The 576716-nt window shown below is 46.1% G+C and overlaps 2 protein-coding genes and 1 long non-coding RNA gene across 3 annotated transcripts; 1 reads left to right on the top strand and 2 right to left on the bottom strand.

Moving 5' to 3' along the window:
- Positions 1–106974: 106974 nt before the first annotated feature.
- Positions 106975–413521, bottom strand: LOC147712885 (polymeric immunoglobulin receptor-like). The gene is made up of 7 exons (XM_086923545.1): positions 413465–413521; positions 386641–386979; positions 245642–245986; positions 186712–186834; positions 175460–175559; positions 109107–109222; positions 106975–108689 (listed from the first exon to the last, which is right to left on the bottom strand). Exons 1-7 carry the CDS (start codon positions 413505–413507, stop codon positions 108658–108660), a joined length of 1098 nt encoding a protein of 365 aa, XP_086779671.1. The 5' UTR covers positions 413508–413521; the 3' UTR covers positions 106975–108657.
- On the top strand, positions 385967–576205 carry LOC147712883 (uncharacterized). The gene is made up of 4 exons (XR_015296030.1): positions 385967–386025; positions 386125–386224; positions 507350–507481; positions 575192–576205. It is a non-coding gene; the product is annotated as an uncharacterized LOC147712883 (long non-coding RNA).
- Positions 463340–567752, bottom strand: LOC147712884 (trem-like transcript 1 protein). Its single transcript, XM_086923544.1, is given in 8 exon segments — positions 463340–464421; positions 484568–484623; positions 523499–523514; positions 523516–523618; positions 529740–529833; positions 531311–531622; positions 536744–537082; positions 567670–567752. Coding segments are annotated over 8 exon segments (1209 nt in total). The 5' UTR covers positions 567713–567752; the 3' UTR covers positions 463340–464175.
- Positions 576206–576716: the final 511 nt, after the last annotated feature.

Genomic DNA, 576716 nt, shown 5'->3' with positions numbered 1-576716 from the left:
TAGAAATAAAGTAAACTGAAACTGTGCGTCAGTGAAACATCCCGTTTTTAAAGTTTTTCTGGAATAGAAAAAAAATGTTGACAAAGCACTATTGCACTTTTTTGTAACCAAAACCACCATATAGGTGGGCTACAAGCAGCCAAAATTAGAGCTCCCACATTGTAATCTTTATGACCATCTGTATTTCATCCAGTCCAAGTTCATTCGTGTCATTCCGATACTTGTTGTCTTGTTTATCCAACTACAAATACAGGACTACAAATACCAGAGTGCAAAGAATCCCACTGGACTCAATAAGCTAGCCACGCCTGAAACTGGGAACCTCTGAAGATGCACTGTGAATTTAAAAAACTTTGAGCATGTATCTATTTTAAGAAAGTGATGCGTGAGCCTAGAAAAGTAAGCAAACACCAAAAAATGTCAAACTTCATGCGAGTCACTGCTCCAGTGCTGCCAAGTGGTACACTCTTATTGTGATCCTCTTCAGCCAGTCCGTGTTTTTAAACACAACACCACTTTGCATGACGGGCCTTATAATTTCACTGCCCTGCATGGGTATGAATTTATTGGAAATTATATTCTCCCTTACTTGCGTGATCTCTAACCAGGAGTCAGTTGCTACCACCCCAAAGCGACACAACACATTTTCCCACTCCTACATTTTCATTCAACAGACGTATTTGCACACTGTAAGGACGGGGTGTTAAAACAACTGTAGAAGGTAAACAAATGTGTTAAATTCTCTTCAGCCAGTCTGACTCTCGGTAATCGGCCCCAGCAACAAAACCGGCCCCCTGTCAAACAAGCAGTTACAATGCAATGGTTTTGCCTTTGTTAAAGTTAGAGCTATTGGCATTGCTCTTGACATTATTTTTATTTATGTTTTTTTTAACATAAATAAATGGCATTGTCATTTACAATGCCACTAGCTTTATCTCGTGCAAATGACACACACAAACACACACAGAGCCCCCCCACACACACAGCCACACAGAGCCCCCCACACACACAGCCACACAGAGCCCCCCACACACACAGCCACACAAAGCCCCCCACACACACAGCCACACAAAGCCCCCCACACACCCACACAGAGCCTTCCACACACACCCACACAGCACAAGCAGGCAACGGGCACACGGAGGCACAAGCAGGCAACAGGGGCACATGGAAGCACAAGCAGGCAACAGGGGCACGAAAACGGAGGCACAAGCAGGCAACAAGGGCACACGGAGGCACAAGCAGGCAAGTCAAGTCAAGTCAAGTCATAAAATTTGTATAGCGCACTACATACCCAGAGGGTTTCAAGGCGCTTAGGAAGGGGAGGAGGATTATTTGTCAAATATCCACGTTTTAAGCTGTTTTCTGAACGCTAGGTGGTTCTGGGTGAGGCGAAGGTAAGCGGGGAGTGAGTTCCATGTTTTAGCAGCCAGATATGAAAAGGATCTGCCTCCCATGGTGGTCTTGTTGATGCGAGGTACAGTGGCGAAGGCTTGGCTGGAAGAACGTAGTTGGCGGGGGGGGTGTAGAAGGACAGTCGTGAGTTGAGGCAGTCTGGTCCGATGTCGTAGAGTGATTTGTGTGCTGGGTAAGCAGTCGGAAAGTGATCCTCTTATTGACGGGTAGCCAGTGGAGGTCTTTAAGGTGACCAGAGATGTGATCGTTGCGTGGGATGTCTAATATGAGTCTGGCTGAAGCGTTTTGGATTCGTTGAAGTTTCTTCTGGAGTTTAGCGGTGGTACCTGCGTAGAGGGTGTTTCCGTAGTCCAGTCGGCTCGTGACCAGAGCGTGGGTTACTGTTTTCCTTGTTTCGGAAGGGATCCAGCGAAATGTTTTTCTGAGCATGCGAAGAATGTTGAAGCAGGAAGAGGATACGGCGCTGACTTGTCTGTTCATTGAGAGTGAAGAATCCAGGATGATGCCAAGGTTCCGTGCGTGGTCTGTCGGGATGGGTGCTTTTCCGAGGGCTTCCGGCCACCAGGAGTCGTCCCAAGCAGAGGGGGATGTACCTAAGATGAGGACTTCTGTTTTGTCTGAGTTCAGTTTCAGACGGCTTTATTTCATCCATTCTGCGACTTCTTTCATTCCTTCGTGTAGGTTAGACTTGGCGGTGCTGGGGTCCTTGGTGAGAGAAAGGATCAGTTGAGTGCCATCCGCGTAAGAGATGATGTTGAGGTTGTGTTGGCGGGCGATGGCCGCGAGGGGGCTCATGTATACGTTGAAGAGGGTGGGACTGAGTGAGGATCCTTGAGGTACGCCGCAGATGACTTCAGAGGCCTCGGACTTGAATGGAGGAAGGCGGACTCTCTGGGTTCTTCCGGTGAGGGACGAGGTGATCCATTCAAGTGCTTTTCCTTGGATTCCGATGTTATTGAGGCGTTGTAGAAGGGTGCTGTGGCAGACTGTGTCGAATGCTGCAGAGAGGTCGAGGAGGATGAGGGCAACTGTGTCTCCATTGTCCAGTAGAGTTCGGATGTCGTCTGTTGCTGCGATGAGGGCGGTCTCAGTGCTGTGTTTTGCTCGGAAGCCAGATTGTGAGGGGTCGAGGGATTTGTTGGCTTCGAGGAAGGCGGCGAGCTGGTTGTTGACGGCTTTCTCGATGACTTTGGCCGGGAATGGAAGAAGCGAGATGGGGCGGTAATTTTTGAGTTCTGTGGGGTCCGCTGTTGGTTTTTTCAGAAGGGCGGTGAGTTCAGCGTGTTTCCAGACTTCTGGGAAGGTAGCGGAGTTGAGGGAGCAGTTGATGACGTCTCGGAGGTGCGGTGCTATGACGGAGTCTACTTTGTTGAAGATGTGGTGAGGGCATGGGTCTGTGGGGGATCCAGAGTGGATGGAATTCATCAGGCGGATGGTTTCCTCAGTGGAGATTGGGTTCCAGGCGTTAAGGGTGTTTACGGGGGGAGGATGGTCAGCAGATGGTAGGGTGGGTTGGTTTCCGGGTTGGTTGTCAAAGCTGTTGTGGATGTCTGCAATCTTGTTGTGGAAGAAAGAGGCTAGGGAGTCGCAGAGGGTTTGAGAGGGGGTGATGTCGTTGGAGTTGGCCGAGGGGTTGGAAAATTCCTTGACGATGTTGAAAAGTTCCTTGCTGTTGTGGGCGTTGTTGTCAAGTCGATCCTTGAATGCTGTTTTCTTGGCCTTTCGGATTAGTTGGTGGTGAGTGCGGGTGGCATGTTTGAAGGCGTCCTTGGTGCTAGTGGTAGGGTCTTTTTTCCAGGCCTTTTCAAGGGAGCGGCAGAGTTTCTTGGACTTCTTAAGATCATCGTTGAACCACGAGGCCTTCTTGTTGCCAGGTTTGCTTTGACGTTTTTTCAGTGGTGCTAAGGTGTTGGCGGTGTTGGATAACCATAGGGTGAGGTTGGCGGCGGCTTCGTTGGCGTTAGAAGAGAGGGCTGGGGAGTTTCGAAGGAGCGATGCGGAGATTTGGTCCGTGGTGATTTTGTTCCAGTTTCTTTGCAGGGTAGGTTGGGAGTGGTTGATGGGTTTCGGCTTGTTGTAGGTGAAGTGAACGCAGCTGTGGTCGGTCCATAGGAGATCCGTAGTGTGGCTGAAGGAGACATGATTGCTGGAGGTGAAGATGGGGTCGAGTGTGTGACCTGCGATGTGGGTGGGGGAAGTGACTAGTTGTTTAAGTCCGAGGTTAGCGAGGTTGTCCACGAGGGTGGCGGTGTTGTGGTCGTTTATCTTTTCAAGGTGAAAGTTGAGGTCTCCCAGAAGAATATAGTCTTTGGAGGGAAGCGCGTGTGGAGAGATGAAGTCTGTGATGTCTTCACTGAATTTTGCGCGGGGTCCTGGTGGTCTGTAGAGGAGGGTGCCTCTGAGTGTGGTTTTGGGGTCGGTGTGGATATGGAAGTGAAGGTGTTCGGAGTTGGCGAGGTTGGTGTCAGAGCTGGTTGAGATGCGGATAGATTTCTTATGGACGATAGCGATTCCTCCTCCTGTGTGGCTGGTACGGTACAAGCAGGCAACAGGGGCACACGGAGGCACAAGCAGGCAACAGGGGCACACGGAGGCACAAGCAGGCAACAGGGGAACACGGAGGCACAAGCAGGCAACATGGGCACGAAAACTGAGGCACAAGCAGGCAACAGGGGCACGAAAACTGAGGCACAAGCAGGCAACAGGGGCACGAAAACTGAGGCACAAGCAGGCGACAGGGGCACGAAAACAGAGGCACAAGCAGGCAACAGGGGCACACGGAGGCACACACAGGCAACAGGGGCACACGGAGGCACAAGCAGGCAACAGGGGCACACGGAGGCACAAGCAGGCAACAGGGGCACGAAAACTGAGGCACAAGCAGGCAACAGGGGCACTAAAACTGAGGCACAAGCAGGCGACAGGGGCACGAAAATGGAGGCACAAGCAGGCAACACGGGCACACGGAGGCACAAGCAGGCAACAGGGGCACACGGAGGCACAAGCAGGCAACAGGGTCACGAAAACAAGCACAAGCAGGCAAAAGGGTCACAATCAGGAATTGTAATTTAGACGGGGCTGAAGTGGAGAACGGTCAGTTGGGAAGTAGTGCGGCTGGTGCAGTGGTACCAGGCCGAAAGGTGAGAGGGGCTGTCTGCACCCCAGTTTGGACAGTTTCCACTACCTAACAGGGATTGGTGGGAGGGGGGCGTACTTCTTGCTTGCTTTAGGGCTGTTACTTCGGGGACGCAGTGCACGCTCTTGCCTGCTGCCTGCTGCCACCGGGACACGACAACAGGCAGGGAGAGGGCAGGGAGGGGACAGGCTGGGAGAGGGCAGGCTGGGAGAGGGCAGGGAGGGGACAGGCTGGGAGAGGGCAGGTTGGGAGAGGGCAGGCTGGAAGTGGACAAGCTGGGAGAGGACAGGCTGGGAAAGGTCATGGAGGGGACAGGCTGGGAGAGGGCAGGCTGGAAGTGGACAGGCTGGAAGAGGACAGGCTGGGAAAGGGCAGGGAGGGGACAGGCTGGGAGAGGGCAGGCTGGGAAAGGGCAGGGAGGGGACAGGCTGGGAGAGGGCAGGCTGGGAGTGGGCAGGCTGGGAGAGGGCAGGCTGGGAGAGGACAGGCTGCGAGAGGACAGGCTGGGAGAGGGCAGGCTGGGAGTGGGCAGGCTGGGAGAGGGCAGGCTGGGAGAGGGCAGGCTGGGAGCGGGCAGGCTGGGAGAGGGCAGGCTGGGTGACGAGAGGCTGGGAGAGGACAGGCTGGGAAGCAGAGAGGGTCTTACCTGAGAAGTCTGCCAGCGCGGGGACAGGCTGGGAGAGGGCAGGCTGGGAAAGGGCAGGGAGGGGACAGGCTGGGAGAGGGCAGGCTGGGAGTGGGCAGGCCGGGAGAGGACAGGCCGGGAGAGGGCAGGCTGGGAGAGGGCAGGCTGGGAGAGGGCAGGCTGGGAGAGGGCAGGCTCTGAGTAGGCAGGCTGCGAGAGGACAGGCTGCGAGAGGACAGGCTGGGAGAGGGCAGGCTGCGAGAGGGCAGGCTGCGAGAGGACAGGCTGCGAGAGGACAGGCTGCGAGAGGACAGGCTGCGAGAGAGCAGGCTGGGAGAGGGCAGGCTGGGAGAGGGCAGGCTGCGAGAGGGCAGGCTGCGAGGGGACAGGCTGCGAGGGGACAGGCTGCGAGGGGACAGGCTGGGAGAGGACAGGCTGCGAGAGGACAGGCTGGGAGAGGGCAGGCTGGGAGAGGGCAGGCTGGGAGAGGGCAGGCTGGGTGATGACACTGGGAAAGGGCAGGGAGGGGACAGGCTGGGAGTGGGCAGGCTGGGAGTGGGCAGGCTGGGAGTGGGCAGGCTGGGAGTGGGCAGGCTGGGAGTGGGCAGGCCGGGAGTGGGCAGGCCGGGAGAGGGCAGGCCGGGAGAGGGCAGGCCGGGAGAGGGCAGGCTGGGAGAGGGCAGGCTGGGAGTGGGCAGGCTGGGAGTGGGCAGGCTGGGAGTGGGCAGGCTGGGAGTGGGCAGGCTGCGAGAGGGCAGGCTGCGAGAGGGCAGGCTAGGAGAGGGAAGGCTGCGAGAGGACAGGCTGCGAGAGGACAGGCTGCGAGAGGACAGGCTGGGAGAGGACAGGCTGGGAGAGGACAGGCTGGGTGATGACAGGCTGGGAGAGGACAGGCTGGGAAGCAGAGAGGGTCTTACCTGAGAAGTCTGCCAGCGCGGAGCTCTCCGGGGCGCAGAGCAGCAGCAGGGCCCAGCAGAGCAGGGCGGGGGGCGGGAAATAATGGTGTGGAACCTTTGTTTCCAGCAGGCATCCTGTACAGAATTCCCAGTTTTATGGGGTTTAAAGCAGACATTTACCACCTGCCCTGAGCTGGCTGAGAGGGCTCAAGTGCGAGGCCGGGGTGGAGGAAGAGTCGGGGTGGGGGGAGGAACGAAAGGGAAGATGCCAGCATTACACGCTCTTCGTGCTGTGACTGAGGGTCGAGCAGGGTCAGGGAAATGGAGCCCTCTCCATAAGCGATTACAGTGGCAGGTTTTAGGTCCGCTGTTCCTGCATCTGGAAAATACTATTGTGGGACAACGCCAAGGTGTGATTGAGACTGGAGGAATTCCATACAGGAATTCTGCTGCACTTTAATAATAATCCTTAGGCCTAGGTCATCGCTGGTCAGTTTGTCTCTCTGCATCAGTAGCTGTAGTTGGAGTGACGTCATCGCCTCGGTAGGATGGAAGCAGACATTCTGGTTTAGGGAAAGTACCAGGTTATGAGAGGCATTTCAGTATTTACCCCCTCCTAATCCAGTGGTGTAACAATAGACTATGCATCCCCAATGGAGTGGGGCCCCTCGACGAATCAGTCGAATAATCTTAAGGTCCGGAATGAATCCAGGGAAGGGAACAGAATCAATCTAAAGAGGAGCATAAAACCAGCTGTAAAATGACCTATTCAAACAAGATTCCCAGTAGGGATAGGAGACATAGTAATGATAATGCTTGAATGAAGGTGGCCTGAATGAATAGACGATCGGGTGAAAAAGCAGAAGTATCTGGGGTGACTGTATTAAAAACCACAACGTAAGTGATGTTTAACGTTGGAGAAAATGTCAGTGTAAATATGCACGATCTACATTGTAGAAACGGGGTGTGGGTGAGTGAGGCTACGTTGTCAACTCTGGCCAAGTGAGTAGCACTTATGAGTAGGGTCGGGTACCAGAGGCACCGTGCCGCGTGTCTCTACTAGGTTCCTAGCGCAGGCGAAGGTGAATGCGCCCTCAGTAAAAGGCGATCCACTCAATGTGCGGCAATCAAATGGAAAGGTGTCGTCAGTTAACAAAAGGCTTGTGAAAGTCGAGTGAGTGAGACAAATCGGGAAAAACGGTTCCATTGGAATAATGGAATAGGCACTGCTGAATAAGCCGTCGGTAAACGGCGATCCAATCTGTAGGCAGCAATCGAGTGAAAAGGTGACTTCAAGTGCCAAAAGGCTTGTAAAGTGAGTGATTGAAGCGAATCGGGAGTACGAGTTAAACTATGATAAACGGAAACATCAATAGTATGTGGCATTTAATGCACATAAAAGATTCCAAAAAGCCAGGGCGCCATCGTGTGTCTAAACTAGGGAAAGCTCAAAAAACCATGGAGTGGACCAGCGATAACACTGGCTTATCTGCTCGGCTGCGTTGGAGCGTCCTACACAACAGCTAGTGCTGGAAACACTGGCAATGACTGACGTTTTATCCTTCTACGTCGAGCGGATGCAGGGATGAAACAAGCCGCCTAGATCAGGAAGTTTTACATGCAGGGCATGATTCGCTCTCCAAGGCATGCTTTGCCCTCCATGAAGCACAGAGTCCAGGCTCGGCAGAGTTGTTCTGTTATTTTATTCTCGCGTGTGTTTTCTCGCTCTGAACTTTTCTCCTCCTGCAGCATTTCCCTTCACCGCCTCTCGCTCCCCCTCCCGCCCCCTTTAGTTTAGTGCAGACCACACATCCTCTCCTTGTCCCAGACGCACATGCAAAGAGGGAGTCCACACCTGACCCCTGTGCAATGCCGGCCCAGATTCGGGGGCGTTCCCGAGAACAGGCTTTCGGCTGACGTAGCCAAAAGCCAAAAATTATCGGGAACGCCCCCGAATCTGGTCCGGGATTGACAGACAGAGCCGTCTTCCAATGGCTAGCCTCCATTTATGGAGCTAGCCAATGGGAGACTGGGGACGTTCCATGCCCCACATACTGTAATCAATAGGTTTTCGCCTAGCGAAACGATGCTTTAGCATCGTTTTCACCAGTCAAAACCTAAAAAACGGCCCCCACCCCATCCAGCCTACCGGGGGATTGCCCAGTGCCTGGAATTACCAGTCTGGCCCTGGGCCTATCTGTTGCAAATAAGCACTATGCCTGCTCCTCTCACAGCAGAGTGGCCAGGTGCTTTACCTTAATCCACAAATGCTGTAGCTGAATGCATGGAGACCTACTTAGCACCTGAAGTTGCAAACATTCCTCTTGGCTGCCAGAAAACCTGCCACGAAATCAATTTAGCAAAAGACACACAATTGATGGATGAAATGCAGAACAAATCAAAGCATTCATCCCCAGTCATGAGATCTGGGTTAAATCCATCATTCTTTTGCTCACCTTGCCACCCCAGTTTAGACCTGGCCATTTGAAAATCCGTCTTGACCCTGTGCCTCATAGCAACAGTTCAGCCAGATCTGCCACACCAGGTCCTCCTTGGACCGGAAACATGCATCCTAGGACCGGTTTCAGGGTTTCACCCCTCATCAGCCAGGATAGCTGTAATCTAGTGGCATAGTGAGCCCGGGACCAACGTCTGGGAATTCCTGGTGCACTTGGAGAGAGGGGAGGAGAGATGTAGCGAGAAGGTATGTTTTTTCTTTCTTACACCTGCTTCCCCCAGCATTCCTCCCTCCCCCGATCCGTGCCGGCTGCCACTGAATTAGATCACATCAGTATTTTTGTCTAATTTTTTCCAGTCTCTCTTCTTTATGCTCACAGCAGATCTACTACTAGTCAATGCATTGGTACTGACAATTGTAAACTTAATTAAATAATGGTCAGACCAAAGAATCGGTATGGATGGAGAACAAAATAACTGAGGAATATTGGAAAAGATGGGGTCGAGTAGATGACCGCCCCTATGGGTGCGACCATTATTCTGAAGGGTGAGGTTCATGGCAGCCAGGTCGGCAATGAGATTATTGCTCAAACTGTTTGTGGGGTCTTCCAGATGGACATTAAGATCACCCACAACTAAAAAGTTGCTGGACAAAGAAAGGACCGAGCTTATGTAATCGATGAACGAGACCTGCCAGGCATTGGCCGGACCTGGAGGTCGATAGACTAGCAGGCCAGTGAGAGTGGTCTTAGGATGCAGAGCAAGCTTAAAGTAGGCGGCCTCACAGCTGACTAAAGCGACAGGGTCTAACTGACATTGGTAGGTGTCTTTGAATATGATTGCCACGCCACCCCCAATTTTCTTGGGGTGGTCACACCTAACAATTGCATACCCAGTGGGTAAAGCTTCTGCGACATCAGGACCAGAATAGTCGTGAAGCCAGGTTTCGGTAATGAAGAGTCCGTCAGGGGATTCGTCAGTGAGAAGATCGAAAATCTCACCTCTGTGTTTGGGCAGAGAGCGACAATTAACACTAAAGAAAGTATAGCCCAGGGGGGAAGAAATGTGAGTCCTCCGAGTAAAGTAAATGCAAAGCTGCGGGACGTCCAATGAAAAGGAACAATGAGTGCAGTATTGCGGAAGCTGGTCGTACTCTTCAAAGGCGGCGACTGGATGATCGAGTATGGGTCTCAAGGCATATAGTTGTTTCGCCTCATAAACAAGTCTAGGCGGCCTGGTAAGGCCAGGGGTTGTGGCCCCTGGACCCGTATGGGCGCGGACGGGCGCAGACGGGCACGCTTTTGGTTGCGCTGAGTGATGCTGTGGTTGCGCTGAGTGATGCTGTGGTTGCGCTGAGTGATGCTGTGGTTGCGCTGAGTGATGCTGTGGTTACGCTGAGTGATGCTGGGGTTGCGCTGAGTGATGCTGGGGTTGCGCTGAGTGATGCTGTGGTTGCGCTGAGTGATGCTGTGGTTGCGCTGAGTGATGCTGTGGTTGCGCTGAGTGATGCTGTGGTTGCGCTGAGTGATGCTGGGGTTGCGCTGAGTGATGCTGGGGTTGCGCTGAGTGGTGCTGTGGTGGTGCTGGGTGATGCTGGGGTGGTGCTGAGCGATTCTGGGGTGGTGCTGAGCGATTCTGGGGTGGTGCTGAGCGATTCTGGGGTGGTGCTGAGCGATGCTGGGGTGGTGCTGAGTGATGCTGGGGTGGTGCTGAGTGATGCTGGGGTGGTGCTGAGTGATGCTGGGGTGGTGCTGAGTGATGCTGTGGTGGTACTGAGTGATGCTGTGGTGGTACTGAGTGATGCTGGGGTGGTCCTGAGTGATGGTGTGGTGGTCCTGAGTGATGCTGTGGTGGTGCTGAGTGATGCTGTGGTGGTGCTGAGTGATGCTGTGGTGGTCATTCCAGACCTATCAGGAGCCCGGTCTAGTTCACAATCATGGTGCAGTGTATTGCTGTCAAAGTTGCAGTTATGTGAACAAAAGAGGAATGGGCATCAATTGAGGGGTCACTAGGGGTAGCAGCAGCTACTCCTGAATAGATGGTTGCTACTCTTCTCAAGTAGCTTGTGACCCCTGCCAGCAAGCCAGGCACATTCTAGGTGGATGTGTGTTTATGCACAGGGGAGCAGCATGTTCCCTGCTATTTACTGCTGTATGATGAGTGCTGAGGTTTGTGTCACCTAGAGTGTTTTTGAAATTCTTCCTGGAAAGCCCCTGCAGTAGTTTGATTGTCTGAAACTTTATGCATTTATTTACAGTGTTTTGTCTATTTGTATATTGTCTTTTATTTGTGTTGTTGTTGTTGGTGATAATAGTTCGTACAGCACTATATGTCGGCTGGAGTGCGCATGTGTGCAACGTCCTCGGCCCAAGCTCTACAGACAGTTGTTGCTGCTGGCAGTGATCAAAGGTCAACGGAAGTCAGATTTAAAGAGGGTGAGGGCAGCTGGTTGAGTTAAGCATGAGTGCAACATAAAAAGGAAGATGTATAAATATGACAGAGATGAAAGAAAGAGAAGACAGATCACCACAAAAGGAGGGCCTCGTGGTGGAGAGGCAGACACACCGAAGGGTTGAACAGAAAAGAAAATGGCAATAAATTAAGAAAATCACGCAGGACAAACTTGAGAAAGAGAGGACGTAAAGACGTAGGGGCAAACAAAGAAGCTAGAAACGACTGGGAGAAAAGAGCGAAAGTAGAGGAAAAAAAATCACATGAGGGAGAGACAGGGAGGTAATCAGAAGACGTTGCAGGGAAGGATGTGGGCAGCAATGGGAGAGTGGGAATTAAAGGTCAGAGATAGAGCAACACTTCGAGGGAGAGACCGCGCACGTGAAGAGGAGGAAAAACGTGTAGGATGAGAGCAGAACAATATGGAAGAGACATAAAAGTTGAGAGGAAGAGGGGAGCAGCAGCCTTTGATGTGCCGGCCGGCCGTGTCACCTAGAGTGTTTTTTAAATTCTTCCTGGAAAGCCCCTGCAGTAGTTTGATTGTCTGAAACTTTATGCATGTATTTACAGTGTTTTGTCTATTTGTATATTGTCTTTTATTTGTGTTGTTGTTGTTGGTGATAATAGTTCGTACAGCACTATATGTCGGCTGGAGTGCGCATGTGTCAAAGTCCTCGGCCCAAGCTCTACAGAAGGAAAGAACTCCGTCGACGGCGGGGCAGCGCCGGTCGACGTCGAGAGGTCATCATCGCTCGGAGTCGAGGCATGCGCCTTCAGAGCATTCGACGTCGAGGCATCATGAACGGTCGACGTCGGGACACTCGGCTAGTGACTGAATCAGCCTCCCATCACTCTTCTGGCTCTTCCAGATCCCCGTCAAGATCCAGAAGTCCTTCCCGCAGACCTCCCACTGATGGTGTGCAGTTGTCTCCCAGATGGTATATGCCTCTGCACAGTTGGCGAGACTCAGGGGCTACAAAACGGCTGCAGGAATATGTCAGCCCAGTACAATGATCTCCTCTGCAAAGACTGGTCGAGGAAGTGGACAGTCGCAGCCCTACCAGGCACAGAGAAAGATCGCCTGTGAGGGTAGCTGCATCTCGTTCCCCTGCACGAGAAGAATGCTCAGGGAGGTCGCACGAGAGGAGGCGCACTCGTTCCCCTAGACGGGAGGAACCCGCCAGAAGATCTCGCGAAAGGAGAGCTCGAACACCAGCTACTTCTCCTACCTCCTCTACCCGCTCTTCCATACGGGATTACTCCCCCACTTTGGTTGATAGCCCTGTCTCTAGGGTTTCCCCGGTGGATGATATCAACACCTATCATGATGTCCTACAGAGGGGTGCACTGAAATTAAACATCGAGCTGTCTGTGCCACAGGCCTCCACGACAGTGATCTTTGAGACTCTTCACCAAAAGTCGGGGTCTCGTCCAGTGCTACCGTTGGTCCCAGGGATCATGGATCCTGTCAATGATGTGTTCCTGGCTCCAGCATTGGTAAAAGCGGTGCAGGCTTGCATCTAAAAGAAGTATAAGGCCGCACCCTCTGACCCGATCTTTGTGAAAGCGGACCCGCCCGCCGACTCAGTAGTCGTGGCGGCAGCACGAAAAACCCACTCAGTCTCTCCCTCCTCCTCAACTCCTCCTGATAAGGACAGCAAGTTGCAAGACTCGTGGGGCCGCAAGGTCTGCAGTTCTGCCGCTTCGACGCTGAAGGTTTATAGCGCGGCTGCGCTTTTAGGCAGGTACGATAGAGCCTTATGGGACTCAATGGAGCGTTTTAAATCAAAATTGCCTAAGGAGGACCAACAAGACTTCGAGGAGACCCTGACGGAAGGAAGTCTGGTGGCTAACCAGATAATTAGCACTGCTGCAGATGGAGCAATACTGGCGGGACATACATATGCCCATGGGGTATGTGCCAGACGTTCATCGTGGCTGCGCATGACAGGCCTCAAGCCCGATGCGCAACAGCGCATTCTGAACCTCCCGTTTACCGGATCATCTCTCTTTGGCCAGCACACGGACGACAAGATGAAAGCCGAGCTCGACACCGTCAAGGCAGTCGGCTTAGAAAAAAAGAAAGAGTTTAAACGCCGTTTCAAGACCAACAAAGGCAGAGGGGCTCAACAGAGGGTTCAAACCCCTCAGTGGTCCCAAAACAAGACCCAGTTTCGGGGTGGTAAAGCCGGCCGAGGTAGAGGAGGTCACCAGCAGTCCTCTACCTCGACAAGAGGAGGAAAACAATGAGCCCTGGCTTCCTCTGGCGCCGTTGTCCACTCCAGTGGGAGGAAGTCTTTCAAAACATCTGGCAGAGTGGGGCAGCATCACGAACGATCGGTGGGTGCTGAATACACTGCGCAATGGATATGCTCTTCGTTTCTGTGCGCCTCAACAGGACATTCCCCCAAAGAAATCTCGTCCACACCAACTTGATCTGCTCCGAAAAGAGGTGAAGGCTCTTCTCCAAAAATGAGTTATAGAAGAGGTGTCTCCCTCACAAAGGGGAAAAGGAGTCTACTCCAGATACTTTCTTGTCCCCAAAAAGGATCAGGAAAACAAGTTCCGGCCCATCCTGGATCTTCGTGTTCTGAACAAGAACATAGTCAAGGAGAAGTTCTGCATGCTTGCTCTTCACCAAATATGTCCACATCTGCAAGTAGGAGATTGGATGTGTTCGATGGACTTGCAAGATGCCTACTTCCACATTCCAATTGCCATGCGACATCGGAAGTTCTTAAGGTTTCTGGTGGGCAGCAAACACTACCAGTACAGGATCCTGCCTTTCAGGCTAAAGTCAGCGCGTGAGTCTTCACCAAATGCATGGCAGTGGTGGCAGCCTTCATGCACAAAAAAGGACTTTTCGTCTATCCCTACTTAGACGACTGGCTCCTTAAAAGGCCCATCTCTTCAACAGGTAGAGAACGACTTCCACCTTTGCCTGCTACAATTGCACAGGCTCGGCCTCCACGTCAACATAGAGAAGTCTGTACAACTACCAACCCAATCCATTCACTACCTGGGCTACGTTCTGGATACAAAATTGGGAAAAGCGTATCCTTCGGAGGAGAGACTATTTTCTATGCAGCAGAAGTGCAGAGTTCTACTACAGTTCCAGAATCCAACTGCTCGTCAAGTAGCGTCTCTGCTGGGTCCCATGGCATCCTGCATCTTCCTGATTCCTCACGCCAGGCTGAGGATGCGAACTTTGCAGCAGGCTCTGTAAGGCCAATGGGATCAGTCGACAGGGCGCTGTGAAGACCGGATCAATCTTTCCCAGGTGACGAAGACCTCCATCAAATGGTGGACTCACCCTCGCAACCTTCTGGTAGGAGTACCTTTTCACCAACCTCTCCCGACACAGTCTATAGTAACAGACGCGTCTCTCCAAGGCTGGGGAGCACACATGGGGTGTCTGCAGATTCAAGGAAGGTGGTCAGCAAAAGAACAGACCTACCATATGAACATGCTGGAGCTTCGAGCAGTCCATCTGGCTCTGAAGTCCTTCCTTCCTGCACTCGAATCACACTCAGTCCTGATCCAAACGGACAACACGACAACCATGTTCTCCTGAACAAGCAGGGCCGAACTCGGTCACGTCCTCTCTCTATGGAGGCACAAGCCATCTGGCACTGGCTGCTCGCCTGGAACCTCACAGTAGTAGCAGTGCATCTCCCAGAAGAGCTAAATATCAAGGCCGACGCACTCAGCAGGCACTTCGAACATCAGCCAGACTGGGTGCTGCACGACAAGGTGGTGGCAGACCTCTTCCATCACTGGGGTCGTCCAGAAATAGATCTGTTCGCGGACGAAGAAAACTCAAAATGCCACGCCTTCGCGTCCAGATTCCACCATCCAGGGACAAGGGGGAGTGCCCTTTTGATGGACTGGTCAGGGACATTTGCTTATGCATTTCCTCCTCTGCCCCTGATTCCGAAGGTGGTGCCCAAACTCATCAGATCCAGCATGACCATGATCCTGGTAGCCCCAGACTGTCCTCGGCAGTGGTGGTATCCAGACCTTCTACAGCTGTCGGTGCTTCCACCCAGGAGACTGCCCTGCAGACCGAACCTGCTGACCAAGATGGAGGGGAGGATTCTTCATCCCAACCTTCCCTCACTGCACTTAACAGCATGGCTCCTGAGGTCCTACAATACGGACATTTTAATTTGCCACCTGATTGTATGCATATTTTAAAGGAAGCGAACCGACCCTCCACAAGAACGTCTTATGCGTTTAAGTGGAAGAGGTTTTTTCTTTGATGCAGAGAACGTCACTTTGATCCCTCATCAGCACAGGAGGATGTGATTCTGCCTTACCTGCTGTACCTAGCAAGATCTGGTGTTAAATATGCTTTGATCAGGGTGCACCTCTCAGCCTTTACGGCTTATAGGAAGTCTCCTACTCAGCCCTCCTTCTTCCAGATGGAGGTGGTCAAGGACTTTTTACAGGGGTTGAAGAAAGTGTACCCCCCTGTTAGAAACCCTTCTCCTCCGCGGGAATTAAACCTATAGTTGTCTAAGTTGATGGGCCCCCCTTTGAACCCATCCACAGAGCTTCCTTACAACACTTATCGTGGAAGGCTGCTTTTCTAGTTGCAATTACATCAGCGCGCAGAGTAAGTGAGATACAAGCGCTGTGTACAAAAGAACCCTACACTGTTTTCCATCACAACAGAGTAGTCTTAAGGGCACATCCATCCTTTTTACCTAAGGTTGTCTCTGATTTTCATATAAATCAGTCTATTTCTCTTCCTTCTTTTTTACAAACCCTACGACCCCGGCTGAGCGGTCGCTGCACTCTTTAGATCTCAAAAGAGTCCTTAAATTTTATTTGGAAAAGACCAAAGAGAGTAGGAAGACGAACCAATTGTTCATCAACTATGGTCCACTGAAAACGGGCCTTCCAGCTGCCAAGAGATCCATTTCCAGATGGATCGTCTCCTGTATTAAATCAGCTTATCAGCTTGCAGGCAAGCCCTTACTTTTGTCACCTAAAGCACACTCTACTAGGGGGAAAGCGGCCACAGTAGCTTTCCTGCATGATGTCCCTATGTCAGAGATTTGCAAGGCTGCAACCCGGAGATCAGTTCATACCTTTACAAGGCATTACTGTCTAGAATCTGATTCCAGGACTGATACTCAAGTAGGACAAGCCTCTTTGAGGAATCTATTTGGGTAACCTGCGGCCTGTACAAGCTTAGTTTTTCTAGGCTTAGTAATGTTATTACTGTATTGTTACTCCTTTGCCCGCAGGGAGATGAGGTGAGGCTCGCTATTCTAGTCTAATGCTTATGACTATTGATGAGGATCCCCTGGAAGAGAAGGATTAGTTACTTACCTGTAATCCTAGTTCTCTTCCAGGGGTATCCTCATCAAAGTCATAAGCAACCCTCCCGCCACCCCGGGCAAAGGATCTTTATTAATTTCGAGATATTGTTAACCTATTTGTTTCTATGGTTTTTCAGTCTCCAAAAAGAACAACTCACCCAACTGTCACCCCTGAGGCATGATGGGATACTAGGGGTCATGAGTGCCTTAAAGGCACGGTGTCAGTTTTTTGTAGCATGCAGCTACAGGTTAGCTTTTCAGTCTTTTTAGACTGTGTGTTTGCAATGCAGCCTGGGAGCTTTCTTTGCTTTCAGGATATAATAAGAATTTCTACTGCTTTTTCAGCATTAAAACAGTTTCAAAACAATCTTTGGTGTTGTTTTTCATGTTTCTAATGCATATGGTTCATGTATGGTGGAAACCCTTTACAGCATAATCCAGCTCTATTGTGAATTTGGCTGCAATTGCTTGTTTTATATATATATATATATATATATATATATATATATATATATATATATATATATATATATATATATATATATATATATATATATATATATATATATAATATATACAATATATATAGTGTTTCCGGGGTCCTGCGCATGGGTGGGAATATTCTAATGCTTATGACTTTGATGAGGATACCCCTGGAAGAGAACTAGGATTACAGGTAAGTAACTAATCCTTTCAAACACCGGATCGCTTTGTTGTATGTATATGCGGGTGTATTACATTCAAGTGAAATGACACTAAATTCTCATAGCTTTGTGTAAAAGTTAAAACCATTCTAATTAGAAAGGACCATGCCTTCAACAATAAATCTTTATAACCTTGGATTGTTCTATTGCTAATAAAGTTTATTTGATCAACCCACTTATATTATATGCACATATGAATTAGTTAAATTTGAACCACAAATGAAGCAAGCATTACTTCCTCATAATTATGTGCTTACTCAGATAGAAGTCTAATCGACATGGAAGTACTGTTCAGCTTATAAAGTTTGTTTCAACAATCTGCTGATGTTATATGTAGATAAGTTCAATTAAAGACATGAGTAAAACATGAATAAAACAGGCACTAATTCGTCATAATTGTGTGCCTGTTCAAAAGGAAGTCCTTTCAAATTATTGATACAGAATTGTTAAAACAAACTGTATTGATGTGTTTAGTTGGAGGTAGGACCAGGGCATAGAACATACTTAGATCAGCAGTAGATGGCCGGTACAAATACTACTTACTCCATATGTGACCATCCCTAGGTATCAAACCCCCCTCTACTATATAGTCAAGGAAACCTAACTAAATTTATATTGCAGTAAATGGGGTCGGAGAAGCTCACTCTAGGAGTTTCATCCAATCCTCCTTGAAGTTGAGCCCTGTCCTGATAGTGTCTAAAATTAAGATATACCACTGTTTGCGGTTCTTGCGTTTGAGAGTTAAGTCTCCTCTCCTATTACCTACTATGCTCTCAATAATGAACCATTTGAAATCAGTACACGAGTGGCCCTTAGATCTAAAATTATTTACAAGTGGGGCATTTTCCTTGTTATTTTTGATCGCCGACTTATGTCCCAATAACCGTGTCTGAAGCTCTCTGGATGTCTTCCCTACGTAACCAAGGTTACACGGACACTGAAGTAAATACACCACATTTTTACTTCTGCAGTTATTTAAAACCCTGGAGGTAAGAGTATGTTTGTTATGTATCACCTCTTTAGCCACTATACATTGTTCACACATGCTGCAATGGCTACATTTATAGTAGTCAATTGCCTGTGTACCTGTCATGGTACGTTGATTTTTAGGGGGCCCTTCTCGATAGGTGTGTTCTAGTGATTTTCTCAAATTAATATTGCGTTTAAATGCGAATATGGGTTTCTCCAGAACAGTTAATTCGTTATCATTGAGGTTACTCCAGCTAGAATTGATATCTGAAAGAGACACGTTAGTGATAGATTCCTTACCTTAGAATATCCCCAGGCGTCAGACTGGATCCGGAAAATTTTGAGTAGCAATACCCCTGCGCGCCGGCAGGCGTCGTCTGCGGCTCCGCGTCCGTCGCCGGCATCGTTAGCACTGGAATGACGTCGTTGGAGTATTTAGACGCCGCCAGCTAGCGCAGATCCGGAGAAGCTCTACCCCTTAGTCTTTTTTTACTAAACTTTTTGATCTTTTTGATAATTTCTCTACTCGAGTCTTCGACTCCTACGGTGCCAGTAGGGATGCCCGGGTTTAAGCCCTGTTCCAGGTGCGACCGACTAATGTCAGTTACCGACCCCCATCGCTGATGCCTCAAGTGTTTAGGCCTCGACCATGACGACCGCCCCTGCTCCGACTGCCGGGCCCTGACGTCTAAAGCTAAGCAGGAGCGGTCCCGGAAGCAACTGGAACTCCGGCAGTCGGCCCCGTGCCGCTTCAGGTCCCGGTCCCACAGGAGGTCGAGGGACGGGTCGCGGGATCGGAGCCCTCGCAGCTCCGGGAGTGGACATCGGTCGTCAAGATCCAAGTCCTCGGGTAAGAGGCATGAGAGGTCGGAGAGACGTCATCCTTCCTCCGACCCACCCCAACTCTCGCGCGATGCGGCCGGAGGTTCGGGTGACACCACCCACGCGGCACCGACGGAGTCGCGGACGTCGCCGCCTGCCCCACACCTTCGGATCCCTGGGCATGACGCGATGTCTGAGGAGGTCGAGTGGTACCTCATTGCCATGAAGTCCCTCCCTCTTCAGCCGGGTTCCGTGGCGCCTCCGGGCCCAACGGCCCCGGCTTGGGTGCCTAGCGGGTCGGGTGCTTCGGCACCGACGCCATCGGGTGCTTCGGCCCCGGCGCCGTAGGCCCTCCCTGGATCCGCTTCCGGATCCGGGTCGTCGCCGGTCGGCCTCACGACCTCACCGGCGCCGGCACAGCGGGTGTCGCCCCCGGTGCCTGCTATGGGCGCCGTCCCCGATCCTACCCTCGGTCCGGTTCCGGCACCGGAGCGGCGCCGCTACCGACGGCCTTTGGGGATTTCTATTTCCATGAACTGTCCCCGTCTGCTGATCCTGAACTACAGGAGATGGGTGACGAGGGACTGGACATATGAGCTTGGGGAGGCCAGTGGAATTGACACTTCGCCAGACACTGGATTTGTCTCCCCTCCAACCGTGGCTACAGAGGAGGGGGGTGCCTATAGTGTAGTGTTGACGAGGGCAGCCAAGGCCCTAAACCTTGAGCTCCCTGTCGCGGCCATGAGGACTAACCTCCACACTGAAGTCCTTAAACCGCAGGTAAGCTCCAGTGAGCCTCTACTGCCGTTTAATGAGGCCTTGTGTGACGTTCTTGTGGGCACTTGGTCCAAGCCCGCCACAGGTCCGCCTGTGGATAGGAACGTGGCCAGACGCTACCGCCGGCCCGGGCGACCCATGCTTTTTGTCCACCCATCCCATCCCCGAGAGCCTGGTCGTCCAGGCCTCCACTTCCCAGACCGCATTCCCGATGGCCCCGCCCAATCAGGAATCCAAGAGGTACGAACAGTTCGGGAAGAAGGTGTTCTCATCCCTGAGTTTGGGACTGCGGTCAGTCAATACGGCATGCCTCTTGGGCCGCTACACCCACACCCTGTAGGACACGGTCGCGGAAGTGCTGCCACAATGTCCGGAGGAGGCCCGGGCAAAACTCGCCCAAGCCCTTGCGGAGGGTCGAGATGCAGCACGGTATTCCATCCGGTGTGGGCTGGATTCAACGGACTCACTGGGCAGGGCGATGGCAACGACAGTGGCGGTTCGACGCTACGCCTGGTTGAGGTCCGCCAACTTTTTCGGCCGTTGTCCAGACTACCCTTCTGGATATGCGGTTCAATGGCCGTCGCCTCTTTGGCGACAAGGCAGACCCTGCACTTGAGCGTTTTAAGGACTCCAGAGCTACGGCCAACTCCTTGGGCCTCTCGGCCCCACGCCAGCAAACGGGTGCCTTTCGCTCCTTTTGTAGCCAAGAAAGGGGTGCCCCCACACCAGCGCCAGCCACGCGCCGCAGAATGTTCAACAGCGCAGTGGCGGCCGTGGCAACTGCCGTAGCGGCGGTCGGGGACCACGGCGAGGCCAGTCCACACCTTCCCCCACAGCACCTGCCTCAAAACCCTCCTAGTCCGTGCTTTCAGGCCCATGTGACGCCAGTGGGGGGCAGGGTTCGCCATCACCTTTTCCACTGGCGCACTGTCACATCGGACAGGTGGGTGCTGCAAATCGTCCGAAGGGGCTACTCCCTTCCCTTCGAGGCAACCCCTCCAGCCATGCCAACGCAATTCCACTGCGTGTCGGGGGATCACTTGCAACTTCTGCAAGAGGATATCACGGCCCTCTTGGCCAAGGGGGCCATCGAGCGCATTCCTGGGCCGCAAGTAGGGTGTGGTTGTTACTCCGACTAATTTCTGGTACCCAAGAAGGGCAAAGGGGGCCTACGCCCTATCTTGGACCTACGGAACGTCAATGGCTTCCTCCGACAGGAGAAGTTCAAGATGCTGCCTCTGGCTCAGGTCTCAGCTGCCCTGGACCCCGGAGACTGGATGGTAGCGTTGGACTTGCAGGACGCTTATTTTCACATCCCCGTCCTGCCGGCCCACCGGCGTTACCTTCGGTTCACGGTAGGCCACGAGCACTTTCAATTTACCGTGCTCCCCTTCGGCCTTACCAGCGCCCCACGGGTGTTCACGAAAGTGATGGCGGTGGTCGCAGCCCATCTGCGCAGGTTAGGGGTGTCAGTCTTCCCCCACCTCGACGACTGGTTGTTGAAGGCGGGCTCGCCCCAGACAGTCGTCAGCCACCTCCAGACTACGGCCGATCTCCTGCATCTGCTGGGGTTCTCCATCAACGTGCCGAAGTCGCACCTGTGTCCCTCCCAGAAGCTCCACTTCATCTGAGCGGTTCTGGACTCTGCGCAGTTACGGGTTTATCCGCCCGAACAGCGGGTTCGGGATATTCAGGCTATAATTCAAATCTTTCAGCCTTTATCCCGAGTCTCGGTCAGGTTGACGCTGCGGCTTCTGGGGCTGATGGCCTCCTGCATCCTTCTGGTGCCCGGTGGCGGATGCGGGCTCTGCAGTGGGACCTGAAGTTTCAGTGGGCCCAGCATCAGGGCAACTTGTCTGACCATGTCTTGATCTCGGAGAGCACTGCAAGACAGTTGCAGTGGTGGCTCACGGACCGCGATTGGGTCAGTGGCATATCCCTCTCCCTACCCCACCCGGAGCACGTAGTTGTGACGGACGCGTCCCTCCTGAGCTGGGAGGGCCACATGGGAGAGGCGGAGATCAGAGGCCTCTGGTCTCCGGCGGAGTCCCAGCTCCACATCAACCTTCTGAAGCTGCGGGCGATCCGACTTGCACTGAAGGCATTCCTCCCCTCTGTCCGGGGGAGTGTAGTGCAGGTGTTCACGGACAACACCACCGCCATGTGGTACTGCAACAAACAGGGCGGGGTGGGGTCGTGGACCCTATGCCAGGAGGCTCTGCGCCTCTGGCAGTGGCTGGAACATCAGGGCGTGACCCTGGTGGTTCAACACATGCAAGGTTCCCTGAACGCCAGGGCGGACAAACTCAGCCGCCGGTGCATGATAGATCACAAATGGCGTCTGAACTCGGACGTGGCGCAAGGCCTCTTTCAGCAGTGGGGGGAGCCTTGGTTAGATCTATTCGCCACAGAAGAGAACGCGCAATGTCATCAGTTCTGCGCGTTGGAGTTGCCAAAGCGGCGCTCGCTCAGAGCCGCTTTTCGTCGCAAGTGGAGTTGCGGTCTATTGTACGCCTTTCTGCCGATACCACTTCTGCCCAGAGTGCTGAAGAAGATCAGGCACGATCGGGCCCAGTTTATCCTTGTGGCTCCGGACTGGGCACGAAGATACTGGTATCCCCCGATTCGTCTGCCTCTTCGGGAGGACATTCTGTCGCAGCAGCAGGGGATGGTCCTCCACCCGAACCTGTCCAGTCTCCACCTACAAGCTTGGAGATTGAGCGGCGACAGGTGAGGCCATTTGACTTGCCTCCCGAAGTCTGTAATGTCATTCTGGCAGCCAGGCGTCCCTCCGCGAAGTCGGTATGCGCCTGCAGGTGGAACAGATTTGTGGCATGGTGCACAGCAAAGGCTGTGGATCCACTCTCTGCACCCCTTTCTGAGGTTCTCCTCTTCCTTCTTTCTCTTTCCCAGAGCACTCTAAAGGGTTACCTTTCTGCCCTTTCCGCCTTCTTAAGGCTACCTGATCAGCCTTCCTTGTTCAATTCCCCGATTGTAAATAGGTTTCTGAAGGGCATCACACACGTTTCCTCCTGTTCCTTTCGTGATGCCCCAGTGGGACTTGAATCTTGTGCTTACCTACCTAATGTGTGCTCCCTTTGAGCCGCTCCATAACTATCCTCTCCGTCTTCTTACCTTGAAGACTGCTTTCCTGGTTGCCATCACCTCTGCCAGGAGAGTGAGTGAGCTCCAGGCTCTTTCTTCTTCACCTCCTTTCCTCTCTGTTCATCCGGACAAGGTTGTGTTGCGGACAAGACCCTCTTCCCTGCCCAAGGATGTCACGGCCTTCCACATCGGGCAGCCCATTACCTTGCCCACCTTCTTTCCGCCTCCGCATCCCTCAAAAGAGGAGGAGAGGCTCCACCGTCTGGACCCAAAATGTGCGCTCTCTTACTATCTGGATCGCACACGCCAGTTCTGGGTGGATGACCAACTCTTTGTTGGTTACGTGGGCGCTAAGAAGGGAAAGGCGGTGCACAAGCGGACCATCTCGCGGTGGATCATCTTGTGTATCCAGGCGTGTTACTCCTTGGCTAAGAAGGAACCCCCTGTTGGACTGAGGACTCATTCCACTCGAGCCACGGTGACTACCACTGCCCTGGGATGAGGAGTGCCCTTGCAGGACATTTGCCAGGCAGCTACGTGGGCCTCGCTGCACACGTTTGCAAGACACCATTGCCTGGACAGCCAAGTCCGGAGGGATCGCTTCTTTGGCCATTCCGTCCTCCAAGACTTTCTGGTGTGATTATTGGTTCGCAGACCCACCACTGGGGTTGGTATTGCTGGGGTATCTATTCTAAGGTAAGGAATCTATCACTAACGTTTCTCTTTCAGATGCACAAGTTACTACTTGTGTAACGATATATCTGTAAGAGACATTAGTTAGTGATAGATTCCTTACCGACCCACCCATCCTCCCCGTTCTGCAAACCAATATCTAGGGTTAAGGTCATCCCCTTTCAGGGCCCTAGTTTCATGGCACCAGTGTTGGTTCTATCATGGCTCTGAGTATCTGGCGCGGAAAAGCTGTGTATCAGAACTGACGTCAGCGCGCATGGTCGGCGTCTAAGTACTCCGACGACATCATTCCGGCGCTAACGACGCTGATGACGGACGCGGAGCCGCGGACGACGCCTGCCAGCGCGCAGGGGGAGTCTGACGCCTGGGGATATTCTAAGGTAAGGAATCTATCACTAACTAATGTCTCTTACAGATATATCGTTACACAAGTAGTAACTTGTGCAATATTTTTGATCTTATTACTTAAATGAGAAAATTGACTTACAAATACTAATCTTTGTTTGTCATTCTTGTTTTGCTTCTTTTCTAATTGGCCAGTTAACATACTATCACAATTATAGAATCAGCCCGTTTAAAGGAGTGGGTAATGAGTTTTTGGGGGTATCCTCTCTCTTTGAGCTTAGTTTTTAAAATCTCTGAATGCTTATAAAAATCATCTAATGAGGAACAATTCCTTCGTAATCGAAGGAATTGCCCAAAAGGAATATTGTTTTTTTGGGACTTCGGATGGAAACTCGAGTAGTGTAATAAGGTGTTCTTATCAGTGGGTTTTGAAAATAACTCCACCTCTAATTTACCATTAACATCCTTGATTTTTAGATCCCAAAAATTTACACTATAGTTACTGTAGTCTGATGTAAATTTAAGATTCACATCCCCTAAATTAAGCCACTGTAGAAATTCCTCCAAAAGGTCAATCGTACCTTACCAAATGAATAGAATATCATCAATGAATCTGCTCCACTTAAAGAAGCACACCTCTATTCCACCAAGTCACAGATCACCCATCCTCCATTTCTCCATGTCCTAAACCTCTGAGTCGCCTCTTCGGTTGCAACGTCGTGTGTAGGTCTGACAACATCCGTGCCCTTACCGGCAAGTCACCTCACAAGCGTTCATCCCACCTCATGTACTTAATTCTGATTCTTCAGTTAGCTCCCATTCGGATATATCTCGCAACCAATTAGCGTGAGTGGGCATCTACAATCCCATCCATTTGATAAGAATTTGCCGCCTTGCAAGCAGCAAACCCAGTAATAAGAACTTATGGCTATGTTTATTTTTTGACATGGCCGGAATCAGTCCCAGCAACATTGCCCATGAGGGTGTGTGAGATCTCCCAACCAGTTGCCCTATTTAGACTTTGCAACAGTTCTCCCCAGTACTGCGCTATCTAGAGTAACTCCACACCACATGCACAAAGTCCGCAGCAGGGGTCCCACGTCTAGTACACCGGTCAGACCGTATGGTGTATATGTTGTGTAAGGTCTTTAGCGAGAGATACGCCTGATCGATGTAATTATATAGTAGTAATATAAAGCGCACGTTGGAGCTTTTAGTTCGCACACCCATATGAACCCTTTCCCAGTCATATGTGGAGAGGGCCTCACCCAACACCTCTACCCATTTCCCATGTTACCTCGGTACGATCTTTGGCAAGTCCTCACTCAGTGCACTGTATAAGTGTGATGTATGTATGCGACCCCTGGACATCGCCAGTAGCATTGTTAGCATCTGCGAGCCTACTGGATCTTATGGAAAGCAAGCCCATATCTTCGGGCTTTTGCCATCATCTTGGCATATTGTAGGTATTGACCTGTACCCAACGTGAATAAATCCCTCATGTCATCTTGTGTGATAATCTGGCCGCCCAGATATAGATCTCCTAGGACCTCTTATCCTCTGTCTTACCATCTCTGCACAGACATCACTTCCGCTATGCTTGGAAATGGCTTTAGTGCCCAGAGCGGCATATCTCGCACATAAGTTGTGTGACGCAGAAGGTTTGTGACTGTCTGCTCCCACACTCTGCCCACATGTCAAATCTGGCAACAGCAACTCTGCCGGCAGCTGACCACTACACTTGAGCAGCTCAGGGAGTGTACAGTCTCCATTGGAGGCTCTTGGAGTCTCTTCTCCCAATTGTCCCTCCTCCCCATCCGTCCAGTGGACTGCGAGCTGAATGTGAGCTGCAAGGTAATAATGATCTATATTAGGGAGTTCAATCCCTCCCTGTTCCCAGGTGTGCTTGAACACAGATAGCCCCATCCGTTTTCTTTCAGCGGTCCAGAGCAGGTCTATGATCCAACAACACAATTCGATAAAGTACCTCCTGGGATCTCATACAATGTACCTTGCAGGGTGTATAAACAACTTGGCAGCACCACTTAATTAGTGAAGCCCTACCGATCAGTCACAGAGGGAGGTCTCTCCAGAACAGACGCCCTCATGCCCGCTAGCACTGCCTATATTTAGGTTCAAAAACCTCTGTTTCGTATAGGCAATCTGATGCCCAAATAATGTATCCTTTCCGTACCCAATGGAAGTCCCTCCATTGGTAGTGCCCCAGGAATCATCTCAGTCAGGCCACCTATTGACAACAATTGTGTTTTTTGGGTATTAACCAAGAGTCCCGAATCCTCACCAAAGGTCCTCAAAACGTGCAGGAGCACCGGGACCGAGTCTTCTGGATTTCACAGATACACTAGGGCATCATCGGCATACCAGGTTACGATATGCGGTGTCTCGCTCACTGAGATCCCCCAGGGCCTTAGCATGTGACACAACAGTGCTGCCACGGGCTCCTTAGCAAGGGCAAATAGTAGTTGTGACAAAGGACATCCCTGTTGGGTACCTCGATGCAGTTGGAAACAAGTGGACACCATAGTGCCAGTCCGCAACCTGGCATTCGGATCAGCATACAGGTGTCCATGCTGTAAACTTGGAGCAAGGCCTACCTTCTCCAGCATGCACCAGAGGTACTCCCATGCGACCTAATCAAACTATTGTTCAATATCAAGGAATGCCAATGCATAGGAACCCTCATTCAAGTGTGGTGCTTGGATGACATGGAATAATTTATGGAGATTGTACATGTTATATCTGCGGGACAAAGCCGCACTGATCTTCAAATTTCAATGACTGTAGATCTGGGAGCAGCTGCACTGCCAGAATTCCACTCTGTATTTTTACATCCACGTACAGGAGCGACAGCGGTCTATAGTATAGGATGCTGCCTCCACCGGGTCCTTGCCCGGTTTTGGTACCAACACTATGAGGGCCTCCCGCATGGTTTCAGGTAGTCGCCCCTGCTGGAGTGCTTATTGATAAACCTCTAGAGGTTTCTCAACTCATGCATCTGCATACTTATGGTACAATTCAGCCATTGCCTCCTAGTGTTGTTGCATGTTTCTGTCGCTGCAGCGCCACTAGGAGTACCTCTCCTGTAATGAGCTCTTTTAGAGCTGCCTTCTCCTCTATCCCTATCCAAGGGAGATCTATCTCCGCCAGAAAGTCCGCCATTTTGCCATTCGGTCATCCACTGCATATGCCCTACAGAGATGGGCCCGGAATACTTCATTAATCGCAAGCTGGGTGTTGATAAATGATTTGCTCATGGCGCGCAGCACCAATGCCGGTTCCTGGGATTCTTGTTGTATCAAAAATTGTGCCAGCAAAGTGCCTGTCTTGTCCCCCTCTGTGTGTAACCTCTGCTGGTATGCTGTGTAAGTGTGTTTCTCCAATGTGCGCCAGTCATCTAAAAGATCCCAATGGGTTCGACACCATTCTTCTCGAGTCTCGGCGGTTGAGATTGAAGCACCCTTTCTATATCAAGCATTTGGGACTCCCTGCTGGCCAGGTCTTGTTCTAGATGCCATCTGACGCCCTACGAGGTATTAAGACAGGCCACTCTGATTACTACTTTCATTGCTTCCTAGTCATGGGCCCTACTGCTGGACCTGCTCCGTTTTCATGGAAGTAGTGGCATAGTGCCTCCTGCACTGTAGCCTCAAACAGTGGGTCCTGCTAGTGCTACTCCACATCGGTACTGCAGGGGAAGTATGCCCTCTCTCCAGCACACAGCGATACAAAAGGGGATGATGGACGGAGCGTTTGAGCAAATCAAACACTCACCCCCAGTCAACTGAACTGGGTTTAATCCATCACCATTCTTTAGCTCACTCAGCCACCCCAGTTCAGACATGGCCATATGCAAATCAGTCTGACCCTGTGCCTCATGGGAACAGTCCAGCCCGAATTGCCAAGCCATGTCTTCCCTGGACCGGAAACAAGCATCCTGGGACCGGTTTCGGATTCATAATCCTCATCAGCCAGGCTATCTTGAATCCAGTGGCCAAGTGAGCAAGGGACTCACATCTGAGCATACCCTGCCAATTTAGGGCGAACAAAGCGATACAAAAGGAGATGATGGACGGAGCGTTTGAGCAAATCAAACACTCACCCCCAGTCAACTGATCTGGGTTTAATCCATCACCATTCTTTATCTCACTCAGCCACCCCAGTTCAGACATGGCCATATGCAAATCAGTCTGACCCTGTGCCTCATGGGAACAGTCCAGCCCGAACTGCCAAGCCATGTCTTCCCTGGACCGGAAACAAGCATCCTGGGACCGGTTGTGGCTCAATGGTTAGAGCGGACGGCGGTTGTTACCACAATGGTGGGGAGCAACCAGTGTTGTTAAAATACCCCTCACACACCAACAGGCCCCTTGGTGTCATGCTTCATCATCGGGGTCTTCGCAAACCTCTACGGAATGCGGCGTGCTACGACTTCACGACTACGCAGGAGCACTTTATGAGTGAACTATGTGTTTGGTGTGTGAAGGTACCAATAATGTGAGTGGTGAGGTGAAAAGTGAGGAATTAAAAAATACCTGGCACGTGAGTGCTGAAAAAAATTTTTATTTAGTCTCCGGCTGGTATTATTAAAAAAAGTGCTAGAGTGGTTGTGGTTTACTAATTAGGGTAACCCAACCAAATTAGTGCGTCGACATGTTTCGGAGTACTGGAACTCCTTCTTCAGGACGGGAATATGCACTACTTATCCCCACCTTACTCACATGTGTGTAGATATTAAAAATTGTGCTCTACAAAAATAGATATGGTGAATAATGTACCTATCTATGTTGGATGTACGGTCCGTTGCGCCCAGTTGGCGGTTCAGGATACTTATTAATAGAGGTCCAATGGCCTCATGAGCCGCGTGGAGGGGGAACAAGCCAGACAGCCCTGTGCAGAACCGTTGCCATATCGGGTAGAACGGACCACGCCCCAACACGCTGTGGCTCATGAGGCCATTGGACCTCTATTAATAAGTATCCTGAACCGCCAACTGGGCGCAACGGACCGTACATCCAACATAGATAGGTACATTATTCACCATATCTATTTTTGTAGAGCACAATTTTTAATATCTACACACATGTGAGTAAGGTGGGGATAAGTAGTGCATATTCCCGTCCTGAAGAAGGAGTTCCAGTACTCCGAAACATGTCGACGCACTAATTTGGTTGGGTTACCCTAATTAGTAAACCACAACCACTCTAGCACTTTTTTTAATAATACCAGCCGGAGACTAAATAAAAATTTTTTTCAGCACTCACGTGCCAGGTATTTTTTAATTCCTCACTTTTCACCTCACCACTCACATTATTGGTACCTTCACACACCAAACACATAGTTCACTCATAAAGTGCTCCTGCGTAGTCGTGAAGTCGTAGCACGCCGCATTCCGTAGAGGTTTGCGAAGACCCCGATGATGAAGCATGACACCAAGGGGCCTGTTGGTGTGTGAGGGGTATTTTAACAACACTGGTTGCTCCCCACCATTGTGGTAACAACCGCCGTCCACCTAGTGGATTCCTTTTGTTTATGATAGTTGCCAGGGGAGACAGAATCCACTTTTCCCTCTCCATCCCTCCTTTGTTAAAAATTATCAATGGTTAGAGCGACAGACCCTGATGCAGAGGTCTAGCCCGGGCCCAGGGTTCAATTCCCCGCCTCGGCAGGTCTTGGGCTCAAAATTCCACGGACCTGATAAATCTCGCCTCAGTGCCTATTCCAATCATGGAGTCCCACTCTGCAACTCTGGTCAATAGCTTGCCTAATCTCCTCAACGGCCCCCACAACGCTAAGGATGCCTGGCCTCCACCTTGGGGGTTCCCAGGAGTGGACGCCTCACAGGGAAAGCCAGGATGGGTTCCACAGCGGTATTCGTACAAGCGCCTTAAGACCCTTGCGGGTGAGTAGTGTGCTATACAAGTATCAATTTACATTTACATCAGCCAGGCTATCTTGAATCCAGTGGCCAAGTGAGCAAGGGACTCACGTCTGAGCATACCCTACCAACTTAGGGCGAACAAAGCGATACAAAAGGGGATGCTGAACTGTTCCCATGAGGCACAGGGTCAGACTGATTTGCATATAGCCATGTCTGAACTGGGGTGGCAGAGTGGGCTAAAGAATGGTGATGGATTAAACCCATATCTTTTGACTGGGTGTGAGTGTTTGATTGATTCAGATGCTCCGTCCATCACCACCCCTTTTTGTACCGCTTTTGGCCGCCATAAGTGAGGCAGGGTATGCTCAGACGTAAGTCCCTTGCTCACTTTGCCACTGGATTCAAGCAAGCTGGGCTGAAGACGGCTGGAATGCCAGAAACCGGTCCTCGGAAGCTTGTTTCCGGTCCAGGGAAGACATGGCCTGGCAGTTCGGGCTGAACTGTTCCCATGATGCACAGGGTCAGACTGATTTCCATATAGCCATGTCTGAACTGGGGTGGCAGAGTGGGCTAAAGAACGGTGATGGATTAAACCCAGATCTTTTGACTGGGTGTGAGTGTTTGATTGATTCAGATGCTCCGTCCATCACCACCCCCTTGTGTACCGCTCTCCCCAGACACAGCAGGAGCAGGGAGTGATCAGATAAGTAACGCGCCAGGTATGAAACCTCCTTCACTTGGTGTGTAAGTCCAGTGGAGACACGGCAATAGTCTAGGCTACTATGCATTCCTGTGGCAGGGGTATAGCAGGAGTACATTTTGGAGTTTGGAGTGTCTCTCTCCAGATGCTTTACAAGTTTAAGCCCCGAATCAGGTCTCTCAGTTGCCCTGTCACGTCTAGTTTCGTGTTTCTACGTGTTTGCTCAGGATCAAGCCCGCATCAAGCACACCATTACAACCGCCCGCTAACACTATCTCTGCTGTCAGGTAGGGTGTGGCAGCTGCCGTCACCCCTCTGTAGAAGTCCTCACAATCGGTATTAGGAGCATATACGTTTAGTCGGCACACCTCATGCGCATCCAGGTCTCCGTACAGAATAACAAATTGGGCTTCCGGGTGCACAGTATGCCCCTTATGATTGAAGGGTACTCCAGGTGCCACCCATATCATGGCACCCCGGGTGTATCCAGAGTATGAGGTTGCACACAATTGTCCCCTCTACCTCTTGCGAAGACTCACAATACAGTCCCCCTAGCACCATTTCTTCAACTGCGCTAACCCCCTGACATTCCATGTCAGGAATTTAAATACCTTGTCTGCCATCATTCGTGCATGGCAAAATCATTTCGATGCCAGGCCATCCGGACACGCTTTCCCACATCAGACCGTCAGGCCCTATTTGTACCACACACCACAGCTTCCTTCCATATGAGCAGCTGTCATTCACCCTAAACAGTTAAAGGAACAAAACTTCACCCCCTCAACATCCCTACCACATGGGCAGTAACGCAAACTCGCCCTGTCTATTGCTAGCAGTGAGTGAACTGGTGTTTTCCACTCAATTCCCAGTGCTCTGTATGTTTGTAAGCCAAGAATACAAATAAACAAACAACTGAACGCTTTGCTAGAGACCAGCACACTGTGGTGGCCACGAGTCAGTGCCCCAGATCAGCCTCTCCAACCGAAGTTTTTACATAATGTATGCACACAATCAGGCAACCCATCTGCTTTTCTGTAGTATTGTTTGCAAGTGCTCTGACAAGTCTATTCAACAGAAGCTATTGACTTTGGGAAATCCTACTCTTGAAGAGACTATTCGTATGGCCAAGAGTATAGAACTGTCAAAAAAAGAAGTAAAGGAACTTGAAAAGAAATGCGATGAAGGTGTTTCCATTGTCAGAACCAAGGAGAACAAGGACAATAAAGGAAGTTTTGGTCAACAACGCCTTGATAGAAACAATGTTCCTGGTCCACAGCGTTTTGAGAGAAATGCCTTTTCCAGGAGTGACATTTGCTACAGATGTGGAAATCCTTCTTACAACAAGAATAACAAGTTCTGCCCTGCCAGGAACTCTACCTGTCGGAACTGTGGAAAGTTTGGCCATTTTGCAAAGATTTGTCAAGTCTCAAAACAGGGAATTTCCACTTTCAGCAACAAGTCCCAGAGTTTGGGTACTGTTAATACGGTTGGGAATCTCTCAGAGTCCTATGGATGTACTGGTGATGAATCTGACTCTATGAATACCATCCAAGACGACCTCAGGGACATGGTTGTGGTAGTACGGGATGATGGTGTCATTATCGGGGATCCTTCTGATTGTGTTGATCCTTATGAAGATTTTGGTGTGGGTGACAAGATAATCACCTTGTTAGTCGATTCAGGCGCTAGAGTAACTATGATCACACAGGAACTGTTTGATGTGACTTGGCCTGAAAGGAACCTCCTACCACCTGACAGAACCCCCGTTTCCTATGAAGGGCGTAGGATAGCTCTTCTGGTTTTTTTTGAAGATATCATCCAGTTCAGGGGCAGGAGGATTTTGGGTAAAGTTTATGTCTCATTAAAAGGCCTCAATATTTTGGGGTGGTTCCACCAGGGATTGTTTAAGATGATCCTTAGACCTGGTTCTAAAGAGCAAATTAGTATCGAGGAATCTTGTGACAACATTGAGAGTTTGGCAGTCATTGTCTCAAATGACTATGTCGAAAAGTTGATTTCCAAGTTCCCCACTGTTTTCGGGAATAGCCTTGGCATCATTAAGGGATTCAACCATGAGATTAGAGTTAAAGATGGTGCTATTCCCATAAAACACAAGGTCAGGAGTGTTCCTTTCAGCGTGAGAGATGATTTAGAAAAGGAGTTGATGGGGTTATGCAAGAAAGGAGTCATAGAACCTATTGAGTCGTCCTTGTGGTTGTCTCCTCTTGTTGTCGCCAGGAAAAGGAATGGGGATTTGCGCGTCTGTGTGGATTTGCGCAGTCTCAACAAGAACATCTGGATCGACTCACACCCCTTACCTAAAATCACAGACTTGCTGTCTCTTACTAGAGGAGCTAGGTGGTTCACCAAGTTGGATTTGGCCTCCGCCTACCACCAGGTGGTGTTGAGTCAATCTTCTAGACATCTGACTGCGTTTGTCTCACCCTTTGGCAGTTTTCAATACTGCAGGATGCCCTTTGGCCTTGCGTCGGCGGCTGCAGTTTTCCAAAGGTTGATGAGTCAGATGTTTAGAGACACTCCTGGAGTAATTGTTTTCCAGGATGATGTTTTAATTTTTGGCGAAAACAAGGTGGATCATGACTTTTCTTTGAATCAGGTTCTGGAAATCATGCAAGAAAAGGGGATTGTATTGAAGAGAGAGAAATGTGTTTTCTTAAAAGAGAAAATGGAGTTCCTGGGTCATGTCGTTTCACATGAAGGTGTGGAACCACGTCCCGGTCTGGTGAAAGCCATTGTTGATGCTTCGCCTCCTGTTGATAAATCTGGCTTAAAGTCTTTCATTGGTCTCAGTGAATTTTACTCTAGATTTATCAAAGACTACGCGTCAAAAGTTCAACCTTTGACTAACATGTTAAAAAAAAATGTACCTTTTGTCTGGGATAAAAACTGTCAAGAAATTTTCAAGTGGATCAAGTCACAGTTAGTGGGAGACAGCATCTTCAAACCTTTTGATCCCAACAAAGAATGTGTGGTGACAGTGGATGCGAGTGGGTTTGGACTTGGGGCTGTTCTCACCCAGAGGAATGGCCAAATCGATAACACAATTGCATATGCTTCAAGGGTTTTGCGGGGTGCTGAGGTGAACTTCTCCGTCATTGAGAAGGAGCTTTTAGCTTGCTGGTGGGCGGTCAGGAAGTTCAATCCATATCTCTGGGGCAGTCATTTCACGATTCGCACGGATCATAATCCTCTAGTTTCTATTTTGTCTGGTGAAAAGATTAAAGAACACACCCCTAGGATTGCTAGGTTGTCCACAAAGCTCCTTCAGTATGATTTTGAGGTTGTTTACCTGCCTGGCTCGAAGAATGTCAGAGCCGACTATTTTTCTCGCTTCCCATTAGCTGATAATGAATCAGAGGCTGAAAAGGAAGATGATCTTGAGGATTGTTTTGTTGCGGCTTCTGATCTTGAAGGTATGTGTGCTATCAGTGAAGCTGAGTGGAAGAGGGAGTTATTAAAGGATGTGGTTCTTCTTCAGGTTGTGAGTTACCTGAAGTCTGGGTGGCCTAAGGAAAAAAATGTTTCTGGTCTTTTCCAAACTTTTGTCAAAGTTGCAGATGAGCTCACTGTCGAAGATGGCATTCTCATGCGGTGTGGTAGACTTATTCCCCCTGAGAGTTTACGGAAGCGTCTGGTGGATGGTGCACATGAAGGACATTTAGGGAAAACTTTCACCAAACGTAGGTTGAGAGATGTGTTTTGGTGGCCACAGATGGATGTTTGTGTTGATACTTTGGTTGACAATTGTGTCATTTGCAAATCCTCAGACAAAAGTCACAAGGTCAGGTCACCTCCATTGGAACCCGTTCAATTTCCTGAAAGGGCGTGGGAAAAGATTGGAATTGATCTAGTTGGTCCTTTTTATCTTTTACCTCCTTGTTCCCGTTTTGCCATCGTTGCCATTGATTATTATTCCAAATGGCCAGAGATTCGTTTCATCAGTGAACCGTCTTCTGCTAGCGTTATTTCTTTTTTGAAAGACATCTTTTTGAGAGAAGGGTTTCCTTCAGTTGTCATGACTGACAATGGTGTTCAATTTGTCAGTTGAGAATTTGAATCTTTCCTTAAACAGGGGGGTGTGACTCATAAAAAAAGTTCTCTTTACCATCCCCAGGCCAATGGGCTTGTTGAGAGGATGAACCGTGTTCTCAACAACTGTGTCCAGTGGGCCATTGCCAGTAAGTGTGTGGTCGAGAATGCTGTGCGTTCCATGTTATGGTTTTACCGTACAACAGCCCATTCTTCTACCGGGGTTTCTCCCTTTGAACTCCTGAGGGGTAGGAAACCTTCCACTAAAATTTGTCCGGGCTGGATGTCAAAGTGGGTAAAGATGGATGTTATGGATGGCGTTGATGATTTTGTCAGAGATAATGTTTCTGAAGCTCAGAAGAAGCAAAAAACCTATTTTGATGAACGGAAGAGATCTGCTCCCCATGATATTTGTGCAGGTGATATCGTTCGCATTAAAAATCCTGTTCATGTCACCAAGGGTAGAAGCAAATTCTCTCAACCTTTTGTTGTTGATAAGGTATGCGGCAATGCTGTGCGTGTGAATAATAAGGACTGGTGAAACATCTGTAAAGTTGTGAAGGTTAGTGGTAATGATGCTCTTCCTTGTGTGCCTCAGTCCAATCCCAGTTCTGTTTTAAACGACAAACGTTTTAGTACTGCTAATATTAACGGAAGTGGCAATAGTGTTGATGTTTCTTTTGCACCTGGTCCTCGCAGGAGTCATAGAGTGTGTAGAATTCCTGCCAGGTTCAGATAACTGTTGATGTTTCTTTTGCACCTGGTCCTCGCAGGAGTCACAGTTTTGTGGGATTCCTGTCTGGTTCAGATAACTTTTGCTTCTGTACTTTCCTCTTTACTTCCAGTTGTGTTTTCTCTCTTTTCCTTTTCCTACTTGTCATTTTCTGGTCTTTCTTTCTTCCCTTCTTTTCCGCCTCTTTCTTTCCCTTTCCTCTCTCCTATTTCATCTGCAAATGTTTCTTCTTTTGTTTTACAGAAAAGAGGATAATGTAGTATTTACTGTGCTGTGCCTCCCAGGCACCTGTAGTTGGAACTTTTGTACTTGTATGTTCTATGCTTCTGTATGAGAATGTTCCTTTCTGGCAGTTGAAAGCTGTTCCTGCTCTGCTGTCGCTGTGCTTCTCCTAAGCTAATTAAACCAGGACTACAAGCTACCTTGTGTGGTGTCTCCATACTTACTACATTTTCCCTCCCATTTTTCCCCTGTAAGAAAAAAAGCAGTGAAAACAGTGGTAGCAGCCAACATAACGCATGCAACCCAGCGCATCCACCCAGTCACTGGCCATGTCATCTGTAAAGAAATGTACTTTCTGGTTATGTACCACTCGAGGTTTCGCCGTAAACATCAGGATGTAGCGTAGATTAAGGGCTCACAGCAGTTTCTTAATATCCAAGAATGTTTTGCGCTGAATCTGGATTTTTTGGGTATAGTCTGAGAAGACCGATATAGCTGTAGAAAGGTGGATATCTGACTATGGTTGCCCCCAACTTTTTGCCTAGTGTTTTGCTGGTTTTCGACATAGTTGGCCTGGGATCCTGCTATCCAGGACCCCAGGCTTCCTGCTCTCTCTGTTAAAATGAACTCCATATAGGTACATATCTAATTGGTATTGGGTCACTCTTGCAAGTCCTTGTACAGTGTACCATAGGTACCCAGGGCATAAGTGCACCCAAGGCCTACCAGGGGCTGCAGCATGTATTATGCTACCCCTGACTGGCCATCCAAAACTGACACAACTGGCTGATAACACAGCTGAGGCAAGGTGGTGTAATCACCCTTTGCTTTAGATATAGTATACCTATATCTAACCCTAAAATGGACACATATACTCATAAGTCACTCCTATGGCAGGCCTTAACAATCCTGGAGGCATCTAGAACTAAGGCTCAGGCCACTGCTGCGCTAGCGCTTGGGGCAAATATTGTGCATAGCGCTGTAAATTGTTTTATCGTCCTCGCACCATTTAAAATTGTTATCTGCTCCTGCTAAACCGCACGCTGACTCCCCGTTCCACCGCAGCGATTGATGCTGTTTGTTGTGGAGGGAGAATATAGCGCATACTACTTCCTGGTGGGGCCATCGGCGGGCGGCCATCTTGGCAGGGTGACGTTCCAGCCTTCACAGGAACCCTGACTACTTAAGCCTCACAGCGCCGACGCGTAGAATCTAAAGCTAAGGCTCAGGCCACTGCTGCGCTAGCGCTTGGGGCAAATATTGTGCATAGTGCTGTAAATTGTTTTATCGCCCTCGCACCATTTAAAATTGTTATCTGCACCTGCTAAACAGCGCGCTGACTCCCCGTTCCACAGCAGCGATTGATGCTGTTTGTTGTGGAGGGAAAATATAGCGCATACTACTTCCTGGTGGGGTCATAGGCGGGCGGCCATCTTGGCAGGGTGACGTTCCAGCCTTCCCAGGAACCCTGACTACTTAAGCCTCACAGCGCCGACTCACAGAATCTAGAACTAAGGCTCAGGCCACTGCTGCGCTAGCGCTTGGGGCAAAAATTGTGCATAGTGCAGTAAAATGTTCTTTCGTCCTCGCACCATTTAAAATTATCTGCACCTGCTAAACCGCGCGCTGACTCCCCGTTCCACCGCAGCGATTGATGCTGTTTGTTGTGGAGGGAGAATATAGAGCATACTACTTCCTGGTGGGGCCATTGGCGGGCGGCCATCTTGGCTGGGTGACGTTCCAGCCTTCCCAAGAACCCAATCTATTAAGATCACATGTCACCATCGTGCAGCGGGAACGCCGTAGAAGAGCCGAAGAAGCGCCAAAGAGAATCCAGTCTGCGCCAGTCCGCGCCCAGCCGTGCCCAGGTCCCAGGAACCCTAGTTCTGGGTCCGGAATTATGTGTACCTTTGACTCCTCATGCTTACACAAACTAAGAGGGGTCGTGAATCATAAATGTCTGCATTCAATACTACTCATGGACACTACGACCAACTGCATGTATTGTAACTGGGAGATACCATCTAATACCAAAGGGAAACACCTGACTCATTGCATATGGAGGCTGTTCCTCCTTAATTGTAGATCACTGCCTACGCACCACACTGAGCTAGCCCTTTTAAAAGAAGAACACAAACCTGATGTACTCTTCCTAACGGAGACCTGGCTCCAACTGGAAGCCGATCCAGCTATTGTATGGGCAGTCCCACAAGGTTACACGATAAAAAGATCTGACCGTAATACGGGTAGAGGTGGAGGCTTAGCCATCATTTATAGAGAAATATATAAATGCCGCACCACTCCCAATGTCACATCAATCTGCGAAAGCATGGCGTTCTCGCTTGAACTATCCCCGACAAATACCCTTACAAGTCTTCTGGTCTATCATCCACCTGGAACGCTAGGTCAATTTACGTCTAACATGGTCGACCTAGTTGCTAATCTGGCGCTTACCTCGGCTAACTTTACAGTACTAGGCGATCTAAACTTGCATCTAGATGATTCGCTTGATTCCGCAGCCAACAATCTCAGACTGGGCATCCAAGCTATTAATCTGCCTCAAAAGGGATTTCTCCCGACACATAATAAGGGCCACCTTTTAGATCATGTATACAGTAATCTTGATGCCCTGAACACCGAATCGCCCTTACCACTACCCTGGACTGACCACTATTTAATACCTCTTATTTGGGTAACTGGAACCCTTCCACCTGCCCAAGAACCTAAAAAACACTGGGGTAGAAAGTGGTCTAAACTCTATCAAGTGGGAATCTGCGCTGGCTGATCTTAAACCCCCGAAGGTGTCCAATCCTGATACGGCCAGTAGCAACTTTGACAATTGGATCCAAAATTCTCTTGATTTAATTCTCCCGAAGGAACCTATGCACTATATAAAAAGGCAAAAAGTAGCCCCTTGGTATTCCCCCAGTCTAAGGAATATGAAACAATCATGCCGCAAGCTAGAAAGGGTTTGGAGGCAAGACCGCTCACAACACAAGAAGGCAGAGTATAGGGCTGCAATTAGGCTTTATAAAACCGAAATTAAGGTGGCCCAAGCCCGGTTTTATGAAACAAAAATTAATTTAGCTGCAAACGCCCCTAAGGAAATATTTCTGATAGCTAAATCACTGATAACACCCCCCCCCCCCCCCAGAATTAGCACCCTCAGAAGGTGTTCTTGCCCGCTGTAATAATTTAGCAACCTTTTTCTTTCAGAAAATCCAGACCACCTATGCATCTTTTGCCCCTGCTAAAATGGAATTAGATGCTGCCATAACAACGAATCCCAGTACCCTGACCACCTGTACACTGGAAAAATATACCCTCCTAGATTCTAGCTCCTTGGATAAAATTATGCCCAAAGTCATCTCAGGATCCCCCAGAGATCCAGCACCGCCACAGTTCCTTATCTCGGTCATTGATGTAATTCGCCCAGCTATTCTGGATGTTCTTAACACCTCAATCATCTCGGGCATAGTTCCTACATCTTTGAAATGTGCAATGGTTAGGGCTCTTTTTAAAAAAAACAACCTAGACCAAAGCAATTTATCTAACTTTCGCCCGATCTCCCTGCTGCCCTAGATGAGCAAATTGGTCGAGAAGCACATTAATAACATCTTAGTGGAACACTTGGAATCTAAGGACCTGCTGTGTGCCTCCCAGATGGGATTCTGTCACCAATATTGGACGGAGACAGCCTTGTTGGCAGTAACCGAGGAAACGAGAAGCGTGCTAGACCAGGGAGGGAAAGCAGCGATTATATTATTTGATCTGAGCGCTGCGTTCGACAAGGTTGACCATGCCATTTTATTACATCGTCCCAATGGTATGGGAATGTCGGGCGCGGCTCTGACATGGCTTACCTCCTTCCTGGACGGGCGCTTCTTTCAGGTCTTTCAAGGAGAGGTTGTTTCCACCAAACAGCCACTTAGCTGTGGGGTCCCTCAGGGCTCGGCCCTGAGCCCCACACTTTTTAACATTTACATGAGGTCCCTGGCGGAGAAAGTCCACCCATTTGGCGTCCGAATTGTCACCTACGCAGACGACACCCAGCTTGTGGTGTCACTGAACCACGCTGAGGGGTTGTCTAGCACTCTGAGTCCTTGCTTAGAGGCTGTGGCCAGATGGATGGAAGTCTCCTGCCTTAGACTGAATGGGGAAAAAACAGATGTTATGCTGGTGGGCAATCCTTCACCCACCAGTCTAGCCCCCATATGGCCCATGTGTCTGGGACCCCCCCCCCCCCCCTCCTAAACCACAGATAAAAAGTCTAGGAGTGTGGCTGGATAGTTCACTCGACTTTACAGTCCAGGCCACTAAAACCTCATCCACCTGTTATGGCCTGATGGGAATGCTTCGGAAGGTTCTCCCTCTGCTTCCGTTCCAGGCGAGAAGAATCATGGTCCAGGCTTTGATACTCTCTCGCCTGGATTATGGCAATGCCCTCTATCTGGGAGCCCCGAGGGCTACGATTAACAAGCTTCAGGTCACTCAGAACTGTGCCGCATTACTGCTTTTCCAAATTCCACGCTGGCAGTCGGCCAAACCAGCTTTGAGGAAACTGCACTGGCTTCCTGTGTCAGCCAGGATACAGTTTAAAGCCATGTGTCTGACCCAGAAAGCCATACGGATAATGGGTCCAGCTATAATGCATCCTCTAGTGACCCCATACCTTCCCTACAGAGCTCTTTGCTCCAGTTCACTACACTTGGCCACCACTACGAAGATAAACAAGGCTCGTTGGGGTGGTCGCTCGTTCTCACACAACGCCGCAAGAACCTGGAATTCCCTCCCTCTTGTTCTCAAAAGCTTTTGCAGTAAAAAGTCATTTTGTGCAGTTCAGGTGCACATATTCCATTCGTCAAGTGAATTGAGTCCTTTCTCAATGGTTTAGCAATAAAAAATCCATTTGCATTCCAGCCGATTCAGAATTGTCTGTTGATTACCACCTCTAGCATTTGGCACAAGTTTGTCAATAACCTGCCACTTCAGGTCATTTTCAGAGTGTCCCAGCTCGAGGAAGTGTTCAACCAAAGGAGCCGTTGTCACTTTACATCGGATCCTGCTCCTGTGTTGGGATATTCTTGTCTTTATCTGTTGAGTCGTCTGTCCGATGTAGAGCAATTTGCATGGACACTCAATACTGTAAATAACATTTTTTGAATTGCAATTTGTGAAAAAGTTGAGGGTGTGTTTACAACTTCCATACTCGAATACTTTGGTGTTCGTAGTGAATTCGCATGCCATGCACTTATTACATTTAAAATGCCCTAAAACTCGTGGCATATTCAGTCTTGTTTCAATTGTGTTATGTTTGATTGGGTGACTGGCTGCTCTTGACGAATGGAATATGTGCACCTGAACTACACAAAATGACTTTTTACTGCAAAAGCTTTTGAGTAAAGTACTCCTTTCGCTTATCATTTTGAACATGTGCACCTGAACTTTCATAAAAGCGGCACATTAATGTTCATCTCAACAAAATGTACATAATACTGTCTGCATAATGTTGTGCTTAATGCTTTGCAAGAATGTTTAGGAACTGTGAATCTAATTGGAACGTTCTATTTCAACTGCATGAATCTCCAACAATTTGCACAAACTAATCGCCAAATATTACCCCTAGAAACTAACAGTCAGCGCTTTAATCAATCTCGCGCATGAGCCAATGTAAAACACTGGTTCTCCTGCGCACGAGCCTAGGAGACGCTGCCGCGCATGCGCCGTTTTGACACACTACTGTGTCTGCACGCGCAACCCCCCAACACGCTACTAATGGAGGCTTTGGCGTTCCTTCAGTTGTGAGCAGCTGACAGCGAGGCACTCGGACCCCCTTTCCTGCTACGCCTACACGCCGGGATTAAGTAAGTGCACCCCTGGCTCGGAGGTCTCGTTTAGCATTTTCAATCAATTAATGTATTTTTAACCGCGTACTGACAACTTGTCCTTGCAGTTCCAGGCTTCAATATTTATGTATTGCCATAGCGACGAACGCGCTCACGGATTCCCTTATACTGCCAATTCTTTTAATTAAAACAAGTAAGTTAACTTGCCTTTTTTCCCGCCTTCCTACTATAGCGCTGTAAAATAGTATCCTTAATGTTCTAATCGCTATTTTTCATTTTAAAAAGTTCAAGTAGGACCCTCGCCCAAATTAGCAGTGGCTGAGCGCTACTTGGATCATCCCATTGAGAGACCTTGTTTGATTAGACCAATGTAAGTCTTCCCCTGCGAACACTAATTAATAAATATGGTTGTTTCTACCTTTATACAACCACTGTCATTTAAAAAATAATTTTTAATTGCATGGCTTTCATACCATGCTATAACTACCATATAACCATGCATCTTAGCAACCCCTAGGCCAATCTAGTGGCCAAACTATAATTTGTTAGCAAATGAATACAGACACAATTTCTGCATTGTTTTTGTAAAACTATTTCATATTGCCCTCAGATTCTCTCTGGAAAGCGACAACCAATTCAGTTACATTGTCCAAAAAGCATCCTTGCCTGATAACGCATCGGCAAGGTAAAGTAAAAGATTCAGTCATTCGATTATTAAATAGTGCATGTACTTATATATGGCCTTAGCCCCCTTTTGGTTAAATAAGCGCTGCACACCAAAGGTGAGGTAACTACGCGCCCCCTTGATACTTTGATTAAACGCGCATGTGAAGCATATAAACATGTGCATGCTAATCTGTTAATCCCCGGGAGCACACAATCTATGCAAGTTTAAGTATACATGTAGGAAAACAATTTGTAACTGAAATCCCTAATCTTACAGTTTCAGGAGGCTCATCAGTCCTGATGATGATCTAAAGTTATATAGATCGAAACGCCGTCGACCCACCCAAGAAATTTCACTCGTTCCATTGTATATAATTGTTGTGTTTTTAACCTTGTTGTTGTTGTGTGACAGTCCGTTCACTTTGATCACTTATGTCACGTCCTGCACCGTATTACTCACTTGAGCACCTGAAATACAGTATAAAGATTTGTGTATATCTATATATAAAAAAGAAAGAGTAAATAAAAGTTCCTACCTGTACCTACAATTTTCGCTCCCTAGCGTTTATTAAATACTCGCTACTTTCACCTTTCTCCCTAGGACCTTATTAGGCCTACCTTGAACCACTGTTTCTTAAAAAGCATTAGAACTAGTGAGCATCATATATCAGGCCACCTTCTCACAATAGCCATCCCTCAAAGTTCGTTGGCTCCTCGTGCGTTATGTGTTGCAAAACTGTGCTGCCGTCCCTGCGGTTGAATGGACAAACGATGAGGGCCTGCTGCGGCACGCCTGGGTGGGGTGGAGAGGGTCTAATGAGCCCTTTTTATCGTAAAGAATTTTGGCATTTTCTCCGGGTTCATGATTTTGGTAAGCCAATCCTCAAGAATGAGTTCTGCAGACTGGCCCTCAGCTTTTAACGGGAATCCTACGAAGCGCAGGTTATTCCTCTTGAATCTTCCCTCAGAGTCTTCAATAGGTTTCTCGAGTCTCACTGTTAACTTCTGCAAGGATGACACGGTTTCTTGAAATGTAGCGACCTCCCATTGCAACTCATCTACATTTTCCTCTGTGGTCGTAACACATTCCACAACTTTGCAGGGGTCAGTCCTGAGTAGGTTAGCGACAATGGCCACAGATTCTATTTTAGTGACCATCTCCACCTATGAACCCTTAATGGTCTTCTCCGCAATTGGGATAGTGTGTGTGTAGTTAACTATTTTGTTGGCCTGGGTTGATCTCTCCACCTTGGCCTTCACCATGGTGTTTCGGCATCCTTCTGCACAGTGCACCGCTACTTCTCCAGGTACTCTGAGTTGTTCTCTGCGTTCAACTACCCTTTACAGGCCGGTACCCACGTTTCCTGAGGGCAACACCGAGGTCACACACCCGGCCAGAGTTCCTGGGTCAATTGTTCACGTACAGGCTATTGAGATACTTCAAGTTATCGCCACCCCGACACACTTTAAGGACTCCTGGGTCTAGCTATCTTCCTGGGGACCACTACAGCCCCAAATATTTGCAAGAGTGCAGATGGGGTGTTCCCAGCAGTTATTACAGATACAATCCACGTCAGATTACTTTGCTCCATCCGTATGAAATAGACCAATGTGTAGGGTCCCAGCACACTGAAACCCCTTGTGAATTCAAATGCACAGTTTTCGATAGGTCTCAGAGCACATCAAGAACAAAGGAAGCCACTGTAACCTGGTAGGAGACAACTTTATGCAAGTGCGTCCATCGCTTGGCATACAGTCCAGGAGGTACAATCCACATGCCAGCACATGAACGCCCTGTAGGTTCCAACTCCCTCGTGTGAGGTAGGATTACTCTGGGCAACCCTCTGGGGAGTTCCCTGGCATGGAGCGCGCTCCACTCACCTCTGTGTAATGGTTATAGCCCTTCCAGGGCCTGCAGTGTTCCCTATCGAAGGGAACCCCCTCCATAGACTTCAGGCCACTATCCTCGCTGCTGCTATCCAATCTAGTGGGCCCCGGCCAGGCGGCACGGCACAGCACCACGTGGGGCCCCCTTGTACACCGCCAGAATCCCAGATCAGGCAAGCTGCAGGTCCACCCAGGGAAGGGAAAACCAATGGAGCCTTGCTGTCCTTCACTATGCACCCCCTGCTCATAGGCGTGGGCACATTCCGGCACTTGCAGTCTGGTCAGGGTCACGAGAGCCCCTTCCCCATCTCCTACTCACTTATCAGGGGTCCCCTCCTGACAGCTATGCCAGGTGAGTTTGCTCTGCTCCAGCCTGTAGCGTGGTGCAGTAGGCTGCAAGTTGCACCACACAGACCAACGTGGTCAATGGTGGTAGTCGCCGCATTCCTCACTGATTTTCACCTCACCAGGCCCCCACACCAGGCAAACATGCACTGGAAATTTGAGTGGGTGGGGGCGGGTTCAGGCTTTAGATGGGGCAGATTCTCCGGGATTTTATCTGCAGTTGGCATGAGCTCTGGTAGGAGCGGCTAGTCGACCATCTTGCATGGCCACCCCACTTTCCCCTAACTTGTGTCTCATTCATCGCCCCCTCTCACACAGTGACCCACTCAACTACCATTGGTGCTAGGCCCGTGCCCCTTTTTACTTGCCTCCTGCGTATATCAATTGCAATGGGTGTAAAATATGCCCCTATCCGTTCTCCACCGTACTGTTGCCCTGTGCTTGTATACATGTATCTCTCCACTCATCTCAGCAATACCACCTGGGCCTGGCTCTTATCCCATGTAATTGTTCCCCTCTCCAATGGCGTAGAGCTAAGAGCTGCACACAGAGGAAGCATGCCCTCCAGTAGTAAAGCTATCAGTTTGAGCCAATGTGTGCATAGGTCCCTCTACCCAGCCTAATGCATTATTTCTGAAGAAATACTGTGGTCTCATCAGAACTATGAAAACCTCTCTTTTTAGGTCTCGGATTTCAAGTCTCTGCCTAGAGCCCCAACAAGGCTACGCATTTTCCTGCGCTGCAAAGCTGGTTATTGTACAACCTCCCTTTCCACTTTTGACTGCCTTCTCACCTGCATCGTGTCCCCTCTTCTTCCACCTCCTTAAAAGTGGTCCCATTCAGACACTCTCACCTCCCCTCTTTACCATGCATGGTGCCTAATGATGTATCCTGTTTGTCATTCCAGCTACTCCCTAAGGATCCTGACCCAGACCCTCGAACCAAAAGCGTTACTCTCAGGCTGTGCACTGGTGGGCAATGGGGAATGTGTTGTGCTGCTGAAATCACTGCACAGAACTGGGGGTTGAAGGTGTAGAGTTGTACAGCTGAGATTGCTGCGCAATTTAGAGAAATGGGTGGGGTACGCCCTTGCGGAATTACCTGCACGGTTTACCCAACACAAACCAGCACACACTTTAAATATTTGCACAGGACATTGCACATGGAGAGACAGGAGTGGGTGGAGCCATCAAAAGATATTTATTTTGAGAGCTATGAGTCTTGGCATATTTTCTTTTATTCAGTGTTGTTATTTTTAGGTCCCGCTAATGCGAAATGACCTATTGTCATCTTACAGTGGGCTTAGAGCCCGCCCATTGCTTACCATTAGTTGGCTTTATTGTCACTCTTATTTGCTAGTTTTTTATCCGTAAGCTTGTGTGGCTTTCTCCTTATGTTTGTCCCTCCCCTGGAGCACTGTCTCATTACTATTGTGTCTTCCACTGCTCACTTTTAAGGTACTATTTTTCTCTTTTTTGTCAATGAAAATGCATGTGTTTTCCAGCAGTCTCTCTGGTGTGCTTCTCTCTCCCTATATATCTTGCTCTGAATTGCTTTTTCCCAAACCGCCTCAATGTTGCGCTTGCCCATATGTACTTCTTCCTCGCATTGCTTTTTCGCTTGTATGTCTTCGAGTTTTGCTGCCCCTTTCCACCCTCCGTTGCTGCCTCCTCACCCCACCTGTGATCTTGTTTAAATGTATTTTTTTATGTGTAGGACCAGCAAATTACAGCCGACCCATCTGCTTTAAAAATGTTTTTTCTTTTTTATTTACCGACCATTTTGAATAGGTAAATATAAAAAATGGCACCTGCATCATTTTGTAGGTGCGGTGCCTTTATTTGTAATAACTTAATAACTTGTTGCCATGCACTATAGAATCGTTCTGATGCTGTACAACATAACTAAAAGGCATTGGCAAAGCTAAGAAGCCCCAATTATGAGATCATTTACCTCTGCCAATGCTTCTTTGTTCCAACTTGATCTCTTTAAGAACCCTAGACTATTTAAAATACTTTGATTTGACCAGATAGAGAACTTATCAAGGGTGTTCCAATCTCCTGGAGTTATCCATAACTGGTGGCAATTATGACCATTAGAGAGTTAATAATAGTTAACAAATTGCAATATAAATAGCAAAATAATGTTATCCTTTGTGGTTTACCCAGTAACCTCTTATTGCCCCAGAACCTAGAGATATGCCACATTCTCTCTGCCTTTATTTCTCTACCTCTAAACTTTGGAGTCACTTAGTAACAGGCTCAATTCCCAAACGTGGATGCTGAAAAAAGCCCACCCCCTTGACATACTCCACCCGCAAGGTGGGAACTTCACTGGCATGGGCAAATACCAACACACCACCACTAGATTGTCCAGTGGGTATATTTTAGTCGTGAAATTATGAAGCATCTCCATTAATCTCGGATTTACGTGTTGCAAGGATCACGCTGGTAAAGCAGAATTGTGTATTATGACGACAGGACGCCAGTGTAGGGACTGAGGGGCAGATTTACAAGCCCCTTGCGCCGCTTTTTCGCCGCTGTTGCGTCGACGCAGCGGCAGCGCAAAATATGCGCCATGGTGCGGGGTATTTACAATGTGACACATCTCCCAGATGCGTCACGTTGTAAAGCTCTGCGTCAGAAGAGGCGTACCATCGCAGGGGGAGGCGTTCCGGCGCAGGAACGCCTCCCAAAAGTGGGTGAGTGAAATCTACAAGATTTCACTCAGTCACTTTTGGGCCCATGCTGCGTCAAAACCCTGCGCCTGTTTGAAGCAGGCGTAAGGATTGGCGCAGCATTGTACAAATAGGGCCCCCCTGATCATTGCTGAAGCTGCGTCGCGCTTGCAAAGTTTCATATGCCCATTATGTGACATGATGCACGTTAAGTCAGCACCAAAGTGGATAGTGCAATCACTGATTCCTTATACACCCCGCTTTGTGGTGGTTGTGCCTAATGTCAATCAATCGTGTGATCTGGTATAGGTTCTAAATAAATCCCCCGGAAGTTTGCCCATCGCTTCCATATCTTGGGATGTTTCAGGGGACAGCCCAGCATGGCAAATATAGGTATCTCCAGCCCCATACAGAAACCCAGACCCTTTTTCCAAAACCCTAGGGAGGGTGGGGAAGTGTCCTTCCAGGACCTTGAAATGTCTCGCTTCGCGAGTGTAATGCCCAATAACAGTAAGTGGCGTTTATAAATATTACCACCAATGTCATCAGTTATGTGCAGAAGAGTTAATCTGCGTGAATGAGGGATGTCCCTGCCCAAAACCTGCAACATACATGCAATGACCCTGCACCAGAACCCTGAAAATGATGTGCATAGCCACACGTTATGAATGAGGATACCCTCTGCCGCCTGGCATCGCAAGCGAAGTGGAGAGGCAATAAGCCCCGCCTGCCAGAGCAGATACCTATAAAGATATTTAAACTGTATGTATCACAATAGAGCCGCTATGGCAGCGCCCTGTGGGGATGCCAGCACCTCGGTCAAGTCCTTATCTGCCAAGCCGCCCGTATTTTAGACAGTCTTGTGTGGCTATTCATGACAAGTGTGCAATAGATTTTGGAAATCTTGTGTTCACCCAGTTCTCCCATGAATACTTTTGCCTCAAGAGGACTAAAATCAGGTATGGTCTCATGGAGTGTTAGATATGGAAGAAAGCATGGTGAAGTTGAAGATATTTGCATAATTGCGATTGGGGCATCGCATATTCTTGCTGTAATTCCTGAAAGGAATTCAGGGTCTGGCCATGAAGGATGTCCCCCCACAGTGGAGATTCCTATAGCCTCCCATCCCGAAAAGCCAGGTAATCCAGCGAGCTGCGGCAAGAGACCATTGTGCCAGAGGAGATCCTCTTTTGTTACCCTGCCCCACCATCCCAGCTGCCGGAGTATGAGTTTCCATAGTTGGAAGACTGTGGCGTCGCCGGTGGCAAAGCCTTTCTGGTTGAGCCTGCATAGAGGATTGTGTGGAGGGGTGTGGTTCCCATCAGCCATTGCTTGACCGCATATGCAGGGTCCGACCTATCTCCGTACCACCAATCATTTAATATGAGTAGGTGCGAAGCCGCATAATACGCCTATTTTTGGTGTTGCCAATCCACCACAATAGGTTGACTGAAAACGTCCTCAATGTTACCCGAGCTCCCCCTCACCAAGAAAATGCCAGAGAGTAGAGTTCAGTTGCACAAACCAACTAGGTGGTATCAGATAAGGGTGGTTTTGAAGTTGATATAATAAGTGGGGCAGGGAGACCATCTTGAAAATGGCAGACCTACCAAATAGAGAGAGTGGCAAATGTGACAAGAAGCAAGTCTGCTCCTTAATTTGCACCCACAGTGGGGCTAGGTTTCTTTCCCAGGACAGAGGCTGCGAGGTAGCCAGAAAGACCCCCAGATATTTAAAGCCATCCGCACCATTGTCAACTCCTGACCAAGGGCTGTGAGGACCTGCATTACGCGTGGGCCACAGGTAAGACTTACGGGGGTTCAAATATAGCCCAGAAGTGTCGCCAAAGATATGCATGATCCTGAGGAGTCTGGCACCGATCGGTCAGGTCGCGTAAGGAAGAATAGTACGTCATCTGCATATAAAGCTATTCGGTTGAACGTCGCCCCAGGCCACTCAAACCCAAAGGTCTGTGTATCTATCTGCACCCAAGTCACAAGAGGCTCCATAGCGAGCGCGAAGAGATATAGAGAGAGGGGGCAGCCCTGATGGATGCCATGCCCGATTGAAAAGGTCTGTGAGACAGTGTCCGCCACACGGATGGAGGCAGTGATATCCGTATAGAGAAGTTGGATATACTTCAGGGGCCTCATTTATGACTTTTTGCCGTAGGGAAGCGCAGCAGGCCTTCCTGCTGCGCTTCCCTACGGCAAAAGAAAAGGGCAGAAATGCGCCGTATCTACAAGATACGGCGCATTCCTGTCCTTTTCCCCTGCTCCGGCGCACAATGGGCTGCACCCTTGCACAATGGTGCAAGGGTGCCTGCGTTGCGGGGAAGATTATTTTTGTACAGGAAGGGAAACCTTTCTGTACAAAAATAATCACAAGAGGCTTTTCCTCTTTCTATGTGTGCTGCAGAATGCAGCACACATAGAAAAAGGAAATACGAGGAGAAATAAAGACATTTCTCCCTCTTGCGCCTCCATTACGCCTCCCCTGGGGAGGCGTAAGCTTTTGGCACTGCTTCAGAGTTACGATTTCTCGTAAATCTGGGGCAGTGTCAAAAGGCCATGGATGTTGCTGGGAACGCCCCCAGCAACACCCTTTGCACGCCCCTTTAACGCAGAACACTGCGTTAAAGGGACTGATATTTATCAGGCAGCAGTACGCCACAAAAACTGGCGTACTGCTGCCTGATAAATACCACGCAGGCTTCTGCGCCACGGAACTTCATGAAAAGTGAAGTTCCGATGGTGCAAGGGGCCTCATAAATGAGGCCCCAGGAGAGGAGGGCATTGTGTGGTGTCGGATATTATGTTGTGTGGCGCGGCCTGGCATAACACCAGCCTGGTCCGAGTGGACCAGATCGGACATGTGCGGGACTATGCAATTAGCTATGATTTGGCAAGTAGCTTAGCCTCCACGTTCAGGAGTGATATCGGGGGATACGAAGAGTGAAGTTCCGGAGGCCGGCCAGGATTTAGGAATACCACTATCTCAGCGTGACGCCAATCCACTGGAAGAGACCGGTCATCTAGAGTGGCATGGAGTGCAGCAAGATAGGGAGTGGTGAATATAGACTGATGCTTCTTATGGAATTTGCATGGAAACCCATGTGGGCTGGGCGCCTAGCCCGGACGCATCTCAACAGCTCTACCTGAATCACCTCAGTAGTGATTGGGGCATTTAGGTCATCTCGTACAAGGTCTGTGAGGGCGCGTGGCGACAAGTTATCAATAAACTTCGGGACTAGCCGTGGCAATATGGTCTCCCGGGAGGCTTTTGCGGAGGCATAATAGTCCGCCAAGCTTGCTGCTATTTGTAGGGGGTCAGTAAGAATTCTCCCATCGGGACCACGCAGACTCGGGATGGAGATGGGACAGAGAGCTCTTTGACACAGACGCTGTAGTAAGATGCTCGATTTGTCACCCCACTGGTTTGGGTAGCCATCCAGGCCACCCGAGCCTCATCTAACAGCTCACTGGCGTAAACCTGTTGATTATGAAGTAATTGTCTACGTGAGTCGTGCCAGTTCGCATCTATAGCCGCGCATTCTGCGACCAGTAGCTGGGCTGTATTCATTTTTCTCAACGCATCTTGCGCTGCACCGTGCAGTATGCAATATCTACCCACCGAAGTGTAGGCTTCATAGACTCCCACACAACAGTAGGCGATCCAACTAAACCAGTATTTTGCGGGAAATATTCTGTGAGAATGTTGTGCATATATGACCTATATTTGTCATCTTGTGGAGACACAGAGATAGGCGCCAGTGGAAGGGGGGCGTTTTGTGTCCTGTCACAGGTCTAATTGTTGTGGGGAGTGATCCGATAGGCCCGGGGCAGTATTTCAGTCACCTCAAGTCTATGCATGTGCGCAGCTGACAAGAAGACATAATCTATGTGGGAGAAGGACCCATGGAAGCTAGAGAAATAAGTGTAACCCTGTTCAGTGGGTTGGAGTCGTCTCCAAGTGTCCACCCAATCCAATCCCTGCACCATGGACCCCAGTTTTGACTCACAGGGCTTGACTGTATTCCCTGCACTGCGCCACCTATCAATAGAAGGGCATATTGTGTCATTCCAATCACCCCGACTAGGGTCAACCCCGGGGAATTTCAACCCACAGCCTCATCAAACGTTCCATTATCTTCCATATGAGGGGCGAAGGGGCGTATCTAGATCCCAGGACGAGCGACTGGACAATACATCTAGCCCGTAGCAATGACAAATCTACCCTGGGGATCAGTCCATGTTTTCTCATGTACGAAGGGGATAATGCAGTGGATCAATATCGCTACCCCTTGTGAACCTCTAGTGAATCCAGAATGGAAGGCCTGTACCACACCAAACAGCTTTAGGCATGGAAGTCTGTTCTCAAGCAGGTGCATTTCTTGCAATAATAGAATATCTGCGCCATAATGTTTGGCTTAGCGTAGGATCCCTCCTCTTTTAACCTTATCCAGTAGACCTCAGACATTCCAGCTGACCACCTGGAGGCGTCTTTCTTCTATCCTAGGCATGTTTAGTGACTGGGCGGGCATCGATGCGTGTATTTAGGGGACTGCATGCGGTGATCACAAGTTTAAGCATAGCTGCAGGATTGGCATGTGTATGACACTGAGAAACAAAAAACATTAACTTTACCCAACATCCCCCCTCTCCCACCCCAATAACTCATACACATAGAAGCATCTGTCGTGGTATGAGGCCACCCCGAGCCCCAACGAGGCTCCGGAGCATCGCCCTGCCAATAGATCCCTATGTGGCTTCCCCTGGAGGCAGCAGTATCTCAAAGTTCAAGGGAAAGCATGAAAAGGTGCAGCCGATGTATTTGCGCCGTCAGTAATGGTGTTTTGATCACTCATTAGGATGAGTGGCAGAGTGAAGTGTCTTTCATTCGGTAAGTCCGGTGGATCTGAAGTGTGTTTTGTGGCAAGATTTGGAGCGTTTCTTGGATAGTGACAGTCGGCGTTCCTCTTTGGAGACCCAGGGCAACCCATGGCCTGGCCCCCCAGATGAAGAATCCAAATCCAGTCTGGGCGGTGTGTATGCAGCCTGAGCTTAATATTCTCATCTGTCCACACGAACACCTCTTCAGGGGAATCATAGAAGTGTGTCCGCTCTTTGTAGGAGACTCGAAGCCAGGCCGGAAACAACAAGGAGTATTGAATCAATTTGGCTTTCTCTCAGTGAAGGACTGCCGGCACTGCTGGACCAGCCTTGTATCTTCCGGGAATATCATCATCTTTTGTGAGGAGAAATTGAGAGGATCCTTAAGTCTAGCTTGTTGCAGGGTACGTCCCTGTCTCTAAAGTTTAAAAATCGTGCAATCAGGGTGTAGTACATGCGAGTTGTTATTCTAGTCTTTCTCAGGAATGCCTACTCTCTCTATTCTATATTCTATGTTCTACTCTGTCTTCTCTTCGTATGTCCCACTCTGTGGCAGTTGACCGGTTGTTGCTGCTGTGGGTGGTCTGCTCTTACGCTGTCTCTTATCCTGAATAAAGGAACCTACAAGAATCATCTACCGTCTCTGCTACTTCATTTACTACAGTATTTTGGCGACGAGGATGGGATGTTGAGTTCTGGGGTCATTGAACCTGTTGAGGCCTCCCCTTGGGTTTCGCCCATTGTCGTCACCAAGAAGTCTGACGGCAAGCTCCGTTTCTGTGTCGACCTCAGGTCCCTCAACCACTGTGTCGTTGCTGACACCTTCCCGCTACCCAATATATCAGAATTAGTTACCACTCTCGATGGGGCAAAATTTTTCACGAAATTGGACCTCAGGAGTGCATACCATCAAATTGACCTACATAAAGACTCCAAATCACTAACAGCTTTCATCACTCCTTGGGGTACCTTTCAGTTTACTCGTCTGCCGTTTGGCCTCAAGTCAGCAGCTAGCGTTTTTCAACGCATGGTCTCAGGTATCTTCGAAGGTGTGCCCAAGGTAGTCTACTTTCAGGATGACATCCTGATTTATGGTCTTACTGAATCCCAGCACAATTCCACTCTGAGTGTTGTCCTGGAAAAGTTATCTGAGGCTGGTCTAACTTTACGCAAGGACAAATGTTTGTTTGGTGTGTGTGAAGTAGACTATCTGGGTTACACCATCACGTCCTCTGGTATAAAACCCAAAAGGAACTTGCGTGAGGCTATTCGTTCTGCACCCTCACCTTCTGACAAAGACCAGCTTCGCTCCTTTATGGGATTGATAGACTATTACTCAAAGTTTGTACAGAGTTTTTCTGATAAGACTGTATCTATAAGATCTTTACTTAAGCGGGGTGTTGGTTTTACTTGGGGACCTGAACAAGAAGAATGTTTTGTAAACATCAAAAATGAAATTTGTGATGCCAAAATGTTATCTCCATTTGATGTACATAATAGGTCTATTGTAACTGTTGATGCTAGTGCACATGGTCTGGGGGCTATGCTGTCTCAATTGTGTGGGGGATCAGAGGTCACCATCGCTTTTGCCTCCAGGACCCTTACTGACACGGAAAAGAACTATTCCGTTATCGAAAGGGAGGCTTTGGCTGCCTCTTGGGCTGTTGAATATTTCCGTACTTACTTGTGGGGCATGAAGTTTACCCTGCGATCTGACCACAAGCCCCTGATCAAAGTCCTTTCTCCTGGTGGGGCGGGAAAGGGTTCTGCCCGCCTTATGAAGCTTGCGGCTAGATTGCAAGAGTTTCAGTATTCGGTGGAATACATCCCAGGTTGGAGGAATGTCCAGGCAGATTGCCTTTCGAGACTATCTATGGATTGGCGTTATCCTCACAATTCAGTTGTTTCACTAGACTTGGATGATGTAGCTGTGGCCTCGGTGGAAGATGCTGTTTTTGTAGGTGAAGGTGTTTTCTCTTCCAGTGACTGGTCTAGAGAAATGTCTCTTGATCCCACTCTTCAGGAAGTCATCAAACTTATAAGGTTGGGGCCTAGACGAGAGAGTTCTGTCCCTGTTGCTGTTCGGCCTTACATTAAGGTCTTAGATGACCTTTCTATTGTTGGGGACATTCTTTTTAAAGGTGAGAAATTTGTACCTCCCTTTGGGTTGAGGACCAAGTTATTGGCGTTGGCACATGAGGGGCACATGGGCCAGACCCTCACCCAAAGACGTCTTAAGGATCACTTCTGGTGGCCTGGCGCTGACTCCCAAGTTGTGGATTGGGTTGAGAATTGTTCTCTCTGCAGGGAAGGGGAGAAACGGTTGAAAACTGGTCCAAAGCTGGCTGATGGTGCACATATTCTTTCTCCAAATTTGCCCTGGCATACCATTGCCCTTGATTTCATTGGCCCAATGGGTGAGTTAGGGGAGAGTGACAGATTTGCTATTGTTGTTATTGATGTCTTCACCAAGTGGCTGGTTGTTCATTTTACCAATGATATCACTGCTTCCAACTCCATCAGGTTTCTGGGAAACCTCTTTAAGGATGAGGGTTTGCCTTCTGTCTTAATCACAGATAATGGTCCACAACTCACCTCCAAAGACATGGAGATCTTCTTGAAGGAGTGTGGTGTCTCCCATCACCTTACATCCTTATACAACCCTCAGGGCAATGCTGTTTGCGAAAGAGCCAATAAAGTTGTTAAGGGTATTATACAGATGGCATCCAGTGGTGGTCATATTGTCAGGAAAATGGTAAATGAAATGTTATGGGCATATCGTACCACCCCTTTGGCTAGTGGAGATTTGTCTCCATTTCAGTTGATGAGAGGACGTGATCCTGGCTTAAAGTTATTTCCGTCATGGATGAGGGATGTTGTTACTCTGCAGGCTCAGGGTAATTTTCCAGATGATCTTCAAACTGATGTTGCTGAATCTACCCCCAATATCACTCCTTCTCCTCCTTTCCTCGTGGGAGATTTGGTCAAAATCAAATTGGGAAGGTTACAAAAAGGTTTGTCCAAGTTCAAGGGCCCATTTAAGGTCAAGAATGTGCTCAACCATTGTGTCATTTTAAATAATGGTGAATGCTGGAACTTCAGGAGAGTTGCTCTCTACAAGAGGGAAAAGGGTTCTTCCTCTTTATTTTCTTTGCACTCTAATGGTTCTGCTTCTTCCACTTCTTGTTCTGATGATTCTGTTACTAGTGGTTATTTGTTGGCCAATGACACTGATGATCTCTTACCTTCCAATGGTGCGTCCCTTGGTTCTCATGCACAAGATGAAGTCACTGTTTCTGGTGGGGGTGATGCTCCTACTCTGTTGCAGGGTCTTGTCCCTGATCAAAGTTCTTCCCTTTCTGCACGCCCTCTTAGGCCTCGGCGGCCTCCTACTTACCTACAGGATTTTATTTGTTAGTTTCATTTGTTCTTTTTTTTTTTTTTTTTTTTTCTTTTGTTTTGTTTTGTTTGTTGCTCAAACAACAGAAAGGAAGAAGATGTGTAGTACATGCGAGTTGTTATTCTAGTCTTTCTCAGGAATGCCTACTCTCTGTATTCTATATTCTATGTTCTACTCTGTCTTCTCTTCGTATGTTCCACTCTGTGGCAGTTGACCGGTTGTTGCTGCTGTGGGTGGTCTGCTCTTACGCTGTCTCTTATCCTGAATAAAGGAACCTACAAGAATCATCTACCGTCTCTGCTACTTCATTTACTACACAGGGGTCTAGGACGAACACCCGGTGGTGGCCTCTGTAATAGGGCTCGATGGGCACGTTCCATGACGAAGCAGGGGGACATGAGACCGGGGGGGGGGGGGGGGGGGGGTGGAGCAAGTCCGTCAGACATTTAGTCAGGAAGTCTGCCTTGTTGCCGCCCTCAGGGATCCCTACAACGGAGGTTGTTTCGGCGGGCGAGCCCCTCTGTGAACTCCGCCTGTGGTGCCAGGCCTTTTGTGATGGATTCCAGGGCGGAGACCACCTCCTGAAGTGTCAAGACAGAGTCCTCTACCGTCGATATCCTGGACTCAGCCTCAGTTATGCGCTGTACATCATTGCGCAAGTCCTGCCTGAGAAGCATGACCCCAATCTTGGCCTCCACCGCATCCAACAAGTCCCTGGTATGTTTTTTGGCAGCTAATATAGCAGCATTGTCTGGCATAGACGGCTGCTTGTAGTTGGGCCTTCGCAGCTGCACCAGCATATTTATCTATGGTACTTTAGCAAGCCGTCGCACCTGGGATCTTATCTTTAGTCATGGTGCCGGAGTATGGCTTTTGTGGTAGGTACCCCCAACATGGGACCAATGTGTAGATATGGACCCTGTCAGGATAATAGAACCCCCAAGACCCAGGCAATGTAGGGGGATCACAGATGCAGGGACCACAGCTCCAGACAAGGCGTCCTCATTCAATTAGTCTCTTGCCTCAGTGCATGCACGTTCTGGCAGACAGGGGGCCGAGACACCACTTTCATGCGGCAATTTGGTCACTCAGCTGGCGGGCCAGTAAAGCACACACACACACACACACATACACACACACGTTGCAGGGCCCGTCTTAGGCGTGGGATCTAGCATAGTGCCAATATCGGCCCGCACACCAATCCCCCCCCAATAAACATGATGCACATAAATAAATAAACAGACAAGACAACTTGTTGTTGGGAAAAAGTAGCTGCAGGTTTATTAGCATAACTTATGCCAAAACATGGTGGGTTATCTTACAGATGATCCAAAGGCAAGCCGCCCCTCGCAGCTTGTCACCTGATAGGCCAAGTAGCCCGCGGCCTTGGCCAGACGGTGCTTAGCGGTTGTGGTGAGAGGATAGCCCCTCCCATATCCGGTGAACCATTGGTCCACCCTCTTGCTCACACCCCCCCCCCCCCCTACAAGGGGTGGAGCGTTCAAGCGACCCACGGTTGTCCAGGTTACCAACCGCCCGTAGGATAACGGGGCGCCGTTGCACCCCAGGGTCCACCGCACAGATCTCCCGGGGATATTGGGCCTCAGCACCCTTTGTGCTTCTGCATAGGGTACTCCTGAGTACCTTTCGCCTCTTGGTCGTCCTGTAACTCCTCCTGCAACACAAATAACAAATATTACAAGCATAGCTCCCCCGCCCCCTGAGATGTAGGGTAAGCGGCAGGGAGGGCAACATCGAGGGAAGAAGGACGACAAAGAGGCCGCCTAGAGGGAGGGGGAAGCCTAAATACCCCGACCCCCCCCACCCGCCGGAAGTGACGTGCCTGCAGCTGGCTGCTAGCAGCTGGGACCTGAAAGGCTGGTGCGCTTGCCATCTTGTGGCACTACGGTGTCCGCCTTCTTATGAGGGTCCCCTGCGGCGACGAGTCGGTCGGCCAGCAGCCCATTGCCGCCCCAAGGCCATAGGCTCGGTAGAGCGGGTGCAGGAGTAAGGTGTATTATCCCCAGCTCACCTCAAACAGGCCTCCCAAACTGCAGAACGTCAGGGGACATTGCGTAGGGGCCCAATCTCACCTATGGCCATTTCACATACCCCTGGTGGGCCGATGCTGTTGGGGCAGGAGTTAGTGCAGTCTCACTGCGACCTGAAATGGCCGCCGAGTCCAACCAGGCCACTCACGGCAGGGGCCGTCTCGCAGCCGCCCGCCCCGCTCCACTAGTGGCGATGATATGGCGTTGCGACACTCGTGCACCTCCAGGGACACAACGCCACTCCTCAGACTCGGGAAAGAATCACCAGGCCTCAGCTACCCTTATGTATTAGGCTGCAGCCATAAGCAGGCAGCGCACCAGCAGTCTGAAAGCTGAGTGCGCCGCCAATGACAGAGCCACCTTTCTCCTCACAGTATGTGGTACACAGGTTGGGCGGTGCGGTGGCAAGTCCCGTCTGGCCCACCAGGCAGAGCGGCCTCACAGGCAGGCGCGGTTCGTCCATTGGGGCGTGGAGGCGTAGCCCCCCCTGCCCGAAGCCGCCCGCAGCTCCCTCTGCGTTTTTGAGTTAAGACTGTGACAATCATGTCATTTAATCAACATGACGTCAGACCGCCCTGCCTGGCGGTCTGGCGTCATGTTGATTGATTGACATGATTGTACAGGCGGCAACACAAGTGCGCATGAGTGGGGACGGAGGGTGAATTTTTACCCGTGCCCACTCATGCGCACTTGTGTTTTTGCGACGTTGTGCATGCCCATTAGGAGCCCTAATGGGCGTGCGGTGGGCGAGAAGGTACCTGTGCCCCTGGCGCCAGGATTGGCCAGGGGCGCTGTGAGCCTGTGACGTGTGGGGAGCAGAGCCCAGAGGTGGCGCGGACCGGGACCGGCAGCAAGGTAAGAGTGTGTGTTTTTCTTTTCTTTTAAATTGTTTGGTGCGAGCGTGCATGTATGCATGAATGTTTGGTGGAGTGTGTTGCGAATGGATGTGTTTGTGTGTATGCGTGTGTGAATACATTTCTTTGAGTGTTGTGTACGTTGGGGGGGGGGGTGAGTCGCCGGCGACCTGAGTGGCAGGGGGCCCGCACTCGCAAATCAGTTTGCGCCTCGCCACTTTAAAATGTCACCAGCCGCCCCTGCTCACAGGGTGAAAGGGGGAGCACGCGGCCCGCCATGGCTGCCGGATCTCTCCTGGTGCCCTCACTTGCGAGGGGGAGGGGTGGCACGCCGGGACCCAACGGTGCTGCCAGGTCCCCCCAGGCCCCTGGGCTCAGATGTTGCTCCCCCGCTGACAATAACAGCCACCAGTGCCGGGCATCAAGACGACACGATGATGGAAAGGACCTCAGCATGCCACAGCTCCACAGCAACAACCCCCATGCAAGGGTGAGGATTGGAAGGCTGCAGTCTCTCCTCAGCTTCCGGGCGGGGCAGATGGGTCCATCAAAGCATACCGGAGCCTGCCAGGCTCTAAGCGCATTTACCAAAAATTGGACTCCGCATGACGGCTGAAAAACAGCAGAATATTGGACGGATTAATGTGGGGTTGCAGGAGCCTGTCTAAAGCGCGTCCAACGTGTTGGACCGCTAGGCCATGCCAATATGGTTACATGTTTGACATCGGAAACAGATTACAATTACTATAGTGATAGCTATCTTAGTTGCTTCCGTCTTTTTCATCTTTGCGCTTGGTAAAATCTAAATCAATGGTCCATGTGACAAAGCAGTCTGCTAACCAGACACAACATTTGAATACTGAATCTTGTCACAGCAGGGCTGGCTCCATTCTGTAGCACCCACCAAGTTTTACGAAGAGGTGTACGCCTTATAATAAAGTGTACTTAAGATAGACAAAAGCCTGGCTGCGATAAAACGCTTGACTGCAACCTCCATCCCTGTTCCCCAATTGCAATTCTGAACCACTAGTGTTTTATAAGGTGTAATGTGCCCTTTTTGGTTCCTTAATTGTATTCGTAAATGGGAAGCCTTAAGTGACAATGTATTGCATTTAAAGGGCTGGCAATTTTAAACCAGACTTAAAAACAAAGGCTAGGAGTGTTGGGGTTGAAGCCACTTGTATGTCGAGGAAGCCCACGAGAAAGGGGCAACCAGGATGGTCGCCTCAGTGTAGGCCACGGCGTCCCCAATATGGGGGCGAGTTGCCGAGTGGCTAGGGGGGCAGGGGGGGGGGCAAGGGGGGGGGGTGAAATGAGCGCGCAGTGCCCTCAGAATACACATAACCCCCTGCCAAAGGATGAGCGTGAATCGCAGGTGGAATCCTCCTCACCTGGAAGAAGACGATAGAAGAGGCGGCGTGGAGCCAGGCAAGGAATCATCGGATGCAGAGAGAACCTGAACCTGCACCGAGGGAGCTGGGAGCAACGACCATCCTCCATCACCAGGAGGGACAAAGGAGCGGCGGGAAGAAGGCAGGAACAGGTGGGAAGAAGGGAAAGCCAGTAACCAGCGTACATCCTCCCCCAGGGCTACCGCACATCTGAAAGGCCGGAAGGGGGCTGCCCGGTGCAACCAGGCCAAGCGGAGCGAATGCTGTGGCCGGGGGCGGCACCCGAATGAAAGAACTCGGAGGACATGTGCAGCGCCCGCCAAAGAGGGAGATCTAATACTGCGCCTTTAACCATTTACCGAGGGGTGAAGGTGAAAACCTTGCAGGGAATCACAAATTTGCTAGCATTCGCGCCAAGAATTTGCAATTCTATTAAGGACACGGAGGCGAGGATTATGCTTCTCAATCTTTATTGAAGCTCACAGCAGCCAATGAAAATGCTTGCTTTTCATTACTTAAACGTTAAACAACTACACATCCCATCATGACTAGCACCTAGGCACGCCCCCTTAGTCCATAAGAGGCCTCTGCCTGCCGCCATCTTCCTCTTTCTTTAAGGCGAACAGCTCCAACAACAACTTGGATAACTTGGTAACTCCTCCAACGTGGAAGAACATAAACTTTTCAGGCGTAATATCCTGGCACTCGTCGACGTTCAGCCGTTTTTCTTATCTGAACCTGCAATAATGGATATGAGACCGTAACCACCATAACCACTGGGTGGGCAAGCATTTATACATAACATGCCGGGTGGTTTAATCCTCGCCTCTATGTCCTTAATAGAATTGCAAATTCTTGGCGCGAATGCTAGCAAATTTGTGATTCTATTGCAGGACCGGAGGCTTCAGATTATGCTTGTTTAATGCTTATTAAAAACAACAGAGGTAATATCCCCCACCGGTTTATAATAATACGTCTTGAAGGTCGATTCTGATGACCAATCTGCGCTACGCATGATATCTTGTATACTGGAACCCAACATAAATGACTTTGACGCCATGGCTCCTCTGACTGAATGAGCACCAAAAATGGTGACGTCAACACCAGCTTCCTTCATGACATAACGAAGCCATCTGGCAATGGTGGCAACTGCCTCCGCTTTAAAAGGCTTTTGTATGGCAATCAATAATTGGGAACAGCCCTGTGGCCTATTAGCCGCTGTATATTCCTCATAAGTTTTCAAACATTTAACAACACATAACTTGTCATTCTCTTGAAAAGCATTATATGAAATATGACGAGATAATGTCTTGGTGCGTCCTGAAATGGTAAAAGAAACTCCTTCCGGAGTAAATACTCTACCTGTAACCTCCAGCGCCCGCACGTCCGACGACCTCCTGCATGCCGAGAGGCAAAGTAACATGGCTAACTTAGCTGACAACTGCTTCCTGGATAAAAGAGTGTTTACCGGCCATTTGTTAAATAACTCTAAGACCAAAGACACATCCCACAACCCGGTGTATTTGGGCTTTGGTTGGTTAGCTACCCTAATTACTTTAAGCAATTTGCACACCACTGGGTGCATGCCTATTGGTTTTCCATCCAGCTGAGCATGGCCTGCTGATATGGCTGACCTAAAATTATTGACTGATCTATAAGCCAAACCCTCGGAAGCCTTATCCGATAAGAAATTCAGCACGTGGGGTAAGTCTGCCCCCACGGGATCCAGATGTCGTTCCATGCACCAATCCACCCAATTCTTCCAGGCTGAGGAGTATCTTTTCCGCGTGGATGGTGCCCAGGCCTGCTTGATGAAAGCGCAAATCCTGCTCGAAACGCCTGGCAACTGCCACTGTTCCCTGAAAGCCTCCAAGCCATCAGCTGAAGTCTGCCTTCCATTATCAAGGGATGCTGTTCCTGATGAGGGCCCAGCAATTGCGTCTCCGATTCCGGGAGGAGTCTGGGACGATCGCAACTCCACTGCATTAGTTTGGGGAACCATGATTGTGACGTCCACCATGGGGTCGCCATGACTACTTCCGCCCGTTGCCTGATCACTTAAGACATCGCTCTGGGGATCAGCATGAAGGGGGGGAAGGCATACTGCATCCCCTCCGACCAATCCAGGAGAAATGCATCCGTTGCTTGCGCCACCGGATCCGGTCTCCAGCTGAAGAACCGGGGTACCTGATACGTTAGTCTGGAGGCAAATAAGTCCGTCCTGAATGGACCCCAAATTCTCTGCAGCCATTGGAACACCTTCGGGAGCAACTTCCAGTCGCTGTAGTCCCTGAGGTATCTCGAGTTCCAGTCCGCCACCTGATTGGACTGACCCGGTAGATATTCCGCAATTATCGATATCTGATTCTCTAGACAGTAATGCCAGAAGTCCTTGGCTATTTGCACAAGCATCGACGACCTCGTGCCGCCCAACTTGTTGATGTATCTCACTGCTGACACATTGTCCAAGCGCAGGAGGATACAACAAGATGTCTGCCTCGGGGACAACGTCTGCACCACGAACGACCCCGCGAGCAGTTCTAGACAATTTATGTGAAGCGAAAGCTCCTCCGGAGACCATCTGCCACCTGTGGAGATGTCTCCGCAACGAGATCCCCAGCCCCAACGGCTGGCGTCCGACTCTATTGTTATTTCTGAGAGAGAGCCGAAGATAGCTCGGCCGTTCCAGGCATCTACGTGTCCCAGCCACCATTGCAGTTCGGTTCTCACCTCTTGTGTGAGAGGGATACTGTCCGAATACGACAGTCTCTTCTGCAGATGTCTGATCTTTAACTGTTGCAGGGCCCTGTAATGCAGAGGGCCCGGGAATATCGCTTGTACTGATGACGCCAATATTCCTACCACTCTGGCAATCGCCCTGAGTGAAACTGTCTGACTGTTCAGCAGTCTCCTGATTTCCTTCTTCAGGTCCTTCAGCTTGTCCTTCAGGAGGCATAGCTGGCTGTCATGGAGTCGATCGTGAAACCTAGGAAGTCTATCACTTGAGTGGGTACCATGACCGATTTCCTGGTGTTGATTACGAAGCCCAGATTCTGAAGCAACGTTGTCTTCAGAGTGAGGTGTCGCAAGAGGGTCTGCTGACACTGATCCACTACCAGGATGTCGTCCAGATAGATTATGAGGCGTATACCCCGTTCTCGGAGGTATGCCACCACTGGCTTCATCACCTTGGTGAAGCACCAAGGAGCCGAGGAGAGCCCGAAAGGCAGAACCAAATATTCGTACGATTGGTCTTTCCACCGTAATTGGAGATATCTGCGATGCGGGAGAAAAATTGGAACGGAGAGATAAGCGTCCTTCAGGTCCAGCCGGACCATCCAGTCTCCTACCTGGAGTAGATCTGTCAAAAGATGGATGCCCTCTATCTTGAAATGATTGTATGTGAGAAACTGGTTGAAATCCCTGAGGTTCAGAACAAGTCTGTTTCCGCCTCCCTTCTTCTGTATAACAAAGATATTTCTGCAGAAACCGTGAGGACCCTGATGGACCAGTGCTATCGCGTGTTTCTGCCGCAACTCGGCGATCTCTTTGTCTATAAAACTTGGATCTTGTTGGGAAAAATGGAGACCTGTAGGAAGTCCCGATTGAACAGGACGAGAATAAAACTCCAAGTGAAAACCTTGAACTGTTTGTAACACCCAGGCGTCCTGTGTAAGCTCCCGCCACTGCGCCAGGCAGTGTTGTGTCCAGTAGCGGTCGGCAGTAGGTGTTTCTATAGGGCGGTGACGTGGGCAGGAGGAGGGGCAGGGTGGGGGGAAATAATGTATGGATTACGGAGTTTTACAGGTAAGTAAACATTTAAATACATAAAACGAATTTCGTTGCGCACACTGCATCACCAAATGTGATGCAGTGTGCGCAACGAAATTCGTTTTATGTATTTAAATGTTTACTTACCTGTAAAACTCCGTAATCCATACATTATTTCCCCCCACCCTGCCCCTCCTCCTCCCCACGTCACCGCCCTATAGAAACACCTACTGCCGACCGCTACTGGTTGTGTCCGTCCCCCCAATGGAAGAAGATAAACATCTGCTACTCTCACCTGAGTTCTGCTGGTGTTTGAAGTTCCCCCTGTTGTTATTCAATTGATAACGGCTCCTGTTGAACCTCCTACGGGAGGGGTAGAAGGTCCCACCACGGGTGGAATCGTACTCGTTCCTGCCCCTGCCGAAGTCGCCTCTTTGGGAGCCTTGTGGAACTCCACGGCCCGACGAGCGACCCCCGCCTCGTCCGGCCCTGTTAAAAACTCCTTGGCTGGGAGCTCTCTTAATGCCTGACTGCGCTTTGTCCAGCGCCGTAAAAGTCCCCACATATTTGGAGACGTCCTTAACAAATTTGTCCCCAAACAATTGGCCCGCTGCTAGGGGTCCTGGCTCAGCATCCGCTAGCTCGGTCAAATTACTATCCATTTTCATGAGTAGTGATTTTCTCCTTTCCGATGAAATGGCACAATTCGCGTTGCCCAGCAAGCAGATGGCTCGCTGGGTCCAACCAGCCAGCACGTCCGGGTCCACAGGAGAGGAAGCCTCTTTGGCCGCTAGAGCCATCTCCAGAATTTTGGCCAAAGGTCCGATTGCGTCCAACATTTTGTCTTGGCATCCTGACCATGCCCTATCCAAACCTCGTTTGGGGTCCTTCGAGAATTTCTTCAGGAAGGTCAAGAGACTTGCATCAATCTCTGGTGTCTCCGCTACCTTGTCCGGGATGTCAGGGCGAGGGCATTCGGACTTAAGACGGTTCCTCACTTCCCTGGGGAAGCTCCGTCTAAGGTTGTCATGGATATATGCTGCCACGGCCGGAGGTGGCACCCAGTCCTGTGACCTGGGGTGCATGATTTCAGATGGATCGAAGGTAAAAGGTGTATTCACCGGAGCAATATCTGCCTGCGCCTTCTTCGCCTTCTTAGGAGGAGGATGCTCCTCAGAAGTATCTGTGTCTGTGCCTGTGGTAGTCTCCGTGTCAGTGTCCATGTCTGCATGGACCTTTACTTTTTGCCTTGGCTTTGCCGCCGGAATAAGAATGTTCCGCCGTGTCTGGTAAGGTAGCTAGGGCCTGTGCATGAGGCCATGTGGCAGTGTCAACCGCAGGTTGACCAGAAGTGGATGCGTCAGCTTTTTTCTTTTGTGGCTTGTCATAGCCATGCCTCTTGGCGAAGCTCTCCAATTGTTTTCTGATAGGGCGAAGGGCTGTAGCTGGGGCTTGCTGCACTGTCTGTGGGACTGTAGTCTCCATAGCCCTATTGACCGAAGACTGGACAGAGGCGTCCAAAGCGTTGACCAAATTGTCCTCCAGGACAGCTTCCTGCCGTCCATCATAAACCTCCTCCTCTGCATACTCCTCATTGTATTGCTCCCACTCCGACATTGCAGGGGTGGCTTAACTCAATGCACTTCAGTGAAGTTAGCACTCAAGTTCGTCTGAACGCTGTCCAGCCACAAGAAGGGTCATGGGGGAGGGTCAGCCCTGAAAGCACACTTAATTTCAAGAAGTTCAACCCCCTCAGCAAAGCTGTAGTCACAGGGGTCAGAGACCCAGGCCACACAATAGATACAAAGAGCGTGTGCACACTCAACCACTGGCCAATATATTTTACAACCTTTTCAGGCAATTCACAAGAGCAGAGGGACCACCGGTATGCAATTACGCAGCAATCGCTATGAAAATCAGTCAGGGATTCGCGCCGCGACGTGCAGCCCTAACGCAACTGAAATCCTACTAAAAAGTAGCCCAATTTCAGCGCGTTTAGACGCACGCTGTGGCCGAGAGCCACCCGGACCCTACTCGTGTCATCGGCCTACTATGGATGCCGTATGCGCATTCGCGAGACACGCTTAACTGGGAACAGCCGGGATAAACAAAGAAGGCTCACAGTGAACCACACGGTGTCCGTCTGCCCCCGGTCAGCGAACGCCACTGAGGAAAGAAGTTAGATCACTAGGCGCCGCTGAGGCGCTAGCGTTCGTGCACAAAACACCCCCCGATATGCATATCAGCCCCGAAGACAGGTAATTAACATGACAATCCTTTGCTCATAGCCCAACCTGGGACTCGTCTAATCAGTAATTAAATATCAAGGAATTATCAATTAACGTCAGTAATCATCAAGTAACATTTGCTAAGCAGCAGAGGGAGGAAACAACTTGCACTTAACTCTTGCTGTGAGCAGCAAAGAAAGAGGAAGATGGCCGCAGGCAGAGGCCTCTTATGGACTAAGGGGGCGTGCCTAGGTGCTAGTCATGATGGGATGTGTAGTTGTTTAACGTTTAAGTAATGAAAAGCAAGCATTTTCATTGGCTGCTGTGAGCTTCAATAAAGATTGAGAAGCATAATCTGAAGCCTCCGGTCCTGCAATAGAATTGGGATCTCTAGATACTTTCATCAAAGTGCATTTTTTTCGGCTGGAGAGGGCACCGACCTTGCGTTTAAGCAGGCGTGGGGGGTCAAGACCTCGCCGATCTCGGCGGGGGAAGGCACAGTTTGGCTTTTGCAGCGCCAGCAGTGAGATCAGCAGGTCACATGGTTTGAGTATCTGAGCCAGCGATATGGAGACGCTGAACTAGCGTGCACCAGGCGGATTTTTAGGTGATTTTTGTTGGGCGGTGTTGTTATTTGAAATCGAACCCACTACGCCGTTTTTTCAGGAATTGTTCCTTTGGGTGCCCATTATATATACAACAAACGACAGTGAAGGTCTTCCCTAGCTGCACCTAACCCCGTTTTATTTTTCAACTGGATCAATTTATAATCGAATGATATGGCTGCATCATTACACACATAAGGAATAGTGTACAGACAAACTGATTGGAGCTGTCTTGCTGGGTGCCCTCTGATTCGCTCCCCCGATCATGTCCATAACTAGATATTTGCGCCAGGTTAATGTGGATGTTATGCCATAAGAAGTCCCAGTCAGTGTGGGACCCTGCTAAGGTTTCCTTGTTTGCCCCCTGTCCCGATGAGGCCCAAGAAACGTGGGCCGAAACGCTTCGACTCCACAGATTGGAGAAGCCCCCCACAAGTAAAAATTGTGTTTAAAGAAATTAATTAATATAATGTCAACAAAAGAGTGTAGAGATTTCCCCTCATTTGGTTTCTCTATGTTTGAGGGCTATCTTCGGTATACATAATGCTACTGATAACAATGGTTTGGCATCCGTAGTATCAACTTAGGGTAAAAAGGAAGTTGATAATATATACAGATTGATTTTTTTTATGTGTATGTTTTTGTATATATAAATGTATGTATTGTCTTTAAACAAATTTTTATGCAATTATATATATATAGAAAAAAATCTTTTTTGAACTACTATTGGGTGTTGGCTCCATAAATCTATAAAAGTTAGTGGATAATATTGAGAATCCATTGGAAGGATTCATTGATTTGTCCTTTCTGTCATTAATTGGTTTATATCAATTCCAACGTATTTTTTGTATGCACAATCTTTATTTTCCCAGATGCATTTGGAGTAATAGGGCAAACCCCCCTTTATTTCTCCAGCAGGAAGCAAATCAGGAAAGTCACGTTGCAAATTTGACAAGGACGATTGTAAGTGGGGGGCCGCCTGCAGGTTCAAGCATGAATGCGGGTCTTGCGGGAGAAACCACCCTACCATATGCTGCAAGCAGGCCCAGGGGACAGAGGCCAGCAAGGAAAAGTGAGCTCTGAAAAACAAGGGTCCTTAGCTTATCAGAATCAACAGAAACAAGATAATATAGGCCATAATAGGAGACTATATTTTCCACTGCCCAGCCGGGCAGGGTATTTATTTGAAAAGATGAAAAGATGGTAATTGGTTAGGAGGCACAATCCTGTACCGTACTTAAGACATACAAACAACATAAAAGGAAAAGGGATTTCACAGGCAAATTCGAGCAGTGTTGGCCACTTTTAACTCAGTGTTACAATTTAAAGTATTGCCAAAGAAATGCTAGACACAACAGGTTGAAACACAATGGTTAGGCTGTGAAAGCATTAACAAAAGTCGACGTTTCGATCCCTTTTTGTTCTAATTACATGGGACCATCTTCAGGACTAAAGTTTGACAGCATTTGCCTGCCTGTATTACTTATGCATCCGCCTGTTTTAGGAGGAAAAGGAGGAAAAATGGGGAAGAAAGAGGGAGCCAAAGGCCGAAATACTCGCTGGTTCTTCACCGTACAAGCATGTCCAGTTTTGTGCATATTTCACATTTATTCGGATTCGACTTATAGTGCTTTAATTGGTGTCTGGCAATTGGTGGGGATAGCGGGCATACACGGACGGGTGCGCGGGTGACTGGTGATCTCAGAATTACTAATACTGAGTCGCAACAACTCAATTTTGTATGACTTGATGTCCTTTTTTATTTTGTTAGATTTCTTATTTGCTCTATTCGGTAGAAATCTGAGATGGTTTTCTCTACTTGGTCCAATAGTTTTTGCAGTCAGAGGTGGGATCTGTGTCCGCTAGTTGCTTTTCTATATCGGCAATCTCTGTTTCTATTGACTTGAGCGTCTCTGTTGCTATATCTATTCCTAAAACAAGCCAATGTCTCGAGCAGGTAGTTCCAATCTAACTAAAATTGGAGATATATTTGGGGTTGTCGGTAAAAATACCGGGGATATTTCGTACCTGGAGACCTAGTGGGATTACCTCGGCCCTCAAATAATCAGTTAAAATTAGAACCATTAGTTGTAATCGTACCTGTTTTTTGCGCAGTTTCTCAAGTTGTTCTGGCAAGGGACTAGTAGTTACATTAGGCGCGTCTGGGGTGTCAGATCAGTTGGTGGTGCTTACGGGTGGCGTTCTTGAGGGCTGTCATGTTCTCTGTTGTCTAGTTCTGGCGCCAGGTTCTCTCCAGGGAGCGGCAGGTTTTCTTGGAGTTTATGAGGTCGTTGGGGAACCACGAGGCTTTCTTGCTCTGGGGCCTACTGGGTGGTTTCTTCTGTGGTGCGAGTTCGTCGGCGCAGTCGGTGATCCATTGTGCGAGATTGCGGGCTGCTTCGTTGGGGTCCGTCGTGATGGTGGGAGGGTTCTGGCTGAGGGAGGTGGTGAGCTGGTCGGCGGTGATTTTGCTCCAGCTTCTGAGGGGGGCTTGTTGCGGGTGGTGGTGGGTTGTGGTTTTCATGAAGGAGAAGTGGACGCAGCTGTGGTCTGTCCAGTGGAGTCCGGTGGAGTGGCTGAAGGAGATGTGCTTGCTGGAAGAGTAGACCGGGTCGAGCGTGTGGCTGGCGTAGTGGGTGGGGGTGTTCACCAGTTGCTTGAGTCCGAGGTTGGCGAGGTTATCCAGCAGGGTGGTGGTGTTGCTGTCGTTGTTGTTCTCCAGGTGGAAGTTGAGGTCTCCTAGGAGGATGTAGTCTGGGGAGGCGAGGGCGTGCGGGCTTATGAAGTCTGCGATGGCTTCGCTGAATTGTGTGCGTGGTCCAGAGGGTCTGTAGATGAGGGTGACTCTGAGGGTGGTCCTGTGGTCGGTGTGTATCTGGAAGTGGAGGTGTTCGGCGGCGGTGAGGGTGTCCTCCGAGTTGGTCGTGATGCGGATGGAGTTTTTGTGGACGATGGCGATGCCTCCTCCGGTTTGGTTGGCGCGGTCCTTCCGGCTGGCTGGCTAAGAGACAAATAATTCTATGGTCTGACAACCAGGCAGTAGTGCAGGCGATCAATACAGGAACAGCAAAATGTCCGGCAGTGGTCAATTTGGTGCGGAAACTAGTCGACTGCCAGTTAAGAGCAAACATCCTGCTTAGGGCACCACACATCCCAGGGGTAGACAACTGAATTGCGGATGTCATTTCTCATCTTCGGTGGGGCTGATTCCGAGAGCTTGCCCTGGAAGTGGACCGAGGGATGACCCCGGTACCAGAAGAGGCATGGGCATGGGTGGACCCATGTTAAAGATGATGCTGGACAACGCCCTGTCCACTAAAACGGAGCACCGATATGGTAAGTGCTGGGCGATGTTTGCTGACATAAGCGGTCACAGGGCCGGCTGGCAGGGCAAGAATAGGAGGTAAGCTTCATAGAATGGGCATTCTTGACAGGAAAAACTAAATACTGGGCCATGGCCCACCTTAATGCCGCAGCATACTACAAAAAGATGGCAGTGGTGGGAGGATCCAACAAGGTCTTTCTGATGTAGAATGGCATTGAGAGGCTGGGGTAGATTGCAACAAACAAAGAGGGATAATAGGCGGCCCATTCACTTTGCAATAATACAGCAAATAATAGGGGCACTGGGTGAAATATGCACCACTGAGGCTACACTCTTTAGGGCAGCGTTCACGTTGGCATTCTTTGGGGCATACAGGGTCAGCGAGTTAGTGGCCCCGCAATAGACAACCCAGGAGCGGCTTTTATATTCCGGGCAGACGGAACTAGGGAAGGGACACATGAACATCCTTCTGCGGCAGTCGAAAACAGACCAGGCAGGCAGAGGGAAGTGGAACAGGATAAATTGCATCAGGGACAAATCATGCTGTCCAGTGTTCTTCGCATGGAGGTACATGCCGGGGAGCACCAACTGGGGCCGCTACTAACGCATGGGGACGGTTCATACGTCAGCCAGTTCCAATTCATAGCAGTGATGAAGAAGGCGCGAGATAAGGTAGGGCTCCCGGCTAAGGTATTCGGTTCCCACTCCTTCCAAATTGGTGCAGACAACATGGCAGCAGAGCTAGGTTTGGGAACTGACTAGATCAAGGGAATAGGGCGATGGGCATTGGGCGCGTTTAAACGTTACATTTGCCCCAAATGTACTGAGTCCAGTTTCCCCCCCCCCTGCCCTCCACTGTTTAGGTCCCACCGAGCAGCGTAAGAAGATCTGGATCGTAGGTCACTCCTACATAACGCGAGCGCAACGGTGGGCGGCGGCCACATGCGGGTTCGGCGGAATCTGGCTTCGGGACACTGAAGTAATCTGCCTGGGGCAATCTGGGATGAAATGGTACCAACTGCTCCCCGCATTACGGGAAGCTATGGGGCAAGGTGGCAGATGGGATGCAGAGGTGGCCCACATAGGAGGAAACAACATGGCAGCAATAGGAAGGAGGGGCCTCCTGCAGAAAATGCAGGAAGCCCACAGCCATGGCAAGAGTGGTACTCCCAGCCGAAGTAATTTTTTCAGAGATAATAGTGCGCAGAGAATGGAGGGGGTCTTGGATCTGGATGCAGTGGAGAAGTCCAGACGTAAATTGAATATCACCATGGAAAAAATATGTAGGGCCAATGGCTGGGGGTTCATGTGACATGGTCTCATCAACTGGAGATTCCTGGGTTATCATCTGGAGGACGTTGTACTCCTGACGTGGTGGGGATGGATATGTTCCTGCTAAACATCGTAAGGGTACTTGAACAAATGGTTTCTCATAAAGAGGGAAGGAAAGGTAGAGAAAGGAGAGCTCCCTCCAATTGTGACACAATAGGTAGCGTGGTGGAAGAAACCCAGGAAAGATATACAAAAGCGAGAAAAATTACTAGAGGTAGATGGAAGGCTCACACAGTGTCCTTGGGATTCCTCACAGCAGGAGGACTGAGGGAAAAAAATGTCAGGACATAGCCTCAGGCAGAATAGATTAAATGCTCACACATGGTCCTTGGGATGCCACATGGCAGGGGCCCTGAGGAGCAGGCAAGGGGCCAAAAAGGGGTCCAGGGCAAGCAGAACAGCACTTGCAGCCCAGGCAGGACCTGGCAGACACCCACCGAATTCGGTAGCAAGTTGAAGCCGGGAACCGCAGACACAGAGGCCCAAATGAATGGGTCCCCAACCAAATAGACTGTCTGGAAGCGGATAACGACAAGGAATGTACGATGATAATTCCAAAGACAATGAAAGTATACGATAACATGAATGTTTATGAATGACCAATAAAATTGCCAAATGTAAAGCCATGTTATTTTTTAATAAACTGCAACCTTTTAAGGCACCAAAGCACATTGTCAGTGGTGTAACTTAAAGGTAAATGGACATAGTTAAAGTTTAAGGAGGGGAAGGAGGACTCTCCCCCTGGGAGGGGTGAAGCCCAGGTCAGGGAAGGCAAAGCTGGGCCGGGGCAAACTCCGCCCGGAGGCGGAAAGCCCTCGCCCTCACGTCGCGGAAGCCTGCGAGAAAGGGGCAACCAGGATTTGTCGCCCCAGGGTAGGCCACGGCGCCCCCAATCTGAGGGTGAGTTGGCAAGCGGCTTTGGGGGGTATTACATAAGGGCACAGGGACCTGGGTAAGCACATAACAACCCAGCCAAAGGAGGAGAGTCAATCCCACCAACCCACACCAAGGGGACGCGGGCGTCGCAGCCGCAAAGGTAGAGATGAGGCAGAAGAAACCAAGGAAAGATATACAAAAGAGAGAAAAATTACTAGAGGTAGATGGAAGGCTCACACAGTGTCCTTGGGATGCCTCACGGCAGGGGCACTGAGGGAGCTAAGGACGGCACACAGCCACAGACAGAGTAGATGTGATGCTCCCACAGGGCCCTTGGGATACCACACGGCAGGTGTACTGAGGGACCAAAATGACAGAATACAGGCTCAGGAAGAGTAGATTAAATGCTCACAAAGGGTCTTTGAGATGCCACACAGCAGGGGGGGGCCTGCAGAGCAGGCGAGGGGCCAACAAGGGGTCCAGGGCAAGCGGAACAGCACTCGCAGCCCGGGCAGGTCCTGACGGACACCCATCAAATTCGGTAGCAAGTTGAAGCCTGGAACCGCAGACACAGAAGGCCGAATGAATGGACCCCCCCCAACAAATAGACTGTCTGGGAGCAGATAAGTACAAGGAATGTACAAAGATAATTACAAAGACAATAAAAGTATGCAATAACATGGATGTTTATGAATGACCAATAAAATTGTGAAATGTGCAACCATGTTGTGTTTGAATAAACTGCGACCTTCAAAGGCACCATAGCACATTGTCAGTGGTGTAAATTTTTTTGATAATCTAATTTATTGGCATTTATAATAAACAAAATATACAAAGACAGCAATAGCATATACACTGTATCAAAGTCCGTCGATAGTAGATAACGGGACATCAGACCTAGGAACAAGGACCCCCTAGGGGGCTACCTAGTGGATGTAGAACAACTGCAAAGAAACTTGCACAGTAATCCGAACAACAAGTTTACCCTTTTAAACTTATCGGGACATCCCCTGGCCTCGAAGAGGGGTTCCTCTTGGGCCGCGCACCAATCCACCCCTCGACGCCATTTACGCACAGTAGGGGTTTTTGCCTGGGACCAGGCCGCCGCAATGTCTCGCTTAGCCACCGCAATTGCAGTGCCCAAGAAGAGTTTGTCCGCTCTGGAGCCGTCTAGACCATCGAATATTCTCAGGAGGAGACGCAAGGGGTCATGGAACTGTCCCAACGTCTGCGTGAGCTCTAACACAACACCCAAAATGAAGCAGGTAGAGGGCACTGCCAGACCATGTGGTAAAAATCAGCCAAGGCGTGGTTACACTGTGTACAGGCTGGGGAGGGGCGTAGTTTTGCACTGTACAGACGTGCAGGGGTAAGGTATGCCATGTGAAGATAATAAAGTTGGATGAGACGTAGTTTAGAGGAGGTCGTCTCGCCAGACTGTTTCATCTAAGGTATCCAACCAACCTTCCCAGCGGGTGCGCAGTGAGTCTAGGGTCACAGGGCCATTGTTCACCAGGTAGTGGTAAATCCATGACACCCCCCCTCTTCCTATGTCCCCCATCATGACTTGGGCCTTAAGCGGGCTGAATTCAGGGAGGGAGGTGGCTGGTGGGATGTGTACACTAAGGGCTTGTCAGAGCTGAAAATATTTATAGAATTGGATGATATGAAGGTGTTGTAGGTCGGAAAAGGTTCTGATGTGATCTCCCATCCAGAAATCCCCAAGGAGTGAAATCCCAATCTAGTCCAACTGCCGAAAGCCCTACGCCCCGTGGAGCCAGGTGTCCTACCACAGAGGTGTGTTTTGAGTACGTTTCTTGTCCTATCGCGTGTAGCACAGAGCAGAGCGCCAAGCTGTTAGGACCGCTCTAGTGACAAGCGGGATGCTTTGTGGAGTGAGAGCCCCATATAGATGGGCCAGGAGCTGCGGAAAAACCATGGTCCTGAGGAAATTTTGTCAATTTGATGGGGTTCCCAAAACCATCCCCGAATTTGGGGGTTGGCACGTATGAGGCAGCCCAGGGGCTCCATTGCCAACGTGAATCAGAGTGGTGAGAGGGGGCACCCCTGACGGGCGCCTCTCCGGATAGAATAGGCCTCGGAGAGGGCTCCGTTAGTCAGGACCCGTGCTCTAGGGTTGGATTACAAGACTCGGATAGATCGTCTAAAAAGGGGTCCAAAGCCCTTTGGGGGGAGAACGCCCTCCAGATAGCTCCAATCGACTGTGTTGAAGTCCTTCTCCAAGTCGACGAGAAGCAGCGCCAGGTACGGGTTGAGGAGGTGGCGGTGGGCAAGGGCGAGGTGGAGGTGTCCTAGGCAATGTCGGGTACCACGAACAGGCATGAAGCCACTCTGGTCTGGGTGGACCAACCCGTGCAACTGGGGACAGAGGCGCTGAGCCAAAGCAGTGGCAAAGATTTTCATCTCGGTGTTGATGACAGAAATCGGGCGGTAGTCTGCGCAGGAGAGGGACGGCGGTTGGGTCTTTGGAATGCCGACAAGGTCTCTGAGGGAAAGGAGCCATTCTCTATTCAACGCTGGAAGAGGTCAACTAAGTGAGGGACAAGTACATTGTGGTATGTCGCGTAGTATTCTTGCAGAAAGCCGTCCGGTTCTTGTGCCTTCCCAGAGTGCAGCAGGGAGATGGCTCCCTGTACCTCCTCTGGAGTAAATGGAAGTTCAAGGCCCGTGGAATCATGGTGGGGAATGCAGGAGAGCCTAACCTCTGCCCGTTCTGGCAGTGCCGCCAGATATGTCCCAGGGGTCCGAGCTGAGTAGAGCTGGGTGTTATAGCTCGCGAAGGCTTGGGCAATAGACTGCGAGGCACAGTGATAGGTACCGGCAGCATCACTGACTTCAGGGATAATGCGGTTAGCCTTGGGATAGGAGACCAGGTTATGGAGCAACTTTCCATTTTTGTCACTCCATCCATAAACGCTGGCCACAGAAGAGCGTCACAACATCTTAGCTGAGTCTAGGGAGACCTGGCGGATTTCCTCCCGGAGCATCGCGAGCTGCCTAGTGGAGTGAAGATCATCCGCGGCACCCGGGTTCGATTCTAGTTGTGTGGCCTGGGCCTCAAGCTGAGTCAGATGAGCAGTCTGTGTTGCCCATTTCGTGTGAACTAGACCCCTAGCCACTCCTCGTAGGTTGGCTTTACCGGCCTCCCACAGTGTACCCAATGAAGGGACCGAACCTATGTTAATCAGGAAGTATTGTTCCAGTTCCACTGCGAGGGGTGTCCCTGATCTCCTCGTCCTGCAAGAACCATGCATTTAATTGCCAGACCATATGCATCCCACCAGAGGCATGTCCCAAAGGGAGAGAGACCAGGCAGTAGTCCGAGATTCCATAGGGGAGAATGGAGACGCCAGCAACCAGTTGAAAATCAGTGGCTGGCAACAGGAGCAGATCGATGCGGGAGTGAGTGTGGTGGGCTGCGGAAGTGTGAATGTATTGTTGCCAGAGGGGATTCCATATCCTCCAGGCATCACATAGGCCCTGGGCGGTTGCCCAATCTAAGAGTAGTTTGGCTGAGGTGAGGCGCGAGGAGGAGGGGTCACCCTTCGTATCGAAGGATGGCTGTATACCGCGTTGAAGTCACCCCCAATTATTGTCTGACCCAAAGGGAAAGTGGAGATAGCCTCTGTGAGGTGCTGAAGAGTAGAGGGTAGTGTGGCTAGAGGGATGTATGTGGATAGTAGGTTGTGGATCTGTCGTTCAAGCTGACCAGTCAAGGCCGCATAACGGCCCTGCGTGTCAGTCGTCACATGTACTGGGTTGAAGGGGAGACCTCTTAGAGTCAGTATGGCCACCCCCCGGAATCCCAGTGTGAAACCGGAATGCCAGACCCTATTGAACCCATAGCGGGCGAGAAACGAACAGTGGGTACCCAGAACGTGTGTCTCTTGAAGGAAAAGGACGTCCGGCCCCTGGCGTTGAGAACTCCGATTGACTGCTGCACGCTTGATATAATCTAATAAACCATTAAAGTTCCACGACAAAACGTGGAGGTGTCTACCATGGGTGGGCCTCTGTGGAGGGTGCGGGAATAAAAGGATGTGTGGGGCCTAAGTCCCAGGCGGGGTGACTCCTCACAACTAGGGTATGGGATGTGGCCTGTGCATAGTGGTAGACCCCTTGTCGATGGTGGTGGAGGTGTCATGAAGAACAAAACCCAGTGGCTCAAACGGAGCCGAAAGATATAGGGTCCAGAGGACAAATGCCCTCCCTCCCTCCCAAACCCCCCCAAAACCCCCACCCTATACTTCCGGAAACTGAGCATCTGTCGCCCTGAAAAGAAAAAGATTAACAGTAACTAGAACAATGAGCCAATCTAAAACGATTAGTCAGGCAGTTTGTAGCTGCGATGGACCCCTTCATGCAGACAGATTTCTTTGTGTCATCATCGTGTGGGATAATGAAAGAAAGAGCAAAAAGTTCAGCCTCAAGGCCAGTCTCCTGGGCCTCCATTATCCAGTTGTGGCGTCATCTCCAGACCCTGGGAGTGCATGACTTTTAGAGAGGTCGGAGTCTGAGAGTACAGGGCGTAGTGTCTCAGACGGGCCAGGACCTTGACTCAAGTCAAACAGGGAGTTAGTACGGCTGGGACGACAGGCGCCCCAGAGCCCCCGAAGGAAACCAGCAGTTGGGACCCAACACCCGGTGAACGTGAGCGCGAAGTACTCTTCCTCCGGTCTCCCCTCCTATGGGAGCGGTTATGCCTTCGTTGCGGTTTGGGAGGAGATGAGTGGTGACCGTGGACATCGCGATGAAGCAGTGGGGAGGGGGGCTGGGTCCGCAATGGATGCTTCTCCATGAGCCAAGTCCAGGCCACCTGTGGAGGGTCAAAGAAGAATATTTTTCTCTGGAAACAACACGGATGCAGGCCGGAAAGAGAAGGCTGTACCGCAGACCCAGATTGCTGACTTTTTGTATGACCTCGGCGTATGTGCGACGTTGTGACTGCACTTCCTTCGTATAGTCCGGGAAGACCATTATCGTGCTATTCTGATATTTTAGGGGGCCATGAGCTCGCGCTTCCCGAAGGACTGTGTCCCTGTCCAGGAAGTTGAGAATCTGTATGATGAGGGGACGGGACGGCACCCCAGGAGAAGGCCTACGTGCCAGGGAGCGATGGGTGTGTTCGATTGCGAACCACATTGAGAGAGCGTCCTTTGGTATCGATGACTTCATCCAGGCCTCCACGAAGGCGTTCGCCCACCCCTGCTCGACTACCTCTGGAATCCTATGTGGTGCAGGTTGTTACGCCGGGAGCGGTTTTCCGCATCTTCTGCCCTTTGATGGAGTTCCAAGGTTTGAGTCTGCAGGCGGGCCACCTGGGTTTTAAGCTGTCCCAACTCGTCCTCAGCCACGGAGTTGCGCGACTCGGCCTCTGAAATTCTCGCTGTGGCGTTGCGCAGGTCTTGGCGGATAAGGGCCACGTCAACCCGCACCTCACCAATCTTTCCTTCCACCGAGGCCTGAGAGGTACTGATGGCCGCCAGCAAGGGGAGAGCCACACGCAGCACCACCCGCCAGGCTCTGGTCTGCGGTAGTGTATTGGTCCATTTTGGTTTGGGTCCGCGGGGCGGGTGTCTTCGGGGCGCGATCATGACCCATCTCGACTGCGACACGTCTCAGGCCAAAAAAATCCCAGCCAGAGGAATCCGGCACCCAGACTGTCAATGCTCAGGCTCGGGCGCCGAATCCACCCAGGCACCAGTCCTCAACACCAGACGACCTGCTAGGTCAGCGTGGGGGGCAATGTCACTCCTGTGGCCGAAACCAGGAGGGGAGTCGCCGATCAACAGAGTCAGGTCGGGCCTCGCCGGGGACTTCAAGGCCCCAGAGGCACGGCAGACGGAGTGGAAGGGCGGTGCCGGAAGATCCCAGCCGCTCGATATGCGCGGCTGACAACACCGGCCAACCCACGGGGCACCCCAAGGCCCATAACTTCGGCTGTCCATTCAGCAGTCTCGCACCTCCACCGTATGTCCCCAGGCACCGCTACTATGCTCGGTGAGGCAGTGCCAAAGCAGGTGCATGGGTGAGGGGGGCGCCGGGGAAAGAACCGGCCCTCCAAAGGCACGGATGGAGCGGAGGCCACGGACAGATCAGCGGCACTGGAAATCTCCCGAAGCCCCAGTCCTCGGTAGACAGTGCACCCACCTTCTTACAGCCTCACAGAGTCTCTATGGCAGCTGGGCACTAGGAGGCCAGCGGATGCCTTCAGCTCCCGTCCAGGCCAATCCTCGCAGGGGAGCCCAGCAGCTGAAGATGGGGTGGGCCCCGGCAGTGATTCGCCGGGCCTCCGGTTATCAGTGAGGTAGGGGACACCACCATAGTCCTGCAGCAGCAGTCTTCAGGCCCCAAGGGGCATCGCAGAGGTCAGAGGCAGAGTGGGGCAGCCAGCAGCAACCCCGGGCAGTGCGGCCGCGACGGCAGCCCGAGCAGCCGCATGGCCGGGTTAGCTAGGGAGGGAGTCTCAGAAAGGCCCCGTTCACCAATAGGGCCCCAGGGAGGAGTTGCAACCACACCAGGACGTCAGGAGCGCCCGGGATCCCAGGCTCTAGGCGGCTGCCGCAGGAAGAAGGGAGCCCAAGCAGCCGGGATCCGCCACCCGACCTGGTGGCCGATATGCTTCTTGGCGTCCGCAGCCCCAAACGCCTCCCTCCGGTGCCGAGCCGATAGTCAGCAGACAGCAAGCCCCGCCCTGGCGAAGGAAGGGCCGCCTCACCAGAGACGCCAGAGGCAGGTCACAGATGCAGCGGGGACCTCGCCGGGAGGGGGCCCATGCCAATCATCAGTGCCCGCATGTCACAGGAGGCCAGCAGACAGACCAGGCATCAGGCGCAGAAAGGGCTTTAGAGAGCCTCTGCCGCCATCTTGCTGGGAAGGTGCGCCCACCGCCGAGTGGGAGAAACACCCTCTAGAGCAGGCAGAGTGGCAGCGTACATCTCCTCGGGCAGCGCCGACAGGACAGAGATCTCAGCAGCCGGTGAGAGGGTATGTAGTGGGCGGATGGCAGTGGATTGTAGTGCGGATGACGGAGGGGTCCGGAGCCGTCTTAGAGTGTGACCGCCATCTTGCCGCGCTAGGCCACGCCCCGTCAGTGGTGTAATTTAAAAATTAAAGGATGCATTCAAAGCTGGGGGAGGAGAACTCACCCCCTGGGAGGGGTTTAAGCACCTGCTGCTTCTGAAGAGCAAGTAGGGCTTGGAATATGATTCATGCGTGCCTCGCAAGGGTCGGTAAAGCATATTTATTTTATTTTATTGAATTTATATTGCGCTCAGCTACCCGCAATGGGTTTCCCGGCGCCAGGGACAGACTGAAGAAGAAAACAAGCATATGAAATGAAGTCAATTGTAAGCGGAATGTTTTTTCCGTTAGCTCGATAAGGTGGGGCAGATGTGCATTAAACAAACAAACAGGCAGTAGATTCTTGGCATTGTATTAACATGCTGTGTTTTGGGGCAAATCACTTAATCGCTCTGTGCTAACCATAAGTAAATATGTCTTTTTGTAATGTAACTGGTGAATATGTAAAGTGCAGCAATACTTTATGTGCGAGTCTGCGGTATAAAAAACTACTTAAAAAAAAAACAGATGTAGGGCTAGGTACGCAACTGGCACTTATAAAGCAGTCATATAGAATAATACACTGCCACTTCTAAAAGGCTGGTAGAGTTGGGGTTGAATCCACTAGTAAGGTCATGTTTTTTTTTTTAAATTAGTGTCTCTGACCGGTCGGTTGGCCTGTTGGTGAAGCAAGCACTTATAAAGTAGTGAAATATAAGAAACCACTGCTTTTGAACAGCTAATAGGACTAGGGACGTGAGAAATGCAGCGTCTTACAAGGGCTATTAAAGCGAGTCAAAGTCAGTGACTTGTAGGCGGAACACTGCTTCTGGCAGTCACAAAAGAACCCACTGCTTCTGAACGGCCAGTAGGGTTGAACATGCAAGACATGCCACGTCTTGCAAGGGCCAATAATGTGTGTGAAATGCAGTAAATTGTAAGCTGAATGCTTCTGCTGATGGCGCGATAAGGCGGGTCAGACTGTCATAGAAACAACCAAGCACATAAATTATAGAAAGCCCATTAAAATGCGATGCTTATAACATTGAGGGATAACACAGGCAAGGTTAACCAGGCTATTTCTTTTTATACTAAAAGCTTCAAAAGTATCCCAGGCAAATCTCAAACCCCAAAAATGCATATTTTAGCAACAAGGCGACATAATAAGAAACAGGAACATGCTTGTGCACAATAAATCCTATGTGTTGGACTTGGCACTTTTCCCTATTTTTTTTCGCGTTGGCCTTATTTTTCCCACCTACTATTTGTTGGTCTTAGGTCTCTGGGCACCTTCCCATTGTTCCCAATGTTAAGGTGCAGGTGCTCTCTTCCCCTAACATGGCTGCCACTGACCCGTGCTACTGCAGCGCGGTCTTTGTAGACACACACTAGTAGCCAGGAGCTGGCTGGAACCCTTAAACAATGTTGCAATGCCAGCCTGCCAGCCTTCCCATAGCTAGAATGAGGGAAGCTCCTGGAGCCTTCTAGAACAGGGGAGGTGACACCAACTGCCACTGCCAACTGCCAACTGTCGCTATATAAGGAAAGGGAGGGAAACTTTCCTGTCAGAGCAGAGCAGAACAGAGTAGTTGGGGCATCACTGACCTGGGGGAACCTACGCAGGATATTTAGGCGGTAGGGCCTAGACAGGGACCTATGCCACTGGGAGTGACAGGCCTTAGGTGCTGCCTTCCAAGTAGAGCGAGGAACCCTGAGCTAGCCCACTGATCTGGCCCGGCGGGAGGGGAACCCAGGGACCATCTGAAGTGACCTTCTGTCAAGCCTTCAACTCACCCCCCCCCTCAAGAAACCAAGGAACCTGTTTCCACAGAAGGGCGCCAGAACCAACAAGCGCCGATAAGAGACTCCCCTGCGCTAATCAGGACCACTGGGGATCAACCAGGTACAGGGCTGTGCCCACTCCGTGCCCTTTTCCTCAACCTGGCCCCCCTGCGCTGTCCTGCTTCACTCCCCGACTGAACTGCCTGGATTGCTGTGCCCCTGAGGTGCTTTACTCCCTCCGTGTGGCCTGACCTGCCCCCTAGCACTCTCCTGCTGAATCCTTGAAGAGCGCTGTGTTCCCAGTGATATCCCCAGAACTGTCGAGCGGAACCCCCTCCTCGAGCGCGGGAACGCCCAAGCTCTGTGGTACTCACCGCCACCACCCCCTCTGTGTGCCCCAGAGCGCTGCCTGCTGCATCAAGGCGCTGTGTTGATTGCCCCCCTGAGAAGCGCTGCAATTCACGCTGCCTGCTGCCTCTAGTTCTGCAGACGCTATTGCGGCGGTGTGCCAGGGTGAGGACCCCCCTCCGCCCACGTAGTGCCATCGTTGCGGCGGCCCCTGGTGCCAGAAGAGTGCCGCCGGAGTTCACAGTGAGCCGCGCTGGGCTCCAAAGCCTGTTCCCGCGTCACGTGACGGGGGCACGACTTGGGCTCCACCTCCGCCGGCGCGGTGCCTGCAGTGAGCCTTGGTCGTCCGCCCCGCAGGCCGCTCTGACATCGGCGGCTGCAGGCGCGTCTGCTCCGAGGCTGTGCCAGAGTGTACCCTGGGCCCCGGTCCAGTGTGAGGCCCAGGACTGATTCCAGTGCGGCGTGGGGGCTCCGCGAGCCTCTCTGCCCTCACCAAGCCGAGTGAGGTCCTCCGGAGAGCGGGGGCTCTCCCACCGGCAGCAATCATCGCAAGGGGCCCCGGAACGGCCCGAACACAGCAGGTAAAGCCCGGGGGAGGGTGGAGAACTTGTGGTGACGTGGGACCTCCTAAGAGCGAGAGGGAGGCCCCGAAACCGCCCCTCCCCTCGGGTAGACTGTGGCTGGGCCCTGTTGGCCCTAATTGGCCCCTAAAAGACACAGTGGGGCCTCCAGTGACAAAATGTTAACCCCTACCTGGGGGATAGTTGAATACCAGTCTGGCCCATGTTGGAAATAATGAAATACTTGGTGCTGAGTAATGCTGTTAATTTTCCCATGAAAGGGCCGATTCCTAATTGGGGAACTGTTTATTTTTACCTGAAGGAAGGCTACCCTGGTCCAAGGAAGAGTTTACCCTTGCCTAATGAATGGTGGCCCAATCTTTAATGAGATGTTGCCTGGTCTTCAGTGAAATGTATTACTCCTGCATAGTGAAGTGTTATGTGCCAACTGCAGTGTTCCCCCAAGTACTACACCGGGAAATGTTTAATGCTGAGTAACATAACGTTTATTCTTAAATGAGAGGGTTGCTTACATGAAGAAATGGTTATTGATGCTTGATGCAATGTTATTTGAATGTCTTTATACAGAATTCCTTGCAGGTGCTGATCAGGAGCAAGGTTGTTGCCAAGCCCCCGGTCATCTAATATTTAATATTTATTTATTTAAGTATTTATTGCCGAGTGATGAAACACATATACTTTTAAAGGAAACTCATAAGTTATTGCTACTGTGAATTTTTTATTGCCCTGATTCTAACCTTATATAAAAGCTTATTAATTTGAATCAAACGAAACTGGTGTGGTCTAAGTCCTTGTGTGCACTTATTTTCTCTGTGGATGCGTGTGCTGTGTAGTCACTTAACACCTGAGCTTTCGGGTGCCTACCTGCTTGTGCCAGGCTACCCCCGGGGAACTGGTGACCCCAGTTCTTACATTCCCATGTAATAGATGCTTCGTTTCAGAAGGGCTGGTAAATCCTCGCAAACTCTAACAATACGATGAGACGTTCACAGCGAGGGTTTGTTTTTAAGTCCGAAGTCCAGGAAGTGCTTAACTCATAACCTGTTTCCCTCATCTGACTTCAAGATACTTGTCCACCTGTCCACTGAAGATCACTTAAATGAATGAACACACTGCCTCTTTGCACGAGAGATCGGAATCTAAGCTTGACACAGTGGGTACCAATTCCAGTAAGTGAGCTGTTAAGGATGATGATCGGGAACTAGTGGAGATTAAAATAATATATTTATTAGCTTAACAACACACCAAAGCATGCGTGTGTATAGCAGCCAGGCGCCAACTGACAACCAGTGTCAACTGTCAAAGAGAATACTCAGCTGTCAAAATTCCAGCTGGTTTAACCAATTACGCGCAGGGAAACAGCACGCACAGTACAGGGTAGGGGAAAGAGAAAAAGGGTAAAGACACAATACATCTCCTTCCCTAAAGAGAATGCATTTAGAAGCGCGCTGAAAAGTTACAGTAAACTTCTGCGCGGTGCTATTCACAAACAACTCCGTCAGAATCGCTAATAGATGCACTGGCCAGTGCTATAAAAGTTCCTTTCTCGCTTGGTAAAGATTCTCCAGTCTCTTTGTAAATACGGTTACTCTCCGCGTATTCAAACTCATTTTCTTCTTGTCCATTTCCTGAAGCATAAATCTCAAACTTGTCCTAGGATTCCACAGAGGCATCAGTGCTAATGTCCTCGCGTTCACCAATAGATTTGATGTTCCTGAGGTCTTGTCTAACCTGGTTGTCACGAGTTACTGAAGATTTGCCATTACAATCCTCCTCTTGTTCGGACTCCTCTACCTCTATTTGTGACCCTTTGCAGTTGTTTCCTTCTTGCACATTGCTTTGCTCTCTTCTTTCCGTTGGTTAATTTCACCTCTATGACAGATAGATATCGCAGAGGCATGCCATGCTCTCCCATCACTGAGCAAGGCAGAATTGCAGAAAAGCCTCACAACTTCTAATGGCGCAGTAAACTTGTTTTCACCTTTGACAAAGTTTCTGCTTTTCTTCACTTTGACTTTGTTGCCAACATTGATGTTGAACTCTTTGCAGTTCCTGCTCTTGTCGTATTTTTCTTTATATGCATTTTGTGCTTTCATGATCCTTTCCCTGATGGCATCTACTAACCACTTTTTTCTTACTGCTGACTTGATCCATCCAATATTGTCCTTAGAGATGGGGGTCCTACCTCTCATAACTTCAAAAGGACTCACCAACGTTTTCTCACCCGGGGTAATTCTGTATCCCCAAATCATCTTGTTTACTTCTTTCCTCCAACATTTTCCGTTGTTGTTTGCTAGTTGGATGGTTCCTTTTATCACTCTATTAAATCTTTCAACAGCTCCATTTCCAGTAGGGTGGTATACTGATGTGGTTTTATGGTTGATTCCATTTCTTTCCACAAACCTCTTGAATGCGTTAGATGTGAATTGGCTTCCATTATCGCTCACAATAGTCTTTGGGATTCCTTCTCTGATGAATACTTCCTCCATGAACTTAAGCACGTCACTTGCGTTAACTTTTTCACATACCTTCACCTCTGGCCATTTTGAAAGGTGATCCACTAACACCAGTACATACACCCCTTCATCCTGCCATTTCACGGGCCCCATTACATCTATACCAACTCTTTCCCATGGTATGTTCGGGCATTGCAACGGCTGTAGCGGGGGTCGTAGAGTTGTTAGCGTTTTGTCTGAGTTTTCACATTCTATGCAGTTTCTTATGGCTCTCTCAATTTGTATGTCACATCCAGGCCACCAATACCAACATTTTATTCTGTGTTTGGTTTTGTTCATACTCAAATGTCCTTTGTGGCATATGTTAATTATCCTTTCCCTAAGATCTTTTGGTGGTACCACTTTACCTTGTCTTAGGATGATATTGTCTTCCACTGATAATTCATTTCTCAGTTCCCAATATGCTGGTAATTCACTCCCCAAACAATTTTTCCTTGGCCATCCATTTACAATGTGTTCCTTGACTTTTTGTAATTGCTTATCATTGGAACATTCCTTTATCCATTCACTCATTTTTATGCTTGGAAATTCCTCACTGATGCTTGCAACACATAGTTCTTCCTCTTGTGCTACTATTCCCGTGTTTTTCAAAGGAAGCCTACCCAGGAAATCTGCTACTACATTCTTTACTCCAGGTAGGTACTTTACATTGTAATTGTAATCTAACAGTCTAATGGATAGACGTGCCAAACGTGGTGAAGCATTGTACAACCCTTTCACGGTAAACACTTTAGTTAAAGGCTTGTGATCACACCTCAAAATTATTTTCTTTCCCCAGATTTATTGGCGGAAGTGCTCCGTTCCCCATACACATGCCAGTGCCTCTCTTTCGATTACGGAGTACCTTTCCTCTGTTGCTGTTAGAGAGCGCGATGCAAATGCGATTGTAGCTTCTCTTCCATTGCTCTCTATTTGCGTGAGTACTGCACCGAGCCCTTTACCGCTGGCATCTGTAGATATCACACAATCCAGATTTCCGTCAAATCCTTGCAGAGCTGGTGCTTCACAAATTTCTTTCTTCAGTTGTTTAAAGCTTTCTTCACATTCTCCAGTCCACTCATATTTACTCTTGTTTTTGAGTAGTGTCCTGATGTTGTACGTTTTGGCTGAAAAGTCTTTTACAAATTTTGAGTAGTACTCTACCAGCCCCAAACATGCCCTGAGTTCATCTTTGTTGGTAGGTACTGGTGCATCTTTAATTGCCTTTATAAGTTCTTTTTTTGGTTTATTCCTTCACTTGAGATTTCGTGTCCAAGGTAGTTTACACGATCTTTACTGATTTTGCATTTTTTGTACTCTTCTGTCATTCCGCATTTTTCTAATTTCTTCAATACTTGTATTAGTTTGCTGTCGTGTTCATTCTGATCTTTACCCATGACCAGGATGTCATCCTGAAAGATGAGTATGTTTTTCACTCCCTTAAAGATTTCTTGCATAAGTCTTTGGAATAACGCTGCAGCAGACGCTATGCCAAATGGTACTCTCTTGAACCTGAAACATCCGAAAGGTGAGATAAAGGTGGTGAGGTGTTTGCTATCCGGGTGTAGTGGTACCTGATGGTATGCAGCCGCCAGATCGATAGGAGAAAACACTTTCATGCCTTTGGTGAGGGATATCATTTCTCCTATTCTTGGCAGAGGGTATTGGTCGATGAGAATGTTCTTATTTAGGTCCATCAGGTCCATATACAGCCTCAATTTTCCGTTTGGTCTTCTCGCGACCACCAAGGGTGCGACCCACTCTGCTGATTCAGTTGGTTCTATTATGTCTGCCTCCAGTAGTTTATCGATTTCGTTTCTGACTTCTTCTCTCAGAGTTAATGGTACATGCCTGACTTTATGTACGCATGGGTTTGCGTTATCCTTTAACTTGATTTTGTGCTGGAAACCTTTTAATTTCCCTATTTTACCGTTGAATACATTAGGAAACCTTTCTACAAGATCTTCACTTGTTAAAGTGTCCAGTTGCATGACCAGAACGGGTTCGGAACTGTTAGGGTTGAGAGTAATGCCAAGTTTTCTCTGGTCCTTCCACCCTAATACGGATGGTCCAGTTGCTGCTACATACAGTTTGCTGTCCATTGCTCTTTGAATACGAAATTCAGTTTCCTATAACCCACAAGTTCAATTGGTTCTCCTGTGAAGGTTTTCAATGTTATATCAGGTTTTTCCATTTTGTTGCCTAGAACTCCTTGAAATTTGTTTCTCCATACCTCATGGTTTACAATTGCACACGGAGAACCAGAATCGGCTATTATTTCCATCTCTACACCACCTATTGTCAATTTGTACGACGTTTTTTTCTTGATTTTGTTACTATCTTCTTCATTACCTTCAGTTACGTCTGTCACATTTAGTACACACAGATTGTATTCCGAGTCATCTGATGACTCATTTTCTTCTTCTTCTTCTTTCTCATGAACATACTTTACTTTAGTTCTCTCTCTTCTTATGCATGCTTTTTAGAAATGACCAATGAGACCACACTTTCCACATTTGTTGTTTTTCGCTGGACAATTCCAATCATTTGCTATGTGTTTGCTGCTACCGCAACAATAACATCTTAACTCCTCATATTTCTTCCCGTAGCTGCTTGGCTTAGGTTTCTCTTTGCTTTGACTTCTATAATCTATTTTCTTTTTCCTTGTTCCAATTACTTTTGCTACAACAGTAGAAATATCATCTTTGTTTTTATTTTCATTTATCACTTCCTTTGCACATCTTCCTGTCAATTCCGCTTTTTTCACAATTTCAATGACTTGTTGTAGTGGTTTCTCTCCTTTAGCACATAGCGCATCTTGTATGTTTGGATTTGCAGCACACATGACTATTTGATCCCTAATTAAGTCATCGTGCATGTTCTCAAATTTGCAAGTTAATGCCAAGTTTTTTAGTGCAGCAATGTAGTCATCAACACTTTCTTCTTTACCTTGTTTCCTTCTGTAGAACTTATATCTGTGAACTGCTACACATACTGTGGGTTTATAGTAACCATCTAAGTCTTCAAGAGCTTCATTATACACATTTCTGTCATCACTCCCACGTACTTTTTTATTTATATTTTTGTACACATCCAAACCACCAGCTCCTAAACAGTGTAACAGTATTTTCTTTTTCTTTTCTGGTTTCATAGGTTCATCATCCTTTTCAAATGTAGCTATATAGTTGCAAAAGTACTCTTTCCACGTTTCCCATTTTACTGGTGGTGTTCCTGTTCCTTTTAAAAATGGTTCTGGAGGTTGTAAATTGTAATTGTTGCTGTTTGCCATACTAAGACTTATATCTTTTTTTTATTTATTCCTTCTAGGATGAGGATTTTCACTTTAAATTTCAATTTTACTCTCTATTTCACCACTTTGCTTTTAATAGAGATTGTGGTGTCACTTCCTCTTGGGCGGCTAATTATTTCCGTTATTTTGATTTATTTCCACATTTAATTGCAATTACATAATTCTAGAGATTGCTTCCTGTATTTGCCGATATTTTTACTTGTGCGCGATTGGCTGGTGCGTGTTAACTATTCTGGCAATTTTTCATATCCAAGATGGCGTCAAACGCGTCATTTGATGTCGTGCACACGTTCGCGCCACGGATCTGAGGAGATCTCCTCACGGCTCGTTACACTGACGGAGCCGACGCAGCCGAATAAATCTTCTTCATTCCTGCACCTCGTTCGCTGTACACACATGGATGACAACCAAAGCTTCAGTTTGCGGTAAGAAGTTACCTTAGCTTCAATATTCCTGCAATCACTGCCACAGATTTACTCGAAGATTGTCTTTCCACGCACCACCGGCAATTATTCCATGCTTTACTTCTTTAAAAATCTTTCTCACATTATCTTAATTATAGTCTCTTTTTTTTCCTCCTTTTAATGATATATATATATATATATATTACCTACTGGCGGTCGCCAGTAGGTATATATAGTTAGGATTTTTTCTCTATGGGATTTTTGAAAATTCTATGTCTAATAACTTTGGCGTTTTTGGACGGAATTGGCTGAAATTTTCAGGAAAATTGAACTTTTGTTTCTGAGCAGCCCCTGACAATTTGGGGGGGTTTCATCAAGGGGGGGCCGAGAAAAAAGGGGGGTCCCAAAATGCGTTTTTCCCATGTTAATTTCCATAGGGCGGTTGGCCTCACTTTTAGCTCGAACGGCTGAATGGATTTGCACGAAACTTGGCAAAATTGTAGGGACTGTTAGCCCGATGTGCCTTTGCTAGGTCTCAATATATGTGCTCCAGTGGATTTTGAGTAATTTAGGTTCAAACAAAGATATATATCTGGGCGGAGCCTAACCACACATCTGATCTGATTGGCTGTCAGCACTTCATCCAAGAAGTGTTGGCAGCCATCTTGGGACCAATATACATGATAGCACCTCATTAAAAAGCATTGTAGTTAATAGAGGGTTTTAGGACTTTAGTTACATTATAAATCATTTGTTGATGGTACCATACTCGTTTTAGGAATTGTGGTGGGTTCTAAGGTGATTTTACCATGTGAAAAAACCTTCTGCTGTGATATCATGAATATTGTTTGAAAGAAAACTAATATCTCATGATTTTCCCACAGTGGTTTGGAAGGGGATCTATAAGCTAAACTGAAAGCATATTTTCTGTAAATTCACATTATCTTTCTCAGTCATGTGAAAATGAAGTCTGACATTCTCAGTAAAACATGTACATCCAACAAGGACAGAGACTGTCAGTTGATTCCTTTGTGTTCTACTGCAGCCTCCTAGAGTGTTCTAAAGAACAACTAGAGCGCTAACAGTCCTACTTATTACAAAGGTATGGCACACCTGAAGCCATCTTGATTGGAATAAAGTGGTAACTCTTAAAACATTTAATTTAAAAAGAAACAACATGAGGGGGTATATTTTGCCATAGAAAGTATGATTAGTGCTGCAGAATGAAAAATTAGGGCACATTTTGAGTGACTTCTCAAATCCTTTTCTATTTCATTAAAACATTCTGACATGCAGTCTCCCAAAATGGCCACCAGAGACAAAAGAGCCCAAATGTAGCCCAAATATCACCCAGATGTAGCCCAAGTATAGCCCAATGACAGAATGTCCCAGAGTGTTCAAAAGAACAACTAGAGCGCTAACAGTCCTACTTATTACAAAGGTATAGCACACCTGGAGCCATCGTGATGGGAATAAAGTGGTAACTCTTAAAACATTTAATTTAAAAAGGAACAAAATGAGGGGGTATATTTTGCCATAGAAAGTATGATTAGTGCTGCAGAATGAAAAATTAGGGCACATTTTGAGTGACTTTTCAAATCCTCTTCTATTTCATTAAAAAATTCTGACATGCAGTTTCCCAAAATGGCCACCAGAGACAAAAGAGCCCAAATGTAGCCCAAATATCACCCAGATGTAGCCCAAGTATAGCCCAATGACAGAATGTCCCAGAGTGTTCTAAAGAACAACTAGAGCGCTAACAGTCCTACTTATTACAAAGGTATGGCACACCTGAAGCCATCTTGATTGGAATAAAGTGGTAACTCTTAAAACATTTAATTTAAAAAGGAACAAAATGAGGGGGTATATTTTGCCATATGAATTATGATTAGTGCTGCCGAAAGAAAAATTAGGGCACATTTTGAGTGACTTCTCAAACCCTCTTCAATTTCATTAAAAAATTCTGACATACAGTCTCCCAAGATGGCCACCAGAGACAAAAGAGCCTAAATGTAGCCCAAATATCACCCAGATGTACCCCAAGTACAGCCCAATGACAGAATGTCCCAGAGTGTTCTAAAGAACAACTAGAGCGCTAACAGTCTTACTTATGACAAAAGTATGGCACACCAGAAGCCATCTTGATTGGAATGAAGTGGTAAGTCTGAAAACACTCAATTTAAAAAGAAACATGAGGGGGTTAATTTTGCCATAGAAAGTATGATTAGTGCTTCAGAAAGAAAAATTAGGGATCATTTTGAGTGACTTCTCAAATCCTCTTCTATTTCATTAAAAAAATTCTGACATGCAGACTGAAACATGCACTTTGAATACCAGCAGCAGACGTCCCTGGTGAGCAGTAGCTTTCCTACAGTGATCTAATGTGCAACTAGAGTGCTAACATTCAGAATTTATGGCAAATGTGTGACACATCTGAATGCCTTCTTGATGGAACCAAAGTAAACAAGCATTGAAAATGCAATAGATCTCGCCCTCGTTTAAGTTAAAGCCATTCTGTTTGTAATGAGGTGGCTTTTTAGCTTTGCTTTTATTAGTGTTTTTTCAACTTTCATGTAAATAACATGCATCTGTATGCATATAAGTATATGTATGCATGCATTTATGTTTGTATTTATATAGATATACAGATGATATATGTTTATATATGTATGTATATATATATATATTCACTGAAAAAACCCTAGGCTATAGACCATATATAGTTAGGAATTAGCATTTACAAAACCTTGAAAATTCACTGAAAAAACCATAGGTTATAGACCATATATAGTTAGGAATTAGCATTTACAAAACCTTGAAAATTCACTGAAAAAACCATAGGTTATAGACCATATATAGTTAGGAATTCGCATTTACGAAACCTTATTTTACTCACACAAAACCATTGAAATTCCATATATAGTTAGTTGCACTAACTATATATCGCGCACCCGCAATCCACTGCTGATGATGTCACATATTACATCATTCATGACATGGTCAGTGACATCACTGATGACATCACTGATGACATCTCAAATGACATCACTGATGACAACATCCAGTGACTGTATGTTTCTGTAAAGTTAAAATATGTCTTACATATTGAAGAATGAGTGGATGTATAAGTGTCTGGATGAAGGATTTAGTAGGTGCATGACTGACTGTATGAGTGAGTGATTAAATGTGTCTCACTGAGTGCATGGGTTAGTGACTAAACTGTCTTAATTTGTGCATCATTATGTCTGTTGTTCTGTAAACTGTTGCATGTGTTGATAAGTAGCTATATGAGTAACTATATGGGTTATTGATTGGTTGCCCAAGTATTTGTATGGGAGACTGAGTGTGTGTGTGGGTGGCTGGGAGGTGTATGACTCTGTGCATAGATGTGTGAGCAGTTGATTCACTAGATGTATGGTTTCAAAAGTGCATGTGGAAACAGCTGTATGGGCGGTTGACTGTGTGCATGAGTGTATTGGTGAGTGAATGGATATCTCAGTGCTACATGTCAAAGTAAGTACATATGTAAAACACAGTACATGTGAGAGTTGACATATATAAATAACTGTGCATAAGAGCCAGTGAATGTGTGAGTGGCTGTATGGATCATTGTAAACTTGTATCAGGGATTGTATAAGAGAGTAAATATGTGTTAGTATATGTTTGAATAAGTAAAGTTTGTATAACTGTATAGTTGAGGAAATGGAGGTGTGATTGATTCTTTGCATGACTGACTAGGTGTGTGAGTAACTCCATGGATGAGTGACAGTCTGTGAGTGTCTGTTTACACTGATTGTATCTAAGGTTATATTAGAGTCTGAAGAGGTTCATCGTATTATCACATGAATGATATCATCAGTGATGTGATCAGTAATGTCAAATGAGATGTCATCAGTGATGTCATCAGTGATGTCATTTGAGATGTCATCAGTGATGTCATTTGAGATGTCATCAGTGATGTCATCAGTGATGCCACTGACCATGTCATGAATGATGTAATATGTGACATCATCAGCAGTGGATTGCGGGTGCGCGATATATAGTTAGTGCAACTAACTATATATGGAATTTCAATGGTTTTGTGTGAGTAAAATAAGGTTTTGTAAATGCGAATTCCTAACTATATATGGTCTATAACCTATGGTTTTTTCAGTGAATATATATATATATATATATTGGCATATCATCAAAAATGATCCAGTGCTTGGGAAAGAAGTCCCCAAGAGACCGCAAATCACATTCAAAAAGGCTAAATCCTTCAAAGACTGTTTGGTGAGCAACACACTTAAAAAACCCCAACCGAAAAAGACCTGGTTAGACAAGAATGGCTTCGTTAAATGCACGAAGTGCAAGGCATGTAATCATGGCGTAAACTGTAGTAAATACAGATTGGGCCTTTCCAATAGAATGGAAAAGATTAACAACAAATATACATGTAAAACCGATTATGCGATCTACATTCTCGAGTGCCCCTGCGGGCTCCGGTATGTGGGCAGCACAATCAATGAAGCCTACAAAAGGATTTTACAGCACCTGCGTGCAATTAAGAATGCCGACAGGGCTTATCCTGTAGCCAGGCATTTTGAATTGATGCACAATAAGGATGTCAATGGACTGACTTATTATGTAATTGACTCTATTCCAGCTAGTCAAAGAGGGGGCAATAGACTGAGTAAATTAAGAAAACTAGAGTCTAAGTATATAATAAAGTTAAATACTAAGCAACCAAACGGTCTTAATATTGAAGAAGACTTACACAGACATCTTTAATATTAACTCTCGGTGATGGCCGAGTAGTTTCTGCTAGATTAACACACATAAGAATGAATTTTGACTACAATGGAGATTTTGTGGACAGTACTTCTTTATAATGTACTTGCAATTGGTAATCAACATGAATATTAATGATTAGACAAATTCTTCTGTTTGTCTTCATATATGGTGCAACCAGCATATTTGCTCACTTGAGCTTGATTTTGTGCAATGTTAAAGAGGGTTGCGAGATAGTAACTCGTTTTGAAAATCTATAGCCGGGAAAGAAACTGTTAATTAATAATGAAATTAAGCAGCTGTTCAGGCTAAGCCCACTGGGGCATTATTTTCTAACTCGAGATTAGTTCTGACAAAGTGCGTTGAATATGCACAGACTACATACTATTCTGTCAGTACATGTTAGCACCGATAAAGTTTTTTCAAAATGAAATTTAAAAAAAACACGGTAAAACATGAATACTCGCACCTAGCACTTTATTATAAATATACAGGTTGTACATGAATTCATTCGAATGGTATTTACCAGGTAGTTTGAATAATTGTATTAAATCATGTTGGAACGTTGTGTAAATGAACGAACAAAAATACAATAGAATGTTAAATGGAAGTCTGTCTTTCCTGTCGGCTGACAGGCAGTCAATGACGTATTGTGAACTGTTACATTTTTTTCTTTAAAATGGCCGCGCGCTTTCTTAACCGTAACCAGTGACCAAGACTACTGTGTAGTCGAAACGCGTTTGGCAGCGGCAGAAATAAAGAAACTCTGACAAATCTCACATGACGTGGTCGTTTGCATGGTGAAATGAGAGAGATTCGATCCAAGGAGTCTTACTGTGACGACGCAACTCTCGATCTGGTGGAGGCGGTTAATGCTTGGATAATTGCTGAATATATATATATATCTATATACATACATATATTTCCTGGCTCCCTTATATTTTCCTTTATAAATTCCACATGCTTTTCTTCTTTAGAAATTTCCTTAATTTACTCCGTTATATTCACATTCCTTACCGGAGATTGCCTCTCGTGGGTTCGTGGTGTGTTGTCTACGTCCTCGTCGCCAAATTGTCAAGGATGATGATCGGGAACTAGTGAAGATTAAAAGTACATATTTATTAGCTTGACAACACACCAAAGCATGCGTGTGTATAGCAGCCAGGTGCCAACTGACAACCAGTGTTCATGCCCTCCGATACTTTCATTCCGTCAAGATGCTGGTGTGCTGGCGTCTGTATTGCAATTATCAGGACTGATCCGGGCAAATAGATTCTTCTGTTTTATGTAATAATTACGATTGGAAATTTTCCTGCTCACATTCACCCTTACTGGCGTCCTGATTTATAGTTTCCTTTGAATAGCTCACAATTTTGAGTCTTGGGAGGTGATCGCCTCAACGTGAACTAGCATATCCTACAGGGTTGGAATTATCACCAGCTTGGGGATGTTATTGACCTGGAATTCAGCCATTGAGCCCTGACGAGTCGGAGAACACTGTTTCTCTGATGAAACACGTGTCAGCTGACTGTGTGTCCTTTTGTGTGATAACCAAATAAAGAAATCAAAGAACTTCAACGTTGGATTGGTTCCATTTGCTTTTACACTGCATCAACTGGATGTATTACTATTCTATATGAGTGCGCAGGACTGTTGCTACAAGCAGCAGAACCCCCCCCCCCTCGCCTTGCATGTTTCTACTTTAAAAGATTGACAACTAAGGCAGACGGAACATATTCTACTTCCATCACAAACACGGCACTAGAGCAATTGACAACCAGGATGTCAGTTAAATAAAGCATACATGTTAGAATTGGGGGTGTCTGGTTGGCACAGGTAAGCACTTGTGACAAGCAGGGACCCTCTCCTCTAGTCGGGGCAGGGGACTTACTCTTTAGCATAACCCCTGCTCACCCGCTGGGTTGCGTGGCGCGAGCAGACAAGGCTAAACTTCAGGGCGTTATGAGTTAAGCATTTATGATCACACAGAAATTAATTGACCCACCACAAATGGACACCAGTCTAGGATTGGTATAAAAATAAGGATTCTTTATATATCTATTAAGCAGGCTTAAATACAAGACCAAATATGTTCCAATAAGGCCACAATACTTTTTATGCAATTAAATAAGCTCTTTGGTTGCAGAATGCGAAGTTCTTAATGTTCGTCTGCTGGGCGCAAACTTGTCCGACTCTCACTGTTAGTTACATGGTCAGAAAGGCAGTTTAAACAAAGCGCTGTGGGCTCCTGGGCCCAGGTGTACGCACCGTAGTGCGCGTCGGATGAACAGTACCTTTCTGTGTGGGAGTCCGGTTCGTAGGCGGTGCTCGGATGTACAGGTACCCTCAAGATGCTGGCGGCTCCTCACGAGGCCGGCCCCTGCTCTGGCGGCGTCTCAGTGCGCGGCGGAGAGTGGGCGGACCTCAAGGAGTGGGGCGAGCGATGCGGGTTGCTGGTCGCGGTCACGGCGTACAAGCCGTACCTTCGTTGCGGAGCTGATTCCTGGAGTGGGCGGCGCAGCACTGGCAGCCAGTACGCAACGTACTGGGCGGCTCTTCGGTCCGGCGCGGCCTCTGGGGGAGAAGTGCGATACAGTCTCGTACGCTCCAGGCGTACGTGTCAGACTTCACCGGGGGAATGCGCCTTTCAGTCCGGGGTGGCCAGAAGCGGAGGGGCGGTGCGGCTCAACAGCGGGGGAAGCACATCAGGGTGCAGGCGGCCCAGCGGGGATACGATTCGAGCTACGGCTCAGTGATAAGCAGAGGCACACGTTGCAGAGCGGCCGCAGCACATGCTTCCCCAGGCAGGGGTTGTGAGACTCACTCGGCGACGGCTCCAGCGGCAGATGGACAGAGGCAGTCCAGCAGCTCTTAGGGAAGGCAGGAGGAGAGCCCAATGGTCCTGGGGCTCAGTTCAGGGGGCAAGCTCACACACAAGCCCTTGGAGATTGTTTCAAAAAGCACAAGTTGAAGAAGAAGTCTCTCTCAGTCTTTTCCTCTCCTTCTTGAAGCAAGGCACCCACCACAGGCCAGTTCCCCAGGTCAGAGACAGTACTCCTCCATGCAGCTTTTCCAGGTCCTTCTCTTAGGGCAGAGGTTCTTCTTGGAGTAAACAGGATCTGATTTCTGAGGAGCAGGGCTCCTATCTTTATACCCAAAACCCTTTGTTCTTTCAGGCCAGGGGGGATGGGTTTGACTAATCCAGTTCAGTTCCTGAGCACTTTGTTTTGGAGACTCGGCTTTTCTTTCAGTGTGCAGGGCAGTGACATCAGACGCTCCCCAGGGGGTGGAGCCAGCATTGAGGTGGCAGAGCACAGCCCTATTGAGAGTCAAGGGGCACTCCTCCCACCCATCCTGGTGTAATCTCTCTATTCACCACCTGGCAGCCCAGACTGTCTCCTGAAAATTCCCCAGCCCTGTCACTCACACAAACCAGACAGCAGATACACATAAGAGGAGGGGCGGGTTGAAATGGTTAGGCAAGCAAACACCAGCTTTCTAAAAGTGGGGTTTGCAAACACAGGATATTAAAATAAACTTTACTAAAAGATGTATTTTATTATGCTGAGTTCAGGCATTCCAAACTTGACTTTCTACCATGTTCCCTGAGCCTGCTTGGACTATAGAATGTAATAATTCCAGCAGCCCATTCTGGCCTACGAGAACAGGTAGCTTTCCAATAGTGAAAAATGAAAATGACTGTAATTCACTATTAGGACATGCCACACAAATCAGGGCATGTCCTACCTTAGGCTTACAATGCACCCTTTCCTTTGGCCTACCATAGGGGTGACTCACATGAAGTAAAGGGGAGTTTTAGGGGCTGGCAAGTGTGTGCACTTGCCCAGCCAGCATGACAGTACCAGACTGCACGCAGGTTCTGCAATGGCAGACCCTAGACACATCTTTCAAGGCTGCTTCTGGGGGTGGTCCAACCAGTGCTGGAGGCCCCCTAGCAGCATTTGGATTTACACGCCCTGGCACTCCTGGTGCCCTTTACTGGGGTCTGACAGTAAAGCAAATAAGCCAATCATGGAAACCAATCACATATACACTTTTCATAGGGAGCACTATTGCGCTGTGGCACTGATTGGCAGTGGCACAGTGCCCTGAGCAGCTAACACCAGCAAAACACACGAGGCACATCAGCAAAAAGTGGAAGGGAGACTCACGCCAAGGTGCCAGGTCTAACAATACAGAACTCAGCAGACAGTACAGCCAACAGGAGCACAAAAAGCCATAACAATGAAAGAGACACACGCGAGGCGTGAGGTGAAGAATATGTAAGACAGTACAAAGAAGATAGAAACGTTTATACAATACAATACAACAATAGCTCGAGTCCAATCTGCGTTTAGGATTTCTATCAATGTGCTTGTGGTGCCCTAAACGGACCAAAAGCGAACATTTCCAAAACACGGTCTGGACTGAAAGCAATGTACACAAGCATTTGCAATGCAATAGGTCTTGCATTTAAGACCTATTGCATTGCAAATAGTAGGCACCACAGATTAAGAGAGGGAGGTCTGGAGATGGGGAGAAGACACAGACAATGGGAGGGACGGCGGGAGGGGGAGAAGGCACGGACAACGGGAGGGCAGGGGTGGAAAAGTAATGGACAACAGGAGAGAGGGCCGGGTGGAAAAGTAGGCATGGACAACGGGAGAGAGGGCCGGGTGGAAAAGTAGGCACGGACAACGGGAGGGAGGGCAGGGCTGGAGAAGGCATGGATAACGGGAGGGAGGGTGAGGGGGTGGAAAAGAAGGCACCAAAGCACTTTGTGCCTGCAATTGGAGAACATCATTAAATAAAATAGTGCTCACAGTCAAAATAACACATACTGTGTAACATCCAAAGCAAAGGGGCCAGTCGCCATGGGAGGTGAAAAATTAAGAGGAGGCGGTACTAAGGAGGGACTAATAAGCCTATCCATGAATCAGGAGCCAGCATTTAGGACAGACAAGGACACAAGCCAATGGCAAATATAGTCGAAGAGTAGGCGGAGCTTCTATTCACCTGCTCCTCTACAATAAGTCTCACAGAGCAGCGCATGCGTGCTGGCTCTAGGCTCGACCTAAAAATTAGTATTACTTACAGGGTATATAGGACAAACATCCTAACCATGGCAAATTGTCCATCTGGTAAATCTACCCTTACCGTATGAGCACAAGGATTTATAAATGATCTTTGGGATTGGCCACAGACCCCATACTTGGAGTATGTTGTAAGGTGTAGTTATGTGGGCCGCATTGTGAGCGTAAACTCAGTTTACGCAGGGCTGCAAGTTAGGCACTGCTTTCGATCCGGAACAGTGCTCTCCGCCGAAATGCTCCTCTCAGCCCTCCAAGGTGATGAAACACAGCTTATATGATAAAACTGTTGTGTAGGAAGATGCAGCTGGCAATTATCGTATGTCTAAACGTTAGGAGCTGTTGCTGAAAAGGCTGAGAAAACAGTATGCTATGTTGTAATGTATTACAAGCAACCTTCTACAAGATGTGCAGACCAAAACCCAAGAAAAACCCCTAAATAACAAGCAAGATATACCGTGTTTTCCTTTTTTAATTGTTTTTATTTTTTATTCACAGTTTTTATACTTTAAGAACATCCTCTCCTCCCCCCACACCCCCGAAGACCAAGGTCTCGATACATAACCATATTAGACTCCCAAATTATTACATTACATACATATTTTAAGGAGTGTATAGCACATGGAGCATAATAAAATAAAAATAAAAATAAAAAAAGGGATAAAAAACACACAATGCAATTGGATACATAGATAAATATATATCTAAACCTATGCTCCCTCCGTAATCCTAACAGAGCCCCGCAGTATCATTTCTACCCCTAGGACTGATGTTGTATCCACTGCAGCAATGGTCCCCATATCAGCTTGCCTTTCTTTCTTTTATTTAACCCTTTATTTTTATATATGGCCACCTCTAGACTGCAAGCTGCAAGTAGTCTTGCCCTCCATTGGTTGAAGGCCGGTGGTTGTGGATCTAGCCATGATGAGGCTATGCTAAGTCTGAAAACCGCCATGGCCACAAAGATCAGCCCCTGCATGTGGATAGGCCGTTCGCTATCTGCCACTCCTAGCAATATTTCTTCAGATGATATAACAATTCTTGAGTGAAATATTCCAGATAAGAAATTGGAAATTTCTAGTATCAGATTGGATAGTGTAGTGCAGGTGGCGAACATATGAATAATATCAGCTTCGAGCAGTGAACAACGGGGGCAGGAAGTTCCCTGTCCTGTTGCCTATTTAGCGATTTTAAAGGGAGTATAATATAGGGAAAAAACTGTTTTGTAAAATTGAGCTTGCAGTTTAATTGACATTAGACAAGTTTGTGATAGTTCCAGTGCACGTACGGGGGTTGCTAGCTGCACTGATAAGTTAGTCTGCCATCTAGCATAGTGTTTATGCAAATCGTCAGGAAATGTGCTACTAAGATTCGCATTGATTTCCCCTATTCTAGGAGCTGTTTCACTACATAAATTTTCAATTACTGAATTAATTTGGCATTTTTCTCGGCCCCCTGTTTTCCTTAGCAAGAAATCTCTGATTTGTAAGTATTTAAAAAAATCCCTGTGGCTGATGTTATATTCGGTACGAAGTTCTGAGAAGCTTTTCAGCCGATTTTCTCGATAGAAGCAGCCCAGCTGATTGATCTCTGTCCTGATCCACCGGGTCATGCATCCATCCTGGAAAATCTCAGGGAGATCTTTATTACATCTGACGGGGTATACCAAGAATATCGCCCCAACCCTAATCATTTACGAATATTGGTCCAGATTTTGTATATGCTAGAGATAGTCTTAAGTTTTATTTTCTTGTAGTAATTGTCATTGCCATAAGCATCCCTCGGGTCTTTCCCCAGTATCATTTCCTGTGGTGTAGGGATTAGGTGGTTATTAGGTTCGTTGACTATCATATTCGCACAATACTTGGCCACTGTTGCCCAATAGTATATCTTAAAGTTTGGCATAGCTAGTCCCACTCTTTCTTTTGGCAGCGTAACCCATTTGAGAGCCCGTCGGGGTCTCTTAAAACCCCAGATGAATCTGGAGAACAGAGTTTCAATAGTTTTAAAGTATTGTGTAGAGAACTCAAGGTAAAATGTTCTAAAAAAATATAAGAACCTAGGTAGGAACAAAATTTTAATCACATTGCACCTGCCACCAATGGTAAGATGCAGGTTGTCCAATCTGATCAGTTCTTTTCTAGTGCGGCCTAAAAGAGGGTCAAGATTTAACTTCACAATATTATCCACTTTGGAACTTATACATATGCCAAGATACACAGCATGATTCACTACCCTATTATCCCTCATATGTATTTTATCATTGTTCACAATCTGGGTTTTCCCTGAGTTCAGTTTATATCCGGAGGTTTTACCATATCGCTGTGACTATTCTCCACGGTGAAAAAATTATCCAAAATAAACGTAAACAAGAACCTGCCAGCCAGTACAGAGTTCTGCAATACTCTGGGCCAGTTCTTCGTCGACAAAGTGACTAGGGTCTATGAATCCTTTAGTGCAACTAACCTGCAGACCCCCGCCCTAGACAAAACAAACCAAAACGAAAACTCGACCCCTACAAAAACACCTAAAACTCCACCATTCAAGTTCTACATTCCTGAGAGAGAACAGGTCCATCAAGTAATTATGAGTACGAATTCTGGGGCAGCTTCAGATCCCTGTCCACCAAAAATTTTCCATCTTTTTCCTGAATTGCTCAGCGAGAAATTGATAGAACTTCTGGGACACATAGTGAACTCAGGTACCTACCCCGACCTCTGGAAATTAACATCAGTCTTACCACTGCTAAAAAAACCTAACTTAGACCCAGAAGAACCGGGAAACTACAGGCCAATAGCCAGGATTCCCTTTTGTGCCAAGGTAGTCGAAAAAATCCTAAACAAACAACTTGCCCAGTTTATCACTGAGGCAGATATCCTAGACCCATCCCAGTACGGTTTCCGTGAGGGACACGGTACTGAGACAGCCCTGTTGATGGTGGTGGAAGAACTCAGGGGCGTGCTGGACGCCGGGGGGAAGGCCGCTTTGATTTTATTAGATCTCTCGGCGGCCTTCGACACGGTTAACCATGGCACGCTCCTGAACCGACTTGCATCAGCAGGAGCACACAAGGATGTACGAAATTTACTGGCTTCTTTCCTAGACAGTAGAACCTTCACGGTAGAACTTGGAGGGATAAGATCTAAACCCTTCAACTCACCCTGTGGAGTTCCACAGGGATCATCATTAAGCCCTACGCTTTTTAATCTATATGTAGCACCACTGGCTGGAATTATTAGGGCAGCAGGATTCCTGCCAGTGTCATACGCGGACGACACACAAATTGTTGTGTCAATCAAAAATGATAGCTCTAATACCGCAGACAAGTTTCAAAGTTGCATGACACAGGTCAGCCAGTGGATGGGGCAGAATTGCTTGAAACTGAATGGGGAAAAGAGTGAGGTCATGCTGCTAGGAGCAAATGCAGAAATGTGGTCACCAGATTGGTGGCCGGCGGATTTGGGAAACTGTCCGTCACCCGTAACGAAAGTCAAAAACTTAGGTATCATGTTAGATAACAGGCTTACTTTTGATGCCCAAACTAACAAACTGGCATCTACTATGTGGTTCATCCTAAAAATGATCAGGAAACTAATGCCGTACATTCCTCTGGATTCCCGCAAAACCGTATTGACCACCTTAGCATTGTCAAGACTCGATTACGGGAATGCATTATACGCTGGGATGCAGGCACAGTACTTAAACAAACTACAACGCCTGCAGAACTCAGCAGCACACCTGATCCTGGACATCCCTAGAACTGAACACATATCACACCATCTAGATACATTACATTGGCTCCCGCTGGCAAAACAAATAAGGTTCAAATCCCTATGTCTAACCTATAAGGCACTCCAGGACAAGGGACCCTTGTTCCTTAGAACCCACCTAAAGCCATATACCCTCTCAAGAGAACTGAGATCAAGCCAGGCTAAGCTTATACAAGTTCCCAGGTTCAAACAGGCAAGATGGGGAGGCAGAAGTTTTATGCTGCATGCTGCCAAAGACTGGAACCGTCTTCCCCTTGCTATCGAAAATAGCACCTCCCTAATGTCGTTTAGGAAATCAGTGAAGACATGGCTCTTCAACCTCCGCTAAATCCAGCTCCCGCGCCATCAGGACAAGGTCTCTTTCCTCAGCGCCAAGACGCCCAAGGGCATACGAGCGCTTTACAAAACTACAAATCAAATCAAATCAAATAATCTTAATAGCCTCTTTAGGATCGGAGGTGACTAGAGCTATATCGTCCGCGTATGCTACTATTTTTGTTTCACGATTATTCACTCGAATAGGTTGCACAAGAGGGTGGGTTTCGAGTTTGTGGATAAAGGGGTCGATATAAACCGCAAATAGGAGAGGTGAACAGGGACACCCCTGTCTCGTTCCCCTTGTAATGGTAAAATTCTCGGATAACGTCCCATTTATCACCACACTAGCGCTTGGATTAACATAAAGTCCTTGAACGGCCTTAATAAATCCCCTAGTTATTCCGCAGTTCGCCATAGCTGCCCATAAGAACTTCCAGGAGACCCTATCAAGCGCCTTTTCCGCGTCAAGTAGAATAAGGGCCATAGGATTTCCTGTAGTTTCTGCATGGTCAAATAGAGATATCACTCTCTGCACATGATCGGTTGTCGATCTGCCAGGGATTAACCCGTGTTGGCGGAGTGAGGCGATCCTATGTATATTTGGTGCCAGACGACCTGCCAAGAGTTTAGAATAGATCTTTGAATTCCCATTAATCAGAGTTATAGGACGGTAGGAGCCCATTTCCAGGGGGTCCTTATTTTTTTCACGAAGACCATAATCTTAGCAGTGGACCAAGAAGGGGGTGACTTCCCGCCCTGGAATATAGAATTAAATAGCTCCATCATGATTATTTTAAATTCCTCTGAGAATTTCACAGAGAGCTCAGTTGGAATCCAATCTACCCCTGCTGCTTTGCCAGCTGCCAATGAGTTTATGGCTAGCAATATTTCGTCCCAGCTAAGAGGGGAACACAAGCTGTCTTGGTCCTCTTGCTCGAGGCAAACGCCAAGCCCTTGAGCTAAATATTCCTCAGGGTCTTCTTGACCTCTCAGGCTCTTTATATAGCTCTTGGTAGAACCTCTGAAATGCCGCTCTGATTGCTGAAGCGTCAGTTCTCAGTCCACCATCTACGTCATTAATAGCTTTGACCATGTTGGCTGTCGTCTCCTCCCTTGTACGGACTGCTAGCTGATGCCCCGCTTGTTCGCTGAGCTTGTACGATTTTTCTTTGTAAATAGTGGCTTTGATAATTGCTTTCTCTGTGAATATCTCTGGGATCCGGTTTCTGGCGATTGCTACTCGCGCTAATTCATCTCCAGCCTGTCCTGTTTGAGCGGCTATGATCAGGTCTGCCTCCGCCCTACTCAGATTCTGTTGTAACGAAACTAGCAGTTGTTTGTCTGTTCTATTAGTCCTGACTGAGAACTGAAGAGTCTTCCCTCTAATGCTGGCCTTCATTGCATCCCGGACTACCTCGATGGGTGCGCTGCCCATGTTGATTGAGGTGAAAGATGGTATCCACTCTCTTAAATGTCGGCAGTACTCCTCATTTTTTAAGAAAGCTCTTTCAAAGGTCCAAGTTCTTAAACTTTAGGTCTAGTAGGTTATTGTCTGACAATACCCTTGGAAGCTTCCTTACGTTGCATATGTCCTTTAGAGTTTGGGATGAGCATGTAAATCAACGAGCGTGACATGAGTGTGGATAGGAGAAGTAGATGTACCCATGGTCCCCGGGGTGTCCCAATTGCCACCCATCAATCAGGCTTGTAGCTTGCAGAGATCCCTAAAAGCCCTAAAGACCTTCGGTTTCCTCCCTTGGTATTTAAACGTTAGCAGCTGTTGCTGAAAAGGCAGCAAAAAAGGTATGCTATGTTGTAATGTATTCCAAGCAACCTTCTACAAGATGTGCAGACCAAAACCCAAGAAAAGTCCCTAAATAATAAGCAAGATATACAGTGTTTTCCAAGAAAAATGTCATGAAAAAATGTATTATATGTGGCTATTCTGAGCAGAGTCAGCCTAAAACGTGTAAAGCGAAAAAATAAGGGAGAACCAAAGTGGGCCCAGAAGGGAAATCACTACACATGCTTTATTGATAGTCTGGCCAGGGTTACCTGCACAGTGGCCTTTCCTTGGGGAGGAGCAGTCGGTGAGCCCCGCTTATATGTCCTTGGAGCTTATATACTTTATTGCAGGGGTCTCCAAACCGGTCCTGGAGGGCCTGATCCATGCCAGATTTTCTGGATATCCCCATTGAGATACATGTAGTAATTTTAAAAATCTGGCATGGATCCGGCCCTCCAGGACCGGGTTGGAGACCCCTGCTTTATTGAGTCTGTTTCGTAGTATTTACATGTCGGGTATGACCGAAGAGCCAAAAAAGAAGGTTGTACTGGGCGTCACCAGCGCTAAAGACAGCCCTTCACGAACATGTGTAATCATGCTCATAGACATTTCTGCGCTTTGCTTACAGTGCAGTATAGACCTGATCAGTGGCCTTGTTGTGTCGTGAAGCCTTCTTAGTGGTAGTGCTCAGAATGGTGACCCCTTCTTCAACCTAGGTGCTGAAGGTGGAAGTATGGGTAAACGGAACCTGGGTAGTCTGTATACAGTGCCGATGGTGGAAGCATGCCTAAAATTCTGATTCTGGGGAGCACTTTACAGGAGGTCTACAGATTCAGCGCTCTAGGCATGCTTCCACCTATAGCGCTTTCATGGCCTCCTTAATGTCCGTGTTCTATACATGCTTCCATCTTCAGTCCGGGTGGAGTGAAACTGAGGAACCAGTGTAGGGAGCTGAAGGTGGAAGCATGTCTGGAGAGCTGAGACTGGACAGCCCACCTAGACTGCTGAATTGGAGGAGCCCTGTACAGGAACTCCACAGCTTCAGTGCTCTGGGTATACTTTGAGCATCAGTGCTCTAAGGTAACTCGCCGGCATCTGCGCTCTTTATGGACTCCCCAATTTAGGTCCCTTGGCATGCTTTCACCTTTAGCTCTCTAGAGGGGCTCTCCTGCTTCAGCGCTTTAGGCATGCATGCTTCATATCAGATCCCGTTTGGGGCACCACATGGGAGACAGGGGCTACTCAGCCTGTACATTGAAGGTTGAGGTTGTTTGTCAATGTTGCCTTGCGGTCTGTCCTACTATGCCTCTGCCCCCTGGCCCAAGTATAACCCTTTCTGCACTTAACTCTCAGGGTAGCAGGGCTTCTCGAAGAGGTAGAGTAGGTACAAGCGCTCAGACGTTAGCAGTCAACCAACAGACACAATAGATGAAAGTCCAGCCCAAAGCTTATCTTCTAAGTAAAAGAAAGGACTTTAATCTCACAGCGTTATTAAATAATATATATTCCAAAAGGCAGTTTAGTTACAGGGTTGCATAAACCCTATGGCGAATAACGACATGCAAATGCCCTATAGTGCCCCCTTCACTCCCCGGTCTCTCTGTTTCTCTCTCGTGTGTGACTTAAAATATGGGTACAGGCATAACCTACACACAGGTGCACAATCCTAGTGATTACCCCAGCGACTGACCAGTATTTCGGATTAATTGCCGGCACTCACTTGATGGGCCAAAAGACAAAGTTAGCAGCAACAGTTTCCTGCTGCTTGCATTCATCCATAGCATTTCTGTTCGTGCAGGCACAGCACTGTATTACCTGCTTGGTGACACATGTGAGATCCAGGAGCAGACTGGTGCAATGAGCGTCTTCACACTGTAGAGCTTCTATGCAATTATCTCAGCGAGCTTGTCTGTGTACGTGGCCTCAAGTCAATAAATGCTGGAGTTTGTCTTTGGTGGCTATAGCCCTTGGAGCTGGGACTGCTTATCTTCAGCAGTTGTGCCTCTGGAGACCAATGCGTTTTAGGACACAAGGGAACCCAATAAGGGGCTTTCGGACCATGGGTTATTTAACTTATTTCAAAGAACAGGGGTCCTAAGGATTTACAATATGACAGGAAAATAACAATATAGACTACAATCAGTGCTATATTTTTTAAAAAAACGCCCAGCCGGACGTAAGTTTATTCAAGGAATAATGTAGAATCATGTAGGCCCAGGGAGGGGCCAAGGTTAGTAGCAAGATAGGGTACAATCCTGTACCTATCCCAAAAGGTTAGAAGGAACAAATCAAGAACAGGGAGATAGAAAAAAAAGAGGAAGAAGTTTTTCAGGCAAGCGAAAAGTTTTAGAGCCAAAAGGCGACTTGTAGTTATAGTAAATGCAGTTTCAACAAATTCACTGTGCAGTGTCAACAATTTCAAATATACAAATTAAATCATATGCTACACTGCATATTGCGTCGACGTTTCGATCCCTAAGGGCTCATATTACACTGGGATCATCATCAGGACAATTTTACAGTTAATGCCTGCATTAAGTTACGAGAGCCTTTCATGACCCGGAATTGAGGGTATAGGGGCTCAAGATGTTGCTCCCTCTGCAGGATGCTTGGTGCTGGCGCTACTGAATGCAGTCGCCTTGGGTTGGGATAGTTCTTCTAGCCGGAGGAGAGCAACATCAGATGCTGGCTACGTTTAGTGTAGCCGTTTAAGCGGGGAGTCTGTTGTCTTCCGTTTTCGGAGGCGAGGGAAGTGTCCTTCCTGATGGGTCCTCGTGGTTGCTGGCTACGCTTGATGCAGCCGAACGGAGGGGAAAAGGAGTTGGTGCTCTTCGTTTTAATGAAAAACAATTTTGTCCGCGAGGTAGCTTGCTTCTGAATGGTCCGCGGACCTGCGCTGCCAGTGAAGGGTAGAAGCCGATCGAGGTTCACCCGCCCCGCCGCCGCTTCCATTCAGAAGCAAGCTACCTCGCGGACAAAATTGTTTTTCATTAAAACGAAGAGCACCAACTCCTTTTCCCCTCCGTTCGGCTACATCAAGCGTAGCCAGCAACCACGAGGACCCATCAGGAAGGACACTTCCCTCGCCTCCGAAAACGGAAGACAACAGACTCCCCGCTTAAACGGCTACACTAAACGTAGCCAGCATCTGATGTTGCTCTCCTCCGGCTAGAAGAACTATCTCAACCCAAGGCGACTGCATTCAGTAGCGCCAGCACCAAGCATCCTGCACAGGGAGCAACATCTTGAGCCCCTATACCCTCAATTCCGGGTCATGAAAGGCTCTCGTAACTTAATGCAGGCATTAACTGTAAAATTGTCCTGATGATGATCCCAGTGTAATATGAGCCCTTAGGGATCGAAACGTCGACGCAATATGCAGTGTAGCATATGATTTAATTTGTATATTTGAAATTGTTGACACTGCACGGTGAATTTGTTGAAACTGCATTTACTATAACTACAAGTCACCTTTTGGCTCTAAAAATTTTCGCTTGCCTGAAAAACTTCTTCCTCTTTTTTTTCTATCTCCCTGTTCTTGATTTGTTCCTTCTAACCTTTTGGGATAGGTACAGGATTGTACCCTATCTTGCTACTAACCTTGGCCCCTCCCTGGGCCTACATGATTCTACATTATTCCTTGAATAAACTTACGTCCGGCTGGGCGTTTTTAAAAAAAATATAGCACTGATTGTAGTCTATATTGTTATTTTCCTGTCATATTGTAAATCCTTAGGACCCCTGTTCTTTGAAATCTGGAGACCAATGCAGCAGCTCCTCTCGGGTGGGACCCTTAGATTGCAGTACTTGCCCCTCGGTGTTGATGACTGTAAGTCTGGGCCTCACAAAGACATCTAGGTGGATACTTCTCTGCACAGCTCATGATGGGGGCTGCAATGGGAGAACGTGGTACCCTGCAATTTTTGGTCAGGACTGGCTTTGCTCCCTCTCAGCAGTCAGTTACTTCTGGGTTTCGCATTCCCGGAAACACACTGAGCTTCTCCTCCTGGACAGTCTCTCCCCCTTCAGGGCTAGGTACTCACATTTCCTCTGTGAGTAGGCATACTTCAGATGCTTAGCCAGACCCTAAGCATCCCCAGTATGTGCAGACTTTACGTAATTTCCACTCGCCTCTGGGAGACTGGCTTTTTCATACCAGCCCTGGCCGCACAGCATTATTTCGAGTCCACAGGGAGCATTCCCTTCCTTGATCATAAAGGACTTGGAACTGGAAGATAGTGGAGTGGTTTGGATCCCAGTTTTATGTACATTTTCCACTTTTTGAATTTGGAACCACTGGTTCAGGCTTCAGAACTGGTTTGAGTTGTTTCTTAGTGTATCATATCTAGGCTCCGGATACAGCTTTTGTGCAAAGTGATGGTTCTCACAGCATGTAGCATGTGGGCTGGATCCAAGCAAGAGTATCCAAAACGATGGCCCAATCACTTTAAACAACAGAACTGCAGTCCCACCCTTGACCTGTGCCATCAATGAAAGGGCAGTCCTCATGAGGAATTAATCTGCAGCCTTTGGCTAACAACGCTCTTGTGGAATTTCTAAAGGCAGCCCTGCCTTCTTGTATTGTTAAGGACAGGCCTTGGACTCTGAGACCATGCTTTATGATGCCAGGATCAAAGTAAAGTAAGGGCACCAATATATCATGCAGTTGGCCACTCAGAGCAAGGATGCATGCCCCTTTACCATGCGCAGGGCATTCCCATCTGAAAACCTCTGCTTTTAGCACATGAACCGTTCTTCCCAGTTGCAATGCTCTACACGGTCTCCCCAGATTTTTCCAAGCAAGCTTCAGTTGTCAGCCCATGTAGAGCACTTCAGGTGGAAGCTTGCTGAGGGTGTTGAGAAAGGGAAGCCCCTATAGAGTGATACAACTATGGATCATACATAGAGCATTAAAGGTAGAAGCTAGCCTAGAGCACTGAAGCCACAAGTCTCGTGTAGATCAACAAAGCTGGAAGCATGCATACAGCTGTGCCGTTAATAACCCTTGTATAGCTCTGAAGGTGGCAGCATGCCTTCAGCGATGAGAAAAGGAAGCCGCTTTAGGGAGATGAAAATGGGACGTTTATATTGAGCCCCTGGTAAGCGACAGAAGCCGGGAGCATGAGTCAGGTCTTAGTGCAAATAATTAATGAAGAAGTCTCAGATCTTTGTTGTGGTGGCCACTAGTGATGAATGAGATGGAATCTGTAGATGAGTCTGTGGCTAGACATGCCCTCTGGAGGTTCACCTCAAGAAAGTTCATCCATTGGATACCCGCGAACACTAAACACTCCCACAGCATTGCTAGCTCTGGAGGTTCTGGAGTACACAGTTCTTCCTGAAGGGCGAGCGTCGAACATGCCACAGATGCCAGGCTCAGCTGTCTCTCTTGGTAGTGGCTTCAAGCACCTATGGGCTCTTGAGTTGGTTGTTGGGTACAGCAGTCATTGTATTCTTCTGTTGTGTCTTGTCACCTCTGTAATGGAAAGCATGTTACAATTTTTGCTAACCTGGGATCACATAAATCAACAACTTGGTGATTTTTTTCAGGAGATACAACTAGTAACTTGCCATCAGAAAAACAATACATGTTTACAGATGCCTTTCACGGAGGATCTTCGCACAAGCTATGAAAACGGCCTGCCCTTCTCAGTCAAGGTTATGTAGCTGTCATCTACCAAACCTTTCTCAGCAAAAATGCCTTCCTTTCCAATGGAAATTTGAGATCGAGTCATCATGACTAGACTAGCCTATTCTCTTTAGGGCTACTGTGACTTGCTTGGTCTGGGACTAGTAGAGCTCTGAAAGTCCAGTTTTAGCAGATTCCCACAACATCAAGAGAGAGACACTCACTTTCACAACTCCCTCCTGAAATGTGTCCACTCATGCTCACCTGTAAAGATAGTGCTCATCTTGTCCATGCAGCTCACCATAGCTGTACAGGTAATCAACATCAGACAGATAATCCAGCGGAGAATATCCCAGGCAAGGTAGTAGGTCTCTGTGTCACTGTAACAAACACAAACAGTGATTGGAGTGCGGTTTCTGTCAAGTGCCTGTATAGTTTTTTTAGGACTCGCTCCAGACATTTCTAACTGCCTGGAAGACCTTAAGTTTTCCCTTCTTCAAAAAGTATAATAAGGAATATATATATTTATTTCACTGAAAAAAACATAGGTTTCCGGGGCGTTATAGTTAGCTGGACATTTCACTCGTAAAAACTATTGAAATTCCACCGTTATAGTTAGTTCAGCTAACTATAACTCGCGTGCCCGCAATGCACTGCTGATGACGTCACATATTACATCACTCATGACATGGTCAGTGACATCACTCATGACATCACTGATGACATCACTGTAATGTAGTGCGACTTATATAGCGCACGTATCACCCGAAGGCATCAAGGCGCTTGCCTTGGGAACCCGTCCTGGCTTTTTCCCTGTGAGATAACCCTTACTAGGCATCCCCAAGGTGAAAGCCAGGCATCCCGCAGCAGGTGGGCCGCCGTAGTGGAGATTAAGCAAGCTATTGCCCAGAGTTGCAGCGTGGGACCCCATGATTAGAGTAGGCACCGAGGCAAAAATTATCAAGTCCGTGGACATTTTTGGGCTCAGGACCCTGCCACGTCGGGAATTGAACCCTGGTTCCGGGCCAGACCTCTGCATCAGGGTCTGCCACTCTAATCAGTGAGCCACACTCCTCCACCGGTGATGACATCATCCAGTGAATGTGTGTTTTTCTGAAAATTAAATATGTTTTATATATGTATATCTCAAGTTCGATGGAAGAATAAGTGGGTATATAAGTGGATATTTGTTTTTGTAAAATTGATTGTATAATGGACTGATTAAGTGTATCTTAGTGAATACATGGGCTAGTAAGTAAAGTTTAAATATGTAAATATCTGCATCAGTCTCTCACTTTGTGTATAAGTGGCTGCATGGGTTGGTGAGTAGCTACATGAGTGTCTATATAGGTTACTAGCTGCCTGCCCCGACCTTTTCCGGGGATGAAATAGAATCTCTGCAATGGTTGTAATAGGCAAGGCAAATGTATTTCAAAACTTGCCTGTGCGTCCGCTCAGAAGCCCTCATTCGGTACCTCTGAAGGTGAGCGTGTGCTCTTCTGTTTGTTGTCCTTGCCGCAATATGCGAACGTGTGTCCCCGCTCCAAGCGACGCGGCAGCCGTGAACGAGTTTGTCCACTGTAGAGCCTCTTAGATGCACCACATGACGTCAACGGCCAACAATGCCAAATGCAACTCTTGTGTCTAATGGCAAATGCAACTTCCGTTTCTCGTAAGCGGTGGAATCCATGTTTGTTTTGAGGAATGCCACGCCCATCGCTGTATGCACACGCCCCCCATTGCTCTATGCACATGCCCCCAGCACAACGCTTCTTGAAAGCGGTATAATTCAGCCGGGTTGGGTTTTTACGAATGCCACGCCCATCGCAAGCGGTATAATTCAGCAGGGTTTGCTTTTGGCAGGGTTGGGTTTTGACGAATGGCGCACCGATCGCAAGCAGTATAATTCAGCAGGGTTGGGTTTTGACGAATGCCGCGCCCATTGCTCTATGCACACGCCCCCAGCACAACACACACGCCCACAACGGACTACTTTTTCCCAAAGGTTCTTTTTCCCTTCTAATGTATATGTTGGGCTTGTTTATAGCCTATGTCCATCTGCTGATACTCTCCTTTTCAACGCTGTATTGGGTGTTCCGGTTGGCGCTGTGGTTCCGGAGCTTACCCGCCTCAAAGCTTTGGGCCCTCTCTTTATAATATTAGCATAGATTAGTTGGTTTTTCGAGTATCAGTATGAGTGTCTGAGTGTCTGTATGGTTCAGTGGGGGGTATTACTTAGTGCATAGATGCATGAATGAGTGTGTCAATGTTTGTATATGTTGAGACAATATGTGTGCAGGACAGTATGGGTGGATGAGTGTGTATATGGGTATGTTAGTGAGTGAATGACTGTCTCAATAGTGTATTTATAAGTAACTACATATGTTTCAAACTAGTATATGTGGGTTTTGGTGTATATAAGTGAGTATATGTGAGAGTGAGAGATTGGTAGAGTTCCTGTATAAATTAGTCTGTGTTTCTGTAAGTGATTGCTTAAGAGAATAAGTACGTGTAAGTTTCTGTATCAGTAAGTGTGGTGGTGTGTGTATAACTGTATATGCAATTTAATGGATGTTTGATACTTTGTTTACATGTGTGACTATGTGTGTGAGAAACACTATGGATGAGTGTCATTGTGTAACAGGATGTATAGATGTATGAGTACACATGATGAGTGAGTACATGTATGAGCGTCTGTATAGGACTGTTGGTGAATGAGTGGATGTTTGTGTATATATTTTTAATTACTAAATAGGTGTGTTGTAAGTGGCATTGTATGTTCAATGTTTGGGAAGTCTTAGTTTCTATTTTTAAGTGTGTGTATCAAAGGTTATATTAGGCTGAGAGGAGGTCTGCCACTCTAAAACAAGGATGATGTCATCAGTGATGTCATTTGAGATGCCATCAGTAAAGTGATGAGTGATGTCACTGACCATGTCATGAGTGATGTAATATGTGACGTCATCAGCAGTGCATTGCGGGTGCGCAAGTTATAGCTAGCTGAACAAACTATTACAGTGAAATTTCAATGGTTTTGTACGAGTGAAATGTCCAGCTAACTATAACGCCCCTGAAACCTATGTTTTTTTTAGTGAATTTCTAAGGTTTTTTGAATGCTAATTCCTAACTTTAACATGCCTGAAACCTATGGTTTTTTCCAGTGAATTTCAAAGGTTTTTTAAAAACTAATTTCTAACTTTAACGTAACTGAAACCTATGTTTTTTCAGTTAATTTCTAAGGTGTTTTAAATGCTAGTTTCCAACTATGCTTACAGAGGTAGGACATGTGAAGAAAGAAGAAAAAACACACAGAAAGAAGAAAAAGAAATGCAGAAAGAAGCAACAGAAGTCCTCAAAGACGAAGAAAAGTGCAGGAAGAAGGAAGACATGCAGAAAGAACAAACAGAGGAGCAGAAAGTGGCCTTGTTGGAAAATCATCCTGTACCCTCAACTTTTTCAGATGGGTACTGGTGGTAACTTACTCTGACTAACCAGTCCTACAGCCAGTGCTATGCTAAAAGACACTTATAATACAGTTAAAACAACTACATGCACTAGGGAAACACTATGCGTTGGGGTACCCCTGTTATTAGCATGACCTCCTCTCTAAGCCCCTAGTATATAATAGGGCAGGGGGATTAAAACAACCTCTTAAAACGCGCCACAGGGCACGTTTGCACACTTGTGAAGGGAGGGGGGCTGAGCTGATGTGTGCAAACACGCCCTGTGCCCGTTTTAATTTGGTGGATAAAGTCCCCTTGAATCCTGAGTGTCCCTTGGGTACAACTAGCCCACCAGGTATCTCTAGTTAGGGCCACAGAGCTGCGTTGCAGAGAGGTGTAAAAAGGAACACAGCCCAGTCCACCTCTCTGCAACGCAGTGCAGTGGCGCTTACTGGAAGCACCTGGTGGGCTCGTTAGCCCCCAGAGAGCACAGCCCAGTCCACCTCTCTGCAACGCAGTGCAGTGGCGCTTACTGGAAGCACCTGGTGGGCTCGTTAGCCCCCAGAGACCTTCAGGATTCAAGGGGAATTAATTCCCCAACTTAAAACACGCCTCATGGCGTGTTTGCACACGTCACCTCAGACCCCGTCCCCTCCCTTCACCACTGTGTTAACACGCCCTGTGCTGGTTCTAAGTTGGGAGATTAAGTCCCTTTGAATCCTAAGGGTCCCTAGGGTCAAACTAGCCCACTAGGTACCTCCAGTAAGCACCATGGAGCTGCGTTGCAGAGTGTTGTAAAAAGGGGCGTGGCCTCTGAACACCTGTCTGCAATACAGCTCCCTGGTGCATACTGGAGATACCCGGTGGGCTAGTTGGCCCTCAGGGACCCTCAGTATTAAAAGAGAGTTAATCACCCAACTTGAAACGCACCACGGGGTGCGTTTGCACAGTGGTGAAGGAGGGGGGCGTGGCCTGAAGTGACATGTCTACAAACACACCCTGTGGCACGGGTAAAGTTGGAGAATTAATTCCTCCTCATCCTGAGGGTCCCTGGATGCCAATATTTCCCCCAGGATTTGACCCCCTGGGGGCTAATTACCAAGGAAGTGCTGGAGTCCACGCTTCATTTTTTTTTTTATCGGCAAGATCCGCGCACTCTGCGAAAAAATTCCTAGGCAGTTGCTAGAATTCAATTAACATTAATCATACCGAGATAACATTTGTGGGGGATGACCCAAACTCAGTGCAATGGAGTGACACCTGTTTAAAACATATAAGGTTCTTTTATTGATATTTTATCTACAATTTGAAGCATGATAAAAAACACACAATACATATATTCTAACCCAAAAGTGCATGATACATCTGATGCAATGTATTCACCATAAGTCACGATAGGTGAGCACTAGTTGTCCATTTCTGACACATTTCTTGTGGTACTGCTGATGAAGGCACACCTTGTGCCGAAACACGCATTGAGAACTTTCATCACCCAGCCACACCATATCAGTTTCATGTTAACTTGTCTGTTTTTTACATGTTGATATTATGTATGTATATGTTTACATTTTCTTGTGCACTAGTGCTCACCTATCGTGACTTACGGTGAATACATTGCATCAGGTGTATCATGCACTTCTGGGTTTGAATATATGTATCATGTGTTTTTTATCATGCTTCAAATTTTAGATAAATATCAATAAAATAACCTTATATGTTTTAAACAGTTGTCACTTCTTTGCACTGAGTTTGGGTCATCCCCACAAATTTTGTCTCGTTATGATTAATGTTAATTGAATTCTAGCAATTGCCTAGGAATTTTTTCGCATTGTAGTATTACCCTGTCCTAGGAGTTCCAGAAACTATACAGGGGGTCCTTGTTACTTTCATGAACAGAATACATATGCTGCCATTGTCGGTTTTTAAGACTTCATTAAGTTTTACTTCTCTCAAAGGTTTAGTACAGGTTTACCAATTTTTATGACTCACTACATCCTTCGCCATCACCTTATCAGCAGTATTAATCGCTGTGATTCACACAACTGTACGAATATCCTATTTTTTTCCTTTGCTCCTGCTTCACATATTCTTTACTCCCTAACTTCCTGGCCGAGCTCTCAGTTATGCCTGTGCCCGAACATGTGTATTAGGTTTCCTAAAATATTTCTTATACTCTTAAATTCACTCTCCACATTCTCCTTAGCGGCCCCCACTTTCATGCTTACACAGTTCTTAGCCTCCCACGTTGCACCATCATTGCACAAGCACTTAGTGGAGCCAGGTGCCGCAGCAACAACTACCTGTGCTGAGAAGAATGGAGGGTACGCGTTAGCTCATCTTGGGCACAGCACCCTTCTGGGCAATAGTGGGAGCAGCACAGACTATTGACACTGTTTGTGTGAAAAAGGTTGCTTTATTGAAACAAGGGTGCACCACATTTATAAAACATGGGCCTTTGCCTTACAAAACTAAGTTCTCACTATACACATCAGTTACCTATGTTAAACTACCCCTCACCCCTTAATGTCCCATCGCTCCCATGAAACTTTAAACCTACAAGTCTCTACCTCCTCCTGGACTGATCTTTAGCACTTTGAGACCTTTAACCTCCCATATAGTTGAACAGCAACTATTAACCTCTAACTAACTTAACTTCCTAATGTACCTTAAATTTCCTGCCTCGTTCAGGATGATCGTGTCAAGCAACTCCATTCCAGCCTGGATTGCCGCTGTCAACAATAATCAACTTGTCTAACACATGTCAACTTCTCGGCCAACCACCACCCAGACAAAGGCCCTGACTGAATTTTTCTACCCCCCTGCCTCGCTAGCCCTTAACGCACGTTAAAAGCTTTTACCAGGGCATCCTGTATGTGCAGCAAGTATAGCTCCAGCCCATAATAAGAGAGATGAACACTATTCCCTCGTAAAAATTCCCCCGCATCCTACTTCAATTCTACGTGCTCAACTCTACTAATGCCTCTCTCTCTACAAAAGCCCACATTTCTTAGTTAATCTTCCTTCTTGTCTTCTCTTAAGCCCCTGGCTTTTTAGCCCCACACCACACTCTTCTGGGTATAAATTATGTCCATATAACATGGCAGCCTAACCACTGCCTTTGTCTTCCCGAAGATCACCCTTCATCGCACTCTTCAGAGCCACCCCCTTCTCTACTCCCAGGTCGTTCTCTTGTAGATGCACCAACAAAACATCAGGACACCTCCCTCTTACTAGCAATCTACTTAAACCAAGGCAACAGTTCTTTCCATCTCATTCAGCCCTTGCTATGCCAGAAAACATGAAATCCATTGGGATCAACACCCAAGTTGGTCCTGTGTGTGCTCTGCAAGGCCTGCCTGTCGGCCCACTTCACGATCGAGTGCCCCACTATCCAGTACAAGAGTCCGGTAACCTTTGGGCCTGCAACCGAACTTGGAAACTGACAAAAAACAATGAAAAAGAGGAAATGTTTTAGCAATCAGCCTCCTCCTCCCCTACATAGCGCTGGAAACCGTTGGAAGCCCATCTACCCAGGCCCATGATGGCTGACCTGCTCCATCCCCTCCTACCCACTTCTGTCACCATACTTATGCAGAAAGAAGGAGTTCCAAAACCTCTGGCATCCACTCCCAGTTTGATCAGCCCTTTCCTTAACACAAACAACAGTTGAAATGCAGTCATCAGCCTGCTGTCCATATGCCAGAAAACCTGCCCCGATACCTCAGAGGTAGCTTGCCCAATTTTATGGCCAAAAACCAGTCACTGGGTACTTATGCTGCAAAAAGGATCTACCCTGGACCCTCTGGTCTGTTTTTGAAATATGTATCCAAACCTGAGGCCTGCTTTGCACATGTTGACTTCCTCCCATATTACCCCGCTAGCCCATCTGCCTCCTAAAAAAGCTGACATCCAAAATGGCCCGAAAGCCATCCAAGTCATCGCTGTCATGAACACTACCTGTTCATCTGCGTTTTGCATATTCCTGGCAGGGCTGTGGTTACTTCTCACAGTAAACTCCACGTCAGAGACCTCCTCTTCGACCCAATGTTCCCCGCTTCTCTAGCTCACCCCTCTAACATCCTGGTACCAAGCTTCCCTGCCGATGGGATGAAGCCCCAGAAAAGCTATCCCAGGAACCAGATACCTGCTAGTTTACCTGCAATTGTAACCCTGGATTGGGCCTTCTCCACCAATTTAAGAAAGAACTATACCACATCTTCCATCCATGCCCAAGCATACATCCTCCTCCTCGCCCCACTATCGAAAAACTCCCATGCCTGGTGGAGAAGGCCAGTGACTCTAGTACCAGCTGTAGCATCCTCTGTTGCATAATGACCATAACTCCCAAGGCATCTTGGTCCTTATTCTCCCACTGTGAAAGAGAGAAAGCATCCACAGTATCATTTTTCACACCTGACACATGTCATGCTCTAAACAGAATATCCCATTTGAGACACTGCAACACAAAAACCTGCAGTAACTGCAATATTTGGAAATCCCGTGCTGACTGCCAGTTTATTACCTGCAACACTGCCAAGTTGTCAGCACAGAATAGAACCTTCGCATGTTCAAACTGTTCTCCCCATAAGGAAACTGCCAATACTAATGGAATAACTCTAAGAATGCTATGCTCCAGCCCCTGTGTTTCCAAGTGGTAGGCCATTCCTCTGTGAACAATTTTCCCTGCCAATACACCCTGAAACCCATCCCTCCTGCAGCGCCTGAATACATGTGTGTGTCTCACAGAACCTCACACATGGTCACCAATGGCACTCTGTTGAATGATTCCAAAAAGCAGTGCCACATTGGAAAGTTCTCCTTAATGCCTGCCACCAGTCTGATATGGTGGTGTGGCAAAGGCGGTCCAGACAAGAATATCCCCAACCGCCTGCAATGCGAAATTCAAGTGCACAAACAGCACTTGCACCTCTTTAACCGTAACCTTATTCTTTGCCAACATGGCATCCAGCAGCAGTATGATTGTCACTTTTTCTCCAGTGGTAGGCGAACCTCCATTACCTCTGAGTCAATTTCAATGTCCAAGAATGACAGCACTGTGCTGGGTCTGACTGCTTTCTTCAGTGCAAAGAGTAACCCCTGGTCCCACATGATATCCTAAAATCTGGCCGTAATTCCTCTTAACCTGGCTTTCCCACAAAAATGAATTCATCCAGATAATGTGTCATGTGAGTGTGCCCCGTGCACCCAGAAAACACCCATTGGAGAAAACTACTGAAACATTCAAAGAACGTGCATTACCTGGAACATGCCACAGGGAGTGCTTTATCCACAAACCAGTATCCCTCAAACTGAATCCCTAACAGCTGAAAGTCATTTGGATGCACTGGGAGTAGGCGGAAGTTGGCTAAAAGGGCACCCTATTCCAATTCATGCACTATGGACAGTACCACATCTATGGAAGAAAACGTGACTGAAGCCTGGTGCTCAGGATGAAATTATTTACAGCCATACCCTCTGGCCAAGACAGATGTTGGTTAAGCCTGAACGGACCCTTGCCTTTTTTCTGCAGTTTGCCACTTACCACTTGTTTGAAGACACTGCCAGATTTGAGATTACTCACCCATCTATGCGCCCTTGGGCCCTGGTACCCCAGCGAAAAACTCCTTGTGAACCCATCCCTAAATAACCTTGTGTCCTTCGGTTTATCATAGAATGCCAGGCAAAACCTCAGCCGATCTAACTTAATGGGCTCCCAAGCTTTTTTTCCAGGATGTTGTGCTCCTCTGCCAGTCCTAAAACCGGTAATTGGCCCATACTGCTGCCCGCTGTGGGGCCCTGTTGTTGCTGACCCTTCCTTGAGAATTTACCTGACTGACCTCCCACCTCATAGCAATTAATGAGGGGGTGTTTGCTGGCACATTTTGCCTGCCAGGAAATTCAGAATTTCCTAGCGCATACTCCCTTTTTAACATCCCAAAATATGCCTTCTGTCCCCCTGTTGCTTTATCGGCTGGTCCCACCCCTCCCCATGTGGGGCATCCCTCATCACAATGGGCAATCCACTGCCCGTAAATATTGTTTTGCTGAATATTGATGGGCCCATGGTATGGTGCCACAGATCCGAGTTTACTGCCCCCCCACTATACCTCGGGGTCCAGTACCATATGTGCACTAACCTCATCGTCGTACAGGGCCCAAGTGCAACCCCCAAAATTAATCTGTGCCTTTCGTATCATGTCCATGTATTCAAATAGTGGCACACAACTCTCCGGATATTTTTTGCAGTAAACGCTGGCATAAATTAAGAAGGCCGCAGTCCAATTCTCTATTGTCAAGGGGAGCATAGGGTGCTTGACAAGCTGATATTCTCCCTCCTTAAAGCTCTCTTTGGCCCTCAACTCCCCGTGTAGCAACTTCAACTCAAAATACTCCCTATTCCAAATCTTTTCTATAGTTGTTAACATGAGGTGTGCTCTAGGGGCTTGGAAACCTTCTTAATCTTTAGCTCCTTGCTCTTCTTACTCTCTGTTTTGTCCCCGGTTTGTACTCCCTCCCAAATCCCCCCCCATTCTTCTCTGCTAACCTGTCTCGTGACAGTGGCTTCTATACCTTCCTACCCCCGAAACCTGCAACCACCTCCGCAACCCTCGGCTTCTTGCCCCCGGGCCCAGACATCCTGTTTTCCGCCCCACCTGAGCTCAGCTCCTCTGTGCCTACCCCAATACCTGCCACTTTACAACCTTTTTACAAGCGTATTATGACATCCTGCAACTCCATCGCATCCACCCCAACTGACACCATTGAATCATCATAGGATCTCCTGTGAGATCCTTACCTGGTGCAAAGGTCAGTGCCCATTCCGGAGCCCGTTCCTCTGCCAGTCGTTCCCTCTGTTCCGGCCTTCCATGGCCATCGTACTGCTGGAAACTAGCGCTTCCACTCTTTAAAACAGTACCAATACTGTGATGAATGCTCCCCCCACTCCCGCTAGGTTCGGTTGTACCCAAGGATGCCCTGCCATACTGATTTCCCTGCAGAAAGGAAAAAAAAGCCCGGTGGCCTGGTACCCATGTTACTTCTACCTGTACTACCTACGTCTGACAACCATTAGCTGTCGTCCCCTGTCCTGTTAGCCTCCTCGGTCCCCATCTCGCTCTGTGCCCCTGACTGGCTATGCCGTCACACTACTTGCTCTCCTCTGCCCGTGAAAAGGTCTGCCCTAGTGTATACCCTCAAAGGTCTCCTTCCCACAGCCCCTGTCGAGCTGCTCCTGTCCAAAACACACTGGTCGTCCTCCATGTCAACTGTTTGCCCCACCTCTTACCCATCACTCCACTCCAAGTTTGAGGCCCAAATCACTGTAGCCGGGTCCTCAGAGTCCGTATTTGTAGCCTGCTGTAACTTCTTCCCCTTAATAATAATAATAAAAAAACAGCTTATAAAGCGCCTGGTAACACCTTCACGGCGTGTCCCCGCGCTAGTGAGGAAAAAAAACTAGCCAACAATAACAGAGACTGCCCACCCCTCCGTGAACCCTACATCCTATACAAATGAGTTTTTAACAATGCTCTAAATTTGACTTCAGCGCCTTCTAGTCTCATCTCCAAAGAGAGATTGTTCCAGCTCCGTGCCGCAATCTCACTAAAAGAGCACCCCCCCATTCTTGCTTTCTTCACTCGAGGAACCACCAGCAAGCCCGTTCCTCCAGAGCGAAGAGCTCTCGAGGGTTCATATTTATGCACCAGGTTTTGCAGGTAAGAAGGAGCCCTATTCCATACAATGCGATGGCAGATCAGGAGGCATTTATAAAGCACTCTCTTCCTGACCGGCAGCCAGTGCAGAGTATCCAGGGCCAGACTGGAGGCTGCTCTCCTAGGCCGCCGCAGAACTAACCGTGCGGCAGAATTTTGCAGAACTTGCAGCCGCCCCAAACTTTTCTTGGTGGCCCCCAGGAATAGAACATTCCCATAGTCCATCCGGGAGGTCACCAGGGCCTGAGTCATGGTCCGTCTGGCTGACAAGGGCAGGAGGTCAAGCGTTTTATTTAAGGTCTTCAAGACTCCAAAAGACTTCCCAACTAACCGGCAGATATGCCCTTCCTAAGAAAGGGTAGGATTGACCCATACCCCCAAGTTTTTAGCCTCCTCACAGGATAACGGGGTGGGACCCAAACATGGTGGCCACCACTCGGCTGACCAGCTGCTGGTCTCCCCGCCCACCACCATCACCTCCGTTTTAGAGCCATTCAATTTTAGGCAATGGGAATCCATCCAATTCGCCAGAGCCTGCATACAGGCCTTAAAATTGGACGCTGTCATTGCGGGGCCTTGAGATAGGGATAACAGTAGTTGGGTGTCGTCGGCGTAGGATACCAACTCCACTCCATACGCCTGGACGACCCGGGCCAGGGGGCCATATATAAATTAAATAAAGTGGGGCTCAGTGCAGAGCCCTGAAGCACCCCCTGGTCAAGTGCCCGCTCAGTAGAGCGGGCAAGTCCCTGCTGGACCTGGAAGCAGCGGCCCGTGAGGAAGGACTTTAGCCAACCCCAAGCAGACCCGGTGACACCACCATCGCTAAGACACTGTAGCAAGATAGAGTGCGCTACAGTGTCAAAAGCGGCACTAAGATCTAGCATCACCAGTGCCATGGTGTGCCCGCATCTGCTCCCTGTCTCAACGTTTCAGTGGCTCTCAGAAGGGCCGTCTCAGTCGAAAACCCCAACCGGAAGCCTGACTGAGAGGGATGTAAAATCTCAGCCTTCTCCAGGTGCTCCATCAGCTGACGGTTTACAACCTTCTCAGCCACTTTGGCCAAATAAGGAAGAAGAGATATAGGTCTTAGATTTTCAAGAACCTCCATACCCACATTAGGCTTTTTCCTAATGGGCAGGACTATAGCCTTCTTCCAGTCTGCTGGGAGCTGCTGGGAGGTAAAGGAGACCTGAAGTACATATCTGAACAGGGGTTCAAGTACATCCAAGCCCTCAGCAAGCACCCTAGGGGGCGCGGGGTCCCGCAGGGAGCCTGCTTTTACACTACGACAGATGCTGCGCAGTTCTTCAGATGGAGGAATGCAGAAGTGCTCCAACCTCTCCGCCGATCCTCTCCATCCCAGTGATTCCATGAACTGAAGGCTACTAACCGGCTGTTTGGAGAAAGAGGCATAAATACTCTTTACTTTACCAGCAAAGAATTCAGCCACTCGATTACATTCCCCCATAGAGTCAGTAGACTGGGAAATCACGTCAGGTACCAGGGATATTTCTTTAAAAATTTTAAACAGCTCCTTCGAGGAGTTCCCCGCCTCCTCTATCCGGATGTGATAGTAGGCAGCTTTGGCCCCTCGCACTTTCTTTTGATATTTCCTCATAGCTAATTTGTAGCGGACCTTACTCCCAGAACAGGATGTCAACCTCCAACTGCGCTCCAGCCGTTTACATTCCGATTTTACCAGCTGTAAATCTGGTGTGAACCATAGAGCAGTCCTAGCTCTTCTACCACAAGTCTTGGAACTGCTCATTGGAGCCGTGGAGTTCACGGCGTCTAGGATGCGCTCATCAAGCTTAGAGTTCACACACTCAACATCAGTACCATCCAGCGGACCCCCTATTTGTATCAGCCTGTTAAAGCTATTTTGGGAGAACTGCTTCCATTTACGGTACGGAAAGTTTTTGATGTCCGCTGCGCGCTTCTCACAGCCAGAGCTACTTATCTGAACGGGAACTAAGTAATGGTCTGACCATGGGATAGGAATAGGGGTGTCCACAGTCACCCCCTCCCAGTTCGCAAACACAGGATCCCGTAAGTGACCCATAACATGCGTAGGAATGGTATTTTTCAGCTCAAGCTGTAGTTCCTGAAATTCCTGACGCAGGCCAGTAACATCTTTCAGATAAGTGTTTTCAAAATGCATATTAATGTCCCCTAAAATTAAGATTTTACTCCGTCTAATGGTTAGGTGGGCAGTGCTCTCCACAATACTAGACCTAAAGTTTCCAAGGCTTCCTGGAGGTCTATATACTAGGATCCCAGATATAGAGTCCTGCGGACTAAGCTTCAAGTTGAACGTTCCAGCTTCGCATCTGTCTATAGGGATCGGGAGTAGGGTACATTCTAATGGGGACTTTACAATAATTGCAATCCCCCCGCCTCTTCTTCGTTCCCTATCAACTCTGGCTATGGAATACCCTGGTGGAACAGCACTGACGATATCGGGATCAGAGTGCTCGTCCAGCCAGGTCTCTGTTAGGATGAGAAAATCTAGCTTCTCATCCAGCAGGAGATCCCATATTTGAGCCGAGTGCTTACTTAAAGATCTACAATTGAGTAAGCCTCCCTGGGCTCTCAGTCCTCCATGAGAGCTAACGGGCTCTCTGATACCTTTGAAAGGGCAGTAGGGGCAACTATGTATCGCATGTGCCTCCATAGAATTCCTGCTGGATACATTTATTGGTGGACACAAACGCACAAGTTCATGGCTATCATAGTGGATAGGTACTTGCACTAAATGGGCAGGGGTTGTGGCCCCACGCCCCGGCTGGCCGCGGACGGGCACAGACGGGCTTGACTTAGGCGCCACTTCGGCGCGCCCCTCCATACCTAGTGTCCCCGACAAAGACCTATCCCCAATCACATCCACGCACTAACATTTCCCATCCTGCACTGGGCAACTGATCAAAAAGCCCTCCATTTCTCAGGAGACTGGTGTCACGTGGCTTTCTTTTTCCCCAATTCCTGCCCTTGTCCATGGTGCTTCCAATGGCCCCTGCCCTCTTTACCGACTGCATCCTCCTTTGCTGCTCTAAAAGAGCGCTTCTCCTCGCCACTCTTGGCTTACCAACTAGTGCCAGCTAATTCCAAATATTCCTTGCAGCTCCATGTCGGTGCCTCCGGCCATCTTGCTACTGCTGCTAATGACACAGGTTCCTGCACCTCTCCATTGCGTCTCCCACACAGGCAACACCATTGTAGCTCCACATGCTCTGCAGTATAAGCTTGTGCATTGCTCCAAAGGTCCCTTACCTCACATAAAAGGTTGAAAATAACAGCACCTCACTTGAACATTTCATGCCTAACATTAAGGTTATGGCCCTTTTCCGTCACCCACATATGAACTGCAGCTAGTCCTTGATTTAGGTTGTCCCCGATTTGTGATCCCCAGTTGAGCACAGATTCTCAAGTTTCATTTATTTTAGTGAGACAAACATTTGGAGGTGATGCTCATCTCTCTTTTTTTTCCCCAATAATTTTTTATTGAGCAGAGTTATCAGGAACCAAACAGAATTAATAAAATAACAAAATGGATTAAGAAATACAGATTTTGATTCAATAAACAACACAAGCAACATAAAAAAGAGAAAAAAGGAGAAATATATGCAATCAAGTTCATCATCAATTCAACAGTCAATAAAATATTCCGATTCCGAGCAAATTTCGTAGCTGCCCCCACTCGTTTAGCATAAGCTTCTTCAAAAAGCTTTGTATGTTTCATTTTCATATGCCATTGTTCGAACAAAGGTATTTCAAGTGATCTCCAGTTCTGTAAAATTAATGAGCGAGCTACCAACATTGAAATCGCGAGAAAATTACTCTCAGTTTTCGTAAGAATTGCCTCATTACTAGTTATCCCAAACAGAACAGCTTCTACTTTAGGTTCATATGTTTTTTTAATCGCACTACTAAAGTATTCAAATATTTTCTCCCAAAACGTTATCAACCTAGGACAAGAAAAAAAAATATGGCGCCATCCCTTCTGATAAGGTATCGCAACGAAAACAGCTATTTTCAACCTCTGGGTAGATTTTATTCAACGTTTCTGGGGTAGAGTATACCATCCAGTGAGCAAGAAATGCCATTCTTTTAAAATTAGCAGCCCTCAGTACCTTATTTCCTGTAATTGATATATTTTGCCAATTTTGATAGGAAAAAACACATTGAGTTTGAGTTGTAACTTTCTCCAACATGTTTAAAACCAAAGGAGACTCATCTTGGGAGTTTAATAAACAATACCAATTACCCACTCTGGTCAATTTTGAAATAAACAACGCAGTTGCAATTTGACTGGGGAGGGGGTTTAAAAATCAGATTATATCTTTTCAAACAATTAATAATGTTAATAAATTCAAGAAAAGAGGGTCTGTTCTTATTAGAACCTCTAGCCTGCACTTCTTACCAAGTAATCATCCTGCCTTGTATGGGAAACTGATTCACCATCCCCAAACTGTATGCATTCCATCTTCTAAGCTGAATGGGATGGATATATAAACCTAAATCCCTACACTCATTTAATTTTACGGAGAAAAAAACAAAAAAATCCTTTTGCTTAAAAACAGTACAAAGTCGATATGCGAAATCCACTAGCATCTTATATCTAGTTTTCTTTGGGAGTTTGGAGGTCTTCAAAAACGTAGGAACTTGAGTTGCAGCTTCTTGAATCATTTTATTAATGAAAAAATTATCGACCTGTTTCTGTTTAGATAATAAATATGCTAAGTAATCAAAAAATGATGCTTCATAATATAAACGCATATTTGGAAGAGCTAGGCCACCTAATTTAATATCTAGTTGTAAAATCAGTAACTTAACTCTTGCTGGGTTTTTATTCCAAATAAATGACCTGATCATAGAATCGAACCCTTTAAAAAAACTGACGTTCACCTTAATCGGGATGTTAGAAAAGAGGTACAACCGTACAATCGACATCTCGGCCTATCAAAGTTAAAGGAAGATTAGTCCATTTATCAAGTCATTTCTGGATCTTTATACTGGTGGCATCATATTTCAGTTTAGCTAGCTGACCATATTGGCCCGAAACTTATATCCCCAAATACCGTATGGGGTCAGATCTTAATTCTTGTGGTTTCAAATCATCAGGCAGAAATTCAGTCCCAGTATTTAATATTAAAATTTCAGTTTTACTTTGATTTATTTTATAGCCCGCTGTTAATTCAAATTTTTGAAATTCTGCCAGTGTTGTCTCCAGATTCAACGTTTTTAGGGGACACATACAGAATGGCATAGTCAGCGAAAAGTTTTAATTTCGACATTCCATCTATCGGGGCTATAATATTTCTATTGGCTCGAAGTTTAATTGTGAGTGGTTCAATAAAAAATTTGAATAATAAGGGTGATAAAGGGCAACCTCGCCTAGTTCCACGATTTTTATCAATTAACCCTGCCTAGGCCCCATTGACTATTATCTGGGCCTGCGCCTGTGATAAATATTACGCAGCATAGCAACCACGGAAGATGGAATCCCAAACCTAGAGAGTGCAAAAAATAAAGTATCCCAGTTAACTAAATCAAAAGCTTTTTCAGCATCTACCATCATGATGCATGCTGGTGTCTTATTAATGCTAAAATAATCTAAAGCTTGGATCAAAAAACTAGTATTTGTTGCCATCATACGACCCGCTATAAGCCTGTTTGATCAATATGAATAACTTCCTTTGCTGCAAAGACAAAATGTTGGACCCAGATCTTCATCAAGATTTTATAATCAGCATTCAATAAACTAATCGGTCGAAATGAATTACGATTGTTAGGAGGTTTACCTTTTTTTACGAAGCTAATTACAGTCGCCCTCTTAAATTCTGAAGATACCCCCCCATTTTGATATAATCAAATAGTTTTTTCAAGAAAGGAGTTAGCTCATTCATGAAGGTTTTATAGAATTCGATAGGAATTCCATCCTCAGCCCAGGCTTTTGCTCCCGCCAAGGTCTTGATTACATCTGATATCTCGGCCTCCGTAATCTCCTTTTGAAGCTGCATGGCTACACTCTGGGATATAGTTGGTAATTGATTTAGATCAAAATATTCCTGAATCATATCCAAATTTACGGAATTATTTACAGAGTATACTTGAAGAAAATGGGCAGCAAAAATTTGTGAGATATCCGTTTTTTCATTAACTATAATGTTAGTTTCGGGATTAAATATTTCTACAATAGAAGAGAATTCTAGATGAGCCCTGGTTGACCAAGCTAGCATTTTGCCAACCATTTGGCTTTCTTCGTAGACCTTCTGCATATAAGTCTGGGAGCTATTTATTTCTTCTAAGACAAAAAAGTCTTTAAAAGCCTTCCTAGCCTGTACCAACTGTCCCTGAGATAGAGAATCTTCAAATTTGGAGGCGTTATCCAATAACAACTGAAGCTGGGTAATTTTATCTAGCCATATCCTAGTCTTCCTAACCGAAGCAGCTATCATCTGACCACAGGCCGCAGTCTTAACCCCTTCGAAGCTGATGACGGAGCGGTTCCGTCATCAGCGCTGGTTGGGCTGTGCTGATGACGGAACCGCTCCGTCATCGGCACAGCCATCGGGGGAGCATCGATTTTCGTCATTTTAGCAGGGGTGGCAGCGGAAGTCTTTCCGCTGCCAACCACCCCGCCCCCCCGCTTCCTAATGACGTCAGCGCGCACAGAGCGCTCCAACGTCATCAGGAAGTGCTGGAAACCATTTGTTTCCAGCGCGTCCAGCTAGCAAGGTAGGTTTTTTGCTCTCCGGTGGGGCGGGAGGCCGTTTTTCAGTGCCTTGAGGCATCGTGGGGGGAGGAAACAGTGTTTCCTCTCCCCTGATGTCCCAATGCAGGGCATTTCTGGTGCAGGATCGTGCACAGCGTCGCGATCCTACACCAGAAATGCCCCCACTAGACACCAGGGATGTTTCTTTCTTGGCATAGGAAGCGACCCCTTGGGCAAGGGTTGCTTCCTTGGGGTGCAATTTTAATTTCAGACTTTTCTGCCCCCCTTGATCTGGACTATTTTTCTCGAATCTGGACCCAGGGGGGGTAGAAAAGCCAACTAGAAAAGCCAACTAGATACCAGAGATTGTTCTTTTTTTTTATAAAGGATGCAACCCCTTGGGTAAGGGTCGCTTCCTGGGGGCAAACACTTTTTTTTAGACTTTTCTGCCCCCCCTGGGGGCAGATCGGCCGTTTTTTGGGCCGAATCTGGTCCCGGGGGGGGGGGGGGGGTAGAAAAGATACCAGAGATTGGTCTTTATTTATAAAGCATGTGACCCCTTGGGTAAGGGTCGCTTCCTGGGGGCAAACACTTTTTTTTAGACTTTAGCCGTTTTTTGGGCCTAATCTGGACCCGGGGGGGGGGGGGGGTAGAAAAGCCCACTAGACACCAGGGATTGTTCTATTTTTATAAAGGAAGCGACCCCTTGGGTAAGGGTCGCTTCCTGGGGGCAAACACTTTTTTTTAGACTTTAGCCGTTTTTTGGGCCTAATCTGGACCCGGGGGGGGGGGGGGTAGAAAAGCCCACTAGACACCAGGGATTGTTCTATTTTTATAAAGGAAGCGACCCCTTGGCCAAGGGTCGCTTCCTTGGGCCCATATGTTTTCAAAAATATGTTCTGCCCCCTCTGGATGCAGATTAGTGTCTTAATTTTGCCTTTCTGCCCTCTGGAGGGAGCTAAAAAAATACACTAGACACCAGGGAAATCTTTTTTTTTAAATGGAAGCGACCCCTTGGCAAGGGTTGCTTCCAGGGGGCCCACATTTAAAAAGATTTATATTTTGCCCCTCATGGGGACAGACACCCCATTTGTGACATACCCTGTGACACAGCCTACTGTAATGTGTATTGTTTTTTTTTCTTCTAATGTGTATTGTTTTATTTTCTCTTTAGATTGTTGCAGTTTGCGGTTCCGTTACTGGTGGTTCTGCTGTTCTGCTGTTTGGGCAGTTGCATGTGTTTGGTAAGAGACCTTTTTTGTTCGATTTTAATGTAATTGTTTTTTTGCAAAGTGTATAATAATACGAGTATGTTTGGTTTCTGTTTTTTTGTGATTGTAAAACATGTTTTGCATTTGTTCTTGATGTGTACCTCTGTAGATGGAAGTTCTTCTTTCTAGTGGGATATCGTTGCCTATTTGCTGTGTCTTTGCAGAGTAGGTGCTGGTGAGTGTAGCTGTCTCTTGTAAGTGAATTGTATATTTTTTCAGTATATAGATCTTTGTGATAAAGGCTTACATTTTTTACTTACTTTGCACAGTGTTGGTTGTTGATGTGTTTGTGCAGACTCCTTTTTTAGAAAGGATTATGGCTAGCCGCCAGATTACTCCTCAGCAAGTTGTTGGAATGCTTTTTCATTCTTCCTCTGACCATGGTCCAGAGACTGACTCTGATTCTGAGGCAGAGGTGGGAGGTGAAGATTCAGGTAGTGAGTTTTCTCTACACATTGCTTCATCTGATGATGAAGATACTCTGAGTGCTCATGAAGCTACTTTTGGTGTGGATGAAGTGCCTGTGGTTGCGGGGGACATTGCTGTGCCAATAGTGTGGCAAGAGGCATCTGGGCTGCAGCCTGGGGCTGCTGGACTTCCAGTTGGTGTAGTGAGACAAGAGGCAGCTGGGCGGCAGCCTGAGGCTGCAAGACTTGTTGTTGAAAGTTCTGACCTCTGGGTTGCACCAGGCATGGTGCAGCCGGCATTGCCTGAATTTACTGGTGTACCAGGGTGTAGGGTGAACACTGAAAACTAAAGTATGATGTCGGTTTGCGTGTAGTGTCCATTGTCTGACGGTGTGCATGATTTGGTGCTTGGCTGGTGTTCTCTGTGGACTGGTGCTTGGTTGGCGGTGTTAGTGAACTGGTGCTTGGCTGGCGGTGTGCGTGGTCTGGTGCTTGGTTGGCGGTGTGTGTGGTCTTGCGCTTGCCTGGTGGTGTGTTGGGATTGGCGCTTGGCTGGTGGTGTGCCTGGGCTGGAGCTTGGCTGGCGGTGTGTGTGGAGTGGCACTTGCCTAGTGGTGTGTGTGGACTGGTGTTTGGCTGGTGGTGTGTGTGGTCTTTTGTTTGGTTGGCGGTGTGCGTGGTCTTGCGCTTGCCTGGTGGTGTGTTTGGATTGGTGCTTGGCTGGTGGTGTGCCTGGACTGGTGCTTGGCTGGCAGTGTATGTGCAGTGGTGCTGTCCTGGCGGTGTGTGTGGACTGGTGCTTGCCAGGCGGTGTGCGTGGTCTGGTGTTTGGTTGGCGGTGTGTGTGGTCTTGCGCTTGCCTGGTGTTGTGTTTGGATTGGTGCCTGGCTGGTGGTGTGCCTGGACTGGTGCTTGGCTGGCGGTGTCTGTGGACTGGTGCTCTCCTGGCGGTGTGTGTGTGGACTGGTGCTTGGCTGGCGGTGTGCGTGGTCTGGTGCTTGACTGGCGGTGTGTGTGGTCTGGTGGTTGGCTGGTGGTGTGCGTGGACTGGTGCTTGGCTGGCGGTGTGTGGGAAGTGACTTAATGCTGGTTACTACACACAGTGCTCGCTGAGCGCCACTCCATGTAATCCATGAGTTTGTGTAGTTGCTGTGTCAGGAATGTGTGCGTGTGAAAGTGATGGGCCCTTGATTGACGTTGTCTGCTGGTGGAAGTGTAGTAATGTGATGGGTCCGCGGCTGGCGGTGTGAATGTTTTGTATGTGTCACATGTATGAAAGGTGTATGAATGGCCTGTAAAGAGGTTGGTGCCTTGTCGTGGCTTTACAGCTCATGAGCTGTGAGTCAATGGTTCAATTTCTTGCCCTTTCCATTATTAACAGTGTATTTAATTTTTTGTGAAATCACTCGCTAATACAATGGTATATACTGAACCATCACTCACCCTCGTGCCAAATCCAACCAGTAAGTGTGTGTGTTTGAAAACTTGATGTCTGTGTAGTTTTTTTTGTTTTGTTTTTTGAAGCAGGACGCACTTTGTCACTTTTTTTGCAAATGTTGTGATGTGTTGCTTTTGTGCCTGGTGGTGTGAATGGTCTTCTGTGTGTCAGGTATGAAAGGTGTGTGAATGGCCTGTAAAGCGGTTGATGCCTTGAAGTGGCTTTACAGCTCACAAGCTGCGAGTCATTGGTTCAGTTCTTTTGTCCATGTAATTGACAGTGCATTTCATTTTTGTGAAATCTCTTGTTAATACAATTATATATACTGAACTATCACTCTCCCTCGTGCTAAATCCAACCAGTATGTGTGTGTGTTTGAGGAATAGATGGCTGTGCAGGGATCTTGGTGTTTTTTAGTCTCTCTGCCAAGGTGTACATTCCACCTACGAATAACCTGGCAATTGTAGATATTGTTAAACCCATGGGACTACATGGTGATGTCTCTCTGGCGAAATCTAACAATTAATTGTATCCACAATATCCTGCAAAACTCACAATGTCCGTCATATTTTCCTTGCATTATTGCGCCCAAATTGTCACGCTGCACAAGTAACCAACTAATTTTGTCAAAACTAATTGGTTTAGCTAGGGGGGGGTCACATGGGTTTTTCACTCCTTCCTCGGTTGCCATCTAGGGAAACCTAGCAAACCCACACATTTTCGGGGGATTTCAAGGGGGTATGGCTTGCGTGGATCCTCCAAAGTTCCTTTTCTCAGAATCCCTAGCAAACTTAAAATGTAGCTGAAAAAATGTGTCTTTTCTAACATATTTGTATGTAAAAGTGTGGCATCACTGGGCTCACACAAATTTCCACCCACACAGCGTTCCCCCAGGTCTCCCGGAAAAAATGGTACCTCACTTGCCTGGGTCTGCCTAGTGCCTGCGACAGGAAACAGCGTAAAATGCAACATGGTCTTACCTCAATTTTGCAGTGAGTCTAGTTTTCAAAAATGTGTAGGTTTGCTAAGTTTACCTAGGTGCCGGCAGAGCTAGGGTTCAAAAACGAAAGGTAGTCTCTTTGCCAAAAAAGGGCCAGTTTTCACTGCGAAATTGAGGTGCGACCAAGTTACGTTTTGGTACAATTTTTTTTCGGGATACCTGGGGGAACGCTGGGTAGGTGGAAATCTGTTGGTCCACGCAGATTACAGAACTTTCCACCACAGAAATGTGAGGAAAATGCATTTTTTTGTCAATTTGTTAGCTTTACAAGGCATTCTGGGTAACAGAACCTGGTGGGAGGCAGTCGAGTCACCCCATCCTGAATTTCCCTGGGTGTCTAGTTTTCAGAAATGTATAGGTTTGCTAGGTTTCCTTAGGTGCCGGCAGAGCTAGGGTTCAAAAACAAAAGGTAGGCACTTTGCCATAAAAGGGTAAATTTTTAACTGCAAACTTGAGGTGTGACCACGTTGCATTTTGCGTCGTTACCTGTCACAGGCACAAGGCCAGCCCACAGAAGTGAGGTACCGTTTTTATCGGGTGACTTGGGGTAATTCAGAATTGTAAATCAACTGTTATTACCTATTGAGTTTTCATGAATTTCTCCCTTCCCAATGAAAGACATTTTGTAAAAAGAAATCATTTCAAAATGACCAATATTTCTCATGCTAGTATGAGTATTCCCAATTCTGAAAATGTGCAAATATATACTGTTTCTAAACTCTATAATTTGTACCAAATTCAGAACTACTAGGTGTCTTTCATACCAATTTTTACATGTATACATTTTCCAAGAATAAATGCTCTATACCCGATAAATAATAAAATACCATTGCAAGTTGCTGCTCAGTTTTTGGCTCTGGGTTCGTCGGGTTCTTGGTGAAACTACAAGTCCTGTATATCCACACAACCAGGAAGGTCAAACGGATGTAACTGTATATTGCTTTCAAAGAGTTGTCGAAATTACAAGAAGTTACAGGTGAAAACGTTGAGACAAAAGGCTGTTTCTTTCAACTAATTTTCAATTATTCCAATATTTAACTGTTAATTTCTATGAAGAAACCTTCATGGATTTGGACAAATGACCCCTTTCTGAATTCAGAATTTTGTCTACGTTTCGGAAATGTATAGCTTACCAGCATCCATCATTGCTTTCAAACTCATTTCTACCATTACCTGGAAGGATGTTAAAAGCTCTAAAAATAGCAAAAATAGGCTATGTCCCAGAAAATGCCAAAACTGTGTGAAAAATGTTGGTTCTCTGACAAAAGACTGTCATTTTCTAAAAGCTGAGAAAATTGAGATTTCAGCCCCACAACCCCTTTTTTGATAACATTTGCAGGGAAAAACCCAAAGGCTTTCATTTGCAGCCCTTTTTTCCCATTTTTCAGAAAAAAACTAAAATTTTACTGTATTTGCTTAATTTCTGGGACCCCTCCAAGGGAATCCACAAACCCTGGGCACCTTTAGAATTCACATGATGTTGGAAGAAAATTTGGCGTTGATACCTTATGTGGTCAAAAAGTTACAGGGACCTAAGCGCGCACTACCCCAAATCGCCAAGAAAAGGCTTAGCACAGGAGGGGAAAATGCCTAGCAGCGAAGGGGTTAAAAGCGCCCCAAACAGAAAAAATATCAGCTGAGCCTTCATTAATAATAAAAAAATCAGTTAACCAAAGCCTAAACTGTTCAATCCATAAAGGATCTTGAAGGAGCAAACGGTTCATCTGCCACTTGGAGCTACTCTTTTTCGAAGCACCAATTTTTTGTTCAATCTGAACATACGAATGATCTGAAAAAGCATTTACACCAATGCTAGCAGCCCTGAGAGTTAATGATTGTGAAATCAATATATAGCCAATTCGGGATGCGGTCTGATGTTAACGTGAAGAACAAGTAAATTCATGAACTGTCGGGTTAAGTAATCGCCATGCATCTAGTAACTGCAAGCCTTCTAGGAGTGGATCGAAGACCTTCTTAATTTTGGGTTTCAGTTGTTTTTTCCCCCCTATTTGAGGTGTTAATTTTCAGATCCTGAATGTAATTAAAATCACCCCCAAACACTATTTGCCGGAGACCCCAATCAATAGTCTTTGAAGAGATTGTAAAGCGAAAACGTCATCTGTTATTGGGCCATAATAATTAATAAGATTCAGAAGCTGTTCATTTACTTTAACCTGTATCCAGATCCACCTTCCCAGAGGGTTCCGTTGTTCATGAAGAAATACCCAATCAATTTCATGAGAAAAATATATTGCATCTCCCCTCACTGCAGCACCAGCTTAGGTTTAAGCAAAAAAACCTCTAGAAAACATTCCAGGTATATAATATGTTGGGGTATTTGTCTTCAAATGAGTTTCCTGGATAAAAATAATTTGGGGTTTTAAAGTAACTAGCCACCTAATTAATCCTCCGTATTTACGTTGATTCAGCATTCCATAAACATTAACAGATACGATCTGGCACCTACTGAGTATGTATTCATTCTATCAATAACGGAAAAAGGATAGAAATAAAGAAACAAATGACCTTCAATGTTGTATCCAATAAATATCCACACATTGTAACATAGCCCTGATCGCGCCTGCTCTTTTCTACTGCTACCCCAAATTGCCCACCCCCTAAACCACCCCACCTATCAAACCACCCTTGGAAAATGCGGCATGCCCCGCTAACCACATTTCACCCCTTCCTCCCCAACTACTAATATTGGTGCCCCGGAATCGCACCAAAGATGACCTACCTCCCCCCACTCAAAAAGAGATAGACCCAAAACCACAAAAACATGAAGAAAGAAAAAATTGAAAAATATATTTTTTCAAGGAGACAGCTTGGGTAAATACTACTCTCCTAGTTGATTCAAATAAAGAAACAAATTAGGATTTACAATCAAAATAGTAGTCAATCGGATCAAATTATTTTCCATTTGAAATAACCTTAAGAAGAACCTAAGCCTCTTCGATACGTGTGAACAAGTGAAACTTGCCCCGCACAAGAACTTTTAGTTTGGATGGTTGCGTAATGGAAGCCTGCGCCCCTTAGGCTTTGAAAAGATACAGTAATTTTACAAAATCTTTGCGACGCCTTGCAGCCGTAGGAGTCATATCGGACAAAATTCTACATTTAGCCCCATTCTCAATCTCAAACTGTCTCAACTGGATTGCCTTGGACAATATTCTTTCCTTTATGCGGTAATCTGAAAAATGTACAAGTATAGTGTGGGGAAACTTTAAATTGGGAGGAAGATGGGCTAGAACCCGATGAGCTCTTGTTACAGTTAAATCGCCTGAAAACTCAGGAATCAATACCTTCTTCAAAAATTACTCAACCCAATTAAGTGTATTTGTTCCTTCAAGTCGCTCCGGAATCCCCACTATGTGAAGATTTGACCTACATGAGAAATTTTCAAGCTCTTCAATTTTTTTTTCATATTCATTTTCTCATTAGAGATCTGATCTACCTGCTATGCAATCCCATTAATTTGATTCTCAACCAAGGAAATTCTTGCCTCTGCCTCCTGAATGCGAATTGGAAGACTAGTGACTGCTTCCTCTATCTTCCCTAAGCGCTGATGAATGGCAGCAATTTCGGATTGTTGAGATTACTTCATGTCCCGAATTTCTTCAAGGATCATATTGAGCATTGTTTTGATATCCATCTGATATAAAATGGCTTGCTCTTCTTTCAATGCATAATCACCTTCTTTGGCTCCCTGCTGTGACTCTTTATTGGCTTCAAACAACCCCAAATGTAATGATTTAGTCTTCTTTAGGACCAAAGGTACCTGTTGACCTTGAAGATCTTGCTGGCCTTGCCAAACTTGTGAACCCTGTTGGGCCAACATGGTGCCTGTTGATTGAATTAAAATATCCTTTCCAGAGGCAGAGAGAGGCAAAGGCAGAGATTGAGCAACCGGAGTCACAATAGCCATTTCCACCGTTTTCCCAATCAGGGCAGTGTTATTAAACTGGTCTGTATCAGGATCTGATAAAATCGCCAACTGATCTTCTATTAATGGCGATGGGCCCTGAAGTGCTGAAGAAGAAGAGGGTACAGACCCTTGAGCACACTGTAGCTCAGACTCAGGCTGTGAAACCGATAATACTACTGGTGTTGGCTTCTCTCCCATAAAGGCTGTCATGTTAGAGACTGCAGAGTCCTCGCTGAGCTTCTCAGTCCGAGGCGAGGTAATGGGAAATATCACCTTTTTTGCAAAAAGCGGAAAGTCTCTAGAGTTTTTCTGTTCTTGATTTTTTCGAACTTGAGAATTTCCAGGCGAAAAATATATATTATTATCCCTTGCTAAGGGTCCCGGAGCTTCTGTTACATTTAACTCCTTTACAGTTTAATCATCAGTTTCTGAGTTTTGAGAGCTAAATGAAGACTCGTCATGATGCATTTTACTACCAACTTTTGTTATAGACTGGCTCAGTTTAGCTTTGGCTAATCACATTTATTTTTTGCTAGGATTGCGGCATCTTCTTTTGCCGCAGCTGCAGCAAGCCTCAATTGTTTCCTCACCATATGTCAGTTAATTCAATGCACAGGAGTGAAAACCAGCCCAAGTCTCTGAAAGTCTCTGAAAGTCTTACTTTTCAATCAGTAATAGACTCACCAGTGTTGCCGCTTTCCTGCCTCTCTCCTGCCATAATCCACACACAAATCTCTTGGGTTTCTGTCTTTGAAAACTTTTCAAGTAGTACTCTCCTGTAATTTTGAGGCCCAGCTTTCTTGTTTGAACCACGCTTCTCAGTCTACCTGTAAGGCACACACTCCGATCTCTTCTCTCCGCTCTCATCAAACCAAAAAAAAGCAAAACCTCAGCTCAGCTGTCAGAGAGACATCAAAAACCGGAGCCGACCTCCAAGCCCTGCACCATCTCCACGACAAAGGCAGAATCACTCCATGAAGGACCGCGCAGGTGCCAGAGAACAGCAGGGACCACACGCTGTGAAATTTTCAGCCCGTTTTCGGCCCGCAGCTCCTTGGCGTCTTCTCATTTAGCAGCGCGCCAAACCTGAAGAGCCGCCATCAAACTCTATCAAACAAGGGGGAGGAACATCACTGGAACCTATGCGCTACCAGGGAAGCGCCATAGCCCCTTCTGAGATAATAGGTGATGCTCATCTCTCACTAACAGCAGGCTAAATGTCACGCCAATAAGGAAGTGCTAGAGTCTGATCTGTAAATGCACCCCCATTCTGCTTTGTGCAGAGCGGCTCCTGGAAGCTCTTCAAGCTTCCGGAAGAAACACCGCCTCCTAAGGGAGCTGCGTTGAACGCCCGACGGGTTTTTAGACCCCTAGTAGATCTCTCACATCCAGCCACATTTGCACTATTATTATTTTTAAAAGCCTGATTTTATTGACGTTTAGTTGCTGGGGGATACAGGGAATTCTTGCCTTTTTTCACTCGAGGGGTGGCCATTTTGGGTGCTCGAGGTTAGTGGTCCAGCCTCTCACGCTGCCTATTTAAGAGGCGAGCTGACGCGGACGCGCTGTTTGTCCTGTCGGTTCGGAGCTGCGTTCAACGTCAGACCGGTTTTTAGACCCCTAGTAGACCTCTCACATCCAGCCACATGGTGTTATGTTATGTTATGTTATTTATTGATTTATATAGCGCACGGCTACTCGGGCAGAGTGTCCCGGCGCTGTACAGATCTGTAGGGAGAGACAGAGCAGAGACTGAGCGCACTAAAGGCTGAAGAGCCAGGTCTTAAGGCTTTTCCTGAAAGATAGGAGACAGTCGAGTCACCCCATCCTGAATTTCCCCGAGTGTCTAGTTTTAAAAAATGTATAGGTTTGCTAGGTTTCCCTAGGTGCCGGCAGAGCTAGGGTTAAAAAACGAAAGGTAGGCTCTTTGCCAAAAAAGGGCCAGTTTTCACTGCAAAATTGAGGTGCGAACACGTTGCGCTTTGCGCTGTTTCCTGTCGCAGGCCCTAGGCAGACCCAGGCAAGTGAGGTACTTTTTTTTTGAGAGACCTGGGGGAACGCTGGGTAGGTGGAAATCTGTTGGTCCACGCAGATTCCAGAACTTTCCACCACAGAAATGTGAGGAAAATGCATTTTTTTGTCAATTTGTTAGCTTTGCAAGGCATTCTGGGTAACAGAACCTGGTGGGAGGCAGTCGAGTCACCCCATCCTGAATTTCCCTGGGTGTCTAGTTTTCAGAAATGTATAGGTTTGCTAGGTTTCCTTAGGTGCCGGCAGAGCTAGGGTTCAAAAACAAAAGGTAGGCACTTTGCCATAAAAGGGTAAATTTTTAACTGCAAACTTTAGGTGTGACCACGTTGCATTTTGCGTCGTTACCTGTCACAGGCACAAGGCCAGCCCACAGAAGTGAGGTACCGTTTTTATCGGGTGACTTGGGGTAATTCAGAATTGTAAATCAACTGTTATTACCTATTGAGTTTTCATGCATTTCTCCCTTCCCAATGAAAGACATTTTGTAAAAAGAAATCATTTCAAAATGACCAATATTTCTCATGCTAGTATGAGTATTCCCAATTTTGAAAATGTGCAAATATATACTGTTTCTAAACTCTATAATTTGTACCCAATTCAGAACTACTAGGTGTCTTTAATACCAATGTTTACATGTATACATTTTCCAAGAATAAATGCTCTATACCCGATAAATAATAAAATACCATTGCAAGTTGCTGCTCAGTTTTTGGCTCTGGGTTCGTCGGGTTCTTGGTGAAACTACAAGTCCTATATATCCACACAACCAGGAAGGTCAAACGGATGTAACGGTATATTGCTTTCAAAGAGTTGTCGAAATTACAAGAAGTTACAGGTGAAAACGTTGAGACAAAAGGCTGTTTCTTTCAACTAATTTTCAATTATTCCAATATTTAACTGTTAATTTCTATGAAGAAGAAACCTTCATGGATTTGGACAAATGACCCCTTTCTGAATTCAGAATTTTGTCTACGTTTCGGAAATGTATAGCTTTCCAGCATCCATCATTGCTTTCAAACTCATTTCTACCATTACCTGGAAGGATGTTAAAAGCTCTAAAAATAGCAAAAATAGGCTATGTCCCAGAAAATGCCAAAACTGTGTGAAAATTGTTGGTTCTCTGACAAAAGACTGTCATTTCCTAAAAGCTGAGAAAATTGAGATTTCAGCCCCACAACCCCTTTTTTGATAACATTTGCAGGGAAAAACCCAAAGGCTTTCATTTGCAGCCCTTTTTTCCCATTTTTCAGAAAAAAACTAAAATTTTACTGTATTTGCTTAATTTCTGGGACCCCTCCAAGGGAATCCACAAACCCTGGGCACCTTTAGAATTCACATGATGTTGGAAGAAAATTTGGCGTTGATACCTTATGTGGTCAAAAAGTTACAGGGGCCTAAGCGCGCACTACCCCAAATCGCCAAGAAAAGGCTTAGCACAGGAGGGGAAAAGGCCTAGCAGCGAAGGGGTTAAAAGCGCCCCAAACAGAAAAAATATCAGCTGACCCTTCACTAATAATAAAAAAATCAGTTAACCAAAGCCTAAACTGTTCAATCCATAAAGGATCTTGAAGGAGCAAACGGTTCATCTGCCACTTGGAGCTACTCTTTTTCGAAGCACCAATTTTTTGTTCAATCTGAACATACGAATGATCTGAAAAAGCATTTACACCAATGCTAGCAGCCCTGAGAGTTAATGATTGTGAAATCAATATATAGCCAATTGGGGATGCGGTCTGATGTTAACGTGAAGAACAAGTAAATTCATGAACTGTCGGGTTAAGTAATCGCCATGCATCTAGTAACTGCAAGCCTTCTAGGAGTGGATCGAAGACCTTCTTAATTTTGGGTTTCAGTTGTTTTTTTCCCCCTATTTGAGGTGTTCATTTTCAGATCCTGAATGTAATTAAAATCACCCCCAAACACTATTTGCCGGAGACCCCAATCAATAGTCTTTGAAGAGATTGTAAAGCGAAAACGTCATCTGTTGTTGGGCCATAATAATTAATAAGATTCAGAAGCTGTTCATTTACTTTAACCTGTATCCAGATCCACCTTCCCAGAGGGTTCCGTTGTTCATGAAGAAATACCCAATCAATTTCATGAGAAAAATTTATTGCATCTCCCCTCACTGCAGCACCAGCTTAAGTTTAAGCAAAAAAACCCTCTAGAAAACATTCCAGGTATATAACATGTTGGGGTATTTGTCTTCAAATGAGTTTCCTGGATAAAAATAATTTGGGGTTTTAAAGTAACTAGCCACCTAATTAATCCTCCGTATTTACGTTGATTCAGCATTCCATAAACATTAACAGATACGATCTGGCACCTACTGAGTATGTATTCATTCTATCAATAACGGAAAAAGGATAGAAATAAAGAAACAAATGACCTTCAATGTTGTATCCAATAAATATCCACACATTGTAACATAGCCCTGATCGCGCCTGCTCTTTTCTACTGCTACCCCAAATTGCCCACCCCCTAAACCACCCCACCTATCAAACCACCCTTGGAAAATGCGGCATGCCCCGCTAACCACATTTCACCCCTTCCTCCCCAACTACTAATATTGGTGCCCCGGAATCGCACCAAAGATGACCTACCTCCCCCCACTCAAAAAGAGATAGACCCAAAACCACAAAAACATGAAGAAAGAAAAAATTGAAAAATATATTTTTTCAAGGAGACAGCTTGGGTAAATACTACTCTCCTAGTTGATTCAAATAAAGAAACAAATTAGGATTTACAATCAAAATAGTAGTCAATTGGATCAAATTATTTTCCATTTGAAATAACCTTAAGAAGAACCTAAGCCTCTTCGATACGTGTGAACAAGTGAAACTTGCCCCGCACAAGAACTTTTAGTTTGGATGGTTGCGTAATGGAAGCCTGCGCCCCTTAGGCTTTGAAAAGATACAGTAATTTTACAAAATCTTTGCGACGCCTTGCAGCCGTAGGAGTCATATCGGACAAAATTCTACATTTAGCCCCATTCTCAATCTCAAACTGTCTCAACTGGATTGCCTTGGACAATATTCTTTCCTTTATGCGGTAATCTGAAAAATGTACAAGTATAGTGTGGGGAAACTTTAAATTGGGCGGAAGATGGGCTAGAACCCGATGAGCTCTTGTTACAGTTAAATCGCCTGAAAACTCAGGAATCAATACCTTCTTCAAAAATGACTCAACCCAATTAAGTGTATTTGTTCCTTCAAGTCGCTCCGGAATCCCCACTATGTGAAGATTTGACCTACATGAGAAATTTTCAAGTTCTTCAATTTTTTTTTCATATTCATTTTCTCATTAGAGATCTGATCTACCTGCTATGCAATCCCATTAATTTGATTCTCAACCAAGGAAGTTCTTGCCTCTGCCTCCTGAATGCGAATTGGAAGACTAGTGACTGCTTCCTCTATCTTCCCTAAGCGCTGATGAATGGCAGCAATTTCGGATTGTTGAGATTACTTCATGTCCCGAATTTCTTCAAGGATCATATTGAGCATTGTTTTGATATCCATCTGATATAAAATGGCTTGCTCTTCTTTCAATGCATAATCACCTTCTTTGGCTCCCTGCTGTGACTCTTTATTGGCTTCAAACAACCCCAAATTTAATGATTTAGTCTTCTTTAGGACCAAAGGTACCTGTTGACCTTGAAGATCTTGCTGGCCTTGCCAAACTTGTGAACCCTGTTGGGCCAACATGGTGCCTGTTGATTGAATTAAAATATCCTTTCCAGAGGCAGAGAGAGGCAAAGGCAGAGATTGAGCAACCGGAGTCACAATAGCCATTTCCACCGTTTTCCCAATCAGGGCAGTGTTATTAAACTGGTCTGTATCAGGATCTGATAAAATCGCCAACTGATCTTCTATTAATGGCGATGGGCCCTGAAGTGCTGAAGAAGAAGAGGGTACAGACCCTTGAGCACACTGTAGCTCAGACTCAGGCTGTGAAACCGATAATACTACTGGTGTTGGCTTCTCTCCCATAAAGGCTGTCATGTTAGAGACTGCAGAGTCCTCGCTGAGCTTCTCAGTCCGAGGCGAGGTAATGGGAAATATCACCTTTTTTGCAAAAAGCGGAAAGTCTCTAGAGTTTTTCTGTTCTTGATTTTTTCGAACTTGAGAATTTCCAGGCGAAAAATATATATTATTATCCCTTGCTAAGGGTCCCGGAGCTTCTGTTACATTTAACTCCTTTACAGTTCAATCATCAGTTTCTGAGTTTTGAGAGCTAAATGAAGACTCGTCATGATGCATTTTACTACCAACTTTTGTTATAGACTGGCTCAGTTTAGCTTTGGCTAATCACATTTATTTTTTGCTAGGATTGCGGCATCTTCTTTTGCCGCAGCTGCAGCAAGCCTCAATTGTTTCCTCACCATATGTCAGTTAATTCAATGCACAGGAGTGAAAACCAGCCCAAGTCTCTGAAAGTCTCTGAAAGTCTTACTTTTCAATCAGTAATAGACTCACCAGTGTTGCCGCTTTCCTGCCTCTCTCCTGCCATAATCCACACACAAATCTCTTGGGTTTCTGTCTTTGAAAACTTTTCAAGTAGTACTCTCCTGTAATTTTGAGGCCCAGCTTTCTTGTTTGAACCACGCTTCTCAGTCTACCTGTAAGGCACACACTCCGATCTCTTCTCTCCGCTCTCATCAAACCAAAAAAAAAGCAAAACCTCAGCTCAGCTGTCAGAGAGACATCAAAAACCGGAGCCGACCTCCAAGCCCTGCACCATCTCCACGACAAAGGCAGAATCACTCCATGAAGGACCGCGCAGGTGCCAGAGAACAGCAGGGACCACACGCTGTGAAATTTTCAGCCCGTTTTCGGCCCGCAGCTCCTTGGCGTCTTCTCATTTAGCAGCGCGCCAAACCTGAAGAGCCGCCATCAAACTCTATCAAACGAGGGGGAGGAACATCACTGGAACCTATGCGCTACCAGGGAAGCGCCATAGCCCCTTCTGAGATAATAGGTGATGCTCATCTCTCACTAACAGCAGGCTAAATGTCACGCCAATAAGGAAGTGCTAGAGCCTGATCTGTAAATGCACCCCCATTCTGCTTTGTGCAGAGCGGCTCCTGGAAGCTCTTCAAGCTTCCGGAAGAAACACCGCCTCCTAAGGGAGCTGCGTTGAACGCCCGACGGGTTTTTAGACCCCTAGTAGATCTCTCACATCCAGCCACATTTGCACTATTATTATTTTTAAAAGCCTGATTTTATTGACGTTTAGTTGCTGGGGGATACAGGGAATTCTTGCCTTTTTTCACTCGAGGGGTGGCCATTTTGGGTGCTCGAGGTTAGTGGTCCAGCCTCTCACGCTGCCTATTTAAGAGGCGAGCTGACGCGGACGCGCTGTTTGTCCTGTCGGTTCGGAGCTGCGTTCAACGCCAGACCGGTTTTTAGACCCCTAGTAGACCTCTCACATCCAGCCACATGGTGTTATGTTATGTAATGTTATTTATTGATTTATATAGCGCACGGCTACTCGGGCAGAGTGTCCCGGCGCTGTACAGATCTGTAGGGAGAGACAGAGCAGAGACTGAGCGCACTAAAGGCTGAAGAGCCAGGTCTTAAGGCTTTTCCTGAAAGATAGGAGACAGTCGAGTCACCCCATCCTGAATTTCCCCGAGTGTCTAGTTTTAAAAAATGTATAGGTTTGCTAGGTTTCCCTAGGTGCCGGCAGAGCTAGGGTTAAAAAACGAAAGGTAGGCTCTTTGCCAAAAAAGGGCCAGTTTTCACTGCAAAATTGAGGTGCGAACACGTTGCGCTTTGCGCTGTTTCCTGTCGCAGGCACTAGGCAGACCCAGGCAAGTGAGGTACTTTTTTTTTGAGAGACCTGGGGGAACGCTGGGTAGGTGGAAATCTGTTGGTCCATGCAGATTCCAGAACTTTCCACCACAGAAATGTGAGGAAAATGCATTTTTTTGTCAATTTGTTAGCTTTGCAAGGCATTCTGGGTAACAGAACCTGGTGGGAGGCAGTCGAGTCACCCCATCCTGAATTTCCCTGGGTGTCTAGTTTTCAGAAATGTATAGGTTTGCTAGGTTTCCTTAGGTGCCGGCAGAGCTAGGGTTCAAAAACAAAAGGTAGGCACTTTGCCATAAAAGGGTACATTTTTAACTGCAAACTTGAGGTGTGACCACGTTGCATTTTGCGTCGTTACCTGTCACAGGCACAAGGCCAGCCCACAGAAGTGAGGTACTGTTTTTATCGGGTGACTTGGGATAATTCAGAATTGTAAATCAACTGTTATTACCTATTGAGTTTTCATGCATTTCTCCCTTCCCAATGAAAGACATTTTGTAAAAAGAAATCATTTCAAAATGACCAATATTTCTCATGCTAGTATGAGTATTCCCAATTTTGAAAATGTGCAAATATATACTGTTTCTAAACTCTATAATTTGTACCCAATTCAGAACTACTAGGTGTCTTTCATACCAATGTTTACATGTATACATTTTCCAAGAATAAATGCTCTATACCCGATAAATAATAAAATAGCATTGCAAGTTGCTGCTCAGTTTTTGGCTCTGGGTTCGTCGGGTTCTTGGTGAAACTACAAGTCCTATATATCCACACAACCAGGAAGGTCAAACGGATGTAACGGTATATTGGTTTAAAAGAGTTGTTGAAATTACAAGAAGTTACAGGTGAAAACGTTGAGACAAAAGGCTGTTTCTTTCAACTAATTTTCAATTATTCCAATATTTAACTGTTAATTTCTATGAAGAAACCTTCATGGATTTGGACAAATGACCCCTTTCTGAATTCAGAATTTTGTCTACGTTTCGGAAATGTATAGCTTTCCAGCATCCATCATTGCTTTCAAACTCATTTCTACCATTACCTGGAAGGATGTTAAAAGCTCTAAAAATAGCAAAAATAGGCTATGTCCCAGAAAATGCCAAAACTGTGTGAAAAATGTTGGTTCTCTGACAAAAGACTGTCATTTCCTAAAAGCTGAGAAAATTGAGATTTCAGCCACACAACCCCTTTTTTGATAACATTTGCAGGGAAAAACCCAAAGGCTTTCATTTGCAGCCCTTTTTTCCCATTTTTCAGAAAAAAACAAAAATTTTACTGTATTTGCTTAATTTCTGGGACCCCTCCAAGGGAATCCACAAACCCTGGGCACCTTTAGAATTTATTTATTTATTTATATGCTTCTATAGCGCCTGAATAGACCCCCGAAGGGGTATCTCTGCGCTTTGCCATCCAGGCGAAATCTGCTACTGTACCCGGACAATACCAATAGATAATGGGGAAATAAAGTTAAATGCTAGAGAAGAGGTAGGTTTTCAGGGTTTTACGAAAAAATAAGTGATCAGAACTGAGCTTTAGTGAAAGGGGAAGGGTGTTCCACAGAGCAGGCCCAGTATAGGCCAGAGCCCTACCTCCTTGACGGGCTTTTTTAATCTTGGGAACCTTGAGGAGTTGGAGATTGCTAGATCGTAGTGCACGGCCCGGGACATATGGTGTAAAGACTGTGCTGAGAAATTTCGGGCCTATCCCCATCAGGCATTTGTGAATTGTACACAAGATTTTAAATTTGGTCCGCAGTCGCACTGGCAGCCAGTGCAGTTCCGTCAACAGTGGCTGGGAGGGAGTCCTAGGTGGAGCATTCATGACTAACCTCGCAGCCGTATTCTGGACCACCTGTAGCTTGTTAAGTTGGCCTTCATTAGAATTCACCTTTAGAATTCACATGATGTTGGAAGAAAATTTGGCGTTGATACCTTATGTGGTCAAAAAGTTACAGGGGCCTAAGCGCGCACTACCCCAAATCGCCAAGAAAAGGCTTAGCACAGGAGGGGAAAAGGCCTAGCAGCGAAGGGGTTAAAAGCGCCCCAAACAGAAAAAATATCAGCTGACCCTTCATTAATAATAAAAAAATCAGTTAACCAAAGCCTAAACTGTTCAATCCATAAAGGATCTTGAAGGAGAAAACGGTTCATCTGCCACTTGGAGCTACTCTTTTTCGAAGCACCAATTTTTTGTTCAATCTGAACATACGAATGATCTGAAAAAGCATTTACACCAATGCTAGCAGCCCTGAGAGTTAATGATTGTGAAATCAATATATAGCCAATTCGGGATGCGGTCTGATGTTAACGTGAAGAACAAGTAAATTCATGAACTGTCGGGTTAAGTAATCGCCATGCATCTAGTAACTGCAAGCCTTCTAGGAGTGGATCGAAGACCTTCTTAATTTTGGGTTTCAGTTGTTTTTTTCCCCCTATTTGAGGTGTTCATTTTCAGATCCTGAATGTAATTAAAATCACCCCCAAACACTATTTGCCGGAGACCCCAATCAATAGTCTTTGAAGAGATTGTAAAGCGAAAACGTCATCTGTTATTGGGCCATAATAATTAATAAGATTCAGAAGCTGTTCATTTACTTTAACCTGTATCCAGATCCACCTTCCCAGAGGGTTCCGTTGTTCATGAAGAAATACCCAATCAATTTCATGAGAAAAATATATTGCAACTCTCCTCTCTGCAGCACCAGCTTAAGCTTAAGCAAAAAAAACTCTAGAAAGCATTCCAGGTATATAACATGTTGGGGTATTTGTCTTCAAATGAGTTTCCTGGATAAAAATAATTTGGGGTTTTAAAGTAACTAGCCACCTAATTAATCCTCCGTATTTACGTTGATTCAGCATTCCATAAACATTAACAGATACGATCTGGCACCTACTGAGTATATAATCATTCTATCAATAACGGAAAAAGGATAGAAATAAAGAAACAAATGACCTTCAATGTTGTATCCAATAAGTATCCACACATTGTAACATAGCCCTGATCGCGCCTGCTCTTTTCTACTGCTACCCCAAATTGCCCACCCCCTAAACCACCCCACCTATCAAACCAACCTTGGAAAATGCGGCATGCCCCGCTAACCACATTTCACCCCTTCCTCCCCAACTACTAATATTGGTGCCCCGGAATCGCACCAAAGATGACCTACCTCCCCCCACTCAAAAGAGATAGACCCAAAACCACAAAAACATGAAGAAAGAAAAAATTGAAAAATATATTTTTTCAAGGAGACAGCTTGGGTAAATACTACTCTCCTAGTTGATTCAAATAAAGAAACAAATTAGGATTTACAATCAAAATAGTAGTCAATCGGATCAAATTATTTTCCATTTGAAATAACCTTAAGAAGAACCTAAGCCTCTTCGATACGTGTGAACAAGTGAAACTTGCCCCGCACAAGAACTTTTAGTTTGGATGGTTGCGTAATGGAAGCCTGCGCCCCTTAGGCTTTGAAAAGATACAGTAATTTTACAAAATCTTTGCGACGCCTTGCAGCCGTAGGAGTCATATCGGACAAAATTCTACATTTAGCCCCATTCTCAATCTCAAACTGTCTCAACTGGATTGCCTTGGACAATATTCTTTCCTTTATGCGGTAATCTGAAAAATGTACAAGTATAGTGTGGGGAAACTTTAAATTGGGAGGAAGATGGGCTAGAACCCGATGAGCTCTTGTTACAGTTAAATCGCCTGAAAACTCAGGAATCAATACCGTCTTCAAAAATGACTCAACCCAATTAAGTGTATCTGTTCCTTCAAGTCGCTCCGGAATCCCCACTATGCGAAGATTTGACCTACATGAGAAATTTTCAAGCTCTTCAATTTTCTTTTATATTCATTTTCTCATTAGAGATCTGATCTACCTGCTATGCAATCCCATTCATTTGATCCTCAACCAAGGAAATTCTTGCCTCTGCCTCCTGAATGCGAATTGGAAGACTAGTGACTGCTTCCTCTATCTTCCCTAAGCGCTGATGAATGGCAGCAATTTCGGATTGTTGAGATTCCTTCATGTCCCGAATTTCTTCAAGGATCATATTGAGCATTGTTTTGATATCCATCTGATATAAAATGGCTTGCTCTTCTTTCAATACATAATCACCTTCTTTGGCTCCCTGCTGTGACTCTTTATTGGCTTCAAACAACCCCAAATTTAATGATTTAGTCTTCTTTAGGACCAAAGGTACCTGTTGACCTTGAAGATCTTGCTGGCCTTGCCGAACTTGTGAACCCTGTTGGGCCAACATGGTGCCTGTTGATTGAATTAAAATATCCTTTCCAGAGGCAGAGAGAGGCAAAGGCAGAGATTGAGTAAGCGGAGTCGCAATAGCCATTTCCACCGTTTTCCCAATCAGGGCAGTGTTATTAAACTGGTCTGCATCAGGATCTGATAAAATCGCCAACTGATCTTCTATTAATGGCGATGGGCCCTGAAGTGCTGAAGAAGAAGAGGGTACAGACCCTTGAGCACACTGTAGCTCAGACTCAGGCTGTGAAACCGATAATACTACTGGTGTTGGCTTCTCTCCCATATAGGCTGTCATGTTAGAGACTGCAGAGTCCTCGCTGAGCTTCTCAGTCCGAGGCGAGGTAATGGGAAATATCACCTTTTTTGCAAAAAGCGGGAAGTCTCTAGAGTTTTTCTGTTCTTGATTTTTTCGAACTTGAGAATTTCCAGGCGAAAAATATATATTATTATCCCTTGCTAAGCGTCCCGGAGCTTCTGTTACATTTAACTACTTTAAAGTTCAATCATCAGTTTCTGAGTTTTGAGAGCTAAATGAAGACTCGTCATGATGCATTTTTCTACCAACTTTTGTTATAGACTGGCTCAGTTTAGCTTTGGCTAATCACATTTATTTTTTGCTAGGATTGCGGCATCTTCTTTTGCCGCAGCTGCAGCAAGCCTCAATTGTTTCCTCACCATATGTCAGTTAATTCAATGCACAGGAGTGAAAACCAGCCCAAGTCTCTGAAAGTCTCTGAAAGTCTTACTTTTCAATCAGTAATAGACTCACCAGTGTTGCCGCTTTCCTGCCTCTCTCCTGCCATAATCCACACACAAATCTCTTGGGTTTCTGTCTTTGAAAGCTTTTCAAGTAGTACTCTCCTGTAATTTTGCGGCCCAGCTTTCTTGTTTGAACCACTCTTCTCAGTCTACCTGTAAGGCACACACTCCGATCTCTTCTCGCCGCTCTCATCAAACCAAAAAAAAAGCAAAACCTCAGCTCAGCTGTCAGAGAGACATCAAAAACTGGAGCCGACCTCCAAGCCCTGCACCATCTCCGCGACAAAGGCAGAATCACTCCATGAAGGACCGCGCGGGTGCCAGAGAACAGCAGGGACCACACGCTGTGAAATTTTCAGCCCGTTTTCGTCCCACAGCTCCTTGGCGTCTTCTCATGCAGCAGCGCGCCAAACCTGAAGAGCCGCCATCAAACTCTTTCAAGGGAGGGGAAGGAACATCACTAGAACCTATGCGCTACCAGGAAAGCGCCATAGCCCCTTCTGAGATAATAGGTGATGCTCATCTCTCACTAACAGCAGGCTAAATGTCACGCCAATAGGGAAGTGCTAGAGCCTGATCTGTAAATGCACCCCCATTCTGCTTTGTGCAGAGCGGCTCCTGGAAGCTCTTCAAGCTTCCGGAAGAAACACCGCCTCCTAAGGGAGCTGCGTTGAACGCCCGACCGGTTTTTAGACCCCTAGTAGATCTCTCACATCCAGCCACATTTGCACTATTATTATTTTTAAAAGCCTGATTTTATTGACGTTTGGTTGCTGGGGGATACAGGGAATTCTTGCCTTTTTGCACTCGAGGGGTGGCCATTTTGGGTGCTCGAGGTTAGCGGTCCAGCCTCTCACGCTGCCTATTTAAGAGGTGAGCTGACGCGGACGCGCTGTTTGTCCTGTCGGTTCGGAGTTGCGTTCAACGCCCGACCGTTTTTTAGACCCCTAGTAGACCTCTCACATCCAGCCACATGGTGTTATGTTATGTTATGTTATTTATTGATTTATATAGCGCACGGCTACTCGGGCAGAGTGTCCCGGCGCTGTACAGATCTGTAGGGAGAGACAGAGCAGAGACTGAGTGCACTAAAGGCTGAAAAGCCAGGTCTTAAGGCTTTTCCTGAAAGATAGGAGACAGTCGAGTCACCCCATCCTGAATTTCCCTGAGTGTCTAGTTTTAAAAAATGTATAGGTTTGCTAGGTTTCCCTAGGTGCCGGCAGAGCTAGGGTTAAAAAACGAAAGGTAGGCTCTTTGCCAAAAAAGGGCCAGTTTTAGCTGCGAAATTGAGGTGCGACCACGTTGCGCTTTGCGCTGTTTCCTGTCGCAGGCACTAGGCAGACCCAGGCAAGTGAGGTACTTTTTTTTTTCGAGAGACCTGGGGGAACGCTGGGTAGGTGGAAATCTGTTGGTCCACGCAGATTCCAGAACTTTCCACCACAGAAATGTGAGGAAAATGCGTTTCTTTTGTCAATTTGTTAGCTTTGCAAGGGATTCTGGGTAACAGAACCTGGTGGGAGGCTGTCGAGTCACCCCATCCTGAATTTCCCTGGGTGTCTAGTTTTTAAAAATGTATAGGTTTGCTAGGTTTCCCTAGGTGCCGGCAGAGCTAGGGTTTAAAAACAAAAGGTAGGCTCTTTGCCAAAAAAGGGCCAGTTTTCACTGCCAAATTGAGGTGCGACCACGTTGCGTTTTGTGCTGTTTCCTGTCTCAGGAACTAGGCAGACCCAGGCAAGTGAGGTACCATTTTTTTTGGGAGACCTGGGGGAACGCTGGGTGGGTGGAAATTTGTTAATCCACGCAGATTCCAGAATTTTCCACCACAGAAATGTGAGGACAATGAGTTTTTTTTGTCAATTTGTTAGCTTTGCAAGGGATTCTGGGTAACAGAACCTGGTGGGAGGCAGTCAAGTCACCCCATCCTGAATTTCCCTGGGTGTCTAGTTTTCAAAAATGTATAGGTTTGCTAGGTTTCCCTAGGTGCCGGCAGAGCTAGGGTTCAAAAACAAAGGTAGGCACTTTGCCATAAAAGGGTAAATTTTTAACTGCAAACTTGAGGTGTGACCACGTTGCATTTTGCGTCGTTACCTGTCGCAGGCACAAGGCCAGCACACACAAGTGAGGTACCGTTTTTATCTGGTGACTTGGGGTAATTCAGAATTGTAAATCAACTGTTATTACCTATTGAGTTTTCATGCATTTCTCCCTTCCCATCGAAAGACATTGTGTAAAAAAAAATCATTTCAAAATGCCCAATATTTCTCATGCTAGTATGAGTATTTCCAATTTTGAAAATGTGCAAATATATACTGTTTCTAAACTCTATAATTTGTACCCAATTCAGAAATACATAGGTGTCTTTCATACCAATTTTTCCATGTATACATTTTCCAAGAATAAGTGCTCTATACCCGATAAATAATAAAATACCATTGCAAGTTGCTGTTGAGTTTTTGGCTCTAGGTTCGTCGGGTTCTTGGTGAAACTACAAGCCCTATATATCCACACAACCAGGAAGGTCAAACAGATGTAACGGTATATTGCTTTCAAAGAGCTGTCAAAATTACAAGAAGTTACAGGTGAAAACGTTGAGACAAAAGGTTGTTTTTTTCAACTAATTTTCAATTATTCCAATATTTAACTGTTATTTTCTATAAGGAAACCTTCATGGAGTTGGACAAATGACCCCTTTCTGAATTCAGAATTATGTCTACGTTGCGGAAATGTATAGCTTTCCAGCATCCATCATTGCTTTCAAACTCATTTCTACCATTACCTGGAAGGATGTTGAAAGCTCTAAAAATAGCAAAAATAGGCTATGTCCCAGAAAATGCCAAAACTGTGTGAAAAATGTTGGTTCTCTGACAAAAGACTGTCATTCCCTAAAAGCTGAGAAAACGGAGATTTCAGCCCCACAAACCCTTTTTTGATAACATTTGCAGGGAAAAACCCAAAGGCTTTCATTTGCAGCCCTTTTTTCCCATTTTTCAGAAAAAAACTAAAATTTTACTGTATTTGCTTAATTTCTGGAACCCCTCCAAGGGAATCCAAAAACCCTGGGCACCTTTAGAATTCACATGATGTTGGAAGAAAATTTGACGTTGATACCTTATGTGGTCAAAAAGTTACAGGGGCCTAAGCGCGCACTACCCCAAATCGCCAAAAAAAGGCTTAGCACAGGAGGGGAAAAGGCCTAGCAGCGAAGGGGTTAAAAGCGCCCCAAACAGAAAAAATATCAACTGACCCTTCATTAATAATAAAAAAATCAGTTAACCAAAGCCTAAACTGTTCAATCCATAAAGGATCTTGAAGGAGCAAACGGTTCATCTGCCACTTGGAGCTACTCTTTTTCGAAGCACCAATTTTTTGTTCAATCTGAACATACGAATGATCTGAAAAAGCATTTACACCAATGCTAGCAGCCCTGAGAGTTAATGATTGTGAAATCAATATATAGCCAATTCGGGATGCGGTCTGATGTTAACGTGAAGAACAAGTAAATTCATGAACTGTCGGGTTAAGTAATCACCATGCATTTAGTAACTGCAAGCCTTCTAGGAGTGGATCGAAGACCTTCTTAATTTTGGGTTTTCGTTGTTTTTTTCCCCCTATTTGAGGTGTCCATTTTCAGATCCTGAACGTAATTAAAATCACCCCAAACACTATTTGCCGGAGACCCCAATCAATAGTCTTTGAAGAGATTGTAAAGCGAAAACATCACCTGTTATTGGGCCATAATAATTAATAAGATTCAGAAGCTGTTCATTTACTTTAACCTGTATCCAGATCCACCTTCCCAGAGGGTCCCGTTGTTCACGAAGAAATACCCAATCAATTTCATGAGAAAAATATATTGCATTTCCCCTCACTGCAGCACCAGCTTAAGCTTAAGCAAAAAAACCTCTAGAAAACATTCCAGGTATATAACATGTTGGGGTATTTGTCTTCAAATGAGTTTCCTGGATAAAAATAATTTGGGGTTTTAAAGTAACTAGCCACCTAATTAACCCTCCGTATTTACGTTGATTCAGCATTCCATAAACATTAACAGATACGATCTGGCACCTACTGAGTATATATTCATTTTATCAATAACGGAAAAAGGATAGAAATAAAGAAACAAATGACCTTCAATGTTGTATCCAATAAATATCCACACATTGTAACATAGCCCTGATCCCGCCTGCTCTTTTCTACTGCTACCCCAAATTGCCCACCCCCTAAACCACCCCACCTATCAAACCACCCTTGGAAAATGCGGCATGCCCCGCTAATCACATTTCACCCCTTCCTCCCCAACTACTAATATTGGTGCCCTGGAATCGCACCAAAGGTGACCTACCTCCCCCCACTCAAAAAGAGATAGACCCAAAACCACAAAAACATGAAGAAAGAAAAAATTGAAAAATATATTTTTTCAAGGGGACAGCTTGGGTAAATACTACTCTCCTAGTTGATTCAAATAAAGAAACAAATTAGGATTTACAATCAAAATAGTAGTCAATCGGATCAAATTATTTTCCATTTGAAATAACCTTAAGAAGAACCTAAGCCTCTTCGATACGTGTGAACAAGTGAAACTTGCCCCGCACAAGTACTTTTAGTTTGGATGGTTGCGTAATGGAAGCCTGCGCCCCTTAGGCTTTGAAAAGATACAGTAATTTTACAAAATCTTTGCGACGCCTTGCAGCCGTAGTAGTCACATTGGACAAAATTCTACATTTAGCCCATTCTCAATTCAAACTGTCTCAACTGGATTGCCTTGGACAATATTCTTTCCTTTATGCGGTAATCTGAAAAGTGTACAAGTATAGTGTGGGGAAACTTTAAATTGGGAGGAAGATGGGCTCGAACCCGATGAGCTTGTGGCGTTCTAATCTAGGATCCTGATCGATACTGTGACCTTATGCCCCTATTCGGCTATAAATCCATTTATTCCCTATATTGGCATAACCGTTCAAGTGCAATATTCAGAAACTCATCTTTGGCCTCACACGAACAGAGCCACATTTCAGAATAGCTTTCTCTCCCACTTCCTTTGCAACCAATTAGTGCAATGACAGAGCAGAAGTTACTATCTGAGATTCCTAGATTAACACTCCGAGTTCTTCAACAAGATAAAAACTCAGCAAACCTGGAAATCCCCGCTTGCTGTGTTTTGATTAGTAATAGAACTCTAATGAGCACTGATAGACGATCACTTCCTAAGTGACATCTTTATTGACGTCTTATGTCCAGCAAACTTACGTCAAACAAGGCACCTTTCAGGTATAAATACTACCAACGTGGCCTTAAGCAAGTCCCCTGTTGCACGTCGCCTGAAGCTGCTGTTATGCTGAAGATATCATAGCTGCTATCGCTACTGCTATCGCTGCTAACTAGCGAACGATGGTGTGGTGAACTTAGGAGCTGAACAGCCGTCCCCCTGCAAGAGCCCAGCAGATGCAAGCTGCCCACGGACGCTGTCCCCCTGAGGTTCCGTGACGATTTGAACCCGTGTTTTCAATATTGTCGGAAATACATAATATTGGTATCAGCGAACCGCAAATGATCCATTTAGCATATCCTGGTGTTTTCGCTACGCTACGAGCAAGAGTACTCCTGTTACAAACACATTTGTGATCTACCCATGGCATCCATCTTAGATCATGGCGGCCATTTTGTGTTTCTTGCCCTCACATACGCAATAACCTCTGATCACTTCATTTCAATTAAGGACACGTAGCCTTAGCCGGAGATTCACCTCTTCAAGTGACACGTGCACCTTGGAACAGAACACGCTGTAGCTGCATGACTCGACAAAGACTGTCCCCTCTGCCTGAGGCCAGCCCTACCGAACTGGTTCTCGTGCCCATTGTCCCGATCATGATTAGGCGGCCGAAGCCGGTAGCCTTGCCCATTTACAACCCACAAACATCCCTTATCCCACTTTTCTATCTTCCACACCTGGCTCCGTTCCTTTCTTTCTGAATCTTTATTAGGGGGAGGTAACGAAATTTACGATGAGGCGGTCCAGCTCTTGAATGCAATATTGACAAGGGATTGTGATGAACTAGTGGGAACCCCTCTTCGTAATGTTTGGCCTCAGATATTATCGACGGTTCCTGTGTAACGCCAAATATTTATTGTTTTAGACACAAAGGTTTTTGGGAATGTATTACATGTAAAGAATTTGCCCCCAGCTTAAAATTCAGTATATAAGGAGCAACCCTCTTTGTACAAATCAAACAGGCTCCTAGATTCTGCCCGTGTGTAGTTTCTGTGACTTCTGTGTCCCTGCAGTAATAAACCTTTGGTCTTTGACGCCACCATCGAGAAGCCCGTGTTTCTGTTCATTTGTGCACCAAGACAGGTGGAACTCCGGGGTCTTCGGGTGTTGTTCCCTGACACCTCTGGACGGAACCAAAAAGTCCAGAACTCCACCCCCTCCTCCTCCTCGACGCGCTGAGAAGAGACGCTGCCTTTCTCCCGCAGAGAAATCCAGCTCCAGCGTTTCTGGTCTACCCTTGCGGGTGACTGGGATATCGAGCCCTGAGGGAGATACCAGACCTCCATCATTCTATTCCAGAGGTATGGTGTTGACTAAACCCTTGAACGAGAATTCTTGAAGCAAACCTTGGCAAAACCAACTTAACTTAAAGCTACTTACTTACTCCCCTCCCAAGTATTAGGCTTAGGTCAGGTACACTGGGGTAGGCGTAGTTAGAAGCACCAGTTGAGTATTTTAGCCTAATGTATATATGAATGTATATATGTTTTATTACTTTTAAACCATTGTATGGCTAAGAAACCATATCAATGCTTTTACAGTATTATTTCGCAATACTTATCTTACTGTACGTACTTTTTATAATAACAAGTCTTGCAATTGTGGCAATTCATTTCTCTTGTATGAGAAGAAAGACTGTTCAATAAATGTTAACCCTTTATTGACAAACACCCGTCTCTCTATTCTCTACATATTGTGAAAGTAATCTGCACCAACCTGACTGAGAAAAATAACTGTCTATTGTTTCACACGACCCTAGAGATTGACTCTTGATCTGAGGAGCAAAGTTGTCATGTTGCACGGTTGTTGGAAAACTGAATCCCTTCTTGTCTGTACCAGGGAAGCTGATCACTTCCTATTCAGAGAAGAAAGTTTCCAGTGACCTCTGAGCTAGTTGGTAACAAACCCAATTAAGTTTAGCATAGTCAGTGGAGGCCTGGAAGATCCGCACTTCTACGTCGATACTACTGTTTATGTTATTCCAATGCGCAGGGCCTATTGGGAAAATAGGAACTACGCTACATGGCGCCAAACGTTTGGTAAGGCGATAAACTAACGCAAGACGTTAGAGTAACTCAGTCGTGCATATTTCACACAGACCCCTTTCTCCCGTAATTACTCCAATAGACGTCTGGAGTGGGTGAAAGGTTAAAATCCGCCCGACCTTAGTAGGAAGAGATTCCTATGTAAAGCTCTGGTTTATTCAACGTTGAAGGATACAGTGTTCCAAAATATTGTGCACCTAATCTTTGTCTCCTTGGAGACCTACTCTGCAAAGCCTGCATTTATAAAATGTCAGACTTAGAAAACGGAACCACTCGGGGTGCAGTAAATGCGACTCAGCAGGGTCCCGAAGACACGGTACCGGGTGCAATAATCATCCCGGCACATTTAAGAAAATCTATAACGTTAAAACTTATAGAAAACGGACTTACACCACAAGGTGGTACAGTAATTTTCGTGATAGAGGCACACGAATATCGGCAGACAGAGGTATTCTATTCATGGATAAACTTTCCAGCAGCAAACGCTAGAACAAAAGAGTTTCACTATTACGAAATAGAGAAACCTCCGGAAGAGTACGCTCCTTTCGAGGAGACTGAAATCCCACTAAAATTCCAAGAGCACCTGCTCTGGTTTAATGGTGCCCTAAAACATAATGATCATATTACCAGGCTCGGTCCACTAGGTAGACCAGGAGCAACGTGGCCGGTTCTAGCCAGCTACACACCACACCCGGACATTGCAAAAATGTCTAAGGAAGAGCTGTTAGTACAGCTAAAAACATTAATAAAAATACATAGGCAATTAGTTCAATATGTAATGAGGACTGCAACAGTCCAACCAGCTGTTAATGTACCACAGCTGACCCCTCATCAGGGGAACACTAATAAAATTACACCACAGAACATACAGTCATGTCTTGGTAAAACACCCGTAAAACGGTAACAAATTCCTTTCTGGTTAGCACAGAAAATAACTCAAATAGAGGCAGTATTTCCTGATACTACCCCTATAGAGAAACACAGAATCTTGACCATCTGCCTTCCTATGGGAATCGCACCACACGTGGAGGACTATGACACTTGGGGTACAGTCTTTGCTTCCATTTACACAAAAACACACGGTGTTCCGTCTATGGTGGTAATACCGGATATGCTAAAACAGATTCAAAATGAATACGGTCCAGAGCCCGCTTTAACTCTTGGTATGAAATTACTGAAAGACTTCAAGCAGGTCTCGGCTATATTATTAGCCAATACAAAAGGAGAAGCAGCATCTGTGGCGATCCGCCAGAAGTTGAAGGAAACAGATATAACAGATCAGCCAGTTGAGCTTGCAAGAATCATAGAGAAATGCTATGAAGAATTAGGTACAGACAGCTTGGGTGGAAAACCAGTAAAGCCCCAACTGCTCGAAAATCCTGAAAAATTATTTAATAAAAATAATTTAAACACTCCTAAAAAGAGCTGGGATGGAAATAAACAATCCACTCCCAAGGAAAAAGTTTTCCATTCCAGAGTAAGGTCTCCTCGACGGAGGGAAAGAACTCCGACTCGAGAACACCAGTCTCCCCAGAGGGAGCCCTCTGAGAAAAGATATAACCTTAGAAATAGGGATAATTTGAAAAAACCTGATAGATATCAAAGTATTGATACACGTCCCTCTCTATCTTTTTCGCAGAAATTGGAAAGAAGAGGACGGTCAGACCCAGGAGAGCACACCAAGTCCAAAGACAAGGAACCTGCTCAGAGTAAAAAATCTCAATTTCCAAAAAAGAAGGTAGCCAGTATTAGAATAATCAACCATGCCGAGAATACTGAGGACACAGTTGAAAAACGGGGAGTGGGCATTGACAATGTTGGACAGTGCAGCAGAAATCAGTATAGCGCGCAAGATCTTGATGAGTCATCTGGAGACAGTGGACACAAATGAATTCATTCAGGTTGAAACTGCCGACACCAGACTTAGCGAGCCCCATAAAATATACGAAATAACATTGCGTATAGAGGGTGATAAGACTAGGAAAATAAAGGGTCTATTTTGGGATAAACTCTCAAAAGGCTATGATATTCTGTTAGCTGAAAAAGATTGGCCCCCAGAGTTCGTCAGGGAGTGCCCTCGTGGCGAAGAAATGATTATGCCTGCCTTCTCGAATCACATTCCGATTTACAAAAAATATACTTATGCAAGGAAATGGGCAGTAGCCCAGGCACCGGCATTATATAAAAATCATGTAGGATGGGATGAGGACTCACCTCCTCACAAAATCCAGTTAAAACGTGAACCAACTGCCCAACGGCAGTATCCTATTAAGCAAGAAGCTAAAAAACAAGTCAGGGAGATCTTAGATCAACTTGAATATCAGGGGGTGATTGAAACATGCACCTCTCAAATGAACAATCCCTTGTTTCCGGTCTCCAAGCCAGACAATTCATATCGTCTAGTTTTGGACTACAGACATCTTAATGCATGTTGCAAAACATTTGCAGTACAAAACTCGCATAGCGCAGCCCTAATGAATAACATAGTTAGGAAAAAATATAAAACAACATTAGACATATCTAATAGTTTCTTTTGTCAAAACATTGCACCAGAAAGCAGATACTTGACCGCTTTCTCAGCATTTGGGTCGCAGAAAAATTCTGTCGACTCCCACAGGGGTTCAAGAACAGCCCAGGACTATTCTCAGCTAGAGTAACAGAGTTACTACAAATATATGATGATGAGGCATTATCTTATGTAGATGATATCTATCTCACAGACGACGACTTGGATACTCACTTGAAAAGAGTGAACACCATTATACTTGGGTTCGCAGCAGAGGGTTACAAATTCAACTTTAAAAAGTCTCGAATTGCCCATCTGACAGTACTATTCTTAGGGTACGAATTATCAAGTGAAGGAAAAAGCCTAGCGGACAACTTCTTAGAGAAGTGCGCTGTACTCCAAGCTCCAAAAACGCTGAAGAATTTACAATCCATACTAGGTTTTCTGAATTTCGGAAGAACATACATTCTAAATTACGCAGAGAGGGTTAAACCTCTCTACGAACTAATTAAACCTGATTTTAAACAAATCAATTGGACTCAAAAACACACAGAAATGTTGAGATCACTGCAAACAGACATGTTAGCAAAAACAAAATTAGATACACGTGACTACACACGCAATCTTGTAATCCAAGTCATCCCAGGAAGATGCGGATTCACGTACCTAACCTCTAATGAGGGTGAAAAGGTACCAATTTCAATTAAATCTCACTTGTACACACAAGCAGAAAAAACATTCAGTCACACAGAAAGAACTGTGAAAGCAGTGCAAATTGCATTAGCAAATGAAAGAGAACTAGCACACGGCAAAAGGATTAATATCCTCACAGCGGAATCCGCCTTCGAGGCGCTATTCAGCCCAGTAAACCTGCCTACAGTGTCACTGGATCCGAAATGGATACAGTGTGTAGATTCTCTAGGAGCGGAAGATGCGAAATACTATTTTGCCCCGCAATTCGAAGAACTTTATGATTTAGAATATGAAGAAGAATATCCTCTGCCAATCGAACTTCTGCCTCTCCCACAGTACGTCTGTATAATCTATACAGATAGATTTGTACAGCATTTCAACGTAGAGAGCAAATCCTACGATGCAGCCTGTGCGATTGTTAAAGGTCGTTGGCTGTGCGGTAAATTCAGACCGAAAGTAACAAAAACTGAATCAGTAAGAAACTGTTCGGCTCAGAGAGCTGAAATCAGGTCTTTAAAGATGGCGCTTGAAAATGCAGAACGTGAATTCCCGACACTAATCGTGTGCGATTCTTATTTTTGCGTCAACTCTTACAATAATAAACTGCAGAGCTGGATCGAAAACGATTACAAAGATGACACAGGTGCCACAATAAAGCATAAATTGCTCTGGAAACAGGTAGCTCTTTTACAGAAAGAACTACAAAAGACTCACGTGATACACGCACAGAGTCTTCAACGTGATGGCGTTCACGTTGCAGGGAATTCATTGGCTAATACAGCCACAGCGGAAGCAACTTAACCAGCTTCCGTAGCCACAAAAAAGCGTACAGAAAAATACATAGACGGGGAAACCATGCTGGCAGTAAAAACGACCGTAAAAGGCGACCGTGCAGCACTACCTGTGAACTATCCACTCAATTATGCATATGTAATCGATGCAAACTCCGTTCCTTTTGCTCGAATCCCTGGAGTGGGGGATAGGGTAATTCCAAACATGAAACACAGGTTAGGACTAATCAAAGCGGCACACGAAGGGCTTGCCTCTGCACACGCTGGCGTTTCCGCAACAATATCACTATTAAAACAGAGATATTGGTGGCCTCGATTGAGAATACAAACTAAAAAGTATGTATTAGAATGCGATATATGCCAAAGGATAAAAGTATCAACAGTAAAACGACCAGCGCAGACACCCCTTCTCATCTCGGATAAACCATTTGCATGTGTTTACCTGGAGCACTGTGGTCCCCTACAAAGGGACGGCAACTATAGATATATCATGGTAGCAGTGGATTCCTGTACGAGGTTCATATGGATGTGGCCCCAGCGCTCGGCTGACGCTAGAACGGTTATAAAAGATCTGCGAGTCTTTATCGGCACATACGCAATTACCACGTTCCATTCTGACCAGGGTCCTGCTTTCAGCTCTCGAGCTTATAAGGATGCCATGGCCAGCATGGGAATTGGGTTGCGGTATTCTTGTCCGTCGCACCCCGAAGGGAATAGTGTGGTAGAAAGAAAAAACCGAGACATAAAGCGATCTATAACAGCGAAGGTATTAGGTTCAGGCGCTGGGTGGGTCAAACATTTAATAAGTGTCCAGACCAGTCTTAACAATTTGCCAAGAAAATTCCTAAAAGGTTTCAGCCCATACGAACTATTGTTCGGAATTAGAATGACAATTCAGGACTTAGATAGTCAGATATCAGTGGTACAAGAAAAAACAACAGACTTTGACATCAAAGATCGTTTGGCTGTTTTACAGGAACTGAATGAAACAAGAAAATCCTTAAGCAACATAAAGTTAAAGCAACAGCCAGATACCACTGACGAGGCACCACAAGCAACAGCCCCAGCAAGGCCTGTCTGGATTCCAAAGATTGGGGATCTAGTCAGAGAAAAAATCGCGGTAAAGAACGAATTTGGGCCTTCTTACAGAAAAGCAGTACCTGTCTTGGCAGTCACCGGAACAAGATCAGTAGTACTACCGCCCCTTGCTGGTAAAAAGGAGAACAGAGTCGTGTCTATCGACCTGGTAAAACCACAACCATGTGGCCTATAATCAACAGTAGGCCCAGTGGACTCCCAAGAAACAACAGAATACCCAAACTTGCAACAATCCAAGAGGTTCAAACTGAAAGACTAATCACATTCGATCAGCCAGCAGTGCACAGAGAAGGACTATGCAATAATGCCATGGAACTCGTGCCTCTTGTACTGGGACAGGAACAGACTAATTTGCATATAGCCAGGTTCTGAGCTGGGATGGTGCAGTGAGCTAAAAAACGGTGATGGATCAAGCCCTGATCTCTTGACTGGGTAGGAGTATTCTGCATCATTCAGAAACTCTGTCCATCACCTTTTCCAAAATTGATCCCAGTATAAGAATTGGCTTGGTAGATTGGTTTGCCCTGTTCCCATCATGCACTGGGACAGGAACAGACTAATTTGCATATAGCCAGGTTCTGAGCTGGGATGGTGCAGTGAGCTAAAAAACGGTGATGGATCAAGCCCTGATCTCTTGACTGGGTAGGAGTATTCTGCATCATTCAGAAACTCTGTCCACCACCTTTTCCAAAATTTACTCGTGCCTCTTGAGACACAGATTGAAACAGTTTGTCAAGAAACACCAGTCTACAATAATGTGGCATCTGAAAGTGCTACCAAAAGACAGATTGAAAGAACAATCCCAACAATTGACAGAACTGCCTCTGGTTATTTCATCAACTTCGACAACTTCTCTGAAGATCAAAACGACTCCGAAGTGATGCCAGAAACAAAAAAGTATTCTAAAGATACTACAACGGAACTCTTTCAACAAATCAAAGAATTATATCTGGATTCACCGTTGATTGAGCATTGGATTATTTCAGGGGTATTCATACTCCTACTATGCCTAATTTTAGTTTTAATTTTAGGAAAGTTTATTACAATTGAATGGACACAGCAAGTCAGAACTTCAACCTAGTCCTGAAACCACACAGATCATCCCACGTGAAGAAAAGAGAACTGTCAACAGTAAATGTCACAGCCATTCCAATACCCGGTGGGATAGTATGGGAGAAAACTGACTATGAGATCTATGGTCCGTCGAAATCCTGAAGTATCCTCATCAACTGAAGGTTTCCTTTAGTGACTTTGTAAAAGCTAGTACATTCTCTGATGATTGGGACTTTAACAGTATTAATGACATGATGTCCGATTTAGTAATGTCAGCTAGATTCACAGAACATGATTATTTACAATGTTCATCTAGTTATGAGCAGTTATTCTGCTAAACACATTATGGCGATCATTACTTGCATAAATCTGCACAGCCTAGAAATGTTTTTAAGTATAATCAATGGGAACATTGTGCTACACCGCCTAAAAGCAGTTCTAAAGCATTCTTTGAGAAATTCAAGCACTTCTCAGGGTTTAACACCAGTGATGCAGAAACGTTTTATTACAAATTGTTAGATAAAACGAATGAAAACAATGCTGACAAATTATAAATTGATATATTCAGAAGCATTTTATGACAAAATGATGACATTTGGTTTTGATTATTGGAAAAATAACATTGAAACAAAAACCATTTGGGGTACAAAAGATTGGCAGGTACAAGGCCTTGAAGCACTATTCAGAACCTGCATGATACCAGAACAAATGATGTTTTTAAATGACACAATTTACCAAACATCCTGTCTTGGCCTAGCTAAGATCAAAGACCTAAACAAACCGTCTATTCCGAAGCCAATACCTGAGAATACAACAACAGATATTGAAATAGACGTATCACAAATTTTACATTTTAACAGAACACATCCTGATTGGAAAAAGTGGTTAATCTGGCCTACTGACACAAACAACTGTCAAGATAGATTCCTGAACAAAACACAGGGGTTATAAATGACCAGACAAGACCCTAGATACTCCCAGAGACAAGATCCAGGGATAGTAACAATATACAGTGTAGGGAAACTCTGCCTCGAATGGCTAGGATCATCCACACTGGCTGAAATTAAGCAACACTTGTCTTTACTAAAAGATGGTGCTGATTTGCGCGATTTCATTCTTGGACCACGCAAACAGCGTCTAAAGCTTTTCATAGCGACCAGTATCTATGCTGCGTACAACGAGGCTTGGAAAGTCACACAAATTGAAACAGCAGAAAAAATACGAGAAATTGATCGTATTAATTTGGAAAAATCACTTTCTGTAGTGGACAATGGGTTAATGACTCTGTCCTCCAGAATATATTCGTTGGACAATATTGTATCTTCTGCCTTTGACATAATAGACAGAGACTTGCTAATGTTACAACATGGCCAATCTCAATTACGTTCTATTGTACAATTGGGCTGGACGCTGCAAAATCTTCGTTCAGGCTATGTACCTTGGCGTTTAATCAACACAACGTCATTATTTTCCATTTTTAACCTTACTGATAAACAAATCAGTTTGGCACAGAAAGGAGCAGACTATACAATCCTGAGCATCGAAAAACTTGAGAGATTACCATTGACAATGTCAGAGAGTCCTGTCATTGAATGGATAATACACGGAATTATCACTATTCCGATAACAACTTTCCGATTTAAAAAGTGCCTTGAATACATACCTACTGGCCAGTATGAATGATTGGGTAAAGGATATGTTAAGTCAGCATGGAAATTACCATACACACATTCATGCTACAGTGACAGCGACAAAAATGTATTTCTTAGTGGTGAAAACTGTAAACGTTCACTAAGCGGTATACTTTTGTGCCAGGGTATTAATTTACACGGAGCCTGTGAAGGTAATTCTAACAACCTTTCATGCCACCAGCTTGTCACACCTGCAACTCAGATAGAGCCCTTCTTTATGCAACTTGCGAATGGGAGTTACATTCTTAGAACGGATCACAGATGTTGTGGCCTTGTTCCAGGGAAAAGTTATCTAGTAAGCGTAACATCCATGGTCAAATGCTGTATGCAGGCATTGTTCCCTAGCGGGCCTGTAGACACAGAGACTCCCATCTGGCCTCGTCTGAATCTCTATTCTATACGAATTGATACTTTAAGCAAAATGAAGTCTGTGCTTTTGCAGACAACAGTGCCCATCACGTCATCAAAAGAGACGTATGATCTTCTAGTTGCAAGGACAGCTACGGAGGTTCATGACCTTTTATCAACAAATTGCCCCGTGCATTTCGTAGAAATGCTTAGCCAACTCCTTAACATGTCTAGTGCCACAGGCATCCCAGGCATATTTAAGACGATTTTTACGGGACTGCTAACACCATTTCAAGCAATTCTGGGAATCGTTCCAAATTTTGTCCACTCTGTTTTTGGCGGCATACCCTTATTTTTGGGACTTGTAGCAGGGATTTTATTTTTGACCCTCCTGCTTCGTTATGGCAAGCCAAAGCTTAGACATGACTCCTATGGGAATGGAAGAGACAATCCTAGCAATCCGCTACCGGGACAGAATAACTAGAGTCCTTGGATTGGCCAGGCTGAGAGATCTAAACATGACCTGGTTCCTTTCATTCAGACCTATATGGCAGAACTGTATCTTACCGGTACTTCGATGTATGCTATGCGGAGATGAGTGCGTGTTGGACGTCTGTCTTTCACTTCCATCAGCAGTACCAATGGACGTCGACACTTTGCTCAGTCCGATAACGGCTCACGCATTGTGTTGTCCCCAGCGGCTACCAATCCTGATGACGGCATTCGTTGAGACTCCTGTGCTACGACTAGGTGGTAACAGTGGAGCGAGTGACAAAAGCAGCATCACCCAGGTACGACCTTCTGTGAGCATTGCTGATCCCGATTATGATGAAAGCAATCATTCTCACACCTGCCAAGTTACAGCACTATCGAATTTGGTCGAACTGTCACCTGATTTTGTAGACCAATTCTTTGAGAGCCTGTCTGATATGATGTTCTCACCAGAACAGAAACAATAACTTTAGAGAAGCTTTCCGACACACAGCGTTCCCATGAACAACAAAAACTGCTAAAAGCGTTGGAACTCTATTTTCCCCGTTCAAGCAATAATTCTTTTGAATTGAATACTTTTTAATATTCACCCTTTTTTGGCACAAAAAATTCTTTGCTTAAGGTAAAAACTATTCATAGAGAACAGAAGCTTCAACTTCTATTTCTAAACACATCTAGAGACATGATAACTTTACACCAGCCTCTAGCACATTTTATTGCAATGCATTTATATGTGATGATTTATCTCGCCCTTCTTCTGTTTCAGAGATATTTCATGTGTAATTCTTTTTGCATAATCGTTCATTGATTTCATATGCTATAATTTTTGAATGATTTCTATGCTTCAAAAACGTGCAGTACCTAAATGTTCACGTATTTCAATATACGCCTATTTCAAATGCATTTATGTATTTTGGGGTGGGCAATGTTACACATGCATCTTATTGCTCTAGTTTAGTAATTTGATGGACATGAATTCGTGGAGTGGGTGTGGCGTTCTAATCTAGGATCCTGATCGATACTGTGACCTTATGCCCCTATTCGGCTATAAATCCATTTATTCCCTATATTGGCATAACCGTTCAAGTGCAATATTCAGAAACTCATCTCTGGCCTCACACGAACAGAGCCACATTTCAGAATAGCTTTCTCTGCCACTTCCTTTGCAACCAATTAGTGCAATGACAGAGCAGAAGTTACTATCTGAGATTCCTAGATTAACACTCCGAGTTCTTCAACAAGATAAAAACTCAGCAAACCTGGAAATCCCCGCTTGCTGTGTTTTGATTAGTAATAGAACTCTAATGAGCACTGATAGACGATCACTTCCTAAGTGACATCTTTATTGAGGTCTTATGTCCAGCAAACTTACGTCAAACAAGGCACCTTTCAGGTATAAATACTACCAATGTGGCCTTAAGCAAGTCCCCTGTTGCCCGTCGCCTGAAGCTGCTGTTATGCTGAAGATATCATAGCTGCTATCGCTACTGCTATCGCTGCTAACTAGCGAACGATGGTGTGGTGAACTTAGGAGCTGAACAGCCGTCCCCCTGCAGATGCAAGCTGCCCGCGGACGCTGTCCCCCTCCTCCTCCTCGACGCGCTGAGAAGAGACGCTGCCTTTCTCCCGCAGAGAAATCCAGCTCCAGCGTTTCTGGTCTACCCTTGCGGGTGCCTGGGATATCGAGCCCTGAGGGAGATACCAGACCTCCATCATTCTATTCCAGAGGTATGGTGTTGACTAAACCCTTGAGAGAGAATTCTTGAAGCAAACCTTGGCAAAACCAACTTAACTTAAAGCTACTTACTTACTCCCCTCCCAAGTATTAGGCTTAGGTCAGGTACACTGGGGTAGGCGTAGTTAGAAGCACCAGTTGAGTATTTTAGCCTAATGTATATATGAATGTATATATGTTTTATTACTTTTAAACCATTGTATGGCTAAGAAACCATATCAATGCTTTTACAGTATTATTTCGCAATACTTATCTTACTGTACGTACTTTTTATAATAACAAGTCTTGCAATTGTGGCAATTCATTTCTCTTGTATGAGAAGAAAGACTGTTCAATAAATGTTAACCCTTTATTGACAAACGCCCGTCTCTGTATTCTCTACATATTGTGAAAGTAATCTGCACCAACCTGACTGAGTAAAATAACTGTCTATTGTTTCACACGACCCTAGAGATTGACTCTTGATCTGAGGAGCAAAGTTGTCATGTTGCACAGTTGTTGGAAAACTGAATCCCTTCTTGTCTGTACCGGGGAAGCTGATCACTTCCTATTCAGAGAAGAAAGTTTCCAGTGACCTCTGAGCTAGTTGGTAACAAACCCAATTAAGTTTAGCATAGTCAGTGGAGGCCTGGAAGATCCGCACTTCTACGTCGATACTACTGTTTATGTTATTCCAATGCGCAGGGCCTATTGGGAAAATAGGAACTACGCTACAAGCTCTTGTTACAGTTAAATCGCCTGAAACTCAGGAATCAATACCTTCTTCAGAAATGCCTCAACCCAATTAAGTGTATCTGTTCCTTCAAGTCGCTCCGGAATCCCACTATGCGAAGATTTGACCTACATGAGAAATTTTCAAGCTCTTCAATTTTTTTTTCATATTCATTTTCTCATTAGAGATCTGATTTACCCGCTATGCAATCCCATTCATTTGATCCTCAACCAAGGAAATTCTTGCCTCTGCCTCCTAAATGCGAATTGGAAGACTAGTGACTGCTTCCTCTATCTTCCCTAAGCGCTGATGAATGGCAGCAATTTCGGATTGTTGAGATTCCTTCATGTCCCGAATTTCTTCAAGGATCATATTGAGCATTGTTTTGATATCCATCTGATATAAAATGGCTTGCTCTTCTTTCAATGCATAATCACCTTCTTTGGCTCCCTGCTGTGACTCTTTATTGGTTTCAAATAACCCCAAATTTAATGATTTAGTCTTCTTTAGGACCAAAGGTACCTGTTGACCTTGTAGATCTTGCTGACCTTGCCGAACTTGTGAACCCTGTTGGGCCAACATGGTGCCTGTTGATTGAATTAAAATATCCTTTCCAGAGGCAGAGAGAGGCAAAGGCAGAGATTGAGTAAGCGGAGTCGCAATAGCCATTTCCACCATTTTTTCTCAATCAGGGCAGGGTTATTAAACTGGTCTGCATCAGGATCTGATAAAATCGCCAGCTGATCTTCTATTAATGGCGATGGGCCCTGAAGTGCTGAAGAAGAAGAGGGTACAGACCCATGAGCACACTGTAGCTCAGACTCAGGCTGTGACACCGATAATACTACTGGCATTGGCTTCTCTCCCATAAAGGCTGTCATGTTAGAGACTGCAGAGTCCTCGCTGAGCTTCCCAGTCCGAGGCGAGGTAATGGGAAATATCACTTTTTTTGCAAAAAGCGGAAAGTCTCTAGAGTTTTTCTGTTCTTGATTTTTTCGAACTTGAGAATTTCCTGGCGAAAAATATATATTATTATCCCTTGCTAAGGGTCCCGGAGCTTCTGTTACGTTTAACTCCTTTAAAGTTCAATCATCAGTTTCTGAGTTTTGAGCGCTAAATGAAGACTCGCCATGATGCATTTTACTACCAACTTTTGTTATAGACTGGCTCAGTTTAGCTTTGGCTAATCGCATTTATTTTTTGCTAGGATTGCGGCATCCGCTTTTGCCGCAGCTGCAGCAAGCCTCAATTGTTTCCTCACCATATGTCAGTTAAATCAATGCGCAGGAGTGAAAACCAGCCCAAGTCTCTGAAAGTCTCTGAAAGTCTTACTTTTCAATCAGTAATAGACTCACCAGTGTTGCCGCTTTCCTGCCTCTCTCCTGCCATAATCCACACACAAATCTCTTGGGTTTCTGTCTTTGAAAACTTTTCAAGTAGTACTCTCGTGTAATTTTGCGGCCCAGCTTTCTTGTTTGAACCACGCTTCTCAGTCTACCTGTAAGTCACACACTCCGATCTCTTCTCGCCGCTCTCATCAAACCAAAAAAAAAGCAAAACCTCAGCTCAGCTGTCAGAGAGACATCAAAAACCGGAGCCGACCTCCAAGCCCTGCACCATCTCCGCGACAAAGCCAGAATCACTCCATGAAGGACCGCGCGGGGGCCAGAGAATAGCAGGGACCACACGCTGTGAAATTTTCAGCCCGTTTTCGGCCAGCAGCTCCTTGGCGTCTTCTCATGCAGCAGCGCGCCAAACCTGAGGAGCCGCCATCAAACTCTATCAAACGAGGGGGAGGAACATCACTGGAACCTATGTGCTACCAGGGAAGCGCTATAGCCCCTTCTGAGATAATAGGTGATGCTCATCTCTCACTAACAGCAGGCTAAATGTCACGCCAATAAGGAAGTGCTAGAGCCTGATCTGTAAATGCACCCCATTCTGCTTTGTGCAGAGCGGCTCCTGGAAGCTCTTCAAGCTTCCGGAAGAAACGCCGCCTCCTAAGGGAGCTGCGTTGAACGCCCGACCGGTTTTTAGACCCCTAGTAGATCTCTCACATCCAGCCACATTTGCACTATTATTATTTTTAAAAGCCTGATTTTATTGACGTTTGGTTGCTGGGGGATACAGGGAATTCTTGCCTTTTTGCACTCAAGGGGTGGCCATTTTGGGTGCTTGAAGTTAGCGGTCCAGCCTCTCATGCTGCCTATTTAAGAGGTGAGCTGACGCGGACGCGCTGTTTGTACTGCCGGTTCGGAGCTGCGTTCAACGCCCGACCAGTTTTTAGACCCCTAGTAGACCTCTCACATCCAGCCACATTTGCACTATTATTATTTTTAAAAGCCTGACTTTATTGACGTTTGGTTGCTGGGGGATACACGGAATACTTGCCTTTTTGCACTCGAGGGGCGGCCATTTTGGGTGCTCAGTGTTAGCGGTCCAGCCTCTCACGCTGTCTATTTAAGAGCCATGCTGTCGCGGACGCGCAGCGGGTGCTCCTAAGGCAAGCCCGTCTGAGCCCGACCGCGCTCCGACCGGGCTCAGGGCTAGTCCCCCTATCCGTGTGGTTCCAGACTTCACAAAATATTCACAGCAGGAGCTTTTAGGACTCAGGCTGCCTGGGGGCTTAGTCAGCTGCCCTAGGCAGGCTTGTGAGGTGGGTTTCAAAGGGTCTGTGGAAATTGTGGGTCTCAACTGTCTATCTTCCTCGATCAACTGGCCCACGGTTTGCAACATAACCCCATTGGTTGCTCAGGGAAGGATGTTAGATCTATCTTTAAATGCACGCTTTTTAATGCTAGATCCCTAGTGAACATAGCGTAGAATGTGCACGCTTTCTAGAAGACAATAACATCAAAATAGCGTTCATTACGGAGTCCTGGACAGATCCAGCTTCTGGACCTGATCTACTCAAAGCCACTCCCCAAGGTTTCTCCTGTTTTTCCTTGGATCGTCCGCTGAGGAAAGGGGGGGGGGGGTTAGTGGTCATATACCATAATACATTTAACCCTCTTTTTTGTTCTGCATCTAACACTGTTTGTGAAGCTCTCTCCTTTAATTTAAATTTTGAGCACCATAGTATTCTTAAAGGGATACTCCTCTATCGTCCTCCAGGGCCACAAGGAGGGTTTCTGGAAATGATAAGTACCTTACTTGAGGATGGTTTATGTCAAGATACTTTTGCGGTTCTTGGGGACTTCAATTTTTATCTCGAGGACCCCGAGGATCCTGATACCATCGGTCTGAACAAAACAATGGTGGCTGGTGATCTCAAACAGCTGGTAGTTGGCCCTAAGCATCTTAAAGGTCACACGTTAGATGGGATATTTTCTAATAATGCTGATGTATCCCATTTAGAGGTTCTTCCTTTGGCCTGGTCTGATCACAGTGCCATAATATTTGGGATGAAGGTACCATCTGATGAGATACCAAGGACGACCTTACCTAAGTCATTGGTAAAAAGGGCCTGGAAAGATCTAGATAGGTTACAACTGGAGGTGGAACTTAAGAACATTTTTCCTCCCCCTCTCAGTGACATTGACAATGCTACCATTGCTTATACAGATTGGCTTGAGACAGCTCTTAAAAAATTGGTGCCTATAACAAGATGGACTCCAAAGAGAGTCATCCCTTCGGCCCCATGGTACTCAGACCAGCTTAAATCTCAGAAACTGGCCAGCAAAAAGTTTGAACGGGCCTGGAGAAGAGGTTATGGGAGCGCTGACAAAGTGACTTATAAATACAACCTTAAACAGTATAAAGATCTATTGATGGAAACTAAAAAGAATTTATTTTCGAATGAAATGCTTCACGCCAAATCCAATTCCAAAGACCTCTTTAAAACCGTGATAAGGCTAACCTCTCCTCACAGTATTAAGAAGGTGAGCAGTCCTGAATTTTGTGGTAGATTGGCCACCTTCTTTCAACAAAAAGTGGAGGCTATATTTACCACATTTACCCCTGAGATGAAAGATTTTGAGCTCCACCCAGTGGGCTCCAGTCAGACTGTCATCAACTGTGGCTCAGTTCTTGACCACTTTACTCCTGTAGGGATTGCTGAAACCTTAAAACTTTTGTCTTCTGCGCGCGCTGGTTCCCCTAATGATCCTTGTCCGGCTCCTGTCCTTAAATCCATTCCCGAAGTTATTTGCTCGGTGCTTAATCCTTTGTTTAACAATATTTTTGCTGCCGGGTGTTTCCCTAAAGTTTAGAAGAAGGCTTCAATTTTGCCTCTTCTTAAAAAAACTACCCTAGATCCTTCTGATCCGAGCAATTACCGGCCAATCTCGAGACTTCCCCTGCCCGCGAAAATTATTGAAAAGGCCATGAATGTTCAGCTTAGCAATTTCCTTCATGGCAATAATGCCCTCGATCCAAACCAATATGGATTTAGAGCCGATCATAGCAAGGAATCAGCTTTAATTAAATTGTGTGAGGAGGTAAGGGAGGCTCTTGGTTGCGGTGGGAAGGCTATACTGATAATGTTATATCTTTCAGCAGCCTTCGACGCGGTCCATCATAAGGTTCTGATGGACCGATTGTCGGAGGTGGGGGTCAGGAAAGCGGCCTGGAAACGTCTTCATTCTTTTTTAACCGAAAGATCTCAAACTGTTGACCTGGATAACAATAAATATCAGCCTTTCAGCCTGCCTTGTGGGGTGCCTTAGGGGTTATCTTTGAGCCCTACGCTCTTTAATATCTATGTGATATCTCTGGCTGCCCTGATTAGATCATTTGGCTTTCAGTTGACCTCTTACGCCGACGATACCCAAATTGTGCTGTCCTGCAAAGAGGGTCAGGTAAAGGAAACAGGGGCCCGTTTTCATGATTGCATGAAGGCTATAGCACGTTGGATGTCGGCAAATTGCCTTAAATTGAATTCCAACAAAACTGAGCTGATCGTTTTTGGTAATAACCCCCATATTTGGACCCCAGAGTGGTGGCCTACAGATATGGGTAATCATCCTGTTCCTACTCTCAAAGTGAAAAATGTAGGAGTTACAGTCAACAATAGACTGCCTTTCTGCGATCATATCAGCTCAGTTGTATCCTCCTGCTTTTTGATTCTTCGAACCCTAAGGAAAATCAAACCTTATCTCTCAGACCATAACTTCAGGATGGTTGTCACAGTTTTGGTTATGTCACGTTTGGACTACTGTAATAGCCTTTTCCTGAATGCCCAAAAACAACAGCTCAATAGGCTTCAGTTGGTCCAAAATGCAGCTGCAAGACTTCTGTCCGGTACCTCTAAATTTGTGTCGGTCCGAGGAGAATTAACTCGATTACACTGGCTCCCAGGGAAACAGAGGGTCCGTTTCAAGGCCCTCTGTATAGCTTTTAAGACCTTTAATAGTGTCGGTTCCAATCATTTGAGGCAAAGATTCAAATGGTATACCCCTAGTAGAACCTTGCGATCCCTGGGAGCTAAATTGGTTAAAGTACCCACTTTCAAGAAATTTAGTTGGGGTGGAAGGAGTTTTGTTACCTGTATGTTCCAGGTATTGAACGAATTGCCGTTTCACCTGAGGAACGCCGATAACCTTTTCTCCTTCAGAAGGGGCTTGAAGACCTGGTTGTTCTCTCACTAAACTGTTTTGACCACCGGTCGGGCTAACTCAGCGCCAGGACACCCAAGGGTAATTGTGCGCTCTTTATAAATTCAATTAACATAACATAACATAACATAACTTTGTTAAATGGGAGAAGGCTGCTCCTATTGGTTATGAGCAGGAGACAGATTGAAATAGGACTAAACGGAATAGGACTAAACGGAAGTTACCATAGTGGGAGCTCATTGCAGGTTCCTGATTCCCACATCATCCCTTTTCATTGACACCTCGCCTTAGATTGAATAATGATCAAGATCTAGGAACTAAGGTGGCTCCAGATGGAATGGAAGATGGTAGACAGCCGAATTTGACACAAGGATAAGCACGCATACACTTTCGGACGGTCGGTCATAATAGTTTTATGTTAACATCTTTGCCAAACAGTTCACAGTCTCACCACTTGGAGACAGCATTCACTCATTAGTGGCAATAGGAGGCGATTTTTAAGGACTAAAAATGCTATTGTTACCATTAAACTGTGTATCTTTGAGATATAAAATAGTCTCTCATACTTTGCAGTGCCAGAACCCCACATAGGGCGTAATGATACATCAAACAGCAAAAGCAAGAGGTGAGAGGGCATTACATGTTCGCCAGAGAGGCGCTAAATCCTATCCAATCTATATTTTAAAGAATTGGCAACAGGTGCAACATGTAGACATTCTAGAACACAATTTCTCAGTATTTCACCATGCAGAACAATGCACGAATATTTTACCTTAAAGCTTTTGTCATTCTGGATAAGCCCTTCCAAAACATGGTTTTTAGCAAAGCTTTGTTGACAACAATTTTCCCTCATGAATCATTTATTTCATCGTTGTACTGTATTCAGAAAGCAACCGTTTTTAGGTCGAGCCTGGGCAGTGGATGCACTACTGCGAGGTATTCAGTACTGGAGTATGTACTTGAAGCCCTGCCCACTCTCTGCCCATATTTTTAATTGGCTTGCGTCATTGTCCATCGTAAACGCTGGCTCCTGAGTCATTATTAGGCTTGTTAGTCCGTCCTTGGTACCACCCAGTCTGCATTTGTTACCTCCCATAACGATTGGACCTTTTACTTTTCTTGTTACACGATCTGCTTTATCTTGTCTGTCAGCACTATTTTGTTAATAATGATTTGCCCCTGTTCCACCCACTACGTCGCAGCACGCCACCCTCTTATATTTGATTTACTAATGGCGGTCTGCTTTAACTCTTTTTGAGTAGCGGTGCGCTATACAAAACAAAACAACATAACTATAGGGTCCACGTTTCTTTATCTATTTTAGCGCACGGTCCGCATTAAGTATAGCAGCCACACTTATTTATTTTTGTTTACTAGTGCCCCATGTGGCGCTTTCACATTAATGGAGGATACACCCTTTTCTTAAGGGAAGCCGCATCTAAAGAAAGGTGCCCAGATGCTATTAAAGTGAAAGCTCATCATGGGTGCTTTAATTAACCCTATCCGTGCTGATGACGGAACCGCTCCGTCATCAGCTGCGGTGGCGCTGTGCTGATGACGGAGTGGTTCCGTCATGGCCCTGCTGCCGCGCCTGCGCGGCGCTAATTTCGCGCCTGCGCGGGGCTTTCTATTGAGCGGGCGGGGCCATGACGGAACCGCTCCGTCATGAGCAAAGCTCAACCGCGGCTGGTGACGGAGCGGTTCCGTCACCAGCACGGCCCCGCCGCGCGGCCGCCCCGCCCCCTTAGCACTGCGGCGGAATAACCGCCGCAGTGAAGGGGTTAAAAAAAAAACTGTTTATCAACTTGACAAACAGATGCCTTTTTATGTCAAGGCGCCGCATGCTCCGGTTTCACTTTAATGTCGGCCATGCCCTTTTCTTTAGATTCGGCTTGCCTAAAGAAAGGGGCATGACTCCATGAATATGAAAGCGCCGCATGGGTGCTAGTAGTAAGCAAACAAATATTTATAATGCAATAGGTCTCGCACTTGCGAGAGTTTAAGCTACTGCATTGCGAATAGCTCAAACTCTTGTAAATGCAAGACCTATTGCATTGCAAATGCTTGTTTGATCTGCAATAGTGTATCTTTTATAATGCTTCAGTCAGGAGACAAAAAATGCAAGCCAGGTATATGTTCAATTAAACATTAGAACTAGCATGGATCCAATTGAAAATTAGGGGAAACGCCTTTCATAGGTAACGTTTCAAAAAACGTTTTGATCTTAAAACCATTTGATCACGATGACGATGAAGGCACACTGCACCGAAAAGACAGAGACAGAACATGGGCAGAGGAACGAAGGAACGTGACCCCTAAAACTTTATGGAAGTAGAGGAAGCCCATTTTCACACTAAAAAAGTGATTGGTGTGCAAAAAAACACATTTCGAGTATTGATATAGTTTTCTGAGAAACACGTCTTGGCTGATGAGATATGGAGAAAATTGGATTATGACTGATATTATGTGAAGAAAAGTGTATTACACGACTATGATATAAAGAATGGGCACTTATGTGATGATGGCTAATCAGATCAATCAATATATAACAAGTTGTACTTTATTACATTTGAGATATATGGATTTTGTAGTTTTTTATAAGGGGTTTTATTTATTTTTAATACAATTAATCTACACATTAAGTTCCATCATTGCATACTTTTGTTTCAATGTCACTCCAAATAACGTTTCTCTCTCCTGCCAGTCTAACATTAAACCCAGCCTGTGGTAGTCCCACCATTTGCCCCAAATCTTAGCATATTTCAGGGGACACCCTCTGGCCTTGTATTTGGGTTCTTCCTGCATGGCACACCAATCAAGTCCCGCACCCCACTTGGTTAATGTAGGAGGCTCAGAGCCCCTCCAGTTATGGGTAATGTCTTGTATAGCAACTACCGGGGCCAAGCCCGCCAAGTATCATTCACCTTGAGTGCCCCTCAGGGCGCCTGGCATACCCAAGTGAACTCGTCTGGGCAAAAGCTCTATTGACCATCCTGAAACCTAGGTGAACGCCCCCTGCCCCCCGCACTCAATTCGGTTCCAATGTCTGCCAATTTTAGGGCATTGTTAGACCAGGTAAAAGAAGTCTTCATCAGGGCAGGTGGGGGAGTTCGCCGGTGGGGAGTGAGGTAGGTCATGTGAAGGTAGTTCAGTTGGATCAGTCTGAGGCGTGAGGATGTGGCAATGTCCGAAGGACGCATCCGGGCTAGTTGCCAGTCGAGATCATCTAGGGGACCTACGCAGTCTTGACATTTCTATTTTAGGATTATGAATTTATCCGGGGTGTTGGCAACCAAAATGCAGCGTTATCTGTGATATGCCCCCCTCCCTAATCAGCCCATTAGCAGTAGTTTGACCTCCAGCTGGTTCTGTTCAGGCAAGTAGTCAGAGACAGCCTTATAAGTGGTCAAAGCATTCCAGAGCTGTAGGTATTTATGAAAGTTTGTCTGCCTCAGGTTAAACTGTGTTTGCAAGTCTTGGAACGATCATATGTGGTCTACCTGCCAGATTTTGTCCCATTTAGGGAAGCCGTCCAATTGCACAGTGCGGTGCAAACCTTTTAGCTTCATGGGTTAAATTAAGCAAGAGGCATAAAGAAAGAAAAGTGCAAACTGATTTGTATGTTCCATGAGGATCTTGTATTAATGTTAAAATATGTTTATACAGTTATTGCCCTATGTAAAATAGGACTAGCAGTTTGAGGTAAGGGTGCAGAGCCCCTGTGAGATGTTAGACTAAGGAGGAATTTTCAAAACAAGAAAAGGAGTGCTGGAAAAGAGAGAGTGAGAGAAAGATATCGATCAGACTGCAAGCTGCAGTCCTTGTGCCTGAGAGGGCATTACCTGGGCGGCGTAGGTCTGGGAGTGCTGTGGTTGGAATGACCATCATGGGGTACAGATTGTCCGTGGCTCGCGGTGGCTCGTGTACTCTTCATTGCTTTCTCTAATTCAGGAAACAAAGTGGTCAGATCAGAAGGTTTGTAGTTGTTGATCTCGGTTTGAGTCACTGGTGCCTGTCAAAGGTGATAACGTTGTACTATTAACAGCCCCCATAAGGGCAACATGAGACCGTCCCTTCTGAAATCTAATGCAAGAAATGATGAGAGATGCAGGCATGTTTGTCTAGCGCTAATGATACCTCTACCATTTCCTGATTCAGCAGCCACAATAGGAACAGTCATCCCTCTCCCTTCAGTCAAATTAAGATGCAGTAAATGTCAATTTACCCTCTTAGAACACAGCTACCTGTCCACTCACTCACTGAATGTATTTTTACCTTGTACCTTGTACAGAACCCCGTTGCCTTTGATTCTCCATACATTGGTGAATTGCATCTTGCCACTCTGCTTTTGCCTTTGATCTTTTAAAAGAAAGCAGTATACTTTGCTCCCGCATATAAGCTCTCCCTAATGAGGCCAATGTATTGACCTAACGTTATAAAGCATTCATTCCATCGCCCATTGTTATGGGAAGTATACTATTATTTTTACCTTTACATCCTCGACCTAACTTTATTAGCTATTGTATTCACCTATTATACTTCCCAAGTTTTACCTTACAGTGTTTTGTTATGTGTATGCAGTGGATGCAATTTGAGTGGCAGGCGAGATAATGGTTGGGGTGTAGTGGAGGTATACCTCTCACAAGCCCAGTTAAGCTCAACCTTTCACATCCAGCAGTCCCTGCAAAGACCAGTTGCTCCTCTGCCCACATCCTGCAGTCATGCTTGCCTATATCAACTATCCCTTGAAAATGACTGCCCCTCTGACAGGATAACACAGTGAAACAAGCACTCTACTGCTCAGGCCCTTCCCCCTGAAGTGACATCCAGTGCCTCCTCTGTAAGCTAGAAAAAGCCTGTGTCCTCTCCAGGATCACATATTGAACTCTCTAGCAAATGCAGTAAAATATGTTCCCTCTCCAGCATCACATATTGAACTGTACTTCTCTCTAGCAAATGCAGTAAAATATGTTCCCTCTCCGGGGCCCCCATTGAAGCCTAGTCCTATTCCCTCCTCCGACGGTGAGACGAAGCCCTATAACTTTAGTACAGCTTTGTTAGTTAGCTACATTCTGTCACTATTGACAAATACCTTGCTTGATCCCTTTATGAACCCACTGGTCCCACTAGCTAACTCTTTGGTGAAGCTCAGCCCTTTTACCACACCCATCTGACGTTAGTCTCTCCTTTGTATTACATTACAACTTTGGAAATGTTGGGAGCTGCATTGAAGAGACAATGACGCAGCAGTGAGTCAATAATTGCTGATGTAGACCTTCTGCTCAAACATCCCCATGTTTTTCTTTTTTTCCTGCACAAGGCTGCATCTTTTTCTGTTTTCTTTAGAACGTTCTACCCTCAGTGGGTTGTATCTTCTAATAGATTTAGAGCCCCTCTACCTCAGGCTTTATCGATTGTTAAAAGCCCTCTCGTTCACTACAGATATTGCCTGTGGCTAGGGCCTACAACTCCTGCAGAGGCTCTTAGTGCATGGCCTATCCCTTGTCAATGGTGTAGAATGCTTCAATAAAGCCTTATCAGTTTTATCCTGCAAGCCAGAGTTCCTCACCTCTTACAAAACAACCCATATTTCTCTCGTAGGGGATTTCCATGTACAGTCATAAGCGATGAATAGTCCCACCCATGTGCGGGGACCCTGGAGCACTTTATCCAAGTATGTTCTTAAGTGATGAAGTTCACCTTTCTCCGTGAAGGCCTTGAAAAAGTCACTTAATAATGTCATAATTCATCCTAGGATAATGCCACAGAGGTCAGAGTTCTTAATCTTGTAATGGCAAAAGAAGGGATAGTGAGAATATATACTTTCAGAATATATCTTTTTTGTAATAGCACAGAAAAAGAACCTACACAAATCCTTTTGCTATAGACAGATATGAAGAAGTGCCTGGCCCTGTAACCCATAGGCTGCCATTATAAGTATAGAAAAAGAAAACTGTTACTTTAAGAGCAGGGAGACCACCGATATCCCATCATGCTCAGCCAAAGGCAGTTACCTCAGGTTTTTTTTCCAGCTCCTTCTGACATGACCCTTGGAGCATTGACCTTGACCTTTTTTAGGTTTTTTCTTCAATTTAACTCTTAAAACTTCACTGTTTTTTGCTTCACACAACATCTTTTGTTCTTTTCTGTGGAACAAAGTGTTTTTCTCTGAGGAAAAGGTTTTTTTTTCCTATTCATACTACCATTTCTTTTCGACAAATGCCCTAGATGTGGCAGAAAAGAAGCCAAAACAGCCCCTCATGAAGTCTGTATTCTGTGTTTGCCTTCCTCGCATCTTCCTAACACCTGTGACATCTGCAAGACCTTCTCCAGATGTACCCTGCGTGACAGGGAGAAGATTTGCCTGCAGGGAAGAGAAGAGAAAAGAAAACAGTAGGTAGCCAGTGGGACCTCTGAATGAAGGGGAAGAAAATCTCCCTCCAGAGCTCTTACCTCAACCCACAGTGGACGTGGGAGGTCTGAGAGGTGTTTATCACCCAGAAAATGCTTGCAGTCCTGATTGACGTCAAGGATGTCGATGTTGAGGCGGTCAACATCGAGAGAAGGTATGGCGCTGTCATGTTCGCCTTCATTGACTGGCTCGACATTAAAAAAACATCAACGCTCGACTTCGAGAGCCACTTCACACCGACGTCGAGACAAGTGTAGACGTCGAGAGATACTGACTCACCGCCTCCAAGAGATAGAAGACCGACATCATCAGCTAAACATCGGCGACGTGATTAGTTGACTTTGAGAACTCGCTCTTCGTTGAGTGGTTGACACTGACGGTCCACATCAAGGAGCAGATCTTTGTCAAAAAGTCGACGGAGAAGATCGACGTTGAGGAGATCATGGGCGTCAAGGCAAGGAAAGGCATCTAAAAGGAGGAGAATTTACACCTCTTCGGCCTCTCACTCCAAATCTCCTTCATTGGTGGAAACACTTGAGTCTTCCAACCCGGCATCACCTGCACAGGTTCCCGCAGAGCCGCCTCTTCGGCTTTGCATCCCCTGCCACAGCTTCCAGTACCTCAGCTTCCGGTGACTGCAATAATACCAGCACTGGTTCTTCCTGTTCCTGCGGTACCTCTGACAACACCGGCTCCTAGATGATCACGTTCGAGATCAAGCCGTCGATCTCAACATGGGCGCTCACCATCCTCCACTAGATCATGACATTCATTGTGCCACTCTTACCACAGATCCAGATCATGTTCAAGCCGTCATCACAATAGAGACACGTCATCCTCAACCAGAGACTACTCTCCTACATTGTCTGATTCACCACAACCTAGGTCCTCTCCGATTGATGACATTAATACCTGTCAAGAGGTCCTGGTTCACGGCGCAACTAAACTGAACATTCCTATGGAGACGCCTACTCCATCAACGTCTGTTATTTTTTAAACACTCCATCAAAACACACCATCTGGACTCTAGTGCCAGGCCTGCTCGATCCAGCCATGGAGTTGTTCCTCAGGCCGTTGGCGGTAACATCTGTACCGTCAAGGCTCATCAAGAAATACCGCCCACCTGAACAGGATCCTCTGTTCTTACGGTCTGACCCTCCTCCTGATTCAGTGGTAATTCTGGCAGCATGAAATTCTCATGCCACTTCTCCATCTGCAACATCTCCCCCGATAAGGAAAGCAAAAAAGATGGATTCATCAGGACGCAAGATCTGCATCCTGGCCGCTACATCCACGAAAGCCGCCAGTGCAATGGCCCTCTCAGGATGATATGACCGCTCCTTGTGGGACTCAATCTTGTACTTCACAGACCACCTCCCTAAAGAACATAGGCAAGATTTCCTAGAAATAGTTCAGGCGGGTGCGATGGTCTCCAACGTAATAATCAGCACGGCAGTAGACTACTCGCTCCTGGTTGCTCACGGCTACTGCCATTGAATATCCTTACGTCAGCACGCATGGCTGCGTTTAACTTCTCTGAAACCTGACGCCCAGTTACGGCTACAGAACGTACCCTTTTCTGGCTCCACTCTTTTCGGTTCACACGCTGACGACGAGTTGTCACGTATGAAAACAGAGATGGATACTTTAAAAGTGGTGTGGCTGGGGAAATCAAAAGAACAGCAATGCTCTTTTCACCCCTACCACCAATGTTCCTCCGCTCAGAGGGTTCAAACCCCTCAATGGCAATCAAACAGATCACAATACCAGCGTCTGTACCAACAGGGCAAACCGCAGAGAGATTGTAACTCCCAGCAAACGAATCAAAGAGGACAACAACCCACTGCATCAAAACCCTGAATCATCTCTTCCCCCTCTTCTGTTACCCACTCCGGTAGGGGAAAGCAGCGTAAATAATCAGTCAGAGTGGAAAAATATCACAACAGACGCCTGGGTCTTGAATAATGTCAATCATGGCTATTGTCTCAAGTTCACTGCCCCACCTCCTTCATTCCTCCGAAGACATCCACGTCTCACCTAAAACTCTTACAGGAAGAAGTCAACATCCTGTGCTGCAAAAAAGCTGTCAATACATGTACTAAGGATAACTGCCTTGACACAGATGCCAGAGCAGATGCACAAGTAGGTCAGGCATCCCTCAGAATCTTTTTTCTTAACTGGGTTTCACATTTGGTACTTTTCTGTCTACTCCACCGCCTTAGGGGGGATGAGCTTGCTACTCTGGTCATCGCTTATGACTATACATCGAAATCCCCCACGAGAGATGATATAGTTTCTTACCTGTAATTCTAGTTCCCTCGTAAGGGTATTTCCATGATAGTCATAAGCAGCCCTCCCTCCTCCCCAGTGGAGAGGACCCATTATCTCATGCTCCGCTTACTATCAGGTGTCTATAGCCTTCAAAAAGACCTGAGGTGTAACTGCCTCTAGCTAAACAAAATGGAATATTGAGGGTTCTCTCTGCCCTTAAAGGCACAGTTTACTTTATCTATACTTATAATGGTAGCCTAAGGGCTATAGGGCCAGGCACTTCTTCATATCTGTCTATTCATAGCAAAAGGATTTGTGAAGGTTCTTTTTCTGTGCTATTACAAAACCTATATACTCTGAGAGCATATATTCTCACAGTCTCTTCTTTTGCCATTACAAGATGAAGACGTTTGACCTCTATGGCTGTATCCTAGGCTGCATTATGACATTCTTAAGTGACTTTTTCAAGGCTTTACCGAAAAAGACAAACTTCATCATTTAAGAACATATTTGGAGAAAGTGCTCCAGGGTCCCCGCACATGGGCGGGACTATTCATCGCTTTTAGCTATCATGGAAATACCCCTACAGGAGAATAAGACTTACAGGTAAGACACTATATCTTCTTCTTTGTATACTTTTTCAAGACCCACTTAGATAAGGGTGCTCCTCTGCGCAACATGAGACAGTGCACCGGATGTGTAATTCGGGCCCGTGTGAGAAGTAACAAACATCCTTTTAGTAGGTTGTGATGTTGTTAGTTCCAACTTTAAGGTACAGCAAGTCAAAGAAAAAGTGCATTTGTACTTGCGGCACTTCAAACTCAGTGCTGAACAAGAGGAAATGGCTGAAAGGGCTCAAATGGAGTAGTGCCTTTGCTTATTATTTCCTGATTCGATCACAAATTGCAAGAATAGTTAGATGAACATAGTGGAGCCCATATTTAATCCAGAACAAACTACTGGATCTTTTCAAATCAATTTCTAACATATTTGGAAATCTAAAAGAGGCAGACATTAATATAACTGACTGGAGAAGGACTTAAGTATCACCCCAAGTACTAAAATGTAACCCTCTACCTCTATCATATAGCTACCTGCCTTATCTAATTATAATACATGTATGCTATTCTTTTTGTTGAACATAATTACTTGGCGTCCATTCGTGTCATAATGGGATCAGGCTCAAGCGCTGCCAGCACCCTGTCCTCTGAGCCCTGCACCTGCTCCACTGTTGGTAGCTGTGCCCCTTATGCTCTTCGCTTGCTCAGCATCACCCACTGTCCTCTCTTCTAACCATGGACACTGCCCACCAGACACTGTCGCCCTCGACTTAGGGGTATTCCACATCTCTGTTACAGATTTCTCTGCAGAAAACAGAGACTTTTTAGCTCTCTGCAGATTTGCTTCATTTTGCAGATTTTCCAGATATTTTTGAAATTTTGGAAATTCCCAGAGTTTGATGCGCCTCCGTATTTTCTTTCGGACTGGAGAATGGACTGGAGTGAAAGTGCGCAGAAAGTCATTATAAATATTTAGCAATTCGTGTTAATGACGTTCATCATGAATTGCAGCCAATTTACCCTTTTAGCATCTTACTTGCATCTGCATGTACTGCAATCCTATCTGTGTCCCTCGTGCCGCATGGTAGATTACATCCTCTATCAGAAGGGTCAGCCAAGACGTCCACTGCCCCATCCTGGATGATGGTGGAGCAGAAACTCCATTTTGTATGTACCCTGGGGACCTAGCTAGCTATATTCAAATACTCACAAAATTGCTTCAAAACACAGCAAACAATCCTCATTAGTTCTCAGTATTGTATAATATTATCAATGCTTGGTGCGTACAACCTACATTAAAAGGTTAGTTCATCCAGCGATGGATTATTGGGGTTTCTCATAACTTCTTTCACGATGACTTATGCTATAAAATGGATCCTTTCCCGGTATGGTTACAATTATGTATGTATGCGGTTTATGTACAATAAAACATCATGGGCAATATATACTGTTTTTAAAAGGTGCACAGACAATATAGAGTCAAAAATATCGAATGGACATAATATCGAAGTCAAAATATAGAATGGACAAAATATCGAATGGACAGAATATAGCGTTTAAAAATATCGAATTGAAGGTAAGTAATTTAATATCGAATTTTAAAATATAGAAAGTCAAAATATCGAAGTATATAATATAGGTTTCTAAATATATCGGATTTTTATTAATATCGAATTATGTTTAAGTGTTTTTTTATGTTATTTAATTTTTGTGTAATTTAATTCTGTAGCGGGTTGTGGGTTTATAGGGGAATAGGGTGGGAAGTAATTTAATTGTAATTAATTAAATATGTTAATTTATTTATTGGTATTTATTTTGAATGAATTGGTAATTAGATTTTAATTGGTAATTAATTAATTTTATATTATTTAATTTTTGCGTAATTTAATTCTGTAGCGGGTTGTGGGTTTATAGGGGAACAGGGTGGGAAGTAATTTAATTGTAATTAATTAAATATGTTAATTTATTTATTGGTATTCATTTTGAATTAATTGGTAATTACATTTTCATTGGTAATTAATTAATGTTATATTATTTAATTTTTGCGTAATTTAATTCTGTAGCAGGTTGTGGGTTTATAGCTGAATAGGGTGGGAAGTAATTTAATTGTAATTAATTAAATATGTTAATTTATTTATTGGTATTTATTTTGAAATAATTGGTAATTGAAGTTTAATTGGTAAATAATTAATTTGTAATTGGTAATTAATTTTTAATTGGTAATTTATTTTTATTAAATGATCAATTTGTAATTATGTTTATTGTATTAATTTATTTTCTGTAGCGGGGTGTGGGTTTATAGGGGAATAGGGTGGGAAGTAATTTAATTGTAATTAAGTAGATCATTTTTATTTATTTATTGGTATTAATTTTTAATTTATTGTTAATTAATTGATAATTAGTAATTAATTTGTATTAATAGGTAATTAATTTTAATTACTAATATTAATTTGTATTTATAATTGATTAATTATTACATAATATTAAACAGGTAATTTATTTTAATTAATTTATTATTGGTATTGATATTTAATACATTTTTATTAATATATTAAATCTTCACTTTTCCTACTGTTGCACTCACTGGAGTGGGAATAGTAATTTTTACCCCTACGCTATCCAACGCTTTCCCTACTGTTGCACTCTCTGGAGAGGGAATGGTAATTTGTACCCTTCAGCTATCCAACGTTTTACCTACTGTTGCACTCACTGGAGTGGGAATAGTCATTTTTACCCCTATGCTATCCAACGCTTTCCCTACTGTTGCACTCTCTGGAGTGGGGATAGTAATTTTTACCCCTACGCTATCCAACACTTTCCCTACTGTTGCACTCACTGAAGTGGGAATAGTCATTTTTACCCCTACGCTATCCAACGCTTTCCCTACTGTTGCACTCTCTGAGGGTGGGAATAGTAATTTTTACACTCCCGCTATCCTACGGTAATAATATTGTATATTGTTTTATTAATATTATGTTAATATATATATAGGTTTTAACAAATAAGATTGTATGTTTTTTTATAACTTAAATTAATTATTTAATAATTTTAAAGTTATTTAAGTATTTGTAAGTATATTTTAGGTATTTATTTTTAATATTTTTTTAATTTTACATTATTTTTAAGAAAGTCGATATTTTTACAAAGTATATATTTTCAAACAATATTTTGGATTCAATATTTTTGTACTTACCTGTTTGTAGATAGGAATTCGATATTTTGTCTTTCGATATTTAGGCATCAATATTTTTGGTAGTCTATATTTTGTTCCTCGATATTAAGTCAGTGATCCTCTTTAAAAGTGTATGGGTCTGAGTCGCAAGGTTTTTCTGTAAGTAGTTCTGTCAATGTTTACCACAGAGGAAATTTAGACGGGTTTGATTTCTATTTACGATTGGTGTCTAGTCACAGAGTCTAAGGCAACATTGAGTAATTTAATGGGTGCAATTACTTGAAATAGTGTCTGTGACCTGCATGCGAGTTGTGACTTAACAGATCATTCGATTGACTGTTCATTATTACAGATTATTCGATTGACTGCTCATTATTTTGAAATCAGAGGTATCTTTAATTACATCAAACATTTTTTCATTTGGTGCTTTTACCCGCTCTTCTGTGATTGACTCGTTAGTGGAAATGCCATTTTTGGAGGACGTTGATGGGCTTGTAAAGTAATTATGTTTAATACAATTGGCATTCTAAAATTACTGGTTATTTAATTTAATTTTAACTAAGTTGTTGACATTTAATCATGTTTCTTTTAAATGTCTGATAGGCAAATCTGTCTAATAAACATAATGTTTGAATTGAGTTGCTGTGACTTAATTCAAACTTTACTACTCTAATTTACGCTTGACTGTCAAGGAGTACGCCACACTCGAAGAAAATATCTTCGTCAATGGAGCCCTACAGGTGCATATGGAGTGACAAACATTTTATAAATGTAACTGTTTAATTTGTCATCGTTTTACAGCTCCTGGTGACATCCTCAAGGTTTATGTTGCGTCATTTCTTAGCAGGCGTTACTTCAATGTCTTGACTTGTTGGTTGCAGTTTAACAGCTAAAGTGGAGGCAGTTTCATGTTTATCATGTCACCTTAGAGGCTGTTCTTTTTTCCAGTACAGGTCGTATGGGAAACTACATTGCTCCGTTAGGGGTATTTACTGTTTAGTAATGGGGCAATTGAAGTGATAATTTGGTGGCAATCTATTGCAATTGAGAACAATTTCATGATTTCTGTGGTACCTACCCAGGGAGTGTTTTTGTGTGGTGCCTTTTGTGAGGGCCAATTGTAAGAGTTATGTGGGTGCAAATGTTTGGTAGATGCTCTGTTACTGCCAACCACTGCATGAAAAACTAAATCTTTTCTTTCAAAACACCCTAACAGCTTCAACAGCCTTGTCTTTAAAAGTCCTAAAATAAGTTCAGAAGTGCTGTTGAATGCACCATTTGCTCTTTTTATGTAAAACATCATAAGACAGGTTGGAGGGCGAAACCTCCAGCATCGGATGTAAAATGATTTAAAAAAAAATATTCAGTCTATTTTGTCAAACAATTGGTCCGGAAGTGCTCTAAAACTGCACAACTTTACTAATTTTATTTGAACAATATTTTTGGTGTGTGCTCCTAAGTTCTTATTTAGAATAGCTGTTGTATCATGTATTCTTTTTGTGTCCACATTATTTGATGTCTTAGGTTGAAGCCTGCCAGACAGTGCAGCAGCCTTTTTTGCAAAAGGTGTATTGAGGACATGTTGATAGCTCACCTAGAATACAACTATGTCCTTTGGTTTCCATTGGCTATTTGTTTTGTCACTTTTATTTTCTTTCTTTCAGTTCAATGATTTTATATGTTTTAGCCTGTCCATAAAGTATTTGTTCCCTCCCATGGAGCATAGCCCATTTACTATCTCTCTGATTTGCTCCTTTTGCTCTTCCACAAGTGTCTGCTTTTCAGGATCTTTTTTGTTAAAGGCATACCATGAGATTGTATACTTTTCCCCCATTCTCTGGCTTTTTAGCACATTTCTTTTCATAACATTATAAAAATTCAATTTTGCACAACTTTGTCTATCGAGCTGCTACTCCTTACACTTTTACTTCTATATAGCTTTGCCCTTTGAGCCACTCATCTTTGTGCTTTAACTCCATTTTGTGCTCTTTCTTGTATGTTCTCTTCCACCCCTCCACATTGCTGTGTTTCAATGTTGCTTCTCCAATGCACCCTGTGTTGCTTCCCCTGCTTTTCTGTTGCTTCCTGTCCTATGTGACTCTGTTACTTTCCCTCACCACCGTTCTTTCCTCCGCCTACAGGTGTTGTTTTTTTGTGTGTTTGTTTACCAACCCAACTCAAATCGGTAAATAAAATTAAAAAAGCACTTGTGTGATTTTGTAGGGACGCGTTTGCTTGCTGTGCGCGCTTACAAAATGATGCAGACGGCTGTCTGTACTTTTTTCCTGTTTATTTAGCGATGCTGCACCGCATCAGAATGCAGTACAGCATGCTTAACCCCTTGCATGCTGATGACGAACCCCAGCCGTCATGCACTACGGTGCTCGTGTGCTGATGACGGCTGGGGTTCGTCATGGCCCACCCCTGTTCATTTGTTTACAGCACAGGGGCGGAAACGGGCCAGCAGTGAAGGGGTTAAATCAATTGGTCTCAAAGGCAAGACCTATTGGCTTTGCCAATTCTTGATTTTGCTTGCCTTCTTGTCGGGGAGAGTTGAAAACACCAGTCCAAACTATTATATATACTTTTCTGTCTGGCATGACTGTCATTCACTTGAACTGACTTCAATGCCTGGAACATATTTAGTTATTTGCGATGCGAGAGTTCAATTGGTTTTACCTGTCCCAATGATCTTGAAGTGGATCTTACTCTTGTCCCAAGGTTGTGTAGTTGGACTAGGCAGTGTTGTAAAAGGTGCAGTTGATGCATCAATTTTCGGCAACATTTTCACTGTGGTTCCAGCTGTTGATATAAAAAGTCATGAAAATATGTTTAAATATTATGGTGGCAGGGATTTTAAGAGCTTGGGAAATGGAGTACCATTGGTGGCATATTATGAAAAGGCACCTTGGAGCACTCTCTGCCCTTCGCACAACAACTATCACAAAATCAGATATATATGTCCTTAATGATGCACATTTTAAAAAAATTGCTCATGATGCCAGGAGAGTCATGTTACACTCTTTATTGATTGTTTAAAAAGAAAACCATTTACAATTTAAAACACGCCTGGTTCGAACAATATAAAGTGACAATAATAAATGTTAACAAGCATTGGCATAGCCAATAGGTCTTGCGTTTGGGACCTTATAAGTATTTAGTTATACAGCACAATATCCTTACTGCAACAACATTAACTGTTGCATGGCTAAACACTTATAAGGACCCAAAGGCGAGACCTATTAGCTATGCCAATGCCTGTTTATTATTACATGAGGCTTGTGATAGACACAAAGCTGTCTCCAGGCTACATCTAAGATTGTTACCGATACAAATGTCATGTGCCCTACTTTGCCAAATATACTCCCTAAGTGCAGGTCCCGTGGACGAATTTTTGGTTTCTGTCCAAGTTCTTCTCCCAGAGAACAGACATCGGAGTGGCTGCCGAATTTCAAACAAGTAAATATTGAATTATGACATGCACTGCCACTGGGAACTTTCTGCTTTTGGCCTAAACAACATTTTTGTACTAATACTGACTTACAATCGTCGAAATTGCCTGTTATGTAGGAAGAAACTTGCTGATTGGATTGCACTAAAATGTGGGTTATTTACACATTAAAAACGAGGTTATTAAATGGTTGTGATGTTAAAAGCTCTTAATAGGAAACTTATTTAGATATGTAAAAATAGCGTTAAGAGGGGTTGAGTACAATTAATTTAAGCCCTAATTAAGAGGGTTGAGTGGATAGGGGAAGTGATAATCTAAAGTGAGGATTAACAAGTGTGTGTGTCTAGTATGCCTAATTTAACTCCTAGGATGTGCCCAGGTACAGAGCTGACACGTTTTCCTTTCTGGAATTGTGCTGAATGAATACATCACGGGGCTATTTGTAAATGTCAGTGTAAGCACAACAAAAAAGCACCTACAGCAATCAAAAGTGAGGAGCCACACTTGGTGTGTTTTAGATGTGTTTTTCCAGTAAAAGTGTTTTGGAAGGACAGATAATGAAAAGTTATCAGTTCAAGCTGGCAGACTACAGCGCTAAAAAGTAAATAGCCCGCCCTGAGGCGCTCGGCGCTGCTCTGCCCAGCCCAGCTTGCAGCCAGCAGGAATGCCCTTCTAGAGATAGCATGTGGCATGCGTTCCAGGTGTGCCTGTCCAGCAGGCTGGCATGCCTCTAGTGGTATAAATGGAACCCTGCCTGTCAGTTCCTTCATGGCAGCATGTTTATAGGTGAAGGCAAGAGAGTGGATGTGCACTTTTAGTTCTGTTTAATATCAGTCTCTGAATTTGCATTTTAGGTTCTGTTTAATACCAGCCTCTGAATAGCCTGCATCCCAGATGTATCTTCTAACTCCAAGAAAGTAGCGTGTTGGGTGGCACTATTTGAAAGAGACCCGGCCCGCACAGCATACACGTTGTAACTCGCAGCAGGCCAGGTCACACCTTTTGTAACGTAATGAGCTCCGCAGAGGGCAAAAGACGCTTCATTCTTAGTATACATTGTCAATTCTGTAAGCATCTACCCCAAAAGTGTTTATCCAAATAATATGTCAGAACATTAAAGCGTCATTGTAGAATATGCCGTTTAAAATATGTATTTGCTAAACTTGGTCAGTGGGCCCCAGAGAAGTCAACCACCCTAAGAGTGTTAACCCAAACCTTTCACTTCAGTAAACATAGCCCTGGAGTTGAATATCCGAGCACTATATCATTGTTAAAAAAAGGGTTCTTTGTAATCTATGCAGTTTAAGAAGCACCCCTTGCACAACTTACCACCACTGGGCTCACAGATAGGCAATCACCCCAAAACTGTTGATCGAAACCCTTCTCTTGCACAAAAGTAAAGAAATAGAAAAAAATCTATTTCTTTACTTTGCAACAATTGCGGCGCACGCGCTTTACTTTTAACATGGTTAAAGTAAAGCAGGGGTGCTGTGATTGTAGCAAAAGTAAAGAAAAATATGTTTTTTTCTATTTCTTTACTTTTGCAGCAACCGCGGCACCAGTGCTTTACATTTAACCATGTTAAAGTAAAGCGTGGGTGCAGCGATTGCCGCGATTTCAGAAAAGTAAACAAATAGAAAAAAAAATATTTCTTTACTTTTGATACAATCGCGGCACACGTGATTTACTTTTAACATGTTTAAAGTAAAGAGCAAGTACCGCGATTGAGCACGCTTCAGCAAAAGCAAACAAAGCTGGCGGCTGCTGCCTGCTACAGTATAGAGAGGCATGAGACTAACGAGGAAGTGGGAGAATGGAGGGGGTAGAGGAGGGGATTAACAAAAGCTGAACGAGAAAAAGCCAGATGCCAGCAAGGCATGAGACTAACGAGGAAGTGAGAGAAGGGAGGGGGTAGGGGATGGGATTAATGAAAACTGATCGCGAGAAAGCCAGCTGTGCACGTCGCTCACGATTGTGACTGTAACAGGCAGCTGGTGGCCTGCAAAAGCCTGTGGTGGGTAGCACTTTGAAACCCCTTACTAAATGTCTCGCCAGTGTAGCGCATGCGCTGGCTCAGGTGAGAGCTAAAACCTATGGGTTTTAAATTACTAAAAAGTTAGAGGAGAGGTTAAAATAACATATAACCCCTGGTCACACTTGGGCAGGTCAGTGAGGGACACAGGCCTAAAGGACACACATTCGCCCTTGAGTATGACAATGTGTGTTCAGCCTTCGAATTGATACTACCATTGTGCCAGGTGGAGGTGAGTAATGCCCTACCCTTGGTGAGGCTTGAAGATCCTAATGACCCCGTGCAGTTGGGAAATGAGGGCATTAGACAATATGCTCCCTGCCTTTGGGCAGATGAGGGATTTGGGACTACAATACCACCCCAGTGGTCAAGGCAGTGGTCGTTAATAGTATGCATCCTCCTCACATGCCTAAAATTGATGCTTTTAACAAAATTCCAATGTTATTGAAGACAACAATTTTTGTTGGAAAAATTGAATACGTCAACCTTACAGAGATGTGTGTTTTTTTCAATCGCTCTCTCCCGGTGAAGTGTGGGAAAGTGGGATTTGGGTCAGATTGTGTGGGGAGAGTAGGCTAAATAACACCACTGCACTTTTTCAAGGTGTGATAAAACAAACCAACCCTGTCCTTGAGAAGGAGGGGGTTGTAAAGCAATCCACCCCTGCCTTTAGGCAAGGTGGAAGGGTAGAGATTTTCATCATCCAGGACAATCATTGAATACTCCTGGTCAAAGTGGAGCTGAAATGTAAAAATTACCTTCCCTCACTCTTGTTAAAAGTGGGGACTATACAAGTATCCCTCACCTTTAGGCAAAATATGGGGAGGGGCAATAAATATCCAAACAGGATTCATTCAAGGCAGGAGGGGCAAACAAAGACACCATTACCCATGGGAAAATGGACCGAGTTAAAACAACGCAATCCCCTTACCATTGGGAAAGCCTAGGGGAAAAGGCTCTTAATGCTCACCTACCCTTCAGGAAAACAGTGGCAAAGTCCACCCTCCCCTGGGCAAAGCGGGGTGCAAAAAAGACCTCCCACTGTATGATGGGGAGGAAATGAAAGTCCCCTTTTGGGTTAGCTGAGGGAGTCAAACACCCCTCAACCCATGGACAAGGTGAGATAGTACAAACACACTTCATGACCCCCTGTCCATGCCAAATAAATACTTTCCCACCTCTAGGCAGGGCAAAATAAAGGGCAAGATAGAGGGGGAAAATACACCTCCACACCAGCAAAACCCACAGCCTCTGTACAATGCAGGGGGCCTACGGTCACGATTGCACCCTCATTGTCATTGCTTAAGGCAGCAGGGGTGCAGCAGGCGTAATGGCACAGGACTCAGAGCCCTGAGGGGCCCATCAAATCCTTAAATTTACTGGGTTTTACTATTCCAACAGCAGTCAAAGGAGCCATATTCCTTGCTTGCCCCAAGGCCCATGGCATCCTTACTATGCTACTGTGAAGGCAGCGGAGGCAGTGATCGCTTTTTTTGGCAAGGTGAGGTACTTAAGGCCCCTAAAATTCCCCTGCTATTAGGCAAGACTGGCAAGCCCCATCCTTAGCCAAGGCAGAGGGTGAATAGAAAACTGTCCCCAGCCCCAGGCCTCTTACACACACAAAAAATCAACGTGAGAAGCGGCAAGAGAGAAAGTGCTATGGCACCATGCCCACAGTACTGTAAATGAAGAGCGCCTTGAACATTATAAGAGCCGCACATCTACAAAAACCATAACATTTAAAGTTAAAAGGGGTTTAAGAATGGCAGAGATTAAAAGAATGACTAAGGAATAAAACCTAAAAAGCCATAACATTCAGAAGTTAGGGTATAACCCTCATCGTACCCCACACATCCGCTGTACTCATTTAACCTGAACTCCCACTCCCAAATATGCTTCTCAGCATGTAGCACGCCAGACATACAATACAACACCACGGATGTATACTATCACACATGAAATGTATAAGGAAAGCACTAGAACACCGACATGTTTGAAGACAAGCACATGCATTAACACAAAACTATACACAAAGTACCATCATACAAGGGCATATAAGGAGCACATGCCCTTCCTCACACATCTATCTACCCATGCCCATCCCCATCTACCCCCCTCCCACATCACTACAACCTTTCAACCATTCTGTCACTATTCCAGGCCTACACCCCCCTCTACGTCACCATTGCCAACCTCTGCTACCAACTGCTCCTCCTCTCCTCTACTTCTTCCATATCACCTCTCCCATCCCTGCATATAAACCACTTACACCCCTCTTGAAGCACAGCACACTCTTCTGACATACACCCCCTTCCCCCAGCTCTATACACATGTACCCCAACAATGCTTAATGCTAATTTACCCTACATAGATGTCAGCTTCAATCACTTCATCTGCAGTTCTCACATTGCTTTCAATCACCAAGGATTTCTGAAACAAACACAAGTAAAAATAAACTCAATACACCATCGCAAAGCCTTGATCACACACACCTACAACTCAAAAACTACAAATTCTGCCTGTATATCCTCCTTCAACAATATCTTTCCTGTATACAAATTCTAACACAAACATCACCCTCTGTGTCAACTCTTTAGCCCCCTGAAGGTCCTAACTCCGCCCCCTATTTTTAAAACACTGCACGAGGAGTTGAAAGGACGCTCTTTCATTGTGCTACAGAACTGATCAGTCGGAGATCTATCAGGCCATATCTTCTTATATATGCATTGTCTGGAAAGGAAGATGATTGGTTATAGCACAGGCAAAGGAGAGCAACAGCCCTTAACCCCTTTGCTGCTAGGCCTCCCCGCGCTAAGCCTTTTTTTTTGCTATTTGGGGTAGTTTGTGCTTAGGCCATTGTAACTTTTTGTCCACATAATGTATCCAAGCCAAATTTACGGCCTTTTCTTCCAACATCATGGGGGTTTTAAAGGTACCCAGGGTTTGTCAATTCCCCTGGAGGGGACCCAGAACTTAGCCAAAATACAGCAACATTTTTGGGTGGGGGGAATGGGAAAAAAGTGCTGAAGAAGAAAGCTTCTATTTTTCCCTGCAAATGGTATCAACAAACGGTTTGTGGTGCTGAAATCACCCTCTTCCAGCTTTCAGGGACAGACAGACTTTAGTCAGAAAACCAAAATATTTTACACAGTTAGGGCATTTTCCTGGGACATGGCCTATTTTAGCTACGTTTTGTGTTTCCAACCTCCTTTCAGTTAGTGGTAGAAATAGGTGTGAAAGCAATAATGAATCCTGGAATGCTATACATTTCTAAAATGTAGACAACATTCTGATTTGAGCAAGGGGTCATTTGTGTAGATCTGTCAAGGTTTTGTGCAGAAACTAACAGTTGAAAATAAGAAAAATTGAAAATGAGTTGAAAAAAACAACCATTTGTGCCAACGTTTTTGCACATTGTCTTACATTTGGAAGGCAAAAATGCATAGAAAGTTAATAGGTAATAACAGTTGCTCTAAAATTCTGTCTTCCTCCAAGTCCTCCGATAAAAATGGTTTCTCACTTGTGTAGGTAGGCCTGTTGCCTGCGACAGGAAAGAGCCCAAAAGACCCCAAAACGCACCACGTTTTTACAGTGAAAGCAGACCCTTTTTTTTTTGCAAAGTGCCTAGCTGTGGATTTTGAACCCTAGGGAAACCTAGCAATCCTATACATTTTTGAAAACTGGACACCCATAGGAATCCAGAATGGGGTGACTTGAGTGACTCTCACCAGGTCTATTATCCAGAATCGCTTGCAAACCTCGAACTTTGTAAAAGAATACACCCTTTCCTTATATTTCTGTGCTGGAAAGTTCTAGGATCTGCATGGATCCACAAAATTCTACCCACCCTGCATTACCCAAAGTCTCTCGATAAAAAAGGAACCTCACTTGTGTGGGTAGGCCTAGTGCCCGAAAAAGGAAACGGGCCAAAAGGCAACGTGGACACACCACATTTTTTTCAGTGAAAACTGAACCTTTTTTTTCAAAGTGCCTAGCTGTGGATTTCGAACCCTAGCTCTGCCGGCACCTAGGGAACCTAGTAAACTTATAAAGTTTTGAAAACTAGACACCCAGGGAAATCCAGGAAGGGATGACTTGTGTGGCTCCCACCAGGTTCTGTTACCCAGAATCCCTTGCAAACCTCAAACCTTGTTGCAAAAAACATGTTATGGCTTACTCAAATGGGGGAGCAAAGGCCCTTGCCCAAGGGACCACTCCCCCCTGGTAGCTAAGGGGTGGATCCCAAGCAGGGATACACTAGGAAAGGGTACCACTGGAAAGGGGAAATGTTCCCTTTTCCAACGATACCTCTCCTAAGTTTCAATTTCACTTTTTAATGTAATGATGTCAGCGCTCCTTGCGCGCTATAGTCATTAGATTGAAAATACATAACAGGCCTCAGGAGGTTGGGGAAGCTCTTTCCACCTTCCGAGCGCCCCCCTCCCATCCCCCCCCCCAAAAAAAGGAAATCCCTCTGCTGTGTGCCACAGAGGGATTTAGTGCGTCTGTGCTCATGACGGAATGGTTCCTTCATGAGCACAGACGCAGTGGTGCTCATGAAGGAATCATTCCGTCATGAGCTCTGAAAGGGTTAAGATAATCCAATGGAGCCCATCATCAACATTAGTTTATGTTATTCCTGTCTGGAGCACCAGCCTAATGTCTGGAGCAAAACTGCTGCTAACGGTTGTTATTGATCTAAACTGCCGTTGCATTTTACCAGATAGGAAGATCTGGAGCTTAGAGGTGCTACCTCAATACTGAGCAGTAAAGGAAGTCTTATTGCGGCTCCAAAAGGCAGGTTAAGAGTGAAAAGGGGTTGCTTACCGCAGAGACTCTGTTTTTGGCCGGAGAGGACCCTTCTCCCTTGGACTTTGTGCTAGGCTGTCCCCCCCCTGCGGGTCCCGCATCATCGGAGAAGGCAGTGGGGCTCTTGGACTTTGTGTGGTAGCAGGGGAGTCCAGGGGCATCGCTGCAGGGCTGCAAGCACTATTGCAGGGACTCCCAGGAGTCCCTGCCTGGCCAATTGCCGACACCTGGCCCGCTCTCCCTGCAAGTCCCGCCCCCAGTGTGTCACTTGTCCTTATTAGCGTTATTGCATACCGCTGCGCGGGAGCGTCCCGGGAGAAGCCCGGGACAAGGGCGGGGCCGTCTGCGGCCGTCAGAGGCCGAGTGAGGCCGGGCTGGGCCTACGCTCTTTCACCTCATCTACTGACCTTAACAGTAGGTGTATTTGCCCGCTATGGCCCAAAGTCCCGACAAAGCTTTCCCAGAATAGACGGGGGGGATGAATAATGGCACACTTGATAATTATTTTACAAGGCCCCCCACTGACGTAGACAGGGAAAAGTCTCTGGCAGAGCACCGGGCAGAACACCGCCGCTCTGTCGAATCTTTGAAGAACAGGGCTCCCACAGATCCCCCGCTCTACGCCCTTTCCCCCAGTGTAGGATGTACTGGTAGCAACGAGCACCTTCTTTCCTTAGAGAGTGTCCCACTCCTGTTACGAGACTGCACTCCCACACCCCTGGTCCTTACTGACCAGCCTATAAGTGATACTCTTCTTCCCAGTCCCATTTGCATAGATGTTGACCCGACTACCCGGACTCCAGTCCAAGGCAAACCTGCTCAAAACAAGCCGAAGAAACCGGTGCCTGCCAAGGTCCATGGTCCACCACCAAGCAAAAGAAGACGGAAGGGGGGGACCCGCAAAAGCCCAAGATCAGTCCTTCCGACTTTGGCAAACCTTCAAAGTATAGCACTAGAATTGCCCCGGCCTCAATGGCCGCACCAGCTGATATGCCAAACTCGGCACTTCCCCTACCACTGGCACTAGTTGCAAAGACTGCGAACACTACTGTTCCAACTGTCATCCTTGCTGACTCCCTCCTAAAGGAAGTACATCCTGTCGTCTCACTGGATAGTATGGAACACCTAATAAGGTCTTTTATCCTACCCATAATAGAGAGGCTGAAGAGGGTTGAGAAAAGGCTTGAGGACATAGAGTCTGCATTTTGTAATAACGACGGACCAACTAAGGCATTGGTGAGTGGGGTTGTGCCACCCACAGTCTTGGTGACATCGCGTACTCCCAATGTCCCAAAAGTCACATCCCAACCTACTAATTTTACAAACCCCAAGCAGCAGAGGGCTCCATCCCCTAAGCAGGTAAACAAACTAGTTGCAAATGCAGCTAGTGAAGTTCCGAGGGGACCTGAAAAAATATCTGTAGGAAACACACGGAAGGAGTGGGGAAGCACCAGACATGCCAGGGCACCAATGCACAAAGGGCCCCAAGTAAAACTACCCCCTGAAGCTGTCCCCTTCGTGGTTGTTCTGACAGGGGTCCCTACATTGCCAGATAATAGGAGGGAAGGGTTCCCCCAGCTGAAAAATAAAATTATGCACTGGCTCAGCCAATTTAGACCACTCACACACAACATCAATGGTGAGATTGTGCACGTCCGGCGACTCCCCTGGCTGGGTAGTAGGGCCAAGGACATTGAGGGAGACATGGGGCCAGATGTAGGTAAAATAGATTTACTGATTCTCAATTATTGAAAATTACCGAATTTTACTGATTCGGTAATTGAGAATCGGTAAATCTGAGGGGTGGATATGTAGGTATTCCAGATGTGCTGGAATACCGAATCGGAAAAATCCGGTATTTACCGATTCTGTAAATACCGAATCGGTAATGCCCATTCATTCCTATGGGCCTTGAAGCCCATAGAATGGGCATTACCGATTTGGTATTTACCGAATCGGTAAATACCAATTTTCACAAGGGTGCAGGGGGTGTCACTTTGACACCCTCTGGCACCCCCAAAACAGGCTCGGTGCCATGTGGCAGGCATACATGCCCTAAGGGCAGGTCTGCCTGTCACATGGCATAGGTGTGCATGCACACCGGAATCGGTATTTTACCATCAAATTGGATTTGATGGTAAAATACTGATTCGGTAAGGCCTCTGGGACTCAGAAGAGTCCCACCTACATCTGGGTGCCTCAGAATCGGTAAATTTACCGAATTTTTATTTTACCGATTCAGTAAAATTACCGATTCGGTAATTTTACCGAATCGGTAAAAAAATGCCCCCTACATACCTGTCACCCATTTACCGATCGGTAACGGCCAAAATCGGCCGTTACCGGTCGGTAAATGGCCTGAAACGGCCACCTACATCTGGCCCCTAGTTGTTGTAAATTTTAGAGACCCACGAGCGGTCAACCATATACTAAACTGGCCTCTAGGTAGTGGCAGCAATTGCATCGTCCCTCGTCCCTTGACCTACTTCTACCCCAGATCCCTAGTGTTCCCCCATCTATACCGGTGGTCAGGCACCCAAGCAGACTATCCCTTCAATACCTTACAATACCAGGTACTTGTCACTTGTACCATACCCTTCACCTGTTGTTGATCACTTTGGGTGGAATATGGTACCTCCTATGTTTAATAGAAATACCAATAGGAGAATGGATCACCTGAGACCCTTTACACCCCTGGAGACAGTAAATAGGTTTGATGTGTTCACAGGTATGGACGATTGTGATTGAAGATTACAGTCCGTACAGGGCATGGGTGGCCAACCAAACGCCATTGCCCCTGAAGGTACAGATTATGAGAGTCCCAAAGTAGTTCCAACACAAACTATGTCATCCTTGCCCCGGGGGCCAAATATGGCAACTAGATCTACACGGGGAACTTCATATTGTACCCCTTCCCCCCCGCTGAGGGTGTTACCTGTGCGGAACTCCAACCTATTGAATCTCCCACCGAGCTGGTGGACACCACTGCTGCCACCACGCTCGATTTCCCTGGTATTTCTCTCAATGAGCACATATCTTGCTTGTCCATTCTCTCCTGTAATCTGGCGGGACTTCAGGGCAAATTAGACTCCCCCGAATGGGGGTCTTTTATCGACACACAGGATGTATGCCTGTTTCAGGAGACATGGGCAAGGGAGGATAAATGGCGATCCTGCTATGCAGCCTTTTCAATTCCAGCTAAGTGGGAGGGGAAGGGACGGCCTTCGGGGGGTCTCTGCATATGGGTAGCATCCCACTTGGGATGTAAGGCTAGGGTCCTTAAAACTAACTCTCTGGATGTTCAGTGCGTGTTGTTGGCATGGCTAAACCATACTCAACTCGCGCTGATAAATGTGTATTCCAGACCGATGGGAATAACGAAGCCCTCACCCACCTTCGATGAGCTTTCTCTATTTCTGCCCACATTACCTCAGGGTGCTAGGATCCTCCTGGGGGGTGATTTTAACTGTCTGTATGAGCCGCTAACCTTAACTTTGGAGGGAGCACTTCTGGAGGAGGATGACCAGTGGGGAATTCCGTAATTAGAGGGCCCCCAAGCTAAGCCATGGTCACCCTTAGCAACCCAAATTTTGGCACTCACCCTCAGCAATTCCCTGAGGGCTTGTAATGGCCGAACTAAGGGTGACATTCCTTCGAAACCCACCTTTAATAAGCCAGGGCACGAGTCTCACTTGGACTATATCCTTGTTCAGACATCCGACTGGAATAAGGTTTCTGACTTTGCGGTAGTGCAAAAAACTGACAGCGATCACAATGCGCTGATTCTTTCGTTGGTCTCGCCCGGTGGTCCCACGGGTGATCAGCCGGCAGAGGCATCCTTAGATTCAAAACTAATCTGAACTAATGAAAGGCTCAGAGTGAGGTGGGCCAAGTTCCTGGACAATCCTGCCCACATTTCCGTGCTCTATGCACGTATCCTCCCCACATTCGAATGTGTCGGCCCTCATTTTTCAACCCTCCTCAGCAGAATTGTTTCCCAAGTTGGGCACCCTCCACACTGAGTTGGTGGACACCCTTGCAGAACTTCTAAATCCAATTGCTCGGAAAGGGCCCCGTAGGGGACAAAGAGCTTCCTGGTTCAACTCAGCTTGTAGGAAGGCAAAGGCTGACCTCCTCGCTGTATTGAAGCACCCTAGGGACACAGGGTTAATCAAGATTAGGAGGGCGGAATTGAAGCAAGTAATCCACCATGCAAAGGTGGAATGGGACCATTCCAACTGGGAAAACATGCTGGCCTCTCTCCAGACCAGAGATGCTTGCAAATTCTGGCAGATAGTGAGAACAGGGTCTGCGGAGCCGACTCCAGCTATGGAGGCCAATATAGCGGCTGCGGTGTGGGAGGACCACTTTCGCAGCCTCTATGAAGAGGTTATCCCTGGTTTGGCTAAGCTCCATGATGGGCTACCGATTGAACACCTCCCACTCTCTGGTGGGCCAATCGCGCAATCCAACTCTATGGAGGGTGCTGAGGCAAAGCAATTTTCATTGGGGGAGGTTCTCAATGTAATATCTAAGCTGCCATCGGGTAAAGCTCCCAGGTTAGATAAAATCCCGGGAGATCTATTTAAGCATCAACCCAGGGTTTGGGCCCCCTACCTTTTGGAAGTTTATAATGCAATTCTTGGGGGAATGGCGGTCCCTAGTACTTGGCTGGGGGCAGAGATTGTCCCTATCTTTAAGAAGGGCTCTCCTTTGCTCCCAGCCAATTACAGGCCGATCAGCCTCATCGACGTTTCACAAAAAATCTTCGCGAGGCTGATACTTGACCGCCTGCAGGAATGGATGATAGACCATTCAATCCTAAGTACGTTCCAGGCTGGGTTCAGGAGCAAGGTTTCAACTACGGACTAAATTTTCCATCTGGCCCTCCTCTTTTGGAAGATGATGTGGGTGGAGGGCGGTACGCTGTACACCGTCTTTGTTGACCTCCGCGCAGCCTTTGATTTGGTTCCGTGGAGTAAACTATGGACGGTACTTTCCAAACTGGGTATCCCCCCCGATCTTTTAGATATCATCGTTCGTCTGCACACACACAACTATGCACAGGTTAGGTGTGGGAGGATGGGCAGCCTCTCAAAAAGATTTCCCGTTGGCAGAGGGGTAAGGCAGGGATGTGTCTTAGCACCGACCCTGTTTTGCCTCTTCGTCAACGGGGTAATCAATTACCTAAATAAGGTCCCCAACACAGACGCACCAAGGCTCGGTGGCAGCAGGGTGTCCGCAATTATGTTTGCGGATGACACCCTGCTGCTGTCGAAATCCCCCATGGGGATTCAGCGTATCCTGGAGGGTTTTGAGGCATTCTGTGGAGAGCATGGTCTCGAAATAAATGCCCTCAAGACCAAGTATATGATTTTTAACACCCCTAAAAAAACACGCCCCAACCCCTCTGTAGGTCTGAACAGGTTAGAAAGAGTGTTTACGTTTGAGTATCTGGGTTTAACCATGAAAGACAAATTGGAATGGGGCGATCATCTAAGTCCCAGCTCAAACTAGCTCAAATAGCAGGGGGAATGATCAGGCTAGTTAACTCTAATAAATCATCTGCTAGACCGATAGGCCCCCGTTGGAGATCTATAGACTCCAGGCCAGAGGTGCGATTCTTTATGGTAGTGAACTCTGGGGTCATGGTGCAAAAAAGATCTAGTCATTGCTGAAAATAAGTTTCTTAGACAACTCTTAAAGTTACCGGCTAGCACCCCCCTTTTGCCCCTCAGGTTGGATCTGGGTCTGAAACCTCTGGATGAAGCACTGGGTGTAAAGCCCTTAACTTTCTGGCGAAGATTATGGTCCACTCCTGAGTTAGCCAACTATAGGCAGGAACTGCAGGAAATTCTTGCTCTTCCTACTATAGAGAACATCCCGTGGTTTAAATATCTAAAAACTGAGTTTGCCCGGCTGGGTCTTTTGACCCTGTGGAGTGATCCTGAAGCGGCTTGTCAGGGACTGTCCCGCAAACATCTGGTGGCAACTTTACATGCATGCAATCTTGCATCCCACATACAGGGTACACGTCCAGATTCCATAAGTAACATTTTTCTTGGGGTCAAAGAGTGCCACAAGTTTGAGTCAGTTCTTGACGACATTTTCCTGAATTAATCTGGCCAGGAAATCATACCTGCAATGGCGGTATGGCACTCTTCCGCTAAGAGCCTTTACCAGCAAATGGAAACAGCACTCCCTGGAAAATTGTCCCGGCTGCAATTGTAGGCTTGAAGATGAATTGCATTTAGTTTTCTTTTGCCCTGCCTACATTGCTGCTAGAAGGTTTTGGATAATTCCACTTTGTAAAAATCTAGGGTTTGTTAACTGCTCTGAGACCTTCAGAATACTTAAGATTGACCTCTCAAGTGCAACTGTCTTTGCAGTGGCCAAATTTCTCGAAGCAGTATGGCACAAGAGATTGTTTTTAATTTCTAGGGCACTCCAATCTTGATTCAGACTATGCACTAGTTAGTGTAATACATTTTTATGTACCAGGTCATTTTATGTAAGATTTTTAGCTGTAGGGTTAAATTGCTTCTATTTATTTATTTATTTATTATTATTATTTTTTAATAATCCATAATATTATACATTGTTCTTTAACAGTTCTGAATCATCCGACTGTTTTTACAGTATAGATTGTTGTGTATTGGGGCATTGTTTTTGAGAACCACTAGCCTGTACCCGTGTGCTACCCCGCTATTGATGTAACAGTGATGTCCGATTTCTTTTCTGTATTGATTCTATGCTGCATCTTTTATGGCGAAATTGCCGAAATAAAGATTAATGAACGAACGAAAAGGGCCTCTTGTTTTGGTATTGATACATTTTCGTTCCTAAAAGGTTTTACTTGGTACTGATGTACCTTAGTTGTCCTGTATAAATGGTTTTATCACTTTAGAATTGGTTATATAATGACACCAAGTCTAAAGATGTTAGCCCCCCATGATAGCAACTGCATATAGCTCTTTATGTTGCCTGTTGCACGGACATATAAGATCCCTTCTAACATTCCTGCCTTTGCACAGTTGCTCTTTTTTGTGGTTTTTTTGCACATACAAGCTTCCGTGATTAAGAGCCTTTAGCTACCTATGATTGGCAATCATATCCCACACCTTATTTTGCATGTTGCATGGACATATATGCCCCTCCCAACTAATTCTGCTCTTGCATGGTTGCACTTTTTTAGGTTTCTTCTAATACAAGCCTTTACGGCTCGATCTTTTTAAGCCTCGTCTGGCATGGCCATTAATTGTTTTTAGCTTCCCCTGCAGTCTTGCACAGCCACTACACCACGTGTTAGACTCACGAAGCATTTATTAATAGATACGACTTTGCCTGTCCAAGCTCCTCCTGCACAGGAGTCGTACCTTCGTTTTAACACATGTATGGCCTGATTCATTGTGCCTCCCTATAAGAGCGTAGTTATAGTTTGTTTGTGCTGTAGCAAAGGACAGAGGACATAGCTATGTTATTGAGGAAAGCCACATGGCTTTAATGTTTGTCCTCTAAGAGGTCTTCAGCTAAGCAGATAGCACCGCGATCGCCTGAAACCAAAGAAAGGAGGCATGGTGGTAAAAAGGGTTTATGTGGACAGGTATGTCTTTTCTCGTAGTCTTATGTACCATTTGGGGCCTAAATTGTACAAAGTTCACATAAGTCGGGGGTTCTTTCATACTATGTCTTTTTTTACAATTATTATTGTATGGCTTTACTGTAAAACTGAGTCAATAAACTTGATAGAATATCACACTCTAAATTCTCTCACCAAAATCACCTCTCATCCTCTCATTAACCATAATCACAATCTCTATCGGTGCACTCAGCAAACAGCACACCACATCTCATCTTAACCCCTCCCATGCTTGTGACGGAACCGCTCCGTCACAAGCCACGGGTAAACTGTGCTTGTGACGGAACGGTTCCGTCACGGCCCGCTCGCCGCGCCTGCGCGGCCCTGATTTCGCGCCTGCGCTGACGCTTTAATGGGCGGGCGGGTTCGTGACGGAACCGTTCCGTCACAAGCACAGCTCGCCCGCGAGCCGTGACGGAGCGGTTCCGTCACTAGTATGGAGCCGCCGCGCGGGTGCCCCACCCCCTTAGCGCTGTGGCGAAATAGCCGCCGCAGCAAAGGGGTTAAAGCCACACACTCCCAGCTATACTCAATGCTGAATTTCGAAATATTAAGTAAGACCTGCACATTCTTACTCCATCCCTGAATCAAAAAACATTCTGTTCTATTCTATTCAACACTTTTATAGCGCATAGCGACCCATAGGCAACCTAGCACTGATAGAGTGGCACAGAATCGTTAAAGGGATTTAGAGGGGCCTGTATTTGAAAAGCCATGTTTTCAGTGATTATCGAAAGTCGATATCTTTTTTGATCAGTCTTAGAAAGAGGGGAGGTAAATCCATAATTTGGCCACATTATTGGCCCTCTATAATTGACCCTTTTGATGATGAGAATCTTGGCCAAGTGGGCATTTGAGGAGCACAGAGATCTCCCAGGAGAGCAGGGAGATACCAGGGAACAGGCTATCAGAGGACCTTTACCGAGAAGTGCCCTGTTGGCAATGCAAAGTGATTTGAATTTGATCCTCTCGGTCACAAGAGCCTGTGAAGGGAGCTCAAGGCTTGTCTAGAAGATTGGTGTCTGGGGATATTCTACATTATTCGAGCTGTTGAAATTCTTTACCATTTGTAGTTTTCTTATTGAGGCCTTTGGGGCTTCCAGTTAAAGTGAGTTACCGTAGTCCTGGCGAGCTAGAATGAGTGCCTGAACAACCAGCCTTTTCGATGTAGAAGGAAGAAGAGGGAGAATTTTCTGAAGCATTCTCAGCATGTCATAGCAGGTGGCTGCGAGTATTATTGCTTGGGAGTTAAATTTGAAAGATTTAATCAGCCACATTCCTAGGCTCTTCGCGGATGTTTTTGAGGAAGGAGAGTTCCACCACCAGCTTGTCCAGCCCAGGTTCAAAGCTGAGTTAAAGTTGTTGCTAAGAATCATAAGCTCTGTCTTGTCTCTATTTCATTTGAGACAGGAGCTATTCATCCACTTGGCCACCTTCTCTAAGCTGAGGCCCAGTGAGGGACAGGGGAGTCTTGACTTGGATTGAGGAAGAAGACCAGTTGTGTATTGTTGGCATAAGAGACTAGTGAGCTACCATAGGGAAGGACGATATCGGCAAGTGACATTAATGAGGAGCCCTGGGGAACTCCCCATTTTAGGGGGAGGATTTCTGAAATACAGCCCCTATCAAAAACCTGAAAGGTCCTGTTCTCTAGAAAAGACTTCAGCCAAGTTAGGGCGGTTCCAGGGATTCCAGCACTCTTTAATCTGTCACCAAAGATTCCATGGTTTACGGTGTCAAAAGCTGAGATTCACCTTCAACAAATGTAAAACCAGCACAAATACTGTTGCAGGAAACACATTGCTATCCATCTAACATAGCAAGTCTCAAGATTACCACCCACAGTACATCACCAACCTACAATTGTGCGCCTCACCTTCTTCACAGACACACAAAGACTCCTACTCACCCTCTTAAAATGATCCTACTAAATCTTTGTTAAGTCTCTTTGCGGACAGTGACTGCCCAAAGAGTTATCATGCACAAACGAATTGGACCATAATGATCCCAAGCATCCACTCAGTTTCATTATCCTCTAATTCACAAGAAGGAGATCCACCAGGCAATCATGACACAAAGAAATATAGAAAATAGCCTGCCTCTAACCCGCTAGGCCTATAAACACCCCACACCAGCTGTGTCATAGACTAGGCAATGCATGATTATATGTGCAAAAACAAACACGTCAGGGGCGTGGCCAAGATGGCGGCGGAGTAGGACGCCTTTTTGAGCCGCTCCGGCGCTGATCCGACAAAGCTTCTAATAGCACGATCCTGAGGGAGCGAACCCGCTTCAAAAGTGGTGGGGAGGTCTGCCTCACGTAGCGGTCTACTTTGGTGTGGTCGTTGTAGCGGTGAGGCCCCGAGATTGCCCTTGGGATCGATCGCACTCTGCGGCCTGTGCGACCCCGGCCTTTCCTGATCTCAACGCCCGGCGCAGGAGGAGGGCGGAGCCTCTGAAGTCCTGTCTGGAGACGCAGAATCTAGCAGACGGTGGAGGGACGCTCTGTGTCAACGGGCCGGAAGGTCTGCCGGCAGCTGTGCTTGGAGCCCACTGGCCTGCAAGGTGTGCGGAAACGCGGGGCTCGGCGTTCGAAGCCCCCACAGTGCGGATCCCGGCGAGACCCGAGCCACGCGGGGACTGGAGGGAGCTTGGGAGCCATCGACAGCACCGGCGAGTGACCGCCATTGGACTCTTGCTCGCCTGTGCACGTGGGAGGACCGCGGCTCGTATTGCCGTACTGCCGTACACGTGGAGCTCGACACAGCTGCGGACTATAGTGTGGAGTCTGGTGCTCGAGTTGTGGACGCCCGCTCTGGCCTGGGCCGAGCGCCGCGGTCCGCCTTCGAGCTTGGCCACGTGGCGCTTGGACCGGACGCTGTGAGCCGCCATGTCTAATGCACAACGCAAGCGGGCCCAGGGAAAGGATAGTGCCTTGAAATCTTCCCAGCAACCGGCGTCTCCTGGAGCTAGTGGATCCTCGAAGCAGTCAGATGACGACGCGCCGGCGACGAAAGCCTTCATGACTGAACTCTTTGCTTCCATTAAGGAGGACATCTCCGAGCTCCGGGCGCAATTAGCCTCCGATTTGCGGGAGGTGCGAAGAGATGTTGACGGCCTGGGCGAGAGGGTGGCGTCCCTGGAGGACCGTGACCTGAGTGTAGCCACAGACGTGCACCTGCTGCAGCAGGACATCATTCGCCTCACCGAGCAAAACCTAGACCTGCAGTTGCACACGGAGGACTTGGAAAACCGTTCCCGTAGAAACAACATCCGTATACGGGCGGTACCATGGGACGGTGAGGCGGGGGACCTGCGGGGATATGTCCAGGAATTATTCCTTCAAATACTGGATGAAGAGGATACGAAGGAGATTCAGATGGACAGAGTGCACAGGGTAGGGCTGCCCCGGCGCGGCGGGGGCCCCCCCCCGATATTCTTGTGTGCGTCCATGATTTCCAGCTTAAGGAGCGGATCCTCCGCAAGGCCAGAACACTCACGTCGCTACAATTCCGGGACCACCGCCCCCAACTGTACCAGGATCTGGCGGCCTCTACCCTGCAGAAGCGGCGGGAGTTCCGCCCGGTGACCACGTTCCTGAGAGAAAGGGGCATCGCCTATGTGAGAAGTTGGCCCGATATGCAACGTTCGCTATTCTAGCGACCGCTATGTATCGTTCCAACGACCCTTATGGTGTTTGGTTGTAAGTCAACCTATAGACCAGCTATCCTAGTAGCGTGGATACGAGCAGTCTAAGGCTAAAGACTCGAGAGGGCGCGTTAAGCCAGCTGTTTACCACACATGTACCCCTTGAACACCCAGTGAAAGGACACCACACAAGTGTTATGAAAATAAACAGTATATTTATTAAGAATCACAACAGCCCTGTACTCTTTATGAGGACAGGGTACTTAGCACAAACCAAATCTCTTTAGCAAATACTTTAAGTGCACAGTTAAAACAAGTGTCCGAGGACACGGAAAGGTTTTAAGGCAAGTCGGAAGCGAGGGACTCGGGACCCTAGAGTAAGGAGGCTATGCAGGCACTGAAATGCCGAGTTACCTAGCCACGAGGGCTGCGGCTGCACAAGTCTTACAGGCGTCGGGGTCTTCGCTGACGAGCCAGGAGCCGGAAGAAAAGGAGTTGCTGGCCGGCGACCAGTGCTGAATAGTTCGTAGAGATCCAAGCCTGGATCGGAGATTGAAGAAACCTGAAAGCAGAGGGGACCAAGTTCGTACTACTAGCCAGTAGTCAGAGGGTACCAGGAAGGCACCAGTTGGCCGTCACCTCGACCAGGTGAGTGGGCGACGCTAGGCTCTGCAGTCTCACGGACCAGGAGGCGTTGTCGGCGACCACGGTGGAGGTGCGAGCTGTCCCACGACGGATGTCGCTGTCGGCGTCTTGAGTGGACCAGGAGGGTCCGGGGTGCTTCTCGAAAAGATGGAAGCAAGGGCCAGTCTGGAGCAACCAGACCGGCAGTGATGATTCTCGGATGTCGTCACAGAAGGACACAAGCCAGCGGCTAGTGTCCAGGCAACGTGTTGAGCAGCGAGCAGAAGGGCCCCACGCAGATCGTGGAGATGCTGGGGGACTGCACTTCGGAGCTGGAGCGGCTCAGGGTCGGGGCTTCTCGGACCCCAGAGCACTCACCAGAGAGTGGTCGATGGTCGTGCTGGTTTTTAAGAGCGTGCAGGTTCTGATGATGGCCGGTCCCTCGAGGTCTCGTCGCACCCACAGGTCACAGCTGAGCTGATGACGGGGGTAGAGGTCAGAGGTGCCAGGGAAGCCGGTTCTCGTCGAGCTGGGCCGTCGGATTCCTTGAGGAAGGACTTACAGCAAACCGCAGAGTTCTTAGATGGTGCCCGCTGATGCAGGGTGACTACTCCTTAGCCACAAGGGAGAAATCTTGAGAAGAGTCTTGAAGTCCTTTCGTAGAAAGTATTCTTGATTCAAAGATGATCTAATTTGGAAGGGTCCCCGCTCCGGCCTTTATCCTAAAGAAAGGGGCGGGTACATGACTAGGTCCTGCCCTAAGGGTGGGACCAGGAAGGGGGGTAGTTACACCCCTCTCCCCTGCCGGACTTTCCCCAGGCCAGGGCTGTCGCCCCTGGAACTGGTTCTAACCGGCAGATGCGTAGTGAGCATCGGGGTGCCACTCCGCAGTCACCTTCTCGCAAAAGCCCTACCTACCCAGAATACACAAACCCTGTCTGGGACGGTGCGAACACCGCCCTCGACAGGAAACCCTTTGTCCAAGCGCTCCTCGCTGGAAGGACTCCCAGCAGCAGGAGGTCAGACTCGTGTCTGTGGTGGCAGCATCCATTTTGGGGAGCTGAGGCTTTCGTTAACTTTAACCGGGGTTCACAGTTACGTACATGTCGTGTCCCTCTAGAAGGGCGGAATGCTAACCTCGTCGCCAAAGTTGGTGAGAGGGCAGCATCCCGATTCGTATGACACCTTACTCGACATGTCTTGATAACGCGACACCGAAGTTACCGATGTGGCACGCGTTACCATGAAACAGCCATTGGGTCTTTTCTCCGCAAGCTGCAACCGGCTCGGCTCGGGCCAGAACACAGTTCACGCGAGCCCATGCACTCTGCCTTCAGGATTGTCAAGGCCTGCCATAGGAGTGACTGATAGGGACTCGGGTGTCCATTGTATGGTTAGATATAGAGCTACTATATCTAAAGCAAAGGGTGATTACACGACTTCGCCCCAGCTGTCATGCAGCCAGTTGTGTCAAATTTAGGAGGCCAGCCAGGGGTGGCATAATACATGCTGCAGCCCCTGGCGGCCCTGGGTACACCTATGCCCTGAGTTACAGGGTCTGGTAAGGTGGCCCAGTACCAATTGGTAAATGCACCTAGGGTACATATCGTAATTTAGAAAGAGAACAGCCAGGCTGTGGGTCTGATTGGCAGGCCCACAGCCAGAGAAAGTCGTAAACCAGTGAAACAAAAGCAAAAAAATCTGGGTGATCATAGGATTGCAGACCCTACTCTCCTACAGCCTATTCCTGGGGTCATCCGTTTAGGATCATCTTCCGGTGGCAGAATCGCCTTGCTCAAATCCGCACGCTTCAAGCAGCAAAGGAACTCCTGGGCCTGGAAGATGTGCCGTCCTCACAGGCCGCAACTGCTTCTCCATCTCGGAGGCATCACCGTTCATCTTCTTGGCAGAGGGTGGGTGCTTCGCCTGCCCGACAGCGACCGGACCTCTCTACCAGCTTACAAGAGCGGGGCAGCGCTGTGGCGTCGGTGGCGTCGGCCACATTAGCCGACTCGCAGCAGAGCTCCGGAGCGGCATGACCTCCTCATCTTGATGGATCGGCGCCGGAGGGGCTCGGGCCTTCTGGTTGGGGGGTATGAAAGTACTCTTGGAGGAGACACCCTCGACTATGGCCATGGGGGATAGTGTATTGGTCCCTCCGGCCTGATTCCTGGACGGGAGGCCTCCTACGGACTTCGGCCTTCTGGACATGATGAGTACTGTTTTTGAATTTCGTTTTTTGTTGCTGCTCTTGCTTTTGGTTGAGCCTCGGTTGGGGCGGGGATGGGAGTTGGGGAGTTCGGGATGTTGGGTGGGGACCCGTGACGGTTGGCCTGGGGGGACGTTTGAAGTGTGGATGCGGGTGTGCGTGTACATTGGAGTTGTGGATGTTGTTGCACTGATGGGCTGGCGACAGCTGGGTATTGCTACTGTGTGGGCCGGCCTGGCTGTGGGGAGGGAGACACTTGGCGTACTGAGAGCGGTTCCTGGGGTTTATCTTTGCTATGCCGATTAGTATAGGGACGTGGAATGTTAAGGGCATGAATTCACCACAGAAGCGGCAGAAGGTTTTGAAGTATGTAGTGGACCACCACCTTGATGTTGTTGGCCTGCAAGAAACACACTTGGCATGAAAGGATGAGATGAGGCTCCGCCATAGGGCTTATCCCATTATTTATAGGTCTTCCGCGGCTACGAAGCACAGGGGCGTGGCACTCCTCTTCAGAGCTGCATTGCATTTTCAACCTGTGGAGATCCGTCATGACAAGGAGGGCCGGTGGCTCATGGTTAAAGGTCTTATACAAGGGCGATTTTGCACTTTTGTGGTGGTGTATTTGCCCAATGCTGGCCAGAATAAGTATTTGCAGGACCTGTTGGTGAGGGTGGGTGACTTTGCAGAAGGGCACTTGTTCATGTTGGGGGATTTCAATTTGGTGTGGGACAGGGATCTGGACAGCTCAGGGGGACACAGGGCGGGTACAGGGGTGTTTTCTGGGCCCACGCAGCAAGGGGTGGGGGAGCTGGGACTAGTTGATGGCTGGCGTTTTTTTCATCCTTCCACGAAGGACTATACATTCTTTTCACACGTGCATCACTCCTATTCCCGCTTGGATTACATTTTCCTTAGCCAGTCCCTCCGTGGGAACGTGCTGGATGCCGCCATTCTTCCGATCTCGGTGTCGGACCACAGTCTCTTGGTGCTCAATCTTCGTTGGTCGCCGCCTGACACTACGTGTCGGAAGTGGTATTTTCCGGCGTCGGTAGTCAGGGACGATGTCTCTAACCAGGCGTTGCGCCTTGCTATCCGCGAATTCTTTGACCTCAATCCTCCGTCGGACACTTCACTGGCGACCACTTGGGACGCCTTTAAAGCAACGATCAGGGGCACGTGCCTGGGTCTCAATTCGCAGCTTAACACTTTGCGGAGGAAGGAACGGGAGGCCCTGGAGGCTGAGGTACTCGAGCTCGAGCGGGCACACAAAAGTAACCCCTCGAGAGTGACCCCCTGCCCGTTGACGGCGGTACGGGGCAAGTTGAAGGCACACTATGCCAATAGGGCCAAGCTCACTCTCCTGCGACTGGGGCGTCAATCATACTCTTGCGGCAACAAGATTGGCAGACACTTGGCGCGACAATTGCGGGACAGGAGGGAGAGGGAATACATAGGGGGGATTAGAGACTCCGCTGGAGTGCTACACCATCGCGACGGGGTGAAGGTGGACATTTTGGACGCTTTTACGCCGATCTATACAAGGGCGACGCCCTGGACGCTGCGTCGCAGCGGGAGTTTCTACGGCGTTTGCCGCTACCACAGATCTCTAGTGAATGGAACAACGTGTTGGAGGCGCCGATCTCACGGGAGGAGGTGCTCTCCGCCATCAAAAATTTGAAATTACATAAGGCCCCGGGACTGGACGGGTACACGGCGGTCTTCTACAAGACGTATGCGACTGAGTTGTGTGACTTTCTGGTTACCCTTTTTAATGATATTTGTACTTCACAAAGAAATGCCCCCTCTCCAAAATCAATTACAATTTTAATTGATTTTGGAGAGGGGGCATTTCTTTGTGAAGTACAAGTTTATATGACCCAGCCCTCCTTCAGCCCCACCAAGGGTCTACCTCCTTTTTGTGCTTTTTAATGATATGGCAACATCCGGAGTGAACGCAGGGACTATGGCGGAGGCGGTGATTACGGTCCTGGCGAAACCGGGGAAGTACCCGGAGCAATGTGCCCCATTGCCTTACTTAACATAGATGCGAAACTTTACTCGGCGATTCTGGCCAGCCGTCTCCAGGACCTACTTCCGGCGATCATACACCTGGACCAGTCCGGCTTTATTAAGGGCCGCCAGACTCACGACAATACCCGTAGAGTGGTTCACCTTATCGAAAAGGCAGACAGGTTCCGCATCCCGGCTGTACTGGTTGGTCTAGACGCAGAGAAGGCCTTCGATCGAGTGGATTGGGGCTTTTTGTTTCACACATTGCGCGCATTTGGCTTTTCTAATAAATTCATTACTATGGTACAGGCGAACTTTTGTAGCCCACGCTCGAGGGTGGCGGTGAACGGCCATATGTCGGCCTTTTTTCCACACTCGCGGGGCACCAGGCAGGGGTGTCCCCTCTCTCCCTTGCTATTCGCGCTCAGCATTGAGCCCCTGGCAATGGCTGTGAGGGAACATGAAGGAGTGAAGGGCATACCGTTCACGGGTGAGCAACACAAGATTTCCCTATTCGCGGATGACATCCTGCTCTCGGTGGCTGACCCTGCTGGTTCCCTACCTTGTGTCCGGGATATCTTGCTTGAATTTGAGGGAGTGGCAGGCTTCAAGGTTAACTATGGCAAATCTTACATTCTGAATCTGACCTTGTCGCAGGCCGATGTTGCTCAGGTGAGGCCATTGACGCCGTTAGCTTGGGCCTCGGGCTCGATACTCTATCTGGGAGTTCACCTGACTCCTACGGTGGGTAGATTGTTCGCGGCCAACTTCCCACCCCTGCTGGCTAAGACGCGGGAAGACTTGGAGAGATGGAAGCCTAAATTCCTGTCCTGGTTAGGTAGGGTGCACGCACTTAAAATGGTTCTCCTCCCCAAATACTTGTATCTCTTCCAGGCCCTGCCGATCCCACTAGAAAGCTCTTTCTTTCGGCAACTCAAAACGATGATCCTGAAATTTGTCTGGCAGGGGGGTCGGGCGCGCCTGTCGTTCGCACTCCTGCACCGGCTGCGATCTGAAGGCGGGGTAGGTCTTCCAGACCTGCACTTATATTATAAAGCTGCTCAATTGAGGGTCATGGTGGAATGGTCGCAGCGGTTCTCTGAGAAACACTGGCTACATATGGACCGTAGCGTGGCGGGTCGGTCCATCTGGGACTTGGCCTGGAAGCCGAAGAGAGATCGCCCAGTGAATGCGTACCTCAGTACTCCCACGGGTACTACGCTGAAAGTGTGGGACACTTTGGTAGGCGATGAGAGGTGGACAACCTTCCCATCTCCGTTCACTCCCTTGCACTTCAACCCACCTTCCCGCCGGCGCTTGACGAGGGGCCCTTTGACGCGTGGAGAGAAGGTGGATGCAGGGCGCTGCTTCATCTGTTTCACGGCTCTGATCCTCTGACCTTTGCTAATTGCATGCGGGACTACCAGGTACCGCAAACTGATAACTACAGGCATATCCAATTACTACATTGGGCCACGTCACCGGGGGTACGGGAGGCAGCTACGCGACCTCCTTCCGAATTCGAGGCTTTCTTGCTGAAGACGTCCACCATGAAAGGAGCCATCTCCTTCCTCTACCGCCTGCTGCTTCAATCTGCTTTGTCTCCTAGGCCGCGTTATATGGAGCAGTGGGAGGGAATGGTGGGGAGGGAAATTACCGATGGGGAATGGTCGGCACTGTGGAGGGATTTGACCCAATTCAATCACTCGATCCATCTGAGGGAGGCGCATTTAAAAACTCTCATGCAGTGGTATATGGTCCCGGCCCGTCTTCATCGCATCTACCCGGCTACCTCAGATAGGTGCTGGAGGGGCTGTGGCCTTCTGGGGGACTTCCGCCACATTTGGTGGGATTGCCCAATCATCAGACCATTCTGGAATGAGATTCTCTCTCAAATCAAGGATATTTTGCGATACCCTATTGACAACTCCTTGGCTTTCGTACTCCTGGGCCTACGGGACCCCGGTCTTGAGCACCAGACACGCGCGGATAAGAAGATTCTATGGCTCTGTTTGGGTGCAGCCAAGCTTACATTGGCGGCAGCTTGGAAACGGAGGGAGGCACCGGCGATCTCCCTTTGGCATGCGAGACTGTGGAGGCTTCTGAGTCTGGAGAGAATGGCGGACATCTTCCTTGGCAATTACAAAAACTTTCAGCACATATGGGGTCCCTTGGTGTCCTTTCTGTCCACTGGTTTACCTTCGGCGGTGTGCCCAGCATCATTGAGGACCTTACATCTCTTTCAATTTTAGTGTGCATGCTGAATGAATGGGGGTGTGTGTGTCGCCGTCACGGGGGGTGGGGGAGGGGTAAGGGGTGTTGTGTTTCCTTCTTTTTGGTGCTGCAACCGGGGCACCCTCTCTCAGCGGACGATGCCTTTTTTGTGCCTCTTGGACTGGCAGTAGACTGCTTGAAGGGACTATTTGATTTGGTAAAAAATCTGCTCCTATGGGGCACTTTATATAGCTACTCCTTCCCTGCGAATGTGCGGACCTGTTGCCTGCTCCTTCTTTTAGCGTTGTATCCCTGCTTTAGACTTGATTCGACTATTTCCCACTGTGTGGGATTATCTGTGCTCCCGGTGTGGTATGTTTTATTTTTGTTTTTCTGTTCACTGCAAAATAAAAATTTTACAAAAAAAAAAACAAACAAACACGTCTTTGACCCACCGACTCTAAACCAGACCTACTTACTGTTCATCACAGAAACATAGCTAGAAAAGGATATGGCTTTAATATGTCATAAAGCAATTCTCCCAGGATATCAATGCTTTACTCAGAATTGGCAGGGAAAAAGAATGGAAACTATTTTCAAGGAAACCATGACAGCCACAAAATGTGATGGTATTATAATGCATGGCTGCAAAGCTCTTATTAGGTGGATTCCCAGTCCTGTAATAATCTGCAACTGCTTTCTGCGTTAAAGACCTCCACCCAATAATACAGCTTCTATAGACATCTTTTTAGATGTGATAACAGACTTGTCTATTGTCCACTCCTACCTATACATGCTTGGTGACTTAAAGATCTGGTTCAACAAACCTGAAATGCTTAAACCAAATGCCATCTTATCAGGCTTGACCATACACAGCCTTGTCCCTATTGTTCCTAAGCCTACTGACAAAGGAGGCCAAACATTCGAGTCAGTATTCTGCAACCTGTAAGAATTGAAGGGGGAATTCTGCACTAAGCTGGACCGATCAGCAGCTCGTTGCCTTCTCATTTAACATCCTTTCCAGACTCTCAACTACCTCATCCCATTTGTCGGTAGCCTCCAGACTCTGCAACAGGCTGAATGTGGATGACTTTGAAATTAATCTGACCACAAACACACAAGACAATAAACTCTCTAATGAAACTATATGACTCTACCACCAAAGCCTTTGACAAAACAATACCCATGAAAACATCAAAATGCATCAAAAGGAAAAATTGCGCATCTCAACCATGCAGAAATAAAAGAACCCTCTTGACAAAATATGTTTATACAGGTACACCAGAATGTATAAAATATGCTTAAAAAGCCAAAGACAATCCACTATTTAAGCAGGATCTATAAAACCAACATGGAACTCCATAAAATATTATTGGAATTCCAAACCCTTGAAAACATTCAAACAACTATCCCTCGTTCTTAAGACTTCTGCAACAAACTGGTGACTCACAACACCTCCAAAGTAGACATCTTAGACCTGTCTACAAAGCAAGAAAATAATTGTCACGCTGCGATGACACCTAAAACAAGCATTCCAGAAATATTGCATGCATCTCTATTGTCCTGACAGAATTCATTGACCTTGTGAAAGCCCCTGGCTCAATTGGCTCTCTTTTGGGCCCATGCACACCACACATTTTCATGAAAATTCTACTGTCAACATCGTCGGCTATCCAAGCATTGAATATAATCAATACTTCTCTATTCACAGGATTTAAAGCATAAATACAATATTGTGGAAGAATAACCTGGAGCCAGAAGACCCTATCAACTATAGACCGGTTTCTGGTGAACCCTTCTTTGGCAAACTCTTTGAAAGAGCAGCATTTCTACAGATCTCTCAGTTCCTAGAATACAACCACTCACTCTCAGACTACCAAGCAGGATTCCACTGGAGAAGAGGCAGTGAATCTGCTGTAACCTCCTTTTGGGATGACTTAAAAAACACTGTCAACAAAACGAGTGCAGCAGCACTTCTTCTCTTGGATCTCTTTAGGGCTTTAGACTCAGTTCACCATCAAACTTTAATTCTCAGACTCAAAGAAATCGATATTGGTGGGTTACTTGCGTGATCTCCACTTTAATTACCAAAAGAAAACAGTTGGATGTGTTACTTTCTCCTTAAAAGCTGCCAAATTATGGAATACCCCCCAGAAAAAAAAGAATATCTATGTTCTCCCTTTTCATGCAACACCTCTGAAAATAAATATTGGTGTTCCCCAAGGACATACCATATCTGCTTTCCTCTTTAATGTACACATAAAACAATTAACTGAGCTAACTTTAAAAATAATCTTATTTTTTTCAGCCAAGTGTAACATATAACTGATTTTCTACTCACAACTGTCCGAGAAGAACCCACATCATTGATCCGGTATAAAATTACGGTAAGGCGTAGTTGGCATATATTACATCTTCCATATGGTGCAGTCATATCTAATAGCAATGATATAACATGACATTTGTAGTGCTTCTTCACTCATTTCACCCCAACGCCTCCCAATGATCCACAGTGTTCTTCTCAATATTGTCATGCTATAATTCAGTCCCTGCAAATTTCCTTTCCATTGCTTCCCCCCTGATTTTCACCTGTGCACTTCAACTTTTGTTTCCCCCGCTGTCAGCCGGTACCCATCTTAACAGTTATTGTTCCCATTGTGGTTTTGTTGCCAGCTGATCCCTGATCCTTCGCACTGCGATACTCTTTTTGGCCACAACCAAGTCCAGTTCGACCACCTTAGAGATTTCATTGTTGAGTTTGGTTCCCGGCACAATCCCCAGCAGATACACATGTGCCGTTGTTTGTAATTCTATACCTGACAACCCACTGAAGCTTTCCATCAGCCCCCTCCAGAAGCATATATGAAGGTCCCCACTTATACACTTGGGCCAGGTCTCTGTTAACACTCTGATTCATTTTATGTGGAAGCTGTGGTGCTATATACACTTAAAATGTTTAAGTTTCAAACTAGTATTATGGGTGACCTTTTTACAATTGCTGATGATTTCACCCCCGTATCTGCTCCCCCAGTTCTTCACTAATATTCTTTCCTAGAGGGACAGGAGCATATCGTGTTTCTTATCTCTCTGCAGCAAAAGCAATGCTGTTACCCATACAATTAGTTTACCTTCACCCTGCATACCTTTAATGTCTGATTAACAGCATGCACTTCAGGTTCCTGGGGGAGGGTCGGCCACGCTTTCCTTATGCCCGATGCCTGTCTGGCATAGAACAAGAAGTATATATTGTCAATCTTCCACTTGTTGCATGAGGCTGCAAAACCCATCAATCTGCCATCCTCATAAGCTCGCCCAGGCACTGGGGTGCACACATCTCGCCTTCTTTCTTCATGAACTGCGGTATATAACACAGCACTATACACCAAGAGATCAGATGTGGCATATACATTTACTCACCCCAGTGAGACTGCTCTAAAGCTGAGGAGCCCTCCCGAGGTAGCCCGTTAAGCACACACATCTTTTCCTTGTCAGCAAGGGAAATGTCAACAATTAAGTGGGTTGCACAAGCTAGTGCAACATCTCACATACTGGATCCCTCTCCGCAGCAACAAGCCAATACTGTATTTGTGTTATTTGATAATGTGTATGCGTAGGCATGTGGCTAATCAACATTTTGACTTTATCTGCTACAGTTTTGTGAATGACACACAAATGATACACAAACTGGAAAATTCCAAAGACATATGACTCAAAAACTCTCTCACAGCATTATATCAGTGGATGACATGGGACTAAGTGTGTTAAAAAAACAAAATAGTAATGTCTTAGATTGGAAAACTTCTGATCCATAAACAATCTAGCATCACTGCCAAAAATATCAAAAGGGTGGGAGCTAAGGTAAAGGTAAATACCTTATTATATGCACACAAAGGAAAGAATGTCCGCACTCTCAGGTTGTGCCACAGTGGGGGTTTAATTACATATGGTAACGCGTAACTACTTTGTATGGTCCAGTTTCCATTTCCATGACTAACTAAAGTCTATGTAAGGATGCATTTCCTGTATGCAAATTGTGCAATCAAGACAGCCTCGACTGTCGATACGCCTTACCATATGTAATTAAACCCCCACTGCGGCACAACCTAAGAGTGCGGACATTCTTTCCTTTTTGTGCGATTGATTGACGGCATGCTCCGCTGCTATCCCGCACCACTTGCCTCGGGCCACAGATCCTAGCAGGAGCGCCTTTGTGTGTTTTATATATATATATATATATATATATATATATATATATATATATATATATATATATATATATATATATATATATATATATATATATATATATATATATATACATATATATATATATATACATATATATATATACAGATAGATAGATAGATAGATAGATAGATAGATAGATAGATAGATAGATAGATAGATAGATAGATAGATAGATAGATAGAAAAGCAGATATTTGAGGTGAGCAAATTTAGAGTGTCGCTGGTGTTTAGGGTGCTCTATACAGGAGATGATCTCCACCTAAACTTGGGAACTACAGAGAGTTCTCTGCTTCTTTTTTGCATAATTTATGCATCACTCTATGCCTGAAAGGGTATTATTGTGACTTATTCTGTGTGCTCCCTTGTGTCTGGACAAAGTTAACCCTTTCTAAAGAGCTAAAATGATAGCGAAAGACTTGTCAGGGGTTCCTTTTATTCAGAGTGGTAAAAGGCTTTTGTCATTTTACAGCTCAGCATGGATAGCACTGTGCAAATCCTATGCTTAAAAACTTTGCTTTAGAAATGGCTAAAGACTTTAGGGCATATTTACAAACCACTATCACCACCACAACATCATTTTATTGAAAGCACAAAAAGACTAAGAGGAAGAGGATACTCAGAACGTGTCCTAAAAAAATGTACAAATAAGATTGAGAGAATATCACACACAGAAATTCTAATAAACAGAGCTAGGAAACAAAATGCTGTGGAGAAAACTCAACAGATTCCAAGACTGATACTAACATATAGTAAGGAGTCTCACAAGATACGTCAGGCAGTACAAAAATTCTGGCCTATCCTCAAACAAGACGCAGATATGGCTAAGTTAATGGGGCCGAATCCCCAGGTCACTTTCAAGAAAGTACCATCAATAAAAGATACCATAGTTCAAAGCCACTTCAACCAAAGAAAACAACAAAAGAACAAAAATCCAAATTGGCTGGAGAAACAACAAAACGGCTTTACTAGATGCCAAGTTTGCAAAGCATGCAAAATTGGCATAAATAAGAAAAACATAAGAGATCCAGAGGGAAGACTGATTGAAATCCGGAAAAAGATCACATGCTCAACGCAATTTGTGGTGTACGCCATCCAGTGTGATTGTGGAATACTATACATAGGAAGTACAATTTGTAACTTGAAAAAACGGATCCTGGAACACATCAGGGCAGTCAAAAATAAAGATTTGGCCTATGCCACAGCGAAACATCTGTTAAGTTGCCAAGGAGGAGACTGGAGAAAAATGTCGTATTTTGCAATAGACTCTGTGGAAGAACACGAAAGGATGGGAGATCGGAAAAAGAAACTCCGACAGTTGGAATCAAAGTACATTATAAGGCTAAGAACTAAAACACCTGGAGGCATGAACTTCGACAAGGAGCTCTATGTGCATTTGGAGTAACAAGCAGAGATAAGGAGGCCCCAAAAAATATCTGCCTTCATAAGAGATAAAAGACAATTGCCATGCTAATGTTAGGTACAGGCAATCTGATATGGGTACTATACCATAATGCGAGATACCAACAGGGACACAAAGGTGTAATGAGTGGCTCTTATATACACATATGTATATATAAAAAATGTTTTGAAATTGTATAAACATGACAAAGGTATATTCTTCCAATAACATTGATATACAAAGTGTTTTTGAAATGCATGCCAAAGCGTCTGATACTATGCACACTGGGTTCTTTATGAAATGCACTACAACAAAAATATCCCATAACATGAATTGTGAACTATGTCTAACAAAAAGTGTATTCTTGTATGTTAATATGGACTACATATCCCAGAAGTCTATGGGAATAGTAGAAATCAAAAAAGGAGTATAAAACAGTTGCAAGAAAGTAGTGACACTTACCGTGAGCAAGGCCGTCAGGCTGAAACGCGTTGGTGTTAGACTGGGCACTGTAATAAATCAGTGAAAAGAAGTTGCTGTGTGCGGCGTCCTTTGTTCGAAAAATTGTTTTTTGGCCATTGGTCTGGTCCAACGCCAGCACCCGCTGTGGAGCGATCCTGCACTAAGACCACATTGTGTGAATAAATATATATATATATATATATGTATATATATATATATATATATATATATATATATATATATATATATATATATATATATATAGATAGATAGAAAAGCAGATATTTGAGGTGAGCAAATTTAGAGTGTCGCTGGTGTTTAGGGTGCTCTATACAGGAGATGATCTCCACCTAAACTTGGGAACTACAGAGAGTTCTCTGCTTCTTTTTTGCATAATTTATGCATCACTCTATGCCTGAAAGGGTATTATTGTGACTTATTCTGTGTGCTCCCTTGTGTCTGGACAAAGTTAACCCTTTCTAAAGAGCTAAAATGATAGCGAAAGACTTGTCAGGGGTTCCTTTTATTCAGAGTGGTAAAAGGCTTTTGTCATTTTACAGCTCAACATGGATAGCACTGTGCAAATCCTATGCTTAAAAACTTTGCTTTAGAAATGGCTAAAGACTTTAGGGCATATTTACAAACCACTATCACCACCACAACATCATTTTCCATGACATCGTGGTGGTGATAGGGGCTTTGCTTTATTACAAGGCAGACTTAAACCCACAATGGTCTGTTGCATTGTCACAGCCTCTCTTGCCTGTCCTGCTGGGTTGGTTTGTTGCCACTACCCCCCTTTCCCCTGCCCCCATGGCCTGTTGTGCTGCCACTAACCATCCCACCTGCCCTGTGTGGTCAATTTGCTGCCTCTACCCCTTCCTCCCTGCCCTCAATTATCAGAGTCCATGCCCCTGCCTCACCACAGTGTTCTAACATTCTATATTTATTACAAAAGTTTGGTATGCCTTAAGTCATCTTGATGTAATCAAAACTAATACCTAAAGCATTTCCTTTAGTATGCAGCACAGCAGAAGCGGTCGCAACCTTGTGACACATTAGAGACGATTTCATGGAAAGCTGTCATAAAACCACTAGAGAGGTGAAAGCCTACGACAGAGAAAGACACCATGAATGAAGGAGAGAGGCAGTGGGGATAAAGGGGGGGCGTGAACAAAGGAAAAGCGTCTCATGGACTTACACCGGCGGCCGCCGCAGGTGAGATGCCAACGGGGAGTGTGGGAGAAGTCACAGGATGCTGGAAATCATGGCTTGAAAGGTAAGTGACAAGTGGGCCCCTTATGTCAAGTGGGCAAGACTTGGCTGGTTAAAGGTCCTAGAACTCAGACAGGAGGGTTTGGCAGCGGGACGCATCCTCGAGCCAGAGGGCTACCTTGGGGGCATAGCGGTCAAACGACGGGAGGCATCCGGGCAAAATGTAACAAAGCCTAACAGTCACCTAAGCAGTGACGAGGTTATTTCCGAGATAATAGCGCAAACCTCACACCAATATGCCGAGACCCGGGGGCACAGCCAAGCGAGATGAGAGAAATCAGCCGCGGGCGCGGAGCAGTGCAAACAAATGTTACTTTCTACAAGACCTAACTTATGAAGTTGGGCAGGAGTTCAATACAGCCTGTGTATGTATTTGAAGTGTATAAGGTGCAGACGATAGTTGGGGGAGAGGCGTTTGATCTAAGTGCAACAGTACAGCCAATCAGCTTGAGAAATTTCGATCCCCAGGTCCTCACCCCATGCAAGGCGCGCCCGGTCAGTGGAGATGGAAGAAGCAGCTAGCGTGTAAGCATAGATTTTAGTAAACAATTTCTTGGGAGAAGAGGAGGCATAAAGAAGATCAAGAGTGGCCAGCGATGGAGGGGGCTGGGGAAAGGAGGAGTGAAGCTTCCTGCAAACAGCCCGGAGTTGGTAGTATAACAGGGTGTCCATGGGGCCAGAATCCGTGGCAAGCGAGAAGAATGTGTCCCATGGGTACAGATCTGATACTGTTGAGAGGCCCAGACGAGCGGTGTGTTTAACCATACCGGCCGAGTGGAGCGGAGGAAATGCGGGGTGGTGAGCGATGGGCATCTTGTTCGCTGAAAGCATATCAGAACCAGAAATTTTATGGATCCCGTCCCAGGCCCAGTACAAGGTTTCGACCATGTTGATTTCAGTGCGTTGGAGTTTCGCCAGCTCAAATAGAGCAGTCGTGAGCAGCCACAGAGCAGCGAGGTCAGCTTCCACCGTGACATGGGGCTGGAATGGAGTGGGGTGGAGCCAGAAATGGAGAAAACTGGCCTGAGCACTGAGGGCATAGAGCTTGAAGTCTGGGGCGCCCAGCCCACCACGCAACATCGGAAGAGACAGGATGTTATATGCAATCTGGGGTTGCCGTCCGGGCCAAATCAGGGTAATAAGCAGAGAGCGAACCTTACGAAAAAAATGAGCAGTGAGGGGGATGGAGATGCTAGCAAAGAGATATAAGAACTTCGGAAGAACCACCATTTTGGCGATAACTATGTGCCCGGCCAAAGAGAGTGGCAGTCGGTTCCAAAGAGGGATTTTGGATTCTAACCAGTCCACTGTGCGACCAAAGTTAACTCTCCAGAGTTCATCCATGTCCCTGCTTAGCCATATACCCAAATACCTAGTGGGCTTCGAACCCCACACAAAGGGATAATTGGGATCAAAGGGAGTCGTGGCATCCTTGAGGGGAAATAGTACAGATTTATTCCAATTAACCTGAATGCCGGAGTAGCCACCAAACCGTATCACCTCGCGGACTAGTGGAATAAGATTCTCCTGGGGATGACGGACGTAAAGAGTGATGTCGTCTGCATACATGGAAACTAGTAGAGCGCGAGCCACGAATCCAATACCTATCTGGGTATGATGTTGCCGGAGACGAGCTGCAAGAGGTTCCATGGCGACCATGAAAAGCATTGGGGACAGCGGTCAGCCCTGTCGAGTACCGCGCCTGATAGGAATAGGCTCAGAGATCTGTCCGTTAATGCTGAAACATGCGGTAGGAAGGGTGTACCGAAGTAGCACCTTGCGTATAAAGACCTGGCTGAAGCCCAGGCAGGGAAGAAGATAAAACAGGAATGGCTATTCCAAGGTGTCGAAGGCCTTGGTGGCATCAAGCAGAGCTGCCACTGCAGGAAGCGACGGGTTAATGTGGTAAGGAACGGAGAAAATGGTCCAGAGGTTGTGGGAGGTGGCACAGCCGGGAATAAAACCAGACTGGTCTGAGTTAGCAATGAGCGGCAAGAGAGGATGGAGATGGGAAGCAAGCAACTTAGCGAAAATTTTGTTGTCTGTGTTGATGAGGAAAAGGGGGCGGTAGGAATCACACTGCTCGGGTGACTTGTCCGGCTTAAGAAGTAAGTACATTTTCTAGCATAATTGTCTACCTCCGGGCTCGCATATTGTACAGTGATTTATTTCAGATCGGCAGTTTCATTGGGACATCAACCCATCAACATCCTAGTGGGAGAACATCAGTGGGTGTGTAAACTGTTTAAACACATCTGAATGGCATGGCTCTCCATGGTAAAGCTCCAGTTGATTACCAGGGAGTTAACTGCCAGTCTGCTGCTAGTGTTGAAAGTTCATGTTTCAGTCTTCTGCTAGTGTTAAAAGTTCATGTTTCAGTCTGCATATCAGAAACTTTTAATGAAATAGAAATGGAAGAAATCTTGAGAACTCATTTAAAATATGTCCTTTTCTACAGACCTAATCATAATTTTTATGAAAAAAGGAACCCCCTCATTTTGTTCCTTTCTAAATAAAATGTTTTAGGTTTTAACAGTTTGATTCAATGAAGATGGCTGCAGGTGTGACATACTTTTGTCATAAGTAAGACTGTTAGCAATCTAGTTGTTCTTTAGAAAACTCTGGGAGGCTGCAGTACAACACAAGGGAATCAACTGACAGGTGCTGCTTCTGCTGGGAGTACATGTTGTACTGAGAATGTCAGACTTTATTCTCACATGGCTTAGAAAGAAAGATAGTGTGAATTTCCAGAAAATAAGCTCTCATTTTAGCTTCTGTGGCACCTTCCATTACCCCTATAAGAAAATCATGAGAAAACAGTTTTCTTTCAAATGTTTCATGAAATCCCAGCAAAAAGGTCAGCATTTTACATAGGGTAAACTCACCTTAGATTATACCACAATTCTTAAAATTAGTATGGTACTGCCAGAAAATTATTTATATTGTAACTAAAATCTATTACCCTCTATAGGTGCTCCTTTTTGTGACCCTCAAAACCTACCATTCACTACAATGCATGTTAATCAGGGCCATGTCCCAGACGCCTCTAAAGGCTGCCACAGCATGTTGTTCATGTTGTGGAAAGCCACTAAAAGAGGGAGGGACCGATGGGACCCCCACATGCCCTTCGGAGTCTGGATGTGCTAATTCTGCCCCTTAACTTATTGTTTTCTAATTCATTTACAGGACACAGGGACCACGTCCCTGAATCGTGTAATGGCTGCAAAAAGATATTGTTCAAGTTGACCTCAACCAATCTGGATTGACTAGTTCCCTTTAAATTGGCCAATCAGAGTATATCTGCACCCCAAATGCCTAAATATACAATTATTTTTTACCCTACATTTCTCAAAAACTACTAAATGAATTTACACCAAATCACAGAAAGCACAATGTGTGATCAAGATCTAGCTTCCTGTGGACTTTGGAGTAATTCCATTTAGTAGTTTTCGCTGTAGCCTTGTCTAAAGAAGTCTATTGAAAATGCTTGAGGAACTTGAGTTTTGAGACCCCACCCTTATTTCTTGACCCATGTTGACGCATCACCCTTGAAACTTTCCAGGAAGGAGCTGAGTTAGATTAACTTTTTTGGGAAAGGTTTTGTGAAGATTACTTAAACAGGACCATAGAACATTCTTCATATGGAAAGTATCACTATCTCGTTGCGACTGCAACTCGGTTATATATATATTCACTGAAGAAGCCACAGGTTAAAGGGACATTATAGGTAAAAATGTCAGTTGAAACATACCATTGTAGACAAAAAAAAACACTGAAATTTGCCAGTTATAGTTATCTCAAGTAACTATAACTTGCGACCCGCCATGCATAGTGTTGTCATCAATGATGTTATTTCAGATGTTGCAGTGATGTTATCAGTGATGTAATCAAATAGGTTAGGTAATTAGCAGTGCATGGTGAGGGCGCAGGTTATGGTTACTGCAGTTCATGAGTTATAGTTACTTGAGATAACATTGAATTTTTATACTTTTTTTAAATGTAAAGTTGTTTATATATATAATATATATATATATATATATATATATATATATATATATATATATATATATATATATATATATATATATATATATATATTCACTGAAAAAACCATAGGTTATAGACCATATATAGTTAGGAATTAGCATTTACAAAACCTTGAAAATTCACTGAAAAAACATAGGTTATAGACATATATAGTTAGGAATTAGCATTTACAAAACCTTATTTTACTCACACAAAACCATTGAAATTCGCATATATAGTTAGTTGCACTAACTATATATCGCGCACCCGCAATCCACTGCTGATCATGTCACATATTACATCATTCATGCCATGGTCAGTGACATCACTGATGACATCTCAAATGACATCACTGATGACATCACTGATGACATCTCAAATGACATCACTGATGACATCACTGATGACATCTCAAATGACATCACTGATGACATCACTGATGATATCTCATTTGACATTACTGATCACATCACTGATGATATCATTTATGTGATAATACAATGAACATCTTCAGACTCTAATATAACCTTAGATACAATCAGTGTAAACAGACACTCACAGACTGTCACTTATCCATGGAGTTACTCACACACCTAGTCAGTCATGCAAAGAATCAATCACACCTCCATTTCCTCAACTATACAGTTATACACACCTTACTTATTCAAACATATACTAACACATATTTACTCTCTTATACAATCCCTGATACAAGTTCACGATGATCCATACAGCCACTCACACATTCACTGGCTCTTATGCACAGTTATTTATATATGTCAACTCTCACATGTACTGTGTTTTACATATGTACTTACTTTGACATGTAGCACTGAGATATCCATTCACTCACCAAAACACTCATGCACACAGTCAACCGCCCATACAGCTGTTTCCACATGCACTTTTGAACCCATACATCTAGTGAATCAACTGCTCACACATCTATGCACAGAGTCATACACCTCCCAGCCACCCACACACACACTCAGTCTCCCATACAAAAACTTGGGCAACCAATCAATAACCCATATAGTTACTCATATAGCTACTGATCAACACATGCAGCAGTTTACAGAACAACAGACATAATGATGCACAAATTAAGACAGTTTAGTCACTAATCCATGCACTCAGTGAGACACATTTAATCACTCACTCATACAGTCAGTCATGCACCTACTAAATCCTTCATCCAGACACTTATACATCCACTCATTCTTCAATATGTAAGACATATTTTAACTTTACAGAAACATACAGTCACTGGATGTTGTCATCAGTGATGTCATCAGTGATGTCATTTGAGATGTCATCAGTGATGTCATCAGTGATGTCACTGACCATGTCATGAATGATGTAATATGTGACATGATCAGCAGTGGATTGCGGGTGCGCGATATATAGTTAGTGCAACTAACTATATATGCGAATTTCAATGGTTTTGTGTGAGTAAAATAAGGTTTTGTAAATGCTAATTCCTAACTATATATGTCTATAACCTATGGTTTTTTCAGTGAATTTTCAAGGTTTTGTAAATGCTAATTCCTAACTATATATGGTCTATAACCTATGGTTTTTTCAGTGAATTTCAATGGTTTTTTAATAGCAAATATCAAAAGCTGTAAAATGTATTCTTCTTTTAAAGGAAAAATATATTTTATATGTATTTAATATAATTTTTTTATGTATATAAATTTTTTGAGGGAACAAATTTATCAACTATCATGCTGAAGAAGAGTGTGGGGAAAAAAAAGAAGAGGAGGACTAAGAGGAAAGAACAATCAGTTCAAAAATACAATTGCTTTAAAGCATGAAGTGCTTTCCACACATTTACATTTAAATAACCCATATTAGAACATACAAAATATCTACAGAGGAGACGGTGTACATTGAATTTTAGACTCTTCATTGGTACCTACATGTTGGTACTTACATTACCCACACAACACAACAGCTCTATTCAGAGCTACCCTACCTCAAAGCACTCTAAAATATTATTTTACTATTTCCCTTGGTTTTCCCCTTGTTACGCTTTCCGGAACGCTACCCGGTGCGCGGACTGGGCGCTAACCGTGCGAAAATTTGAAAAAAAAAGGTTTTTTTTTTTACATATATGGGCCTCCTCAGCCACCCTCAGAAAACCTCGGGGGTCAGGATATGTCTCCCGTGCCCCCTTATACCCATTCCCAACATTGTTTATCCTCCATCTTGTGACTAAATTCGTCCGAAACACAAGATGGCGGACTCCCGTTACGCTACCGGTGAGCTACCCGGTTCGCGTACCGGGTAGCGCTTCCACCGCGAAAAATCGAAAAAAAATGTATTTTATTTTTTTGCCCCGCGGGGCCCTTTAATAGCCCCCACATCAATCCTAGGGGGTCAGGAGGGGTCTACCTTGCCCCTTTCATTAATTTCCCCCTTGGTTTATTTCAACCTCTTGTCTCTCGATAATACCGAGAGACAAGATGGCGGCCGCTCCGGACTGTTTAGAATATTGAGTCACCGGAGAGCCAATCCGCTTCTCCTCGCGAAGTTCCGTTACGCGTCTGGTACGCGAACCGGGGCGCTAACCGGGACGCTGTCACAGATATATATATTTTTTTTAAAGTTAATTTCTCAAAATCCACTGGAGCACATATCTTGAGACCTAGCAAAGGCACATCGGGCAAACAGTCTGTACAATTTTGCCAAGTTTCATAGAAATCCATTCAGCCGTTCGAGCTAAAAGTGAGTCCAACCGCCCTATGGAAAACTCAATGTTAAAAACATGTTTTGGGACCCCCCTTTTTTCTTGGCCCCTGCTTGATGAAACCCCCCCAAACTTTTAGGGGACTCTCAGAAACAAAATGTGCAATTTTCCTGAAAATTTCAGCCAATTCCGTCCATCAACGCCAAAGTTATTCAACATAGAATTTTCAGAAATCCCTATTCAAAAAAATCCTAACTATATATACCTACTGGCGACCGGCAGTAGGTAATATATATATATATATATATATATATATATATATATATATATATATATATATATATAACATTTCTATGGCAAAATGAAACCCATCATTTTGTTCCTTTGCAAATTAAATGTTTTAAGTGTTAACACTTTATTCCAATCAAGATGACTTCAGGTGTGCCATACTTTTGTCATAAGTAAGACTGTTAGCGCTCTAGTTGTTCTTTAGAACACTCTGGGACATTCTGTCACTGGGCTATAGTTGGGCTACATCTGGCTGATATTTGGGCTACATTTGTTTTTTTTTGTCTCTGGTGGCCATCTTTGGGCTACATTGGGCTACATTTGGGCTCTAACATATATATAGCCCAATGTAGCCCAATATATATTTTTCAAAGTTAATTTTCGTAAAAACCACTGGAGCATTTATCTTGAGACATAGCAAAGGCACATCGGGCTACCAGTCCCTACAATTTTGCCAAGTTTTGTGGAAATCCATTCAGCCGTTCGAGCTAAAAGTGAGTCCAACCGCCCTACGGAAAACTCAATGTTAAAAACACGTTTTGGGACCTCCCTTTTTCTCGGCCCCGCTTGACGAAACCCCCCCAAACTTTCAGGGGACGCTCAGAAACAAAATGTGCCATTTTCCTGAAAATTTCAGCCAATTCCGCCCATCAACGCCAAAGTTATTCAACATAGAATTTTCAGAAATCCCTATTCAAAAAAATCCTAACTATATATACCTACTGGCGACCGCCAGTAGGTAATATATATATATATTATTTTTTTTCTTCTAGGTTTCGGGTCTGAGTGTAGGAGTCCTGAGAAGGCTGCAGCAACATTTCTCTAGGTTGCGGCCAGCCTTTAGGATCCTGCTTTCATGCTTGGGGATCCAATGTGGTTAATCGTGGCATCCTGTGTAGATCCACCACGAAGGATCTGCGTTGGATCCATGGCGTGAAGTATTCAAATATTTTGAGGCTTAATTTTCAAAAGCCACTGAACAGATTTACACTAAATCACAAAAAGCATGCTTTCTGGACCAAGATCTATCTTTCCACCATATTTGGTGTAAATCCGTTGAGCAGTTTTTACAGTATAAGTGTTCAGTTTTCCTATGGAAAATTGCATGGGGTAAAAGTGTTTGGGACCCCCTCTTTTCTTGGTCTCCAATTGACAGATCACTCAAAAACTTTCCAGGAAGGAGCTGAAGAGGAGGAACTTTTTGGGAAAGTTTTGTCAAACAGTGCAAGAGGGCCTGATTTAGAGTTCTGTGTCCGGGTTACTCCATCAAAAATCATGGCAGATATCCCGTCTGCCATTTTACAAGTGCATTATATTAAATGGCACTTGTAATATTGCAGACTGGACATCCGTCACATTTGTGATGGTATAAACCATTCTAGTTTAGGCCCAAAGTTAATGGTCAACCAAAAAATGCTTTTCCTATAACTTCCCAGTGGCGATATATATATATATGTCTATGTTTATTTGAACACGGTTTGATTTAGAAGTCGGATGGCACGAACAAGTGTTGGATCGTGAACAAGACAAATGTAGCTGTCGAAGCACTTTGATTGCGTTGCCTGCAATAAAGTTTAAAGGTGAAATCTATCCTACTGGAGTGTGTGTTCTTTTCTTTACATTGTTAGAGGTTTTAAGTATTGCATTTATTGAGTGCCCACATCTGTGCACACACCATCATTGTGCGGACAGAGGAATCCGTGGGACATTGTGAATTTGGATATATATATATAGCAATGTATATAGATATATAGCTATATATATATGTTAAGAGCCCTGTGGAAAGGCACTCTTGCATTCTTCCTTCAGCCACTCTATTCCCTACACCAGTAAGACCCCTTTTGACCAGAGGTAAGACTGCAGATCCTCTCTTTAACCTTTGTGCTACTGTATTTGGGTCACTCACTAGGCTCTTTGCTACCATAGTACTTTCAGTCCTTACCCTTGGATTTCAGCTACTGACATTCTCTGACTACCATCACTCGATGCCGGGCTCAGGCCAGCCGATGGTGATCCAGTACTTAATTTGCTGGGATCCAAAGTTTTCAGAGGAGGATGTCATGGCAGTGGTCCACTGTCAGCGCCTGTGATGCCAATGGAAGGATTTTATTGCATAACAGACGCATATCCACTCATTGAAGCATTTCCTCACTTTCTCCATCTTAGGTCCCATGCACCTCTCCTTCAATTTCCCTAGTGCTCTGCACCATAAGTTTCCAGCTAGGTTTACGCTATGAAAACATACATTTACAGTGCATACATTGCATTGTAGCACTTGTTCAAATGAGCTGCATTGTGCATGCGTGGAGCCTTGGAATCCAAATTGCCCAATGAAAGGCAGGAGTAGCTTGCCCAGTTCAATTGCTTTCTTTGCATTCTGTTTCTTTTAGTCCTGTATTTACAATTGGAAAGCCAAAGTAAGTGGGATTTTAAAAAATGGGACTGGATTGGTTTACCTTCTTGCCATCTGACGGCTGGACAGCTTCAAATTGTGTTTGCTTGTGAATCTGGTGTATGATGCCTTAAACCAGGGGTCTTCAAACTGTGGGGCACGACCCCCAGGGGGGGCCGTGGAGCATACAAAGGGGGTCGCGCATTCCCACTGACACTTCTGCTCAGGCCTGCTCTTCCTCCGTCCTGTGTCTCAGCCTGGGCTGCTTCAGTGTAACTCGAGCTGCTGGGGCCTCAGCTGGGCAATGTCTGGAGTCTTATCTCCAGCACACCCGTCAGAGTTTTTCACAGGTCTTTAAAGGCTATTTACATATTGACATGCCTTTGTAAACTGGTTACAGAGGCTTATTGTTTTTTCCTGATTCCAGTACCCCCTGGGTCCTACTATGCCTATTCCTTACATTTGTATTTCACATTTACTGCGGTAGTTTGAGAATGCATTTCATGAAAAGTAATATAAAGTAAGGGTGACAAAAGTAAAATGCCTGTGTGTGTTGTTTAAAGAGCCTGCAGAGACCTCCTCTTGACACTAAATAGATTTATAAATAAAAAAGTATGTATTCATTCATTATGTGACTTTTCTGTCTTTGTTCTCTTTAATTATCAGTCATGGACCATTCAGGCCGTCCTAGAACAAAATTAAAAGTGTTTTCTATTAATATTTGCTGTTCGAAGTATGCACATATAAGTGCTTAAAATACAGCTTTAGGTGTCTGCTTATTTTTGTTCCAACTGGGCCATCAAAATTATCTACTGGCAACCCTAACCATAGGACTGGAAGTTTGTTGCAGCATCAGCACATTATTTATTTCCTCCACTCTTGTCACTAACACAGTGCAGAGGGTTAATGTGTCTGCTACAAAGAATATGTACCATGCAGATCACAGAAATGAATGTGAGTTAACTATGAGTAGCACTATAAAAAAATGGAATGTTTGTCAGAAAGGTGCTATAGAGAGATGAGGTGCATTGTTGATGAGTGGTAGTGAGGGAATACATGGAGAAGGAGGAAACAGGGGTGGGGCACCAAAAAATATACTTTTGCACAGTGTGCAACCAGTGTTAGGGCAAGCCCTGGCTGGGAGTGTTACCCCCACACCCCGACCCCCCTAGAGGTTCTGGCCTAGTGGCTTCCCTGCTTCTGCCAATTATTATTATTTACATTTGTAGTGTGCTACTGTTACCAAAAGATGTCCTGGGGCTAATAACCATTTGCTGCCTGAAGGAAAATGAGAAACACACAGAAGGAGAACCAGCCAAATGGGGTAACCTACAGAGCATAGAGAAAGGTTTTTAAATCTTCCTAAAGGACAATAGATTCTTGGTGGAGTGAAGCAAAGGAGGGTGCAAGTCCCATAACTGTGCGGCCTGCACCAAAACAGCGAAACAGACAACTCATACCTTCTTGAATTAGGGAACAATAAGCAGAGTGGCACAGGCTGAGAGGAGCATACAGGTCCGACCCGTATGCTTGGTGATGAGATGATGAGAGAGGACACCAAGGGAGTGAGAGAATTTGATTGAAGAGGTCAGGGATGAGGAGAAATGTAAATTGCAGAAGAGAAGTGTGGACACGCAAGAAGTGAGTGTGAGCCAAAGGTGAGGGCTTCTGTTAGAACAAAGGGGAGATGTGAAAGATGAATCGGGGGACTGGAGAGGTGTAAGATACAAATAGACAAAAAGCTGAATGGAGAGATGAGGTGAAGGAGAAGTGCTGAAAGGCACAGGAAGTGGTGGGCCAGAGAGGCCATGAGATAAATGTGAGAGACTGTTAGAGATAAGGGCAGTGAAAAGAAAGAATGGCAAGAGGTGATTAAAGGTGAAGTGAGAGGTTGAATGGGGAGAGTCCACAAGTTGTAAAAAGGGGTGAAAGAAAATGGCCTGCAAACTGAGAGAGGGGTCCGGGGTTGGGAGAGGAGAGAGGGATGGAAGGGAGGGGGTGAGAGGAAAGCGGCATGCATAAATTGCTTAACTCTGCACAAGACCGCCAGGGTTTTAAGGGACCCCTGCTGCTCCCGGCCAGGGCCAGGTGAGCTTCTAATGTGGCAGCACGTATTCCTGCGGAGTGGAAGGCCCTTCACCAAGGTTGAATAGAAAACATTTTGACGTTAATTGTTGTATTTTGGATATAAACAAGTACTGATGGGGTGAAATCTTTCCTCAGTGTTACTGTGTGTAATACATTAATTTCAAAATAATGAAGCAATGCTAATACAAAATACGCGGCATCACATAACATCATTTACATTTTCTTCCCACACTATTTAGTCAAGCCTGTCGCTTAATTTGGTCCTCAACTGCCTCATAATTCCAGTAGCCCTGCCTACAGGTTTAGAAATTTTTGTCAGGAGGGGGTCCTTATTTATTATTATTTTATTTTGGAATTTTATAAAGCGCTTAGTTACGCTCACCGGCGTGTCCCTGCGCTAAAATTGCTTTCGTAAGGGAGAAAGTTAGGGGAAAAAGAGCTAGGGCAGTGCTAGGCGGAACAGATGTGTTTTGAGGGCTCTGCGGAATTTGGGCTCAGAGGGTTCCAGGCGTAGTTCAATCGGCAGTGCGTTCCAGTTCTTGGCAGCAAGAAAACGGAACGATCTTCCACCCATCCGGGCTCTGCGGATTTTGGGGACAGTGACCAAGCCAGTGTCGGAGGATCTAAGCAGCCGCTCTGGTCTGTAGGGGGTAATAAGGTTGTTCAAAGGGGCGGGTGCTTTGCCTCCTAAGATACGTTGGCATGCACAGAGGGCTTTGTATTTGATCCTTTCACAGATCGGTAGCCAGTGTAGAGATTTTAAGGCCGCTTTAGAGGAGGTACGTCTCGGGAGCCTTAGCACCAGCCTGGCTGCTGCATTCTGCAGCACCTGGAGACGGTTAATACTGCTGACCGTACTACCCAGGTACAGGAGGTTAGCATAATCCAATCTGGATGTTACCAGGGCATGCACGAGGGTCTGTCTGTCTCCAACAGGGAGCATATCAAGGACCTTACGCAGGGTTTTGAGTACTCCAAAACACACTCCCACTACCCGATTGATCTGGGGCGTAAATGAGAGTTCGGAATCGAACAAGACCCCCAGATTTTTGGCCTGTTGAGCTGGCCTAGGTGTAGGGCCCAAGCAGTCGGGCCACCATGCTGAAGACCACACAGAAGGACTCCCTCCCACCACGAGCACCTCAGTCTTGGCGCCATTCAACTTCAGGCAGTTGTTAGACATCCAGGAGGCAAGCTCCTGCATGCAAGCACTGAAGTTGACGGCTGCAATGCCGGGCGCTCGCGATAGGGAGATGGCCAGCTGCGTGTCGTCGGCATAGGATACAAGTTGGATATCGTATCTCTCCACGATGGTGGCGACAGGAGATGCATATAGGTTAAACAGGGTGGGGCTAAGGGCAGATCCCTGGGGAACCCCTTGGTCAAGATGGAATAACTTAGAGTAGCATTCACCCTGTCTGACCTGGAAGCCTCTTTCCATCAAAAAGGATTGAAGCCATCTAAGTGCCCTCCCGTTGATTCCTCCCTTACACCTCAACATGTTGATAGGGGGGTCTCGGCATTCAAAAGTTTGAAGACGTCTGCCTTAAACAATCATCCCATCATCCGTCCCGTTCGGAAACAGAACCTAGCCTGGGTTCATGAATGTGAAATGTTCAGAGAACTGGAAAACCAAGCTCTGATAAAGAACGAGTGGGGGGAGCGTGGCTTGGCGCCCGAGGGGAATGGCGGGGTCTAGGTGAGGCGCTCCGACTGGGCCAGGAGTTCTCAGGTTGCATCATCGTCACTCACGATTTCAAGGTGGGCTAAAGCCGTCGGAAGATGCACGGCACCTCTTAAACATGTCAGCGTTTCCAAAAGTGCAAAGGCAACGTTGCTTTTTACCAAGTGAGTTTCTCTGGCAGAGCTGAATACCCGCGGCCGCCATCTTAGATTCCACACAAGCAGCAGCATTCTACAGAAACACTGAGATACCGGCTTTGAAGCCATGAACTTTTCATGCTTGACTTCTCCTGATTATGTTTCTAAGACCTGCTTTACTGCGTGATTCTTGGTTTCTATCTAAGTTTTTCTGAAAATAGAAGGTTAATTGAGGTTCCAATACTGATATTTTCTTCTGACTAGAGGAGGACTTTGTCAGCCATTTTGTGCATCCTTCTTTATATTTACTGCGCACCCCACTTCCCAATCTTATGAATGTTGGCTATTATTATGATTCCTGGATTGCAGTTACAGCCTCAGCCACCAATGTCTTCACAGCATTGACTCTTTCTTTCCTATATTACACCATGCATCGCAACAATTGTGAATATGCTTATCTCTCTTGGAGTTTAATGGAAGCTAAAAATCAGCCCTTTTTACCACTTTTATATACTCTGTTTGAATTTCACATAGCTTTCTCCTACTACTTGTATATTACTTCAGAGTCATACATTTTGCAAGCGGTGTTGCTGGCTCTATGGGCAGAACAAAAGGAGCTTAATCCATGAAGTCGCAACCCAAACATATTTTTGTCAAAATTTCTACAATTTGTACTGCTTATTCTACATTGGAAGACTCTCTGCTGTCCACGCCGCATTCTCCAGTTGCAGCTATGGATCTCACGCCGACGTCATCTGCGAAGTCTATTACTAAGCTCCTAAAGCAAAATCCTCCTTCTCCTCCTAAATCAGTCTCACCAGTATCCATGGAGATGTTGATAGAGGAAATAAGGGCTCTCTAACTGTTTATGGAAGAAACTAACTCAAAACTACAGACCCTCACGGACAATTGGTCCCAACTTGACACAAGAGTTACTGCAGTTGAACAAAATATGTCCTCATTTAAAGATACTAGCACAAACGTCTCTCAGCTTCAATCTCAGGTTATGACACTTCAGAAGCAGGTTAAAGACCTTGAAAATCGTAACAGGAGGAATAATTTACGGTTTTATGGTCTGGCGGAGGGAATTGAAGGTTAGGATCCTCTTATCTTTTTAAAATCTTTTCTTCCCAAACTTCTACACATGGCAGGAAGCACAGCACTCAACATTCAAAGGGCACACAGACTTGGTTGTCCTTCTTCTAATATTTCACCTTCACAAAGACCACGAGGAGTTATCATATATTTTCTGGAATACACAGACTTGTTACTGGTGTTATCTGCGGTCAAATCCTCTCAACGGATCACAATGCTTTGATTGATTGTTCTGGTTCAACTCTATTTTTCGCGCAGGACTATGGTAAAGCCACTGCTAACAGATGCAAAGCATTTCTTAATTTGAGGCCAGCTCTCCAAGCAATGGGTGCATGCTATAGTCTTTTTCATCCTTGTTTATTCAAGGTTACTTACAATAATAGAACAACGACGTATGAAGATCGGGCACGGTTACAAAGCTTCATAAACTCTTGTAACCCAAATGTCATGGACACTCTGCAACCTTCTGCTTTGAGTAATACTTGACTTCCTGGGCATGCTGAAATTCCTTAATGCCTAACTCTACATGGTTTGGTTTCCTGGTTTTACGGAGTGTTTCTCAGTTTTATTAGGATGCGCTTAGTGTTTTCCTTTTGACTCAATTTTTGTAACCTTGTTGACTCGTTTTATTCCTGCTGATCTCTATTCAATGTTCTCTTGTTAGTATCACATTTATGTCCTTTTTCTTTCTTCATTAGTTAATGTCCCATGTTATCACGTTTTTTACATATAGTTGACTACCCATGTTAGTTCATTAGGTTAATGTTATTTACATTATCTGCCTCCAGTGTTCTGTATCTAATTATAAGTTATTTGTTGGCTATTTTATAATTTAATTATTATTCGCCTTCTACAGCAATGCCTATTTTCTGACATGGTGTCTCCCCGGACGGATTAGTCTTCCCTGGACGGTTCGTCTTCTCCTTGTGTTTCCACCTACCCCCACATTCCGGTTTCGTTCTAGTACGTATGTTTTATGTGTTGTTTTTTGTTTTGTCTTTGGGTTTACATCCCTTTTCTTCCTCTTCTCACGGTGCCTTTAATATTTGTATCTCTTTTTTCATCTCTAGATTGCTATTTTTACTTCACATACCTCATCTAACTATTTATTTTCTGTACATCGTTTGTTACATAGGCTTTTTCTCTTTCTCTCATCGCTTTATTCTACCAGGGCTTTTTCTCTGGAATAATTTTAATACTATCTCCTTTCTTCTTCGGTTCTGGCTTACTCTACATTCGTATCTTCTTCTTCATGTTTCTCATTCTTTTTTCTTGAGCCTCATTATATTGGATTGTCAATACTTCTTGTTCTTTATGTTTTTTGTTAACTTCATATGCCATTGAAATTAATCTCATGGAACATTAGGGGATTAAACTCTCCTATAAAGAGACAGAGCGTTTTAACTCACTTGGCCAGGCTAGATGCAGATATAGTTTTTTTGCAAGAGATACACCTCACGGAGATTGAATCTTTGAAATTAACATTTATTTTGCAAGATTCGGACACAGACGGCAGATGGATAAATGTTAAGTTATCATTAAAAGGTGTTCCAGTTTCTTTCCTCAATGTCTTTGCCCCCCCCAGAGGTGATGCCTTATTTTGGCCTTCATTCGCGAAACATCTTTCCAGTTGCATGGAAGGTAATTTCATACTAGCTGGAGATTGTAATCAGGTTTTCGATCCTTTCATTGATTGGAATTCCAGGGTGTCTTTTGTTCCGAATAAATCACATAAATCTTTTATACACACCATCGCCCAATTTTAACTTTTGGACGCGTGGGGTCTATACAACCCAACTACTACAGAATATAAAAATGTTTCCCCTACAAACCAAACCCAATCCAGAATCAACTACGTATTTGTTTCCCATAATATCTTGCAATCCCTTACACATGCCGAAATTGGCCCCATCTTATTATCAGACCATGCACCAGTATTAATTGGATTTGATTTGATACCCAAAGTCAACGCCCATAAACGATGAAGTTTTAACAACGCACTTCTAGACCCGAAATTTACTACTTCTTTCATCTCCTTTTTTAATGATTACTTTGAGATAAATCATATAGATTCCTTACCAATCCTGACGATTTGGGATGCTTTCAAAGCTACAGCAAGAGATTTTATCATTAATTTTGTTACAAAAAAACGTAAAATTGCACGCAATAATACCAAAGATTTCCTCAAAGACATTAAGAAACTGGAACACGCATATTATGTCTCTAATTCAAAAGAGTTTAACAGCTCTTATAAATGCTAAATTGTCCTTTAACAAGAAATCAACAGAAGATGCTTCACTTTATTTGTTAAAGTCCAGTGCAAAGCTTTACGGTGGTAAAAACAAAGCAGGGAAAATACTAGCAAATTACCTAAAAATTAAGCAGAACAAATTGAACATTGAATCTGTTTATGATGAACATAGTGTCTTAAAACTTAAGGATGCTGACATTTTGAATGAATTCTCCCTTTTTTATAGGTCGTTGTATACATCGGAAATCCACCATTCCGACCTCTTTTTATCACAGTTTTTTTCAACTATTCAAAAATCCCCACACGATCAGCCAGACATTTCTCCCCTAGAAGCAGACCTTACTGAACAAGATCTTTTAAAAGCTCTTCATACTTTGAAAAAAGACAAAGCACCTGGTCCAGATGGATTCACTGTTGAATTTTATCTCCATTTCTCTAATTTTTTAATCCCCAAATTGCATTCCCTGATAAATTTTTTCTACTCTTCAAACAATTCATCTGGCTCCTTTTCGGATGCACATATTTGTCTTATCCCCAAAGAGGGTAAAGATTCCAAACATTGTAAAAATTATAGGCCCTTTTCCCTAGTCAACATTGACTATAATATTTTCTCTAAAACCTTGGCCATACGACTTGACTCATACCTACCGAAACTGTTAGGGAAAGAACAATCCAGTTTTGTCAAAGGTAGATTCATAACAGATAACACACGACTTTTCTTTAATGTCCTATCCAAATCTTCTCATTTTAATCCCTCTCTAGCAGCAATTGCTCTGGATGCCGAAAAGGCTTTTGATTAAGATGAATGGAAGTACCTATTTTATACCCTTAAATGGTTTGGTTTTGGCCCTAACTTTTTAAACTTAGTTTCTCTCCTTTATTCTAATCCCTGAGCTGCTGTGTGCCAATGGGTTGATTTCATTTTTTTATTTAGGCAGAGAGGTACACCAACGACCCCCTCTACCCTTTTCTGTTTAACTTGGCATTGGAACCATTTTTATCCAGAATAAGACAAAATGGATTTCAAACGTCAAATGCCCATATAAAACTTGCGGCTATGCCGATGATATCTTACTTTTCCTGTCAAATCCAACTGACTCAGTTCCGGCTTTCTTAACAGAAGTTAAGTCTTACTCTCTCATCTCCGGATACAAGTTGAATAATGACAAATGTGAAATTCTACCCTTGACGAAATACACTTTTAGTTTGGATGTTATTACTTCAAAATTCTCTTGGAGTCCGAATCATATTAACTATTTAGGTTTATATTTTACACCTTCAATTTCTGGCAAGGTGTTATTATGCATGAATAAATGCATTCAAAAACTCTCAGATTTAACTTCTAAATGGCATTGCCTCTATTTATCCTGGTGGGGTGGACTGGATACAATAATGTTGACACTTATAGTTTTACATCCCATCTCTAATATATCAGTCCCAATACCCACAAAAATATTTAAGACAATTAATTCTATTTTATCCTCCTTTCTATGGAATAATAAGAAACCTTGAATGTCTATAATAAAGTTAATAAGACAGAAGGTGGGGCAAATTTCCCGGCCTACCGAACTTACCAGAAGGCTTTTCTTCTATGCCAAGCATCTCTTTGGTTGCTTGACCAAACAGGTGACTGCCCTCTTTGGATTACATTAGAAGGTTGTTTTTTATATCCTTTCTCATTTCAAGAATACCTTTCCTTCTGACGTAAACCACAATCCATTTTCACTCAAAAAATAAAGCATACTTCCAAGCTCCTTGATTTGCATACCACTCACACTTCTATTACCATGGACTCTTTCCTCGACTCAACAATTTGGCACAATAAAAACTTGATGATCCGAAATAAGACCTTTTATTGGAAAACCTGGAGAAACAAGGGTTTAATTTGGGTTCATCAATTATTCTTGGACTCAAATTTTCTGCCTTTCAACGCTCTCAGTCATTTATTTAACCTACCAGAATTTACTGAAAAAAACTGTATTGGAAACCCTTGATCAGCTTCAAGTGACACATGATTCTTCTACTTTCCCACAGTCCTCGCCAAACCTTCACACATTATTAAAGACCGTGCCTAGAGCATCCACTATTTACAGATATTTTCGAGATATCAACTTGGTCGGACAAAAAATTAAAATAGAACAGTCATGGGAACGTGACCTTGATACATGCTGGACGTTATCTATTTGGAAGGGCATTTGGACTAAGATCCGTAAATCTTCTAGAGCAGCAAACATCACACAAACCTTGTTTTTTGTTTACTACAGACTTCTACTAACACCAGTTACCTTAAGTAAAAGATTCCCCGAAAAGTTAGATTTATGTTGGACTTGCTTGTCTCCTACTGCTGACTTATTCCCTTTGCTTTTTTCATGTTCACATGTACACACTTTCTGGAAACAAGTATGGTCTCAAGTCAACCTAATTTTTTACACTAAATTTCCTCTTTCTTTTTCCAACATTTTCTTAGGCAGCCTCTCCCCTATATGGGACAATGTTAAGCTTAATGTTAAAATCCTTGACTTATTGTTAGCAATCGCTTTTCAGCGAAATAACCATTAACTGGAAGGACTCTACAAAAGTTTCTTACAAGGCCTGGTGGTACAATGTTTGTCATAATCATAGATTGGACACTGCATTTGTTTATCCTATTAATTTGGCAACAAAACTTCTGGCTCTATGGTCACCTGTTACAACATATATTGATGTTTGTGCCAAACAAAGCTTTATGTTAAAACCTTCTCAACAGGAAGTTCTTAAACCACCTTGATTCTCCTAATGGTTCTGTTAATTTCTTTTTTCTCCCATGGTATCTTTCTCCACTTATCCTGTTTTATCTTCTTTTTACAATTGTTGTTCAAAGTCCAATATTAGTATTTTAAATGTAAACAGCTTTCAATGTATTTTTTTATATTTAAGATTGTATATTATATTCAGATACCTCAATTTATTTCAATAAATTTCTTTTTGAACTTATAGAACAAAGAACTAGTGTCCACTGTCCAACCTTAAAGACAGTGCATAGGGAGAACAAAATGAGGCAGTCTCGAACTCTAAGCTGTAGCCTGCAGGAGACACGTCCTCTTCCATAGAGGAGATCGTATGGGGGCAAAGAGCTATACGGAGTAATAACATTGAATAAATAAAATACGGCCTTCAAATGTATATTCAATTGTTACTGCATATTTGAACCCTGTTTCAAAAATAAGGAATGTGTCTTTAAGTTAATACTGGAACTGAAAACAATTACAATGACTTCTATAATGCATCAGAGATGCATCCACTTCTATCCATCATCCCCATCCACAACTGGCTACAGACTGTCCCTACTTTATTCAATGTTTCACATGTTTTAAAACCTGCTTAGAGGAATGTAGGCGTATATTTAAATGAAATGTAACTTTTAAATGTGGTAGGTGGGGCTTCCTGGCTATTAACGTTTACAATAAACAGCTTTTTGGCCGCAAAATTCTTTAACCGCTCCCATGCTCGTGACGGAACCGTTCCGTCACAAGCCTCGGGTGCGCTGTGCTGGTGACGGAACGGTTTCATCACGGCCCTCTCGCCGCGCCTGCGCGGTGCGAATTCCGCGCCTGCGCTAACGTTCTGTAGCGCGGGCGGGGCCGTGACATTACCGTTCTGGTACAAGCACAGCTCACCCGCGTGCCGTGACGGAGCGGTTCCATCCCGAGCACGGGACCGCCGCACGGCCCCCCCACCCCCTTAGCACTGCGGCAGAATAGCCGCCGCAGTGAAGGGGTTAAACAAAACGTTATGTTTGTGAGGTGAATTACCTAAATATGGTGGGAAAATATTGTCATGCAGGAATATCATGTCAAAAATATAGTCAACTCAAAAGTATCATGGGACAGATGTGAAAAGGCAAAAAACTGTTCTTTAAGCAAATGATATCTTTTTTTAATAACCTTGTGTCTAATATCATTTGCTCATTGCCAATATAGCTGTATATGCTGTGAGTTTGGGACTCAAGAATCAGTCGAAGTTAGGTTCTCTTCATGCACTCCCTGTACCCATTTCCTAATTTGTAAAAGAATAAGTGCTGGCACTCAAAGTTACACGGCTGGCCCTTCAGGATGCTTTGGGTGCCAAATATCTATGCTGACTAATCTTGATTCCAACTCATGTATCTTTCATCTACCAGTCACTCGTTGACGCCTTATCTCACTCTTTCAGGTTCTTTTTCATCCCTGCTTTCTCTATTTTCACTCTTTTTACCTTTCTCATCCTTCTCCTTCTCCCGTGTTTTTCTTTCCTGTGCCAGGTAAATGTCTAATGAGGAAAAATGAGTGCTGGTGCACCTACAGGCCACCGTCAGATCAAATTAGGCACTGCTTGTCTCTGGTAGTACTGACTTACTCTGGCCCACGTGTAAAAAAGCAGGCAATGCACTGCTCTTCATTTATCTTTAGCGGCACATCAGTGCGGGGCACAATCTTTCACCTTCCGCAGATTAAAGCTGTAGTCCCTGAAGCACAGAATCACAATGAATTGCACTGCATGCACCTCCTATTGTTTCTGTGACTCTCTCACAGAGCCACCATCCGTGCCTGCATTGTGTGTCAGTGGGCTGCCTTGTGGTGGTGTACAGCAGTGGTGGCTGGCACCTATGGGGAGTGGTGAGGTGGGCAAATGGGTGGTGAGTAAAAATAAAAAACATTTACCTGTGACACGTCCGACTCTGAACCTGTTCCTTGATGCACATCTTCCTCCTGCAGAGCGAGCCCTTGAGAAGTTCCTCAACCAACCCTGCACTGCCTACATGCTGTGAGAGCAGTGCCCTGATTGTTGGGAGCGGCCTCACTCGTAGCTTCCAAGGAAAGTGGAGCCTTGCACTTACTCTAACCCAGCTGTCTGAAGACAGCTGGATTCGAGGTTTTAAAGTGCGCATGTCTGGCTGGCTGCATCAGGATAGGTTTACGATTAAATGCAAATTGGGGTACTACATTGGTTTTTAACTCACTATTCTCGACAAGCCGCACTTAAATGATTAGAAGTGCCTACCTGTCTCCAGGTGTTGGCACACTCTCTATCAAAACGGGTTTTTAGAGAGCGAGGGCTGCCTATGATGAAGCATGACACCTGGTGGTGAGTGACGACAGCCCTTCACAATTTTTGACATGCCTAGCACTCCTATAAAGTAGTGAGATTAGGGACACGGTAACATAATGTAAGTGACTACAACTTTAGGGTAGCTATAACTGTGTGTATATGTCACTGACAATGTCATGAGCGATGTAATACGTGAGGTCATGAGCATTGCATAGCTGGGGCATAAATTATAGTTCACTCAACTAACTATACCCGCTGAAGTTCACTGGTTTTGTACCAGTGAAATCTGAGCCTAAAAATAACGTACCTGTAACCTTTGTCTTTTTCAATGAAAAAAAATATATATATAACATAAAAGATTTTAACACTCCCTCCTCTTTCTGTGAAGAGCTCTGTAGTGTCCTGCAGGTCAGGCTGCTGGTGAGCCCGGCTTTCACTTAAGGGCTCTGCAACACTGATTTGCAGCTCATTAAATCCTGCTGTGCTGCTTGAATGGGTATACACCCGTTACAACGCATCTTTTACTCCGCACTACCATTACAACGCGACTTTTACAACGCATACCATTACAACGCATTGCGCTGGGGGGCGCTCTAGGATAGGGAATAAGTATAATTTACTATCCAACACCTTCCCTAGGGTCCACGGGGACTGGAGTTAGAATAGTAAATTATACTTACCACTATCCAGCACCTCAAAGCGCTATGCGTTGTAATGGTATGCGTTGTAATGGTCGCGTTGTAACGGTAGGTAGTTGTAATAGTATGCGTTGTAACATGGTACATCCGCTTGAATGAGGTTAGGCAGCACCTCAGGCAGTCTAAACAAGTGAACCTCTGCCCCTGGTTTTTGACAGACGGCCAGTTAAAATGTGAGTCTGCAGAACAGTGTGATTCATGTGCATGTTCACCAGACCCTCTCTTACAAATTGCGCCATGTTTTTTGTTTGAGAAGGCAGTGTTGGGATGCTGGGACAATCTTTGACACCCTCTCTCTCCTTTCTATTCTGCTACAGGGCCCCTTATCAGCTGCTTTGCCGCATCAGCCAGGAGACCAGGGCGAGACTGAGACTCAAAACCGGCCCAGGTAAAGTGCTTGGCCAGGCCCCCAGGTGTTTGGGTGTGCGGCCGAACTGTTTACCAGGGCCGGTTTCTGCCGATTTCGTTACAGCGGCCGATATTATAGTTATGCTGCAAAAACGGCCCCGTGACAAAATCGGCCCCCAAAGGCCCAAAACCGTCCCCCAACCCTGCGGCCCAACGGGGAAATGCCCGGTGCCCGCTATGGCTAGTCCGGCCCTGCATGAGACAGATTCTTCGCTTTGACTTCGTGCTCTGCATCTTCTCGCCTCAGCCCATTCATTCTCCTTCCAGTTATCACTCTTCAGGCCGCGCAGTTATAAAGAGCAAATTGAGACTTGGCCACTTGCCTGTTTCATTGCCCGTGGGTGAGGAGTTGAGGAAGTTGGAATGCTGCATGTGTGGTTTGGCTATGTCGGTGAGAGAGTCTGTGTTCAAGGGTGAATTTTATGTGTGTTTTTTTATCCCAATCTCCTGCTACCAGGGAGGTAGAATCTTTTTTTAGGCATAAAACTCCAACCAGCAATATAGTACAGCATCTGTGATTACATCACATGCTCACAGGACTGCTCATTTAATCACGGAAACCTCATAATACATCACGCACTGACCAGATCAGAGGGTATGACCTATTAGTAATAGGTAACGTAACTTAAATGAGTGATTTTGAGCACTGTGGTTGGCCTTAACCTCGCTAACAGCTCTCTTTTACTTCAAACATATGTTCATTGATGTTTCCAGTCAGCCGCTGCCAAGCAAGGCATCCATTTGAAGCTATTGGTCTGTCATTAGTGGACTGTTATACATTTCTTGCTGCTCAGTAGCTGCTGTTTCTTAGCAGATTCTTTTGCAGCCTTCTCAAAATAGTAAACATTCCTAGTCTTCTTGCCAAAAAACAGAAGTCTTCCAACTTCACCTGTGGAGTTGTGAAATATGTATGTGTGGGGAAAAGTAACCTTCTCTGAACAATGAGTTAGGGAGAGGCTGTATGACCGGTTACAAGGCATGAACAGCTGCCCTTTGCCCATCTCTGACCCACACCTCCTGGTGCACTCAGTATTGAGTCCCATGGGACGGTGTTGTTCAATAAGATGCCAATGGTTCTCTTTGGGTTGTCGAGCTACTAGGAAAACACTGGTGTTGTACAGCTATCGTTCGAGTTGCCAATCTGTTGACCTAGAGAGGGTACACCCTTAAGCAACTCCTGCCTGGTCTGTTAAACCCAAATCTCTACACTCTACACCCACAACTTTTCTTATCACATGTTAGGTATTTTACACATTTGCATAGCATATTCACACCATGAGAGTACTCCCAACTTTTTTCAGAATCTGGAGAAGGCTGATTCATACTGGAGAAGGCCTGGCAAGGTTAGAGCTGATTATATTGTATGAATAGGTTACATTTTATATTGGTCAGCTAGATGCTCTTATGGATCTGAGAGGTCATTGTGTGTGTGTGTGTGTGCGTGTGCGTGTGTGTGTGTGTGGTGAATTATACCTCTTTTGTTACGCATTATTTTTCCCAAGACACTGCTGTTTGTTTCATTCTGCTAAGGTGTGTGGTTGCAGGGTGCTGATTACTCGGCCTCAAGCAGTTATGTTATGAGATCATTTTGCGAATAATTTTGCTCTAAGGCTATTATGCGGATAACCATTTGTGTTCGGTGTAATGTAACTTTTTCAGTTTGGTTGGTATGTAGGTTGGTGGTAAAATACAGATGTGTTAGTATAAATTAACCACCATTTATGTGGAAAATGCTTAGTCAACTAGATGGCCTGGAGCGGTGTTGTATGCATAACAAAGCAAGGAGTTATCTAACGTATACTGATGTTGTAGAGCTATGTGTCAATATGGCGTGATCTGGATTTGCTGCACAGGTTGCATATGCTAAGCCTATAATATGGCTTGAAACTGCGTTGTGCACATGATGGTGCCATGAGTTGTGCCAAATGTGCACCGTTTTTGAGTGAGAGTATACCATTAATTTAGGTTATAGTACAAGCTTCACCTGGATGTGCTGGTAAGGTAGCACACGTTTTTCACGCAGGATGGCTTAGCATTTTGATGGTGCTGAGAGTTATTTCTAAAGTATAATGTTGGTATGGTACACGGGTTATGCCAAGGAAGATATACATTGTGCAAGAGAAGCATAAGAAAAAGAAGCGCAAAGACTATGGTCACTCATCCTGCATCAGTCATTTGGTAGGCTGAATAATTTAGTGAATATTAAATAAGTATATAAACTGGTATTGGTTGCCCTACTTTTGATTGTGTTGCATTCAAGGCAAGGAAACCCAACATCTAGGTAGGATCACTGATGGGTGGGGGTGCACTAGACACTTGCCCCACTGCAAGCGCAGCCGCTTTGTAGCTCCTCATCCCACTCATCCCTGCAGCAGTGCTGGCGAGCTTGTAAGGTGTTGAAGCAGCAAGAAGATATTTGTATATGTTATGCGGATGGGCCAATTATCACCTTCAGAATGGAGAGGAATCATTTTTAATTTCCTTCCTTGTCCTAATCGAATATCGTGAGTCTTTAATTCCCAATTGTTTTGTATTCATTATTAGTCTCTGCAGACAGTAAACAGCTCTTCGAAGGAATGTTTCTTACTTGCCTTGCAGGCTAAAGTTTCTGTGGTACGAATAACGAGAAATAGAAAAGGAGCAGAAAAATACAAGGGGTTCAGCAGATCCCAGGAGAAGGAGAGGTCAGCAGGGAAGTGACTTGCACCCTCAAACAGATGGCAGCTACATCTCATTTAAATTATTATAAAAATAATCTCACCTCCATCTGCGCTGTCCTTATGTGAGACCACAAGGATGGTGCTGCAAAGGACAGTGAACCCACCAGACTCCTTGCACAGGTAGAACCCACTGTCCCAAAGCTGCAGGTCTCTGATGGTCAGCGCCATCCTGCCAGCCTCAGGAGTCATAGAGACCGACGATCTCACCCACTGGTGGTCTGGATTTATGCTTCCATCAGAATGCCCGATCCAGTCGCAGGACTTGTCACTTGTCTGTTTACACCACTCTTTTGACCACCGCTGGGACTGGTCGTAAACACACTCCAGTGTGACCGACTCTCCTACAACCTGACGCAACACCCTGGTCCCTTTTCCTGGATCCAAGCCTAGGAAATGTAAAGAAAAAGAACAATGTCATTTTGGTGTAGAGTTCCAAGCACCTTACTTGTTGCAATTGCAGAGCCTTGCTCAGCTGGACTCACGTCCCATTCAAAAGGGATAGCCCTTAGTCAATGCCTCTAACCGCACTATAGACATTGCAAATATAACACATGATTCCCAGCTAATTCAAATATGTCCTTCATAAACAAGCCATCACCATGCCCACTGTAAGACTATCAGCAGAAGGGAAGACCCCGGAAGTTACCAAACAATCTCTAACATACCCTAGCCAGGAAAAATAATGGATTGGGAGCTCATGCAATACCTTCACGAATGTGCACAACTGAACCATCATATAGTGAGATTTCAAACGACACAACACTTCTACCAGTATTTTTAAAGTATTCGATCTTGTCAGCAATTTGTGGTAAGGAGTGTGAAACTAAAAGCACAGAGAGAAAGGAACATTTGGGATTGTTTTTCAGGTAATATGTGCCAAATGAAGGTGTGCAAGCACTTCTGTACAAAATAATGTATGAAAACTGAAAAGAACATAAATGTAATTATACATGGTGTTGTAGACTCTACATCACGGCACATTTGGTTAAATAGGTGGCACACCACCCTTCTTAGGCACATTTTCCTAATCACCATTGATAATAAAAGGGGTTTTAAAGGAACGGAAACACCGATTTGTAAAGTGTGACATCACTCCTAAGGGTATGCAAGCGCTGGGGCCGTCGGGTTGATTAAGCAAGCTAGAGCCCAGAGTTACATGATGCTGAGCTGATCTACCGCCGGCAACAGGGATCGAACCGTGTCCCGCGCTCCGGAGTCGGCGCTCTTGCCTCTGCGCCACGCCTCTCCCTTGAGGGAGTTCTCAACACATTGACACAGAATGAGTATCTAGGCATGATGCATTCATAGATATGGTCCCTCTGCCAATCAACACTGCAATGACTGTACCTGCCTCCTGCGAGACTGATCTTAGTGGAACAGTCAGCAGGACAGAAAGACAACGTAGGTGAGAGAGCGCAAATTTGAATAGAAAAATATGTATAGGCCATATTTACAAGCACGTCGTATAACGTAGGAATGAAATGTATATCGTAATGTGAAGGTGATACTTATAGCATATAGATAACCGATATAATCCAAAGTAATATAGGAAATGTAACTGTATTCACTTTAGGACATGTATTAGATTTAGAAGGCCCGTATACGTAGTGGGCTGATGTAGAAATGGTGTAGAATTGCCTACGAAATGTAGAACGTGCAAAGTAGAATTCATGTACATGTGTAACCTTAAACGGAGAAGCGGTGAGAAATGAAACGTGAAGAAATGTGTAGAACATGTATAAAACGATAGCGAATGAGAATTATGAAGTTATACTCTATGTAGTTTGTATTCTATGATAATGCATTCACTTATATTCTATGTAAAGGACTTTTGCTAAGTACGAATATATATATATATGTTAAAGGTTATATTGTATAGAAGGCTTTTGTAAGAATGTTAGAAGGGTTTAGGTCATTTGTGATTTTAACCTGACTGACCAAGGCTTCGTAGGAGCGCAGTCCAATGTGTGTAATTTAGTGGACTCACAGGAGTCGTGAATAGCTTGATGTGGACGTGAGAGCCAAAGAGTCTAGCACTTGTTAGATTTAAGGTGACAACGCTGGACGAGGTTTATTGCCTGAACGTGATAAGAAGCGCTTGGAATTTGAGACTTGTTTTGAATGACCATTCACAGGACCTAGAAGGGTCAAAGAATCGTCGTTGTAAGTTAAAGTCTTGTTTAAGTTCATATGATTTTTAATCTGAAAGTGTCAGTAGAAGTCGCCAATAAGAAGATGAAGATGACATCGGAGGAGAAAGGTCAACTTAACGGACGACGCAAAGAGATGAAGCAATGGAAGAAGCCAGAAACTGACATCATCGGGGAAAGTCCGTGGTGGGCGTCAAGGGGCGTTTCACCCACACTGTGATTGTGTATTTTAGGGACAGTACCCCGGGGTGAGGATAGCAATTGGCAATGGGGAATTAGCGAAGGCGAGAGAGAACAGCTCAGAGAGAGAAGGGCGAAGGGTAGATGACTTGAGCAGATGTGCTGAGAAAGATCAGAGCACAAGGGAGCAGTAGGCCGAGGACCCTTTAGAGAGCAGATGGGTAGGCAGCAAGGGTACTGCTTCTTCAAACTTAAAGTTACCTTTAGAGGCTAAGAGAGTTTGAACTTCTTTGGGAGTCAAACTGCTGACACCTTTTTAGGTTAGGAACTTGCGAAGTAGGGATGTCACTTAGCATAGAGTAGGGACAGATTTAACTTGATTAATTTTCTCTTTCTGTAGATGACGCCAAGGAACCACTTCACTTCGATACTTTAATTGCTGGTTCTGGAATTGATATTGTATTCTTTTGTATACTTTGAGGTTTATCCTACGAGGATTGTATTTGCATTCAAATTTGACTTTTATATATAAAACTTTCAAACTTTATCAGTTGTAAGTGGTTCTTCGGAGTGGCGTCAGTTAATGGGGTTTATCTAACCTATGCGGGGTTTGTCTTTTACTCAATGACAGATAATAAGCGATCCAAAATCGACGAATGAGATAAGTTATTAAATTGATCATAAATTGACATCAAAATCTCATTCCCCGCAGTTGGTAGCAGAGTAAAGATGGTTATCTTCTTGAGGAAGACGACCTAGGCTAGGTTTAGTTTACCCCAAGGTCTCTAGTCATCGACGACCAGAAGAAGAATTGCAGCCGAAGACGGTGCTGACGGTGCGACGAGAGAAAAAGCAGCAGAGTCGATCGAGAGTGAGTATAAGGGTCATGCGTTGTAAGATTGCGGTGTTTTATGTTGTTCCTGTGTTATAATGTCAAGCGGAGTTGAATGCCTGTAGTGTGATTGGGGGAAGGTTGTGAGCGCGCGCAACCGGATGAAATCTTAAGCTCCAGGGAAGGACTTAAGTGGTTCGGGTGTATCGAACACCCAGAGTAATTTGTCTACCATTGAAAGGGGGTCATGAGGTACCATTGATTTCCCGACAGACCGATGATAGGGGGAGCGTAAGAGTGAGTGAATGAGTAACGGACGCTGGTCGTACGTTTACTGTGTGTAAGTAACCTATCAGTTGAGGCGATCGTCCGACCGTCAGAGGGAAGACGTTCGTCAGTTGAGGTAGCAATTACAGTTAGACTGTGGCCGTACAGTCAGAGAAAAGTGATCGCTTGGACGGAAGTAGTCATTTTTCAGCGTATGAATGAAAACGCATGCGAGATCGTGAGACGAGTTGAGAACGGAGGAGAACTGCTGCAGAGGGAACGAGTGACGTCAGCATAGAACCGCGCTGAGATTGGTTAGTTTGTCAGACGTCAGCGAAGAGTCGCACTGAGATAGGCCGATTAGAGAGAGCCGCCTAGGGATTGGTTAGTTGTCATCGGGACGTAAACAAGGAAGAGTAAGAGGAAAATTGTAGATTATCAAAAATGAAGTGTTTTAAGAGTTTAAGAGCACTCTTTAGGAGGAATAGAAGAAACTTATATGCCGGAGAAGAAGCTCCACCAGAAGGCACACCAGCGTATTATATGGCAGTGAATGTAGGCTTGCACTCGATACTATGGATCTCCGAGTGGAATAAGCTAACTGAAGGGAGTAAGGAACTGACGTTTCCGAGATTCGGAACGTTTAAGCTAGATGTGTTGAACGAACTAAAAGCGGTAATGCTTGCAACAAGACCTCTACCGAGGCCAACACAGTTCGAAGCACTTAGTGTATGGTTTAGAACAGCACACGAAAAGAGCGTAAAGAGGCGCCAAGAAAGAGTGAGACGATCAGTAAAGGCAGTACAGGATGCTAAATGGGACGAGGAAGCCAAAAAGTGGAGGGTACAAAAGATAGAAGCAGACAAACTGTACCCGATGCTGGAAGTTACGGGAGAAAAGAAACCTCTAGAGGAAGATGAGGAAAGCGAGACAGAGGAGGATCTGATAGAGAGGCTATTAACGGATAGACCACCTCCGTACAGCGGAGGGGCCGCAAGTCCCATATTACCACAAGAAGACGGAGCTAGATGGGGGGAATATAAATCGATCCCAGTAACGGAGTGGGATCCCAAGAAAGATGAGGAAGTACCTCAATCTAGTTCCGAACAGAGAGTAGTGGGAAGAGTAGTGGTCCAGAAGGTGCCAGAGACACAATATGCAAGGTCCTACCAAATGCCAGACGCTTTACAGGTACCTGTTACCATAGGCCCTATCGTATCAATCTATAACCCGGAAGGGGTCCAGCAGGAGGAACAGGCACGATGGGACAGGGAAAGAGCAGAGATGGAGAATAGGAATACCATGATGAATCCTCAGAGACAGATATTAGCACCGATGAGTCGGAGTACCCCATTGGATGCCGCAACAGGTCCCTGGATAGAACAGGGGGGTCAAAGAGGGCCAATGGACTTAAGGGGACCAAGACCGAAAACCCATAAAGAACTAAGGGAATACCTGAAAGAATGGGATACTGCCGAAGAGGCTCGGAATAAAAGTTTAGAAACAGGAGCAGAGTGGAGAAACCAGGATAACCGGATCCTCTCTCATTGTGGAGCTGGCGAAAGCAGCCCGGAGTGGGAGAGAGGGAGCCAGGAAAACAGAGGAAATGATTGCCCTATTATTAGCGGCAATAGGCAAATGTGCGACGACAGGAGTACAGGGTGTGGCGAAGTGCCTCGCGTCACCTTTAGTGAGGGGGAACGAAGGACGCAGGAGTATCGAAATACTTTTAGATGCACTCACCATACCCCGGGTGAAACAGTGCACCATTGGAATCACGGGAACATGGAGAGTCGTGAAGGGTCTCGCCATGCATCCGGTGATCATGAGCGAAGTCACGAGAATATAAGGAGTCGCGAAACGTCTCGCCATACTTCTGGTGATCAGGATCGAGATCGCGGGAGCATGGGGAGCCAAGAAGGACCTTATAGGTTATTGAGCGACACCAGACAGCAAGCGAGTTACAGTGATTTAGAACAGAACGGTGGATCCTATATCGTATCTGGAGAAACCGAGCCGAAAAAACGAAGTGTAGGGATGGGGGATGGAGTAATGTTCCACCACACCCCACGGGAAGATGGAAAGGCTTGGGATCTAGAGAGATGGGAACAAAGGGATGGAAAGAAAACTCCTCATAACTCACCTGTGCTTAGGCGTAGGGCGCATAGTGGAGGTGAGAGGGGTATGAGCGAACCACCTAGGACTGACATACTGAGAGCTGAAATAAAAGCAAGACGGATTGATGTAATGAGCTTAAAATCAGACTTGGACGAAATAATAGACGGCACAGTGGCAATAGAGAGGTTGGAACTGTACGCACCAGATGAAATATTGTTCTTATCCAAAGATGTTACTCGGAAAGCAAGGGCAGCTCATGAAAAACTATCTGAATTAGCGGAAAAGTATATGATAGACATGTCACGAACCAAAGCTTTACAGCCCAATCATAGGCTGAATTGCACAGACCTAGATTTGGATGAACGTAGAACGATTGGACTAAGAGTACACATACGGGAACTAGTCATGTGTATCAGAATATGGAGAGATCTGGATAGATGGGAGGAAAAATGGTCTAAGAAGGGATCTGTCAGAAGAAGTACAATTGTGAAGTCCCAGGACACAGACCTAATGCGAATGGAAGCTTTCCCTTTGCGAGAAATCGCGAACGGAAACTACGTTCACGTACCCTGGAGTAGGGGGGATTTGGCGGCATTTACCAATTCCTTCCCGAAGCTTAGAGAAAATCCCGTTGAGTGGTACAAGCAGGTAGAAAGGTTCGTGAAGATCTCTAAGGTGCTGTGGATCGATTTGAACACATTGTTCGATATCGTAGTACCCGGAGATTTGTGGATGGCATGCAAACTTAGTATTGAATGGCCTACTTGCGAGCCTCCGAGAGATACCCGGACAAATGGTCCATCGGATAGAGTCATGGAAAAATACGAAAGAGTAATAACATGGCTAAAAGAGAAAGTGCCAGTGCAAGACATAGATTGGGTTAAGATAGATCGAACAACTCAGGAGCCCAAAGAGACAGTTCACGAGTTCTATAAGAGGCTACTGAAAGCATTTAAACAATACAGTGGGTTAGACGTAATGGATCCTAAGGACATAGGACAGTTTGTGTCGAAGTTTGTTTTAGGATTAAGACCAGACATAAGCCTGATGATACAACAGCATCTGATCTGTTGGCAGAATAAACCTTTAGACGAAATTTTGAGGTATGCAAGGTACTGTAGCGATGAGATAGATTCAAAGGCAAAGAAACTCAAGGAAAAATTAATGCTGGTACAAATGCAAGCAGCTGGAAAGGGTGGACAGCGGCAACAGGGAACAGGAACGCAAGCAAAGAAACAGAATAATCAGAGCAGAGATGAGGAAGAAAGACCGAGACCGAGAATGGATATTGCGACACTGAAAAAGACAACGAGGTGTCATCAGTGTAACGAAGTGGGACATTGGAGACGCGAGTGTCCTTACAATGTTGAGACAGGGGAATTAGAACAAGAGGAGGAAGAGGTACAGAATAACGTGGTTAAGGGAGCAGCAGTCCCGAAGGGAAAGTTTATCAAAGGGGGGACTCAGACTCCTCGAGCCCCGTTTCCTCAACCACCTCGCATCACAAACGGAGGGAAAACCTATAGACAAATGCCATTATTTGTAGGAGGAGAAGAATGCTACTACGTTGATCCTCTTACAGGGCAACGAGTAAACAGGGAGGAAGACTGTACTCTAGGAGCAGCCCTGGAGGTAGATCAGAGAGGACCATACGTAGAGGCTGAAGTAGCTGGATGTCCTACAACCTTTTTGGTGGATACAGGGGCCAATCGATCCACGTTGAGATCAGCGGTAGTCCCAGGTCTGCCAATATCGGGAGAGACGATTCAGGTGGTAGGAGTCGCAAACAAGAGGATGACTAACCCTCTGACCGAACCAGTGTCAGTAAAAATAGGGAATTACAGTGACGAACATCAGTTTGTGATCTGTGATTCTAGCCCTGTGTGTTTGCTAGGAAGAGATCTATTGTGTAAACTGAATTGCACAATACATTGCACGCCTGAAGGAGTAGAAGTGCAGACCAATGATGAGGATGCCGATTTTAAGGTTGTAAACTCGCAAGAGTGCGTGGAACTATATCCTACCTTAACAGTGGAGGAGCTTCCACAGGATTTGAGGGAGAAAGTGTCAGCTGAGGTGTGGGATTTTACTGGAGAAGAAATAGGACTGATTAAAGGAGTAGAACCAGTAAAGATCTTGGTAAGACCCAATGCTGAGTATCCAAGAACTCCACAATACAAGTTGACTCCAGAGACGATTGCAGGAATAAAGCCTGTGATCGAATACATGATTAAACAGGGAATACTGAAGGAGATCGTGGGTAGTCCATGTAACTCCCCGATTATGGGTTTGCAGAAGCCTAGTGGAAAATACAGAATAGTGCAGGATCTTCGGAAGATTAATAACATTGTTGTCTCATGTTGTCCAGTGGTACCGAATCCATCAGTGATACTATTTCAGATACCGTTCCAAGCTGAATGGTTTACCGTGATAGATTTGTGCCAGGCTTTCTTTTCGATTCCTTTAGATGAAGAGAGCCAGTATCTTTTCGCTTTTAAGCTGGAAGATCGCGTTTTAACATGGTGTCGTATCCCTCAGGGGTATACAGAAAGCCCATCGATCTTTAACCAGCTATTAAAAAGAAATCTTGAAAGTCTAGTACTGCCCAAGAATTCGGTTCTAGTCCAGTACATAGACGACCTCCTGGTTGCGTCAGAAACTGAGGAAGCTTGCAGAGAAGACACCATAACTTTACTAAATCACTTGGCCGAGAACGGACACAAGGTGTCTCCAAGTAAATTGCAATATTGTATGACTGAAGTGCAATACTTGGGCCATAGGATTGAAAAGGGAAAGCGGAAGGTGTCTCCAGACAGAATAGAGGCGATCATGAAAATGAACGCGCCTACAACACAAAGAGAAGTCAGGATGTTTCTAGGCATGGTCGGTTATTGTCGGCAGTGGATAGCCAACTTCTCACTGAAGGCAAAACCTTTATTACAACTGACGCACAAAGGAGTAAGTGATCCGGTACCATGGGACAAAGATTGTTTGATAGCGTTTTTGCAGCTGAGGGAGGACCTATGTCGTGCCCCGGCTTTAGGAATGCCTGATTACACAAAACCATTTTTGCTTTACTGTTGCGAAAGAGAGGGATGCGCATTAGCAGTTTTAGCTCAGATACACGGAGATGCGCGTAGACCAGTAGCGTATTTTTCGGCTACATTAGATCCAGTAGCCGCAGCGTTGCCCGGATGTCTCAAATCCGTAGCTGCAACGGGTGTCAGCATTGAACGTTCTGAAAGTGTAGTAATGGGTCATCAGTTAGTGGTGTATGTACCTCATTCTGTAGAATTGTTAATGACCAGGACTAAGACTCAGCATCTGACAAATAGCAGGCTCACACGCTACGAGCAAGTCATACTGGCTGCCGAGAATGTGACCCTAAAAAGATGCTCCGTCTTGAATCCTGCAACTTTGATGCCACTCCCAAATGAGATTGACGACGAAATTTGTACAGATCATGATTGCCTTGATGTGACTGAACTATGTACCAAACCGAGACCCGATATTGTAGATGAGCCATTGACTGACCCCGATGAAATATTCTTTGTTGATGGTTCTTGTGTAAGAGACAATATCGGTCAGCTGAGAGCAGCTTATGCAGTTTGCACAATTACGAGAGTAATAGAAGCCGCTTGCCTGGAAGGAGTACACTCCGCTCAGGTAGCTGAAATTGTTGCGTTGACTCGTGCTTGCTTAGCGGGCGACAAACTTCGAGTCACCATATACACCGATAGCCAGTATGGTTTCGGGGTAGTTCACGATTACGGGCAGTTATGGTCTCAAAGAGGTTACATGACCTCCTCGGGTTCTCCCATTAGGAATGGAGAATTCGTGAGACTTTTGTTAGAGGCATTGCAAGTTCCAGCAGCCATTGCAGTTGTCAAATGTGCTGCGCATACGAAGAACGTTGATTTTGTATCTCTAGGTAACCGCTATGCGGATGAAGTAGCGCGTTACTGCGCAGAACAGGGATATTCTCACACTGATGTAAAGGTGGGGGGGAATCCAGGAAAGAACTGAATTGACAATGTTGTTGGATACTGTAGATACGTGGGATGAATTAAGAAGTGTTCAGGAAAATGCACCAGATGATGAGAAAAAGAGTTGGGAAACAGCAGGTTGTTCCAGAAGTGAGATGAATTTCTGGATCTCCGCAGATGAAAGAGCAGTTTTACCAAATGAACTTGTTAGTCCGATGGCAAGGAAATTGCATGGATCAGCACACATAGGTAGAGATGCTATGGTGAGAGTATTCAGACAAACGTGGTTTAACCCAAAGTTTAGAGTAGCGGCAGAAGCAGTGTGTCAGCGATGCACGATCTGTCAGCAACTAAACGTGGGAAAGAGAACACCAGTTACGTTGAGTCACATTGGGAGGTCTGGGGGGCCTTTCAATAGAATGCAGCTTGATTTTATAGAAATGCCTAAATGCAATAGACTCAGATACGTTTTAGTGATTGTTTGCATATTTTCTAGATGGGTTGAGGCTTACCCTACACGTAGGTGCGATACACTTACAGTAGCAAAATTGTTACTTAGAGAGTTGATACCGAGGTTTGGGGTGCCATCCTCTTTGGAATCGGACAGAGGAACTCATTTTAACAGCGAAATAGTGAAGATGCTATGTTCAGCTTTAGGTATCGATCAGAAGTTACACTGCAGCTATCGACCAGAAGCTTCAGGGATTGTAGAGCAAATCAACAGCACGATAAAGTCCAGACTTGCCAAAGTTTGTTCAGCAACATCCCTGAGTTGGCCAGACGCACTTCCAGTGGTTCTTATGAGCATACGTAGCACACCGGATAGAAAAACAGGTCTCTCTCCACATGAAGTGCTAATGGGGAGAGCTATGAGATTGCCATCGGTTCCGACTGCAGCCCTAGTGAACATCACAGACGATTTGATCTTGGACTACTGTAAGGGACTATCTGATGCCGTTAATTCTGTGTCCCTCCAGGTCCAGGCTGCAGAGGTTCCATCAGCACAAGATTTGTGCCATGACCTGAGTCCGGGAGACTGGGTCCTGGTGAAGAAGCATGTCAGAAAGAACTGCTTAGACGTGCGCTGGAGAGGACCGTTTCAAGTCATACTTGTGACGAATACCGCAGTAAAGTGTGGAGGCCTGCCAAACTGGATACACGCCTCACACACCCGAAGAGTGCCAACACCTCTAGAAGAAACAGCTCCTCTCTCGGATGAGAATCCAGCAGAAAGCGGAAAGGCCATAGAGGGGGAAAGCCAAGCTGTGGAGGTGAACGAAGAGGCTGAGATTGAGAAGGAACAGGTCGACGAAGGTCAGGATACCAGTGGGACCGAAGTCGCCTCAGGAGAAGAGAGTAATTGGGAGATTGAATCAGACACTGAACAAGTAGAGAGTGACCAAGAAACGAGTCCAAGAACAAGGAGCGGGAGGACAAGGAGTGATGAAGCTAGTTGGCCGGAGAGAAGGAGAAGGCCAAGCTTGAAAACAGATCAAGAAAGAACACTTGTCCCGATCGCTGAAGAATCGGACCAGGAGGAGGAAACTACAGACTCAGGAACTGAAAGTCCAAGGAGATCGAGAAGGGTACGTGTGCCCTGCAGAAGGTACGCCACCCCAGAGTGGACTTATCTAGTAGATGTCTTGGGGACAGAAATCTGGGAGAGTGAAGAAAGTGAAAGTAATCGATCACGATCCATTTGTGGCAGTGGAGATATGGATGTTGACGCCTGGACTCGAGACTGAGGGGTTACTGACTTTCACACTTCCCATACCCCCATATTTGAGTCAAATTCAAGATCTAGTGCTAAATAGATTACAGTTTCCTACTTTTGGTCAGCAAATTCCAGAAGAAGAAGAGAAAGTTATTCGTTTTGAATTATTAGAAATTGTTGTGAAAGCTGCAGGTGCGAGAATAATTGTTGATGCATAAAGACTTTTGTATATAAGCTATAAAGAAGAAGATAACCTAGCGCCGAGTGGAAAGAAGAATAAAATTAGGGATTATATTTAGAGGACGGAGAAGGGTTAGGGTTGTCTGTTGCTAAAAGAGAAAAAATATTGTTGCGAAAAAGAGACTTTGATGATAAAGAGCACTTTAAAAAAAGAAAATAAAGACTTGCAAAGAAAACTTTTTCGCAAAAGAAGGAGCTACGCTGTTTTGATAACATGGAGAACGGCAACCCAAACCGAAAAGCTAGATGTATAGTAGGTACACTAATAGCAGTAGTAATATCTCTCATAATTACAGTAGTGACCATATCATACATAATAGGACATGAAAGTGATAAAGAAACAGCAAATGTACAGCCTGTAACGACTTTGAAACCTGCTCTTATGGGGAAAAAAGAGGAGAGCAATGTTATACGTGAAAAAGCGTTATTGGCAGATGAAGCTCGTAGATTACACATAGATGAGTCACAGGGAAACTTTAGGTCAAACGCATATGCTAAACTATTATACGAGTATATCGATGCCATGGAGGCCAAAGATTGCTATGTTTGTATGCAATTGCCGGCTTCTGTAGACGAAGGCATTAGATGTCATCATCTCCCGTTGACTTATGGGATAACATGTAGTTTACTGCTTAGTATATTTTATGGTAGAGAAGGATTTGAGTACTACTTTTCAAATTATGATTCGGTACTGCCTGAAGTTCCGAATTATAAGCAAATGAATAAGTGGGACTATTACAAAAAAGAGGATAGATTAGCCAAATTCTTTCTTCCATGGGATACATTAGATACATCATACGCACGCAGAAATAATCTAACTTGCAAAGTGACAGAAATAGAGAAAAAGTTTATAGGACAAGTAGACGATAGATACAGAAGACAGAAGATTCTAAAAATGTCAGGATAATGGAAAACGGATTGGACCGAAGAAGAGAAGGCACATAAAAGGAAAGGTAGCAATGGTCCAATAGCTTTGGATAGAACGCAGAAAGGAAAGTTATGTTTAACTCGAAGCAAGACATATTACGAGAATGTATTCGTAGGTGAAGTAAATTGTGAACATGCTTTTCGTTTAGAGTATTATACGAAAGATTTCATGAAAGGGATGCAAGCGATTCCGAATGTATATTTTGTATGTGGAAGAAATGCCTATGTAAAACTACCTGACAATTGGTATGGTTCGTGTTACTTGGCAATTGTCTTCCCCAAAATATATCATGCAAAGGATGTAGTGATTATAGAAGGAAAGGCTTCGAGGAGAGCGAAAAGGGAAGTAGGAGATGCAGAAGTAGTAGGAGATGTATTTGGAGCAATGTTTCCTATGTTAGGTTTAATACTTAACAATGTTAAGATCAGGAGACTGGCTACAGTTGTGGATAGATTATCTGCAAGTACTGCAAGGTCATTAATGTTAGTAGAAGGCGAGATGCAGTCGATTAGAGCAATGGTTCTTCAGAACCGACTTGCTTTAGATGTACTGCTAGCAAAAGAAGGCGGAGTTTGTAAGGCTTTGAAGGTTCAGGAATGTTGTACTTATATTCCTGATAATTCAAAACCACTTGAGAAAGTCATAAACAACATTACACAGATTCATCAAGAGATCGAAGACTTATCAAAAATAAACGTTTGGGAAAAAGTCGGTCATGGAGTAGGAAAAGGTTGGAAGTTGGTTTGCCAACCTTGGTAAAAGCATAGTATGGTACATAATAAAGCCTGTATTGATAGTATTAATTTGTATAATCACAATATTAGGGTTAGTGAAATTGTATAAATGGTATAGGTCGAACCAGTTACAAAGATCCATGAGAGAGCAAGAAAGGAGATTAGCTGTTCTACAAGATCAACAGTACAAAAGCTTAAGAGCTCTCGAAACGATGAAAAGAGGGAATATTGTAACTAGTCCTGTTTAGAGATGTTATTCAAATTGCATTTAGTGATGACTCCTAGAAGTCATCAAAGGGGGGACTGAGAGAGCGCAAATTTGAATAGAAAAATATGTATAGGCCATATTTACAAGCACGTCGTATAACGTAGGAATGAAATGTATATCGTAATGTGAAGGTGATACTTATAGCATATAGATAACCGATATAATCCAAAGTAATATAGGAAATGTAACTGTATTCACTTTAGGACATGTATTAGATTTAGAAGGCCCGTATACGTAGTGGGCTGATGTAGAAATGGTGTAGAATTGCCTACGAAATGTAGAACGTGCAAAGTAGAATTCATGTACATGTGTAACCTTAAACGGAGAAGCGGTGAGAAATGAAACGTGAAGAAATGTGTAGAACATGTATAAAACGATAGCGAATGAGAATTATGAAGTTATACTCTATGTAGTTTGTATTCTATGATAATGCATTCACTTATATTCTATGTAAAGGACTTTTGCTAAGTATGAATATATATATATATGTTAAAGGTTATATTGTATAGAAGGCTTTTGTAAGAATGTTAGAAGGGTTTAGGTCATTTGTGATTTTAACCTGACTGACCAAGGCTTCGTAGGAGCGCAGTCCAATGTGTGTAATTTAGTGGACTCACAGGAGTCGTGAATAGCTTGATGTGGACGTGAGAGCCAAAGAGTCTAGCACTTGTTAGATTTAAGGTGACAACGCTGGACGAGGTTTATTGCCTGAACGTGATAAGAAGCGCTTGGAATTTGAGACTTGTTTTGAATGACCATTCACAGGACCTAGAAGGGTCAAAGAATCGTCGTTGTAAGTTAAAGTCTTGTTTAAGTTCATATGATTTTTAATCTGAAAGTGTCAGTAGAAGTCGCCAATAAGAAGATGAAGATGACATCGGAGGAGAAAGGTCAACTTAACGGACGACGCAAAGAGATGAAGCAATGGAAGAAGCCAGAAACTGACATCATCGGGGAAAGTCCGTGGTGGGCGTCAAGGGGCGTTTCACCCACACTGTGATTGTGTATTTTAGGGACAGTACCCCGGGGTGAGGATAGCAATTGGCAATGGGGAATTAGCGAAGGCGAGAGAGAACAGCTCAGAGAGAGAAGGGCGAAGGGTAGATGACTTGAGCAGATGTGCTGAGAAAGATCAGAGCACAAGGGAGCAGTAGGCCGAGGACCCTTTAGAGAGCAGATGGGTAGGCAGCAAGGGTACTGCTTCTTCAAACTTAAAGTTACCTTTAGAGGCTAAGAGAGTTTGAACTTCTTTGGGAGTCAAACTGCTGACACCTTTTTAGGTTAGGAACTTGCGAAGTAGGGATGTCACTTAGCATAGAGTAGGGACAGATTTAACTTGATTAATTTTCTCTTTCTGTAGATGACGCCAAGGAACCACTTCACTTCGATACTTTAATTGCTGGTTCTGGAATTGATATTGTATTCTTTTGTATACTTTGAGGTTTATCCTACGAGGATTGTATTTGCATTCAAATTTGACTTTTATATATAAAACTTTCAAACTTTATCAGTTGTAAGTGGTTCTTCGGAGTGGCGTCAGTTAATGGGGTTTATCTAACCTATGCGGGGTTTGTCTTTTACTCAATGACAGATAATAAGCGATCCAAAATCGACGAATGAGATAAGTTATTAAATTGATCATAAATTGACATCAAAATCTCATTCCCCGCATAGGCATAGGTTGTTGGGGTAGCATGGGCACAGGTCAGAGCGTTAGTGTGACAATGTGACCACTTGCAGTAGTCAAAACGAGCTGGCACTACCAGGCAGCTGCCCATCCACCATTTCAGAGCCTTGGAGGCAGTGCTTCCTTTTTGCAAGTGGTTGGGGGTGGTGGGCAACCAGCGCCCGTTTTTGAAGACTCAGACTTAAATTTCATCATCAGATTTTGACCCAGACCAAAAGAGAAGAAGGAACACCGAAGGTGGAAGAGAAAGGCAGACAGTGACAAAGGTGGGTAGAAAAGCTGATAGGAAGTGTAGGGTGGTGGAGGAAAGAGCAACAAGGTGGAAACAAAACTAGGCAGCCTTGGTATTCTGCAGGCATGGCATTCTGTAATGCTGTGACAGTTTCGTATGAAACATTTTGGATCCCTGCACTTATTTGTCTTAAGCATTTCTTGGGCCTCACACAATTGACAGGGAGCGGCAGTGACACACTTTGAATCCAGACCCTCACTCTCTACTGGTCTCTTTCCATGGCTACCTGTAGAGTGATCTCAAATAGACTGGGCAGAAACTGGGCAGAAAAGAAGTGCCTCTCTCCTCGTTGGAATTCAGCCTGTCTAGCCTGACTGAAGACCTTTTTAGGTCTCACCTGGCGTTGCAGCGCACATGCTCTGCTTGCTCTGCGAGAGCTTCTTGGAGTCGATACAGTTCCAAAATGGGACTTGAAGCCCCGCCCCTCTTTCCAATTGGCTTGCGTCATCATTTATGGTAAACGGTGGCCCGTGATTGGAAATGGGGCTTCTTGGTTACCAGACAATCAAACTGTAGCCCTACCTCAGTAAACACACCATCCACTTTACTGACCAGAACAGGGGTAAATGACCACAATGTCAATTTCAATACCCTAGGTGTGTGTGTTCACATTATTCCTTAGGCCAGGGTGTCTCAGTAACTCAACCTGAACCAAGTAAAATCACAGGCCAACACTTACTAGAACAAATATACTAGAAACAAGCATTGGAAATGCAATAGGGCTCGCATTAGGAAAGTTTGAGCTATTGGTGTTATAAATGAATTATTTTTATTTATGTGTTTTTTTTAAAATAGCTAAATTAATAGCTTTATCATTTACAATGCCAATAGTTATAACTTTCGCAAATGTGACACCTATAGCATTTGCAATGCAACATGTTTTGTATTTACGTGACTTAGATGTATTGATATTACAAATAACAATGGCTTTTAATTTTTTTAAATTATTAATACTTAATTATTTATTTAATTTGTAATGGCAATAGCTTAAACTTTTGTAAATAACATTTGTGAAGATTATGTTCAGTGTTTTTTATTGTGACGAAAATCCAAGAACAGAAGTGAAATATTAACATCTTTTTGTGATTTGTAATAAAGCGTGAAAGCTTGAAAAATTGAAAGAACATATTTGAACCAGTGATGCTGTGGTTGCGCTGAGTGGTGTGTGCATCGGTGTAGCTGTTTGGTGGGTGCATTGGTGGAGCTTAGTTGGAGCATCGGTGGAGCTGTATGGTGGGTGCCACGGCGAAGCTGTGTGGTGGGTGCCACGGCGGAGCTGTGTGGTGGGTGCCACGGCTGAGCTGTGTGGTGGGTGCATTGGTGGAGCTGTGTGGTGGGTGCATTGGTGGAGCTTAGTTGGAGCATCGGCAGAGCTGTGTGGTGGGTGCCTCGGCAGAGCTGTGTGGTGGGTGCCTCGGCGGAGCTGTGTGGTGGGTGCCTCGGCGGAGCTGTGTGGTGGGTGCATCGGCGGAGCTGTGTGGTGGGTGCATCGGTGGAGCTGTGTCTGTGGAGCTGTGTGGTGGCTGCATCGCTGGAGCTGTGTGATGGGTGCATCGCTGGAGCTGTGTAGGTGGAGCTGTGTGGTGGGTGTATTGGTGGAGCTGTGTCGGTGGAGCTGTGTGGTGTGTGCATCAGTGGAGCTGTGTGGTGGGTGCATCGGTGGAGCTGTGTAGGTGGAGCTGTGTGGTGGGTGCATCGGTGGAGCTGTGTCGGTGGAGCTGTGTGGTGGGTGCATCGGTGGAGTTGGGTGGAGGGTGCATCGGTGGAGCTGTGTAGGTGGAGCTGTGTGGTGGGTGCATCGCTGGAGCTGTGTAGGTGGAGCTGTGTGGTGGGTGCACCGGTGGAGCTGTGTGGTGGGTGCATCGGTGGAGCTGTGTAGTTGGAGCTGTATGGTGGGTGCATCGGTGGAGCTGTGTGGTGGGTGCATCGGTGGAGCTGTGTAGGTGGAGCTGTGTGGAGGGTGCATCGGTGGAGCTGTGTGGTGGGTGCATCGGTGGAGCTGTGTGGTGGGTGCATCGGTGGAGCTGTGTGGTGGGTGCATCGGTGGAGCTGTGTGGTGGGTGCATCGGTGGAGCTGTGTGGTGGGTGCATCGGTGGAGCTGTGTGGTGGGGCATCTGTGGAGCTGTGTGGTTGGGGCATGTGTGGTGGGGGCATGTGTGGTGGGTGCATCGGTGGAGGTGTGTGGTGGGTGCATCGGTGGAGGTGTGTTGTGGGTGCATCGATGGAGTTGTGTGGTGGGTGCATCGGTGGAGGTGTGTGGTGGGTGCACTGGTGGAGCTGTGTGGTGGGTGCATTGGTGGAGCTGTGTGGTGGGTGCAGCTGTGAAGCTGTGTGGTGGGTGCATCTGTGGAGCTGTGTAGTGGGTGCCTCGGTAGAGCTGTGTGGTGGGTGCCTCAGTGGAGCTGTGTGGTGGGTGCCTCGGTGGAGCTGTGTGGTGGTTGCATCAGTGGAGCTGTGTGGTGGTTGCATCGGTGGAGCTGTGTGGTGGTTGCATCGGTGGAGCTGTGTGGTGGTTGCATCGGTGGAGCTGTGTGGTGGTTGCATCAGTGGAGCTGTGTAGGTAGATCTGTGTGGTGGATGCATCGGTGGAGCTGTGTCGGTGGAGCTGTGTGGTGGGTGCATCGGTGGAGTTGGGTGGTGGGTGCATCGGTGGAGCTGTGTGGTGGGTGCATCGGTGGAGCTGTGTCGGTGGAGCTGTGTGGTGGGTGCATCAGTGGAGCTGTGTGGTGGGTGCCTCGGTGGAGCTGTGTAGGTGATGCTGTGTGGTGGGTGCATCGGTGGAGCTGTGTCGGTGGAGCTGTGTGGTGGGTGCATCGGTGGAGTTGGGTGGTGGGTGCATCGGTGGAGCTGTGTCGGAGGAGCTGTGTGGTGGCTGCATCGGTGGAGCTGTGTTGTGGCTGCATCGGTGGAGCTGTGTGGTGGCTGCATCGGTGGAGCTGTGTGGTGGCTGAATCGGTGGAGCTGTGTGGTGGCTGCATCGGTGGAGCTGTGTGGTGGGTGCATCGGTGGAGCTGTGTCGGTGGAGCTGTGTGGTGGCTGCATCGCTGGAGCTGTGTGATGGGTGCATCGCTGCAGCTGTGTAGGTGGAGCTGTGTGGTGGGTGCATCAGTGGAGCTGTGTGGTGGGTGCATCGGTGGAGCTGTGTGGTGGGTGCATCGGTTGAGTTGTGTCGGTGGAGCTGTGTGGTGGGTGCATCGGTGGAGCTGTGTCGGTGGAGCTGTGTGGTGGGTGCATCGGTGGAGCTGTGTTGGTGGAGCTGTGTGGTGGGTGCATCAGTGGAGCTGTGTGGTGGGTGCATCGGTGGAGCTGTGTGGGTGGAGCTGTGTGGTGGGTGCGTCGGTGGAGCTGTGTGGTGGGTGCATCGGTGGAGCTGTGTGGTGGATGCATCGGTGGAGATGTGTGGTGGGTGCATTGGTGGAGCTGTGTGGTGGGTGCATCAGTGGAGCTGTGTGGTGGGTGCATCGGTGGAGCTGTGTAGGTGGAGCTGTGTGGTGGGTGCGTCAGTGGAGCTGTGTCGGTGGAGCTGTGTGGTGGGTGCATCGGTGGAGCTGTGTGGTGGGTGCGTCGGTGGAGCTGTGTCGGTGGAGCTGTGTGGTGGGTGCATCGGTGGAGCTGTGGGGTGGATGCATCGGTGGAGCTGTGTGATGGGTGCATCGCTGCAGCTGTGTAGGTGGAGCTGTGTGGTGGGTGCATCGGTGGAGCTGTGTGGTGGGTGCATCAGTGGACCTATGTCGGTGGAGCTGTGTGGTGGGTGCGTCGGTGGAACTGTGTCGGTGGAGCTGTGTGGTGAGTGCATCGGTGGAGTTGGGTGGTGGGTGCATCGGTGGATCTGTGTCGGTGGAGCTGTGTGGTGGGTGCATCAGTGGAGCTGTGTGGTGGGTGCATCGTTGGAGCTGTGTCGGTGGAGCTGTGTGGTGGGTGCATCGGTGGAGCTGTGTAGGTGGAGCTGTGTGGTGGGTGCGTTGGTGGAGCTGTGTCGGTGGAGCTGTGTGGTGGGTCCATCGGTGGAGTTGGGTGGTGGGTGCATCGGTGGAGCTGTGTGGTGGATGCATCGGTGGAGCTGTGTGGTGGATGCATCGGTGGAGCTGTGTGGTGGGTGCATCGGTGGAGCTGTGTGGTGGGTGCATCGGTGGAGCTGTGTGGTGGGTGCATCGGTGGAGTTGGGTGGTGGGTGCATCGGTGGAGCTGTGTGGTGGATGCATCGGTGGAGCTGTGTGGTGGATGCATCGGTGCAGCTGTGTGGTGGGTGCATCGGTGGAGCTGTGTGGTGGGTGCATCGGTGGAGCTGTGTGGTGGGTGCATCGGTGAAGCTTAGTGGATGCATTGGTGGAGCTGTGTGGTGGGTGCATTGGTGGAGCTTAGTTGGAGCATCGATGGAGCTGGGTGGTGGGTGCATCTGTGGAGCTGGGTTGTGGGTGCATCTGTGGAGCTGGGTGGTGGGTGCATCTGTGGAGGTGGGTGCATCGGTGGAGCTATGTGGTGGGTGCATCGGTGGAGCTGTGTGGTGGGTGCATCGGTGGAGCTGTGTGGTGGGTGCATCGGTGGACCTGTGTGGTGGGTGCATCGGCGGAGCTGTGTGGTGGGTGCCTCGGCGAAGCTGTGTGGTGGGTGCCTCAGCAGAGCTGTGTGGTGGGTGCCTCGGCGGAGCTGTGTGGTGGGTGCATCGGTGGAGCTGTATGGTGTGTGCAACGGTGGAGCTGTATGGTGGGTGCAACGGTGGAGCTGTATGGTGGGTGCAACGGTGGAGCTGTATGGTGGGTGCATCGGTGGAGCTGTGTGATGGGTGCATCGCTGCAGCTGTGTAGGTGGAGCTGTGTGGTGGGTGCATCGGTGGAGCTGTGTGGTGGGTGCATCGGTGGAGCTGTGTGGTGGGTGCATCGGTGGAGCTGTGTCGGTGGAGCTGTGTGGTGGGTGCATCGGTGGAGCTGTGTCGGTGGAGCTGTGTCGGTGGAGCTGTGTGGTGGGTGCATCAGTGGAGCTGTGTGGTGGGTGCATCGGTCGAGCTGTATAGGTGGAGCTGTGTGGTGGGTGCATCGGTGGAGCTGTGTGGTGGGTGCATCGGTGGAGCTGTGTGGTGGGTGCATCGGTGGAGCTGTGTGGTGGGTGCATCGGTGGAGCTGTGTCGGTGGAGCTGTGTGGTGGCTGCATCGCTGGAGCTGTGTGATGGGTGCATCGCTGGAGCTGTGTCGGTGGAGCTGTGTGGTGGGTGCATCGGTGGAGCTGTGTCGGTGGAGCTGTGTGGTGGGTGCATCGGTGGAGCTGTGTCGGTGGAGCTGTGTGGTGGGTGCATCAGTGGAGCTGTGTGGTGGGTGCATCGGTGGAGCTGTGTGGTGGGTGCATCGGTGGAGCTGTGTGGTGGGTGCATCGGTGGAGCTGTGTCGGTGGAGCTGTGTGGTGGGTGCATCAGTGGAGCTGTGTGGTGGGTGCCTCGGTGGAGCTGTGTAGGTGATGCTGTGTGGTGGGTGCATCGGTGGAGCTGTGTCGGTGGAGCTGTGTGGTGGGTGCATCGGTGGAGTTGGGTGGTGGGTGCATCGGTGGAGCTGTGTCGGAGGAGCTGTGTGGTGGCTGCATCGGTGGAGCTGTGTGGTGGCTGCATCGGTGGAGCTGTGTGGTGGCTGCATCGGTGGAGCTGTGTGGTGGCTGAATCGGTGGAGCTGTGTGGTGGCTGCATCGGTGGAGCTGTGTGGTGGGTGCATCGGTGGAGCTGTGTCGGTGGAGCTGTGTGGTGGCTGCATCGCTGGAGCTGTGTGATGGGTGCATCGCTGCAGCTGTGTAGGTGGAGCTGTGTGGTGGGTGCATCAGTGGAGCTGTGTGGTGGGTGCATCGGTGGAGCTGTGTGGTGGGTGCATCGGTGGAGCTGTGTCGGTGGAGCTGTGTGGTGGGTGCATCGGTGGAGCTGTGTCGGTGGAGCTGTGTGGTGGGTGCATCGGTGGAGCTGTGTCGGTGGAGCTGTGTGGTGGGTGCATCAGTGGAGCTGTGTGGTGGGTGCATCGGTGGAGCTGTGTGGGTGGAGCTGTGTGGTGGGTGCGTCGGTGGAGCTGTGTGGTGGGTGCATCGGTGGAGCTGTGTGGTGGATGCATCGGTGGAGATGTGTGGTGGGTGCATTGGTGGAGCTGTGTGGTGGGTGCATCAGTGGAGCTGTGTGGTGGGTGCATCGGTGGAGCTGTGTAGGTGGAGCTGTGTGGTGGGTGCGTCAGTGGAGCTGTGTCGGTGGAGCTGTGTGGTGGGTGCATCGGTGGAGCTGTGTGGTGGGTGCGTCGGTGGAGCTGTGTCGGTGGAGCTGTGTGGTGGGTGCATCGGTGGAGCTGTGTGGTGGATGCATCGGTGGAGCTGTGTGATGGGTGCATCGCTGCAGCTGTGTAGGTGGAGCTGTGTGGTGGGTGCATCGGTGGAGCTGTGTGGTGGGTGCATCAGCGGACCTATGTCGGTGGAGCTGTGTGGTGGGTGCGTCGGTGGAACTGTGTCGGTGGAGCTGTGTGGTGAGTGCATCGGTGGAGTTGGGTGGTGGGTGCATCGGTGGATCTGTGTCGGTGGAGCTGTGTGGTGGGTGCATCAGTGGAGCTGTGTGGTGGGTGCATCGTTGGAGCTGTGTCGGTGGAGCTGTGTGGTGGGTGCATCGGTGGAGCTGTGTAGGTGGAGCTGTGTGGTGGGTGCGTTGGTGGAGCTGTGTCGGTGGAGCTGTGTGGTGGGTCCATCGGTGGAGTTGGGTGGTGGGTGCATCGGTGGAGCTGTGTGGTGGATGCATCGGTGGAGCTGTGTGGTGGATGCATCGGTGGAGCTGTGTGGTGGGTGCATCAGTGGAGCTGTGTGGTGGGTGCATCGGTGGAGCTGTGTGGTGGGTGCATCGGTGGAGTTGGGTGGTGGGTGCATCGGTGGAGCTGTGTGGTGGATGCATCGGTGGAGCTGTGTGGTGGATGCATCGGTGCAGCTGTGTGGTGGGTGCATCGGTGGAGCTGTGTGGTGGGTGCATCGGTGGAGCTGTGTGGTGGGTGCATCGGTGAAGCTTAGTGGATGCATTGGTGGAGCTGTGTGGTGGGTGCATTGGTGGAGCTTAGTTGGAGCATCGATGGAGCTGGGTGGTGGGTGCATCTGTGGAGCAGGGTTGTGGGTGCATCTGTGGAGCTGGGTGGTGGGTGCATCTGTGGAGGTGGGTGCATCGGTGGAGCTGTGTGGTGGGTGCATCGGTGGAGCTGTGTGGTGGGTGCATCGGTGGACCTGTGTGGTGGGTGCATCGGCGGAGCTGTGTGGTGGGTGCCTCGGCGAAGCTGTGTGGTGGGTGCCTCAGCGGAGCTGTGTGGTGGGTGCCTCGGCGGAGCTGTGTGGTGGGTGCATCGGTGGAGCTGTATGGTGTGTGCAACGGTGGAGCTGTATGGTGGGTGCAACGGTGGAGCTGTATGGTGGGTGCAACGGTGGAGCTGTATGGTGGGTGCATCGGTGGAGCTGTGTCGGTGGAGCTGTGTGGTGGCTGCATCGCTGGAGCTGTGTGATGGGTGCATCGCTGCAGCTGTGTAGGTGGAGCTGTGTGGTGGGTGCATCGGTGGAGCTGTGTGGTGGGTGCATCGGTGGAGCTGTGTGGTGGGTGCATCGGTGGAGCTGTGTCGGTGGAGCTGTGTGGTGGGTGCATCGGTGGAGCTGTGTCGGTGGAGCTGTGTCGGTGGAGCTGTGTGGTGGGTGCATCAGTGGAGCTGTGTGGTGGGTGCATCGGTCGAGCTGTATAGGTGGAGCTGTGTGGTGGGTGCATCGGTGGAGCTGTGTGGTGGGTGCATCGGTGGAGCTGTGTGGTGGGTGCATCGGTGGAGCTGTGTGGTGGGTGCATCGGTGGAGCTGTGTCGGTGGAGCTGTGTGGTGGCTGCATCGCTGGAGCTGTGTGATGGGTGCATCGCTGGAGCTGTGTCGGTGGAGCTGTGTGGTGGGTGCATCGGTGGAGCTGTGTCGGTGGAGCTGTGTGGTGGGTGCATCGGTGGAGCTGTGTCGGTGGAGCTGTGTGGTGGGTGCATCAGTGGAGCTGTGTGGTGGGTGCATCGGTGGAGCTGTGTGGTGGGTGCATCGGTGGAGCTGTGTGGTGGGTGCATCGGTGGAGCTGTGTGGTGGGTGCATCGGTGGAGCTGTGTCGGTGGAGCTGTGTGGTGGCTGCATCACTGGAGCTGTGTGATGGGTGCATCGCTGGAGCTGTGTCGGTGGAGCTGTGTGGTGGGTGCATTGGTGGAGCTGTGTCGGTGGAGCTGTGTGGTGGGTGCATTAGTGGAGCTGTATAGGTGGAGCTGTGTGGTGGGTGCATCGGTGGAGCTGTGTGGTGGGTGCATCGGTGGAGCTGTGTGCATCGGTGGAGCTGTGTGGTGGGTGCATCGGTGGAGCTGTGTGGTGGGTGCATCGGTGGAGCTGTGTGGTGGGGGCATCTGTGGAGCTGTGTGGTTGGGGCATGTGTAGTGGGGGCATGTGTGGTGGGTGCATCGGTGGAGGTGTGTAGTGGGTGCATCGGTGGAGGTGTGTGGTGGGTGCATCGGTGGAGGTGTGTGGGGGTGCATCGGTGGAGCTGTGTGGTGGGTGCATCGGTGGAGCTGTGAGGTGGGTGCATCGGTGGAGCTGTGTGGTGGGTGCATCGGTGGAGCTGTGTGGTGGGTGCATCTGTGGAGCTGTGTGGTGGGTGCCTCGGTGGAGCTGTGTGGTGGGTGCCTCGTTGGAGCTGTGTGGTGGGTGCCTCGGTGGAGCTGTGTGGTGGGTGCATCGGTGGAGCTGTGTGGTGGGTGCATCGGTGGAGCTGTGTAGGTGGAGTTGGGTGGTGGGTGCATCGGTGGAGCTGTGTCGGTGGAGCTGTGTGGTGGGTGCATCAGTGGAGCTGTGTGGTGGGTGCCTCGGTGGAGCTGTGTGGTGGGTGCCTTGGTGGAGCTGTGTAGGTGAAGCTGTGTGGTGGGAGCCTTAACGGAAATTACAACTCTCAAAACAAAAAAAATCTATCCTTTAACGATGCTGGATAAATTATGACAAGTGCTTGCTACTGTTCCAACAGATACATGCAGAAAAATATGTAGGACGTTATTCTGGAAGGAAAACTAAATCACAGAAAAGAAAAGAGTACGACCCGTAAATGAGAGAGGTTTATTTGTTAACATCTGCATTGGGAGAAGGTTTTGTTAAACCTATCGGTGTTTAATTAATACCAAAGCTACACTATATTTTAAGGAATGACGAATTTTAAAGGTCTGCTTAGAAAATAATAAGTAGCAGGGCAAAATAAATCGCAACAATGTGTGCAGAAAGGAAAGAAAATATATATGAATGTTGTCTGGGCACGGCAACAGCACATGGCAACATAACTGCGCCTTAGCTAGCTACTACACAGTGCACTCAGTACTTAAACCAAAACTCCGAAAAGCCCTCTTAAGAAGCATGGAATTCGTGGTCCTGGATACAGCATGCATTCCATGTTTCTTTTCAAGCGGAGCATAAACAGTTGTTGCAGCAAGGGGCGGGAAGATTAGGAGACGAAACTGAAAATACGGCCGGCAGGCAGTGAATAATTAGGAGGTGACAAATGACCTGGGACGGCTGCCTTTGATGTGGTAATGCGAGGCAGGCAGGCAGATGGCTGGTGGCATTGTGCATGCGCTTTTTAGGGCTTGCGCTTGCGCAATGACCTAAAAAGCACATGCACTCAAAGGAATCGCCAGTGGAATCGCCAGTGGTGGTTAAACACTGGATAAGCCCCTATAGAGCTTCCAGCTGTGCGCATGCGCACAGCAGGCGAGCCCTAAAAATGTGGGGAGTAGAGAGAGTACCTCACGGTCGTAACACCTGACGGGGTTGCCGGTTTAGCAATATCCGGTCTACCCACTTCTCACCATCGGTTACTATCTCTACGTGAGGTAAGAAACGTGCTCACAAATCTACTATACACACAGTGAGAATAGTGAGAATAGTGACAAGGAAAAAACACACACATTACACAGTGAGTGGATTCAGACAATACTGTGACAACATATATACATACTAAGACCCCAAGACAATCAAAACAAACAGGTAAGTAAAACCTGGAGAAGTCTTGCTGGCCGTCTTATTACTTTATTCTGATGCTGCAAGACCTTCCATTAAAAATGGTTTAATTATATACCATATCCTCTTCTTTATCAAGCCAACATGTTTCGTTGCTATAAATTCAGCAACTTCATCAGGGCGCAAAAGGGGTTCACTATTCTCGAACTTCACATCAAGATTTGTTTGAACAAAAGACCTGTGTAAATAAAAACCAGAGCATACCAGTGATTGTACTGTTCATGCTGCACCTCTGTGGCAAGAGAGTGCAGTTAGGACGTTCCAAAATACACGCACAAGTTAGAGTAAAGGCTCTTTGTTTACCTTATGGATGCCCAGCCATTATGTACCGGCAACCATCAAATTGACACTGTGTCACGTGATCACGTGTCTCACAGTGACTCGTCCTGGTAGGAGCCACCTGTATTGGGTTAAACGATCGAAAGTCTTCTTGGTTACCAACCTGTCCAATTTTCGGATGGGCCGGAAGGACAGGCTGACACCATCTTTGTTTGGCGAGAAGTGGGAGGGTTCGGTTTATGGCAAACGCTGGCTCGCGATTGGATATCGCTCCCATTGAGCATGCATGCCCATTTGCACTTTTAAAGTGCAGCCGGGTAATGCGGCTGTTTGTATGTGTCTCGCATTTAAATGCGAGACATACAACATTGCAAATATTTTTATCTTGCTGTGCAGCTGATGTTTTCACATTGCTCAGACCTCTTGCATTGCAAATGCTTCTTCTATATCCGCTGCTTAACTGCGTGCTGCACGCACTGCTGCCACACCCTTTCCTGCTCAAGTCAGCATCTTGCGGACCCGCCTAAAGAAACCTACTGCCTAACGGCGACAAGAGCGTACGGTGGGAAAACAACTCTTGTATGTCTTGACTGGTGTTGAGATCTACCAGCCTCAAACATATAAGTGCAAGTAGGGAAAGTGGAAGATGGCCAAGACCAATTCACTACCAAAAACTAGAGCGGTCCGGGAAGTTCCAGAGAATGCGGATGTAACCTTTAACTCCTAACTTGAGAGAAACCGCCCCCCACGTCGTCCTTTTCTAAAAAAAAAAAAAAATGTATAAATTGTAAACTTCTTTTGAACTTCTCTAGTTACTGAAATAGTTGTGATCCTGGTGAAAAGCAGTCAAAGAGCCCCGCCGCCGAGTGCCGACCTGATGCGACGCCAACCGGCGTGCGTTACTTTCAGGACTGGTGCTGAATGCTGGAGGCGCTGAAATTGGGCAGCGTTGTTTGTTGAACATTGCACAGCAACCCGCATGGGTTTTAAAACTGGGATACAATTTGGTGAGTTATGCAACAGGCTCACTGGAGCAATACCAAAACTACGAAGTTCAGGAGGCCTTGGGAGAAGAGGCCACGCCCACTTGGGACTGACATCGTGATTCTAATTAATTTTGATTGTTTGGCACTTACCATCCACACATAAGCCTTTGAAGAAGTGCATCGCACGAAAAACGTCAGGCTACGTTGTGCTATTCGTGCTGTGATGTGCTTCTCACCTTCGCTGTGGCAGCTTCCAATAAAATTGATGCAAGCGAAACCAACCAGTGTGTAGGCTCCTCTGTTAGAGGGAAATTCTTTGTTGGATTATTGACGGCTATCCCAGCCGCGGAGGAGCCCCGCTGCTGAGTGCGGAATTGATGCGACACCAACCGGCGTGCGTTACTTTCAAGACTGATGCTGAAAGCTGGAGGCGCTAAAATTAGGCAGCGTTGACTGTTGAACATATATATATATATATACTAGCAGCCCCCCCCAGCGTTGCCTGGGGCAGAAGGGGGCTGGGGGCAGCATTTCAGGCTTGCGAGCAATCCCGCCCCGGCCCCCACCTGCCACGATTTTGTCTGTGTCCCGGACAATGTCGTGGCGGGCGGGAGCCGGGGCGAGAGTGCACGCATGCTGCCCCCAGACCCTGAGCCTTACCGCAATTGTTCCGGGCCAACCTCCCGCACCGGCTCCCTCCTGTCCCGTGTACCAGAGCCTTACCTGAGCCGCCGCTCCTCCCCGAGCTCCTCGCTTCACCGCCGCTCCTCCTCGTCATCACGTACGTTGCGGCCAGTGCTACGTCGTGGCCGTCAGCGTCGGGGCCGGCGCTACTTTCAGGGCACTACTTTTTTTATTAAGTTATATTTTTAAATTTACGTTTTTTTTATTTTCTATAGCCTATGTCCATCTGCACACCCTGAGGATTACAACAATGTATTGGGTGTGTGGATTGGAGCTGTGGTTCCCGAGTTTACCTTGCCAAAAGGTTTGTGTTCTCTCTTTATGATAGTAGTATAGATTAATTAAGCTTTTAAATTGGATTTTTAATGAGATCTTAAAATCCATAATCAACTGCTGCCTGCTAAAATGAATGTTTTTCTATCTTCCTATGTTTTCTTTTGCACATTTGCACATTAGTAGGTCACGGCTGTGACCACTAAAACACCACATAATTCTTTAGCACAAGCACTTTTAGGGCATTTAAATCATGAAAACATCAATAATCATGGCCCACTTGGGCAATATTACACAGAGTCTTATGTTTACATCTCCCTTTTGCAAATTTGCACACAAACTATAACCAAAACAATTATGTAAATGTATATGGTTGATGCTATAAGCTATGATTTTTTTAAAATTTGAAAAAAACTTTAAAACTCACTACGAGGGTTTTTTAAATGCTTTTACCATATTTAAATGCCTATTTATTTATAGAATTGTTGATAATATTTATTTATTAACGTCTATTGTATATAGCATAACTACAAAGGGATTATGAATAGACTCTGCTTTCACTTTAAAAATGACTGAGTATGTTCTTCATGTCTATGCCTATGACGTGGTAATTTTTGCACTTGCGCTTTCACGTTAAATATGGGAAGCACTCCACATGCGCGTCATGTGATCAAGGGCCCGAAACACGTCATGGCGGTGGTGCAGGGCGTTATCTCAAAATAAAATAGTATTGCACCGATTTTGGGTCTGCGTCCGTTGTTTGTAGTGGAGAAAGTGTCACGATAAGGCCCTATCTAGGACCCATTTAGGGTAGCCCCTTTCCCTGAATCTCTGTATCATATTCTTGCTCTCTTGTCTGTACTCTTCTGTATTAGAGCAATTTCTTCTTGCTCTCAATAGCTCCCCGTATGGGATGCTCCATTTTAAGGTGTCTGGGTGGCTGCTGAGAGCATGGAGAACACTGTTGCCCGCAGTTTCCTTCCTGAACAGTTTGGTTGTCAATCGGTCCCCTTCCGCCCTGACCTCAACATCTAAATATTCCACCTTACATCTGTCTTTGTGATGGGTCAATTTTATGTTATAGCTGTTAACATTGAGTTGTTCCACAAAGCTTTCAGCTTCCACATCACTCCCACTCCATACCACAAACAGGTCATCTATATACCTGAGCCATACTTTGACTTTCTTAAATGCCTATGTGTATTGGGGATCAGTGTGGATTTCTTCCTCCCACTTTCCTAGAAACAAGTTCGCGAAACACGGCGCGAAGCTCGTACCCATACAAGTACCCGTGGTCTGCTTGTACAACTCTCCATTGAACATAAACACATTATTCTCTAGGCATATTTTTATCATGTCCCCTAGCATTCTCGTGTGCTCCAGGTACATTATGTTACGTTCTTTTAAATAGTGCATACATGCATCAATGCCATGTTTGTGTTCAATTACAGTGTACAATGAGTTAACATCCATTGTCATGAGTAGGTATTCTGATTTCCATTCTATGTTATTAACTTTTTTTAGGAAATCCTGAGTATCCTTTACGTAAGAAGGGAGCTTTCTTACATATTCCTGCAAAAAGTGTTCGACGTATTTGGAGACATTTTCGTAGACGCTTCCTATGGATGACACTATAGGTCTCCCTGGCGGTACTAGTGGGTTCTTGTGGATCTTAGGGAGAAAATAGATTATCGGAAGTTTAGGATAATCTTTCTTTAGGAACACAAACTCCTCCCATGACAATAGGCCATCCTCCTGCCATTTGGCTAACTTTGACCACATTGTCCAGAATGTTGTCTTTGTACACTCCACCATTGCTTTTACAGTAGAATGTTTCATTCTCCAATTGCCTCATGGCCTCTTTAATGTACATATCCCTGTCTTGTATGACCACATTTCCCCCCTTGTCAGCTGGGCGTATTATAATGGAAAAATCCGTCGCTAGGGATTCAATCGCTTTTCTTTGTTTAAAGTTTAAGTTAAATCCTCCTTCCTTTTCTCTAGAAAAGTGTTTATATTTCAACAATGACTTAGTTGTGACATCATGAAACGTATCTACATTGTCGTGAGGGAGATTTGGATAAAACACTGATTTAGGTTTAAAGCCTGTCAGGGCAGCTCTATCTGTGGTCATGTTCCATGTCTCCATGTCCTCATTGCGGCCAGATGTTTCTGTGCTATCTCCTTCCCTGAGTAGACTATGCGCCACTTGAATGGCATTGGCGTCACCAACTTCTAAAAAGGGCTGACTAGGAGCAATAGGCTCTTGTGCATTAAGTGTGCAGGTGTCTGATCTCAATGTGTGCCACTTCTTTAGTTTTAACTTTCTTATGAAGCGAAATATGTCTATTCTAGTCTCACTGTAGTTGAATATTTCCGTTGGGCAGAACGAGAGTCCTAAGCTCAGGGTATTTTTTTCTATGTTAGTTAAATCTCTACTTGATAGGTTCACTATTGTTTTATTTACCAGTTCATTATCCTCCATTATTGGTTGCGCTTCTTGTAGCTCCCACGTCTGGTTCCCACTGGCTCGCGTTCCACTCCTTTTCCTTTTCCTTTGTTTCCTTCTTTTTCTCCGCTGTTTGCTTTGTCCGTCCCTCTTCCTGCTCCTCTTGCTTTTCCCCGTGGTCTCCCTCTGGTGCCTCTTCCTCTCTGAGCTGGAGGAGGTGAGAATCTTCCTGACTGCTGCCCCCTCTTCAGCGCTCGGAGTTCGTCTAAATACGTCGGTTTAGACGTGATTATTTCCATTTCTGCAATTGTGCTGGCGCTGTGTATGGAGCCGTCAGTGTCTGACCCTTCTGTGGTCTCTGCATCCGGTTCTTTTCCTTGGGTTTGAGGAGATCGGCTCGCTGGAGTAGATTGTTTTGTATCGTACATATGATCATACTTCTTGCTATATGTGAGGATGCAACCTGAATCATAATCATTGCAATCTATGTGTAATTTTCTCTGTTTCCTTATCTTTATGTCATCCTCATGTTGGATCAGTCTGGTTTTCATGTCATCCTTGTACTTTTTTACACTCGCTTGATCACTCTCATTATTTAATTCCTCCTCAATATCCAGTATTTCCTTCAATATTCTCTCTCTATCCTCCCAGGCATATTTCACCAATATGCAAAGCATAGTTCTAGAGCTATTTGTTGAGTTCTCAAACCACTCTTCAAGCATGCGTGGATTAGGGGATTCATGTGAAGGCGTAATGTATATTCTCAATCCTCTAGGGACCATGTTTTTATCTACATAGTCCTGTAGGGATACTGCCTCTCACCATTTGGACGTTTCATTCTTTTTTAATTTTTCATATTTTCTCAACTTTCCAATTAATGTGGTTTCCACTTGCTTTTGGGCCCCAGTCTGTTGTCCTTTACCGGGTGCTCTGGCCAACAATGTCTGCGCAGCAAGTCTGCGTTGCGTGTCCTCTTCCATTTAAACTTATTTGTACTTGTACATAAAGTTCTTATGCTTATCAGTAAGTTCTCTTATGGAGCTTGACATGAGTTACCAAATGCTAAGGTTACGTCACATTAGCACCCTGGTTGTGTGTTCACGTTTACAGTCCATTCTTGACTTTTCATGCACTGTGTACGTTCCTGCTTCCCTCCTCTAGGTAGGAGTTCCAGATGCCCTCGTAAATGCTTAATTGTCTTTTCCCTGCCGAGTAACACACATTCAAAGTTTATGTTCTCTCTAAATGCGCTCCTCCTGGGCATCCTCACTTTCTCTCACTGATACGTGAGTCTACGCCCCGAGGTCCACTGCTCCTGCTCCTTACGCGCCCCCGGACACCCGTCAGCTCCTCCGAATTCTCGGCTTTCACTCCGACGGTTTCCGCGTCTCCACGCTTTGCCGTCGGAGTTCTGGCCTCAAACTCGGGCTTACCTTCGGAGTGTCCTCCGTCGGGCTGTCGGGCTGCTTCGGTTGCCGTTAATCAAGCAGGCGTCGCTTGTGGTACGTTTTTCCTAGCGACTGTTCTCAGATGCGGGCCGGTAGTTCCTCCTCGATCAGCTGCTTACACTCTCCCCGGCTCATTTCAGGGGGAACCGCCCGTAGTCTGGTGGTGCGTCGTGCTGGCAGAGCCCCGCCATACTAGCGCATATAGCCACTGTGGCGAAAGAATGAGAGTGACATAAAATGAAAATGTACTTAACTTGGACAATGATCAGGATTTTCTTGCAAGAAAAGTAAGACATCGTGAGTAAAGCAACAAGGTAACATGTACACACTCAAAGATGTCAGCCAAAACCAAATGTGCAGTCCTGTTTCTATAGCCAGCACAAACTGTGTATGTAAATGGTGGAGAGCTGATGGATTGTTGTGTGAGCAAGGGAGCAGAAGCTTCCGAAACGCGTAACAGCAATAAACAACACTGTGTACAACCCTGGCTTCTGAGAGTGCGTTGGAAACTTGGATGTTGTTTTGAAATTGAATATCTGGCGGGGCTCTGCCAGCACGACGCACCACCAGACTACGGGCGGTTCCCCCTGAAATGAGCCGCGGAGAGTGTAAGCATATATATATATATATATATATATATATATATATATAATAGTGTACACCAAAACAACACAAATGTTAAGTTCCACATACGAATATATATGGCAGCGTGAACAAGGGCACAACTTGCCAGAAACGCGTAGCTGCTTTCTGTTGTTCAATAAAGACAACTCTGCTGATGTGCTGTGGTCCGTCTCCTTCCTGTTTGCTGGTGTGCTGCGTGCTGCTGAGACACCGAGAGATCAGAGGAGTCACGTGTTTGATATATATATATATATATATATATATATATATATATATATATATATATATATATATATATATATAATAGTGTACACCAAAACAACACAAATGTTAAGTTCCACATACGAATATATATATATATATATATATATATATATATATATATATATATATATATATATATATATATATATATATATATATATATATATATATATATATATATATATATATATATATATTTGTACACCAAAACAACACAAATGTTAAGTTCCACATACGAATATATATATATATATATATATATATATATATATATATATATATATATATATATATATATATATATATATATATATATATATATATATATATATATATATTACCTACTGGCTATCGCCAGTAGGTATATATAGTTAGGATTAATTCCCTATGGGATTTCTGAAAATTCTATGCCTAATAACTTTGGCGTTTGAGGACGGAATCGGCTGAAATTTTCAGGAAAATGGCACATTTTGTTTCTGAGCAGCCCCTGAAAATTTGGTGGAGTTTCGTCAAGGGGGGGCTGAGAAAAAAGGGGGGTCCCAAAACGCGTTTTTTCCATTCATTTTTCCATAGGGCGGTTGGACTCACTTTTAGCTCGAACGGCTGAATGGATTTGCACGAAACTTGGCAAAATTGTAGGGACTGTTAGCCCGATGTGCCTTTGCTAGGTCTCAATATATGTGCTTCAGTGGATTTTGAGAAATTAACGTTTAAATCAAGATATATATCTGTAACAGCGCTCCGGGCAGCGATCCGGTCCGCTTACTTTTCGCTTATCGGAACTTTGCGCGCAGAAAGCTGATTGGCTCTCCGGTGTCTGTCAACATTCTAAACAGTCCGGAGCGGCCGCCATCTTGTCTCTCGGTAGGATCGAGAGAGAAGAAGAGGTGAAAAACGAAAGGGGAATTTAATGAAAGGGGGCAAGGTATCCCCCTCTTGACCCCCTAGGAATGTTGTTGGGGTTATTAAAGGGTCCCGTGGGGAAAATAAAAAAAAAATGATTTTTCACGGTAGAAGCGCTTCACGGGCCGCGAACTGGGCCGCAAACTGGTAGCGAAACGGGAATTCGCCATTTTGTGCTTCGTTTTAATTAAATTACTAGGTATAAGGGGGTGCGGGAGACGTATCGTAATCCCCTATGTTTCCTGAGGGTGGCTGAGGAGGCTCATATATGTTGATACATCTCTTCCAGCGGCTGTGCGTGAGCTTTTTTTTTTTTGCTGTGTGACAGTCCGGAGCGGCCGCCATCTTGTCTCTCGGTAGGATCGAGAGAGAAGAAGAGGTGAAAAACGAAGGGGGAATTTAATGAAAGGGGGCAAGGTATCACCCTCTTGACCCCCTAGGAATGTTGTTGGGGTTATTAAAGGGTCCCGTGGGGAAAAAAAAAAAATGATTTTTCACGGTAGAAGCGCTTCACGGGCCGCGAACTGGGCCGCAAACTGGTAGCGAAACGGGAATTCGCCATTTTGTGCTTCGTTAATTAAATTACTAGGTATAAGGGGGTGCGGGAGACGTATCCTAATCCCCTATGTTTCCTGAGGGTGGCTGAGGAGGCTGATATATGTTGATACATCTCTTCCAGCGGCTGCGCCATCTTGCCTTTTTTCCAATGCCACAATTTTGTCGTGCACGGCAGCCATTTTAGATGCCAGGCTGGTCCCAGGCTATCACCTACCCCTGCGGATGTAGTTTATGGCCCCAGCTGTAGAGAATTCAGACATGCCAACCCTCCCGATTCAGGCGTGTGACTACTGATTTCAGTGCTAGTCTCCCGCCTCCCGATTTCTGCAAGCAAAAACCCGGGGGCATATTACGAACAACTAGCGATAATTTTTGTCTCTAACTTGTTTAGAGACAAAAATTATCGCCGCACATCGGCGATTTTTATCGCAGATAAACCTTGCTATTATCGCAGAAAAGTCAGCGATATTCATGTATTATCGAGCAAATGCTCTTAGCCATGTTATCCACCTCCCATTGGATAACATGGCTAAGAACTGCTCAGGGCAGGTGTTAGATTTTGGAGATATCTCCAAAAGTTGGTAATAGAAGATAGCGATGTTAGGGACTGTTTCCAGTCGCTAACATCTTGGCACGCCACTTTGCATGTCATTAGTGATAAGTATCACTGACATGCAAAGCGGGGCCCAAGATGGTCGCTATCGCCTTTTAGCTGTCACTAACTGGTGTTAGCGACAGCTTGGTAATAGGGAGATAATTTTATCTCCGCTTTCAAGGCTTCGATGCAGGGGTTCTAGAAGAGGTGATAAACCATTTAAGCCTCATGAACAAGCGCATGGTCTTTTAAAGATTTGTGAAGTACTCGGAGCGGCGGTGTGTGTGTTTCCTCTTTCAGGAGCGGGCGGGGGGGCACTGCCAGCAACTTGCCAGGTCAGGTAGTGTTCAACACGTGCATCACCCTTTCTCTGCTTGCTATTGCGCTCCATGCTTCGGAAAGGTAAGAAAAAGAACGTGCATTTGAGTTTGAAATGTCCGATCCTGCAGCAGCACACTTCCAAAGCCCACACATGACAATAACCCGATTCAAGGCCCCATTCACCCGTTTTTAAAAAAATAGATAACACTCCAACAAAGTAAGGTTATAAAACTTTATTAACTATTAACTTTAACGAACGGAACAAAAACTAAAAACATTTAAACATTTCTCAACACAAAAAGCAACAATGGTTAGAAGCTGTCTTTTGTGCGAATAGTCCCAAGGCAGCACAACGTGCAGAGTTCTGGACGGCACCCAGGTGATGTCGCCTGGGTGCCGCACTGGTTTAGGGATCCTACAATGCTGCTCCGAAAATTGGCGTGGGGCGTCCCGGGTGGGGCGGGGGGAGGCCTCGTCAGTAGCGGTCTGTTGTGCGAATAGTCCCAAGGCAGCACAACGTGCAGAGTTCTGGACGGCACCCAGGTGATGTCGCCTGGGTGCCGCACTGGTTTAGGGATCCTACAATGCAGCACAGAAAAACAGCGTGGGGCGTCCCGGGTGGTGCGGGGGGAGGCCTCGTCAGTAGCGGTCTGTGTCCAGTGTCACATGGCTGACACAACATGTACGACAGGCACCCAGGTGATGTCCAGTAAACTGCCGCACTGGTTTTGGTATCCTACAATGCTGCTCCGAAAATTGGCGTGCGGCGGCCCGGGGGGGGGCGTGGGGGAGGCGGCGTGAACGGGCCTCCCCAGGTGGCGGCCATCTAGCTGAGTTGCACCCGCTCTTGCGGTTACAGCGTCTCGCTCACCATGTTGTTGAGTTGCTCCCACTCTTGCAGTGCAGCGATAGGCGGCTGCCACATGGCTCTTAAAATGGCGGACGGCTCCTCGGTTTTGGGCATGGTCCACTGAAATGGCCCTGGGACACTTTGGAACTTGGACGCTTGCCTGCTAGGGCTTGGGCTCCATTCTCGAAAAGCGTCCCCTCAGCCGTGAAGATTGTACAAAAGTCTTGGGGGCCCCCGACTCCCGCAGGCTTCCGGTGGGGAGCGGCTGCCATGATTGCTCGCGGAATGACCACGACGGAGCCACGAGATGGTGGTGCTCTCATGCTGACGCCAGCTTCAGTCTGAATGATCCAGAAACAAGGTGGGGCTTTCATCGTTTGGGAAAAAAAAATGTTCTAAACCAATGAAAAGTGTTATTTTTAGGTCATATGACCAAGCCTTCCATCTTTAGGAAACCAAAAGTAAAATGAACCAATGAAAAGTTTTATAAACAAGTCACATGACCTGTTATGCGGCATAGGGCTACAAAAAGCGTAGAAAATCCGTTGGCACGTGAGGCGGCGTCAGTAGCGGACCGATGTGCGAATAGGCCGAAGGCAGCATAACGGGCCGAGATCCGGATGGTACCGAGGTGGTGTCCAGCAAATTGCCGCACTGGTGTGGCCATCCTACAATGCTGCGCCGAAAGACGGCGTGTCCAGCTGAGTTGCGGTCACTGTTGCGGTACAGTGACTCGAACGCGCCGAGATCCGGATGGCACCGAGGTGGTGTCCAGCAAATTGCCGCACTGGTGTGGCCATCCTACAATGCTGCGCCGAAAGACGGCGTGTCCAGCTGAGTTGCGGTCACTGTTGTGGTACAGTGACTCGAACGCGCCGAGATCCGGATGGCACCGAGGTGGTGTCCAGCAAATTGCCGCACTGGTGTGGCCATCGTACAATGCTGCGCCGAAAGACGGCGTGTCCAGCTGAATTGCGGTCACTGTTGCGGTACAGTGACTCGAACGCGCCGAGATCCGGATGGCACCGAGGTGGTGTCCAGCAAATTGCCGCACTGGTGTGGCCATCCTACAATGCTGCGCCGAAAGACGGCGTGTCCAGCTGAGTTGCGGTCACTGTTGCGGTACAGTGAGTCGAACGCGTCGAGATCTGGATGGCCCCGATGTTGTGTCCAGCAAGTTGCCGCACTGGTGTGGCCATCCTACAATGCTGCGCCGAAAGTCGGCGTGTTCAGCTGAGTTCCGGTCACTCTTCCGGCACAGTGACTCGAACGCGCCGAGATCCGGATGGCACCGAGGTGGTGTCCAGCAAGTGGCCGCACTGGTGTGGCCATCCTACAATGCTGCGCCGAAAGTCGGCGTGGGGTGCCCCGTTGGCTTATGAGGTGATGTCAGTAGTGGACTGATGTGTGAATAGGTCGGAACCAGCACAAGGCGCCAAGATCCGAATGGCAAGTCCTGGATGTTGAGTGCCTCAGTTGAGAGTTCTGAGCAGTGCTTGTAAGACTGTCTGAAGCTTATTTGCACCTGCTGCAGCTTCACTATTGCCCTGGTGTGGCCAAAGGTGGCACATGACATAGGCGGCCGGCTCCCGAGGTGCGGCGGAACTTTTTTCCTTTTCCTTTCTGCTTCTTTTCCTACAATCCGTTTCATCTGAAGACACGACCAGGTCCCTGAATGTGTGCAGCGGGACGCTATTGATTGAATGAAAATGGCGGCTTGACACAAAGCTGACTCAAGCGTTACTGTTGGTGCTATACAGACAAAAATTGGTTTTCAGTTTGTACATTCTTCAGGTTTTTTTTTTCCATCCAAGTCTGATTGAGAGTTTGTAGAAAAATGGCTTCAGATTTTCCACATACTACTCTTCAACATTCTTCCTAAATGTAACAATGTGAAACTCACTAGGAGAACGGCTGTTTCTGTTTCCTTTCAAAATGCTGCCAACAATATTTTCTGAATGGAAGACACCATATTGTAGCATAAAGGGCCGAAAGGGGTTCTGGTCTGGCCGATGGTTGGTGGAGACATTTTGACTATATCTTGGACCTGCCCGGCCTCGCCCAAAATGGCGCCGGTATAAATGGGACTCGTAACTCCTTGCCCGCAAATGTATATCTAGAAAATGTTATTGTAAGTGGCCCTGTTCTATTTTAATTACAAAATGTATGTCCACCGATTCCGCAACTGTTAGACACCTTAGTTCTTGCATCCTAATGGCCCGCTCGTTACGTTCCTCTACAGTGTAAATGTCTCCTCATCATATACGATTTCAGTTTGCTCCGTGGCCGGCCCACGTGGTTATAGGCCCGTATTTGTATACTGACATTTTCACAATAAAGGTTTTTAAAACAAAACACGGTAGTAGTATTTACATTGGTAAAGTTTTTACTTTTAGTCACTGTTTTCGAATCAGTAAAAGGCAAGTGAAATAAAGCAGTCCAATTACATGACTGATAAAAGGTATAATATGTAGGAACGCAGTAAAGATAAATGGTCAAGGGCAGTTGTGTTTTTCATGTCTGCAACATAAAGTGATCGATAAGAATCTGATAATCAGGCGTATCGGCGACTAAGACAGCAGGCCGAATCTCTTTTACTCAACGGCTCCGTCATGGAAGGAAGAAACGCCCTTTTTCTCGAAAAAGGAATATATTTTACTTGCAAGACAGTTGTAAATTTTCCGGGAAAGTACATTAGCCTGGAATATTATAACATATGTTTGAAAAAAATATATTGTTCGAAAATAATAAAAAGCGTAATTTTTAGGTCATATGACCAAGCTTTTCATCATTAAATTAACAAAACTAAAATGAACCAATGAAAAGTTTTATTAACAAGTCACATGACCTGTTATGCTTACGTTACGCGCTGCGCGCCGCGCCTCGGATCACTTCCGGGTGCGCTAACGCGGCGTGTCATAAAACGCATTACGCGACAACGTAGGTCAAGAATATAGTCTAAATGTCTCCACCAACCAGCGTTCAGAACACAACCCCTTTCAGCAGTCCAAAAAGTTCTGTTAAATGACAACAGAGGGGACAGGCAACAAGAACCATCAGTCAAAGAGGGGAGGGCAAGTTCTTCTCTTCCGGGTCATGTTGGGGCGCTACCGGAACTGATCGAATTGGTAGTCTATAGTGTTTCTGGATGTTTCAGACTAAAGCTGGCGTCAGCATGAGACCACTACCATCTCGTAGCTCCGTCGTGGCCATTCCACGAGCAATCATGGCAGCCGCTCCCCACCAGAAGCCTGCGGGAGTCGGAGGCCCCCAAGACTTTTGTAGAATCTTCACGGCTGAGGGGACGCTTTTCGAGAATGGGACCCAAGCCCTATCAGGGAAGCGTCCGAGTTCCAAGGTGTCCCAGGGCCATTTTAGTGGACCAGGCCCAAAACCGAAGAGCCGGCCGCCATTTTGAGAGTCCTGTGGCAGCCGCCTATCGCTGCACCGCAAGAGCGGGCGCAACTCAACTACATGGTGAGCGAGACGCTGTAGTCGCAAGAGCGGGCGGTAAACAGCTGAATGGCGGAAGAGGCACAGTGTAGCAAAAGCGGGCGGAATGGCAACTAAAACGAAAAAGGGGCGCCGCACTACAGCTTGTCTTCAGGTCAAACGGATTGTGGGACAAGGTCCAGAATTGAAGAGTCATCAAAAGGCAAAAAGTTCCGCCGGACCCCGGGAGCCGGCCGCCTATGTCGGGGGCGATCTCAGGCTACACCAGTGCTATAAGACTTGGGGAGGGTGTCGGAGCCAAGCGTCTTCTCCGAGTCCATGGCCATCACACCGCCCCTCAGGGGCCTCCGTCAAGCTGTTTAGGAAGGTAACATATCACATTGTTTTCTAATGCAGTCAGGTCCACAAACGACACTCACTTACTTTGAGAATAGTGAAGCTGCAGTAGGTGGAAATAAGCTTCAGACAGTGTTACAAGCACTGCTCAGAACTCTTAACTATGGCACCCAACATCCAGAACTTATGCTATTTGAGAATGGCAGTGACATCGAAGCATCTCAGGGACCAAAACCATTAACGTACTTTCACGTATGAAAATCTTACTTGGGGAGGGGGCAGGAGCGAAGCGCCCCTCCCAGTCAGCGCCACCACACCGTATGTTGAAAATCTGAAGCCATCGTTCTACAAAGTCAACCAAACTTGGATTGAAAAATCTAGAAAAATGTACAAACTGAAAACCAGTTTTGGTCTGCATAGCATCAGTAGCAACTCTTGAGTCAGCTTTGTGTCAAGCCGCCATTTTGATTCAACAAAGCACAGGCATTGAAAAAGGCTGAAATTCAGAACTCTAAACTATGGCACCCAACATCCAGGAGCTTGCCATCCGGATCTTGGAGCCTTGTGCTGCTTTCGATCTATTCACACATCGGTCCACTACTGACATCATCTTATAAACCAACGTTATGTAAATAGTTTTTTAATAAAATGTTTTACCCTGTTTCTTTGCTGGTGTGTTGTCTATATTTTTAATATTTGCATAGGGTTTGTCGTTATTTTGTGCGGGATGGGTGATGGAGCCGAGCTGTCTTGCAGCCCTCATGGTGTGGAGCTCAGTTCATCTCACTATTTTCGTATTTCTCATGAAGGGTTGTTCCTAATATTTCTATTTTAGCGAGGTCAAAAAGAGATCCAATTAGTGGCCTACTGATTTTGCTCGATTACTTTTATTTTTTTACACGATTTTTCACTATCTGCAAAGACTAAACAGAGTATTGCGACTTTGTGCTTGTTTGTAAATAGAGAATGATCCAAAGAGAACCAATTCTAAAACAGTAAATGCTTGGACAACAATCAATCAAATGGAGAGACAAGGAGGCACGACGGATTACAACGGGGGTAAAGGCCTGCGTTAACTACCCTTCAGTATCTGCAAAGAGAGAGTACTACTAAGACAAAAGAGGGGAGGGGGGGGGGGTGCAGCGTTCAAAGCACATCAACGTGCATAAATACGAAAATGTTTTTATCTATCACGTACTTGACATTTTAAAGCTTTTCATATTTGCTATTAAAAAACCAATGAAATTCACAGAAAAAACCATAGGTTATAGTGGATATATAGTTAGGAATTTGCATTTACAAAACCTTGAAAATTCAATGAAAAAACCATTGGTTTTAGGCCATATATAGTTAGGAATTAGCATTTACAAAACCTTATTTTACTCGCATAAAACCATTGAAATTCCATATATAGTTAGAAGCGCTAACTATATATCGCGCACCCGCAATCCACTGCTGATGATGTCACATATTACATCATTCATGACATGGTCAGTGACATCACTGATGACATCACTGATGACATCTCAAATGACATCACTGATGACATCACTGATGACAACTCAAATGACATCACTGATGACATCTCAAATGACATCACTGATGACATCACTGATGACAACTCAAATGACATCACTGATGACATCTCATTTGTCATCACTGATCACATCACTCATGTGATAATACAATGAACCTCTTCAGACTCTAATATAACCTTACATACACTCAGTATAAACAGACACTCACAGACTGTCACTCATCCATGGAGTTACTCACACACCTAGTCAGTCATGCAAAGAATCAATCACACCTCCATTTCCTCAACTATACAGTTATACACATCTTACTTATTCAAACATATAATAACACATATTTACTCTCTTATATAATCCCTGATACAAGCTCACAGTGATCGATACAGCCACTCACACATTCACTGGCTCTTATGTTCAGTTATTTATATATCTCAACTCTCACATGTATTGTGTTTTACATACGTACTTACTTGCACATGTAGCAATGAGAAATCCATTCACTCACCAACACACCCATGCACAGTCAACCGCCCATATAGCTGTTTCCACATGCACTCTTGAACTCATACTCCTAGTGAATCAACTGCTTACACATCTATGCACAGAGTCACGCACCTCCCAGCCACCCACACACACACTCAGCCTCCCATTCAAATACTTGGGCAACCAATCAATAACCCATATGGCCACTCTTATAGCTACTGATCAACACATGCAGCAGCTTACACAACAACAAACATACTGATGCACAAATTAAGACAGTTTAGTCACTAACCCATGCACTCAGTGAGACACATTTAATCACTCTTTCATACAGTCAGTCATGCACCTACTAAATTCTTCATCCAGACACTTATACATCCACTCATTCTTCAATATGTAAAACATATTTAAACTTTACAGACACATACAGTCACTGGATGTTGTGATCAGTGATGTCATCAGTGATGTCATTTGAGATGTCATCAGTGATGTCATCAGTGATGTCACTGACCATGTCATGAATGATGTAATATGTGACATCATCAGCAGTGGATTGCGGGTGCGCGATATATAGTTAGCGCTTCTAACTATATATGGAATTTCAATGGTTTTATGCGAGTAAAATAAGGTTTTGTAAATGCTAATTCCTAACTATATATGGCCTAAAACCAATGGTTTTTTCATTGAATATATATATATATATACATATATATATATATTTGTACACCAAAACAACACAAATGTTAAGTTCCACATACGAATATATATATATATATATATATATATATATATATATATATATATATATATATATATATTTATATATATATATATATATATTTGAACTTGTTTGTCATGTTTGTATGCTTGCGTGCTATGGTATATTTACCACTGTACTAATAACAACTCATATTACACTACCAACAACATCAAACAACAACCAAAACAGTACTCTCATCCTCATCACTAACAATCCTTCTGCATCGCACTACTCTTCTCCTACTCCATCTCCTACAATCTCCCTCACAGTGCTCTTCTGCACTTCTCTACTTCCTTATACCTAATGCTAATAAAATAATCTTACCTTGCTTCAACCTCACATTATTCTTCCGCAACTCACGCTCCTTTCATATCACACCTACTGCTCTTCTGCTACTCTATCCTTCCTTATGCATCAAACTTCTCTCCACTCTTTTCAACATTCAAAACAACACTAAACTCCTCTACACTTTCTTCCTTCTCCCTATTTACTCTCCCCCCACACCTTTCTTCTGCATCATAGTATTCTACTCCTCACTATACTTCATTAACCCTGATGTTATTCTTCTAATCATTCTCCTTCCCAAATCTTAAACACTGCTCCTCTCCTATTAAAGTATGCTTTAAACTACTACACAGCTAGCAAATACAATTTTAACAACATAAAATCACAACATATCACAAACATACACTAATTAATACAAAGCTATAAAACAGTACAATTCGCAAAGCAAATTGCTTTAACTTGAACAAAGGCGAGACCTATTGCATTTCCGAAGCTTGTTCTTTTCTGTGACAGCAGAAAGCAACATGGCCTTCTCCCATTGAAAATGTCAATTTTAGGAATGCATCATGGCTGAGGCAGGGTGCTGGGTTTTTTGTGCATGACTGAGGGAAATTCGATTTGGAAGCAGATGGAATGTCTTACTGTCCGAAGAATAAAAATTAGGAAGTATTGCAGATGAAAACATTTGCCAACATTAGATCCCTCTAGATGTTAAGGGCAGTTAAATAACAATGTTGTTTAGATGGGACCATAGACTTGTTTGATCTTATGTCCATGGTCATAGTCTAAATGTACTGCTGGACAATCTCACGGGCCTAGTGTAAGTGTCCATACATGAATGCCTCTGTGTGCTCACGTCTCTGTGCCGGAGACCCTGTGTAACTTTAAGTGCCCTTGTATGTGACTCTCTGACTGTTCCAAATGCATCAGTATCAGTGTTGCAGTGTGTCTTCTAATGTCAGTGTGAGTCATAATATCCATGTGTCAGTGTCCCTGCATCACTGTCCAGAGGTCAATGTCTCAGGAGCAATGTCAGTGTCTCCATGTCTTGCCAGATCGTGTCCTCATGTCAGTGACCCTTTTCCAATATGCTCATCTTAATGTCTGTAACATTGTCCCAGTGCCACCATTCAATTGTCAATGTGATTTTTCCATGCCCCACTGTCAGTGTCTCACAGTGCCATAGGCTGTGTGCCAGTGGACTTCACAATGTACATGCTAGTGTTATGCTGCCAGTAGTGATGACCCAGTATCCTATATCCATGTATCCATCTCAGTGCTCTGGTGTCACTGTATCAGTGTCAGGATACTTCCTTCAGTTTTCATGTGCACTTTTTGGTGATGCTGTGGTGCCAGCCACCAGTATCTGGGCCTCCTTGCTGGTGTCCTGGTGGTATGTCACTTCCTAGTGTTAGTATTCATGTGTTGTGCTATCCTGATCAGTGTCCCAGTGCTGGATTCCTTGTGTCAGTGTCTCAACATTAGTATTTGTGGACTTGTTGATGTTCGTGGGACAGTGTCATCATGTCAGTATCTGTGTGTATGTGCCAGTGTCCCACTCTTTCCCCCTCTCAATGTTTCAGTATCAGGGTCACTGACATGTTTCTTCATCTATGCATTGTCAATGCCCTTGTTCCAGGTTCCCAGAGTCAATGATATTTATTCTGCACCATTGTTCATGTGGCAATGTGAGAATCCTAATACCAGTGTCTCTGTGTCAGTGTCCTCTTGTCCCAGTCTCTGTTGTCCTGGCAGTAACCACTGGCAGTGTTGCAGTGCCCAGTGTCCATGTTAGTGTCCAAGTGTCAGTATCAATGCCTGTGTCCCAATATTAGTATCTCCATGTTAATGCCCTTGTGCCATTTTTCCAGTGTCAGTGACCAAAGTCAGCAACCAGAGGTCAGTACAACAGAATTGTGTCCCCAATCAGTGCCCTTCTGGTAGTACCTCTGTGCCATATCACTACCCTGGTGTTGTGTCCAAGAGCCAGTATTTTAGTGTGAGTATCTTAGTGCCTCCTTTTCAGCCTCCCAGTATCACTTTCTTTTTTTTGTAAATAGATTTTATTGTTATTTGCAAACAAGAAGAGCATCATATACAATAACACATCAGGTCGGTTGGCCGACATATCACTTAGCATTAAATGATACTCTGAACCCACAAGAACAAACCTAAGCCCCCTCCCTCCTCCAGTACCCCCCACTTGTGTCAGTGCGCCTGCGACCAATACATAAGAATCTCAGCATATATGGGTATCTCCCTTAAATCGTAAATTCTCTGTAATAGTTGATGCAAAGGTGACTTTTCCTCAAGATAAGCCCATTGTGAAAACCTCCGCCTCTCTGTCCTGCTCTAGGTCTGGGTTCGGTTGTCTATGTAACCCTAATCCGCATCCTCCTCTCCCTCACTTGAACCTTCCGCAGAGGTCTGGAGCGCTGTCACCAATGCCTCCCAAGCTCTAGCTACTGCTAAGGATCTATCATTATCTAATCGCCTAGCCTGCTGTAGTTGGAGCGTTCCCTCAGCTTGCGCCCAGCGCAGTAGATTCGCCTTCCACCTAAGAGAGCTAGGGCCTACGTTTGATTTCCAGTGCATGGTGAGTTCTCTCTTGGCCAGTATCAAACCCAGGTCGTAAAATTTGCTAGTAACCTTCGTCCGGGGGGTATGTGGGAACCATAACAATAGGCAGGTTCCATGTCCGCCTCTATCTGACGGCCTGTTACAGAATTCAAACAGGCTACCTCCGTTGTCCAGTAGGTTGTTAGTCTTGCACACGACCAAAACATGTGGGAGAAATCAGCACCATTAACTCTACATCTTGGGCACTGTGATGTGGCGCCGTTGAAATATTGTGAGATCTTAACCGGAGTTAAGTACGCCTGATGTAACGTAAAAAACGGAACTAATTGAAACCTAATGTTCCGGGTACCCTTCCAGGTGCGTCGAGTCAACTGGGGCCATGTCATCTCAGGAATGAGTTTTCCGATATCTGTTTCCCATTTACTTCGCAAAGCCTCCAGAGGCAACAACGCTTCTGTTGATAGCCTCCTGTAGAGGCATGTCACCGCTTTGTAAGTACCAGCCGCCATAACCACGTATTGGCAGCCCAGAGAAGTCAGAGGTTCCGAGAGCCCCATACTCCAATGCCTCCGGATGCCAGCTACCAACGCGGCATGAAGCAAAAAATCTCCTCTTGGGAGTCCGTAAGCGGTCTGCAACTCCTGAAAAGTCAGCAGGGCCCCATCTTTATATAAATCTCCAATCATATGCAGCCCGAGATCTTCCCAAGCCGTCAACGCCGACCTATTGCCGCCATGTGGGAGAGCCGTACACATTCCCAGAGGAATCTCTGGGACATACGGGTGAGTGGTACCTGATCGTTTGTGACTCCGGTTCCAGCAGAGACGAATGGTTCATTCTTCAAGAGTGAGGTGATCTAATTCTATTTTCTGGCGCAATACTATAAAAGATAGTACATGTGTGGGAATTAGTTTGCCCTGTGGGCCCTCTGGCCCCCTGAACTCCCGAGCTACTGCCTGCATAAGCCATTGCAATTGCGCTGCCAGGTAATACCACTCGAAATCAGGGGCCGCTAGTCCTCCCTCGGCCCTGGGATGTACCAGGGTGGTCAAAGCAACTCGTCGCCTGCCCGACCCCCAGATGAATCCCGTAGTCAAGGAGCGGAGTTTCCGAAAGATCGACGCTAGAATCCACACCGGCAATGTGCGAAAAAAATACAATCGGCGAGGAAGCGGCACCATTTTCAGCAGGGCCACTCTCCCCGTCACTGAGAGAGGCAGGGTACGCCAAAACCCATGTTACTCTGTAGGTTCCTGATCGGCCTATGCACATTGCTTTCCAGCAAGTCTAATTGAGAGTGATAAATATGAGTGCCCAAATATATGAGACACCGATGCTCCCACCGCAGGTTCCCAGTGATCTGGGGCGCATGCTCTCTAGGGGTCATTGGGAAAAGACAGGTCTTCCCCCAGTTGACCTTCAGCCCCGAGAGTTGGCCAAAACTGTGAAGTAGGAACTGGGCTCCATGCAGCGAGTCGTTTATATCCGCCAAGAACATCAGCAGGTCGTCTGTGTACAGAGAGATATATTGGGTCTCGCTCCTTAGCATCAAACCCTCGTACACTTGTCATATTCGAGCATGGGACGCTAAGGGTTCGATGGCCAGCGCAAACAAGAGGGGGGATAGCGAACACCCTTGGCGCGTCCCACGGCCCACCCGATACGCGGCCGATATCGTGGCACCCGTTTTCACTCTAGCCGTAGCTGCATTATAGAGCAATGCAGTCCATTTCACAAATCGGTCACCCAATCCAAATGCCTTCAAAACTCGGAACAGGTAGGGCCATTTAACACTGTCGAAGGCCTTTTCAATATCGATTGAAAGCACCACAGCCTCTGGGAGCCCCTCGAAATCTTCCCCCATGATCCGGAGGAGCCAACGTATACATGTCGCCGTGGTGCGCTGGGGGATGAAGCCGGCCTGATCCGGATGAATCAGGGCCCTCATGTGCATTAGAAGTCGTGTCGCTAGGATCTTGCTCAAGATTTTATAGTCAACCATAAGCATGGATAATGGTCGATAAGCCGATCGAGAGCTGGCATCCCCCGCGCTTTAATAATGGGATTATAAGTGCCTCCCGGGCAGTCGCAGGCAATACCCCCGTGTCCCAAGCTTCCCTGTAAATAGCTTGCAATCGCGGGGCCAGTATTTTATTTATTTATTTGTTAAGCTTATAAAGCGCAACAGCTACCCAAAAAGGGTTTCCCGGCACTGGAAATGTCACAAAGTGGAAAGCCACGAGGGTACTCAGTTACTGATTGCAAAGCCATTTTTCTGTGTATGTTGCGTAAAACTCGATCGGCAAACCGTCTACACCAGGGGTTTTACGGCGAGCCATATGTTTGATCGCTGCGCGAATCTCACCCTCCGTTATCTCTCCTCCTAAGCTATCTGCCAGTTCCGGATCCAGGCGCGGCAGTTGGGTAGCAGTTAGGAGATCATCAAGGTCTCCAGGTATGTCTGGCATCGCGCTCTTAGAGAGGTGTTCATAGTAAGCAAAGAATTGGTCATTAATTTCTTTCTGGGAGTATACCAATTGGCCCTCCACAGTTGACAGGGACAGAATCGGGGTACCACGGGCGGCAGGATTAGCCAACGAGGCCAGCAGGGATCCCACCTTATCTCGCTCAGCATGAGCCCGAATGAGGTACTCCTTATGGTCAAAACAGTGGAGTCTCTCCATTTGTGCTGCGACCTCTTCGCGTGCAGCCGAAACTGCATCGTGAGACACTGAATCTGCGTGGCTGGCCCGCTCTGCATGACGTAACCGATCCTCGCTCTTTGCAAGATCCTGCAGCAGAGTCTTGCGAGCCCCCGCTGTGGAGGAGATACAAACTTCCCGAATCACCGCCTTGAAGGCATCCCATTCAAGGGCCCTGCTCGATGCCGTCCCCTCATTTTCGGCAAAGTAGCGCTCCATACCTTCCTGCACTCCTGATTTAAAAACTGAGTCCTCCAATGCCAACGGGTTCAAACGCCAGGTGGGAATCGCCTGCCGCTGCCTAGTCCATTGGACTACCACCAAACAAGGATTATGATCAGAGATCGTTCTCGCCAGGTACTCGCTAGGCCGGGCCAAACCCTGAACATCTGGGGAGCATAAAACACTGTCTAGCCGGACATGTAGGTCATGTGGAGAAGAATAGAATGAATAATCTCTCTCAGCAGGATGGTGCGTTCACCATGTGTCAACCAGGCCCCACTAGTCTTGCCAATCTCGCCTCCCCTTTGCCACTTTATGTACTGCGGACTGAGCTAGTGGTGGGTGTGATCTATCCAGGTCTACATCAACAACAGAGTTAAAGTCCCCCCAAGTAGGATCGTGCCAGCCAAGACCGTTGCCAGTTTACCAAATAAGCGTGCAAAGAAGGCAGTCTGCTCTATATTCGGGGCGTAAACACTACATAGCGTCAAGTCCCTCGCATCTAAACGGCCCTGCACTGCCACAAACCTCCCTGCACTGCCTCAAACCTCCCGTCGGGATCCTCCATTGTAGTCAGGGGTTGGAAGGGAACTCCCGCTCTCACCCATATCAGAACCCCCGTGCAAAGGCAGAAAAGGTACTATAAAACAATTGACCCCGCCATCTGCGCTGTAAGGCCCGCCCCTCAGTCTGATCAAGATGCGTTTCCTGCACAAAAGCCACCTGGATCCCCCTGTGCACCAGATAGGCATGCACTTTGTGGCGCTTCATCATGGAGTTTAGTCCCCTCACATTCCAGGTGATAGATTTCAGTTCAGGTAGGGTCCCCATTCAGAATTATACGTGTGAATCGACTCTTCTCTAAATCCCCGGGCGCGCTGACAGTCCCATGAATCCCCAAAACAGCCCAACAAACCCCCTTCCCACCCACACCCAGAACGGGCACTAAACTGTAGGAACCCATCCAAAGTCAAAATCCCCAATTTAAAGAAAGCCTCTGGTAGCCACCAGAGTCTCACAGCTAGTGTGAGAGTGAGGGGGTTCGGCAACACAACTTCGTGGACAATGAATCTCTTGTGATCAGGTAACCCAACCTCCCAGATAACTCTTCAGCTGTCCCATAGCCCCAGGCAGCCAGCATAAAGCCTTTCCAAGCAATTATTTGTATCATCACATTAAACCCCCAACCTCATAAACCACACCTTCCTCCCCCCGCTCCAGATCTGTAATCACATTCTCGTACTATACCACGATGGGAGGGGTACAAGGGTCACCCGTCCAAAAGGCCATCCGCAGTCCTTGGTGTAAGCATGGGCGGAAAATCCGTTACGCTCGCGGATTTTGCGGATTTTTGGGAAATTCGCAATCCGCGAGATTTGCGAATTTCCCGCAAAATCCGCAAATTCGCACGCAGCGGATTTTTTTGGCGGCGCGCGGCGTTGGTGATACAATTTTTGCGGCGCGCGGCGTTTATCATCGTTTGCCGAGTTGTTTTTTTCGATAGTTTGCGAGTGCTGCGCCATTTTGGATCTTGCTGTGTGATCCCGCGGGAATTGGCGAGCGCGATTACGTCATCGCGGCTTGCCAGCGATAGTTTGTCAACGCGAGTACGGCGAGATCACGTCTCGCGGTACTTCGCAATTGCGAGATTTGAGATGCGGCGAGCGAAAATATAAATTTGCAATTCTGCACAAGAAATCCACCAGCAAGCAGCATAAACCTTCTAGAAATGATGATTTTTATCTGAATAACTCCTTAGTTTGACATTTGCCTGCACTTTTTTAGCGAGGAGTCCATTTTGGGGAGGGGGGCAGCGGGGTGGGAGGAAGGAAGTGCCCCACAGTCTTCAACTTCCTGTTCCTGTTCAGCAGGCTCCTCCCAGTGCTTTGTCCATCTCCTGGTCACTTTTCATTTGGATCTGGAGCTGGAAGGATTACTTTTTGTGGATGCTGCTGGATCTTTGGATTTGAGGCCTTTTTGACTTTCTTTGGATCACTGTTGGATTAGAAATGTTACAAGTAAGTTTGTTTGGGGCATTACAGTTGCTGCAACTAAAATTTTGGAATTTTCGATTTTTGGGCTGTTTTGGGGCCTTTTGCCCAGGGGTACTCAGTGGTGGGTGGACTGAGTCTTTCTGTGGGTTGTCTTGAACTTAAACATCATGGAGGCCATGGATGAATTGGGATTGTGCTGATTTTTCAGTGATTTTCGTTTTTTGGGGCTGTACTTGTGGCCTTTTCACCAGGGGTATTTGAGTCTAGCATGGGCCTAGTCTTTCTGTAGGTTGTCTTGAATTTAAACATCATGGAGGGCACGGATGGAATGGGATTGTGCTGATTTTTCAGTGATTTTCGTTTTTTGGGCCTGTACTTGTGGCCTTTTCACCAGGGGTATTTGAGTCTAGCATGGGCCTAGTCTTTCTGTGGGCTGTCTTGAACTTAAACATCATGGAGGGCATGGATGGAATGGGATTGTGCTGATTTTTCTGTGTTTTTCGATTTTTGACCTGTTGTTGGGGCCTTGACCAGGGGTAGTGAGTGGTGCATGGGCCTAGTCTTTCTGTGGGGTGTCTTGAATTTAAACATCATGGAGGGCATGGATGGCATGGGGATTGTGCTGATTTTTCTGTGTTTTTCGATTTTTTGGATTGCTCATGGGGACAGGCCATGTGGGTGGGGGCCATTTTGAGTGCTGGTACAGGCAGGCCCTGGCCATGTGCTAGGAGGCAGGTGGCCATTTTGAATGCAGGCTTTGTTGTTAGGCCTCCAACCATTTTGCCTACTTTTCAACCTTTATTTATGCCCAGGGGTAGTGAGTCTTGCATGGGCCTAGTCTTTCTGTGGGTTGTCTTGAATTTAAACATCATGGAGGCCATGGATGGAATGGGATTGTGCTGATTTTGCAGTGTTTTTCGATTTTTGGGGGTGTTCATGGGGAGGGACATGCCATGTGGCTGGTGGCCATTTTGAGTGCAGCTACAGGCACTGGCCATGTGCTGGCAGGCAAGTGGCCATTTTGAATGCAGGCTTTGTTGTTAGGCCTCCAACCATTTTGCCTACTTTTCAACCTTTATTTATGCCCAGGGTAGTGAGTCTTGCATGGGCCTAGTCTTTCTGTGGGTTGTCTTGAATTTAAACATCATGGAGGCCATGGATGGAATGGGATTGTGCTGATTTTGCAGTGTTTTTCGATTTTTGGGGGTGTTCATGGGGAGGGACATGCCATGTGGCTGGTGGCCATTTTGAGTGCAGCTACAGGCACTGGCCATGTGCTGGCAGGCAAGTGGCCATTTTGAATGCAGGCTTTGTTGTTAGGCCTCCAACCATTTTGCCTACTTTTCAACCTTTATTTATGCCCAGGGGTAGTGAGTCTTGCATGGGCCTAGTCTTTCTGTGGGTTGTCTTGAATTTAAACATCATGGAGGCCATGGATGGAATGGGATTGTGCAGATTTTTCAGTGATTTTCGTTTTTTGGGCCTGTACTTGTGGCCTTTTCACCAGGGGTATTTGAGTCTAGCATGGGCCTAGTCTTTCTGTGGGCTGTCTTGAACTTAAACATCATGGAGGGCATGGATGGAATGGGATTGTGCTGATTTTTCTGTGTTTTTCGATTTTTGACCTGTTGTTGGGGCCTTGACCAGGGGTAGTGAGTGGTGCATGGGCCTAGTCTTTCTGTGGGGTGTCTTGAATTTAAACATCATGGAGGGCATGGATGGCATGGGGATTGTGCTGATTTTTCTGTGTTTTTCGATTTTTTGGATTGCTCATGGGGACAGGCCATGTGGGTGGGGGCCATTTTGAGTGCTGGTACAGGCAGGCCCTGGCCATGTGCTAGGAGGCAAGTGGCCATTTTGAATGCAGGCTTTGTTGTTAGGCCTCCAACCATTTTGCCTACTTTTCAACCTTTATTTATGCCCAGGGGTAGTGAGTCTTGCATGGGCCTAGTCTTTCTGTGGGTTGTCTTGAATTTAAACATCATGGAGGCCATGGATGGAATGGGATTGTGCTGATTTTGCAGTGTTTTTCGATTTTTGGGGGTGTTCATGGGGAGGGACAGGCCATGTGGCTGGTGGCCATTTTGAGTGCAGCTACAGGCACTGGCCATGTGCTGGCAGGCAAGTGGCCATTTTGAATGCAGGCTTTGTTGTTAGGCCTCCAACCATTTTGCCTACTTTTCAACCTTTATTTATGCCCAGGGGTAGTGAGTCTTGCATGAGCCTAGTCTTTCTGTGGGTTGTCTTGAATTTAAACATCATGGAGGCCATGGATGGAATGGGATTGTGCAGATTTTTCAGTGATTTTCGTTTTTTGGGCCTGTACTTGTGGCCTTTTCACCAGGGGTATTTGAGTCTAGCATGGGCCTAGTCTTTCTGTGGGCTGTCTTGAACTTAAACATCATGGAGGGCATGGATGGAATGGGATTGTGCTGATTTTTCTGTGTTTTTCGATTTTTGACCTGTTGTTGGGGCCTTTTGACCAGGGGTAGTGAGTGGTGCATGGGCCTAGTCTTTCTGTGGGGTGTCTTGAATTTAAACATCATGGAGGGCATGGATGGCATGGGGATTGTGCTGATTTTTCTGTGTTTTTCGATTTTTTGGATTGTTCATGGGGACAGGCCATGTGGGTGGGGGCCATTTTGAGTGCTGGTACAGGCAGGCCCTGGCCATGTGCTAGGAGACAAGTGGCCATTTTGAATGCAGGCTTTGTTGTTAGGCCTCCAACCATTTTGCCTACTTTTCAACCTTTATTTATGCCCAGGGGTAGTGAGTCTTGCATGGGCCTAGTCTTTCTGTGGGTTGTCTTGAATTTAAACATTATGGAGGGCATGGATGGATTGGGATTGTGCTGATTTTGCAGTGTTTTTCGATTTTTTTGTGCTCTATAACTGAACTGATGTTCCTCTGTCTTCCATTTTTTTTAGGTGCACAAGACTCAAGAGAACCACCAGTGCCAGGAAGAAGTCCTGCAGCGGTGTGTGTGTGCAGCATAACGTCACGCGACGTCACGTCTGGCCTCAGACAACTCTACAATTCGTGCAACTCCGGCCTGCTGTCTGACCTGCTCTGAAGAAGATGGCCCCAAAGAAAGGTCTCCGTAGCTCCTCTAGCAAGAAAGTTGCTAGTAAGGAGCAGAAGAAGCAAGTTACCAAGGAGGCTGGTGTGCCACCCGCCACGTTTTTTGGGAGAAAAAAAAAAAGTACGCCTGCAGCAGCAGGATCTGCTGGGGACCAAGCTGGGAGCAGCACCCCTGCTCCATTGGGTTCAGTGCCTCCACCACCACGCCAACTTAAGTCAAAGCCCTTGAGTGCTTCAGAGGCAGTCAGTGTACTTCTCCAATCACCATCGACCAGTGATGTTGGCTCATCGCAAGAAAGTAGCAGCAATGTCCCTGAATCAACACAGGTTGTTGTAACTCATCTGACAAGTGTTGAACAACCACAGCCGCAACAACAACACCATGTGCAAGTACACGCCCAAGTACATGTGGAAGGAGAGGCAGCAAAAGGAGATGCGCAAGCAAAGGTGCATGGAGGTTCACAAGTGCCCACAATAGTTGTTCCTCCCGAAGTAGGGGCACATCAGGAAATCGACAATGAAGCCGAGGTATCATTGGAAGCCACTCCTCCTGATGATCATTCATTGTCTTCCACATCCCTAGCAAGGAAAAGATCAAGGGGGGTGTCTACATCTTCTTCAAGCCCACCTCGTTCTGATGCAAGTGATCTGTCTTGGGAACCACAACTGCGGTCTGACAGTGAGGCACACCATGATCTGACACCGGTACCTAAGCGTAAAAGGAAGGTCGTCCAAAAACTCAAACCTATGGAGTGTGATGAGGCTCAACAAGAAGTGACAGATACTGCTGGTGATGAAGCCTCTCACGATGACGACGAGCCAGTCATCACAAAGGTCACTGCAGCCCCACCGGGCATGCAGCAGAGAGACATTTTGACCCTATCCCGAGAAGCTGCTGAGCGTGATGATGATGTCGGCGAGGAGGCAATGGAAATGGAATCATTAGATTTGGAGTTAAGTAGTACACCAAAACCTACCGCTTCCATATTTCTTCCTCGCAAGAAGGTACCCACCTCGTCCTCGACCTCAATTCGTCGTGGTGAAAGTGCAAAACGTACTGAAGTTCGGCAATCCACATCCTCCACTTCATCTGGCATTAGCAGCAGGACCACCACCACCAGTATCGCCGCCTCCTCCGGCCCCCAAAGACATTTCAAGTCTCCAGTTTGGGACTTCTTTAGTGTTTGCCCAAAAAAGGAAAACGTAGCCATTTGTAGCATTTGTAAGCTTCGAGTTAGTCGTGGTAAGTTTGGTACCAACTATGGTACCGGAGGCCAGAGAGGTCATCTTAGGAGACAGCACGCTGTCCAATGGTTTGCGCACCTACACGCGATCAAGGAAGCCCGAATTGCACGCAATGAAAACGTTGATTTTTCATCTGATGATGACGAGGAGGAAGAAGACGATTCAAACACTTCACTTACACCCAGTTCCCCTGTCAGCAGCACACCCCATGGGAGCCACACTAAGAGTGTGGGAGAGAGTGAGACATCAATGCGGAAAAGTTCATCAGCGAGCGTAACTGGGTCGAAGAGATCATCATCATCCCGTAAATCCTTGGTCCAGGGCAACATTAAAAAGATGTTGTTTACAGAAGCGCAATATGAACGCAACCACCCAATGACCCGTCTGTATAACACTAAGCTGGCTAAAATGCTAGCTCTGGACCTTCTCCCTTTTTCTTTTGTAGAAGGGGTTGGTTTTCTAGAATTAGTGGCAGCGCTCTGCCCTAAATGGAAGGTTCCTAGCCGGTTCTATTTTGCCCGAGTTGCGGTTCCAGCACTACATGAAGATGTTCTGAAGGTGATTGGGGCAGCTTTGCAGAAGAGTGCTGTTCACACTATACATCTGACAACAGACATGTGGACCAGTGGCGCAGGCGCTGATTACATGTGCATCACTGCACACTGGGTCTCTTTTTCAGGGGCTAAAGCAAAGCTAAACACAGGTGTTGACACGAACATTGTTTTTAAAGCTGCTCGGAAACATGCAACACTAGCCATGTTTGGTTTGGAGAAACGTCACACAGCAGTAAACATTTTGGATGTCTTTAACACAAAGGTCCTTAACTGGCTGTCCCCACTAAAACGCAAGGTTGGTTATGTTTCCACGGACAATGGCGCCAATATAGTGAAGGCCATGAGGGACGGTTACTATTTCAGAGTGCCGTGTTTGGCGCACTGTATAAACCTGGTTGTCCAAAAATTCTTGGGTAATAAAGGCAGTGCAGCGTACAGTGTATTGGAGACCTGCCGAAAAATGTGCAAGCATTTCAGCCATTCTTTTAAGGCCCGGAAGCAGCTGAGGAGCCTGCTATATCAACGTCAAATGCCAGTGAAAGCACTCATCCAGGAGGTGGTAACACGTTGGAACTCAACCTTCTACATGCTTGAGCGTCTGTATGAGCAGTATACGGAACTCGATCAATACTTCCTTAAAGAAGGTACAGAGGAGCTGAGGATGGGTGGGCCGCAATGGAACATAGTTGAAAGCCTGACACGCATGCTTCGTCCTTTTGAGTTCTTCACGCGTACAGTCAGCAAGGAGGACTCTAATTTGGGAAAAGCTATCCCATTGTTGTACATGCTGGAGGACCAACTGAAGGAGGTGTGTTCTGTGTTTGGAAAAGATGACAAAAACCAAGACTCTTTGCTTCTGGCTGAGCAATTATTAGAGCTCCTACAAGGTGATGAACGTCTTAAAAAGATCCACTCAGAACAGCATTACATTTGTGCTACTATTCTGGATCCACGCTACAAAAAGGCGCTGGCAGGCCAAGCATTCTTTCCTTTTGATGATGAACATGTTCCAAAGTACAAACGTTGGCTAGCCTTGTCAGCCAAGAGGTTTGAAACAGAACGGCTGGAAATTGAAGGAAATGGCAGTACATCAGCAGGCCATCCCCAGTCAAAACAATCCACTTCTGCACCTGTGGCTGTGGCACAAGTGACCTCTCAGCCGTTAAAGACACCGGCAACCGGATCATCTGCACGAAACACAACAGAAACATTGGAGGCTGAAGAGGATTGGCTAGCTCTGCGTGGGTTTGGTTCTCAAAAGGTCAGAGGCACAGCAAGAGCTAAGCAAAGTGGAGGAACCTTGGATGAGGACCTTGAGTCGATGGTGAAGGACTATCTGAATGACTCAACAGAGGTCTATGTTAATTCTGACCCATTGGCGTATTGGCATGGGAAAAAAGAATTGTGGCCACAGCTCACCAACCTGGCTTTAAACTACTTGTCTTGCCCACTCGCAAGCGTGTCTTCTGAACGGGTTTTCAGTGCGGCTGGTGGGATTGTAACTCCCAAACGGAGCCGCCTCTCGCCCAAAAATGTGGAGAGGTTAACAATGATCAAGATGAATCAGCACCTCATACCACCAGATTTCAGAGTACGAGAGAGCGTGCCGGATGAAGAGGAGGTGGCCAGCAACATAGATGAGGGAATTTCTACTCTGTCAGGTGACACTGAGCTCACCCTGCCTGAATTCGCAGAGTATGATGACGAAGCCTTATTGTCATTCCTGGACCGTGATACCGAGCCCTGAAAATGAGACAACGAATCAATAACTTTCTTTTTCGTCCCTATTCACTTTTATTCCTGTGTGTCTGTCTTTCTTTGTTGTGCACAGTTAATATATTTCAAACTTTAATCAGATAATCACAAAATCAAGCCCATCAGCAGAACTGTCTTCGCTGGTTTGCTAATTGATTTGAAGTTGCCGCAGTCTGCATTCCTCAGGTTCACAAGTTCAGAAGAACATGCTCCTCTATCCTCCTCCTCCAGACTCCTATTTCCATCAAACCAGAGGGCTGGTTTACGCCCAATGAAGAAAGACTCAGCACTTGTGGGGGTGTTGTTGTACCTCTTTGCAGGTGAGTTGACGGCTCTGGGACCATTGTTGGGAAGCTCTAATACCGGATAAAAGTGGTTTGGACCAAATCCCAGGAAGACATTTTTTTGTGTTTTTGATGACTTGCTTGCATTTTAGGTGCTCTTAGGGAAGGTTCCGTCTGTTTGTGGGTGAGTTTCGTGGTCTGGGAGCATTGCTGGGACACTCTAATCTTGATTGCATTTGCTTTTCAGGAAATCCGTCGTGCCAACCCCGACTTATGGCCTAGCTACGCAGCGCGTTTGGACCGAAGGCCGAGAAATATTGCAAGTATGAGATTTTGCTTTTGGCCTGTTTGGGGGTGTTATGCTTCTTGGCGGGTGGGTTGGCGGGTCTTGGGGCATTCCTGGGAAGGTCTGATACCGGGTAGAAGTGGTTGGGACAAAATCCAGGCCGATTTTTTTTTGGCTATTTCTGACATTTTGCTCTATGTAGCGTTTTCGGGGGCCTGTTTGGGGGGCTTCCTGGTGTTTGTGGGTGAGTTTCGTGGTCTGGGAGCACTGCTGGGACACTCTAATCTTGATTGCATTTGCTTTTCAGGAAATCCGTCGTGGCAACCCCGACTTATGGCCTAGCTACGCAGTGCGTTTGGACCGAAGGCCCAGAAATATTGCAAGTATGAGATTTTGCTTTTGGCCTGTTTGGGGGTGTTATGCTTCTTGGCGGGTGGGTTGGCGGGTCTTGGGGCATTCCTGGGAAGGTCTAATACCGGGTAGAAGTGGTTGGGACAAAATCCAGGCCGATTTTTTTTTGGCTATTTCTGACATTTTGCTCTATGTAGCGTTTTCGGGGGCCTGTTTGGGGGGCTTCCTGGTGTTTGTGGGTGAGTTTCGTGGTCTGGGAGCACTGCTGGGACACTCTAATCTTGATTGCATTTGCTTTTCAGGAAATCCGTCGTGGCAACCCCGACTTATGGCCTAGCTACGCAGTGCGTTTGGACCGAAGGCCCAGAAATATTGCAAGTATGAGATTTTGCTTTTGGCCTGTTTGGGGGTGTTATGCTTCTTGGCGGGTGGGTTGGCGGGTCTTGGGGCATTCCTGTGAAGGTCTAATACCGGGTAGAAGTGGTTGGGACAAAATCCAGGCCGATTTTTTTTTGGCTATTTCTGACATTTTGCTCTATGTAGCGTTTTCGGGGCCTGTTTGGGGGGCTTCCTGGTGTTTGTGGGTGAGTTTCGTGGTCTGGGAGCACTGCTGGGACACTCTAATCTTGATTGCATTTGCTTTTCAGGAAATCCGTCGTGGCAACCCCGACTTATGGCCTAGCTACGCAGTGCGTTTGGACCGAAGGCCCAGAAATATTGCAAGTATGAGATTTTGCTTTTGGCCTGTTTGGGGGTGTTATGCTTCTTGGCGGGTGGGTTGGCGGGTCTTGGGGCATTCCTGGGAAGGTCTAATACCGGGTAGAAGTGGTTGGGACAAAATCCTCGCGGAAAAGCCTTTTGGCACTTTTTGTAACTTAGGGTTCGTTAGGGTTAGCCCTAGCAGCAGGATTGCATGTGTTTCGGGGTGTTCTAGATTTTTCCAACTGAGTTCTGGGGTCTTAGAGCACTCGTGAGAATGTGTAATTTTGGTTGCAAGTCATTTGAAGAAAATCCATGGTGGGAAAGGGGGGATTTGGCATAGTTAAAGAAAGCCTTTGCCACTATTCTTAACTTAGGGTTCGTTAGGGTTAGCAGTATTTCTATTGCATGTGTTTGAGTGGGGGGGATTTCGAGTCTTGGAGCGATGCTGGCTATGGCTACTTTTGCTTAGTTGCTTGCAAGTGGTTTGAATGCAATCCACAGTGGGTAATGGGTAATTAGGAAGGGGGTACTTCGGCCTACTTTTACTTTCAAAGTAAGTTTTGTCACCAGTTTTCTGCTAGGCCTCGTTTTTTGAGATTTGATTGGGGGTCTTCTACATTTTTGCGACTGGCTTTAGTAAGGGTCTGGGTGGGAGCACTGCTAGGAAGATCTAATTTTGTTCTAAAACACAGTTTACAGTACACCTAGCTTGAGGGGCAAGATCCGCTACATTAATTTGCCCATACTTATTTATCCTTCAAAAGGTGACTCAGAGTACGCACTTTCAAAAATATTGTACTGTCTACTAGGAAAATCAAATTGTGACTTTTTGCACTCCACAGCCTACATACCTTATATTTATTTATCAGTGGTGTTGTAATATTATATCACTTCCTGTTTTTCGTTGAATAATTACAGGCCGGGTTTCAGTCTCTGCAATGGGGAAAAAAGGATGGAGTCAGGCTTCACAGTAGCGAGCCACAATTCAGCATCAGGCAGGCAGTGGACAGGGTGTCTTCTGGTGACCAACATCGATGGACGAAGCGTCGGCTGCAATGGAGGAGTGCCGCTAATAGGAGGATTTTTTTTCTGCAGGCAACTTACTTACCACTTCCAACAGGACCACTACAACCACATAGATACAGTATCCCTTGCCTTTTTCTCTGACTGTGAATCCATTTCTTGGATCTCTCTCTGCTTCTAAATTGATCCCTTAACACATCACTTAGTCCACTCCACTATCACATCTGCACCACACATAGTCATTTGTAAGTGCTCCTACGTAATTCGCAAGTCGCAGCACGCCCCAGGCCGTAGAGGACTGGGATGGCCCCAATGATGAAGCATGTCACCAAGGGGCAACCCTGGTGAGTGAGGGGACACCTAGAAAACAAGCAATTTCTCCTTTTCTATCTACTATACCTTCCAGACCAACCCCACTGAGTGTTGTTGTGAATGGATTTATAGTGACCAGCAAGGCTCTCGGGTATCTGGCTAAGTACAGAGACCTTATGTTGAATATCGTTATCAATAATTCCACACAGGCCCTGTACTGTCGCATTCTTTCTTCCACAGTTGTCGAATGTACTACTTACTTTTCACTGACATGCATGCAGTAGTGCATGCACTTTCAAAGATTGATGGATAGGTTTGTACCCAAAGAATTGTTTATGTTCCATTGTTTGTCTATGCTGTGCTTTTTTTTACAGGGTGTCTTCTGGTGACCAACATCGATGGACGAAGCGTCGGCTGCAATGGAGGAGTGCCGCTAATAGGAGGATTTTTTTTCTGCAGGCAACTTACTTACCACTTCCAACAGGACCACTACAACCACATAGATACAGTATCCCTTGCCTTTTTCTCTGACTGTGACTGCATTTCTTGGATCTCTCTCTGCTTCTAAATTGATCCCTTAACACATCACTTAGTCCACTCCACTATCACATCTGCACCACACATAGTCATTTGTAAGTGCTCCTACGTAATTCGCAAGTCGCAGCACGCCCCAGGCCGTAGAGGACTGGGATGGCCCCAATGATGAAGCATGTCACCAAGGGGCAACCCTGGTGAGTGAGGGGACACCTAGAAAACAAGCAATTTCTCCTTTTCTATCTACTATACCTTCCAGACCAACCCCACTGAGTGTTGTTGTGAATGGATTTATAGTGACCAGCAAGGCTCTCGGGTATCTGGCTAAGTACAGAGACCTTATGTTGAATATCGTTATCAATAATTCCACACAGGCCCTGTACTGTCGCATTCTTTCTTCCACAGTTGTCGAATGTACTACTTACTTTTCACTGACATGTATGCAGTAGTGCATGCACTTTCAAAGATTGATGGATAGGTTTGTACCCAAAGATTTGTTTATGTTCACAATTGTTTGTCTATGCTGTGCTATTTTTTCTTGTCTCCCAAAACCTTTCCCAAAAACCCCCGTACCCATCCATTTTTCAAACCCTAACCCTCTTCCCCCGGGCTGTGTGGTTTTGATTGATGTGTGACTAAATGACAGCAATAAATCCACACACTTGCTGGGGAGGATAAGGTGATAGTAACAGGCTGGTGAAGAAATCCGAGGATATATTCTTACTCTGCTTGACAAAGAACCATTGCTAATGTGAAAGAACTTCAACCGAATTAGTAGTTATACTTTACCATTTGTTAGGCTACAATGTGGCACTGTTCTAGTGTACTTCTGTCACCTGCTATATTCTCAGTTGTACCGTTGAATTGCTCAGGAGGACAAACCAGATTTCATTTTCCTTTTTTTTCATAGGCATGCAACTGCCACTGTGTCACACCACTAGTACCACCGCTATGAGGAAATTTTATCCGACCATATTCCCTGTTTCCCGTGGAGCCAGCCCTGGGTCTAGCCCTACTTTCAAACACAAATTACAGGTAAGATAAGCGTTTGGTGGTTTGGGGGTATAATGGAGTATTAGTACGAGAGACGAGAGACTGAAGGTAGTACTACTAAAGTCCTAGGACTCTTGGATTCACTTCGTCTGTGAGAGGCACTTAGTGTTGAAAACATTTGGGCATTTACACTTAAAGGAAGAAAATGGAACTAAACTTTCAGGAAAACAAAGTCAACGTTAAACCCCCACCCACCAGGCAAGCAGTAAGAAACGGGTATGCTCAGATAAAGTTTGAAAAAGTATATTTATATCCCTAACAAAATAATCTCCCGCAAGACCCTCCCTAACCCCAACGATAGTCCTTCAAAAGTCCCCAAAAACCCAACTCCCAATTCCCACCCCCCAAAAGTCTCTAAAAAAGGGGCAAGGGACACTATGGGTGGATGCTGTCAACTTTTTGGGCCAGGGCATCATGCTCCTGGCGGAGCAAGGCGTGCTCTACGCGGAGCCCCTCCAACTGGTTGGAAAAGTGGTGGAGCTCCTGCTGGAGGCGGGACACCATCAGGGTACTGCGGCGCAGGCGTGCCTTCAATGCCTTGTAGGTGCAACGGCTGTGAGAGGAAGCTGTAGCTGTTGTCCTTGCTACTCGGCTGTGGCGTTTGGCTTTGGCAGCCCGGCTCAGTCTGGGTGGACCACTGTGCTGGGTGGCACTGGCAGCCCGTGGGGGAACGGAGGCCGATGCAGACGACGTAGTTGTTGTGGTCGACTGCACACTTTCTTCGTCCTCCAGGGCCACCAGCCGCCGATATTCGGCCACAGTGGCATCGATCCTCCGTTGCCGGGCCGCTCTAGCCAGCTCCTTCCTCCTTGTTCGTTTGGAAGGAGAACCTATATGAAGAAAGAAAGACATAGTCTGTAACCAATGCTCCTTAAGATTAACTCAATCATTCAGCAGAAATTTGTGTTGCACTACAACTAGCAACTTGCAAACGCATTACATAACTATTGAGGCCAGTATCTATCTAACCTCACACTTCTTCATCCTTGCTCTAACATTAGTGGGAGTTTAAGGAACAAATTCTACGAGCACTATGGACTTCCATTGGAGTCGACTATGAAAGTACACCAGTCTTATTCTTCTTCTTGTCTCTTGTTTTGGAAAATTGGTACGTTATCTTCTGCAAGCCGGCATAATGCCAGCGCAGTAAACTTGCACCCGAGAAAAAGAGACGCACGCCATGAGGAGTGACCTAGACTTGCGTTGCGTTACTGTACCCATCCAGTACATGCAGGTGGTGAAGCTCTTACTTTTCTATTACGGGTGGCACTGAGAATACTCTGTTACAACTCAAGGGCTACTGCTTAATTAATTTAACTTTCACCCTACAGTGGAAATGAGTACTAGAAATGGAAAATTGAAGAAGATAAATAATCTGATTATCTATCACTTCACATGGGATGTTTTTGCTTATATATGGGATGACTTTAGGTGCTTTGCTTTTTATTGAGTGACCAGTGATACATCCACACATGAATGACTGAGTACTACTAAACTTATTAAGAGAGGTAGGGAGTGGCCACCGTAATAACCGGATCTATGCAGTGCTTGCAATACAAACTACTGCTACTATTGATGGTAGTATTTGGACAAAATTAAAAGTTCTTTTCCTTGCCTTTCCTACACTGGAACGGACGTGCGGGTGCAGTGTTACATGCTCTTCAAAGTTACACTTAGTTCATCCACTGACCGTCTACTCTCTCTAGATCATGGGTACTCACAAACTTTCTCTCAGGGGCTACATTTACAGTGTAGTTTGGGGCCGAGGGCCGCACTGGTGGGGGCGGAGTCAGAGGGGGCGGGGCTAAAGCAAAACGATAACTTGTGACCATGAGGTTGCACACAGGTCCCTGCAGCAGATGCCCTCACCCACTGAGCCACCAGACCCAGCATTTACATACATCTCTCTCCCTCCTGCTCTCCCTCCTGCCCTCCCTCTCCATCTCTCTCTCCCTCCTGCCCTCCCTCTACCTCCCCCTCTGTCATCTCACTGTGTGTGTGTCTATCTGTGTCAGCCTTCAGCCCGGGTTGAGACCGCTTCCTCAACGCGCACACACAGACAACAACACCAAAGTACTTAACAGGTCTTTAAAAGACCATTAACATATTATTGAGGCTTTGTTTGTTGTAGCGCCCCTGCTTCTCCACCCTGACAATCACTGCTTGCCCGGCCCCACAGAGGCCTTGTTCTATTTCACCTCTTTGTGGCCTTGCATCTCCACTCTGCTCTGTGGGGGCCGGGGGAGCAGTGATTGTCAGAGTGGAGATGCAGGGGCGCTAACAGGTGAAATACAAAAAAGCCTCTGCTCTGTGGGGGCCGGGGGAGCAGTGATTGTCTGCAAGGTCTGCGCACCGCCAAGGAAGGCTTGCCGGGCCACCACCGGCCCGCGGGCCGTACTATGAGTACCCCTGCTCTAGATACACATATGCTATCTAAGAGTCAGATAGTAGCATGATCCAGGTATATGGACACATACAGTTTCTGTGTCACCCACCCAGGCTGTTGTCCTTCCACCCATCATTGCTTCATCATTCACCCAGCCATGCATCTCATATTCTTGCCTTCCCAGCTAGTCTTCAATCTCAATAAGTAAGGAATATATAAGAGCTTACCTCTGGCCGCCACCACCACCGTCTTAACTCTCACAGCCGCCGCCTCCTCCCCTGAAGAATCGCCCTCCGCCTCCGTGTCGAGCACCACCACCTCCACACTGGCCCCGCCACCAGATGTTCCACCTACAAAGTACATTTAAGAATGTTAGAATAAAGCACTCACTAGTCTTTGGTCTAGGAATGAAGACATGTGAAAACAATGTAATTTGTGACTGTCTACGTTAAAGTTAAAAAAAATGTCCCTTTTTCCAGGGAAGGTTGTCTTGCTGCACTTTTTGGCACAACTGATGAAGGCTGTTTTTTTAACACGCACCATTTTTCTCCACACAGACAGAAGATGGACTTCTAACAACAAGATCAAGTTGAAACCAGGTGAGAGCTCGGCTCGACCACAAGAAATGTCTTCAATTAATCGTCAGCACTAACCACTTTTCCATTATCAGTTAAACGTTTAGTTTTATTATGACTTCATTTTAATAAATGTGTTTACTTTTAATAAAGCTTTTAAACTTAAATACAATCTGTGTATTTTGGTCCAGACTAGAGTGACTGAGCGAAAGGTTTTGCAATTTTTGCAAGCATGAGTCCAGATAGAACACTTAAAAAGACATTATGGACAATCCCAGAGGACTGCACTAAGTTGATAGAGCTATTGCTGACTAGAATCATGGGAGTTTCGCCAACCGTGCAATCTTAGTTAGCTACACAGACAGACTAATAAGAATAATCTAGTAATACCACAGGGAGTCATAGTAGAGGCAGTATAAGAATTTAGATACAGTCTACAAGAAGAGCAAAGACAATTTTGAAAAAAGTCAAATGAGGAACGTTAGGAAAAATAGGTACTAGTCTAAAATGAAAACTTACTGGGGCCAGCAGAGGAGCCCTCGCCTGCCCGATCCTGGCCCTGTTGAACAGCATCTGCCGCCTGCTGCTCCTGTGTCCTCCTCTCGCCCCTGGGGGGAGCTGACGTACAACATGAAAGAAAGAACAGAAAACATGGATGATTGTTGCTTGTCAATGTCAACCAAATCAAACATTTCAAAAGAACAATAACAAAATATTTCCGCGAAATTATATTGATTAGGGTTAGTTTTCATTTATTTGCGGACCTGTGACTTCGAAAGTCACGTAACTCACTAAACAAAGTACTGAAACGTTCACCTAGGACTGGCAGGCAGCAGTCCGCAGGCAAGACGCAAAGTGACAGACAAACTCCATTGTGATTTCAGTCAGATCAGTGACAACACTAACAGTTGCCTGCTACATTACCAGTCATTGAAATAGTCAAACTATCAATCCACCACCACTATTTTTCTTATTGTCAGGGGTACAAAGGAAGGGGCAGATTTAAGCCCCTTGCGGCTCTTTTGCGCCATTCTTGCGTGACTTTTGTGACGCAGCAGCTAAACAAAAAAGGGCGCCATGGTGCGGCGTATAATATTATAACAACGTGACGCATTTGGGAGATGCATCCCGTTATAAAGCCCTGCGCCATCAGGGGGCGTTCCGGCGCAAGGGAGGGCATTCCTGCGCTGGAACACATCCTAATAGTGGCTGAGGGAAATCTACAAAATTTCAATCAGTCACCTTTAGGACAATGATGCGTCACACAAACCCTGCACCTGCTTGAAGCAGACGTACGGCTTGACCCAGCATTGGGGAGATAGGGTACCCCAGAGCATTGCTGGAGCTGCGCCATCGTTGTGACGCAACTCCAGCAGTAAAGCTTCGGTGACGTTTTGGGCCCATGGTGCGCCGCATTGCAAATACGGCGCACCATGTTTGGTGGTGGTAGCGGGCTGCACAATTAATGGCGCATCCCTGCTACTTTGCAGGGATGCGACGGTAATTGCAATTCTGCCCCTTAGGGGCATACTTACTTACGCGTTCTGGCGCATCTCCAGAGATGCGCCAGATCAAATGCGTCACGCAAAACTACCCTTGCGACACGGCAGATGCGCCTCATTTACAATGTTGCGCGCCCTGGCGCAAGGGTAGGCACTTGCGTGACGCATCTCGTCACGTAAGAGCGGCGCATCGCTGGAGTCACGTCGCCAACGCAATGCAACTCCAGTAATGCTCAGGGCCACCCAATACTTAACATGCTGTGTCAGTCCTTTAGCCTGCTTCGAGCAGACATAAGGAATTGAATTGACGTAGCAGCGTCGCAGAAGTGCCTGCGTTAAATCTTGTAGATTTCACGCAGGCAATTTTGCGAGGCGCACAGCCGCCGGACCGCCCACCCTGCGTACTAGGAACGCACCCATTGTGGTGCAGGCCCATGGCTTTATAACGTGACGCATCTCCCTAGATGCGTCATGCTGTAAATGACTCGCAGGGATGCGGCACGTTTACGCCGCTGTTGCGTCACGCAAGGCAACGTAAACGTGGCGCAAGGGGCTTGTAAATGTAATTTGCCCCCTAGTGTCTAGCATTACGCAGTTCTGTAAAGTACACTCATACATAATAGTTACTCAGGCCAATGAGACCACGAAATAGAAAAGAAATAGGCATAGTAGCAACGCCACTGAGAAGGAGAGCAGTGCACCTGAAATGCACAGAAGATTTTGAAATATAATTTAGCTACAATGTAATCGTCATCAGCGGCATTATTGGCTTGCTCCATGTAAAAAACAAATATTTGCAATACAACAACACAGAGCAGGAGAAAACATCATAGTAGTGAGTGATTAAATGGCTACTACTACTCACCAAGCCCGGGGATCTCCAAGCCGAGCTGGTCCAGCAGGTCGCGCTCGCGGTCCAGGAGGTCCGTCCAGCGATGGGTGACCTGGCTGTAGGTGCGCTGGACCCCGTAGAGGTGGGATATGGCCCAGCACACCTTCTCCCACCGCTTCCGGCGCTCCCGCATGTTGTAGCCGCCGGCCGCGATCCTGCCGCCTCCCGCGATGGTCCTGGGCAGGCGGCGCTGGACGAAGTAGACCAGCGCGCCCACTTCCTCCGGGCTGAATATCTCCCGTCGCGTCACCTGCTCCCCCCTCAATCTCCCGCATGCTGTCCTGGCACTGGGTCCAGCACTACTCCCCGCCGCCGCTGCGGCCCTCAAGTGCTGGGCAGCTTCACGGCGCCTGGCTTGACCATGGTCTGGGCAGGTAAGGTAGGAAGAAGTAGAAAATTAAGAAAGAATAGGATAGGGAAGAAGAAAAGAAAAGAGTTTAAAAAAGTAGTTTAAAAGTAAAGAAAAATAGTAGAAAAGACAAAAATATACAGCTAGGAAAAGAGAGGGATAGATAAGAAGCAAAATCGTAAAAAAAAAACTGAAAACAAGCAAAGGATGGCAAAGATACCAAGAGGATTAAACACCATGCCCAGACACAGGAAATGAATGAAAAACAAGATGGCCGGCGCCCGTTCACGAGCGCGAAAGTAAGTTCGCGCGAGATTTTCCTCGCGATCTCGTGCGAACCTCTAGATTTCCCGCGCGATCTCGTGCGAACCTCTACTCGCAATGCGCTTACTGCGCGAGATTATACATAGCGGGCGGAAACGGAAATACGTCACGCAAACAAAATGGCCGCGCCCGTACTCGACCTTGGGGTAAATTCGCGTGTTGCGCTGCAAGCGGCTCGCGAATACTGCAAAAAAACTCGCGAAACAACAAGCCGCAAAAAAATAAAATGCTCATTCGCACGAATTGGCGGCTTCCGCGGTCGGTTTCGCACGACGCCGCGCCCCGCGAATAGCGCGAAAAAAAACGAAAAACGATTTCAGCAAAAGCAAAAGCAATGAGCAGGTGCAAAAGGTCAACCTCATGATTTGTAACGATTCTTTGTAGTGCTTCCTGAGGGGGCCCTCCAGAATTCGGTTGCCTGCTTGCAACTATTGTGTGACCCTGCTCTGACCTTAACTGTATGCCACAAAGGTCCTGATTTACAGCTAAAGGAGCAGACAAGCAGGTGCCAGGCTGGAACTTGAAATTCTTTCAGTGACACATTAATTAGCCCCTAATTCATTATTGTCAGTTGGGGCAGGGCAGGTGTTGTTAATAAACTAACCCCAAATTAATTCATGTCAGTTCAAGCAGGGCAGGTGGGCTTGCTTTCCCCCCCATCTTCTACAGTGATGATGAACCAGAGGGTGGCATTGATGTAACAGAGGGTGGCATGGGTCAAAGAGAGGGTGCCAGTGGTGAAACAGAGGGTGCTGGGAGGCTGTGATGATGAACCAGACGTAGAAACAACATAGTCGCGACCGTTGCGAGCCGACAAGTAAGTTCGCAATTGCAAACTAGTACCAAATCCTCGCGAACTGGCAGAAACAATTGCGAACACACAAAAAAAAAAAATCCGCAAATTCGCGGGAATTCGCGGATTTTGCGGATTGCGAGTTCGCAAATCCGCAAAATTCGCGAACGCGAGATCCGCAAAATTCGCCCATGTTTACCTTGGTGTGACATGAGGCAGTGCTTGGTCACCGCCCCCTGAACCCTCCGATGTCGCATCACCCGATCCCCTTCGGGACCCAGAATCCACTGCAGAAGTAGAGGTCACCACCCTGGAAATAGTGGAAACCGCCCTGAGGGCCTGCTTGCGTTCCAGTTCAGTCTGTGACTCAGAGGGCATCCACACCGGTTGTCTCCTGTTCCGTCGGCTCCGCCTAGGTTTCAGTGCAGCGTTCTGCAGCTCTTCATGGGCCATGTAAGCATCCGTCCCGGCCTTGTAAGACTCCAACCAGTTCCACACTTCCTCAAGAATATTATAGAAGGAGGATTTGCCATCTAACATTATCCGTAGGCGGGCTGGAAACAAGAGAGAGTATCGGATACCCTCCTCTCGAAGAGCCTTCTTTACCGCAAAAAATCTGGAGCGGTGGCGCTGGACCTCAAAAGAATAGTCGGGGTAGATGGAAACGCGTGCATTGTCCACTTGGAAGGGCCCCATCGCTTTCGCGCGCTGAAGGATCAGGTCTCTATCCTTGTAGTGTAGAAGGCGTGCTACAACTGGCCGAGGAGGTCGCTCAGGCGCTGGGAGACGGGCCGGGACCCGGTGAGCCCGTTCTAGCGTATAAAATTGAGTCAGCCCCTCAGGCGCAACCACCTCCCGCCAGGTTTCCAGGTAGTTCACCATATCAATCCCCTCAACTTTTTCTGGCAAACCTACCACGCGTATGTTGTTATGCCGATTGCGGCCTTCGGCGTCCTCTGCCCTTTTTTCCAGGAGCTGTACTCTCCTCTGCAGGTCTCCCAGGGTGGCATCCGTCGCCTTTTGAGCTGGTGCCAGCGAATCCAGCGTAGCTTCGGCTAGCATGACACGGTCTACCAACTTCCCGTGGTCTGCCCGCAAGAGTCCCAATCCTGTGAACACCTGAGCGATGTCATGGTGTAAGGCCTCCCTCGTGTTGGTGATGCCCTTCAGGACCTGCTCCATCTGGCGCTGCTTTAGTCCCGCTGTGGGGTCTCCGAACAGGCCCAGGTCTCGGTCTCCGGGTAGGTCCGCCGCAGGGTCAGGGGGCATCGCACCCGGTTTCGGGCGCAGTTTCCCCATTGTGCTGGCGCTCATTCAATGTACCACCCCTGTGCCCACGAAGGTCCTCTCAAGATAGGTTTGTCAGGAGCCCCCCCAATAGCAGCAGCTCGTACCTCTGAGCCCGGAAGCAATAGGGCCCCTCCTATCAGCAGGTTCCCCGCTGCCGCGCCGGATGACCTTCAGGGCTCCAAGGTGTCCATATGTGGCCCTGCTCGTCGGGCGTCTCAGGAAAGCTCAGGACCACTCCAGGCTCCAGAGGACCCGCAGAGACCCCAGAAGCGGAATCAGAGGCGACCAAGCTGTGTCTGCGGCAGTGCCAATCTCAGTCCCTCATCTGTGCCCCAATTTGGATGTTAGCGCGAGCTACAGCCAATCCTCCAGCTACGCAGGTGGGCCCGCTCTCTCTTGTCGGGTTCCCAGCACTCACAGCACCAATGTCTGCCTAGTCGTAGAGTTCCAGAGTTCTCCTCCCGTTGATATTGCCCCCGGTCAAAGAGGTGGAGCTCCGCCAGCACCCCCGGGTCCCCCGCCGCTAGTACGTGGTCCATCCAGGGCTGCCAACAAATCGCCCAACTCTTCAACCGGAGTCACAGGGGGCAGCACTTGGGCAGTGGGGTGAATTGTGTGACTCTCGCACCCGGTACCCGCCGGCACCCCGGTTCAGCAGGCAGGGCCGCCTCCAACCGGGCAGTTAATCAGCTTCACCTGGTAGACCCCGCGACTGCCCAGTTAGGGCTTAGGCCAAATGCTCCAGCTTTTGTAAGTGCTCAGTGCTGCCCCACAAAGGCAGCAACGGGGGCCCTCTGCGGTGCAGCTGGTCCTCTCCACTACTCCGCTCGCTCAGGGCATATAACTGGACGGGCCGCTGGAGGTCTCCGCAACCGCCGGGGCCCAGCAGGCCACACCGTCAGCCTCACCTCAAGGCCCGTGCGTCACGGGGATGCAATGCCCCTTCTGCCCACCGAGGCCACAGCAGGGCACCACTGGAATCTCTGGCCACCCCAAGACCTCTCGCATCGCCGGTATTTTTATTTTATGTAGTCCGCCGGTACACCGGCTCCCGCTGTGGGTTGTGGCCGGCCTGCATGCACTCCAGCCCGGATAGCTCCGCACTTGAGGCCGGGAATGAACCCGGTTATGTAGACCGCAAATGATGGCCGGCGCCGGACTGGCGACCTCCACGGAAGTGCAGCGTTCTGCAGCTGCAGGTCGGCACTCGCCACGCCGGGGGGTTCAGCAGGGCCCACGCAGCGGGAGGTAGTTATGCCCGACTCTTTAGGGACAGCAGTGCAAAGGTGTGCAAGATAAATCTGGAGGTGGGCACGGAGCTTCGTGCTCACGCGTACATTCCTGTTGGTGGCCAAGCCACGCCCCCCTCCCAGTGTCACTTACCCTTCACTTCCCCTTCACATTATTCTAGCATCAATGTTTGTGCCTACTGTCAGCTATCCAGTGTCACAGTTACCATGCCAATATCCTCAAGTCAGTGTTGATGCTCTTGTGTCTGTCCTTGCATCAGTGTTGCCGCATGATTTCTGGTGCCCTATGTCAATGAAGTATCCAAAAATGCAAGGTTTAGATTACTTCATTACAATATTCTTCATAGATCCTTCTTTACCCCCAGCAAGCGTAAATCGCATGGACTCCTGGGGTGTCTGAGGTATAGGATGGACAAGGCATATCTTGTCCGGGGATTTACGATCATTAGACAGAAATTCCAACCATCCAAGCGTACATTACAGGGAGAACTAACTTGCACAGAGAAGAATGTAGCCTTGTAGGCTTAAATGCCCAGATCTATAAAGACAAAAGCACTACTGTCTTCCTGCATCCGGCGGTACTTATAGGTAAAGTTTGCCTAATAGTGCAGTGGAATGCTGTTAAAGCATCCTCAGTTACCAAGTGGACACACAGAAGATATGTGGGGCAAAACTGGAAGTAGAAGCCCTACATATAGAAAAGGGAGGGGTATAATTGGCCATGAAAGAGCCCACCATGGCATGACTTGCATTTTAAATTCACACCACAAGCGGCTGACGAAGAACATAATATTGTGTAATACAGGGAAGAGGGGATAACTTTGCTGCTTAAGAAGGGAAATACGGTGGTTCAAGATGTACTCTGGACCATACAGGATAAATCCACTGTCTCCTCTGGTCCTCTTGAACTTCCCTGTGGTGTCACTTCCTCCTCCACTATAACCCCCAGTAAGCCAGGGAACAAGAATCATACCAGTAAGTTCATAAAGTACCAATCAAAATGAAACACTGATTATGAATAGACACTTGTGTTGCTACTCGTCTATTTGATACGAAATAGTTCGCTTGTGATTAAAAGTGTCTCATTGGTTGAATGATAAGGAAACCTGAATAATTAGGGCAGTGTAAATGATAACCACTTCATGGCGATATACTAAAGCAAGTTTCTTTTGAAAATAGCAATATGGAGAATCCCAACCCAGCAACCCTGCAACTATATAGAATTAAATAGTTTGCAATTACCAAACAAAGTACAAGACTACAACCAAACTGAGACTGGATATATGAGTAAACAAAATGAAAAAGAGAAGAAATGTTAAATGTACAACGCTGTAAAAACGTATCTGCCTATAAAACTACTGAATGTATAGTTATTACATGGAAAACTAAATAACACTTTCTTTAATAAACAAAAGTCACTGCCCTTATGTTAATGTCCAAGTGTCAATGTTTATAAGCTCTGTCAATGTTCTAGTTTCTAGTTTCAGAGTCCTCACTTCAAGATTCCCTGTCAGTGCTGTGGTCCCTCTGAGTGTTTCACTGGCCGTGCATCAGAGGCAGTATACCAGTGTCAGTGGGCCCGATTCACAGACCTAACTTAAAACAAAATCCTAAACTTACTACCATTTCGGTATTCACAGAAGGCACTTACTCATTTTGGTATTCACAGAAGGCACTCACTCATTTCGGTATTCACAGAAGTTAGGAGTCCTAACTTTAGGACTCCTAAATGCCTTCAGTGAATACCTAAATTCTTAAAATTAGGATTTTTCTCAGTTTAGGAGTAGTAAAGTTAGGACTCCTAACTTTAGGACTCCTAAACTGAGAAAAATCCTAACTTTAAGACTTTCGGTATTCGCAGAAGGCATGTAGGAGTCCTGGAGTAAAACAGCGTGTGTTTTTTGTTTCAAAATGCCGCCATGCCACATTAATTCCTTTTCTGCTTTGTTCTTCAGCACAACTGTTAAAATTGTCTTGGGGGAACTGTGTCTCTGGCACCGTGTCTGCTTTACCAGTGACAAGCATTATCACATTTACAACTCCCCCCCCCCATACTAGTAATCTTAACAAACGTGCCCATTATATATATAATATCGGCTCTTGTACTTTAATTCTGCGATTCCTTATATTTTATTAGCATTTACCTTCCATACAACTACAATAACAGTGTCTTATTAAACTACAAATTCAGCTGGCATGGCATATGCCTTTAGGAGCATCCAACATTACAAGCGTTCTACGGCTGCCTTCTTCCATTCGTTTTTAGGAGCATCTAACATTACAAGCATTACTAGTGCTGCCTTCTTCCATTCATTACGTTATCTTGTAGACACTGTGACACGGTTAACACACAGTAGCATCCGCTGTTGCAAAAAAAACAGTGTGTTCTTCTGCAAGCTGGTGCCATGCCACGCTAATTCGTTACTTGTTTGGTGTCTGTGTGAGCCCCCGTCAGTCAGTGTCCAGCATTAGAGTCCCATATGATATCATTGTTTGTTTATAAACTACATGTTCCATTCTAAGTCCTCTTAAAAGCACCAAGGGGATGAGGAGCACTGGAGCCTGAGGATATAGATGGAGAGTTCTAAAGAGGGAACTGGAGTGGTGAGTATTTCAGGAAGCCGAGCTTAAAAAATGTTGTAAAATAATGGGGCAGACTTACTTAAGTGTAGAGCAACACAGTGTAGCAACCAAAGTTGCTGTACTGTGTTTCACAAGTGGGAAAATGCTGTGCAGAGCCTTGTTTACTAAAAAATGGCCTACTGCTGTTCTCTTTCCCCACATGATTCACAACACATGCAGCCTGGTGCCAGAACCACACAGATCTGCACCTTCATGCAAAGGAGTCTGTGTGATGTCTTGTATAGGTGTTTTTTTTGTTGAAAACCTTTATTGCAGCATTCATGAAATACAAGGATGGACCTACAACCGCAGGGGCCGGGCGCTAAACCGTAGCAAACCTTGACGTTTCATAGCATTACACAGCTCTTCAGCCGACAACCCTGAGGTCCGGCAGCGATTCAGGATGGATAGTGTATCAGGACTCATTGATAAAGCACAGGATATAGTAAAGGCCTTCTTTTTAAAAATTTTTTATATTGAAATGATCGGATCAGGTGCCACATATTCTAACAACAGGATACGGAGGGCAGACCAGGGAAACAGGATATATGTGTGGAAACAGCCATTTGTGGGTCTCTGGCGCGAATGCCTATATGTCATTATAAACAATAAAACAGTATACATGTTTGTGACCGCCAGTCCTCAGGGCCCGCCCGCCCAGTGATACGAGTAACGAAAGAACATGGACACTAATTTCAGAACACAATGAAATCAGAAGAAAACACAGACCATACCGATCCTAAGGAAATATGGGAAGGGAGAAAAAGGCCATAGAAAACAAAAACTGAAAAATAAACCCCCCCTTCCAACACCCCACCTGCACCCCTGCTGATGGCTATAGCCTGACCCCACTAGCAGCGTGCCTGTCGCCCTACTAACCTAAACTCTAAAAAAAGGGGAAAGAAGAAGAATGGAGGAGGGCCTAATCATACGGTGTTCCCGGCCCCTTAGCTCCCCCGCCAAGACACAGACACCCCCTACAGCCAAGGACGGATGTGAAGCAACTCGTACGAAAATCAAGAGGGGGCATCGTGATACACCGCCCAGCTTCCATTATTAAACAGGTCCAAATCAAACTTCCATTACCAGTGTTCCAAGCCAGCCCAGTTCAGTTGATTCAACCTTGACCCTTTCGAAGCATCACACGAACCCTCCCCGGCAAAACCCAGAGGACAAAAACAAGTCATAGATGAGAGGGAAAGCATCAAAAGTCAATCCATTACCCCCGTTGGCTAGTGACTCCAAGACGTCTTCACACGTGGAAAATTCCCCTCTCCAAGTTGGACTGTCCCGATAGTTCTTGCCCCGGAATCGTAGAACATCCAGTGAAGGGGGATACAGCCACAAGATGGGGGAAGAGTTTGCAACACAGTTGTACGGGGGGGGAACGCCTTCTAAGACCTCCGAAGTCGATGATGATGAAGGGCACTGTGACACACTTGTGGTCCAGAGGACAGCGTTTTCCTGGGCGCCATCTGTTGAATCCAACATTAACATCCACACTCGATCTCACACGGGGTCCTCGTCCGAAGCCAAAATGGCCGCGGCTTGAGGGGTTGTTGTTTGCTGGTTCGACCGTTAGGCAGGGTCCGGCACTTCGAACAGGATCCCAGTCAGACTGACATCCATTTTAGCCATTAACACAGTTGCTTGCGCGTGAAACGCCCAAAGTTCTGATAATATCGTTTCCAGCGTTGGCCCAGTCGCCGGTCGATCCACTATACCACATGCAGTGGCAGTCGCAATCGACTCCCCGGGTGACTCAGGCATTTTCGGGGTGGACAAGCAGGATACTGGGGGGGCAAGCGTGGACAGCGACCCGTAGTTCTCCACAGCTGGGAGAACCCGGCGCAGCACCGCAGTCCGGGGTCCCGACCCACCGAACCCCGGCTGGAATCTATACCGGGTCCGTGGTACAGGGTTCCCCACACCCAATCAGCAGCAGCAGGTCACTTCTTTCACAACGCTGGGCACGGAAAACAATTGTCACCAAATTCGGGCGTAACCAAAGTCTCCATGTCGGTAGACCGGACCCTGCCAGGGTCTCTCAGCCGAAGTTGTTGAATTGCAACCCGGCCTTACAGTTACTCGAGGTCCCGGCTTCACCGCTGGAACAGGCCACGATCTTCAACTCGACGTAAGTCCGTGAAATCAAATGATAAAAGCTTGGGGATTTCACCACCGGAGCGAGGAACACTTCATCCAGGTGGAGGCTGGGTGTAGAATCAGGATATCGTACAGGATCTCGTGGCGGGATAAGGAGGTCGGCGGAGCCGGGAACCTAAGTAGCCATCTTGGTTGCCGTCGTAGCTCCTCCCCTCTTGTATAGGTTTTTTTGTTAAAGATATTTTTATTGAGAAAATAGAGAGATAGAGAAAACAGAAGAGAGAATGGATGAAAGCACATGAATTGCAAATCAAAGAAGTGCCCACGCAGGGGCCAATGCAAAAGGCCGAGCAGCAATAACAGTGATGAAGGGCCGTACAGCGTCATCACTCAGGGCAGGAAAAAAGAGTTCAAAAATCCGCCCGGGACAATGTCAAGCCCCCCGAGAAGACCCGGAGGGGAAAGCCCGCACTGGCATCGGGCAAAGCTATCCAAGTCAGAGGCGTAGTCGACCAAGTCCATGCACGCCTCCAAGCGGTCCGGCCATAAGGAAGACAACGCGGCAAAGACGATCATAAAAAATCAAACGTCTTCATCCCCCTCCAGAAAAGAAAAACAAACCAAACCCCCCCCCCCCCAGAGGCTCCAACCTCCCCGGTGCTTCCCTCCCCCCGTTGGTGGCAGCCTGACAACACCCATTCACACAAGCACAGTTCACACCTGAAACAGATGTAGGGCGCGTATGGTGGGCGGGCAAACCGCTGACGGCAACCCTCGAGAGAGAAAGCGGACCAGTGGGCCCCATCTGAAAGTAAAGTTCTTCCATAACCTAGCGAACCAAAGGGAAAGAGCTGGGGCCTCCCTCTTTTTCCATGCAGAAGCCAGAGTCAATTTGGCCGCACCCAAACAGAGCCAAAGGATGTGTTTGTCAGCCCTGGTTTGGTGCTCCAGAAGCGGGTCCCGAAGGCCCAGGAGCACAAAGCCAATGGAATCTGGAATCGGGTAGCCCAGGATCTCCCTAATATGAGACAGAATCTCCTCCCAATAGGGGCGTATGATGGGGCAATCCCACCAGATATGGCGAAAGTCCCCCAGGAGACCACAGCCCCGCCAACATCTGTCAGACGCGGAAGGAAACATCTTTTTCAACCGGGTCGGATACAGATACCAATTTAGCATGGTCTTCATATGTGCTTCTCGCAGATCGATAGAATGATTAAATTTGTGCAGATCTCGCCAAAGATGAGACCACTCTTCGTCGGAGATATCCCGCCCCAGGTGCTCCTCCCACAGACACATGTATCCAGGGCGAGGTGAGATAGCCGTGATTAATAGTAAATCATAGAGGAATGAAATCACCCCCTTCATAGATGATGTGCGTGTGATGTAAGATTCGAAATCCGTGGGAGGCCTCGTCGCGGCGTCCCGTACCTCAGGAGACAATGCCCAATGCAGCAGCTGAGCGTGCCGGTAGCGCTCAGTAGGTGGCACCCCATAGTCACGCATGCAATTTTGGAAGGTGAGCGGCTCATAGCCATGGAACAAATGTGTAAGTGCGTGGCAGCCCCCCGCCTTCCACCCATCAAAGGGCCCCTCAACAAGAGCCGGCGGAAACGCTGGGTTAAAGTGAATAGGTGTGAAGGGGGAGGGAAAGGAGGTCCATCTTTCATCACTAGAGACCGAATCCCAGACCTTCAGAGTGGTGCTCGTAGGGGTGCTAATGTATGCGTTGCGAGGCCGATCCCCCTTCGCCTTCCAAACCAGGTCCCATATAGAACGACCCGCCACACTCCTATCCATATGCAGCCAGTGCTTCTCCGACTCCATTTGGGTCCATTCAGCCAGCACTCGGAGTTGTGCCGCTTTGTAGTAAAGAAGCATGTCTGGAAGGCCAGCCCCGCCCTTCCTCAACGGCCGGCGAAGCGTAAGAAAGGAGAGTCTAGCACGGCCCCCCTGCCAGATGTAACGCAGAACCATAGTCTTTAGACGTCGAAAAAAAACCCCGTCCAAGGTAATGGGGAGGGCTTGGAACAAATAAAGCAGTTTGGGGAGCAGCGTCATCTTGACGGCATGCACGCGTCCCAGCCAAGAGATAAACATAGGCTTCCAGCGATTCAGCTCAGCCTGTATCTGAGTCAGCAGAGGAGGGAAGTTAGCTGCATACAAGGTGGCGATGGAGGAGGTCAGCCGGACCCCGAGATATTGTATGGAGGAGCTAGACCAGGACAGGGGCGTAAGCGGTCGAATGCGCGCTACCTCAGAGGGTGGCAGCGTGAGATTGAGAATGTATGATTTGCCGGGATTCACCCGAAATCCCGCCACCGCTTCGAACTGGGATAGCACGTCCTGCACCCTCGGGAGGGAAGTCCCGGGGTCAGCTAGCGACAATAGGACATCGTCAGCAAACAGAGATATTTTGTGCTGTTCCCCCGAAAAGGGGAGGCCCACAATATCCGGGTCCTCTCGTACCCTAATGGCAAGAGGCTCAATGCTGAGCGCAAAAAGTAAGGGAGATAGGGGGCAGCCCTGCCTCGTGCCCCGGGAATGAGCAAAAAAGAGTGAGACATGACCGTTCACCATAACTCTCGAGCGCGGGCCATGATAATTGGCCCGAAGCATATCTATAAATTTGGGAGAAAAGCCAAAAGCATGTAGAGTACCAAAGAGAAAGTCCCAGTCCACCCGATCAAACGCCTTTTCAGCGTCAAGGCCTAGCAGAACAGCTGGAATCTTAAAGCGCTCAGCTTTCTCGACCAGATGGATTAGCCGTCTAGTGTTATCATGGGTCTGGCGACCCTTTATAAAGCTCGATTGATCCGGATGGATGAGGGCAGCCATAAGGTCCTGGAGCCGGGTGGCTAGGATAGAGGAATACAATTTGGCATCAACATTCAATAGGGCTATGGGCCGGTACGATTCGCATTTAGAGGGGTCTTTCCCCGCCTTGGGAATGATCGAGATCATAGCCTCCGCCATAGTGCCCGAAGTATGGCCCGCCTCCCTCATGTTGTTGAAAAGAGTCACCAAGTGGTCCCCCAACTCGGATGCGAACGTCTGATAGAAGGAAGCCGTATAGCCGTCCGGGCCCGGGGCCTTTTGCGGTTTGAGGGACCGAATGGCGGACAGCACCTCCTTCCTAGTAAAGGGGGCCTCCAAGAGCTCGTTCCATTCCTTGGAAACCTGTGGAAGCGACAGGGCCTCCAAGTATGCTCGCTGAGCGGCCGGCACCAGGCGGTCTGCCGAGTATAATGCGGCATAGAAGTCACCGAAGAGCTCTGCCTTAACCGCATCCCTGTGTTCCACGACCCCGGAGGGGGTCCGAATGCCACCCACATATTCCCTCTCACGTTTATCACGGAGCTGCCGTGCTAGGTGCTTCCCCACTTTGTTGCCCTGAGCATAGGAGAGGCGCCGTAGGCGCAGGAGGGTATATTCAGCTTGATTATTATAGTGCGCCCTAAGCTTCCCTCGCACCGCAGCAAGAGGGCGAAGGGTCTTTCTAGAAGGATTCTGCTTATGCGCAATTTCCAACGTCGCCAGTTCCGCCTCCAGCGCCTCCCTCTCCTCGCGCCGAAGCTTGTTCAGGGCGGAGTTCAATGCAATGCACGTGCCCCGTGTCGTCGCCTTGAAGGCGTCCCATTGGGTGAAGACCAAGGTGTCACCAATCTTGTTAAGCTCAAAGAACTCACCAATGGCCGCCCTGAGCTTCTTGCAGGATTCCTCATTCCGCGTAAGGGATGCCGGGAAATACCATTTGCGGTGGGGTGACGACTCTGGGGCCCAAATCAAGCACGTCGCCAAAAGGCTATGATCAGAAACCGAAAGTGGAAAAATTTTGCTATCGCGCAAGTCGCCCTGTAGAGATTGATGCACAAAAATATGGTCAAGACGGGAATATGTGTGGTGAACATGTGAATAGAACGTGTAATCCCTAGTGCGGGGGTGGAGGGAGCGCCAGCTATCAATAAGGCCCAGACTCAACAAAGTATCGCGCAGCTCCGGGGAAAAGAGACCCGTCTCCGTCCTCTGTTGATGTGAACAGTCAAGACATTTATCCCAAACCAAATTGAAATCCCCCATCACAATCAATGCTCCCTCCCCGAAGTCCCCCACCACTCTCAGAAGAGCCTCAAGGAACCCATGTTGGCCCGTATTTGGCGCATAAACAACCACCCACGTGCAAAGCTTACCCATGAGCATCCCCTTCACCATCAACCACCGCCCCTCCTTGTCCCCCCGCACTCCCACAGGCTGAAATTGAAGTGAAGAGCGGAACAAAAGCGCAACCCCTCGGTGCTTAGTAGTGGCTGAGGATTTATAAATCAGGGGATACTGTCGGTGCTTAAGTCTAGATTCATCTTTACGGGCCAAATGGGTCTCCTGCAGGCCCACCACATCCAGCTGATGATCAAGAATATACTTCCACACTTTCTGGCGCTTTTGAGGAGAATTAAGGCCTTTAACGTTCCAGGAGCCTATCGTAACAGGCGACATCGAGTCCAGCACCCCCCCCCCCCATCGCTCCAATCAATGCAGCCCACCGCCAGATACAAACCAGACACAACACAGCCATACCAGGTCCCCAGCCACCACCACCGGGACCCATCCCCAACAACCCTACCTAAACCCACAGGAGCCTCAGAAACAAAACTTAAAAAAGGGAAAGCGAGAACTAGAAAGAGAACAATGAAAGTCGGACATGACCATAAGGGTCGGGGGTAGAAGACCCTGGTAATGCCCCCCCCGAATCCAGGGTCGAGGTAACCCTCCAGCGGAGAACTGTCCCACAGAGTACCTGAGATGGTAGAGCTAAGCATGGGCGGAAAATCCGTTTCGCTCGCGGATTTTCGGTAAATTCGCAATCCGCGAGATTCGCGAATCTCCCGCAAAAACCGCAAATCCGCGAGCAGCGGATTTCATGGCTTGCTCGCACTGTTCGCGTGAGTTCGCGGCTTCCCAGTACAACTTCGCGCCCCGCGAATGTGACCCTGCTCTGAACCTCAGAATAGTTACACATATGCCACAAAGGTCCTGAATTACAGCTAAGGGAGACAAGCAGGAGCCAGGCTGGAGGTTCAAATCCATTAATCAGCCCCTAATTCATTATTGTCAGTTGGGGCAGGGCAGGTGTTGTAACTAATTTTGCAACAATGAAAGCACTTAGCAAGTGCAAAAGATCACTAATCAGGAAGCACTAAGGAAGCAGGTGCCAGCTAAAAAAATATTCTGTGACACATTAATCAGCCCCAAATTAATTCAGGTCACTTGAGGCAGGGAAGGTGTGCTTGCGTTGCCACAATAATGTACACTGACTGGACAACCAGAGGGTGCTGTGATGAAACAGAGGGTGGCATGGGTGGGCCAGAGGGTGGCATGAGTAGTCAGAGAGTGGCAGTGGTGACAGAGAGTGGCAGTGATGAAGAACAGTGTCCCAAACAGGCTGGACACGTAGAAACAACAAGTTCGCGAAACTTGCGACCCGACAGGTAAGTTCGCGTTTTGCGAAATTGTACAAAACCCTCGCGAACTGGCAGAAACCCGCGCGAACACACAAAAAAAAAATCCGCAAATTCGCGAGAATTCGCGGATTTTGCGGATTGCGAGTTCGCAAATCCGCAAAATTCGCGAATGCGAGATTCGCAAAATTCGCCCATGCTTAGGTAGAGCCCCCCCGGCTCCCACGGGCCGCTGTCGAGGGGGCCTAGGCCGCCGAGGAGCTGTCCACTCGGCTCGACTCAGTTACTTGGGCCACCGAGGCTAAAGCTTCTCCCCTTTCACTCTGGCTTGCCGGTGGAGATGGCCCCTCTGCTACGCCACGTCGGCCCACTCTTTGCCATGCTGGGGAGCAGGAACGGCGACGTCTTCTTGGAGAGGCGCTGGCGTCCGCCGACGCAGATGTTTCCTCCATGCCGAGCAGCTCCCTGGCGGCTGCTAATGTTCGCACTTACACCAGTCTATTTTGCCACCTGAAGATAAGCCGAATGGGGTGACCCCAGGAGTAGGACACCCCGTGCTCCCTCAGGAAGGCCGTGATCGGGCGGAAGTCCCGTCGCTTGTGCAGGGTGGAAGCCGCCAGGTCTTCAAAAAGTTGAGGGCTGTGCCCACGAAAAAGCAAGTTGTTGGTATCCCTCGCCTTCCGCAAGATCGTCTCCTTCAGCTGAAAGTCGTGGACACAAACCAAGATGTCGGGAGGCGGCGAGCGCGCGCCACGTGGCAGGCCCACCCGATGTACTCTGTCCATCTTGACTTCAGTGCGATCGTCCTCCGCCAAAATTTGCAAAAAGAGAGCTTCCACATACTCCCGTAGGTTCCCACCGTCTCCATCCCACGGCACCGCTCGTATTCAGATATTATTACGACGGGACCGGTTTTCCAAGTCCTCGCAGTGGGTCTGGAGATCCAGATTTTGCTCGAGGAGCTGGAGCAAATCTTGCTGTAGCTAATTGACATCCCCACTGTGGCCCAAGTCGTGGTCCTCTAAGGTCGCTACACGCTCGCCGATGCCGTCTACATCTCAGCGGACCTCACGGAGGTCGGAGGCTAGTTGTGCTTTCAGCTCCGTAATATCCTCCTTGATGGAGGAAAAACGCTCTATCAGGAAGGCCTTCGTGACCGGGCCATCAGCGTCGTCTTTGGTTGGCGACTTGCTAGGGCCGGGGGGCGATCCAGACGCCCCCTTACCAGGACCATCCTTCCCCGGTTTATTCAGGCGATTCCTCGTCGACATGATGCGACACCTCAGCACAGATGGTGAGAGGCAAGATGGCACCACCTCTCCGTCCGTTAGTCTTCTGCGCTGTCCAGCAAGTCTCCAGACAGGCCGGCGCCTCTTCGTCACCTCCGCTCGGCGACAACAGCCAGCTAGGACGCCGGGATCACAGGCAGGCTCGCCACAATCCCAGTGGGGGGGACTCGCAAAGCAAGCGCCTCACTCGGTAACTTGCTAGAGTCCCGGGTCCCCTCGTGTGAAGAGTCGATGTCGCCCAGACAAAGCCCCGTAGGCCGCTCCGGTGCTCGTGCGTCACCAAATTAACACCTCGGCTAAGTCCGCCGTCCCAGGTCGTAGCTCGACGGGAGAAGGAGCAAACCAATGCAGGACACCTCAGCGAACCCAGGAGAGTCAAAGCCGAGGCTGAAATCGCCCCAGTACCGCTAAACAAAGCTATGAAAGGCTCGGGTGCCGGAGGAGCTCGCAGGCACGTCTTACTCCGTCGCCATCTTGGCCACGCCCCCTCTTGTATAGGTTTTAACTGGAAGTATACCACTGCAGTAAAAAAACCCTATGCCCAGACAATTTTTATAACATTCCACACACTGGATATGTGCTGCTTAGTACATCGCACATGCAATGTTTGATGTTTGGAGAATTAAAAGTTACTCTCCTACTTTGCACCTGCTTCAAGGAGACATTATTTTTTCCCCAGAGATTGGTCTTTGTAGTAGGAATTGCGTCAAAATACATGGGTGCTTGCGTTATAACGCCTAAGTGTCACCGTGTAAAGCCACCTAATTCACAGTGGTGCAAAGCAGCAATGAGCATAATCTCTACCAGGAAAATGGCACATTTCCAGCCCAAAATACCTTTTAGTGGAAGGAAAGTATTATCATACTGGTGCCTGGCCCCTCCAAACCTCTATGGGTATGGCCCTACATCGTGGTATACTAACTCAGTCCTGGTCAGCATCTGCATTAGCTCCTCCTTTATGGAGAAAGATAGAAAACTTCCTTAATACACATCAGTCTCCCTGCTGCTTATGACATGGTGGGTAATACAACAGGACTGGAAAGAAAGCAAGAGTAGCCGGGTGTAGCCAGACATCCTTAGGTATAGATCCAACATGTTTTCATGCATACAGCAGCCCTGAAATATAAATCTGGTTAGTGGAGCCGTCCCCATGCTCACTGTCATCAATATGTTTTTCAGTAGATACATGCGCTCCTTTGTGCACGTTATAGAACAGTATAAGTAACATCCTAATAATTCCTGATGACACCAATATCTGCTTCAGGCTGGAAAACATACTAAGGGCCGTATTTACAGGGAATTAACACAGCGCCACTTTGCGCCACATTGCGTAAATTCCGAGCACAGGGATTAGTCATATCTGCAACAATATGACAGATCCCTTTGCTCTTCCCTGCACTAGCGCACAATTAGCTGCCATGCGCTGACGCAGGCACCCTTGCACCATAGTGCAACGGTGCCTGTGTTGAGTAGAGTGATTGTTTATGTGCAGGAAGGTGTCCCTTCTTGCACATAAACAATCTGAAATGGAGTTTTGAAACTTCCATGTTTGCTGCTTAATGCAGCACACATAGAAGTTGCAAAATGTCATTTTTTTAAATGATTGTTTATGTGCATGAAGGTACGCCTTCCTGCACAGCAATCACAAGAGTTGATTTCCTCTTACTATGTGTACTGCACAATGCAGCCCACACAGAAAGAGCAAAAAACAAGGAGAAATTAAAACATTTCTCCTCGTTGTGCTCCCTACGCCTCCCCTGGGGAGGCGTTGCATTCCGACGCATTTCCCGGTTTACGATTTCTCATGAATCTGGAAATGTGGCAGACACCATGGGCATTGCGACACCCATGGCATTCCCCTTTTACGCGAAGTGTTGTGTGTATAGGGGCCTTATTTACAAGGACACGCAAAGACATGCAGGGTGGCTTTAAGTGTCCTTGTAAATATGGGGCAGCAGGTTGCACCGCCGGTGCATCACAAAAAGTGACTCCCTGACTGCGCAAGTGGCTTGTAAATAAGCTCCTGGGGATCCAGTGAAACATCACCACATGCCCGGACTGCCACAGAACCACCATCAAAGACATGAGGAGAAAGAGCTTTCTTTCTGTGAAAAGAGACACAGTGAAAATTCTGGTGATAAGCTGAGCGGTAGCTCGTTATCCCGTAACTTTCCCAAGCCCCAGAATTCCTCCATCTACCGCACTGAAATGGATAAATATGGAGTCACTTTTCAACTTGGCACCCTGGTTAACTCTCAAAGTCCACACAGTGGACAAGGCAGTCAACCTGCAGCACTCTTCTCTCTGGAAATATTCTCATTCCTTCAAAACAATGAACAAGTGGAGCAAAGGAGAGTCTACTCATGACATGCATTCGCTGCTACAACATCATCTGCAAATGATTGCCAAATGCCACTCAATGATAGGTTACAAGGTATGGTACCAGAAAATTGTGGTCTTAATATTTTCTGACAAGCTAATCATGTCCCTAATCTTGATCCTTAAAAATGTGCCTCATTGAACTGAATACTAGATATCTAACCCCATGAGGTCAATATCTTGACATACAAGTTGTGCAAGGGCTCCAGAACCCGACGGTCTAAATGTGCTTCACTCTTCATAAGTGCAAACACACCAGACCTGCCCTTACAGTGCCCCACTGGCTCCTGGGTGAGGGGGTGATCAAGATGCTCTGCACTAGTCACAACACCTGGTGGGAGACAGGGCCACAACACCTGGAGAGACTAGCACCCAGGACACCACTCTACGGATCTACAGTCAGCGACTGCTATCTTGACCAGCCAATAGGAAGGAGCCAGATCCATGTGAGTGAAAGACCCTGGGAAGGGAAATGACCTGAAACCCAAACCTCTGAGTCTCAGTGTGAGAAGTTGGCCTGTTAGGTAGTGTTTCCATTTCTGGAACCATTTGGTAACAGTCCAAACAAACCCCAAAGATGTCTGGTTGTAAGTCAACCTTGCTAGACAAGCTATCCTAGAGGTAGCATGGACTAAGCAGCCTTAAAGGCTTAACTTAAGAGGTCGTGTTAAGCGAGCTGTTTTACCACATACAATCCTGTAATCAAATGAAAGGACACCACACAAGTATATATTATAAAAATATATGTATTTATTTCTAAATTACTCCCCAGTACTCTTTATGAGGAAAGGGGCACAAGCGTTAAATCAAAAGCACAGTAAAACATATAAAGTTGCACAATTATGGATGAGGGAGGGTGGCCACTCAAACCATATACTAAGAAAGTGGTATAAGAGATACCAATCGAACAGTGGTTAGGCCTAGGGCCTAGAGATTCGCTGGGAGCAGTCAGGACTAGCAATGCTGAAGTCGGGAGTAGCCCACAGGAGACGGGTGCAGCACGGAAAGTGCGGCTTGCACCAATGCAATGTCAATGGTGCGTAAAAGTTACACAAAGTGAGTTAAAAGATACTTCCGCTGAACCTAGAGGAACCAAACTCAAGACACAGACCCTAGAGGTGTGTACCAGTGTGGGAACACCGGCGTTACAATGTTACCTCACCCACAGGCCGTGGGTGCACAGGGTCGAAGTGGCGTCGGGTTTTGACATGCAGGCTCTTGGTGCTTGAAGCTGTTGCAGCTGCAGGCGATGTGAAGCAGAAGTGTCCGGTGCGATCTAAGGGTGGATCGAAGTAGAAAAGTACCTGAAAGCAGAGGGGACAGAGTCTGGGTCACTCAGCAGTGACCAGGGTGGAACCAGGACGGAACCAGGCAATGTCGGGCGCAATCAGGTGGTTGTCGATAGGCTTCTCTCCGCTGTCACGTGGGCTCGGGGGCATCTGTGACGTCCAGGAGCGGGTCACGATCTGTCCCACGTAGGCTCTCGCCGTCAGCACCGTCGGCTTCAAGATTGCAGCAAACAGCACTTGGCAAAAGCAATCCACGCGGAACCGGGAGATTGCTTATCACTCGAACCAGGAGGGTCAGAGTGGGGGCTCCTTTTCACAGGAGCTGGTGCAGATCTAGAGCAACCAGAAAAGCAAGTCGTATTTCAAGTTTCGTCGGCACAGGGGCCACAAGCCAGCTGGCAAGTGACCGGGCCAACGCGTCGAGCCAAAACAAGCAGAAGGGCCCCACGCAGCACTCGTCGAGTGTGGAGGGGGTAGCTTTGGTGCAAGTGTAGCTCGGGGTGGGGGCTTCTCAGACCCCGGTGCACAGCTTTGAGGATCACTCGTGGGCTGCACGGTCAGCGTCTCGTGGCCTTTTCAAGATGGCGTGCCCCCCGCTTCCGGTCGCCTCCACTGGTCTCAGCTCTGCAGGGACTGTGGATCGGGCTGGGAGAAGGCAGGCAAGCTTGATCTCGTCGATCTCTGTCGCTCGAGTTCCGGCGGGAACTGCAACAAAGCAAGGGTCGAGGGCTGGATGTTGCCTGTTTGCACAGGGTGGTCACTCCTTGATCACAAGGGAGATTCTTCAGTCTTCTGCGTTGAGTAGAAAGTCGAAGGGTCCAGAATTCGTTTCTTATGTTTCTTCAGGATGATCTGAGTTGCATTGGCACTGCTCCCACTCTTATTCGAATCTGGTGGGCTGGACATCCTGCTAGGTCCCCTCCTATGGGTGGGACCCAGGAAGGGGGTGGTTACACCCCTTTCCTTTGATCCAGGCAGCGCTGGGACTGGGGCTGGAAGGCCCCAGAACCGGTTTGGCCGGATTATGCAAGGGGCAGCCTTGTGCTCCCCAGGCAGTGTCTGGTTTCTTTGAAACCTCCCTGCTACAATCCACTATCTCCTGTCTGGGGGGGTTTAACACCGCCCTTCGACAGGAAACCCTTTGTCCAGGCCACCATTTGCTGAGTTTCGGTCAGCAGCAGGAGGCCAGACCCGTGTCTGTGGCAGAGGCATCCATTTTGTGGATCTGAGGCTCATTTTAAATCAACCGCGTTTCAGTAAAGTAACATGTCTTATCCCTCTAGAAGGGTGGAATGCTACCCCCGTCGCCAGAACTGGCGAGGGGGTAGTATTCCAATTCGTATGACACCTTACACGACATGTTTTGATAAAGCCAAACCAAAGTTGCTATATAACCGCGAGGATTATAAGGCGCTTAAGAGTATATGGTATGGCATTATCCCGGATCAGCTTAGGGAGTTGTTCCCGACAGCTGCAGACAGGCTCAGCTCATGCCAGAGCTCCATCTCACATAAAACCACGCACTCTGCCTCCAGGATTGATGAGGCCTTCCATAGGAGTGGCTTACAGGTTATATATGTGTCCAGATATAGGTTTAGATATAGGTATACTATATCTAAGCAAGGGGTGATTACACCCACTTGCCCCAGCTGAGTGATCAGCCAGTTGTGTCAATTTAAGAACCAGCCAGGGGTGGCAAAAGCTATGCTTCAGCCCCTGGTAGGCCTTGGTGGCACCTATGCCCTGAGCACCTATAGTGCATGGTACAGGGGCTGACAAGGAGTCCATTTCCAATTGTGGTATGTACCTATAGCACATGTATTATAAATTTAGAGAGAGAACAGCAGGCTGGGGGTCTGATTAGCAGGCCCACAGCCTCAGTAAGTCGAAAACCAGTGAAGCAAAAAGCAAAAATTGGGGTGACCATAAGATAGCAGACCCTACTCTCCTACACTCAGCACAACCAAACCACAAGCTTTGCAGTCATCACCAGACTTGCTTCCAGCCGAAGTCTGCACAGTACAAGAGCTGAGAGCCTGCGAGAGAACATCAGACTAGAATCCCCCCTCTCCTGATACCTTTCAAACGCTCCTCATCCCTCCCAGAAGCTCTTTATTTGTCCATGTACTCCCAGCTGATCCTCTCCCTGACCAACGACCCTGCCGCCGCAGGGCCAACCTGCACGAAGGGATGAAAGAGGTAGCCGAGTGGATGACGACCAGCCGCCTGAAACTGAACTCAGACAAGACGGAGGTCCTCATCCTGGGCTCCTCACCCTCCGCCTGGGACGACTCCTGGTGGCCTCCCGCCCTGGGCACCGCACCCAAACCGACAGACCATGCACGAAACCTGGGCTTCATCCTGGACTCCTCCCTCTCCATGACCAGGCAAGTCAACAGCGTCTCCTCGGCGTGCTTCAACATCCTACGCATGCTACGGAAGATCTTCTGGTGGATCCCCACAGAGACCAGGAAGACCGTCACCCAGGCCCTCGTCACCAGCCGACTGGACTACGGCAACGCCCTCTACGCCGGGACCACCGCCAAGCTCCAGAAGAGACTCCAGCGGATCCAAAACGCCTCAGCCAGACTCATCCTCGACATCCCACGATCCAGCCACATCTCCGGACATCTGAGAGACCTTCACTGGCTCCCCATCAACAAGAGAATCACCTTCCGCCTCCTCACCCACGCACACAAAGCCCTACACGACCAAGGCCCGAGCTACCTCAACAGCCGAGTCAACTTCTACGCTCCCAAACGCCACCTCCGATCAGCCAACCACGCCCTCGCCGCCGTCCCCCGCATCCGAAGAGCGACTACAGGAGGAAGGTCCTTCTCCTACCTGGCCGCCAAGACCTGGAACTCCCTCCCGTCCGACCTGCGCCTGACCCAAGACCACCTCTCCTTCAGGAAGAAGCTGAAGACCTGGCTGTTCGAGCAGTAGCGGCACCCTCCCCCCCCCAGCGCCTTGAGACCCTACGGGTATGTAGCGCGCTTTATAAGTGTCACTGATTGATTGATTGATTACTCGGCACTCACAAGTAATTAAAAGACGGCCCGCCGCGCTGGGCAAAACTACTAAAGAAACGAAAAGGATGAATTTAATAAACACCCCTCCTCGAGTTGAGCAGCCTCAATCACAGTCTGTCAAAGAAGCAAAGCAACATCAACGGACTTTGAAAGCACACAAAAGTACACAAAAGCGGGTCGAACAGAAGCCTACTAGAAATGAGGCGACCCAAAATATTAATGGGCAGATTTACAAGCCCCTTGCGACACTTTTGTGCCGCCGGTGCAACGCAGCAGCAGCGTAAAAAATGCAGCCAATTTACAGCATGATGTATCTGGGGAGATGCGTAATGTTGTAAAGCCCTGCGTCACATTATACCTGAATCAAGTATAATATATGCAGGGTGGACGTTCTCACGCAGGAAAGCCTTGTAAAAGTGATGCATTGAAATCTACAAGATTTCACTGCGTCACTTCTTGAAGCAGGCATAGGAAGTGACGCAGTGTAGTGGGAATAGGCCTCAAAATGCATTGCTGGAGTTGCGTCGTGCTTGCAACACTACTCCAGCAATGCGTGACTTTTACCCCAACAGATACATCAATCCTTGAGTTATGGTGCGCCGTATAGTATATACGGCATATCCATAGTGGCGCAAGGGTTTCTCAGGGTGGCACAGGGAAAGTGACTCATCTCTACAGATGTGTCACTTTCTTGTAAATCTGCCCTGAAGTCCATGGAGGAGAAACAACCTTGGGTCACTAAGGTGCTTTTGAAGAAGAAAATGCTAAATTAGTGGAAAAATACGTACAATAGATAAACATGTCAGCTTTTACATCACTACTACTGCCATTTTACAAATGTTAGAATGTTACAGTTGGTGCATTTTTTATCTTATGTTCTGTTATCAGCAGTCGTGGTATTCTTTCTACTACCAGCATGCCTACAAAGTGCTTTCCTGATCTTGGTGCTGTTCGTTTGTTTTGGGGATTTCGTGTGATTGTGCATGATTTGTCAAGAATGGCCATTTTATATCAAGGGTGGCGCATGTGAGGGTTATGCTAGGCTCAGCCAAAATGTTGCTGACAGTGCACAGAAAGTGACATGATTGGGGTATTATTATGCATGGATAGCCAGCGTGTCAGACAGATTGGCAGACAAATGTCACTGATCGTTCGCCATTGTGCCAGGGCTAGCCAGCATGTTGGCTTGCACACAATGCCCTGCGCACAGACAGCGAATCAGTTAGCTATCCATGCCCAGTATCCTAAAATCACCATCTGCCACTTCTAGCCCTAAATGAAGGTGTGGTATCTTACGTTCAGTCCAGTACACATACAGCCTTGTACATTGCCTCCTAGTTCTGCTCACTGTCTACAAGCCACAAAGGTAAACAACGGTTACCACAAATCTTTTTCCCCGCGTGGAATCACAACACAGTCGTTATAACGACCGTGTTGTGATTCCGCACACCATTACTCCGCAAGTCGGAACAACGACTTGCGGGGGGGGGGGGAGAGGTGCTGGATTTAAAATCCAACACCTTCCCTAGTATCCGCACAGATTGGAGTTGGAAAAGTAAATTATACTATACATTCACCAACCATGCACATTGACTGCCAGCCTTACACACTGCCTGCCAGCCATGGGCATTGCCAGCATGATGACAGCCTAATATTTTGCCAACCATGAGTACTGCAACTCCTGCAGACTGCCAAGCGCACAAGCTGCCTGGTAGCTCTGTGCACTTCTACCTCTGAAGACAGCATTATGCTCTGCCTACCCTCCACCCTGCCAGAGAGCGCACTGCCCCCCAGCTCTGTGCACTGACAACTTACTATCTTTGCACTAACATTCTTGCACACATGCACCCTGCAATGCTTGTCAGCTGTGCGATGTCGACCAACCTGCACCCTGCCAGCCCTGAAAGCAGTCTTGCAATCTGACACATCTCCATACCGCCTGCAGCCAGTGCATTGCAATGCAGCCTTCTTCTCTGGCAGCCTGGATGTGGTCTTGCACTTGGCCAGTCAATGTCCTGCCGCTACACACTGTCTGCCAGATCAGTGGTATGAGTGAAGGCAGCTTTGCTGTATGCCAGTCCTGTTCACTTTCGGTCTACCTGCACACACTTATTCCTGGGAATAGCCAGAGCTGAGCAAAATGGCTTCTCCTTGAAAACCCAACCCTGCTTTAAAGTAAACTGTGTATATATGTGCTGCTGGGTGCCAGGAGGACCGCCACTGGGGACTGCCTCCCTGCCTGGAAGGCCCTGTGAGCTGGCCCCTGGGCCCAGCCTATGCCCCCCTTGCTGCTAAAAAGACTTGCCAAGACTTGAGGCAATCACCCTGCGCCTGGAAGCACTATCCTTGAATTCTCCTGGAAGGGAGAAGCGTGGGCTGAGCAGCGCTGTGCTGCAGCCCCCTTTTGAGGAGTTCCCTTCGCTGCCGCTTATTTTTTTATACTTGAAAGTACATGCCATGTTTGTAGGCTTGCTGCATTTCTTCTCTTATTAGAGCACAGCTGCGGGGGGATTTTGTGCCTTTGCTAAAGTTTTCATGTTAATTGCAGTGCCCAACATGAGCTGCAATTACCATGAAAACTTTAAAAAAGGCACACATTCACACCACAGTCTTGCTCTATTAGGAAAAGAAATGCAGCTAGTCTACAAACACAGCGTTTTGTTTCAGGTGATTCTGAAAGCACATGCTGTGTTTGGTGCTGGATTTCTTTTGTTACTAAAGCGTGGCTGCGGGGCAGATTGTGTGCTTTTGTTTAAAGTATTCAAGGTAATCGCAGCTCGTGACAGGCGCTGCAATTAACATGAATACTCAAACAAAAGCACACATTGAGCCTCGCTACGCCACTCTAGAAAACAAAAGAAATTAAGTGAGTGCTCCCTCCATGATCCGACAGGCTGTCTCTTCCTCTCCCACCTGGAAATGCCCATTTTTCATGCCGCTCACCTTTTAAAAGCGGTGGCGTGAATGCTCTCGGAGGATGTGTGTGCACATGGCACTGCCTGCTCAGGGGCACCAAGGTGCGCGCACATGCATGCGCGCACCTTAAAGAGAACACTGCCTGTTAGTCTTTTAAATTATTCAACTGAGAACAGTTCTTCTCCATATGCTTTTAACAATACTTATTATCCAAGAGCGAGGTCTGTGTCAAGGTCTCAGTTGTTCAATACCCTCTATTATACATATCTATCATTCTGAGCAGGACTCTCTCACATGAGATAATTTGATATGTATATACTCCTAATTTGAGGTATTTCATTAGTGACATATCTCACTAGGCAAGGTATTTTCTTCTCACAGTCTATATCAAACATTTGGTCCAAGACAGAACTGTTACTAAAAAGGTGGGTTCCCTTCTCCAACCTACTAGAGTGTTCAAACTGAGGAGAAGTTTCAATAGAGAAACTAATATAGCCGTACACACTAGTACACACATCCATATTGCAAAACAGAGATATAATTTGATAGACCAGTTGAATATAACACCCTGCTATACACACTTCCCATCCAAGAAACAATTATTAACTCTTATTCACCTTCTCTGCAAGACCTTCAAGTGGATCCCCCCGAAGTCAGAAAAACCATCACCCAAGCACTCATAACCAGCAGACTGGACTACGGGAACACCCTCTACGCCGGAATCAGCAAATCCCTGCTGCACAAACTCCAGACCATCCAGAACATCGCAGCCAAACTCGTCCTCGGAACCCCACAACATGAGCACATGACCCAGCACCTGCGAGACCTCCATTGGCTCCCCGTCGAGAAGAGAGTGACTTTCAAGCTACTCACCCACGTGTACAAATCCCTCCACAACATTGGACCCCAATACCTCAACGAAAGAGTCTCATTCCACATACCCAAAAGAAACCTCCGCTCCACCGACCTCACCCTAGCAGAAACCCTGGGCATCCGCAGAACCAGAGCAGGCGGAAGAGCCTCTTCTTATGACGTGGCCAAGGCCTGGAACGAGCTCCCAGTCAACATCAGACACTCCCCTACCCTGTACAACTTCAGGAAGAGCCTCAAGGCCTGGATTTTCGGCTGATCCAGAGCTGCACAACCCCCCCCCCCCGTGCCGTGAGACCCTCACGGGTGAGTAGCTCACTTTGGAAGCCCCTGATTGATTGACCTGTTAGTTTTAATACCACTATACAGTGCATTATTTGATTCGGGGAGTGGTCTTAGTGCAGAGACCACTCTTTCATAACACACTACTATGCACACCCATCACATTGGAAAAGGGTTCTACCAAGACAGTAATCTCTCTCCTCAAACTACTACACATACCCTTCATATAAGCTTGAGGTGTTAGACTAAGAAGTGCGCTCTCTCACCCTCCTGAGGCGGATGCCGGGAGGTCTTGCTATCCCTTTCGCTCTTGCTGATCTTTTTAAAACATTTGTGTTATTTAGACTTTGTGTTATTTAGACTTCTGTTTGATTAATAAGCTTTTAACCTGGACACACGACTGAGACCTTGTAGAGACCCCCCCCCCTCGCTGCCTGGCCACTCTCAGCCGAGTACAGACGCTGAGAGCCGGTCTCGGGTAAGCGATCTAAAAACAGCGGCCATATTGGGTGTGGGTTAGCGCTGTGACGCGCTCTAGCTGCACATAAAAGGGGCATATTGTAGGCGTGCGCTTGACTAAGAAGTGCGCTCTCTCACCCTCCTGAGGCGGATGCCGGGAGGTCTTGCTATCCCTTTCGCTCTTGCTGATCTTGGTAAAACATTTGTGTTATTTAGACTTATGCTTGATTAATAAGCTTTTAACCTGGACACACGGCTGAGACCTTGTAGAGATCTCCCCCCCCCGCCCCCCCCCCCTCGCTGCCTGGCCACTCTCAGCCAAGTACCGATGCTGAGAGCCCGTCTCGGGTAAGCGATCTAAAAACAGCGGCCATATTGGGTGTGGGTTAGCGCTGTGACGCGCTTTATCTGCACATAAAAGGGGACGGTCATGTCTCCGCGCAGCGGACGCGATCAGCGGACGTGCCGGACCTGTGCCGGAGTCGTGCCAGAGTCCTGCCCGTCTGCTCACATGTCAGCATACGTTGGACCCCCAAAGCCCCCCTTACTATGCCGCCATTGCCATCGGCATTTCAAAACGCATGATCATTTGGACAGAGACCATACCTCTACTACACAATATAATATGGCCCTCCTAAATTGTAGATCCCTGCCAAAACATTGCACGGAGATAGCTCTTTTAATCGAGGAACATAAGCTGGACGCCATATTTCTAACCGAAAAGTGGCTTCAAGCAGGGAACGACCCAGATATTGTTCGCGCTCTTCCAATAGGGTAAAATATCTGCAGAATAGATCGCAGTACAGGACGAGGTGGAGGCTTAGCAATTATTTATAAGGACACCTACAGATATCGTCTTCTGCCATCGGCATTTAAAGAAGGGGAAAACCTCCCATTCTCTTTAGAATTGTCCTCCACTGACTGTCTATCAGGCATATTAATTTATCGCCCCCCAGAGGCGCTAAATGAATTTATCCCTAAACTGATCGATTTGGCCTCAGAACAAGTGGTAACCATGGCCAATTTCACCACTCTTGGGGACCTAAACATACATTTAGGGGATACCTCTCTTTCCAGTACTAATAATCTTTTATCCGGCCTCCAGGCATTAGGTCTAGACTTAAAGTGCCCTCTCCCAACACACGAAAAAGGCCACCTTCTTGACCCTATATTTAGTAACTTACATAATCTTACCTCAGGAGACCCCATCTCCATACCGTGGTCTGACCACCTTTTAATCCCCCTATTTCGGGTTACTAAAAATACTCGAGGGGCACAACCCTCTAAAATAACGTGGGACCAGAAATGGGGTAGGCTACCCCTGGATAAATGGCAAACATCCCTAAAAGCCACCAAGCCTACAATAGGAACAAACATCGAAGAACCAAACACCAACTTTAATGCCTGGATCCAAGAAACACTAGACACGACCCTCCCTAAAGTTATTATACAGAAATGCAATAGGAAAAACTCGGCTCCCTGGTTTAGCCCTGAATTGAGAATATTAAAGCAATCCTGCCGCAAGTTGGAAAGACTTTGGAGACTAGTCCCCTCGCTAGAAACAAAACATACTTACAGAAAAGCTATTAGGAGATACAAAAACGAGATTTTGAAGAAGGCTGATAGCCAGAAACCGGTCCTTGGATGCTTGATTCCGGTCTGGGAAAGACATGGCTTGGTAGTTCGGACTGGACTGTTCCCATGAGGCACAGGGTCAGAGCTGATTTGCATATAGCCAGTGTCTAACCCAGGTTGGTGTGGAGTGCAAACAAACGATGGATTTAGGCCCAGATCCTTGTACTGGGTTGAATGTATGACATTGTTCTACATTCTGTCCATCAACTGTGTTTTTTGCATTTTTCACCACAAGTGTGCTGGGTATACTCAGACGTGAGTCCCAGGCTCTCCACACCACTGGAGTCAAGATATCCAGGCTGAAGAAGGCTGATAGCCAGAAACCGGTCCTTGGATGCTTGATTCCGGTCTGGGAAAGACATGGCTTAGTAGTTCGGACTGGACTGTTCCCATGAGGCACAGGGTCAGAGCTGATTTGCATATAGCCAGTGTCTAACCCAGGGTGGTGTGGAGTGCAAAAAAACAATGGATTTAGGCCCAGATCCTTGTACTGGGCTGAATGTATGACATTGTTCTACATTCTGTCCATCAAATGTGTTTTTTGCTACTTAAATAGGGCGCTATTCTGTTGCATTTTTTCTTCAGAAGAGAATGCAGCAGCCCGTGACAAATTGGCAGAAGAGCACAAATGCCCACCTAGGTATTAGATATTTTCTTGGGTCATTGTTTTTCTCCCAGTTCTCAATCTGTCATTTTTATTAAATCTCCTCATTTCTGTTTTCCAGTTTTGACAAAACACCCGAAAAACCCAACATCATTGCAAATAATAAAATGGCTCTTTTCAGAGCCGCCTATTTTGGTAAAAAAAGACAAACATTTATGTTGTTTGTGTTTGGAATCAGGTTGATTAAGTCCTCGAGTTTTCAGGAGACAAAAAAGAGAGGGGAAGTTAAAATGTGAGTATAGTAGATAATGACAGCATAAGGTGGCTCTGAAAAGGTCTTTTTTTGGTTTTTAAACATCTTGAACTTTTTTGCAATTTTTCAGATTTTTTTACATCTCTTTTTTATTTTAAAAGGGAGAGAACTAAAACAAATGCTTGCTCAAAAAATAAAAAAATACAAAATTAATCTATAAAAATCTGGAAAATAACTTTCAAGAAAATAATACCCCCCTCAAAAAAAAACTATTGCCTGGGGTGAGCATTTATGCTCTTATGCAGTCTTATCTTGGGCAGCTCTACTGGTATCTGAGAATCAAATATTCTGCTTTCACATGCAGCAAGAAAGAGCTTTATTTAAATACACAGGGTTATTATCCACTTGACTTGACAGTACCCAAGGTGGTTTTGTATCTCCAGGTGCAAAATATGTGGAAGATTCTGGGGACCTGTCTATTACAGTCGAATGAGCCGTCTCTGCATAAGAAAGTCCCTGTGGATGCATTGATCTTAAATGTCTCCACATACCAGTAGTGCCCATGCTGTACTTCTTCTTTGGTCTTCTACTCAATTCCATATTATAATGTTTGAAACTCAGAAATGTATTAGATACCTTTCTGTCCTGCTCTCATCTCAAACAATTGTCAAATTAGAGACTATTTGGCAGGTTGAGCAGCGTGAGGTAGTGAACAGCTCCTGTCTGCTCATCAGAGGCAGGAGAAGACATTATCATTTTTCTCAAATACATTTCGAAATTGGAAAGAAGTTAACTGTGGTCGGACTGCCCACACCAAAAGCCAAAATACAAAAGAGGCAAAAAGGATAGATTCTTCCTTTTTCAAGTAATGACATTGATTTAAACCAATCATAATGTGTTTCTTGGGTGTGTCTTTGCGCACGCTGACCTCTTGAGCGTTGCTCACGGGTGTCTCGTGGGATTGTAAAACAATATTGTATGTCTCTAGTAGCGCTATACATAATTAATTTTTGTTGCTTTCAGAAAACCAGGAGTGTCATTCTTTGTCCAGGATTACACCAATATACTATTATCAAAACAATTTAAAATAAACAATCTTGTGAACGGTCTGTGAGTGCGAACATGAAGTCCTGCCCCCTCAGACTCCATGGAGGGGTTTGTGTGCCTACCTCCCACGAGACGCTCGCTGTAGTTACATAATAATAAAAAAATTAAATATAATATACACATTTAAATGACACCCTTATCATACATTAGTATTAAACACTAACTCAACACAAGAATGACAGCTCTATATAACAGTATAAATCAAAATATATGACTGCGATCTCATGAGCTTCTTGCAAATATCTTGCGAGACTCTCTCAACAGTAATGATACACTAATAAAGAGAGATTTAATTGGTTAATATTAATGGCATCCATGATTGAAAGAAGTGATCAACCTCCCTTGTGATCACCTCTTTATTTTTCAATTTATTTGAAAGGTTTTATATAGCACTGGCTAGACCCGGATGTATCAGAATGCTTTACATGAGGAAGAACATTGTTTCAGAACATAGTTACACAGTTACATGAGTTGCTGGAGCGTAGTTACATGAGTTACATGAGTTACAAAAGCATAGCATAGGCATAAGGATAAACAAAGCAGGCAGGGGGAGAGAAATTCAGGAGAGAAAGGAAAGGAATAGGGGAGGTAAACAAAGAATGAAGGAGGAAAGAGGAGGGGAAGGGGGTATGAGACACAGTGTGTAGACGAGGAAGTAACAATATCCGACGTCAGGCTGGGTAGGTGACGGCTCCCAGCAGTAAAGGGATCATTCCCAGTCCTCCATTATGTGTGATTCCCTTGTCGCAGTGGACTCTCTCAGCGGGTTATCTGAGACTCCAGGGCATAAATGCGGATCCCTCCCCAACAATGGGAGTAGGAGTGCTTTGGCCAAGGGCACACTTATGGAGACTATTTGGCAGGTTCAGCAGCTTGAGGTAGTGAACAGCTCCTTTCTGCTCATCAGAGGCAGGAGAAGACATTATCATTTTTCTCAAATACATTTCCAAATTGGAAAGAAGTTAACTGTGGTCGGACTGCCCACACCAAAAGCCAAAATACAAAAGAGGCAAAAGGATGGATTCTTCCTTTTTCAATTGATGACATTGATTTAAACCAATTATAACGTGTTTCTTGGGTGTGTCTTTGCTCATGCTGACCTCTTGAGCATTGCTCACGGGTGTCTCGTGGGATTGTAAAAACATTATTGTATGTCTCTAGTAGCGCTATACATAATTAATTTCTGTTACTTTCAGAAAACCAGGAGTGTCATTCTTTGTCCAGGAATACACCAAAATACTATTATCAAAACAATTTAAAATAAACAATCTTGTGAACGGTCCGTGAGTGCGAACATGAAGTCCTGCCCCCTCAGACTCCATGGAGGGGAATGTATGCCTACCTCCCACGAGACACTCGCTGGAGTTACATAATAATAAAATAATTAAATATAATATACACATTTAAATGACACCCTTATCATACATTAGTATTAAATACTAACTCAACACAAGAATGACAGCTCTATATAACAGTATAAATCAAAATGTATGACTCTGCGATGTCATGAGCTTCTTGCAAATATGTTTATGTTTATGTTTATGTTTATTGGATTTGTATTGCGCACAAATATCCGAAGGTGTCTCGGCGCAGAGGATTGTCAGATGACAGGTCATGCTGAAGCAGATCATTGGTCAAAGAGCCAGGTTTTCAGTTGTTTTCGGAAAATTAAAAGCGTCGGACTGGTCTTGATGGTAAAAGTATCTGGTAAAAATATCTTGCGAGACTCTCTCAACAGTAATGATACACTAATAAAGAGAGATTGAATTGGTTAATATTACTGGCATACATGATTGAAAGAAGTGATCAACCTCCCTTGTGATCACCTCTTTATTTATTTGAAAGGTTTTATATAGCGCTGGCTAGACCCGGATGTATCAGAGTGCTTTACACGAGGAAGAACATTGTTTCAGAACATAGTTACGCACTTACATGAGTTGCTGGAGCGTAGTTACATGAGTTAAAAAAGCATAGCATAGGCATAAGGATAAACAAAGCAGGCAGGAGGGAGAGAAATTCAGGAGAGAGAGGAAAGGAATAGGGGAGGTAGATAAACAATGAAGGAGGAAAGAGGTGGGGGAGGGGGAATGAGACACAGCGTGTAGACGAGGAAGACACAGCGTGGTGACGGCTTCCAGCGGTAAAGGGATCATTCCCAGTCCTCCATTATGTGTGATTCCCTTGTCGCGGTGGACTCTCTCAGTGGATTATCTGAGACTCCAGGGCATAAATGCTGGATCCCTCCCCAACAAGGGGAGTAAGAGTGCTTTGGCCAAGGGCACACTTATGGAGGTCATTTTAGGGACAGTCGGGCTGGTAGCGAAAGACCCTCACTGCAGAAGAGGAAATGCAAGTTGACTCGTTGGTTCAGTAGCCTGGGAGACTGCTGCCCCTATGCAGCCAATGTTGATGGTAGTAGGTGAAGATCAGTAAATTAATATGTGTTGGGCGCCATTTTGATCTACACTACAGAAGCTAAAGGGGGCTGTAGCATTATAATGCCCTCATCCTGACAGGGATTGTGTGCTCCTCTGGTTGTTTATGTTGATCACGCTTCGATTACAGATAGGTCCGCCATCTTAAGGTCAGGCATCTGAGACAGGCAGGCTGGAGGTTTGTGAGGTGATAGGGTTTGATTTCATTGGGCAAGGATGAAAGCAAGGGGAGGTCTTACTTAGTTCTCTTTGGAAGTAAAAATGCCAATAGATCAAGATCGCCTGTCGGACTCCAAGGAAGCGATCATCACCACAGTCAAATCTGCCATTTTAGAATACCGGCATCAGGGTCAGGCAAGCCAGGCAGGACGGAGGTCTGCTGTGAGGTGAAACAGCGGACGGAGAACGAGAGAACCAAGGAATTAGATTGTCTTTTCCTGTGGAAAAAGGCTTCACTGGCTTCTTGCACCCTCGGGCGCGCAACAATTCTGCTTCTTTCCCTGAACTACCAGATTTCCGAGATCAGAGCATGCCACAAGATCCCCCTGCTTTCCAACGCAAGTCTCTCAAATCCTGATCCGCAGAGAAGTCCGACTTTATCTTATGTTCTCTGCAAGACAACTCAAATTCAATTTCCAGACCGCCGGCTGCCTGAGACTGGGAGGGTGCTCTCGATGGCTTTCGCCCTGCCTGCGAGTCCCCTTTTTAATTGCGATGTGCGCTCCATTTATGAACCCAAGGTACTCAAGGGCCTTTAGTTACAGGGAAACTCCGATAGCAGCTCTGGCTTCCCAGATCAGCTTCTAGGACCAACGAGGGGCCGTGTGGGGGCAGGACGCAGATCTTTGATGTAGAAACTTCTACACAGTCCCTAAACAATATTCTGTTAAATTATTATCAAAATTGGTGAGATGTCTTAATGCGACAGTGGTGAAGAGAGAGAACTTAGACAACCTCAGCAGAAATATTCTCTTCTCACACCCTATTACACTCCGTACAGTGATTTTAGCAAACAGTGCACACTTTTCCCATATGCAACAATACAAAGCCATTCCCTTTGGAAGTGATGTGTGCCGACATGATAGATCCTTTAGTTATCCTACCATATGTACATTGAAAATAAAATATTACTTTACTTCAAAAAATGCCTAGAAATTCTCACAAAAAAGATGAAAGTAATGTTATAGTTAAGTCTGATAAAAAGATCTACTTTTGTTTTAAAAAACCCCAGAATTCACTGAAAAAACCAAAGGTTAAAGTAACATTATAGTTAGGTGTGATAAAAAGATCTGTGCTTGTGTAAAAAATAAAAAAACGTACCAATTCACTGAAAAAAATGTTTAAAGTAAAGTTATAGTTAGGTGTCATAAAATGATCTTTTTTTTTAAACATTAGAAATTCACTGAAAAAAACAAAGGTTAAAGTAACGTTATAGTTGGGTGACTATTTCAGTGACAATAATAATGATTTGATTTTAAAAAACGACAGAAATCCACCAGTTATAAGTAGCAGAGCGAACTATAACTTGCATCCCCGCCATGCCCTGCTTATGAACTCACACATTTATTCACTCATAGCATGTTCTATGACATCATTTATGACATCACTGAAGACATCTCAAATTACATCATTGATGATGTCACTGATTACATCATCCAAGCTTTTTTTGCACACATATTTCTATAAACTAGTATTGCATTTGAGGTCTGAAAGTAAATACAAAAACAGCTCACAAAAGTATGAAGCATTGTTAATATCATCACGGGTATAACCTCCTTTGGTGTAACAAGCATGTGTTATCTGCAACATTGACTCTATATCCAGGGCCACTGGAATTATGTGGCAAGAGAAGGCCAAACTATACAGCAGGGTTGAGTAAATTATACAGCAAGAAAGGTCGAATTATGCGGCATAATAGGGCACATTTCATTACAGTGTTTTAAATTTGGTAACACCTTATGGAAATTGGTTGCACCTCATTAGTACAAGTTTAACACCCCAAAACTTAGAAATAAAAAAACAGAAACTTGATCAGTCCAGCTTTGCAAAGGGCCTTCCACTGCACGGCAACAGGTGTTATTGCATTTTTAGTAACTTTTGACCCGGTTGGGCTAGAAACTATTTTTTGTTGTTAAATCTGCAGATTATGCAGCAGATGATGGATTATGTGGTAAATCTATAATCATGAGAAAATTGCCATGGCTGCACAATTGCATAATTTCAGTGGCCCCACCTATACCATACACTTCACCGGTAGCCTAGTTCACATTAAAAATCAACCACGGATATATGGGAAATCCTCATTGCACACGGCATTCAATATGTATACAACTGTTCAGATTAAGCCAATTTTCTAAAGATAGTTGTCTGTTCCAAAATTAATGTTCCACAACAGACAGCTTTCATCTGTTGTAAACCCCTCACCAAACCTACAATGAGAAATTAAGTTGATACAATTAGAAAAGTGGGTACTGTGAACAATATTTTCTCTATTGAGAGAGTTTACTTAGTAGCACACTGTTTGAAAACAGTGATAATCTCATAAGAAATACATCATAAAGTATTAAAAGTATCTACTAGGAACAGTGTACATTCTATGCAACACTTGTATGAAAAAAGACACTATTCACTTAGAATAACCATGATCTGAAGGTGCTAATGATTATACTACCTGCAGCCTTCATGTTGTACACGTTCAGAGTAATGCTTAAGAGTGTCAATGAACTGTTATGTTACCTAATGTGAAAAATTGCAGGGGTCAACACCAGTAGGTTCTTTTTGTAGAATTATATTTATACATTTCTTGGAATATGTCAAATAAGAGAACCATCCGACAAGTATTTCATCACCTGGGTGTTAACCCGTGATTCTTCAGGGCTGGGAAAGACATAAGAAGTGTAATATAGTACAATATAAAGGACACACAGTCCTTTAGGACATTTAGGAATGGCATATGTGAGGTGACAAAATAGGAAGCACCTCTCTAAGTGTGGAAACCCTATAAGAATCGAGAAAAAAAGGGCCATAAAATCGTGGGAGAGTGAGCTAAAAACATCAATGAAAGACACCAACATAGGGTGAGCCTGGATGTATTTCATTGCATATCTAAAGACATTACGGCGTCAGTGTAGAAACGTGTAAGTGAGTGATAATATAGTCACCTGAAATATTATATCATCGTCAAGACATTCGTACTCGTACATTGGTCAGAAGTAAGAGATCGTAACTACTAGGAGAGTAACCTGGCACATGCGAGGTATTGCAAACAACAAGGAAAAGGAATGCGGTGATCCTGAAGTACCTGACTGTACAAAATGGTAGCGTGCGATATCTGGGGAAAGGGAACAAAGAGGACAGCAAAAAAGGTGAGTCCAGAGCTCAAAATAACATGCAAGTTCAGGTGAGGACGTAAGAAAATGCTAAACACGCAAAACGTGAACTCACTGCTGGACCAGTGATAATTCCAACCAGGTTGAAAATGGGTTTTATAGAAGAGCAGTATACTTGATGTAAATGATTTGGATGTATTACATATAATGCATGAGCTGCAAGGCACACCGAATTTTATTGATAATCCAATCCTCAATGGCGACATAGATATTGGCATTAGTGCACATTGCGGTTTTAGACCTAAATCAGTCTTTTGCCTCAGGTCATTAATGAGGCAATCAATGTGTTTGAACAGGGCATGATCAAGGAATTGAAACATTTTAATTATAGAAGTGTCAATGGCATAAAAAATCCTAACTAAGCAGAGATACAGGTCATAAGAGAATTGCAAAACAACACCAGTATTGTCATAAAAAAATCTGACAAAGGGGGAATGTTGTGGTATGGCCACTGTCAATGTATATTAATGAAGGTATGAAACAATTGAGCGATTGTGAATGCTATGAGAAATCATCTATAGTTTGTTATGAGATGAGTAACAAAATGTATGCAAGCAAACTGAGTGACTATAAAGATCAGGAAATTCTGGAAGTAGAGCAATTCCAATTCTTACAATGCGAATTTCCCAAAATTCCCACACTTTACTTATTGCCGAAGTTACATAAAGACGCAGTCAATCCATCACAGAGACCTATTGTCTCTTCACGAAACAGTTTGTTAGAGAACACGTCAAAATATGTAGATCACTTTCTCCAGCCATTGGTGCAAGCACTTCCGTCATACATACGTGACACAGGCGACGTTTTAAAGTGTATACAGGACATTGAGTGGAAGAAAGAGTATCATCTCTTATGTCTAGACGTGAATAGTCTGTGTACATGCATCCCCCACGACTTGGGGATGGATGCATGCAGACATTTTTTGAAGTCAAGATCAGTATCTTTTCTTATACACACTGAAATGATCATGGAAATGATCAGGGTTAGCCTCACCAACAATTTTTTCTTATTCGCTGGTACAATCTATAGACAGACCCCGGGGACGGCTATGGGTACTTGCTTCGCCCCCAGCTTTGCAGGGCTTTACCTCGGCTGGTGGGAGGAGCAAGCTGTCCATAACACCAGACTTTTTAAATCCCATGGCGTCCTCTGGGTGCGTTACATCGATGACATTTTTTACATTTGGAGTGGGACACAAGATGAAGCTCTAGAATTTGTTTCCATTCTGAATGACAATCCACTCAACCTTTCATTTACGAGTCATATTGACAAAAAGACTATTGAATTTCTTGATATCAGACTCTCAGCTCAAGAGGATACACTTGTTAGTTACCGGTTTAGAAAATCTATGGCAGGTAACAGCTTATTGAGGGCTGACAGTTGCCACTCAGGCTCTTTGATAGAAAGTATCCCATACAGGGAGTTGTTACGCGCCAGGCGCAATTGCAGCACCGAAGCTGGATTTAATAATGAAGTTTCAATCATGATAAAAAGATTCCAGGTCAGGGGTTATTACAACAAAACCATCAACAAGGCAGTCAGCAAAGTGATGGAGGTAGATAGAACCAAGTTACTATGACCGAGATCAAAAGTGAAAGCTGAACAAAAGATCAGATTCATAAATAAATTTAACAACCAGTCTGGGCATCTTAGGAAAAGTATCAAGAAACATTGGAGCGTCCTACAAACTGATCATGACCTGGCAGAAGCAATTGGTGAACACCCAGAAATAACCTTTAGCCCCTTCGAAGCTAATGACGAGCTGGGCTCGTCATGGCGCTTACCTGCCGTGCGCGGATGACAAGGCCAGCTCATCATGAAGTATGGACTTTATGTTTTTTTAGCGCAGGACGGGAAAACGCCTAGCAGCCATGTGGTTAAAAAGGCGAGGTCTTTACAAGACTCTTTGTGTCATTCTTTGACACATTCTGACATCACTTACAGCACCATTAAATACTTATATAAGTGCAATAAATGTATGGCTTTCAAATTCAGCAGCAGCTGTAAGACAGTATTACTATCATGTATGCAAAAACTAGTTTTAACTGATAACCACCTTAAATGCAACACGGAATATGTGGTGTATGCCCTTTTCTGTCCATGTAAACTTGCCTATATAGGCAGTACCATTCATAGGGCTAAAAAGCGTTTACTAGAGCACATGCGTGCCATTCGAAATAATGACTGGCACTATCCAATGGCATGACATTTTCAAACTCACCATGCCCACAATAGTAATTTGCTTACATTTGTGGTGCTAGATACCTTACCTAAAAGGGAAAGAGGGGGAGATCGCACTACAGAGTTGAGAAGACTAGAATCAAGGATGATAATCAAGTACAACACCCTGTATCTGAATGGTATGATTATGGATGATGAAATGGCTTTTCATTTAGGCTAATGCTTGCCTTTTATATATAGCCTCTTTTTAATTCTGAACAGGTCTATGTCTTTTTAGCTTACTGTGTTTGTACCAGTATGGTTTTTAATCCTTACTTTGTTTCTATTTGTTATAGACAGAGAGGTCTGAAAAAGCAGTGAAGCTATCACACCTTGAGTGGGTCAGCCTGTTTTCTGATGCATTTAGAGGCAGTTCACGATGTCCAAGGATGTCTTGGGTATAAGAACCCACGGAGGTGTAATTGAATTGGTGTACAAGCATCCCTATGAATTGCTCAGCCAGAATTTAGAGACATTTTGGACTTGAAAATGACAGATGGATAGTTGATACTTTGCCCACTGGGGCATGATTGTTAGAAACTCAGAGTACTAGCGTTAAATGTCATCTCTGTGTGGGATATTTTCTTTGACACATTTGCATGAATAGTTTCTTCACAGGGCAGTTATTAAGTTTGCTTTTTATTTCCTGACACCGTCACAGAAAGTTCTCTGTGTGTCATTTGGATACTATATGGGAAACCATGCTGACACCCTCATATTTTACATTTAGGATAAAGGTTTATGTGTATCAATACTCACCAACTGTCAAAACCTTGCCCACTTGGGCTAGACTGCTTTAATTGAAACGTGTACCAAGTGTTCAAATCTTGACCACTTGGGAGAGACTGCTTCAATTGCAACGTGTATGCTTATGAGAGAGTGTTGCCATAAAGCATCAGGTGTCATTGAACAATCAAGGGCACACATGTTCTTGCAGTATAAATATCATGCAGTGGTTAGTAATGTTCTTTTTTAGTTTAAGACGCTGTACCATGGAGCATTGAATGTCTACTGCCATTTTCAGTTTTACTCGTGACAAAACACTTATTCATGCTGTTCTCTTATGTTATTGTGCTATTGAAAGCTGCTTATCTTTATTTACAAAATAAGAACAATCATTCGAAGTATTTTTTCTATGACCATTGATTCGTAATGCACACCATGTCTCTATAAATAAGACAGAAAGCATGCATATGCCTAACCCGTGAGCAAGGAGTGTGTAAAATCGTTTTGCCAAAGAGGTGCTTTATTTTAAATCACAAGCAACCATACATCATGGAGCCATAAACAAGCAAGTGCTGAGGTGCATAACATCCAAAACTGACCTACGCGTTTTATATATATATATATGTATTGCCAAAAGCTTTCAAGGACGCACTTGACAGCTAGTGAAAACCAAAAGGTTTATTTTCACAAAGGAACCAGCATTTGCATTCCAGTCAAAATTGATAGCGCCTGACGCGTTTCAAGGCTCCTGCCTTTTCTTCATAGGCGACTTGCAGATTGTGAATGTTTCTAGAGCTTTGATTTTATTCCCAGCTGCATCCTGTTCAGTAATTGATGACCTTCAGTGGGCCTCGCTCAGTGCGTTTTTCTTTACAGTGCATGCTGGAATTGGTAGTACAGTTCAATACCGATCACAACCTTTAGTAGGTTCTGTTTAAACATTCACACTTTAAAATCCATTATTTTCCTCAGTGGAACCCAGAATACAAAGCAGGTCAAATTACCTCACTTGCTGTGCTGCAACAGGCATGGACATAGTTCCTACCAGCAGCCTCTCTCAATCGTGATGGTGCATTCCTCCACGACACGGGCTGCAGTGTTAATTAATGTATTTCAAAGGTCCAAAAGCTTTCAAGGATGCACTCGACAGCTAGTGAAGACCAAAAGGTTTATTTTCACAAAGGAACCAGCATTTGCATTCCATTCAAAATTGATAGCGCCTGACGCGTTTCAAGGCTCCTGCCTTTTCTAAATAGGCGACTTGCAGATTGTGAATGTTTCCAGAGCTTTGATTTTATTCCCAGCTGCATCCTGTTCAGTAATTGATGACCTTTAGTGGGCCTCGCTCAGTACGTTTTTCTTTACAGTGCATGCTGGAATTGGTAGTACAGTTCAATACCGATCACAACCTTTTTTTGACTGGAATGCAAACCTACTAAAGGTTTGTTTTCTTATTGGTTAACAAAAACTGTTTGAAAGGAACATTAAATACGATAAGCTGATATTTTTAAAAGTCAAGCACACTTGCTGTTTGGATTAGCAACATTGTGGGCTGAAGTAAGTAGATTAGGTAGGGTTCAAATTTATGTCAATTTGAAAGTGTTGAAATGTGTAACCAATAGAAATGTGTGTTAGCTTTTCAATTAATGTGGGAAGCAATGTGTTTTGATATTTACATGTATATGTGTGCAGATTGAGAGGGAAATTTTGCAATTTTTTGTTTTCCTAAGATCACTTCAGTACAGAGATTTTGATTAAGAAAATCTTGTGTGACTGACATAGTTCTTAATCTACAAATCAATTTGAAAGGTGAGTTATTAATTTGAGAGGGGTTGTATGTGTTGCCTTTGTTTTTAATAAGAGTAATGTGTTTATCCTGCTAAAGTGCAGGGACTAGTCTTGTTTGTCTAGAATGACATTGGGGCATATTAACAAGGGCCATTTCATCACATTTTTGGTTTTGAAAGCCAAAAATGCATCGAAAATTACATTGCCCTATTTACTATGCGGTTTCCCGGCGCCAGGCCTATGGAACCAGAGCTGTACAAAAGCAGAAACGACTAGAGACCAGATTATTTATTGAAAAGCCAGGTCTTAATGTTTTTCCTGAAGTTGGCAAAGTTTTCCTCCTTACGTATAACAAGAGGAAGGGAGTTCCAGAGGGTCGGTCCCAAAAAGGAAAAGGACCTCCCTCCGACTCTAGCCAATCTGAATCTGGGCACTGCAAAATTCGATGCATTTGAGGAGCGGAGATTGCGTGTGGGGAGATAAGGCCTAACCAGTTTTTGCAGATACTTTGGTGCGGTACCTGCCTTTATTTTAAACATATAACTCAGGGCCTTGAACCGTACCCGGTTTTCCACCCTGAGCCAATGTAAGTCCTTGAGGTGTTTAGAAATCCTCGCTGTTCTGGGGATTTTGCACAACAGCCTGGCTGCAGAATTCTGGACAAGCTGGAGACGTCTGATAACAGCTTGATTGGAACCCAGGTAAAGGATGTTACCGTAGTCAAGCCGTGATGTAATGAGGGCATTGACTACGGTCTTCTGGGTGACCGAGGGCAGCATCCATATAATCTTGCGCAGCCATTTAAGAATTGTAAAGCAGATGCCAGCTACTTTATTGGCCTGTTGTTTCATCGATAATGTGTCATCGATGTGCACCCCTAAGTTTCTAACCTGGGTAGCTGGTGTAGGAAAAGCACCCAGGGATGGCGGCCAATGAGTGTCCTTCCAGAGGTCCCTATTTTTACCTAAGAGAAGAATCTCAGTCTTTTCCCCATTGAGCTTCAGCTGGTTATTTGACATCCAGCTGAAGACTTCATGAAGGCCAAGTTTAAGTGCAGATGGAGATGAAGGGTCAGATTCTGAGAGAGAAAAAATAATCTGCGAATCATCCGCATAAGTCATTAATTCTAAGCCAACTCGCTCCGCTAAATCAGCGAGGGGACGAAGGTACAGATTAAAAAATAGCGGACTCAAAATTGAGCCCTGAGGCACGCCATGGGGCGAGATGAAAATGTCCGACTGAGCCTGAGATGACGCGATCTAGAAGGTACGGTTGCAAAGATAGGATTCAATCCAGTCCAGCGCTGCCCCTCCAACACCATCCTCACCCAGCCTGGCAAGCAGCCTGGAGTGAGAGATGGTATCGAAGGCCGCACTAAGGTCGAGCAGGACAAGTGCAACCGTTTGCCCATCGTCCAAGAGCTCCCTAATCCTCTCAGTGACTCCCAGAAGGGCGGACTCGGTGGAATGTCCAGCCCTAAAGCCTGACTGGGAGAAATGGAGCAAGCCGTTGTTTTCCGTAAATGTGCTGCGATCACTATGAATATGCTTCTCCAAGATTTTTGAGAAGGTAGGAAGTAGGGAGATAGGACGGTAATTGGCTAACACCTCAGGGTCGGCGGTAGGCTTCTTCAGCAAAGGGCTCACCATGGCGTGTTTCCATGTCGCTGGAACTTTCGCTGGAACTTTCGCAAATCGAATAGAGGCATTGAGTGTCTCAGAAACGATGGTCAGGGCGGGGTCATCCAACTGGCTCAGAATGCTGATAGGGAGAGGATCACATGGGGAACCTGACTTGATGAAGGTAGCTAGAGATTTCAAAGTACCCAGCGTAATAAGAGGCCAAGATTCAAGCCGACACCCTCCAGTTGTAATCGTAGGTAGGATAGTAGGAGGATTAATGTTAGTGATGATGGTCTCAATCTTTTCCAAAAAGTAAGTGGCCAAGTCTTGACATTTCTGGGTAGTAAGAGGACATGCAGCAGCCATTGAATTAGCTCCAGCTAGTTCTTTCACCATATTAAAAAGGGTACGTGATCTATTTGCAGCAGTATTGATGGTTTCCGTTACATAACAGGCTTTAGCTTTCGTGCAGGCCGAATGATAAAGATTTCTAGCCTTGCGATAGGTCTCTTTTTTTAAAGGGTCATAGTGTTTACGCCATTATCTTTCAAGCGCCTTACACTTAGATTTTTCTATTTTAAGACTTTCAGTGTACCAGGGAGCAGGTGGGCGATGAACATTCCCTCTATACCTAGCAAGGGGCAGGCAAGTATCAACCGCCTTCTCTAACCATGTATGAGTTACAAGCACGTTATTATCCATGTCGCAACCCAGAACAGGGGGAGATTTCTTCAATGCAATCTGCAATTCAGTCAAATCCAACCTTTTCCAATTTCTCATGAGAGTCGGTGGGCGGGTGGAACATGAGTGTGTGGGTTCTCTGAGGGTTATACTAAAAAGTATTAGAAAATGATCTGACCAACAAATGGGGTCGGTTTTGAGCCACTTTAGCTCCTTTATATTCGATATGACAGGGTCTAACAAATGGCCAGCTTTGTGCGTAGGGCCCTCATTTCGCAGAGTCATATTAAAAGCGGCAAGGTCCTCAAGGAGGTTCGTAACAATAGTGTTTGATTTATCCTCCAGGTGAAGATTTAAATCTCCCAGTATGGTTAAATTTTGGGCGTTGAGATAGTAAGGTGAGATGAATTTGGCAAGATTAGCAGCCCAAGCATTACTATTTCCAGGTGGCCGGTAGATTAAAAAAACAGAAAACATAAAATTAGGGTTGAGTGAAATTTTAAAAAATGCTGCTTCGCAACCAGGTATGTCAACCAATTCAAGGTAGCACTTAAAATTCCTGTTAAAGATCACAGCAATGCCACCCCCCACTTGTCTCACTTTGTCCACTCTAGCAATGGCATAGGTCGTGGGCAGGGAGGCGGCTACATCTGGACCTGCACTTTCGTGTAGCCAGGTTTCAGTCAAGAACACCGCACATGGTTTTTCATCAGATAATAGATGGAAAATATCTAGTTTATGCTGTGGTAGGGATCTACAGTTAACAGTATAGAATGTGAAAGCACGGGGATCAAGGTCAGAGGATTGAGTAATTGCACTATAACTAATTTTAACCTCAGGATGAGGCTGAAAATTAGACAAAGTAAAAGCACAGTGAGGATAGGCTTGTAGACCGGAAAGGGAAGGCTGTAAAACAGTACATTTCCTATTGCTACTAGGGCGTAAAGCCCTTAGCTGATCCGCAGAGATCATACCTGTAGCAGCGTTTCCTGCCCCGTGACCCGGCCTGGCCCGGTCTTTGGCGCAGGATGTGGTGCCTACCCTGCGCGCCATCGCTGCGCGCTGGAGCCGACAAGGGGCTAAATAGCCTGCAGGAAGCGGAGGTCTAGAGCGCTAACCGCTCGACTCTCCTTGAGGTGCCGCCCCTGTCCGGCCCTCCACAACCGCGATTGGCTGAGGTGCCGGTTGCGTTTCAAGACAGAGAAAACAGCCCTGATATTATAGTTTTAACTGGGGTCCCTGGTGAGTGCAAGTAAATGCTCCAACGTGCAGCGTGATACTTAAAAACACATCACAATCCAAATGACATTATTAAAAATCACTTTCAGTATAAAATACGAGCGTAACAATTTTAAAATACACTCGGGCGCCACGAGCTAAATGAAATGGCCCCAGAGCGAAATGCTTGATTAGTACAGGCTCAGCGCCAAGCGGGGAGTAGCTGCCACCAACTCCTAGACTGTGAGTCTGTGTGCATTTGGGAACTATTGTCAGAGAAGCATTTGGATATTTCAAGTCTTTGCAAATACATAACTGCTTAAAAACCTATCCTGTGCAGGGAGTAGTCTTCCTTTTCTAGAATCACATTGGGGCATATTAAAAAGGGTAATTTCACCGCATCTTTTACTTTAAAAACCAGAAATGTGGCAAAAATTACATTGAAATATTTACTATGCTAAGCTAACATGCATTAACGCATGCTACTAGCCGGTTTGTTAACGTCTTGTCTCGCATCTCCAATGACATGCAATGTAAGCGTTGCCAGAGGCAAGGTAAGGGTTCTTATGACAATAGAACATGGAGGAGGGTAGTACTACAATATGTTGTATTTACTAGGTGGCCATGAATTTTAGGAGCAATAGCAAAACTCATGCTAACCGCGGTTTTTGTTGGATCCTAACGTGTGTTCTGAAGTTGACTTAAGCATGCTGAATATGGGAGGTGAATTGACATGTTGAGTCTACACTGTTATATTAAGAATCTTTTCACTTGCGAACATAAATTATCACTGTATTTTCTTCGATGTTCATGCTTATCGCCGGTATAGCTGGATTTCTTATCAACTTTGGAAAACGCGTTGATAATACTGCGCTGGCTCGGCGATGAAATCCAGGGATAGCTGGTGATGGGATAAACAGTACTAGGTGTGCTTTGCGGGTATTATCGCTAATTCTTGTTAATATGCCCTTCATGTGTTTGCTGACAGATAAGTGCTTTAAAATTAGTACATAAGTACTCATACAGTGATCCAGGGCCTAAGCACTTGGACTGGTACGAAGTCATATGCACTATGCATGTCGTCATCTAAATACCTACACACATGTGTTTCAGGCCTACAATTCCTTTGTCAGTATCCATACACTTCTACAAACACTCTATCAGTGGTCGTATTCCTATACAGTTATGTATACACTTTGAATTACAATTTTAATTAATAATATTTAAAAAAAAGTGGTTATTTGGTTTTTATATAGAATGTGTTTGTATTGTAATAGAAAAGTATAAATTATAAATGTATTTAAATACATTTATTTATGTTAATTTTTACAGATATTGTTTATCATCATTGAAATAAAGTTATCATGCCTGAAAAATCGAGAAAGAGAAAAGGACTCCTAAAGGACAATTATTTGAAGAAAATTCAACAACAAGTATTGGATTACCAACATGATGTGGGTAGAAAGAAAAAATCTTCTGGTAAGACAACAAAGAATTTTATTAAAAAACTTTCAAAGGCCACAAATAGTGTGCAGAATGTGAAAACTAGTGACAAACATTCAACCAGAAAAAATTAATTGAGTAATTGGAAAGGAAAAAAGTAATTTTGAAGTCAAAAGATTTGTTGTATGGTAAAAGAAGGCAAAATCAATATAAAGAAATTCCTATTTTTTTTATAATAGAGTCGTTCCTAACTTGCTGAAAGAGGTCAAAAAATATAGAAAAAGAGCACTTTTTATAAAAAGAAGAAGTATATTGAATCCATTGTTCAAAAGGCTTTTGAAGTAAAAAGTAAACTATTTTAGTTTTAAACAGAATTCGATCACACAGTTCAAGTTCAGAGCCTTTCTTTAATGAAGAGAGTTATTTTCAGACCAATGATTTATTGCATGCAGTTGATACCAGTGGTCGAGCCTATGAGGTTAGAAATGGTTATCCAATTGAGAAAGAGAAAAGGGTTACCAGAAATGCAGAAGAAGTGTTAGCTGATGAAGTTCTAGGCAGAAGTCCTAAAGCCCCAGTGTACACTTGGGATTGCAGTAGTATTTGTAGTGCACGACAAGAATCTATTGATATTTTACCCAATTTCTTACGACAATACAGTAAAAAAAGTGTTAAACAAAAGATTAAGATGTTGCAGGACTAGAACCTTGCAGAGTGAGAAAAAATACTGGTTTGCAAGGTCATTCTCTGGCTTGTATTTCTAGGAAAGTATGTCAAAGTGTTTTTCACCATTTCAGGATGTTAGCAGTACATCATACTCAAATGCGAAAGTTAGTCAGAAGATTGTATTATGCAAACGGTCCAGCACTAAATTTAAATGAGTTGAACAGTGCTCTTTTGCGTGGGTCAGTTTCAGATGTGAAGAAGATTTGTGATGACATTGAGTTTTGTTACTTTGGTCCTGAACAAGAGAGTGCAGAAACTGAGACATTAATAGAAGAAAATGCAGAAGAGAATGTGCAACATAGTACTATCAGAAATTTTGAGGAATAAATTACAAAGTTTAAGGTAATTTCAGGTGAAAGGCCAAATTATTTTGTATTTGTTGTCGACGTACTCACTATAAAAATCAGACTAGGAGTGTTGATCTGTATGTAAGTGAAAGAGAAAATAATGATATGTGGAAGGAATTTGCAACTTATTTGTTAGTAGAGAATTGTTTTGAATAGGGTTCTGATCAGCGTATTTGTAAATATTGTTATAATAAATTAGATGAGAACAAAATGCCTACTAGAGCTGTCCATAATAATCTAGAGTTGGTAACTATTCCTCCTGAACTGATAGATTTAAATACCTATGAGTCTATTCTCATTCAATGTGTGCACCCATTTCAGACTATTGTTTGTATGGAGCCTAAACAGGTAAATTGTCTCCTTCAGATTTACAGAGAGGATTAAAAGTAAAAGATGTATATTTACCTCTAGATTTAAAGAAAAATATTGAAACAATTGCCGTAGAGTGTGTAGAAAATGATCCACTAGTTATTCTAGTTAATGGCGTGCCTACTAAGAGTAAGAAAATCTGGCAGGAATTAGTGGATGTTAGAAAAGTGCAAAAGGCAACTTTGTATCTGCTAAAAAATAATGAGTACTATAAAAATGTGTATATGGTAGAAGAAGAAATTCTTTTTGCAGAAGATACTTACACGCCAAGTGAACAAATTGAAAAAGTGGACAAGTCCAGAAGTGAAGAAATATATGAACATTACACTGTACATCCACTTCATTAAAAAGAAGTGATGGGGAATACTATTGAGTTATTCCATATGAAAAAAAGCGAAGGGAAGTCCCATGAGTGTATGGGAAAAAAGCTTGGAAGCTCGTTGTTTTCCGCAGTTATTCCCAACAGGAAAAGGAGGATGGTATGATGAACGACCTGTGCAGATTCCTGCATCTGAATATCGGACAACAAGATTGTATGCAGAAGATCCAAGATTTCGACAATGTATTCCATATATATTTCATCTTTTGTTTGAGAGTGACTTGTCTGGACTTTCATATGCTGTCAATCACATATTAAAAACAGGAGTACATTTGCAAAATGTTTCTGCAAAGGACTTTATAGATAAAGTCCACCAGAGAGATGATCATTTAGAATCTCAGCTGATTAATCTGATGGCATGTCAGCGTGGCACTAATGAGTATTGGTATCTTCATCATGGAGAACTTAAATGTATGCTAAGGAACTTAGGAACTCCTACAAGGTTCCTTACCCTAAGCTGTGCTGAATATGCTTGGGATGATTTACTTGAATTTCTTCGAGAGGCAAATTCAAATATAAAAAATATTGAATACAAGACATCTGGAGAATTGTGTTCTTTGGATCCAGTTAATGTATGCAGGTATTTCAGTCATAGATTCGAAGCTATGATGTCTTACATCTGCAATAAAAAAAATCCTCCTCTTGGAGAAGTTGTGAATTTCTTTTGGAGAAAGGAGTATCAAGCAAGAGGTGCTCCTCAAATACGTATGCTAATATGGATCAAAGATGCCTCCAAATTTGGAACAGATTTGGATGATACTGTTTTGTCTTTTATTGAAGAATATGCCACAAGTGCTATAACCAAAAGCACAAAAGAAAACAACTTAAGACAACACGTCTTATGATTCCAAAGCCATCAATGTGAAAAATACTGTTGACGAAAGTACCAGTCTAAGGAAAAGTTTTATAGCAAATGTCGTTTTGGATTTCCACGTCCTGTAATATCCAAAGGAAGAGTAAACAGTTTTATGTCAGCTATGCAACATACCATCACAAGAAAGTCTCCAAAAAATAACTACAATTTGAGAAGAAGTGAAGAATCTAAATACATAAATGATTACAATCCGGTTATTCTGTCAATGTGGAATGCTAACATGGATATTCAGTACGTTGCGACAATTCGATTGCTGTTGCTCGATATGTAACGTCATACATTATAAAATCAGAAAATACGGAATCAAAAGAAATGTGGGAAGAGATTTCTCCTGAGAAGAGCCTAAGTAAGAAATTATACAGTTTCAGTTTGAAGATGTTATCCCATCGAGAAATCGGAGCGTATGAATGCTCAGATCGGTTATCATCTGCAAGTCTATACTCAAAATCTAGAAGAATTACTTGGGTGAGTCTAGGTCTTGCTGCAAATCGAAATTCGGTACTTAAATCTGTTCAAGTAATTGAATATTTAGCAGAAAATGATCCAGACAGTACAGATATTCTGAAAACGAATGTGTTGGACACATATTACCCAAACAGAAGTCATCCTCTTGAGAACATGTGTCTCTATGAAGTGCTGCAAAACTACACTTTTAAACGGAATACTACAGAAAACATCAATGAAGGAAAATATGCAGTTATTGGTTCCAAAGGATGTTTCGTGAAACAAATGAAAGGAAATTTAATGAATCACAGAAAATTGAGTTGCAACACTGCTGATAAAAGAAAATTTTGCTTTTTAGCCCTTTGCAACTGTTCAAATCGTGGCGTTCAGAATTGGAATTACTTGGAGATTTTCAGAGCTATGAGTATTCCTTCAATGCTTGTGAAGATACTATAGAATGTACTGTTTTTGCAAATTATGTGAAAATGTTGAACAATGAAATTGATCAAGAAGCTACTATTGCAGCTGAGATTGCTAGAGACAGTTCTCAAGATAGTCAAACTTCTGCTCCGCTGAGTCAAGATCCACTAGTATAACCAATTGTTGAAAATGAAGCAGCATTTGCCATGAATGAGGTGGAAAAAGCAATGCATCAAGCTCATGAAGATATTATGGACTTAGCAAACTTGCAAGAATAAATAAATGTGCAACAGAAAGAAATATATCAGTTAGTGAGAGAAAGATTGAGCATGGATTATTTCATGAAAAGAAAGAATGCACATGCACATAATTTCAACCTATCCAAATGTATGTCAGTGGTCAAGCTGGAACAGGAAAGCTTTTCCTAATTAAAGTAAAGACCAGTTATCTACATTAAAAAACTGACTCACATTTGTCTTGTATTGTAACTGCTCCAACTGGGTTGGCAGCACATAACATTAAAGGAATTACATTGAATCGTTTACTTATGCTACCTGTCGAGCATGAAAACAAATTGGAATATCATAAGTTAACTGGAGATGCTTGTTATGAAGTTTCAAGAGTGCTTAAAAAATTAAACTTCTGATTATTGATGAGGTAAGCATGGTCTCAAACTTAATGCTTGCTTTTGTGTATGTAAGAATGCAGCAAATTCTTAAAACAGAGTACGATGTCTTATTTGGAGGAAAACATATCATAGTTTTTGGAGATCTATTGCAACTTACTCACTTAAAAGGCCAACCAGTATTTAAAATACTTGCGCATGAAGACACCAGAAAGTCTTTGGGTAGCGTTGGAAACGTTAACATTTGGTCATATTTTGAATACAAAGAACTCATTACAAATATGCGACAGGCAAATGAAGTAGATTATGGAAGTATTCTTCAAGATATAATAATTGGACTACTCAAAGAACATGGCAAAGACGCTTTGCAATTTACAAAAAGGGGGTGGTGATGAACAGAGTGTCTGAGTTAAACAGACCACTCTTACCCAGTCCAAAGATCAGGGCTTGATCCATCACCGTTATTTATCTCACTGCCCCATCCCAGCTCAGAACCTGGCTATATGCAAATCAGTCTGTCCCTGGCCCAGTGCATCATGGGAACAGGGCAGACTAAACTACCAAGCCAATTCTTCACCAGAAAGGAGACAAGCTACCGGGGACCGGTTTCTGGCATTTCAGCCTTCTTCGGCCCGGCTTGCTTGAATCCTGATGGAGCAGTGAGAAAGGGACTCATGTCTGAGTATACCCTGCCACACCTATAGTGGCCAAAAACGATTTACAAAAAGGGGGTGGTGATGAACAGAGTGTCTGAGTTAAACAGACCACTCTTACCCAGTCCAAAGATCAGGGCTTGATCCATCACCGTTATTTATCTCACTGCCCCATCCCAGCTCAGAACCTGGCTATATGCAAATCAGTCTGTCCCTGGCCCAGTGCATCATGGGAACAGGGCAGACTAAACTACCAAGCCAATTCTTCACCAGAAAGGAGACAAGCTACCGGGGACCGGTTTCTGGCATTTCAGCCTTCTTCGGCCCGGCTTGCTTGAATCCTGATGGAGCAGTGAGAAAGGGACTCATGTCTGAGTATACCCTGCCACACCTATAGTGGCCAAAAACGATTTACAAAAAGGGGGTGGTGATGAACAGAGTGTCTGAGTTAAACAGACCACTCTTACCCAGTCCAAAGATCAGGGCTTGATCCATCACCGTTATTTATCTCACTGCCCCATCCCAGCTCAGAACCTGGCTATATGCAAATCAGTCTGTCCCTGGCCCAGTGCATCATGGGAACAGGGCAGACTAAACTACCAAGCCAATTCTTCACCAGAAAGGAGACAAGCTACCGGGGACCGGTTTCTGGCATTTCAGCCTTCTTCGGCCCGGCTTGCTTGAATCCTGATGGAGCAGTGAGAAAGGGACTCATGTCTGAGTGTACCCTGCCACACCTATAGTGGCCAAAAACGATTTACAAAAAGGGGGTGGTGATGAACAGAGTGTCTGAGTTAAACAGACCACTCTTACCCAGTCCAAAGATCAGGGCTTGATCCATCACCGTTATTTATCTCACTGCCCCATCCCAGCTCAGAACCTGGCTATATGCAAATCAGTCTGTCCCTGGCCCAGTGCATCATGGGAACAGGGCAGACTAAACTACCAAGCCAATTCTTCACCAGAAAGGAGACAAGCTACCGGGGACCGGTTTCTGGCATTTCAGCCTTCTTCGGCCCGGCTTGCTTGAATCCTGATGGAGCAGTGAGAAAGGGACTCATGTCTCAGTGTACCCTGCCACACCTATAGTGGCCAAAAACGATTTACAAAAAGGGGGTGGTGATGAACAGAGTGTCTGAGTTAAACAGACCACTCTTACCCAGTCCAAAGATCAGGGCTTGATCCATCACCGTTATTTATCTCACTGCCCCATCCCAGCTCAGAACCTGGCTATATGCAAATCAGTCTGTCCCTGGCCCAGTGCATCATGCGAACAGGGCAGACTAAACTACCAAGCCAATTCTTCACCAGAAAGGAGACAAGCTACCGGGGACCGGTTTCTGGCATTTCAGCCTTCTTCGGCCCGGCTTGCTTGAATCCTGATGGAGCAGTGAGAAAGGGACTCATGTCTGAGTATACCCTGCCACACCTATAGTGGCCAAAAACGATTCACAAAAAGGGGGTGGTGATGAACAGAGTGTCTGAGTTAAACAGACCACTCTTACCCAGTCCAAAGATCAGGGCTTGATCCATCACCGTTATTTATCTCACTGCCCCATCCCAGCTCAGAACCTGGCTATATGCAAATCAGTCTGTCCCTGGCCCAGTGCATCATGGGAACAGGGCAGACTAAACTACCAAGCCAATTCTTCACCAGAAAGGAGACAAGCTACCGGGGACCGGTTTCTGGCATTTCAGCCTTCTTCGGCCCGGCTTGCTTGAATCCTGATGGAGCAGTGAGAAAGGGACTCATGTCTGAGTATACCCTGCCACACCTATAGTGGCCAAAAACGATTTACAAAAAGGGGGTGGTGATGAACAGAGTGTCTGAGTACTCAGATGTGAGTCCCTTGCTCATTGCACCATCAGGATTCAAGCAAGCCGGGCCGAAGACGGCTGAAATGCCAGAAACCGGTCCCCGGTAGCTTGTTTCCTTCCCAGTGTAAGAATTGGCTTTTGTAGTTTGGTTTGCCCTGTTCCCATCATGCACTGGGACAGGAACAGACTAATTTGCATACAGCCAGGTTCTGAAACTGGGATGGTGCAGTGAGCTAAAAAACGGTGTTGGATCTAGCCCTGATCTCTTGACTGGGTGAGAGTATTCTGTTTAATTCAGAGACTCTGTCCCTCACCACCCCTTTTTGTAAATATTTTTGTCCACCCTAAGCGTGGAAGGGTATACTCAGATGTGAGTCCCTTGCTCATTGCACCATCAGGATTCAAGCAAGCCGGGCCGAAGACGGCTGAAATGCCAGAAACCGGTCCCCGGTAGCTTGTTTCCTTCCCAGTGTAAGAATTGGCTTTTGTAGTTTGGTTTGCCCTGTTCCCATCATGCACTGGGACAGGAACATACTAATTTGCATACAGCCAGGTTCTGAAACTGGGATGGTGCAGTGAGCTAAAAAACGGTGTTGGATCTAGCCCTGATCTCTTGACTGGGTGAGAGTATTCTGTTTAATTCAGAGACTCTGTCCCTCACCACCCCTTTTTGTAAATATTTTTGTCCACCCTAAGCGTGGAAGGGTATACTCAGATGTGAGTCCCTTGCTCATTGCACCATCAGGATTCAAGCAATCCGGGCCGAAGACGGCTGAAATGCCAGAAACCGGTCCCCGGTAGCTTGTTTCCTTCCCAGTGTAAGAATTGGCTTTTGTAGTTTGGTTTGCCCTGTTCCCATCATGCACTGGGACAGGAACAGACTAATTTGCATACAGCCAGGTTCTGAAACTGGGATGGTGCAGTGAGCTAAAAAACGGTGTTGGATCTAGCCCTGATCTCTTGACTGGGTGAGAGTATTCTGTTTAATTCAGAGACTCTGTCCCTCACCACCCCTTTTTGTAAATATTTTTGTCCACCCTAAGCGTGGAAGGGTATACTCAGATGTGAGTCCCTTGCTCATTGCACCATCAGGATTCAAGCAAGCCGGGCCGAAGACGGCTGAAATGCCAGAAACCGGTCCCCGGTAGCTTGTTTCCTTCCCAGTGTAAGAATTGGCTTTTGTAGTTTGGTTTGCCCTGTTCCCATCATGCACTGGGACAGGAACAGACTAATTTGCATACAGCCAGGTTCTGAAACTGGGATGGTGCAGTGAGCTAAAAAATGGTGTTGGATCTAGCCCTGATCTCTTGACTGGGTGAGAGTATTCTGTTTAATTCAGAGACTCTGTCCCTCACCACCCCTTTTTGTAAATATTTTTGTCCACCCTAAGCGTGGAAGGGTATACTCAGATGTGAGTCCCTTGCTCATTGCACCATCAGGATTCAAGCAAGCCGGGCCGAAGACGGCTGAAATGCCAGAAACCGGTCCCTGGTAGCTTGTTTCCTTCCCAGTGTAAGAATTGGCTTTTGTAGTTTGGTTTGCCCTGTTCCCATCATGCACTGGGACAGGAACAGACTAATTTGCATACAGCCAGGTTCTGAAACTGGGATGGTGCAGTGAGCTAAAAAACGGTGTTGGATCTAGCCCTGATCTCTTGACTGGGTGAGAGTATTCTGTTTAATTCAGAGACTCTGTCCCTCACCACCCCTTTTTGTAAATATTTTTGTCCACCCTAAGCGTGGAAGGGTATACTCAGATGTGAGTCCCTTGCTCATTGCACCATCAGGATTCAAGCAAGCCGGGCCGAAGACGGCTGAAATGCCAGAAACCGGTCCCCGGTAGCTTGTTTCCTTCCCAGTGTAAGAATTGGCTTTTGTAGTTTGGTTTGCCCTGTTCCCATCATGCACTGGGACAGGATCAGACTAATTTGCATACAGCCAGGTTCTGAAACTGGGATGGTGCAGTGAGCTAAAAAACGGTGTTGGATCTAGCCCTGATCTCTTGACTGGGTGAGAGTATTCTGTTTAATTCAGAGACTCTGTCCCTCACCACCCCTTTTTGTAAATATTTTTGTCCACCCTAAGCGTGGAAGGGTATACTCAGATGTGAGTCCCTTGCTCATTGCACCATCAGGATTCAAGCAAGCCGGGCCGAAGACGGCTGAAATGCCAGAAACCGGTCCCCGGTAGCTTGTTTCCTTCCCAGTGTAAGAATTGGCTTTTGTAGTTTGGTTTGCCCTGTTCCCATCATGCACTGGGACAGGAACAGACTAATTTGCATACAGCCAGGTTCTGAAACTGGGATGGTGCAGTGAGCTAAAAAACGGTGTTGGATCTAGCCCTGATCTCTTGACTGGGTGAGAGTATTCTGTTTAATTCAGAGACTCTGTCCCTCACCACCCCTTTTTGTAAATATTTTTGTCCACCCTAAGCGTGGAAGGGTATACTCAGATGTGAGTCCCTTGCTCATTGCACCATCAGGATTCAAGCAAGCCGGGCCGAAGACGGCTGAAATGCCAGAAACCGGTCCCCGGTAGCTTGTTTCCTTCCCAGTGTAAGAATTGGCTTTTGTAGTTTGGTTTGCCCTGTTCCCATCATGCACTGGGACAGGAACAGACTAATTTGCATACAGCCAGGTTCTGAAACTGGGATGGTGCAGTGAGCTAAAAAATAGTGTTGGATCTAGCCCTGATCTCTTGACTGGGTGAGAGTATTCTGTTTAATTCAGAGACTCTGTCCCTCACCACCCCTTTTTGTAAATATTTTTGTCCACCCTAAGCGTGGAAGGGTATACTCAGATGTGAGTCCCTTGCTCATTGCACCATCAGGATTCAAGCAAGCCGGGCCGAAGACGGCTGAAATGCCAGAAACCGGTCCCCGGTAGCTTGTTTCCTTCCCAGTGTAAGAATTGGCTTTTGTAGTTTGGTTTGCCCTGTTCCCATCATGCACTGGGACAGGAACAGACTAATTTGCATACAGCCAGGTTCTGAAACTGGGATGGTGCAGTGAGCTAAAAAACGGTGTTGGATCTAGCCCTGATCTCTTGACTGGGTGAGAGTATTCTGTTTAATTCAGAGATTCTGTCCCTCACCACCCCTTTTTGTAAATAAAGACGCTTTGCAGACACGATTATTTTCCAATTTGTTTCCAAATGAAAATATAGTTCCTGAGAAAATTTATATGAAAATTGCAGAAAGCAAATCTGTAATCTGCTTAATGCCAACACTGCGTGAGTGTTCTATATTCAATTAACAACTTTTGAAGCTGGAAAATGAAGAAATAATAAAAATGGAAGCTATTGATAAAATAGAGCATGAAGGAATTACTATTATTTTGACAGAAAAATTGAAAATAAAATTAGATTCTTTAAAAAAAATCGATATCCAACACTGCTGATTTAGAAAAGAATCTATATGCATGTATAAACTGTCGGGTAATGCTAAGGCGTAATTTGGATGTAGAAAAAGGTTTAGTTAATGGAGCAATGGGCAAAGTTAGAGATTTTGTTAATTATCAGAATAAAGATGGAATAGAATTTTTAAAAATTTAATTTTATCAGATTGAAGAAGTGAAACAAATTGGTTGTTGTTCAGTTCATTTTCTGCTTGTTAAAGATTTATATGTCCGTAGAAAACAGTTTCCAGTTTCTCTGGCATATACAGTGGCTATTCATAAATCTCAAGGTTTAATTGTAGACAGTGCGGTGGTGAACATTGGAAGTACCGTGTTTAAAGAGGGTATGGCATATGTTGCTTTGTCCAGAGTCAGACCTTTATCTGGATTGTATTTGATTGATTTTGATGAGACAAAAATTACTGCAGATGCAAACTGTGTAAAAGAGTATAATAGGTTAAGAAGAGCATATGCACCTAATTTAGGTCAATATCCTGTGTTTGAAAAACGTGTGGTAGGTCGTACAAGAAGGTATGACAATATCTGTAGTGAAGGTATAGAGAAGGAAAAAAACAAGATAATGTTGTGATTGCAAGCAAAAAGAAAAAGGATACTCTTGAAGAGATTGTTGGTTATCAGCTTGAAAATAGTTCAGGTGTCAACTGCTATGCTAATGTAGTGGTCAATGTTGTTTTTTTCTTGAAAGTTTGCAACAGCAAATTATGGAGAATCAGGAAAAAATATTTTGAGAACTGATAAAACCAAAATACAAAGCGTTTGTGATATTCGTAATCTTTTGGATGTATGTTCTGGTTCGACACAATTTATGCAGAATATCCAACAAGATGCGCAGGAATTTCTAATGTATATGCTTACCGTAATAAAAAATGAAGGAATAGAAATTGAAAATCTTTTTTGCCTTTGTTATAAATGGGAACACTATTGTGAAAACTGTATGTATACATATAGCACTAATATAGACTCTGAAAGATTCATATATTTGACATTACCAGGCTGTAAATCAGTATCTTTCAAAAAAACTAGTTAATGCAGCAAATCAAAACATGGAGTGTGGCCAATGCAAATCAGAAATGTTATCAACATTTTTTATACAAAGATATGGACAATATATAATTTTGATGATGCAACGTTGTACAGCTGATGGAAGAAAATTGGCCACTTTAATAAAACATTTTGTAGCAAGTCAACTATCTATATCAGGAAGGACTTTTGTAGCAGTAGCAAACATTTTCCATGATGGTCCTTCCACAACATCTGGACATTACGCTGACTATCTAAAATGTGACAAAGACTGGACATATTGTAATGATGCTCAGTTAGTTTTTAAACAACGTTTGCCTAAAGAATTACCAAATTCCTACCTAATATTTTTAAAACCAAAGTTTTAGGAACATAATTCGGCCTCTGAGGTATTTATTAATATGTATTATTATGATTACTATTGGACAGTTTAAAAAAAAACTATTTTAAGAATACCATTTGGCCAAGAGGAAAGGCGTTTGCTTGAAATGCAGACTTTTTCTTGCACATTCTCTCAGAGTATATTTTTAAACAACATTTACTGTGTATAAAAATTTACATTAGAAAATTTTCTTAGGAGTAAGCATTTTATATATATGTGATTTGCATTATATGGTATATTATTGAGGATGTAGTCTTTTGTTTTTTTAAACAATCTTATTGATTGTTTTTTCTTGCCCGCTGTTATGTGATGAGTACGATTGAAATCACAGTAAAAAAGGCAAAGAAAATAATTTGTAAAATGTTAAAATTATGCTGTCGTATAAAAAATATAATATTATATATTATAACTATATTTTTTCTTCTCTTTCGCAAATCCTAATTCTAAAATTAGACATTTTCAGCAATTTAGATTATAAAAAACAACTGAAAAATGTGTTGCGTTTTTTATTTCTGTGAAGGTAAGTTTAACTAAGTATTAAAATGTACAATGACCTGTGTTTGCACACAATTGAAGAAAGGGGAGATGGACAGAAAAGATATGTGTTGAAAGATACTTTGTGGGCGTTTTAAGTTACAGGATAAAGTTAACATAAATACTGACTGTCACTAGGGGCCAACTAATCCATCAGATATGTGCAGAAAGTGCCAGAGAGTTGCATTGCAGAGAGGTATAAAATAGGACACGCCTTCAGAGCACCTCTCTGCATTGCAACTGTATGGTATTTAAGAGACATGGTGGGCTAGTAGGGCCCAAGGACTTTCAGGATTAAAAGAGACAAAATCCCTGCTTAAAACATGTCACAAAGTGTGCTTGTGTTTGCACATGTCACAGCAGGCCCCATCCCTTCCTTTCATTAATCCATAAACATGTCCTATCAGTTTGCCAAAACGTAAGTGCTTATAAATTTATCTTGTTCTCTGTTTGCAGTATTGAAATTACTCTACTTATTACTCATATACTTAAGGATTGGCCTAGCCATTAACCTTAGTACAAATTAATTTATTTAAATACTATGCAAGCAGATTTGGAAGAGGCTACAAAGTATTAATACAGTCTTCAAAACATCCAGTTTATACCTATGACATTTTGGAATCTGACTGTTATAGGATATCATGTGACCTGTAAAAAAAAGATTTGATTGGTTCATAATATTTCCCATTGTACCTATTGAAGAATCACAATCATTTCAATAATTTTTCTATGAGCATCTTTGGAGACCTAAGTCTATGCTTACCTCCTATCCGATCCTATCACTCTCATCCAATTTTTCAAACATTGAACTACCAATATGTTCTTATTGTAACAGTCTGCCAATACGTGAGCACTTATGGGACAAATTTAGAAGCATCCTCTACCAACAATGTGTCTGTTTTTGTTACATAGTTATAGCGCAAGACACTCTTTTATATTTACAAAGAGAGTAAAAGGCAGTCTGTGTACCTTTTCTTTTCCATGTAAATACGACCTCATCATACATACCACAGTCATAGAACAAGACATATCTCCAGATTTATCAGAAATTATAAATCTGGACATGTGTGTGAATGCTGCAGCATCCTCCAATGTGTTGTAGCAAGGCACTACAGGGAAAATTATTTTCATTTCTCCTCATTTTTTCTCTTTGAATATATGCAAAAATGCACAGAATACATTGAAGGAGAAAAATGCCTTTACTGATTGTTTTTGTGCAGGAAGGTGTGTCTTTTTTCACAAAAACAAACTCCACACAACACTGCTATCCTTGCACCATGGTGCAAGGGTGCATGTGCCACCACATGGCTGCAGTTTAAGCACCAGTGCAGAGGGAAGCATAGACTTGCAACATAGTTATGGACATATGTTGCATCCCTGTGTTTTGGAAGTACCACAGCACGCTGTGGATAAAGAGCTTACAGTGTCATGCAGCAGCACTTCCTTATAGTTCTGCACTTATACATTCACCATACTCTACAAATGCATTCTTTCAGTCAATTATGCACTACACACACATTCATCTAAACTTTCACACACTATCATACAAATATAACTCTTTTTTTAATCAGAGTAGTTAGTTCTAATAATAACTTTTTTTGTCTTTTTTGTGGGTTTTTTTGTTGATTTTTTGAAAGATTTTTTGGGGGGGTGTTTTTAAAGGAAAAAAAAGTCAACCGACAAACAAAGCAATGAACTTTAGGGCAAAAAAAACCCAACTCTAACAGCGATGGTTATCAAGTGCCCTGCAAACTAAATCGATTCAGAAAAGGGGGTGGTGATGGACAGAGTATCTGAATTAAGCAGAACACTCCTACCCAGTCCAAAGATCAGGGCTTGATCCATCACCGTTATTTAGCTCACTGCACCATCCCAGCTGCACACTAAATCAACAGACTGCTCCCCGTAGCTCAGCAATCTATTGCATTTCACACAGTGAATTTTTGCGTTAGCCAGTTGAGGACGTATGTCCAAATTGGTGCTTGAAGTGAACGCCCCAGAAGTTCTTGGAACTAGCGGTGGTGGTGGTAGACTCCCCTGCAGTATTCTGCATTCCACTCTGGCTAGGTTTAGTGGATGCAAACTTTGCAAGTGTTGCAGCATGCTTGCTATGCCACAAGAATATTTTTTGTTGGGGTCTCCACGAGATAAAACTGCTTTGCAAATTTTTGCATGTTACTTTTGTGGCGTTGACTTTTTTAAGTCCCTCTCGATAGGTAAAAAATTTCCAAACAATGGAGACATACTTTTGGGGACGTGGTGGTTCTGGAACAAATCCGTCTTCATTGGAGTGTTCTGATTCTGAAGATTGTTCTTGCTGTTTTGAAGCCATTTTTTTAAGTTAGAGCAAAACCAAGTCTGCAATCCTAACAAAAATTAGGTTCTCCTTAGCACAGGTCTTCTCCCAAAGAAGGTCTAAGAACAGTGATTGAAATTGGTGGGGTCCTTCAATAGTTAGAATAGGAAGTGTTATGAACCAATCAAATAGGTTTTTTTCTGGTCACATGGGATCGGCGTAGGGTGCGCACACGCAGCACGCACCCTCGCGACTTTGCAAAATTGCATTTAAAAGTAATATAACTTTATTAAAACAAAAAGAATATTATTTTTATGATTAGCTCAGATAATGTCTTGCCTTAATATTTATTTTAAATACATATATATATGTGTATATATATATATATATATATATATATATATATATATATATATATATATATGTTTTTAGATATTAAAAATGTTTGCAGGAGTTGCGCACACACCGCGTCGAATACGTATATGACCTCATGCGGAAACGCGCAAGCGTTGCTTAGCATAATACGTACATGTCGCGCATGGGCCAGGAGTCGCGTACCGGTCGCATAGCAATCGCGCAGAGAAATACGCACCCATCGCACACCATACGCGGATGCTACACAACAATCCTGAAATAGCAGCTAGGTTCTACACAGTAATCGAGGAAGATGCGCTTTGGGTGTGCGACTACAAAAAAAATTTGACAAAAAAACAATAAAGAAAATATTATAAATATATTTAAAAATATATAAAATAAAAAATATAGAATTTCCATATTTTTTAAAACATTTTTTTTCCAATTTATGGTAAAAATATGTAATGTAATGTAAAAAAAATATCTAAAAATAAATAGTTTAAATAATGTAGTAAATCCGTATCAAAAAATAAATATAACAATTAATACATTTAAAAATTGTCATTGAAAAAACCTCTGAAATTCACTGAAAAAAATAGATTTCAGACATATAGTTAGAAATTAGCATTTAAAAAAACCTTTGAAATTCACTGAAAAAAACATAGGTTTTAGACATGTTATAGTTAGGAATTAGCATTTAAAAAACCTTTGAAATTCACTGAAAAAACCATAGGTTTTAGAGGTGGTATAGTTAGCTGGCTATTTCACTCGTACAAAACCATTGAAATTCCTCTGTTATAGCTAGTTGTACTAACTATAACTCGCGCGCCCTCAATCCACTGCTGAAGATGTCACATATTACATTATTCATGACATGGTCAGTGACATCACTGATGACATCACTGATGACATCACAAATGACATCAGTGATTACATCACTGATGACATCATCCACGTGACAATCAGATACGCATCATCATACACTAGTATAACCTTTCATCACTCACTGTAAAATATAGAGTGCCATGCTTAAACCATTGATAAACAAATAAAAGTTTCTAAAAACCCACTCAGTGATTCCTAGCTCTAACACTCACATGTAAACACTTACCTATAAATTCAGTCATACACGTTGACCAAGATCAATAGAAAACTATTAAATATACTTATACACCTATATCAACATTACCCACCAGCACAAATTTTATTGACTTATGCAGTCATCCTACTCACTAATTGAAACAATTGATTATACTTACATTTAGTCAGCTACACAGCTACACACTTATACAAACACCACTTTATTTATTCATATAGATAGTAACTCATACTTAGTGACTTACAAAATCACTATTACAAGTAAACATTTATCTATACAGTCCTTCATACAATCACTGATCTTATGTATACTTATTTATACACAACAACTGTCACATACACTGCGTTTTATATTTCTACTTTGTTGAACATTGAGAAATATATTTACTCAACAGCACACCCATAAAGAAATTCACTCACCCAATCAATTGTTTTGACATGCAGCTTAAACCTCCTATACCTACTTAATCAACTCTTTACACATCTTTGGACAGTCACACGCCTCCCATCCAACTACACACACATTCACTCTCCTTTACAAATACTCACTTAACTATTAAAAAACTAATATACAGTTTCACATAGCTAATAACCAACGTATACACTAGTTTATACAACAAGAGACAGAGTGATACAGATATTCACACAGTTAAATCAGTATCCCATATATTTAGTGAGACACATAAAATTAGTCACTTAGACAGTCAATCACAGTGCTACTAAATCCTCCATCCAGACACTTATACATCCACTCAGTCTTCATTGCAGATTGGTATATATATAATACTTATTTAAATATTAAACCAAACCACATTCACTGGCTGATGTCATCAGTGATGTCAACAGTGATTTCATTTGAGATGTCATCAGTGGTGTCATCAGTGATGTCACTAACCATGTCATGAATGATGTAGTATGTGATATCATCAGCAGTGGATTGTGGTGCATGAGTTATAGTTAGTACAACTAACTATATCGGAGGAATTGCCATGGTTTTGTACGAGTGAAATGTCCAGCTAACTATAACACCTCTAAAACCTATGGAAAGGGGCGACCACTCGGTCCCCCCGAACGTATGGTGGAGTACCCCGATCCCCCCGGGAAGCCATCTTGGGCGGGAGGCGAGTCTCGGCTGGTATGCCCAAAGCGGCGTAGCCGGGGCGCGCTTTTTCCCGCCCAAGAGTGGGTTGTCCTAGACACTGAAGCCGCCAGCCACGCCCCCGGAGGCGGGGGGAGGCGGGTTTACGCCCGCCCGAAGAAGGATAAAAGGAGCGACAAGCCAAGGAAGCATCCTCTTGTTCCTGTGCTCTGAAGCTGCACCTCCCCGCTGCACGTGAGCTCGAGACGGAACGAAGAGCCAACTGGGGGAGAGGCCCCGGTTCCCGAGACGCCGCCGGCACACCCTGATACACCGACTGAGGCGCCGATCCCGGTCCCGAAGGAGGGGCAACCAATTCCCGTTGTAGTCACCTCTGTGAACGGGGAGGATATGCCTCCCGAGTTGGCTGCACAGCTGGCAGCATGGTTGGGGAAAGAGAGTGAGGGGGCTACGGCAGATGACGCCAGGGCAGTAATGAGGCAGTTGCGGCAATCAAGAGAGGCTGCAAAGGCACCATGTCCTTTTGTTCCCCCGCAGGCTCCAGTGGGACAACCCGCAGCGGGCATGAGTTCGGCAGCGACTACGGTTACAGCTTCCGGTTCAGGTAAGCAGCTACTGCCGATTGCGGGGGAGGGGTCAGTACCCTCGAGAAGGGAGAAAGTGGCTCAGCATATTCCGATGGAAATCAAGGAGAGGATATGGGCTGAGAAATATATAAACATGTTTTCGTTATTAACTGATCATTACGAGATTGAGCATGTGAAAGTTCAAAAAGAGTTTCTGCACCCGAGTGTTTGGCGCGCCAAGATGGCCGCTTTCAGAGTTGATGAGACGATAGGTAATTGGGGCAGAGCGTTTGGGATATTCACTGCAATTATGGGGGAACGGAGGCCTGAACTGTTGGCCGAGTTACCCGTGTACCAGACACGTATTATGGAGTTTTCTCAGACATATGAGGGCAATCAATGGTTTTGTTATGATAATATTTTTCGTAAGGCCAAGGAGTTCGACACATCTCTGACGTGGGATTGTTACGACTCCATTTCCTGGCAGAAAATGGAGAAATCAGGCATGACAAAGGCGCCATTGTTGGGGGGAACGGGGGCGAGTTTTCCCGCCACTCATCTGGGGCGCCCTTTCGGGCGGGTTCAAGTAACGAGCACCATTCAAGGTCGAATGGCAATACAGGTAAAAAAGGGGTCTGCTGGAATTTTAACAGGGGAAAGTGTACAAGGCCCCAGGGGTCATGCAAGTTTAGGCACGAATGTGGGGGGTGTGGACAGTCCTCGCATCCCAAGACCATGTGCAGAGCCAAAACGGGTGATAACGGCGGTAGGGGAAGCGCCAAACAGGTCTGAAATAGTCCGAGGGGCGCCTTTACCTACCCCGGTTGATACCATGGCAATGATTCCTTGGCTCAATGAATACCCGGATCATGTCTCCGCTGGGGTGTTGCGAGACGGTTTTTCGTATGGTTTCCGCATCCCGGTGGGGAATTTTCAGGGTAAAGCACATTGTAGGAACCAACTGTCGGTCCTGCAGAATACGGCGGTGGTACAAGCAAAGATTGGGAAGGAGGTGACCCGGGGTCGGGTTGCTGGACCATTTGACATGCCACCAGTTGCTAATTTTGTTTGTTCACCCTTGGGAGTGGTCCCCAAGAAGGACCCGGGTGAGTTTAGATTGATACATAACTTGTCAGCCCCGAGAGGTCTTTCGGTAAACGATGCGATAGACCCGGAAGTTTGTTCGGTGCGGTACGCATCTTTCGATGATGCCGTCGCCATGTTGAATCGCCTGGGGCCCGGAGCGCTGATGGCCAAATCAGACATCGAGTCAGCGTTCCGGTTGCTCCCGGTACACCCAGACGATCAGCGTCTCCTTGGTTTCATGTTTCAGGGACGCTATTACATGGATAAATGTATGCCAATGGGATGCTCCATATCTTGTGCTTATTTTGAGAAATTCAGTTGTTTTCTGCAATGGGCATTCACAAGAATGACGGGGTTTCAGCATGTTATGCATTATCTTGACGATTTTCTGTTCCTGGGGGCAGCCGGGGACCCAGAATGTGCACAGGCTTTAAAAGAATTTTGTGGTCTGATGAGTCAGTTTGGTGTGCCATTGGCGCCAGGTAAGACTGTGGGGCCGTCTACTTCGCTCGAGTTTCTTGGAATAGAGCTCGATTCCGAAGAGGGTTGCTTCCGGTTGCCCAAAGAAAAGGTAAGGAAATTCAGGGCCTCGCTTGAAACATGTATTAGGGAGACTAAGGTAAATTTGCATCAATTGCAGCAGACTGTGGGTCAATTGAATTTTGCCCTTAGAGTGATGCCAATGGTCCGCCCTTTTTCCCGCTCGATTGCACAAGCCATGGTCGGTCTTAAAGAGGGGCACCACCGCACGAGGCTCTCGGCAGAGATTCGCCAGGACATGCGCATTTGGTTGGCATTCCTGGCGGATTTCAATGGTCGGGTTGTCTGGAACAAGCCGGCGGTGTCCTCCGAGGAGTTGGGGTTGTGGACAGATTCGGCGGGGAGTATAGGCTTTGGCGCCATATTTTGTAACCACTGGTCAGCTCAAACGTGGCCGTCATGGTGGCACGAGTGTGGGCTTACAAGTAACATCGCTTTTCTCGAACTGTTCCCTATTCTGGTGGCCTTGAAAACATGGCCTGAGGGGTTTCGGGATCACTCTGTGGTGTTCTGGTCTGATAACATGACCGTGGTTGAGTGTATCAATAGTCAGGCAGCACGATGCAAATGGATTCTGAGATTGCTCAAGGAAATTGTCTTACTATGTATGCAATTGAACGTGATCTTTAGGGCAAGACATGTGCCAGGGGTGCTGAATCAGGCTGCTGATGCGCTTTCTCGTTTCCGTATGCAGGCCTTCTGGGGTTTTCTGCCCACAGCGGACCCGGTGGCGGCACCATTTCCCGAAGCTCTCTGGTCTCTCGGTGCCCCGAACTACAAAACCTCGTGGGAGAGAGTTTAGCACCCAGGACAAGGAAGGCATATGAAGGGGCGTTCCGTTCCTATTGGTCCTTTTTGGGTTCTGCTAGGGGGGAGCTTTGGGGCCAGGAAGAGTATGTCTTAAAGTTTTTGCTGTCATTACATCAGGCAGGCAAATCGGTAGCCACGGCCCAGAGGCATCGGGCCGCCATTTCCTTTATGGCACGGGCTCATGGTATCCAGGACCCTACAGCGTCTTTTGTAGTACAGAAAGCGCTGGGTGGGTGGCAACGCCTTGAGGGTCGCAGAGTAGATGAAAGGCACCCGATAGGTCTGGAAAGGTTGGCCCTGTTACTGTCCGTACTCCCTGCGACATGTTCATCCCAGTCAGAAACAGTGTTATTCCGGGCCGCTTTTGCATTAGCATTCCATGGGGCTATGCGGGTAAGCGAACTGGTGGCGAGGAACAAGCAGGATACGGGGGGGGGACTGTGCCGAGAGCACATTCAAGTCAAGGGGGAGACGATGATTGTCTCGTTTGCCAGGTCCAAGACCGATCAGGGTGCGATCGGGGACAGTGTAGTAGTCCAGCGGATTCCCGGATCTCCCATGTGCCCTGTCGTATGCGTTGAGGAATATTTGGCGCAGAGGGCGGCATCATGGGGGGGGGACCTTGCTGAGACACGCTGATGCCACCCCACTGACGAGGTTTCAGTTCCAGCGGGTGCTTGCAATGGCAATTTCGGCCGCGGGCTTGAACCCGGGCGAGTTTGGGACCCATTCCTTCCGGATAGGGGCTGCTACAGAGGCTACAGCCAGGGGTCTGAGTGTGGAAAAGGTGAAACAGTTGGGCGTTGGTCCTCGAATTGTTACAAAAGGTATGTGCGGTTGCACATGTTGTGAAGCTGATATCATGTACTCACGCTTCTTGTTTTTGTTTGGTTTACAGTTTCGCGAGCTTACGAGGCGGGGCGGACTGTGCAGTCGACTCGACACCTGGGAACCAGCGGTCAAAGATCACCGGCTGAGGAAAAAGTGGTGTGGGTCGTGGGCCACTCATATGTGAGGCGTGCCGCGGACGTATTCAAAGCAGGTGACATGATTCACATGGCTGGGGAATACGGGTACAGGGTGACCTTCTACGGAAGGGGCGGGCTCTGTATTGACCAGTTTCAAACTTTTTTGGAGGGTTTGTTAGGGCGGAAAAGGTCACCGCCATCTATAATCATAGTGCATCTTGGGGGCAATGATTTGGTGACCACTGGTAGACGACTACTTCTCGAGGCGATACTATCCACAGTAAGTTGGTTGGCGAGAAGGGTTCCAGGGTGCACGATTGCATGGTCCCATATGATTCCACGAAAGGTGTGGCGGGGGGCTAATTCAGTGTCTGCGATAAATCATTCTGTGAAGAAGGTAAATAGCAAGCTTGGTAGACTGTTCCGTACAAGTACATTGCATTCGATTCCTCATGGGTGTATCAGGGGGGACCATATGTATCTAGAAGATGGGGTCCACTTGTCCCGGGTGGGGAATTCTTTACTCATAGGAGACCTCGTAGCCTGGTTAAAGAGTTTACAGCATGACCTTTAGGTAGGAGTTTTGTGGGGGGTCCGGATAGCCGGTCAACTATCCGGCCTGTGGCGGTAAGGTCATGATCGGTGAGCAGTAATTGGAAGATCCCTAGGGGGGGGCGTCACCCATTATGGATGGGAGCGCCCGGGGGGAGGTGGCCATTGGCCCCTCAACGGGGAGGCGGTCCCTTCTAAGGATGGGACGCCGAAAGGAAAGGGAAGGCGGTCAAGGCCCCTCCCTGGATAGGAGGGGCTACGGGCCCCTCCTGGGAATTTCCCGGGGCCAGGACATCTGCGACGGCAGATGTGGTAAGTTGTGTGGGGTGGGGAGGGGGGTCTACGCTACCTTCTAGACACCTCACACGAGTCCTCGGACTACCATTAAGATGGCGTCGAGTTAATTGGGGCCCCCATCAAGACAAGGGAAATTGGTATGTGCACATGAGGTGCAGTCCTCTGTGCGGCCGCCCCTCACAAGTGAGGGGGGAGTTCTGGTTTAGGGATCTGACACCGGTTACGACCTTGCCGTTGGCCCTTAACGTTAGGATGTACAATTTCAATTTGAAAATGCATTTGTAGGATGTTAGTATCGGCTAGGAGAACCTTTGTATTAGAAATGTGTTAAGGTCAGCCAAAACATCGTAATGTGGAAATGAAATTGTACATGATATGAAACGGTTATTTTAATGTTTTAATTTTGTTTCATATTTTAATAAATACGGCCGAGAGGGTAACTCCCTCCCGCCTTCCAAAAGTTCAGAACTGTTTCCGTATTCCCATTCTTGGGGATTGTGTTGAGAGGGGGTGGCGGGTATCTCAGCCATATGGAAAGGGGCGACCACTCGGTCCCCCCGAACGTATGGTGGAGTACCCCGATCCCCCCGGGAAGCCATCTTGGGCAGGAGGCGAGTCTCGGCTGGTATGCCCAAAGCGGCGTAGCCGGGGCGCGCTTTTTCCCGCCCAAGAGTGGGTTGTCCTAGACACTGAAGCCGCCAGCCACGCCCCCGGAGGCGGGGGGAGGCGGGTGTACGCCCGCCCGAAGAAGGATAAAAGGAGCGACAAGCCAAGGAAGCATCCTCTTGTTCCTGTGCTCTGAAGCTGCACCTCCCGCTGCACGTGAGCTCGAGACGGAACGAAGAGCCAATTTTGACCCACCCACCAGCCCCTGAGGAGAGCAAGTTGTTTTTGAAATAAAGTCATTTGACGTGGTAATTAATTTTTCTTACAGGTTGTTCTGAATAAAGTTGTGATTCAGTATGCAATAAAGTGGATAATTCTTTACGGTATGCTTTATGGAATAAAAGTATTTGCACCAGAGTTGATCAGTGATGTTTTAGACAGTCCATACTTTGAATATCTTTTTGTCTTTCTCCTCTTAGTAATTAGCCTCTATTAATTAGTTTGTCGTATTTATTATTTGGTCGGGCGGTAAGGTCATGATCGGTGAGCAGTAATTGGAAGATCCCTAGGGGGGGGCGTCACCCATTACGGATGGGAGCGCCCGGGGGGAGGTGGCCATTGGCCCCTCAACGGGGAGGCGGTCCCTTCTAAGGATGGGACGCCGAAAGGAAAGGGAAGGTGGTCAAGGCCCCTCCCTGGATAGGAGGGGCTACGGGCCCCTCCTGGGAATTTCCCGGGGCCAGGACATCTGCGACGGCAGATGTGGTAAGTTGTGTGGGGTGGGGAGGGGGGTCTACGCTACCTTCTAGACACCTCACACGAGTCCTCGGACGACCATTAAGATGGCGTCGAGTTAATTGGGGCCCCCGTCAAGACAAGGGAAATTGGTATGTGCACATGAGGTGCAGTCCTCTGTGCGGCCGCCCCTCCCAAGTGAGGGGGGAGTTCTGGTTTAGGGATCTGACACCGGTTACGACCTTGCCGTTGGCCCTTAACGTTAGGATGTACAATTTCAATTTGAAAATGCATTTGTAGGATGTTAGTATCGGCTAGGAGAACCTTTGTATTAGAAATGTGTTAAGGTCAGCCAAAACATCGTAATGTGGAAATGAAATTGTACATGATATAAAACGGTTATTTTAATGTTTTAATTTTGTTTCATATTTTAATAAATACGGCCGGGAGGGTAACTCCCTCCCGCCTTCCAAAAGTTCAGAACTGTTTCCGTATTCCCATTCTTGGGGATTGTGTTGAGAGGGGGTGGCGGGTATCTCAGCCATATGGTTTTTTCAGTGAATTTCTAAGGTTTTTTAAATGCTAATCCCTATCTATAACAGGCCTGAAACCTATGGTTTTTTCAGTGAATATCTATATATATATATATATATAAAACCGTGAGGAAGAGGAGAAGTTGATTTTATATATATATATATCTATATATATATATGTATATATCTATATATATGTATGTATATATATATATATATATATATATATATATATATATATATATATATATATATATATGTATATATATATATATATATATATATATATATATATATATATATATATAGATATATATATATATTTCGGCTGTGCACCTTTTTCAATGTGCCATGCTCAGTGTGAAGCAAGTTGTTTAAAAACATATCAATCTAAAGGAGATGATGGATGGAGCGCTGAAACTTTTCAGACACTCAACCCCAGTTCCAGATCTGGGTTGAATCCATCATCAACTGGGGTGGTGAAGTGAGCTAAAGAATGATGATGAATGCAACTCAGATCTGTGATTGGGGGCGAGTGTCTGAAAAGTTTCAGGACTCCGTCCATCATCTCTGTGTGTTTGCTTTGTTTGCCCTAAGCTGGCACGGTATGCCCAGACGTGGGTCCCTTGCTCACTTTTCCATTGGATTCAAGCTAGCCTGGCTGAAGAGGGGTGTTACCCTGAAACTGGTCCCAGGATTCTTGTTTCTGGTTCAGGGAAGACATAGCTTGGCAGTTCGAACTGGAATGCTTCCATGAGGCACAGGGCCAAGACTGGTTTGCACATAGCTGTGTCTGAACTGGGGTGGCGAAGTGAGCTAAAGAATGATGATGGATTCAACCCAGATCTGTGACTGGGGGTGAGTGTCTGAAAAGTTTCAGTGCTCTGTCCATCATCTCCTTGTGTTTGCTTTGTTTAAAAACATATAACCACAAATTCATTGCATAGTCATTTCAAACAATCAATGACGGACTACTTGGTATGTTGTTCATGATTCACAATTTCTATGGTGGCCATCTTAACACTATCAATATTCATAGTATTTGTGCATATTTGCATTTTCTAAGTCAAATTTAAATCCATTAGGAAATCATAAATTGCTCAATTATTCATTGATTCATCTTGTGTTTAACGTGGCCTTATTTCCAATGGATCTAATAGTTTTCTATAATCATATTCATAATTATACATTTTTTGGCAGCCGTCTTATACTGTTCTTGGTCACGGTGGTACATATCTTTCATTATGGTTCAATGAAATGGTGTGTGAAGACATATTAACATAATAGCTTTGCCCAATCCACCTCAATGGGCCTAAATATTCAAGCAATTATTGCCTCGTCAAACATGCTCCACATTATTATGCTATCATACAGCAGTCAGAATACCCTGCTCATTGAGGTTTGAATACTCATTAAAGTGCTATGTGACGACACATAATACATTTTAAGAATATTTATAAGCAACATGATAGCAAACTTATGTGGAATAAGTGTTGACTGGTCATTAATTGATTGAATATGTAGGCCCATCCAGGGCATGATTGGGTAAAAATGTCAATGTGTCGTCACATAGCACTTGATCCTTAATTAATTACCTTGATGATATAATTGAAGTTGATATTCTGCATTTGATGTCTTTGGAGGACAATGCAAAATACTCAATATTGTGTTAGAACACTGTCATTAAATCGGCCTGTCTCAGGGTCTATCTATCTCCTGGGCCTGGTTCTCCTTCTGGGTGTATCTCTCCTTCTGGGCTTGTCTCTTATCTCATGGTTGTCTTTATTGCTGGACCCATCTCTCCTCCTACTTCAGAGCCTGACTAGCCTCCTTGGCATGTCACGCTCCCTTAGGCCAGCTTGATGCCATGGGCCTGTCTCACCATGGGAGTGTCTTATTCCCAGTACCTGCCTCTCCTCTTGGCACTAGGATTGTCTTTCCCATGTTTATTCTATCCCCTGGGTCTATCTCTCCACATGGACCTGCCTGACATTTTGGGTCTGCCTTTCACCAGGTCCAGTCTCCCCACCTGGGCTTATCTGTCAACTCACCCTATCCTCTGGATTTGTCTCTGCCCCTAGGCCTGTGTCTCTCCTGGGCACGCCTCAACACCTGTGCTTATCTCTACTTACAGGCCTGTCAGTACTCCTGAACCCTTCCGGTGCTACTGCACACATCTCTCCATGTGGGCCTGTCTTTCCACAGGATCTGTCTCTCCTCCTGGCTTGACTTTCTCCCTGGAACAGTCTCTCCCCCTAGGCTTGCTCCTACCCGAAGCCTTGCTTTCCTCCTAGGCCTAACTCTGACCATTAGCCTGTTTCATCCAAGGGCTTGTCTCTCCTTCTGGACCTGTCTGTCATTGAGCTTTTCCCAACTCCAAGGCCTGTCTCTAGTCCTGGACCTGCTTCTCCTCCTTGGTCTGACTCCTCACAGGCCGGTCCCCTTACCTCTCACCCCCTCCCTCACTGGCCATGGGGCTTGCCTCTCCTCCTGCGCTGGTCTCTCCTTCTGGGCCTGTCTGTCAACACGGGTTGGTAACTCCTCTCTGATCTGTCCAGGGTCGGATCAAGGTGGGTGGGGAGCTCCCTCAGCTCTTAACTGCCGCCATTGCATGGTGGTCACCTAGGAAATCACCAGTACCCTGCCCCCACTGCCATTGGATGGCAAAAGCAGGGGCCGCAATGGGCGGCCATAGGTCTAGGTACACCACTGGGCCTGTCTCTCCTTCTATGCCACTTTACCACCCTTAGCTTGTCTCACACCCCTGCGTCGCTCTCACGCTGTGAAAAGTTATATTTCTAGCCCACCCTACCGGTATATCTCCTTGACTCTACTGATTGCTAGTCACAGTACTTTAGCTTCTGACATTGTTAGTACATCCCAGATAATTACTGTGTGCAAGTAAACTCAAGTCAGGAGATGTGGCCTAGTGACTAGAGCTATCGACTTTGGAACACAAGGAAGCAGGTTCGAATCCCAGCCTTCTTTCGCCATCACCTGATCCAGGGCAAGTCACTTAAAATGGGGGGCATGTGTTACAAAGTGTGGTTCTGTTGTAAAGCGCTCTGATGCCTTTATGCCCGGATTCACTAGGGACAGGACAACCCAATAGTCCCCAAGGAACTGGGTAATATAAGTTAAGTAGAAAAAAGGCTCCTTGAGGAATTATTTCCGATATCTAGATAATTTCTATAAAGTCTTTTATAAGTACTTTACTTGGAAAGAAGACATAAGCAGCATGATATCTTCAATCATTTACATATATTATTTAGAAAATGATTCTTCTAGTTTTTCACAAAATTAAGGAAGTCCAGAAAATAGGCAACAAAATAACACTACAATTTTCTATACATTTTCTGTAGTGTGATACACCGTTGGTACAGTATGTAATATACAAATATATACATAGAGTGCTCCTGTACATACACTCAGCTAAATCATCAATCTAGTGTATACAAATCCTTTTCCTGGATGAATATGAACCAAACGGTGTATACGCATCGACGTTTCGGTCTCTACTGTATAATTTCCACCGAGACCATCCTCAGGACTAAGTTTTGCACATCATAACTACAAAAATATATACAATATATACAAATTCAGTATATGGTATCTATCTACTTATGTCCAATATATGATCGTCTACTGACACTAAATTACCATCACCACACCCAGTGTAACCAAACTCCGATCTAAATACATCTACAATTATTGTCTCCTTAACACCTCGTGTATGCTCTCATGACGCTATCTATACTCACTAAACAAGACGTCTTCCAAAACCTTAATCACCACCACTTCACAGGGTAGAATGACCACGCTCCTAAGTAGACATTGGACGGGTTAAGTATGTGTTGTCAAACCATTCAATCAAACATTCTATATAGTACCAAGTTTGGAGCTTACCTCCACAGTTATTCAACCTGACTTTCGTTTTACTGCCCTTGGTTAGCGTATTATGAAACGGGCACCATTTGGCTCCTGAGTAGCCTGCAGACCATCTAAACTGCAGCGGAGGAAATGTAAAATACCCCGTAAGCAGGTTAAATATGGTAAACTAGATTGGTGTACCAGATACTTCGTTGCCTGTCTATATGATTAACAGTAACTGTGATAATTCAGCGAGTTCTAGGTATTCTTTGACTGGTCCTGGTTATGATATTCACTTTTTGTAAATATTCAATTTTTGTAAATGTATTGCAAGACCTTTGGTCCTTTAATGTTTCGTTTAGATTCAGTTGTGGTTAGTAATTTTGTGTTTTATTCGAGGACCAAACTCCATTTTATTGGTCATATTGGTTTTATGTGGTTATTCAGTGTTTTCTACTCCTCTCCAACATGGCCGTCGTGTGCCGGCTATCCAGCACTACAATGTGCGCATGCGCGCAAACACGACTTTGTTTGTTTTGCCGAGGCTCAGTAGCGAGGCAGTCAAACGCGGACGGAGACCCGAGTAACACAGTCACGTTTTCGGACTCAGCATGCCAAGTAAGTCCACTGCTTAGAGTTAGACACGGATAGTATGGTGGGCTGTCCACGTGTTGATTTAACCTGCTTACGGGGTATTTTACATTTCCTCCTCTGCAGTTTAGATGGTCTGCAGGCTACTCAGGAGCCAAATGGTGCCCGTTTCATAATACGCTAACCAAGGGCAGTAAAACGAAAGTCAAGTTGAATAACTGTGGAGGTAAGCTCCAAACTTGGTACTATATAGAATGTTTGATTGAATGGTTTGACAACACATACTTAACCCGTCCAATGTCTACTTAGGAGCGTGGTCATGCTACCCTGTGAAGTGGTGGTGATTAAGGTTTTGGAAGACGTCTTGTTTAGTGAGTATAGATAGCGTGATGAGAGCATACACAAGGTGTTAAGGAGACAATAATTGTAGATGTATTTAGATCGGAGTTTGGTTACACTGGGTGTGGTGATGGTAATTTAGTGTCAGTAGACGATCATATATTGGACATAAGTAGATAGATACCATATACTGAATTTGTATATATTGTATATATTTTTGTAGATATGATGTGCAACATTTATGCCCGGATGGCACTATAAAAAATTGCCAAAAAAGTGAAAATCTTCACCGAAGAACATTACCGATCACCACCACCAGCAGGATCCTATTCAGCACCTCATGTTCGTTCCCGTTCCATATCCGCCAGCAGTACAGGCCGGTGTCCCACTCCCGGAGATCCCTGATTCTGACTGTGGCTGGCGCACTCTTGCGGTTGTTGGACACCATGCTAGCTCTTCCCTGATATCGCCAGCTTGTGGCCCCTCTGCTGTCCACCACGTCGTCGCAGAGCTTCTCTGTCATCTGTCGGCACCAGGAGCTGATGTAGTTCATGTGCAACCTTGGGTCATATCCAGCGGTCACAGTGACAATGCCGCCGAGGGTGCCCGTCTGCTCATAAACACCAGTGTTAGATCCATAGCCTGCCAAGAACAAGCATAACACAAGGGTTAGCACGGAGACTTCCCAGACTATGCCAAATCAAGGCTTAGCCCCATTGCCCGGTCCTCAGAGATCATTTGCAGATATCATGAAATATTACCTTTTCCCGTACTTTCTTGCAGATTTACAAGCCACTTGCGCCTCTTTTAAGCCGCCGTTGCGTCACTTTTGTGATGCAGCGGCGGCGCAAAGCCAGCGTCAGGCTACGGGGTATTTACAACATGACGCATCTGGGAGATGTGCCACGTTGTAAAGCCCTGCGCCACATGTAGGCGTTCCGGGGTCGGAGGGGGGCGTTCCGGCGCAGGAACGCTTCCTAAAAGTGGCAGAGTGAAATCTACAAGAGTGAAATATACAAGATTTCACGGAGTCACTTTTAAGGCCATGCTGCGTCAAACCCCTGCTCCTGCTTGAAGCAGGCGTAAGGATTGACGCAGCATGTTAGGGATAGGGCACCCCGAGCCTTGCTGGAGCTGCGTCACGCTTGCGACGCAACTCCAGCAATGTGCCGCCTTTCCGACGGAGATGCGACGCGCATATGCCCATCCGTGCGCCACGGTGTGCCGCATTGTAAATGCGGCACATCAGTGGTGGCGCACGGATGGGCAGATGCATCGCAACTCTTCTGGCGCATCCCTGCTGATTAGCAGAGATGCGCCAGAAGTAGTAAATCTGCCCCTTTGTATCTATCCGTCACAGAGACCGCAGCTCTACTGTTTAGAATGTTTGGATTGCATACTAGTAGTCTTCATTGCTACGATTCTTCCTTCCTTGCCCCAGTACTTGTAATAAAGCGAGGCCCGCCTCTCCCAGACCAGCAATCTACACAAAAACAGTTTTTTTACAAAATTCCTTGCAAAGGGAGTTTTACCACTCTTCCATTCCGTCCATCATCTGTTCACAGCCGCTTTGTGCAGCTACTCCCATCAGGCTGATGTTACTCTCCTCGCTTGTGCCTCTAGGGCAAGGAATAGTCCTTACCCAGCCAGCACAAGCGCTGGTGGACTCCGACCTCACAAAAGTGATGGTAGGGCAACACCTACTTTGCCCATTAACATCAGCAAAATAGTACCTCAATCACATTGCGAGCAGTGGAAGGACACTAATGGAAATGAAGCATTTACTACTTGGTCCATGCTCCACACGAAAGAAGAGGAACTGAAACTGGCACACGCAGGCCAATTAGGAGGCAGCAAACACGAGTAATAAGGAATTAAATGAATGGTAAGCAATGGGTGAGCTCCAAGCCTCTTCTAGTAATCAATATCTCTTGTAAGTGACAGTGCATGCAAGATGTCTTATGTGAGACCTAAAAAGAGAACTTTTGTATTGGCTGCTGGTCTGGAGGTGGCGGTCCTCTCATCAATTAGCTGAAAAGCTGTCCTTTGTGTGACACGCTAATGCCATCACTTCTTCATGTTTCTTTATGTTGAACTCACTTAGGAAGGTTTTTCCCTTCATCCCACTGGTGTTGTATGACGTTTTAGGATACGAGCGAAATTTACCGATTCATGCCCTTATGTAGGTATAATGCACATTGCCCTTATATAGACATGGAAATCATACACATATTTAGACATAACCAAACCAGTCCAAATACAGGCATGGCTACTTCCACGAGTTCCAAAAAGCCACAACGAATTCTTGGAAAGAAAACTCGGCTTCAGCAGTCAGGTACATCCCCTTAATTGAATATTGATTTGTCCTAGAAATCATGGTGTTTTCAAAGAGCTAACATTCCCTTGTTGTTCTTTGATGATGTTATTATGTCTGACTTTACGTCAAACTAGGCACCTTCATGGTATAAATATGCCTACACTTGCCCTAGCAAACACACGGTGGTTCGGAGCAGCTCAACTATCTACTTGCCCGACGCAGCTCACTACAACAAGTGCCGAAGGAAGCCGACCCTCCAGCTGATGTACTGACAGAGAAGCTGTCCTTCTCCTGCCAAGAATCCAGCTCCAGTGTTTCCAAGCTCCCCTCGCGGGGTGTTGGGAAATCGAGTCCAGAGACAGAGATACCAGACATCCTTCATTCTAAAACCAAGGTACGGAGCTGAATAGACCCTAAAAGAAATCTTGGTTAGATTCTTGGCAAAGAAAGAGTAAACCTATGCCACACCTCACTTACTTCTTCCTTCGTACTAGACTTAGGTTAGGTACATTGGGGTAGGCGTATTTTAGAAGCACCAGTTGAGTAGTTTTAGCTTTTGTTATTTATATATGTATTTATCTATGGTCTAGGAACCATACAATGCTTTTACAGTATTATTTTATAATACTCTTCTTACTGTACGCATTATACTTTGCAACCAGTATTACGATTGTAGCAGTTCATTTTACTTGTCTGAGAAAGAAGACTGTTCAATAAACCCTTTTATTGAAAACGCCCTTCTCTCTATTACTTCGCACCTCTGATGAAACGAAGCATGCACGGTTGACTGAGTAAAATATCTATCTATTGTTTCCACGACTCTGAAGATCAGTTTTATTCTTGGGGAAACAAAGTTGTCATGTTTATGCGGTTGTCAGAAACTAATCCCTTCTTGTTTATTCGAGAAAGTTTCTAGTGACCTCTGAGCTAGCTGGCACTGACAATTAAATCTAATATATTCGATAGAGACCTAGTAGACATAAGTCCTACGTCACTTCTATAGGATGTGTTATTTCAATGCGCAGAGCCTATTGGGAATATAGGAACTACACTACATGGCGCCCAACGTTTGGTAAGGCACTAATTTAACGCTAGATACTAGAGTAACTCAGTCGTGCTTTTCACAGAGACCCCTTTTCCCCGTAAAATACTCCAATAGACGTCTGGAATGGGTAGAAAGATAAAATATCCACCATTACTGAGCAGGACGAAAATCCTATGTATTAGCTTTTGGTTTGTTCAACGTTGAAGGATACAGTGCGCGAAAATATTATGCACCTTATCTTTGTTTCCTCGAAACTTGTTCTGCAAACTTTCAGTCAACAAAATGTCGGATAGCGACAGAGAGACCGGTAGACCGACAAGAACCGGTGGAGCTGCTGCTGCAGACTAACCGGGTTTGAACATTACAGGTGTCCAAGCAACCGACGCGGATGCTATAATCATCCTGGAAACCTTAAGGAAAACCATCGCTATAAAGCTTATAACGAATGGCCTATCATCAAGAGGTGGTAGGGTAATTTTTGTCGTAGAGGCACACGAATATCGGCAGACAGAGGTATTCTATTCATGGATAATCTTCCCTGAAGCAAATGCAGTATCACATGTGTTTCACTTGTACCAAGTAGAGGATAATCCAACAGAATATGTTCCTTTCGAGGACATTGAAATTCCACTAACTTACCAAGAGCACCAGCTCTGGTTTAAAGGCGCCCTACAACATTAAAATCACATTACCAGACTCGATCCACTAGGTAGACCAGGAGCAACATGGCCGGCACTAGCCAGCTATACACCACACCCTGCCATTGTAGAAATGTCAGGTGTGGAACTATTAGTTCAACTAAAACAACTAATAAAAATACATAGACAATTGGTTCAATATGTCATGCGGACTCTTAACAGTCCAACCTCCTATAAGGATTCCACAACAAACCACTCACCAGGGGAACACAAATAAAATCACACCACAGACTATACAATCAGTCATTAGTAAATTACCCGCAAAAATGGAACAAATTATATTATGGATAGCTCAAAAAATTACTCAAATCGAGGCAGTATTTCCTGACAGTACACCTCATGAAAAACACAGAATTTTAACAATCTGTTTACCAATGGCGATCGCACCACACCTGGAGGACTGCGACACTTGAGGTACAGTCTTTGCTGCAATCTACACAAAAACACATGGTGTTCCGTCTATGGCGGTTATACCAGTTGTCCTAAAACAGATTCGAAATGAATACGGGGCAGAGCCTGCTTTAAATCTGGGTATGAAATTACTGAAAGATTTCAAACAGGTCTCAGCTATAATATTAGCTAACATTAAAGGTGAAGCAGCATCAGTGGCGATCCGCCAGAGACTAAGAGAATTTGATATAACTGAGCAACCGTATGAACTGGCCAGAATAATAGAAAAATCCTATGAAGAACTAGGTAGAGATAGTCCTGAAAAGGTCTTTGTTAAAAACACTCTCACTACTCCTAAAAAGAAGTGGGAAAATACTAAACAGTCCCTTCCTAAAGAGAAGCGTTCTCAATCCAGAGGTAGGTCTCCTCAAAAGGAGCCTTCTGAAAAGAGGTATAACCTCAGGAACAGGGATAATTTGAGAAAACCTGATAGATATCAAAATACTGATACACGTTCCTCTCGCACCTTTCAGACTTCCTCACAGAAATCAGAAAGAAGAGGACGGTCAGAACACAAGGAAGAAAGCGTGAAAAACAAAGACGATCAACACGTTCCAAAAAATAAGAAACCCCAATTCACCAAAATGAAGGTAGCAGGTCTAAAAATCAGACATGCAGAGGATCTTGAGGACACAACTCAAGAACGGGGAGTGGGCCCAGACATTGCTGGACAGCGCAGCAGAAGTCACCATAGCTTGCAAGATCTTACAGGATCATCTGGAGACAGTGGACTTGAATGAGTACGGTGCACAGACAAAATATCGACTCCAAAATATCGAGTGGACACAATATCGAGTTTTAAATATAGACTGGACAAAATATCGACTGGACATAATATCGACTACAAAAATATCGTTTTTCAGGTAAGTGAAGTAATATCGACTGTATAAAATATAGATAGCAAAAATATAGAATTTTTAATAATATATAATATTTTATAGTGTATTTTTATGTAATAATATGTGTGAAAAGTGTGTATTAATGTTATAAAATATTTTATTAAATGAATTTTGTTTTTATAATAATTGAGTAATGTAATTCTGTAGCGGGTTGTGGGTTTATAGGGGAATAGGGTGGGAAGTAATTTAATAATAATTAATTAATTAATATATGTTTGTAAATATTTTTAATTAATAATTAATTGATAATTAATTAATAATAATTAGTTAATTAATTAATATAATTTTGGACATATTTTGTATTAGTAATTAATTGGTAATTAATTAATTGTAATTAGTTAATTACATTAATTAGAGTACATTTTAATATATATAATTTTGTGTTATTGTTAAGTAATTAATTGGGGAAAAAAATATTAATTATTAAAATAATTACAGCTAATGTGCTAATATATTTACTTTATTGTTATTGTTAATTAATAATTATTTGGTAATTAAATAATATTGATAAATTTTGGGTAAAGGAGTATTTTTAGGGTCAGTTTTCAGTTTTTGGGTAAAGGGGCATTTTTAGGGTTTTGGGTCAGTTTTCAGTTTTAGGGTAAAGGGGTATTTTTAGGGTTCAGGGTCAGTTTTTAGTTTTTGGGTAAAGGGGCATTTTTCGCGTTCAGGGTCAGTTTTCAGTTTTTGGGTAAAGGGGTATTTTTAGGGTTCAGGGTCAGTTTTCAGTTTTTGGGTAAAGGGGCATTTTTAGGGCTCAGGGTCAGTTTTCAGTTTCTGGGTAAAGGGGCATTTTTAGGGTTCAGGGTCAGTTTTCAGTTTTAGGGTAAAGGGGTATTTTTAGGGTTCAGGGTCAGTTTTGGGTTTTTGGGTAAAGGTGTATTTTTAGGGTTCAGGGTCAGTTTTATGTTTTTGGGTAAAGGGGTATATTTTAGGGTTCAGGGTCAGTTTTCAGTTTTTAAATGATATTTTTGCTAATCGATAATGTGACCGTCGATACTCTTTGGAGTGGGAATAGTATTTTTTACACTTCTGGTATTGTACGGTAATATAATAGTATCTTATTTAATTATATTATGTTACTATATATATATGTTTTAACAAATAAGATTGTAAAAAAATATTTTTATTATTTTCATTTATTATTTAATTATTATAATTTAATTTAAGTATTTTTAAGTATATTTTAGTAATAAAAATTTAATATTAATTTAATTTAACACTGTTTTTAATAAAGTCGATATTTTTTACATCTATATTATTGTAAACGATATTTTGTACTCGATATTTTTTTGTACTTACCTGTTTGTAGATACAAACTCGATATTTTGTCCACGATATTTTGGCAAGTCGATATTTTGTCCCTCGATATTATTTCAGTGATCCAATGAGTACATTCAAGTTGAAACAGCTGATGCCAGGGTTAGTGTACCCCATAAGTTATATGAAGTAACGCTCCGGATGGAGGGGGATATAACTAGGAAAATAAGAGCACTCTTTTGGGAGAAGCTCTCTAAAGGTTATGACATTCTTCTAGCTGAAAAAGAATGGCCACCAAAATTTGTTAGGGAGTGCCCACATGGCGAAGACATCATTATGCCAGCCTTCTTGAATCATATTCCAATTCATTTAAAATACACCTATGCCAGAAAATGGGCAGCAGCCCAGGCTCCAGCATTATATAAAAATCATGTGGGATGGGATGAGGATTCTCCTCAGCACAAAATCCAGTTAAAATCACAACCTACTGCACAGAGGCAATATCCAGTTAAGCAAGAAGCTAAAAAACAGGTCAGGGAGATATTAGATCAACTTAAATATCAAGGGGTGATTGAAACATGCACCTCGTCAATGAACAATCCTTTGTTTCATGTCTCCAAACCAGACATATCATCTAGGTTTGGACTACAGACATTTAAACTCTTGTTGCAAAACCTTTATAGTACAAAATGCACACAGTGCAGCACTGATGAGTAACATTGTGCGCGAAAAGTAAAAAACCACATTAGATATTTCTAACAGTTTCTTCTGTCAAAACATTGCACCTGAAAGCAGGAACTTGACCGCTTTCTCAATTATGGGGACACAACGTCACTTCTGTCACTTCCCCAGGGATTCAAGAATAGTCCAGGGTTATTTTCAGCCAGAGTAACAGAGTTACTACAAACGTATGATGATGAGGCATTATCTTATGTTGATGACATCTATCTAACAGACGATGATTTGGACAGGCACTTGAACAGAGTGAATGCCATTATACTTGGATTCGCCTCTGAAGGGTACAAATTAAATTTTAAGAAATCGAGAATTGCCCACCTTAACGTCCTGTTTCTAGGATATGAGTTATCAAAAGCCTGGCAGCCAATTTTTTAAAAAAGTGTGCGCTGCTCCAACCTCCAAAAACGCTGAAAAACGTAGTCAATTTTAGGTTTCCTAAATTTCGAAAGAACTTACATTCTAAACTACGCAGAAAGGGTTAAACCTCTCTACGAATTAATCAAATCTGATTTCAAAACAGAAATTTTGCGTTCAGTGCAAACAGACATGTTAGCGACATCACATTTACAGACACGCGTAAACGTACGCAACCTTGTAATCAGAATAATCCCAGGAAGATGCGGATTCACGTACTTAACCTTTAATGAAGGTGAAAAAGTACCAATTGCTTACAAATCACACTTGTACAGACAAGCTGAAATGAAATTCACTTCAACAGCAAAAATTCTGACAGCGGTTCAAACTGCAGTAGCAAAAGAGAGAGCCCTCGCACAGCTAAACTTATAATGGTGGTTACTCCGGTACCTGCCCTAGAGGCGGTAACAAAAGCAAGCATCCCGAATGGTAAGGCTTTACATCCAAGATGGATACAATGGGTTAACACTTGCTGCAACAGACGTTGAATACGTTTTTGACCCCCAATTGAAAACTCAAGAATTTTTACAATGCGAACAGGAATGTCCACTGCCGACTGAAATTCTGCCTCTAGAACAGTACGAATGTATAATTTATACAGACCGATCAGCACAGCGCGCAATTGGGGCTAAACAAGCTTATGGTGCTGCGTTAGCGATTGTTAAAGGTCGCTGGGGAAATGGTAAATTACGACCTATGGTCACAAAAACAGAATCTCTCGGAGGCTGTACAGCTCAGCGAGCTGAACTACAGGCTTTCAAGATGGCTCTTGAGAATACTGATCGCGAATTCCCCACACTCATAGTGTGCGATTCGTAGTACTGCGTCCAGTCTTACAATGAATACTTGCAGAACTGGGTTCAAAACAGTTTCAAAGATGCAAAAGGTGGCACAAACAAGCATACGTTGCTTCGGGAACAAGTAGTTCAATTACAGAAAGAACTATAAAAGACTCACGTGATCCATACATTAAGTCATTAGCGTGATGGCGTTCACATTGCAGGGAATTCATTGGCTGATGAAGCTGGAAATAAAGCTGTGCAAACTGCTTCCGTAGCTGCAATCACTCGTTCAAAAACAAAAATAGACTGCGAAATAATGCAGGCTGTCGCCACTTCCAACATGGACAGCGGTAAAACATTACCAAAAGGCTTTCCACTCAAGTACACATATATAACTGATGTAAATAATGTTCCTTTTGCTCAAATCCCTGGAATGGGGGATAGAGTAGTTCCAAACATGGAACATAGATTAGGACTAATTTTAGCAGCGCATGAAGGGCTTGCCTCTGCACACGCAAGTGTTTCTGCCACAGTGTCATTATTAAAACAAAGATACTGTGGCCGTGCATGAGGAAACAGACCAGAAATTATGTTTTGGAATGTGAAATCTGCCAGAAAAGGAAAGTTTCAAAAGTGAAACGCCCGGCGCAGACACCCTTTTTAATTTCAGATAAACCATTAGCATGTGTTTACCTGGACCACTGTGGTCCCTTACAGAGGGATGGCAACTACAAATATATCAAGGTCCCAGTGGATTCATGTTCAAGATTCAGTTGGATGTGGCCTTAGCGCTTGGCTGACGCCCAAACTGTTATAAAAGATTTGCGAGTCTTTATCAGCACATACGCAATCGGCACGCTACATTCTGACCAGGGTCCTGCGTCTAGCTCCAAAGCTTGCAAGGAGGCCATGGCCAATTTGGGTGTTGCATTGCGGTATTCGAGTCCATTCCATCCTGAGGGAAATTCTGTAGTGGAAAGAAAAAAACGGGACATAAAGCAATCTATAACAGCTAAGGTATTCGAATCGGGTGGGTAAAACATCTAATAAGTGTCCAACATAGTTTAAATAATCTGTCAAGAAATTCTCTGGGTGGAATCACTCCATATGAAATCCTTTTTGGTACTAGAATGCTTGTCCAGGACATCAATCGTCACACTTCAGTGATGGAACGAAAACCCTTTGATTTCAAAGACCGTTTGGCTGTTTTGCAGGACTTAAACGAGAAAAGGAGAAGGCAAAGCAACACAATACAGAAGCCAACGACCACTGACGGAGAACCACCCGTCCCAGCAAGGCCTGTCTGGATTCCAAAGATTGGGGATCTAGTCAGAGAAAAGATCGCGGATAAGAAGGAATTTGGGCCTTCTTACAGAAAACCAGTACCTGTGCTAGCAATCCACGGATCAAGAACAGCGTTACTGCTGCCCCTTGCTGGAAGAATGGAGAACAGGTTCGTATCCATCGACCTGGTCAAACCACATCATGTGGCGGATAATAAGTAGTAGGCCCAGTGGACTACAAAGATGTAGCAGAAGACCAAATATTGCTACTATCCAAGAGGTTCAAACTGAAAGACTCATCATGTTTGAAGAATTTGCAGTAAGAAAAGAAGGACTAAGCAATAAAGCGATGGAACTTGTGCCTCTTGAGACCTAAATAACAGTTCGTCAAGACACTCCTGTCTACAATGATGTAGCATCTGATTACACTAATATGACAAAGGATCCGGTAGCGCCAGTGATTTCAAATATTCCTGATGCAATTCCAACAATTGACAGAACTGCCTCTGGCTATTTCATCGACTTTGATACGTTTCCTGAGGATCCCAGTGAGCCTGAAACGACGATAGCAAATTAAACTTTAAAGATCAAGTAACAGAACTTATTCGACAAATTGAAAAAACGTATCTAATTTCACCCTGGGTTGAATTTTTGATTGTAATAGGCGTACTTTTCTCCTTCTTTGGCTAATCATGGTATTAACTTTGGGAATGCTGATAAATGGAAAATATAGTAAAATGGACACAGCAAGTAGGAACATCAACTTGCTCCTGAAGCCACACAAATCATCTCATCGTGAACAAAGAGACTTGACATCAGTAAACATCACAGCCATCCCTATACCTGGTGAAATAGCATAGGACAGAACTGATTATGATATTCACGGTCCGGCAGAGCAGTTGAAGATTCTACATCAATTTAAGGTTTCCTTGAGTGACTTTGTTTCACCCAGCACGTTTTCTGATGATTGTGACTTGGAGACTCTTAATAATATGATGTCAGATTAGGAGATGTCTGCTAAATTTACAAAACATGAATACTTAGAAGGTTCTTCAGATTATGCACAAGTGTATTGTTATAATCACTATGGTCATCATTACTTGCACAAATCTGCAAACCCTAGGAATATTTATACTTACAATCAATGGGAACATTGTCCAACGCCACCAAAAGGTAGCTCAAAAACATTCTATGAAATATTTCCATACTTCTCAGGTTTTAATACCACAAATCCGGAAACGTTTTACTTTACAAATGTTAATAAGACAGGAATTAAAAGTATATTAACCAATACAAAGCAAATTTATTCAGCAGCCTTTTATGCCCAGCTGTCCTCATTAGGTTTCGACTTTTGGAGTGACAACATAGAAACAAAAACTGTCTGGGCTCAAAAGACTGGCAAGTGCAGGAAATAGAAGCTTTATTTCGAGCCTGCATTATCCCTGAACAAATAATGTTTTTGAATGACACTGTTCAACAGACATCCTGCCTTGGTCTGGCCAAGATAAAAGATTTGAACAAACCGTCCATACCTACACCTACACATGATGGCAAAAACACTTCAGAGGGAGGGGTCGACGTAGCATTTATTCTTCTAAAAAACAGAACTGATCCTGAATGGAAAAAATGGTTAATCTGGCCCACAGACACGAATAATTGTCAAGATAGATTCCTGAACAAGACACAAGGGTTTACAGTAACTAGGCCAGATCCAAGATATGTTCAGAGACAACATACAGGGATAGTAACAACATAAAGTGTAGGAAAACTGAGCCTTGAGTGGCTACAAAAATATACACTTACAGTGGTAAAACAACACTTATCTTTACTTAAAGATGGTGTTGATTTAAGGGACTTCTTATCAGGTCCGGCAAAACGACGTCATAAACGTTTCATATACACAGGTATATATGTCATTTATAATGAAGCTTGGAAAGTGACACAGGCAGAGACTTCAGAAAGAATACGAGAAATTGATTGTATTAATTTAGAGAAAGCACTCTCTGTAGTTGACAATGGGTTAACGTCCCTGTCATCCAGAATTTATTCTTTGGACAGCATAGTATCATCTGCCATTGACATAATCGAACAGGACTTGCTCATGCTACAGCATGGACAGTCACAATTACATTCTATAATGCTTTTAGGCTGGAAGTTACAAAATCTTTGTTCTGGATATGTGCCATGGCGTCTAATCAACACCACGTCACTGTTTTCTGTATTTAACCTTACAGATAAACACATCACTTTGGCACAAAGAGGAGCAGACTATACAGTGCTGAGATTTGAAAAACTGGAAAAACTGGAAAGATTACCATTAATGTTTCAGAAAAGCCTGCAACAGAATGGATAATACACAGGATAATCACTCTGCCTGTCACAATTTTCAACTTTCAATACTGTTTGAAACATATACCAGTTGCCGTGTATGAAAGGTTGGGTAAGGAATACATAAAGTCAACCTGGGAATTACAATACACACACAGATGTTGGAGTGGGGGAAAAGAAGTATTTCTTAGTGGTACACAATGCAAAAGCGCACCAAGCGGTACACTTTTATTCCAAGGCATTCATTTACATGGAGCCTGTGAAGGTTCTTCGAACAACTTATCCTGCCACCAGCAAGGTTCTCCAGCAGCAGTGATAGATCCAATTCTTAAGCAGCTTTCTAACGGGAGCTACATAATGTTGAATTATCACAGCTGTTGTGGAATGATGCCAGGAATAGCCTATCTCGTAACAGTGTCAGCCAGAATCACTTGTTGTATGCAAGTATTGTTTCCTAAAACTAAGACAGACAGGGAGTCGATGCTATGGCCTTCACTGAACATCTATTCTATTCAAATTGATACTTTAAGCAGAATGAAAGCCATTCTTTTACAAAAAACTGTGCCACTGACCTCGTCCAAAGTGACGTATGAACTACAAGATGCAAGGTCCTCTGCAGAGATACATGCCCTTTTATCCACTAACTGTCTGATAAATTTCGTAGAAATGTTAGGTGGTATCTTAAACATGTCTGATACCAGTGGTATTGTTCATGTATTTAAGACAGTTTTTAGGTTTTGCCTGGGGCACTGAGCTTTAGCTCCACCCCCAGGAGAAATCTAATGTCTCTACAGTGTACTGCTTAGTCCCGCCCTCTGTTCCATTGGCTAGCTCCATAAATGGAGGCTAGCCATTGGAACAGAGATCTGTCCGTCATGGCCGGACCAGATTCGTCGGCGTTCCTGCAATTTTTTCCCTCTCCGCCCCTCTGTGCTCGTCATCTCGGCGGTGGGCGTGTTGTTTTTTTTTTTTTTTTTTAATGTTTCTTTCTTCATTCCAGGCCGAACGCCGCCGGAAGAAGTCCAGGTGAGTGCCCGTTCCTGCCCCCCCCTTCCCGCTGTCCGTGTGCCGTTCCCGCCCCCCCTTCCCGCTGTCCGTGTGCCGTTACCGCCCCCCCCCCGCTGTCCGTGTGCCGTTCCCGCCCCCCCCTCCCGTTGACCGTGTGCCGTTCCTGCTCCCCTGTAGTCTTTGCCTCGGCAAACTGGAAAAAGCCACATAAGATCAGGAGTATCGTGTGAAGCTCAACAAAATGAATAGACTTGACACAAAAGCCAAAAAGGGTATTTTTTATGACAGAAAAGAATGAAAGGGTTCGATTTCCCACTGACCTCACCAGGACATTGTTATTGTGAATGACAGAGCACACGACCTTCCCGTCACAATGGCCATCTTATTATCCTCTCCAAAGTATGTCCCTCTTTGCGCCAGTCAGAAATGGTTTAAAACCTTCCACAAGCAGAGGGAGCCACCGTCTTCAGCAAGCCGCTCTCGGTGTGGATATGTAACGCGAGATGCGGCAGAACACACGCCTTGTCGCTGGTAATAATAAGGCTTGTACTACAAAAGGCCACAGGCGGCGGATCCGTGCAAGGGGCGCGCAGGTAGCTTCCCGCAAAGCCGCTCTCCGCCTCAGCGCCCCCTCCCCCTTCCTGAGGGAAGTCCTGGTGTCCCCCCTCTGCACTTCCTTACCCACCTCTGCACTGCACCGAGGAGGAGGCAGCGAGAGAGGCACCAGCTCGGGAAAAGGAGGATGCAGTGAGCGAGGAATCAGGCTCTGAGAGCGCAGAAAGGAGGAAAGCCCAGTGCTGGAGCACCGTGTTCCGGCCGCGACGGAGCGGGTTTCTGCGGTGACAGCGCGGGGACAGGATTATTGAGACGCACGGGCCCGGGGGTGCCACCGCGACGGGGATGGAGTGAGGAGCTGGAGAGGCAGCCGCAGGAGCAGGGGGCGGCAGCTGCTGGCATGGTGCTGGAGGCACCCAGCGATCCCCGCCGCCCTGCCACCAGCGGAGCCCAGAATGGAGATGAAGATGCCGCCCGTCAGCAAGTAAGGCACGGGGGCACTGCGGGGCGGTGGCTGCCGCGCATGCATCCATGATGTGTTTATTAACGTGTGTCTGAGTGCTCTGTCCATAGCGTCCATACACACGCCTGAAAATAGTGAGACTTGAGGACACAGCCCGGTTTCTAGGCGAGGGGTTGACATAATGCCTCAATGCCTCTTACATGCACCATGTGTCATTTGCTCACTCTCCTCCCCCACATCAGACCACAACAAGCACACCCTGCAGCGCAGGGATGGTGTGTAGGCAGCTCAGCCCCTCTGATCTCCACATGTTCCTGCTCAGGGCGCCTCTGGTGCCGCTATATCTGAGGATGGATCACTCGGTCTACTGATTAAAGGTTCAGACCCCCCCCCCCCGTAATTTGGCTCTATTTGCGCCTCTGGGTGCACCCTCATACATATTAATGGACAGTGGCCCGTCTAGTATCTGCACCTGTTGAATAGTACTGGTACAGACCACTCCAAGTATCAAAGGCCTCGTAAGCAGCCCGGGTTGTAGGGTGGGAGGCCCGCATAGGGGACCCTTGCCACGGTACACCTTAGCCAGTCATGACCCTTTCGTTAACAGCTTGTTGCATTCTGGGACTTGCAGGCTTGCATGTAACATTGCATATTAGTTGAGCCTATTTTTTGCAAAGTGTTGTTGATGGGGGAAGCCATCAAAAAGTTTGAGTTCAAATATAATAGTAGGTCATGGGGAGGGCCACTGGAATTATGCAATGCTGTGTTTGCTGCTTCTGCTTTATTTTGCATAATTATCCCTCATCTGGCGCATAATCTGTAGATAAATTGTTTCTAACTCAAAAGGATCAAAGCTTACTGAAAACTGTGGCTGTGTGTGTGTGTGTGGCTGTGTGTGGCTGTGTGTGTGTGTGGCTGTGTGTGGCTGTGGCTGTGTGTGGCTGTGTGTGGCTGTGTGTGTGTGTGGCTGTGTGTGTGTGTGGCTGTGTGTGTGTGTTTGTGTGCGTGTGTGTGTGTGTGTGTGTGTGTGTGAGGGTGTGTGTGTGTGTGTGTGTGTGTGTGTGTGTGGCGGGTGGGTGTGTGTGGCTCTGTGTGTGTGGCTCTCTGTATGTATGTGTGTGTGTGTGTGAGTGTGTGTGGCTGTGCGTGTGTGTCTCTCTGTATGTATGTGTGTGGCTCTCTGTATGTGCGTGTGTGTCGCTCTCTGCATGTGTGTGTGTGTGTGGGAGAGACAGCAGTGTGAGTGTTCTAGGGAGAGCATGGTGTGTGGGAGAGCATGGTGTGTGATAGGCAGCAGTGTGTGAGAGACAGCAGTGTGAGAGACCTTTTAGTTATGTTTTGGTTTTTGAAACTTAAATAAAACGCATTGTTATCTGCAATATCATTAGCTCAAACACGTAAATACGCAACCTATTGCATTGCAAATGCTATAGGTCTCGCATTTGCGAGAGATTAGGCTATTAGCATTGTAAATGACAATGCCATTTATTTATTTATTTTTAAAACCAGCACATAAATAAAAATGATGTCATTTCCAATGCCAATAGCTCAAACTTTTCAAAAGGCGAAACCATTGCATTGTAAATGCTTGTTTCAGGACTGTTAGCCCCTTTTGAAGCAGTCCTCTGCATTTTTCCAAACTTCGGCACTCTGTGTTTGGCGGCCTGCCTCTCATTTTGGCACTCGTAGCAGGAATACTATTCTTGTTCCTTCTGCTCCGATATGGCAAGTCCGGTCAGCAACGACACCCAGATTACCATTGAGAACACTCTCCTGGCAATGAAGTGTCGTATGCGCATGATACAGATCCTGGGCCTGGCTCGTCTAAGTGACCTGAATACCACATGGTTCCTATCATTCCGACCAATCTGGCAAGATTGCATCTTACCTGTTCTACGATGCCTGCTTTGTGGAGAAAAATGCATGTTGGACGTCTGTCTAACACTTACATCAGCACTGCCAACGGATGTTGATACACTGCTTGGTTCGGTAACGGCCCATGCATCGTGTTGTCCCCAGCGGCTACCAATCCTGATGACGGCATTCAATGAGATCTCACAAACGCAATCTGCTGATGGTGAGATACGTGGATCGACAGGCACACAGGTACCATCTCCATCTCCGACGTTCATTGCTAATGCGGCTAACGCTGACGGCGATGCTTCATATTTTTGTGCAGTCGGTTTACTTAATGAAGTGGTCCAACTTTCACCTACTGTGGCAGACGATTTTTTTGCCAGCTTAGAAGATTTGGGGCCATATGTATCAACCACCAAAATTCTCAGAATTTCGGCCTTTGCAAATGCATTTTTGCTAAATGGTATGTATCAAAATAATCTGCGTGCAAAATAAGGAATTGCAGACACGGTCGCTCCAGACGCTGCTCCCCGCTCCGCCTGCCTGCTGAAGTGCCTCTGCTTCCCCACCTCGCTCTTCCGCAAGTACCCACAGAGTGTAAATTGATCTGCCTTAAGGAAGGAACCTCGCTGTGCATTAGTGTGTCTTAGCGCTACCCTGCATAACAACGCTGCTATTAATCACCTGGCATCTAGAATATTGTAGCGCTGCTGTTACTATTGTCTGCCTGATCTCACCGGTGCCTTTATTATTAAGATCGCGCTATTCGATTCCTGTGCCCCATTCCGGTCAGATATCGGCTGAGGCCATTTTGTGATTGCTGTTGTTGTTGTTGTTTGCTTCCTGTGCCTTCCCCGACCAGTCCCCGCCCAGCTCCCGCCTCCCAGCTGACCACCCCTCGCCCCTCTCCATCCACTTATGACAGTTGTAGATTCGCGCAGCGTCCACGCGCAGCGGTCGCGCCGAAGGTGCGCCAAAGGAGAGCCCGTCTACGCCTGGACCGCGCCCAGCGCCAGACCCCCTGGCCCTCGCAATGCCCAGCCCTCCCGCATTACTTACGACGCCTCCACCCTCCTAGCCCTTAACCCCGGCCGCTCCCCCAACTGCGTCCAAGCCGCTCCTGGACTCACCCATGGACCCTTCTCTTGCAACTCCTGCAAGTTCGACGGCACCAAAACCAGCTCCTCATCCACCAACAACAATCAGAGACCTGACACCAACCACCTAAAATGCATCCTGCTCAACACCCGCTCGGTCCACAGACACGCCATCGACCTCTGGAATCTACTCGACACCATCTCACCGGACGTCGCCTTCCTAACAGAAACATGGATGAATGCCTCTTCAGCCCCAGACATCGCCATTGCCATCCCGGAAGGATACAAGAACAGGAGGAGGCATCGCTATCGTCCATAAGAACTCCATCCGCATCTCAACCAGCTCAGACGTCAACCTTGCCAGCGCCGAGCACCTTCACTTCCAGATCCAGACCGACCCCAAGACCACACTCAGAGGCACCCTCCTCTACCGGCCTCCAGGACCCCGTGCACAATTCAGTGACGACATCACTGACTCTATCACCCCACACGCCCTCCCCTCCGAGGACTACATTCTATTGGGAGACCTCAATTTTCACCTGGAAAAGAGCAACGACAGCAGCGCCACCACCCTTCTGGACAATCTCGCCAACCTCGGACTCAAACAACTGGTCACTACCCCCACCCACATTGCAGGTCACACACTCGACCCTATCTTCACTTCCAGCAAACATGTCTCCTTCAGTCACACCACAGCTCTTCACTGGACGGACCACAGCTGCGTTCACTTCACCTACAATAAGACCACAATCCACAACCATCCTCAACCCACCATGCGAAGAAACTGGAACAAAATCACCATCGACCAGATCTCCTCATCGCTTCTTCTAAACCCCCCCGCCCACTCCTCAAACCCCGACCAAGCAGCCATTAACCTCACCCAATGGATATCCAACAGCGCCGACATCCTAGCACCGTTGAAAAAACATCAAAGCAAACCAGGCAGCAAAAACGCCTCCTGGTTCAACGATGATCTTAAGAAATCGAAGAAACACTGTCGCTCCCTCGAGAAGGCCTGGAAAAAAGACCCAAACACCAGCACCAGGGACGCCTTCAAAAACGCCACCCGCATACACCACCAACTAATCCGGTCTGCCAAGAAAGCCGCATTCAAAGACCGTCTAGATAACAACGGCCACAACAGCAAGGAATTATTCAACATCGTCAAAGAATTTACCGACCCATCAGCCAACTCCAACGACATCACCCCCTCCCAAGCCCTCTGCGACTCCCTAGCTTCCTTCTTCCACAGCAAAATCGCAGACATCCACAACAGCTTCGACAACCGACCCAAAGACCAACCCACCCAACCTTCTGCAGGACCTTCACCCCCCTTGAACATCCTTAATGACTGGAACCCAATCTCCACTGAGGACACCATCCGCCTGATGAACTCCATCCACTCAGGATCCCCAACTGACCCATGCCCTCACCACATCTTCAACAAAGCAGACTCCATCATAGCACCACACCTCCGAGACGTCATCAACTGCTCCCTCAACTCCGCCACCTTCCCGGAAAGCTGGAAACACGCAGAACTCAGCGCCCTTCTGAAAAAACCCACAGCTGACCCCACCGAACTCAAAAACTACTGCCCCATCTCGCTTCTTCCATTTCCGGCCAAAGTCATCGAGAAAGCTGTCAACAACCAACTCGCCTCCTTCCTCGAAACCAACAAATCCCTCGACCCCTCACAGTCCGGCTTTCGAGCCAAACACAGCACTGAGACCGCACTTATCGCAGCAACAGACGACATTCGAACTCTACTGGACAATGGAGACACAGTCGCCCTCATCCTCCTCGACCTCTCCGCTGCCTTCGACACAGTCTGTCATAGCACCCTTCTACAGCGCCTCAGAAATGTAGGAATCCAAGGAAAAGCACTGGAATGGATCACCTCGTTCCTCACCGGAAGAACCCAGAGAGTCCGCCTCCCACCATTCAAGTCAGAGGCCTCTGAAGTCATCTGCGGCGTGCCACAAGGATCGTCACTCAGCCCCACCCTCTTCAACGTATACATGAGCCCCCTTGCGGCCATCGCTCGCCAACACAATCTCAACATCATCTCCTACGCGGATGACACTCAACTGATCCTATCACTCACCAAAGACCCTAGCACCACCAAAACCAACTTACACGAAGGAATGAAAGAAGTAGCCGAGTGGATGAAGCACAGCCGTCTGAAACTGAACTCAGACAAAACAGAAGTCCTCATCTTAGGCACCTCCCCCTCCGCCTGGGATGACTCTTGGTGGCCAGAAGCCCTTGGAAAAGCACCCATCCCGACGGACCACGCACGGAACCTGGGCGTCATCCTGGACTCCTCACTATCGATGACCAGACAAGTCAACGCCGTTTCATCATCTTGCTTCAACATTCTTCGCATGCTCAAAAAAACATTTCGCTGGATCCCCACCGAAACTAGAAAAAAGGTCACCCACGCACTGGTTACGAGCCGCCTGGACTACGGAAACACACTATACGCCGGTACCACCGCAAAACTCCAGAAAAAACTCCAACGCATCCAGAACGCTTCAGCCAGGCTCATACTAGACATCCCGCGTAAAGAACACATCTCTGGTCACCTGAAAAACCTCCACTGGCTCCCCGTAAATAAGAGGATTACTTTCCGCCTCCTAACCCACGCACACAAAGCACTTTACGAACTTGGACCTGAATGCCTCAACACACGACTGTCCTTCTACACCCCCTCCCGTCAGCTACGATCCTCCAACCAAGCCCTTGCCACTGTACCTCGCATCAACAAAACCACCATGGGAGGTAGATCCTTCTCCTACCTGGCAGCTAAAACCTGGAACTCACTTCCCACTCACCTTCGCCTTACTCAGAACCACCTAGCATTCAGAAAACAACTTAAAACTTGGATATTCGACAAGTAATTCCCCACCCTTCCTCTAGCGCCTTGAGACCCTATGGGTATGTAGCGCGCTATATAAATCTCTTGACTTGACTTGACTTGACTTGGGAACTTTCCTGCATGCGTCATGAGCAGAGGACAACATTTTGTGGACTGCAGGTGCACCCTAAGTGTACTCCAACCCATTGTAACGGGTGCTAAATGCAATGTAAGAAGCATAAGAAAAATGCTAATTGGCCTTAAGGAGTTGCAAATTACCACCAACTTCAAGTTGGTGGTAATGTGCAATTTCCTTGAAAAATGCACTTTTTTGCATTTTTCAAAGCCCTTAGGGCATGTACGTGCGCCATATGTGCACCCATGCATATTTCAGGGGTGCAACAGGGTGTCCTTTGGACACCCCTGCACCCTTGAAATTACATTCTCAATTTGCGATTCGCTAATTGCTAATCGCAAATTGAGAATGTCTTCCCATTCATTCCTATGGGCCTCTAGGCCCATAGGAATGAATGGGGAGGTGTTCCTTAATTGTGAATCGCAATTTGCGATTCGCAATTAAGGAATATGTTGGATTCGCAAAATATATTGCAAATCCTACATACATAGCATTTTGCGATTCTCAAATAGCGATTCACAAAAAATCGCTATTTGAGAATCGCAAAATGACTTCTTAATACATATGGCCCTTGATGTTTTCTCCAAACAACGAGAATGACTTTTGAAGTTAGCACACAGCATTCAATGGGACTCTGTATTCGACCTTCACTTTTCACATCAAAACTTCCCACTTTAGAACTCCATTTTTTTTTTTTGCGATTTGACTTTTTTCAAAATTGAACTTTTTTTTGGACACAAAGTAATCTGCTTAAAGTAGAACTATTCTTAGAGAACAAAAATTCTTTGAAACACTTCCAAATGACAATATTTGACCTTGTCCACAACCTAAACAGTATATTCTGTCATGGAATGGTCTCAACTTTTCTTCTGTATTTAAGAGCCATTTCATAAATGTAATTTCATGATTCATTCTGATAAGCATTTTCCATGACACACTACATGCTTTGCTTTTTTTAAAATGCGTACAGCGCATATGCTCATCTTTCATGTGCAGCCATTTCAAATGCATTTTATGTATTTTGGGAGGGATTTATAACACATCATGCATTAGATATGTTTTAAATGCTTAGAATTTAGTAATATCGAACAAAATAAAGTGGAGAGGGTGTTGTATGGCATTTTAGGATCCGAACAAAATTTACCGATTCATGCCGTTATATAGGTATAATTCACATTGCCCTTATATAGACATAGAAATCATACCCAAAATTTAGACATAACCAAACCAGTCCATACACAGGCATGGCTACTTCCACTAGTTCCAAAAAGCGGCAATGATTGCTTGGAAAACTCAGCTTCAGCAGTCAGGGACATCCTCTTACTTGAATATTGATTTGTCCTAGAAATCATGACGTTTTCAAAGAACTTCCATTCCCTTGGGGTTCTTTGATGACGTTATTATGTCCGACTTTCCGTCAAACTAGGCACCTTCAAGGTATAAATATTCCTACACTTGCCCTAGCAAACACACGGTGGTTTGGAGCAGCTCGACTATCTACTTGCCCGACGCAGCTCGCTACAGCAAGTGGCGAAGGAAGCCGATCCTCCAGCTGACGCACTGATAGAGAAGCTGTCCATTCTCTCGCTGAGAATCCAGCTCCAGTGTTTCCAAGCTCCCCTTGCGGGCTGTTGGGAAATCAAGTCCCGAGACAGAGATACCAGACCTCCTTCATTCTAAAACCAAGGTACGGAGCTGATTAGACCCTAAGAGACATCTTGGTTAGATTCTTGGCAAAGAAAAACTAAATCTATGCTACACCTCACTTACTTCTTCCCTCGTAGTAGACTTAGGTTAGGCACATTGGGGTTGGCGCATTTTAGAAGCACCAGTTGAGTACTTTTAGCCATTGTTATTTATGTATGTATTTATCTATGGTCTAGGAACCATACAATGCTTTTACAATATTATTTTATAATACTCTTCTTACTGTACGCATTATACTTTGCAACCAGTATTATGATTGTAGCAGTCCATTTTACTTGTCTGAGCAAGAAGGCTGTTCAATAAACCATTTTATTGAAAACGCCAGTATCTCTATTTCTCTGCACCTCTGATGAAACGAAGCATGCACGATTGACTGAGTAAAATATCTATCTATTGTTTCCACGACTCTGAAGATCAGTTTTATTCTTTGGGAAACAAAGTTGTCATGTTTATGCGGTTGTCAGAAACGAATCCCTTCTTGTTTATTCGAGAAAGTTTCTAGTGACCTCTGAGCTATCTGGCACTCACAATTAAGTCTAACATATTCGATAGAGACCTAGTAGACATAAGTCCTACGTCACATCTATAGGATATGTTATTCCAATGTGCAGAGCCTATTGGGAATATAGGAACTACACTACACTGGACCTTCGCAAAGCAGTGATCACTGCATTAGTCCTTTCTAAACCTGACGATTGCAATGGGCTTTTCTTGACTGCCCATAAAAAGCAATGCATAAACTTTAAATGGTTCAAAATGCGGCGGCTAGATTGCTTCTAGGGTTACCAAAACATCAGTCGGTCTTCCAATGCCACCCCTTACTTCACTAGTTCCCGGTGAAAAAGAGAGTAATTTTCAAGTGTCTGTGCATAGCTTTTAAGGCTCTTCATCTTGATGGCCCAGAATCCATCAGACAGCTCTTTCAATGCTACACCCCTCCCAGGATTTTAAGATCTTCTTATTTATTTATTTTGTTTCTTATATAGCGCCGGAATCGACCCCAAGAGGTATCTCCGCGCATTTGAGATCTTCCAAGATGCCAGATCAAACCATAGTCATAGGAGCCCTAGATCTTACACAGCAGGAAACAGATGAGTTTTCAAGGATTTCTTAAAGGCATGGAGATTGGTGATTTGTCTTAAGGTTAGGGTCAGAGTGTTCCAGAGAGTGGGGCCTTATAAGACAAAGCACAACCTCCTTGTTTTGCCTTCTTAATCCTTGGAATCTGCAGCAATAATAGATTGCTAGATCGCAAGGAGCGAGTCGGAATATAAGGCTGAAATAATTCAGCCAAATATTTTGGACCAGATCCACAGAGGCATCTGTGAATTACACAACCGATTTTAAACTCAATTCTCTGGCAGGTGGGTAGCCAGTGGAGTTTATACAGAAGAGGGCAGGACGGGGACCTATTAGGAGCGTCAAGGTCTAATCTGGCCGCCGTATTCTGGACCACCTGCAAACGGCTCAATTGCTCCTCGTTGGCTGAGAGGAGCAGTCCATTGCAGTAGTCCAATCTACTGACGACCAATGTCTGAACCAGTGTTTTCCTATAACAATCATCCAGGAATGGGAACACACGCCTCAGGAGCCCAATAGTCCTGAAGCAGGTTCCCGCCACCAGATTCACATGTTCCTTTAGTAATAATGCTTGGTCAAGCCGCACTCCCAGATTTTTCACTATCTGCTTAGGGCAAGGAGCAGCTCCTAAGTCCGTGGGCCACCACTCAGGCGACCATAGGAGGGGGGCTTCTCCAAAAAGCACGACCTCCGTCTTGCTCACATTACATTGTAAGCAATTGGAGGTCATCCAGTCACATACTGCTCTCATACCGGTGGCAAATGCATGTTTAATTGCCGGTGTCATGGTATGGAAGGGAAACAAAAGCTGGGTATTGTCAGCATACGATACTGGGGTGAAGCCATATTCTCTTACAATATCTGCCAAGGGGGCCACACACACATTAAAAAAGTGTGGGGCTAAGGCATGAGCCCTGAGGGACCCCCTTAGTGAGCTTCCTAGAGCTCGAATAATGGGAGCCCAACTAGACGGTTTGTGATCGTCCCAAGAGAAAGCTTTCCAGCCAGGCCAGAGCCGAGCCGCCTATTCCCACCTTCTGCAGACGACCGAGAAGAATGTCATGTGAAACCGTATCGAAGGCAGCGGATAAATCCAACAGCACCAAGATCATGGAACCTCCTCTATCCTGTGTCATCCTGATGGAATTGGTCTTCCCAGGCCAATTTGCTCGTACCTAAAATTAAGAGAGACAATTGAATAGGCAAGAGTTTTGCAGTGGCTACCGCCAAACTTTGGAACTTGATGCCTTTTAAGTTCAAAATCACAGGAAATCTGTTTATCTTTCGCAAGGCTCTCAAAACATGGATTTTTAATCAGGATCGGCCGGTCCATTGGGTCTGAGGGGCCAAGCCCCACCACCTTTCGCTCCTCATCAACAGTGCCTGTCAGGCTGCACAAAGATCAGCCTGACAGACACAGTTCACTTTCAGTTCAAGCAGCCAGGAGCCCGACATGTGCATTTAGAGTAGGCTCCTGGCTGCCTGAGCTGAACTTTGCTGGACTGAGGAAGTCACAGATCCTGTGGGTGTGACGTCCTCAACTTAGCAAAGGTCCCTGAAGCCTTCCCCTCAATGACGAGGGGTAACGTCACTGATTGCCTCGCACCAAGGTGCTCCAGTTTTAAGCCCTTAAATGCCAAGGGTTGAGTGTCAATCAGTGGCACTTCATCACAGAATGGGGTGTGGTCAGCAGTCTCACTGACCCCATCCCACTCTGTGATGACGTTGGGACTGCTACCTTCCCTCATTGGCTGACCTACGGTCTGCCAATGAGGAAAGACTGCAGTCCCAAGCCTCCTCGAACCTCAAAGGCAGAGCTGGCTGCAGGTAAGTGTTTGATTTTCTTTTAAAATGTTTGGTGCGTGCCTGTGTGTATGTATGAATGTTTAGTGAAGAGTGTTGTAAATGGATGATTTTGTTGCGTGCATGCTTGCATGTATAAATGTTTGGTGAAGAGTGTTGTGAATGGATGTGTTTGTGTGCGTGCATGCATGTATGTATGAATGTTTGGTGAAGAGTGTTGTAAATGGATGTTTTTGTGTGCGTGCATGCATGTATGTATGAATGTTTGGTGAAGAGTGTTGAGAATGGATGTGTTTGTGTACGTCCATGCATGTATGTATGAATGTTTGGTGAAGAGTATTGTGAATGGGTGTGTTTGTGTGCGTACATGCATATATGTATGAATGTTTGGTGAAGAGTGTTGTGAATAGATGTGTTTGTGTGCGTGCATGTACGTATGTATGAATGTTTGGTGAAGAGTATTGTGAATGGATGTGTTTGAAAGCGTTAGTGCATGTATGCATGAATGTTTGGTGAAGAGTGTTGTAAATAGATGTGTTTGTGTAGGTGCATGCATGTATGTTTGGTGAAGAGTGTTGTGAATGGATATGTTTGAAAGCGTTTGTGTACGTGTATGTATGAATGTTTGATGAAGATATTTGTAAATGGATGTGTTTGTGTGTGTGCATGAGTATGTGTATGTATGAATGTTTGGTGAAGAGTGTTGTGAATGGATGTGTTTGTGTGCGTGTGTGCGTACGGGTGCAGGCATTGCTTTGAGTGTTATATGTATGTGTGCGTGTTCATGAGAGTGTGTCCTGTCTGCCCTTCCCTCCAAAACTTACCGGCCGCCACTGTGTTTAATAGCTAGTACTGTATTTACATTGTTCTTCTTATAGGCCCACACATTATGTTCTGGTTTCACACACAACCTTTCCTGGCCACTGTGAGTTCAGCGCCTAGACACCTACGGGTAGTAGTGCACTTTATAAATCTCAATTTCACTTAATCACTTAAGGATGGCCTCCCATTGAGGTGAGGAGGTAATTTTGGTTAAGCCCTCTTCTTTCATTAACTACACTTAGCTACAACTGAAGCATAAAAAGTCATGTCTATCAAGTAAATGGATAACATTTTCTAGACAGAAAAACACGTATACCGCTACTTCAGTGATAATAAATAAAGATTCGACTTGTAAAAAGCCATATTCAGTGCTGAGAGGGACAATCCACATTTTCAAACTGGTTAGTTTCTGTCGTGATTGTGACACTTTGTCAATAACCTATTAAATTCCCCTGCTCTTGCAATTCTACACTAATACAGTCATGCCACCGCCGTAAAAATATACATATTTTCCTCTATCTCCCTGATGCAGTGTCAATCAAACCCCTCCAGTTTACAAATATATTTCATTATGGTTCCTAGCTGCAGATGTTGTGACTTTGATTAAACATTTTTTTGCATGTTATTGTGAAGCAAACTCTAGAAATCGCATAAAGAATATTGTTGAAATATGAAAGAGACTGGAATTCTGCTTTTCTTCTCAGTCAGATTTTAGGAGTCTGCGCATTTTCTGCAGAAAATTAACCAGTTGTGTCCTTTACTGACATTATTTCATGCACTATACAAGTCTGCATCAATAAATAAATAAATAAATAAATGCATCCACAGACACCAATTATGCAAAGGAACCATGCATCTTACAGTTTCTCAGAGCGCTGACAAGTTATGATGGTATCCAGTGCTTAATTTGTACAAGAAAGAGTACTGGTGAGCAGGTGCAATTGAATGTCAGTGCCTGAATACCAGGGCTGCACAGTCCTAAATCCACCTCATGCCTCTTTAATACACTTCCAGACACCTTGTCCCTTTATCTCACTCATGCAGGTTCCTGCTTTCCCCCTTTATGATGATTTATTGCGTCTTTCTCTTCATCCGTCTTTCTGCTTCGTGTGCCTTTTCTCTCTTGCTCGCCCTAAACGGCAGACACAGAAAAATAAGTGCCGGTCCCAAAAAATCACCATCTCAAATTTAGAACCACTCGGTGTAATTAAATGTGGGAGCGCTGAATGCCAACGCTGAATCTTCATGAATCCACTTCATGCCTCTTTAATCCACTACCACACACTCCCTATCCCTGTATCTCACTCTTACAGGTTCCTACGCTCTCCCTTTGTGACAATGTTTCCATCTTTCTCTTCCTCAGTCTTTCCATTTTGTTTATTTTTCCTTCTCTTTTTCTTGGTAACGGTCCCCAAGGATGAGTGCTGGTGGCCCCCACCGGCCCAAATTAAGCACCGCGGGGTCAGGTGAAGCTGTGAGCTAACGACCTTCCGGCCCCTTTCCCTATCAGCAACCTGCCCCTGCTTACCTGGAGCCCAGAGCATGATAAGGAGGAGGGCGGCACCTCGCATCTTCCAGAGCTGGGGTCTGGTGAGTGGATGCTTCTCGGCCTCCTTAGGATGGGCAGCGGCTCCAGCTCGCTGCCCACATCCTTCCTGCTCTCGGTGCAAGGCCTGCAGCGATTATCCTCAGGCTGCAGAACTTTCCTGGAACACTTTATCAAAACAACCGGGAAGGATGACAATTGGTAAACCCGGGTAGATCCAGAGTCAGACGCAGCCGATCCCATGTTGCTTTTCATTGCAGGGGAGACCTAGGTGGTCTGTTGACATTGAAGTGTCATTGGCATCGTTGGTACAGATCTGTTGTGGAAGAGAATGAGGACCCAGATGGGTCGACCTGAGATATTGGGGGTCTTGTGTTGGGTGACGATGACTTGATGGACCCCTTTGGTGTGCTGCGCCTCCCTTTGGAAGCCCCCTGCCTCCACCAGAGTGGGAGAGGGTCTCAGCTCCCTCTGGCCCATGGCTGGCTGCTTCTATGAGCCGAGGCCCTCAAGGACTGGCGTAGAAATGCTGCCTGCTCCAGGGGTATATTGTCTGATCTTTCCTGCCTTCACTTCTACAGCAACACGCTTGAAAAATCGCTTGAGAAATCCACCGCCAGGCTCGGGTTCACTCCCCAAACGGCAACAATAATCATGAGCTTCAAGTGCAGCTGCCACTGTCGACGCGGGAGCACCCGAGCTTCCCTCCCTTCCAATAGTCTGACTCGTAAAAAAAAAATGGAATCCACTGATTTTGGAAGTCACTTCATACAATGCTTTTCTAAGTGCACTGTTTTGCTTTGTGTCTAGGCACAATGTAAAATTAAATCACGTTATCTGGCGTGAATAAAGTGAAAAGAAATATGGGTAGGACTTGCAAAATAGAACTTTGAGACAAACAACGTACTAATATGTCAAATAAAAATCTCAGGGCCACACAGGCTTCCCACACATGACCGTGATTGCTTCCATTCTAACCAGCTGATGTCCTAGCCAGGCCTTTCCCAAGGCAGCGACCCTCGGAGAGATGCTTCTTAAAATCCGTGATCATAAAAAAGCTTTTAGGTAACACAATGAGGCTTTCAATATAATTTAGGAGAACAAGATGTACTTAATATTGATGGTCCTGCACACACTGTAAATAGGACGACGGTTTATTTTATTTCGTTTTGCTAGAAAACAAGCAGGCCAACGCTTTAGGGTGGGGGTTTTAAAGATCATTGTTCAGTCTTCATATGGATTCATTATTTGTAGAACTACAAAGAACAAGCATTGGCAAAGCCGATAGGTCTAAGTTTTATATGCTAAGGCATGCACTGTTCAAATATTAGAGCGAGGCAGTTGGGATGGAGCCAGATGGAGTGAACAGACATGGAAATAGTTGTAAATTAGTGCCTCTTGCAGTTCAATTCAAAAACACGATTGGGTGCGGAAAGATACATTTAAACCGCCAACAGCATTTGGTGAGAGGTTAATACTCTAAGACAGGATTGGCAAAGTCTCCAACCAATGGCTGAAAGAGGCTGGTTTAACAAAGCCAATGGTTGAATGGGCTAAACTACAACCCACTCCGTATTTGTGAGTAATAGATCTATTTGACGCCTCAGATCTAAACTGTAATGATCAGGAACACTTTTGAAATACGGTTTTCTAAAATCTTGGTTCGGTTTCTTCTCCCTATCACAGTTTGAACGCCCACATTGCATTCAGCAGCTATGCACTCTGAGGTGGCCTCACGTGATTTTAGTGGCATTTTGGAGGAAAATCTAAAATGATGGCATTAATAAATGAAATAATGAACCTTGTTTTAGAACGTGCGCGTGGTACTTCAGTATCCATAATTAGAAGGGCCTCATCTGCCCCAGTGCACGCAGCCCTCTGATGATAGATAGGGCCAAGTTGCTGGTCACCATGATTCAGCAGCAAGTCTGACAGGAAGAAACGAGAGACAGGAAATCATCTGCAGGACGTTGTTATTGAAAAACACGCACGTCTCAAGTGCTTCTTGTCTTACAAAAAATATCTACAGTGCAAATCCAACTTTAGTCTCGCGAATGGTGTGTAAATCCTCTCAGAGTATACGCATCTTGTTTCTGGGGGTCTCCGTTGCACAGACCAGGCCTCACAGGTTGCTTCCAAGCATTTCCCGCTTGGTAACCTACTCACCTGACTAGCCTAAACCCAAATATATTTGCCATTCTGTAGAAATATTAATACCGTCTCATACCCATGCCGCTCTCAACAACTACTCTCTGGGGATAGTTCCTTAGCTCCCCATCCCAGACAGAACAGACCTACTTTTCTTTCTCTTGGCTTCCCAAAGTTGGACTCTTAGTCCAGGTTCATGTGCTCCCATCCAGTGAGCTAAAAACGATCCACCCCCACCCCAGGCCCATGCAGGGGCAAAAAATGTTTTGAATGAGGCCTTGGTCTTGCCAACTGAGAATGTCAGGTTCCCCAAGAAATCCTTAAAATGGAACTGGAGACACATCAAACCTGCCACCTGCAACTGACCAAAGTGGGGACCCCGACTTCACTTCCCAAGACCCACAGACATTCTGCCAAGTACTCTCTCTTTGTGGTCGTCCTAAGAGACCACGAATAATGAACCAAAAAGCAGGAGAGCGGGTGGGCTTCCAAATTGGCCGGTCACAGCTTGCAAGATGCGTCAGAGGTCCTTATACCGTGGTGTAAGGTCATACTCACTGTTGTGTTGGCGCACACATTACAGCCACGGCAGGTTTGCTGTCCCGTAAACACTGTTACAATGGAAAGGGAATACTCAAGGTATTTTCCTGCTGCCAGAGCCTTCTGGTTCATTGGTGTCGTGTATACCAGTGTAAACGATGCAGGCTGGACAACAGTGGCACACAAACTGCCTACGAATGATTGCAATTGTGTTTTATGACAGCTGATTGTAATTACTGCAGACTACATAACATCTACACACCCTAGTGGCCTTGGTAGAACAGTCATAACAGACCGCAACTGCTGCAGCATCAGAAAACCTCAACCAACCCACCTAAACTAATTTACTTAGTTAAAAATGAACAGCAGTTAATGGCCAAATAGATCTGCCACAAATAGCAGGCACCTTGGAATACTGTACTGTGGTCCATCCCTGCAGGTTCTGACCATCCTACCAACCTGGATGTTATGTTAGTTGGATTTGTGGAGCGCAACTTATCACTCGGAGGGTATCCAGGCACTGGAGCAGGTGTGTAGGTCATCTGGTGGAGGTTAGTTGAAAAGCTAGGTCTGCAAGCTCTTGTGGACCAACGAGGCCCTGATGTGTGGACGGAGGTCGTTCCTTGCTTTGGGTGCTATGTAGGAGAAGGCTAGGCCACCCATTCTGCTTTTGCAGAAACGGGGTGTGTGTGCGAGGGAGAGTGAGGCTGAGCGTAGTAGTCTGGTTGGTTGTTGGAAGTGAAAGCAGCAGTTGAGGTATGTTGTTCCTATGTTGTGCTGTGCCATGTATGCATGCTGGGGGAGTTTGAATTGCCAGCATTTGTGTATTGGCCGCCAGTGGAGTTCTCTGAGGAGTGGTGGGATGTGTGTGAATCAATACAAACATGTCATAATCATAATCACAGCGAGGGAGTGTGTAATACAGATCGTCCAGATAGAGCTCCTGCTGTTGCCATTTCTTTTCCCCTGTGTCTGCCTGTCTTTCCCTCCTACTCTCCCAAGCCTTAAACAATGGTCAACCAAGAGCTGCAGTCAGCACTGCATGTAGACTGAAAGCCATAAACAAAAAACACACACCTATGATAGGACCTGATCCAGGGCCGGTTTTAGTGCAGTGTGACTGGTGTGGCTGCACTGAAGGTTGACCTGGTGGGGGGACACTGACCTCAAGTAGGGGTGCTATGTTTAGCAATAACTTATGATTTAAAACCAGCGGATGCAGAGTTACTTGTGCATCCAGGTTTCAGGCAGCAATAGAAATGTCAAGATAACTCCTGTGATTCATTTTCCTACTAGATAGAGAGTTCGGAGTTGTGTCAAGTGTCAGATTTGACTCACCATAAAGTACCATAGAGGGTTTATATGCCTGCTGCAAAGAACAGATCTGTATTTAAAGTGTACAGCTGAATGGAACGCTTTAAAACAAATGAAAGGTATGCAAGATAGGGGCGAGATAAGGTGCCCTTTTGCCAGGTGATAGTGAGTGAATCTGAGGAGAATGTCATGGGGGTGGTGTGTGCTAAAAAAAGATTGTCACACTGGGCGCTACCAGCTCTAGAGCCATCCCTGTCCTGCAGAGAATATTATAACTGCCATGTTACTATCTGTCTATCATACTTCTTCCCCATGTCAGACCAATAAGCAATGCACCACAAGAGAAGCACAACACCTCTCTGGTCACTCTTGCACAGTAACAAAGCGGGTTCACATCAAACACAACACACTTTCAATCAAGCTTGCTGCACATCTGATAATGCACTTCAACAACCTGCACCATGATGTGAAGCAGTATACAAATTTAAAGTGCAATACAAACATATACAAAGGGTAGCGTTTCCAGAATTTGAGGGTTTGGTAATTCACTTCACCCACCCTCAGGAATGAGATACCCAGGGCTTTAAGTGGACCAGAACCCTCCGGAGCTCAGACTCTGTAGTAATTACAACCAGACATTGAAACAGGTCCTTATCAGACCCTTTAATCATGTCCTTAACTTTGGTGGCAAAACATTTCTGAACAATGATGGCAGTGATTTAGTTCCTGTTTATATTTCCCATGTTTTACTTAATCTTGCATTCCCAAGAGTGTTAGCTATTTCCAATATGTTGTGATTCTGTATGCCTTTTGTCATGCAGTGGTGGCTGTTACCCTGAATAATTGGTAGGGCAACTCCTGACCAGCAATACCTTTAAGGTCAACACCAAACCTGTCAATCATAGCTCGTTATAAACTGTGTTTCTAAAGAGCCATGACTCAGAGCTCTAGACTTGAGGCTAAAGGCAGTGTGAGTTTCTTACAGTGCTTGTCAGTGGGTCATAAGATTAATATTTTTTTAAATGCACTTATCCACTGCATGCGCTGGCTCACCTCCTCTGGGCCTCCACTCCCCGTGCTTCCAGTCTGTGGGCGCTGGTCTGCAGGAATTCTCCGCACCAATCCAGACGCTGCTCTCATGCTGCCGATAATGTAGCATGCGGGCAGTGCCAGGATGATTTGGAGTGGGCTGCCTCAACTCTCCCTCAGACACTAGGGGCCTCTGTCTGCTCTCCCCCCAGCTTAAAAGTTTAAAGTGTGCATGCCAGGCTGGCCGTTGCAAGACAGCCAGCCAAAGTGACATGCACACTCTAAACTGGAGTATTGGAGCATTGGCCCGTCCTAATGGATGGGTCAATGCTGTTGCAATGTAGCATATTACTCTTGTAAAGTGCATACTTTGTAGTGAGTGACCTCCAGGTGTTTATAAAGGGCTACGATTGAGAATTCCGGAGTTGTGGGTGAACGTAGTGCAAGTTTCTCACAGAGCCTGTAAGTGGGAAAAAAGTGTTTAGCATACATGGTCCTCCATTACTTGGCCTCACTACAGAGCACACAGAGCAATCGTAACATATTCAAGTAGCAGTTGTGATTTTGTGCAAATGTGTGTGAAGGAGGTACACAGTTGTTAAGATATTGACAAGGTGAAAGTGCAAAGAAAATGCAGTACTTACACGTGAGTTGGTGCATTGTCACAGTGGAGGTGGTGAAGTGAAGGTGATGAGAGAAAGCGCTTTGAGGAGAGAGTGAAAAGAGGGTGCTGAAGAGGAAGAAGATGAGGTGTAAGATGCAGATGGACAATATGTGGAGAGTAAAAGGGTGTACGTGTCTAACATAGAGTGAACATATAGCGAGTGATTGAGATACTCTGAAAACTACAACCCCTTCCACAGGCCTTAGCCATGTTTAATTCACAGTGTCACATTTCTTTGCTAAATTATTTATAACAAATCATTATTGTTATTTATCTTAAATAACTAACAGCCGTTAACAAAGCCAATAGCACTGTCTGGTTTTAGATGTATGTCAATTGTATTATTTATTTAGATGCAATGATAGACTGCTCAGAGAGGAACCAAAATACCTTTGGGAGGCACATCATCGAAATGACAGACATTTAGTTTATGAGTTTAAGCCACACCTTTAATTACGCCAATTTTAGAGACCACCCTCCCATACTTTTTCTATCCCACTTTTGGAAATTTCCCTTTTTGCAGGGTTATCCCCGAACTTTTTGCTCCTATTTTTCCCTGACCTGTTTGTGTTGGTTTTAGGACTCTGGGCACTTTACCATTTCTAATCAGTGCTAAAGTGCATATGCTCTCTGTATAAACTGTGTTTTGAATTGGTATTTTCCATGATTGATTTATTTGATTTCTGTGTCAGTCCCTAGTAAAGTGCACTGCGAGTTCCAGGGCCTATAAATCAAATGCTGTTGGTGGGCTGCAGCACTGGATTGTGCCACCCACGCAAACAGCCGATAAAGTGTTACTCTGGCCTGCCATTGCAGAACCTGGGTACAGTCTAGAACTCACTGTAGCATTATCCTGAACGAGGGTAACGTCCCCAAACGCACTCAATAAAGAAATTGTAAGTCTGATGTAATTTGTGTAATACAAAATAAAGTTTTATTCCAAGTTCTTTTAGGTTATATTTTCATTTTCTTTTCATTGTAATCACATCCAAACGTTTTATATCATTGTTCTAGATACATGCCCAATGCATTTCGGGCTCTAGGCCCTTCTTCAGGGGCTCGAAATTCTGTGCAAACAAAGGAAATATCAATCAATATATACCATTGCAAATCATTAATGCATTATATATACATTTCATATCGACTGTAATGCATTGAGACTCACTAATGCCTCATAAAAAAACGGTTTGTACATGATGTATTCAACGTTCACCAGTTCATAAACATAAAGCTCTTGATAATGTTACCATCATTTTCAACAGTATACAAACATAGGAAGAGTGCAATGATAACCGAAAAAATATGTGAAAATGAGTACCTTCAAATGAATCTTATGTGTGTTTTTCATGACCACGGGAGGGTCGTATACATGAATGCGAAACCCGGCGGATTCTGCAAGTGTAAAAGAATAGCCACGGTCTTGTAAGTAATATTCTAAACTACTGAGTAATATTCTAAACTACTGAGTACGAAATACACTGAGGACATGTTGTCCAATCTTTATACACATCCATACCTCATGATTTAGGAATAGAAGCCGTGGAATCTTTCCTCATGCTTACAGACATGGATCAAAATCTAATGATATTCCTCATGGAATTATTAAATTTCACGCTTTACCACAGCTATTTCAGCTGGAACAACGAGTTTTTCATTCAATGCTCGGGTACCGCGATGGGAAATTGTGCAGCACCCGCGTACGCAAATTTGTTCATTTACAGATTCGAACAGGACAACATACTACAGAATAAAAATTGGACGGATAATCTCATCTTGTACAAACGTTACATCGACGATATTTTCATTTTATGGAAAGGATCGGAACAGTTACTACTTCAGGCCATATCACAACTCAACCAAATTAACAACAGGATACAATTCACTCATCAGATAGATGCTAAACAATTACCATTTCTGGATGTAATGATAAGCAAGGATCAAGGAAAACTACAGACAAGTGTATACACCAAAATTACCGACAGGAACAATTTACTACACTTCCAGAGTTTCCATCAACATTCTTTAAAAAAACATCTACCGTACTCCCAATTACTCCGTATCAAGCGAATCTCATCAACCGAAGAAACATTTAAAAAAAACATGAAATTGACCACAGAAAAATTCAGAGAGCGGGGATATCCCCAAGGCATCCTACAAGAAGCAATGGAAAAAACAAACAAAGTAGCGAGAGAGACTCTACTAAAAACCAAAGACAGCAGTACTTCTCAAGAAAGAATGGTATTCATTTCTAAATACTCCACAGAGAGTTATGACATCAAAAGAATTTTGTTGAAACATTGGCCGTTATTGTCACTAGAGGAAGACTTTAATGGTATTTTTTCTTTACCACCGAGGTTTGCATATCAGCGTTCTAAAAACATCAAGGAGCTATTAAATCAACGCCAAAGCGATTCTACAGAAACTTATAAAGGAACGCTACCTTGCCACAACTGTGGCAATTGTAATGCCATTATAAAAGGAAAAGAGATCCGACACCCCAGTCAAGGAACGCCTATAAAACTGAAAGTTAACGCGACATGTGACAGTTGAAACGTCATATATATGATTAAGTGCCCGTGTGGCCTAGCATATGTTGGCAAAATGGAAAGAAAAATTAAGACGAGATTAACAGAACACAAGAGTAATATACGAACCAACAATGCTAAATCTCCTCTGGCAGCACATTTCAACGCGTTTAACCACACAGTTAGTCAAGTAAGATTTTTAATCTTGGAACAGCCAGCAATTTTACCGGGGAGAAATAACAGCCAACATTTGTTAAGAAGGGAGATATCCTGGATGACCCTATTGAACACCATTCAGCCGAAGGGACTCAATGATCGCAGTGATTTAAATTGTTTTTTGTGATATGTTTGACATTAACAAAAGTTCTATAATCCATTGTTTATAACAGATTGTACCAAATTACCACACACAATTTATGAGTCCGTTTTCTAGACTTGTGCAGAGTTGTTTTCTGATGAAATGTAAATGTAACCATGATTTTTACGTAAAGAAAGGATGTTTTTTGGAATCTTACTTTTCAATTCAATAATATATACGAAACATTGAGAATCACGTACATCAGGGTATTTAGTACACCATTTGCGTTTTACACCCTTTTACCATTTCAACTTTTATGCCGATATATATCGTGAGAGTCACTCCTTTGACCTCCGTTACTTTATACCAATAATGGTATTGTTAATTTAATTTTCGCACACCATTCTAGTTTATATGCGATACTATCACAGTCTTTCTTCTTTCGCACATCTTGATACCTAAAACGGGAGTCTACCTTCGTTACCCATCACGACCGGACGTATTTACTTCCGGACGTTTACGCATCACGTACACTTCCGGGTCACGCTCGGTTGAGGCTATGGCGGCGCTGGACGCTAGAACTTGGTAAGCTACGCTACTCGCGATCTACTTAGTTTAAAATACTGCCATTGAGTAGTTTAGAATATTACTTACAAGACCGTGGCTATTCTTTTACACTTGCAGAATCCGCCGGGTTTCGCATTCATGTATACGACCCTCCCGTGACCGTCAGGATACTATCCAAGGTATGATCCTTACACATTTTAACACATCTCATAACGACAAATTACGTCTATCGTAGTGTGTTTACTGGTATTCCTGTTATTCTTTTAGATAAAGACTCGTGATTGAATATTCCACACGTTTTCATGAAAAACACACATAAGATTCATTTGAAGGTACTCATTTTCACATATTTTTTTGGTTATCATTGCACTCTTCCTATGTTTGTATACTGTTGAAAATGATGGTAACATTATCAAGAGCTTTATGTTTATGAGCTGGTGAACGTCGAATACATCATGTACAAACCGTTTTTTTACGAGGCATTAGTGAGTCTCAATGCATTACAGTCAATATGAGATGTATATATAATGGATTAATGATTTGCAATGGTATATATTGATTGATATTTCCTTTGTTTGCACAGAATTTCGAGCCCCTGAAGAAGGGCCTAGAGCCCGAAATGCATTGGGCATGTATCTAGAACAATGATATAAAACGTTTGGATGTGATTACAATGAAAAGAAAATGAAAATATAACCTAAAAGAACTTGGAATAAAACTTTATTTTGTATTACACAAATTACATCAGACTTACAATTTCTTTATTGAGTGCGTTTGGGGACGTTACCCTCGTTCAGGATAATGCTACAGTGAGTTTATAGGACCCCAATACTCAGTGGGGCACACCAAACAGCACCTACCTACTTGAACAAACATATTACTTTCTTCTTGAACCAGGAGTGCGATCGTTCCAATTTTTCAAATTACAGTCTAGGACTGCCATGTCAACTTGGGAAGTGCACACACTTGCCAGTCCCTAAAGGTTTCCCTTTTCTACATGTGAGTCGCCCCTAAGGTAGGCCCAAGGTACCCCCATGGGAAGGGTGCATTGTGCGTGAAAATTAGGACAAGCCCTGGTGTGTGTGGCATGTCCTGACAGTGAATTACAGACTACTTCGTTTTTCACTATTGCATGGCTACCCGTTCCCCATAAGCCAAAGTGGGCAGTTTGATTATAACATCCTATAATCCTAACTGACCCAAGGAACACTGTAGAATTCGAGTTTAGTATGCCTGAACTCAGAATGATAAAATACATATATTTTTTTTAAATCTGTTTTTATTGTTTTCATTCAAAACATCAGCAAGAAAAACAAAAAGCAAATAATCACATGGTGCAGCTGATTTACAGAACCTTTGACACATATCACTTTTGAAACCTGCGGCAATCTGGCTACCTTCAGTTATACCCCTCAGCAGTTCACCCAACACAGGTCCCTTACCCATCCCCAAGCTTCTCATCTGAACTATCCTCATCAGACTCAGGTATTGGCTCACATATTTCTCCCCGGTATGCATTCCATGCCGCCCATATTTTGGTCCATATCTGGGGGCATTTCCGATTTATGTAGACTGTCCTTTCAGTCATCATAGTAAGATCCATATCTCTACACCAGGCCGCCAGGGAAGGCAGTTCCACTGCTCCCCATTTCTGTGCTATGTTCCGTTTCGCTACCATGAGACCCATCGTGACCCATGTTTGCCCAGGACGTGTAAGATCATTGGGTTCCCACGTTTTGAGTAAGCATCTGCGCGGCTCCGGCAAAAGTGACACTCCCACTGTCTGTGATATTGTTCGCAGCACCGTCCGCCAATAGTCCGCTATAAAATACATCTTTTTGTGAAGTTGGTTTTAACATTCTGTGTTTGAAAATACCACTTTTAGAAAGTAGGTATTTTCTGACCTAACCATCCAGCCTGTCTCTGCTAGCTTGTTTATTGAATGTCTGGTTTGTGAGTGACAGGGGTTGGGGGAGACTCCAGGAGAGAGGGTGAGTCAGCACACGGCTGAATGGACCTATCTGCACATAGATGGGTGGGAGGAGCCGCTGTGCCTGCCTTCCACAATGCTGGCTCCACCTCCTGTGGTTCGTCTGATGACCCTGGCCTACACTGACAAAAGAAGAAGGTGCACACCGGTAGAATGCACCTAGAACTGGTTTGACTTAGGTACAGAACTCTCTGCCTTCAGAGGACAAAGGATTTGCTAGTATAAATATTGGGGCCCAGACCCCGGAACTTTAGAACTCTTTTGGGATCAAGAAGACTGCCAAGAAGAAGAGCCAGAGAAGCTGTAAGGAGGGACTACCACTTTGCTGTGTGCTTTGCCATGTTGGCCTGCAGTGGCTGCTTCTGTCTTGGGTAGTGAAAGGACTGGACTGAACTTTCTGCAAACTACTTTTGTGAGTTTATCCAAGGGCTTGAGGTAGAGCTTGCCCCCTGTTCAAGAAGTCTCAGGAACAGCAAAGAGTTCAAGCTCTTCTGCTCTCAGCACTGGTAACTGTGTGTTTTGTGCTGCAACAGAAGAAAAGCAACTTGATGACGTCGGTGACAACGCTGCCGACTCCGTGTCCTGATGGCACCACAGAGGGCACCGCCGCAATGCCGCACTGTGACCCTGGTCTCACCAACTGCGCCTGCTGATGGCTCCACGAGGCCCCTGCTCGTACTGCGACCTGAGTGCACCGCACGCTGTACCACTGCACTTCACACCACAGCACCCGATGCCTGCCGACGCCTACCGCGACCTGTGGGCACCGCACTCCACACCGCCTCACTCACTTCACCATGATGCCATGGTATCCCGATGACACCGCTCCATGCTGGATTCGATGCCGCTGCTTGCACCGTGGTTCGAGGGTACCACTCGTAAAGTTACATGAAGCACTGCCCTCATTCCGCACCGCAGCGTTGGCCTACCAACGCCGGTGCCATCGACTCCAGTTCATCAGCCGATGACAGCGCTTCAGCAACGAGGGCGCCGATGCCTGCACCATGACCTGCCAGAACCATGACGAGCACCACCTTCATCTCACACCGTGACCCTGGCCTCACTGATGACGCCACCTGATGCCGCCACCTGATGCCGCCACCGAGCCACTACTCGCACTTGACCTGAGGCCACCGCACACTGCACCGCTGCACTTTGCACAGCAGCACCCGACGCCTGTTGACGCCAGTGCTCCTGACTTCAACAGAGTGTGACTTCGAGGGCCCGACGACTCCTACCCCGACCTCCGAAACCGACGCCTGCGGACGCCGTGCTTTTGGAAGCTCAACGAGAGGTCACCAACGCCCTGCATTTCTAAAAGGTACTGTTTACGGGTCTTCCCGACACCGTAGCTGGCCCGCAATGCTGCGGTCAGCCAAAACTGTTTGGATTTGATTGCTCACAACTCCATGATAGCCCCGGACTGAGCTATCGACATGGAGGAACTGTGTTTCATGGTTGGTGGATTTTTATCATTTTGGTCTTGTTTTAAGAATATCAAAATATTGAATATTTTTCTAAATATCCTTTTGTAGTGCTTACCATGTATTACTGTTGGTTATGTGTAAACGCTTTACACACTGCCTCTAAGATAAGCCTGACTGCTCGTGCCAAGCTACCAAGGGGGGGAGCATCACTGGGATAAGCTTCCGGCCCACTTTATATCCATCTCCGACAACCTTCGTTTTCGTAGAGAATTAAAAACATGGCTGTTCTCTAATAAAATGAAATAGGATCCAGGTAGTGGAACTGTCTGCAAGCGCCTTGAGACCTAACAGTGATTTGTGCGCTATATAAGACTTTTTGACTTTGACTTTGACTTTGATCAGGGGCTATTTTCGGAGTGTAACTCCCTTACCCTGACTAGGAAGTCGACGCTGCTGCTTCTCCGGAACCGACGCTTGCAGACGCTGTGCTTTTGGAAGCTCAACGAGAGGTTGCCGACATCCTGCATTTCTAAAAGGTACTGTTTAAGGGTCTTCCCGACACCGTAGCTGGCCCGCGATGCCACTGTCAGACGGAACTGTTTGGATTTGATTGCTCACGATGCTGTGATAGCCCCGGATTGAGCTATGGACATCGAGGAACTGTGTTTCAAGGTTATTTTGATAACTGAAGATTTTTAAGTACCGTATGGTGGATTTTTATCGTTTTGGTCTTATTTTAAATTTATAAAAGTATTGGATATTTTTCTAAATAGGTGTGGAGTCCTTTTGCAGTGCTTACACTGTATTTCTGTTGGTTATGTGCAAACGCTTTACACACTACCTCAAAGATAGCTTGACTGCTCGTGCCAAGCTACCAAGGGGGTGAGCGGGGGTTATTTTAGGAGTGTAACTCCCTTATCCTGACTAGGAAGAAGGGTCCCTTTTTGGACAAAGATGCAAGCCTTTGCCAACTAGAGACCCTAATTTCTAACACCCACTTAGAGCCCTGAAGATAGCTCAGTATTATGACTCTCCCCGTCACTGAAGTGCTCCAAGAAAGAACCTGCATCTCAATCCCATGCATCTTGAAAAGCTGAAATGCAATCTTCTGCATTTAGCTCCAATGTAGCGCACCTTGTTCACTGAATGCTGCCTATTCTGGAGTTGTGAAAAGAATATGCACTTCTCATAAAGGGCATCAACTATCATGGCTTCCAGTCTAACATCACAGAAGCCTTCTCCAATTTATTCGGCCACATACATTTAATACACAAAAGGAGTAATTGTGTGTGTTACCATGTAAGCAGTGCTGGCAGCTGTGGCCACGCCCCTCTTCCTTTTTACCCAACAAGAAGAGTGTCTGTGAGGTTAAGCAAAGACCAGCTTGACAGACACTGTCCTTCTTCAGGTCAAGCAGCCAGGAGCTGTACCAGTGCTAAATGCGCTGGAGCATGGCTGCCTTAACTGAATTTTGCCAAATCCTCAGATCAATCAATCACTCAATCTGAGATTTATAGAGCACGCGGCTACTTCAACCGAGCTGTCCCAGCACTAAGTTGCAGATTCATGGCGGGGGTAATGAGAGGGTCAATCTAAGGCAAGCTGAAAAGCCAGGTTTTTAGGGCCTTCCTAAAGGCCTGTTCTGACTTCATCATGCGAAGGTGGGGGGGGGCATTGTATTCCAGAGTTTCACAGTTTTCACCTTGAACGCTCTTCCCCCTATCCTGGCCTTAATGAAGCAGGGAACCCTGAGTAGCCACAGGTGGATTGATCTCAGGGCCTGGTCTTGTTGGTATCTTTGTAATCTCTGCCTCAGATAGCCCAGACCCTGATCTCTGGTGGCTCTGAGCGCCTTAAACTCAATCCTCCTATTGACCGGAAACCAGTGGAAGGTGCCGTGAATGTGGGGTGATATGATGGCAAAATGGCATTTTCCTAATTATTGTGGCCGCTGTGTTTTGAATAATTTCCAACCTACAAACCAGGTAAGCTGGAAGCCCATGGTAGAAAGCTATTGGAGTAGCCAGCTGGGAAGTTACCAGGGTATGGACCGTAGTCTTCCTGCAGAACTCTGGCAGGAAGTGACAACATTTTCTCAATGCTCTTAACTTCCAGAAGCATAAAGAGGAGACATGTTGCACCTGAGATTTACTAGAGAGTTAGTTATCAAATTTAAACCCCAGATTTCTGGCTGAATCCACCAGGATTGGTGGTGGTTTCAGTTGTGAGGGCCACCATAGATTAGAGGGTGGTGGTGCTGCCTGGCTGAATAATAAGACCTAATTTCTCTGTATTTACAGCAGGCCGAGATATTTTTCTGGTATTGCTTAAAATTGAGAAAGACAGCCTTCGAGTGTTCTTTAAAAGAGAACACCAGCTGAGTGTCATCAGTGTGAGAGACTACACTCACACCCCATGTCTCAACTAAGGTTGCCAGGGGAGCCAGGTATACATTAAAAAGAAGCGGGCTCAGCGCTGAACCCTGAGGTACCCCACAGACAAGGGGTTTCTGGGTGGAGAAGTAGGGGCATAAAAATACATATTGTGAGTGGTTCTCCATGAATGATTGGAGCCAGTTCAAGGCAGTACCCTGCACTCCTACCTGTCTCCGTCTCTCCAAAAGAATCAAGTGGGCCACAGTGATGAAAGCTGCTGACAGTCAAGCAGCACCAGCATAGCTGAGACGCCCCGGTCCACAGATTTACAGATGGTTTCAGCAGTGGCGGCTGGTGACATTTGAAAGCGGCGAGGCAAAAAAATTATTATGAGTGACCTGTAATGAGCGAACACCACAAGTGAGTCCAAGCATTATAAGGGGTTTTGGAGGAGTTCTCCCACTAGAAATTTGGGAAAAAAATTATGAGCAAATGGCACATTTTCAAGCACATTTGAGAAAGCAAGAAGGTTGAAAAGGCAATTGTGAAAGTGTAGTTATGGCATTAATAAAGATATTTCATATGAAGAGTTACAGAGGTAGGAAATGGTTCTTAGGAAAAAAATGGAGTAAAGTGCCTTAGAGGTACAAAGGGTACTTGAGTGCTCCAGATAATATCTGTGATTAATCTGAGGGTGTAGGAGACACTTTACTGCAACCACTGAGAGTGATTCTGTTGCAGAGCTGACAGAGTCCCTCCTTATATAGGTATAGAGAGGAGAAAACACCTGAGGAGAGCTGGATGCAGGAATATCTGAGAGAATGGAGCACCAACTGCTGTCAAACGGGGGAGGAGGGGCAGATTATTGGGCCATGCATGGATTGCAGGGTCGATGAGTTGGGGTACAGAAGAGTGTACAAGTAACATACTTGAAAGAAAGTACCTGAGTAGTGTGATAGAGAGATAACACCTGAGGAGTATAGAAAAGAGGGCATGTCTGTTGCCAGTGGAAGAGCTGTAACCATCGTGAAAATTATGTATGTTCTGTATTCAAGAAACTTAGACCCAATTCCTTCTCTCATTCTGTGGTAAAGTGTCACACATAAGTCATGAATATAGTCGCTATTAATTCATGAAAGGCCACACTTAAGCTTACTACAGAAATGATAATGTCATACACAAGCAAACCTGCAATCTTGCCAGTCCTGCAGAAGGAAGGGGGAGGGTTGCAGATGGGTCCATATTCCCAAACCCACTTGCCTTCGAAAGGTCCCCAACTCCTGCTAAAACATTCTTTATAGATTTTCAGCAAATCTGCCCTATTTGTTAATGACGAGACAGCCAACGTGGTTAATACCATTAGATGGTGCCAGGCCCTCGTCCCATGAAGAGCCCACTTCAGTTTGTTAACTAGGCCTTGCTCAACTTGGCCTGGGTCAATGCAGCAAAATAATGTGCATTAGATAATTGATGTTAGTGCGCTTCCTGGAATGCTCATTAAAATATACATATGCAGTCTTCCAGCAAGGTCGTGTTTGTCTTTTACTTTCTGTAACAGCATGTGTCAATATTAGCATGAAATGTTCTGCTCATGAAAAGGTCTGCAGTTCTATTTTGTGTAATGGAAGAGGATTGACATTTTAATGGCTCTGCCATGAAACGGACAAGAGCGTGATTTAGAAGCAAATGTTTCGAATTTAACATGATGGCCACCCTATCCAGGTAAAAGAAATCTCGGAAAAGTAACTATGCAAGTGCACTTTTATCACAAAAGTTCCACGATTTCTCTTTTTTATTTATTTTTATTTATTTAAGTAAGGCAAACAACAAAAAATATAGAGGATTGAAAATACATTAATGCATCAAATATTATCAATTTCATATCGTTGTATACATGTCCTATAGGTATCCTGTTGATATCAATCCAGAGAGAGAACTAAACAAAATCCATCCCATATCGAGTAAGTCCTTTAAATTATATACACAATCTAGATCTAATTTTCGTTATCTACAGCATGGGTTCCCTATACTATACAGATCTCCCTATTTACACTATTTATATCAATATACAGTTTATTTTCCTCAGATCCTTAAGCCCAGCTTATCACCTATTCTCGAGCCATTTAATCATAGGTGCCCATATCTTATAACCTTTGTCCCTGGCTCGCATGCCCTTGATCTCATATAATGCCATTTCCTGAGCCTGTATATTGAGGAGTCGATAAAACCAAGCGAAGTACCTAGGTGGATCCACATCCTTCCAAGCTGTTGCTATCAGCAGCCTAGCTACTGCCACTGTTATAAACACATAATCTATCTGTGATGGTGATAGCCTGTAACGACCGGATTTTCGGACCAGATAGAATCAGCTCACCAAGACACCACCAATCCAGCCGAAACGTAACCACCTCCCTCCTCAGGACCTACTTACCAAGGCACATGGGCACCTACCTGAGGATGGGGAATTATTAATATACAAGCTCATATCATCGAAAACACCACTAAATCTATAAGATTCCTAGGAATACTCACTGATTACTAAGTAATTCCATATTCTCTATCACACTCATACCTTATAGTCTCTCGGCAACTCAGACCCAGACTATGCTACCCTCCTACTCATAGTGAAAGGGGCAGTTCCGATAACTTACCATTACACACTGATCACAATCAGTGCTCGCTCAAGCCACAATCCTGTGGGTATAGGCACTGTATCCCCCCAGTGCTCTCACTATTTCACACATACAAAAGCCACAATCCTGTGGGTATACACATTGACCACGGTCAATGCTCTCAGTAACGCCACTTTCCCTAGTGGCGATCTCATTACACACTGACCACAATCAGTGCTCGCTCAAGCCACAATCCTGTGGGTATATGCACTGTATCCCCCCAGTGCTCTCACTATTTCACACATACACAAGCCACAATCTTGTGGGTGTACACATTGACCACGGTCAATGCTCTCATTAACGCCGCTACACAATGACGATCACTGTCCTATGAATACCTTTAACTCTCTCTCTCTCTCTGTTGGGAAGTTTCTCTATATATCTAATATCTACTGGGGATGTCTCATATACAATTTTATATTTTATGTGGTACACAAGAATGGCCAAATCACAATATGCAAAGGTTATTTCCTGATTTAAGTGCTCCTCTGCTCCTTTACCCGGGCGGGAGACGCATCCGTCCACATAACAGCATCTGACTAGAAGAAAGGTTAACTTTATTGTGAGAAAACAACAGTTACACAATGGTTCACTAAGAACTGGGGTTCCTTTATTACACAATAGTAAATTATAACAACACAATAACTAGCAATCTGGACATAGCCTGAAAAGTAAAGGGAAATAGACACATCCAGGAAATAAAGCTTTATTACTAACACATCCACATATAGCTGACAGGAACTGTAGATAGCTAAAAAGGGAAATGGATTATAACAGACAGCACCCCACTGAAAGAAAAGGGATTAATCAGTGTAACAATACAGTAGGGAATATAGTTTAGGAGATATAGGACAAGATTTTTTTTTTTTTTTTTAAACCTTTATTTATGAATGCACAGTACACAGCGTCTGCCTACAACCCCGCAGGGCCGGCCGCTATGACATAAACGGATGGATGAAAAGTAAATTTGGAGACAGTACGTTGTTAAAGCAATCTCTCGAGACTACATTGTCGGATGGATCATAGCACCATATCAAATAGGATAAGAAAGGTTTAATTTTATGATTTTGTCAAAAAGAACAACAACACACAAACACATGGTATCATACTGGCAAGGGTCGCAGGAGGGGGGGAAGGGGGGAAAGAACGCTAATAAATAAAGGAGCACATATGGCGAGGGGGGGGGCGAGCGCGAGGGATAATGCAAAGGCTATACTGGAAATTGGAAAAGGAACGTCAATCACGGAGAAGAGGGGAGAGGAACCTCATAGTCTAGTGGAGGGGAGCATATGTCTCCGCGGTACGAATTCCACTGAGCCCAGACCCTGGACCATTTCTTGGGACGCCCCCGCGCCTCATATACAGTTTTCTCTCGGAACATGCACCAGTCCATGTTCTCTTTCCAGGCACTGAGTAATGGTAATCTAGGGGAGCCCCAGAGCTGCGCTATATCTCTCTTTGCGACCATGTTGCCCAGAGTAACCCAAAGCGTCTGGGCAGCATTGCAATCCGACGGTTCCCACACATTGAGCAGGCAACGTCGTGCTTCGGGAAGGAGGGGGATCCTGGTGACACGACCCATAACATCATGCACTCTAGACCAAAAGGCTGCAATCATCGGGCATTCCCACAGAACATGAAGGAAGGTACCATCCATACCACATCCACGCCTGCACCGTCCATCCGAAACCAAACCCATTTGTACCAGACGCATTCCGGTCAAATACACACGGTGGAGGATCTTCAGCTGGACAAAACGAAGCCGAGCCGGGATAGCCACCTCCTTAGGGGAGGATACAGCTGACTGCCAGTCCTCGTCATCGAGTTCGAGCCCATCAGCCGTCCAGGAAGCACGAAGTTTCTCAAGTTGGTCAGCCCTGTTGTTGACAAGCTTTTTATATATTAAGGAAATGGTGCTATCGGGGACATGGCCGTCTAGAACACGATCCTCCAAAGGGGAGGACTGCGGGATATCGGTACCAAAGGGAAAGACGGAGGACAGGGCATGTCGAACTTGCATATATCGGAAGTACTCCCTATCATCGAGTCGGTATTCCAATTTCAATACCTCGAAGGATTTCACAGCGCCCCGTGCCCACAGATCCTCCACCTTACTGATCCCAATCATGTCCCACTTCTCAAATCCTTTCGTCTTCCACAGATTGCCCAACCGATCCGAATCATACAGTGGCGTCATACGCGTCAGCCTACCACCCCAGCCCGTGGCCACAGTAGCATCTCTCCATGCCCGCACTGCACACTTCGTCGGGCCTGTAAGGAGTCGAAAGGGTGACTTTGAGTACAGAGCCCTATTAAAGTTGCCACCGGGCAATAATAGTTTATCCAAAGCAAAGGCGGGAGCAGGTTCCGAAGCGTACGTTGCATGGTTGATAGCGCTCAGGTGTGAGGCCCAGTAATAGCGTCTAATATCCGGCAACGCAATACCACCATCATACCATGAGAGGGTGAGCTTGGACAAGGCAATACGGGCACGACCATCCCAAATCAGTTGTCGCTGTAAACTCTCAATCTCACGGAAGTAGCGAGCAGGGACAGGATCGAAAAAATTCTGCAGGGCGTAAAGAAACCGGGGGAGCGACATCATTTTAAAGAGTGCCGCTCGGCCCAATGGGGATAGGGGCAATTCACGCCACCGTCGCACGTCCTGCTTGAGTCTGCGGAGCGGAGCATACAGGTTCCGCTCATAGCGGACCGAAGAGACCATAGAAACATAGATCCCCAAATACTTGAAGCCGTCAGTCGCTACTAATATGGGAAACCTGCGAGGCAGAGGCGGCAACGCCCCGGCTATAACGTAAACACAGGACTTGGTCCAGTTGATGACTAGTCCCGAGTTCTTACCAAAGGACGTAAGAACGTCGAAGAGGACGTTAAGCGACTTTTGAGGGGAAGTAAGATAAAGAAGGATGTCATCCGTGTACAAGGAGACACGATCCTCAAGATCTGGAGACCATCGGATCCCCTTAATAGAGGGTTCCCACCGAAGCCACGCAGCAAGAGGCTCAAGCGCCAATGCGAATAGAAGCGGGGAGAGCGGACAGCCCTGACGAGTGCCACGGCCTAAGGGGAAGGGGTCAGAGCATCTACCATTTACCACAACCTGAGCCAATGGTCGTTCGTAAAGGAGCCTGACCCATGCGATGAAGTTAGGACCAAAGCCAAACTTAGCGAGAGCCGCCCAGAGATAGGGCCATTCGATAGTGTCGAAAGCCATAGTGGCGTCCAAGGAGGCGACCACTGCCGGCTCTGCGAGAATTGGAGCCCTCGCGAGAAGAACACTGTGGAGCCTACGCAGATTAAGGGCCGTGTTCCTATGCGGGATGAAACCGGATTGATCCGGATGGATCAAGTCGCAAATCACCTTCAGCAACCGATTGGCCAGAACCTTGGCCAGGATTTTGGGTTCCGCGTTCAGCAAAGAGATGGGGCGGTAGGAGGTGCAGCGATCACGAGGCTTGCCATCCTTATAAATGACCACTATGGTAGCTAGGCGCTGCTCGAGGGGGAGGCTTCCAGCCTCAACCGCCCCGAGAAACATGTTGCGCAGATGGGCGGCCATCTTGTCCGGACAAAGTTTGTTAAGTTCAATGGGCAACCCATTTGGGCCCATCGCCTTTCCCGAGCGTAAAGATCGGATAGCAAGGGCAATCTCATCGACAGTAAAAGGGGCCTCCAGGACAAGACCATCTTCCTCCGAAACAGTAGGCAGGGCTATATCTCGCAGTAGCAGCCTGGAATCAGCCTCATCTCGATCACTAACAGGCGTATAAACCTTCCGGAAGTGGTCCACAAAGCAATCAACAATTTCACCAGGGTCGGAGACACTCTCACCGGATTCGCGAACAATGACAGGCACAACACGACTCGCTCGTTCAGCCTTATCCAGCCATGCCAGGAGCTTGCTAGCTTTGTCACCCACATCATACAGTCGGCCTAGTTGATTCGCTCGCATCAACTCAGCAGCATTAGTGACACAAGCTTTGTAGTCAGCTTGTTTTAGTTCCAAAGAGTGCAACAATGCAGGCGTGTCATCCCCACCCAACTCACTTTCAAGCGCAGTGATCTCAGTTTCAAGAGCCAGAACAGCCTCCCTCCTTACCCTACGCTCAGCAGCAATGAGTGATAGAGCGGAACCCCTGATAACCGTCTTGAAGGCCTCCCAAAGAACAGTAGGGGAGGTGACCGAGCCCACATTCTCATTAAAGTAACAATCAATTGCCTTCACCAAATCTGAGCGGAGCCGGGGGCTTCGGAAATGCCAGGAGGGGACCGGGGGGATCCTGTTGCCAAGTAGGCCACCCACAGAAATCTTAATCATCAAGGGGGAATGGTCCGAGATACCCCGGGGAAGATGTCGTACCTCCCGGACAGTGGACAGAGTGGAAGCTAACATAAAGAAATAATCGATACGAGAGAGGCTGCCATGCGCACCAGAGTGAAAAGTATACTGCAGGAGTGAAGGGTGCAGTGAGCGCCAAACATCCACCAGGCCAAAAGTATCAGCCATCTCATTGAGCCTCATCTGGGACGGCAGCAGGACTCTAGGGGGAAGCCGATCACATTCACCAAACATAACAGAGTTGAAGTCCCCGCCCAAGATTAACAATCCATCAGGAAGGCCAAGAAGAGTCCTGCCGAGATCAGCATAGGTGGTAGCCTGCAGCCCTGGGGGAATATAAACAACAACCAGCACAATCTGTTTACCCTCCCACCTCCCGGAGACAGCAGCATACCGCCCGCGGTCGTCAAGTATAACCTCGTCAATAGCAAGAGCTAGGGAGGACTTCACCATGATACCCACTCCCCGGGACCCAGAGGTGAAACCAGCATGTGCGACCAGGCGGTAACCCCGGCGGTCGAGAGCCTTACAAGCATTTCCGATTAAGTGGGTCTCCTGAAGGAACACAACATCAGGGGCATGGCGCCTCAAAAATTGTAACACAATGCCCCGCTTGATCCTGCCACCCAACCCGTTGACGTTCCAAGAAAGAACCCGCATTTCACCCCCCCCCCCCATCGTGGCAAAGGCAATCCACCCCAACCCCCCTCCACAACCCCAAGTTCGGAATAATTGCAATCAGTGAAATACCATGAAAAATGAAACATAACAAACAAAACAAAACACAACCAAGTCCCCAGGAACCAGCCCCAAAACAGAAACCCGTTACAACACCCCCCTCCCTGCACCCCTGCTGACTAAAAAGCCACCCCCAACTGCAGTGTGCCTGTCGCCCCATCTGATCTACACAAAGAACCCCCCGAGGAGGAAGGGAGAAATCACCCGTTCCCGCACCGCCACGGGCATAAACATAGAGCACACAGTTAATTTACTCTGTACAGTACGTAGTCTCAATCCGGACCTCCGGGGGCCCATATTACTCCTGGGCCGTTGCACCACCTTCCGCACCACCAGGGCCACCGCTCTCAGAGTCATCTGTCGACAACGAGTCCAACCAGTCGGCAGCACGCTCCGGCTGATCAAAAAAGTAGGCACGTTCTCTAAACTCAATCCGCAGTCGGGCTGGAAACAACATGGCGTACTTCAGTCCCCGGTCTCTCAGGCGACGCTTCACTCCGAGAAACCCAGATCGTTGTCGTTGCACTTGGGGAGTGAAATCCGGATAGATGGAGATAGAGTTATTGTCATATTTCAACGGGCCGTGTTTACGGGCGGCCTGCAGGATAGCGTCTCTATCTCGATAGTGAAATAGCCTTGCAATGATAGGCCTCGGCGGGCCTCCTGGTTTCACTTGTCCTCCTGGGAAACGATAGGCGCGCTCTACGGCAAAGAACTTACTGAGTCCAACCGGAGCAAGTTTAGCAACTATAAGTTCTTCGACCAATAAATCGATCGAGGCAGCACCATCACTTTCCGGCACTCCAACTAGGCGTATGTTGTTCCGCCTGGCCCTGTTGTCGTAGTCCTCCATACGTTTAAGCAGCAGATCATGCGAGGAACGCAGATTCCCAATCTCAGATTGCGCCTCCGCCATGTCCGTCACCAGGCTCGACGCCTTCAGGTCTAGTGCCTTCACCCTCTCGTTCGTTTTGGCTAGATCGGCTCGAATAAGAGTAACATCCACAGCCACCGTGTCTATCTTGGACACGATGGCTTCGAATTGCTGACTCATATCGGCCTTAAGTCCAGAGATGGCAGCCAATAGGTCTTGGAGCGATACTTCAGAAGAAGACGACATGTCCGTTTGAGGTCCTTCAGCGCCCAAACTGGTGACACCGGGGGAGCCTCTCGGCTGGGTGTAGCGTTCGATCATATTGGACTGGATTGACCCCCCCCCCCGGGTTACAGTCTTCCTGCGTTTTTCGGCCTCAGGTTTTGTCGCCATGTTGCAGTCAGCGGCGGCCGAGAACCCAAAAGGGGCAGTGGGACGGAGAAAAATCCAGAAACTCCGAAGTGTAGTTCGAAGAGGGAATACTGCAGGCCTCCTCGCCAGCCCTAGGATGGAAAGTGTGCCCTGTGAGGGTAGCAGGCGAAGACAGAGTAGGAGGAGACAGAGACAATGAGGCCGGAAACCGAAAGTGAAAGTGGTACACCACCGGTGGGCCAGATGCCAGGCAGCCGTTGTTGTTGCATTACAGCTCGGCCATAGTAGGCAGCCGAGACCCCGGTTGCGTCCGTGGGCAGGCCAGAAAGTTGAAGACGACAGAAAAATGGTCCCCGAGGTCCGATTTCGACCAAAAAAGGATCATAAGCATCAGTGAGAGTAGCACTTCAAAGGCCCGTCGAAATGATCAGGATAATTGTAGGATAGATAAAGAAGGGGGGCGCTGGTCTCGGGAGCTCTCTGCTCACGCGACCATCTTGGAGGCCCGCGTAGCTCCTCCTCCGATATAGGACAAGATTAATGTATGTATATATATATAGGCACTAATATAACAGGACAGATATCACCTGATTAGTATGAAGTCTTGTTCTAGCTGTCATCTGGGTTCCTCTCTCGTCTGTGCTTTGGCTCATATCAGATTCTCCCCTGCACTCTTGGACACACATCTGCGCCGATCACTCTGCACTGGATTCCTCTCCCCCACGAACTGTCTTCACCTTCCAAGTTCAGTCTAATGATATAGTTTCTGCCCCTCTGATAACCGTTCGCTCCACTAGCTTCTTCACTCTGTCTGATTGTTCCAGCTCCAATGTCCAACTCACTCCAGCTGCTCCCACAGACTAATCCACAATATAACTTCAGTCTCTTCCAAAAGGCATCACTCCAAACTCCAGCTGTTAACTGCCTGCTCCAACTGATCACAACTCCTTCTGACAAGTAACTGCTTCTGCCTACAACTGCTTCTGACTGCTTTCTTCAGTTCCAAAAATCATCTGACTTCTCTCTTCAGCTCAAAACACCATCTGAACACAACTGCTTCTGACTACTCCAAAAACCAACTGAACTGAACCATTCCAAAAACCGACTGACCACTCCGCCTCTTCTGCACTTCGCTAATATGGAATGCCCTCCCCTAGTGGAAAGTTCCAGTCATCAGCCTGCCGCCTATCAGATCCCTGCACCACTCCGCACCAAGGACACACACCCAGCCGGCCGGCCTTTTGTAGTGTCTTCGACACAAAGAAAAATACAGTCTACTGATAAGGGCCGGCCCAGGCCGGTTCTCTCCAAGTGAACAACACCTCATAACTAAAACATCACACTTGACCTACATGCATCTCAGTCAGCAGAGGCAGAAAGCAAAATGGAGTCTCTCTGGTTCTGGGCCTTGTAGGCCCGAAAAGGATGAAATAGACACTTAGCTCTATACACAAACCCTACCAATAGATAATATAAAGTCAGAACTACAGAATCCACCCTCTACTATAGGTAGAATGATGAAAGGACACATAATTATGTCAAAGCCAATAGGCAATAGATGGATTAGAGTCAGGAATAAGGGATCTATCATCATATAAAGCGGCTATCCTCTAGTTTATGCTTCTAGGTCTGAAAAAGAGGCCTGAAAAGGACCAAAACAAGCTAAGAATAGGGATCCAGGATGGTAGCAAGCTTAAAGTCACCATCACTCAGAAATAGAGCCAAAAACCCGGTCAGCACATAGCCCCAGTCTATTATCATACCATAATAGCATTAATGGTGCAGTTATCTTGATATGTTTGCTCTTTACTTGTGCCCAAAATTCTTCTATACCAGTTTTATGGGGTATCAGTTTACTACATGTGAAAAACATGTGTGTTATATCTGCAGGACCACCCTGACACCTAGGGCAGGTATCATCTTCTCTTTTCCCCCAATTAAATAATTTTGCGGGCGTGTAGTACAAATTGAATATAGTTTTATAGTGCTGGGATTTCAGATTGGCAGAGAGTACATTTTTTTTTGTTGCTAATTCTAGTGACCTATCCAGATCTATTTCTTCTTCTCCTAGTTTTTCTGCCCATTTGGTCTCAGTTTTCCCTATTTCATCTGAGAGTTTTCCCAACAAAATATTATAGTAATCCCTTATCCGGGCCTTTTCCCGAAAAACCATTTCTAAAACTGGTATAGAATCGTGATTAAAAGTTCCTTGCGGTGGGGGGGTGTTAATGGATATTCATTGTTATAAATGTGACTACAGATATCGCTGATACAGTGATGCTGGCATTTGTCTTTGGGTGACAGAGATGTGCATAATATGTGAGTTCACACAATAAAATCTGTTTTTAAAAAAAAAAAGTCCCTTGCGGTAGCGTCTTCAGCCAGCTCCAGATTCGGATATATTTGAACTGAGATAGCTCATCTATCCCCTTAAGTCTAACCAAATCTGAAAATGTTATGATCTCTAATTTATCATTATACAAATGACTAACTCTATCCACCCCGACCAATGCCCATCCTCTTGCCATAGCGTCATCCATCCCGACTGGAAACAATGTTGAGCCCCATAGTGGAGTATATCTATTATATTCTGGGATTTTCAGTGCACCTATACCTTTCCTTCATACCCCCAGGCAGCTTTTAAACACCGAAAGCATTTTTTTTAAAGTAGCTAGGTTCTATTTTCCTCAGAATTATCCCCAAAGCCTCTTTGCCGATAGCTAAATGGTATATTGATGGCAAATCATGTTCACCCAAAATCCTATCTTTTAGCAAAGGGACCATTTGTTGTAGAAACACTGCCCAATGGTATAATAGCAGATTTGGAGCTGCCCACCCGTCTCTGTCTTGAGGAAGTGTTAAGAACTTTAGTGATCATCTAACTTTTTGATATTGCCATACAAAATTTGAAAATATTGCCTCCATTTTCCGATTGGCAAGTACTGGTAATTCTAGGGGAATTGATCGAAATAGATATAAGATTTTTGGAAAAACCTTCATTTTTAAAACATTGATCCACTCAACTATGGTAAGCTGAATTTTATTTATCCACCTTAGGTCCGCTTCAATTTCATCTAATGTTTGATCAAGATTATTTGGCCATATTTTTTCCTGATCTGCTCCTATCTTTATCCCCAGGAAAGTTGTGGACTCAACCTGACGTTGATCTGGAATATTGAATGTTTTTGAGCAGATGATCTGTGTCTTGCTTTTGTTTAATAGATATCCAGATATAATTTCAAATTCTTCTGCCATCCTTTCGATTTCTCTAATTGCTAGCTCTGGCTCAGATGTAGTGATGGCAATGTCATCGGCATATGCCAGTACTTTAGTTTCATATCCGCTAGTTACTATAGGTCTAATATTGGAATTCAAAAGTAATTGCTTGAGAAAGGTGTCTAAATAGATGGCAAAAAGAATCAGGGAGCACGGACACCCTTGTCATGTCCCTCTGGCTACTTTTATGGCTACTGATGTCTTATCCATAATTTGTAGCTTGGCTATTGGATTATAGTACATCGCTCGAATAGCTGTTAAAATTCCAGACCCAAAACCTTGTTCCAATAAAGCATCCCATAAATATTCCCAGGCCACACGATCGAAAGCCTTTTCGGCATCTAAAAATATTTTAGCCATTTTTTTCCCATTTGGCTTCTGAAATATCCAATAATGATATTACTCGCCTGATATGGTCCGTCGTTCCACGACCTGGGATAAAACTGTGCTGCCAAGGCGACACTAATTGGGCTATCACTTTCTGTAACCTATTTGCTAAGACTTTTGAATAGATCTTTGCGTCCGAGTTTATTAATGCAATAGGTCGATACGAACCCGGTAGTTCTGGTGGTTTACCCTCGATATTGTACCTCCAGAAATAAATCCTGTATTATTGGAGCCAATTCTGACTGGAACAGCTTGTATATTTCAATTGGAATTTTATCAGGACTGCATGCTTTCCCAGAGGATAAGGAAGCTATTGCAATTAATACTTCTTCCATTTTAATTTCCTCCTCTAGTTCTGACTTCGCTCTTTCCTCGATCTTGCTCATTCCTATATCCCTTGTCTCACTATTCTGCCAAATTACATCTGTCTGTTCATCTTGGCACTTTTTTTGATAAAATTGGTCAGAAACCTCTAGAATTTTCTTCATATTCGTCTCCAACACACCCTCAGTGTTCTGTATTTGTATTATATTATTTCTAGTCATTCTCTGCCTGGTATGAAGAGCCAAAAGTTTTCCTGCCTTCTCCTCATATTCATATATTTCCTTCTGGTGTGTTTGAAATGTCTGAGCAGCTTGCATCTGAAAGTGTTTGTTTATTTTAGCCTTAATAACAGCAATTTTAATCCAAAGTTCATTCAATATCTCCTGTCCTGCTTGTACAATCTGTTATGTATGGGTGATCTCCAGTTGTGCGAGATCTGCCATTAATATATTCACCATACTTTGCTGCAGCTTCTTCTGATACCCCAAATATTTTATCGTTTCCCCATGTAGTCCTGCTTTATATGCATCCCATACCATGATCCTTGAGGCACTATACCTGTTCATATCAAAATATTCACTAGTCCAGCTTTTAATATGACATTTAAATGCCTCATCAGATAATAGTTTGCGATCAAATGTCCATTGCTGTATTTCCTGATTTATTAACATTTGTCAATCTATCTCTAATATCAATGGATTATGGTCAGAGAAAATTTGAGGCATTTTCCTAACTTCCATATTTTCCAACACTGAGGTGGAGACTATAAAATATTCTAACCGTACATATTTTTTATTGTGGGTGGGAATAATATGTGTATCCAGGTTCATTCTTATAGTGGTATGTCCAGGCATCTGTTAACCCATATACTTCTTGGCAGGCTCTTATTGCCCGGTAGACCAGCGGTTTCCTACCTTGATACTGGGAAGAGTCTAATTGTGAGACTCCATTATGTATATTAAAATCACCACAGATTATTAGTGGAGTCGTCCAAGTTGCTAACTCCACTTCTAGATCTGTACACATTTTAGAATCATCTTGATTAGAGCCATACACCGTAACTATTGTCATCCTAGTAGAGATTGAGGTTGCAAATTTTCTCTACCCTAGTAGAGATTGAGGTTGCAAATTTTCTCTATCCCAAATAGGCAATAGTGTAAAGCCAAGCTGAGGTAAATATGACTTATAATACTTGGTCAGCATGCATATGTGTGCAGTGGGTTGATCACAAGTGGTCTCAGCTGGAATCAACCATTTTCCTCACTTTTAAATGCATGAAATGATTTCGACACAGTTTAATAAGTGGCACAACTGTTTGATGAAAAACATTTTTTCTATCTGATTCTTTGTAACTGTAACACGTAGGAGAAACACGGTGTAGGTGTTAAAATGTGTACAATGAGCGTGGTATATACCACGATGGAGAGGTTTCTATCGAGCACACAGTTGTTATTTTGGGGTCTTGTAAGGCTCTGTAAATAAGTTATCAAATCAATGGAAATAGGGATTGTAAAAAAACGTTCTTTGTACTATTTCCAGCCCTGATGAAGCCGATGGATTCTGTATAACCTCGGCGAAACGCGTTGGCATGGGATTGGAAAATAAAAGAAGACGTTTTGGAAGAGCCTTGGGACTGCTTTGATATTATTGGATCATTGATTCTTTAATTAAGAGACTCAAAATATTGTGATATGTGGAGTGCTGCAGTGTTGTATTGTTTGTAAATTGTACCTAATCGGCTGATTAAGTGGTGGGAAGTGAGGTGCTATCTTCCCCATTTCTGCAGGCACCCGCACGCGTGAAATTGACGGTGGATTTTACTTATGGTGTATTCCTTCTAGAGCGCCGTAAAACTCCTTAGCACCTAAAAAAACACAAATAACTGACGATACCTGTGGGAGCACTGGGCAAGCAGGAGAATCTGATCGGCCCGAGAATACGCCCGCTTTGGTGCTCCAAATGAATAATAATATTACTCCTACTGCTACTGCTGGCACTAAGGATGGGGAGGGCGAGATTTTGGCAAGGCCAGAGATGCAGCCTGACCAGGAAACAGTACTATCACAAACAGTATGTTCTACTAATGGTGTAAGGAAGCAGGAGCGAAGGAAGGGCTTGAGTGCCAGTATGGTGGCAACAAAGAAAAGAAAAGCTAAGAAATCAAAGAGTAAGATTACTTCTAAAAACTGGAGTAAGAAACCACTAGAAAGTAACAGGCAATGGGGACTTAAGTCTAATAAACCTAATGTAGATAGCAATCAGTTAACGACTAACGAGAGGCAACATATAGCGGAGAAGGAAATGTCAGAACCCTTCTACTCTCAATCCGACGGAACAACATCAATTGAGGATTCATCCATGATGTTGAGCTCAAGTGAAGAGGAGAGCGACTCAGAGAATAAATCAGATGCTACGGGGCAGGATTCTGCTACAATCAGAAGGAAGGGCAGTCAGACACCAATTCTTCCTGATCAGGAAAGGCATGAACTATTATGGGACTTTACACCTACAACCCTACTTACTGAGGAGAGGCTGCCAGAGCTGGAAAACAGCTTAAACGCTACGATGAATACCATATTGCAGTCAGTATTGGCTCATTGGGAGGAAAGTAAGCAAGAGAATAAGCGGACGGAAACAGCTATACGTAAGATTCAAGGTTCAGTTTGAAAAATTGCTAAATTGTGTGGGGAGATTTTAGATTGGCTTAAAATGCTGGAGACGAGAACTGAAAACCTGGAGACGGATGTCGCGGCAACCCAAATACAAGCTGAGTTGCAGGAGGCAAGATTGGTTGATATCCACTGGAAAATTGAAGATCAGGAAAATCGCCAACAAAGGAACAATATAAGATTTCTGGGCATTCCAGAAGACAAGGGGGGGTCGGATCTACGCCTCTTTATGATTGACATTTTGGCCAAAGCCTATCCCGAGCCTACAGGTTGGAACTGGGTACAAGAAGTACAGAGAGCTCATCAAATTCTGTTAACCCTCAAGCAGAACTCTAGAACTGACGAAAGGCCTAGAGCTATATTGGTTTATTTTGGTAACTATCTTCTCAGGCAGGTTGTATTTGAAAAAGCTAGACCAGATAAGAAATGTCAGATAGAGGGAATAGAGTTTTTTACGCATCCTGATTTCTGCCATGTGGCCTTAGAGAGGCGTTGGCGCCTTCGACAAATGATAAGCTTATTTCAAGTTCATGATTTCTTGTTGTTGCAACCACACACTGTTCTTAATGAGTGTTGTCATTTTTAGGAGAACAAGGAATCAAAGGTGAAAATAGATTTAGTGCCTAGAAGCCACGGTCCAAAGTAGAGTAAAGCAGCTGGTAACAAGGAGCTCGAATTTGCAAATTTCTGTTTAATCAGATCTGGTTGGAGATTGTTCCACAGGCCCCTCCACCAGATTAAAATAAACTATCACCTCCCATCCATATGTGCTGAGAGGTTGAGAGGCTGAGGGGGGCACAGGTGTCCGTTTGCACTGCTGGGGTCTAAAGCGCACTCTCTAAAAGGCGGCCTCGGTGCGCTCTGTCTAAATCACCCACCTCTCCTGACCAGGTTGTGACTGCTAGAGATCAGGCTTTCAGCACAGTCAGACAGTGAACCACAAACACAACGCTTAGGCAGAGTGCAGTACTGTGCTATAAAACAGTGGCGAGCCAAGTGCATCCCCGAACCCCCACCCCATAAATACAACAGAAAAATGTGATTCTTTCACACAGCGTGCTGCATTGGATTTACGTTGTGGCATAAAACAAATGCAGCGCGCTATGTGAAAGTGAACTCAGCATGTTCATAACAGCGATCACTTATTTTAGAAAATTTTCGGGGCATATTATCAAGCCTGTGCGCTAAAATTATCGCCGCTTTATCGGCCGAAAACGGCCGATAAAGCGGCGATAATGGGCTTGATAATATGCTCTGTGGAATTCCAATCGAAGCCCATGTTAGATGTCTTCACATCTAACATGTGCTTCGATTGGAATTCCACAGAGCATATTATCAAGCCCATTATCGCCGCTTTATCGGCCGTTTTCGGCCGATAAAGCGGCGATAATTTTAGCGCACAGGCTTGATAATATGCCCCTTCATTTCTTTGTGGTGCTCTCTGATACCCGGACTAATTTAACGTAATTAAAAGTTTGAACGCACTTACCCTGAACAAAATTAGTTTATCGTTGCTGCAGCTCCACTCCAGACATGCATGCTATGAACAGCTGCCCGATCCCATTTAAGTATCAACAAACCAGCCGTCACTCTGACCCAAACACATGGGTGCAGCTACTCGGTGCCAGTGATCAGGGGTGGAAAGAGACAGTGGCCTGCACATGATTCCACCCACTTACTCCACTCCTAAGCAACCCGATACCTTGGGGCAGAAAGATATGGGGAGTGGGGGAATGGTTCGGTGTTATACCCCTCTATCTTGAAGCTCTCCCAACGAAGCTCACCACAATAATTTAAAATAAAATAACAGCACTCACCGTCCTCGTCGGCTCAGCTCCTGGCTCCCGCGGTCCTGTGTCTCCTGCAGCTATCCTCAGGAAAGCCAGTAAGCCACCCGCAGGCAGCCTCCCTTCCCTCCGGCAATCACAATCACAATACAGAGTTGTGATTGGTAAGGGGCAGTAGAGAGCGCCCCAGCCAGGCCATTTTCTCTATGTATGACTGCTTTGGTCGGCCCCAGGGCCTACCAAAGCAGTCAAGACCCACAACAGTGGGCATGCCATTCCCCCCCTGCCCTCCCAGCAGGCCCGCCCACCCTCCCTCCCACAACCAGGCACTCCAGGCACTTCTGCTTTCTGGCAGTGCGAGAAACAGAAATATAAAATGGTAATTTTTACCATTTTATATTTCTGCTTCTCGCACTGCGAGAAAGCAGCAGGGCAACGCCCCAACACTCCAATGGAGTAGCCGCCACTGGGTTTCAGAGATTTTAAGAAATGAAATGAAATGAAATGAAAGAAATCTTATAATGCGCAACTAAGCCCGAAGGCATCAAGGCGCCTAACAGAAAACCATGAACTAAGTATAAAAACAACTACGGGTACGCCCTAGCGAAAAGCCACGTTTTCAAGGCTTTTCGAAACAGCAAGGCGGAGGACATTGATTTAATTTCGCCAGGGAGAGTATTCCATAGCTTAGGAGCAATTGTAGAAAAGGCCCTACCACCCCACTTAATCCTGCGGAAACGAGGTACCACAAGCAGATTCTTTGAAGAGGAGCGGAGCTCTCTCCCCGGAACATATGGTAAAAGCAACTTGTTAACGCCCCCAGCACCTTTACCAGAGAGAGCATTGTAGGTAAGGCAAAGAATTTTAAAAGTAATCCTCAATTCAATTGGAAGCCAGTGTAGGGCCCTCCTGGCTGCTGTTGCTGACGCTGATCTGGTGGCGTCCAAAACAAATTTGGCTGCCGCATTTTGGGCAGTCTGAAGACGCTGTAGCAGGTTCTTATTCATGCCTATACATAGCGCATTGCAGTAGTCAAGTCGCGAAGCGACAAGAGCTACCACCACTTGCTTCCGCGCCTGAGGGGACAGATTGTACTTTATTTTTCTGAGTATTTTAATAATACCCCAACAGGTCACCACCGTTCTATTTACCTGCAAAGACATGGATAGAGCGGGGTCAATTAACACCCCCAGGTTCTGCGCCGACTCCGTGGGTGTGGGACAGACTCCCAGAGAGGGCGGCCACCAGTCAGGCGACCAGATGTTCTGGTTGGGACCGAACACCAAGACCTCAGTCTTCTCGCCGTTCAGTTTAACGGAAGTGCGGTCTCCGTGCTGTACCCAGTTCTAGGACCGGATTGCGAGTCATGGAAGAGTCATTTGATTCAAGAAATTCAGCCAGTTACTTCTGGGCTTCCTTTTCGAAGATTTTCGCTGGAGCTGGCTGAAGAGAGATAGGCCTGAAATTCTTGTGCTCTCTAGGATCCGCATCAGGTTTCTCAAGCAGAGGCAACACGAATGCTTGTTTCCAGGCGGCTGGGTAGATATCAGATGTCAGGGAGCAGTTCCAGATCAGGAGCGGATTAAACCAAGGGGCCAGTAATTTAAAGAACTGAGCCAGGCACGGATCTCCCTGATTTACACTTGTGCAGTTCCTCGAGTGACACCCCGGGTGGCAACAGGCGAAATTCAGACCAGGTGCCCGGTGGGTCCGGGGTAAGAGAAGGTAGATGAGAGGGTGGGCAAGTTGGTAGAGTGAAGGCAGAGTAAACCATTTGTATTTTTTCCTCAAAATAGTCAGACAGGTCAGCACAGATGGCAGCACAGATGGCCATGGGATTAGTAAAGCTTTGGACTATTTTAAACATCTCTCTAGCTGAGCTGTCAGATTGTTTAATTTGGCTCGAGAAATATTCCCTCATAGTACTGCGCTTGAGCGTATGAATTTTTTTTAATGCCTCTTTGTAGAGGCCTTTAGCCACCGGATCGTAAGATTTATACCAGGAACGTTCTAATTTCTTGCAGAGGCTTTTGTCTGTAGGTAGTTCCGTGGAGAACCAGGGGGCAGAGTTTTTTTTTCTTGCGTACGTCATCGTTCTGAGTAGGGCAACACTGTCTAAAGCGGAGGTGACCCAGCCATTAAAGTTGGATACATTGCTATTGGGATCACCTATTAGCTGGGGGAGAGCGTTTAGGAGCAACGTCCCATCACTTCTGAGCTGACCCCCTTCCAGTTTCTCCTCCTGTAGGAGATCGGCCGGGAATGAGACTGTTTGGATTCAAGCCAAAGATTGATCAGTACTAACAAATGGTCCGTTCAAGTCAGGCGCACTGGTGCCTGCACTGTTAAGTTGGGTTCGTTGGAGAAAAAGAGGTCAAGCATGTGGCCCGCCGTATGCGTAGGGGCAGTCACCGATTGCGTGAAATTTTGGCCCTCTAGACCTTCTACCAGCAATAATGCCTTGGAGCATTTTTTATCATCCACATGGACATTGACATCGCTAGCACAATAAAATTGTCATGCTTCAGAAAAAGTTGACCGATGATCTCACAGAGATCTACCAGGTGGCAAGGAGGACTGTCAGGAGGTCTATATACTAACATCTTGGCTACCGAAGAGGAGGGTGAGATTCTGACACAAAAGGTCAGGGCTTCAATGCTCTCAATATGCTCTATTCTCCTAGTGGAGATCTCCCAACCCTCCCTCAGAATAAAAGCCACATCCCCTCCTATTTTGTTGCCCCCCTCGATTGGCACAGGTCATCCGGAAAACCTCCAGGTACCGCCAGCATCAAGTTGGGGTTTGTGCCCTCCCACAGCCAGGTTTCTGTAAGAATCCCAGGAGTTTGACTCCAGGGAAAACCAAATGTCCTCAGCATGCTTGGGTATGGATCTACAGTTGCTCAAACAGGCCCTAATATTAGTGCTATTTGCCAAAGAGGGCACCATCGGGCGTCAGAGTGATCTTTCTGCCACACACCTCGCCTCCGATAACCACCAGTTTAAAGAGGCATGTGCTGCAGCAGTGATCAGGGTCAACCTTCTCCAGGTCTATCTTGACCTTTTCTAAGCAGGTCGCTTTGTCCATATTAAGAAGTTGCTCTCTAGACCAAGTAATGCGGGTCAAATGTGAAATTCCGGCAGCATGGCTGGCGCTGGCTGTGGTCCGGACACAGACGGGTGCAGGCGGGCTTGCCTTTGGCGCACCAGCGGTGTGTCCGCTGGGAGCATCCGCTGTGCATCCGCGTCGCAGCTCCCATTAAATAGGGGTTTGAGGCCGATTGGTCGACAACTAAATCGCCTACCCAAGATGGCGCCCAAAAATGCCCCACTAGGACAACTGGAAATGGCCCCAACCAAAGTGGCAAGCAGGCATGCCAAGAGCCCCTCTCCACAAGCTCTAACCAGGTGAGAGGGGCAGTGGAAATGTTTTACTTGGAATGCGTGCGTGCGTTACCTCCACAGCCTGGCAGAAGTGCCCCAAGACACTCCCTATTATGACGAGGGGGAGGGTCACTGATTGCCTCAGTCCCAGGTGCCTCAGTTTAAGCCCTGAAGTGCCCTGGGTTGAGGGTCAATCAGTGGCACCTAGTCACAAGCAGTGGCGGTGCGTCCATTGGGAGCGTTGCCCACTAGCCTGGACGACCGCTGACTGCACTGCCAACATGTTATAATAAATACGTTTTTTTATTTCCAATTAAAAAAGAAATCGGGGCGCTGAGCGCACTAAGGCCCCGGGAGAAGCCCCACAGGATCGGGCATCCATAAGGAAGTGGGCCGGCCCCTGGGGGTGGGGCTGCGGCAGAGAGTGACAGGCAGGCAGCGCACAGGTAGAGTGTGACTGTACTGCGAGTGCACATGTAAAAGGCCGGAGTTGTCCAGATTTCGACTGGCCCGCGCATGCGCACACTTTAGACCCCCCCTCTACCACTATGGATATAGGCATGGACCCAGGGCCCCGGGTCTCTCAAAATGGGCACATTTCAGTCTGCTCTTAGCCAATCCTGGCGCAGTGGCGCTGCTAACGCTGCCCTAGGATTGGCTGCTGCAGCAGGATGGTGCCGCGCGTGGATGTTTGCTGCTCTGAGCCATTGTCGTCGGTGATTGGCCATTTGTCCCTTGTCACTGCGCGTGCTGGAATCATGCCAGATTCCCAGTCACGACAACAACACCATAAGTGAAAGTGGAAGTAAGTAGTCGACTCGAGGATCATGTGATGACTGAGTCATAGTGAGACTAGAGTCAGTGAGCGCGTGACTGGGTGAGGAGCAGTTAGCTACTCATTGTTGTGGGACTGAGTCGTCGTTGTGACCACCAGTACTGCGTGTGTGTGTGGACTCGGACCCCCTGCTGCCTGTACGGGCCTGCTTAAGCAGCCTGCTTTGCTTTGAGTGCATGTGCACTGCAGCAGCAGTAGTCATGTGATCTAACTACATCGACTCGAGTAGCACGACCGGACCGCGCCCCCCACCCACGTAAGTTATGATCATGACCAATCTGTTTCGTTATACGATGCCGTTATTATGATGACTGGGTCATAGACAGTAGTTCAAGAAAGACGGACCGCATATTAGGAGTGCACACGTCGCGTACTGGTATCGACGGCGCTGCAGCTCCATTCTACAGGCATTTCCCTCCCCGGCCCCTCCAGTGTCAGCCTACACGTGGCTGCTGCCTAACGCATTCGGAAACAATAAAATGTGAAGCCAGGCATCAACAGCTACATTGCTACAGCATTCGAGGCCGGCTTCCCCCTGCAAATTAACTGACCCGAGCCTAGAGATCCTATTTTATTCTCTGTAAAGACAAATCGTTGATTTCCCATGTTAATTCCCATACTTGCCTACTTGGTGTAAATCCATTCAGCTGCTTTGGAGCAATGTGCTTTTAAATTGGTTCCCACGGTGGTCTTGAAGGGGATAACAATGTAGGCATCACTGGACTGTAGGTCCCATGGGACCGTAACAATGTGTCCTCATGAGTTTTTTCTTCCTTGGACCTTTCGTGTACTGCAGAACCGGTCCCACTGTACCGAGGGATTTGATCGACTGACAAAAAGAAGCAACAAAATGCCACGGCAGCCATTACAGGACTCGGGGGCCCGGCTCGGACCCTGAAGCCCGAAAGAGAATTGAAAGCAGCCTATAAAGAGAGGGGGTGAGCAGACCGTGGCCCCACGAGTCCACAACCATTTTCTGTAGGTAAAACAAATAAACAATCATTAGGGGCGCAGGGACTGTGGTACTGACTCTCGGCACAGTGCTACACAGTGGGGCCCTCCTTAAATCCTTTAACTAACTCACTGTCCGGCAAATTCCGCAATTCCAGTCGGTCAGTATAGCACAGTCAATGACACTGTGTGACGCTCTCTGGCCTACGGCCATCTGACACCAGGAATACCTTGTCACACTCCACTCGCATGCTGAACCATTCTAAAGGTCCACGTCAAATGAATCCTGGCTTGGCAGGACTAAGGGTGGGCGTAGTTCGCGAAGTAGCGCTACGCGAAGTGCACTTCGCACTACGCGAACTTCACGTAGCACTACGCGAGCTGTGTAGTAGCATGTTCGCACTGTGCAAGATGCATTTTCAATGATTGCACAGTGTGGACAAGCATCCGGCACTGTGCAATCATTGAAAACGGCATCTTGCACAGTATGAGCTGTAGTTTTCTGCTGCTTGAGTAGATTATTACTCGAGCGGCAGCTTTCTCAACGCGAACTGGTAGTTTCTCATTCAGAGCGGTCGCGAGCATGGGCAACCACTCACAATGAGAAACCTTACCTCCCTGCATTGAGAATCTCGCCGGGATGTCATTTTGCTTGCTCGCGGTCGCGAACATGACGTTCAGGACCGCGAATAAGCAAAAAATGAGCGCTGCACTATGCTACGCTGCACTACGCGTGTTCGCACTGTGCTACGTGCAGCTCGCGTAGTGCGAAGTTGCGCAAACTCCGCGAGTATAGCGTAGTGCTTCGCCCAGGCCTAGGCAGGACCCCAGGTGTAAACACAGGGAGCAAAGGTGCCTACCGTTTCCTCAACAAACCGCGGCTGAATAATAACCCATCTAGTTCCTGTAGTGTTCCTTCACATATCTAGGCAGGCATAATTGCTGTTGTAACTAAGTACTCATAATATGGCAAGGGTCACAAGATTCACATCAATCTTCAAAAATAATTACACCAAAGGGTTATGGCTTTGCATATGTTTTCCTCCCACACCACGCATTCGTAGCATCTGTTCTCTTCTGGAGGACAGCCAGCAATCCATAGAGACGCATGCATGCAAAACCAGTAATAGGGAAGTGACTGATTCATTCTAACACATTGCCCACAACGGACTGTGAGTTTATACTGCAAACTAAAGTGAAAAAAGCGTCGTTCACCCCCAAAATGAGTGTGAATGTATAGTTTCTTCAGGGAGAAACAAAAAGTTTATAAATTGAAAAGCACAGTCCACTGTCCATGGCACCGAGTTGTCCTACTGTCGAACACACAGCAACCCCCTTTCTCACTCTCTCTCTCGTATCTCTCCCTTTCCCCGATCTTTCTCTCTCCACACCCCTCATTCATTGTTCTTTCTGTCACACACCATCTCTACTCCTCGCACTCCCGCTACGCTACACCCCCCTTTGTCGAGAAATGTTACTATGTTAGGACAATTTTACTTTTTATCTCCGGGGCGAGAAATTCTTCCATATGGGAGCAGGTGGTAGAGAAAGATGCTGGGGCCACCTTCTCTTAGTACCTCCAAATCATAAGGCTTCCAAACTACCCTACCCTACCCTAACTACTCTACCCTACCCTACCCTAACTACCCTAACTCTCCTGAATGAATCCAGTCCCTGCCCTGTGCCTGTCCCCCTACAATGTGAGAGGAAAATCAGGGGCATACACTCACCCCTACATCAAGGTTCGGACTGGCCTATTGGGCACAGGCTGCCCTGAGAGGTCAGTGTGTGGGCACATTTTGGGGTTATTTCTGTGCCTGTTTTGTGCTCTGTTTGGGCGGATTTTAAAGTTGCTTTACCTGATATTAAAACAAGCATTGTCTGCAGCAAGCTCAATCCATGTAGGCTTCAATACCTTGCAAAACACTTATAAGGCATGTATTACAAGGTCAAACACCACAGTTTGCAAACATGGGCCACATGTAGTTGTCTAATTCACTAATGGAGGCTACATTTATTTCGGCTACATTTATTTTGGTTCGCTGAACTATTTTCTGCGCCAATTCTACCCTGCCTACAATTCTTTCAGGACAGGTGGGCACCCACCATTCAGGGGCCCAATTCAGTTACAGGCCTATAAATATCTTTGAGATATGGGAGGCTTAGGGGCCTGCTGGGGGTGGGGGGGAGGGAGTGAGTAGGGGGCGAATCATTTTGTGTTACACCACTGATTTCCAGAACTACGGGCTTCACATTATGCAATCAATGTACATGGGAAATAGAAAGCACACACATCACATGGTGACTGCTCCAAACAAAAGAGGTAATTTCATAGCATACTTTTCTCATGAAAATTTTAATTGCCTACACCGTTCACATATGAACTCTGATTTGTTCAGTTTCTGAACACGTTGCCTAGAGTCATGGCGCCTACATTTTATATGGCCTTTCACCTAAACACTGTTCAGTAAACGTAGTTTAAATCAAAAAAGTTGTTTGTTTTGTTGTTTGCAGTTTAAATAAAAACAATCTGTGAGGTTCTCAGGATTGTATCTTGAAGTATGTTATGAAGCTCTGTTGTTATACTGAATAAGCAGCTACCTAGTATGTTATATGACAGCTCTTTAATAATGTAATACCTGCACTTTCACAATTGCTTTATTAACCTTCCTGCTTTCTCAAATTTGCTTGGAAATGCACCATTTTCCCACTATTTTTCAAAATTTTCTCGGGGGAAATCCCTCCGAACCCTCCTTGGGGGGTTTGGGCTTGCTCGCTACACTCGCTCGCTACGGTGCAGTATGATTATCAGTTTCTGCCTCACCACTTTCAAATGTCACCAGCCGCCACTGCCTCACCCCTGTCTCTTTCCTTCTAGTCTCTTTCTCTCACCACTCTCTGTCTCTCTCTCTGATCTTTCTCCCAAAGCTCTCCTAATTTCCACCCATTCACTTTTCCTCATCTCTTTCTCCCTTACCTCCCATTCCGCACTGCCCCAGTCTCAGTACATTTCAGAGAGAAAGAGAGAGTGACAGAGGCTCTTTAGGCGACCACGGACCTTCTATGACCGCCATCCTTTGGCTCTGACCACCAGGGCAATGTCTGATGAGGTAAATGTGAGATGTGTCTGTGGGCTCCTGCCCCGAGAGCTCACCTGGAGCGAGTTTGTAGCTGCTGGAATCCCAAGATTTCCGCAGCAAAGATTCTCAAGATATCTTTGCAGCGATACAGGTGGCCCTGTATCGCTGCAACGTAGACTGAAAAGATGCGCTCCAATGAAGCCACTGCGGTCTGCCACTGCTGATCTCATTCAGGAACAGAGGTTTGAAAGGTATGACAAGGTGGACGAGCCTTTTCAGTCAAAGCTGCTCAGCTGTGGAAGAAAGCATTGACAATCTGGTTGTTCACAAAATAAAAAGATGCCTGTAGTAGTACATCATCCCCGGGTTCTTCTCTCTCTCTCTTTACAACTCTCGCCTCAGCACCAGGATACCAGTTTGGTCACAATGCGCTCTATAAATGCCATGAATAAATGATAATAATAAAAATGAATATGAAAGTTTGAAATTCTTGTACACAAAACAGATTTAATGTTGAAAGAATTACAATTGGTTAATTACAATCCTGTTTGTATTTACTTATCTGAAAATACAAGTCAAGTCAAGTCATAAAATTTATATAGCGCACTACATACCCAGAGGGTTTCAAGGCGCTTAGGGAGGGGAGGAGGATTATTTGTCAAATATCCACGTTTTAAGTTGCTTTCTGAACGCTAGGTGATTCTGGGTGAGGCGAAGGTAAGCGGGGAGTGAGTTCCATGTTTTGGCAGCCAGGTATGAGAAGGATCTGCCTCCCATGGTGGTTTTGTTGATGCGAGGGACAGTGGCGAATGCTTGGCTGGAAGAGCGAAGTTGGCGGGAGGGGGTGTAGAAGGACAGTCGAGAGTTGAGGCAATCTGGTCCGATGTCGTAGAGTGATTTGTGTGCGTGGGTAAGCAGTCGGAAAGTAATCCTTTTATTGACGGGTAGCCAGTGGAGGTCTTTAAGGTGACCAGAGATGTGTTCGTTGCGTGGGATGTCAAATATGAGCCTGGCTGAGGCGTTTTGGATTCGTTGTAGTTTCTTCTGGAGTTTAGCGGTGGTACCTGCGTAGAGGGTGTTTCCGTAGTCCAGTCGGCTCGTGACTAGAGCGTGGGTGACTGTTTTCCTTGTTTCGGAGGGGATCCAGCGAAATGTTTTTCTGAGCATGCGAAGGATGTTAAAGCAGGAAGAGGATACGGCGCTGACTTGTCTGTTCATTGAGAGTGAAGAATCCAGGATGACGCCAAGGTTCCGTGCGTGGTCTGTCGGGATGGGTGCATTTCCGAGGGCTTCCGGCCACCAGGAGTCGTCCCATGCAGAGGGGGATTTACCTAAGATGAGGACTTCTGTTTTGTCTGAGTTCAGTTTCAGACGGCTTTGTTTCATCCATTCGGCGACTTCTTTCATTCCTTCGTGTAGGTTAGTTTTGGCGGTGCTGGGGTCCTTGGTGAGAGATAGGATCAGTTGAGTGTCATCCGCGTAAGAGATGATGTTGAGGTTGTGTTGGCGGGCGATGGCCGCGAGGGGGCTCATGTATACGTTGAAGAGGGTGGGGCTGAGTGAGGATCCTTGTGGTACGCCGCAGATGATTTCAGAGGCTTCGGACTTGAATGGTGGGAGGCGGACTCTCTGGGTTCTTCCGGAGAGGAACGAGGTGATCCATTCCAGTGCCTTTCCTTGGATACCGATGTTTCTGAGGCGTTGTAAAAGGGTGCTGTGGCAGACTGTGTCGAAGGCTGCAGAGAGGTCGAGGAGGATGAGGGCGACTGTGTCTCCATTGTCCAGTAGAGTTCGAATGTCGTCTGTTGCTGCGATGAGGGCGGTCTCAGTGCTGTGTTTTGCTCGGAAGCCGGACTGTGAGGAGTCGAGGGATTTGTTGGCTTCGAGGAAGGAGGCGAGCTGGTTGTTGACAGCTTTCTCGATGACTTTGGCCGGGAATGGAAGAAGCGAGATGGGGCGGTAGTTTTTGAGTTCGGTGGGGTCTGCTGTTGGTTTTTTCAGAAGGGCGGTGAGTTCAGCGTGTTTCCAGTCTTCTGGGAAGGTAGCGGAGGTGAAGGAGCAGTTGATGACGTCTCGGAGGTGCGGAGCTATGACGGAGTCTGCTTTGTTGAAGATGTGGTGAGGGCATGGGTCTGTGGGGGATCCAGAGTGGATGGAATTCATCAGGCGGATGGTGTCCTCAGTGGAGATTGGGTTCCAGGCGTTAAGGGTGTTAACGGGGGGAAGATAGTCAGCTGATGGTAGGGTAGGTTGGCTTCCGGGTTGGTTGTCAAAGCTGTTGTGGATGTCAGCAATTTTGTTGTGGAAGAAAGAGGCTAGGGAGTCGCAGAGGGTTTGAGAGGGGGTGATGTCGTTGGAGTTGGCCGAGGGGTTGGAAAATTCCTTGACGATGTTGAAAAGTTCCTTGCTGTTGTGGGCGTTGTTGTCGAGTCGATCCTTAAATGCTGTTTTCTTGGCTTTTCGGATCAGTTGGTGGTGAGTACGGATGGCGCTTTTGTAGGCGTCCTTGTTGCTGGTGGATGGGTCTTTTTTCCAGGCCTTTTCAAGGGAGCGGCATAGTTTCTTGGATTTCTTGAGGTCTTCGTTGAACCATGAGGCCTTCTTGATGCCAAGTTTGTGGTGGCGTTTTTTCAGTGGTGCTAAGGTGTCGGCGGTGTTGGATAACCAAAGGGTGAGGTTGGAGGCGGCTTCGTTGGCGTTAGAAGAGAGGGCTGGGGAGGTTTGAAGGAGCGAAGTGGAGATCTGCTCCGTGGTGATTTTGTTCCAGTTTCTTTGTAGAGTTGGTTGGAGGTGGATGATGGGTTTCGGCTTGTTGTAGGAGAAGTGGACGCAGCTGTGGTCAGTCCAGAGGAGATCCGTAGTGTGGTTGAAAGAGACATGGTTGCTGGAGGTGAAGATGGGGTCGAGTGTGTGACCTGCGATGTGGGTGGGGGAAGTGACCAGTTGTTTAAGTCCGAGGTTGGCGAGGTTGTCCAAGAGGGTGGCGGTGTTGCGGTCGTTGATTTTCTCAAGGTGGAAGTTGAGGTCTCCCAGAAGGATGTAGTCTTTGGAGAGGAGCGCGTGTGGGGTGATGAAGTCCGTGATGTCTTCACTGAATTTAGCGCGGGGTCCTGGTGGTCTGTAGAGGAGGGTGCCTCTGAGTGTGGTCTTGGGGTCGATGTGGATCTGGAAGTGAAGGTGTTCGGAGTTGGCGAGGTTGGCGTCAGAGCTGGTTGAGATGCGGATTGATTTCTTGTGGACGATAGCGATTCCTCCTCCTGAATGGTCGGTGCGGTCTTTGCGTGTAATTTTATAGTCATCAGGGATAGCGATGGCGATGTCAGGGGCGGAGGAGGCGTTCATCCATGTTTCCGTTAGGAATGCGACGTCTGGAGAGATGGTGTCTAGTAGGTTCCATAGGTCAATGGCGTGCCTGTGGACCGAGCGGGTGTTGAGAAGGATGCATTCTAGGTGGTTGGGGTCGGGAATCTGTGGTGTGGTCGGAGCGGAGACGTTGTTGGTGCCGCAGAATTTGCAGGAGAGGCAGGAGAACGGTCCATGGGTGCGTCCAGGAGCGGCTTGGACGCAGTTGGGGGCGCGACCGGGGTTAAGGGCTAGGAGGGCGGCGGCATCGTAGGTAATGCGGGGGGGCTGGGCTGCGCGAGGGGCAGGGGGACTGGCGCTGGGCGCGGTCCAGGCGCGGACGGGCGTAGACGGGCTTACCTTTGGCGCACCTTCGGCGTGTCCGTAGCGCGTGGAACCATCTGACATTCATACACTTTGAGGGGGGGAGGGGCGTGGGAGGGGCAGCAGGGAGGCGGGAGCGTTGCGAGGAGGAAGGGCTCTGACCAACAACACAAACAAAATGGACGTAGAGACAAGTCGAGTGAGGCTGGGGCACAGGAAAAGGTCACAGGCGCTTTAAATATGCTGATAAAGAATGAAGTAACCAGGTAGAGCGCAGCTCCGTTTCCGTCGCGCTAATTAAATGGCCTGAATTATGTTGCGCTGCAGAATGCCTGAAACGTTTATCTGAAAATACCAGTGTTAAACATTTTCTGTACAGACTTGTGCGAGTTTAAACATTTTATTGAACTCTTAATGAAGCCGGCAACCTATCTACTGAAGTTCAATCACATATGAAGAGTAACCCTTGGCGTAGTTTATGTAGTAGCACTACGCGTAGCTACGCGAAGTGCACTTCGCACGACGCAAGCTACGCGTAGCTATGCGAACTGCATAGTGCACTGTGCAAAATGCTGTTCGCACTGATTTCACAGTGCCGGATGCTTGTCCGCACTGTGCAATCAGTGCAAACCGCATCTTGCACAGTGCAAGCCGTTGTTTTCTGCAGCACGAGCAGATTTGTACTCAAGCTGCAGCTTTCTCAACACGGACTGGTAGTTTCTCATCGCGAGGGGTCGTGAGCATATGCGACCACTCGCAATGAGAAACCTGACCTTCCCATGTTGAGAAACTCGCCGGGAGGTTTATTTTCCATGCTCGCGATCGGCAAATTGATGTTGCTGATCGCGAACGAGGAAAAAGTCTTTCCGGGATGTTATTTTGCTCGCTCGCGGTCGCCAACTTGACGTTGAGGACTGCGAGCAAGCAAAAAATGCCAGCTACATGTTTTTGCACTGTGCTACGTGCAATTCACGTAGCGCGTAGTTGCGCAAACTACGCAAACTACGCAAGCGTGGCGTAGTCCTACGCCCAGGCCTAATGAAGAGAAGACCCAGCCTAGAAGTGCGCTCTAAGGGGTTGTATGTAAGACTATTATATACAAAAATATCTACTGACATAAATATTTTGCCCTAAACATCGTTTACAAAAATAATATCCCTTTGGTTGTAGAATTTCTGCTTTTAATTCCAATGGGGATATATTTTTGTGGACGATATTTAGATTACAGTGTTTACGAAGATAGTAATCTGATAGCAAATTGTGGGATATCAAAGTAGCTTTGCAAATATCATCCAGAGTTTAACAGTCTTTTCTGTAGCCAGAAATGCAGAATGTAGTCAAAGAATGAGGTAAATGGTTCTAACTTATCCCCACTCAACCAGTCATAGCATTTTTTATTGCCACTGATAATCTTAACATATATATTTTTATAACAGATTTCCTTGATTTTATTACAAGTATAACATGACTTGTCATCCAGCTCTGTCAATGTACAATCTTACATCACAGTATCCCATTCTGGTAATATCCGAATTTGATCACATCATTCATACATAACTAAATTATGCTCCTAGTCCCCCTCCCCTCGTGTGAGTCAGCTATGTGCTATTCGTATGGGCTAAGTGCTGTTGGGTACAGCGATGCCAGAGTTGTATGTGGGTCAGAGTCTGGGGTAATTCCGGATCCCTCGATCTGCCTAAGGGGCTGATTGCAATGTCGGTTAGAAATGGCTCCATATGATTTTCCTAACCTGTGTCAGAACCTATGTTTCCGACCAGTTCAGAAAAGTTTCCAACTGATCGATTACAATGCAGGGAAATCGTTTGGGCTGTCTGACTCGGTTCCGATCGGCACTCAGAGTCCCGAGTCATTCGGAGCCGAATCGTACATCTCTATGGACACCATTTTCAACCAAGCGATTATAATGTCAGATTCTTACAGCTGTTCCAAATCTGCCTGCCTGACATGAAACGGCTGTCGGAATCTGACTTTGGGGGCCTGTAGCAGGCCCCCAACACCCAGAGGCTTGCGGTGGGGGCCCGTTGGGGTACCCATGGGACAGCCCTGGGAAACCATGCACAGTGTGGCAGGCACCATGGGGTGCCTGCCCCAGGGTGCAAGGTTTTCCGCAACATCCCATTTTTTCAATGGGAGCCTGTGTTGTTGGTCAGAACACAGGCTCCCATTGAAGTCAATGCGTGTCCGACCGAACGATGTTCGGAAGCATCACAATCGGTCAATCGGACGGACTCGCCTAACCTGAGTCGGTCGGAACTGATTCCCAAACAGAGTTGGTCGGAAGAGTTTTTGCCCAACATCGTAATTGGTGCCTAAGTGTTATGGTGAGGGAAGGTCTACGCAGCTGGATCTCAGTTTTGAAGTAGTGCATGTTCCATTGTGAGCTCATTGAGTTCTCGCAGGAGTTCCCTCCGGAATCTCCAGTCCGAGTATCATAGCGCATCCACCAAGGCTTCCCAGGCTCTAGCCACTTCTATATTCCCCATCCCACTTCTGGCATCTCTTAGCAGTATTCAGCCATCTTAGCTCACCCATTTCGTCAGCTCATTCTTCCATGTGGCCAGCCTAGGTGGCCCGCTGTTTTCCAATTTCTGGCTATTTCACGCTTAGCTAGGATACATACCAGGTCTTGAAATTTACTGGTTACTTTGGTCTTGGAGGTATGGGGGAACCAGCCCAGCAGGTAATGAGCCAGTGTGCGTGGGATCTATTTCTCATTTACCACTTCTAATTGGTTCAGAAGCTCTTCCCAGAACACACATAGTTTCAGGCAGGACCAAAACATATGGAGGATATGTACCCTTTCCTATATGCAGTGAGTGTAAGCTGCCTCTTTCACTTGGAAATATCTGTGTATGCGCTCTGAAGTCAGATAAGATCTATGCAACACGTAATAGTCTTTCGGTGGCATCGGGATATCTAAGTCTGTTTCCCATTGGGTTTGTAATTTCTCCAGCGGGCTCTGCAAGTCTGCTCGTAGGGCTCTGTACAAGCAGAATACCGCTTTAATTGTGCCTGCTGATAGGGCCATATAGTAGCAGTTCTGTCGGGGAGGGGGCTCCGCGATACCCGTCCACCAGTGTTTGCGGATTGCTGCTATATGCAGGAGAAAGTGACCGCAGGGTAGATTGAACTCTGTTTGGAAGTTCTCAAAGGGAAGCAACTCCTCGTTCTTGTAGAGCTCCCCCATCTTTGACGCCCCAGCCTCCACCCATATCTCTGGGTCCCTCCAACTACCTCCGTATAGCAGTGCCCTAAGCATGTCTAGAGATATATCCGGGGAGTATAGGGCCACAGTCCTCATTTTCTGGAAATCACGGCGCCAGCATCGAACTTGCACTTTAAATTCATGTGAGGCTTGTTATTCAAATTCATGCGACCTTGTTATTCCAAGAACACCCACAGGAGGTCGGGAAGCGGCAGCGCCGCTGGTCACGGCACCCCATCTGGTTTCCCCCTCTGGGTAATGTCCCTGACCGCCCATTGGAGCTGAGCTGATAATCTTAACATATAATGTGCTCTTTCCCCAATACAAGCCTATTAGACTCAGCTCGTATCCCCTCGCTTTTGTGTTCATTCATTGGCTTTTTTTTAAATTCCTTTACCATGTGGTTGAGATGAAAATTAAGCATGGGCGTAAAATCCGTTCAGTTCGCGGAATTTGCGGATTTTCTGCAATTTGCAGTCCGCAAATCCCGCGAAATTGCAGACAAATCTGCGAAATCGAGTGCGGGGCGGATTTTCAAAAACTGAAGTACATGAAGCACTTACAGGGTTACAGCAGGTGCCCAAGTTGAAGCTAATTTCTTTGTAACCATTTACAAAATGGTTACAAAGAAATTAACTTAAACTTGGGCACCTGCTGTAACCCTGTAAGTGCTTCCTGAGGGGCGCCTCCAGAGTTGTTACCTACTTGCAACTATTCTATCACCCTGCTCTGACCCTCGAAGCAGAGTCAGAGAATAGTTATAAGTATGGCACAATGCTCCAGGCTGTCACAAAAATTAAACCACAACAGGAAGCACTTACAGATAAGGAAGCAGGTGCCGGACTTGAAGCTCAAATTCAGTAACACATTAACCAGCCCCCGTTTGAGGCTGGGCAGGTGTGCTTTCTCCCCATAATCTACAGTGGTGAACCAGAGGGTGCTATGATGAACCAGAAGGTGCAGTTGTGAACCAGAGGGTGCTGTGATAAACCAGAGGGTGGCAGTGGTGAACCAGAGGGTGGCAGTGGTGAACCAGAGGGTGCTGTGATGAACCAGTGGGTGGCAGTGATGAACCAGAGGGTGGCAGTGATGAACCAGAGGGTGACAGTGATGAACCAGAGGGTGGCAGTGGTGAACCAGAGGGTGGCAGTGATGAACCAGAGGGTGGCAGTGGTGAACCAGAGGGTGGCAGTGGTGAACCAGAGGGTGGCAGTGGTGAACCAGAGGGTGGCAGTGGTGAACCAGAGGGTGACAGTGATGAACCAGAGGGTGGCAGTGGTGAACCAGAGGGTGGCAGTGGTGAACCAGAGGGTGGCAGGGGTGAACCACAGGGTGGCAGTGATGAACCAGAGGGTGGCAGTGGTGAACCAGAGGGTGGCAGTGGTGAACCAGAGGGTGGCAGTGATGAACCAGAGGGTGGCGCTGCTAAACTTCCCGGGAGCCCTGTGGGTGTGAGCCCCCGCGCTGCTGAGCTGCCCAGGGGTTGTGAGCCCATGCACTACTGAACTGCCCCGGGGCCCAGTGGGTGTGAGCCCCCGTGCTGCTGAACTGCCCCGGAGCCCTCTCAGTGTGAAAATCATTTGTGCTCAATTGCCTGGGAGCCCTCTGGGTGTGAGCACACATTTTGCTAAGTGCCTCCCTGCCCCCAGTACATATATACCCGTACCGCACAGCACCATTATGCTCTCATACTATGAAGTCTGGTGCCTGGATGCTCCCAATCCGTGTAGGTGGTACCACCGTCTGGTGCAGTCAAAATGTAAAGTCATAACTTGCTACACAGCACCAATAGACACGGGTCCCCCCGGCACCGGTATACGCATGTACCAGGCATGGAGCACCCGCATGCCACTGCACCCTACTGCCCAGCGCCAGCATATGCCTGTATGGGGCAGTTTAGTATGAGATGGGACATTGTCCAGCAGCAGCAGCTGCATGCGCCTGAACCCACTGAGCAGGATCAGAATGGCTTTGTACCAACACGCGCAGCAGAGCTATCTTGGACATCTGAAGGATTCTGGGGTCCTGTGCCAAACGTATTTTTGCATCCATGAGTTTCCCGAGCGCCATCCCAGTGTAGCTCCTGTGACCAGGAGGCTGCTTTCTCCTCAACTGCTGCTCTGCTCGGTCTCTGACCCTTTCTAAACAAGATGCATGTGAACTCGCATCGAAGCCCCGCCCGTTTGGCCCGTCCACCACACACTAGCGGTATGAAATGTCTTCCCGCCTGTCCCCACTATAATGGCCAGCTCACTCAACGGACCTTAGAGTCTTTTGGCGCGCTGGCAAAGTTACAGGCACACGTGGTCACATATTTCTGCAAATGGCATAAAAATCTAAGAGTTCATGGGAAAATTCGCAAACTCACAGATTTGTTTTGCCATTTCGCACGAATCCGCGGACCGCAAATTCGCACATTTCGCCCATACTTAATGAAAATCATTGCATTATTGTGGCAATAGGGCAGACGTGTTTTACTAGTGGGTTCATCTGCTATCAACAGTGCTCTGGTTAGAGTGATAAGCCAACCACAGCAGAAAATAAATGTATGCATGTTCTTTTCCCTAGCTTGTTCTATTAACCTACATTTTAAATATTTGTTCCTGTAATGTAGCATTGTGTTTGTATATAAAATACATTTTCTTAAACCTTTAAAGACTGTCTGAAATATTTCCAAAATATATCAGGAGCTTCAAGTGGAAAACATGTCAGTGAAAGTGTGCCTGCTACTGATAAGAAAACAAATGCAAATGTTCCGCATTTCCCTACTCTCTATGCTTGGCATGTGTACGGACATCTTTGTGAGTATATTAGCATGCTGGCTTTTCTGTTCCTGGCCTTGGGTACCCAACTGTGCCAGGATAAGCATCTGCAATGGGCTAAGAAAAAGCTGAGATATATGCCAACATTGATGGTCACGGCTGGACCAGTCCTTCGCTCTCAATGAAATCTGACAGGAATAAATCACACAGGAAAATAATACCACTGACAGAAGACGATTTCGAGATCTCCAGGGTTTGCTCAACCATTTGTGGGTTAAAGCATTTTAGTCAGCTCAAATTGAAGACTCGACCAAAACAATCTATACTGAAATCAATACACACACATATCAATTGATGCATAGTCAACACAGTTAAAAGACTTTATGATCATATGCTGAGCAGCCAGAACACGCGACTGAAGATCTGACCAGTGGCGGGGAAGTTCTTTAGGTTGTTAATGAGCTGCTGGAAGAAGTGCTCCAGAGGGCCTGAAAAACACCGTGGCATACTCCACCGTCCCTGAGAAGGCCAGCATTGAAGGCGATTTAGGGGTCTCTCGTTCTCTTGGCTGGCACCTGACGTTAGCGTAGGTGGTCTCTTCTGACCCTGCTTTGGGCTCGAGGCGCAGAGTGGTGTACTTTATGAAGTCATTGTCATCCTGCAGGTCGCACGGCACGACCCTCCCGCATTCCCTTGATACCTGAAAGGATAAGCAAACAGATGACAAATGTTGATATTACTGAGACCCAAATGTGGAAGCAACAATATATGGAGCTGAAATTAAAATATCCCCTGTCACAGGGACAGAGGTAGGATGGATAGAAACAGGTTTTTCAACATTTCAAGTACTTGGAGAACATGTCAAGCCTGATGAGGGATTGAACTGCAAGTGAACAGTGAGAAAACTGGTTATGAAGTATCTCATTGGGTGATAATTCCTTGAGAGGAATATCTGGGGTACTTTAAATCATAAAAGAGAGTGAGGAACTAGGGTAGCTAGTTCACTTCCCCAAGGGATATATAGTAATCAAAAAGAGCTAGCTAGGGGGCGTGGCTAGCAGCCGATGATGGCGGCAGCAAACTAGAGAGGCTCCCGGAGTAAGGCGGCTGTCCGCATCAATCCGCATGCCTATCCGTACAAAACCGAACCCAGACGAGATGCCCCGGGTCCGGTGACCGAACGGCAATTGGAGGAGAAGTTTGGGAGTATCGGTGCCCCAGGAACGGGTGGAAACGACGACCTCTGTGTGCGGCCTGGTGGCGTGAGCGCAGCCGCGGCGGCTGGTTTGGGAGCTACCCGGGCGGAAGTGGAGCCTCGTCGGCGCTGTTAACCGGAAGTGCCCGCAGCCCGTACGGACCCTGCGACAACGGCGGTGGAAGTCTGAAGCTCCTTACAGATCACATAAGGGCTCGACATATCGCTCCAACGACAAGACTTTGCAGTGGATGACGGCGACGCTAATTGCAACTGAAGCCTGAAAGGCAAGTGCCTAGACGCCGCCATTTTCTATCGCATCCGCTACTGTGGGCACAAACTTTCTCATCTGCAGGGCCGAGCGACCTGTACCGCAATCTCGGTACTAGACCCTGAGTAACTATCACGATTGGAGTACAGAGTGCAGACCCGACTGTGGGAAGCCTAACAGCTGCGTAGACTGGGCGCCACTGAAACTCGGGCGGCCCGGCGGACCGTTCGCCGCGATCACTCCTTCAACAAGGGACCGCCACAGGCTGAAAGTACCAGTGTCATAACATGGCGGGCAAAGGGTCCAGAAATACCTCCACCCAAGCTAAGCTTGATAAATTTGCCTTTGAGAAACAATCACTCTCCCAGACAGAGCAGCGCAAATCCCTGGGCAAAGGCACGGAAGGAGAAGGTGCGAAGAAGGCCACTCTGGAGGACGTGTTGAACGCCTTGGCCCAGGTACAGGCGACGGTGGGGGCAACCGCAACAGAAGTGACCCTTATACGGGCGGACCTCCAGAAAATGAGCGAAAGGGTGAAGCAAGTGGAGGTGGTAGCTAAATCTTTGGTGGAGGACGTCTCGGATCTACAGGTAGAAATGGAGAAACTGCAGGCCGATAACAAGTTGCTCAAGGAACAGCTGGACGATCACGAAGGATGCTCCCGGCGAAACAACGTTCGTATTTTGGGGGTCCCGGAATCTGAAACCACAGGAGCTATAGATTTATACGTGGAGGACTTGATCAAGAACCGGCTAGCCCCCAAGGGTCTTTCAAACTTCTTCACTGTGGAACGGGCCCACAGAGTACCAGGGGGGATACCGAAACCAGGGGCCTCACCACGCCCGATCCTAGCGAGACTTTTTAACTTTAGAGATCGCGACACCATCCTCCAGGCAGCCAGAGTGGCACCAGCCATTCAAATTCAAAACTCGCGGATATCCTTTTTCCCTGATTACACGGCAGAGGTAACACGACAGAGGAGGACTTTTTTAGAAGTAAAAAAGACGCTGCGCGAGCAAGAATGACCCTACTCCATGTTATTTCCGGCTCAGCTACGGGTGGTCGCCGATAAGAAGGTTTGGTTTTTTGACTCCCCCGAGGCGGCAAGAGACTGGCTTGATGGCTGGCGCACAGTAGAACGCAAGTCCGACAGAATGCATCACGGACATCGAAACGACAGCCGGACTGGCTCACAAACTTCAGATAGAAGAGGCGCGAGCAAATCACCGACACCGGACATGTCTGAGGCTGCCGGGGGAAAATAATATGAGCAGCCCGTGTATAACTTGGACACTGGCTCCCTGATTGACTGCCTATACACACAGGTCGTTAATGGACGCCGGCCTGGGTACTCCGAAGGGAGCAGGGGAGCCGCCTGCTCGGGGAGACACTCTCCCCCAACGTGCAAGTACTCTGTTTTTGGGATGGGTTAAGCGCTCTGCTCAGTTGGGGAGGCGGGCAGTTGAAGGTCCGTTAAGCAGGGAGGCAGGGAGGGAATGGGTGGGGGGGGATGTTGGTTGTTGGTTGGAAATTCACTACGTCGGTCAGAAATTGATGCTCGCTGTGTATGTGTTATAGCTGTAAGGATACACCTACAGGTACGGTTGATCCTCCTAGATTCGCTGGTGTGTGTATGCACGATTGGAAATGGCGGATGAGCAGCTAAATAACGCGGGGAGCGCTGAGTCGCGGTCGGGTGGTTCCTCCCTTAGAATACTCTCGTGGAATGTGAGGGGGCTTGGGGATAAGGTGAAGCGCGCCCTGGTACTAAATGCGTTGAAGAGGCAAAAACCCCAACTGGCGCTATTACAAGAGACGCACTTGACGGGGGGGCCACTAAGGCCTTAGATAGGAGAGGGTACAGGATGGTGGCACACTCAGAATTCACATCGGGCTCCCGGGGAACTGGTATTTTGATTAAAAACTCCTCACAATTCATTCCACTGAGCACGAAAACTGATGGTCAGGGTTGCTTCGCAGCCTTGCAGGGGCAATGGGAGGGTCGCCCCCTGACTGTGGTATCAGTGTACATCCCGCCATCCCTTCACTCAATAATGCTCCCAGCTCTTAGTGACTTTTTATTATCTCTCCCCGAAAGCGATGTAATTTTGGGTGGGGATTTTAATGCCGTAGTAGATACACTGCTTGACAGATTCCCTACGACAGTTTCGCCTGGGGGGCCCTCCCGGTTTCAGCGGTTCCTGACATGAATGGGGTTAGTAGACATCTGGCGTCACGTCCACCCCCAAGACAAACAGTACACGTTCGACTCCACAGTCCATAACAGTTTTTCCCGAATAGATTACTTCCTGGCTTTGGGTGAAGGGCTACAACATGTAGATACCACAGACATACACCCTAGAGGCATTTCAGACCACTCTCCGATCACCCTAACAGTTTCCACCCAGAAAAAATCACGTAACCGTATATATCCCATTCAAGCGTCATACCTCAAAATCCCGAAAATCAGGAAAACCCTCCAGAAGGCTACAACACAATATTTCAAGGAAAATGTGGCTACCATGGCCTCTTCCGAGGTGCTATGGGAAGCCTACAAGGCAGTGTTGAGGGGGCAAGCTATAAGCTCTATCGCAGCCCATAAAAAGGAACAGACGGCTGAACAGTCGAAGCTTGAGTTGACACTACGCGACTTAACAACTTTGCATGAGGCTACCTCCACAGTAGACACGGCACACACCCTTGCACTCCATCAGCGACTCTACACGGAACATGTTCGCCATATGGTGAAGGGACACATCACCGATACACAGAATCGGATATACGATGTTGGAGATAAGGCGGGAAAGATGTTGGCCTGGCTCGACAAGAGGGGGGTAGTTCCAGAGGGATTCAACAAGTGAGAGACAGCAACGGCGCGATGCAAACATGCCCTGAACAAATAGTGGAAGAATTGGCGACACATTTTGAGAAGGTGTATACCCCAGAACGGGTAGTGACCGCTGACATGGCACGGGAAGCGCTGAGTAGAATGGAAATCCCAGTATTGCAACCGGAGGCAATAGCCAACCTGGATGTGGCCATAACCAGCGATGAAATACAGCTGGCCATACGAGCGCTCAAACCTGGCAAAGCTCTTGGACCGAACGGCATTCCAGTGGAATGGTTTCAGTCCCAGTCCGAGGAGCTCAGTACATATTTGCTCAACATGTACCAGGAATGCAGAGAGAGAGGTGAGCTTCCACTCGATCAAAGAACGGCCACTATAGTAGCCATACCTAAACCCGGGAAGCCACAAGAGGATTGCACCTCATATAGCCCTATCTCCCTGCTAAACGCAGAAGGTAAAATTTTGGCCAAACTCCTAGCTAACCGGTTGATGGCACATCTGCCTGATCTTATCCATCCAGATCAATCCAGATTTATGCCCCATAGGAACACGGCACTAAACCTTCGCAGGGTTCATGGGGTACTGGCGAGAGCGGACTTGATCCACGACCACGCAGTTATATTGGCCCTAGATGCGAAAATGGCTTTTGACTTAGAGGAGTGGAGCTACCTCTTTGAGGTTTTGTCCTGTATGGGCTTCGGCTCGAAATTTATATCGTGGATTAGACTGCTGTATACGAAACCGATGGCACATGTAGTAGCAAATGGCCACATTTCCCGAACATTTCCGCTGGGGAGAGGCACCCGACAGGGCTGCCCCTTATCACCTCTGCTTTTCGCGCTCTCCCTAGAGCCTCTAGCTAATTTAATAAGGCAAACGCCCTTACTTAAGGTGATACAATGGAAGGAGGGTTGGGAAGACCGGCTGTCCCTCTATGCGGACGACATGCGGGTGTACTTAGTACTTAACAGAACCCGAGCATGGTGTACCGGCGCTCCTGAATCTGTGTGACGATCACAGTAAAATTTCAGGTTACACGATTAACTGGAACAAATCAGAGCTGTATGTTCTGAAAGGCCAGGTCCCGACGCTCGGCCCTGATTGCCCCCTGAGGCTAGCTGGCTCCTCTTTCAAGTATTTGGGGATCCATGTCACACGGGATCCATTGGAATATATGCAATTAAATCTGACGACACCACTAGAACGGCTTAAGCAAGACGTCAAGTTTTGGGCGGGGTTGCCATTGACAATGCTGGGAAAAGCAGCGCTATATAAAATGATGTCTTTGCCTCGCTTTCTGTATATACTGGAAAACACGCCATTTCCGGTGGCGCCGGGGTACTTTAAAAAGGTGGCAGCAGTTGTCTCTGGGCTGCTGTGGAGCAATCGCCCGACGCGCATAGCGCAAGCCAAGCTACACAGGGGTTTGTACGATGGTGGAATTGCGTTGCCAAATCTTCTCCTATATTACTGGGCGGCACATCTCAAGCCCATTAACCAGTGGATACATGCCTCACAGACTGACCCAGCTTTCCAAACGGATAGGGCACAACTGGGCACCAACAACATGCTAACCCCACTCTACGACCAACGTAAAGTACGAACATTAACGGGGCCTACTAAACTTACTGTGTCGCTGTGGCATGTGGCGCTGGCTGCGCTGGGCTGGAAGGGGAAAATTACCAAACTCACCCCACTCTGGGACACCCGTGCCTTGGGAAACCTGAGATACAGTAGGGGCTTCTCTCACTGGGACTCCATCGGGATATCCACGGTGGGCGACATGTGGGAACGGGGTGAGGTCATTTCATTCAACCGCCTGAGGGAATTGTATGAACTGGGGCCACACGAATCATACCGTTACGTTCAGATACGCCATGCTTTGCTTGCAGCCATCCCCTCCGGGTCGGTTCTACCAGAATCCTCCCAGTTGGAGGATCGTCTTCTAACTGACTTTATGATTGAACGAACGACATCACTGACTTACCGTAAACTCCTGAATAACTTACCTGACCCGCCGGCCCCCCTGAAAGATAGATGGGAAGGGGAAGTGGACGCCCTGGATGAACACGAATGGAATGAGGCATTGGCGTCCCCAAAAGAGGTAGGCATCTCAGCCAGGCTGAGACTTGTACAGCTTAAGGTCCTACACAGAATATACTACACGAGAACACTCTTACATCGCATCCACAGAATACAACATCCCTTCTGTCTCCGTGGCTGTGGGGAAGAGGGGTCCTTTTTCCATACTATCTGGGACTGCCCATGCATACAAAATTACTGGAGACAAATACTACGCACTGTGTCACAGACTCTAGAGAACTCGCTCCTTCCAGAACCGCGGCGATGTCTCTTATATGTGTGGGGACCGACTGACCTGTCCAGATGTGGCCAACTCTGGGTAACGTTAGGCATGATTGTGGCCAAGAGAGATATCGCTCAGCGTTGGGGGGCGGCAGAACTACCGACAAAGTCGCAGAGGTGCATGAATATGGACAAGATAATGGTGACAGAGAGGGCGGTATACTTGAACCACGCGTGCCCGGGAAAATGGAATAAGATGTGGTCCCCATGGAATGTATACCGTGGTGAAATTTGTGATCCTTTGCCAGAGGACGACCAGTTGGAGTCGGATGATGAGGGGGGGGGGGGTAGGTTGAAGGGTCGAGGGAGGAGAGGGACTGCTACACAGTTACACGTGGATGTAGGGGAATCACTGCCCTTCACTTTGGCTTGAATTCATGACAACAAATAGCAACATATACTGTCATGTGGATCTTTCATACAGCTAAACAGCACTACTACTTTTAGATGACCGCACTGTGATTTCCTCATTGTTATTTTTGTTATTTAAAAAAAAAAAAAAAAAAATCTTAACTGACCTGCAACATGATATCGATTGTATACCTTTCACTTAACCGTATGATGCACCTTTTGCCCTTAGCAGCATGATCACAGTATGAACTTACTTTATGCATGACTTCCAATGCTCATTTATTAGCGGCCGGCCCTCTGGGTTGTAGGCAAATTGATGTGTAACTATGTGAAGGTACAATAAAGGTTTAAAAAAAAAAAAAAAAAAAGAGCTAGCTACTTTGAAAATGTTCATGGTGTATGTGTCTTATTTGGAAAACCTATTGGTTTTTTAGAAAGCCCTCACCCACCAACCTAGTTGGCGGCATGCTTCATCAACTGGCCCCACCCGAGGCACCGAGTGTGCCTCAGGTGTGCTACGACGCCTGATTACAGCGGAGCAGGTTGTGTTAGGTGAGTGTGCAGTGAAGGTGTTTAGAGTTGGGTTAAAATGCTGTCCTAGAGGTCCCAAACGGTTACTTTATTAGTGGGCCCTAGGCAGGGTTATAAACAAGGCTTTTGGATGTGGTAGGAGAGACTTATGGTCTCCCACGTCCAGTGTGGTCAACTAGTTTCGGCCAGGCCTTAGGTTAAAACTGGCTTTTGCCAGGACCTATGTGTGAAGGGGTGAAACAGGGGGTTCAAGTGTTGTAAGTACCCTATGTGAAGCACTAACTAAGGTGCTGTAATTGTAAGAGGAGGTTTCCCTCTCAGTTTGTACTTCTTAACTTCAGAGGACAAACTTCATGAGTCTCTGGCGGGGATACGAGACACTCATGCACTTTGGCCTTGTCTCCGGATCCGCTGTATCACCTGCTAGCAGTGCTACTGTGATTCTGCATGAGGAAGTGAGCATGAGGCAAATCTCTGATTTGGTTCGACTTTGCCCTTTGCTACTTTGGTTGTCTATTTGGATCAAGGAGCACCTATCTCTGAATAGGATCATCAGACAAGACTGGCTGGCCCTGGATGGTAGGTTGAGCACCCCCTGTTTGCCTATGTTAGGTGGATCATTAAGTTATTGGGTCGCCCTGAATCATTTACACACCTGTAAGCTATAGTCAGGAGGGACATACCATGGCTTAAACATGCTTTTCATTAAGTGGTTCTTGCAGACCGAGAGGCTGAGGCCCTCTTAATGCTTTCTGTTTGTCCTTTTGCAATGATAAAATCAGTTCTTGGAGGGGAACCTTATCTGGCTTTGGAAATGTCTAACTTTCATCGCAAATTATTAACTTATTTTAGATTTAGTCTTTTTCATCAGATCCTGCTGCCCAAAGGATCTTGTTATAAAATTTTAGAACTCTTGGTGTGTATTTGTGATGATATCTCCATTCCTGACACACTTCATATTGCCATGGTTTGTCTAATTTTTAGCCATCTAAGGCATAGATTAATCCACCCACTCCTCCTACTTATGAACTTTACTTTAGTGAGGCCTGCTTTTCTTTTCCTGTGGTTGTTAAATTCCCTCACTATTTGCGTTTATTTGATTCGTGTTTTTATCTGGGGTCATTCGGTTGGGATGATTGTTTGTGACCCTGGTGTTTTATGCTGTGTGTAATTAGTCTGTCATTTATTTGTATGCTGATTTCCAATGTTTTATTAATGTATTTTGTGGTTTTAGATTTTTTAAAGTATTTGAATTCTTGTATTTTGCTGATAGGCGTTTTTATTATTGGCTATATTGTGTGCTTTTATGATTTTCCTGAAAAATCGAATCCAGCTATTCAATTCAATTCAATTCACATAGCAATGTGCATTAAGTTGGGTTATATTGGGACAGCTAGGGGCCCCAGATCTTCTGAGGTTTTTTGATGCACCCGCTCCATTTGCAAATCCCTTTTTCAAGTGTGGACCAATAGTTCATTACTCATTCCTCTTAGCCATTCATTTGGGGGAGGTGTAGTGTCTTCTTGCCAGTGTGGCCCAATGTCTTTTTTGGCTATGAGAAAGCCTAGTCCCGCCAGCGCCCTTTGTGCTCAAGAGGCAGACCAGTTTTCCAATATGCCTAATAATAATGTTACTCTAGGATCAATGGTAATGATTGTATGTAAGACCTTCTCAAGTGATTCATGTACTTGCCTCCAAGTGGCTTGTTTGCGATGGCACTCCATATGATATGATACCGTCATCTAGTTCTCCCAAGTCTTGCCCCCACATGACTCGTAATTCTCTCAGTGGGTCTGGGGTGTTGAGGAGCAGGGACCTATATGTACCTAAAATTCCTTTACGGTCATGCGGTTTAATGATCAACTTGGGCTCTTATAGGTCAAAATCAGGGACTTCATCCAAACCATATTTGTATGTAATAAGGATATGGCAGAGCTGAAGGTATTTATAGAACTGAGTCTTAAGTAATTCAAAGTCTTCTGATAGCTGTTCAAAGGATTTGATATGGTCGTAGTTCGAAACATCAATCAGGTATATAATTCTAATCAGACCCCAAGCCCTAATTTCGGGGAGCTTGTTCCGTCCATGACACACAACAAAGTTGAGCCTGATTTGTAAGTCTACCTAACCATTTGATGTGCTTTAGGGCCTCTCAATACCACAATATTTGCAGCTTCGTAATTTTTAGAAACTAACATGGGGAGTAAGGAGGATATAACCATACAACAAGTGTAAAACACCTGTCTCCTGTAGGGCATGCAGTTCCAGATGCAAGACTGAATCCTGTCTGACCCCGAACAGCCAGTCATTTATCAGAATAAGCTATGAGGCTCAGTAGTGGTAGTACTCATCATTTACTAGTACTCATCAAAGAAACAGTCAAGGAGCCCATGAACCCAGATCCCAGGTGTGCTGTATTAAGGGAGTGATGCATGGTTCCCAGGCACTCTGATCATTCCATGTTAAGTTAATACCTTACTATTTAAAATAGTTTCCAGCCACTTGTATGGTGGGTGTGTGCAAGTCGCCGCGGTGGAGTGCTGCGTATATACACATAGGTTCATTTGTTCCAGTTTATTGTCAAACTGAGCCATCCCCATAGACCTTTAGCATCTCTGTTAGTCTCTCCAGTGTTCTCTCTATCTTCTGGATGAAAACCAGCATGTCATCTGAAAATAAGGAAACCCTGTCCGCATCTTATTCGATACCCTAATACATTCGGATAGGGGTTTAATGACTGGAGCAAAGAAGAAGAGGGAGAGAGGTCAACCCTGGTGGGTACCTCGCTCATTGTCCAACTGGGGATTACAGGGCGCCATTTGCCCTAACCAGTGTCCTGGGGGCATTGCAAAGGACAATGACATATGTAAAGAACTAAGGGCCCATTTTCATCTTTCAGAGTACCTGGTTTACAAAGGCCAGTGTACCATGCCAAAAGCTTTTGTGTAATCTACAAGAAACAGCTCAGCCGGGTCCTTGTAAATCAGTTGCCCTATCTAGGGTTACCTGCAAGTGACGTAATCAGTGCCTTCTGCACATGCTTGGTTACAACCATTCTGGCAATCATGGACCAGTTTATGCATCACCCTAGCTAATCGAGAGGCCAGGATCATTGCTAAGAGATGATTTCTACATTGCTTAATGATACGGGCCAGAAGAAAGCAAGTTATTCTAATGGCTTATTGGGATTTAGAAAGGTGTTTATTGTTACACCACACCGATCCTCTGGGAGAAAGGCACTCTGTCTAGCCTCCTTACATAGGTTCAATAAATGTGACAACAGCAATGAGGAGTATTTTTTTTAATAAAAGTTGCTTTGAAAACCATTTGAGCCAGGGTCTTTGCTGAGGGCAAGTATACCATTGGACATTGTATATCTTGAAGAGAGGCTGGTAGGTCTAGCTCAGTTCCATCTTTGGGGGCGGTGCCTCTATGAGTAAAGTATTGGAGATGGGGTTTTGCACTTCTAACTGAGGGGAAGAGTCCTTCCAGTATAGCTCTTGGTAGAAATCTGCAATTAGCTGTTCAATTGCCAGAGAGTCTGTAACCATCTGCCCCTCTGAATTTTGAATTGAGGGAACAATTCGGATTTGTTGTCTTTGTTTGCTAGCCAGTAAATATGCTAGCCTGTTTTATTACCAAGCTCGTAGATTTGTATTTGGGCATTGTCCACGCCAACTTGGTTGTGTCCATGAGTTTTTGTTTTAGTGTACCACCTCTGTGTGTTCATTCAGAGGGTCCCAATATAGGGCTAAGATGTGTTGCTCAATCTCAAGTACATCTTGCTGTCTGTCCCTCCCTTTTCCCAGGACATGGGAGAATACTGTGGCCCAGAAGGCGTCCCACAGGCTTGATGGGGATATTACTGAGTATATATTGAGATTAATATAATCCTCATCTGTGTCGTCCAGAAGAACTCTGAGGGTATCTCCATTTAGCCACCACGCATTTAGATGCTAAATGGCCATGGGGCTTGGCCTGAGCAGAGGTATGGAGTTCCATGTGACCAAGTAAGTCTGCCGCACTACGCAGAGTTCCACAAGCAGTGGAGTGCATTAGGTCATGCCATTGATTTTTAGTGCCGGGTGTTTGTCCCATGATTAAAAATCAGCGTGAACACCAACATGCACAGCGCAAGAGGGCTCTTCTTCTTTCTGCCACTTAAGTAGATGTTCAACTCAAGCGCCAGCTTCCTCAATGCAAACGAAAGGTTTCTCAACACGAGCGGTAGTGGCTATACACAACCGCACATGTTGAGAAATCTCACGGTAGGTGGTCTGGAGTAAGATTTTCCTTGCTCGCCAACTTAACACTGGCTAGGGCAGGCGAGGAGATAACTCTGCTCTCCTACAAGAAGCAGAGATTTTTGGAACTTTGCACTCTATGTGAAGCTGAAAAAACTCTGCAAACTCTGTGAGCGGAGTGGAATATCATACCCAGGTCTACTTGGGGCCACCTTCTGGGCAGCGAAGCAGCATTTGTACCTGAGCGTGACCAGACAAACTGCTAGGCAATGCTCAGGCTCCCAGAGTGGTATTGTGGACAGGGACAAACAGTGTGTCCAGTTGTGAGAAACAGTGATAGAGGACTGAATAATGTAAGAATAGTGCCATTTATGCCACACATATCCCAGTCTCAGAGAGGCCACCCATTTAAAAAGGGTAGCCATCCTGTCAGCAGGGAGGCACTGTCTACATCAAGTGCTATGTTCATGATGGCATTAAAATCACCTCCTGCTACAGTGATCCCCTGGGGTTTATGAAATAAGGCATTGAAAACTGCCTGTAGCATACTGTTGAGAAGGGTAGGGGAGACATAAACACTGCAGATCGACCAGGGCATCCCTTCCAACATGTGTGTTATAGTTACAAATCAGCGGCGCCCGCCATAAATGAAGATGGTGAGGCAGTAGGGGTCGCGAGGGAGGCGTTGCACACAGGGGGATCAATAATATATGCCTGCTTTTGTCCCAGCAGCCCCTGGGAGAGACTCCCTGTCCAATCCCCGTGCTGAAGAGCAGTGCGGGGATTGGTCTGAGCAGACAGGAAAGATGCCCTGCACAGACCAGGGTTTCCGTGGGGTTTCTTCAGCCCGGCTGTTCAATGCAGCTGGGCGGAAGAAAATCTAAGTGTGCATGTGTGTTTTGGTTGGCCGGCCAAACACACATGAGCACTTAGAGAGTGGAGTGCACTAGCACTCCCCTCCCCTCCCATGCCTCGTCCACGCCCCTCCCAATAGCGCTGGCTAAGAGTCGGCAAATGTAAATTAAAATGATGCAAGAACATTGTTTATTTTACATTTGCTGGCTCTGAGCCAGGCAGCGGGGGCGATGCTCCTCCGCCATTGCGGAGGAGCCGCCACTGCTAAATCTTTGTAAATTATCTGTGTGTTTTGTGGAGACCACTAGGAGGACGGTCACTAGTCCAGGACGTGCGTCTCCCGCAGCAAACATTTGGAGTTTGTTTTTTGGTTTATAACATGACCTTTTCATTTCATTTAGGAGCCCATTGACCTCCATGTCACGCCCTGTATTACCTCTGAGTGTTACTTGAAGTCAGTGTGAATGCTGTGCACCGGTTTCATCATTCTGCCCCTGACAAAATTGCAGCCGCACCGCTGTTAACTGTATTCAACCCAAAAATTCCCCACTCCATACTTCTTATATAGAAGCATCTATCGCCTCAACATTAACTAAAACCCTAATAATGCAAAGACGAGGCACCCACTTCCACCCTCCATTATAATTGTGTAGTTTCTAAACAAGAAGCACCAACTACGTATGACTGGCCAGACGTATAGTAGTTGGTTGCACAGCACCCCCTACAAATATTGGTTTTAGGACTAGTGGCAGGATGCCATCACGTCATGTGACCATGGCTTTGGCGCCTTGTTGGTCTTTACTGCCCTTGTGCCTCTGAATCGCAATCAGCTAGGTCAGTCTGTGGTTTGCTCTCTAGCTATGTAGATGGCATTTATCTTTCAGTTCTTGTGTTGCCATCTCCTATTGTTTAGCAGATTTTGACCACAGGCAAAATCCAGCAGATGGTGGAACACATACTTCCACCTATGCCAAGCCTGTTCCTGGTGATCAAGCAATTGTGTTTTTCCTTGGTAAATAACTTTGCATTTTGACCATTATAGAAGTATGCATTTAATCTCCATTGTGCAAAGCTTCTAGGTTAGCAGCTCAATGGATTTCCTTTGCTTCTGCATGGGTTTATTGTAGGCCAGGAAAATTATTACTTATGTGAGCCATGCATTACTTCGCCCAATCCTCTTACCACCTGAAGGAGTAGATTTCTGTCTCTGTAGTTGAGGAAACAGGCTATAATGGGTCTAGGCTGGGATCCATGTGGGGTTTATGCATGAAGAAGCAGTAGGCTAGGCCTCCATAAATTGCTCCGGATGTGCACTCTCAAGGTTCTACAGGAGCCCCACAAATTAGTTATTTTGTGAGCAGCCCTCTCTCTTCAACCCTTGCCACCAAATCACCTGCTGAGCTTTTTAACTTTTGGAGGGTCTGGCTAAGGTCTTTGGCTGTGTCTTTCCGTGCTCATATGTGATTTGGCTTTGGTGTCTTGGCTCACTGTGTTGCATTAGTCTTATTTTAAAAGGGCTACAGCTGCGCCGAGCTCATCAATTTTGTTTTTGAGTGCTTGCCGAGAAAATTGAATGGCCTGGAGGAGGGCGTCAATGTGGTGTGAGCACGCCCTAGGAGGTCTACATGTCCAACATCTTCTGTGTTGCAAGTGGGTTGCTCACTTCCAGTATGGGTAATAACTTTCGCAAACTTGCCCAGTGTCCCCTGCTTAGGAAGAGTCTTATCTTTGGCCATTTCTTTGTCCGACGGGTGGCAAGGGGTGTCCAATGGTATTTCGCAGACTCTCACAACCTTTGTGCTCCAGTTGAAGAATCACAGATGGCCTGGAAAGCCCCAAGGACTTTGGAACCTACCCCGAATGAATTGGAATGAAGTCTTCCTGTGTTTATTCAAGGTGCCTGTCCCTGTGTCACTTATTAAGCATGAGAGTCCCATGACTGCCTATTCCACACCTCACAGGTATCACAAGCAGCCCAGCCAGGGATGTCCAAATATGAGTCATGAACCTCTGATTGATAGCATCTCAAGTGTTGAGTCTCTGTTTTCCAATAACTACCAACGTCAGCGCTCCCTTTTGTCATGCTCATGTGGCCAGACGTTAAGTAGTTGCGGAAGCTCCCAGGTCACTGGATGGGGCGCGCAGCATTCAGCGTCCATGGCTCTTTTGTCTGAAAGCGGCAGTGGGGGGAGCACCTGCGCCTCCGGGCTTACCAGACCAACACACTCCACTCAGTGGTTGTTGAAGGGCCATTTGGATGGAACATGTTTCCTCGCAATCATGACTTCCTCTATTGCCGCACTACTCCTGGGACTTTGCGGCAGGGCAGACCATACTTCTCTCCATGCCTAGCCGCTCCACTCCTCCTCTATAAGAGGGATCAGGGCAATCAGAGTTTCACCACTGTCCTCCCTCACCTCCCCAATGTCAGTATCAGTGTCCCTGTGGCCGCCGCGAGGGTAGATTTCGGGCCCCCATTGGCCGCCTTGCTTCTTAATCTGGGCCACGTCAGAGCTATCTCAGCCCTATGCTTTGGGGTGGACAGATCTAATACTGGGCCCAGTTGTCTTGTGCACCCTCCAACAGCGGGATCAGGAGTTGGAGAGAATGGAGCACTGCCTTTGTCCTCCAGTTCACCTACGACCCCCCCATTCCTTCACCGTCAAGGATGGAGGCAAAGACCCACACTGTCAGTGGCTGCAATTTTGGGCCCTGGGGAAGTGACTGTCTCAGACTAGTCTTCCCCCGGGACGCTTCAGGTGTTGTTGTGTGTCAAGGGCCTTCTGGGCCCGGGGTCACACCTTCCAGTAGATGGCAAGAGGTGGATTGAAAGGCACGTATAAAGGATCAACGCTTACTGATACAGCAGACGGAGGAGCAATGGGCACAGATGTGCTGGGCCAGGGAATTGGCCTTGAGCATGGACAATATAATGCTGGGGTCCTAGGGTATACGAGAGGGTAGCCTGGGTCGAGGGACTGTAGACTCTGGGTCAGGTCAGTAGTGGCTCTGGGTGTTGGGTGGTCAGGAACTAGAGGTAGGCCGGATGGGAGCCAGTGTGGCTAGGGTGTTCAGTTAGCCTAGTGGTGCGAGGGACCCCCCAGGTTGGTGCAGCCTGGTGGGGGATGGATGAGGTAGGTGAGGCTGTCCGCAGTGGGAAGGGTAGGTGACTAGACGATCCGCGCCAGGAACTCCGAGGTGGTTTCCACCAAGCCCTGGCCCCACCCGGTCAGCTCGAGGAAGCCTCCCGAGTATAGCATACGGTTCTGGGAAGGGTCCTGAGGAAGGACAGCCATACGACACCTACCAGGTCGTATACTGGGCCCCCTGATCACGGGGGTGCCCATGCAAATCATATGAGCACTCCTTGGTCCTGACGAATTGCTGTAAAGCAAGAAACATGTTGACCATCCACTCACCAAGGGTCGAACGAGGCTGACTACCTTGACTGTTCCGCCTCGATACCCCTTGTATTTTTAATAGAGCAGTGTGCCATACCATTAAAACCCCAATTTTTGGACTTCACTGACTCTTTTTAATTCACCCACGCTCACTTTTGCACAACCACATATTACCTCCTTGCATGGTCCCCTGACATCCACACACCCTTTGGCGAAGGAATAGAAGATCCCCACCAAAGTGCAACATTTATTGTTGCCCGACAGGCATTGCACTGCCAGCCTGGCGCAGGGGCAGGGTACCTATGATGACGCTGGACGATCACCGGGTGGGATTACAATTGTAGTCCAACCGGCGACTTGTGTGAGGTACCCCTAAAATTCCGAGAGAGGGTTCACTACACTCACTTTTCTCTCCCCCCTCTTGTTGACCTGACAAGAAAGAGACCAATGACAGTCCTTTAGCGGACTGTGACCGGGGAACTCTGTATTCCTTTTGTTGATAGGTGAGGCTGTCAGACAGGTGGGGATGCCAGTGGGGCACATGCTGGGCCCTGGATATCAGCACGAAGAAGCAGGGAGGTCCACGGCGGCCTTCCTTCCAATGAGGGCTTGGGCACCCAAAGCACTGTTAGGGCAACCAATTGTGCTTGATTGTAATGTAATTGCGCAGTCTAGAGGGAGTGCTGTTTGCGGGACTGGGTGTGTGTATGTGACAGGTGCGGATGATTTGGTTCTAGATTATGATGAGGCTAGGGAATTTTGTTCTATGGCAAACTGTAATGGGGCTTTGATACTGCCAGGGACGAGATTCAGGGCCGTACATCTGAAAGGGTGGGGCAGAGAGAGGAGTGGAGGGAAGGTGGCCTTGTGGGAGGCAATCACGTTTACATTTTTGCTGGATTTGTTGGTGGTTTTACCAGTTTGTACCTACAATCACTTTGAAGTCGCTGTGTTTCGTCTCTGCATGACTTGGGGGTTTTTGTTTTGGCTGTTTGAGTGTCTGAACCTTTGCGGTCTGCTTGAGTTGCGGAGGTTTTACATGAGGAGGTGTGTCTGGAACAAGGGTGAATGGGTATTTGATTGCATCAATACAAGATGGGTCAGACTGGTAGGGGTAAGCAGGTATGGCTGTATGAAGGGGGTAGTCTTGAGGTCTGTCCCTTGTGGGAATGGCGCAAGTTTAAGGATGGGCCTAATCGGGGGCAGCAAGTGGGGTTTTGTCATGAAGATGGCAGCAAGGTTACTGCTTTTCAGTTGCTAGCGGTGTTGAGCATGGCATTGTGTGAGCTAGGTAAGGACCCGACTGGCTTCAGCGCGCATACTTTCGGGATTGGGGTGGTGACAGCAGCTGCGCATTTGCTGTGGTCTTGGGGAAAGATTCAGTAGATAGGCAGTTGGAGGTCAAGGCGCTGTGAGCGTTATGTGTGGAAATGATTGGGTTCATGGCGGGTTGTGCGGATTTGGGAAGGTTTGCAAGAGCTAATTACCCTTTTTCTACTACAGGCTGCGTGAGCGGTCCAGGGAACAGCACGGTAGCCTGGATTGTGGAACATTCCTTTGTATACTGGGTGGCACAGTAGGCGGAACAGCAGTTGCGGAACCTGAAACTGCAGAACAGCCATCATGAGGTGCTATGGTGGGGTAAAGGAGAGATGCATTGGGGTAATTTGCTACCATGATTGATAAAGGTGGTTCCGCAAAGGGGTTGCCCGGATATGCTCCTGAGAACAACCTGGTTCGATTGCCAGGTTTGACGCTGCTTAAGTATATGCAGTGGGATTTTTTTTTTCTTTTTTTTTTTTTATTGAAAATTCATTGGTACAAAAAACAGATACATCTTAATGAAGAAAAATTCCATTATTTCATAATACGTTTCAGTATACATTTAAAACATCATACATAACGCTAGTCATTCAATAAATAAATGTGCAGGGTTTTGCATATACGAATAAATATACATAGTAGAAACTCATCGTCCGGTGATCAAAGCTGCCCCTCCCTCCAAATTTTAAAGGGGTCCCATATCTTATTTCCAAAATCCCGCATTTTCTTACCCTTATAAGAATATAGAGTAGATTCGATATTGTGAATACCAAGAAGCCTGGTCAGCCACAATTGGAAGGTTGGGGCATTAGGGTCCTTCCAAGCAGCTGATAGTAGGATACGTAAAACAGCAACAGCTATAAAGATAAAAGCCTCTGTTTCTTTGTTCAGACGGGCCATTTTACTGTCACTCCCGAGAATCATTATTGTCGGGGATAGGCAGATCTTTAAGCCTAGCAGCCCCTCTAAAAATTTCTCTATCTCATATTTAATCGAACTAAGCTGCTCACAGTAAAAGAACATATGTAATAAGTCCCCTGGACCTTTCTGACACCTGGGGCAGTTACTGTCATTTCTCATGCCCCAATCATGTAGCTTAGATGGTGTATAATACAGGTTAAAAAGTGTTTTAAAATGCTGAACCTTCATATATGCAGTGGGATTTGGAGGCAATCAAAAGGAACTTTTAACTGACATGTTTGGTCTGGACCAAGTTTGTGCCATGCAGAGCTTGGAGGGGGACTTTGAAACATGGTGAGATCGACAAAGCTTGAAGGAAGCTTAACAGAACGATGAGGGTGTTCTGTATGGCAAAGGACATTACGTAATAGCTCATGGGGGCATTTAGGAGGAGAAGCAGTGTCATTTCCAGCATTACGGGGTGCCCCTTTCGCATTTGGGGAATGCATATTACATGATGGAGTTGCAGGATGATGTGAGTAAGCTGTGGAACAAATCTATCTGGTGTAGGAGGACATATCACTGAAGTGTGAAAGGTGCAGGTGGTGGTGGGGGGGGGGGGGGGGGGGGGGGGCAGGAAAATGACCAACAGGGTTTTCCTGGTTAGCGGTATTTTTGGGGTGGTGAGTCAAATACAGGCAAATCCACAACTTAGGGGGTATGAAATGAGCTCCGGTGAGTGAAGACGGTGAGTGGTATGCACTGACTAGGGCAAAGATCTTCATTGAAGGATGTTTGGTAGGGCAACTAAGGGAGTGACTGGGTATGTGGGATGAGGTCAGGAAGTGAAAGGGGGAAGAATGAAACATGATGTTAGGGCTTTGGATTGGGAAGTGGCATGAGGTGTGAATGGTGCAGGGAGGAATGGGACCGTCATAGAGATGTCACTGTTATGAAGTTTAAAGTTGTTAATAAGTTGAGTACCTGTTGCAACCCTATCCTAATAAATGGCCTTTTACCCAAAAAATATTGGAGTGGTTTGTGGCTATTGCACAATGTTTCCCCCGGGAAAGGGACTGTTGCAGACTAGTCTTCCACTGGGGCGCTTTGTGCATGTCAGGCATGAATCAGGGAGGGATAGGCTCGTTAAAAGGAAGGAGCGGGTGATTAGGGTGCTATAAAGGTGTCATGAAGGGCGTGTCCGGCCTCTTCCTGACTCCTAAGCCACCATCGGGTGGGAGAATATAATTTAGGATCACCCACCCACCCTACATTTTGTTTGATTTTGGTAGACTTTGTTTTTCTTTACAGCGTTTTGCCAATTTAGGGCAGATTGCAGAGCACAGGCTGTATTCTGGGGTGGTGAGTCACATGTGACTATATCCATCCCTCAGGGGGAGGAAGGGAGCACAGGTGACTGACGACGGTGAGCAGAATGTGCCGATATGGGCAAAGATCCTCATTGAAGGATGTTTGGTAAGGCAAGTGAGGGAGGGACTGGATATATACAGGGCCACTGGAGTTATGTGATTTTGCAGCAATTTTCGCATAATTATAGATTTGGTGCATTTGCCAAATTACACACAATCTGCCGCAGAATCTGCAGATTTAAAAAATATATATTTATAGTTCAAACGGTTCAAAAGTTCCTAAAAATGAGACAAAAACATGTTACAGCGCAGTGGAAGTCCCTTTACAAAGCTGGACTGATCACCTTCTGTTGCTCTATTGCGATATTTGGATGTTATGCTGGTACTAGTGAGGTACAATCAATGACCATAGAGTGTTACTAAGTTTAAAAATGATGAGAGGAGGAAGTAATACTTTTACAAAATGTAGAGCATTATGCTGCATAATTTGTCTTTTCTTGCCGCTTACTTTAATTAACCCTGCCGCATAATTTGCCTTCTCCGCCCGCATAATTCTGGTGGCTCTGGGTATATGGAACGAGGTCAGGGGGAAGAATGAAGCATGATATCAGGACTCATGGAAGAGCTAGGGAATGATGACTGCCATCTAGAACTGCAGACCACACTCCTCACCTCTCTGGCTTTTACTTATCTTGAACATATAGAACGATAGATGGGTAACAGTGAATAACAGGGATGTTTTTCACCTAGGGGGTTGTGAGTGAAATCAAATAGACAATGAGAGCGAAGCTCAAGTGTGATGTCACTCAGGACCTTGAGGTGAAAAACAGCTGTTATTTACTTTTACCCATTTAGAATTGTACGTTATCGATGGTCCCCAAATCATCTTCCCCTGCTTTCAAGTGATACACAGAGGCAGAAGAGTTATCAGGGAGCCATACATAATGTGACCTCTCTTCCCTATCCCAACTGTGAAAAAAAATAATAACTGCCCTCCTGCTGCCCACCCCCACTACCATCTGTGCATTCCCTCCCCTTCAGAAGCTCTGCCCCCTGCTCTCCAGCGATGACCTGACAGGCTCACAGTGAGTCCAGGCCACTGTAGTTATTCATGTGCCTTCATATAAATTCATTCCACTTGGTATGAAGTACTTACTGAAGCTCTTGGACTATTAACTCCTGCAGTGCCTTACCTTCTGAGGTGGTGCCATGGCATTTCTAGGGTATCCTGGAGACTCATGCAGGCCTGCTGTGGAAGAAATGTTCAGATTTTTAGAGAGCCTTTAAGTGCGACAAAGATATATTTGCCTGGTAATAGTACCTAGTTGAACCCATAGCATCTAGGTCCTCTGATAAATAAACTTAACGTATGGCATCTTAAACCCATCTTGAAGAATGGACTCCCTTAAAAAACACCTATCAAAGTTTAGCGTTCTTGAACCAAATCCACATGCTTGCTTTAAACAAGAAGGAGAATAGCAGCCCTGCCAAACACTCCACATACCACAGCTGAAGATGCATACATTGATGCCCAAGCCCATTCATGTCAGATGCATGCTGAATGATCCATGCCCCACATACATTGACCTGGCAGTGACATACACTGGTGTAGTGATATTACCATCAGAATGTGACCTCCCCACCCACGGGGTTGGTGACCTGCCCTTTTGGCAGACTGCCATGATTACAGTCTTGGGGATTTATTTTGTGTGAGCCTGTTTCTACAGAGTGAGAGAGAAGGTGAAATTAGTCAGTATGTACATATGTATGTGGTATTTCTATAGCATGAACCTAGTCCAAAGCAGCGGACCGCTGTAAAAGATCAGAGACAAGCATACCATAAACGAGTGTTAGGAGCAGTAGCTGGTTTGTGGATAGCTGATGCATTGTGTTCTGGTGTTCTTTAAGGATGAGGGTAATTGGAGCAGCGTTGGACATCCCTGATGGATGCAGGGATGTTCCAGGTCCCAGATGCATATTTAGAAAAGGCCTGCTTCCTTGTTTTTTTCCTTCTCACACCTAGTCTGTAATCTGATGGCGTCCTGCCTGTGGATGTGCTGAGAACCATCAAAGATGGTGAGCTTGTATGCAAGATAAGTGGGGTTGCAGGTTGTGATTTGTTGGAAATTGGGGTCTCTAGTTGGCAGAGGTAGGTACCTTTGTCAGAATAGGGACCCATGCTTCTAGTCAGGGGGATACACACTTTAGATAACCCTTCCTCACCCCCTGGGTAGTTTGGCACGAGCAGACAGGCCTATCCCAAAGACAATGTGTAAAGTATTTGTACTCAAAACACAAAGTAATACAGTGATAACATCACAAATGTGAGGTAATATGAATTTTTATGGTCAATTGTGTCCCCTAACGTAGATCCCAACGGCTCTATGTACGTGCTTCAAGTACATGTATGTTCCCTCCACTTCCAGCTATGAAGACGCAAATACATTTGCGTCCAACGTTAACATGTCCTCTTTCAGATCCACCATGAATGGGTCGAATATTCAGTTCCTAAGTATGCCTTGCCACCGTCTTTACATGGTGCACTTTTCACGTTTTCCTGGCTCTGGCGAGTTAGGCCCCGATTCCTGCCATCGAGCCCTTTCTGCCTTCTGCCTCTGGAAGCTGCAGCCTGGACCTGCATATGTATCCCTGACCCTTGCCTTACTTCCTGTGCGGCGAGCGGTGCCCGGCTCGGCCTGCTTGCCTGCCAAGACTGTATTCAGCCTTCAAGTTATCTGCTCCGCTCCTCGAAAATACATTCCTGTCTAGTAGTTTAGGTAAACATCCTTCCCAGCTGCAGAGCAAAGGGCCCGGTCTTTCTGTCTCCATGCAAGTAATCCATAGCTCCCGTTACCATGGTAGGCCCATGGCCCCCTTTCTTTACACGTAGACACGTAGTCACATATGCACGCACTAGCAGTCAGTATAGGATAGCCTCTGCCCGAGAGACCTTTCCTACTAGATAATACAATTCCACAAACACAAGATATTAGATATGATTTGGGTTTAGGTTGTTCTGACACGCCAGACTTCTGTCTCCCTGTATAGCGCAAATGTCAAGTCCTCTTCACCCTCCTGTTCCACGTCAATTACACGTCATGCTGCTACGCGCGCATCTCTGCCACATATTTCTGCTGACTCTGCAGGATTCTTCTATGGATCCGCCCACCTGTGACTCTTCTTCATGACGTTTCTAGTACACACCTCTGTGTACGCCCTCGTGCACGCCTTCTGTTACGCACATGTGTTCTTATCTCATTTCTCTCAGCTGTTACGCCTTCTGCATTCATCACCACTATATGCATTGACTATATATATGATGTCCTGTTAATAAAGCATTGTACATGTCCATGTCCATTCCCTTCCTGAACCCTTGTGGTGATGGAACATGATACCTGGTTCGAACCAATTCCTTTTTAAGGAATAAAACCCTTATAACCTCAGATGCCACGGACTCTGCCTCTCATTTTTGACTGAGTTATTCTTATTGAACTTTACCGCATAGAAATTAAGTATAGGTAATTTAATTTACCACATAATTGGCGCCCGAACAGGGACCCCTCCCCCACCTTACGCGCCGGCGGTGCGTTGCAGGCCTGGTCCCCTGCCACAGCCGTGAAGGACAACTACGCGTACCCGCAGGATTTCCTGTATCTCCCTCAGGCCAACGGAGGTGACTGAGGCTGCGATCGACACCCAGACTAGGCGGTGAGGAGTGCGGAGGATCCCGACCAGAGCCCAGCCGAGAGAGCAAGGTCCGAGGTGTTCAGAGGCCCACCAGTTCCGAAGTTCTGAGATACCTAAGTCCAGAATCGAGGTCGAGTCGAGTCCAGTCCGGTCCAGTCCAGTGTCGAGTTTCCGAGGCCTTCCGTTCCGTGCTTCCCGGTGAGTACCGTTGCTGGGGACGCATCTAGACGGGTGCATTAAATTGTGTCCGGTCAAGACGAGTTTGGGTACACAGACCCGGTCTGCACTGTTTAGCAGTGTATCTGTACTGCTTAGCAGTATATCCAGAATTCCGCTATCAAGTTATTGTTCGTTTTCCGAAATGTTTCAATGTGTTTTAAATGTCGTGGTATGAGTGATTGTTTGATTTCCATTTACTGTGTTTATTGTATTAGTTGGGTCCAAGTCCGAGTAAGTATCACGTATCAAGTATCACGGCTAAAAAATGCCGCTGTTTTCTAAACTGAAACAGATAGGAACTAGAAAAGGGATACTCGAGGAAGCTGTTCCCATCCCACCCCGGGACACTCCAGGATATTTTATGTACCACAAGCACGGCTTAGATGCTGTATTATATCTCGACTTGTGGGTGGACTACACCAAAGATCTAGCAGAGAATCAGAAATGGCCCGCTACAGGGACATGGGATGCCGAGTGCATCATGAGAGTAGAAGAAGCTTTATGGAAAAAGAAAGCCAGACAGTCACAGAAAGATGCCATTGAATTATGGCGTAAAGAATTACACAGACGTACAGAGAAAGCACTCAGAAAAGCAGAGAGTAGTAAAGAGGATTCTGAAAAAGCCAAAGAAAAAGAACTGCTAGAAGAAGGAGAACGAGTTAGGATAGAACAACACGATAGACGTAGTAATGCTATTATGACAGGATTGTATCCAGTCCTGGCCGAGGGCCTGCCCAAGGCGACCCCGGAAGTACCGAAAGATCAGCCCCCTCCATTGGTTCCTACTAAATTACGTCACAAGACCGCAGCAGAGATTTTCCTTTCTTCTTATTTAGACGATGTAGCACCCGCATACACCAATGTTCCACCTGCACCTATACCACCCGCTAATAACCTTCCCCAACGACAGACCACTCCTCCACCACTTCCTGCACCCCCCATTAACCCTATTAATCCGCATAATCCTTTCGGGCCTGACACGACCCTACAAACAGATCATGCTCAAGCCTCCGCCTCAGGAGGCGCCTCAGGAGGTTACCACACCCCGCCACCAGTACAGCGATTAACTATTAGAGAACTAGCAAAGCAACGTACCCCGAGAGCAGCCCCAATGGAAAAGCTTAAAGAGTTCCTTACAGACTGTAGATATGACCCAGTACCAGGCAAAGACGGTTGCATGATATTAGCATCAATACGCATAAGACGTGCTGCAAATTTTTTGGTTCTATTTCCAGGGATGCAAGATTACCTAGACAGGATATATCATTTTGTTCAGACAGGGGAGGGTCAGGAATGCATTCACGAGGCCATGGCACATCAGAAAGTAGACATCCAAAGTATGATTTTCAAATTCCTCATAAACTGTTTTATAAGAGAACGAGACCGGCCTGGTGTAGATAAAGATGAGATGGAGCTACTAACTACATGGGGTCAGAATATTGCAGACGGAAAACATGATAAACAGAAATGTATAGAAGCCATGTACAGAAAGATCCGTAAAGAAATAACAGAATTTCATGAAAGGGAGAAAGCTGAAAGTGAAGCAGATAATAACAAGAATGACTCCTCAGGGGAGGAGGAGCTAGAAGTAGAAGTAGACAAAGGAACGATAGCATATGTAGGAAAGGGTAGATCCTTTAATAAACCGATACGCCCAGAAAGCAAGAGACTTTTTCACTCCGCTATGTCAAACCCGAAGACTCCTGAACATCTATTTCAGGCTACCGATAAAATACTTCAAGAACGAATGGGGTACCATGTACTCGATTCCATGGATGAACAAGAATTAGCCAGGTCAGCAGTACAATGGGCTGACAATTCTGATAAATATAGTGATGACGCATTAGCGCAGACCTTTTTAAATCTTTCCCCAGACGAACAGCGACTAGCTAGTATGTATATGATACAACACCTCCTTATATTGTATAAGAGCCAACATTCTGATCCAGGTCCCTTGCCTGATATACTAATAGAGATACTCATGAATAAATGGAGGGGCCTGGGTACCGACTTAATTAAGGTAATTCTAGAACATCGACGCAGATATAGTGCTTTCCTGAATCCACAGTTTGTTTCAGCTCCACCCCCAGAAAGAAAAATGTTTTACATAGACAGACAAAATCCCTTGCGAGAAGTGCATCCAGTCAGGAATACTGATAATACCTTTGGACGTGTGTTTGTGTACACGCCCATAACTAAAATGGAATTATTGGAAATGAAGAAACTAGTGCCCAGTCACGATAAAGACCCTGCAGGTTTCCACCGTGAAATAAAAGACATGTTACTCATGGGTGATTATACCTATCCCGACATTATGAAAATATTGAAAGTATTATTGCCTGCCGGTATTTACGAGAAACTCAAGGAAAAAGAATGGGAGGTGGGAGACCAAAAGATAGATTGGGCTGCATTAGAAAATGAAGAAAGTACTCGAACCCCAGGCCTAGGGCTTGGGGATAAAACTAAAGCATTACCAGGATTGTTAGTACAAGTATTGCCACGTTTATTAGCAACGAAAAAGGAGGACTGGGATGCAATCTCAGCCTGCAAACAGAAACCCGATGAAGACACTAGTGATTTTTATTCGCGATTTGAGAAATGTTTTATTATTAATAGTGGACTGAAAGCGAGTAGCGAGTCATATCCACACCTATTTGTATCAAAGTTAGTCGAAAATTCCCTGCCCCAAGTTAAGAATCGTGTACTGAAAGTCGAGAGCACCTGGCAAGCAAACACGCCTTCCCAAATGTTACAAATGTTACAGTACCACCAGAACAGAATTAGAGAAGAACATGATCACGAACAAAGACGTATGAAAGACACGAAAATGAAAATGCTAGTTGCTCAGTCAGTTCCAGCTGACGGTCAGAAAAAGGGTATGCCACAGTTTAATAATTCAGCAGCTCCTGTTAAAGGGACATGCAACTATTGTAAACAGCCAGGTCACTATATAAACGATTGTGCAGTTTTGAAACATAATATAGCTACAGGTAAAACTAAAGAAAGACCGCGTCAACCTAGACAGGACCAGGTCCAACAACAAGTACCACAGAATATCCAGCCTATGCATGCTCCACAACAGACAGTACAGACCGTAGCGATACCACAGCCACAACCAATTGCCGCAACACAACATGCAACTCAGCAAATGTACCAGTATGCACAAACTGATTATCCCGATTATCAGCGATACACATGAAACAGCCTAGAGAGGGAAGTTGGCTTGCCTCTTATTGAGGTTCCTGTAGATCAAGAGGGTCCTTACGGGCATAGTCAAGTATTAGGTAAAGACAGAAAGTTTTTGATTGACACAGGGGCAAGCAGAACAACAATAAGCCACGACGAGGTTCCAGGGGCACCCCTCTCAGGCTCCCAGAATGTTTCCCTTGGATTTTCAGGCAAGCCTATTGTAAATGAAGTATCGAAACCAGTACCACTTTTAGTTGGTCCGTTGTCTCGCACTACAGATTTGTTATTAACGAAATCATGTCCAGAAAACTTGTTAGGTATCAAGACACTGAAAGCTCTAGGAGCTGTGATTTGCTGTTTTCCGGAAGGAGTAAGACTGTTTTTGCGTGACTTCAAGGGTCACTATGTGTTGAGAGATATTGATCCCAGATTACAGAATGTTCCTGCACATTTATGGGCGCAAGGCCCCACTGATGTAGGTTGTATGCACATTACACCATATCGAGTCACACTCAAGCCAGGAGTAGTACTACCACGAATCCGACAATACAAGTTACCCCCAGATGCTGTAGTGGCTTTACTGAAAATCATTGACGAGCTCATTGCACAAGGAGTGGTTGTTGAAACCGACTTGAATCTATGCAATTCCCCTATCATCCCAATTCTTAAACGTACTGATCCAAATGCACCTCCAGTTTATCGATTAGTTATTGATTTACGCGAATTGAATAAATGCTTTGTACCACAGTATCCTGTGGTCCCAGATATCTCCTCACTATTGACAGCTATTGATTCCGAAGCAACGTTCTTTACAGTAATTGATCTGAAGAACGCCTTCTTTAGTGTCCCCATTGATCCGGAAAGCCAATATCTCTTCGGATTCTGTTTAAATGGCCGAAGCTTCAAATTTGCACGCGCACCTCAAGGATTCACAGAAAGCCCCAGCATTTATAGCCAAGCACTGAAAAGACAACTTGACAGTATTCACATGCCTGATAATATTGCCTTACTGCAGTATGTCGATGATCTGTTGATCACCGCCCGAAGTGAACCTGAATGTGAGCAAGCATCACTGACGGTTTTGCATTTCTTGGCCGACAAGGGACACAAGGTGTCTCCTTCGAAGCTGCAATTCTGTGTTCAGCAAGTGGTTTACCTTGGGCACTTGCTGTCCAAAGGGGGGAGACAGCTAACACCTGACCGTATCCAGTTAATTGTAAACATGTCACGACCCAAGACACAAAAGGAGGTACAAGCTTTTATAGGCCTCACTTCGTACTGCAGACAATGGATTCCTCAGTATGCATTTCTAGCCAAGCCACTCATACAGTTGACAACCCAGGAGGCAGCGACATCGACTGTCCTCCCTTGGACTCAGGAACATACACAAGCTTTTGATGACTTAAAGAAAGCCTTATGTCAAGCACCAGTTTTAGCGACACCATGTTACAGCAAGCCTTTTACACTTTTTGTCACAGAACGCGAAGGTACTGCATTGTCAGTACTCACTCAGGATCAAGCAGGTTCACACAAACCGTGTGCTTATTTTTCTAGTACATTGGATCCAGTAGCCCACTCGCTGCCTGCGTGCTTGAAATCAGTAGCAGCGACAGCTCTAGCAATCAGACAAAGCGATTCCATAGTGTTAGGACATCAATTGACAGTACAAGTTCCACACTCCGTGGAAGTTCTTTTAAACCGAACACAGACTCAACACTTGACTATAGCACGACTGACAGGTTATGAATTGACATTGTTTCAGCCACACATAGAAATCAGACGTTGCAATACATTGAATCCTGCTACACTTCTGCCATTAAGTGAGACAGATCCATTGGCACATGATTGTATTGAAGTCATTACCATCACGACGAAACCCAGACAAGACTTGACAGATACCGCATTACCAGATCCAGACCTGACACTTTATGTGGATGGTTCATGTATGAGAACAAGTACAGGAGAGTTAGTGGCCGCATATGCAGTCACGACAGAAACTGAAGTCATAGAAACGAATTGTATTGACACCCTGTCAGCCCAAGCAGCAGAGCTCATCGCTCTGACACAAGCCTGTATTCGAGCAAAGAACAAGAGAGTTAACATATATACAGATTCACGTTATGCATTCGGAGTTGTACACGACTTCGGAGTACTCTGGCGAGAGAGTGGTTTTTTGACTTCTCACGGTGCCAAGATCCAGCACGGTCCCCTCATTCAAGCTCTGTTAGACGCAATACATTTGCCTACAGCGATATCCATCATGAAGTGCAAGGCACATACGAAAGTCACAGATATCATTTCCCAGGGTAACGATCTGGCAGATCGAACAGCTAAGCATACAGCTCAGACTCAGACTCACGCAACTGACCTGACAAAGACAATAGTCCAGACACCGACACATTGCATGACAGTTAAGGATCCCGCCCTAGATGTAATTGACATACAGACACATGCTACACCAGACGAAATCAAGAAATGGACTGAACTAGGAGGGGTCCAGACAGAACAAGGATGGATGACGAAGGGAAAATCTATATGGTTTCTCCCCGACTCTATGGTTCAAGTTATCATTAACACAGTACACAGTCCAGCACATTTAGGAGAAAAAGCCATGTTAGATAGTATTCAAAACCTTTGGTTCAACAAGCATTTACTAGCAGCAGCAAAACAGAAAGTGCGTACTTGCATGATCTGTTGTCAGTTCAACCCAGGTAAAGGCATTCCCGTAGAGCAAGGTGGATTTCATCCTCCCGATCACCCTTTTGAAGTCCTCCAGATGGATTATATCCAGATGGAACGTTGTCGAGGATTCAAATATGTCCTCGTAGTTGTATGTGCACTCTCCCGTTGGACAGAAGCATATCCAGTCCCAGATTACACTGCTCCGACCACTGCCAAGCAGCTGGTTCGTGAATTCTTCCCCAGGTATGGTTTGCCCCGTATCGTATACTCAGATAACGGTCAGCCATTCTCATCCGAGCTTATGAAGCAGGTATCACTCCTGCTAGGCTATCAATGGAAATTCCACTGTGTCCGACATCCCGAGGCAGCAGGTCTCGTGGAACGTCATAATCAGACTCTGAAAATTCGTCTTGCCAAGATCTGTAGAGAGAAAGGCGTCGACTGGATAGTAGCTTTACCAGTTGCACTCTTTTACATGAGAATGGTAGCACACTCCCGAACAGGGCTATCCCCGTACGAGGTGGTCTTTGGTAGGCCACCGAATATGTGGGGGACGCCTTTGCCGAGAAAAATTACTGATGTTGACTGTAACATGCTGACAGATTACCTTGCTTCCTTGATGTCTGCACTACAATCATGTCGTTTACAGGTTGCTGCAGCTTTTCCCGACAACACCGAGGTGAAGCCACATGAGGTTGTTCCGGGGGGCCTGGTGTTCGTGAGGAACTTCGACAGGAGAAGTCCGCTGGAGCCCCGTTGGCAAGCGCCGAAGCTAGTACTATTGACTACAAGGACTGCGATTAAAGTTGAGGGCCGTAAGGGGCTGGCTTCACTCGAGTCATGTTAAAAAATGCCATGGACTGCCGCCAGACTTAGACTCCCAGCCCTGCCCTCCTCCACAGACTGACTCAAAACTCCCCCTGGCAGAGAAAACTTCTTCTCAGGAGTATAAATTAAAGTTGAGGTCTAGCAAGTCAGACAGTTTAATTGTTTAAGTCCTCCCCTAGGTGAATCGGTTAGACAAGTTTCTGACATGTATCCCCTAGACCCCAATAGAGAGAGAGATAGACAGAAACAGCTTAAGAAACGTGAATATTGTAAATCACTTCGTAGTCACTGTATTGTGACACTATTGATTATGTTTTTTCTGAGTCTTATGATTATTGCTGCGAGTATACTGTTACATGTATATTTTCCTATTTTCAAACGTGCACATTCTTCTCCAAATGACACTGTCGAGCACACTTTCAGTGAACTGCCCCCGCATGAGTTGTCCTACCGACTTGCGCTGCGCAACAATACATTCATTAGTATGTTACATCATTCCCATCAGACCAGCAATGCTACAAATTGTTGGAAATGTGGCCGACTCCCTCCCTATCAGAAATACAAGGGAGTTCTGCCCCTCTTTCCGTACCCGTTCACACACAATGGCTCCTGTGGTGCATGGTTTAGTATAATGAACTCTCTAGACTCCAATTCCGTAGTTTATCAGGGCAAGTGGGTATGGGGAAACCTGAACACAGTTTTGCATAAAGTATGTTTCCCTGACAAGGAGGGTCTTCCCCAAAGGACAGGGACTGATCTAGAAAACGAAGTATATGGATTAGGTAACTTTACACTTAACCTCATGATTCTGAATGTTGAGTCCGAAACCGAACCAGTCTTACCCGCTATGTCAGTATTACCAGTCAAAGGTGAATTATGTGTCAGAAAGAATGGTTCAGTACACCTAGGTCATAGTACATGTACTACTGTGATCGAATTTAGCGATAAAGGCAAGTCTACATTCAAGGCTTCCCGTCATTCTTATTTCGTTTGTGGACATACAGCATATATACGCTTACCTCTAGATTGGGATGGTACTTGTTACATTGCATTCCTACTGCCACCTGTTTTCCTAGCCCCTCCTGATTACCATAGGGACTCCCATCTAGTACACAATAGACCCCAGAGAGATCTCCCGATTGTCGATTACACTGAAACGGCATGGGAGCAGTATACAGATTTCAATAAAGGTTTCTTTCCCTACTTAGGTGCTGTCTTCAATAGTAAACTGATACGTAAATTAACTAGAACCCTTGAAGCAGTAGTGAATGAAACTACTTCCGCCCTAGGCAACTTAACAGAGGAGCAGTCTGCTATGCAGATTGTTGTTCTTCAAAATCGTCTTGTCCTTGACGTCATCCTGGCCGATAGGGGCGGAGCTTGTAGAGTCATCGGATCGAGCTGCTGTGTTTTCATTCCAGAAAACGTGCCATCAGTATATAGAGCCATAACCCGTCTTCACAAGATTGCAAGTCAGATACACCAGAATCCAGGCACCTGGACTTGGTCCGGTTGGTTCTGGAGCGTGTTATCAGCCTGGGGATGGAAAGTCCTATCCTTCCTAGGAATAGCCCTTCTCATAGTATTCAGTTGTTGCCTATGTTTACAATGTGGGCCAGCGATTTGCGGCTTGTGCGCCACATCATGTATTCCTCATTCAAGTCCACGTTCAAAATACCGTAAGAAGAAAGAAGAGCAAATGATGTTACATGAACAGATTGATAGATTAATGAGGATTGATATATCATGAAGGGTCCGTAGGGGACAAGGAGGGAATGAGGTAATATGAATTTTTATGGTCAATTGTGTCCCCTAACGTAGACCCCAACGGCTCTATGTACGTGCTTCAAGTACATGTATGTTCCCTCCACTTCCAGCTATGAAGACGCAAATACATTTGCGTCCAACGTTAACATGTCCTCTTTCAGATCCACCATGAATGGGTCGAATATTCAGTTCCTAAGTATGCCTTGCCACCGTCTTTACATGGTGCACTTTTCACGTTTTCCTGGCTCTGGCGAGTTAGGCCCCGATTCCTGCCATCGAGCCCTTTCTGCCTTCTGCCTCTGGAAGCTGCAGCCTGGACCTGCATCTGTATCCCTGACCCTTGCCTTACTTCCTGTGCGGCGAGCGGTGCCCGGCTCAGCCTGCTTGCCTGCCAAGACTGTATTCAGCCTTCAAGTTATCTGCTCCGCTCCTCGAAAATACATTCCTGTCTAGTAGTTTAGGTAAACATCCTTCCCAGCTGCAGAGCAAAGGGCCCGGCCTTTCTGTCTCCATGCAAGTAATCCATAGCTCCCGTTACCATGGTAGGCCCATGGCCCCCTTTCTTTACACGTAGACACGTAGTCACATATGCACGCACTAGCAGTCAGTATAGGATAGCCTCTGCCCGAGAGACCTTTCCTACTAGATAATACAGTTCCACAAACACAAGATATTAGATATGATTTGGGTTTAGGTTGTTCTGACACGCCAGACTTCTGTCTCCCTGTATAGCGCAAATGTCAAGTCCTCTTCACCCTCCTGTTCCACGTCAATTACACGTCATGCTGCTACGCGCGCATCTCTGCCACATATTTCTGCTGACTCTGCAGGATTCTTCTATGGATCCGCCCACCTGTGACTCTTCTTCATGACGTTTCTAGCACACACCTCTGTGTACGCCCTCGTGCACGCCTTCTGTTACGCACATGTGTTCTTATCTCATTTCTCTCAGCTGTTACGCCTTCTGCATTCATCACCACTATATGCATTGACTATATATATGATGTCCTGTTAATAAAGCATTGTACATGTCCATGTCCATTCCCTTCCTGAACCCTTGTGGTGATGGAACATGATACCTGGTTCGAACCAATTCCTTTTTAAGGAATAAAACCCTTATAACCTCAGATGCCACGGACTCTGCCTCTCATTTTTGACTGAGTTATTCTTATTGAACTTTACCGCATAGAAATTAAGTATAGGTAATTTAATTTACCACAAATGGACACCACGTATTCAGTTGATCGCAACTATGGAACATGTGTATCGTAGAGGCAAGATGGCCGCTGACGGGTTGTGGTGAGGAGTCGCTCCTGGCTACCTCCTGGCTATACCCCCTGTAGGCTAAGCTTCTTAGGATGAATCCCTGTTTCCCCAGATGGCGCGTGAACTCTGGTGTCGCATAAAACGGCTGGGATTATCCTTTATTAGGAAAGTGCTCAATAGAGGATTTGGCTTTACTTGTTTGCAAACAAAAGTAGCGAGGCGCCTGGGTGGAGATCACTCTTTGAATAAAATGCCGCTACCACCACGTCCCTCGAAGCCAGAAAAGGAGAAGGAAAAAAATAAACCACAGACGCAGTCGGACGCAGGCAAGCAGAAGCAGAGTGTGGACCCTGGAAAGACTGATGCAGGTTCTGGGTCACAAAGGATGCCGGGGGCCATACGAAAATCAACTGCCCCAGCCCCAGTCTCAACGCCGAAAGGAAAGAAAGCAGAGCTACGCGGTAAGGTGCCGGTAAAAGAAACGTCTAAAAGCGGCCCCGCGGTAGCAATCAAGGGAAGCACGAACAATGCGGAAAATCAGACATCGGGACCCTCGGGCAAGAACAGAGACATGGGTATGAGACAGCCTACCGTGATTGAGGCGTTTACCCCAAGAAACCCTCTACAGCTCGATGGGGGCTCAGCAGACACCGGAGGCGTCCTCAAGGACGCTACAGAGGACGCTCCTGCAGACGCTGTTCTGGTTGCTAGGCAACAGTCACGCATTGAGGCAGACTGCGAGGCAGACCGCGAGGATGGCTGTGATGGCGGCGGAGGCAGAAGCAGAGGCAAAGCTGGAGGTGACAGATCGAGAGGGGAAAAGGATGGCGAGGCTGCTGTGGATCTCGTGCAAAACATACATGCCGGTAAGGGTCACAGCGTTGAACAGGGCGTTGAACAGGCTGGATTGGCAATAAATCAATCCCATGATGCGGAACATATGGCTAAAGCTGCAGGGAGTTCTGATATGCTTGAAGCCCTAATGCAGGTTGAGGCTGAAATGAAAGCTGGAAAGTCATGGGGGAGCACGGTCAGTCTGACAAAAAAGGGCAAGGTATCAAAGGCATTTGATGTTCCTGAAGTGGCAGAAGGTTCAACTGAGGGAGACTGTTTTTTCTCAGTTAATGAAGACACGGATGAATCATTAATAAGTGAATCCGACACTGAGGAGGATGAAGAGACTACTTCAGGCTTGAGCTCATCAGGGAAGGAAAGTACCCAGAAAAAAAGAAGGGTAAAGGGAAGAAAGCATGGGCAAGGACAAGGATCCCCGGTGGGGGGAAAGAAGCTTCTTTGGGACTACTCAGCAACGTCGCAGACGTATATGGAAGAGAGAGTCGTAGGCGGAATCGCTTCTGATGTAACCCCACTTCCAGCACAGCTGCAAGCTCCCTTTGATATGATAACTAGTACTTTAAAGCTAATGCAGGGGGAGGCTAGAGCTGAAAGTAGAAGGGCAAGGCACGCAACGAAAAAAATCCATAATACCTTAAAAAAAGTCAACAAACTTTATGATGGTATTGTAAATCGAGTTACGGAGGTGGAGGAGAGGACAGGGAGATTAGAAGATGAGGTGGAAGCCTGGCAGGACTTTAAAGGAACTCAAGAAAAGATGGCGGAAGACTTGCTTTGGAAGATGGAGGAATGTGAAAATCGCCAGCGGAGGAACAATGTCCGCCTCTTGGGAGTGGAAGAAGGGACAGAAGGGCAGAATGTTTTAAAGTTTGTGGTAAATCTCTTAAAAGGAGCATTTCCGGAATCCGATTGGCAGTGGGAAAAGGAGGTTCAACGAGCCCACAGATTCCCATTTACAGTCAAGAAAGCCAGGGGTGGGGGGGGACAACCACCTCTACCCAGAGCCATTCTGATTTATGTAGGCAATTATCTCCTTAGAGAAGAACTGTTGGAAAAAGCAAGGCCAGATAATAGGCGGACATTTGAGGGGACTACCTTCTTCACTAGACCAGACTTCTGCCATGTGACGGTAGAGAGGAGATGGAGGTTGAGGGAGCTTATCAAACCGTTTCAGGCAGTGGGTGCTGAGGCGTATCTGTTATTCCCAGCAAGACTGAAGGTGGTCGTAAGAGGGAAGGTGCTAATGTTTTGGTCAGAGGTTAAGGCTCAGCAGTTCTTGGAAGAGCTTAAACAGAAGAAGAATGGTTGAAAAGTATTTGTATATCTTTGGCTTATACACTGAATAAGAAGCACTAAAAAGAAGCACAGAGCACTGTAACTAAGAAATAAGAATGGGTAAGGGGAGGACAGATATATGGGGGAAAAAGTTAGGGGAGTAGAGTGGGGGTGGCGGGGGGGTCAGGGGGTGGCTAGCGACAGCCACGATCTGCAGCGATCACACATAGGTCTTACGGACCTATTTGCCTGTAAAGGGGGGGAGGGGGGTGGGTCAGCAAGGGAGGGGAAGGGGGGGCAGGGAGGGATAAGGGGGTTAAGGGGAAATAAAGAATGTAGAGGAAAAACAGCACAATGGTTAGTACAACACAAGGGTGGACAGTGTAACACACACTTTATTCGGTTACTTCAGCACTTGAGTAAGAATAGTAAGAATTTGAAGCAGCTGCTTAAGTATGATCTCATAGTCCCTGGGAAAAGTTTGATATCCCTTAATGAGCTGTAGAATTGCCACTATAAATGTCTGTGGTTTGAACGACTCTGCTAAAAGGCTAAGAGTGGCTGCACTTTTGAGATTGCTGAGACTAGACTTAGTTTGTCTGCAAGAAACACATGTGGAGGCATCTAAGAGCTATCTTTTGGGACAGCTAGGGTTTATGGTTTTGGCCAATTCTAAACAAGGGTCTAGAAATAGGGGGGTAGCAGTTTTAGGCAAAAGTAGAGACGTGGTGGTAATAAGGAAGAAGGAGGATCAGTGGGGTCGGTGGGTGATTGTGGAGATAAGTTTTAAAGGTGATAAATTTACCCTTGTAACAGTCTACGGGTCAACGGAAGATGATCCTGAGGTTTTTCATTACTTGGACGTAGAGCTAGCACACTGGTCAGAACCAATTGTATTTTGTGGAGACTTAAATATTCATGACCCCTTGAGTTCATTCTTACAGGCAGGGGGCCATTATGGAGGCAGGAAGAAGAAAACATATAGGGCTATAGTAGGGCTAGTTGCACATAACTCATTAACTGATCCATGGATTAAGATCCTCCCAAATAAAGATCCCAGCACATTCTACTCAGCTCCACATAGAGTGCTCGTTAGGTTAGACTATTTTCTCATTTCGGGATCCTTGATTGGGGGGGCACAGATTGAAAAACAACCGCGAGTGGTGTCGGATCATAGCCCTGTCATTCTAACTATTAAGATGGGCCAAGGGGGGAGGAAGGAAGCACAATGGACATTTGAAAGATCACTTTTGAGGGATGAGGGGTATAGGAGGTATATGGAGGGTTGGATTGAGGGATTCTGGGACATTAACAGAGGTACGGCACCATCAGGAGTGGTTTGGGATGCCTTTAAGGCAGGGGTTAGGGGAGAGACTCTGAGTTTTGTACTCTCATCACAGAAGAAGGAAAAAGACAGGATTAAGGGGATAAATAGTGAATTACTGAAAGCAGAAGAGGAATTGGGGGTAGCTATAGAAGAACAACTCTCATTGGAACAACATCTACTTAAAATTGTTTCACTAAAGGCCTCAGCAATAGAACATATAGCTAAAAAAGCAGCAGATAACTATTTAATTAAGAAAGAAGGAGCATATGAGCTTAGCGAGAAAGTGGGACATTTGCTAGCTGTCCGAACTAGGCAGAGATTGGCAGCTGCGGATATCATGGAAATTAGGGACGAACAGGGGGTTAATATTCAAGATACAGAAGGGGTGAGGGAGGTGTTCAGGCGATTTTATGCGCAGCTATACCAGGAGGACAGTTTAAGAGAGGCAGAAAAGATTGGAAAGTATTTAAGTGGCATTATTCCGCCTTGTATGGTGGAGGAAGATAAGGAGGAGCTGGAATTACCCTTTCAGATGGAGGAGTTATCAATGGCATTGGGTGCTCTATCTTCTGGAAAGGCTGCGGGCCCGGATCAGATTCCGGTGGAATTTTATAAAACTTTCTTTAGTGTTCTGGGGACTGATATGTTTGGGGTTATGAAATTAGCTCAAATTGGTGAGGCAGTACCTGACTCATGGGGCGGAGCTGATATTATGGTTATTCTAAAAAAAGGGAAACCCCCAATTCAACCTGGGTCATACAGACCGATTACGCTGATGAATGCGGACACTAAAGTCTATTCCAAAATGCTGGCTAAGAGATTAGCAGGGGTTGTTGAGAATCTTGTAGTTTGCTCACAGCATGGGTTTATACCAGGCAAAGGAACTACAGTGCATACAAGGCAGGTGATTACAATGTTTGACGCTGCTGGTATCCTGGGAGACCCTATGGCGGCATTGTTTTTGGATGCTGAGAAAGCGTTTGATAGGGTCTCCTGGGAATACTTATGGCAAACTTTGAGATGGGGTGGCATAGGGGAGAGGTTCATTAAAGCCCTGCAAACACTATATAAGAACCCTAGCGCCAGAATTAGGGTCAACAGAGGATATTCAGCTGCAGTGAAGATAGAAAGAGGAACCAGACAAGGCTGTCCCTCATCTCCTCTTCTTTTCGCAATATACTTAGATCCTTTTTTGCGTAGGTTGGAAGGGAATCAGGAGATCCCCCCAATGAGATTGAAGGCCTGCGTGGCTAAAACTTTGGCTTACGCAGACGATGTGGCTGTGTTGACATCTAACCCAGAGGGAGCTATTAGAGAGGTTGAAGTTGAGGCTCTTAACTTTGGTCAGGTTTCAGGCTATAGTTTAAATAGGGCTAAAACCCAAATAGTCTGTAATCAACATGTTGTGGGATGTACGGATCAAAGGGTCACGGGGTCGGCGGTATATCTAGGGGTGATAATTTCAGCGGATCTTGATACTGTGGTACAGAGGAATATGACCCCTTTGATGGGTGCGGTAAAGCTGGACTTGGAACGATTAAATAATCTGCATCTTTCCTTAGTGGGGTGTACGAATGTTATTAAAATGGTAATATTGCCCAAGTTTTTATATTTGTTTAGGGCAATACCCCTGTATTTTGAGGGACAATGGTTTAATACTTTGGAAGCTTTACTTAATAGATTTATATGGGCGCAGGGTAAGACCCGTAGAGCATATAGGTTCATGACCCTTCCCAGAGAGAGAGGTGGGTGGGGAGCACCTGATTTTAGGCTATATTACCTGGCAGCCGCAACTCAATACATTCAAGGGCTGATTGGAGGGGCAGGGCTTGATCAGAGAACGATGGATAGCTCTGATAGGGTTTATGCAGCAGTTCTGGGGGAGGAGGTGGAAAATTGCTTCTTATACTGTACAGAGTTTGCCTATTATAAAAGAACTAGATTCAAGACCTTGGAAGCTGGAATTAAGATTTGGACTGCTCTTATGAAGAAAGTGGGTATAGGGAGGTTTAATTGGTATACTAGGTTGCTGAATAATAGATCTTTTCCATCTGAAATTTTCGGGGACAGGACAATGGAGGGTTGGGCAGCGAAAGGAGTTGTTCAGGTAGGGGATGTGATGAATTTAGGAGGCTTTGTACAGTTCACAGAATTAATGGAGAGGTTTGGGTTAGATAGGCGGGACTTTTTTAAATTCCTTCAGATAAGGAGTTTTTTGGGGACAAAACAGGGTGGACGGACTGGGTTTAATAGAGTGGATATTATGGAAAAGATTAGGCTAGGGGGAGATTGCTCAATACGTAGCTTTTACGCAAGCCTCGTAGAATTAAAGCAGGATGATAGGGATAAGTATGGTTGTAAGTGGGCAGAGAAATTGGATGGAGAAGTTGGATGGTTTCAGGAGGCATTGGACTTAGGAAGAACGATCCTTTGCTCTGCGCCATTGCAGTCACAACAATACAAAACTTTGTACTTACTTTATCATACTCCAGCCAGAATAGCGAAATGGGGTGGTACTACGGGGATCTCTTGCCCACGCTGTAACTCACTAGACGCTGACATAGTACATATGTTTGCCCTATGTCCTCAGCTTCATTCTTTAATTAAGGACATAGAGAGATTTTTGGAATCTTCCCTCGATGTGAAAATTATCCTTACACCTGCCCAGATATTATTGGGAATAGTAGGAGAGGATACCTTTGGGGAGAGAGATTTTATTTTTGTTGCCATGGCTGTATATAGACTTTGTATAGCAAGGGCTTGGCTGGATAAGAACCCACCTGGTATGCAAGTATGGCTTGCTAACTTATTGTCAGTGTATAATTTGGAAAAATCTATATATGCAAGGAAAGGTAGGAGAGGAAGGCAATTGGGGTTAAGAATATGGGAACCAATTAGTAGGTGGCGGGCTGGATTCGGGATATGATATGTTGGGAAACTGCAGGAGGACTTTGTACGGTCTGAAGTACTGTAATGCGTATTAACTATAGCAGTAATTTTGATTGTCTTTCTCTTTTAAGCTTTCTTTTTTCTTAAACTTTAGTATTTAGGATTATTATACTAAGTGATGTAATGTTCTTTTTCTTTTTCAAGGTTTTGTTTAATACTCAGTTATCTTTTATGTTTACTAATTATATAGGAAATTGTGTTGCACTGTCTATGTATTGTGTTTAATTGGAAAATAAAAAATATAATAAAAAAAAAAAAAAAAAAAATGGACACCACAACAGATTGGAAAAATAAAGTATCTTTATCTAAACTCAACAAGACCAAAATGACAAAAATCCAACATACATGTAATAAGAATATGACTTTAAAAAGGTTTCAAACAACTTGGGGGCATATTCTCAGGAACGTGTGATAACCATCAAAAAAGTAACTTAACACAACTTCCAACATCGCAGTCTATTGTGGGAAAAGTATGCTGTGTTAACAAAGCATTCTCAACACGGCGGCACCATGCGATAGTCTCCAGATAACGTGTCAACTGACCGCGTTAAAATCAACACTGACAACAATGTGGCACAGACCCCAACACGTCCACAACAGAACACAGGGCACATCTGGTGCTGACAGGGTGTACACACAACCCAATCCCAATTGGCATTGCGGGGAAATGTGAGTTGATAATGTACAAGTACAAACACTCATACGTCTGTTGTTGAAATGTCCACTGTCCCCATCAAATAGGCAGCTCCTCCCAAACAGCCACAATGTACACAGTCATGCAGTCTGTATGTAAACATGTACACTGTGGCAACATACATGTGAACACATTGTCCGTATCTTTTGTTTTCAGTGTCTCTCTCCCCCTCTCTGTCCGTCTATGTCTCTCTGTCCATTTTTCTCTCACTCCCTCTCTTTCTCTCTCTCTGTAGCTCCCTCTCTCCTTTGCTCTCTCTCTGTCCTTTGATGTGCGCAAGACACACTTTCTCATCATGATTTTTGCTTTACAGGCTGGGACCTATGGATTGTCCCGGGGGGAACCACCGTATGTCTTCATTTCTGTTCTGTGTTTATTTGATTACATTTTCATTTGTTGATTCGAAGGTGAATGTGTGATGCTCATTTTTGTGACAACACATGCATTTCACCAGATGTGATTGTGCGACATCAGGCCGTTTATTTGGTACATGATTCCGTGCAGTTGATGTGGCATGTCCTAGGCCGGAGTGGGTGGGGCTAGGGAGGGGAGGCGACCTGGGGGTTGTAGTGGTGGGTGTTGTTGTGCTGTTGGGGCTCCCAGCTGCATGATCAGCGGCTCCATCGCATCTGCTGGGCTCACTTTTGTGGTGTAGGCTTTGGTCCGACTTTACACGGGTAAATTGTAAATTGATACTTGTATAGCACACTACTCACCCACAAGGGTCTCAAGGCGTTTGTACGAATACCGCTGTGGAACCCATCCTGGCTTTCCCTGTGAGGCGTCCACTCCTGGGCACCCCCAAGGTGGAGGCCAGGCATCCTTAACGTTGTGGGGGCCGTTGTGGAGATTAAGCAAGCTATTGCCCAGAGTTGCAGAGTGGGACTCTATGATTGGAATAGGCACCGAGGCGAGAATTATCAGGTCCATGGAATTTTGAGCCCAAGACCCGCCGAGGCGGGGAATTGAACCCTGGTCCCGGGCCAGACCTCTGCATCAGGGTCTGCCGCTCTAACCATTGAGCCACACTTCTCCACTAAGGGTCAGAGCAGGTGTTAGTTTCCTGCTGCTAACCCAGTCCAAACCAGTTCTGTCCTCACTGGTGCAGCATGACCGCAGGGGGTAGTAACAGCATTGTGCAAGGGAGACAGACCCTATTCGGGTGCAAGGAAATCTCCTTCAACTACTCTAAAATCAGCCAAGGTCTATTCAGCCCAGCTCTGAGTCATTCAGGAAGGGCCAGGCACACCTCAACCCCCCCCCCCCCAGTGGCTGCCTACAGCGAATGCACATCCCCAGCCCCTGTCGCTCCAAAACCAGTCAATACACAAACAGGCAGAGGCACACAGAATGGTTAAACAAGAAAGTGCTGACTTTCTAAAAGTGGCATTTTCAAACAAACATTTAAAAAAACATCTTTACTAAAAGATGTGTTATTAAATTCTGAGTTTAGAGAGCCTAAATTTCATTTCTCTATCTTGTCCCAATGGGAAGTTATATTCATAAGATGGGTCTGTCTAATAGCTTTCAGCACACCAGCTTGTCTAGCGATACATGTCCCTCGTATTACCACCTTGAAGGCTTCCCAGAGTGTGGAGGGGGAGGATACTTATCCCTCATTAAATGTGAAATAATCCACAATGTGCCCTCCCTCTCTCTTGGATGCCATTGTCTCCTCATCTTGTCTAGCGTTAAAGTCTTGGCCTTACACTATGATGTCACAGCCCATAGGGCTATCTTCTACCATATGGTGCTGCAGAACTCTGAATTATCCGTGTTTGGTCCATAAATCGCTGCCATGGTGATCAGGGTAATCCCCAGTGTGTCCCCCAGTACTGCAAATCTACCATTGTGGTCTATCTACGAGTAGAGTGTGATCCAGCCGAGCCCCTTACATATTAGTATGGCAATGCGTGGTTGGAGTATGCTGATGAGTAACCATCCCCCCAGTGTTTGTGATGTAGTTTAGTAGATGATATGTTGCTAAAATGCGTCTTTTGAAGGAACCAGACATCAGTATTGTGTCTAAGCAAAGATGTCTGAATGAGATATATCTTTCTGTGGTCGTTTAGACCTCAAATGTTCCAGGTAAGGAAAGTGTATGTTCTCATTTAAACATTTGGTGTGCAGTGTGTATGAATGTGATCAGGCCTGACCGTCCTGGTAGTCTGTTGTCAACCAATGTCATTGTTATAATGTAAATGGGTTATGAGTCATCTGTGTGGTTTGACCTGTAGAGCTACAATACATCTATATGACTAAGCAGGTTTTGGAGCTCGATGTTTCCACCCTACCATCACCAAATAAACTGTAATACCTTCCCCAACCCACCTGTCCGCTACCCACACCAAGCCGCCAATTAGGTTCTGAATTCGATCCCGCCCACCATCTGGTAAACATTGTAATTCCCCGATATAGAAAAAGGGGAAGCTCTCCTAGGGGGCATGAGGGCGCAGATGAACTGCCCTGCCTTAGTGGCAAGGTGGCCAAGTTCATCAGATAATAATGAAAGAGCCAGAGCAATTAAAACTCATACAAGCAAAATAGATGTCTATATACCCAGGACAGCTCTTCAGTTGAGCTGACTTGGAGTTGTTCGGTCCATGAAATCGTACAGTTAAGCTCAGTTCTCAGCTGTACAGTGCCTATTTTCTGAAATGTCAGTCATTATTGCTGAGCCCCACGCCCACGGGGATCACGAAGCATGAACTCAAGGGTGTGTTTCTGACCTCCAATGTGCTTAGCAAAGTTAAGGGCTGGTTTAACATCAGTTAAGAAGGGAGGGTGTCTGTTGTACGTGATTTTTAGTTTAGCTGGGTACAGAAGCGCATATGGTACCCTAGATTGCTGTCGGATGCACTTGACGGGTGCAAAGTCACGACAGGCAGCTTACACCGAGGGTATAAAGTCAGGGTAGAATGAAATGTTGTTGCTTGATGACATGTTACCACGCTGCCTGACCAGGCGTAGGATCGTGTCGCGGTCAACAATAATCAAGCAGGCTTGCCAGGAATGGCCTAGGTGTAGTGCCCACTGGAGCCTTGGGGCCCAGGGAGTGGTGGGCTCATTCTACAATAAACACTGTTAAGAGGCCAGGGCCAAAGAGTTCTCGAAACAGTGACTCCACAAATGTTTCAATTTGGATTTTGCGGTGGTTTCTGGGATATACATGATGCGGAGGTTGTTCCTTCTAGAATGGACTTCTAAATCTTTGTTTTTTGCTTTAATTATTTTCAGGACTTTTTCCATTTGCAACAGGTGCTTCTTAGATTCCACCTGGAAGTCATGAGCCTCAGAAGCACGATTTTCAAGTTGGTCTAGCCGTATCTCATGGATTCCACTTGTTGTTTCACCTGATCCAGCCGGGAGGTAAGTATATTGAGTTTGGAGTCAATTGTTTGGGGCTAGTTTTGACCTCCATCAGTATGGCGCAGAGATCGTCGCTTTGTCGTTCAGGTTCTTCCCTGGGGGTTGATACTGTCTTGGACTCAGCCCCTGTATCTGTTAACCATGTCAGCTTTTTGTTTTTTAAGGTGTGTTTGGTCTGTTTTGCCTAGTTTTTCCCCATGTTGTTGCTGTGCTGTGTTTTGGTGGCTTTCTCACCAATCCATTCTGTAACTCTGGGGGAGGGTATCAGCAGATGAGATTGGTTCTAGGCTAGCTGCTTCAACTGTTTCGTGCAGGCTGGCAACCCAGGCAGTCCCCCTCAGCCAGATCTGGAGCTTTGTGATTATTGAATTCTGGTGGCGTAGTAGTCAGTGCTATTTGGGCCATCCTTCCAGTGCCTGCTGCCCATCTGGCACAGTTGTGCTGATGCGCCTGCAGTTCAGGGTTCTGGGCTGTCTCTCATAATCCTACTAAAGGGCCCAATATTGCGTCTTCTGCCCCTAGTATTTTCCGACTCCTGATCCCTGCATAGGATCTGTGCCGGGCCGCTCTCAGAATAGCTGCGCAGATTGCCTATGTCCCAGCCTGTATGGCACTCCCTGCCCTCTGACGCAGGATTCAAGATATCTGCGCCAGTAGGGGCCCTGCAGTGGGAGCCAGCGGCGTCCGGGTCAGGCTTGGTCGCAACTGGGCCCAAGTTATGTTATGTTAAAAATTCTTATACCGCGCACGTTCACCGAAACGGTTTCTTGGCGCTCATAACAGATGCGGGAAGTAAGGGCAGAAGTTTACTCAAATGCTGATTTGAAAAGGAACGTCTTCAGTGTCCTGCGAAAACATTCATAGGAGGGGCAGTGGCGGAAGGGGGAAGGGAGGGAGTTCCAAAATGTGGGGGCTAAAAAAGAGAAACGAAGGCCACCATGTTTCTTGCGATGGATTTGAGGGATATGCAAGAGGTTATCAGCAGAAGAGCGTAGGTTTCGTGATGGTATGTACCACTTCAGGCTGGAAGAAATAAAGGCAGGAGCAAGATTGTAGAGGGCTTTAACTCCATGGCTGCTAAGGCAATTCCCCTCCTGTGCTGGGAATTCGCTATTTATATTGTTTTATGACGAGCTGGGCTCGTCATCAGTGTATGAGGAGGCTACACCATGACGAGCCCAGCTCGTCATGAGTGTGGAAGGGGTTAAAGATAGTGCATCCAAGTTTGAAAGTGCAACGTTTGGCCACTGGAAGCCAATGAAGGGTCCGTAGTAGCGGCGAGACGTGCTGGTGCTTAGGCTGGTGATATACCAAGCGAGCAGCCTGGTTTTGTATCAGCTGTAACCTCTGGAGCTGGTAGGCAGGGATCCCTGCGTATAAGATGTTGGCAAAGTCAACTCTGGAGATAACAAGAGCCAGGATGACTAGGATGAGTGCATCTCTGGTGAGGAATCTACAGATCTTGCGTATTCTGCGCAAATGGAAAAAGCAGGATGATGTTACCGCAGAGATCTGAGACTTCATGGATAGATCACCCGAGATGACTACACCGAGGCTTTTCACAGAGTTGACAGGGGGAGGGGGGATCCAAAGTGAGTGGGGCCAGAAACTATCGTTCCAAGGGTTGGCCGGCCCACCCACCAGCACAAGCTCAGTTTTTGTAGGATTTAATTTGAGCTGGCTGTGAGCCATCCAGTCAGAGATGTCTAACATGGTGGTTTGAAAACCAGTGTGGGAGGAGGGAGAGGAATCGATAGGGAAAATCAGCTGCAAATCGTCTGCATAGTTAAAAATTGTTGCAGAGGATTTGCGGAGAGAGACCATAAGGGGCTGCATATACAAGTTAAAGAGCAGAGGGGATAGAGCAGAGACCTGAGGGACTCCGCAGGAAAGAGAAGAGAAAGAAGCAGAGAAGGTAGAGAGATGTACAGCTTGAGAACGCCTGTCAAGGAAAGATCGGACCCAATCGAGGGCAACACCCTGAAAGCCGGCGTTAGTGACACGGTCGATCAGTATAGAGTGATCGACCGTGTCAAAAGCCGCCGACAGGTCTAGCAGGACGAGGGCTTGAGAGATGTTGTTGTCAGCACCAGTTCTTAGAGTGTCCATGACGGCAACAATGACCGCCTCAGTAGAGTGAAGGGGGCGGAAACCGGCCTGTTGGGGATCCAAAAAGGATGAGCTCTCAATAAAAGCGCTCAAACAGTGTGTGACATGGGTCTCCAAGATCTTTCCTAGATAAGGGAGGAGGGAAATGGGCCTGTAATTGCTAAGGACCAAAGGGTCTGCATTAGCTTTCTTTAAGATTGGTAGCACCACTGCCTGTTTGAGGGAGTCAGGAACTACTCCAGTGGCCAACAAGTTGTTAAGGAGCGCCAAGGCAGGGTCGGGGCAGGCCAAGAAGATTTCTTTAAGGATCTGGGAAGGGCAGCAGTCATTAGGGGAGCCGGAACTAACTTTATGCAGGAGTCTCTGGAACTCGGTAATTCCAGATGCTGCGAATTGTTGGGAGGTAAAGGAAATGAGAGAGAGGGTGAGGGCGGAGGAATATTGTTTTTGATAGTAATAATTTTATCCAGAAAGTAAGTGTTTAGTGCGTCACATAGAGCCTGAGTGGGCAGAGGGGGGAGGGTGACCCGGTCAGGAAGAGAGAGCTCGTTGACAATGGAGAATATATCTTTTGCCTTGGATGCAGACTCCATTATTTTGCGAGAAAAGTAGGTTGTTTTGGCCTCGAGAATAGAGGATTTATAGGTTTTTAGGCGGTTCACGAATTCAAGCTTGAGATGAGGATCATAATTGCGATGCCATCGGCGCTCGGCCTGGCGGAGAGCTAGTTTATCAAGTTTTAATTGATCAGTGAACCACCGCTGAGCGTCGTGAGGGCGAATAGATTTTATGGTTTTCAGTGGGTCTACAGAATTGCAAGCAGACAACAGCCATTGTTCAAGGATGGAGGCTTGAGGAGTGGCTGAGCCGGCGAGCAAAGGGACTGTGGATGCCAACATGGAGTGCAGTTCTGTCAGATTAGCTTTCTTCCAGTTACGGGCTAGAACGTTAGTTGTAGGAGGGGGACGGTAGGGAATAGATAGGTCAATAGAAAAAGAAATAAAATAATGATCTGACCAAGAACAGGGAGTCACTAAGGGGGGCGAAATGTCAAGGTTTGCTGTCCAGACCTGGTCCAGAATGTGACCCTTGCAGTGGGTAGGTGTCTTGATGAATTGACGGCAATTCATGCTTGAAAGAAGGTCTGAGAATTCTTCCGATAGACTGCTTTCCCGAGGGTCGGAGGGCCAATAATTAAAGTCACCAATAATGATAACTTTGGCGTTATTAATAATTAGTTGGGAAATAAGAGCGCCGACCTGTTGTGGGAAAGAGGGCATATAAGCAGGGGGTCTGTACATGAGGGCACAGATAAGGGAGGATCTGGTAGAACTGAGTTTGATTACAAGAGTTTGTGTATTAGGAATCACAGTGCAGGCTAAGGTGGAAAAAATATGTTCTGTACGGATGATGGCTGCGACTCCTCCACCAGCTTGTCCCCCTGGGCGGTTAGATTGTATAATGTAGTAGCCAGTGGGAATGGCGGTGAGGGTGTCGGGAACAGAATCATCAGTAAGCCAGGTTTCAGATAGAAGTAAGATATCCACGGCACTGTCATCTAACAGATGAAATATTTCCAGCTGATATTTCACCATAGACCGGGTATTAAGATACAAAACGGTCAAGGGAGGCGTCCTCAGGGATGGCGGGGACTGGGGCGATGATGAAGGTTTAGGGGAGATAGGGGAAGGATCAGGAATCAATGTAACAGGGGGAGTCAGAATGCCACAATCCTGAGCCGCCCTAGCGGCACGAGGTGATAGGGGCCCTGCATGCCGAAGAGCAAATAGGTCGGCAGACGAGTATGAAAAGGATTGGGCAGAGTAAGTGGCCGCTGGCCGCGATCGGCCGTGGACGGGCGCAGACGGGCTGGACTTAGGCTCGACTTCGGCGCGAAGTCGGCGCTCCCGCTGCGCTCCCGCTGCGCTCGTCCGCTGCGCTTCCGCCATGTTGCCATAATATGTAAATCCTAGGTGAGCCACTAGACTGCTAACCTGCGAAGTGTAGATGCAGGGCGGAAGTGGTAGTGGGAGCCCGGAAATGGCGCTCGAGAAGGCGGCCCTCCGCACAAACGGCACTATGCCGGGGCGGAACTGGGCCAAGAGCGAAATGAAGGCAGGTAAGAGGCACTCAGAGAAATGTGCAGTCTGTCACAGTAAATAATACAACACACAATATTTTTCTAACGATGTTTAAAAACCAGCTATTAATCAGCTATAAAATGAGCAGCATACATCAGCAGCCTCAGTCGCCGCGTCTGTCAATTGAATGAAGGCATTTACGGCTACATATAGGATTCCCCATCTGCAGCCACTAGACCGCTAACCTGTGTCTTTATATGAAGCGCCGCAGGGAGAGCTCACACATTGATTGCCTCAGAATTGCTTTGCTGTGGCATCCAAGCATAATCTCACCCGGGGCGGCCCTCCTCTCATCGCCCAGTGGTCCTGCCTGTTCTCAATTCAGGACAGCCTCAGGGTCCGGGTAACGGCCCTTCAGTGCCAGATAGTATAGAATAAATGATCTCAAAATGAGAATTAGCAATATTTATAGGGATATTAGAAACATAAAAAAGTACTATAAGAACCAGCATCATTTTTATAGAGTCAAGACGTCCCCACCATGAAAACATGGGCTTCCATCTGGATGTGGTAGTTCTCATGAGTGTCTGTAATTCCCTCAATTTTACAAACATGGAATCTTTAATGGAAGATTTAAACCACAGACCTAGATACTTGATTTTCCCCGCGGTCCAACAGAAACTAGAAGAAATATAATCTACGGTAAACAATTATTTGTTCAGTGAGGAGAATCTCACATTTGTCAACATTTAATTTGTAACCAGACATAGAAGCAAATAAATGTACTTCAGATAAGACAGCAGGCAAAGAAGTCTGTGGTTGTGATAAAAAGAGCAAAATTTCATCAGCATAAACAGGGACAAGGTCAGCGGAGCGGAGGCTTCTTTTGGGTGCATTGAAAGAGATTCTTTCATTGAGGTTTTTTGGGTCTGATGCTGTGGAGGGATTCGTAGGTGTGGGTGAGTAGTTTGAAAGTTAAGCTCTTCTCGACGGGGAGCCAGTGGAGGTCTCGCAGATGTTGGGTCATGTGCTCATGTCGTGGGGTGCCGTGGACTAGTCTGGCTGCAGTGTTCTGAATGGTCTGGAGATTGTGTAGCAGGGATTTGTTGATTCCAGCATAGAGGGTGTTTCGTAGTCCAGTCTGCTAGTTATGAATGCGTGGTGACGTCTTTCTGGCTTCGGGCGGGGGATCCATGTGAAGGTCTTGCGGAGGATGCGGAGGGAGTTGAAACAGGTGGAGCTGACGGCGTTGATCTGGCGCGACATGGTGAGGGAGGAGTCTAGAATTATGCCGAGGTTCCGGGCGTGGTCCGTCGGGGTGGGTGGGTTTCCTTGGGGGAGTGCCACCAGGAGTAGTCCCAAGTGGTGGGGGAGAGTCCAAGGACGAGGACTTCTGTCTTTTCTGAGTTGAACTTTAGGCAGCTGTTGCTCATCCAGGCTGCTATGTCTTTCATCCCTTCCTGGAAGCTGAGTCTGATTTATTTGGGGTTCTTTGTAAGGGAGAGGGTGCGCTGGGTGTTGTCGGCGCAGGATACTAATCTAAGCCCATGCTGTCTGACAATGGCGGCTAGGGCGGCCATGTAGATTTTGAAGAGCGTGGGGCTGAGTGATGATACTTGAGATATTCTGCAGTTGACCTCTGTGGGTTGGGAGAGGAAGGGTGGGAGTCTGATCCTTTGAGCTCTGTCTGTGAGGAAGAAGGGGGTCCAGTCGAGGGTGGTTCCCCGTGTACTGGCGTCGTAGAGTCTGACTGCCAGAGTGTGGTGGGAGACGGTGTCGAAGGCTGCCGAGAGGTCTAGCAGAAAGAGGGCCGCGGTGTGGCCCTGGTTGAGTAGCACGCGGATGTCGTCGGTAGTGGAGAGCAGGGCTGTCTCGTGATGTGGTTGCTGTGGAATCCGGACAGGGAGGGGTCGAGGATGACGTTCTCTTCAATGAAGGTGATCAGTTGGGCGTTGGCGATTTCTCAGTGATTTTGGCTGCAAAGGGAATGAGAGAGATGGGTTGGTAGTTTTTCAGGTCTGTGGGTCAGCCGTGGGTTTCTTGAGGAAGGGCTTGTCCTCAGCCCGCTTCCAGTCATCGGGCAGATGCCAGATTAGAAGGTGGCGCTGATGGTGCAGCGTAGTTCAGGCGCAATGGTGGCAGCAGCTCAGTGGAAGATGTGGGGCGGGCACGTGTTCGCGGGGACCTCTGAATGGGTGCTTTTCATGGCCTTGCACTGATTCACAAAACTGAAATTAGTGCCTATTGCTCAGTAGTCCACTCCCCCGATTGCGAGGCCTTTCACTATAAAATCTCGTTCCAGGGACAAGACTCTTTTATTGGTCTTCTAATTTATTGCCACCTGGCTCAAGAAATAACTTTTCGGAAAATATAAGCCCACTTTTAGAATTTAGTCTCCAACACAAATGTTTTATGGTTCTGGGTGGCTGGAATTTTCACTTGGAAATGTTAGAGGACAAAGGCATGAAGGAGCTCTTGGAGTTGATGTCTGAGTTGGGTCTTACTCAGCTCATCCAAGAACCTAAGCATCTAGAAGGACATACTCTAGATGGTCTTTTCTCCAATAATCCTGCTCTTCATAATATTTATACTCTTCCACAAACATGGTCTGGCCATCATGCTATCCATTTTAGATACAAGTCTCCTCAACATGATTATAGGAGTAGGGCTCTTAACAGTACCGCTGGTAGATCTTTGCATTGCATTGATCCTCAGGTACTGGTAGATCATTTAGCCCAAACTCAGTCGGACCTGGAGTTAAATGCAGAATCTTCAGCTATAAAGTATACATCATGGCTGGATTCCAACTGCCTTACCCTTGCCCCTACTGGGACCACTAATAAAAATAGGAACATGCCTTCAGCCCCTTGGTTTTCTGAAGCCTTAAGATTGGATAAACAGGCTTGCAGAAGACAAGAAAGAGCATGGAGACAACACTATGAAGCTCCAGAAAAAGTCAAATATAAAGCTCTGCTCACAGACTTTAAAAAAAAGTTATCTGCAAAAAGAGCCAATAATATACATCTCTAATGGAAAAAGCAGGTCACTCAAGCAAGGAACTTTTTCAAACAATTAAACATTTGACGTTAAGTATAAACGAGTACTCCGCCAATCACAGCCAAGAATTCTGTGATACTCTTGCTCATACTTTTATATCCAAGGTGGACCAAATTTTTATCAATTTGCTTCCTCTAAATTACGTGAGAAGATAGGGCAGCAAGACACAGCCAACACTTTCTTTCTCAATTTCACCCCTACCTCAGAAACTCAAATAGTTACATCTATTTCCATGGCCAAATCAGGATCACTGGAAGACCCCTGCCCCCTAGAATTTTAAAAAGTATTGGTCATTTTATAGGACCCTACTTGTCCAGACTGTTTAACCAAATGGTGGCACAAGGGTCCTTCCCTTCTGTTTGGAAACAGACCTGTATTCTCCCTTTACTGAAAAAAGCAAACCTCAATGCAATTGATCCTACCAATTATCGACCTATTGCTAAAATTCTTTTACCTGCAAAGATAATAGAGAAAATTATAAATAAAGAACTCTCTACTTTTATCACTGATACCGAGGTCCTGGACCATATTCAGTTTGGTTTTAGAACCAATCACCGCACGGCTCTGATAAAAACTACAGAAGAAATTCGATCGTCTCTAGATAGTGGTTGGTCAGCAGTTCTCAAACTGCTAGACCTATCCGCTGCATTTGACACGGTAGACCGCAATCTTCTGGTGGAACGTTTAAAAACTATAGGAATTGGAGGAGCTGCTTTTTCTCTTCTGGCCTCTTTTTTGTCAGATAGAACTCAATCTGTTTGTTTGGGCAATTTTAAATCAGCACCGTTTACACTGCCTTGTGGGGTCCCGCAGGGCTCTTCGTTGAGCCCCACGCTTTTTAATATTTATGAAGCGGAATTGGCCCCGTTAATCAGAAGCTTCAATCTGATTCCTACCTCCTATGCGGATAATACCCAACTGGTTATTTTGACAGTGGACAAGGATATCAATTATTCCACTAAGCTCCATGACTGTATGACTAAACATAGTACATGGATGAGTGATCACTGCTCGAAATTAAATTCTCCCAAGACAGAAGTGATCATGTTGGGAATCTCTTTTCTCCCTGGTCCCCGGAGTGTTGGCCGGATAACCTCAGCCCCCTTCCTACACCTGTGATCAAAGCCAAAAACCTGGGCGTTATTATAGATGATAAGTTGAGTCTTAAACCTCAAGTATCTAAAGTGGTGTCCTCGGCATATTTTATGCTAAAACATTTGAGGAAAATATGTCCTTTTATTCCTCTAAAATCTAGAAAGACGGTGGTGACTTTGCTGGTCATACCCAAAGACTATTGCAATGGCCTATAGATCAATATTCAATCTACTCTGCTCATAAAGCTACAAACAGTACAAAACGCTGCTGCAAGACTTGTACTGGACATACCTAAACACCAGTCGGTTGAATAGGGATTCAGGACCTTCATTGGTTGCCAGTTGCCAAAAGCGTAACATGTAAAGCCTTGTGCATAGCTCACAAAGCCCTCCATAAAGACGGCCCTAAATTCTTATTGGATCTTTTTAAATGGTATATCCCAAACAGATCCTTGAGATCTGAAAACACACACCTGATGCCGACAGCCAGAATAGGAAAGGTGAATTGGGGAGGTAGGAGCCTCAGCTGTAACACTTCAAAGGAATGGAACTCTCTCCCACGATACTTGAGGGGAATTCCTACGCTCCTGGAGTTTAGAAAGCAATTGAAGACATGGCTCTTCTAGTACTATTGGTCTGAAGCATAGTAAGGAGTACCGGAAGCGCCAAGACACCTACACGCCCTATACAAATTGATAATAACATAACATAATAATAACATGGTCATGGTGGTGTCTTCGGTGGTGATCGGTGTCCAGGTGATGATGGTGGGCAGGCTGTCATTGATGTCTTCTGTCAAAAGCAAGATCCATTTGGGCTCCTTTAAAGCATACAGGTACACAATACTATCACGCATACACACTACAATCATACATGCACTGTTCAAATCATCAACACCAAATAGAAACCAAAAGAATAATATAAAGAATGTAATATATTTATTATTTATGATCTTTATCGGATTCAAAAATATATAAAGAGATTTTGTTTAAAAAGTGAGTTTAAAAAACATATACATCATCAATATACTTCAAATAATCATATTGATTAAAATATATCTTGAAAACAACCTGGGAAAATAAGACAAATATAAGAGACATCAGAAACTTAATAGATCAAATGAGCACTCCAAGTCTTTATACACTAAAGCTGATGACCCTGGTTCATCACTTTATCACATTTTTTCTCCTAATCGAACCCGGTTAGTGATTGGGTGCCCAATCAACACAAAGCGACATGTTTCAGTGGTATGGTGTGATTCACCACCTTCTTCAGGTTTATGTATACACAATTCAGTGTCTCCCAACACAATCTTCGTTAATTCTTCTTTAGTTGATGTAGATAGGTGAAGAAATAATGGGGCATATTATCAAGGGGGTTTATCTCCGCTTTGTTGGCTTTAAAAGCCAAGAAAGCGGAGATAAAATTATCTCCCTATTACCTAGCTGTCGCTAACACCAGTTAGCGACAGCTAGTAGGAGATAGCGACCATCTTGGGCCCCACTTTGCACGTCAGTGATATTTATCACTAATGACATGCAAAGTGGGCGTGCCAAGATGTTAGCGACTGAAAACAGTCGCTAACATCGCTATCTCCTATTACCAACTTTTGGAGATATTTGCGCAAAACGAGAATATCTCCAAAAGCTAGCACCTGCCCTGAGCAGTTCTTAGCCATGTTGTCCAATGGGAGGTGGATAACATGGCTAAGAGCATTAGCTCGGTAATGCATGAATATCGCTGACTTTTCATCGATATTCATGCATTGCGGCGATTTTTATCGCATTTGCGATAAACCTTGGTAATACCAAGGTTTATTTGCAGTAAAAATCACCGCAGCTCAGCGGTAAATTTTTGTCTCTAACCAAGCAATAGCGATAATTATCGCTATTGCTTGGTAATATGCCCCTTTGTGAGTAAAAACGGGTGAAACTTCACTAGTGCCCTTCAATAAAATTCAGCAGTGCGTTGCCACTGGAGCTAAGGCGGTAAATTCCTTATTTTATATATGCTCCTCAAGAACCTTAGCACCGCTCTTCCAAGCGTGGGGGATTCCGGCTTGAAATGCCGGTACTTAAGAAGTCTCCTGGCGTGCTCCAACGTCCTCAGATTCGTTCGATAAAATCATTGATGTCTGTCTGGCTGCTTGCTTGTGTAATTTTGTGTTCGTTTTCTTTGCGGCTCCAGCATAGATGATATGGAAAGTTTCTCGATAATACAAACGCCCTAGTGAGTTCAATGCAGTATGGCGATTAGAGCAGTGACAGGACTCAGCATAAAGAAGTTGACGTTGTTGGGCCCTATGTTAAGGTGTCGGTTAAAACGCAGGATTCCCAGCAAGTGTAAGTCTTTGTCAAATGTTCTAGTATTCTCAGCAGTCTTCAAGGCACTGTGTTTGCATGCAAACGGGTGTGACGGAAAGCTGACGTAGCAAACGACTCTAGGATTTGAAGCAAAGCCAATCAACGGAAATAGCGTGGTCTGTTTTCTTTTTATTTGCAGTTTTATATAGCGCAAACTCGACCCAAGGGTGATACAGCTCTTTACATGAGCACCATTTACATTAAAGACGGACGCATTCATTTTTAGGCAAGGGGAGATTACGTGATTTGCCCAGAATCACACGATGTTTGAGCCTCCCCCCAGACTCGAACCTTGGGGCATATTAGCAAGAAGCTCGTTAAAATTATCGCCATTTTAATGACAGGAAACTTCCGCTAAAACGGCGAAAATTGGCTTGATAATATCCGTTATAGAATTCCATTAGAAGCCCAGGTTAGATGTGCAGGACATCTAACCTGGGCTTCTAATGGAGTTCTATAACGCATATTAGCAAGCCGATTATCGCCGTTTTAGTGGCAGTTTTCTTCTGCTAAAGTGGCGATCATTTTAACGATGTTCTTGCTAATATGACCCCTGGTTTTCCATCTTCAAGGTCGGCACTCTAGCGTTAAGCACGAACAGACCAGGCATCAAACCAGGCATGAACAATGACCAAGTGGAATATTGCGTAATATTCCTCTGTTTAACATGTAATTCCAGTAACTTAAATGATATATCCTTTGTTGGTTATAATGACATAGACATCTGTAGTCGATGGAGTACATTGAGTACAAATTCCACACAAGACACTGCTGTCTCATCCTTGCACCATAGTGCAATGCTTGCAATCGCACTAAATTAGCATTTTTTGTCTAGGTGTCGCAGATGACATCATCAGCATGAGACTGTAGATTTGGCACCTGCCAATTTTCCTTTATTGACGCAACGCAGCTCTGAAATTTTTCTTTCTGTGTTGCATTGCATGACATATGGGCAGTGTCCGGTGCAGTTGGCCTATCCAAGACCCTGTTTTCTGTGTCTAGTTCGGACACAGTTCCACTGCAGGCCAGTTATGGCTAAGCTGCTCTCTAAGCCTTAGTAAGTATTTTCAAAGGAGAGAGATGTAGTAATAGGCATCCTCATGTTGCTCCCTTGGAGGTGAATCATGTGCCTAGTTGCATGACCCCTAGTGCCACATGTTACATTTAACTGTATCCCTATGTCCCTCATTTTGCAATAGAAACCTAGGAGTAATAAGGGTTTACATTCCTCCTTTTCTCCCAGTGCTAAGACCCCGCCCACTGAATACAGGCCCAGGAGAAGGTCCCCACCACTTCCGGCTAGCCGATTTGAGGAGATTGACCATATATTGGTGATTTAAAGTCTATCAGAAAGAGCTGGTGTGAAAATTGGTGCGGCTGTTTGAAAGAGCGTGGGCATGTGTGTGAATGGTGACAGGTGTGCATATTAGATATATGACTGTTTGAACCAGGCTTTCCCATGTCAGTCTTGCAACACTAGCCTTTAAAATATAATGGCCCAGTTCAGTAACTCATTGTGTCTGCTGGTCCCCTCTCACACACTTGGGGCCTCATTTACAATGATTTGGCTTAGGGCAGTACCACAAGTCTTTTTGCTGCACTGCCCTCGCCAAATCGAAAAGGCAGGAATGCACCATGTTTGCGAGATACGGTGCACTGCTGTCCATTCAACCAGCACCGGCGTAACATTTCGTGCCTAGCGCCAACGCAAGACCCCTTTCCACCACGGTGCAGCTGTTTCTGCTTTGTTGGCAGGATTGCTTGTGTGCAGGAAGGGACACTTCCCAACACAAAACCAATCCATGAAGTTATTTTTCTCTTTCCTCTTTCTGATGAAAAAATGAGGAGAAATAATGATATTTCTCCTTGTTACACCTGCCCTGAGAAGGTGTACATTTTCACGCCGTGCCAGGTTTAACAGATCCTTGTAAATCTGGTAATGCGGCAAAACCCACGGGTGTGGGGTGGAAACTCCCACGGCAACGCCCATAGAACGCCTCCCCGATGCAGTGTAAGGTAACGCAGTGACTTGCCGTGAATTGCCTTACACCATATCCACGAGTCCATAAAAAATCCGAGCAAAGTGGCTAAGGCGGGCTCATTGATATGGTTCTGCACTCTGTGCTACCAGAGGATCATAAAAAGGGACGGACCGGTGGTGCAAGTGTAAATAAACCCCTTGGTGCCTTCTGCTCTAGCTCTTTGGATTTGGCAACTTGTGGCTCTCAGAAGCCACGGAAATCCTGACTCAAAAGAAACAGAGGACTTTGTTCTCCTTACCCAATGCATCCTGATCACTTTGAAGTACTAACAAAGACTCAAAACAAACAAGAATCCATTGAATGCAGTACACCGATGACCTAGTTCTTCTGGACCACACAAAAACACAAGAACAGTCCTCCAAAAAGCTCTCAATGCCCTAACTGAATACAACACCAAAAACATGCTAACAGCTAACACAAGCAAATCTAAAACTGTGATCTTCAGAAGCTATCCAAAGAAAAAGCTCATCAAGTTGCGCTTGGGCACTGGCTGGCCTTCGCTCTATCTACAAAAACTGTGGTTGAAAGGAAAGATGGGCACGCACTCCCTTTGCCAGCTGCATGCAACTCTAGACAGCTCAACAACTACGGCTATCCGAAGGGTGTTGCGGGCCAAATGCTACCATTACTTAACTACACGCAACAGGAATTTCCAGGAATGCTTGTGGCGGACCTGGAGAAAATTCAATGCGCTTCGTATAAAAAATATGTTGCTTCCCCGCATCCACAAGAAACACCTTGATCCGCTTTGAGTTCGAGCTCATCCAACAAATATTAGAAGAGCTAGCCACCTTAGCAAAATACTACCACCTGGCAACCATGGCTCCAGCTAGCTCCATGAAGGCCGTCATAAAAACCATTTTCACAAAACCAAACAATCCCTGGTCCGTTAAACTTTCAGCAGCAAAGGAGCTATGGCAGCTAGCCAGTGAGAACTAGGACCCGAGTATAATCGACTATGCCGCCATCAAATTAGCTTAATTTATTAAAAGCAACTGCGTTTCTGCTTTCGCTGTCTGGATATGGAATCCCTTGTTGCCAGAGACTTCCACGAAACTCTGTGCCTTCCATAAATATTACAAACATCAAAGCGCCTCCTCGCGCAGGCAGTGTATTATATCAGATCTTAGCCACAAAACTACATCCGCTTCCCATAAAAGAACTATATCCAACCTGGAAAGCACTTACAGATATCACAGAGCGTTGTCTATGCAACCATAGAAGGGAGTCCTTGGCACATATACTCTTAAATTGCCCAGCTCTGCAGAAAGCCTGCCTAATCTACCTCGGACCCACACTCCTCTTACTGAGCACCCGCAAAGCAAAGGATACCATCTGACAGCTCTGCACCTTGGATACAATGAAGAATGTCGCCAATTCTGGTAAATTCATTTACCAAACACGTTAACTCTTGAAATAAAAATGGCACTCAGAGAAAGTGAACAATAGTTTTATGTGCTCCACTATAACAGAACCCCACTCCACAAGGACCACTTTTCCTCAGGGACTCAACAAATCAACTATAGTGATATTTTATCCTTATTTGCTAACCACACTTTTAGCATCTGCTGTGCTCACACCCTCCCGCTGCGACGATTTTAAAGTTTGATTTTGTTTTAATTCATGACATATGTTTTTTAACTTAATATTGTAATGATTTTAAGTAACCATATACTAAACGTATTCATTCATTCATACTAACAAAGACTGTGCAAAGCAAGACAGACTAGAGGCTTCGTCAGAGACCAGGTATAGCCAGCGAAATCCAAAGACCTGGAATCCACCTCGTGAGGAGGGATCTCCTTCTCACATGGATGTTGCTATGCTCCCAGAAGCCGTGTGCAATTTGTGGAAACAGCTATATGGGTCTGGCAGCAGCTCCTGCTGCCTAAAACCATTTCCATCACCCACACCCATGCCTGTTTTTAGCGCTCTTTCAGTTCTAGGCTTTGTAAGCAAATGTATAAGGTAATCATTTTTTATTTAGGCAAATTAGGATTACCCTGAATCTCCATGGTACGAGTCAGCACTGCTTGTGAGCCCCTCACTTTCAAACAGCTGTCCCCTAAGTGAGGAAAAATAGACCTAAAAACTTTTATGAAGGGGTTCTCTAAACTTTCTTTGAATATATAAATATATTCAGAAGCACCCCAGAATCAACTTTATTAATGATACCAGCTAGAACATTTATGTGATCAAGCGTGCCATCTATGCGACCATGTTAGAGGCTTTCATTTGAACCCTTAAGCATAAAGGGGCATATTACCAACAGTTAGCGATATTTATTGCTAATTGAGCTTAGCGTTAGTTTTTTTAACGCCGCGCTTCGCCCAATATTATCGCTGGGATAACGTCCTATTACCAACGTTTATCTCAAAAGCGATAATATTGCAGGCATTAGCGTGAATATCGCTGGAAAACCAGCGGTGTTCACGCATTAGCGTGCAAATGCTGTTAGCCATGTTATCCACCTCCCATTGGATAACATGGCTAAGAACTGGTATTTGCAGGCGTTAGCATTAGGTGATATTCGCGCTTAGCGCAAATATTTCCATCGCTTCGCCTTTCTTGGTAATAGGCGATAGCGTTGTTAGCGACTGCTGTCAGTCGGTATCGGGTTGGGTACGCCCACTTTGCATGTCATTAGCGATAAATATCACTGACATGCAAAGCGGGCCCCAAACCGCTCGCTACCGCCTACAAGCTGCCGCTAACTGGTGTTAGCGACAGCTTGGTAATAGGGCAATGGAATTATCGTCGCTTAGCGGCCGAAAACGGCCGCTAAAGGGGCGATAATTAAATATCGCCACCCTTGGTAATATGCCCCAAAGTTCCTGTACCTGGTCACATATATTATGCACGTGGACAGCCAGTGACCCTCATCACCCTGCTGCTGATATCTGCCCATGGACTGTCAGTGAAGGGCAGTGCTCCTTCTGCTCAGAGCGGAGATGGTCACCATCACAGATGATCTAACTCATGCTACATCTGCAGAATAATAATGTGCCAGTCATCAAGAGCACGTTTTTCTGAAATCCTCAATGAATAGGAATAAGGATGACCCTGTGTTCAAGTAGGAATGGGGAGAAGGCGCAGTCTCTCTGCAGAGAGTCTGAGGATCAGCTGGAGGGTAGGAGGTGCATAGTCACATGTTTTCCATGGGATTTCTGCCAAGCATTAGCACCTACCACAGGGATCCCCCTCCACCCGCTCACAAACCCACCACTAAGAATATTTTCCAAGGTGGATTGAGTCCATGTTGGGATCTTACCTGTTTTCCTCCTCCTCCCGTATAAATATCAGCGCGCCAACGACTGAGACGATGAGAAGAAAGATGGCTGCCAGGGAGCATCCGAAGATCATGATCATGTGCCGGTTGTTCCCTGAGGACCTGCCGAGCATAGGGTATTAAAATTAACAGAACCTATGTAACAACTGTGTCTATATGGCCTTCAAAGGGAGCAATCTACCCAAGGTAAAGACTAAAATGTATAGAATTGTACAGAGAGCATCAGGCATATAAGTGGAGCAATAAAATAGGAATGGAGAAATGATTGTATAGTAGTGAAGTGGCCACACATTATTTCCTTGGGTCAATGTTGAAATTATCTTAAAAAAAGAGAAATATGAATAAAGAAAACATATTAAAATGAATTAATGCAACTTCTGCATATGCTAAGTCTTGCTGTATCCTTTCTAACTCCTTCGATTAACGTTAATTTCCCCTTAAGGTCTACCATTTCTACTGAGTCTGGATCTCTACTGTAGTCCTGCGCAAGCCCTCTAGGGACATCCTTTCTATAATGTGGTGTGTTAGTCATAGAATCATTTATCCAGCTTCCACCCACACCTAAACCTGAAGTAAAAAACGTGCAATAATGAATATCCGCCTGGCAGGAGTACCTGAACGGACAGAGCGCACAGAGGCAGAGTGCTTCATAGACGGCCTAGTGCATCATATGGTGAAACCTGAGGATTTATGCACCCAATTTGTGGTTGTATCAGCCGACCGAGGCCCTGGGACCCTGCTGAAGCCAGGTACCAGGCCGAGACTACTCTTGGCCTGCATCCTGAACTACCAGGACCGTGACACAATCCTGCCGACAGAGTCCCATACACATCGACAACCACACAATTATGATCTTTCTGGAATACACACAGGAAGTCCAGGCAAGGCATAGATCCTTGAATAAGGTGGGGAGGGAGCTTTGGGGATCCAACCTGCTGTACATGATGATCTTTCTGGTGTGCTTGTAAATACTGGTAGAAGGGCACTCCTGGTTCTTCAACGCCCAAGAGGAGTCTTGGGTGTAGCTTGAATACTGGACACCAGTGGAGACAGTACCATGGGGTAGATGCCGCACATCGCCACTGAGACAAGATACTGAGGAGCGAAGAGCAGAAGATGGAGGAGGGCAACAACCAGAGCTGAGTGACCACGCGGGCAGTGACTCACTGTTTTCCTGAATGGACACTGAGACATGGATGCTGTGGGACTATCTGCTGTGTGACAGATGGCGGTGCCGGCAGAGGCACAGTAGGCATGGAGAGCACAAATTCTATCATCTTAACATCACTCCTTCCCTTGGAAATGGAGGGTGACTGGAAAGTTCAAGCCAAGGGCTAGTATTGTGGAATAGGGATGCAAAAGGCACCTCAAGCATTGGGGATGGTGGTAGTTTTAAACCAGCAGGTTGAGGATGGGAGGGGTTATTTGGTTGGGACAAGGGCACACAGAACATGGCGGGGCTCACACACACATGCAGACCAGGGAGACCCATAGTGATTTCTTTAACATCTTCTACTCATGACTGCTCAGAGATGGGCTGACACCCACAGAGGTGGTTTAACTGTACTGTCCTGGAATGTCAACGGTCTTGGTCAAAAGTTGAAGAAGAGGGTGGTATCCAAATACATCTATCGGCAGAACCCTGAGTTAGTTCTGCTACAAGGGACACAATTAGTGGGGAACAACTGTGGGTTCTCAAGGAAAGGTCGGTACATATTTCTTGCACACTTTGGGACCACAACAGGATTGGGGGGGGGCAGTATCCTGGCAGGTAGGTCTCAACCATTCCTTGTCGCGTAAACATGGACAGATCCAGGAGGCTGCTTCACGATGGTCAGTGGCATATTTGAATGGGGACTACTGAGAGTGGCCTTTTAGTACTTCCTACCGGGATTACAGTCTATACTTCTGGAAAAGCTGGGGGACTGAATTATCCACCTTCCTCTGACAGCTACATTAATAGTCGGGGATTTCAATCTTACCTTGTGGAGCAACAGGGACAGTGATATCCGGGGTGCAAGGGCTTTGGAAGTTGACACCCACTTACGTACCAGTACAGGGTAGTGGGGTTGGTTGACCTCTCGTGGGAGACAAACCTCACATGCAGGCAATACTCTATTCATCAGCGTGGCTTGGTCTATGTCCCACATAGAGTACCTCTTTGTGCCAGGACCCCAGAAGTCTAAGTTTTGAGGCACACACCATCTGGTGTGAGAGGGTCTCATATCATTCCCTTCTGGTTACGCAGTAACTAGCCCTGGCACGCCGAGACTCACAGAGCTGGAGACAGGACTCATGGGAGATGACAGACTGGCATTCCAAAAAGGTAATGAGGACAGCAACAGCAACAGCAAAACACACACTCAGTGCAATCCAAAATCATTATCTGGCAGTGATTCGGGGACACCTCATTTTGCACATTGTTAGCAAAAAGAAAAAGAGTATTAAAGGGAAGTCCTGACCCAGGAGGAAAACCTATGCTGGTGGGAGGCAGAGAGCCTGGAAAGTCCTGCTTTAGACCTCATGCATACATTCGTCCTCGCCAGGGACAAATACAGAAGGTTGGCGGAGCGGGAAGGTAGGGCTCAATACAAGGCCAAGCAGTACAAGCTTTATAAGGTGGGGAACAGGGCGGGCAAGTCATTGGCCTGGCTGGTGCACAGAGAAGTGGGTAGGTCATGGGTACCTGGGGTGGTAAACAGGAAGGGAGGCACGGCCAAAATGGCAGCAAATATAGTGCAGGTGTTTGAGTCTAGCGCAGGGATGGAGAGGTAACAGTGTCTTCGGTTCTTCACTGAGATTCCAACTCCTTCACTCAACATGGACAATAGAGAGTTGGACACAGCAGTTGAGAAGATTGGGGAGGCAATTAGCTAGCTGTAGGAAGGGAAGATACCTGGCCCCAACGGGTTCCCATCCGATTTCCATAAATGGCTCAGGGGTAAGCTGACGAACTCCCTCAGGAAAATGTTTTATAAAATGAAAAAGGAGGGATCTCCACCGAGAAATCTCTGAACAACGAAAATCCTGATGATACACAAGGAGGATAAGCCATTAGGCCAATGTGCCTGCTATAGGCCCATTGCTCTATTGAACCTAGAGGTGAAGATCTTAACCAAGGTGTTGGTAAATCGCCTACTCAGGGTTGTCGATAAACTAATAAACCTGGGCTAGTCCAGGTTTATGGCCCATAGCTCCACGAGACACAACCTGAGAAGGCTTTTTTGGAAACCTGGCCAAACAGGGGGGCGTTAGGGAGTCAGCAGTCCTGCTGGCGTTGAATGCTAAAAAGGCATTTGATTAGTTGGAATGGGATTACCTCCTGGTGGTGTTGATGAGCACGGGGTGTGGGCCGGAATATCCGGTCTGGGTCCAGCTCCTCTACACCAACCCGTGGGTTTGGATCAATGGGGAGATGTCCTGAGAGTCTGACATCAGCAGTGAGATGAGGCAGGGGTGCCCTCTTACGCACTGGTGATGGAGCCTCTGGCCAACTAGGTGAGGGTGGATGCCCAAATTAAGGGATTACGTTGGACCCCAGACTGGGAAAGTGTGATCTCACAGCGATATTTTGCTTTACTGAACCGGACCAGTCTATACACCATATCCTAGAAATCCTGGCTATCTTTGGAGACTACCTGAGTGTTCACACTAACTGGTCAAAATCGGTGGTGTTCCTGCTTGCACCTGGGCAGTACCCGGGGTGTGCCCGCTGCTCTGGGTACTGGAGGGCTTTAAATTCCTTGGCACATACATAACATTAGATTGGGCAGACTTCCACATGTGTGATTTGGACCGTATCCTCCAGAATTACAAGACGCATGTAAAGCACTGGCAGAGGCTCCTGCTCTCGCTGATTGGAGGAGCTATCTTGTTTAAAATGATTACTCCACACAAGTATCTTTACATGCCCCCAAACACTCCACACGCGGTGCCATAGCTGTTTTTCAAAGAGGTGGCTGCCACAATCAGGCTGCTCCTATGGGACTGGGACGGAGGGGGTGGGGGTTCCGGATTCTCGTATAGCTTTGTCAACTATTAATAGGGGCCCCTACGAGGCAGGAATCTCCCTCCTCAACATGTTACTGTATTACTGGGCAACGCAGTTGCAGGTTATGCATGGATGGGCCTTCGAATCCCAACAAGAACCGGCGCTACAGGTGAAGAACTATCTCATGGGACTGGGGGGATACGCGCGGCACTGTAATACCAGCAGCACCGGTGAAGCATGGCCATCGATCAACCCCACACAGCTAGTGATTGGGATCTGATGGAAGGCTACTAGGATGCTGGGATGAATGGAAAAACGGACACTGGAGATGCCCCTATGGGAATACAGGATACTATCAGCAGCTAGAGGGATAGCGACAATGGTACAATGATAGGAATCTCATGGTTGGGGGATGTGAGGTGAAGTGTAGGGTTCCTCGAGTTTGAGGATCTCCAGACCCAATAGGAGCTAACAGACATACAACTCTATCGGTACCTACTGCTGAAACACGGCCTGAAAAGATATGGGGATGCCCCCTGGGAGGCTACAGATGAACCCTCTAAAGAATATAGAGTATTGGCGGGCCTAGAGCGCAGACACGCAATGCCCCAGATCTATAGAACTCTCCAAAACAATAGTCAACCTCACTCCCATCATTGAAGGAGCAATGGGAGAGAGACCTTGGCACACTGGAAGATGAGGACTGGGGAGAGGACTGTAGGCATTGGAAGGAGGTGGCGATATGGGCAGCATATCAACTCGTGCAGCTGAAGATCCTGTGAAGGGCACACTACATCAGAACCAGGCTGCACCACATGGTGAGGTCAGATACAGATAGATGCCTGAGGAGGTGCGACCAGGCTGGGACACTTGTGCATATGTTGTGGGCTGCCAGAATCTTAGACACTACTGGGACCAGGTGAGAAGCCCGCTGTCAGCAATCACGGGTGAGATGATAACGCTTGGTCCAATGCTGGCAATGCTGGGAATCGGGGGTAGCAGACGCTATCCAAATATGCATTGTTGCTGTGTAATATAGCTCTCATGGTTGCCAGGGATGAGCTTTGTCGCAGTGGGAGTGCCCCCACAATTGAGCACTGGGTGGTCAAATTAGACTGCTGCATGTATGGCTGAGAAGTCTGTACACGAGGCCAGTGGCATGGATGAGCTTGTGCATCCATACCTGAATTTGAGGCAATTCCAGATTCACAAAGGTATTGCATCAAGTTGGTAGGCCTCCTGGAGGATGGCGGAACGAGGAGAAAAATTATTTATCCTTTTTAGCGACACTTTCTATGCGTGATGATTTCTGCTTTACGCATAGAAAGAGGAAACATTCTGTCCGTCTCCCACAGCACATCAGGGGACAAAGAGGGGGTCGCTGGGGGGGTAGCCCACTTTTAAAGGGCTCTACTCTGCCCCACTCCTCTGTTGCATAACACATGACCACTTACGGTCATCACCCACTTCTTTGGCCCCCCAACCCTCCACGGTGGAGCGACTAATGATGCCCACCTGCAAATGGCCGACAGTCTCTTGACCAGGAAGGTATTCTTTCCTTCACATAAACAATCCAGCCCGTAACGCAGGCACGCTTGGACAAGGGACTTTAGGTCAATCGGAGAGCAGGAAGAATGGTGGACAGATTCAACTCAAGGGCATGGAGACATATAACAAAGACATGACTTCTGTGATCGATGATGATGTCACTGACAGGATCTAGAAAAATAATTACAACACTCCCAGGCAAGAAACTGATCATTTGCTGTTACTGCTCAACAAGGATTCTGACACACACATGCACATAGATTTTATGAAATTGGCCTCTGTACAGAGATCCTCCTAAACTTCAGCAATGAGAGACATGATTTGATGGAGTGACGCAAGACTAGAAACTCCCTGATGGAATAACCCATAAGGCAAAATACAGCCGTCACTCACATGGGTTAGGTGGAATTTTACAAGATCCTCTACACCCTACTGACCCCTGCACCCACCATACAAACCACATCTTCCACACTGAGGCCACCCTCTGCACCTGTGGTTTATTCGGAAAACCCACATCTTACAGTTTATAATTTTCTCACAAGCACCTAAACGGATTTTGTGAAGCTGCATTATGCTAATACATAACTAAAAGACCACCCTCCAATGAAATAATTTAGCAACAAATGTGCACTGAGTTTTTCACCCCAGCCCCCCTCGTCCACATCCCTGGTTTCACATGCTCACCTCTCTTCAGCCGGGGTGCCACTGGTGGGTAGGTTGGCATCGATGGAGCTGGAGGAAGGGTGGAGAAGGAGCCTTCCAGAATCGTCCGGCTTTCCTGCGAAAGAGTACTTATTAGCTAACAGCCTGGGCTTTCGGTCCCATCACATTTTTATGCTCCATGTCCACCCTCCATTCACTTGTAGCTAGTGCTTGCTGTTGTCTGACGAATGATGATGGAAGCATCTCAGAATCATTGGTTGATGCACAATCGTATTGACTGATCATATGGGTTCAATCGTTCGCATGTGCAGGTCGAATGCTCCATGTGAGCCAACCTGCCCTCACTGAATATAGAAGGATGAGGAACAATATAAGACATGCTTGGAATCTATGGTTTAAAAAGGGGGTTCTACTTTCCAACACAGGGAACACTTGGGATTGTACTGCCAAAACATTTGGCCATTTGACAATCCAAAACTACCCATGTATGTCTGCTTGCTCTGCCCCAAGGTATCCGCCCCCTTCCGAGTGAGGTCAGAAACTAAGATTCTTTGATGATTGTGTGTCTGATCTGCAATTCCAGAGTGGACTGGACGTGTTTCACCCCAGGGTGCTGTTGCGCGTAGTAGAAGTGATCACCACAGGCATATGTGGTATGCACAGGGTGTGTGCTCTACTGTATGCCTGATGCTCAGGCACACACACAGAATTACAAAAATGAAATGTTATGGTCAAATGTTATAGTTAACTATACCAGTGCAATTGCTACATGGAGGTGAGAAATAACAAGGTAATTAGAAGAAACAAAGATACACCCTGTAGTGCAAAATTATGCAAAATTATAAGAATGAAATATCAAGTAATGATAACTATTTCCCAGGGCCTGTTTACAAGAAAGTCTTGTGTGGCATAAAATGGTCCCTGTAGAGATCCTAAGTATCTCTGCTTAGCCTCTTGTGGTACATCGGGCGTGTTACTCCACGGGTCATCACCAGGGCAGGCAAATCATTGGAATTGCATCTGAGAATGATGTCAATAAGTTAAATGCCCAGCCTTAGCACGTATGGCTCAATGAGATACTTAGGATAAATACAAGACTATTCTACCCTGCAACTGCAAGACTATGGGCCTATTGATCATTGTAGTTCTATCAATTCACTTTTCACTAATGGGTGTTACACAATTTTACACTATACACTGTGTCACCAATACCTAGGTCACATGTGCTGTTACGTATCGTCTGAATATATTTATGCAGTCTTAAGTTTTGAGTTCGTGTCTTTTATTTACAAATTCATTGACTGAGCTTTTTCAACAATCCATTTTTTTTACATAATTATGTTCAAAGAAATTATTCTTCATGTTTTGCGCCCCAAAGTAGAACCATCATCATGGAGGTGCACGTTAGAGGTACATGGTGCAATGTCTGTTTTGTATATATGTGTATTGATTGTATGCTCAGGTGTATTGATTGTAGGCAACTATTATGAGCACTTTCCTAGGCTGGGCGCTTTATATTCTGAAATGGATGTAAGAGGTCCTATTATACGTCTTGAGTGGTCCCAGGTGTGTAGAAGACCAATCATACTCACTCACTTGTAGCTGGAATTTCTTCATTACCATGGGTGTCCCTGGGATCTGGAGTCGACACTCGTACAATCCAGAGTCTTCCACTTGCAGCCCTTCAATGGAAAGTTTTATAATGCCTCTTATCGTGTCTTCCACTATTGTGTGTCTCTTAGTAGATCCAGAGAGGGGGAAGGCTTGAGTACCTCTGATCGACTGGCACCCCATTCCTGGCAGCAGACGGCAAAAGACCCTGGGAACCAGATGGTAGTCTGTAGCACTGTAGTGGCATTGCATTGAGGTGGAGGCACCCTCAGCATACAGCATCCACTTAGGAGCTGGAAATGGAGAGTAGATGGGAGCGTTAATGACCCTACAGGAGAAGACCCAACAAACAGCAGTCATAACTTCAGTTCAGAAATAACTTTTGACTAACAATGAGAACTAACAGATATCTAGATGGGCTAGGAAATGTTGAGACTGGGCCCGAAGCTGAATGTTTGCAGATTTGGCGATATCACCTCTTAAAAGGGATTCTCTTTAGTTGCTTAGGAGTAATGGTGTCCATGATTTTTGTCATGGAGTTGATGTGATGATTAGTGAGTTCATGAGCGTCATGCATGTTAGAAGGGGAAGCAGGTTGTTTTTACTAATAGCTGACAACGTAGATGTGGGTCGAAGTTGCGGGTGTCTCTCACCCAATGTTTGGCTTTCCTAGGTTCACCCCTAGAGCTAATCACTGTTTCAGATATAATGACGGTGATGCATTGGTGGTCAGTCCAGTCGCAGGGTAGGATGTTTTTGATTTGAATGGTGTTTTCTTTAGCGATGATTAAATCTAAGGTAGGTTCTTTGTTGTGGGTAGGGCTGTTGCAGGCTTGGATAAAGTTGAGGTCATGGATGAAGGCCTTAAAATTGTTAACCAGAGGGTCATTGGGATTGTTCCAGTGAATATAAAAGTCACCAAGAAAATTCTGGTTGTTCTTTGTTGGTGGAGGAGATGATCTCCATAATCTGTTCAATGAATGTGTGGTTATCTCCAGGAGGATGGCAAATTGTGTGGAGAGAGCACGTAGTTGTCATTGGTGGAGAAGTTAATCCTAAGGTGTTCACAAGAGGAGAGTGATGGAGAATGTGCTAGTTTCATGGTTAATGTGTATCTGTGTATACAGGTTAGGCCACTGCCAGAGCTACCAGATATGTCGAGTCTGATGATGGCATGACTGGGTGGGACTAGTGTGCCAAGAATAGGGGATGAGGATTCATTCAGCCAAGTTTCAGTGAGTATAGGGATGTCAAGGTCGAGGTAAAGTATAAGATCAGCTATGTCAGCCGCGTGTTTTACAGTTAGTGTTGCCTTCTTTAGAAGGATAGGAGGCAGTGTTTGTGGGATTTTGGTGTAAGACATTGTCCGAAATAGCAATAGAGGACAGGGAGTGCTGGACTACACTTGTAACTTTAGGCGAGGGGGTGTCATCCTGGGGAGAGAGGTGTGAAGAAGGGTTTTGGGTGGTTAGAGGTTAAGGGTGTAACCTAAGGAGGAGGCAAAGGGGAGTTGCAAGGGGACAGGCTGGGCAGTGGTCATACCTAATTTCTCTTTAAAGAAAGGTTGAAAAAAAGTTCCAGGTTGTGATCTGAAGCTTGGCTGAAAACTGTGCCACTCTTATAGAGGGAGATGGTGGCTTCCCGATTATACAGTGAAGAGGGTGCAATAGTGAGTTTCTGACCATGTGAGATTTTCTTGGTGGTGGTGGTATTGAGTAGCGAAGATAACACTTTCCTCCACTGAGCACACCAATTGGTAGTGAAGAGAAAATCCTTCAATATATTGCCCTTCTTGTGGCAGGAGTAGGGGTCTGTGATAAGAGTTTCTTTTTTGCTGTTGAGGATTTTATGTTTGAGATTTTTAATGGCATTTTTGGATAAGTTGGGAGGGTCGTTTATTCTAAATGAGTTATTTCGAGCAGGAGACAGTTGGGCGTTCATCTTGTTACCTTGGTGTATATCCATGTTGGGTGGTGAAGTCAAGGATAGCAAAAAAGGAGCAGGATGGGGACAACTTCCAAGATGGCAGCCCTTTTGGGAGCAGGAATGGGGGCTACTATTGGAGATGCTATGAAGTCCCTTTTCTATTTTAATTACAAAAAAGATTTAGGTAGTCCTTTTTCAGTTTCCATGATTAATATACCATGATAATTAGACAGACCTTTGTCACGTTCTATGGAGGTTGAGGTATCGAGTCTCAAGTGAAAACGTAGAGGCCATCTTGGCTGTAAAAGAGATAGAAAATCGAGTTGGCCGTATGGGCAAGCCCCGTGAAAGGAGATAGTTGCTAGAGATGCCACAACACCCACTGCCACCTCCTGGGGCCACCATGCGGACGACCACATAGTTGGGGCCTGCCCCACCACCAGCACCTCCGTCTTGTCACCATTCAGCCTCAGCCATCCATGCAGCCAATTCTTGCATGCATGCCCTGAAGCTGGAGGCAGCCGACTCCGGTGCCTGGGTTAGGGAGACCACCAGCTGTGTGTCATCAGCATAGGATACGACCCTGATCCCAAACCCCTCAGCAATTTCCACCACGGGAGCAACATAGATATTAAACAGTGTAGGGCTCAGGGTCGGTCCCTGCGGCACTCCCTGGTTCAACTTGATGACCCTGGAGTAGTGTTCGCCATGTCTCACCTGGAAGCACCGCCCCAACAAGAAAGATTTTAACCAGTCCAAAGCAGTACCAGACACACCACCTTTCTTTAAACATTGCACCAGAGTGTGGTGAGCTACAGTGTCAAAGGCGGCACTTAGATCCAGCAGGATTAAGGCCGCCGTTTGACCAGCATCCACAAATTGTCTGATGGACTCAGTGGCAAAAAGCAGAGCCGATTCAGTCGAATATCTGTCTCGAAAGCCGGACTGGGTCGGGTGAAGAAGAACATGTTCCTCAATGTAGGCCGTGAGCTGTACATTCACCACTTTTTCAGCCACCTTTGCGAAGTATGGCAAAAGGGAGATAGGGCGTAGGTTGTCTAAATGCTCTAACCAAAGGTGCGGTTTCTTCGGGAGCGGCAAGACCACAGCTTCCTTCCAGCATCCAGGGACGCAGCATGTATCAAAGGAAGTCGCCACCAGGTGCCTTATAAAAGGCTCCAGGCATTCCAAACTCCCTTTTAACCTTTTCGGAGGAGCCGGGTCCCTAGGGGATCCAGACTTAATACTGCTACAGATTTTAATCAGTTGTTCCGGGGGGGGGGAGGGGTATAGAGAATTCCTTCAGCCCTCCTCCTTCCATCACAGATGCTCCATCTTCCAGCCCCATCTCACCGCCCCTTGCCGCTTCGGGGAAGGTGGAATAGATTTTTTCCACCTTCTCAGAGAAAAATTCCGCTATCTGATTACAAAGTGAAGTAGTGTGGCTCACTGGTTAGAGGCGGCAGACCCGAGAGCAGAGGACGGCCCGGGACCAGGGTTCAATTCCCGGCGCGGCAGGTTTCTGGACCAGGGTCAGCGGACTCGATAATTCTCTCGCCTCGGTGCCCACTCTGATCAGTGATCACACTCGGCAACTCTGGGCATTAGCTTGCCTCATCTTCACTAACGGCCCCACCAGACCGCCGGGGATGCCTGGTCTCACCCTGGAGATACCCATTAAGGGACCATCTCTCAGGGAAGCCAGGAAGGGTTTCGCAGCGGTCGAAGCGCCTTGGGACCCTCCGGGTAAGTAGTGCGCTATATAAATGCCTATACATTTACATACATTTACATTTACAGCCCCTCTGAACCCACAACCGGTGCTGCTAAGCTGGTGATGGAGGTTAACTCCTTGCAAACCTTTAAGAGCTCCCGGTTTGAGCTACTGGCTGAATCAATTCTCTCTAGGTAATGATCCGCCTTGGCCCTTCTGATTAGTTTGTGATAATTCCTTAGCTCCTTTTTATATTGCTCTTTCCCCTGCTCTGAGTAATCTACCCTCCAGATCCTTTCCCGCCGTTTACATCCAGATTTAGCTACTCTCAGGGATTCTGAATACCACGGGCCGATTTCTGGGTTCTGAACTGTTTTTTCTTAGCCCATGGGGCCGTGCAGTCCAGAGCCTCCGTGATGCGTCTATCTAAGTTTTTACAGGCTGATTCCGCATCGCTGCCCCCTGGCGGGCCATCCTGCCCCAGGGCCTTGTTAAAAAGTCCCTGCGAAAAAACTCCCCACCTCCTACAGACCGCTATCTTGCTGCTAGGTACTGATCTCTTAGTCACAGACTGGCACTGGTTGACACCGAAGCTAGAACACGGACCTCCACTGAATAACATGGAAATCAGAGAATATCCCCGTGTATTGCATTTCAGGTGAAACATGACCAGGCTGGAATTGTGGGAATAATAGCATGCATACCATTAATGAGCAAGCAGGTATCCCTGAGCCAGAACTGGGCTTGTTTTTTATGACCGACAAAAGACATCTGTGCTGCTGTCAGGGGAAGTCCATTCTCACCGGACCCAGAGCAGCCATCCTGCCCTCCTGCCCTTTCCCTGCTGCCTGACTGTGAAGATCCACTCTGATGCCAACACTTGATGCAAACTGAATATGACGTCAGATGGCGGTCTGTGGAAAGGTTGCAAGCCTAGAATGTTATTGAAAATAGTGTGAGGAATGTTCTCATGGCAAGATCGCCTGTTGTGAAGATGGTACTTTTCTGGCGCTGCTGTGCCGATCCCCAGGTATCGCCAGCTAACGACGGAATTACCATCGCCATTGCGATAATATTATCGGCTTTTTTCTCCGCCGTTCCCTGTTTTTATCGCCATGTAGAGTGAGCATGATAATATCACGCTAACATGGCGATGAAATACAGGGTTAGGCGGCGTTAACTTTTCTGGCGATGACTGACGTTGGCGATAGTTATTGCACGTTCTCGTGAATTTACCCCTATGATACTTACATGCATTGCAGAAATTAACTAGAGTCAGATTCAACATGGTACATCCGAAAATGGGTTTCCAGATAATAGTGTACACTTCCAGAATATCTGCTACAAAAATATTGTAGCAATAATAAAAACAAAAATATTAAGAAGGTTTGTAGATAGGTAAGTGTATAATTACTAAACTTCACTTCACATTAAAAAATATTTTTGTTGACATTCCTGCTATTTGCTATTCTTTCTAACTGCTTTTCTTAACCCCACAAGCCTTGGCAATATGCATATTAGAGTTAGATATAGTAAATCTATATTTACCTGAATATTTTTGCCTTTTAACATTTTTGTTCATATTCTTGCTATATTTTTGCATCACAATATTATTGTTGACGATATTCTATCATACAACTGATAGCAAAATGTAGGCTACAGTCCCTATCTTCCAGATTTTCTATCTTTCCAGTCTATCCCAAAACCTTAAGTCAGTGTAAACCTCATGTAGTAGACTGACGCTGAAGTTGGTATACTGCTCTCTGGCTCTTACCCGACTGCACTTCGAGTTGTACCGTCCTGGTGATGTAGACACCCGTGGAGTCAATCGTCAGACAGTGGTACCTGCCTGAGTCCTGGATCTGGAGCCCCTCCATTATTATCGTTACAATGCCGCTCAGTGTATCATCACGGATACTGGCCCGGTTGGGCACAGCCATGGGAGCATCAGATGTAGCAACCACACGTTGGCACCCTGCCTGGGGAGACTGCAGACACCACACTTTTTCTGCCGGGCTGTGCAGCTGTGGATTATAATGACAGCGCAAGGTGATCCAGCTTCCAGGCACCACTGATACCACTGTGGCAAGCTGACCACAGACCATGCTGCATCCTGCTGGGAACAGAATGTGGACAAGATAGTTACTGAGAAAGTTATGACTAAAACACCAACACATGTTACAGAGATTTTTATATTAATTTGTTTTTTTTTTAGTTTACAGTGGACATAGTACCAGGGGTATGTAGGAATACTGTAGTGAGGAGGTCCAAGCAGGTAGCTTGTAATTAAAGATGCATTATTCATGTAAATAAGAAGTAGGATAGTTCAGAACAACAAGATGTTAAGATGTGAAGGAGAGCCCCACCAGGAGCAGCCTGTCTGCTGCTCAGCCCATGCTCAACTGTCACTTCACCTCTCTGTGTCCCAACATTCCGAGGCTCATCAAGACTCCAACATTCAATTGAGTCAGAGCACAGGCACCGGCTGAGCAGGAATGGTAAAATATATTACATAACAATGCAGGATACTACACATACCTTACAGAAATCTGGGACCATGTGCTGTACAAAATGTGGCATGCAATCTTTACATTCAAAATAATTAGATGAGCGAGTGAAACCAATCATTTTTGCCAAAGTGTCTTGGTATCCAGTGTAGTGATTAAGAGATTTTAATATGCTTGAGAAGAATGATATATTTTAAAGGTAAGAGCTACAAGGTCCTTACAAGAGAGAATAATAAACTAAATAAAATGAGGAACTTTCAATTGTTATAAATGTGTGGCAAAAGGTAGGAGGTTAGAGGCCATCAGCAAGTAACTAGCTAATATTGCCGTAGGAACAGATTATAGCAGTGCATTTACAGATCATTTAAAAGAAAGTGCTCTTTCACTTTAGTTTCCAAGTATTTAAAACATGGATCTAGGCTAATCCTTTTGGAGGTGACATTCTGTATTCTTGGAGGGAATCCTGAGTAGGAGCGGTCTAAAGTGGAAGTCCAATCGACGATCTTTGGGAGTGCTCAGTTTTAAGGCTTTAAAAATAAGCCATTATGACCTAAACATGTCCCTTGTGGCCTGACTTCCGTCATGGAGAAACTTGTAGTGTACTTCCAGTGTGGTATTAGAGAGCAGTGAGCAACATCTTTCACCAATGTCTGTTCAATACTGTTAGATTTGGGGTTCTCTTGTTGGCATAGGTAGGTACCTGTGACAAATAGGGACACTTGTGTCTAGTCAGGGTAAGGGGGTACACTCCTAAAATAACCCCTGCTCACCCCCTTGGTAGCTTGGCACAAGCAGACAGGCTTATCTCAGAGGCAGTGTGTAAAGCATTTGTGAACACATACAGTAATCCAGTGACAACACTACAGATGAACACCACACCAGTTGTATATTAAAAATAGTTATTCTTTATATAGGTTTAACACAAGACCACAAACGACAAAAATCCACAATACTGTACTTAAAATGGTAAAATTAGCTTAGTTCTCTTTAGATCTTAAAATGCAACACTTTGAGTCAATGTACCTTAATATGCGTAACGCTTCTACAACAAAAGTGTTGCAGGGAGGGTGATGCAGTAGTTTCTTACACGCAAAGACAGTGATTCATTGAAGACCCGGTGCAAAGAAACAAAGATGGCGTCTTCTTCTTGATGCAACACGCTCCTCCGATGTTGCGAGATGGCTCGACTTGATGCGACAGCTGCAGCGGCGACACCCTTGTTCAGCGATGCAACGACAGTGGCTTTGGCAGCGACACTCTTCTCCGACGATGCGAGATGCTTCCGCTCGCTGCGACACCCTTGTTCAGTGATGCGATAACAGCGGCTTCAACGGCGGCACGCTTCTCCGTGGATGTGAGGCGCTTCTGCGGTGCAATGCGACAGCTACGTCGGCGACACCCTTGCTCAGTGATGCGACGGCAACGGCTGCGACAGCGACACGCTTCTTCGATGTTGAGAGACGTTTCCTGTGATGCAGAGCAATGCGACAGCTACAGCGGCGACATCCTTGTTCAGTGATGCGACGGCGACACGCTTCTTCTTCGTGAGTCACGCTTCCAGCTCCTTGCGACACGAAGTCCCTCAAAGGGCCCAAAACAGCTGCAGGCACTTCTAAAGAAATCTTGGGGAGTTGGTGGCTAAAGTCTGTTGTGCCTGAGACTTCAGCAGGAGGCAAGCTCTTCTCTCAAGCCCTTGAAGATCCTTTACAAGTTGAATAAAGCACACAAAATTCCTTTCTCCTTTCTTTGGCAGTCAGGCAACCACTGCAGGCCAATCTCCCAAGCCGCACTTCAGCTTAGGGATAGTCTCTCCTCAGTCTCTCTGGTTCCACTCCTCAGTGAAGGTTTCTTCTTGTTTGTCCAAAAGTGATCTAAAGTTCTGGGATTCGGGTCCCCTTTTTTGCACACAGTTTCTCTTTGTTCTCTGAAGGCAGAGGGGCCTTTGCCTAGTTCAAACCAGTTCTGGTCAGTCCTGGAGCACTCTGTTTACATGACTCCTTCTTTCCTTTCACAGTGTAGAGCAGGGACATCAGATACACCACAGGGGGTGGAGCCAGCATTGTGAAATGTACCCACTGCCCTTTTCAGGTCCCAGGTGCAACTCCTCCCACCCATCGTCATGCGTGTGTCTCTATTCAGCCCTGTGCTGACTCCCCCTGTCTCCTGGAATCCCCCAACCCCTGAAACTCAAACTCCAGACAAGGAATACACAACGTAGCAGAGGCAGGCTTGGATGGTTAGACAAGAAAATACCTACTTTCTATAAGTGGTATTTTCAAACACAGAATGTTAAAACCAATTTCACTAAATGATGTATTTTATCATTCTGATTTCAGGCATAGGCAACTCGAATTTCTACCTAGTTCCCTGAGTCAGTTAGGATTATAAAATGTAATAATCTACCTGCCCATTCTGGCCTATGGGGAATAGGTAGCCTTGCAATAGTGAAAAACGAAAATGGCTGTAATTCACTATTAGGATATGCCACACACATCAGGGCTTGTCCTACTTTATACTTAAAATGCACCCTGCCCTTGGGCCTACCATAGGGGTGTCTGATATGACGAAAAGGGAAGGTTTAGGGACTGGCAAGTGGGTGCACTTTCCCAGTCAACATGACAGTACCAGACTGCACACAGGCTCTGCAATGGCAAGCCTTAAACACACTTTTACAAGCTGCTCCTGTAGGTGGCACAACATGTGCTGAAAGCCCACCAGCAGCATTTGGATTACCAGTCCAGGGCACTCCAAACCAGCCAATCACGGAGTCACTAATCCATACATCAATTTACAATAGGGAGAGCATATGCACTTTAGCACTGATCAGCAGTGGTAAAGTGCCCAGAGTCATAAAACATCCAACAACAGGTCAGAAAAAATATAGGAGGAAGGCAAAAAGTTCAGGGATGACCCTGCAAGAAAGTCCTAGTCCAACAAATATATAGAACATATCTTAAAGAAGTTGTTTTATAGATTTTGGGGTTATGGTTACTTTTTAGTTTGGTGGTCTACCTGCTATCCAGGCAGGACAGAGGATGAGTGCTATATCCTTGGTGAAGGGAGCCCAGATGTATTTTGAGACCCTTGCCTTCCTTATGTGGATTACTGTGCCTTCAGTCTGTCCAACCTGGCCGCAGATGCACTGAAGGTATGGATTCATGGAGAGTTGGTGTCATGTTTTTTCTACTGCTCAGCAGTTACTTTGTAGTTTTACTGATTTAAACTTCTATTATTTATTTTTTCTGTCCACACTGCTTTGTCCTGCATGGCGATCCCTGAGAGGATCCATCCAATGATGGCGACTCCGCCCTGAAGAATGTAGGCCAAACACCACTGTAATTTTGCAGTCTACTGGTATTTGAACCAAGGGGGTTCCAACGTCAGAGACAGCTGAGACTCCCCTATCAGAAACTCATTAGTTCCACTGCCTCTAACTGAGGGGTGACGGGAGCTCTATCAACTTATGGTAAAGCTCCTGTTCCATCAAATTCTAAGTAAGGCGCTTTATATTTATCGTCTATAACCTTGAAATTGAGAGCTGTGAAGATGGCCCGAATATAAGGTGCCATTTTATGACGATTACAGGATGTTTGTAGTGGCTATTTGATAGAGATGTTGTGGGTGTTTATGCAGTTTCTCCTATTGTGTGTACATTGAAAATTATTCTGTAATAAAAATGTTTTCAGTTTTCAGATGTAGGGAGAGAAATTCGTAGCTGATGTGATTTGATTCTCATGAAATTTAGATAAATCCTGGTGCTTTATCGTTTGAGATACATTTGATGGCCGAAATGACCTCATTAAAGTAATTTCAGTGAAATCTAGGGGGCATATTATCAAGAAAGCTCGATACATTAACGCTGCTTTTATCGGCAAGAAACTGCTGATAAAGCAGCGATAATGGGCTTGATAATATGCTCTATGGAATTCCGATCGAAGCCCATGGTAGATGTGAAGACATCTAACATAGGCTTTGATTGGAATTCCATAGAGCATATTATCAAGCCCATTATGGCCGTTTCATCAGCAGTTTCCTGCCGATAAAGGCGGCGATAATGTATCGAGCTTTCTTGATAATATGCCCCTATGTTTCCCTGGGTTTGTACTTTCAATAAATTACACCCCCTGATGGCTTGGGGTAGAGTGCTATCATACACTTTGGAGAAGTGCGTCCTCCACAACAGTGGTGGGATGATTTCGTCCAGACTAGTATTGTGGTTCTCTGTGAAAAAAGATGTATTTATAATTTTCCCAAAACGGGATGCATCATTCTTATCACTTGCCTCTTGCAATTTTTCCACGCTTCCCATCTGATAACTTTCTTTCTTGCTATGATTGCTTCCTTGTAGCATAATATTCAATGCCTTACTTCTTCCATTATTCTTGACGACTTTATCAAGGCCTTTATTAAGCAACTATGAATGGTGGAACAGATGCCATCAAACCATTTATTTTTCCTTGATTCCCTACACAGGATTACGGTAAAGCCAACAGCTCAGTGAAAGAGTTACATATTTAGTTGTATGCTCTCAACAAAAGAGCAGGATTAGACCCCAGACACACTTTCAGATGTGCCTGGTTCTTGACTACCAATTTACCCAGTAAATGGTCAGAGTCTACAGTATCCCATTTACGTAGAATACCTCTATTCTTGTACATCTCGATTGGAGGAATTACACGGTGTGCTTTAATTGCATCAGACCTGTGATAAATCTTAAGGCCAAGGGGTTGTGATCAGTCCAGCAAGTTTGCATAGTAGTAAAATCAAAAACCTTCAGAAGCTATGAAGTTGCCACAGCTATAATGTCAATTATATTCCCTGCGCCTCTCCCTGTGACGGTGATTTGGTTCAAGACCAAAGTTGCTGCAAGATCTATTGTTAATAGTAGATTTAACCTGCTCATAATCTTATTGAAGTCATCCCCATAAGGATTATGCTCAAAGTGCACATGGTCCTCTTCGTTGTCCTGGCCAATAGTGCCACATACAACATTCCTTGAAATAGGACAGAGTCTGCTATTAACCCCCCCAACGCCCCAATAACAACAGAATTCCACTTTAAATCTTCAAATATTGTGAGCAGAGACATTTCAAGTGAGTTTACTATTTCAATATGTTTAGAATTAAAAATTCTATGATAAAAGTTGACCAGAACAATTGTCAGACTAGCACAAAGAGACAGGTGAATGATTTGAAAATGAGGTGCATTAAAAAAGACTGTGCCTATCATGCCTGCAAAGGAGACGGAGACACAAGTTAACAAACCTCCCCTATGGTGCCCAGATCTAGATCCAGTGGCTGGTGTCTCAAATCAATAAATCCCGTTGATATATATATAAGCTATTGTATGTCCAAGTTTCCTGCAGGTGCACAATTTGACAACTTCTTATCAAGCAATGCCAACTATCTTTCTTCAATTTGCCAGTGATGCCAGCCAAGTTCCAGAACAGCAGCTGGTCTCAATACCCCAAGGCATGATTTAGAAGTTGACCTTGCTTTTACATGCATTGATAGATTAACCACATCAGAGTCTATAGGAATTGGACGCCTGGGTTGCAGCAGGAGCGACTACGGTGGGAGATCTCTTTTGAGACTCTGAGCTACTCATATTTGACAAGTTTCATGCAGAATTTGATCTACCCCAAGGTCACTTTCTCCAACACAGGGCCCTCATCTTGGTGTTCAGAAAGCCAGGGGTACCGGGTCCACAGAACCACAGGCGCTAAGTTGCGGGCGATATGTGGCCTTCTCGGCAGGCACACTCAAAACAGTCTCATGTCTTTACAAAGTCATACGTTATGATCTCCAATAACCAATGGAACAAACTCAATGGGAGGAGCATCTGGGGCTCCCGATTCCTGAGGCGGACTGGGATACCATAGTGGAACGGACACCAAAGGTCTATCGGAATGTATGTTGTAAGTTAATTAACTACTATATCCTGAACAGGGCGTACCTCACCCCGGGGACAATGAGAAGACATTTCCAGTCGTAGTAGGCAGCTTGCCCCCGATGTGGGGAAAGGGAAGCACATATCCTGCTCATGTTCTGGGAGTGTCCAACTCTGAGTGTCTATTGGGAGGAGCTCAAACATATAGTTGAAACTATCACAGACAGGGAGATTCCTCACACTCCGAGTTACTGCCTACTGGTAAAGTTTCTGCACACAGCTAAAACCAAAGTAACAGGGAAATTCCAAGATCTTGCATATATCCTGGCCAAACGGGAAATCACCAGGAACTGGAAGTCAGTGGGGGGTTCGAGGGCAGTAATACGGAGGAGAAAATTGGAAAAATGGTCAGGCCGTGAAGGGAGAATACTCCTGAGGGAAACCCAACATGGCACTGTCACGCTAGACGCAGCCAGTACCTGGGGAGGGCTAGTAATGAATTCATAGCAATGGATTCAGATGCTGCTGCGACTTTGCCCTCACAACCGAATGTACCAGGTCGCACAACTAGCGCCCCTCTTTGATCACAACCCCGTCTCCCATATCTATATCCCACACGCCCCAATGTGCAGCGACTTCTAAAGCTTACACATGTAACACACAAGCTGACAGCGGAAGCAAGGAATCAACTCAAGGGTGGAGGGTAATTTGGGAATGTTATTGTTTTTGAAAGAAATGGGGCTGGCAACAACATAAAAATGTTTTTTAATGATATTCAGTAAATGTATCTTGAGGATGAAGTACGTATGCAAAACCCCAATAAAATCTGGTTTAAAAATAAATAAATAACATCTGTAGGAATTAAATCATTGATCAACTTTAGATCGGAGTGTTTTGCATGGGCATACTTCCATGAGGGGTAGATGTTTGATTCTATTTGCCCTTTGATCGTTCCAATATTGGTCTTTAGGTGGTCAGTTTACTTTTTCCTTATCGTGGGGAATATGACCTCATGCACCATCCTGCAGTCCCATCAATCATATGGGGCAATGAATTCTGAGACTTTGACAAGCATTTTCTGTTTGCAAGTCTGTCATCCTGCCCCAGTGGGGAGACAACCTCTGTAGCACAAAACCCACCAGCTGTAGATCCCTAAAACGAATTACAATACAATCACTTGTCGCCCTTTTTGGGCTGCTGCCCACCCAAGAAACTCTGTGAACGGTGATTACCTCATAGTTAAATACATCACAAATGAAATTTCTAAGTACTTTACCCATCAAGTGAATTACTTTCTTCTTTAATTCATCACCACTTTCAGCTACAGTGGGCTGTAGAGTTGGAACATTTTTCAGGCACTATCTCCACAGGGGTGGCCTCTGGAGGGAGTTGCAGAGCGTTAGAAGGCTGTTTATAGCCAACAGCCCTATTACGTAAATTAGCATGATACAGTGTTGCTACTTCCAGGGCTGCAGGACTTAATGTGGCTCTATGTCTTACACAAGGCTAGTGTAGCTTGCTCTCACAGCTTACTTAGTATTGGCACAAGGTGCCTTTAATGCACCAGCTTCCCAGTTGGGAGTTGGCAGCAGTTGTTGCCTGGGGTTCAGCCAGTGGCCCATACCCGTTGCCTGTACTGGGACTACCCTTGTGTGACCGCATATCAACTGGAAGCTTAGAGGCTCATGCACTGATCATTTCTTCAGTGACAGGTTTATGCCTTGAAATAGTGAAACAATAGGATCAATCAATATTGCAAGGACAACCTCAAGAGCCTTAATGTGTTCACTTATTGCACTACAACCAGGGACATTGTGGTTTAGCTCCCTGGTGCGGCTGGTTCCATTTGAAAGTGGTGGGCGAGAGAAGTGCCCCACCACCTCCCGCCGAAAAACAAAAAAAAACACCCCTCACTCAAAAACCCCAAAGTAAACCACTCCTCCATCCAAAAACACAAAATAAAACACCCCCTCCCTCCAAACGTCCAAATAAAAACATAACACTAATCACAAAATAAAACACAACCACTACATTTACATGCATTACACAAATCAAATACAATAAAATAAAATGGCACTTACCAATGGGCGTGTGCACATCTCCCTCTGTGTTCTTCTTCTTCTGTGATGCATGAAGAGCTCCCCTATTCAACCTAGATGCTGCTCTCATGCTGTTAACCAGCATGAGAGAAGCAACTGGATTGGATGGAGCAGGCTAGCTGGACGCTCCATAGGGCCCTGAGGCCTGTGCTTGGTCTCCACCCAGCTGTCTTAAGACAGTTCGGTGGAGAGCTTGAAAGTGCTCATGTCACTTTGGCCAAAGCAAAACAGTCGGCCAAAGTGACATGGGCACTTTGGAGCATCTATTCAACCTTGCTTCAGTCCTCCTCTGCTGCCAATAGGCAGCAAAAGACACACCCAGCATGACTCTGAGCTCAGGGCTAGCGCAGCTGCAGTGCGCACTGTGCCTGGTCTTGTCCTGGACAAGCGCCCAGGCATGTCCTGTGCACGTCCCGCGCCATGTGTGTTCTGAAGTGTACTTATGGCACCTTCCTGGCGCGGTAGATGATGCAGCCTCCCAGCTGCAACGGAATGTGGAGGAAGTAGTCGGGGTCCCCACTTAGGCTGCAAACAGTTGGGCGTCCCTAAGAAGGGTTATTAATAGCAGGTCTGGTTGTAGGGAATGTTGGCAATATCAGCTATCACAACAAGGATCTCCGGCCAATAAGACTGAATGGGGAACATTCCCAAGCAAGGTGACAGAAGCCGGCAGAAGCCGGCATCTCCATGCCTGCAGCGCCGACAACTGTGATGGTACAAGGGGTCAATTCTGTGCTGCTTCTGTGGGGTGATTCAGAAAAGGGGGTGGTGATGAACAGAGTGTCTGAATTAAGCAGACCACTCTTACCCAGTCCAAAGATCAGGGCTTGATCCATCACCGTTTTTTAGCTTACTGCACCATCCCAGCTCAGAACCTGGCTACATGCAAATTAGTCTGACCCTGGCCCAGTGCATCATGGGAACGGGGCAGACCAAACTACCAAGCCAATTCTTATACTGGGAAGGAAACAAGCTTCCGGGGACCGGTTTCTGGCATTTCAGCCGTCTTTGGCCCGGCTTGCTTGAATCCTGATGGTGCAATGAGCAAGGGACTCACATCCGGAAGCTTGTCTCCTTTCCGGTGAAGAATTGGCTTGGTAGTTTGGTCTGCCCTGTTCCCATGAGGCACTGGGTCAGACTAATTTGCATATAGCCAGGTTCTGAACTGGGGTGATGCAGTGAGCTAAATAATGGTGATGGATCAAGCCCTGATCTCTTGACTGGGTAAGAGTGGTCTGCTTAATTCAGACACTCTGTTCATCACCACCCCCTTTTTGAATCGTTTTTGGCCACCACAAGTGTGGCAGGGTATACTCAGACATGAGTCCCTTGCTCAATGCACCACCAGGATTCAAACAAGCCGGGCCAACGACGGCTGAAATGCCAGAAACCGGTCCCCGGAAGCTTGTCTCCTTTCCGGTGAAGAATTGGCTTGGTAGTTTGGTCTGCCCTGTTCCCATGAGTCACTGGGTCAGACTAATTTGCATATAGCCAGGTTCTGAACTGGGGTGATGCAGTGAGCTAAATAACGGTGATGGATCAAGCCCTGATCTCTTGACTGGGTAAGAGTGGTCTGCTTAATTCAGACACTCTGTTCATCACCACCCCCTTTTTGAATCGCTTCTGTGGGGTAGCACAGGCTTATTGTAGGAATTTATAATGTAATAGCTTGTCCCTGTAGTTCATCGCTATGGATCTAGTTTGTGTACAACAATTTTTCCAGTTTGTCAACAGGTATGGGTATGCCTAACTCAAACTCCTACCCCTCCCTAGCCAAATCTGTCTGGGCTGTTAGGAGCTGCAAACCCTGACTATAGAACCTCAAAACCCAGTGTGCAATGTCAACTGATGTGATGAGTTGGGTTAATGGTTTAAATTTGAAAGGTTCCTGTGGAAACCCCACAGGAACCTTTCACTGTGTCGCATAAACAGGGTAAATAAATATATCAAGTGCAGTAGCATTACCTCGAGATCAGAACTGGTCCAAAGATGTAAAGTGTCCCATTTTTAGGTCTCACCTAGGCAGTGCTTGCGCTGTCTCTTCGAGACAGGCTGTATTTAGGTATGGACTTTAAGCTCCGCCCATTTTCTGCCCATTGTTTGCCTTGGCTCATCTTACTGTCTTTTGTAAATGGTGGCTTGTGATTCATGAATAGGGTTAGTAGTCCCTCCTTAGTACCTCCCTTTCTTCTGTTGTTACCTCCCATGTGGACAGCCCATCCTACATTTGTCCTTACCCTCTAGCTTCCATTACAAAAAACACAGTTGATGGACAGAATGTAGAACAATGTCATACATTCACCCCAGTACAAGGATCTGGGCCTAAATCCATCGTTTTTTTGCACTCCACACCACCCTGGGTTGGACACTGGCTATATGCAAATCAGCTCTGACCCTGTGCCCCATGGGAACAGTCCAGTCCGAACTACCAAGCCATGTCTTTCCCAGACCGGAATCAAGCATCCAAGGACCGGTTTCTGGCTATCAGCCTTCATTCAGCCTGGATAGCTTGACTCCAGTGGTGTGGAGAGCCTGGGACTCACGTCTGAGTATACCCAGCACACTCGGGGTGAAAATTGCAAAAAACACAGTTGATGGACAGAATGTAGAACAATGTCATACATTCACCCCAGTACAAGGATCTGGGCCTAAATCCATCGTTTTTTTGCACTCCACACCACCCTGGGTTGGACACTGGCTATATGCAAATCAGCTCTGACCCTGTGCCCCATGGGAACAGTCCAGTCCGAACTACCAAGCCATGTCTTTCCCAGACCGGAATCAAGCATCCAAGGACCGGTTTCTGGCTATCAGCCTTCATTCAGCCTGGATAGCTTGACTCCAGTGGTGTGGAGAGCCTGGGACTCACGTCTGAGTATACCCAGCACACTCGGGGTGAAAATTGCAAAAAACACAGTTGATGGACAGAATGTAGAACAATGTCATACATTCACCCCAGTACAAGGATCTGGGCCTAAATCCATCGTTTTTTTGCACTCCACACCACCCTGGGTTGGACACTGGCTATATGCAAATCAGCTCTGACCCTGTGCCCCATGGGAACAGTCCAGTCCGAACTACCAAGCCATGTCTTTCCCAGACCGGAATCAAGCATCCAAGGACCGGTTTCTGCCCATTGTTTGCCTTGGCTCATCTTACTGTCTTTTGTAAATGGTGGCTTGTGATTCATGAATAGGGTTAGTAGTCCCTCCTTAGTACCTCCCTTTCTTCTGTTGTTACCTCCCATGTGGACAGCCCATCCTACATTTGTCCTTACCCTCTAGCTTCCATTAGCAGTTAGTGAGCACTATTTAGTTAACTAATGTCTTGCTGTTGCAAGCACAACAAGCTATCCCGCTTCTACAAAGCAGAGTCCATTTATTTTCCTGTTTCGTCCCGGCACCCGAACATGCACGCCACGCTTTATCGTTTAGTGGCGCTCCCTCCCCTGCTCCCTCTCCTCCCCGCTCCATGGTGTGTACACGTTATTGCTTTTTATTTTTATATGCGACATCTACTTTAACAATGGCGGCCATGTGCCGTTCTTTTCATATGCATGGCTCACCAAACTCTTTTAAAAAAATATTCACAATTTTTTGGAGCACTCGTGTTTTATACAATAAGTATAACAGTAATTACACAATAAAGCACAAAATAATTGATTGGGCTAGCTTTATTGTGTAATTACTGTACTACTTATTGTATAAGACACGAGTGCTCGAAAAAATTGTGAATAGTTTTATCAATCTTTAATTGAGTATTGGGGAGGTAGGGTGTTTTCCTTCCTTTTTGGACGCACCATACATTGTTGAATTTTACTAAACATAATTGTAAATACTATATGAGCGCCTGTATACCCTCTGCACCCAATTTAGTAAATATCTTTAAAAAAATGTTATATGTTTTTTTAAAATAAAGGCTGCAGGCTTTACTTTTGGTATACGCAGCTGAACAAACTCTTTTAAAAAATATTATCTGTTTTTTAAGCAGCTGCACCATTTTCATTTTGCACAGCGGCTGTTTGGCCAGTGATACAAGGAGGGGGCAGGCAGAGGGACCACCGCAGGAAACAACAATGTGGCCGAGCTCTACAGGGCAACACAGCTGCCCGCGGACAGTCTGCACCAGGTTATTGCGTGCTGCTGGCTGTCATGATTCACATTGAGCTTCCTGCTGCTGCTTCACCCCTACACTGCAGCGGCTGTTCAGGCGGTGTTAAATGGAGGGGGCGTGCAAAGGGAGCACCGCAAGGAACAACAATATTGGTGAGCTCTTCAGGGCAACGCAGCTGCCAACGGACACTGCACCTGATGAGAGTGTGCTACTGGCCACCATGATGCGTCCGCAGCATTTTGTTTTGTAATAATATATTGGTAAAGTATGACAACACAGGATGGTGCCAGAATATAATCAGTAGCTTGGGAGCATCTTCACCCTGAGAATGCTTTTTACAAGTGTGCCCTGCCGCCAGCATTCAACTCTAGCTTTCTCTAACTCTCTTTCACTATCTCATTCTCTCTCTCTCTTCACTATACCTCTCGCTTACATACGCAAATAACTCTGGGCATATTGTCAAGGATGAGCGATACAAGTTCTTTGAGAGGTTTAATCACAATTTAGAAACAAAATCATAAAGTGACTCAGCAGACATTGCCCGTCCCAGTGGTTTCTAACTACACTTAATCAAATATAACCTCCAAATATGGAAAAGTGGATGTATTTCATCCTTTCAGACCATAGACCATAATGTGAGTTTTAGAATGATTTATGATCAGATCTAGATCAGTCATAAACCGAGAAAACTGGTTCAACAACATTTGAAGCCCATGTGGGGCCCTAGCGATAAGCACTGCATGATCGGCAGAAAGTAGCACTGGTATACAGTGAGTGCCTACTCAAGCTAGGTCTATGCTTGAGCTGGACAGATGCTTCCCAAGAGCGTGAATATTTATAATGAAACAAGAAAAGGGTGAGCACACAGCCCTGCTGTACTCCACTCACTATTTTGATTGCCTTAGTGGTTTCCCCCTCTGGGCCATATCTAGCGCTTACCGTCACCTTATCGTACAGTAGCCTAAGAAACAGACAGTGTGGACATCCACTTCCGAAGGCGGACTCATGAAACAATATCATCCTTGGATGGATCTACTGGGATCCCTTCAGAGCCAGGTGCCTTACCCTGGGGGCACCTACATAAGGGGGCTACCACTTCTGCAAGCTCAACATCCATGTTGCAGGACCCCAATCCCTGAAATCGCTACTCGCGGTGACAAATTCTTTAATTTCAGGTGTGCCAAAACAAACCTTAGAAAAACGAGTTACTCACTCATCAGGTGGGATAAGGGCATCAATGCCCAACGTTTGGTGTCCCTAATAAAAGGAAGGCTTACAACCTTTCAGAACGGAGGGTTATCTTGGTAAGTGCTGGCTGCTAGCAAGGATTCACGTGATTGGGCTCTGCCAGCATGCTTTCTACGATCAAGAGCCCTTTCATATGCCATCAAACAGAGGCGCACACCATTAGTGCTTCTGGGTACTGCTTTAAGTGCATTGAGAAGACCTCTTTGGGGGGAGATTTACTAAGATATTGCGCTGTGTTTGCATCACAAAAGTGACACAAAATCAGTCCAATTTGTTTCCCCCTATTTAATATTTACTTTCCAGAGCTAAACAAGTTTAGCGCTGGAAATAACTGCATAGTAATGTGAATCAGCACCTAGAGCTGCTTTGTATTACTTTGTGCCAATGGGGCGTACCAAGGGTGGAGCATGGGCATTCCCATGCAACCACCCAAGGTTCCTCACGCTAAACCCAATTTACTAAATAAGGTAGATTGGGTTTAGCGTGAGAAAACTGCACCCTTTTCAAGTAGGCGCACGGAAGGAGAAAGGCTTTCATTTCTCCTTCCTTTTCTGACAAGCTTTGCATTGTGGCGGGCCATCGTATTTTGTACAGGAAGGGTAGCCTTCCTGTACAAAACCCATGCACACACCCTAGAGCTATGGCGCTAAGGTGACTGCATGGCGCATGGCAGCTGTAATCAGTGCCAGCGCATAGAAAAGGGGAGGAGAGAGCCATAACTCTGAAGATATGGTGCTCTCCTGCTCCTATCCCATACAGCAACGCAGCGCAGCCTCAAGGGGGGGGGGGGGGGGGGGTGGCTGCGCTGTGCCGCGTGAAGTTTTTGTAAATCTCCCCCTATGTGTCTTAGAGAACTGCGAGTCGATGCACATATCTGGGTTTGCCCTATAGTGATGCAGGCGAAACGTCAGGAGCTCCTTGATAGGTTTATACAGAATAGCATAGGAGCTAACAAGGTACTTTGCCTCTGCTTTCACGTCCAAGAAGTTGAAAAAGTCAACTAATATTACACATTACAAAAATATGCTTATATAAAAAATATGAAAAATGTATAACGTGCAAATATCAAATAAAAATATGTTCTTTAAAATAATCCCCCAAAATACAAACATATTTTTTTTAAATAATTATTATTTAAACATAAAAACTATAATTGCAAACACTAGATATTAAACATTCAAAACAATTATACAAAGATATTAAAATAAAAAAATTAAACAAATAAAAATATTATTACAAAAGTAAGCAAAAAAAATAAGTACCATCTTTTGGGGACCAGAGACGGGAACATGGCAGCTGCCCACTAGCCGGCCACGAGCTCCCATCAGGCAAAAATCTTTGTAAGGATGTACAATTTAAGCTGAACTTCTCCCTCTCTGCAGAATTGCATGATCAGACACTGAGGAAAATTAAGAGCATATAGGTGCTTTACCTGCGAGAGCAGCCTTTGTGGATGCGCCGATCACACGCCTGTGCCTCCGCTCAGCTCCCTAGATGGGAAGACACCGCGGGTAAGATACAATATCGCAGGGAAGCACTCCTCAGGGTTCTGTCTGGGAGAGCCAGCACAAGCCCAGATGTACAGGAGAAGGCACTGGGGATAGTCCATAGGAGCTCAGGAGCCAGTGGCGGCTCATCCACTAAGGCAGAGGAGCAACGACCCACTGCTTTTGAGTAGTGCAAAATAAAGGAAATATAAAATGATATTAGTGGGAGAGCGGGCGGGTGGATGGGGCTGCTCTGCTCTTGGAGCAGGGGAGGAGTGGTTTGCCCACTCCTAAGTGCGCAATGTCGGGCCTCTCAAAACAGTCATGAACACTTTCCCTGTTCTTCATGCAGGATGTATTACAACCTGCATGGAGAACATGCCCAGGCCCCCATTCCCTGGTTCAGCGTCGAAATAGGATGCTCAAAACCAATTGCTCTGTTGTGATTGGTCAGGGAAGCCTGGCTGTTTTTCCTGGCTTCCTGTTTCTCGAGTCTCACAAGGAGAGCAGGAGCAGAGACGCAGGAGCCGGCGGCAAGGTAAGTGTATATATCACCAGCAGGAAAGACCCCTCATTCTCCCCAACAGGCTCCTGAGTACTTAGCAAAGAGGGAGCAGAAGGCTGGGAAGGGGTACGATTGTCAAAAACTAAATCTCCCATCTGGGGGAAGAAGACAGGCAAGGTAAAAGGGCCGGCAGTAGTAGAAAGTAAAAATAGCAAGAAAGCTTCTGTTTCTGCTGCGGTGCAGCGGCCAGGGTGCCTGACCTTGGGTTACAGGGTTCACGTTTTGAACCCCACAGTCGGCGGCAGGTTATCCTAGCACCATGTGACTCTGGGTAATAGCTCGCCTAATCTTCCCGACAGCCCCTAGCGCCTTGACACCCTTGGGTAATTGTGCGCTTTACAAATACTGAATTTCATTCACAAATACTGGATTTCAATTCCTTTTATAGAGCCACTGCCTTATCTTCCACTCAAAACACAGAGAAGGTGCCTCCAAAATAATTCAGGGTTAAGGGAGAGGAGACTCCACTCCAGATCCAAGAGACGGGGGTATAGTGACTCTAGAATTACTAGCAACCAGGCACGCTGACCCTTCTGATGTAGACATGGATCAAACTACTCACCTGAGTATCAATAACACATTTGGGATCCTTGGATCTGTTCCAATGGAGTAGTGCGAGAGTATGAGTGAGCTTGGCTCTCTAATCACACAACGGCCAGAGGACAGGACTCCATCAAAAATACCAGTACCTTGAGCGGGATATCAGCCGAGCCTGAGCTGACTGATGGGTCGGTCACATTGATTCTGCTGGGCCTCAAGGCAGAAATGCTAAAGAGATTTGAGGTCTCTGAAGGTAATCAAACTGGAATACAAGCCCCTTGTCAAGCTCTAGGTAAAAAGCTAGACGAGGTCACTGAGCGCACTAAAGCACTGGAAGATGAGCCAATCTCTAAAGAAACCTGAGGAGTTATGAGAGAGCTGTAAAGCCATGGATAAATTGAAATGTCAGGAGGAGTCCAAGACCAATAGTCTGAGACTTTTTGAATATGGAGAAATGTGTGGGGTAGTTCGGACTGGACTGTTCCCATGAGGCACAGGGTCAGAGCTGATTTGCATATAGCCAGTGTCTAACCCAGGGTGGTGTAGAGTGCAAATAAACAATGGATTTAGGCACAGATCCTTGTACTGGGGTGAATGTATGACATTGTTCTACATTTTGTCCATCAACTGTGTTTTTTGCAATTTTCACCCCAAGTGTGCTGGGTATACTCAGACGTGAGTCCCAGGCTCTCCACACCACTGGAGTCAAGCTATCCAGGCTGATGAAGGCTGATAGCCAGAAACCGGTCCTTGGATGCTTGATTCCGGTCTGGGAAAGACATCGCTTGGTAGTTCGGACTGGACTGTTCCCATGAAGCACAGGGTCAGAGCTGATTTGCATATAGCCAGTGTCTAACCCAGGGTGGTGTGGAGTGCAAAAAAAGGATGGATTTAGGCCCAGATCCTTGTACTGGGGTGAATGTATGACATTGTTCTACATTCTGTCCATCAACTGTGTTTTTTGCAATTTTCACCCCGAGTGTGCTGGGTATACTCAGACGTGAGTCCCAGGCTCTCCACACCACTGGAGTTAAGCTATACAGGCGGATGAAGGCTGATAGCCAGAAACCAGTCCTTGGATGCTTGATTCCAGTCTGGGAAAGACATGGCTTGGTAGTTCGGACTGGACTGTTCCCATGAGGCACAGGGTCAGAGCTGATTTGCATATAGCCCGTTTCTAACTCAGGGTGGTGTGGAGTGCAAAAAAACGATGGATTTAGGCCCAGATCCTTGTACTGGGGTGAATGTATGACATTGTTCTACATTCTGTCCATCAACTGTGTTTTTTGCAATTTTCACCCAGAGTGTGCTGGGTATACTCAGACATGAGTCCCAGGGTCTCCACACCACTGGAGTCAAGCTATCCAGGCTGATGAAGGCTGATAGCCAGAAACCGGTCCTTGGATGCTTGATTCCGACCTGGTAAAGAAATGGCTTGGTAGTTCGGACTGGACTGTTCCCATGAGGCACAGGGTCGGAGCTGATTTGCATATAGCCAGTGTCTAACCCAGGGTGGTGTGGAGTGCAAAAAAACGATGGATTTAGGCCCAGATCCTTGTACTGGGGTGAATGTATGACATTGTTCTACATTCTGTCCATCAACTGTGTTTTTTGCAATTTTCACCCCGAGTGGGCTGAGTCCCAGGCTCTCCACACCACTGGAGTCAAGCTATCCAGGCTGATGAAGGCTGATAGCCAGAAACCGGTCCTTGGATGCTTGATTCCGGTCTGGGAAAGACATGGCTTGGTAGTTCGGACTGGACTGTTCCCATGAGGCACAGGGTCAGAGCTGATTTGCATGTATTGTGAATAAGACTATCCCTTGGCTCAGTTCAATAGATATTGAAGCCCAAATACTCGTCTTGGACACAAGTAACTAAAGGTTAAATCATAAACATGGCAACAATATTTGTATGAAAATATAAAAAATATTTTATTAAAACAATTAACAATTCCGAATTGTGTGAACACGACACTTGATAAAAATAGAGTTAAACGACTCTATGCAGAAATTATAAAAACATCATCACATAAATGTGTTAAAAAACATGAATGAAACATGTATATGCAAAATTACTAAACAATTGATCGAAAGAAAGACCTGCTCAAGTTATATAAAGACATATAGGACAGACATTTGGTGGGAGAGAAATTAAACAAACACAGACAGTCACAATTTGTCATTAAATTATGCACATTAAATAGCACTTTCTCGGAAGACGGAAGACAGAGAACAAGTCAGAAGCCACACGGACGGGCGGGACGAGAACAGATACAGAGAGACAGGCACGCCAGGCTTTTCTGAGAGGGAACTAGGCACCCTGCCACTACCACCCGGTCCCAAGACCCCTCATTCGTTATTAATAGGACACAAAGTAAACGGAGGGTGTCCCCTGTCAAAACAGCAAACAGTAAGCGGAAAGGAACGGAATTAGGCCCAGATCCTTGTACTGGGGTGAATGTATGACATTGTTTTACATTCTGTCCATCAACTGTGTTGTTTGCAATTTTCACCCCGAGTGTGCTGGGTATACTCAGACGTGAGTCCCAGGGTCTCCACACCACTGGAGTCAAGCTATCCAGGCTGATGAAGGCTGATAGCCAGAAACCGGTCCTTGGATGCTTGATTCCGGTCTGGTAAAGAAATGGCTTGGTAGTTCGGACTGGACTGTTCCCATGAGGCACAGGGTCAGAGCTGATTTGCATATAGCCAGTGTCTAACCCAGGGTGCTGTGGAGTGCAAAAAAACGATGAATTTAGGCCCAGATCCTTGTACTGGGGTGAATGTATGACATTGTTCTACATTCTGTCTATCAACTGTGTTTTTTGCATTTACAATGCGGCACACCATGGTGCAAGGAAGGGAAGATGTGTGACGCATCTTGCGTCTGGGCGGCGCATTGCTGGAGTCGCATCGCAAGCACGACGCAACTCCTGCAATGCACAGGGGCCACCCATACTCAACGTGGTGCGTCACTCCCTACGCCTGCTTCAAGCAGGCGTAAGGATTTGACGCAGCAGCGTCGTAAAACTGACTCAGTGAAATCTTGCAGATTTCACTGTGTCAGTTTTACGGGGCTTTCCTGCGAGGGAACGCCCACCCTGCGACAGAACGCCCATATGAAACCTGACACAGGTTTCATGTGGCGCAGGGCTTTACAATGTGACGCATCTGCCTAGATTCGTCACATTGTGAATAGGTCGCAACGTGGCGCATTTATTATGCCGCCGCTGCGTCACAAAAGTGACGCAACGGCGGCGTAAAAGTGTCGCAAGGGGCTTGTAAATCTGCCCCTAAGTGCGCACTACTGTTTGGCCGGCCGTCCTGGGCTGGCCAAACAATCAAGCGCACTTTGCATGTTCCCCACCAGGTTGCATTACAGCCTGGGTGGGGAACATGCACAGGGTCCCTGTCCCACTCTGAGTGGAGAACCACAGCATTGCAGTGTTTTGATTGGCTCAGGGGAGCATGTGTGCTTCCGGACTCTTCAGCAACGACGGAGAAAAGACGGAGGCTGTGGCGCGTGAAGGTAAGTGTTTGTCGTTTTGTTTAAAATATTTTGTTCCACCTCGCCCCCACTCCCTGCCAGACGCCACTGGCTGCATTGGCTCCAGAGTTCAAATTCAAAACCTTACGCTATTGTCATAAATGCATTGTCGAACCGGGGCCCAAGCTATATTCAAACTTTGAATAGGCCTTACATCCCTGCATGATACTTGAGATCCAGTGGTGGCAGGTTAGGGCTGGTTCCGAAGACCAGAATAGGGGGCAAGTCCTTTAAGAATGTTTTGCCCTAAGCTCTGGAATAGTTTGCCAGCAAAACGTCAGCGAATGTCTTCAGAAGTTCTTTTAGGAAACAATTAAATGTTTGACTTTTTAACCTATACTTATTTAGTGTTACATAAGAATGATGCAGCTCCCTTCAGATTAAGCAGAAACCTAGCACCAGGACGCTTCAGTAGAAGTAGCCATGTGCTCTACAAATTAGTTATTATTATTATTTCTTATATGTTTAATAGAAAATATTAGCTTTTGACTTCCCTACAATAATTCTGCATCCTCGTGTAACCCCAACAGGTTATCGTTATCGGATTCGGACTTTGCTTCATTAGACCCTCTTCTCACAGTTGTGATCAATGCAGTGCTCATAGACTGGAAGTCTGCTTATCAAATATCATTCCATACTTGGTGGGCTTGGTCACATATCTTAGAAGCACATACAGTGCTCAAGACAAGCTCCCAGAAAATCCTGGTATTTCACTGAACATATGGAGTACACTAGACACTTATTTACAAAACCCACAATCGGGAAAAACCCCATTATTCATGATTCTAATGTCTGAGGCAGTGGTCGAAGTGGGGAATACAAAGTAGGGGAACTGTGGGTGGAGAATCAGGGGGCGGGAATAACTGAAGATTGGATCAGTGGGCGGAGTCAGGTGTGTGGCTAGAAATCGCAAAACAACAATTTTTTGTATGTTTAGCATTTCACTGAGAAGTTACAGCTTATAACGTTATTTAATTCAAACAATGGATAAACATGTTTATTTGAGCACATACTCTTAGGGAATACAGGTTTATGTAAAGCGTGCAACATATAAGCAGGAACAATGGCATGGGCGCAAATTGAGGATGGTGAGTGTAAAAATTCAGGACATGGGGTCAAAATTTACGAAAAAAATTCAGGACAGGAGGTCAAAATTCAGGACAAAAATTCAGGGCAACAGGTATGCTTTTTGCAGACACATCAGTGGATGTCATGTAATAGTATATAAATAAATAGTACAAGTCACTTCTCCTACCCCGTCACCACTCCTTCCCTGTCATTTACCCTGCCCCGTCACCACTCCTGCCCGTTCACCGCCTGCCCATTCACCGCTCCTGCCCATTTACTGCTCCTGCCCATTCACTGCTCCTACCCATTCACCACTCCTGCTCATGCCTAATCACTGCTCCTGCCCAATCACTGCTCCCGCCCAGTAAATTCTCCTGCCTCGTCACTTCTCCGGCCCGGTCACTTTTCCTGCCTCGTCACTTCTCCTGCTCCGTCACTTTTCCTGCCCCATCACTTTTCCTGCCCCGTCACTTCTCCTGCCCTGTCACTTCTCCTGCCCGTCACTGCTCTTGCCCCATCACCGCTCCTGGCCCGTCAACTCCTGCCCCGTCACCGCTCCTGCCCTGTCTACCGCTCCTGCCCCATCTACCACTCCTGCCCCGTCCACCACTCCTACCCATTCACCGTTTCTGCTCATTCACCGCTCCTGCCCCGTCACTTCTCCTGCCCCGTCACTTCTCCTACTCTGTCACTGCTCCTGCCCCATCCACTGCTCCTGCCCTGTCCACTGCTCCTTCCCCGTTCACTGCTCCTGCCCCATTCACTGCTCCTGCCCCGTTCACTGCTCCTGTCCTTTCATCGCTCCCGCCCGGTTACCGCTCCTGCTCATGCCTAATCACTACTCCTGCCCTGTCACTTCCCCTGCCCTGTCACTTCTCCTGCCCCATCACCTCTCCAGCCCTGTCACCTCTCCTGCACCATCACTTCTCCTGCCCTGTCACTGCTCCTGCCGTTCAATGCTCCTGTCTGGTCAGCACGCCTGCCCGATCAGCGCTCCTGCCCCGTCACTTCTCCTGCCCTGTCACTGCTCCTGCCCTGTCCACTGCTCCTGCCCTGTTCACTGCTCCTGCCCCATTCACTGCTCCTGTCCTTTTCACCGCTCCTGTCCTTTCACCGCTCCTGCCCAGTTACCGCTCATGCTCATGCCTAATCACCACTCCTGCCCTGTCACTTCTCCTGCCCCATTACTTCTCCTGCCCCGTTACCAGTACTGCCCGGTCACCACTCCTGCCCTGTCTCTTCTCCTGCCTTGTCACTGCCCCTACCCCATCACTGCTCCTGCCCCGTCCACTGCTCCTGCCCCATCCACTGCTCCTGCCCCGTCCACTGCTCCTGCCCCATCCACTGCTCCTGCCCCGTCCACTGCTCCTGCCCCATTCACCGCTCCTGCCCCATTCACCACTCCTGTCCTTTCACTGCTCCCGCCCGGTTAGCGCTCCTGCTCATGCCTAATCACCACTCCTGCCCTGTCACTTCTCCTGCCCCATCAGCTCTCCTGCCCCGTCACCTCTCCTGCCCATTCACTTCTCCTGCCTCATCACCACTCCTGCCCGGTCACCACTCCTGCCGGTTCACTGCTCCTGCCGTTCAATGCTCCTGCCCGATCAGCGCTCCTGCCCCGTCACTTCTCCTGCCCTGTCCACTGCTCCTGCCCCGTTCACTGCTCCTACCCCGTTCACTGCTCCTACCCTGTTCACTGCTCCTGTCCATTCACCGCTCCTGTCCTTTTCACCGCTCCTGTCCTTTCACCGCTCCTGCCCAGTTACCGCTCATGCTCATGCCTAATCACCACTCCTGCTCTGTCACTTCTCCTGCCCCATTACTTCTCCTGCCCCGTCACCAGTACTGCCCGGTCACCACTCCTGCCCGGTCACCACTTCTGCCCGATCACCACTCCTGCCCGGTCACCCCTCCTGCCGGTCAACACTCCTGCCCAGTCACCTCTCCTTTCCTGTTGCCTCTCCTGCTCGGTCACCTCTCCTGCCCAGTCAACTCTCCTTTCCTGTTGCCTCTCCTTCCCCGTCACTTTTCCTGCCCCGTCACTGCTCCCGCCCCGTCACCTCTCCTGCCCCATTACTTCTCCTGCCCCGTCACCAGTACTGCCCGGTCACCACTCCTGCCCCGTCTCCTCTCCTGCCCAGTCACCTCTCCTTTCCTGTTGCCTCTCCTGCCCCATCACTGCTCCTGTCCTGTCACTGCTCCTGCCCCGTCACCGCTCCTGCCCCGTCACCACTCCTGCCCCTTCACCGCTCCTGCCCAATCACCACTCCTGCCCGGTCACCCCTCCTGCCCGGTCACCCCTCCTGCCAGTCACCACTCCTGCCCAGTCACCTCTCCTTTCCTGTTGCCTCTCCTGCCCGGTCACCTCTCCTGCCCAGTCACCTCTCCTTTCCTGTTGCCTCTCCTTCTCCCGTCAATTTTCCTGCCCTGTCACTGCTCCCGCCCCGTCACCGCTCCTGCCCATTCACTGCTCCTGCCCCGGCACTGCTCCTGTCCGATCAGCACTCCTGCCCGATCACCGCTTCTGTCCGATTCACCGCTCCTGCCCAAACCCCGCTCTTGCCCGATCACCGCTCCTGCCCCATTCACATCTCCTGGCCGATCACCGCTCCTGCCCGATCACTGCTCCTGCCCCGTTCACCGCTCCTACCCATTCACTTCTCCTGCCCCGTCACTGCTCCTGTCCCATCAATGCTCCTGCCCCATCACTTTTCCTGCCCCGTCACCGCTCCAGCCCCATCACCGCTCCTGCCCCATCACCGCTCCTGCCCGTTCACTGCTCCTGCCGTTCACTGCTCCTGTCCGGTCAGCACTCCTGCCCCATCACCGCTCCTGCCCCGTTCACTGCTCCTGCCCCATTCACTGCTCCTGCCCCATTCACCGCTTCTGCCCCATTCACCTCTTCTGCCCCATTCACCTCTTCTGCCCATTATTGCTTCTGCCCCATTCACCGCTTCTACCTGGTTCACCGCTCCTGCCCTTTCACTGCTCCCACCCGGTTACCGTTCCTGCTCATGCCTAATCACCTCTCCTGTCCAGTCACTTCTCCTGTCCCGTCACCACTCCTGCCGGGTCACCACTCCTACCCAGTCACCGCTCCTGCCGTTCACTGCTCCTGCCCGGTCAGCATTCCTGCCTGTTCACTTTTCCTGCCCAGTCAGCACTCCTGCCTAATCACCGCTCCTGCCCCATCACTTCTCCTATCCCATCACTTCTCCTGTCCCAATACTTCTCCTGCCCCGTTCACTGCCCCTATCCGTTCACTGCCCCTATCTGTTCACTGCTCCTGTCCGTTCACCACTCCTGCCCGGTTACAGCTCCTGCACATGCCTAATCACCGCTCCTGTCCCGTCACTTCTCCATCACTTCTCCTGCCCCGTCACCTCTCCTTTCCTGTCGCCTCTCCTGTCCCATCACTGCTCCTGACCCATCACCTCTCCTGCCCAGTCACTTTTCCTGCCCGTCCCTTCTCCTGCCCATTACTTCTCCTGCCCGGTCACCTCTCCTTTCCTGTCACCTCTCCTGCCTCGTCACTTCTCCTGCCCCGTCACACCTCCTGCCCTGTCACTTCTCCATCCCTTTAGCCTCTCCTTCCCTGTCACTTCTACCTTCCCCTTCACTACTCCTGCCTTGTCACTTCTCCTGCCCCGCCACTTCTCCTGCCCATTACTTCTCCTACCCGGTCACCTCTCCCGCCCCATCACCTCTCCTTTCCTGTCTCCTCTTCTGTCCCTTCATTGCTCCTGCCCAGTTAACTCTGTGTATAACATTGACAAATTTCAGATGGTGGCAAGTTCCCCACAGTAATCTGTCTGGGGAAAGCTCCTCTGTAATTACTAACTCAGCATGAAATGCTAAAGGCAGAAGGTGGCGCATTGTCATCCGAAAGGAGATAATCAGCCTCAATCGGAATGACAATGGGCCTGCCCACAGTCTGTGAGAGCTCAGGAGGGGCTGCTGCAGCCTCTGGAGTTCAACAGAGAAGTGCGAGCCGCCCATCAAAGCTGAAAGAAAAAGCTATCGATTTTAAGTTTGACTATTCTTGCCGTCCTGGGATGCTGTTTTGAAAGAAAGAAGTAGGGGAACGGACTGAAATAATTTTTAAAAGTAGGGGCACGCCATGCCATTCCGATCCCGCCCACTTCTACCACTGGTCTGAGGCTGATACATCATATTACAAGCTGTTCACATGGCAACCACCTCAATTCTGCTCCCCTTCTTGAGTTCATCCTTGCCCTCCTCTTATATCATTATTTCTCCTTAGCTAACAAAAAGGTACTTCTCTGTCTTGTTTGCCCTATTTAATTTTTATGATCACCCTGTCCACCCAATCATCACCACTAACTACACTGCGTTTAACTAAACCTTTATTCAGTACTATGTGCTTAGCATCACCTGTAAAATGTAGTTTGGTATATGTGATATTTATAATTTTGTATTATTATAATAATTGACATTTGCATATGTTCTCACCCCCTAACATGTACCATAATGTATAAGCTTTATGTTGACTTTCTTTCATTTTTGTCAACATTTCAATAAAAAATACACTGAACAAAAGAAAGATGTGGTCAGACTGGTGCGCTGTGATTGGGTCGTAGGCGGGTTACTGGGATCACTGGAATTGTTCATTGTCAGTTGGGTAGGAGTTTAGGGCAACCACCGCCTTGTCAGCATGGTCATTCCAATGGAGATTGAAATCTCCAAGCACTAGGAAGTCTTTGGTTGTCAACAGTGGATTGATTGTGAATTCTATCCGATCTCCACTGGCGGAGTCGGTCACTGTGTGCAGCAAGTTTGTGCTCAATTATTTCTTAATCAAAGCTTTGCAATCCATATTGTGCAGAATTCTATTGCACAGTTTACTCTACTGGGATGCAATGATGGCAGTGCAGGTGTAAGAACACCCGGCTCTGCATTACTAAACTATGATCATAATATTCAAGAGATCCCGAGCAGGCTTGGAAAGGCCGTCCTTCTGTGGACAATGTAAATGACAGATAGGGGAAGTATAGTCGAGCCACACACAATCCACTGGTCCCTCACTTTAGACCAGTATAGTGAGCACATGTCCATTATTCACTTTCAGAGGCAAATCAAAGAGTTGCCTTGAGCTCGAGGCCTCAGGTAGCACTGGAGGGCTATGGCTGTAATTCATGGACCAATCTAAATGTGAAGGAAACCTACAGGACTCTTCTCCTTGAACAGAAATGTAGTCTTAGCATTATCTTGTACAAGAACGGCTGCCTATAAGTGTTCGGACAACGGGTCTTGGCCACTGTTTCAAAGCAAGTGGACAGTTGCTTCAGGGTTCACTGAGTGGAGAGTGTTAGCACAGCACCATCTTCAATCAGAAACACATAAATCAAACCTCATCTGCCATCGCGACGATCTTTATAGCTGAGGTAGTCACATAGGGGCATATTTACAAAGGCCATATCTCCGCTTTTTTGGCTTTTAAAGCTAAAAGAGTGGTGATAAAAATATCACCCTATTTACAAGAGGGTGATAACATGCTTTAGCGCATGTTAGTACCCTTTTATCCGATGCCTACCTTTGCATCTGTAATGAGATGCAAAGTGGGCATCACGGGGCAGTACAACCTGTAAATATCGCTGATGTGCACATCGCGATATTTACAAGGCTGCCCAAGCATTTTAGCACACATTAGTTTTTGGAGAAAACCGCTGTTTTTGCCAAAAACTAACGTCTGCTAAAATGCAGACTTTGCTTTACTTATCATTGGGGGTGGATTATGCTGATATGACCATAGGGTCGTATCAGCAAGGTTATTGCCGTTTTCCACGGAACATCGCTGGAAAACCAGCGATGTTCCATGGAAACTATCACTGGGAAATTATCGCCATTGCGCTATGCGATGTTAATACAGCGCTAGCATGGCGATCATTTTCTGCGATAGCCGTCGATAACTATTTTCTCGCTAAGCGCGGCCAGCGATAATTATCGCTGCCACTTGTTAATATGCCTCATAGTAAGTTGTCACTTAGAAGGTAGATAGATACATGCATGGACACAGATATGAACACACAATATAAAGACAGCCCCAAAGCTTTGGAGTTGTGACACCAAAGTAAATGTTCAATCGAGGCAAGTGTTGGAGCTTAACTAATGTGATGAGATTTGTTCAATCTTTCCCAGAAAATACGCAGTCATTCCTCACAAAACCCTTTGACTAAGGACGATTGACATTCCTCCTGCTGCGCCATCTTAACAGTGAGGCATAGAATCTTCTAAAATGATTGAAAATATTTGAGACTTGCAATAGTTTTAATGTTTTAAAGTCTCAAACTCTGATTTGAACAGTTTCAAAAGACCAAATATACCGTTATATTAAAGAGTAACCTTGATTTCATTTGAGAAACCCTACCATATTGTGGAATTTTGGTTTTATCATGGTTATCATAAACCTAATGATTGGATATCCAAAACCTCACACATGTGGCATGCAAGGTATACAAAGATCGCCCTGGAACGCCCAACCCAGTGATCAGGGGGCATATTACCAAGGGGGGCAATAGGCAATTATCGCCGATTTAGCGGCCGTTTTCGGCGCTAAGCGGCGATAATTCTATCGCCCTATTACCAAGCTGTCGCTAACTGATGTTAGCGACAGCTTTTAGGAGATAGCGAGCGGTTTGGGGCCCGCTTTGCATGTCAGCGATGTTTTTCGCTAATGACATGCAAAGTGGGCGTACCCAACCAGTTAGCCACTGAAAGTAGTCGCTAACGTCGCTATCGCCTATTAGCAAGGCAGGCGCAGCATTGGAAATATTCGCGCAAAGCGCGAATATCTCCAAATACTAACACCTGCCCAGACCAGTTCTTAGCCATGTTATCCAATGGGAGGTGGATAACATGGCTAAGAGCATTTCGTCGCTAATGCGTTAATATCGCTGTATTCTCAGCGATATTCACGCATTTCGCCGCTATCGCTGGATATTTTAGCACAATGTTGAAAAAGTTGCTAATAGCATGTTTTTTCCGCTAACATATCCAGCGATAGGCAGCGATAAAAAATGAATCGCTAAGCCTATTTAGTGATAAATATCGCTACTTGTTGGTAATATGCCCCCTAGTTCGCCAGTCACTTCAAGTTGAGAGTTCATCCTCTGGCATACATTAAAAGAATTCGCACATTGCAATCCTCACAGAAAGAGATGGATTATTTTTTACCATGCATTAGTTGATTTCCTGACTCCTAAAAAGCATGTAGTATTAATATAAGGTTGGAATACAACTCCTCCTGTTCCTTATCCTATCAAGTTCTGGAGCGACTTCCAATGCAAATCTATAAAAGTCCTTACATCTGTAAATCTCTGTGGATCAAAATTCCCAGCTCGCCTTTTGGAATTCCTGCTTATTTGGGGAAATATGCAAATTCTCCAGTGACTGCCTCCGGCGATGCATGAATTTCCTTCTTTCATGACAAAACGTTTTCAATGTACGTTTACTTGTTCTTCGCCAAAAACGTTATCCCTTCAGTTCTCTTTACTGCCTCACAGCTCCCTACACGTGTCCACTGCTTCGTGAGATAGAAGAAGGACTTCAGGCATCACATCAGTACCCCCAAGGTACATTTAATACAAATCATGTATCTTAATATAGTGGTTTATAAAGTGCAGACCCACACAAGCATCAGCAAAGTCAAAAGCTTTGACTTTGGCAAGCTTTGCAAAGATTAATACTATTGTATGTTTTATTGCAAGCATATGACACCCAAAAAAAACTAAACGTGGCTGTCACATGCTTGTATGAAAAAGGTTAAATTTCAAAATCCTTCACCGGTGTGGCTTTTTCAGCCCCTTCCAGTTGTTCAATGCATTTTTTAATTATTATTTGTCAAGGAGACTAGAATAAATCACGGTATCACTAAAATCACAAGCTAAATGTTACATACACACTTTATAACTTTAAAAAGAGATACAGAAAATAAATAACCACCTAACTGGGCACCCAACATAGAGACAAAATAAATAGTTTTTAAAATAAATACAGTTTTTTTTTTAAAGTTAATATGCGAAAGAAATAAAATAAAATATAATTCTCTAAAGCAGCTTTGCCACTAAAGAGAAAGGTGCTTTTTTCAGTGAATGTGAAGAATGTGCACAGGCTTTGTGCAGTCACTTAAAGTGAGGGGAGCCAATAGGTAAAAGTAGGCTGACCCATTGCCTCATGTTGTATGCTGTGGTGGGCAGAAGCCAAATGTGAATGCCAGCTTAACAGGCCACTAGATGAATCTGCTGACCAAAAGTCACACTGACTTTGCATGTTATGTATGATTTGCTGTAAAAAGCTATCTCAAAGGTCAGACTGAACAGGAGACCTCTTAGTGCTAAAACACATTCTGAAACTCTAGAGGCTACAACAAAAACAGTCGAAAGCCACGTTTGATATGTTTTCTTAAACTTAACAAGGTTTTTTTCAACTCTAATAGGCTAAGGACGTTCATTTCTTAAATATAATTTTTCCACAAATTAGCTCCAAACGTTTAAGCAATTTAAAAAAAACTTTTTTTACATATAACATATTTGAAATCTGGATGCAAGATTGAAATTATTTCTTTTCTTCAGATGGTGCGAGGTAGATTTTCTGGGAATCTTTAATCTCGGTGAGTATGGTGCTGTGAACTCAGTGAAAGTGGAGAGATGGGAACCTAGAAGCTACAAAAGGAGATTATGTTCTAACTAGGACCTGCAGGTTGGCATCATAGATTGTTACACCAGTTTCATGGCTCAAGGTCCCATTAATGCCTCAGACTCCGCGGCCAGAGAGTGAAGAATGTATTTCAGACGAGGCCTTATGAAAATCATATTTATAATAATCTGCCTAGACATCTTCTGGACACCTAAGGTTTGGGTGACTGAGACCTGCTTGTTCTATATCAGGAGTTTTGTGAAGGTCTCCTCTCATTCAGTTAGGTAACAATCCACAATGAATATGGGTCCCAGGACACCGCCCCCTATAGGGCTAGACAGCACAAACCACTTTCTGGTCCCTACAGTTGGTTCAGTTACTAAAATAATAAGCGATGGCCAAAGAGTCCTTATATGCCTTTTTGTACTCCAATGACATCACAAAAAGTATCATCACGTGACCTTCAGACCTCGTCCACGCAGTGATCGGCCATTTTATGTTTCTTTTTAAAACCAATCTTTATGACATATGAGAGGCTGCATTGTGCTGATAAAACTATGATTGATAACAGACACAAACACAACCGCTACCACTATAGTAGTAAAAGCTCAACGCATACCTTTTATTTTAAAGGCCAGAAGTTAAGTTGATTTAATCACAGACACAGAATCACACATCCATGCACTGGGAGTGAGGCAAGGTGCAACACGTCCGTTGTGACAGCCACCCATTCCTGCCTCACATGATGCTACAACTTGCTCACCAGATGGAAGCCCATTTGTATGCATCCCCGGTGCCTCGAAACCCCTCCAGGGATTGAGTGTGCTATATAAAAGTATTAAGTCAGTTTAGCACGGAAGTACTTCCCGCAGGATGTCTAACCCCTCTCCCCAGCCCTCCTCTCAGCCCCTCCAGGGGACCAGGCACCCATGAGCTGTCCATCAATGCAGACAGAGGACGCGTGCAGCATGCATAGCATACCTGAGAGCACCAGGAGGCTCAGGAGTGCCGGGGGCGGACGCATCCTTCTTTCGGGATCCAAAGGGATTCGTCTGAGACGCTCCTCGGCACTAGCTTGGTTTATAGTGGAGGGAGCGCTCACATTTTCCAGGAAGTCCGTGTGTCTGTGATCCAACACCACAGCCGGCAGAGCCCTCCGCAGTGTCAGAGCCCTATTTATAACTGGAAAACAGTGAATCTTGCACATAACTTCTGAACATCAAAGCCAGAGAAGAAACTCAGTGGATTAATGCGTAGCTGCACACATAGGGCCTTATTTATGAAGGCCTTACACCGCCGCTGCGTCACTTTTTCTCATTTTGAAAGTGACGCAGCGGTGGCCCAAAGCCTTCATAAATAAGGGCAGGCCCATAATATGCAGAATCTTATTGACTCGGCCTTTTCTCTTTCGAAGGTCGAGAATCATATTTGCCAAAAACTACGAGTAGAAAGAAGCGTTAATGATAGAAACGTACTGTATAAAGCAAACTGACACCTGTAGCCGGTGAGTAATAGCAGTAGACCTGTGTGGAACCCTAAAGACTCAGGGGGAGGTTTACAAACCTCTTGCGCCACCTTTGCTTCACTTTTCCCATAAAAATGATGCAAAAGTGGCGCAAGGGGCTTGTAAATAACTCCCTGTGTCTTTTCTCTTTCGAAAGGGAGACACATTCATGTGAAGGTAGCTTGTATTAGACATGTTGGACATATTCAATTCATATGTACAAGTACATGAGGAAGTAACACTGCGTTACATTAATGAACATGTAACCAACACGATACTGTGCACAAGTGCTTGTGGAGTTTGTGACGGTGCAAGTGACATGTGACGTGATATATACAGCGATGGTGATGGGCGCAACAAAGGGCAATGGAAAACAACCAAAAGTTGACATATTCTGGATACCCAAACAACTTAATGAAATAAAGTTTCAGAAACACAATTAGGTCGGGTGTCCGTGAAAAAAGGCGCCAGAAGGTACGCTGTGAAAGTCGACGGCGTTTCGGACTGCAGAAGTCTTAGGCTATCATCAGGATCGGTTACATTTGAGTTAGAAGCAGTGAGGTAAAGGCACCGGGTTCAGTCCGGTGGAGGCGGAAGCAGCTGGGGTGTCTTGCGCAGAGCCAGAAACGGAATGAATCTCGAGATGAGTGCGGGGGCTGGTTGGACGTCTCGAGTATTTGGTGAGCGCCAGGTGCAGTAGAAATCATGCGTGCGGGAGCCAATCCCGGTAGTCAGCAAGCCGGCGTTAGTTCAGTGGAGACTCAACCCGGTGCCTTTCCCTCACTGCTTCTAACTCAATTGTAACCGGTCACAAACTCCACGAGCACTTGTGCACAGTATCGTGTTGGTTACGTGTTCATTAATGTAACGCAGCGCTACTTCCTCATGTACTTGTACATATGAATTGAATACGTCCAACATGTCTAATACACGCTACCTTCACATGAATGTGTCTCCCATGTGTCTTTCGGATTAAATCAGTTGCTATTGATTATGCTGCGTATATTTGTTCCTTAAATGATACCCACGTTTGAGACACTGTTGTTTGATATAGATTATTGCCCCTGTCTCCTTGTGGTTTATGGGCTACCTCCTGTGGTCTGATACTGTTTTCTCTTTCTAAGGTTGACTATGATGATTAGTAGATCTTTTGTGAAAGCAGGCACTGGGAAAGCTCTGTGGACTAATGCAGTGGCTGTAGATATCTGCCGTGACCTTAATTGGTCACACTTTTGTCATTAAACAGTTGTACGTCGAAGTATTGACTACAGAAACATCGTGCCAACAAAATATCATAGCCAACATATCGAGGACTAAAGTATAGAAGACCCTTGCACCACTTTTGCGTCACTTTTCCCATGTTAAAAATGATGCACAAGTGCCGCAAGATCCTTGTAAATCTGCCCCTGAGATTGTAAGTGGACATGGGAAAGTATAGGTTTCGTATTCTTAACTCCGCATTGTCATATCTTGAGTATACATATATTCTCTAGGTACATAAATGTGGTGTCAAGCAAAGTAATCATATACTTACTTAGATATACTTTACGCACATGGGAAGGTTTGACAGGTGAGTAGCACTAGAGGGGTGGTGCATTGGTGAATGCCAGTTTCATGTGTGGTGTGTGTGTATTGCCGCTTGTATGTACTGCAGTCAGTCATTGCTTTATATGCATGGGATGATATGACGTGACTTCAGAGAGCCTTGGTGTTAGGTACAGTATGTGAGTGCTCCCTTACCAAGGCACTTTGGGACATCAGTCATGCATGCTGACGTGGACTGGTATTAGAAGTGATCCACTTGACTACGTTTCTGATTGAATGTTTTGTTTGCCAGCCTGCACATGCTGGAGCCTGTCCACATTATGTGCAGGAGCTGTTGAAAGCAGGTGCAGCATCCAGATAGCGTTTATCAGGAATCTGATGCGAAAGTGTGCGAGTGGGCAAGGAGTCAAGAAACCTTAAATTTAACCTCAAAGTCAGAAGAATGTGAAGGTACGACAGAGACAATGAGGGAATGACAGGGCACAAGTCGAGGGTACACACTGGTACATGCCGTCCACCCTGCCAAGAAGTTGGGCCCCAAAAAATATGTTGAACTTGTCCCGGTGTAATTAGCATGCGATTGGTAACACGGGCACTCGGGAAATGGCCCCAGGGCCGGTAGCCGAGTTCCAGCTGTGGGCTGCTTTTTTGGGTATCCTGGGGGCTGTCTGTGCTGTTAGGATGCCGCCAGCGGCCCAGTGGGTGCCTGTGTGGCCTTTCTGGAGGCAGATGGGCGGAGGTATCACTCCCTTTCTCTCGCTGGCTGGCCCATTAATGTATGCTGATTGAGCGGGGGCAGGGAGCCTTAGCAGAAGTGGTGCCGGTTGCATTCATGTGTGGCTCAGTAGTGAGAACTAATCTGGGGATTTTTTTTATCTAAGTGAAGTTAATGAAACATGCCCCCACGCCCTTTCTTTCATAAAACTTCGCTGAAGCAGTGTTTTGCGGAAAGGCAATATGCAAATTTGGGCCACTTTTTTGGGTGTGCCCTGGTCGATTTTTTATCCCAATCCAACCCTGGGCGTAATGTTGAGACACCAGGACACGTTCAGCAGCACCTGCACGTTGTCTGTCTTTCATTCCCAGCAGCAACGTGCAGGCAGCGAGGGGGCTTCTTTTTCACCTCCAGCTGGGCAGAAGGTAAGGGGACATCAGGCATCCTTTTGATCGACTATGGGACTGGAGGCGTCCTGGAACCCCACACTTACAAGCAAATGCGATGGAGAGGAAAGAAAAGCACACAGCTTTCTATCTCTTCACAGGTACTTAAGAGATGCATGCTTTTTACTTTGTTCAGTCCCTGTATATAAGTGCATGCACTGTAAGAATGTCAGATAGGGTTGTCTGTCCCAGTATTTACACAAATAACAATTTAAATAGCACTATTTTTTTTTATAGCGCTACTCATCCCAATGCAGAGTGTTAGAGCACTTTCCATAACATACACATTATCCATTCAAAAAGTAAATCATGTAAGTGTGCAAATCAATGTACAAGATGTGTAACATGAGACAGTCAGAGTTACAAGGTAACTGCAAGTAAGAAAAGGATCTCTGTGTTCAAGGCAGTAATCCATTTACCTATCTACATAAAATAAAAATCTGTCTTCTGCTTGTTACATGATGTGCTTTGCAGGAGACATCTTTTTTTTAAAGAAATCTTATTGCATTTTCAGTTGGCATATGTTATAACATCCACATATCAGAGCACTATTGCATAATTTAGTGGTACATTTATGCTCAGAACATTGTATAAAATGCACACAATGTGGGTTGCAATATCATAAATAATGAACCCGAAGAATATAAACAATCCCCAAACCCCCCTCCTCTCCCTACCCCCCAAGAACAGTGGGTGATTATATTTTGCAGGTGACAACTTAAACTTCTATACTACTTTCATTCAAATTTGGGACAACACAAAACACAGATCTCTCCGAGAAATGTGTTACCCTCCAGAGTTATCTCACCATTATTATATATTCCCTTAGATGTACTGGGCACCTCTGCAGTAGATGCCTTAACCCCATAAAATATGTTAAAATGCATACTTTGCAACCAATTAAGCAAAACAGATTTATTACCATGCGTTTCCTTGTTGCCAGTTTCTTTGTGGCAGGGTTTTAAACAAAAAGTATTAGTTGAGGTACAGATTTTGCGTCAGGATTGCACCACTTTTTTGGCACACCCCACCTCCAAATCTCATTTGTTAAATTTCATAATGCACATAAATGTAGTCATCATACACATATGTGTGAGATCTTAGTATCTGATGTCACTTCTTGTGATGTCACTTCCAGTGAGGTCACTTACTCTGATTCCACCTGGAATGTCGCGTGTCATGACGTGCTGTGATGGCACAGCTCATGATGTCACTTGCATACTGTCTAACTTCGTCAGTCCCTCAAATACTTTTTTATAGAACTTCTGCCCTGGGGAATGGAGAAGGTGCTGGCTGTGCTTGAGGAGACGCAGGAGGCAGAACAGCAAGAGGGACTGTCAAGTCGAAACAGATGGATGGCCATTGAAGCACAGGAGAATCTGGGTCAGCACTTTCCAGAGAGCAGAAATACAGTCAGCAAATCAGAAGAAGTATTTTGCAATATCTTTTGTTTTAGGATTTCCAGCATTCGTTTGTCGTTTCTCTTGATGTGTCTGTTTTGTTTCCATTCCCTCTCTCCTGGTTTTTAGGTCTCGCCTGTCGATGCGCATGCGCATCGAGCAAGCAAGACTATGGGGGCTTATCCACTCTTTGTCCAACTTGCAAGGAATCGTGGCGATTCCTTGCAGTGCCCGTGACTTTTAAGCTCAATGCGCATGCGCATTGAGCTTAAAAGCGCGTGCACATCAGTTCCCTCATCCGCACGTCGCATTTCTCCTCCCCCCTCGCCCCCTCCCCTGCCCGCCGTGTCGCATTTCTCCTCCCCCCTCCCCTTATCTGTCTTCCCTTCGTCTGTTCCCTCTCCCCGCTCCGCCCCCTCCCCTGCCCGCCGTGTCGCATTTCTCCTCCCCCCTCCCCTTATCTGGCCTTCCCTCCGTCTGTTCCCTCTCCCCGCTCCGCCCCCTCCCCTGCCCGCCGTGTCGCATTTCTCCTCCCCCCTCCCCTGGCCTTCCCTCCGTCTGTTCCCTCTCCCCGCTCCGCCCCCTCCCCTGCCCGCCGTGTCGCATTTTTCCAACTGTCCAGACCACACACCTGTCCACAATGCATAACAACCCGAAGATCCGCCTCTACGAAGAATGACATTAACTTAACCCACAACACGCCACGAGCGACGCCAACTTGACAGGGCTCCAAGATGCGGAAACCACTGCTAGTACCTCATTTGGGTTTACTTCATTAAGTCCTTCAACAGAGACAACTGACAATCCGCTACTATTCGAGAAAGAAAACACGTTACCTTAATAGCATGCAGCTCATTGCAACGTATATACCAACAGTACTGATAGTTAACATAAAATGCAACGTTACCATTGTACTTAAAGAGAGCTTGCCTGCAAAACAAGTTAAATAGGAAAATGTAGTTCTGTTTCTCTAAACCCCGTCGCCCCCCACGGCTCCCTAAAGTTGACGGTTAGGGGATAAACTTGTAGACCCAGCGTGGCCATTTAAGAGATGGGGTTTGTTAAACTAGAGGGGCTGTCAAGACATGTCACCACCCACATACCAAGTCATTTTCAATGGGAACAAATCTTACATCTTAAAGTACAGTGCCAACAACCACTGTGCCCTTACAGCCTCAACGACGCCAGGGGCGGTCTCAAGAAACTTATTTCTTTATGCAAGTGTAAAGTTTTGAGCTGTTCGCTTCTAGCGCAGCGTCTGAACTGTGTGACAGCTCACACGTTTAAGAGGCAGCATCGTGTCTAGATCCCCGGTCTCCACTTTTGGACCCACCAAACAATTGGTTTTGTGTCTCAGGAGAGGCGAGCGATACAGCAAACAGGTGGGTGGCAAGCGCCGCTCCATGGCACTGCAGTAGAGATGCGCGAGGACAGGCAACAAGCGGCAGCTCCTACACCTCCTGCCCCAACACCAGCGCGCGGACTGCCAACAGACAAGATGCTCGCGGGAGGCGCCCTTACCGCTTCCGGACGTCCTCGGGCAGACAGGGGGGCGGGACTGTCTTGGCCGGCATGGCTGACTGGCTCTGATTCACTAGGCACTTCCAATGTGGACCTCTGGCAAACTGATATAAAAACAATCAAGGGTGCGTATGCACACAAAGTCTCTAAAGTTTTTTGTATAGCGCGAACCTGGACATGTACCAATTTACAACAAAACCATTCAGACTAACACATCTTTTAAGGTGCAGGAAGGGGGCATATATTTTTTTGGTTATTGCAGTTATTAAAGCAATTTGCCCCAAAGGTATGGGAGCGCTTTACATGAGCATCATGTTACAAGGGTACATACATTTTTTGGTAGGGGGAGATTAAATGATTAGCGTTAAAACATACACTGCCAAACGCGCCTTCACATCCTCACCCCCTCATCCTTACACACCCTCACTCACCCTCACACCCCTCACAACCCTCTCACCCTCACTCAGCCTCACACCCCCTCACCCTCACACACCCTCACACACCCTCACCCACCCTCACCCTCGCACCCTCTCACCATCACCCCCTCTCCCTCACACACCCTTACCCTCATCCCCTCACCCTCACCCTCACACCCCCTAACCCTCATCCTCACCACCTCACACACCCTCACTCACCCTCACACACCCTCACTCACCCTCACACACCCACACCCTCACCCACCCTCACCCTCACTCACCCTCACACCCTCACACACCCACTCACCCTCTCACACCTGCTGCACTCTCCTGCTCTCTAGAGATGTGGCCTAACGACCAGAGCTGCCATCTATGTCACGTAAATACAAAACATGTTGCATTCCAAATGCTATAGGTGTCACATTCGCGAAAGTTATAACTATTGGCGTTGTAAATGACAAAGCTATCAATTTAGCTATTTTAAAAACCAACAAATAAATAAAATATTTTTTTCATTTACAAGACCAATAGCTCCAACTTTTCTAATGCGAGACCTATTGCATTTCCAATGCTTGTTCCCTCTTCCTCTTGGTACACATTACTTGAAGGATTTTGTCGCACTAATAAAACTCAGTGAGACAAAATCTCACTGATTCCTGCTACTGTTGGCATTCTGCACAAGTGTCAGCTGCAGATGGAAGAGCAAATGTTATACGTTATACTCTTTCATTATCATATGTTATCTAGTGAGTTAATGTGTGGCTATATACATATAAAGAAGTCACCCGTTATGTAATTGAAGTATAATCATTTAAACTAAAGTATATCTACATTAACCAAATGTGCATTCTTAACATTGGCCTAAGTGCGGGCAGGCCTCAGCTGCCTACAAGCCTTTCACTGTTATCATAATGTTGATTTTGAAATGTGCTTTCATATTTTCCTTCTCGTTGCAGGACCAAGATAACCTATGCTAAACAGAAGAGCAGCCCATTGTTTGCTTTTAGAAATGTTAAAGTAGATCATTTTAATTGGAAGTTTGTTGTGATTTGCAACATGGGTGGGGATGAGAAAGATCCTCCTGTACTGTGCAGTCCGGACCGCGGATACATCTAAGGCTGTGCAGCTTTGTGCGCTGTTGTTCAATGTTGAGAACAATGAGAGCTTACCTGGTCCAAGCAGACAGCTCAACCTGATTGGTCCTAATATGGAGGAGTTTGTGGGGAGACGTTCTGCAGAAGGAATGCAATGTATTGAACTGAATGCCTTATAATATTTGTTAGGAGATCCTGTCTTGACCTGGCTGAGGGAAGGCCTTTCCTAACTGCTGAGATTCCATTTTCCTGGTTCTTGAGTTAGATTCTTTAACACCTATGCTTCTGTGCCTGAACCTTTAGACATCTTCTGTTTCGAATTTCCCCCTGCCATTCTTGATGTTTTCTCTGTTTTGCATTTGGCACTCTTTAAAAGACGTGTGTTATTATCATCTGCTGTATTCTGTTGGATTGATTAACCTCTACTGATTTTTATGCTTAAACTTGAAGGGGGAAAAGTGCCTGAGTGAATTCTACAAGATTTCACTCAGTCACTTTTTCGACGGCGCTGCGTCAAAACCTTGCGCCTGCTTGAAGCAGGCGCAAGGCTTGACGCACCACGTTTTGTATGGGCAGGCCACGATCATAGCTGGAGTTGCATCACGCTTGCGCCACGACTCCAGCAATGCGCCACCCTTCCGACGGGAGATGCGTCACGCATCTGTTTATACTTGCGCCATGATGCGCCGCATTGTAAATGCGGCACATCTGTGGTGGCGCCAGGGTAAACTTGCATGACGCGTCTTATCTGGGGCATCTTTGCTGATTTGCAGGGATGCGCCAGTCGTCATAAATCTGCTCCAAAATGTATTTATTGAATGAATAAAGCTGGCTACTTTCACTAATCTTCTAATAAACCTTCCTGGCTTGGAAACCACCTCTCTGTTGTTGTTGTGGATACAAATGTGTTTCACTCTAGTTTGATGTGTTATACCGATGTTAGCTCCCAGAATACACTTTCAGCTGATACCTAAAGATCCATATGACCAGAAGCGCCATCTGTTTGAAAATTGCACCAGAGAAAGGATGTATAGAAAATTGTGATTTACGAGCGCATGTGAGCAAGGGCAAGAAAGCTTCTCCTGAGGACATGCCCAGTCATTACAAGGTGACAAATATTGGGCTCCACACATGTATTCGTCTTTAACATATGAAGGCTTTGGGGAGAAGATGTGGCCTAACGGCTAGGTTGGTCGACCTTGAAGCTAGGGAACCGGGTTTGACTCTCGGCAGAGAAGCTCAACATCCTGTGATTCTAGGCAAACCACTTACTCTCCCAGTGTCTAACAAAATAAATGTGGCCTTCTGTAATGCAACTGACGCTCATGTAAAGTGCTCTGATACCTTTGGGTCTAGTTCACACTATATAAAACTCAGAAAACAAAAC

This window comes from Lissotriton vulgaris, chromosome 5 (genome assembly GCF_964263255.1).
Source record: "Lissotriton vulgaris chromosome 5, aLisVul1.2, whole genome shotgun sequence".
NCBI lineage: Eukaryota > Metazoa > Chordata > Amphibia > Caudata > Salamandridae > Lissotriton > Lissotriton vulgaris.
This window is presented reverse-complemented; position numbering and strand designations above follow the sequence as displayed.

What these genes read in the sequence shown, in the direction of transcription:
- LOC147712885 (XM_086923545.1), bottom strand. Translation starts at nt 413,507, where the DNA reads ATGCGAGGTGCCGCCCTCCTCCTTATCATGCTCTGGGCTCCAG. An exon ending in CCTGCTGGTGGTGGTGATCG is followed by an intron (nt 245,987 to 386,640) that starts GTAATGTTCTTC and finishes TACATTTCCTAG; the next exon opens with GCTTGGATCCAGGAAAAGGG. An exon ending in GATGAGCACTATCTTTACAG is followed by an intron (nt 108,690 to 109,106) that starts GTGAGCATGAGT and finishes TTTCCATTACAG; the next exon opens with AGGTGACAAGACACAACAGA.